We start from the raw sequence: 576,716 nt of genomic DNA, 5'->3' as shown, positions 1-576,716 counted from the left end.
ATGAAAAGTGAATAAATGCATGGTATGTAAACAATTAACATGCTAGCATTAGAAGTTAATAGAAACCTTATGGTGAATTTTACCCAGGAGAAGCAAGTTCCCCGATCTCTTCTCCTGGCACAGTGAGGTTTAGGAAGCAGTGGTCCCACAGTGCTTCTGGCTCCCTTTCCTTGCTTGCTCTGATGTCATAGCAGTTGAGGAGCTTAGGGGAAAGAGGGCTTTATTTGATACCAGAAGTACTTATTACATTTCACTTGTGGCTGCTGCTGCTGCATCCACTAGCCCTTTGGGCAGGGTTCAATGAACTTATTCTGCCAGCAGGAGGACTTTTGACAGTGCGATGAACTTTACCTTCTATTTCTTCTCTTTGTGCACCCTAGAAATCTGTTCTGGGTCATCCTCCCCACTGCCAACCCTCCAAAACGGATTTGGAGTAGATGTTGGGCACATGCAGGGAGAGGAGGGGGAAGTTTCTTTGTGCAATTAGAAATCCTTTCACGAATGGACCAATTGCATTGGATGCTGCCAATACAAAATGGATACAAGTGTATTGATACCTCTTCTCTTTCCCATGTTCAGTTATGGAGCACCCAAGACATACTGTGGTCATCACGTGGTGAATTACTCTCCTACTATCAAATTTATTGGCTGATGCTTTCAGGAGCGGCAGTATTTACCACAAGATGATGTCACATCATTCAGCACTGCACTTCTGAACCTTACGAGGGAAGCAGATATAGAACTATAGCTCTCGACAACAGTCATATGTTAGCCGTCATGTCTAGCTCCGTCCTGACTTACAAATTGCTTGAGTAACTTCTGGCAAATTAAATCACATAAACATTGTCTAGACATGATGAGCTTTCAAATCACACCTCCTGAGTGCCAAACGGGTTGAGTGAATTTGGTTGGAAAGAGACTGACAGCTGACTCTCCTGACTTACTGTATTGATGATTCAAAAATAATTGGCATTCTTAGCTAATAAAAAGTTTGGCATTTCTGGCATGGACAATTCTCTCATTTTCATATAAAAATATGCACAGTGGTGACAGCAAGTCTCTCACTGAAGGAAGATGAAGATGCTTTAAAAATTAAATCGGTGTAGTTTAATTGTATCTAGGAACACCTCTCAAATACTTATATATTACTTAGTGCTGCTATTATTTTGGCTCCTGCTCTATGAACTGTTTAAAAGACTTTTTTGGTACAGGTGTCACTAGAGCCCTTGTTCAGCAGTAAAAGTTGGATTCTTCCATTCTCTCTACACACTGATTGATATCAGCAGAATTTGCAAACATCTGTAGAGAAGGACAGGCAAAACATATCACTCATAGCTATTGAGGCCTTCTAGGGGAAACATGCCAACATTTTGGAGTGGCTTTTACAGTCAATAACCAGCTGCCTAAGAACTTCACAGGCAGCTATCAGGAAGTGCGCTTGATAAGGTAGCACTAAAAACAGGGCCTCATATTCCTCTCACATTTGTTGTATTGCACCTTAACATTTACCACTGGCCTAATGAGAACCATAATAAATTTATGTTAATGCCAGACATATATTTAGAATAATTAGATGTTAAATTTCCCATAATTCTAGGATGTGATACTCAAGGTAGAAAATCAGGATAATGAAAGAGACTTGCCATGCTGAAAGAAAAAAAAAATTGACCTACCATTAAAACAAGGAGGGAAATCAATATCCATTTGCATTTCGCAGTTACTTAAGATGATAAAACCTGTTATCAGTCTGGGAAAAAATCAATGCTTTAAAAAACCCCACAAATTTGTAGAACTTAAGTAGAAATGCAACTGTTAAGGAGAACTCCTATTACATTGCCCAACATTAAAGACAACACCTGAGGGCATCCTGTAACAGGAACCATAGTCCTGGCTCAGTACTAAGCATAATATCTAATTAAGATTAACAAGTGCTCTGTATACTATCTCTTTTCAAAGGTAAGGAGGCAGTTGGCCACAATGAACCCATTGCAAGCCAGACACAAATTCAAAGGGGTCTGACTCTGCAGTGGAGAACATCAGGCAAGCTTAGGGATAGAAGGTATGCAGAGCTCTGTCCTCCAACACTTCACTGCAACTTCCTACCCAGCTCCAGCATCTGCTTCCTGGAGTAGCTGATGCACTCTGTCTAATGGTATGGCTGGCCTGGAGATTTAAGCATAAAACCTCATTTTTGGCATGCATGAAAACCAGTAGAAAACTTTTCACAAAAAATCCAGCCATTAATCTGGGTTTCATGGCATCCCCATAGAGTGTACGGGAAAGGAGAGGCAGGTATTTTGTTGCCCAAGCAGAACAGCAGCATTGGATACAACCCCTAGGCTTTCTTGCTCTCAAAGAGAAGTATTAAAATATGAGAAGACTACAGATGGCATTAAGTTAAAATATTGTGAGCAAGCAACTGGCACACACAAAATGAAATGCTGTGAACATTTATCACGCTTGTTCATTTAACCATGACGCACCAGCAGATTTAGCAAAAACATGAGGGAATTATTAAAACCAAGATTCAGAAGTGACAGAATAACATTCAACCTGTATTCCGGTGATGGTATGTGTGGACTTTAAGAGAAAGTCAGCTAGAGAGGTTTTGTGAAATATATACTGAATTCAAGATCAAACGTATCATTCTCATCTGTATTTTATGGAGTTGAAATAGTAGAACTTCAGTTTTTCCTAGTCTCCAATCTATTTACTTTTCTCTCTTGCAGAGGGTTGGGATGGGGGCCCACAACGATTTCCTGAAATGTGACCTCTCAAAGAAGAGTGCTCGTGCAAAATCAAAAAGGCAGGTTTTACTATATGCTATCAACAGGTATGTCTCTCTAAATCCAGAATGGCTTGAGAATGATGTCAAATCACAGCAGGCCGCTTTAGATGGCATGAAGAATGGTAATCTCTCCACATACCATCCCTCATGAGCATAGTTTGAATTAGAACATAGCTTAGGTGGATGATGAATGGCACATGAATGGACTCAAAGTACAAGAATTCTGTCTAGAAGGCAATAGCTTAGAGGGATGTTTTTTTCTTTTTTTGTCTTTTGAAATTGGCAGAAAGATGAAACTCTTGCCCCTTAATGATTGTGACTGTGAAGTAAAGATCACAGAAAGTAGGTAACTTGCACAGTGAGGTTGAATGAAAAGGCTAAAGAATAAATGACGAGGGATTAAAATGAGCTTCCTGCTTAGTCTGCTTCAAAACCCTTTCCATCAAAATGTGAACTTCTGCATATCTCCAAGTGAGTAAAGTCTACAGTTCAAATGCAAACTATCTATGCACTTACGCTGCACTGGGTTTTTCTTTTCATTTTTTAATACAGATGTTTGGGAATTCAGTTATCAATATATTGGAAATACATATCACTTTATTAATTTTTATTTGTCGTCCCTTTTTTGGGGAGGGGGGAGTGTTAGCAGTCCATTTGTTCTACACCATATATAGGCAACTAATTGTACTAGCACTATTTAAAGTGATGCTCCAGAATTCAGAAACTGGTAGCAATTCAGAGTACCTTTGTTAAGTTTCAAAGTTTTGAGCAAAATATGTCAGATCACAAGTCTGCATGGGCACTATTAAAAGGAGAGAGAAAAACAAAGCAGGCTTGCAACTCGACTTCTCTAAATCTTGAAATGCACTTCTTCAACCAAGGGTACCTAAATGCATTTATTGGGGTAAAGTGTGCATTAAAATGTGTATGCTAATGGAAATAAAACAAAATGCTTTATATTAGAGTAAACTGCTTTGTAAAAATGTGTATATTTTAAAAATTGCATACAAATATCTGTATTAGGAGAAATTCGCTCAAAATTCTGATGAATTTTCATGATAAAAAAAAGAAATGAAGTGGAACTGTGGAGAATGGAATCTTAGACTGCATAAATGAGAAACTGGGATAAACTAAGACCAACAGAGTTACTTATCCCTATCTGAGAGGCAGTTAATATAGACAATAGTTGCATAGAGAAAATTATACTAAGAGCAGTGATTTCTACAGGAGGTTGTTCTTCTGAGAAGCCCTCATACAGGTTCAAGAAAAAATATAGGTCCAAGAATCCACTCTATTCCCTTTTTAGCACTCTTGTGAATGGCATGAACTAGCCCCAAATACATTATTCATGACATCTTAATATGTGCATGATAAAGCAAATGAAAAGCTTCCCATGAGAGAATACTATTCTAGTAATGTATGCTTTTTAAAGACCCATTCCTGTCGTAACCACATCTACATCTTTTTTGCATTAGCCTAATTTAATGTAAAATGGAAAGTAGATGTATTGGGGTGCGGTAGTCCAGGGACAAGTTGGAAGACTGTTTATGAAACTATGTGTTTTTCGTTTAATTTTTTTCTTCAGAGTTGGAATTTAGAGGATTCTGATGTCTGAATGGCAAGACATGAAACTGAGGGGTTCTGAACATTTGTGTGTGTGTGTGTGTGTGTGTGTGTGTGTGTGTTTCATTGATGAAACGATATGTGGGGGGTTGCAACAACAGCCTAAAACACAGTGCCCTAGAAAACAGAACAGGGTAAATGAACTTTGTTTTTGCATCAGTCAAATGCCACAGTCCATAAAATTACATCAAATCTGCGGCAGCACAATATTGGCACCATTCGAAGGTATTCCAATAAAAAAATTGTTGGTGTATGAGTCCATTAGAGCAGAGTAGCTGTTGCAAACAGCAGGTGCGGAGATAAATTTCTTCAGACTGCAAGTGCAAATTCATAATTGAATATCCCTCCCAAATAAGTCTAGGATCAGGATTCTGGTAATATATCCCTATCTCTAGGTGCAGGGAAGCTTCTTGTACAATGAAGCACTCGACTATGCAGGGTTCCATCAGCAATCCAAGCGGCGCAATCAAAAAACAGACTAGCTTTTTCACCCACTATTTGTGAAAAACCCGACCTTGGACTCACCACCAAAATGTTCATCTCAGCAAAGTTGAAAGTGAATTGGGGTTTCCTCTCAAGAGAAGCACCTGAAGGATTCTGTAACAATCAAGAGATTTGATTAAACTTGCATGGTTTCTCCCAGGGTTTCCACAATTGGAAGCTAATCTGCAGGTTTCTCTTTAGATGATACGTCAAAGGGATTTACAGCAAGGGTTTTTTTTTAGAAAAAAAGCTTGCATTATATGAGCTATACAGTGTATCTTTCCAGGACTACAAACCAAAATATATGCTATGCTAAAACAACACTTAGCCAAGTTATTATCTTCTGTTTTCCTTCAATCAGTTAGAAACATGGTGGTAGGGGTTGTTACTGAGATAACGGTACAAAGGGAGAAATATTTCCCTCTTCCATCCCTGGCCATGGGCAGGACAAAATTCCTTCTCACCCCTATTACATGCCCCTTGCTCCTAATAGCAAACAGAATGTATATGTCTGTCTAATTAAATAATAACCAAATATCATCAGCATAGTAGGGACGCGGGTGGCGCTGTGGGTAAAAGCCTCAGCGCCTAGGGCTTGCCGATCGAAAGGTCGGTGGTTCGAATCCCCGCGGCGGGGTGCGCTCCCGTTGCTCGGTCCCAGCGCCTGCCAACCTAGCAGTTCGAAAGCACCCTCGGGTGCAAGTAGATAAATAGGGACCGCTTTCTAGCGGGAAGGTAAATGGCGTTTCTGTGTGCAGCTCTGGCTCGCCAGAGCAGCGATGTCACGCTGGCCACGTGACCTGGAAGTGTCTGCGGACAGCGCTGGCCCCTGGCCTCTTGAGTGAGATGGGCGCACAACCCCAGAGTCTGGCAAGACTGGCCCGTACGGGCAGGGGTACCTTTACCTTTACCTTTATCAGCAGCATAACATGTAGTTTGGCCTTATGAGCAGAGCTTTAGCAGAAGGTGTGAGTTGGACATTGACCGCTGTTACAAGTCACAAGAATCCAACATAGTGTCACATTAGGATTACTTTTTTTGCTCTTAAATTCCAGCTATACCACAAGACAGCAGCCCAAACCACAACCCAATTATGTTAAACTCCTTGGATTTAAGATGATTAAAGGCTTAGGTCTCTGTTTTTAAGAGGGCAGTGTTGCATTGAGAGGAGTATATCTCCTTTTGTATGATTATTCCAAAGAGATTTATATTCTGTGTAGTTGCCCACAATCTTTGCAGGGAGACCTGCTTACTCTCTGCAAAGGTCATATATATTGGAATATATTCCATTTATTGGAGAACAGAGATACTGAGTGGGGAAAAAATGCCTAGCATTTTAAAACCTTCAGTGTGTGCTAACTCTGGAGGTGAAAAGTGCTTGACAGAGTATTTCAAGAGAAGACGAATCCAGCACTAAGCTTGCCGGCATTGATATTAAGGTGGGCAAGACCATTTCTGCTCGAAGAGATTTTGAATATTAGTCTGAAATGAATTACTGTGGAAGTGTTGGAATCCTGCCCAGAGATAAAGAGCAACAGCAATACCATTTCAGCTGCAATAATTAATTACATATGAAGCTTAATCCTAATTGTGTGGGCTGGTACATCTTGGAGAAATTGGTGAAACATGTCATGGTATCTTTAGTCAAGACAGAACATTTTGGCAAGTTTTATTTTCTCATTCTATTATGATATATTTAAGAAGTTGGGGACACTGTGGTGATTTATATTTCAGGTTATAAAATACAGAAGCAGCCTCATACTCAGTGTGGCTTGGGAACCAAAAAATAAAAATGCAGCTTTTGTATCAGTACAGTTTTGAAAGGTTCCGTCCAACATCTTCATTCAAAATTGCTTCCAACTGTGTCGAAACACAGGCAAAAACCTGCTGCTTGATCTTATGAACCATCATGCAAAATTTGATTCTGATATCTTAAGAAGTATCCATATGCATAATGAACAATTTCCCAAAATATATCATAGATCTGTAAACCCCCAACAAGAGGCTGTAAGGCAAAAGTGTTAAAGTTTAAATTTGCATTTAGCTTGAGCAATAATAATAATAAAAAGATTGGTTGGTTGAATGAAAGAATGAAACATCCTGGCCTTGCTCGGTGATGACATGTAGACATTGGGCTGAAGGCTTGGGCATAGTCTACCACTGCAATCCTGCTTTCCTCTCTACATGTTCAGAGAACAGTCCTCTCTTTGAAAATGCTGTTTATTTGAAGGGGTCTCTGATCTAAAATCTAAATCTGGTTTAAAGACCAAAAAAAAAATCTATGAAGAGAGAACAGGGGCCTTGAAGTTACCGATCAATGGTTAGCACCTGGAATGCAGATCAAGCAGTTCAGAGGCACCCGGTTGCCCCCAAGGTGAGGGGGCCTGGCACATTTCCCGTGTGTGACATTGCATCATTTGGAGGAGGCAGAGCACTCTGGAGAAGCCAGACATAGAAGTAGAAATAGAAGTGGTAGTAGTAGAGGAAGAAGAAGAAGAATTTATCATTTATACGCCACCCATCTGACTGGGTTTCCACAGCCACTCTGGGCGGCTTCCAACAAAATATTAAAATACAATAGTCTGTCAAACATTAAAAGCTTCTCTAAACAGGGCTCCCTTCAGATGTCTTCTAAAAGTCTGGTAGTTGTTTTTCTCTTTGACATCTAGTAGGAGGGCGTTCCACAGGGCAGGTGCCACTACCGAGAAGGCCCTCTGCCTGGTTTCCTGTAACTTGGCTTCCCGCAGTGAGGGAACCACCAGAAGGCCCTCAGCACTGGAACTCAGTGTTTGGGTGGAACGATGGGGGTGGAGACGCTCCTTCAGGTATACTGGGCCGAGGCCATTTAGGTCTTTAAAGGTCAGCACCAACACTTTGAATTCTGCCAAGAAATGTACTAGGAACCAATGTAGGTCTTTCAAGACCGGTGTTATGTGGTCCTGGCGGCTGCTCCCAGTTACCAGTCTAGCTGCTGCATTCTGGATTAGTTGTAGTTTCCGGGTCACCTTCAGAGGTAGCCCCACAAAGAGCGCATTGCAGTAGTCCAAGTGAGAGATAACTAAAGCATGCACCACTCTGGCGAGACAGTCCGCAGGCAGATAGGAGCTCGTAAACAGCTGCCCTGGATGCAGAATTGACCTGCGCCACCATGGACAGCTGTTAGTCCAAAATGAGTCTCATGCTGCACACCTGGTCCTTCAGGGGCACAGTTACCCCATTCAGGACCTCCACACCTGACCGCCTCCTGTCCCCCCAAAACAGTCTTGTTAGGATTCAACCTCTGTTAGCCGCCATCCATCCTCCAACCGTCTCCAGATACTCACACAGGACCTTCACCACCGTCACTGGTTCTGATTTGAGAGGTAGAGCTGGGTATCATCTGCATATTGATGAACACCCAACCCAAACCCCCTGATGATCTCTCCCAGCGGCCGCATGTAGATGTTGAAAAGCATGGGGGAGAGGACAGAACCCTGAGGCACCCCACAAGTGAGAGCCCAGGAGTCTGAACACTCATCCCCTACCACCACTTTCTGAACACGTCCCAGGAGCAAGGAGCGGAACCACTGCATGACAGTGCCCCCAGCTCCCAGCCCCTCTAGATGGTCCAGAAGGATGTTATGGTTGATGGTGTCAAAAGCCGCTGAGAGATCCAGCAGAACTAGGAAACAGCTCTCACCTTTTTCCCTAGCCCACCGGAGATCATTGACCAGCGTGACCAAGGCAGTTGAAGCTCTGGTGCCCATCGTGTGATGCGTGCAATGTCACACACACCACATGCTGGGCCCCCTAAACATTGAGGGGGGCCAGCCCACTTACAACAACTATCAAGGGGGCAAAGACACCTTGGCCCCCTAAAGTTGGAGCAGTTACACAGGTCACCCAGTCAGTTGCCTTCGCTATGATGAGAGCGATTGCATTTCTATTTAAATTATCATAATTAGTTCTAAATTTGTATATTAACACATAAATTAGCGTACATACTCCTTTGGCAGATATTATATTGTGGGAAAGTGAGTCCTTCCTTCTTTTTTATGGTAAGTGTGCACCCTAGGAATCACTGAATCCAGTGAATGCGAGAGCAACCATAATGAACAAAAATGTCACAAGGAGCTCGCATTTGCAGTGGCAAAAATAGTCAAATAACTTAAGAATTGATTCATGGTAAAATACAGCACATTTTTCTTCTTTTTCTTGTTTTTAACTGTATGTTTATAGAGTTGGACTTTCTCCCATGGTCCTGCTGCTGCTGCTTCCGCCAGGATTAAGCCATAGTTTTACTTGTGAGCCCAGTCTCATTTTACACAAATCACAAGCTATAGCTTACCAGTTGTGGTTTGTTTGAGGGGAAACAAAACACCAGCATGGGTTTGGCATGGCACTATGCCTTGCCAAGGGAACAGGACCAAGGGAGGAGTGAAAAGGCTACAAAGTTTTGCTCTGTGCATCAGAATGCTGACCCATTCACACTTCATTTGACTTAGCCTTACGTGTCAGCCTGAATAAATAAATAAACCCAAGCAATAAGAGAATAGCCTTGTGGGTTGCATCTAATCCAACATCCTGTTGTTTTTACGTTGCCCTGAATGAAGTTGGTGTCCTTGCCTGGTTGTTTTCATCTTCTTGTATTCATATATGCACTCCTTCCATACATGAAACATTCCTTTCCTTGTTAGTCTCCAAAGCATTCCCTGACAGCTCTCTCCATTGTAAATTATTTAGGGTAATTATTATTAATTTAATACTTGCTTATGTCAGCAGCAGAGTTGTTTTCAGCATACCCCAATAGTTAGCAATGATGATAGGATGGCAGATTTTACATGGCAAAGAGTATACTAAAAAGTTGTATGCATACAGCTGAATGAACTTCAGTAAGTCAGTGGTGCGCCTACTTTAATTACAAACCTTGAACAAAACAAAACTCTGTCCTGCCTCGAAGACAACCTCTGTGGTATCAAAGTCCCCAGATCCTCAATGTTTGAGGGTTTGTTGTAGTTCTCTGCTGAGGTTGAGAAAAATCAATGCTACATAGGCACAGCTAGGAGTAGCAGAGCCTCCACCAAAGATCTCAACACGCAGGCATGTCAAAATGAGAAAACATGCTCCTTTAGGTATTTCAGTCCCAAGTTGCTTTAGAGCTTTTTAAGTTAACACAAGCCCCTTGAATTTGGCATATAAGCTTTTTGGCAACCAGTGTAGTTAGTGTTATATTCTACCAACAGGCCATCCCACATAAAAGCCTAGCCACATACTATAGCAGCTGCAACTTCTGGACCATCTTGAAGGGCAGCCTACAGTCCATTTTTGAAGTTACCTGTGCATACCTCACTGTAGCCAGGCCAACCCAGTCCAAGAACACCCATAGCTGGCAAACCAGATAAAACTAGCAAAAGCTGTGAATCATCTCAGAGACCACTTTGCCTGTAGCAACAGTGCTGGATCCAAACCCATCCAGTTCAAGCAGCCTCCTAAATTATTGCCTGACTACCAACATTAATTTGAAGTGCTAGGCTGGGCTACTTGAAGGGCCCTCTTATCCCACACAAACCTCCTTGAAACCTTCATTTTTCATTTGAAGTTCCTTATTATTTGAAGCTATTATTATTATTTGAAGTTGTTGTTCTTTCAATCTCTTACCAGCCCTCTAACATAAGTTCTCAGGGCAGGTGGCAACAATCTAGAATTCAGTGCCAAAAACAAGTCAAAACAAATTAAAATCACCGGAATAGCGGTGTGGTCACCTGACGTAGGTGGTGACCCCAAGGAGGGGCTTCTCTGTGGATGTGGAATTCCCTCAGCAAAGAAAGTCACCTGGATCCAAACTTAGGTGTGTTTTCATCAGTAGGCAAAGACTCTTCTATTTCTCCTGGCATTTCAGCATACTGTATAGCACAGGGTGTGTGCCAGGTGTGCGTTATTTTAAAACTTTTGCTGCAGCTTCCATCGTTTTTCTTGTTTTGCTTTTACAATTCCATTGCTTAGTTTTAAAATGTTACCCTTTCCCAAGAGTTCTGTCACCAAAAGCTGACTTATAACTTGATTGGGAATATAATTAATAGCACCCATTTACATTAGTGTAGCTGTTTGGATAGAAGATGGCAAGAAAACGCTGCAGAAGCAATCAAACTAAACCTGAGAGTGAGCAACTGGAGGCAGGGAATAGACTCACCAGAGTAGTAGAAATTACAATAGTTCAGCCTGCAATCACTATATTTTATCACTAGAGGGAGATCATTCTTAGTACAGTACTGCTGTTTAAACCCATCAACTCTATGAAATGTACACACACAAATACTGCCTATTTGTCTGGTCACATTCAGAGACTGGTTTTCTATCTGTTCCCTTGATTTCCTCCAATTCTATTAATGAGCATGCCTGTGCACTTAGCAGTATGTGGAATGAAAAATGGGCAGGCTGCTTACAAAGACAGGCAAGAAGAAGAATACCGAGCACAAGCAAGCTGAGGACAAGTGTGTTGATTTACTCTCCTGATCTGATATCATCAATATGCAAATTTCAGTCTTAGTGGATCATCCTTGCTGACTTAAAGGAGCCATTCAGTTGTGTCTCTACAGTCAAGCTTATACATATCTTTGCAGGTAACATTCTATGTTTCCGGAACTCCTGTCCTACCTGGCAGGAAGTCAGTATGTCAAGTCTCGAGTCCAAAGTCAATCCTCATGTCCAAACTGAGGCACAGCCCCATAGAGATCCAGAGTACCCAAGCTGAGGCCAATTCACAGGGGCAGTTGTACAGAAACAGCCCCTCAGCTCTGCTTCCCTTTTGTACTTTGCATGCTGATTGCAGCATCTAGTCTTGATGGGGCATATGACCCTCACCTGTTCCAAGCCTACTTCAGCTGAAGAATCACACCCCTCCCTCCTCCCAGAGCTAGGGAGCTGGGCTGTGGGCCCCTGCCTGCCTCAGCCTGCAAGAGTGCCACTCCCACTGTTCCCTACACCTCAGAGCCCACTGTGTTTGTGGAAACAGGGGACCCTCTGACTCTGGTGATGGGTCCTGATGCTCTGGTTCCTGTGCACTGGCCCCCATCCTTCATCAACCTGTGAGTATTTCTTAATCTCTCCTTCCCAATCCACAGCTTGCCCTGGTGTGTCCCAGTCCCAGCTACACCCCTTCCGAGGATCTTTTTCCTCCTCCATGTTGTCCTGCCAGTTTGTGACACTATGCATCTTTCTCTGGTTCTCTTCATTGTAGGCAATGCCAGTGGGTCATTTAGAATCTGCATATGAGTGCCTGGTTATGCATAGGCTTTATTTAAATGGCCCCACCTTCATTTTTGGAAGGGGAAAGGCTTATAGCATTGGACATCTATGCAATTGGTCATTCATAGGGAACTCAAAGGTGAAGGTGACTACATCACCTTCCCAAACGGGCTTTACCAGCCCATGGTCTCTCCTGACTGAAAGTTCTGGTAAAATGGATTCACAAGATTCAAGAAGGTGTAGTATGACCTGACCACATATAAAACCCTCAACTCTACCAATGGCTGTTCTGAAATTATTATTATTTCATTGATATGTATATTTTCCAAGTTTGGCTTTTTCTGATTTGTACAGCTTTCCGTCATCAAGAACCCCAAGGAAAACGTATGGACTATGAATATACTTTGCTGTTCAGACTGTGGACAAGCAAGTTCACGGCCAGAGGAAAGGAAGACAACACACACATTCACGAACATAGGTACCAATTCTACCAAATAAAATTTACATATGTAAGCACTTAGCAAGCTGAACTGAAGATTTTTGAATACTTTTGTTCTTTAGAGGCAGAAAATACAAAGGATCCTTGCAAGTAATTAAACTAATTAAAACATTAATTATAAAGGAACAATGAGAGTGTACCATCTGAATGATGCACTGATTGAACTATCTAAATAAGTGTGGCCCATTTTAACATTGTGCTTATATATGTGGATCCAGTAGCGCAGAGTGGGGGAATCTAACTTCTTTTTGGGGGGATGGGGTCCCTATTTAGAGATTGCAAATAGCAACAGACAGCTACCATACCCATGTTTGACTTTGGTTCAGCAAAGTTTCCCTGGAGATATGAAACTATTCTAGTTCCACACTCATTTATGGTGTCAGATGGAATAGAATATGACAGGGAACTCTATGGCAATAACAAAATCCTCACAGGTATCCCACAGTAACAGCTCAGTGACGTAAGACACTCAGGAGTCCCTTTAAGACATTACAATTTTGTTTGAGCTAGGACTCAGGTTCACCTTACCATTAGAATGAGACAGCTACCTCAAGCATCAGGTGAGTGCTACACAAAATGTCAGTGAGGTGTTGGAAGACAGAGTTATGGGTAAAATTAACAGTAGATTAATTACCGTATTTATATATGCCTGTTTGTACACACTTTCTGGTTGGAGAACTGCATTGCAAAATTCAGGCAAATATGCATTTTGAAGCATAGTTGTGTTCTGGGGTGTGTAATCTGTCAATGGGTATGAATTAAGTAGTTTCTTTTTTAAAAGAAAACAAAATCAAATTTCTCACCATTCCTTCTTCTCTTCGCTCTTTATTCTATTCTTACTTTCTTCTATTTTCATCATCCACTTTAGCTAAAGCTCTTCCTCAGTTACCCTATATTCACCTCAGCTGCCCAATGGCATATTTCTGTTCTTGGTTTCTTGTCTCTTCCTCAACCCACTTTTGTGCTTCAGTATTTTCAGGTGATACAGTGGTGTAATCCAAGTTAAAAGAACAGAAATGTGCATTCATTTTCAAAGTACAGTTGTACCTCTGGTTGTAAACGGGATCCGTTCCAGAGCCCCGTTTGCATCCTGATCGGAACGCAACCCATGTCTGCGCCCGCGTGGGTCACAATTTGCCGCTTCTGTGCATGCCATCATTTTGTGCGTCTGCGCATGCGCGAGCGGCGAAACCCTGAAGTAACCCTTTCCGGTACTTCCGGGTTGCCGTGGGGCGCAACCTAAAAAGACATAACCTGAGCCGAACATAACAAGAGGTACGACTGTATAAGTAAATAAAACTAAAGTATACCAAAATGACTGGGCAGAATTGATAGGTTGTTAATATTTGTGTGCTGTTTTTGACTGGGGAGGAAAGATGTTTTTTGAAATCCAGTAACAGATATTTTGAACAATTTCAATGAGCTTGAGGAAGGTTAATTGCTCTTCTTATGCATTATTAAGTACTCTGGAGTGCTCCTGAAGTGTTCCTGCAACACTCTGTAACCCTGCATGAAGCACCATCAGAAAGCAACGAAATGCAGACACTCATCATCTTCCCTAAACTGTTCCAACTTCCCTTCTTTGTCCATTTCTCACTGCATTTATAGTCCTAGGCTTCTATTTCTCATTGGAAACAGAACAGTACTATACAGTCAGGTGTGAAAAGTTGCCACATGGAAGCAGCATCCCATAAGATGTGTAAATCAGTTTTTAAATTGGGCCCATACGCCATGAAGGGAAGGGCAGTTTGATGAAATCTTCATAGTGTCAACTGTCCCAGAAATACAAGGGCCTCAGATCGTGGTGCAAAATGGCTTCCACCCAAAAGGCCACTCTATCACTTCTCAAGATCCCCAAGTCCACTATAGATATGGATAGATCCAAACAAAGTTAGTTGAACTTCATTCCCACTGAAATCTATGGGACTTAAGTCATGACTAACTTGATCCAATTATTTTAACTTCAGCTAACTTCATCTGGGTCCAACCAATAATAATTAAGAGTTTTAATTTTTTTTATCACTTTTCTAATGATTCCTCAAGGTTTCTGTCTTTTTCATAGCTGAGGCTCCGGGTTGAGATTTAATCAAGCTAAACACCACATCCTCTTTCCTGGCCCATCCTGGCCAGTTTAGACCCCATAAGCATATATGTGAAATTTGGATTTTTTCACTTTACACATGCTTACATCGGATCACATTTGTCATTTTTATTCCCGTTCACCCAGTTTGGAGAGATCCTTGAAGTACCTCACATTATTTTTGGTTCTTTATCATCATGAATCATTGGGTGTCATACAGATGTCCCTGTGTAACCCTTTGTCGGCCCTGGATGAAATAATGCTCTTCTCCACACACCTGTTTCAGGCTCAGGAAAAAGAGTGGAACTGGCTAAAATGCTTCTCTCCAGTCCTCATTTATCCTTTCAGTGAAACACCTTGAAAACAAGGACTCTGCACGTGAAAATGAGGAAGAAACGACCATAAAGACCTCTGTAGAGAGTCATTCTATTTTGGCTTTTTTAAAAAATAAATAAATAAATAAATTGAAGCAGAGCATTGGAAAGTGTGGGACAGGAGCACAGGAAGCTGATCCAGTATTTCTCAGTATTGTTTACACTGATGCACAGTGCCTATCAAGTATTTTAAACAGGAGTGCCCAGCCCTTGCTGGAGGTGGCAGAGAATGAACATGGAACTTGATTCATGCAAAGCACATGGCCCTTTCCTTGCTTTTTTTTGTTGTTGTTGTTGTTCCAGATGAGAGAGAGAGATGGGTGAAAAATTCATTTGGGGGCATTCATATAGTCCATTTATGATCAGTACTAGAGGCCATGCTTCTTGGTGCAAACTTAAGATTGGCAGCTGCTACAGACAGGACCTTCTTGGTTGGGCTCAGTATCAAATCCCTGCTGGTTTGGAGTGGTTTTTCATTGATGAGTTTTATTGATCATGCTGTTGTTTTACTGCTTGGGCTCTTGAAATTGTTTTCCTAATGACTGAATTAAAATGTTAATTCATTTTTCATACGTATGAATTTTCATACATATGAATTTTAAATTTTTAGAGTATGAATTTTCATATGTATGAATTTTAAATTTTTAGAGTTATTCTATTTTCTTTGTCACCTTTAGCCAACTTGGTACAGGATGGCTGCTTATAAATTTTGAAGTTAACTAACATTGTTGGGTTCAGCTCATGACTCCATGTTCTCCTTTACATATGTTTTCATAAGGACTATACATGTGCCTGACTGTACAGGGTTCCTCACACTGAAGCCTTTGCACATACAGGTGTACATGCAAAAATCTCCCTTTTGTAGGTGTTTGTATCAATGCATGGACATCAGGACTGGAAGCTATGCAGAGCTGGAAACAAGGCCAGGAGTTTCATCGTTGTTTCCCAGTCACCTGTTAAGCTCTAGCAAGTGAAGAGGATGTGAAACCTTCACAAATGACAAACTTTGACACAATATCTTAAGCAATGTAAAGTGAGTCTTTTTCTTTATCAGCTGAAGAGACCCAAGCTCTATGTGCACTCAGAACAGAAGATTTGATTCAATCAGATCTCATGGCTAGGCACTTTTTAGCAGAGCTTGATTTACATGTCAAGTGTCTTTGGGAATCAGAACTGAGTGTTAATGCCTCTGGCAAACTCTTTCAGCCTCCTGGCTGAAAACTGCAAGAAGGGGCATGTCTGGCATTAAAAGGCAGTTCAGCAAGGAGACAGCAAGCTTGTTTGTGATCATATGGATGGCCTACTGCACCCATGCAGCAGAATGAAATGGAAATGAGGTGGTAGAATGGAGTGCACCACTTCAGATGACAGAAGATGGCACTCTTAAATATTTCCCTATGTAAAAATCTTCCTGCAAACTGACAACTACATAGTGTGGGGGGGGGGGGACATTAGAACTTTCCTTCCAGAAATGTTGGATAGCTGTATTTACAGATTAAGTTTAGGTTAGGTTAGTAACCTCATTTATATATTTGCTTCCCACAAAAAAATATTAAAGCCCTTTACAACGAAAAGTCTTAAAGCCTCCTCCACAAAGAGAACGAGCCTTTTTTGCAGTGGCTCCTTGCTTGTGGAATGCTCTCTCCAGGGAAGTTCGCCTGGTGCCTTCATTATGCACCTTTAGGCGCCAGGCAAAAACGTTCTACTTTAACCAGGCCTTTGGTTGACTGTCACCTAAGGGGGGGGGGTAATTTGGTTGCTTCCGTATTTATTTTGATTATGTGCTCTGTGCTACTGCAATTCTAGTGTGTGAACTGCCCTGAGACCCACGGGTATAGGGTGGTATATAAATAAATAAATAAATAAATAAATAAATAAATAATAATAATAATAATAATAATAATAGAAAAATGCCAAGATATAATCACAATAACACATTTAAAACAGATTGCACGATGCAATATCATTTGCTGCCCAAATACCTGGAGGGTGGGGTGGAAAAAATACCTTTGCCTGAGGCTATGAAAGGGTCTCCCTGAGAACAGCATTCAATAAACTGGGACCTACTAAAGAGAAAGCCCATTCTCTTGTGGCCATCCTCCAGATATCCCTCAGAGGTGGCACCCAAAGAATGGCCTCAGATTACGATCTCAGGGTTCAAGCAGGTTCACATACAAAAGGGCAATGCTTTACATATAGGGGTCCTAAGCCATAGAAGGCTTTAAAGGTCAAAACCAATAGATTAGCAGCCATTGTTGTCAAGCTGGAACTCGTGTTAAATGGTCATGTCTTCTTATTCCAGTTAAAACCTGGCAGTCACATATGGTTTCTAAACTGTCTTTTGCATCTCCTCCAACATTTATCCAATGAAAATAGGGACATCTTATTCCATTGTTGTTGTTATCATCCCACCCATCTGACTGGATTGCTCCAGCCGCTCTGGGCAGCTTCTAACATATATAAAAACATAATAAAACATTAAACATTTAAAAGCTTCCCTATATGGGGCTGCCTTCAGATGTCTTCTAAAGGTTGTATGGTTACTTATCTCCTTGGCTTGGGGGTCACATAACTGACCATATCCTCCAATGTTTCTCCAAAGAAAATAGGGATGTCCTACTATACTCTCTAACAATTGTCTGATGAAGATAGGGATGTCCTAAGGAAAAGCAGGACATTCTGGGATCAAATCAGAAACCAGGATGGTTTCTGTAAATCCAGGACTGTTCCTGGAAAATAGGGACACGGGACACTTGGATGGTCTGTCTTTTGTCCAAACAACTTTCCATATAGTCTTAAAAGGCAACCTCATGTACTACACATTGCAATAGTTACTGGAGCACATAGACAAATGGTGCAAGAGTATTCCCCATCCAGATAGTCACAACTGAGATACCATCCAAAACGGTTCAAAGGCACTCCATGCCACTGTGTCTCCTTGTGCCTCTAAGGACATTGTTGGTCCCAAGAGTGGCCCCAAGCTGCACAACTTCTCCCTCAAGACAAATGCAACCCTATTCAGAACAGGACGTTTTGTATTCATCTGGAGAGGAGAACAGTGAAAGTTGCTAATGTTGCCTCAGTTTCATCCAAATGGAGCTTCACACTTTGTTTGCTCTAATCTGGCCTATTATCAAGACCAGGCACCAATCCAGCATATCCACCTATTGCCTTAAGTGAGAACAGTCTCCTCTACTGCACAGGGCTCTTTTACCAAGCTATTCTTCTGCATGTGTAAACCAGGCCTATATTTATTCATCCAGCATGAGACATGGATCTGAAATGAAATGACTCAATTTACAACTTCATACTGATCTTCTCACCTTCATTCCTGAGATGGCGGCAGTAAACCCTATAGCACTGCAAAAGCAGTTGGATATTTCCATTCACCCTATTTCTTCCTGTTTTTGAGAATGCAATGGTTTTTTTACGCTTTTGTTTTTAAGCAAGGGATCTTATTCTGCCTTACATATAGACACAAAAGTGAGCCAGCATCTATCCAATCTGCTGTCTCTTCATTGTTTAATCATCACTTTGCCTCCACCTCATTGTTAGAAAAAGTGAGTCGCCTTTTAAAAAAGTATATTTTAAACCAATGTTTCTATTCTTATCTTGTTACTTATACTTAATAGTACCTTTTCATTTCTAAAAGAAGTATATTATTACAGACATAATTCAATAGTGTTAGATTGGATAGTAAGAAGCAATTTCTTAGATGAGGTTAATTTCCAAAAAGGACTGTTAGGTTAGAAAACACAGAAAACTCATCAGGCACATATCTATATTTTAATGTGATTATGAAAAGTAGTTATGACTTTAATCCTAACCCCACTTATCTGGGAGTAAGTTCCATTAATAACAATTCTGTATGGTTAGGATTGCAATGTATGTTGTCAAACAATGTATTTGGAAATGCAAAAGGGTCTGCGAAAAATTAACATAAAAATTTATTGATGGCTCTTGGAAATATGGTTTCTTAGAACAAGTGTATGATACTACCTATGTGATAAGACTCTCCTGAATCTCTCTCACCATAATGTCAAATTACTATAAATATTTTATCATTGCAATTCACTCTTTGTCCCTTCTTGTTAAAGTGATCACCTATAAAGTAAATTGTATTTACCTAAGCTTTAATTGCCCAAATTTGTATTTATCTGAAATTAAATTGTCCAAACGTTTTTTTATATCTCCAATGCAAGTGATGTTCTTGAGTAACCATATGAAGAGAATGGTAATGTTCATCTGCTCAGGGCCTAAGATATGCCTTCTCAACAGATGAAATAATAAATTATTCACACAATTTACTATTGGGTGCTTGAAAATAATAATGTAAGTTAATGTGTGGGAATAAATGGAAATACAGCTAGATAGCTGATATCCAGAGACTAATCCTGACACACCACTTGTCATGGAAATCCCAGGGGGTGTGGGTGGGAACAAGGTTTCATTCTGTGCAACACAAAAGCTTCCAGAATCTTGTATTATCATCCTTCATTTGTATTGTTAATGTTCTAAGATAAAAGGTGACAATCTTGTGCCTTTGCCTATGACTCATGTATCAATAACAAACAGGATAAGTGTTCTTTACAGTAAGGCAGAAGAGCCACTCTATTAAAGATATCACCCAAGCTGAAAATCAGGCTCTAAAGGTCTAGAGACAAGGCTAAGGTTAAATACACTGACAGCAAGTTGGATACAGAACAGCAGTAGATTCTGTGAGATTCTAGTGTCTATTGGGAGTGTTTTCAAGATTTTGTTTTAACTACATGGGGCAGGAGCAGGGCTTTTTTTCAGCTGGAACTCACAGGAACTCGGTCCCAGCACCTCTCAGGTGGGCGCCATTGCCGTAATAAGATAACAAGGGAGACGTTCATGGTGACTTCCCATTTTCTAGAAAAATTAGCACTGGACAGAAGAATAGAACATTCCCCACCTGCTTAGTAACCCCAATATTGTAGAGTTGGAAGGGATCCCAAAAATCATCTAGTCCAACCCCTTGAAATGCAGGAATCTCAGCCAAATCATCCATGACAGATGGCCATCCAACCTCTGTTCAAAATATCATAGAGGACTTTGTCCAAAATAAAAATTACCCATTACTATATAATGACATTATTTAAATATATTAAATAAGAGTTGTGTCCGACTCTTCATGACCCCATGGACCAGAGCACGCCAGGCACTCCTGTCTTCCACTGCCTCCCGCAGTTTGGTCAAACTCATGCTGGTAGCTTTGAGAACACTGTCCAACCATCTCATCCTCTGCCATCCCCTTCTCCTTGTGCCCTCAATATTTACCAACATCAGGGTCTTTTCCAGGGAGTCTTCTCTTCTCATGAGGTGGCCAAAGTATTGGAGCCTCAGCTCCAATATATAATGATATTATATATTAATATATCCAATATATTACATTATATATTACCATAATGAGACTGTTGGGTATTTGGATGTACTATTTATTACTGATCCAACAGTTTAGGAGGGAAATCGTTTCTATTAATATAAATAAATCCAAACAGCAATGCTATTAAGGGCAACTAACGAGAAAATCAATGGGATTAACATCTTTATCTTAAACTCACCTGAAACGAAGGTCCATAAAAAAAATCAATGTGACTTACTTCCATGTTGCTTTTCATGGTTGAGAAAACAATCCAAATACTTTGGTTAAACCAAGATAACCGCAAACGCATCATAGCTGATGTGAGATCACATTTTTTCCTGTACAACTTTCGCCCACTTTCTTATTGCTTTTGTGTGATTGATATGAAAGGACAGAATTAATGCGGAGCTCTCAAACAGTATTGTTTTTGTCTCGCTGTATATCTGTACTATATTTCATAATAATTTGGTCTTTAAACATAAATGTTATTAATATATCATGTGGATCTCAATTGCTTTCATGCTCTGATAATGGAAGTTGCAGCCTCTCCCTCTGTGTCCTATGACTGGTGATATTTTGCTTACCCTATCTAAGCAAAATAAAAGGTACCACATAGGATGAAGAAAGGGAGACTTTTTGTGCAAGATTTTAACATTGGATTTAAGGTTGGATGTATTTGACCAGTCCAGTTTCATCTTTGTTCCATCGGTGATACATTAAATTTTGGTTTTTTCTGTATGTACAGATAATTTATCCTATGAGGTTTGCTTGGCTGCATCATTGAATGCATCCTGGTCCATTACTTCATGCAATACAAATGAGCTTCCCTTTCAGCAAAGTGCCCAAAGGAGCAAATAATCCTGCTCTATAATGCATACCTTCTACCCCCTCTCATCAGTTCAAAGAAAGGACATGGGATGGGATGAGCTTTTAATGATTTATGTGTTGGCATATCTCTCTGTAGCAACTCCCCAGAATCAGTGAACTTTAATAGGCCGTGACCAATTTGTTCCCTGTTCCTGGAAGCATGTCTGCAAACAGGAGGAGGAAGCTAAGGATACCTTGATGTGACTGATTATTGTTTTCTTTTGGGTGTTGAGCGCAAAAAACATTGGTGCCAAACTCTCATGCCAATTTCACTCTTGCAACCTTCACACACCATAGCAGGATTATTTTGCTCCTTGTCTATACTGTAATGAGGTCATCTAAAAGTTCTGATCTAAGAATGTATCAAATTTCTTTCTGTAGGGACTTGTTCACATGTTACCTTTTTCAGGCATGCATCTAAAGCTAGATATAGATGAAGTGCTTTTCCATGTGTTCACCCATAAGTAAACAACTGCATCTTGTTTCCATATTAATTTCCATTTAAAAAAATAAAACAATCCACACAAAAACAACTAAACAAGATTTCACATTCTAATACATATTTAACAATGTGTTTTCTCTCAAAGTATGCATTTTTTTAAAGTACTGTAACAAAGTTTATTTGAGAACTGCATTTGATATTAAGTGAAAACTCTGATGGGTAACTAAGTTGTGATCTGCACATCATGCGGGACTTGTCCAGGCAGCAGAGCCACATCAATAGCCACCCAGTAGCAGCTTCACTGCCACATCCCCAGAGCCGTAGCTAAGTGATCTTGCACCCCTGGCAGAACTGTCCAGATTGCGCCCCCTAGCTACGGACAAATTCGCTCTTCTTTCCACCTCCCCTCCAACCCTCCCCCCATTCAATTCACCCTCTATTAAAAACCTTTTCTTATGAGGCAATAATCAATATTTTTATTTATGGACACATTTTTTAGCTGATTTTGCATGCCCGCTCGCCTACGCCTGTGGCGGGGGCCCACCTCACCACCCCCTAGCTACAGCCTCAGAGGGGAAGAGGGAGGAGCAAGACAATATCAAGGCTGGGACTGTGTGGACCTAGCAGGAAAGCTAATCTGGTGCTCCTACTGGTAAATCTGTGCAGCCCACCCTCCCAACCACCTTGCCCCTTCCTCCCCCAGCACAGGGAGGTTATTGTTGTCACTCTGCCTCCCAACCCCCAACAAGCCTCTCCTGCTGAACATTAGTTCAGGAGTTAGTGAATATGCTAGTGCATAACAGAATTCAGAAAGATCAAGGATCATACTCTACAGAATACCATAGGGACATGACCTACCATAGGGATATTTTCTGTGGTTGCTCCTACACCAACATCGCCCACCTCCAAAGGTGAGCAGATACACCTCTTAGGGATTTTTGAAATATTAGGTGGCTTTGAAAGGCCTTTAATCAAATCAATAAACAAAACTTAAAACAGCCTCATGCAATTCAAAAAACGGTTTACATCAAAGAAATATCACTAGTTGGATGTTTTAAGTTATTATCTCACTCTCTATAAACTTGTAAGGGAATGGACTATGATTTCTACACTTTGAATGAGTTACAGTGGTACCTCGGGTTACAGATGCTTCAGGTTACACAATTTTGGGTTGCGTACCGTGCCAAACCTGGAAGTACCGGAATGGGTTACTTCCCAGTTTCGGCGTTCGCGCATGTGCAGGTGACCAAATCGAGACCCACGCGTGCGCAGATGCGGTGCTGCGGGTTGTGAAAGTGCCTCCCACACGGATCACATTCGCAACCCAAGGTTCCACTGTGACTGTCAAATTACAGGTGTATTACAACTGGTATTTGTCTTAAGACTGCAGTCCCACGAATGCTTACCCCAAATGGAGTGCCATTGACCTCAGTGGCATCAGGTGCCACATTTCTCTCCCAGTTTTCCCCTGACAAATAATATGTCTGTTTGTCAACAAGAAGCACTTCAAAAATATTAATTGGCGGGGTGAGCACAAACATGGAAGAGTTAATTACTACACCGGAGTGAAGTGATTGTCCTTAGGGGAAGATGACCTGTCAAGCGATAAAACTCACAAACAGCGCCTCATGAATATAAACACGGTTCACAGCTGACAGGATTATTTCAATGAGAGACCTCCAGGTCAAAGTGGCAGAAGTGAAAGTTCCTCACCCCTCACCTCTACCCATCATCAGCTAAAAGTGTTAGGGGATCTTGGGAACCGAGTGGCAAGATTTTTGGCCCAACGCATATGAGTCAGCACCTATGTGACAGCCATATGCAGTCTCCAATCATTAAACGGGCTATTTCCCCCCCTCTCTCCATATGAAGCAGTCTTTGTCAGTTTGACAAGTGACTTTGTACAGGGTCAGTAAGCAAAGCTTGTACTTGAGGGCCTCTTCTCCCTCCTCCCCACCTTCTTGCCAGCATTTGGCTGAATTTAAAAACAGAAGCACAACCATGCCATCCTTATGCCTTTCTAAACAGCTTTAAGAAGGCATTTATTCTTCCCCCAAACTACCGTGTTCAGGGCTGCATGAAAACATGCTATTCGTGATTTTATTAAATGCTATTTATTTTCCACACAACAGCAGGTAGACTACTCCCAGCAATGCTTTAAAAGTACCTCCAAGACTGTTGAGCGGGTGGGTGGTGGGGTGACAGTCTTTTATTCAGGTATTGCTCTTGACAGGAAGTGTTATCTGAAGAAAATGAAGCGAGTTTGATTCCTATATCAAATTACCCTTTATCAATCATTTAATAGCAGACTTCTAATGTGCAGAACTATTTATAAAAGGAGCAAACAAGACAGATTCTCAGGGCTTCCTGCAGTAGACCAACAGATGTATTCTTACACGCTTTGAGAATTGGAATGCACTTGGCCCAATGCATGAAATGCATATTCAGTTAGCAGGGGTATATAAATGGGTTCTGCTTCAAAAGCTTTAGCTCTTCCCTGAAGAAGAGTTTGGATTTGATATCCCGCTTTATCACTACCTGAAGGAGTCTCAAAGTGGCTCACCATCTCCTTTCCCTTCCTCCCCCACAACAAACACTCTGTGAGGTGAGTGGGGCTGAGAGACTTCAAAGAAGTGTGGCTGGCCCAAGGTCACCCAGCAGCTGCATGTGGAGGAGCGGAGACGCGAACCCGGTTCCCCAGATTACGAGTCTATCACTCTTAACCACTATACCACACTGGCCCTGAAGGGAAGATACTCCAGTCTCATCAGTTTGGTCGACCTTTTCAGCATCTTTGCTAGCTCTACAATATTCTTTACGAGATGGCACAACCAGAACTGTACACATTACTCCAAGTGTGGTATGTCAATAGATTTGTAGAAAACATTATAACCCTAGCATTTCACTTTTCTGTCACAGGTGGGGCACACTGGCATGATGCAGTCATACAATGTGATCTTTTTGTTTGTTCTTTATTTGCGTGTTCAGACCCAGAAACCTCCTCCTAAATAAATTCACACTTGACTCAAATTTTGGTTTTGGTTTTTGGCAGAATTTAGGCCACAACTTTATTGATTACAGAAAGTGATTGGTTGCATAGGCTCTGGTTTGACTAGCTCCCTGCCATGCAGGCAGCGTTGACCCAAGGTTCCAGCATAGGTCAGCCAAGGGTGAACACCTGGATAAGTGGAAAGCTGGGAACAGGCTATCTCCACCATCCAAATGTCCCCCTGGACTCAGGCACAGGCACAACCCCCTCTCAGAGGTTGACTAAACCAAGTTGAGTCCCTGGATTCCTTTAATGGAATACCCTTCACATAGGGATGGCGAGAGCGTTCTCCCATCCCTATCACCTGAACCAGTACCTATCCGCAACCTTATAAGTTGTGATGATTTGCTATGCGGCAGGCGAAACCCAAATGGCAACAGCCAATCCGCCAAGTGGGAAAATTCCTGCCGTGTCCCTGTCCCAACGACAGACGATGGCATAGCAAGGTCAAGTGCACAAGCCCTAAAAATAGGGAGAGGTGGGAGGGTGTTCCAAATGCATGCACCGAAAGAAGAAGCTCTGGGTCACATGCATGGGTATAAATAGGTCCCTCAATCCCTTTGGACTCTGCCCCATTGGCCCGATTGAACCCAGCATTGAGGGACCTCCAATCAGGTGTTGTGGCTGACCAATCAAACCCACCCACAACACAGGGTGTCAGTTTCCAGGTCTCACTGCAATACGTGCCCTCTTTAAGGGAGGACCCGATTTCCAAAACAGTGGTTCCTTGGTTCTCAAACTTAATCTGTTCCGGAAGTCTGTTCCAAAACCAAAGCGTTCCAAAACCAAGGTGCACTTTCCCACAGAAAGTAATGCAAAATGGATTAATCTGTTCCAGACTTTTAAAAACAACCCCTGAAACAGAAATTTAACATGAATTTTACTAACAAGACCATTGATCCATAAAATGAAAGCAATAATCAATGTTCTGTACTATAAATAAGACAGTATTGTAGATGATAAAAATTAAAATTAACTTTTTTTCTTACCTGCACTGATGATAGTCATTGTTTGGATGGGGGCTTTTATCCATTTCTGTGGTCACACAATCAATCATAAAACGAAAAACAAGCCATAGTCACAAAAATGAAAAAGCCACACAAACAAAAACGCAAAAAATAGCCAAAACAAAAGCACCAAATATCACCTCAGACCACTGCAATCAGAAATGGAAGGCTTTAATTAAGAGGCGGGGGGGGGGGGGCTTAAACTAGCTGTGAAAGGGTAAAAAAAAAACTGGAGGAAAAAAGCCTTAATTATGAAGGGGGGGCTTAAATGAGCTGCACAGGGGTAAAAACAGAAATAAGGAAGCCTTAATTACAATGGGGGGCACTCAAATGAGCTGTGCAACAGTGAAAACAGAAGCTGAGGAGCACTTTCGGCTTCCAAGGCAAAGTTTGATACCCTGCATCCGTGACGCAACACCTACTTCCAGTTTTGCAGCATTTGAGTTCTGAGTTGTTCGGGAACTAAGCTGTTCGAAAACCGAGGTACTACGGTATTTATAGACAGCTTCTCACCACAGATGCTCACAAAGCCATTTAGAGAAGAATCAGTCAAGCATTTAGAACAATCCATTAGTCAATGCTAGTTCTGTCCCCATCAGTGTATATGCAAAGTTATCTATTTACAGTGGACATCCTTTGTACTGTTCAGATCGCAACATCTTAAGAAGGATACTATAGAGCTAGAAAAGGTTCAGAGGAATAATTCCTTACTTACATCTTTAAATTAACATTTTTTAAAAAAGCAAGAGAGAACAAAGCCTATTTTTCCTTTCAGACTTTGGAAATTTTGGCCGTTCTTTCCTCATAACAGCATCTTAGCACAATAAAGTAGGCTGACTACATAGCATATCATACTGAAAGAAAATAACATGCAATGCTAAACAATAGTTGGCATTATGACACCTGAAATATAGATTTCCTTAAACCTGTTTGGACTTCAGTGAACTAGAAAATAAGAAAAAGTGGAGAAAACAACTCATTCTAAACATACTAAACTCAAGTAAAGGATGTAATTAAGCCACTTTAAAATGTGTTTAACCATGATACTCAGCTAAACAAGAACAACTAATCAAACTCTGAAATGCAGGTTTGAGGCAAATTAGTGATCAGCCACCATAGAGAATGTTGCTTGTTTCTTTTCGCAGGGTGTGCTCAGAATGCTAAAATTCAATCTGCACTATTACCTTTAAAACTCATTTTAAAATGATATTATTATAAGTTTTGGTTTTCTGCCCTAAATAATTATATTTAGCTCTCATCCCCACTAATGATGGATTATGACCAGAGCGTTCATCTATCTAGCATATCAACATTACAATGATCTTGAGCCATGGTAATTTCAATTAGCAGAACTCTGCTCAGGAGACACTCCCACTGACAGAGGACACTCCGTTCCATAAGGACTTCATTGATGGACAAAACAGAAAGCAAGGGGCCAGATGAATTACCTTCAATAGTAAGAGGTGGGACCTACAAGGCTCCCAGGCAATGCTGGGTTGAAGCAGTGGCTCTTACTGGGAATACAGAGCCATACCTGGCAGAGTAGAATTGAGATACTCTATGCAGCATGGTGGGACACGGGTGGCGCTGTGGGTAAAAGCCTCAGTGCCTAGGACTTGCCGATCGCATGGTCGGTGGTTCAAATCCCCGCGGCGGGGTGCGCTCCCGTCGTTCGGTCCCAGCGCCTGCTAACCTAGCAGTTCGAAAGCAGCCCCGGGTGCAAGTAGATAAATAGGGACCGCTTACCAGTGGGAAGGTAAACGGCGTTCTGTGTGCTGCGCTGGCTCGCCAGATGCAGCTTGTCACGCTGGCCACGTGACCTGGAAGTGTCTGCGGACAGCGCTGGCCCCTGGCCTGTAGAGTGAGATCGGCGCACAACCCTAGAGTCTGGCAAGACTGGCCCATACGGGCAGGGGTACCTTTACCTTTATGCAGCATGGTAACAGGCAAGGCACAGAACCCTGGCTGGAACTTGCCCAAGGATGGCGGTGGTCTCAGCAGCATAACATTTTATGGACTTCTGAGGGCTGGCAGATCTGTATCTGCTGTTAACCTCATCCTCTCTGAGGAGCTGTTTCTTAAAGAGCTACTGCCTCATTCTGCAGTCACAGGGTAAAGCCATGATCTCTGTCCAGGAGGAACATGGTGGTTCCCCAGGAAATGTCTCCTCTTTGTGTCTTCCTCTGAACCAGAAGGAGAATGAAGCCAAAGAAAATAATACCCCCACATAGGTGAATCTGTACTGCAGAGATGTAGCATGCAAATTAAAAATTTAATAATGGTGTTGTGGTGTTCAGCTATGCTTTCCTCAAAGTAGCCCCACTGAAATTAATGGACCTTACTTAGTCATGTTCATTAATCTGAATAGTTCTAGGCTGAGGAAAACTTAGTTGAAAACGATGCAGAATACTTCTAGTGGTGTAGACAGAATGAATGATGGCAGATGTGTTATAGACTGTAGTCCACACAAAAGCATATTCCACAATGTATTTGTTTTGTCTTTATAGCTCTACAAGACTCTCTGCTGTTTTGCCCACATCAGAGGAACACAGTTTATATTCTTTGGCTCCAGTTACTATACATTGTAATTTTGTTTGGGGCCAGACTTCTTTGTTTTACTGCTGGCTTTATTAGGGTGAGATAATGTTGATTGTTTGCATTTAATATTTTATGATGGCAGCCACCTTGAGTGAGTCTTTACTCTTAAAAGTAGCCTATAAATGTTGTAAAATCAAATCAAATAAAGGCCCCTCTAGAAATGGTTACGGACAGAATGGGCAGCTCTCAATTACGTCTTTCCGCTTGACAAGCAGGCATTTTGATCCAACAGAGGCTTCTGTGAATGGAAAGAGGGGAGGCAATGTTTACTGATTCCCCCTTCTCTCTACAGATTATGCATTCTGTGTTTTTATATTGTCGATTTTATCCTGCGAACTGCCCTGAGACCTGTGGGTATAGGGCGGTATATAAATTTAATAAATAATACAATTTCCCCAAACTTATATAGTGATGGAGGGCAGCTAGGTTCATTTGCCCCAGGCCTTGGAAGGCTAAGCTGGCCAGAAGCCCCTGTGAGAACCAGCTACATTTTTGTTTGAGTTTATAACTTTATTCTAACAAGACTTCTGCCGCAGGCCTTTCCTACACAGATCTGGTCCCTCTGTACCCCCACAAAATCTGCTCCTGAAGTTTTGGGGACCCCATTGGAACAGGATGTTGGGGGAGCACAGGGAGCTTCAGGAGAAAGCAAAACACTGCAAAAATCACCTTTCTACTTCTGGTTGTCTCCACTGGATTATTGAGCCTTTCGTCAGTGGAGGGACACCAATTGGATTGAAGGTTCTTCAGTAATAAACAGATGGTTACAAATCAGTCACAGCGTCCATGACTATGTACCATGTGCTCACTAAAACATGCACGCCACATTGGGTTTGTTTGTAAGCCTCAGCACTAATGCAAATATTTGGATTTCAATATTGTTGGTATTCTGCTATTATTTCCTTTCATACGGAGCATCTTTTTTCTCTGTGCAGTTGTTTCCACAGCACTGCTATTTAAGGATTATGGTACCTTGTAAGAGGCCAAAGCATAAGTTAAAGATGCCTTTGGGCAAGCATAATGCACACATGAAAGAACTAGTTTATCACCCTTCTTTGTCAGCAAGCAACAGCACACTGAAAATGCTGAGCAACAACAAGAAAAAGCCTACTTTTTGTTTCCTCTCTTTGATTTGGAAACATTCCTTCCCACAATGCAGTGGGAACTCAAGGGCATATTACTCAGTTTAACATAGCAACATCTATTAGGAATATGTGTCAAAATCTATCTATATGTAACCAGATGACATCTGCAGAGGAGGTTTGCCCGATGATACCAGAAATCTTTTCCTGAATGGCCAGAATAAGATTGCTTCAAATTGTAACTCTTGGTGCTAGAAAAGGCTAGTTAGTTCAGACTGCTGTGAATGCCAGCCATGTTGGTATGTCAACAATTTTTCTTCATGGAATTGCATTGTTTCTGAAGCACCCAAAGCTGACCTTTTGGAATATGTTTGTCACAATTCTTATCATTATTCTAAATGGAGCTGCTTCCGAAACTAATTATTTGGCTAAAAAAAGAGTCTAAACCTAAGAACAGATGCTGCTTTCATTTCATTCTTTCCTATTGTGCCTGTGAGAAAGAGCAGTTATGAAGATGCATAACATGGCTTTCATTTTCTGGATGATTAAGTCCGCCAGAGGCCACCAGACAAAACATTTCATAACATCCTTTATTCTTGCATGTGTATGAGTTTGTTGGAAATGTGGAGAAGCAAAAGTGTTCCATTTGTAATATTTAAGTTTTTTTTCTGTTTGCTTGCAATAGAATTACTATGCCGGTATTATTACTACTACTCCTTCTTCTTCCTTTCCTTTCATGTATATCTGAGATCAGGCTGCTGGCTTTGTTCTCTTCTTACAGTATGTTGACAGGATGCTCACTCCCTATGTAACTTGGGTGCAAGCTATCCGCTGTTGCCTTAGCCCTCATGCAGTCCCATCCTAGCCATGTTTTATCAACAGTAAATCCCACTGAGTTATTGGGGAATTATAAATTAACATACAAACAATCAAAGCCTTACCAAGAACTAGGACCGTTGTTTCAAGAAAATTGACAGCAACAATAATCCCTTCGACATTAATTGGATTTTAAAGCCATGACAATGTGTAAGAGGAGGAGTCAGCTTTTCCTGTGGAAATGGAAGGAAGTTATGAGCAGGGCTTTTATGACACAGCTTCCATGTAGGATGAGAGCATCTAATAAAGGAGGCATTGGGCTGGCGAATGGTAATATACACCACATCACAAAAAATAGGCCTCATTATGTGCCCTAGAAGCGCAGGACACCTTGCCTGGTGGCAGTGGAGTCTATAGATTGCAGCAAAATACTGGGCAAGGTTTTGCCCAGTATCTTGCCCATGTGATAGAATCATGGGGGGAAAGCAGGTCCCTTGTGAGAAAACTTTGCACAGTGGTTTGTGTACAGCAATATAAGAATCTGGAAAGACCCTAGCTATTAGTTGTGGGATCCATTGCATTTACAGCCTAAATGTACATCATCCCCATAAAGTTTAGAGAACTTGTACTTAGTAGCCAATATGGCAATTAGACGGGTTTCGGGTCTTTGTGTGGAGTGCATGACAGAGGCATTGCTGATGGACCTAATTATCACTGATTTTGGAACAAAATTGAATGAGGATCATTAGCTGTAAGAACCACTTACATAGATGTGATCCTTTGAGTGCGGAATAAAAGCAGACAGAAGAATATGTCAGCATTTAAAAAAGTGTTTTCCACCCTGAAATAGTCATAAGTGCACTTTAGGAGATTAACTAAGAAAAAATATATTGGTTTAAGGGTCACAATAGGGTGAAGTGTATTCAAGTTGGTTCTGCTTAGCATGGAACTCACCAGTGATGATAAGAATGAGAATAGTCATCTTTCAGGACTAGAAAAAAATGAAGCAGATGACAATTTGAACAGATGCGTCAAAGAAAGGGATCACTGCCCATGATTTGAACACTTGCACCAACAGTCTTTCTGATATACAGGATAATATAGCAGCATAGCACAATATCAAAATAATCAAAGTTTAAAAAAGCAAAATAGATTAACATAATTTAATTAAAGGAACTGGAAAATCAAAAAGGTCTTCAGTTGTCACTGAAAAGACATCAGAGTAGGCACCTTGTCAGAAAGGTAAAACAACAACAACAACAACAACTAATTTATACCCCACCCATCTGGCTGGGTTTCCCCAGCCACTCTGGGAGGCTTCCAACAGAATATTCAATACACGATAAAACATCAAACATTAAAAACTTCCCTAAAGAGGGATGTCTTCTAAAAGTCAGGTAGTTTATTTCCTTGACATCTGATAGGAGGGTGTTCCACAGTCAACTCAAACTGTGCACCCATATTTCTTCTTTCCCATTTCCAATAGAAAAGCCCCCTGCCCCCCAATTGAACCATGACAATAGTGGTGGAAGTGTTCACACAACAGAGAAAGATTTTATGATATCACCTTCAACTTGACAAATTTGTCTTTTGTTTCCATTTCACATCTGGAAAGGCTCTCTCCCAAGTGTCCACCTGCCACATTTCAAGTAGCAGGGAATTATAGATGAGGCCTTCTGATTGCAATCTCAAAGTCAGTGCAGGCTCCTTTGAGCAGTGGTGGGGGGAATGTGGTGTTCCTAATATTTCTGGACTCCAACTCTCATCTGACTGCCTCTGCATTACAGCTCTGAAGGGCAAAGCCATCAGTTTGTGTTATAAATTAGGAACCAGTGAAGTTTTCCAGTGACAGTTACTAAATGTTACATGTAATGGTAGCCTGATAGGATCATGTGTCACTGATCCTGAAAATACTACACTTGCCACCAGCGATCTCACAGGCCAAATACAAAGTGAATGTTTTGGATATAAAGTCCTAAATGGCTTGGGATCCTGAAAGAGCACCTTTCCCCAATACCTTGGATACCATGACTGGCAGGTATGGCATTGACCTATGACAGGGCCTTGTCAGGGGTGGTTCCCCATTTGTGAACTGCCCTTACTGGTGAGGTGAATCTTCCTCTCTCATTTTTGATTTATAGGATGAATGTTAAAACATATTCTATTATTATTATTATTATTATTTAGTCGTTTAGTCGTGTCCGACTCTTCATGACTCCATGGACCAGAGCACGCCAGGCACTCCTGTCTTCCACTGCCTCCCGCAGTTTGGTCAAACTCATGCTGGTAGCTTTGAGAACGCTGTCCAACCATCTTGTCCTCTGTCGTCCCCTCCTCCTTGTGCCCTCCATCTTTCCCAACATCAGGGTCTTTTCCAGGGAGTCTTCTCATGAAGTAGCCAAAGTATTGGAGCCTCAGCTTCAGGATCTGTCTTCTGGTGAGCGCTCAGGGCTGATTTCCTTAAGAATTGATAGGTTTGATCTTTTTGCAGTCCATGGGACTCTCAAGAGTCTCCTCCAGCACCATAATTCAAAAGCATCAATTCTTCAGCAGTCAGCCTTCTTTATGATCCAGCTCTCACTTCCATACATCACTACTGGTTAAACCATAGCTTTAATTATACGGACCTTTGTCATTATTATTATTATTCCCCGTCCATTTGGCTGGGTTTTCCCAGCCACTCTGGGCGGCTTCCAACATATATAAAACATAATAAAGCATCAAACATTAAAATCCTGTTTACACAAGTGTTTGATGACTAATTTCAGGCAACCCTGAAATCACTGGTTGAATGTTTTTAATTGTTTTTAGAGTATGGGTTTTTATGGTTTGCAAAACTCTTTTTTAAAGCTTTTATATTATAAATATATTTGCCGCCCAGGGTTCCTTCACAAAGAAGGATGGTATATAAACTGGGAATGAATGAATGGATGGATGGATGGATAGATATTGTCATTGAATCTGAATCAAGTGTAGTTTCTGAATGGCTTACAAAGGCAGTCTGATGTATAACATATTGCAGTAATCTTATCTGGAGGCTGGTAAGGAATGTATATTCCCTGGGATCCTCTGAGATGAGGGTGGCTTTTAAATGCTTAACAGATCACCATTTAGATCACCTTGATGTGATTTTCTTTAAAGTATGCAAAACCCTGTTTATAATTTCTTCAGTAGGAAAAGAGAACTCTAATCACAAAAAAGCTAAATATGAATACCATGTAAGTTGCTCAGAGACATTTTTGTAGAAAGTGCTGAATAAATGTAATAACAATAACAATAAATAAAGGATGCTTTTGAATTATGGTGCTGGAGGAGACTCTTGAGAGTCCCATGGACTGCAAGAAGTTCAAACTATCCATTCTGAAGGAAATCAGCCCTGAGTGCTCACTGGAAGGACAGATCCTGAAGCTGAGGCTCCAATACTTGAGAAGAGAAGAGAAGAGAAGAGAAGAGAAGAGAAGAGAAGAGAAGAGAAGAGAAGGGAAGGGAAGACTCCCTGGAAAAGACCCTGATGTTGGGACAGATGGAGGGCACAAGGAGAAGGGGACGACAGAGGACAAGATGGTTGGACAGCGTTCTCAAAGCTACCAGCATGAGTTTGACCAAACTGCGGGAGGCAGTGGAAGACAGGAGTGCCTGGCGTGCTCTGGTCCATGGGGTCACAAAGAGTCGGACACGACTAAACGACTAAACAACAACAACAACAAAAAGAATGGAATCACAAAAGAAGCATGTTATGTAGGAACACTGAGACAAACCATGGAAGGAAAAATGCAGTGAAATTTCGGGGTCTCAGAGCATTAGCCAAAAAGACAGAATGAGAGGCTGCATTAAAAATCCCAGGTGGAAGAATTTGTATCATGGGATCCTAGAGGAAACAACATCTGAACCAGGTTCTGTTTTATTGCTGATTTACGCAAAATGGCCCAGACAGGGAGACAAAACTATAGCACCGTTAAATTTTGTTCATGGTAGAAGAGTAACCAGCAACGTGAACTGTGAAAAACTGGATTGCTAATGCATAAGACATGAATCTTGGGAATTGACGTTGCACTGGAAGAGTTTATGACTTCAGTTTAATAGCATGCTCATCTGTAAATATTTCTAGGCAAGCTGAAGGAATGGGGGGAGATTATCAAATCCAGCAACATTTCAAAAAAGTGCTTCTAGTTGAAGAGATTAAAAAGAGGTTTGTGCATGTTTGTGCAAGTTAAATGAACTCAAACAAATATTAATCAAAGTTAGCTTCTCCCTTTCACTGCCTTTTCACTCCATTTTGCTACTGTTCTCTTTCTCGCACAAACACGCAGGACAAACTTTCTGCTCTAGAGGACTTAAAAGGCTTTGAATATTGCTAATATTCACTTTGGTTTCCCTGCTAAGCAACACTGGTGAAAAATTGAGGCAAACTTATCAAATGTGATTTCCCCACTTTTACGTCTCTTGGAGCCCAAAGTAAAAGGTGCAGTTTTAATAAATCAGAAACAGAAAATGGAATCTTGTTAAGATGGCCTGGCTGAGAGATTGCAGGGAATGGAAGAAGAGCTCTTGAGTTTTATTATTTGTTGAACTGATACTAGCTCCAGTACTTGTCCCCATTTACATCCATAGATTATGAGAACTTGCCATTTATTTATACTCTCTGTTTCCTGTTATTTCACCAGTTACTGTTCTATAAGAGGACCTGTACTCTTTTACCATGTCAGCAATGTGTGTTCAAGAGTCTTTGGTAAGAGGCTTTATTGAGTGCTGAGGTCAGGGAGTATGAATGCAAACCTCACTCACGTAGAAGGAGTGCTTTATTTTTGTGCACCCTCCATTGACTTGAAAGGAACACACTCTATCACACTGTGGAATGCAGAGAACCCCACATCTTACCTTTGCAATTGCTCTTTTAAACAACCCATGAACATCTAATATAGTGGTGTTGTTGTTGTTGTTGTTGTTGTTGTTGTTGTTGTTGTTGTTATGGACCAGCTGCTGCTGCTGCTGCTTCCATTTTCAGCAGACAGGTCAATTGCACTTACTCAAGTTCACAGCTTGAGAGGTCTTCTTAGTCCATTTTGTCATCTTTGTCCCGGTATGTTTCCGAGCACAATTCAAAGTGCTGGTGCTGACCTTTAGAGCCCTAAATGGCCATCGTCCTGTATACCTGAAGGAGCATCTCCACCCCCATTGTTCTGCCTGGACACTGAGGTCCAGCTCTGAGGGCTTCTGGCAGTTCCCTCCCTGTGAGAAGCAAAGTTACAGGGAACTAGGCAGAGGGCCTTCTCAGTAGTGGCGCCCACCCTGTGGAACACCCTCCCATCAGATGTCAAAGAAATTAACAACTATCTGATTTTTAGAAGACATCTGAAGGCAGCCCTGTTTAGGGAAGCTTTTAATATCTGATGAATTATTGTATTTTAATATTTTACTGAAAGCTGCCCAGAGCGGCTGGGGAAACCTAGCCAGATGGGCGGGGTAAATAAATTATTATTATTATTATTATTATTATTATTATTATTATTATTATTATTAGCCAAAGTGACCTCTGTGGCTAGGACTGCATTCTACTAGCCATAGTGGTCAGGTTCTGCAAATCTGGGACATGCCCTGGTAACCTCAAGGTTTAATTATCTGGTCCCAAAGATGCTGCTAGTATGATATGAGGAAGCCAGGTTGATAGCAGGAGTAGGCTACTGGCAACACATTACCCTGCTGCTGAGGTAGCTGCCCTGGTTATCAATTTGCTACTGGGTCAGTTTCAGCGTTCTTGTGTTAATTCACAAAGCCCTAAACAACTTGGACCTAAAGCACCTGATTCTTTATGTTCTACCTTGATTGCTGAGATCTTCTCATGGAGCACATTTCATGATCCCTCATGCCCCTGATATTCAGCTGGTCTTTACCCACACTAAGCCCCTAGGGTCAGAGGCCCTGCCCTGTGGAACCTCTGTCAATAGAAGTTCAGCAGGAGCCATTCCCACTCCTTTTTAGATGGCTTCTGAAAACTGTATTATTCAGATAGGCCTTCTAAACCTGGGATTCTATGCCAACCAGCTTTTATCAATGTGCTCAACATTTTTAATTAGGTTATTTTAAAACAGTAATAATGTGTTTTAAATTATATACCACCTTGTGGTATTTTATATGAAAGTGTAGTTTATAAAAAAAATTTGAATAATTAAGTTATTGCACACAAAATGCCAGAGCTCGTTCCAAGAGGTGTGTGCACAGGCAGTCATGCATGTGTGTGTTAAGTTTGCCAAAGGCTTTTCAAGCTATTTTGCTACCTAAACAGCATTTAATCTATACTGACCTACAACATTTGTTGAAATGAATGCCCAGGTTCAGCTGCTAGATATTATCCAAGGGAAAAGGTTGCATAGTAACTAGGATGACCTTTTAATATATATATTTTTTATAAAAAAAAAATTATAAACCTAGAAGGTCATTATAGTCTTCAGTTCAGAACCTCAGGGCTTCTGGGCAATGTAATAAAATGCTTGTATATGGTAGAAATGAGTACAATATTGATCACCAAACAGAAAATAGCAGCTCTTTGAAATTCATTCCACTGAAGAATAGAAAGTCAACTTAAAGAAAGAAAGTGTTTCTAGAAGTAAGAAAAGTCTTGCATGTCACAAGTGTAGCTCAGTAACAGATTCTGACTTTAATGATATTTTTCAGACATAGGTTTATGCAGACATCCTCAAAAGGCCAAAATAAATTTCAGATATCTACCTTTAGAGCAGATGTTCTCAAAGCCATTATTTTCTTAGAAAAGGTGACAGGCAGGAAGAAAGGAAGGGCTTCCTGTCCTTAAGATATACTAATTACTGTTAGTAGGTTGACCAACAGTAGTATCATTTTTTTAAGGGGGCGTACTTATTTTTACTGCTGAGTAACTTAATTTACTGCGTAATTCAGGGTGTGCTTGTGGATGGTCGGATTAAGTTACAAAGAGAACACCAGTTCATTGGTGTAGATTAAGGCTCATCCACACGTACCACACCATACATTTAAAGCACATTATTTACCCCAAAAGAATCCTGGGAACTGTAGTTTGTTAAGGGTGCTGAGAACTGTAGCTCTTTGAAGGGTGAACTCCTGTTCCCATGATTCTTTGTTGGGGGGGAGGGGGGACCATGACTGTTAACATGGCATAAATGTGTTTTAAACATATTTTCTATGACTGAGGCAAATTTTTTATCCTTGGGTAACTCTACATTTTAAAATATTCCTGTTTAGACAAGCCTACCCAGATGCTTATAGAGGTAATTTTAATCTATTTTAGTCATTTACGTTTTGTACATTTTAAAGTAGTATTCAATAGATGTTTCACCGTCTATTGATCCCTGTGCCACCACTTTATTTCTCGCTGCCACCACCCAGGCCCTACCTGGTAAAATACTGAGTCCTGTCAGGGTTAAATTGGAACCTAAATTTCTGTTTATTTATTGCAGTTTTTCAAGCATGTGGTTTCATAAACAGTCTCAGTCAATTACAATCATGGGGTTCCTATCCAGACCTATAACTTCCGCTACCTACTCTCTCACTAAACCACCTCTCAGATATTTACTTGTCCTCCTAGCTCCTAACTGTTCCTGACTCAGCTTATTTCGCTACACTAACTCAACCTACCCACAAACTCTATCCCAACCAACCACCCAACTCCCAACGAACTCCCCCTTTGCCTCTCCCAGAGCTGGTTTTATAGTCCCTCTGACTCCACCCCCGGGTTCTGATTGGGTAGCCTGTTTAACTATTTCACCTCCAGCACTCTCATATGTTAACATCACAGTATTACATTTTTTTCTTGATTTATCTTTTGTAAACCGCTTTGAGGTATTTTACATTCAAGCAGTGTATAAATTTTGTTAAACAAACAAACAGCATATTATACTTTAAGGCAGTGAAATAAAGTTAAGTTTGGCTAAAATTAAATTGGACAAATTAAACTGTATTGAAGATGTGCTTCAGATGTTGCTTTTGTGGGTCAGAAATAGATGGCCCAATGTGGAGGGTTTATTTTGCTTTTTTGAAACATTGATGTCAATTGTCAAAGTGAAATACCAGTGCTGTTTTGGTGGGAAATTGTTGCTCATGTTTATCAAAAGAAATTCTCTCCCTCATGCACTTTTCTTTCTTTTTGGTAAATATTTGGAGAGACTTTCAGTCTCCCAAAATAGTACTAAACACGTATTCTCAGAAATTCAAAAACACACAGCAGGAAAAAACAGGTCAGTTTGGGAACAGAGAATAACACTCACCTTAGAATGTTTACCACACATTTAATTTAGCAATTGCTGAGCTGTTATATTCCAAAGCCTTGTGCTTACAAAAGGGAGAAAACATCTTGTGGAGTACTATGCCACTTTCCAGACACTTTCAAGTTCAAAGCAGACTAAACATTGTATTTTACAATGCTCTTAGGCTGTTTGCTTTCTTAAAAGTGATAAAAATTACTGAGTGGTCTGCACTCTCCCAAATGTCTCTGAAAATGCCTCCAAATGTATTTACTGGAGCATTACTGAAGAAAATACCCACTAGCATTTATAAATGGAAAAGCTTCCACGTGCAACTGGCATAATATGAAAGCTGCAGATGGGAGTGTGGGGATAAGAAAAAACACTTTCAGAGCTTAAGAACATCATACAAAACAAAAGCAGATCAGGTAAAATGCCTTACACCTAGACTTTAAAGCAAAATTCTTGAGAGCAAGTTCTGCACGAATCAATGGGATTGGGTTTCACTGAAAAGTGCTGAAGATTGAGGTGTGTGGGAGCTAATATTGTTGACAGAGAATACTATTCTGCAATTGTGTGTGTCTCCTCACAAGCACTGTGGCTGAAAGGCTATATTTTCTCTGGGAAAGTGAGCTAGTAAGGAATGAGTAAATCAGGGTCATGTGCACTCAAGTGTTCCACCAAAAGCGTTAGGGAGTTTCCGCACCCTTTATACCAGCCTTTCTCAACCTTGGGTCCCCAGCTGTTGTTGGACTACAACTCCCATCATCCCTGACCACTGGTGCTGCTAGCTAGGGATAATGAGAGTAATAGTCCAATAACAGCTGGGGTTCAGAAAGCTCTTTATACACTAGCAAGGGTCCCCCTGAGAGTGTACATGCCCAGCCTTTCTCTGCCTTCTAATCTAATCAAAGCAATCCTTTCCCACATATTAATTGGGCTGTAGAGCACCCAAGTCTAGATCATCTCCTTATTTAAGCAGGAATAAGACAATCATATTTTTCATGCACCTAGAAGTTTTCATTCCAGGGCCATCCAATTCTTTTGTGCATCTTTGTAACCAAAAAAAAACCAGAACTGCTGCAGATACTTGGAGCTCAATGAATTTTCACATCGTCCTTAAAGTGTATCCTTTGTGAGTTTTACTAACAGATGTTCTTCACTACATTTTTTCAAAAGAGTTGCCTTCTCAGTGTCCATTCTTGAATCCCTGATCTCTTGCATAGCCTAAGCCTGGACTCTTAGGCTCTTGGGTTGTTGGTTTTTGTACTCTCGGTTTCAATGGACTCTGCCTGGCATTGTGTTGTCCTGCCCCCACCAAAGGTCTCTAGTGTTTACTTATTTTTGGCAGTTACCCTGACAGTAAGGATTCTTACTTCCTTTCCCTATGTTTTAAACATAAGATTTGGAAAATATATATTCTCTCTCACACACACACTTGCCAGCCTTCAGTTCCACCCCATAAGAAGATAAAAAGAGCCCTGCTAGATCATAGAATTGTAGAGTTGGAAGGTACCCTGAGGATGGACAGAACACTCTAGTCTAGAATCCTGTTTGCACATCAGCCAACCAGATACCTCTGGGAAGCAAGTGAACAGGACCTCCTTCCTCCCCACTGAGCTGTTCTAGCCATCTGCCTGAATCTAAGAGAATGAAGGAGTTGGGGGGCATTTATATGACCTGTACCAGAACCAGGGGCGATCCCCAAACCAGCTAGGAAGTTAGCTTGCCATAGTTTTTAGCACCTCGGTGGGTAGTGAACATGGCTGTTGTCAAACAGACACCTGGTAACTGAGTTACCGGTCACTTCATGGTGAGTTCCAGCACCTATTTTTCTTGGGGGGGGGGAAGCACCATAGAGAGGTATGTAGTGAAGCCAGGAGTGATGGTAATGATGGTATAAGAACAACGAGATTCACTTTAAGGATTGCTTTCCAGTCGCAATACTAAGTGCTAAGAAGCTATGAGGCCTTCAAGAGTTCAGAAAATGGCTTCTCTGATGGTAGAGGAATTATAGACATGGGTAAATGCAATGCCATATATGGAAATTTTGACTCACCGCCTCCCCCAATTTCCTTTTTTATTCTTTATTTCATAGTCTTCTATGAAATGTTTTCTATTGCATAGTTTCAAGCTCATTAGCATATCAATGCACATGCACTGTGCATTTCATTTGTTAACACAGTCCTATCAGCATTCACAGAAAACCTATCATTCTCAATGTGTCCAGAAATATATGCTGCATATTTATATGGCAGAAACACAATGTAGCCAACTTCAGAATAATGTAGTGGAAAACCATTACTTACAACAGAAAGTGATGTTAAATCTGTGACATTGTTTTATTTGATTTTATTGCATTCTAATTTTTCAAATTAGCACACACAGCTTCCTGGATCAGCAGTTAGAAATGTTTCCAAGACAAAGCATGCTTTAATGTATTTGATATTTGTTTCAAAACCATCATGATTATTTATCTATCTGTTATGGTTCTTGAAACATCAGACGAAACATGTATTGGTGAGGATTTGAGTTTTGCTCCGTGCTAGGCAATGTTTGGCATTATTTGAGTCTCTGCTCCTTGTATAATTCTACCTCCACAATTAGCTCTGGCACCAGTCCTAAGCCCCACTTAACTCAACAGGTGATAGTCAACTAAATATTTGTGCTACCAGAAATACAAGCACTGTAGCTTTGCATGCAGAAGTTCATAGGAAGGATTGAGAAAGGGGAAACTCTTTCCCCTAAAATCTCAGAGCGCTGCTGCCAGTCATTATGTACAATACTGAGCTATATGGACCAATGGCATGACATTATAAGGCAGTTTCCTATGTTCCTGTGTTATCTATTACTGAGTGGCAGTGAAACTGAGACCATCCCTAATTTTCAAATCCATCCTCCTCTCATTATTGCATCATTTCCTATTGAGGTTTAGGGTATTGGTGGCTGTTCCTCTCTGCCAGGCTGGGGAACCTAGTGAAATTGCCTGTCTGGTGAGATCAACTAATTCATAGGGACCTGGGCAAATTTTTCAGCTAGCAAGGCTGCAGCTCCTGTCAAAGCCCTATCTGGTCTCTTGAATGGAGAGAGAACAAAAGCAGTTGACACAATAGCTCCCAAGAGCCCTGTTCCACTGGAAAGAATCTGTACAGCTCCTTGGTACACACCTGAGCTGAGGGCATTGAAGCAAGCAGGAAGGCAGCTGGAACACACGAAAAGTCATGATGAATCCAATTGCATGCTGTCCTGGTCCAAGCTCAGTGGCAGACAGATGTTGTTCTTGTACCTCAGATGGGGCATTAGTTAGAATCAAACATATGCATCGATTTAAAAAACATGTTTGGATTCTGCATATCATTGCATGCTTCTTTGATTTGCATTGTAGGTCAAATAAAATATTTAGGAAACAGACTGTTAAAGCTGAATCTCATGCTGGAAACTCGTTTGGAATGTTACTAAACCTAAAATCTATTATTCAATTGGAGGCTGGAACCTTTAATAATTCAAAAAGAATCCACTGATATAAAGATCTTGCCTACAAATTAGCATCTACTGTCTAGGATAGAACCGGCCTTAAAGTCATCCCTTGTGCCAGCAGACCACAACAGATGTAGGATGAGAAGACACAACCCTTCACCAGGGAACACCATGCCACATCAGAGGAGCATAATGCCACCATCTTACTACTGGGAGAACAGTGGGAAGAAACATGGATCTCAAAGGCCAAGCGTTCGTGCACTTCCGGGGATGAGAAGGGCTGAATAGCTATTGGCAGTCAGCGTTCTGCTGACAGAATTATGCGGTGATTTATGATAGCCAAGGAGAATCCTGGTATCACCCTCTCCCTCTGAAGATAGGGAGATTAAATGGAATAAACCACACTTGCTCTGGAGGAGCCATTTGTCACACTGAGACAATGAGCTGTTTTCAGATGGGAGGAGTGTCTCGGAGACAGGAACCCACCATTGGGCCCGGATACCACATTAACCTTAAGGTTAGCACTTAGGGCATCAGGTCAGCAAAACCTCCCTTATTTTAACTATATTTGAGACTGGAACAAATTACAACTGTGGTGACCTATCTGTCTATTAACTCTCACCCAGGGTGTAGATTGGCTGCTGGTGTAAGGAAAAGGCCACGTGTTTATGGCAACATGTAGTTTGGCCCACAGAGAACATATAGAGTAATGCATATAATTTCATAACAACAGTAGAAATCAGATGATGGTGGACTCCTGACTTCCATCAGCTCCAACCAGCATAGCCAATGGCCAAGGATAATGAGGGTTGTAGCTAAAAAAACAACAACATAAAACTTACATCATTATGCAAATATTGAGAAATACCAGACAGAATAAGTTAATTAAATAACATGCTTATGACTCCTGAAAGAGAACATCAGCCATTTCAAGCTATATCATGTTCTGAAATGAAAGTAAATCATCATTGGCTTTTAATGCTAGAAAGGAGTTTTACATAAGTTGGAGCCAGTTTCTCGTCATCTGTCTTTGCTTTTTTTCTAAATAATGTACCTCCTACATCTGTATTTGCTAGATAAAGATAAATGACTTGGTAATTGAAATTACAAATGGTGGTGGTGGGAGGGGAGCATTTCCATAGTATTTAGGAGATTGTTTCAGATGCTGATTATATGGGTAATTTGCAGCCAGCCATATTTCCTCACATATGCTGAGACAATCCCATCTCTTTGCTAGTGTGTTATTTTTGCACTGAAATGGGATCTCAGAATGCACAAATGGCTTAGCTGAACTTTCATGAACTTATAAAAGAAAAGGCTAAGATAAGCTTGACCTGCAAAATACAGGCAGTGCTGTTCCAAAGGGCTTATGGTCACGTATCAACGGGCCACAAGCGATATCATACTCAGATCTGAAGTCGAAACCAATAAGAGTCCAAAATAAGAGTGTCAAAAAGTTAATAGCTGCTATATTTTGCTCACTAAACTTGGTAGCTTTCCTTCCATTACTTCCAATCTCAATGAGGTTGGTGCAGAATAGTTAGTTCTGATCTCATGTCATGGTAGTCAGATGCTAGCTGTATGAAATCAAGAGGATTTAACTGTTCTCATTTCAGAGAAACTGAAGATATATCATATGCTGGGTAGACGTATGAAGATATTTGATAAGATTCCATGAAGGTGAGTTGCCAGTAAGGTTTTAAGTGAACCAGAGAAGCTTGACTATTGGAGATAATTATGTGGAAAGCAACAGTATGACTTTTCCCAGGTTAAATATTTGCTTTTATCAATAAATTCAAAATAGAGGTTTTTATATATATATAAAATCCAACTTAAGTACAGAAAATGCTTGAATGCTCACCTGTCTCAGTTCTCTTATTGAATGGTTAACATTGCATAGAAGATATGACACACAGATGGATCTTAAACCAAGTTAAGCCAAAATATTAGGATTAAATCCTATTTAATCATAGGAGTCAAAGAACTGCAAAACTAGATACACACATCCAAGGGTGCTTTGAACGTATGTTTTTCAAACAGTTTCCCTCCTCTAATGCCATGTAACTGATGGAATGTGCTTTTCAAACTGATGAGAGTTTCAAAGGCATTTTGTAATATGGTTTGCTGTTCAAAGGCTGGGGGGGGGGGGGAGAGAGAGAGTTGAAAATTGTACAGAGTGTGCCTAAAATAGGTTTCTGAAACGCTTTATTCAAATGGTGGATGGGGCTAAATATATGATGTATATTGCAATAATTTATACTATATCTATGCCATCAGAAACATGCTCTCTTTTCCATTAATAAGCAACTAACCCAGCACAATCCTTTACATGTCTACCCAGCAGTCCCATTAACTTGAACAGGGCTTACTCCCAGATAGGTAGCTACAGTAGAGATAGTCAATGTAATCCAGATGTTGCTGGACTGCAACTTCCATCATCCCTGACCATTGGCCATGCTGCCTGGGGCTGATGGGAGTTGTAGTCCAGCTGCATCTGGAGATCACCATGCAAGCTGCTTCTGAAGGAATCTGTATTTTTTATTTTATTTTTGTGCGGTATCTGGAATTTCTCATGATGATTAACATCTTGTTATTAAATGATCAACTAAGAAACAAGACTAAGGATGACCTTTGAGGATTTACTTCTGAAGAAACGGGCTAAGGGTACATTGAAAGGCTGCAATTCTATGCACCTTACTTGGGATAAAGTTTCATTGAAGTCAACGGGAGTGCCATGAGCCCTGCAACCTGTTCGGGCTTGGATTAGCAGGCTCAATAGGAGATGCAGGAAAATTAAGAATGGTTGAGGGGGCTGAATTATGGGAACCTGGGTTGGATGAGGGTTCTCTCTTTCTGCCTTGAGTCAATTTGGAAGGAGGAAAAGGGATGTTAGCTCTCCTTCCTGACCCTCCTGTGGAGCCAAGAGCCTCAGTGGGGACATTCCCACAAGGCAAGAGAATCTCACGAGTAGCCGCACCACGCCTTGTCTTAAAAGCTTGGTGGGAGGGACAAGGACACTTGTTGGGACACCTTTGTCACTTCCATCCAGTTCTACAGTTCTTGCTCTGCTCCTGGATTCCTAAATAGTGACTCCTGAGCACTGTATTTGCTGCTAAGTCTGAACTATTACTTGCCTGAATAAAGATCTATTTCTTACTCGCAGGTAAGCACCTCTGCATGCATGTTTTGGATGAGGGCAGGGCAAGAAGTTCCATAAACATGGAAATGATGGCATTGTAGAAAATCCAGCAACTCAGAAGGCTTTCTTTATTTTTCCTTAACTAGAGGAGGAAAATAAATCCAGTGTTGAATCTCAGCATTGGATGATAAGAGAGTGAGAGGCATCCAGTTGCCTGGGCCAGAAGACAGAGAAACATTTCCCCATCACCTAGGCAACCAAACATATCCTTGTGGCAAAGCAGAAATAACATGAAGGTATGTCAGGAGGTTTTTTCACACCCCAGAAACCCTGCTTTCACCATGAAGATTCAACTGAACTCTACTCAGCATTTCATTAAATCCCTCATGTTCAGATTTGGTCCCTCCATCTTCTCAGTAGTTAACTAGGTATATTTCTGGCTAGTTGTGATGGAAACCATCACCAACTGAGTGCCTGTATTACACTAGAAACATCTAGTTTATATTTTGTCCTTGGCTTATCACTGTTTTTCACCATTAATTCCAAATCTCTAAATTGAAAATAGGAATAAGCACTTTAAAGGTGTACTGTGAGGATGAAAACAGTAAGAAAATCCCATTTATTCCCCCTCCTCAATCCCTGAACTTATATCTATAGGGCTGATTGAAGATGGAACAATATATTTTCCAAATGAAGCACATCCTTATGCTAAAAAGGAGAAGAAAGTTAACACATTTATCCTTGTTAGAAGTGTGGTAACTTTTATTTTTCTGATTCACCTTCATTTATCCTTCATGACTATTTAGCCAGTGACAGGCTAAAGATATTAAGACAGATACGTCTGAAGAGCCACTTATGTCAAAAATGAAGCAGAGTCTGAGATGGCATAGAAGAAGAGGTGATATTGATTATGGCAAATGCCACAAGTTGGAGTTAAATATCCAATTCCAAATCGTGAAAAAATATCTGATAGTAAGCTTCCTGGAGTGACAGGATAAATGAGGTTCCAGAAAGACATAGAAAATATGTAATGCGAATTTTCAAGTGTAGTCAGCGTAAACAATCTTGGTAAACGCAGAACTTGAACCCCTCGAGAAGAAGTGACAGCTTTGATTTGATTTGATTTGAAAGCTAACAATTCTAGATAACCTGGTTTAAATTATCCATTGTCGGTATTAAAAAGAAATATGGAGAACAAAGGCAGAATGAGAGATTTGAAATAAAAACCAAGTACAGTGGTACCTCGGGTTACATACGCTTCAGGTTACATACGTTTCAAGTTACACACTCCGCTAACCCAGAAATAGTACCTCCAGTTAAGAACTTTGCTTCAGGATGAGAACAGAAATCGGGCTCCGGCAGCAAGAGGCCCTATTAGCTAAAGTGGTACCTCAGGTTAAGAACAGTTTCAGGTTAAGAACAGACCTCCAGAATGAATTAAGTTCTTAACCCAAGGTACCACTGTATAGAAAAACAAACAAACAAGCAAACCACCCACCTAATTTAGAGCTTCAGTAGCAACCCCCTCTTTCATTTTAAATAACAAGGGGGGAAGTACAGGATGATATAAAGAGCCTTCTTAACTTCCTAAGAGTAGAAATGTATAAACCCCATAATTCACAGTGAAAACAGCTATTTTGTCCTCTGCCCTGCACATGCAAAAGGATGTGGCACAAGCAGTTTTTTTAAAGCTTTAATTATTTCCAAAATTGGTTTCAAAGGCTCTGGGGGGGTCAAAAAAATACGTTTTTCATGGAACAATACATAGCTGATCGTGACTGCATGCAACCTGCAGTCCCTTAACCATCAAATGACTACATTAGATACATTGTGTGAACAATTGCACAGAATAAGCTACTTTTGAGTCTGTGTGATCCTGCTGGATTGGGAGGCTCAATAATTCCAATAGGGTCACTGTGGGTGCAATTTGCTTATCAAACTAGTGCTTTAGTCATCTAAATAAACTAACTAAACTCAGTTACAGATAGGTAGCCGTGTTGGTCTGCCATAGTCAAAACAAAAAAAATTCCTTCCAGTAGCACCTTAAAGACCAACTAAGTCAGCTCTTGGTATGAGCTTTCGTGTGCATGCACACTTCTTCAGATACCTTCAGATACCTTCTGAAGAAGTGTGCATGCACACGAAAGCTCATACCAAGAACTGACTTAGTTGGTCTTTAAGGTGCTACTGGAAGGAATTTTTTTTGTTTTAACTAAACTCAGACACACATGATTGTCGCCCTTAATGAGGTTAAGATGCCTTTAAAAAAATGCACTAATTTTTATCTTGTTTTGAATTGGTTGGCTGAATATTTATTTCTGCTAAGGTTTGCATTTATCTATTTTTGTTCCTCTGCATGCCAGCCCACTGGGCTCAGAATTGTTCACCAGACATGGACAGGATTCCTATTCCTATTTACTCAGAAGTAAGTCCCAGCACGGGTGGCACTGTGGTCTAAACCAAAGAGCCTAGGGCTTGCCAATTGGAAGGTCAGCGGTTCGAATCCCCGTGGTGGGATGAGCTCCTGTTGCTCAGTCCAAACTCCTGTCTACCTAGCAGTTTGAAAGCATGTCAAAGTGCAAGTAGATAAATAGGTACTGCTCCGGCGGGAAGGTAAACGGCGTTTCCATGTGCTGTTCTGGAGGCGGCTTAGTCATGTTGGCCACATGACCCAGAAGCTGTCTGCGGACAAACACTGGCTCCCTCGGCCTATAGAGCGAGATGAGCATGCAACCCCAGAGTCGTCCGCGACTGGACCTAATGGTCAGGGGTACCTTTACCTTTACTTTAAGTCCCACTTGTGTGTTCACTGGGGGCTTTCTCCCAGAAAAGTGTGCATGGCCTTGCAACCTAGAGCCATTACAATAAATGCCCATAACAATGCAACCCTAAATGACAAGTACCCATGAATGCTTAATGCTAACTATTAAGAGCTAGGAAAGACAAAAATATTTTGCATCTGCTCTAGAAAATGCTAAGGCTTAGATAGTGGCCTCCAGTGGGAGTCCTCCAGTGGGCATACATTGATGACATTGGTCATACCTTTTGGAATGGATGTTGTACTCAGAAATGTTCCATCTTAAAGACTGTGATGGAAGAGAAGGAATAGATTTGTCTCAAAGGTACATTGAGGGTCCAAATGGTTTGCATTTCTAAGCATTTCTCCCCGTTCTTCCTTTTCAAATCTCTGTAATTTGTCAATTATGTTAAAGATCATTGTACTCACATGATCCCCATTCACTTAATCAGACCTGTGCCAATGAGAATGGTTTGAAGAAGCCATTTTGTGAAGGCAAATGACAATGATGACTTGTTTACATGATTCCTCTTTAGAGATAGACAAATCACAAATATTATTCCACATTAGTAGACATGAACAATAATTAGTTACTCTAATAAGGAACAAAGCGAAATCATATCTCAGATTTTAACATGGGCGAATATATTAGTCTCTAAATGTGTTTCATCCTCTGCCAGTTGGTACTACTGCTTCTAATGTGTTTCCAGTGATTTTAAAATCAGTTTCAGGACTTCCATGTTTTAACGTGTGTATCTAGCTCTCATTCCTCCCTACTTCGAATCACAGTCAGCTTCAAATCTGTTGCTACTACAATAACACATTTGTACATTTTCTTTAAGGCAGGTTTTTTTTTTACCATGCAGTTAAGTCAGAATTGTGTGTTTCTTCTATGTGTGTTGTTGTTGTTGTTGTTGTTGTTGTTGTTATAAAACACTTCTAACTATTAGCTTTTATCCCTATCCTCTTTAAACCTGGTGTGCTTCATTTTATTTGCATGTTTTTATCTTACGTTGGTCTGTGACTGTAATCAGGTTTGATGGTGGTTTTTCTTTCCTTCCTGGAAGTTTAATTTTAATGGAAATCCAAGCTGACACCTCCAGTGGTGCTGGTACCCAGTGCAGCCAAACTAGTCACACTTCCCTAAAATTGATTCTGGTGGGTGGCCAGTTACCAATTGACCAAAAGAAAAAAAGAAAATATATAGACTACCAAAGCAGAGGACAAAATATGGTACAACAGTGTACATGATAAATGCAATGCACAAATAATTACTAGGAGTTAAATTTCACAGAAATTAAATTTCCCATCCATATTATCCCAAATAAAATAAGTTCATTCAATTAGCTTGCACCCTATGTCCAGATAATCAGTTCCTTTTCAATTAATTTATCCCAGATTAATTACCCCTATTCATCAGTTGACAGCTGCAGAGGGCAACTGCTCTGATGTCTTGCTTAAGGGTTCCCTACAGGTACCCAGTTAGCCACTGCAGGAAACAGGATGCTGAGCTAGATAGGCGGCCTTTAGTCTGATCCTGCAGGTACTGCTCATCTGTCATGTTCTTGAGGTAGAATGGACACGTAAGCTTCAAAAAAGTTGCCACTTATGGCACATATATAGCATAGGACATTTTTGACTGAATATAGATTAACAATGAGCTTTGTTCTAAAAACAACATCATCATTCATCACCATCAGCTGTGTCTGGCCCCTTTCAGAAAGAAGCAGAGTCAGTGACTGTAAAACCACTGCTCTTTCTATCTTCTTGTCAGTTCAGTCTGAAGGGCAGTGAAGGTGTTTTGGCTCATTTGACTAATTTGGAGCCCCCCGTGAATTGGCCTGGATTCCAAAGTTCAAGTCAAGTTCAAACACTGAATCTGTGTCCTCCTCCTTGTGGGGGAGGGGGACCTGAAGTGTGCAAAGAGTTCCAACAAAGAATTCTATGGGTGGTTTTTTTCTAAAAAGAAGAAGGGGGAATGAGGGAAGTAGAAGGAAGAAGAAATGAAGACAGCTCTTGTTCAAAAAGCCTGAAAGGTTGATAACAGATGGAAAATATAGTGGTATCTAAATGGAATAGAGTGGGAACATATTACAGGTCTGGACCGCACTCAACTGTTTGAAATAATCATGCATTTGGGTAACTTGATTATTGCAATTATCACATATTAGCCTGATTGTCTGAAATGTCAGCTGTCATCACAGAGCTTTTTAAATATGTGCTGATGCCATTCATGGGGATGAGAGATTGCAGAAGGCAACTGTAGCACATTAAAATCACCATATGAATTGGCTGTGTGAATCATGTTAAGTGTGTTGTTTTTGATCACACATCTCTTCCAGTAACAATGTGCACGGGGGGGGGGGGGTCCAGAGGAAGGGAAGGAGGGCAAAGGGGGATCCAGAGGAAGGGAAGGAGGGCAAAGGAGCAAAAACCCTCCAGACTGTCAGCATAACAGATTGCACCCCTATTCCAACACTATGAAATAAGGGGAGCGTTGAAAAAAATAATTCTCTCTACAATACTGGAACATATCCACACCGCAATGCCACTTTTACAAAACAGAACCCTATGTGCTGCCAACCTTCATGTTACATGAGCACATGATATTTCACATTTGCTAATGCACCGCACATTGTAATCCACTCAAGCTCCCTGGATACCTCGGAATAAAACTGAAATAAATGAGTTACCGATGGGAGTTTCCAGGGTTACAAAAAAATATGCAACAATAGCACCTGTACCATTAAGTTTAAGATAAAAGTTGTCAGGTGCTGGCAAACTTGTAGCACATCAAAAGAAAAGGAGACAGGTAGCATAAGCTGGAATGGTTAGCCTGCTCCAATCAAGCAACGGGGGGGGGGGGGATCAAGAAACACATATCTTTCACTCATGGTAATTGCTTGCAATTAAAAGATATGGAAGCCCTTGCATAACCCATATTATTATTATTCATATTATTATCTAGCATTGAGACAGATGCTCAAACCAGAATGTGGCCTGATGTTCAAGGCTTTGCCTCTAAGCTATTACTGAATCACCTTGTCCCTCAATACATTTTAAGACATGACAGTGACTCAAAGGGGCAATTTCATTGTATAGCATGTGACGTGGCATTTGTAGTGCAGCTCTGTAAATGTCTTCTTAAAAGAAAGCACCATTCAATGGGACTTGCTGCCATGTATGCACACATATAAGATTTCACACCTAGTGGAATAAAGACACAGATAACAGGAGCCTATGTTGCGTAGCATACAATATACATTGAACTCATTTCATCTCTTAATGGTCCTATTCATTTATGTATTGATTAAGAAACACAGCTAGAAGTGCTTCCAAAATGAAGCAAGAAATGAATGGGGGACAAAATGGCCCTATAATCTACCTCCGAGAGCCATCTATTAGAGGTTAAGATCACACTTAATTGCCTTCTGGATAGGAACAATAATTATCTAACTTGTACATGAAAAAGTACTGAGAGGAAACTCCAAAAATCGTTCTTTTGATAGCAAACTCAGCTGGCTGAGTGCTGGACAGATTGAAGCAATAACAATGCAAGTCAGCATGGTCATTCCAAAATATTTTGCTTGAACATGATGATACTCATATGTCATATAATAGACCTGATTGGATTGACAGTTGAGTCTTATTTTGGCACTGGAAATGTCCTCCTGAAGGCACCAGGCTAGATTAAGAGGCACAGGCAAACAGTCTTCCAACACCTGGCCATCACTCCCTGCCTCCCATCATCTGCCACCTGAGGCAGATGCCTCACTTTGCCTAGTAGTAGGGTTTACCCTCCCACTGTGAATAATAAAAAAAAAGAATCCCAATAGCCCAAAGATGACTGAGCATGCTGAAAGAGGCCACAGACTATCTTGGCTGTGAGTCCTGGAAGACCTCCTCCCTGCTTGAGTACTTTTTAAGGGGTGGGGGAATTGTTTATGACTGCTTTTGTTATATTTATAATTAGGTATTTTTCTCTGTTATAAGCCACCTTGAGCATGGTTTTAACTACAGAAAGATGGCATACAAATAAAATGGTGTATTTAGGTATGTATGAGAATAGGATGCAGGGTTTTTGAGCTGCCATTTTGTGACAACCTTAGTCTCTAACAACCCTTAGTCATAATGCTGCTGTTCCTCTGCAACACAAATGTAACCATTGCTTTTAACAACAGATGAACACAAGTTTTTCCTACTGAAATAGATCGGATTCTGGCTATAACCACTTAGAGACTTACTTCACACACTTAGGTGGTTCTTGTGTGAAAAATTTCATTTTGTCTGGTTAGAGACCATATTCTGTTCCATTGCTACTTTTCAATTAAATTATAATATTAAATGTCATTACCAATGTATGCTATCCAACTGTTGTTTACACACAAAAGCATTGGCATGAAAGTGGCTCATTTTTAATTTTGCCACAGCCACGCACTTGGAACAAAAGTAATGTGACAGATCAACTGGAACCCATGCATGAATTACAGCTGGAAAGCACAATCCTTGCATTTTGCACTTCTCTATCAATCTTTTGGCAGCAAAAGTGCTACAGCTGAGAAGAGGGAGACCCAGCTTTCAACATTATTCATGTGTCTTGACCTTAAATTGCTCCTTTCCCCAGATGGCCATCATCACTCGGTCCTGAAATGCTAACTGGCACCACTGGATTTGTTATGTCACTGAGCAGCAATTTCTCCTAAATTTAGAACCATATGCAGTGTTTTGTGACTGCGTAAGTGGTGCCAAGGCACACATTAAGGAAAGGAGAAGCTGCACATCTGAGGAAGCAAGTAAATGGGTGCTTGTTATCTAGCAGAGCTTCCTGGCATGGATTCTGGTGTCCTTTGGTTTTCTTTTCAGATGTCTCCTCCCACATAGCATCCGTCTAAGCTAAGGTTTCCTTGCAAGTCCCTGCACCCAACTGCCATAAATCACTATATGAAATTCCAGACTGAGGAGACAACTGGTTTTCTTAGCAACAAGTGCCCAAGCCTACATTTATACCATGTAATGGAGAAATGCCTTTTAATATGCAACTGACAGAAATGGGGTGGGGGTGGAGCTTCAGGAAATGATGGCAAGAGAAGTGTGCTGGTAGAAGGTTTATTGCAAGCCTTGGAGGTCGGGTGGGTTGGCAAGCATTCGCCGGACTGGTTTGTTAATTCTCTTTCTGAGCAGTGCCACAGAGTGTTCTCAATGTGCATCTAGGAAGCAAACTGAAACAAACAACAATTTTTCAAGCTGACACATTGCAATTCAATTTCTCAGGGGACTATTTTAATTGGATTCACACACCATGCAGTGCCGTGATGTTCATCAAACTCAGCCCATGAAATGTGACTGCATGCAGAACTACTTCCAAATTGCAATGATGTAAGTGTGGTCTTGCTGCATCAGACCAACGGGGAAGATCCCAAGTGTGAGGAGTCCCCACCCCCTCCATGTTGAGGCCTATATTTCTGCAGGGGAAATCTATCAGGGGCTGCATTCTGGTGGCAGATGTGGCCAGAATCAGTGGTGGGCAGACCCAGAATCAAAAGTGGGTGGGGCTGCCTGCCTGCCTGCCTGCCTGCCTCTCTCTCTCTCTCTCTCTCTCTCTCTCTCTCTCTCTCTCTCTTCCTCCTCACCCAGAAGGATGACAAGGGGGGACAAATTATTCTTGCTAGAGTTCAGAGCTGAACATTTGCAGACAGCTTTCCTCCCTTCCATCATACCATCTATTTCAGTTCCTTTACCAACGACCCCACTCTATTATTATTTTTTTAATTATTTTTTTAATTAATTTTCCAATTTATAACAAATATAATATATAAAAAACACAAAATAAAACAAATTCAATACTTAAATAAAAATAAAGAAAAATAAAAACACTTAATACTTCTAAAATCCAAATTAACTTTCATTGTTATCTGACTTCCTCTAATCCCCCCTAACTGAATTTCATTGTAACACCTTTGTAACAGTTCTCCAAGATCATCTTTCTAATACAGTTAACTCCTTCAATTTACCATCTTCATCTTTTTTCTTATTGGCTTAAATCCATATTACTATACAACATTCTTGTTCTAATCCTAGTCCTATTTGATACTTTCAAGTACCTTCTAATTATCTTATATTACAATATTTAGCTAGATAATCTTTAAATTTCTTTCAATCTTCTTGGTATTCCTCTTCTTTCTGATCGTGGATTCTTGCAGTCAGGTCGGCCAGCTCCAAAAACTCCAACATCTTCATCTGCCATTCTTCTACCGTTGGTATTTCTTGAGATTTCCGATTTTTAGACTCCATTATTCTCCTGTTGCTGTCCATCTCAGGGCTTCATCAACTCACAAGAAATTAGACCTATGGTCTCACACTAATTGTAGCCAATCTGAGGTCCCCCAAGAAGTTCACACACAAGTAGGAATAGGAAAGGAATTTGATTTTGTTTGCCTTTTAATGAGAAGCTATCCAATTTGCCTTTTGTGAAGCAATAAGTGATCCAAAATGCAATCATGCCTCAGAATTTGATCATAACAAAAGATTTTGTAATGCAGTTCTCCAATCAACCAAAAGTCATATGTTAGGGGAGAGTGTGTATAAAAATGCATAGGTTGGTGAAAATAACACACAAAAATGTATATAAGGAAAACTGCTTGAAAACAATGTATGTAATTCAAAACTGCATAAAATTTGTATTTCGGAAGAAATTCACACTAAAACACTGGTGAATTTTAATTTGGGATTAAAAAAAAAGAAATCACAAATTGTTGTGGATATGTAGAAAACTGAATTTAAGACTGGAAAAATGAGAAATGAAGAGAACCAAGGCTGACAGATTCACCCACCCTACACACAAGAAATACTAGTGTTTCCTCCTGTTTGTCTTAAGAAGCTGATTCACTGCCCCTGAACATGAAATATCCATTTTTGTCTCTTATGGTTAATGTTTTTCGAGTCACTCATTGCCATTGCTATCATTTGAGCAAAGATTTCTACTGAGTTACATATAGCACCAACCTAACCATGTCTATTCAGAACTAAGTCCTATTTAAATCACTGGGACTTGCTACCAAGTAAATGGATTTAGGATTGCAGCGTAAATTATGTAACCAGGGAAGAAATAGTTCCTTCTAACTGCAGAATCAAGCTTTCTGTGGTCTACCACTGAAGACTTCGTGTAGTTTTCGACACATAATTTCCCTTATTTCTTCAAAAACATAAGGAGGTCCAAATGTTTTCTGAAAAACCTAAGAAAGGAGCCATCATTCCTGAAGAACTATTCAACATTTTAATTTGGGGAAAAGACCAGTTATCAGAGTTTGAGAAACACTTGATCTAGTTCTAAGAAATGTTCACATGGCACAAATTTGTGTTGTCTTTGACCCTTTGTCCCTTCCACATTCCTCCAGGCACTATTGTTCTTGTTGTTTTAAAAGAATACAGCAATTTAAACTCCACACTTTAAATGCAAATACCTGGTTTGAATGAGAATTTCTCATGTTGTTTTTTTTAGAATCCTGAGGTGTTTCAGTTATATAACTTCAGGTCTTTAAACTTCAAAGGAAGCTATATAAAGTGCCAAGAACAGTGTAAATATTTCATTAGGGTGGGCTGAAAAAAATCTAACCACCTCTTTTTCATTTAGAAGTGCTTGTTTATCAGAAACTCATTCCCCCCCTTCCAAAAAGCAGCAGGGAAACCAAAGCACAAGACCACACATTTCCCAATTAGCTGTTAATTCTTTTAACCCAGATGAATTTAGAATACTCATGATTCAGTTATTCCGTGACCCTCCATGTATGTTATTGTAAATTGTGGTACATTTACAACAGCATGAAAAAAGAAAAAACCTGCAGCACCAGGAAAATTCAAACCAGACCTCGAAACAGGAATGCAGCATGCATGGCCCTGGCACCAAAAATTTGCGGGTGCCCATCCTGTTCGTGGGGAATTTTGTAGGTGCTCAGGCACCCAGGGCCCCAGGGAATTGGCACCTATGCCTGGAAATATTCTGCCAAGTTGGGGAAAGTATTCCCTCCCACCCCACCTGCAAATGGGGCAGGGTTTTTTTTGCTTTTGTGGTTCTCCAATAGCTCAGTTTTTGGCTTCATTTATATACTGCTGGAGTGACTGAGGGATTTATTGGTCTTTTAAAAAAACAAAAAACAAGGGAGCATTGTCCTCTGTAAAGGAGGATACATGGCTAGCCTTAATGCACTTAAGTAGTAGATTTTATGAACTAAAGCCACCAGGCTTTTGACAGATGAAACAGCAAATGACTTCTTAAACTATGTGAACTAGTTATAATTGAGCCTAAGCTGATGCTGTTCCATTGTGTATTCCTGCAGCCAAAGCCTCATTAGGATGCATTTAACTTTGAAGGAGCAGAACTATAGTGACGAATGGCTATGGCAGGGGCTTTCTTGCTGAGCCAAACACAGGAGACAAAAGGAAGGATGAGACAAGGTTTATTGCCCAACTTGTTTGCTTTCTGAATGTTACCATAGTGTAACCAACCTTCTGGCATAACAGGCAGAAGCTGCGTGTTGATCAGCTGAAAATAATTGTGAGGCAAATAAGCTTGGCTGGAAAAGAAACAAAATTTGCCTCTCTTTTCTACTTATTAGTTGTAATTATAATTTCACACAGAGTTTGCATATGTGAGGCTACAGAGCCTGCTAGATCATATTTTCTTACATGTAGAAATGAAAGCCATCAGATCCCATTAATTTCAAAGAGAATTCTCCAAGGGTGTTCTTTATATTTAAAAAAAAAAATTGTACAGTATGGAACATTTTTTCAACAGCACTGACAAAAATGAAGTTGTATGAGGATTCAAACCAAACTTTCAGTTTGTATATGCAGGGATGGCAGTAAAGAGAAACATCTGCTTACTGTAGAGAGCTGTAAAAAGGTAAAGGTAAAGGACCCCTGACAGTTAAGTCAAGTCACAGAAGACTCTGGTGTTGCGGCACTCATCTTGCTTTACAGGCCGAAGGAGCCGGCGTTTGTCCACAGACAGCTTTCTGGATCATGTGGCCAGCATGACTAAGCAGCTTCTGGCACAACGGAACACCGAAACCAGAGCAGCGCATGGAAACGGCATTCACCTTCCCACAGAGCAGTACCTATTTATCTACTTGCACTTTGGGCGTGCTTTCGAACTGCTATCCTATAAAAGCTAAATTATACCACAAATCACAATGTGAAATTATATAGTAGAAAAACTCAAATCTGTCAAAAATTTAACAGATATGATGTCAAAGAGAAGAGTAGAATCTTTCTTCTTGACATGTTACTTTTCTGGATGCAGGGAGCTTTTGACATGAGAGATCCTTCAGGCCTTTCTTTGAGATGTATTATATTCCACCTCTCAGTGGCAAGGGCACATTAGAGGAGGAGCTAGTTTTCAAGATGACTCATTTAGCTTACATGCTGAGCGCATGCTGAGCCTCTCAGCAGTGGCTCTGTAGTGTCACAGGGACCTAGAGAGACTGAGGCCCCACTTCTGTGCTGATGCTGCAGATCTTGATCAGAACACAGTGCCCTCCATTAAATGTCAGATGCCTTATCCTCACCTAAAGGTTGAGAATTTTAGAGAAGAAACCAGAAAAGGTCCTATAACACACAAATCATGAAGAGAGTTTTCTGAATGAGTAGAAAGGCTCCCAGATCTTCCTGTGCCCTCTTCCCTCAAGTTCTTTTTGGAAAACATGGCCAGCTCTGATGTTTTGCAGCATTTTTTTCCCACCCACCCCCTTGCAGGTAGTAGCAACCTCTCTGTAAATTAGTGAAGGAGAAAAGACAGAGTTTTCTCTGTTCCTCTGCCAGAAGATCAAAGATCGCCATGTAAACAAGCAGCTCAAAGATCGAAAGCCCTTGCCTGTTCCAACCATTTGTTCCAAATTTACTTCCATACTTCAACACTGAATTTGAGCAATGTATGGAAATATTGGGCTATAACTGGAATACTCTTATGTGCCTTTTCTTAAAAAAAGAATTTTCAAAATCAGAATGAGGCAATGCTACATGCCATTATAGTTATTTCTTGAGATACTATGTTGTCAAAGGACCTTAAGAAATGTAGACTCGAGTGGCAAGAATTGATCTCCCCATTTTGGCTCTCTCTGTTTCTCATTTTTCCCATCTTAAATTCTGCACTCTGCATTTCTTCAGAAATTTGCTAATTTTTAAAATCCTCATGAAGTTTATCAACAAATAGTGCGAATGATTCCTAATGAACACATTTTTGTATGCATTTTTGAATATTGTACATATTTTTGTAAACATTTTCTCCAATGTATTATTTTTACAAATATATTCATTCTTCTTTAGAATGTGTGTGTGTGTGTGTGTGTGTGTGTGAGAGAGAGAGAGAGAGAGAGAGAGAGAGAGAGAGGGAGGGAGGGAGGGCGAGCGAGCGAGCGAGCGCAGAAGTTGGCAATTCATTCATATTTGCCTAAATCTAATGGAGCTTATTGTGTTTTGGGTAAGATCACCCATCCAAAGGCACTGTAAGTAGGTTGCCCAATCTTTATTACTGTGAGCAATCTGGAAAGAATCCCTCATAACCTCTGATTTACCAAGGTTAGTATCTTAAGGTCTCATTGTGGCCTTTTGCAAGCAGAATTAATTGTTAATAATGGACCAGCTGCCAAACTTTAATTAAATCCCGGGTACAGACATCACTAGGCAATAAGATCTCCCTGCTGTATGTTCATCTTAAAGTTCTTCTTAGAGGCTTAAGTATTTTAAGGAAACCTTCAAGTTAAAGAATTAACTAACTTGGTGTATTACTCTCTGAGGAGGAATCGCTCAAATTTAAGGTTTTAGTCATTGGATAGTAAGGCAATTGATATCAAATAAATTTGTGATGTGGTCTAAAAATACGGTTTGTTATATGATACTTTGGAGCATTATGAATTTGCACCATTATTTCAACCACTGTTCCTTATGTATAATCTTTAAATGCCTGACCTGTTGCATATTGTTATAGGACTCGGGTTGGGCAAGATGCCTTCTGGGATCCTTTCAAGCCCTGCGACTAGTTGCTAAACTAGAGCCTGGAGAATAGGAAGTCTACTGCACAAAATTAAATAAAATCAGGAGGGAAGAGGGAGGGGGAAGCAAACTTCTGATCTTACTTGCAAATATCATATAATGGCCAGTTGGAATGGTGGAAACAGTTCAAGAAAAGGGAGAACCAAAAGCTGCTGATCTCTCAGCAGAGCTGCTGGAGTGGCCCTGCTTCCCTTTTCTCTCCACTGTAGGCCTGTGTAGTAGCTGCTGTCAGGTAACACTTGAGAGAAGGGAGGAGTTCCATATGAATCAGTCCCTAAAGATCATTGAAGTAAAGAAATAGCCTCATCTTATGTCTGAAGAATTGTATCTCTCAAATGACTCCATGACAAGATTGATGAGCTCTGTGCCCACTTGAAATAATGAATGACAGGGTAGATAAAGTAAGCTTGTTTTAAGAAAATGTTAAGGCCATTATTTGAATAACACGGGTGTTTCCTACACAAAACACATAACATGTGGATGTCACATATACATGAAAATCTAGGTTGTGGCTGTATATCATCTGTCATGAAGAAACAACTGTGTTTCCTACAAATGTTGTATTCTTTTGAGCTGCTGTCACTCAGCATCCCTCTGTATCATCATATGAGTTAATTTATCTTAGGAAACTTGTTTGGAATACATCATCAGCTTGATTGTGGTTATGGCTTTGGAACCACCAGCCTGTAGGAGAATCTATCTATCTATCTATCTATCTATCTATCTATCTATCTATCTATCATCTATCATCTATCTATCTATCATCTATCTATCTATCCATCTCTATCATCTATCTATCTATCATCTATCTATCTATCATCTATCTATCTATCATCTATCTATCTATCATCTATCTATCATCTATCTATCTATCTATCATCATCATCCGCTGGGAGAGATCATCAGGGGGTTTGGACTGGGTGTCCATCAATATGCAGATGATACCCAGCTCTACCTCTCTTTCAAATCAGAACCAGTGAAGGCGGTGAAGGTCCTGTGTGAGTGCCTGGAGGCGGTTGGAGGATGGATGGCAGCTAATGGATTGAAGTTGAATCCTGACAAGACAGAAGTACTGTTTTGGGGGGACAGGGGCGGGCTGGTGTAGAGGACTCCCTGATCCTGAATAGGGTAACTGTGCCCCTGAAGGACCAGGTGCGCAGCCTGGGAGTCATTTTGGACTCACAGCTGTCCATGGAGGGGCAGGTCAATTCTGTATCCAGGGCAGCTGTCTACCAACTCCACCTGGTACGCAGGCTGAGACCCTACCTGCCCGCGGACTGTCTCGGCAGAGTGGTGCATGCTCTAGTTATCTCCCGCTTGGACTACTGCAATGCGCTCTATGTGGGGCTACCTTTGAAGGTGACTCGGAAACTGCAACTAATCCAGAATGCGGCAGTTAGACTGGTGACTGGGGGCGGCCGCCGAGACCACTTAACACCGGTCTTGAAAGACCTACATTGGCTCCCAGTACGTTTCCGAGCACAATTCAAAGTGCTGGTGTTGACCTTTAAAGCCCTAAACGGCCTCGGCCCAGTATACCTGAAGGAGCGTCTCCACCCCCATTGTTCTGCCCGGACGCTGAGGTCCAGCGCCGAGGGCCTTCTGGTGGTTCCCTCATTGCGAGAAGCAAAGCTACAGGGAACCAGGCAGAGGGCCTCCTCATTAGTGGTGCCCGCCCTGTGGAACGCCTCCCATCAGATGTCAAAACGATAAACAACTACCTGACATTCAGAAGACATCTTAAGGCAGCCCTGTTCAGGGAAGTTTTTAATGTGTGATATTTTAGTGTATTTTTGGTTTCTATGGAAGCTGCCCAAAGTGGCTGGGTACAAATAAATAAATTATTATTATTATTATTATTATCATCATCATCATCATCATCATCATCATCATCATCATCTATCATTTATCTATCTCTTTCATTTGTGTTCCTCTTTGGCATGTGGAATTCCCAGGGTGAGCACAAAACAGAGTGTAGCACTGAAGACTCATTTAAACACTGATAGTTTGTTCTGTTTACCTTTAGAACCAAAGAAATAATTCTCTGTCCCTAAACATTTCATTTTTGCATAATATCACCCAATTTTTTGTTTTTTGGTTGCTGGTCAGCCACCCAATCCTGTCAGTCAAAATTCCTAATTCATTCTTAGAGATTGGGTAGCATCCTTCATTTTAAGCACAGACCATAACTTTGCCCTCAAGCTGGTCCTTGTGCTTTTCAGAATGTTGTTTATGAGCAATAAACAATATACACAGCATTTCAAGTAAAAGTAAAAGTGATAGGGTTGGTTGGAAATGCTGGACCATCACAAACAAGAGCAGACAATCGAAAAGAATCCATCAAGACCTTGCCAGCTATAGATAGAACCTGAGATGCCCTGTTAATTGCTTCTGTCAAACTTCCCTCCTTTGGACTTATATATCTTAATAATCTTGCATCTTTCAAGTCCAGGGGGATCTTCTCTTCTCTCCAGATTAGAGCTAACAGCTTGCAGAGACATTCAATGAGAGCTCTGCAACCAATCTTATGTAAATCTCTACAGGATTGCCATCTGGCCTTGATATCTTACCATCTTTCATAGCCCTCACGACGGCATCTTTTTCTCTGATGGTTAGCAGAGCTTTTGAGATGAAGTGGATCTTACTAAATCCAGACTACAAGAAGCAGCAAATCTCAAACTTCACATTTTTTGTGGCAAATGTAGAGCCACACAGAAGACTGCATGATAGTCACTTGTGGATGAGTAACACTGGACATTTTGTTTGATTTATCTTCACTAATAAATGCCAAATGGTCCCCCAAAATGTATAAATGAAATGCAAGTGGAGATTCAAAAATCCAGCTGTGCTCATAATTCTTGATCAGGGAACAGAGGAGTTGAATGGAGAGGTGGTACCACGGTTGTATCTGGATCGCTTCCACTTGTACCAGCCAAGGTGGAAGTTGATAGAAGGTGAACGCTCCAGCAGAAAGGCTAGGATTGGGCCTCTCATGTTAGATCAGCTTAGTAACTAGTGGATCCATAGCCAGTCCAGCTCCGTCTCCTCCCCACTTGTTTTGCGCCATTTGGGGGCTTACACTGGCTGCTGCCAGCAGAATGCTGTTGACATGGAGAAGGGGACCCCCCATTGTGGCAGAACCCAGTGGAGACAGGAGGCAGGAAGTAATCTTCTTATCCTACCACCACCACCACAGCAGCAGTACAGATCGTGAATTTAGATTGCTTTGTTATTGTTTCAATTTAGGGAGGAAAAACCTAACTTGGCATATCTACTGAGGGCATCTGACCTGGTTCCCCATCACTGACCTAAACATTCATGTTCTGAAAGTACTTATTGACTGAACATGGGGCAGTAGTCTGCAGTCACATGGACATGTATTTTGAGCCAGCATGGTAACAGTGATGAAAAAAAGAGGGAGAGCTAAAAATGAGCACATGTTACCCCAGGGAAAAGATATCTGGTACTGTGCTCATTGTGGAGCACTGGTAGCTTATGCATAGACATATGCATAAACTACCAGTGGCACAGACATTTTCTGTGGCACAGACAGCTCAAACACATAGAAAATAGATAGTATTACAGATTTTAGTGTTAAGGAAGAGGGGTGGGATTAGAACAATGACATATTTACAGTTGCCTTAGGAATCAAAATAAAGCTGGCAAACTTCAGAATATTTATAGATTACCAAACATAACAGAGGTAATGTTTAACTGTCATATTTTTCAATTTTCAGCTGTTAGGGACGAAAGCTAGAGATTTCACACTACTGCTCCAAGATATCTTCATTATAAAGGAGATTTTTTTTTCCTAGTCTGTCTATTGTTTTTTGAAGTATTCCATTTTCTGCACTTCCAATTTAACACCCCACTATTCATTTATCACTGTAGGGCATCATGGACAGCTGCAAACGAAAGATTCAATGGGATATTGGCAGGCGCTTCTCCCAGAAATTTAATTTTGCCCCAGGATACAGCTACAGACTGATTTTGCCTAATGAGCAAATGCACTAGAAGTTGGGTGTTTGTTTTGTGGTTTGCTCTTGTTGATCTCCCCAGTAATACTATGCAAATCCTTTGCTTGACATCATAATTTGCTTTTTAAAAAAACATTTCATTTTATTCCTTCAGCTAGATCTAAGTAGCTTTGAAAATAGGACCACAACCCCTTTCTTCTTTCATGCTGTTCAGTCTTTGTAAAAGTTAGGTTGGTGCTACAAATTAGAACTCAGGCAAGTTTTTCCTGTGACATAAAATATGAACAAAATTCACATGCATATAGACGTCTGGGAGCCCTGCTCCATGTGGACATAGTCCAGTGCGATTACAAAAAAAAAGATGAGTATTCCATGTTTAATAGTAAAATGGGGTGTATGGCTGAGGAGTACAGAAAGCTCACTGCTTGTCCCTCATACATACAAGAGTGACTTGTTTCCCCACAGCTCCTCTCCAGCAGTGACAGGTGAGCTCCCTTTGGATCACCTTGATTTTCATAAGTTTTTATTATACTTGTGAGCATTTTAATAAACAAACACCTCAATACTGATTTCCCACCCGCACATGTTGGGGTCACAAGAAATAAGACTAAGAAGTTAGTCTTTGTCACCTTTGGTTATTGTCTTCTGAACTCCCACATTCCTTTCCTGCTGCCCCCATCAGTTCTTTCAAACTTTCCTGCTAGTGGGGATGAGAATCCTCAGCAGCAAAATCTCTCCCCACCCCTTGTCTCTTTTTTTTCTGGAGGTTTCTCCCTAGTGTTTCCTTTTTAGCACCTGTGATGCAATTGCAGCACCTGGTGCAATGCAGAGCTCAAGGCCTCCATAACAAACAGGAAAAAGTGGGAAAAGGCAGAGGCCTCCTAACAGGATAGATAATCTGCAATTGTCAGAGCTGCTGCTGTGCATTCTGTGCCATCAGTCAGTTGAGAACAAGTGAAGGTAAGGGGACAGCAATGGAGAAAGGAATTGGTTGCAGCTATGAAGGCTCGACCCTAATGAGAACATAACATGAGCCCTGCTGAATCAGACCAAAGGCCCATCCAGTCTAGCATTCTGTTCTTATAGTGGTCAACCAGAAGCCAGAGCAGATGCTGTAACTCTCCAACGGTTTGACTTTGCCCCCAAAGGCGCACTCTTCCATTGTCTCTTGAGACAGACAAATGGCAACAATGTTTTAATGCACAAAGTAAAACTAAGTGGGCCCTAACTTGCATCCTTCATAAATCATACATAAACAGATTGTCAAAGCTTCTTGCTGTCCTGTTAAGTATATTTCTTATCCCTTTCTTTGCAAATAGAAGCAAGCCCTGGTATGTTCACCTGCTGATGAGTTATTGCAATAGCTATCATAAATTATAGGTGAAAGCTGAACATTTCCAAGCATACCATGACTGTACTCCCCAAAACACTTGTTCTTCTGCTGTGGCATTTGCACCAATCTAAAATATCATCCTTCAGCATTTAAAAGCTACAGGTGAAGTCCACATCACATGTGATGTAGCATCACAACTACAGTACTTACTTGTTGATAAAATTGTGTCCAGCAGCCTGTCAAAAGGAAATGCATGTGTAATCCATTTGTCAGTTATTTTTTAATGTATTATTTCAAGGATGTCAAATTGACAAGATTGCAGAATATGTTCCCCTTTTTGCTGCATCTACACCAGGGATGGGGAACCTTTGGCTCTCCAGATTGCTGAACTTCAACTCCCCTCATCTCTGGTCATTGGCCATGCTTGCTTGGGTTGGTGGGAGTTCAAGTTCAGGCACATCGATTTCCAAGATTCCTCATCCCTGAGGTAGGCTGTAACATTCCAGACATTTCTAGACGAATCAGTACCAGCACCCTTTGGAGTCAGGGATTATGGGAAATGTAGTCTAAGAATATCTGAAGGGCCAAAGGCTTCCCATTCCTAATAGACAGAAAACTCCAGAAAACACTAACCACATAATCAAAGGCTTGATCCACTTTCGTCCACTATAATATAGCTAGAAGTGGGATGAGCATATTTTGTAAGAGATAAGGATACAAAAGAACCATGATGACCCTGATTCCCTTTGGCCTTAGAACTTTAAACAGACCCATAATGGGATAGTGGTTTTTATTTATGTGCTGTAAAAAAGCTGTAAAAGCTGTAAATAATCAATTATTCCTATGTTTTCAGCCTTCATAAAAATTGATGTGCATTCCTTCTGCAATAAAATCAGCATAACATGCTGGACTAAAGTAACCACATGAGTAAATACTTGGTTGGCCTGGGGCCTAATTAGCAATTGTTTTCCTTACCTAAGCTGGCACATATCACTTCACTTAACATTCAGTGCTCTTCTCAAGAGGCCATTGAAAACTGGGACATGAGTCCATCAGGGAGAGAATTCTGTCAAAGTCCTCACACTCTTGCATCTTACTAATAGCACAGCCTTGCCTATTCATTGGTACCTGTCATGATGAGGAGTTACATTAAGTTTATTAATTACCAATTGTAATTGATGCTCAGAAGAAGTTTACTACGGAGGGGAGAAATCTCATACAGCTCCTTTGTGCTACGAAAACATATAAACATGAGAGGAATATGGTAGGTCATAGTTCAAGAAAATATATGCAGGTGATTGATTAAAAAGAGCTATTAGACATTTCATAATTTTATGCTTTTAGGTCAAAGCCTTTATCAAAATGGACTTTTAAAAAGCTAGGGACAATGTTTGACAAGAAAAGCCAACCCAAATGATAAAAGATTCTAGCACCTCGTCTTCTAGGAAAGGAAGGCTAAAGTACTGGGGCATTTTAGTGCACGGGGGGGGGGGGGACCAGCCATGAGAGAGGACATGACAAACATTTATAAAATATTGCATGATTTGGGAAAAGTAGACAAAAATGCTCTTCATCTTCCATAGTATTAGAACTTGGGTTCACCCATTGAAATTGATTGTAGATTCTGAACTGACAAAGGAAAGTCTTTATCACACAACACACAATAAAATTATGGAAGTCTCTGTGACAGTGTGATAGCCATGGTATTGTGGTAATGGTTTCAACATATTCCTGGCAATAGTTACTAACTACAAGAGGAATATATATCACTGGGCTAAATATGCATATACGTCTTCAGTTCATAGGACTGAATTATATTTGAATAGATCCCCCCTCCCCTCAGAAATGGTGTGATTTGCAATATAAAGGTATACAATAAGCACTGTAATATAAACTTATTTCATGGGTAATTGCAGTTTAGTATAACATGGTCTTTTAAAATTTATTTTAGATATTATTTATGTTTTTTTAAAGTTATTTAATGATCAGGAAGGAAACTTATACATAATAAGTTAAAAATTGCAATCTATTTTTAGATTTTCATAGCAACGAGGAAAAGCCACATTATTATTATTATTATTATTATTATTATTATTATTATTATTATTCCATCATTTTCTCAGTTCCTCCATTTACTCTAGTTCCTCATTTCCCCCCTTCTTACAATGATTCCCTGTGTAGCTATGTCCATGAAATCTCTTGCAACTTCATGATTCTACTAGATTGGAGCAGACCTAGCTAAGTAAAGACCTAGTAGTAAAAAGTATCGTTTCAAAAGGTTGTTACTTGGCACGTATGCTATTAAACTTTTTAATGAATTGCTAAGCAGAAGTAAAGATTGGGGTGAGGGTGGGGATCTTCAAAGAAAGAAAGTCTCTCCATTCTGATACAAAGTGGAACTTGCTACAAAATGGCACACAGCCTTTAATTATTGGCAGCTCTGAATTTTAAATCCATACGCCATATTCTATGAATTGTACAGCTACCACCGCATGTCCTGCAAATTCTGCAAGTGAAAAGGGCACGTTTTACAGTCAAGTCCAATAACTCTTGGGAGGCTAGCTGGCAGCCCACAATTACAGACACATTTCCAATCTCATGACTATTTTTCTTTTGAATCACCTGAGAAGACAGGGGACATGGGAGTCATGATGTGCGGTACAATAAAGGGGACTGCCAAGTGGGCAGCCCCAGTTGATGCAGCAAATGGGCTCTCAGAATATAATTATTAGTGGATGTCAGTTATGGAATTAGATGTTGTGCCCTGGGTAGCTCCTTGGGTCTCCATGGCTCCAACTGATGTGAAAAACAGAGTTCTGAATGGACATTTTGTTCTCTGGGTCCTTGGCATTCCGAAATTATTTAAAGGCACTAAATCTTAAACACATGTACCTAGAAGAAAGACACACTGAACTCACTGAGACTTTCTTCCAAACAAACATGCATGGGATCAGGCTGCAGGAGTCAGAAAGCTTGTGCTAACAGCAGAAGCAGGGAAGTCTTAAAGCTGTCCTTAGCTGATAAAATTTGGTTATGTCGAGGGCACTGTTGGACAAACATCTTTGTCTTCCCATGGTTGTCACTGCAGGCAATGCTCCTTTTAAATATTCTTGAGAATGTCAGAGGAATAGAAAGATTCACCAGAAATTGAGCAGAAATTCTTGTTTTGGAGAGTTTACCTTCCAGAATCATTGCCAGTCATTCCTGCTTCAGTTTCCACAGGACTGTGATTCTTGTTATTGTTATTTCATTGTTATTCCATGCTTCTAGAGCATTCCAGGCAGGAGATCTAGAAAGCAGAAGATCTAGAAAGAGATAACCTAAAATTAAATTATTTTTAAAATAAAATCTGTGCACTGAAACACAGCCAATGCAGCCACTGCATAAAACTACAGTAGTCCTATGACCCAATGGAGGGCTACTGAGGCACAGCCCTCTCAGTGAGAATTTTAGGCAATTTTTAAACACCCCCCCACACAACCCCCCCCCCCAATGTCACACATTCTTTCCCTTGCCACAAACGTTTTATACTTCTGCGTTAACATTTCTGTCAATCTACTGTTCTCTGGCCAATCAGGTCTCTCTGGCATTTAGCCAAACCTACTTCACCTGTGATTAGGAAGGCTGTGCAAAATCTCAGCATTGGCCTATTGGGCATTTTTCTTAAAAGCCTCACCTCAAACACACCCTTTGTAATTAGCAGGAAGAAGGAGGTGGCTGCTAGTTTGAGTAATGTTGGGTTTGTTTGTTTTTTAAAAGATATTTGTCAAGAGAGAGCAACAATGGGCAGAGTATGTGAGTATCTTTCTCTCAATGTCTGATCTTTTTCCTTAACAATTTGTGTTTATATTTTTGTGACTGGAGAAGGAAGATTGTGAGGAGAAGTGGTAGGTGGCTTCTGCATGTGGTGCAGATTTCAATACTTGTGTGTTATTGGAACTGTAGGTTTCTGGTGTGTGTGTGTTTGTGCAGTCTTGGAGAGAAGTATGGAAGTATTCCATTCCTAATTTTTTTTCAGGTTTAAAACTGCTGTTTTGGCTACTGTGAGAAAAGGAGGCTATGCTTGGTGGGCCTCTGGCATGATTCAGCTGGCTCTTCTATGGTGGGGGTCATAAGCTATATTCTAGATAATATTCAGAATGCATATTTTTTTTCCTGTCCACTTGATCCTCAGTCTGTGTTTTTAAAAAGAGTAGGGTGCATATAATTTCAGCATGACACAGGATTGTGAAATACATTATTCTTAATAATTCACCCTACATCATCAAAAAGCTTTATCATGTTTAGTATATAACAAATCAATCCTGGAGCTCCTTAACTTGCACATGGGTTTTTGGTTTTTTTTAAAAAAAGATTTCCCCTTTAAGCAACCTTCCCCTGATCCCCTTCCCAAGATCGGGAGGCCACTGGGCCACCTTTTGCCAACATGGTGCCCACCCCAGTTGTTTTGGGCTACACAATTCCCATCAGCCCCAGCCAGAAACAGGGTGCTTTTGGTTAGAAAGCAAACCAGGCATCTACAGAAATTTGTTCTTAATTTATTAACTATCTCATTTATTTATAACCTATGGCTCAATATCACCATTGAAGCTATTGCAGATCAATCTATTGTGGACAGTTCTGGTGATTGCTGATACGCAAACTATATAATTTTTTAAAAAAATCTTTTTGTGGCTTTCAATACCATTGACTGTGATATCATCCTGGACGCAATTTGTGCTATTGTGATAAAATGGTTGTTTTCCTAGCAGCAGGACAAAGTCCACAAAGGAGTATTGGGGTGTGCATGTGAGGTTTTGGGTCTCCTGGCAGTTAACATTATCGGGTGCTACAGGGCACAATTCTATCCCCAATGTTATTTAATAACTATATGAAGGCGAATTAAAATTCTAAATAAATTATGTGTATTTACATAGCATGTACTGACTACATATAGAAGCTGGAAACCTAGATGAAAAGGGCCTTTAGAAGCCAGAGAAAGAATGTAATCTGAAACGCATAACTAGGAGAAACTATTTGAATCTTTGGGACATATTTCTGAAATAAACTTGCCTAGGATTGGGCTCCAGAACTAATCCTAAACAAAGTATTCCAAAACAAGTTCAATGATGCAATGTCTTGGAATTGTGTAGAGGACATGAAGTTCCTGATCATAATTTGATTTTTAAGAACCTGAATTCTATTCATAGCACAGTGGCTTGCTGGCTGGCGTGTTTCGTGAAATTGCTTAAATCTGTCTTCAAATCTCCTGGGAGATCGTGGACTCTTTCCTTGCAGGTTTTTAAACAGAGGTTGGGTGGTCATCTGTCATGTATGATTTGGTTGAGATTCAAGCATTGCAGGGTGTTGGACTAGATGACCCTTGGGTCCCTTCCAGCTCTACAGTTCGGTGATTCCTTAATCCAAGTGCAACACTCTAACCAGTGAAATTATACTGGTCCTCTTTTTCCTGATAGTTCCTGATCACTTCATCAGGTTTGCTAGACAAAACCACTGTGGTAACCTTACATATGCTAATTAGGGCAGCCAAATTCATAACATTGCAAATCCCTCATTTCTTCAAGGCGCTGGAATATTTTTTGAAGCTGCTATTCTTACGGCAATATGTTTTTGGTGCTGTTTTTTTAGGATTATGTTTTAGAACTGTGCTCATTATGGGTTCTCTCTGGATGTTTTAATCTTACTGTTTGTGTTGATTGTTGATGGGAAATGTTGGAGCAGAGGCTTTTTGTAAATCGCCTTGAGGGCTTCTTGAGCTGGATGGCAAAGTAGACAATTTAAATAAGATGAATATGCAAGCCCATATTCTGCATTCCACAGTGCAGTGAAGTTTATGCATATTTGTAGATCCCTCGGCCACGCAAACAGATGGAGAAATGGATGGGGGTGTTTTATGCTTTTAAAGTGCAGCAGCAGATTATTACGAGGCCCCTTTGTGTTAAAGTTTCAAAGTGACACGCAAATAATCCCACGATGAATCCCACTTTGGTACCAGCCAGGTGCAGAATATCTAATTCTCCACACACTGTGCCGACTGTATACCCCTTCCAGAGAATCTGTATTAGAAGGAGCTTTGCCAAAGAGAGACAATTAATACCCCACAGAGAAGTGGCTGTGTACTTAACCCTAATGGGAAGGAAAGGCATTCATTTAAGATTTTGCCCTTTTAACCAAAATCCTAGTACTTGAAGTGTCTGGCCCTATAGAAGAAATTCCCTACATGGCGTTTTGCAATTAATTTCATCTCCTTGAACTAAAAACAAACAGTGTGACAGGCGTGATTAATGTAAATGTGGGCTGTGTACCTCTTTGATGTAGCTGTGTTGTTGTTTTTTTAAAAAGCAGATACCATCTCTGCTTCGGGCTGAGTGTTGAAAGGCTTTTCTATTTGTTTCAGGTTTCTTTTTCGTTCTTTTTTAAAGCCAGCAGCTATTTTCTATGTGGCTTGTTCTATTAAATATATCTCTTTTGAAGGGAAATGCTAAAATGCAAGAACAAAGAGCTGGAATTAAAAACTCGTAGGGAGTGCAGGGAGGTGGGCATGGGTTTCTCGAAACACACACACACACACACAGATATAGACAGAAGCATGAGTCAGTAAACACTTCTGACAATGCAGTCTTCTTCATGTCTGTTCATAAGTTCAAGGGAGTTTATCCCCAGCTATATGAACATACGATCGCAGGCTTTGCCCATTGATTTGACATGAGAGAAACATGACTTTACGCTCATACTGGAAAAGGAATTCCAATTTCAGCACCCCATTTGCAAAGCAGGAAGATAGAGGGATGCCATTTAGGCTATTTTTTTTGAAAGGACACGTATTGGATTTTGGCCAACAATGCGTGGTTAAACCTGGGCTGAAACTCCACTACGCATTGGAGCCAACTCCTAGGGATTGAGGTGCCTTCAGTCTCCCCCCCCCCCTAAAATATTTGAGGAGTCCATGACCCCCTAAAGTTGATGGGCATTGCCATTCAAATGGTGTGCATGGAGCACATCTGGCGATTATGTGGCCAGTATTTTATTCAAGCACCCTTGCCTCTAGATTCTGGTAAAGCAGAATACCACTGAAAAGAAATAAATACTAGAAAAATCCTTAGTAAAACATTTGGTGAGTGTAGATCTAGGCATTTTGGAGAAGCTTTCTTGCTGGCCCTGTGCTGAATAGACTCAGACATGCAATCAGTCTTTCCTTTCCAAATTACCCATTTTAAATGTTAATTGTATCATTTAAAGTGGCTTATCTAAAGTCATGCTGCTCACTAGCCAAGTCAGAAAAATCACCAGAGGGTCTTGATTTCCAATCTTCCTCTCTAATTATTAAACACTAATAACAGTAATTACCAATAACGTTCAGGGGTTTTTGTTTGTGGTGGCAGTGCTGATAGTGTGTGCACAAAGTCTAATACAAAACACACACACAAAAAACCAGAAACAAAACCCAGAACGTCTTGAATGAGATTTCTAAAGATTCCTCCCCCACTCTTGCTTAATTGCTGATGATTCACAATAGGAAAATATTTAATACCGCTTTGAACATAAACAAAAGCAGTGGCTACAATTTGGCCAGCGGAGCCATAGCCTTGCATAGTTTTGCATGGATTATTCTTTCTCTATGTGTAGATCTTCTCAAAGTGTGCTAAAATATAAAAAAAAACCAAGAAACTCATGGACCTATGTATGTAACTATTCTGGAGCAAAACTGCAAAATCAGCATTAGAAAATTGTTATGTAGTGGGCCTGCAACTTGCACTCACTTTGCAGCCCTATCTGGGAGACGGGGATAAAAAAATAAATGGAGAATGGGAGAAACCTACTGTTCTCCACTCTCCAGTTATTTATCCCATCCCCTGCATACCCAACAGGTTTTCATTGCTTACCAGGCTCTGTGAAGTAGCTTGAAGGCTCTGTGAGCATCCCAGAGGCTGGTAAGGAAGGCACTTCCTTCCACTCGTTGTGGGGTGGATCTAGGGGATCTTGCCCTCACACACAGTCCCCCTGGAACCAAACCCTCATGTTAAGTGATGGGCCAGATGTACAATTTAATAGCCCAGTCTTCTAGCATCATGTGTTGAGGACACATAATACAATTTGCTTTGTGAAGAGGAGGAGAATAAGGGGTACTATTTGACATTCATTGATAACAGTGTTATGAGGTTTTTTTGGAGGCAGTAGGCTGTATGCTGAGACCCTTCTAACCCCTGTCTCCTGGGGTTAGAGGGGTTAAAATATGAGCCAAGCTAGCTTTCTGAATAAAGCTGGGTGATGGGTCCTTCAGGGAAACAAAGGAAAGGGTCTCTGTGTGAGTTGGCAAATGGGTGGGACCCCTCCCTCAGCTCATGGCTAGTAAGAAAGACAGAGCCAATTTGTAGCGTTAAACATGGCAGTGAAATGAGCTATAGGCAAAAAGAGCAAGCTGGGGAGAGAGTCAGAGCGATGTTTTATTTCTGTTGGTACCCAAGGCTGCAAGATCCAGTACTGTGAGCCCTTCCATCATAGGCTTGCGTTATATATGTGTGTAAATAAACCATATACAATAAAGACACTACAGTCTCTGCTGTGCTTCATTCTGAAGAAAACATGAACCTTGGGTAAGCGCTAGGAACCCCTGGAATCTTGGGGTGGTGTGAAAAATAGGGATGCTTGAAGAATTCAATCTTTATAAATTTCAAGATGAACTGATCAGATCCACACTTACCAAACCAATGTGTAGATCAGAACACAGTTATCCTGTGGGATTTATGCTTCTCCAGATTTTCCCGTGCAATTTGTGGCTCAAAATACATATCAAAAATGGGTATAAAATGCATAATTTGTAAACAAAGTTTTATTTAGAATTAATTGGTATATAAAATTGTTAAGTAAGATACTGGGACAAAATATTTGCAAATGCACATTTAGTGGTTAAATGGATTAAAATACATATTTCAACATGAATCTTGGTGGAGATTTTGTTTTAAAAAATCACAGATTAAGGTGGTATTGGGATGGAAAGGATTTCTGAACTGACACGTATGAAAGTCACCCGGTCAGGAAATAGACTTACCTGTTCATCCCTTGCTATAGTTATTGTGTGTTTTTAAAAGTTACCAAAGGGAATGCTGTTAAATTATAATGTGGGTTGGTTTTTGTTTGGTTTGGGTTTTTTTTGTAATTAAGTCTAGAATAAAACTCAACTCAGGAGCAACTCTTTAAAAAGTTTCCCAGTGTTTTTTGTCCTCCTCTTAAATCTGAAATGGCATTGTTTGTGAAATGTTTGCAATAGTTTTACTCTCTCACTCCTGTGTGTGTGTGTGTGTGTGTGTGTGTGAGAGAGAGAGAGAGAGAGAGAGAGAGAGAGAGAGAGAGAGAGAGAGAGAGATCTGACTTTATAAAGAAGATAAATTATAGGACCCACAGAAAACTTTTCTCACAATTGTCATAGAGGGATGGCTTCATTGCACTTTGATGTGTCCATTTGTTCCCTGGCATCTGTGAATGTCAAGCACTTCTTAGATTGATGACTAATACAAGGTTTTGCCATTTGCGCTGCCGCTGTGCAGTCAGATAAAATAATATAAAATAATAACATCAAATAAAATAGATCCCAGGTTTCTGGAGGCTAGCAGTTATCTGCACAAGCCTCAATTCCAAATTCTTTTAAGGGACACAAGACATCCGTTTATACAGCATCCTAAGCTGTTTAAGTGATTTAATGGCTATTGAAATTCCTAAAAGAATTGCTGGATGGTATATTGGCACTACCTGGGGGGAAAAAGAACATTGTAGTTGCTGTTTTATAAACCTCAAAGCTTTAAATCTTTTGTATGCATTCTGAAACATAAAGGGGAGAAGAAATCTCTATGAGACGGGGGTGCCATGAGCCTGCAAGATTTTCAATATATAGTGGGATTTCAGGGATGGCGATGGGGGGGGGGGGATGTTTGCAAACTGAAAGCAGCTTGGACTCTCATTGCCTAAAACAGAATTACACATCATCGGTAGTTGTTAGAATGAAAGGTGATCACTTTGGCCAGTCAGCCTGGGAATAGTATGTCCCCATTAAGAGCCCAGTGATGGATTGCAGCCATTGCTGTTGTTTTGATTGGTTGGCATTTAGAAACTTCATCTCTGCAAAAACAGTAAACAGATGCTAGAATGAAGGTAAAAACACACACACTTATAGAACTTACCGTATTTTTCGCTCTATAACACGCACCTGACCATAACACGCACATAGTTTTTAGAGGAGGAAAATCCGTAGGCATGCCACCCGTAGGCACTCCCTCCATAACACGCACAGACATTTCCCCTTACTTTCTAGGAGGAAAAAAGTGAGTGTTATGGTGCAAAAAATACGGTAATTAAGAACATTGTGCTCAACTAGATCCCAGTCTCCTGGGATCATTCATACAAAACAAAATTCATACATTTCCTCTGTTCAGAATGGATGGAAGAGAACTGCACCATAGTCTCTAATCCGGAACAATAACCTACAACATACAAAACGAGGCAAAATGTAATACGATGCCACAGGTTGGCCACTGGCAGGTGACACTGACAGGTTGGCTGGACTAGATGGACAATTGAATCATAGAATGGTAGAGTTGGAAGGGATCCCATGGCTCATCTAGTCTAACCCCCAGTAATGCAGGAATCTCATTAAGAAGAAGAGGAGTTTGGATTTGATATCCCGCTTTATCACTACCCAAAGGAGTCTCAAAAGTGGCTAACATTCTCCTTTCCCTTCCTCCTTCACAACAAACACTCTGTGAGGTGAGTGGGACTGAGAGATCTCACAGAAGTGTGACTGGCCCAAGGTCACCCAGCAGCTGCATGTGGAGGAGCGGGGACGCGAACCCAATTCACCAGATTACGAGTTTACCGCTCTTAACCACCACACCACACTGGCTATGTTTTAATATAACACACTTGGGTATTTTTAAAATCTTATGAGAGAGAGAGAGAGAGAGAGAGAGAGAGAGAGAGAGAGTGTTATATTTTGAATAATTTAAATAAAGACTAAACAAACAATGAATAGATGGGAGAATGGGTGTCCGATGCTTACATCCAGTGATACATAGGCATGTTTAAGGGCTCTTGTTCAAAATAGTAAAAGCAGAGCCAGTGTAAAGAGGAGCTGAGCAGCAAGCGCAAATAGTCCCTTGTGCATTGTCGATTTTTAAAGGGGTACTTGATGAGATCATTCGCGGATGTCATTGGAGATGCTAGTTGGCACACTGGTATCCACAGATGTAATGCTCTGCATTACAACAATGTTCTATACCCTCCACAACATCTAGATAGCTAGAGCCAATGTTAGCTACTTTTTCGTGCAAGCTGGAAAGATTTATTTTCCACCAAACGTTTTGGAGACCTATGGAGAGGGCGTTAACACAGAGAAAAACTCTGTAGCGATGATTTTTAATTGTGTGTTTTTAATTTACTGTTTTGTGTATGCTGATTTTTGCCGTAACCCACAATGATATTGTTTAAAAGTAAAAGTATATAATTAATTATACTCTGTATGGAGCCAACAAGAGGCCAAAACAAAATGGAGGGTTTTTTAAAAAATACCTTTCAAATATCAGTAGTTCAGTAACTTTAGAAAAGGTTACAAATACATGAAGCCCATATTTTAAAAATCAGATAGAATTAAAGTGTTGTTTTCTATATCTCTAGTGTTTAGGAGTTTAAAAAGCAAACAGATCTAAATTCAACTGCACACCCCACCCCACCCTGAAATGTATAGCAGAACAATAATATATTTTGAATTTGCACACAATATATTTCTCATCTCAACATGTCTTTCCATTCACCACCACCACCAGAATGAAAATATACATGCTGGGGGATGACTATAAAATACTCTGTGGGCCACATTATTACATGCTAACTTTATGCAAACTAATGAAGTGTTTTATCTCTGTGTAACTAAATGAGTAACTGCTCAGTACTATAATTACCAATAATGTCAAAAGCACGTAATCTAACTTCGCTTTGCAAAAGGAAAAATCCTATTAATGTGAGAAAATTATTTAATGGGTAAAATGGCCTTAATCAACCTTAACTTTAGGAGTACAGTATATATATCTTATTAATATGCTTCTCAATTACTGGATAAGATTTTCAGCTCTCAGTTGCAGTTTACTTTGAGTGGGTATTTGAAACCATTTTAGTTAGCATTTATTTTCATTTCCCACAACTTGTGGGAAACGCCAGTCTCCTTTCCTGAAGAAAAGAGAGATGGGCAGTGTTCAAGTTTGACTGTTGCTCAGTGAAGAAACATGTGCATCTTGGCGTTTGTATTGTAGTCAGGACTAAATGAGTTTCCACCCATCATGCAGCAGAATTTTGTTCTCATCAGAGAAAAGCTGTGAGCATTGAGTGCTGAGTAAGGCCTGGAAGACGCTGAGAGTTCCTGTTGCAGATATAGTATTCAAGTTCCACGTAGCCAACTTTGTTGCCATGTGCTGAACAGACTGTAGTAACTGAATAGTAAAGGTAAAGGGACCCCTGACCATTAGGTCCAGTCGTGACCAGCTCTGGGGTTGCGGCGCTCATATTTTATTGGCCGAGGGAGCCAGCATACAGCTTCCAGGTCATGTGGCCAGCATGACTAAGCCGCTTCTGGCGAATCAGAGCAGCGCACGGAAACACCGTTTACCTTCCCGCCGGACCGGTACCTATTTATCTACTCGCACTTTGACATGCTTTTGAACTGCAAGGTTGGCAGGAGCAGGGACTGAGCAACAGGAGCTCATCCTGTCACGGGGATTCGAACCGCCAACCTTCTGATATGCGTCCCTAAGTAACTGAATAGCTTTCACTTATAGCCCCACACAGAGCTGTCCTTGTGGCATACTGGAATCAAATTCACTGAAGTGATTCTTGGAACACTTGGCAACAAAAATTAGCACAGTCATTTTGTTGGCTCATTTACACACACTGCAGGCAATCCAGGGTAGGTTGAGAAGGGTAATAGAAATTTATCCAGCCCTCCTTCCCCTGCTGTCCCATTGGTATGCAAGGTCAGAGTGGTTGGTGTTTCAAAAGCAGTTTTGGATTCAAGCATCTAGGAACTGCAGTGTAGACTAAGGTTACCAGACATCCTTGTTTCCTGGGGACAGTCCCCAAATTTACAAATCGGTCCCCTGGCAAAATCCATCTATTTAGTAGGAAGTTGAAAAGTGTCCCTGGATTCATTGAAAAAAAATCTGGTAACCTTAGTGTAGACCCCATATGAATCTGCACTCATGTCTCTAGTATTGATTACGCAGGCTGTTTCATAGATGCTGTGATTTTTTTTCAACTGTTGCCTGCTGCATTCAAGCAAATCTGAAAGCAACAACCGCAACTAAAAATCTACTCTGACACATCCATTTTCTATTCCTTTAGGACAGCAGCAATACAAATCACGTACGTTATAATGAGACAATGGTGTTGCGGAGCCCCAGGCAGCAATTGTACTGAATCCATTTGCCAAATACACAGTGGTTCCTTTGACTTGAGTGGACACCATCGAGCTCGTAACAACCACATCACAGTTGAAATAAAGCCTTTAAAAAATAAAAAAGCTGAAATATGCATGCAAAAATAATGCTTTTAAAATAGCGGAGAGGCATTTCAGCAGCAAAAAAGGAATATGGACAGTTGACAGGAACAACTTTGAGGGATCCAGAAAAGATGCACACAATCGAAAATACAGACAAATGCTGCAACTATATAGATAAAAGCCTTAGCGTCCTAGGAAAATCACCTGCAGAGACAGCTGCTTGCCCAATTTCTTGACCAGAGGAAAGTTACTTATAAAATGGTCAAATAAATTATTAGCGTGCCTTCAGGCCATTCATGAGCTGTGAAGGTGCAAAGTCAGCAGCTTGCTTCACCTACAATCCTGCTTTTATTCTGTTCTTATAGCTGAATCAAATAAAAACTCATTCATAGCTCCGAGCTGTTTTTCTTCCATGAAAGGAATGAAATACAAACTGTTCTTGGTACGGACACAATACAGCAAGCAAGCTTAATAACTCCTAAAAACTGAGATTTCCCACAAGTCTTCATATTCACAGGTTCTCTATATGCCGGGAAATATTTCTCACAGTCATAGAATATGTTAAGAGGGTGGGGCGGGGGAGTTGTATTAAAGTCGCACACTTTGCTTGTGTACGGAAAAGCTAAATAGTTTTTCTCACCTTTGATTTGAGTCCTACTTGGCCAGTTAATCAAGGTGACTGGTGCCTTCGTTTACAGAAAGAACATCTGACAGAAATTTGGAAATTAAAGAGTTCATTTTTCATGACAGCTGTAGTGCACAGTCCTTTTTTGTGTGCAAATAGAACTCATTTCTTCCTCATAATTAACATTTAACAGTTTCTCGTTGTGCTTTTCAGTATTCATAGGGTGTCATCCAACATTGTGCAAGTGGGCTTCTGCTCATGCAATGAGACTTACACTTCCTGTCCCCCCCCCCCCCGCAATCGCTGAAGGAATTTTATCTTTGTTAACTCCAAACTGGAGTAACCTGCACCTGCCAAACTGATGTGCAAATCAGAATGCACCCCCTAGCTTCTGCATCTCCCCATTATTCCAACACAGTTCTCAGATTAACAAAAGGATAAAAAAATCATTTTAAAAAATAGTTTCAGAGAAAACACACGTCTATATAGAGAGAGGGAGAGAGAAAATGTACACATACAGTATACAGTGCTGGATTTAAAGGGGGGACCCCTGACCATTAGGTCCAGTCATGGCTTGGGTTGCGGCGCTCATCTCGCTTTATTGGCTGAGGGAGCCGGCATACAGCTTCTGGGTCATGTGGCCAGCATGACTCAGCCGCTTCTGGCGAACCAGAGCAGCGCACGGAAACACCGTTTACCTTTCTGCCAGAGCAGTGCCTATTTATCTACTTGCACTTTGACGTGCTTTCAAACTGCTAGGTTGGCAGGAGCAGGGACCGGGTAGCAACGGGAGCTCACCCTGTCGCGGGGATTCAAACCGCCGACCTTCTGATTGGCAAGTCCTAGGCTCTGTGGTTTAACCCATAGCGCCACCTGTGTCCCTAGTGCTGGATTTACATATAAGCTAAACAAGCTATAGCTTAGGGGCCCACTCTCTTGGGCCCCCCCAAAAAAAATTAAAGGAAAAAACCCTGGATGTACATATCCAAAATATAAGATAAAAACACATATAAAATAAAACCTACATACAGCAACAGAGTTTTGTGTTGTGTAGGCTGCTATGAGCCCCGCCTGCTAGCCTGCTCCCTAAAATATTACTCGTTTGTTGTTGAAAAATGACAGCTGGACATATAAAGGGATCCATTACCTTCAGTAGCTTAGGGTCTCATCAAACCTAAATCCGGCCCTGAGTATATAAATGCTTTTTTAAAAAGTACATTTTTAACAGGGTTTTTTTTTTAACTAATCAGATTAATGTGAAGATGAGATGGAATTGATTTATCGTACAACACATATCAAAGGGACACAGACTAGAAATGAACTTATTTACCATGTCTATTTTAATTCTGAAAAGATATAACATTTTTTATTTGGTAAGGTATTGGAGATTTATTCATGTTTCCTGTATTTATTATATTAGCAACTTTAGTATGTGTTCTTAAATGGTTTTTAGGGCATTTTGGTTGACGAGAGCAGCATATAAACTAAAATTAGATAAATGAACACAAATAATAAAGCCTGGAATCCTGGTTCTACTGACTTGAAATGAAACTAGTGAGACTTTCATCTTAATAAAGAGCTTGAGAATTCATGGGCATTAGAGACACAGGAGTCACTAAACGGTGATTAACATTTGGAGCAAAGTCTCTGCTTGGAAGCCCCCCCCCATAGTAGCACCCCAATCTAATCTACAATCTAGAAGCAACATGTGCTTAAATGTGTGCAGAAAAATGGCATTGATATCAGTTTTAAATTCAGGTCACTGGTGCAGTGCTTAAATCTACCTGCTGATATGTTCTAAGGGGGTAATTCCTATAGCACTGTTTTCATCTGTAATAAGCAATTACAGGAGTCCTGTAATCACAGTTGGACTGGCTTTGGGAGAAGACGAAAGCAGAATTTCTGCTGCATAAAAACACATTAAAAATACATCAGGAGCACTATTTTACCTTCAAAAACTGTAGAGGCCTTTATCTAGTTCAGTTTCTTCTATGCCTGGGGGAGGTGGGACCTCCAGGCCACAAGACACCTTGTCTTTGATCGCTCTAACTTCTCTCTAATCTGCCTTCTCTGCAAATTCAGACTTCCATGTACTTTCCTGCTTTCTGTCATTTTTGTTGATGATCATCTGTTCAAAATACATAGGCAACAGCTACAAAGGAACAGAAGAAAAACCTGCTGGATCAGTCCACTGGCCCATCCAGTCCAACATCTAACAGTGGCCAAGTGAGAATAAACAGGATTTCCAAGCAATTTCTCCATATGGCTTCCATAGGATCATAGGTCCTGTAGCCAGTTGAACAGGCCTTCAGTTTGAGTATGGGGAAAGAAAGCATATGGATGGGGGGGGGTGTTAATCCACAGCCATATGAACTAGTTAGTGTATAAATATGGGTGGAAACACATTTTTTCATAATCCGCTTTTCAGGGAGCATCGTAACACAAAGACCTCACTTTGAGCAAGATCACTTCACCCAGTATTACATTGTTGCTTGAATGCAAAGATAAAAATCCTGCTAGATTAAGCCAAAGGCCTATATATCCCTTCATTCTGTGGCAAACTAGATTCCTATGGGAAGTTCACAAGCAGCCTCTTCTATTGTTCTCTAGCAAATAGCCTCCAGGGCCAAGCTGCCTTGGATTCTGGCATGCCAGAGGACCTATGGCCCTTCAACTGTTGTTGGACTCTTGCTCTCATCAGCATTCTCAATGGTCAGAAGTGATGTAAGCTGTAGTCCGGTAATATTTGGAGGGCACAGGTTCCCTGTCCCATTGTTAGTGTTATTCTTCTATGTGGGAATGCAGAAGCATGCATAACATATTAAGCCTTCATCTTGATTTGCTTGCACAAAGCTTACATGGATGATAGACTGTGTCCTGTCTATTGATTTGTTTACACAACAGTGAACTGGGCTGGGGTATCGTTTAGGGTTTTTGTTGCTGTTAATTGATATTAATAGTTTGTATCTTTATGTTTAGACCTTTTTATGGTTGATGCGGAAATTTTCAATATGGTTCAATATTGTATGCTTTTTGATGTCTTTTACTTATTTATGACTACTTTTGTTAGGTTTGTGTAAATTTTCGCATTGTATGTAATTTTTTTGCATTGTAAGCAACCTTGAGCATGGTTTTAACTATGGTAAGGTGCATACAAATAAAATGATGATGATGAATGAATGAACATCCATCCTGAACCGCTTATGAAGTGTTTATAGTCCCATTAATAAATAGTTTACCTCACACTTTTTAGTGCATTTCCCCATCACTCCCCTTACCACAAAAAGTCAAAAAAGGTGGATTTGTTGTGCTAGGGCAACAGAGAACTTTAATCTATATTTGACACTTTTGCATTAATCACATCACATTAAAGTTCTGTCTGTGTCAGGCTTCATCATTCTTAACTGTTCTGCATTAAGTTCACATGGCCTAACATATTTAAATGTTTTCAAGCACTCATAGATGCAGTTAGATTACATGGTCAAAATTTGGTTACAATTTGGGCAGAGCAGACACCAGAAAGAGGACAAAACCCAACCTCTTAAATTATCAAGCTACCAAAAGAAAATCAAATTGAAATCCAGGACTCTTTCCCTTTAGTTTGCACAGTTGTGCTCAAGATAAGGAAGTTTGTTGGTTCGACTTTGAAACAGGAAGCTCTGTTTGTTTAAAAGATCTTTTGGCTGCATTACAGGGCAAAGACTTCTCCAGGTGAATACAAACACAAACACAAAAACACAGTTCCAGCAATATCATACCAAATCCAAAATTACAAACTGTCTACTTTTACTGTACAGCAAATACAGTGCACACCCATTTCAGGAGTGAGCCAAGTATTTCCCTCTCATGAGATGACAGGTTTCCATTTTTTCAGCAGCACCGGCAGACTAATAAAATTAACATTGATCTGCATATAGCTGCTGGTTGCCAAAAAGAATCAATGGCACCTGTAAGGATTAAATTACCTGCTGCTTGGAGATGTCAGCATGCTATGCCTTTAAAATCTTTGTACACCATTTGCTAATCATATTGCCTTCTTCACAAGCCTGCCTGTACTTTTAACTACAGTTGCTGAAGGTGCACATTGATCCCAGCCATATTAATATGCAGTATGCAACACCGTGCTGTTCGACACTCATGAATCTGGCCATAAGAATCTTGAGAGCAGAATTGGATTTGAAGAGGGGCAGGGGTTCCCCTCTCAAAGTCAGATAGATAAAGACAGGTTTCTAAAAGGCAGAAAGTGGAACCCAAGTTTGATATATATGTACTGGCAGGATGAGCACCAGTCTGCAAACCTTGTGATCTTGAGTTGTGCTGCTTCAAGAGGTAGGAAGGAGGCGAGGTTGGGCATCCACCAACATCCTGCCTTCTCCTGCAAGGATGCAGCTTCTGTGTAGGGCCCTCTTTTTCATGGTTTCTCCTTCTTGCATGATGCCTTCTGCCTCCTGACAGCCCCATGTCACTCTGGGTCACCTACCCCACAATGATCTGAGGTTGTCTCAGCCTGACTTGATTGAGGCCCATATTCCCTCAAATTAGTCCAATTCATTTGGGACTTTGACTTGGCCAAATCCAGTGCATAAGACCTTAATAAGCAGGTCAGTTATTCTGCAATATATCCGTGCAGAGGACCTTTGAGATGTGTTAAGACAGAAAACGAAGCTTGTTCTTTTACTGTTTTGATGCTTGCCTTCTGCTTTGAGTAATAGCTGAAGGAGTGCAACAGAGGCAATTCCATTTGTCATAACAGGGAACAAAGGCCACTCTTCACCATCCTTCAGAGGCAGACTAAGCCTAAAGCAAAAAAGCACAGGGCATTTCATTCCTCAAAATCAAATTTACCTTCATTGGTGTAGGAGCACAGATAGGATTATACTCAAAGGAGTTGTCATTTTATTGGACTTTTATTGGAGGTTCTGTCCCCATAACCCAAGCCTATGTCATAGCCAAAAAGAATACTAATAAAACTACATAAGGAATGTCATTCTTTATGTCTCCAGTGATAAATATTCTTCTCCTTAAACTATGTCACTATGTGGCATGCTAAGCATATCTAGTTCTGATGTTTTGCAAGGCATTTGTTGTTGCTGTTGCCACATTATGGGTAAACTTTGGGGTTCCTCCAAGCCTACTGATCCCTCCATCTTGTACACTGGTAGTGACATTTTGGCTAAATATACATTGGCATGCACACCTGGACATTGGAAATAGACAGGGAGATACAAGAAAATGCATTATTTTCTGAGGATAGATCCACATGAATGCATGTTCTCCTTTCATCCTAACATAGGTTAAACTGAGTTGGGTACGATAGAATATGGACATAGTGGTGTTGTGAATGTGTTACATTGTAGCCGTCTATATTTAGAAGACGGATTCTATACAAATTTTCATTCTGACAGACATCCGCACACTCTTCTTGTTAATTAAAATTCAGGGAAGAAGTCAGGTAGGCACATGCCAGCAGCAGACTGGATATTTATTTTTCTGCTCAAATCCAAAAAGACTGTTATGATGTCTAGACAAGCAATATTGTGATAAGCAGACACAGAGTAATAAGAAAAAGGATATTGTATCACATCTTGGAAGAGCTGATTATGGGTAGCATACTGACTTGCCTGCTGAAATTTGTCAAAACAGATAGGCGCACAAAGCAAACACAAAGCCAAGTATTAAATAAAACAACTGCCTGGATTTAGCCAGGGAGAAATCCAGACTCCTTATATAAATCTGAAAATGTTATTGAAAATGTTATTGTCACATCCCCTTTACTTGCTTCCCTGAGAATCAAATTTAGAATAAAATTATAAAAACAAAACAAAAAGATTCATGTGCATAAAAAGAGTTCTCAGCAAATGGGACCAATGAGATTCTATTATAAAATTAAATAGTGTGATATGGTTCTAGATAACTGGCCTATAAAATCCACATTATAGATAACTCTAGGTTGCATGGAAAATAGATAATAAAACTCACGGCTGGTCACAGAGGTCTAAACAGCAGGAAAATTCCAGGTTTAAGTATTAGTAATTTAATAGAAACTCCTTATCTAACATGCCTTCAGAAAATTGTGAATCTGCTATTTTTCTATCTTTTCATCCATTTTAAAAATTCACTGTATCAAGTTGCACATCCTAGCTAAGCAGAAGAACCTAGACTGAAGCTATATCTGACCCAGTTTGCATGACTATTTTCCAATGGGAAAATGTGGAATAACCAGTAAATGTACTTTGAGTTTTCCACTGTTTAGAAGAGACTGAACAGGGTGTCTTCTCCAGTATGACCCCTTCATACAGTTTTCTGAAATTGTTTATTTGTTAATTAAATTTATATCCCACCCACCCTTGCAAAGAAGAGCAGGGTGGCAAATTAACTGAGCTTTAACCCTTAATCCTGAGCTGGCTTGCAGCCCCAATGTTTTGTGGATGAGTTTGAATATAACTTGCAATTTTTCAAAGCAGAACTCTTGTTATACATAGTATACACATGGGTATCGAGGCTCTGATCAGCAAAAGAAATAAAAGAATTAATAGTAATGGTAAGTGTAATCAGATATTTCAACTATTGAAACAATTTTAGATCCAAAAGTGGAAGAAAGAAATTGACCAGCAAGTTGTGAATATAGCATGAATTAGTTACAGAGAGCCTTCAGAAAGTAACTACAGTGAGTGTAATGCAGTCTCTACTGGTTTATAGTCTGGAGTGAAGGAATACCTAAGGATAGTGAATTACAGCAGAACAAATTTTGGAAGTATGCAGGAAATGATGGGTGAAATTGAATGAGCTTGAGTAATGGAGAGAAATTTAAAGTGTTCCAAGATAAATTTCTGTATGCCCAGTGATTATGCATGCCATCTACCAATAAATAGAGAGAAAGTGAAAGAGAAAACCAATGAAGATGAACAGGGAAGTGGGGGGAAAAAATAACTACAGGCAAGAAAGATGAGCATGGTATGCAAGCGGATGTTCTAGGAGAAAGTATAAGCAGAGAGTTAAGATATGTAAAATAACAAACAAAGACGTTAATTCCAAATCTTGCTGCACACTTGGCTATCTTAATCCCATTGGGCATGATATAGCACTTTTTGGCTTTAATGCTTTGCACACTGATTTTAAGGCACAGGGCCAATCATTGTGTACTTGATGCTGCTGCATTTTTTTCTTCTTTTGCAAGGGCCACATGATGCCGTCTTGTTCATCAAAATAAAAGATCTTGTTCAATCATTAGCCCTGCCCTATATTTCCTGACTGCCATTTTAAGGAGAGGTTTTTAATCTCCATGTAATTTAGACAAGGAAAAAAGATAATTCTCTTTGCAAATTTATCTTTCTAGTGGAATCCACTGTTTTCCTCACAGTCCTAAGCAAGTTTTACACGAAAGTAAGTTGCTTTCAGTTAAATTTACACACCATGAAGCACTTTTGAAATCCACGGCTTCCCCAAAAGAATCCTGAGAATTGTAGTTTATCACTCGCAACTTGACTATTCCCAGCATGCTTAACAAACAACAGTTCCCAGAATTCTTTGAGGGATTCATGTGCCTTGAATGTGTTGTGCATGTAAACCCTTACTCCCTTATTTGTGCTTAGGATTGTAGTTCTAGTACCCCATATTATGTCATCTGTGCCAGTTTGGAGCAGCATTTGGTGGTGATTATTTTTAAACCAGTCAACAAAAGGGGTAATTAGCTTTCGCAGATGTATTGAAACAGCTGATGAAGTTGCACCATTATGTCAATATATTGAACTCTGAATGCAACTGAAAGCCAGACATAAAATAGTTCTGCGTCATCTGGACATCAAGTGTTCAATTACTCCTAGGAAGTAGCTGTTCTCAGACTGAGTGTGATGAAGAAAAGAGGTAGAAGTGAAGCACAGTACTAAGCACTGGAGCAGAATATTTCCCATTCTAATTCACAACTGATTCACACTCAAGGGTTGTAGACAGCACCTAAATCAGTTTCCTGGTTTGGATGTCATTGAGAAACTGTGGTTTAAGGAAGCAGGCAGTTTCTTCTGCACCAGACATGCCAGAAGAGGAGGTGAGGAGCTTGTTGTCCATTGACTTTGAAATAAGCCATGGCCTGTGTTTCATACTACAGCTGTGTTTCTGATTCTATAGGAGAAGCTGAAATGCCTGTGAAAACAAACAAATTCTAGCCAGCAGTACTGTCAGGGATGCCATGCCAACTGGAATAGTACAAGAAATTCTTCCGCATTTCATAAAACACCTGGTGATCCATCATGGGCACCTATCTCTCTGGCAATTAGCTCTGCACACAGATTACTGTTAAATGGGCCCTGTATACTGAGCTAGCATGTGCACCCAAAGAACTAATCCATTTGTTTTTTAAATGCACAAAGCAAAGCTTGGCTATTCGATCTGCTTTGATAAAATTCTATTAGGTAAAGATCTGATTAGAGGGTGTATTTTTTTTTAACAGATACTATTTTTCTATTGTACATAGTGTACACCACTTAGTGATGTTTAGATTATTACGGTAAGTTGTTTAAAAATGCTCATGAGTGTATGAATGAATGTGACATTCTGATATCAGTGGCACCAGAGCTGTGGGGGCAGGGAAAGCGTGTTCTCCTTTATGGAGAGCACTTGTTGCGGTGGGGTCTAACAGGACACCCCCTTTTGGTTGCTGAGTGGGACTGTTTGGATGGCCATGACTGTGATTGGGCTATTTGGGTTGCTGGGGAGATTTTGATGTTATTATTAAGTGGGTTGGCCTGAAGGTTATATATTCCTTGCACGCAGCGTGGTGTGTTCTCTTTTGCTGCGTGCATCGGATCGCCCGCCCACCCTCCCTAATTTAGGGCTGTTGCGTTTGACCTTGCTATGCCTGTCATGGGGTCGTCTGCTTTTGGGGCAGGGGCCTGGTAAGAATTTTGTCCATTTGGCTGATTGGCTGGTGCCATTTGGTTTTTGCCTACTGTGTAGCAAATCGTCACAACTTGTAAGGTTGCGGTTAGGCATTGGTTAAAATTTGGTTGGTGGAGGGGTAAGGGTTGGCTGTGCCTGCCCCTCCAATGCTGCTGCTGCAAGGGAATTCTGTTAAAGAAATCCAGGGGCTCGCCATGCTTTTGTCTGAATCCCTGGCAAGGGGCTTGGGTTGTGCAAGCACCTGGGAGCATGCGGGGAAGGGTGAGGGTATGGCACCCAGCTCCATTCACTCCCCAGAATGTTTTCCCTTACTGACTTTCACAGGGTTCCGGAAGTCAGTTCTGTCCCGGGGCAGGAACAGATAGTCGTAACCAATGCCTAAGCAACCATTCACATTATGTATTTTAATAAAGTTGTGGCCAAAATTATGCCAAAAACCTTAAACAAAAATTCTGTGTGAACTGTGGTTTATTTAGGGGGTGACTTGCGGACCTCGACATGCAAGAGGATTCACTTCTTTGTTGATATCTGAGCTCTCTCTGTGATGTTGGAGAGGAAGGTCCAGTGTATCCTATGGCCCCAAGTATTCCATGGTATTGCAGCATTAGTTATTATGGGGTATAAAAAACAGGAAACTAACAATAATAAGTGCCCCTAAATACTTTAAAATGGATTAAGTATATGCATGTAAGCTGTTTTATAAATGTCCCACCACAACCTGCCCAGAACTGAAATCTCTTTGCCCCGCTCTTTCAATCCAAAGCTTTTCAGCACAATATAAAGCCCCATTGGTATCAGATAGACCAACCATGTAGGGAAATGGTGTATTTTTTGTATATTACTGATTAATTGCAGGCCCATTCCATCACTGACAATAAATATATAAAGTAGCAATAATGATCATACTCTTAAGGTTATCATGGCCAATACTTCTTTTTTTAAAAAAATTAAACTTCCTGGACATTGTGGGCATTCCAGATAATTTCATTTTTGGCAGGATTTCCCTCTAAAAGGCTACTTTTAAGCTCTAATAAACTCATGCACTTTTCCACTTGAGTGAGGAGCTTTTTGTCTTTCCCTATAAAATCGCCTCCAGGTTGAGTCAATGCTGTCAACACAATCTTCCATATCAAAGTTTACTATGCTTGGTGGTCTCAAATCTAGGACTGCAATGCAAGGATTTAATTGTCTGCTTTGTCCTTGACCCTGTTGGGAATTTATTTTACTTTATTTTACCAAACCAGCCTCTAAGCCAATTGTAGATTTCCTGCAAGCTGAATAATTGACATAAAAAGCTGAATTCTTTTTATCTGACATTTACAGCTGCCAAAAGTGGAGAAGACCTCTGGTTGAAACAGGGAAACCCCAGTTGAATGACCCAATAGTCTACCTGATTAGATGCCATAAAAATGTAAGACAGAAAAAATGAAAGGCAATTTCCCATAGCTATTAAAGAACTGTAAATAGTGGAAGGTCTTTCTGCATTCCATTTAAACTCAACTCCACCATCAGGAGGAAACATGGAGGTCACCCACTTGCTAATCCAAAATTGAGGGTGGGGGGGGGATGTCAGATAAGTCTATGCTTTGTCTTGTCAGAGTAGACAGCCAACTATCCAGGGGAATTAACTGATCTGTGAAATGGGGAGAAATAATTTAATGTCTCAAGCAGAACAAGAGGGAAGCAGGAGGACATTTCTCTCTCAGAATCATTCTCTGAAACTCCAGAGGCTTTGCTGATATACACTTCCTCTAACAATGGAGACCCTGGTGAATTATGTAAGGCTATGCTCCTGTCCCCCCCTCTGAGGCTTTCTGTCATTTTCCTTGTGTTTTTTATTCCCTGTTCTGAAGCTTTTTGACTAGTCGAGTTGTACTCCTTTTCTCTCCTGCCCTGCTCTTTCCCCCTCTGCCTGAAAGGTATCCTTCATTGTCATGGTGCTGTCACTTGTGCTGTCATTTAAAGCTAGGTAGAAAATGGAGTCTCTCGCCTGTGTGAGATCCCTGCTGTAGTGTTAAGAGCACCCCACTTCTAGACAAAGAGAAGGGCAGTTTTGCTACATATGTTTCTTCTGGATAAGAGAACAATGGGCGCTTCATGGAAAAGCCAGACACACTTCCACAAGCACATTGTGGAGGATTGGGCTATCAGTGACAGAGAATAAGGCAAAAGGCTAATACCCATTGATAGACTTAAGTTCTGCCTCCATACTTCTGAATACCAATTGCTGGGAATCACAAGTGGAAAGAGCACTGTGCACTCAGGTCCTGCTTGTAGACTTCCCATGGGCATCTGGCTGGCCAGTGTGATGCTAGATTAGGAGGACCACTGGATTGATCCAACAAGGTTCTTAAGTTCTTATCTTCTTAGCCTACTTTAGACTGGCAAAGAATAACTTAAACAGCACTCAGTACCGCTCTGTCTGTCCCCTCCTGGTATAAAACCACCAGCTGTTTCTCTTCCCCTCCCTTTCAACTAATGGACTTACTTTCTCCAAGTTCTGATGAGTATGGCAGTCAAACCAGCTACCAGGACACCATCTCTTACATACACAATGTTTTTCAGTAGCCTCATTTGGAAAACATTTTTCTACAGAAAAGAAACAGGCGTACCACTCCTTTAAACAACAAAAAGTGTCCTAATTATGTGCCAAGTGTGTAAGTATAGAGAACCAACTTCTTTTGAAACTTTTTAGTATTCGTTTTCTATCTTTCTTGGACATTCTAGACTTCAGAGGACACACATGCAAAGAATATCATTTCTTCAAAAGGATTTAGCTCCAATAGTATGTTCAGAAACCTTTTATCTCTAATGAGAAGATATAGTGCAAGATTCCAGAGAAATCAAAGCTTAGAGTGCAGAGAGAACTTTTGAAGGATTATAAACTAAAAACAAAAGGGGAGGGAAACCCCACCTCTTGGATTACCAATAAGATATTTGGAGCTTTTTGTTTTTATTACAAATACATAGATTGCAGGTTGTAAATGCTGACCAGAAGCAAGTTGATTGCATTGACCATGTGGAAATTATGGGATGAATTTAATGTTAATTTAATTCTTCAAATTGTTCCATTTTCACAAGCATTGCTGTTGGCAGACAGAATGATCCCCCCGCTTTTCTGTCTACTCTGGGTTTCCCTGATGCTCCAGAGTGGATTTGGGGAAGGTATAGAGGGAGAAGAGGGGGGAAAGTCCCATTGTGCTACTGGTAGCCCTTGTACTGGCTTTTGGTAGTCTGTCAGGTTACTTGAATCAAGCCTGTTGTGTACAGTACTGATGTTTTAAGTACCTGTTGTGTACAGTACTGATGTTTTAAGTACCAACGAGTCCCTGGAAGATAAAGGCTGTGTGAGAGAAATGGAAGGTACAATTTCACTTTTTCAGGAAGAGGCCTATGGGAGTAGTTGGGCATTATTCCTTTATCTTTGTTTATATTACAATTTCTATTATTTTAACTTCCTCAGAGGTCTGAACATTCCATCAGTAACCAAAATGTTACTCAGTTAAATTGAACTTGTTAATTCAACAGGACTCAGCCTTAAAAACAAACCCTCAACTATCTATAGTGTACACCTCATTGAGAAAAGCCCAGGTGTGTTGAAAAACATGGAGAAGTAACAAGTGCACGTTAATTCATTAATCAGTAAACCACTTTTTAGCAAAAGGCCCCAAAGTAGTTTTGAACAATCATAATTGATACAATAATTAAAACTAAATGCTGTTGCAAACTAGAGTCATCGTTTTTTCTGTCCTTTTAAAGCTACCAGGCATGTTGTACATTGGGGTGGGATGTCTGCCCCCCCCACCCCCCGAGACTGCCATCTTTTTCTCTGTAAAATTTCCCAAGAAAGGAACTACACATTATGGTCTGCATTTGCTTCCCAGCAGCATTTTAAAACAGCCTTTTTACCGCACAGCTATAAGAAAGAAAGAAAGAAAGAAAGAAAGAAAGAAAGAAAGAAAGAAAGAAAGAAAGAAAGCAACCCTCAGACTGCCTCCTAATTACAGTCCATGCACGCACATGGATTGGTTTGCCAATAACCCACAGATCTATGTTCCATTTGGTGTAAGGGTCCAAGGACAGCAAAATGAGATGGTTCGCTTCAAAATGCAGAGATAGTTGGTATTGTGCCCTGTCAGATCTGGGAGTACAGAAAAGTGTAAACTAGCTGATAGAAGGTGAGTGATAACATTGCCACCTGCACCTCTAAAATGAGTGAGTATCCTGTCAGGATGCAATCATGGAGGAAACCCATATCACGTTGACAACAAATTCAAGGCAGTCTCTGGTTGCTTGTTCAGCTGGACCCAGGATGATCCATGCCTCTGAGGAGATCAGGCCTCTGTTGTAAAAGTGAAACACTGCCTTCCAAGTTGGATACTTATTCATTTGCTTAAAAATTTAAGATCCCACTTCCATAAAAGGGTAGGGGGGAAGCTAGATTGTGACTGAGTGCAGTGGATTCCGAGACCTGTACTTTGTTTAAAGGCCTTAGTTACTTAAATAAACTATTCTTCCAGAATCCACTACATTGAGTGCTTCTGACATTGAGTAGCGGAGATGGTGATAGAGAAGGAGGAAGGAGAAAAAACTTTTCTTTTGCATTTTGGTGCTGCTCCTGCATCTTCTGTGTTTAAGAAGGAGACACAGCTAGGAAGGGAGAGTGCTTTTCTTTCCAAGTTATTGGATTTTAACAGAAATAATGCATCTCTCAAGAGGGGTTGCCACAAACTAAATTGATGGACATGCCACATGTGCAAAAAGCCACAGCAATGGGAGAAAATATATTCGCTTCTCTTGTGCTCCTTCATTGAACACCATCAAGTTCCAGGCCTAAGACAAGTTTATTTATGCCTTACTTTAGGTGGAATATTTCATTCTATCTGCTCCTATCACCTTAGCTCTCTCTTGCAATTATGCTAAACTCTCTTTCTTATGCTAGATAAATGAGCTGTGACCCTGATGCTCTTCACAAACGTATAGAGCTCCAAAACAAAGCAGGAAGTGTTTCAACTTGAAAAACCAGCTCACAAATATAAATTAAGACATTGACCACATTGCTTATATAGAGGTGATTAGCTGAGAGACTCTTCTTAATCGTTTGGTTCATGCTCCAAAGCCTCGAGCAACCTTTAAAACAAACTTTTCCTTTGGATGTACATTGGAAACAAAGTGCCATTGCGATGATTTGTTCATTTGCAAATGCATAGGTTGAGCATAGTGGGGAAGTTGTAAACACATGAAATATGTTCTAAGTACCCAAAAACCAGTTACTTTGTTAATCAAAGTAACTATAGCCCAGTACCCTAAAACTAGCTTTTGGTACACAGGTACCCAAAATGACTTCTTGGTACACGTCCTGCAAGATTCAAGTTGGACAATTAGAATTAGCTCTCTACCACAACCCTCTGTGTAGGTGTGAATCAGTGACCACCCCAACAGGCTGAGGTGATCTACTAATTAGGTTGTCTAATTAGGTTTGATTTTCCAGGCAACTACTAGGCTACACCAAAGACTACAGAGAGACAGGGCTCAGGATGGGCAAATACATCAATTTTGTTTTCTCTGTTTCTCATGTTTCCAATATTCAGTTCAGTTCAGTTCTCCACATTCCATATTATTTGCAACCAACAGATTAACCAGAATTGAAATGCCACCAAAACATTTTCCCTAGAACACTCGTGTTCCTTTATTGCTCAGTAAGTTCATACTGTGTGCATTTTGCTTCTCCTAGATTGTAGTTTAAGTGGGATAACTTCTGAATTAATTCTGAAATTGGACATCGGGTCATAGTATCTAGTTCATTTATATCTTTCCCCCAAATTCTACATTACCAATCATACACATTAATGAAACCCTGCATAAAACAATATTGAATAATATGACTGTAGTAGGATTGCTTTTAGTGTGGTATTTTATTTATATATATATTTATTACCACTTCAATGAAACAGAGTTTGTGCTTAGCAATCGCATTAAGAGTCTTTGTATGTGTTGCTTTAAATATGCACACATGTACATCAAAAGTGCTATTTTGTGATAGTTTATCAGTGCCCACAAGTGCATGAATACATAGGTATATAAACAAAAAACATCTAAATGAATTCATACCTACAAATGCATCAAGATTGATTCTTTTTGCACCTTTTTTGCAATTTTTTATCCATGTAGAAGGGGGAACAAAAGGAACTGGAAGCCAGAGTAAATGGTGCATGAATAGTGCTGTCTGCAAAATGTGAAAATTAAAAATGGGGCAGTGGGGGATTCCTAATGCAGCAGCTCCACTCCAGAAAGACACAAGACCCAGGGAATTTGGAACTCCCAAGTAGCAAAGAGAAACAGAGAAGAAAAAAGGAATTAACAGAGTAGAGGAAACATTCCTAAATTCTCCCTTAATCCATCCTCTCTCAGAAACTATAGTGCCTTTTTATGATGTCAGGAGCTATATTTCTTCTTCTTCTTCTTCTTCTTCTTCTTCTTCTTCTTCTTCTTCTTCTTCTTCTTCTTCATCATTACCTTAGCAGGTCTTTCAAAAATTTTGACTGCATCAGAAAACTCTGCTTAGTACTTAGATACATTTAATTCCAAAGCTTTTTTAAGTGTTCAAAAGAACTGGTTTCTGATAACAATGTCTATTAAAATAAATAATATTAATTGCAATACATTAGCTGTATTAACATCCCCTGTGACATATGTGGGAAAAGGATGATGATGAATTATTTTTAAACTGTGACCAAAATTATCCCTAATTTTACCCAATTATTTAAAAACTGGAACACAATTACCCATAATGTGACTATCTGAGAAATAGACTCCTTAAAGAAACTGACACAGTGCAAGGCAAGGATGTTGTAATTAAAGCAACACACATAAACCAAGTGGTTGTAATTATGAATAGTGAAGATTATTGAAAAGAAAATGTAAGGCAATTAAATGATGAAATCTCTTATCAGGCTCTTGCTGCTGATGCGACAAAGATTCAAGGCAAGATTGATGTCATTTTGGAAATAGGATTAAGTGCTGCTCACAGAGATCTCACGACAGAATAACCAATGGTGCTGGCCTCTCTAAATGTAGGTGGTATGTTGGGGACGTGGGTGGCGCTGTGGTCTAAACCACTGAGCCTAGGGCTTGCCGATCGGAAGGTCAGCGGTTCAAATCCCTGCAACGGGATGAGCTCCCGTTGCTCGGTCCCAGCTCCTGCCAACCTAGCAGTTTGAAAGCACATCAAAGTGCAAGTAGATAAATAGGTACCGCTCCAGCGGGAAGGTAAACAGCGTTTCCATGCGCTGCTCTGGTTCGCCAGAAGCATCTTAGTCATGCTGGCCACATGACCCAGAAAAACTGCCTGCGGAAAAACATTGGCTCCCTCGGCCAGTAAAGCGAGATCAGCGCCTCAACCCTAGAGTCATTCGTGACTGGACTTAACAGTCAGGGGTCCTTTACCTTTAAGGTGGTATGTCAAAAACACTTACATTTCCATGTGTTTATATGGTTTGCATTGACAGTGGGGATTTAAGAGAAGAAACTACTGCAAAGTTGAAGAAGCTCATTTGCAGAAACACAAAAGGAATATTTAACATGTGAAAATGGTGCAACAGTACCAGCTGAGAAAGTGAGATACTGAACACTGGAAAGCTCAGTTGATTAGAATGTGTGATACTGATAATGCCAACGTTGTGTGATCAATCCTCATAAGAGACAGCTGCATATTCCTGCATTGCAGGGTGTGTGGACTAGATGATCCTGCCCAACACTATGAGTTTATGTTGCTGCACATGTATAACAGGGGGTGCCAGCCTGGTGTTTGTGGATTCACACGTGCTCCCAATAGCCTTCTCAGGTGCCCACAGGGTCCCCATCCTCCTGTTGGAAGCTAAGCTATAAATAATCATACTTTTGCAATGTGCGGAATAGGTTGTTCAGGTTATGTTTGTTTGCTATTCTTTCCCAATCAATCCCAGTCCCATCTTTATTTTTATTTTTTTATTTGGTTCAGTTAAAGGCATAGCTGTCAACTTACAGATTTGATAATAAGGCACCAGCAGCCTTGAAAATAAGGGACCAGCAGCCAAAATAAGGGATTTTAGTCAACCAGCTGAAATACGAAGTAAAAAGGGACCAGATAATTTTGGAGAGCTGCGCCAGTTTTTAGCCCTTCATTTCCAGAGGTTGCTGCTCAAGACATCAGCCAATGAAACACTGCAATTAAATAACTACAAGCAGCAGCCACTTTTCGCGCAAAACGAAGTCCAAGCTACGAAGATGCTGCTGCAGTTCTGTATCTTTTCTCTCATGCTCCATCTGCAGCTCTCAATTCCATCAGGTGGGGCGGGAGGGGGGGGAATAGTGCCCGAAGTAAACCTGCAGATCAGACCATCTATGCTAGTCTACCATTACAAATCTATGGGAGAAGTGCTTGTGGTCCTTCCCTTGTAGCCCTTGGAACACCTGCCCACACCTCCGCCTCTTCCTCCTCTCTCTGAACTGCTTTCTCTATGGTTGCCCTTGCTCTCCCCTCAAGACTCCTCAGCAATTCATAGGCCATGCCAGGCTGCCCATCTCATCCAGGTCCTTCGGCGGCACAGCCGCAGTATGGCCTAGCAGGAGTGGGAACAGTGGCGACGGGCAGAGGGGAGGCCCCAGGCAGAGACGCTCAGTTTGGCAGCCGCGAGGAGGATGGCGGCAGAAGGGCCCAAGGTTCTCGCCAGTCCCTGTGGGGAGGGGCTCCCGGGGGCCGAGGCTGGTGAGAGGAGGCCGGAGGGGAGCAGGCCAAGCAGCCAAGCAACACAGTTGGAGCCTCCCTCCTCCCTGGCCAGCAGGGAGGAAGGGAGAGGAGCTGCTTCCTTTGAAACCTGGGAAATTTAAGGGACATCCATCAATAAGGGACAGCAGCGGGACATGGCGCTGGGATAAGGGACTGTCCCTCCAAATAAGGGATGCTTGACAGCTATGGTTAAAGGTTTATTTACAGCTGTGTTCAGTTTTCTGGGTTTTGGTTGTCTTGTTTGTGTGAATACACTGCACACAGTCCAGTAATTTATGATTAAAGCAGTCACCTACATCTTTACAGGGCTTTGGGATTATTATTAATATGCTTTTAGTTTTCAGTTGTTGTTTTTTGAAAAAAGCAAATTGTAAAGGTGGCTAGCATGCAAACCCCTGGAGAAGCCCATCTTGAAAAGATGAAAGTTATGGCCATAACACAATGTAAGTCAATGGGATTTCCAGAGATTTGCAATTTTTCATTTATGATCCAGATTCAGATCAGTGGTGGGTAACAATGGATCTAGATTGGTTTGGGTGAGATTTAGAAATTGGGGCCATAAATCAGATTGGGGAGGCCTCTCACGGTTGTTGTCTCTATTGTCAATAACCTATACCTACAGGTGATTAGTCATATAATGTAATAGCCTAATTTCCAAAACTTTATTCTGCAGTCGTCCCCCCATTCATTCCTCTTATTCTTTTGCAGCCTTTCATATCCATCTTTGGATATATTCCTCTTCACGTTCTCCGTATCATTTTCTGTTATTTGCTTCTTGCATCCACATAAATCCTGCTGTTACATCATTCACCCATTGCATAGGTGGTCGCCTCCTTGGTCTTTTGAAAAATTATCATAGGGCAGAGAAAATGTTTGTGAAATTCTCATGGATGGGGCACATAGTTCTTGTGGAAGTTACCTTACTTTTAGTGTGCCTGAGAGATGTTCATTTCATTCTCCAAAACATCTTTCCGGTGGTCTGCACTCTGCAGCTTTACTGGTTAGCTGTATTTATTGAAAACCCCATGGGATCTCATCATCTGGGCATTCTTGTAAGCATAGGAAGGTGGAAATGCTGCTAATTGTTGCTTTATATCTGTTTGTTTGTTGGTTGTGTGTGTGTGTGTGTGTGTGTGTGTTTAAAGTGAAGTTACTCATGAAGAAATTAGTGCAGAAAGCTTTTGTTTTTATAGCTAGAATGAAGAACTTTCCTTAAACAAAATGTCAGTGTGTGCACTGCTGTCACGTAGCCACACCCCATGCTTAGTTGGGTGACACAAAAATGCTTAGGGAAAGACATCATGAGATATCTTGAGACAGTGCAGGCAGCTGGGCAGACTGTAGACCACTGGGAAAATGCTCGAGGGAAAGAAAAAGACACACCATTCACAACCACTGTGCAATGAAAAGGGAAGTTCAGCTTTCCAACCACCAGTGCTTTTTTTCCCCAGGGGGTAATCAAGGGTATGCAGTACTGGCACCTCTTTTTGTTGTTGTTTAAAAACATGGGTAGGCAAACTAAGGCCTTGGGGCTGGATCTGGCCCAATCGCCTTCTAAATCCAGCCCAAGGACAGCGTGTTTTTACATGAGTAGAATGTGTCTTTTTATTAAAAGACACTTCATAAAATGGTTTCCCAGCTTCATTTTTTGCACAGCCTTTCCAGGTCAGCTAGAAGAGCAGCAGCCTGATTCTTCCAACGTAACCAGTAGGTTAATAGAGCCATATCAATTCCACATCTGAAGGGAACAGTTTCAGCCTTATTTAAGGCTGCCAAAGCTCCACCAGCAGCAATAAAGCTGTGTTCTAGCTAGCTGTAGGCCTGGACAAGTGGCGTCAGCATCTAGAGAAACAGCTCTGCGCAGCACAATCCACCATGATGGAAAGCCAGCCATGGATTTTGGCCTAGCAGGAACTTTCCAAGTCTCTAATTTTCAGTCTGAAGCTGGTAATGGAAGAATGACATATCAAGCTTCTAGTGTGCCTATTGAATTTGGATTTAATGGTCAGAAGATGTGCAGGCCTAAACCCCTATGCATATTTTGAGAAGGATCAGGAACCAATTTAACTAGTGTTCTCATATGCTGGATATGTGAGTCTTACCGTGATTGCTAGGCGAAATAGCACTGAGCCATAAGATAGAAACTAAATGTCTGTGTTGTTTGGTACACATATTTCGACACTAAATTGCAGAGTTTAGGTCACTGGTTGCCACAAAGTAGGAGTATAAGATCTTTCTGTGGTCTCAGGAGATAGCCTACCATAGTACAGGATGGCATTATTCCTGGGTTGAATATCAGAACTGGTTATATCACTAACATTGCATATCATCAGAAACTTTCCTCCATGCTAGTCACTCTTCCATAGAGATGTAATTAATTTGCCCATTGCAAGCTACATGCTCTCTGGATTTTTTGGGAGGAACAACACCCATTAGCCTAATTCAGTGCTTGCTGGTTGGGGTTGATGGCGGTGTAGCCATAATCCAATTTTAAGAAATTATGTGTAGGCTCTAACAGGTTTAAATTATAATCAAATTTCATTTTAAGCTTTTGTTGTTGTTGTTATTGTAAAAGCAGACAATTTTAATTGTCTGGTTCCGTTTTTGAAAAGGAAGTCAAATCTTCACTGCTCAGACAACAGAACAATTCCAGAAAATCCAAGGCAGTTTAATGTCCATTAATAGCACTAAGAAACTCTTCACCCTTTCCAATCATGTGAAAGTCATTCCTAGAAATCAAAGAGTGGAGCCACACTGTATTTCCTGGGGAAATGTTTGAAATGACATTCCTGGATGGTGGAAACAGAGGCTTAGATCTCAAAACACCGTTATGTGATATAGGGTTATAGGTCTCTGGAGCAGGTACTGATTCTGCTTTGGGCAAATAGCTATACTATAATGGTTCCTGCTCTGCTCTGCATTTGTAAACAAACAAGGTTTGCCCCCTCAAAGACACCATAATGTATAATTGCTCCCCCCCCCCATAAAATGTCAGTGGACCTATACAAACCCAGGACATATTCTCTGTTTGGGGGATAGTCAAGTGAATCAGAAGCATACTGATTAAAAAGAACATTTAATTATTGTTGCACCATCTGTTTCCACCCCTCTATAGTTGTGTACACAAACCTCACCAATTGTATAACAAATGCAAATTCCACTGTACTGTCACAGACCCAATTAAACTCTCCAATTTACTTTTTAAAAGTTTATCTCCATATTGGCACCTGCTTGTCTATATCTCTTGAGAATTGGCTTGCAGTTCCCTACAAGGCTTTGTTTCTAAAGTACGGTAACCTTAAAGATATCTTCTTCCTCTGCTAACATGTGTAATGATTATCAATGAGCGTCACTCAAATGGCATGAGGGCACAAATACTGTATTCATTACACAGTGTGACACTTTGGGTCCTTAGCTAACATAAGAACATAAGGAGAGTCTGCTGGATGAGGACAATGGAACCATCTTGTCCAGCTTTCAGTTCTCAGGGTAGCCAACAAGACACCTTTGGGAAAAAAATTCTTAAGATAAATAGGTTAGTTAACTTGATCAACAGAGACAAAGTAACATGAAAATTAAATCAACTTAAAGGTTAAAAGACTGAGCAACATAAAGTAAGAAGAAGAAATTTAGGTATTCCTCTTTGCACTTTTGTGTTTGCTCCAGTGTACGTCATCATGCCCAGGAAGGAAACAATGACAGGACTAAGATTCTCACCAATAAAATCAGCCAGCCTGACTTTCAAATGGGGTTTTATATACTATTCCTAGCGAAATTTATGGCTATGACTGTTGCATTATGGTAGTAGATAAATATTCTTGAGCGTCCTATAACAAATGTACAATGCTAGACGATCACACAAAATGTAACCCAAATATGATATTTATAAACAGTTCCTTGGCAGTGTTGTTCTGTTCATTAGACAAATTCATTGTATAAATGCAAAATAGGGTTGTCAACTATTTTTAACAGCTCCCTGCTCCCCAAGCCTTTGACAACACATTGACGTGGCCTAGTTTCATATTGTAATATGGAATGACGTGGAATTCTGTATATGTTTGGTTAGGTTTTGTAATACTTATATGCCACATGAAAGCTTATAATGTAACCAAGTAGGCCAGAAGTCTGTTCTGCTACTTTGCATTGAGAAGATAGCCATGGCTGCCTTTGTAACAGTTACTTGGGTTGGGGGAGGCCTTCAAGTTGATAATGTGAGAAGATACCTTTGTTTACATGTGGGCCAGAATGGGTACTATAATACAGCTAGATAGGTGAAGGAGTCAACCAGTTTTATTGGTGGTTAGAAGGTCTCTATTTTGGTTAGTCACCAAAATAAGTCCAGAGTAGTCACTGACAGTGTACAGTGGTACCTCGGGTTAAGTACTTAATTCGTTCCGGAGGTCTGTTCTTAACCTGAAACTGTTCTTAACCTGAAGCACCACTTTAGCTAATGGAGCCTGCTGCTGCTACTGCGCTGCTGGAGCACAATTTCTGTTCTCATCCTGAAGCAAAGTTCTTAACCTGAAGCACTATTTCTGGGTTAGCAGGGTCTGTAACCTGAAGCGTATGTAACCTGAAGCGTATATAACCTGAGGTACCATATATAAGCATTTGCAGTAAGAGAGGAAAGGAGGGGGGGAACCAGTTGGAGACAGCTTGAGTCTGAGAGGGCATTCTGGGAGAGAATCTGAGGACTGATGCTGGTGCCCATTAGGGGAAACCACATAACTACATGGTAGAGCAAATTGTTTACATGCAGAAGATCTCAGGTACCATCCATGGCCTCTTCAAGCAGGACTGAGAAAAAGTCCTTGACTGAAGCCCTGGAAAGCTACTACCAGATTCTTTAACTGCTTTGAATATTATATTTCTAAATTGTTGTAACCCACCCTTGGACCTCATGGTGAAATTTCTTGTTGTTGTTTATATTGAGTCAGATGCTCCATTGGTCTGTCTTGGTGTAAGGCAGTTCCCTCCATGTTCTGAGGAAAGAAAGGTGGGCTTGTTGTGGTGGAGCTTCAAGCAGAGCAGGCACCATAGAGCTTCAAGTAGAGGCCTGACCACAGGGAGTACTTTATTAAGCAGCCCTTGAAATAGAAGCCAGAGACAGCAGGAAGATTGTGCAGCATCTGTTCCTGGTTATGATCAACTTGGTGCTAGGGAAAGGGGAAATGTGGAAAGGTGTTGAACGCTTATTTGGCTGAAAGGAGCATTCTCCTGAATCTTATGAATTGTAACTAAGCACATTTAAACCAGTTTAACTAAGAACTGTACATTGAAGAAATCTTTTCCTGCCCACCACCTGAAATACTTTATTCCCTTACGGAAACAATTATCTTAATAAACATATAAACGTTGTTCATTTTATAAGCCTGTCTCTCGGGATGATGTCAATGTCACACCTAAACTATAGGATTGAGGCAGCTGGTCCCCATAAGGTATAAAGGGTTTATTTCAGTGGCAGCAGTTAAAAGGTTTATAGTTAATTTTGGGTTCCCTAACTGAAAGGACTAGCTCAGAATTTCAGTAGGTGTTGTGAGATGAAGTTCCATAGACCCAAGCCCCAGAGCTAATAGAGTCAGCATAAGTGAAATATCCATATTGTTACGTCACATGTGGTAGCAGAGCAATGTGATATAATAGCTGCATTTCAACTGGATTACAGCTCAGTTCTATGAGCTGATGGGCATAGTAATTAAATAATAATAATAATAATAATAAATATTTGGGAGCTGCCCAGAGTGGCTGGGGAAACCCAGCCAGATGGGCGGGGTAATAAATAATAATAATTTATTATTTATACCCCGCCCATCTGGCTGGGTTTCCCCAGCCACTCTGGGCAGCTCCCAAATGAATATTGAAAACACAATACAGCATTAAACATTAAAAACTTCCCTAAACTTCCCTAAATGTGTAGTGCAGGATTGTACTGATTGTTATACTGGGCCAGTTTCTGACCTGAGCTGCGGTGCTGATGTCAAAAACAAATCCAAAACGGAATACGGTGCAGTGGTATCCTAGTAAATATACTCTGCAAGGGGGAGACTGGGACAAGGGTAGTGAAGATTTCCTGCACACTCTCTTAGCTTTGCAGTCACTAAGATGATTAGAAAGACTTTAAGTACTTAGGATGCAATCCATAAAAAATTAGGTGGGCTCAAGTCCAATTGAAAGCACTGGCACAAGTAAATCATGACTAATTTAAATCACACTGATGTCAGTGGGATCTCAGCACAACTTTTTATGGACTGGTGAGATAGGACAGGAATTGCAACCAAGACACATTTGTTTCATGTAACTTCTTGTGGTAAAAGGTGAAGTTCCCCATATCAGTTTCATATGGGAAATGTAGTCTAATGTAGGGCTGGATTAAACAAACTCCAGCTGGTGCAATCCCTTCACCCTGAGTATCACTTCACCTCTTCCAGATCTACTCTAGAGGGTCAGGAAAACCCCCACAACAGAACATATGGGGAACAGAGACTTTGATCAAAACAAAAAAAATTCCTTCCAGTAGCACCTTAAAGACCAACTAAGTCAGTTCTTGGTATGAGCTTTCGTGTGCATGCACACTTCTTCAGATACACTGCTACTGGAAGAGACTTTGATGTTAGTCAAGCATAAATGTTTGCACTGAAAAACAAATTACTTAGCAATATATTGCTTTCCAGCCGTAGTATTGACCATGCAAAGGATAACTGAGACATAGGAAATATTAGTTCTGGTTTGACCATGCTAAAACAGGCCAAACGTGCAGGATATCATTGAGACTATGTTGGTTCTGTGGCAGTTCCACACATTTATAATGACAGTGTTCTGCTGCAGTAATCTGGGGATTATAAACTAGATCAAGGATTGTCAATGTTTGGGGCCAATGGGTGCTGCTGGACTTTTGAGAAAGTGTCACAGTCTCCATGGAGGTTTGGCATAACACAAAATGGCTGCTGTGGGTTGTGTAGCATTACAAATGGCCACTACATCTAAAAGAGCAGAAAAAGATACAAGGACACAAAATGATGTGGATGTGCCTCCCCAAGCAATGGGGGGGGGGGCACCTACACCAGTCATTGCAGAGTTCATTCATGGAGAGAAGCTCTTTGACCTGATCCAGGTCTTTTATGGGCTTCGTCTGAGAGAATTGGCAGACTCCTGAAAGATGATAAATGCCCAATGTGGCAATCTTTTAAGCATTTCTCTGTTGAAGCTATCCTCCTAGAACTGGCAGTCGGACCACAAGTAAGTGATCTGAAAATATATCCATGGCTCTGATCCAAATCTACAACCTCAGACCTCCCCATTTGTGTCAATGGAGCAGGCAGCCTTACCTGCTTTTCACTTGAAGTGCACCTTGAGGGCAACAGAGCTTTTGCTCAGGCAAGTCCTCTCATGCCCACACAAGGAACAGCTGGAAAGGGGAGGCACCAAGATTGTTCTCATTCATTTCAGGAGGCTGGTTTGTTTAGGGCCATGGAAACGTGAAACATTTTAACAGAGAAGCCTTTTGAATGCCAAGTGTGCCTTGAATCCACAAATATTTCTGTTATCCACAGATGACTCATTGTTTATACAAAACAGTGTTTGGATTCTGTTTATTTAAAAAAGAAAAAAAAGAGAAATGATATTTTTTTTCTGGAATAAAAAGCTATATTTATAAACTGTGGGTGTAGGCAAGTGTCCCTACATATCTCAACATTATACATTTTATTTTCAGGATACAAATTTACAATAAGACTAAGTTAAAATTATTAGGATGGTATCACATCTGACTGAGCACCGTAAGGGCAGCTGAAACATCTGTGTGTCTTTAAATGTCATTATCATAGGTGTAACTCCACTCCCCCCTAAAAAAAAAAAAAAGGGCCGTGGGGATAATCATCAGGTGTTTCTCCTGTGTATGTCTTACTGAAATTAACAAAAGTTGCGCAGGACACATTGTGCAACTGGTATTCATTCCCAGAGGTCTAGTACCCAATTGTTTAAAAGTACTTTAAAGGAAGAGTAGCAAAAGCATTGTGCGGTAGCTAGGCCCCAATCCTGAACACACTTTTTGGGATGCTAACATTCTTGCTTATGATAAGGATGGGAAGTAAGTGAGTGTTTGCAGAACAAGATTCTAATACAAGTACCAGTTTTGATGGCACTGCACACACATTGCTCAAATCACACAGCATTCCCAAGCCACCCTACCCAGAAAACAACTACAAACTGACAATTTTTTAAAATGTGTGTGTGATTTGTTTTGTTTTTTTAATGTTGTGCATTGGATTCAAACAGCAAACTGTGTGCACTTCAACTGTTATCACAATGTGGTCAAGAGGTTCTGTGTCTTTCATCATTTACACACATCAGTTCATGACAGTATGTTATCAGGCTAGTGGAAACCAGGGGTGTGGTATAGTAAGCGGTATTGGTAGTGCACCTAGATTTTATATTATCTAACTTGAAAATAGTTCTCTTCTAAGATTCCCCCCTTTTATTTTTTACCTTGATAAAAATAGTTTTCACCAAACGTTGGTGGTGCGAACGCACTACCAGTCACTCTTGGCACCACACCCCTGACTGGAACGCAGGTTCTTGAGAGTGTTGATTTAAAAAGTATTACAAAAAATTTCCATACAAAAACTATTTTCATAGAAATCTTGCATTTCCACAAATAAACCTGAACATTTTTTCCCCCATGCTTTTCTGGGGGGAGGGAAAAAATTGTTCAAGGGTTTTGCTCATTTGAACACTGTTGACTGTATTGAGAAATGCAGTCCATTTCAAAGTCCTCCACATCCTGTCCTTTTTCTTTTTAAATTTTTAGATAACCCATCCTATTTCCACCAGTAGCGAGAATTCCACAGGCTCCAGTGAGTTCAATTCGAAGCAGGAACACGAGTTTTCCAAACCCTCTCAGGCATTTAAAAAAAGAAAGGGGGAAAGAAAACCCCACGCCTCCATTATGTCTTTGCTTCACAGTTAGACAATGAAGAAATTGCTCAGAGACAAGCATCATAAGATACATCTTTCCTTTTAACTGGGGGAAACTTTGTGTATCATCTGAAGCACAGCCCACCTTCTTTGGGTTCTCTCACGACAGAGTTCCAGTATAGGTGAAATATTTAATTTTCTACTGCTTGACTTAAGAGTTTGTTTTTATTCAGGTCAGTGACACAAGAGACAGGTCAAGCATCACCTGTCCATTCTTCTATTTCCAGGTTTCCATTTTCGTTGCATTGATTTTCCCACTGAATAAGCTCGTATCAGCTAGCTGGAACAACATCATGTAGACATTGGCCAGCAAATATAAGATCTTCGGTGCTTGGCAGTACACAGCAGCCTCTTTTTCTCCCCACTAGAGTGCTGAGTTACTATTTTTCACAGACTCCTCCAGTAGTTAGTTTCTTTAGCTGTTCATTCCTTCTCCAGCCCCTGGCGACGGATGAACTTCAAAAAGGAGCCCGCTAGTTCTCACTGCGGCTGCGTTTGTAGCCAGCCATAAAACAAATAGAACCTTTTGTTCATTAAGGAATGGTGGAACTCATGACAAATGGTGGAATGCCCACCCCCCACCCCTCCCCTTATAAACTTGGTTGATCCGTGACGCTTGTGATTCGAGTCTGGCCTTTGCACCTGCTTAGATCACAGAGTCTCTAGTTCATAGACACAGCGGCATGAGGTAACTCATTTTATTTTTGAACAGCTTGCATATTTCCACAGGAAACATTCTCGCAAAAGTTGGTTTGGGGGGAAAAATAAAAAGGGGGAAAGGGAAAAGACATCAGTTTGTGCTTGGGGTTGCTTGGCCTCCCAGCTCTATGCCATGGTTTCTTTACCTGGCAACCTTCTGTCATTAAATGTGTGCATGTTGATAACTTCTTCTGTTTTCACAATAACAGGAGCCTGTGGTTTGTGTTTTAACCGACGTTGACACTTCAGAGACATCCTCAGCTCCTCCACCATGGCACTACAGAAGGACCTCTACAGGGGAAGTTTGCAAAAGAACAAAAAAAAATGTGGAAAGAAAGTAAGAATTATTATTATTGTTGTTATTGTTATTATTAATGCATTGATACTTCAATATCAAAATTAAAATGTGCTTCAGGACTTCTTACCATATGATTGAGAGAGGAATAGTGGAAAGGTGTCTGTTATTCCCCCCCTCCCCATTAATTTCCACAAACCTTGTAAGACATGCCCATTATTCTTATTTTTAGCTGAAGTCTGGGCCAGCCATGTTTGTCCATGGCTTGGCAGTATAGGCTTCTCCGTTTCATTAACAACCCAAGTCTATGGACCACAGTGAAAAAATCTGGCCGTATCACCGAGAATCTCGGCTAATATGGTATAGTCAGTGCACAAAAGTTTTCTATGCTGCTGCCATAATCTCATAACAAAATTGTCATCTTTTAAATACGCATCTCATACAGTTATATATATGTCAAGCTGTTCTGGTTTACTGAAAACCCTTTCTTTTGAAAGTAGTGTCTAATGATTAACACTGCGTTTAAAAAAAAAGTTATGTCAGAATAGATCATTCATACATGCATGTAGCTCACTTGATAGCTTAATGATGTGATGACTGAATGAATCACAGCTGAATTATTTTATTTAAAATATTGTGTTTGAAATGTACAAGTGATCTCTCGGTGTGCCCCTCATACCCCGCAGTGAAAGCAACTCATCAACTGATATTGCAAGAATCATAAAGCAATGAGCATGCAGGTTAGCCTCATTTGCTCTTTGAGAAATGCCTTCAAATTATGCTGTTTTGCGTTTTCAAAATAATATCCATTTATTCTTAATCAATTTCTAAGTCACAATGTTAATTCCATGTCAAGTGGTACTAAGTTCATAGTAAACAATAGTAACAAGAAATCACAGTTGAACATAGATGCAGTGGTGCAGGAGATGGTCATCACACTTGTAAAAGGCAAATTACAATATGCAACAGTATTTTGTGCTGAATTCATTTGATTTAGAATACTAAGGTATTTGTTTATAAAGGAAGTGAGTCAACTTAAGACTGAGAAGGAAGCAATAAGACACACCTATATCAGACAGTTCATTTCTGGGGTGGGTTGCTGGAAGCCTCGTTGCAGAGCAGTGACAATTATATATTTTCCCTATTTCTGTATCCCAAACTGCTGACCTAGAGCTCTAAGTACAAAATGACATGAGCAGCTATGTCCATTCTATCCAAGATCCCTCCACACATTAGGCACACACTGAGCAAAGGGACTGAGGGACCTGCAGCTCATCACAGCGCATGACAAGCAAAGTGAAAAATATATGTGCTTGACACACTCATCCTTTACATTTTCAGGTGTACACCACCTGGAGTTAACTTACGAATGCCACCTGAAAAACCTGTAATGCTTGAACTGGTCCCTTTTGTTGGGGCTGAAGGGTATGAACCTCCATGTTCTCATAATACACTCAATCCTATTGTCAGACAAGCAGGTTTATAATACATTAGCACAGCCCAGTGCTCTGAAGAATCTTATACCTTACTTTAGTCCTCTGCCAAAAATTTCTTCCTTTCAACTATTCTCCATCAATTAATGAGAAAAGAAACTACATTCTAAAATTACCAAAGGGCAGGAAGATTTTGATGAAATTATCATAGGTGGGCAGTTGTTGTTGTTGTTGTTGTTGTTGTTATACTTACCATACTTTTGAGCTGGCCAGGGGGTGATTATAAGTAACTTCCTTTAATTTGACAAATAAAATCATGCCTGTCATGATTTTGTGACTGGTATCATGCAGTGTTCTTCCCTTATCTTCCCCAGCTCTTTTGAGATGCATATCTTGAGAGAGACCCTGAGGCAAGTGACATAACCCATGACATGACCCCATGCAAGCAGCAAACTGCTCTGGCAAACTCAAGAATATTCTGAGACATCAGGATGCTTGAGTCCAGAATAAGAGGGTAGTGTAGTCATTCCCTCATGCTAGTTTTGATGTAGATCTATTGGAAGTCGCAACGTTTACCTGCACAAGAAAGCATGTATGTAACTGTATGGTGCCTATATGTTTTCTTCCTCGGTGCAATAATGAGTTGGGTGCAGAAGTGACAGCCTCACTAAGAAACAGCATAGGAGGAAAAGGTTCAACATGCCTTCCCCCAGTGCTGTTTCTCTGAGCCAGTTCAGTTTCCCTATGGCAGCGTTTGAACTGCATGCAAACATTCATGCACACTTTGTGCTTATCCACACTTCACTTGAGCCGCACCCAGAAAGCATGGGCCCAAGCAGTTTTCCATTTGCCCCATGCTTTCTAGGCACAGGTTTGAGAGGTTTTCCATTTTCCCATTCAATTTCCCTGGGAAAACCCACTCTTTACCACTGAATTGGAGCAAAACCATTGTTGTTTGCTCTGATTCAGCAATAAAGAGCAGGTTTTCCCAGGACCAGTGGAAGTAAGCCCTTACAAACATCTAGTTTGGTCCTAGGAAGAGGAAACTCTGCCAGAGGATTCTAGCCACACACCCATCCAGATAGAGACTCTGTTATGATTATAAAACCAAATTACCTAATATTAATCCTGCCATATTCATTTAAAAGAATATGAGAACCAAAAAACCCCACAAATTACCAATTTACACAGTTGTCTCAGTTATGCAATCTAAACCAGATTAATTTGCAAAGTAGTAGGCAAGCGGGGTCTACTGAAATTTGGCAAAAACAGCATTGAAGATGACATACAGGCCACTGGAAACATCTAGAAGTCAAAATGTGGGATATAAAGTTTAATTCATAGTAGAGCAGCGTTCCAGAACAGAACAAGCCAAGCTACATGTGGGAGGGAATGTTTGGATTTTGGAGAAGAGACATTTCCAGCGGTAACCAGAAGAGGCAGAGATCTATGCTTACAAAATCCAAGCTTCATCTACAGTACTAGATCATAAATATATAGCATGTTGAAGTATATTTTGTTATATACTTAGCCGTGCGGCAACAAAAGCCATAGTATAAACCCACTTTCTTCAGAGCAAATGTTAACATTTGCGTCCCAACCCCCTTGGTTATGGCATGCAGTCAGGTAGTTTCATGAGCATGCACAGCCCTGTTCAAGTGCTTTGACCACACTTCTCCATTGTGTTCCATGTCACAGGAAGTTTTGAATATGATGGACTGTGCGGGTGGTGCCTGCTTCCTCTAAGATGGAAGAAAGTGGCACCGGTGCAGTATTCCACCTGAGCACTGGAGCTTGGACTTGGAAGGTCTCAAATAAGAACAATCCTAAAGTAACTATATGAGGCTTCAACCCTAATCCGGGCACGGATCCCACTGAATTCAGCAGATCTTACTTCTGAGAAGACATGATTAAGATTGCATGGAATAAGTATATAATTATACAATGAAGCTATTATGGAAATAGCTTCTTTGTACAATTATATAGAGGGATGCGGGTGGCGCTGTGGGTTTTAACCACAGAGCCTAGGACTTGCTGATCAGAAGGTCAGCGGTTCGAATCCCCGCAACGGAGTGAGCTCCCGTTGCTTGTTCCCTGCTCCTGCCAACCTAGCAGTTTGAAAGCACGTCGAAGTGGAAGTAGATAAATAGGCACCGCTCTGGCAGGAAGCTAAACAGCGTTTCCGTGCACTGCTCTGGTTCACCAGAAGCGGCTTAGTCATGCTGGCCACATGACCTGGAAGCTGTACGCCAGCTCCCTTGGCCAATAAAGCAAGATGAGCACCGCAACCCCAGAGTCGGTCACGACTGGACCTAATGCTCAGGGGTCCCTTTACCTCTACCTTACAATTATATAGACAACGACAAACTCTAGCCACTGATCTATTACTCTTAGGAAACTACATATTTCTTAGATAATGATCATTATAGAGATATAGCTGGATTCTTAGGTGAATTAGTGCCAACAATGTTATACATAGAGTTTTGGCAATGGGGTATTATCTTAAAAACAAAAAACGGCAAATGGTTTCACAGATCGAAAGTCACAAGCTGAAGATTATAAAGCAGAGTCTCCATTACCTTCCATTAAGTGATTTTGCCTATCTACAGAATGAAATTTCTTTTTTTAAAAAAACCCCCACCACATTATGGTTAATATTCAGTACAGAAGCATAGAGAATGAGAAAATATTTTCTGAAATATTTTATGAGACAGGCAACTTAAGACTATTTTTGGAGAAGATGTCTAACAATGTAATCAAATCTTTTTTGACAACTTCAATTTGCCTTTCAAACTGCATTATTGTTAGAATAACTCCAAAAGGTTGGCAGGTGGAGCATCAGAAATCCGTCTGTAACTTGAGCTTTGTGAATATGTACAATACTCCCTCTTCCATTTAGTCTAGATGAAATAACCTTTTGCCCTTTACTTCCCTTCTATACTACAATGAGGTTACAAGAAAACCAACCTTTATTGAATTTTGATAAGTGCTATAAAACAGCAACTGGCTTCCTGTTATGCTTCCAGAAAGTAAATGTTGCCTGAAAGTCACTCAAGATGTAATCAGATAGCAGATAATTTTAACATTCTTTGGCCATTAGCATGTTAAAATTGCTACAGTAAAATGAAGCGTTAGTCGTTCATTTATAATCAGCATAAAGGAGCTCGCACTAAAGTTTTAATCAGCGATATCAATGCATGCCCTTAGCCCACACACAGCTGGCCTGGTGCTCAGCGCTCTCTCTCTCTCTCTCTCTCTCTCTCTCTCTCTCCACACACACACACACACACACACACACACACACACGATGAAAGTGGTTTCCCTCTAGCTGTAATTCTTTAACATCTCTACAGAGGCAACAGTAGCCATAACAACTGTGTCTTCTATGAAAAAGGAGAAATCTATATCATTAACGAGAATGTCTTAGGAATATCAGACTGCACTGTCCACAATGACTGGTAGCACCTCTCGAGACTGGGAGTCTTCCCCCTGTCCTATCTGGAGAATGAACCTGGGACCTTGTGCATGCTAAAAAGCAGGTGCTCTACCACTGAGCTGTGGCAGTCTGGTGCTGGAACAGAGTACCTTTATGTACTGGCATGCGTCCTTTAAAAGGGAGGGCAGGAAGGGGCCAGAGCAGATCAGGGAAAAGAGATGACTGCTTACACTTCTTGCCTGAGAGCATGCAAGGGGAAACATCCCCCAACAGCAGTTTGATCCTAGCTTGAATCTTTAGCTTGGATCTTTTAGATCCAAGGCCAGCACACCTCCCACTTCTCTGGTGACTGCTGAGCTAGAAAAGGCTAATATTTAAAAGAAGGGGAAGGTGGTGGATCTTGACATTTGCCGTGGTAGGTCTAACAGCACAAATGCAATGACTGCTACCAGGTATTGAATCCAGCATCTGTAGGGTAACATAAAGCATGTTACAATTGGTGAAGGATCATCGGTCAGACTGATGGGAGAGTTACCCATCTTGTGTTACTATTCCCTTTCACTTGTTCCTGCAACTCCGTAACCCTTGACTCCATGTCCTTCCTTCCATTCCAGCCAAGAGCGTTGGTGATTCATATAGATTAGGTGTCAAGTTTTCATTGTTTTCCCTCCCTTTGCTCAAGTTGCTGCCCAATTAACTGGATTTTCTGGCACACTGGACTGTCTGACAAACTTAGTCTTCCCTATTTGCTGCAGTGTCATGACAGCTCTGTACACACAGCAAGGATCATGTTATTCTGTGAAGTGGTTTTTTGAACATGTAGATCTCATGCACACCTAGCTGATACACACATACAATGGTTTTTACACGTCTCTCACGCTGAGTGAACAGGGAAGTGAAGTGACTGAATGCACCACAACTGTGTGTTCCACGAGTCACTTGATAGGTTAATATCTACAGCTGGAAAAGGGGAGAGTTTCATATGGACAGACACAAATCAAGAAATTTAATAATATTTGTAGTGTGTGTGTATATTTTAAAGGGCTTATACCTTATACTTCTAAATTTAAAAACTGACTTTAATCCCATTTTTGTTTCCTTGCGTTATCATTATTAAATATCTATGCCTTTTTTTGCCTCCAATGATTATTTGTGATTGGGCATTCCCACCAGTAAGTGCACATCTCCAGTGGTGCATTTCCATCATTTAAAATGCTTTACCAACTATATTCTACAGTGGTACCTCAGGTTAAGAACTTAATTCATTCTGGAGGTCCGTTCTTAACCTGAAAGTGTTTGAGGTACCACTTTATCTAATGGGGCCTCCCACTGCCGCCGCACCGCCAGCACGCAATTTCTGTTTTCATCCTGAAGCAAAGTTCTTAACCCGAGGTACTATTTCTGGGTTAGAAGATTCTGTAACCTGAAGCGTCTGTAACCCGAGGTACTACTGTATTTAATATTGCAAGTGTTAGATGCCACCTCAATGATTTCTATTGTGCCTTGTATATGATAAACGTTATTAAGATATTTGTGCATTTTGTTTATATTATAAGTAGTATTTCTAGTTCAACATTCACTTACAAAGAAAATTAACAAAACACATATCTTGCCTAGTAGATATTACATGAAAGGGGGGAATCTAGCAAGGATTTCCCGTGCTTCTCTGTCTCTTGCTTTAATTCTGAATTGGCCTGCTATTATTTCCTCCTCTGGTTTTCTTAGAGAAACATATTCCAATTGTTTGCTCTGTTTAACATCTGTCTCCTCTTTACTTTGATGGAGTTCACACAAAATTGACTGTCAAAATCTAGTATGAATCTACAGGATTTGTTCAGAAGTTCATTACCTCCAGCCTTGCATGTCAGATATTATTTGAAGCCTTGTTAAAATTTCTTAACACAGTAATGGCAGTAATCCTGCAGCTTATAGCTGATGTTATGGGTCAATGTTCTAACATCTACCAGGACACGTCAATCAAAGTGCTTTTCATCTTCCTTCCTTCCTTTTTTTTCAAGTTGACTGGGAATAGATGTACAGTCCTGGCCTTAGCCTCCTTTCTAATCAGCTTCTACTTCCAAATACCATTTCCCCAAGGATATTTAATAGGGAGAGAGAGTTTGGAGCTGTCAGTCTAGGTCTTTAAACCCAAAGGCAGAAATGGACCCTAAGGCAATATTTAAATAGAAGATATACCGTATCTGATGTGAAGCATGGAATGTAAGGAAAAACTTGGCACGTGTGAGTGCCAAAAATTAGTTTTGCTTTGTAGGATTTTGTAGGTTTGATAACTACTGTATCTGTATCAGCTGCATTTATGTTTTAGAACACTGATGCCCATTTTCATAATGTCAGGTGATCTGACAGATAGTCTAAAGAATTTACCAAATGTGGGAATTAGAAGCACTGAAAGAGCATATCTGAGAGCCAAAGAATGTGTTGTGTAGATGGACCCATCCTAAATTTCTAAACAATCAAAGACGTCACTTTCTATTCCAGCACTAACAATGAACCAAACAAATCTTCATGAGATATGGGCTGATACTCTTTTGGGCGTTTCAAAAATTATACAACTATTTCACTTGAGGTTTTTCTTATCCCCTTGAAATTTGACTGTACTATGAGGCAAAGTAACTGAAAAAAATGACTACCCTCTTTAATCCATATAATATTAATAGAAGAAACCCACCTCCACAACAAAATAGTTTTCCTACAGCCACAATGTTCAGGCCTGCAGATGGTTGACAACATGGGGAAGCTGCAATGATCCTTACGAAGAAGATGTAACAGGAGATCGATTCCTGACTAGTTCAGATAACTTTCTAGTTGTGTTTTAATGTGATTGTGGATCATTGGCTCATGACCTTCAGGGAGATATTCTAAGCTATCATTGGATATTCCAGAATGTTTTAGGACCCTTTTTCCTACACCCTGCCAAAGCTTTGCAAAGGAGAATAAGACACCACATTTCCTCCATTGGAAGATACTAGACCAATTCCTAGAGAACTATGTACATTAATTTTCTGGTCTGCCGGTTTCCAGTCTCTGACTTTCTTTTACTAAGTGTTATATGTGAGGAGGAAAGCTGTGGCAAGGAAACTGTGGCTATACCTGGCGTCTTCTGATGTCAACATTAGAGTGCAAGGCAGCTAAATTGATGCCATTAGTTGGTAAGCTCCTCTTACTGACTGATGTACAAGGATTTGTCACTGCTGGACAACTTTTGATCAACTGAAGACCTTAGCTGACTCACCTGTAGATCTAGGTTGGGGTTGGTGGGACTGCACTTGTGTAGTTCCATTCTTCCCCCTCAGAGAGATCTCAGAGGATGATACTGGGCAATTGCTCACCTGCCCCGTGGTCTCTCTTTCATGCGGGATTCCACAAGGTTTCATTCTGTCATCTCTCCTTTCAACATGTATGTGAGGCCACTGGGGGAAGATAATGAAACAGTTTGGGCTGTGGTGCATCAGTGGGTAGAAGACACACAGCCCATCTTTTTTTTTCTCTCTCTCTCTCTTGACAAAGCAGAGTGACGAGGACACTAATGCTTCCAGGGCCATACATGCAGGTCTATCCAGAAAAGATGGAGATTAGACTGAACAAGTAAAAGACGATGTGGTGGTTATGGCAGTTTTCTTAGGTTCTGGATTAAACTTTTTTTTCCCTCTCTGAAGTTCTTCCATATTCTCAAGTGTGCTCCTGGCTGCATTAATGATGGGTAGTGTATTTTCTCACAGGAAAGTGCCAAAGTCTTTCACATTCCACAAGGGCAACCATAAAGCCATTATGAAAATATAGCTAGATCCATGTGGTGGCAGAGTAATAAATAACGGGACAGTGTAAAAAACAATTCTCTGTCTGCTTCAAGGTGCACATCTAAGAAAAGATTCCAGTTCACTCAACGGGCCACGTTTTATCCCCATTTAAAGCAAGACTGAGAGAATATGAGATACGCCTGTAAAAGTTAACGTCTTTTGTATCTTTAGATGTGTTGTGTGACAATTTATGGTGCTACTACTAAGCTTAATATTTTCTAATTTACGGGAGTGATGTTGAGAAAATCATAGACATTTATGGACTGTGTTGGACAGAGGCATTCTCTTTTGAAATGTAATGCTACAACATGCTGAGAAACATAAAAAAATAATAATAATGTAAAAACCTTTCTTGGGAAATCCTACTTCACTTAAGAAGCTCTTCAGCAATATTTAGCTCTGCCTAAGCAATGCCCAGTAGAGGGGCAATTCTGAACATACATAATTTTTTTAATGCTTGGCTCTTTCTGTGCCGCTAATGTAAACAGAGAAGCATATCTTGCGCTAGGGTTAAAAGCTCCTATGCTGCCTGCAAGATATTGGTATTTCACAGCATATATCAGCAGTCTATTTATGAATGCTAAATTGCAATGCTATATAAATAGGGGTCAATATTTCTTAAATCCGTGATGGAGTTTTCTCATGTATGTTATAGATTAGGCTGATAATATAAAACAAGGAAGCTGCATAGAATCTCTCTTCATTTTGTGTTGAGAACTGACTCTTTATCAATCAAGCCTTTATAAAGAGTCACTCGGCACACCATTGGAAAAACCACGCTAAGGAAACAGGCAGAAGGACCACCCACATATGTACTACTGTATGTGCAAGAGTGACAGTAACTTATGTTTTTAACTTCGTTTGTGGTACACCTGCTAAACAGATTGCTGTAAGACAATGTAGCACCCAATTCTGTTCTCAGAACAACAGTAAGCAACTTCTTTCTTTGCAGCTGCAGAGAATGTAGTCACATCTGAGACAGGAAACAGTACATTAAGCTGAAGTGAGTCCCCAGGAGGTTTAAAAGAATACAATTTGGTTTATTTATCAGACACTACGGAGCAAGCAGTTAGTTCAGTACTGATAGTTACAATGGGAACAATAACAATACTTGGCATTCGTATAGCTCAAAACCCTTCATGTACTATATCTCAGAAGATTTTAACAGTACCATCATGTTACAGATGGGAGAAACAGTAGCTAGCCTAAGGTTATTCATTGAGTTCATGCCTGAGAATTTAAGATTTAGAGGACTTCATGCTCTTGACTAGGAACGATGCTCTTGCTCATACATATATTGAGTGGATTTTCTAAACTGCAGTATGAAATAATTATTCTTATTCAGAAATAACTTTCCTGAAATATGAATTGAATGAGAAGCAGACTTTGCTGCATTTTTTTTTCTAGTTCCATTCTTCAATATCCTTTTACTAATAAGGACAAGAAACCAAAAGCTGGAACTCCCAGAATTCCAGCATGACAATGAGTACACCATGCTCCTAGAGTTTGGTCACAACATGGATTTGTATAATTGCATTATGATCTCAGCGGTTTATTTTCAATTCCTTTTCTAATGATCCCTAACATGGAATTTGCCTTTATTTCACAGCTGCCACAAACTGTGTCAACATCATCTTCATCAATCTATCTACTACAACCTTAAGGTCTCATTCCTGGTCAGCTATCACCAGTTCAGACTTCACAAGCGTAAGTGAAATTAGGATTTATCACTCCATGTGCATCACTTTACAGTTGTTTACACTGCATTTGCCATTTTACTGCCCATTCACCCAGTTTGGAGAGATCATTTTGAATAATTTGGTATTATCAGCAAACTTGATTATCCCACTGCTTACTCCATTCTAGATAAATTATGAAGAAGTTTAAAAGCACAGGTTTCAATACTACTTCTCAGGGGAACCCACTTTTTACATCTCTGCATTGGGAGAATGAACTGTTCTTTCCTTTCCTTTTCTTAACCTGTTAATGATCCATCAGAGGATCTCTCCTCTTACTTCATGACTGCTAAGCTTTCTCAAGAGTCTTTGATGAGGAACATTGTTGAAGGTTTTTGGAAGTCCAAGTACAATGTCACAAGCTCACCTCTATCTAGATGCTTGTTGATACTCTCAAAGATCTCTGAAAGGTTAATGAAACATGACTTACCATTGAAGAAGCCATTCTGGTTCTGCTTCAGCAAGACCTTTTATATGCTTCCTAATTCTATCTTTGAAAATGCTTTTTGTCAATTTTCCAGGAACAAATTTAAGCTAGCTGGCCTCTAATTTGCTAGATTCCATCTGTATCCCTCTTTTTAAATTGCTTTATGTTGGTCGCTTTCTAATCTTTTGGTATGGAAGCTGATCTTAGACCCATATTTACATTTTTTTGTAGCATTAATATACTACATCACCCTTTTGTCTGACAGGGACTCAAGGCAATTTACCATTTGAGTTCTTAAAGCGCTCTCAAATGGATACCAACTTGGACTTGGTGATTTTTCAAGTTTTAATTTGTCAGCAAGGCCTAGAACTTTGCCTTTAGTACCGTCTGTTTGCTCAGCTTCTCAGACCCGCCCCCTTCCTGTGTAAGTTAATTTGGGCCTTGGGATCTGCTCTCTATATTTTGCTGTATGTTTTTAACATGCTACTCAATGGGCACAGAAAGCAGATCATCTCTTCTTTCCCTAGGACAGTTCAAGCTAGGTGTCCAAATGTGAACTTCTGCCTGGGTAAATCTATATTACATGAATAAAAGGTTATTGTAGCCTAGTCTCGTACTAACCCTCACTTGCCCACACGTAGCAAGAAAGAATTACTCTGAGGCAACCAAGCTGAGAAACATTTGTAATTGGGACTTAGAATTTTTAAAATCTCCTTCAGGCTACCCAGTGTGCCACTGTCTAACATAGATATGGCTACAAACAGGAATGAGGGGGGAAATTCAGTTCAGTTTGCATTTTAGTGTAAACTTAATTTGCAATTCCCCAAACAGTATGCAAACAGAGACTCGCCTATCCTTTGAAATTTGCACTTCTTCAAATTTGTTGATGCAGTTCATCAACCAAAAAGTAAATGTGTATTTTAGGGGAAAGTGTGTGTAAAAATGCATATATTATTGAAAACAAGTTGCAAAAATGCATTATACTAGGGTACATGGCTTGCCCAAATGTGTGTTTTACCCAAAACTGCATACAAATATATGTATATTCTGAGAATTAGGTACTGAAATGCTGTTTAATTTTTGTTGGCAAAATAAGAAGCTGAGAGAAACCAGAACTGACATACCTGTCTATCCTTATATGTGACTTAGCAGGCTAGATAGTAAAAATAAATCAATCTGTGGGTTAGTAGGTTTTGTGGTCTTTTTTAAGGCTGAGAAAGCATGATTTCAATATTTGAAAAGCAGATTGCAGGGTGGGGTTGAACTGCTACACTAGTTAGGAAACTAGGCTGCTACTGCTTACTGGGAGGAAGAGGATAACAGGGAGACCAGGGCAGTGCAAATACACTGATAGGAATGCTGGATTGGCTCCACGGGTGCTGAGCTCCTCCCTGTTGCTTTGCTGCTCCTCCTCTCATTCCTGGTAAGCAACAGTGATCCACCTGCCTGGATGCTAGCACCTGACAAACCAAACCACTGCTGATATTAAGCCTGATATCTTACCTATTATTGTGCTTTTATTGTGTCCTTCTTCAAGGTGCTCAAAGCATTGGGCATGTTTCCCTTGCAAAGTAGCCTTGACTATTAGAGAATGTCTAACCCAAGGTAAGGGACGCGGGTGGTGCTGTGGTCTAAACCACAGAGCCTAGGGCTTGCCAATCAGAAGGTTGGTGGTTTGAATCCCCATGACAGGGTGAGCTCCTGTTGCTCGGTCCCAGCTCCTGCCAACCTAGCAGTTTGAAAGCACGTCAAAGTGCAAGTAGATAAATAGGTACCACTCCGGTGAGAAGGTAAACGGTGTTTCCATGCACTGCTCTGGTTCACCAGAAACAGCTTAGTCATGCTGGCTACATGACCCGGAAGCTGTCTGCGGACAAACGCCGGCTCCCTCAACCAGTAAAGCAAGATGAGTGCCGCAACCCCAGAGTCATCTGCAACTGGACTTAGCAGTCAGGGGTCCCTTTAGGTAACCCCAAGGTAATCCCTTCATTTCATGGCTGTGTAGAAATTTGAGCACCACTCTCCTTGTCAAACACACAGCACCACACAGGCTCTCTGTATTAAAAGTATGGCATCCACTTCTTTGTCATGCAGTTGTATGTGTGCTATGTAGGCGTTAATCCACACCACATCAAATCAGTTATATTAACAATAAACAGATTGGAAATTGTTTAACGTGGGTTTGGTTTCTCAAATTGCTTAGTCAATGGCCTCTAAGTGCCAACATAATGTTACAACCAAGGAACGGGTTGTTTGCTAACAGAAGCAATTATAAAATGCAAATGGCTCTGCACTTATTGCCAAGGTTGTCTTAGAAAACAAATGTCTGCTTAATAACGTGTCTCCAAGAAGATTACATAATTATGTGTTTGCATTATAAATGATAAGGCAAGAAGAAAATGTTGGGCTTTTTTCTCTCTATATACTGTATTTGCACTTGTTTGTCATCATGCTGACAAATGCATGTGTGGTAGGAGCAAGTGAGCAGGCAGACAGGTGGCCCAAGCAGGCCTTCCTACTCTCCCCCTGTCACTGCCACCAAACTACCACCACCAAAAGGAAGCCTGCAGATGCAGACTTCTTCCTGGTGGTGGTGTGGCAGGTGTAATGATACAGGAAACATCTGGAGGAACACAGCAATAGAAGGGAGGTTGTGGGGGAGCTGCGAGGATCTGGGCGACTGTGCATAGGGGAAGGATGTTGGGTGAGATCTAAAGGGAGGTGAGTAGCAATGGGGTGGGATTGGGGGTAGGCAGACTGGCAAGGAAAGCAAAGAGGAGTAGCCGCCTCTTGTTGTTGTTTTTAAAGGGGAGAATGAACTAGGACATAGGCTTGGATCTGAAGTTGCTTCCAGTTGTGCAATGAGGGTTGCTGGTCTGCTCCTCCAGTCAGAGGTGCAGAATACAGCACAAAGGAAGCCACCCACCTTGACTTCCAGTACAGATAAGAAATCAAACACCCAATTAAGAAATTCCCATTTGACATTTCATGGTTATTCATTCTCCTCTTTTCTTGCATGTTCTGCTTCAACTCAAACCATTCATTTGCCAGGTTGATTGTCATTCTGTCAACCCGTAGCTTTTGTGCACAGCAAAAAAGTGACCACTTTATTCTTACCTAAACAACTATAATGTTGCAAGGTAAACAACATTTAGCACTGAAGCAGCTTTTGTTTCATGGTATATAACAAATACATTCAAGTTTTCCTCGACTGTAGACACAGTCCATTGGTAAGGGTGCCAGCTTGGCCCCACAACAGTGGGTGCCATGTAGCTTGCATGGCCCTGACACTGTAATTTGTGGGTGTCCGGCCTCTTCATGCAGAATTCTGTGGGTGCTTGGGCACCCAGGGCCACAGGGAGTTGGCAACTATTTCCTATGTTTGTTTTAAATCACAGTAAAATCTTCTGCTATTACTGTTCTGATGCCATTAAATGCTAGAATCCTGAACAACTAGAGATCTGCTAGGAAAGCAGTTTTTGTAGGGATCCCTTTCCAACAGAGTAGACTGCAGCTACATTCCAGGGATATTGGTATCATAACCAGACCAAATCTTTAGAAAGCATATTCTGCTCATTTGCTTATACCTTCTTCGATCAGGGAATTATGAGGGAAAGGTAAGGGGGTTTAATTAAATCCTAAAGGTCCCACCCATTAACTCCCCCAACTTAATTTGAAAGACCCTACAGATTTCTAAAAATAGTAACTACAGGGCAGCACAAAAGACAAGGACATAATTCCAAGATACAGTCTGAAGGCACACAAAGTTAGCATGTTGCTGGAGTTAAGTGGGTCTGGTCAGTGCATAGATATGTGACTGCCTGGGCTCCACGTGTTTGTCCCCTTGGCTATCATGAGAGAAAAGATAAATGTTCAAAAATAATACTAAATAAGAAACTTCAGCCCCCTCTAGCCCCCCTATAATTCAAGCACTGATCAAGGGAAAGCAAGCTTGTTTTGAGTACAACTTATATCAGGATTCAGTCTTTATCTGCAAAACGTTTGATACCTTCAGATCTGAGTGTTTACACTGATCTCCCAGTGAAATAAGACCCTGCTGAAACTTTTCAAACAAACAACCTAGAAACTATGTCACAGGTTGGCAGGTTCTCTCTGATCAAGTTAGGCTTGTCTTTTCTTTTTTAAAAAAGCATTAAAATAGACATTCCTTGCTGTCTAAAGAAAGCTGTTGTCAAAATGAACATCTAAAGTGTTCATACTGATGTTTGACTGCGCTTCTCACCCCAAATATTTCCCCCCATGATTTTCCTTCACTCAATAAAACCTGATGCAATAAATAAAAATATAAAGATTCAGCTGTCACTTATTCAATCTTTTATCATGCATATTTGGGCATGTTTTGTTTACTTCCTTAGCCAGACTATTTGCCTACAACATCTCATTACTGATGTTTTGTAATTTTGTAATGGTATAGCAGAGCACAAAAAATATCCTATAGATTGCTGGTCTGGTCCTCTGTGCCAGCACATAAGACTCTCCAGAACAGAATAAAGTGACAGAGGACCATAGATAGATAGATATTTTAGAGCACACAAACAATACAAGCACCAGATTGGGGGAAAGTAAATTCATGTCATATCCTTCATAAGATTACTGACTTGTTTGAAATATGCAGCTGCATGTCATGTCATATTTGGCAAACATATTGGCATTGCTGCCATACAATAATCATGATTTAAAGGAAAGGAGGTATTCCACAAGCTAATCACAATAATCTCATCCATGGCAACAACACTTGCACATTTTACACCTGTAGTGGCCAATATACTAGTGCAAATCAGAGACCTATGGTAGCCTGTGGTAGCATGAATTGAATGTAGTACCAACTGGCCTTTGTGAAAATGCAAAATAGCTTTCCTATTGTTGGTTCCTTTGGCCACCAGTAAATGCAAGGACCCTTTCTTTCCATGTTCCTCAGCTCCCCCTCTGTTGGTAGCAAAAAATATTAGGATGCACTGGAGCTTGGAGAACTGCAAACACTGGTGGCACCCACTTGCAAAATGGCAAGTTGTTATATTTCTGATTAAATCAAACCCAGTCAACCTGCATCTTCAAGGGAAAAGTTTATAGATGCATAAAACCTGACTTGTAGTGATGACTGTTTCACTCACATGATAAGCCCACTGAGAACTAATGTTACATTGTTAGGCAAAAATCTTGAGTATCAAGAAAGGGTCAGTGAAGTGGTAGATGCAAAGTATTAACATCTACAGCTCCATTCATAATTCTTGTCTTTGAAACTGACTCCACATGGTGACCAAGACAGGGAAATATTTGTGTGTACTGGCTTGTCAAATGGATATGCTTTCAGAATATTGTTTGATAAATATAATGGGGTGTCCATAGCACTGCCTAGTCCTGTCGTATTGGATGAGTTTCAGTTACTAAGGCTCGAGGATGAGGACAAGATGTTTGGATCAGTCAAGGTGGACCCTTACCCCTCTTGTTTTCCTCACTTACTGGGGCCTGGGAAGGTCATGGACCTCCCAGTGGAACCTTGTGGAAACATGATGCAGTTTCTGGATAGTCTTCAGGCCCTAAGTAGAGAACACTACAGTATCAAGTAATAATTATGCCCTGGAAGCTGATCTGTATGACGAGCCAACACACATAATATTTAAGCCACCACAAGGAGCCAGCTTTGATCTATCATCACTGGCTGCCACTGTGTGAGAAGCAGTCCGTGGCTAAAAGTACTCAGACATGATCAAAGCACACTCTCCATTGATGAAATGACAAGGCTGAAATGGATATGCCACGTGTCACTCATGGAATTTGAATAAAGTGGGAAGCCAATAGTCCAGGTAGAATTCCCCATTCTCTCAACCACATGCTCACACCACTAATCTCCATACAGAATAATTCAAACATCCACATCTGGGTGTCACGAAAACAGAGGGAAGAATTCACCAAGGTGCCTAATATCAGACGTGCTCAAACAATTCAAGGGAAATTTTAGTACAATGTCTGAACTGATTTGTAAGATTACACCACTGCAAGAGGCTGAAATTTTCCAACTTTGTATACTTTTCTGGATGCATCCAGAAGTCATCCTGTTCACAAAATGTTTCAGTGTCAAGTAAGATGCATCTAAGCCATTTAAAATTCAATTTCATTAGGAGTACAAAACTCACAATAAAAATGATCCAACTTTATATATAAATTAAAGTTTGTTTTTCTTGAAAAAAGAATACAGACCAACTGATACAAAACATGCTGCCACTCATATCTGACACATTCATTTTTCTTTAAAAAATGGATAAAGCCATTGTGATGTACATCAATTATTTAAAATGAGCAGTCATTTTCTAAAATAAGAAATTGGTCTCAGTGATTAAAAGGAAAGCTGCAAAATTAGCTTGACAGAATTAATCATCCTACATGATTAGAGAGGAGCTGAATTTTTACTTAATAAATTCTTACTAAAGCACAGTTTAATGAAACACATACATGTTCAAATAATCTATAAGGAACTTGTGACCTCACCAAATCTCAAGGTTTAACATCAAAAATTCCTCTAACAATACATTATATTTTAAAAAATAAGATATGTATTAATGCTGGAAGTAAATTGGGCTGGATCCTATGCATATTTACTTGTGCCAGTGAAATAAGGAGGGTTACGTCACAAATAAATGTGGTCAGGATAGAGGTTATTCTATGGGTGCTTCCAGATTCGGACCTTGCATCATGAACAGGTTGCTCAGATTCATTTGTGTCTGTCTGGCATGGAATCATATAGAGTTGGAAGGGACCCAACCATGCAGGAATATGCAGCTGTCCCATACAGGGCTCAAACCTGCAACCCTTATGTTATCAGCACCATGCTGTAACCAAGTAAGCTTCCACACATTCTCATTTTTACAGTCATAGATATGTATTGTTAGCCTGCTACTTGCCATCCAGACCAGTGAGTGGAGTTTAATAGAATGTATCTGGAGGTATCCCCTCTCCCCTAAGTACCTCCTCTCCCTTGCCTTGTTATTCCTGTTCCGGGCATTCACAGATGTATTTGTATTGTGTGCATGCACCTTAACAAAAAAATCCAGGAAGTGTGCAAGAATAAATGTTACCAGCCTTATTTATCATGCTTCACAATGAGGAAGATGAGGAGAGGTTTTTTGGGGGGAGGGATTAATAATAATAATAATACTGTTTACCTGACCAAGTCTTACACAAAAGTGTTAAGAGGTTTTGAAAATGTGCTCTGCATTATATAATTATTGCTAATTATTATTAATTAGTATTAATAATTTATTATTCTCATTCCAATGTATTATTATCATCACCCCAATGTATGCTGCATGATGACAGTCTCTGAGGTAATTCATCCGCATGTACTGTGTGAAGACCTTGACTTAACAGCCCTTCCTAGTGGAGCAAGGGACACTTGATTCATTTGGATTGTTGGAAACAACATGGGTATAGGTAAAGGTAAAGGTACCCCTGCCCGTACAGGCCAGTCTTGACAGACTCTGGGGTTGTGCGCCCATCTCACTCAAGAGGCCGGGGGCCAGCGCTGTCCGAAGACACTTCCGGGTCACGTGGCCAGCGTGACATCGCTGCTCTGGCGAGCCAGAGCCGCACACGGAAACGCCGTTTACCTTCCCGCTGGTAAGCGGTCCTTATTTATCTACTTGCACCCGGAGGTGCTTTCGAACTGCATTAAATACCACCCACTGAAACAACCCCACCCATGTGATAAATAACCTCCTCCCCTCAAAAAATAATACTACAGTGGTACCTTGGTTCTCAAACTTAATTTGTTCCGGAAGTCCGTTTGATTTCCGAAATGTTTGAAAACTAAGGCACGGCTTCTGATTGGTGCAGGTGCCCCGGAAACAATAGACGACAGCCACTTCAGATGTTCGGCTTCCAAAAAAGTTTGAAAACCGGAACACTTACTTCCAGGTTTTCAGTGTTTGGAATCCTAGGCGTTTGGGAACCAAGGCGTTTGAGAACCAAACTGTAATCAGCTCCCAAAACAGCCTTGACGTCTTGGTAGTGGGGCCATCTTGCTTCAGATGTCAAAGAGAAATATCTACATAGCTTTTAGAAGACACCTGAAGGCAGCCCTGTATTGGGAAGTTTGTAAGGCAGCCAGATGGGCGGGGTATTATTATTATTATTATTTGCTTATATCAAATTATTTTTACTTATTAGATTTTCTGTGGGAAGAAGACATCTGAATCAAATGTAAGGCAAAAAAAAAACATAGGGTGGGTTGGCATTCTGATGTCATGGTCTGGATTCTACAAAAAAAAAAAAACTTGCATGCATGAGCAACACTGATTTCACAATAAACTGCCATCTGGAAGCACCCTATATCAGTGCAAATTCAGAAGTCCCAAAACTATTAAAAATAGTTATGTATATTATCCATAGCATCTGAAAAAGGGGCAAAAATCTAAACAAGTACAGTTCTTGGATTTACTACCAATTTGAATAAAAGTAATAGTTTTAAAAATGGGAATGTAAGGAAGTCACAAGCTCCTCAATTATGCATGACATATTTTCTCCAAGTTGTAAAAATGTATATTCAAAGTAAGGCATAAAAACAGATGACATAATTTAGCTCAGAGTTATATATTACATATATGCACATAAATATTATTAAAACATAAATTATATGGATGCTTATGTTTCAAAAAGTGGTCATCCATCCACTTGTCGATCCAGTATAGAGTAAGTTCAACATTCTGAGTTTTAAAACTGGAATGTGTCCGAGTTACAAGGTATAAAATCATAATCAGTAGTAAATCCTTCATATATTGATCTAAATGCTTTTCCAGATGCTACCACCATAAGTTTGAAGAGTAAACATCTTCCAGAAAGGACATATAGAAAGAAATTTTCTAGACTTCTGACTTTGGACTGAAAGCAGGTTGTGCCACTTAAAACCCAGATCTATCTGTAGAAGGTTAATTGTTTCCCATTACAGATTTCGCTTTCTTCTTCATCCATAAAATTAACTGCAGTGAACTTCCAGGAGCAAAAAGGTGTCTTTTTTCAAGCTTGAATAAGAGGAGAAATAGTCACTTGTCCTGAAAGCTGGCTACAATTAAAAATATTGAAGACAAATTAAAAGTTGTATAAAGATGACAGCTCCAGTGCTCATTCACTACGAACTTCAATGACGTGTGCTAGACTATTAAAGACATCAGAATGGCTTTTCAGTTGGTTGCCCAGAGGGCTACGAGTATATCATCATGGTAGAATTAATGGCGAAAAGGACAATATTTACCTTTTCCAACTGGGCATTTTTTTTGGATTTGTACAAAAACTCCCCCACTGCCACAAAGACGGAGAGAACCAATCCCGCTGCCAATACGATGAAGATGCCACCAATGTTTTGTACTCCAAGGGCACTTGCATCCTTGCTCTCCTCTTCCGGGCAACCGTTGCCTCGCCACCACTTCTCCTTCATCATGTGGAGCTTGCCTTCTTCTTGCAGGTGGAGAATTGCGATGGTTATTTTGTCTCTGTAGGGGGACCCTGCAAGAGGGAACACACCAGTTAATGAGTCACACTCGCAAAGGCTTCATCCTGTTTCATAGTTATAAGTGGGACCCTCTGAAAAAATGTTTCAACCAAATGTGTTTTTCCTTCCCTCCCCACTTAAAATGTGGTTAAAAAGCATGGATCCACATGGATCCTCAGGATCTTTGCATTGGGTCACCCCAAATTCACCATCAGATCACATAGCATGCCCATGGCTACAGCCTGCCCCCCAAAAATCATGCACCCACTGTTGCCTGGGGCTGCAATGGTGCAAAAATGTGGTTACAAAACATGGATCCACATGGATCCTCAGGATCTTTGCATTGGGTCAGCCCAAATTCACCATCAGAGCACATAGCATGTCCATGGCTACGGCCTGCCCCCCCCCCCCAAATCACACACCCACTGTTGCCTGGGGCTGCAATGGTGCAAAAACGTGGTTACAAAGCATGGATCCACAGGGATTCTCAGGATTTTTGCATTGGGTCACCCCAAATTCACCATCAGATCACATGTCTGTGGCCACAGCATGAAGCACAAAAATGATACATCCACTGTTTCATTCAGAATGTTTTTTCCCTTGTTTTCCTCCTCTAAAAACGATGTGTGTGTTATGGTCAGGTGCGTGTTATAGAGCAAAAAATATGGTATATAAATTTGAAACTTGCCTATGTAATACTTGCATTTTCATATAAATATTGCTTCCCACTGTTTCTTTCACTTCTTGACATGCGATATATCATAGGAATGGCATTCTTTGCCAATAAACTTGTAGGAGAACAGGTCTTAGAAACTCTAATCTGGAGCCTCAAGCACCCAGTAATGTGTAAAAAACATGTCATCACTCTAAACTTCTCCCAATCTGACACTGTCGTCTGTCCTCCCCACCCCCTTTCCACAGAGACACTGCACTTTCTCAATTGGATTTTTCCTTGATTTGTTCTTTCTCACAGTGCAGTATGAGGAACTTGAGCTGGCTTAAGGCATTTTGCTGCCTGAGACACAGAGAAGAGGGGATTTCCAACTATTTCATGTATAGAAGGTGACCAGACTGGTGGCTGGATCTTATTTCAAATAGCACCCTTCACTGAAATAAGGAGGGCAGGCTAGCTTAGGGGGCACGGAGCTGGCTGCACAGCATACACAGCTAAGTGCACTCATGACCTGCTGCCTTGCTCTGCCTAATAGTCAGGTGTTCCCTGTGTAGGTGTGTGCCCAAAGGCTTTTAAAATTGTGGCCTCTGCAATTCTATCAGCAAAGAGCGTCCTGCTACCTAAAAGTCAGCGTGCTATGCCAATCTTCCACCCCACCTCTTCCCATCTGACTAGTCTTGAAAGACCATTTATTATGTAGAGGGTTTGTTCTTAATTTTAATGAGATATTGTTGTTGAGGGCTTTTGGGCAGCAGTGCCCTGAGAGTCGGCATTTTTACAAATTATATGAATTAATAATGTGAGCAAAGAAGGGTTTTATTTTTGGCAGAGCGTAATCACTGACATAAGCACTTTTCATGCTGAGACTTTGGATGGAAGCAGCAATATTTGCTTAAAAACCTGTCATGTGACAGCAGGGCAGCAAGTATGCAGAGAGGTGGTCATCAACAGGCTCTAGTCACTCTGTAAAACCCAGCACTACCTATTCTCTATAACCATTCAGGAACCCAGAGCACTTGTAACATTGTGAATGGAAGCTAAAGGTGGCTGTCTAGGGAGGCATAGGACCCTCCAGATGTTTTGGGACTACAACTCCCATCATCCCTGACGACTGGTCCTGTTAGCTAGGGATAAAGTTGTAGTCCCAAAACATCTGGAGGGCCAAGTTTGCCTATGCTTGGTCTAGGGGTTACAACTGCTGCACGGATTCATGTTTTGTCCCATGTTTAGGGAGAAAATGTGAAGTTCTACACTTAGGCAGGAAGAACCAGCTGCACAAATATGAGATGGGAGATACCTGGCTTTCCAGTAGCACATGGGAAAAGGATCTAGGGGTCTTAGTAGATCACAAGTTTAACCTGAGTCAACAGTGTGGTACAGCACTTTGGGTTCAGTCAGTCAACCAGCTACAAATCTACCTAAGTTACCTCATGCAGCCCACCTTTTACCAGCTTCTCTACAAGTATATCATGGGGGCCCTTATCCAAAGCCTTACTGAAATCAAGATACACTACATCCACAGCATTCCCCTGACCCACCAGGCTTGTAACTCCATCAGAAAAGAAACGAGATTCGTCTGGCATGACTTGTTTTTGAGAAACTCACCACCCTGAAGCCAACACCAATTAATTAGATCATATACACCTTGATCCAAAAATTATTCTAAGAGCCGCTGAGATGAGTTAGTAACTAGTAACATTTAGCGCAAACATAGCATAACTGGCACACTCATGCCCATAGTAAGTTCTAATGCCAAGCCATCTCTTCCCACACATGAACATGTGGTACTTTGACATAATCCCAGTATATACGTCAATATCTTTTCTAACTAGCTGCATCTCTCTAAGGATTCACACATACATTTTTTCGAAGGTCTTCTAAGAACAATCTGCTGAATTAGGCCAATGGCCTGTCTAATTCAGCAACCTTTGCTCATAGTAGCCATCCACATGCCTGTGGAAAGCCTGCAAGGAGGACATGAGCCATCAAGAAGGACATGAGCACTCTGTCCACTTGCAATTTCCGCAACTGGTATTCAGAGGCATACTCCTGCTTTAACTCTGAGAGACTAAGGATTGAACTCTGGACCTTTTACCAGCTATGAGCTTGGAGAAGGACACAGTACAAGGACATTTCTATTAGATTTTGTAGGGGTAGGGAACAGATGTTTTTACCCCCATCCAAACAACAGGTAAAAGGTATAAGATCTATGCTCTGCCCACAGGCTTGTCAGGCACAAAATCACATTTCTCAAATGACACACGTACACAAAGCATAATCCGGTGATAGGCAGTAGATACTAACAGAAGACCCTTATTAGAATTATTTGCAAGGGTTAGCAGTTTTTCCATGGATAATATTTGAAAGATCTTGCAGAAACATTTCTAGAAATAATCTAGTAATGCAACAACATAGAAAGATTTGCAATGCCATCAAATTTTCCCTAAAGTGAAAAACAAATTAAACTAGGATAGATATAACTTGAAGTTATAAGAATAGTGAAATGTTTTAGGGAGGTTTTTGAACATTTCTAATGAGAGATATACCTACTGATGTATAACAAAGTGTTTCTTTCCTGCTCTGCATTTACTGATCTATTTTTAGGCATGTTCATGCTGATAGGAAACATGTTTTCTATGTTTGCAAAAGTCATAGCACACGCGATAAATAAGAATCAAAATGATGATAATCATGTAATTAGAGTCTAGCTAGCCAAGATTCTGACACAGAAGAACCAAATGGATCAGGAAGACCAGTGTGCAAACCTTGGGAGGTGCTGTATCTAGACCCATGCTCTGGCCCAGAGTCAGACAGGAACCCTGCCAGCCAAGTGCCTCTTGAGCAGGAGCTCCAGAATCTGGGACTCCCAGAGACAACACCCCAAGTCTGAAAGACACCATTACACCATAAGTCTTATGCTTTCTGTTCCTGGTGCCTTTTCACCAGCACTGACAGTGCTTAAGATGGGTGGTAGAGAGGCAATGGCGCCAGAGGGCATGTTTCAACTAAATTCTTGCATGTGCAGAATGAGATTTGCTTGTACAATAGAACTGGCTTCCCCTCTCATTCACCCATGTACCCCACATCCTAAATCTGCTCTGGACGGTGGGGGGAAACCCAAGAGCAGGTTAGGGAGCATGTGGAGGGAGGAGGTGGAAGGGAGGAAAGGCCTGTTATGCAAGCAAACCTCATTACTCACATAAATACCCCACTTACAGCTATGCTGAAGTCCACCTAGAAGCTCTAGGCCACATGATTATTCCTTCCAAGTTATCCATGAATGGAACAGAGCCTGGAAGGATTAGTTTGGTTCATGATGGAGTAGGCCTCAGCTGAGGTCCAGACCTCAGCCTCTTCAGGCATTCCTTTCACCACGGAGTTAAGACTGCGGGGGGAAGCAAGTGGTAGTGAGAGCACTAACCTTGCTTCCTTTCAGTAGTTCAAAGGGGACTGATGCAAGGCCACTAAAGGTTTTTGTGCCCTTTCATACCTTGGAAAAAGCATGAAGGCACAAACAGGGGATTGGGGTGGGGAAGGGAATTAAGTTTGGCTTTTAATGTAAACCAACCTAATTTGTGCTTCCTGAAACAGTAAGTGAACTGAAGCACTGCTAACGTCTGAAATTCACACTACTCTCAATTTTGTGATGCAATTTTCCAACCAAATAATGTGTATAGAAACAGGTATAATAGCGGAAAACATGCTCAAATGTGTATTTGTTAAATTAACGTACAAAAGTGCATTATATTAGTGGAAATGGCATAAAGAAAAACATGGCTATTAGGTGAAGATCATACTAAATGCTGACAAATTTTCCTAAGAACAGTTTTTTTTGTTTTTTTGTTGTTTTTTAAAAATGCAAACTGATATGGGGATCTGAACTTTAGATTTAAAAAATGGGAAATTGAAAGTGACAGATTTCCCTATCTGGGTGACACAAGGAGCCCATGGGGTAGTGCAGACACACACATACACACCCACACCCACTGCAGAGAATCATCTTCCAACTCAGAGAGACCAAAAGAAAAGATGCACTAATCTCTGCTTCATATTCCAGGGCTCTTGTTGTCTACCTGGAAAATGTCCAAGGCAACTTGAGCCTCACTCTACTCACTTAAGACACATGTTGTACCCTGTGGACACCCACTTGTGCCCAAATCCAGAATGTGGTTCTATGTAGAGAACACTGCAGACCACAGGAGTTGGCAGTTATCCCAATTTGCATTGCTTCTCCTGGAGTTTGTTTTTCTTTGGAGGAATGGGAGATTATAGATGCACAGACATAACTCCCCACAAAGTTCATTTTCTGCTTCAGATTTGCTCCTTTGAAAGCTGCTTTTCCGTGACAGAAGCAGCTGCTCAGGTTTTGTCACACACACATTTAGTAATAAATATTGGGTCTAAAAGGTAAAACCGTGTTTTACCATTGTGGTCCCCCTGGATCAGTACAACTTTCCCCTTTTCACCAATAGATAGCAATATATTATGCTGAAAGCCATTACTCTAATATATAAATACAATACAGACATTAAATATTCATTTAATCTTAATTATAATAGCTCAACATTCCCCGTAGATATTTCTGACAATGTGTGTTATCCTAGATTTAATTAAGGTGCTTGGGGAGCAGAAACAGGATCCTAAAGGGAGACCAAAGAGCACATTTATAACACCTCTTATCATTATTATAAATTTCAGGCCAAGGGAATGAGCTATTGGGAATGCATAAATGGTGCATAATATAAAGCTGAAGGAATCCGCAAAACCTACGTTTCCATTTTCTTCTACTTACACCCTGTCCCCATCCCTTTTCGGTCCTGGGGGGACTGTAGCAAATTTTCATAAAACTGATTTGAAAGCAGCAGAAAGGAAATGTAATCGCAGTAATGCTGTTGCTTAAACTACTGGGAACACTGTAGCTTTGTGAAAATATGCACACAAAGCACCTGGGAGCACAATTTTGTTGCATTTGGGAAGAGAGAGCCGCTAAACATCTGTACTGATTTTTTTATTTTAGCACACAGGCTGCAAGCCAGTCTGCCATCATAGGCAACGCATAAAGGCTCAAATCGTTCATAGTCTGGCTCATAGCCACCAGAATAATATTTTGCTAAATGGGTATCTGTTTGGTTACTTACGATGCACTCATTTGGATAAAGCCGTTTTCTCTTTTAAAATAGGATGAAGTAATATTGCGGGGGGCTCAAGCATGCTCTCACTCCTTACCACACATCTGAGAGCAATTCAGCCTGTATCAAACAATCCTGCCAAATCACATCATTCTTTAAACAGTGCTTGGTGTTGAAGCTCATCTGCATGGTGGGTATGCAAAACCAAATTATGCAGCATGTGTAATACATACTATGCTGATTTCATGAAACACTTGGCACTCTTCCAAGTGACAGAAAACATCTTTGCTCTGTAGCTTTCTGCAAATACCTTTTCTGTGTGTGGCAATGGATAGCTGTCAGTCAGAAAGATTTAATTCGGCTCTCTGAAATCCACCCAAAGGCGAATGCTCCCATTCTTTGCTATGATTATAGAGGAAACCCGTTCTGATGAGTCACTCTCTTCCAAAGTGTCTTTTTGTGTACTAAGTTCTTAAACTCCTCTAATACAGTGGTCCTGGACTCTGGCTGGAAATAGTCACTTCTTTAATAATAGGTGTCATGTCATGTCTCACTTTAACTTCCTAGACTGACAAATCAATGTGTGCAGCAAAGTTTCTTCTTAAAATGGTACTTAGTCACAACTGAAACTGGTGTTTGAAGTGCTGTAGTGATTAGCTGAGGGCAAGCTATCTGCCCATATACTACTCCTGAAGATGAATGCAAAAAAAAAGTGTTTCCATTATAGGAGTGCTTTTGCAAATGCAGGTACAGAAAATACATGTATACCAAAACAAAAGTCACATTTACAAGCAGATGGCCATGGACAGGGATGTCTCAATAGCTTATCAAGTGCAATGTTTGCCAAGTGAGTTGCAAATGTACGAAACAATACACGTAGATTGAAAATAATAGGATGGAGATTGCCGAGTCCAACATTTCTCCTACAGTCTGAGGATGTGGCAGAAATATTAACTGTGCGCAGGTCATCCCCGCCCCCCCTCAGTATATGAGGAGCTGGTTCTGTTCACACTCAAAACAGCAACATCTGTCACCATAATTGCATGACAGTAAATAATTATGTCTTGACTGGATTAGCTGCTCTGGCATATCTCTGTCAAATGCCCAGTCTTTCTTCAGTGATTGCACTGAGCTTAGTGATTGCAGGGCATCCTGTGTAGTTTAGTTTATGTATATCCACAATGAAACCACGTCTTTTCTTGTACTTTGCGTTTTCTGGGTCTGTGATTTTTCATACATATTCTCTTTGTAAGCATTTATGTTCCTTTTCATTGCATTTTCCTGCAACTTGAACTGTGCCTCCTGTATCCTCATTATTTTTTCCCTCCCGATTCTTTTTTGCAAGGCGTATAGTTTGCTCAGTAAGATAATCCCTAATCAGCTCATCTGCCATATTTCCCAGTTCACATGTAACAATTAGTTTCTTCAGTGCAGCAATAAGTTGCAATATTTGTTCCCCGGTTTCTCTTCACGTTGGCACAATTCATAGATATCGCCAACTACCACATGCACTTTAAGCGCACACACAAACTTGAACTCTGCAGATAAACTGTGTTTGTTTTCATACCACAGACATGTATCAACTAGTGATGGAAGAATCTGTCATTTTCAGCTTCTCTCCGTTTCACATTTTTTACAATTTTAAATTCAGTTTTCCAATTATCTACAGCAATTTTCGATTTATTTATTTTTTAACCCTCATGAAAATTTAATCTCAGTGTTTTAGTGTGAATTTCTCCTAATAAACATTTTGGCTGTAGTTTTGACTAATATAGACATTATTGCAAGCAATGTTATCCTCACTGACATATATAGATTTTATGAAACAATCCCCTAATATATGCATTTTGGTACACAACTGTCTCACAAATGTGCACTGCAAAAAAAAGAGCAAAATTTGGAGGGGTATGAATTTGAAAGGATAGATGTGTTTTGGTTCATTTTATAAAAAAGCTTTTATTAAATGTATATACTGCCCATCCTCCTAAAAGAAGCCAGGACAACAAGAATCTTTGGGTTTGAGAAGTGAGAATCAGGCAGTTTCTTAGCAAAATGCGAACAAAATCAAATTTGTCCTCACCCTTACCCTCAGCATAAGATTGCAGGAAGCAGGCTTATACTTAGTTATATTATTTGTTCTCTGCCTAGCTATGTTATTTGATTTCTGCTTGGTGCACTCTGATGTATTCAGAGGCAGAAAAGTCCCTTTCACTGACAGAAAGAGTCCCACCCACTTTTTGCCCATCCTACATGATTGCCATCATGCAGGGTAGAGAACGGGGTTGTCTTTAGGGCTCATCTCCACCCAAACACCCCCATTCCTCCATTGGCGGTGTGTGTGTGTGTGTGTGTGTGTGTGTGTGTGTGTGTGTGTGTTGGCTATTAAGGCATTATGAAGAATGTCTTAATAGCTGGAAAGTATAAACTGCACTTTAGGTCCCAGTAAGGGAAAGGAGAATTTTGTATTTAAAAAAAAATGTATAGAGAATGTATTAGAGGAGAAAAGAAAGCTGGCAAATACCTAATCCCTTTATTGCAACTGCTGAAAAACTGCTCAGAAGCAGAAAAATAAAAAATATCCTAATGCAATATGGGGCTATAGCTTTCAAAATAATCCTTTTATGATACCTTTTGTCTGGGTGTTTCCATAGAAATACAGATCATTCTTTTGTTAATTTGTTGCTCTGCTGGAAACTTCTGGTCTGACAGTTGAGTTTAATGCAACAATGTTTGTGAGGTTTATATATTTCAGATTCTGGCTACCTGCTATACTTGTCTAACTTCGGCCATATTGTCCAACAGTGCACCCAAGTTCTTTTTTTAAACCAATTTGGAAACATTGATCCTGATCTGTTTTCGCAGTATTTTCTGGACTTTGTTTGTTTCAGCTAGCTGTTAACAACTAGTGTCACAGAGGGGTGGATTAATTCTAATTCATTTATAATAAATATAATTCTAATTGGTCATTTTACGTCTCTTATTTTGTGTTTGTAAACCTTGATTCCTAGAGACGGGGCATGGTAGAAATTCATTGTACAATCATCACCACAGATGCTATTTGAAACTCTGGTACCAATCGCTAAGCAAAATCTTCTGTCCTCTCTTTCCTCCTTTTTTGAGGGGTGGGGGTGATGAACTAGTGTGGACTTACTATTTCAAATAGTACGGGATGCGGGTGGCACTGTGGGTTAAACCACAGAGCCTAGGACTTGCCGATCAGAAGGCTGGCAGTTCGAATCCCCGCGACATGGTGAGCTCCCGTTGCTCGGTCCCTGCTCCTGCCCACCTAGCAGTTCAAAAGCATGTCAAAGTGCAAGTAGATAAATAGGTACCGCTCAGGCAGCAAGGTAAATGGTGTTTCCGTGTGCTACTCTAGTTTGCCAGAAGTGGCTTAGGCTGGCTACATGACCCGGAAACTGTACGCCAGCTCCCTCAGCCAATAAAGTGAGATGAGCACCGCAACCCCAGAGTCGGTCACGACTGGACCTAATGGTCAGAGGTCCCTTTACCTTTACTATTTCAAATATAGCAGCTCTCTGAAATTCCAGTGACAGCAACAACAGCGATGACTTTCACAACAGCTTTGGACTTAGGCAGAAACTGGCTATAGAGTTAATATAAATGTCTGCTTATGAGATATTCCTATAAGAACCATACAGGAAACAAGAAAAGGAAGGTACTTGCTTTCCTTGCAGTATCGGTCTGCCTAAATGAAGGTGCAAATCTGGAGCAGAGTTTGAAAGATGGGTACTTGGGTAAATAATGGGATGAATTCTTGAAAAGGCAAAGCTAGCATTGCACAATTCAGTATCACAAAAGCATGAAGTTTGAAATCACTCCCGGGAGGTAAAAGACAAGTAATGCTGGCTGGGTAACCTAAACAGTTTATTATTGGCCATTGCATAGCATTTAAATATCACACAAAATTACACGGTGAGTTTAAAGCCTACTTGAAGCAGGGACTCCTCACACAAAGGTAGAACAGCAGCATTGTAATGCATTCATTACTGCCTTGGATAAGGATAAATAATTCATGAAGTCATATTCCTAGCAGAGGTATGAAGCAGCAGATCATTAATTATTGCCTGAAACCCCTTTTTCTGTGGCGAAGCCTTCAATTTAAGGGAAGGGAGTGTGAGATCCCTCTTTCTAGATGCTATGTCCGATGAAATAATATGAACACGACAGGTCTTCAAAATGAGCTTATTCCAAACGCCATTTTAATCATGTGCTCCTCAGATGACTGACAATAAAGGAAAGAAAAATCCCCACAAACAATACTAATAATGCTGCCAAAATAGATGCTTTAATGTCTGCCAGAGAAAAGATTCCTTGAATCAAGGAAGCCGACCAACCTCTTTTTCTGTCCAATCAAGTTTATCTCTCTCTCACTCTCACTCTCTCTGGTACAGATGACAGCAACTAAGCTGGAAACTGACAACAACAGCTGGAAAAGAATAATAAAACAATGTACAAAGAAAAGTAAAGTGGAGGTCTACAGCAGAGACCTTCACTCGATCACAGAACCTCCATAGATCACCATACAAAATATGGTGAAAATTGAATTCTAGACAGACACAAGTGATGTGAAAGCCTCAGGGTTTTAGTCTAAACTTTTGAACTTACATGAGTATGTTGGTTTCAAGGGGTTTGAGCCAGTGTAACTCTGCTGGAAGGCTGTGTATTTATTCATATTCTTTTTCTTCTGATAGATGCTGAACAACTTTTAGATGGCCTGACAGCATGAAGCTTTTCTGACAACGTTATTTGAAACAAGATGGAAGCAACATTCTTAACAGAGGCAAGAGTTTGTCCACAAGGAAGAGAAGAAAGATTTCAGACCCTATCTATCTTCCACAATTACTTACATTTTAGTTTCTTTTCTTGTAAGCACTTTTGCCATAATCATGGTCCAGTCAGGGGACTGAATCCAGAATTGCTGTTGACCAAGTTATATTGGGGGGAGGGGTGTCAAAAGCAAATGGAAGATGTCCAGGAATCAGCTTTGTAAAACTGAACTGTCCCTGTGTTGGAAAGCTTATGTGCAAATGGGTTCCATTCAGACTCATCCAATGGTGTGTTGGCTCACAAAGTGCTGCTAATGTATGCATCAGCATCAAAGGGGTAGAACAGAAGAGAATGCTCCAAAAGGTCTTAAGTTCTAGGAGGAACCCCTCTAGAGGAGGACCCTCAAAGCAACTGGAAAATCGGTGGTATTTATGCACCTGAGGGACCTCCACGCAGTTAGGAAAGCCTAGAAGGTCTGCACAGTTTAAATGAAACATGCAAATCTTTGCAGGCTACTTGTTGATCCTAAACCTCTGCTGCCTTGTGGGATATCTAGGGAGAAGACAAGACTAAGCAGTAAACCCTACACATATCCAAAGTGGACTCCCTAAGATAATTGGATGGCCTTGTACACCTCCTTCCAGCAACTCCTGCAGCCAAGCTGGTGTCCCATGTATTTCCTTTGGACCACACTAGTGAGGCCGGGGGGGGGGGGCTGTTGTCTGGGCAGCCCAGGGTGTCCATTTACACTGCCCAGACTTGCGCCCCAGGGGTACTGCAAACACAGTGGTTTGACTTCACCCCAGGAGGTGCACTCCACTGTTTCTCAAGACAGATGGATGCCAACAGCAACTTGCTGATAAGATGAGCAGGTGACAGCAAAGGTTGCAAGGTTTTTAGCTGGGGCAATTAGAATAAAGATCCACTGTTTGACTATTAATTCAAAACCCTAAAATGTATTTTATATAATTGACTTGTTATTTCTATTCTTTGTATATCGTATTGTTGTTTTATTGCTATGGCCGATGGCTGATGTAAATATTCATTCATCCATCCATTCAGCTTGCTCTCAATATTCCTGGCAAACCACTGAACACAGAATGAAACATCTGCCACAATGAAATTCCAAGTTGTCTTCATTTTGTGTGATGTGTACCACACATTCTGGGGTAGATAGACAGACATACAGCTTATATATTGGTTTGACTATAATCTTAGGTGGATTTATTTCATCCCTAGTCACACTGGACACATCTTATACAGTAGGTGGATCTGTTGCTGGTGTGAAAAGTCAATGTGTAATTTTGATTTCTCCAAATCCACCATAGTTGTAATCAAGTGACATTTACATTGCCACATACACATTGGGCATTCTTACAGATCCATAGATTTCTCTATCTAGGCATATCAGCCTAGATAAGTAGAGTGAGTTGTAGTGTGCAAGCTGAAGCTAAATGTACCACAGCTTTTTATTATTCTATGCACTTTGGCAATTTCTTTCCCTCTAGCTTGCTTGCTTATTTTTCCCTGAATGGTCTTGACAAAACTTATTCAAATTTTTTTTATTCAGCCAAAAAAAGACTCCCAGTGGGTTCTAGATTACTTTTTTTTTAAAGCAATTGTTGCTCTCCGATGTACCATCTAAAAAGACATGACACAAACTGAAAACAGCTTGGCAGGGAGAGGGGGAGAAAAGCAAACTCATAGTTACAAGGTCTTCTGATGACCATCTGGGGCAGAAAAATTGAAGATAATGTGCCAAAAGAAACACAGTTCTCCCTTATACTGTATCTTCCAGGCACCTCTATCTACCATAGCTACCTATTGACTTGCACATCCCAGGCACTGATATGCAGACATGTTTATGTGTATACACAGTATTTAACTTCTCACTTGCATCACCCACCATCTATTTTCTCAATTCTGAATATTCCAGTGAAGAATTCTATACAAGGGACCTGGATACCTGAAGGGAATGTGCTTGCAGAACATCTCCTTGTCACAAATTTTGCCACTTCCATTATTACATGCTACTTCACAAAATAATACTTATTTATGTAGCAGGCTGTCATTCACTGTGCACCAATGTGCAGCACCAGATTTAGTGTGGTGCAGGCGGTTCTCTCGCACAGGGCACTGAGCTGAGGGGTGCAAAATAGCAGCGACAACAACAACAGTACCTATATTTATACGAGTACCTACCGAGAAGATCTATTAAAAAGCAACCGTCCCCAAATGAATTGTTGAAAAATTAAGAAATATTTGGGGGTCACCAAATGTTGTCCTCGCTCAGGGCACCATATTACCAAAGTCCATCCCTGCACTGTGCATCTATTCTACAGGTATGTGAAGAAAATAGCAACCATTACTCAAATGCATTGAATAATGTATTCAATATTTCATTCAAAAATTAGCAACAAATTATCTATTTCCAACATTTAAGGCAAACATTTCTAATAAAATGAATTGTTGGGAATAATTTATCCTTTTATATCAAAAGATTTTTACATGTTCTGGGACGTTGATGGCTGGCTTTCCTATTGGGAGCCCTAAATTCATCACTATTATAACACTGCTTAATTACACCTGCTTTTTTAACAGCATGGGCTATGTATCTGAAAATAAAACTCTCCTTCATTGAGTTATCAAATTTTTATAACAGTTAGCAACATATGCATGGAAATTTATTTTGGCACACAATTGTGCATAGGTGCCAGAAGATCATGATCATTCCCGCAAGCTAAGAGCAGCTAATGTTTGTTATTTGTTTGTTTATATAATGGGGTGGGAATAGAAATGGAAAATGCTTTAGCTTTACTGTTAATTTTATTTTAATGGGCAGACCAAGAGTACATTGTACATTAAAGACACAGCTTTACCTGTTTCTGACTTTTGAAGTTGGAATTGACCTTTTTTATTTGGGACTGATGAATGGCTTTGTGGTCTATGCAGGTGGATGTGTTTCTCTAAGCATCTTAGGTGAAGGGGACTATTTTGTTGTGCTTTGCAAGGGCAAATAAAAGATTTGATATTTGGAGCTCAGACCCAATCTCTAGCTCATACACAGTTTCTTGAGAATTTATTTTTACCTTTTGACAAGACATGTCTCCCATAACAATCATTTTGCTACAAGGAAAGCCTCCCCAATGATAACCATTTTATGGTGGGGGTCCATAGTTTCTCAGGTTACCAAATGTGTCCAAAAAAAGTTTGGGATCCCTGCCCTGTCTATGGTTATTAAATGACCATTCATTGAACACTATGTATGCTGGTGTGAATCAGCTTGCACACTGATGTTCCAATAAAGCAATTGGACTAGTCTGGATGCTATCCAGCCATGAGTTTAGATATTCCACCAGAGAGGTACATCACTGCCTGGTACTCCAGCAAGGTACTCCCTCAATCCAAACATGCCACACGACTGACCAGGAACTCATTTATTATCACACCAGTGGGAATAGCAGGGATGGGCAATCTGTGGCCCTCCAAGTGCTGTGGGGTTACAACTTCCACCATGTCCAACTAATAGCCATGCTGGCAAGGGCTGATGGAGTTTAAAAACACTTGGAGGGCCGCCGGTTTTCCATCCCTGATCTACAGTAACCTTTGATGAAAGTTCCCTTTTCAAGGAAAATACTGTATTCGCTTCAGAAAAACACAGACCTCCCTAGAATGGGCCTTGAATTTTACAGGCAACCACAGACTTTCCTATATTGCAATGGCAAGACAAATCTTGTGCTAAAAACATATGCCACATCCATATTGATGGGAATAAGGTAATTATAATGATGATGATCGTGACACTTTGAGTGTTTACATATATATCATCCCATTAATGTTCAACATGATCACACAGCTATATAAAAAAGTAAAACTCAAGCAGGTCTTCTCCTAATAGCACTAACCTTCAAGAACTCCCTTCTTTGTAGTATGGGAAGCACCAAATGTTCTTCCAAATGGCGCCTGAAGACTCGTGGGCTTCAACAGGCTATCCCTCTCTTAAGAAGTGGTTAAAGTACATTACTAGTAAAATATTTATTGTATTATATGGCACTCCCATGTTTTAGCTTCTTTAATTTAGTCTGTTTCCTTTTGTAAAGTGCTTATATACTTTTTTATTAAGCAACATATAAATATATTAAATATGGATATATTAATAATAGCACATGGTGCTGTTATAATCCAGCTAATACCCAGTAAAGGGAGGAAATGGTGCTATTGCTGCACATGCAATTTAACAAAAAGAGAAGAAAGGCATGCAACCTACCCATAGGAGTTCCGACACCATAACCTTTGGAGTCTATGAGGCCACCAATCTGTGTCAGGTTACAGTTCCGCTGTGTAACAAACTCAATGGTAGTTGACTCCATTAGGAAGGCATAATCAGAGGTGAGTACACGCTGGATACCTTCTTCGTTACTTTTGACAAGTACCGACTGCCTCCTGCTATTCATAAAGGCCCACATTTTTTCATACGTAGCTATTCTTGATTTCTGAAACAGAAATGGCAAGATTCATAAGCACAATAGAGAGAAAGTGTTCAATAAAGAAGTGAATTTATTTGAAGAGAATGGTAATAATTTCAATGGATCACAGATTAAGAAACACAGGCTGAGGCAGGATCTTTATTGGACCAGGCAGCACACAGCTCTACTATAAATTTGCATTTCATATACCAGGATCAAATTGCTTTAGCTAGTGTGGCTTCAGCCAAAAGTCCCTAAGAAATATCATCTTGTGAAACTAAAGTGTCTTCATTATGAATCTTTTGCATTCTGACAGGACGACAGTCTGCAGGATTCCTCGAGGGAAGGAAATGAAGACAAATATATGCATAATAGAAAAAAAACTTTTCTGTATGAAAATATCTTTCCTCATCAGGCTTAAATATTCAGAATAAATATTCCAAATTTAAAAAAAAAACACACACACCAGTTTGATGGCTAATTCCATTGGCCTAAACACTGACAAAGTGATAATTTGATTATGAATTTTTCTTCCATAGTAGTTTATTATTTGTTGGCTATATTTTCAAAGAATGTCAACAGTTGGTCATCATAATCCAAAGCTCAGAGTACAGTGATATGAATTCAACATTGCACAGGATAGTGCCCCCAGATCAACAGGATTCACAAAATCACATCATATGATGATTCCACTTCACTTACTGTTGACAGATATGACTTTTGCATATTGAAAAGCCTCCATTTGAGACAGATAAGGTATCATATGACAGGTTATCACATGGGGATGGCAGTCACCAAATGTTGAAAATATAGCAGTTGAAATCTAACATAATAAAACAGTGTTGCAGGCTAAGAAAAATTAACCAAACTGATCACTGTAATGGTAAAAACTATCTTTCATGTGCTAAAGAGTAAAGAAAAAGTGTTTTCCTTGTGAATTACTTGCTGATGAAACCGTGTAGCTAACCCAAGATATATACAAATAGTTTTCAATTTAGTTGTCACCATGCAACTTTAAACTCCAGCAGTTCAATGTGCTTGAGATCTTCACAACATCTAAGAACTCTTCAACTTTTAAAGGCTCTCTGGAAGTTGGTAATCTAATAGCTTGCGTACATATTACCTTTCGTTTTAATAACAGCAATGTGTAAAGTACCTAAAAACCCCAGACGAAAATTCACAGCAAGATAGCAAGCTATTTAATAAGTACATCGTTACAGAGGAAAGGGAAAATAATGAAGAGGCTCAGACTATTGCAAGTTGACTTGAGCAACTATCTATTAAAAGTTTAAATATGTGATAATAATAGTAAGACAGGAGGGAAATATTTGTGCATGGATGGAGTAATGTAGTTGTAATTTTGAATCACTACATCCAGTCATAGACACAAATAAAAAAGCTTGGCAAGTTGTTGTTTTTTACTATATGAAACAGAAAAGAATAGAAATACAAGGTAATAACACAGAAAAGACAACTCACTAGAGTAGCAGTTGTACAATACTTGCCCCAATTAGTATGATCTTTGAGGATGAATGTGAATGACTTCTCCAAGTTTTTGGAAATTAGGGGTGTCTGAGGAGATAATAATGTTTCTGTCTTGGCACTGTATTCCCCCCTCCCCAAACAACTTGGGAAAAATCCTGGCTGTGAGTCAGTAAGGGAGGAAATGGGATGGTAATAAGAATGCCTCAAAAGTGTGCCCCCTCTCGCAACAATTTTTGAACAATCGGGGAAAATGGTGATGATAAGGACAAAGGAGATAATAACAAGATGCATCTGCACTGAGCATATCACATATTTTGGGGGGAAGAATCCCTGCTATATGGCATGCAGCTGGACAAGAAAGGGTTACCATATCCTCCACCCCATATTCCACTGAATATTCTCAAGTGGCTGCCTGCTGTATGTGCCAGCAGACAATGAAATAAACCCAGCAGCAAGAGGAGGATTCTGACATTTCTTCCAAATTTCAAGAAGCTCTTTAAGAGAAGCTGCATGGTGACTGTACCATGTGGCTGGCAGGCAGCAAGATTAGTGACAGGTGATCCCTGTATTTCCTCCCCCACCCCAAAACGCACATTTTTTTAAAGCCTATGAATAGGTGACTGCTCCACATCACTGGCAGGCAGCAAAATAAGAGAAATAAAGCTGCAGACAGGTGCATCTTCACATAATTATATTTCCATGCTACAAAAGGCTTAACTTGTTGCATTTCTACCTATTAAAGTTTACGGCGGAGAAAAGATTGCCATTTTTGTTAATTAAAAGAATTGAATAGATTTTTCCATATTTGAATCATTTTATGTTCCCCTCTCTTTTCTTTTTCTGCAACCATTTTATGTTAGGCCACACCATTTTGTGGTGCCCTTCCTCAAAATTCCAAATGTGCTTCCCAAATTGTTGATGACCACTGTTTTATCAGATGAGGCTACATGCAGTATAAATGAATATGAGAAGGCTATTTCATTCTGGATCTTCTCATGTTAAAAACACAAATGTCAAGATCCTAGCTCAGCATATATCTGTTGTAGTGTTTATTATTCTATACTGTATTTTAAGGTTTGTATGTGTTTTCTGTGCCACAAGCAGAACTCAGCTTTGGGTTATAACAGAAATGCAGAAAATAAATAAAAATGAAAGTGCTGTATTATCAATTCCTTTTCAGCGAACTCAACTCCAGAAAGCAATAGGCAAGACGAGGTGACAAGCTTCTTCTCTCATGTGCTAATATCAACTTTGCACCTAAGTACAACTCCAGCTCTGGGACAGGGATTGAGCACAAGATTGACACTGCAGACCTTTCTAAAGTTGAGCTGACTGGCATCTGTAGCTTCTGCCCCCAAGGAGGATTAGTGGTATATGTGGGATAAAAAGAGGAACATTTATTCTGAATAAGGATAACCTAGTATCCCTACTGAGATACAATTCAAGGCTTATTTCAATTTGCCTGGGGACTTCTGTAAATCTATCATTCAAACACTTCCAGGACCCAGTGGTAATAAAAATAGAATTTTATATCCATCTGCAAGAACTCGCTGAGATGGTGCCAAACTATCATATATACTATTGATCGCAGGGACATTTGAATGAGAAAGAGCAGACAAAGAAGAACATATAATGAATGGGGATCGCACACAAACAAAGGTTTGTTGTGCAAGCTGTGGTCTGAAAACAAATTGTGCTTGTATTCATTTTATATCAATATTACTCTGGAAGAAAATACACTTGAGCTGCATGCTGCACAGCAGTTTTCACAGGAGTCAGAATGAGTCTAAAGAACAGGCGAAAAAGGTCAGTGTTCTCAAATAACAAGAAAACCTATGTAACAACATACATGTGCAACTAACCCTCCCCTTTTTTTGGTTAAAAGTCTGTCTCAAGTGTATACAACTGAGTTTTGCCCCCAAGGAACAATAAGTATGCCACAGAAACCCAGAAGAAGCAATAAATGGACTGAAGCATTTATAGCGCATTTAACAACTCAGTGACAACAACTAGAGAACAACAGGGGTGTTTAAGCTGTAGCCTACAATGCCCAAAACTTTCTATTGAAAACTGCAGCATTCATCTCTTTTGAAATCATAAAATTCTAGCCCTCGTGTCTGCGGGTGATAGCCAGCATAAAATCTCTGAAACGGGGCATTTTAAAGAGGTAGGGAAGAACCGTAGCTCAAGGGAAGGATGATTGCTTAGCATTGGAGCACCAGCTATACAAGCACAAGGTCCCAGGTACCATTCACAGCATCTCCAGAAAGGAGTGGGAGAGACTCCCATCTGAAACCCTGAAAAGCCACTTCATGTCAGTGTAGACAATATTGAGGGAGATGGCCTAATGGTCGGACTCAGCATAAGGCAATCTCACATGTTGTTGTTAAATTTGTACACTGCCCTCCACCCGAAGATCACAGGGCGGCTCACAACATGAAAATACACGCAAGAACAAAAAAATACATACTAAAACAAGAACGGAACAGAACCAACAACTCTCCTCTCACAAAAACACTTGAAAGGCCACAGAATGCTCAATCAGCCCAAGGCCTGGTTGTAGAGAAACATTTCCTATGGTGGATCCACTGGCTCCAAAGCTTGTGCAGCAAGTCACAAGTTGCAGCAGGAGTTCTGGGCCGTTTTGCTCTACCAGCTTTCGGCAGGCATAGCAAAAACCACCTACCTTCCCTGACCAGAGTGAGCTGCATGGTTCCCGACGGGGCATTAAGCCCTTCTGTGGCATGGCCAGGGTTAAGACTACACCCTAAAACCCCTCACCATCAGCCCCCATCTGTTAACTTTTCAAAAAAAATATATAAATTGCTTTGATCGTTAAAAACAACAACTACCAAGCAGTGTATACATTTCATGAAACAAGTAATTAATAAGCCATCTTGCCCATCCTTCCCTTAATTACCAGCAAACTAGAATGTCAGAAATGGTGGCATCATACAGAGAGCAGGAAGGAGAAGCGTCTTCCTTTCTCCTCTTACACCAAATAGGTTCTGGTCACTTTGGTTTTGAGATTGATACTGATGACACTGTTGCAGACACATCCTACCAGTTATATTTGCATTTCCAGCTTCCATAAAGCAAGGAATTCTGATGAATTCATCTACCGGCTGCTTTGATGAAGGATCTGATCTAACAGGGAATAATCTGCTCAACTAGAAATGATATCTGGAAGGGAAAACTTGTGGTGGCATAATTTATTAAGCTTATTTTCTATTGTAATGCATGAGGTAATGCAGTTTAAAAGTGAGATAGTTATGATTTGTGACATTTCGCGTGGAAGAGGGAAGACAGTAATGACTCTGAAACTCTGAAGCCCATTCTGACTAGCAAGACAATTAGAGGTGAAGGGAATCAAAGAGTTCAGCTACTTGGTGCTTCAAGCCGAAAGATATCACAATGACATCCAGAGGAGAGACTGCTTTATGGCTTCCTCAGCACTCATAAATTAAAGATCACGGAAAGATAACTACGTGTCAGAGATCATGAATGTAAACATAATGAAAGCATTGAGCTTTCCCATGGCTGTGCGAATTTAGGACGGCAGGAGACGGAGGGAAGCATCTTTAAAACTGTTCTGATATTCTTATGCATGATGGTATTGCGGTAAATTCTGAAGTGTAAGAGCGCATCAGGGCAGTCCTCATTGCCACACCCTCAAAAGAAGCCCAGGAATGGCAGAAGCTGTGCTCACCATGTACATCCACTGACAGTAATAAAATAGGAAGTCAATTTCATTTTCTGACTTTCTTGGTGCCCTAAACAATAGTAAAATGAGTAAGTATCATTATCACCTCATTCACTTGAAAGGAGAATCCATCCATTACCCTAGTGTTCTAGGGGATGGTGTCACAGGTTCTGCTCTGAAAAAAGCCTTAGACTGCAGTCTTCCAGGTTTTCCTTCCAGTTCACTGCCTAGGTGTTTGGTATTAAATAAATGAGAACAGACTCCACTCATGCTTTATCTCTGTAATCTGTAATTGGAAAACTTTAATTGGAAGATCAGGCAGTAGCCATTCCATGATGGAACAAAGGAACAAGTGTGGGCCATCAACTCAAGCATCACTTGATAGTATGCATGTGCTTTTCTCCCACTTTCCAATTTTGCACTGATAGTGCAATAAAAACGTAGTGATGGGACCACTTCAGATTTCTTTGCAGTCTCTCTTTGCAGCATCTGGTGGGCCTGTGTGTGTGTGTGTGTGTGTGTGTGTGTGTGGATTTGACATCTGCACTGTACAATGTGACACAACCACAGAATAGTAGGATTTGGGTATCAATGTCCATACAATTTTATATTACACAAAACTCTAATGGTTCCATCTAAGTACAGCCCCTTTCACCAAATTCACCAGGCATGGGATCAGTTTGCGCATTTGTTCTTGAGGCAAATTACATCTACAAACCATTTTCATGGGTGCAGCACTTCCACCTGAGAAATGTACAAAATACTACTTCAGAAAAATGCTAATTCACACAACTTCCCTGATAGAAAACAAGATGGTAAAGTCACTGCATATTCAAACATTTCAGAAACAAAAAGTACCAATTAGGTTGTTGTTGTTCCCAGTAAATATATTTAGGATTGAGTTTCTACTTGGCTTGTTTTAAATTTTTTTTTTTAATCTTAAAATCAAGGAAGAGCATGATTGTGACTTGTAGGTTTGGAAGAACTTTCCACTTGCCACTGCTTTAAAAACAACCTCAAATAATAATAATAATTTATTATTTGTACCCAGCCCATCTGGCTGGGTCTCCCCAGCCACTCTGGGTGGCTTCCAACAAAGATTAAAAATGCATTATAATGTCACACATTAAAAACTTCCCTAAACAGGGCTGCCTTCAGATGTCTTCTAAATGTCAGGCACATCTGACGTGAGGGCGTGCCACAGGGCTGGCGCCACTACCGAGAAAGCCCTCTGCCTGGTTCCCTGTAGCTCTTCTCTTCTCTTCCACTTCAATCTGAATGGCCATAGATCACTTTCCCACACTGCATCCTACACAAACAGTAAGCTAAGACAGTGTTTCCCAACCTTGTGCCTCCAGATGTTTTTGGCCTACAACTCCCATCATCCCTGACCACTGGTCTTGCTAGCTAGGGATGATGGGAGTTGTAGGCCAAAAACATCTGGAGGCACAAGGTTGGGAAACACTGAGCTAAGATACTCACCTTTAACTGGGTTTTTCATCTGACAAAATGCAGTCACAGATTGTTGGATTGCATGCAGTGCAATCTAGAATCCTGTTCAAAATGCCTCTCATTTTCTTTGTTAAAGACAATAAAATATTTACAGCATCATTGTAAAAAGAAAGAAAGAAGAAAGTCTAGCAATGGAGGTGGAAGTCCAACACGATGTTGTATTCATCAAACATATACTCATCATAATAGGAGACATTATAGGATTTCAAGCAGACAGATACAGTGATTGGCACTCGTCAAGTGGTACTGTGCTGAAGGAAACAACCTTCAATTTCAATCACTTAAAGACGGATTGTGAAAGGATCCCAAAAAGCAAAAGCTCCAGCTGAGAAGCATGAAGTACAATGAAGTCATTCCTTGGCTTTGACCAATCTACAAATTAGGTATGTGTATATAATTTACGTGTGTTCCAAATTTTCTTTTAAGTGTCATGTTTAGAAGGCAAGGATTTAAAATGGAAACACGACAGAGATAAGGCTACTAAGCCCTTACCCAGTCTGATTCCTCACTCTAAATTTGTCTCCCAGGTATGTCTTCCTCCTGAGACACTGAAAGGAGAAAGGCTGCTAAGAGCAGGGGCATTGGGAGGAGGAAAAGGTGGAAGCAGGGCCACCTTCAAATGTAGGCATGGGTGGGCATCTGCCAAGATGCCATACCCGATAAGTGGCCCAAAACAGGAGCCCCCTGGGCTAGCTCTTCCTCCTCACTGTTTCTCAACTCACCTCTTTGTTCATCAGCTCTCTGGTAGCACTGGCAAGGAAGAGGAAAAGCAGCAGCTGGTGACAATGACAGTGAGATGCTAGATTTACTGAGCAGGGAGGGCCCATGGAGAGTCTCTTGCCTTCAAATGGTGGGAAGCTGAATCTGTCAATGTGAAGTTGCCTCAATCCCAATCTTAAATTCAGTTCCCTCAATTTTCTCAACAGCTTGCATGTTTTTAGTAAAAAAATACAAAGTCAGCACAAAAATTAAAATGCATTTGTGTGTATTTCTCTTAACAGATGTGCTTTATGCATTTTCCTCAGGGATATGGAAAGCAATTTTCCTGAATATAAAACATTTGTGTAATTGATTTTTATTTGTTGCTAAGTCACTTTGAGACAGTTCTCTTTGTACAAAACAACAATCAAATACATTGTATTACTCTAATCTGTTTATTATTACTTTCAATAAGGTGGGAATGTTTGCACATCAGTAGCAGGGTGTTTCTAAATGCCAGGTGTCATGAAACATCAGTGGGAAAAGGCTCTTTGTACCCTTGTCCTGCTAATGGGCTTCCGATAGGCATCTGGTTAGCCAGTGTGTGGAAACGGATATCCCTTGATCCTAAACACTTGCAGTTGTATCTTTGCCTGCCACACTGGCATAATACCTGTGGCATACTGTACTGTTCTGGTGCATTACTCACTTTTCATCTTAAGTGTTCATTAGCTGACTGCAAGTCTAATAGATACAATTGTAAGGACGATCATGCAACCAACTAAGGATGGATTTCTGCACACCAGTAATATTTCAGACAATATTATCTTTCATTAATTTTTCTTTTAAAAAAGAGAGAGGGTGGATGTAACCTTCCTTTGTGCCTGAATTTGATTTCCATGCCACCAACAACTACAGCACCATAGTTTGTCTTCAGTTTTCAAGGTAAGGGATCAAAGATGAAAGATAGCCTTTCATTTTATCTGACTGGTCTCCTCCATTCCACGACCTCGGTTTTTCCCCTCTCCTTCTCTCTTTTATCAGAACTGCTGAGGCCTGTAAAGCTTTAAGTTAACTAGCCGATTTTGTTGTGTCAGCATAAAAGTGATAAAAACACACACGCACACACACCATAGTTCATACAGTGTTCTCTCCCTTTGTAATGGCAGTTTTCATGGTCCATAGAGCACAAATGAAGAAAGGTAGAAAAGGTGTTCCTGCCAAGAATGGTGCTACATGGAATGAAAAATGCAGTACTGGGCAGAATAAATTCCACTGTGCAGCCCGATTGTTCTGCAAAAAAAGGGGGGTTGTATGTTTGGCTTTAGGAAGCCCAAGATAATTAGTGTAAGTATTCAAAATAAATACTTGATAACACTAATGAATTCACAGTTAATTCTAGATTACTCCACTATCAGTTTTCTTTGTGACAATCTTAAGTAATAAGATTTCTCCAAAGGGGAAAGTTGTGGCTCAGGTTGCATCATAAAGCAAACTTCCCATGCTAGTTTAGAAAGGTATCTGCAAAAAGGAGTCACCATACAGCACAGCACAACACTTGTCTACAACCTTGCCATGTATTCAGTCTTATTTGACCTGCCTGAGGTTTCCCCAAAACTGTCATATGGACAACCTATAAGTTCATTTGTGGGCTTCATTGCCTATCCAAAGGCATTTGCAGTCAGCAATCATGCAGGCATGCAAAGATGTTAACATATGTACCAATAATACCCTGTGAGAAGTGAACTGGACCAATCCTCCTAGGTGTCTTATTCAGAGGGAGGCAGAGGTAGTCAAACACATAAAACAGATAATTTCCTTCCTTAGCACATGTGTCTTCTCTCCCACCCAGCTTCTATAGGAAAGCAGAGAGTAGGGCTAGGATGTGTCATAACTCTCCTCTCATAGATCCCAACAGCTGTAGTAATATGGAGTCAGTGTAGATGCGAAGTTAAAAGTATGGTCAGGATAATCAAACCCACACTTTCAAACCATCATATATCCCCACCTGCATTCAGATGTGCCCTGACAGTGCCATTTTGTTTTAATTTAGCTGCTACAGCACTTTGTGTAAGTCAGAAGTAGCATATGTAATGGATAGTGATTGAATCCTCTACTTCAGAAATACATACATTATCACAAACTATAGATATGCTGTTCATATATATATATATATATATATATATATATATAAATCCTTCCCTCCCCCTCCTTCTGCTTTCCAACTCAGCACTACCACCTGCCATGCTATGCTGCTTTTCCATCCATTGGGGGGGTGGAGAGAGAGAGAGAGAGAGAGAGAGAGAGAGAGAGAGAGAGAGAGAGAGAGAGAGAGATGCATCCCTATATGCTGAAAGGGTCCTGATGAGTCATTTTGATCTGAAATCCAACTGGAGGGGATAGGGTTTGTTTTCAATACCCCTCTCCTCTGTACATTCAACTGTTCAAATTCAGCTTCCAGAACTGCTTTTGGCTTACAAATAAAAAGTAGGATGTGTGGCTGGCTGTGTCACATCTAGTTTGGGTCTCGGTCTTAAGTAGTGATGTCACTGAGGTTCAGAATTCTTTAGTTCAGAATACAATCCTCCACAATTTCTTAACGCTGTCTTTTAATGCAAACTTACTTTTGCAGGCCCAGGATTACTCTTTGGCTCAGATTCTTTTCTGTGCTGAATAAAATTTCCCCGTCAACACCTACATATGCTATTGCTGCCTAAGAAACAGAGGGAAAGGAACAATGTTTGTGGGTGGGTGCATCTTTTAGCTTGCTTCCTGCAGTGTTCCAGGAAGCTGGGGGGAAAGGCAAAACAGAACCACTTCCTGCCTGCCTGCCTGCCTGCCTGCCTACCTTCCTTGTTACCATCATGGAAGCAGCAGGAGAACAATGGCAAAGACTTGTTAGATATAGTGCTAATGGAAAGTCTCTGATCTGACTCTTGTGTGGAAATAAATCCTCTTCACCACAAGAAATAAATTTTAAAGCTTTGCTTGCAGATCTTGGTTTTTAAAGCATTTAGTTAGCACACTCTATGAAAAATACCGCCTATATGCCTAAAACCTTTTTTAAACAAATACAATGCAATTCAATTCAATACAGCATTTTATGCACATTAAACTTATAACTTAAACAAGACAATGGGGAAGATAGGGATCCCCTTTCCCTAATACTACTACAGCAATATCAAGTAAAGTTGTAAGGTAAAAGGGGTCTGAAAGACAACAATTAGCTAATTTTGATTTCTCATTGAAACCTTTTTTTCCTCCTGAGTGTTTTTAAGATTGCTCAGAAACACTAGTCCAAATCAAGTTTTGGGGACAGTATTAGGATTTGAAGTGGATTCATATACTCAGCTACCTGGGAATAAGTCCCACTGAGTTTAATATATATGGCATAATAAACATTCCTTACATTATTACACCTCAGTGGCCTACCTAAAGATGAATTAAGAATAATAGACATACAAGTGAATTATTGGAATATAGAAAGCTTGTTTTCATTGTAAATCATAGGGTAATATGCTGACCATTTAACAAATACAGGATTGCTATTGCCCAAGTAGTATTGCTATTACCCATCAAGCTGAGTGACATAAGGAAGATAAATCAAGAGAGTTGCTTCTGTGCACTGACAAAGGACTTTTGTTTTACTCTCAAAGGCTACACAATACCACCTGCCTTTAAAGAATTCTTGGTTTCCAGATTGCTTTAGAAAGGAGAATGAAATCTTCACCTCTGCTCATTCTGCCTGCTGTCAAACACAAATTATAATTTAGGACTCAGCATGAGAACACTTAGCCCCCATTATTAGGTTTGAAAGCAGTTTCACCCCATATGGCAGAAAGACGAATCTTATAATGTTTTGTTTCACACCAAGAAGCTTGGACTACACATTGAAAATGCTAGCTTAAAAGAAAGCTTGCCTACACCTGACAGCTGAGAAATTGTCACAAAATCCCAGGCTTAAGGAATGGAATAATGTATACTGGCAAGGAAGCTCTGCATACAATATTCCATGGTAATATGTATCACACTGTACTGGAAATGCTCTGACATGCTGTGCTTTGAAGCACATTCATCATGGAGAGATAGGATTCAAATTCAGACCACCTTTTGTTTTAACTTCATCAACATTTAGAAGAAATGATGATGGGAGAGGGCAGCTGGTTACAACAAAAGGAACCAGGGGCGCCGACTTATAAAAAATATTGGGGGGGCCCATACCGGGGTCCTGCCCCGGGAAGTTTTATAAGATCCGCTCCCGGCCCGTTGCTGCTGCTGCCGCCCGCCTCGTGGCCCCCTCGCCAGCTGAGGGAGGGAGAGAGACCGAGAAGGAGAGAGATGCGTGGTGGGCAAGGCAAGTGCCCGCCGCGCCTCGCCTCCCACCGCCCCTCGTGCCGGCCGCCCCCCTCCCCTCCCTTCCCCGCGCGCGCGCTCGCTCGCCCTCCTCACCCCAGCTCTTGGCCGTTCGCCCCAGGAACTCGCCGCTGTTGGGGTTGTAGATGAACCTCCGCCACTCGGCCATAGACTGGCTGGAGGGCTTCTCCTCCTCCTTGGCCATAGCGAGAGAGAGAGAGAGAGAGGCTGGAAAGAGAGAGGGAGCTCGGTGGTTCGCAGGCGGTTTTTCCCCTGCCGAAACAACAGCGGCTCCTCAGAACCGCTAAGTAACTCTCCCTCAGGCGCCCGGCGGGAGAGCAGAAGAGAGGAAAAGGAAAGAGGGGCTGGGCCAGTCGCACGCACCGAGCAAAACTACTCGCGCCGCCTCTTTTACTACCGTAATAATTATTTGTTTTAACTCATTACTGAATGTATTTTAAAAGGTAACTATCATCAAACAAGGAAAATAAAAAATACCAACATAATTTTGTGATTTTACAAAGCATAATATAACTACCGTATTTTTCGCTCTATAACATGCACCTGACCATAACACGCACATCGTTTTTAGAGGAGGAAAACAAGGGAAAAAAACATTCTGAATGAAACAGTGGATGTATCATTTTTGTGCTTCATGCTGTGGCCACAGACATGTGATCTGATGGTGAATTTGGGGTGACCCAATGCAAAAATCCTGAGGATCCATGTGGATCCATGTTTTGTAACCACGTTTTTGCACCATTGCAGCCCCAGGGAACAGTGGGTGCGTGATTTTGGGGGGGCAGGCTGTAGCCATGGACATGCTATGTGCTCTGATGGTGAATTTGGGCTGACCCAATGCAAAGATCCTGAGGATCCATGTGGATCCATGTTTTGTAACCACGTTTTTGCACCACTGCAGCCCCAGGCAACAGTGGGTGCGTGATTTTGGGGGGGCAGGCTGTAGCCATGGACATGCTATGTGATCTGATGGTGAATTTGGGCTGACCCAATGCAAAGATCCTTAGGATCCATGTGGATCCATGCTTTTTAACCACATTTTTGCACCATTGCAGCCCCAGGCAACAGTGGGTGCGTGATTTTGGGGGGGCAGGCTGTAGCCATGGACATGCTATGTGCTCTGATGGTGAATTTGGGCTGACCCAATGCAAAGATCCTGAGGATCCATGTGGATCCATGTTTTGTAACCACATTTTTGCACCATTGCAGCCCCAGGCAACAGTGGGTGCGTGATTTTGGGGGGGCAGGCTGTAGCCATGGACATGCTATGTGATCTGATGGTGAATTTGGGCTGACCCAATGCAAAGATCCTGAGGATCCATGTGGATCCATGCTTTTTAACCACATTTTAAGTGGGGAGGGAAGGAAAAACACAGAAGGGACAAGGAGCAGGAGAGGGGTGTGCAGAGAAGCAGCTGGCTAAGAATGCAGGAGAGGGGTATAACAGGAGGAGGGAGGAAAGGAAGGCAAAAGTTTTCCCTCACCTACCCACCCAAGTCAGCCAGCTCGCGCGCTCTCTCTCGCTCTCTCTCTCTCTCCCTCCTGCATGGAGCACAGAGACACACGCTGCTTTCCCTCTGCCTGGAGGGGAGGGGCTTTCCCTGCTCTTTGTTCTGTTTGAGCAAACACAGCAAGGAAACAGAGCAGGGTGGGCAGTAAGACCCTGAGGCAGAATGCCGGAAAGCAGCCGCTTCCTCTTTTCAAGTTTCCCTTCTAGGAGAGCGCGATTTGATTTTTGCTTGCTTTTTTTTGCCTCCCCTCGCACCACTTGGCTCCAAGGACCACACATTCGCTCAATAACACGCACAGACATTTCCCCTTCCTTTTTAGGAGAAAAAGTCTGTGTGTTATAGAAGGAAAAATACGGTAATAATTTTCTTAAATTATGGGGGGGGCGGAGCCCCCCCAAACGAATTTTTGAGGGGGCTCGGGCCCCCTCAGGCCCCATGGAGTCGGCACCTATGAAAGGAACCTTATACACTGCTGATGGTGGACAGCCAACTCAGTAGGAGAGGTGAGTGGAGAAATGCTTCTGTCTAATCCAACCTCCTCAAACCTGGCATAGGTGGTGTGCATGCAATTGCTCTTTAAGTTCTGATTTACAAATTTGTCCAGTTCATTTCAGAACTCATGAAGACTGAATTCATCAAATATCCCTACGTCCAAAGAAAACTTGCTCAAGAATTATCTCCACATGGCCCTATCGAGTGTTAGCTAAACAATCATTTTTGTCCATGTGAATTGTCCATGCAAACCTTTGGACCTTTCCTCTTCGAGCAAACCTTCCAATACCATTACTGAAGGGACGCGGGTGGCACTGTGGGTTAAACCCAGAGCCTAGGGCTTGCCAATCAGAAGGTCAGTGGTTTGAATCCTGCAACAGGGTGAGCTTCTGTTGCTCAGTCCCTGCTCCTGCCAACCTAGCAGTTCAAAAGCACAAAGTGCAAGTAGATAAATAGGTACTGCTCTGACGGGAAGGTAAACAGCATTTCTGTGTGCTGCTCTGGTTAACCAGAAGTGGCTTAGTCATGCTGGCCACATGACCCGGAAGCTGTACACCGGCTCCATCAGCCAATAAAGCGAGATGAGTACTGCAACCCCAGAGTTGTCTGCGACTGGACCTAACGGTCAGGGGTACCTTTACCTTTACCATTACTGAAGGAACGCTGCAGTCATTTTTTGTGTATGTGTCATACTCGATCAGACAATGATCAATGCACAAGCAATTTATCTTGCCTCAAACTTTGGAGAAAGGCAAGTGTTTAATGATTCTAGAACAGACGTATCAGTAATCTTCTCACATGCTAAAATGATATCTTCAAACAGCATGTTGAAGCACCTGAAATATTTTTATTACACAATTAACTCCACATTAATTCCACTTTAAGCTTCCTACAGAAGTGCATATGCATGAAATATTCACAAACTGTGATTCCCCTTAGCTATACAATTCATATTTAAAACACTTGTAGAACAGAACATGAGGGAGAGCCTTTTTCTAAGTATTAAATGGCCAAAAAAGAAAGAAATCAGTTCAAAAGTTTTAGATAACTCTAAAGATCAATGACTCTATTTTCAAATCAATCAAATCCTTGGTGGTGATTGCTGCACAAAATACCAATTCAACATTTTATATTGTGAACCATCCTGTGATCTTCAGCTGAAGGGTGGTATACTACTACTACTACTACTACTACTACTACTACTAATAATAATAATAATAATATTTGTGAAGACAATGAAAAAGGGGTTGAAACAATTTGGACTAAGTGCCAGCTTTCTGTGAGTCAGCTACATCTTCTTTGGATTGGGTTCCTGAATCCAGATCCCACCCTCCATTATATTAGCCCTAAGCACTTTTCTGTCACGGAATTGATTTACGTAATGAAATTTGGGTTTAGGAGGAATCAGTGAAATGCAATGTAAGTGCATTATTGTAACTCACTTCAAGATGCCTAATGGAAAGTGATAAATAAATAAAATTATATTATTATCATTATCAACAACAAATACCCCACAAGTGTCCTGGTACACCCTGTATTTTCATGTGAGAGGATGGTGGCCATTTTGAATGCTGTAATTTCACACCAAGATCTCACCCCCCCCCCCAAAGCACTTGTGGGGGATATTTTTGGGTGCCCTGAAAAGTGTGCTTTTGGGCCCTGTGATCTCGCACTGGAGAATGGCCACAAAGATGTGCGTTCTGATTTTGGGAGTCAACATGTTAGAGAGGCAATTACACTAAAAGGATGCAAAGAGACAACTGTTAAATTTAAAATGTAACCCATTGTTACTGATGAGTTTAAATGTTATGTGTTACATGTTATAAGAGTTGAAATCTCAGAAATAAATAAAAAAATTAAAGCAATTGTACTAAGTGGCTCAGGCTGAAGCAGTTTTCTGGCCTCAGCCACAGAGCTCCTATGCCAGTGATGGCCAAACTTGGCCCTCCAGCTGTTTTTGAACTACAACTCCCATCATCCCTAGCTAAGAGAACCAGTGGTCAGGAATGAAGGGAATTGTAGTCGCAAAACAGCTGTAGGGCCAAGTTTGGTTATCACTGCCCTATGCAGACTGGTATAAGAACTAGGATTTCCTGCCTATTTCGAATGTCCTGCTAAATCACACAAGGAGACCTCAAGGTCCATCAGGTCCCTGCCTTTTTCTGAGAACTCTTGGAGTGTTCCAAATCCCCACCCCCGTACCATATACCATACTTTTCCATTTATAAGACACCCCCATGTATAAGATGCCCCTATTTTGGGGGACTCAAATTTAAGAGTTGTTGAGGTTTTTTAGGGGAGGATTGCCCAGAGTTGTTGAGATTGCCTAAAATCACTCACCCGCACATGCCCCCAAACCCACCTCTCCTCTGCTCCCTCACCTGCAAAAGCTGCCAATTACCCGCCCAACTGCCGCAGCATCAGCCAATCAACAACAGCCATTGACGCAGTAACCAATAACACGCTCAACAGCTGCTGACAGCCGTGGCAGCAACTAATCCAACATCCACCCTATGCACTATCCATATATAAGATAATTTTTAAAGAGCGAAACCTAGTCTTATACAGTGGTACCTCAGGTTACAGACACTTCAGGTTACAGACTCCACTAACCCAGAAATAGTACCTTTGCTTCAGGATGAGAACAGAAATTGCGTGGCAGTGGCAGCGGCAGCGGGAGGCCTCATTAGCTAAAGTGGTACCTCAGGTTAAGAACAGTTTCAGGTTAAGAATGAATTAAGTTCTTAACCCAAGGTACCACTGTACACGGAAAAGTACGGTATCTATTTTGCCTAATACCTAAACACAGCCCACTGTGCTTTAGCATTATCAACACTACCCGTTTAACAAAGTGTTAAAGCTGAGCCTGGCTGACCAAAAGAAAACAAAGAGACTAGGAGTCAGACTGACATGTCCTTACCTCACCCACTACAGTAATTTATTACTACTCAGCCATACCCTGTGGCAAGTGCATATGTTTCAGAACAGTGCCTCGTGACACTCCAGTAATAAGCATAAATTGTTGAGTCAAGAGAGCATCCAAACCTTGACTAAGAGGATTGCCAAGAACAGAAGGTCACATCCTCCTCGAAGGGTCTACAACATCATTCAAATAATCACAGCAATTTTATACAAATGGTTTAACAATTGGTATTGGAAAAGACAGAAGGATAAAATGGATAGAGACCAGAATGAACTGGAAAGAAAAATACTGAGCAGAAAGGAATACAGAAATTATTTTTTGCTCAATATATTTAGATCCTCTGTTACATTTTTGGTTTGACAAGAGATACAACAGGATCACATAAATCCTGGTGAAGGGGACATGTGTGCTGGTGGGTGGTTCCCCTAGGGGTTGCAGCTCCCTGTCTAAGCTTCCCAGGATTCAAGCATTATGATAACAGATAACTATATCTACTTCCTAGGAATAGAGTGTATAATACAAGGAACCATCCTGCCCAAAAGCTTCACATTAAACAGAAATGTGTGTGTGCACCTCATTGCTAACCCAAAGGTTTATTTGTTCATTGTGACACAACACTGACTGTTTATAACATGTTAGAAGCTTGAATATTTCACTATCAAACAGAATTCAGCAATACTTTCAAAAGGCGAGCAAGTCCCTCTGACTTCGTGGAAGCTGTCACTGAAATAAGGGATGAAATTTGTCACTGAAATAAGGGATGAAATTTGTCACTGAAATAAGGGATGAAATCCAACTTTTGCATTTTGGGGCACATTTTTTTTGCAAGAAAGAAGAGTTATAGACGATTGTCAAAGCTCCAATGTTGGTCAATATTTTAGATTTCCTAGAAATCCCCATGTTGAAGGGTTTTTGTTTTGTTTTTTGGGTGGTTGTTGTAGCTGCTGTCATTTTTTTGTGGCAGATGGTATGCCCCACACACCACAAAAAATGTTTATCAAAATGGGATATTTTGGGAACTTGACAGAAACCAGCCACAAAGAGCTTGGAAGAGCTACAGTAAGATTTGCCTGTCCTGCCACCAATATTTTCTCAGGTGTCAAAGGCCAAGAGAAAGAATATTGCACAACTTATGGGCTGCCACAGAGAATTACCAAAAGCCCCTGAAAATCAACATATTACACTGATTTCAACGTGAATGGAGCTTTAAAATAGGGTGCTGGTGGTGGTTCACCTAGACCCAAATAACAGCTCTGGTGGTGAGGTGTCAAGCAGAAAATCAGGAAAAGGGAATAGTGGTGGAACGAAGAGAAGCGGGGAAAGGCAGTTGTGTGAGAGTTAGTTTTTCCTGCATTTTTTTCCAAGGCTACTGATTGCTTCATGAGGACCTTGCCTTGGACTCCAAATCCAAAGCAACATTCTGTGCAGATCCTCTTGAGGGGAAGCTCACCTCAGAGGGGTTCCATCTCAACCCAAATATACTATTCTCGCCTTGGTATTCAGGCAAATTGGTTGCACAGCCTTATTGAAAACTTTTGTGCCAATGAATATTATATGAAAGCAATTACAACTGAAATAAGTAGCTTAGCACTGTGAAATCTATTTATGGCTTGTATGTAAATCTGATCTTTCATAAGGAAGATGGATATTCAGTGTCGGAAATAAAACAATTCCCTAATAGCATGTGTAAAACAGTATTATGGGCAGATTTTCTCCATCTTTATTGGTTTTAGAGACTCAGATGAGCTTCATCCTCAAACTGGTATGCGAGAAGATGATAAGTTTTCATTTGCATCAGTATTAAGATAACATTTTCCTATTTGTATCAGTGAGACCCGATTTGATCAAGACATAATTTCAAATATCTGTTCAGCTGGCCAGCCTTAGAAAGTCTCTGCTGACTTCTTTTCTATATAATTTATAACCCATGATGACCTAGTATTCAAGACTGTTATGTGCGTCACTGAGATATGGCTGGCAAAGCAATCTACAGATTAAAAGTGTCACAGATAAATAAAAATTAACAGACGTTTCAAAGTATTACACTAGATGGATTGATTCACAAAGGCAATGTGCTTTATTATTTGGGATGAATACGTCAGGTACTGCTTTGTAGCATCGCAGTTCTTGGAACACAGAGTGTGTTGATAATTCTATAGAATTTCACAAACAATGACAACAGATATTTCTTGCAAGAAAAACACCATGTACCCGAAGACAGCAGTTTCTGTGCTTCTCTTGTTAAGCTGTCAATCAACAGGTCTATCAACTGACTGTCAAAAAGTCAATGGGCTATTGATCTGACATCTCGCTGATGGCAAATCAAGGTTCTGAGTGAAAGCCGGAGGCTGGGAAGTTCAATTTAAATAAGTACATTCATTAGTTTAAACAAAATCAAAAGTTAAAAACAACAACTGCCTCCTATTATCTTAACAATTTGTTCCACTGCATGCATTACCAGTATCGATGCCATACCATACTATGAGTTTTTAAGATAATGTCTTTATTTTGTTGTCTTCCTATCTATTAGGATATGCACCAAAGTGTTACCAGCAGCATATTAAACCAGCTGACAACGAACTGTTTGCATGAAAGGTCTGTATGCACCTTGAATTGGATCCAAACTTTGACATGCTTAGAGTAAACCCATCAAAAGCAATGGGGCTTAAGCTAGTCAAAAGTAACTTATAGCCCATTGATTTCAATGAATCTGTTATAAGCTTGACAAAGGCTACAATCCAAACCCCTGATCAATCATGCATGAGGAAGGCATGCCAGAGTGGTTAGAGGTCGTCATCCACACAGCTCAAAATCAGTTCAGCCAGCCCCTGCACATGGAGTGATGCCAGCATTCCTCCTCTAGTCTAGAGCTCTCCATTCTGCCTATCAAAAGTATAGGCAACTGGAAGTACCACTAGCAGGACTCCAACTAGTTGCTGCCTATGCCTACAGAAAGCCTGGCATCAGGGGCAATCTGGTCATGACTGCTCCAGCTCCAGCTTGGTGTAGCATGGATCAGGGTTTTGTCTCTTCCCTGCATGTGTGATAGGGCTGTGGCACTCTGTCATGTCCTGCTGGTGCCTAACTAGGGGTGGGCTCTCTCTATAAGTATGGATCCAATTTTTTATATTCATTGGGTTTCTGTATCTATTATGAACAAATGGGATCTATGTATATTGTTCTGTGCAATGGTCACCAAATATTTTGGTCCACTCACTGGGTGTATGTGTCTATTACAAAGCCATATCCACCACCAAATGCACCCAGAGAGGTCACTTTCCTAAACAGCTGGTAAGTGTCAATTCTTGCATATTGTCACTGACATTAATTAAATTTATTTAACACCTTGGCTTTGAGGAACATGCCACTGTCTCACAAATTCCCAACCTTAGAGCAATTGTGTCTCTGTAAACAATTCAGTGTGGGATTTAAAATCAGAAAACGCCTTGGCATTCTAGCAAAATCATCAATCACTCAAGCTTCACCTTGTGCTTTCTGACACTGAGTCTTTTGGATGAATAATAATTGATAGCAATCTGTTCCCCTCGTCCAGATGGCAGAAAATCACAAGGATTTCCAAGTGAGAAAAATCCAGCTGCATCTCAACCAAGATTTCTGTTTTGAAGTTGACCTATTAAAGTGAACTCCACAGCATTACAAGAGAAAGAAGAACATAAGCATTGATCTGTACCAGCTTCCCACAACCTGGTGACATCCAATTGTTTCTGAACTCCATAATCTCTGACCGCTGACCATGCTGGGTAGAGCTGATGACAATTGCAGTTCAAAACATCTGCAGGGAAACAGGTGGGGAAGGCTGATCTACACTAAATTCTTTACTTTAAGAACTAATGAAGATGGCAAACAATCTTTCCTTTTCAGGGCTATTGATGAAAATGATGATAAAGATAGTAATTTTTACAATTCTGCTTGCTCCTTATAGCCCAGTCCAACACTTAAATGCCACAATGAATTGCAGTGGTAGACACAATATCCTGCCACTCTGCTGAAACTAGGCTGGTCTGGCTATGGTCAGTACTTGGATGAGCGAACACCCAAGAGCAACAAGTACACCTCCCTGGGTTCCTGGATGGAAGAAAAGTGGCCTATAAATGTAATAAACAAATAACTAGCTTCACTGGACCAGTATCATTACAACACCCAAGATTTGGCGGCAGTAGCTAGAATAAGAGCTTCAAGGCCAGAAAAAGCCATAAAGACCAGGTAAGTCACTCAAAGCCATTCGGCGGCAGGTAAATGTCTAGAAATAATCTTGGTGCAATCACATGTACACACTCAAGGTTCCTGTCCTACAGCAATTTGTCAATGTACAAATGTGACTTTGCATCATACTGCTCATGTTCTGATCCTGGAACTATTTTTTTTTTTTTTAAAATTATATTTAAGTCTGGAATTCAGAAGGAGTAACGCCACGGTTCGAAACAGCAGGAAATTTCTACTCATGGACTGGAGTGGCTAGTGCATGATGGTTCTTGACAGTGTGTACTTAAAGGCAAATGCCTGTCACAGGGGAATGTACCCTTGGTGGTTGCCAATAGTGTACACTGGCTCACACCAGAAAGGAATCCACAGGACTGTGAACCCATCTGGACCATGATCCGGCGCATACCTAATCACGTAAGTCCACTTTAGAAACAGAGGTTTGCAGATTCCTCCCACAGTCCTACCATAAGGATAGACAGCAGGACCCAGGCATTTTTATCTTAAACAGTTACTTAAACAGTCCTTAAGAAATCCCTTTACATTGTTCAGAAACAAGTGTTTCCCAATTCTGTTTCATCTTCCTCACAAATTTTCCCTTTGCTACACCAAGAATGCCTCATATCTCCAAGGTTTACTTAATCTCAATATATCACAGACCTGAGCACTTGGTACCTTGAAGCTCAGAATTCATTTTAAAAAAATTGCCCACAATGCCTCAGCAATCTGATCCGGTAATCTTTATGCTTCAGTGTAAAAATTATAATTCTGTTTTAAATGGTGAGCTTAATGGGGTGGAGAGTGACTTCATTCTTATTTTAGTTAAAAGCTTCCCTATTCACCTCATATGCTTTGACCCTCACCATCTTCTTTGATGGATGCATCCATTAAATATTTGCTTCAGCCAGTTATTCCTCTGCTTCATTTTTTTCAGTCATTTTTTAATACTATGAAGTTTAATTATAATTAATAATTATGAAGTTTTTTAATACTATGAAAATGTCTTATGACGCCCTCCCTACGACATTAAATCAAATTTATCTAAATATAAATCATTTAATAGTACACAAGTACCCTCTATGATGGTAGCATGGGCTTGTGTGGGTGGATAGACAAAGCAGTGTTTGTTCAAGGCGATCAACCGACCAGAAAAGGATTAATATTAGCTCATCCATAAATTGATACTTCTTTGAGGTTAACTGTATGACCCCCTCTGCCAAAATGGTGATTAAGCTATTCCTTCCTGACTCTGCTGATGTCTCATTCTGATTTAAACAGTATATACCAGTTGCCTTTCTCTGCTCTTTTTCTCATATCTGCCATGAACTGGAATATTTAGTGCGGAACAGAAAGATAAGTAAGCTGGCAAATCACTTTAATTAACAGATATGAAATGGGGATAAATCTTAACTGCAAAGTCCTGCTCCCAAGTCATAACTGTTTTTATTGTTTCAGTTTTTATGATTTTAGTTTAACTTTTATTTTGTCGCTGCATTAAAAAAAATCTATCTAATTGTAATATTGTTTTGTTTTTATTTTGTGTGAAATTTTCACAGATCTGTCCACTACCCTGGGATCATCTGATGAAAGGCAGCTAAGAAATATTTTAAATCAATACAAATAAAATAAATTCATGTGATTGAGAGGCATTTAACTGAAGATAGCAGCATTACTCAGGCTTCCCCCCACTACATGAGAGTGAAGCATGGCCACATTCCCTGATCCCTCTGTCACATTATTACTACCAGCTTATTGGCCTCCACAAAGTGGAGCTAGCTTCACTAGCTGGATTCACACAGATATTTATTCCATTTCCACATTAAATGTATGCTTTCACATGATCTAAAAGCTACTTCTGGAAATACTTCCATTTGCAAATACCACTGAAATGAGCACTAAATTTTGAACTGTATTCCATTATTTTCCTGGAGGTGTCTTTTAAGTCATGTGAAAGTTCAATTATAATACGGAAACTGACAGGGAAATGTTGGGGAAATGGAATAGACTGCTGTGTGGATGAAAGAAAGGAAATTGAGAGTTCTCACGTGGTATCACCAATGCCAAGAAAAAGAGGTGCCAGAACTCACTATGAGCTGCCTCCTTTGTTCTCTTACAATGGCAATGGTACCCACCTGAGAGGTGCCAGAACTGAGTTCCAGCGAGTTCTGGCTGAAAAAAAAGTGCTGGGTATCACTAATATGTGAGTGACTTCATGGACAGAGAAGCATGTGTTCTTTCATTTTGTCTTCTCCCAACATATGCACATACCATTTCCTGGCCAAAAGTCAATTAAACGGGAGGAGCTTACATACATGCAGCTTTCCCACTGTACAGTTATGCACATTTCTCTGCTTAAAATATGTAAGGGGAAAAGAGAATTCACAAAGTCAGAAACAGCAATAAATAAAATAAAGTGCATTGAAGAATCCTACATCCTGGTCCAACCATGTACCGGTACATTCTGCAATCTTGCATGGATCTCTCTCCTAATGTAGTATGACTATTTCATTCCTAAGATGAGCTATCTATTAAGATGAGCTAAGAGACCATCAGACTCTTATGTTCTTGATAATACCAAACCTACTTGATCCTGTCTAAGAGGGAAAAAACTTTTTAAAAAATTGTGTAACTATGGCAGCTACCTAGCCCTTCCACTCAGAGAGGCTATTCTACCGTAGATGATGTCAGAGCAATTCCTGTCTCCAGTCCAGCATCTTTCCCGTGACATGACAAATGTCTGGGCTTCCTAGACATTTAAAAACATAAATTCTTCTGGCTCCCTTCTCTGTGCTTTTGGAAAATGACATCCTTCTCATACTAAATCCATTTTTACATTTAAATTCCTGACACAGCTCTCAACATAATGAATGGATGCTACAGAATGTAATTGGAGAGATAGAGGTAAGGCTGCGAGGCTTTTCATTTCATAAAGCACCATGTACAGGATCGTCTGCATTCACCAGGAAATATGTGCATGCTTCCCAACATTCATTAGGAAAAACAAAGCCTGAGCATAAAACAATGCACAGCTGCCTTGTGAGTGAAAATTTCAGTTACTTCTGATAATAATAATAATAATAATAATAATAATAATAATATTTTTATTATTTATACCCCGCCCTCCCCAGCCAAGGCCGGGCTCAGAGCGGCTTACAAGCAATAATAAAAACAAGATGAATGATTACAACTTAAAAACAAAAATAAAATACAACATTAAAATAATGGAACATTAAAATATTAAAATGTAGCCTCATGATGAGGTATTCATTTAGTTATTTATACCCCGCACTTCCTGTACTCATGGCAGCAAATAGCAGAATCTATTTCACAATCTCATGAAGATCCCAGAGTACAAACTGCATGTGTTCTGCATCAATAATTAAGGGTGCAAGCAGGTTTAAAAGAGTGTTCCTCCTTCACATACAGTGATTTGGAAAAGGGTCGATTTCTGTCTTTCTTGGAGGGAGAGGCTGTGTTTGAAATGTGCATGCACAAATTGATTTAGACCTGACTTGAAAGGTCAAGAAAGAACTTCCAGGTCAAAAATCTGGGAGTGGAGGAGTGTGCTTAAAAGTGGTTGGTGTTAAGGTGGGGGTGGTGAACCTCTGGCCTGAGAGCCAGAAGCACCTCTCCTGGCCTCTCTATCTGGCCCACAGAACTGTCTTGAGGTCAAGCCTTGGGACCCTCTTCCCAAGCCTTGCTCCACCCTTTGCGCCTTGAATGTTGCAAAGGCTGTAAGGCTGTGGATGTGCTCTTGAATTTTGAAAATGCCACTTGCCTGCCTAGATGGAAGATAGAGAGTGGTGCCTGAAGAAACCAGCCTATAGCACCCAAAGGTATCATTTGTTGTTCTGTCCAACTTTTGCCACCAGCCCCATCCTTGGGACAACACTACATTCTGGTATTGGTAGTGGTGGGGTGACTATGGCTGCCAACCGCTGTCCATCAAGAACAGTTCTGCTCTAATTAGCTGGCTTGCTTGGCTTAAAAAAAAGAAATGGTCTGGAAAATGACAGTCTTTAAAGGTTATTTTAAAATCACTGGCTGTATTCCCCCTGGCCACTATGCACCCTGTTCCATCCTTAAATCTGCTTTGGAGACCTGGGGAAACCATCAGAACATATTTAGAGGGCAGAGGGTGGGGGTGGGAATGTTCCATTGCACAAGGAGCAATCCTTATGATAATGGAACAATCTGTTGATGACAACCCACCGTGTTTAAATTATTGCTTGTTCCGCATGGGGTTATGCATATTTCTCACTTAAGGATTTGTCATAATTATGAGCCTTCTACATGCATTTTGGAACTGTGTAGAATAAACATGCAAAGGGGAATAGTTGCAATGACTGTACTCAGTCCACTCCTCCCCCACAACAACTGCCATTCCCACTGCCCTCCATGACTGTGTGAAGACTCCTCTACACATGGAGACCACCACACACTTTAGAAGCCTGAAAAACCAGTGACTGGGAAAACAAGGGAAAACAGAGACAGGTAGCAGTGAACTATCTGGCTGAAACATATTCTCATTTCATTCACTGGAAATCCACTGATTCAAATACCTGTTTCAAAACAGGGACTTCCCTCAGGAGACAAGAGGGTTAAATCTCCTTTCCACACCTCTTCTGATCCCATTAATTAAAAAGCACATTCCCACCTAAGTTACGCTCGTTGCATTTTTTAACACCACAGGTTAGAGACAAGGATGCATTTAACATCACATGCAGTTTAGCATCTATGGAATCACAGAATTGTAGAACTGGAAAGTACCCCAAGGCTCATGAGGGCCAACCCCCTGCAATGCAGGAATCACAGCTAAATAATCCCTGACAGATGACCATCCAACCTCTGCTTAAAAACCTTCAGTGAAGGAGAGTCCACGACCTTCAAAGGTTGTCCTTTCAACTGTCAAACAGCTCTTACCATCAGAAAATTCTTCCTAACATGGAAGCAAGATTGAAATGAGGGGGAAATGGCATGGTAGCTGCTTCTAGTTCTTTACTGAAGAAGGGGAAAGCAACTATGATCCCTATAGCAAAACTAGAAGGCTCAGGTGAAGGGTGGTGTTTCTTTCTCTTTTCTCTGAAGCCTTTGGTACAGTTCCTTGGTCAGAAGGCTCTACAGTAACCAAGGCTGATTTTTCTTAACAGTTGGCACAGAAAAGCCTGAACTGCACTGGGACTACTGCTACCACCAATACTTACTATTAGCAATACTACTGGCTTCCCAATCACAATGGGTTGGCGCCAGACTAAATTTGCTTTGCTTAGGTTCCACTTAAATAAAGTTATTAATTATTTAAGTTCCATTGGTTTCAATGGGAACGTACACAACTAACGTAAGTCTGCATCTGACCTTATCTGCTGCTTCTTTCAACCCTTTGGATTATATCACCCCTGCTTGGAGTGGTAAAGCACTTCCAGAGAAGAAGATGGGAAGATGAAAATTCCACAGGATAGACTGTTTTCGGTCCTTAGAGATCTACAGAAGCCTTCCTTTCATCTTAAAGATCCTTACCATTAAAGAACACTGTCAATAAGCAATTCATCACAAGTGTGCTTGTGTGGAGAAACAAGAGCAGCTCCTATCTGTTATATTGTCAAAATGCTGTGGACCCAGAGAATGTTGTTGAGCCAACTGTTAATGCCAAGTGTTAATGGGAGCGATAACGCTATTATTATTTTTAAAGCTCCTAACATACCACAGTAGGTCTGTCTCTCAATTGTCCCAACAGTGAGCAGACACAATGCTGTTCTGATTAGCAGTGAGAAGTCCACTAGGAGACCAACTCCAAATGCAAGTTTGCAAGCCCCAGAGCAATAGGAGAGAGAGGACCAAAGGGCAGTCTGGCGATTCTGACAGAACAAATATTCAAGATGATGTGCTTCAAACAGTTTCCAAGGTAACTGGCTGTGAGCCTGGAATCTATAAATAGGGGTACAAGCTGGTTTGCAGCTCCAAGACAGGAAAGCAATCAATGGCATTAAAGAGATAGAGAGAGGAGAAAACAAAATAAAGGAATATAAAAATGTAAGAACACTCAGCTCAATTGCCTGGAAAATCTAAAGGAGATATTAACACTAGGTGACTGGAAAGAGGTGCATTTGCAAACCAAAACCAAAACGCAGAGCCACACGTATCTTTGATAAGTTTAATACTTCTGACTCTTACACAGCCTATCGGCTACTGAATGTGCAAACCGGAAGCACTGGCCAAATTGCTAGCAGCAGCCTATAGTTACAGATGAGGCCAAAGTAGACTATAAGCTGATGTGTACAATGTGCTCCTGACTTCTTTCTTTCCTTTTCAGAACTGACTGAACAACCTCAGGAGGCTGCTATCTTGAGTGAAGTTATCGGCTCCTACTCGGAATCACCTTTCCCCCATGGGCGCAGTACCCAGCTTTAGAGTTCAATGAGTTTAAACAAACAGCTTGCTACACACCACTTCTTGTTTAGATCGTAGCCTCCCAAGGTTCAGGATAAATTATTGATCTTATCATCACCACCACCACCATCATCATACTATCCTTCATCTGAAAACCCCAGGGCAGTTCACAACAGAAAAATACAAAATACATTATAAAACCAAAATAAATCAATAATTCCTCTTCCACACATTTAAAAAGCCATAGAATAAATCAGTCAAATGCCTGAAGAGAAACACTTTTACCTGGTGTATGTATTATATAAAGATGTTATGTACTGTATTTGATAACCCATAATATATTTCTGTCATAATTTGGCAGAAATGCTAAAAAGTAAATCCCATTCCCACAAAACATTATGCGCCAAAAGTTTATGTGTTGTTTTGAATGGGTGCAAACCATCATGAATATTTAATTCACACAATTCACACACAAAGACACCAAAACCCACCCCTTGTTCAAACTGGATGCTGGGTTTGAACTGGGTTCACAGGCTTTCTCCACAAAGTGTCTTGCAAACTGGTCACAGCAAGTCACCAAGTGACATTCTTCTCTATCTCTGACCATTCTGAAAACTTCACCAGATGAAGGTGTGAAAATGCAATGGTGGCAGAAAAGGGGTATTACTTTGCCGCCATCATCACCTTGTAGCAGATTCCTTTTCTAGGATGCACTGCCACAAACAATACTGAAGCCCAACAGCCTAGCCACTGCCCCATTATAATTGACAACATATCCCTGAATTCTGTGCAACACACACACTCAGCAGGTAAGCCAGTGCAAAAAGGGTGCCCCACAAGAAGAAAGTTTTTCAACCACAGCTATATAAAAATATACAGATGGATAATGGAAGATCTGAGGGAAGGGCACTAGACAAATCCCCAAACAGAGAACAGCACTCATCATACACACTATTAAGAGCACATCCAGCCAAGCTTCAAAGAGAGATTAGACAGGCACCATTCCTTATCCATGAGGTGTTTGTCCCCAGCAAATGCATGTGCTTTGTTCCATGCAATGCAATTTGGACAGTTAAAGAGCAGTCATTGCACTGGATTTATCTGAAACCTTATTGCTTCAAAGTAGCTGACAGATTGCTAGAGTCTGCTTGCTCGAGCTCCTGCCGGGAGATAATGGACAGCAGTGGTGAGGGTCAGTAAAAGGGTGTTAGTAATAATAAAGGCAAGGAATCTATGTAGAAATGAAAGATGAATCAGAAATATTTGTGCAGCAATTCTTTGAAAACAGCAAACATCTTTTCATGCAGTATTCCTGCCCTGCTCTCCCTTCCTAATACAGCTCACCATGCTTGAAAACTAGAACTGGGCCAAAAATTCTGCTGTGAACTTTTTCACAAAACTTTGAGAAGGTGGAGGAGGGATGACTACACATCTTTGTGAGAGGCAGGAGAAAAAAATACCTTTTTTAAAAAAAGAGAGACAGAGATATTCACTTGAAAAGCAACATCAGTATCATAAATTAGCCATAAATTAGTGTATCTGAAGAAGTGTGCATGCACACAAAAGCTCATACCAAGAACTAACTTAGTTGGTCTTTAAGGTGCTACTGGAAGGATTTTTTTTGTTATAAATTAGCCAGTTAGCTGATATCCAAATCTGGGAACTCTTGCCAAATTTAGATTAATAAACCAGAGGAATGACAAAATCAGATCACACAGGTGCACAAGCATACAACCACGGCTAGCTGCTTTACTTACAGTATTTCTGATGAGCATACTTTTTAGGGCTGAGACAGGAGGGGTAGCCTCTTCCATAAGTCCTTTCTTGAACATTGCCAAATCATGATATAATATTGTTCCAGGCACATTGTTGGAGAGGCAAACATGGTAGCCGCTTAGCCACCATGTTTCATTCCCAACAATGCACCTAAAATGACACCAAGTAAGGTCATATCATGAAGTATCACTGTTCAGGTGTGGCATTGTGGAAAAGACATTGCCATAGGCCTGCTTGAATGTTTTAAAAAAGGAAAATTCACACATTTTTGGTGTGATGATGAGCTACTCGTAGGACATAAGCAATGCAATTTTGAAAACGTGGTATTAGATTGAGTCTTGAAGAGCACCAGTGGCTTCTTTCAGTTGGTGATCAGTGAGGTACTGCTGTGGTGAAAACAGCGAGCAAAGTTCTGTTTGCATTCACTGCACTTTCCTATGGACACCTGCCCTTTCTATGGGTCTCAACCAAATTCAGAAATCAATGCCATCCAGGTTATATGCACACATAGAAAGAATATCAGTATCTTGGTGTTTTTGTTTCTATCACTTCCTTCTTGCAAAGAACTGATATATTAGGAAATGTTTGGTTCCCAACAAGAATAAATTAAAGGCAACAGAGAACTGTCAGAAGGAAAGGAACTGAAGACATTAATATGTTATTTTTATTCCTGGCTCACAATCTCTTTTCTCCTCTTCTCATTCTTCCCTCCCCCCTTCCCTCTCTCTGATAAAAACAACGGAGTGAAATATATCCATTTTGGCAGCTTTCAGGCTTTTACGTTTTATCATGAGCTTAATGGAGTGAATGGCAATGAGTTTTAGGAGTGTCTTCAAGCTAGCTTCTGAATATTCTGTGCCACAACAGACTTTAAATCTCAGGGAAGCAGCTTGCTATAGGCCTGATATGAACCAAATTGAGAAAACGGAATGGACTAAATAATAGCACAGCCTTCAAAACACATTTAGGTGCCTCTTCTCTCCCTCTTCTAGACCAATAGTCCTGGAATGCCGGGGGGGGGGGGATGCACAAAGCAACCTGCTAGATCAGATCAATGGCCTAACTTGTCAGGCATCTTGTTCTCACAGTGCCCAGCCAGATACGCAAGAGACACACAAAACAGCACACTGCCCACTTGCATTCAGAATCATCATGCCTCTGGCAGTGGAAGGAGAACATAGTCATTCTGTCTAGTAGTCATTGATAGTCTTTGTCCTCCATGAATTTGTCTAATCCTCTTTTAAAGCCATCACTATCACTTGTGGGAGCAAAGTCCACAGTTTAACTATGGTTAAAATAGTTAAAATAGTGTTGTCAGAAGCATAGTTCCTCTGAAACATAGGAGTTGAAGCTACGAGGAAGAAATGAAAGATGAATACTTCTCCATTGCTCAAAGCCCCATCCAATATTTCCAACTTCACCTGGGTTTACATTTCTTCTGTGAAACCCCTCTTAATGTGGAAAGCTCCAAAGGGTTCAAAAGGTAACAGACTCTCACCCATACAGAGAAGTTCAGAAATTCACTGCAGGAATACAGCCTTTAAAATGCCAAGTTCACCCATAATCAACCCTAATCCTTGGCACCTTACTGAGAGCCTCTTGGAAAAATTCAGAGAAGCGCATACACTTTCTAATGCTATAACTGCATTCAAAGCATATTTGAGAGCATAACAACAACAAAAAGTATCATTGCTGCTTGCTATGTGAATGTTAGATAACCAGGGAGGCCCAGTTTGGATATGCACAGATTTCGCAGTTTCATTTTTATGTGAAGACACTCAATCAGTTATTGGATAGCTTGAAGTTTGAGCACGGTCACTGTTGCTAGCTTTCATGTGCAATTCCTTTCATTAGCAGTCAGGTCTGCAGAAAGGCAAGGAAGGGACTTGAAGTAATACACGCTAAGATAAATCATCAGATGTATATCTTAGGTTAGAGTGGAGGAGCAAACTTGAGTATCGAATTCACATTAGGCTCTTCCTATGTTCTTACCACAAGGTAAAGGGTCTTATTTAAAAAGAAACATTATTACAATATATAAAGTTGTCATTTATTACCCAGTTCCTGACTCTAAGGCACTTCAAGAAGTGATAAAGCAATGAGGTGGAAGGGAGGGTTTCTTTTTTCAGGGGGTGGGGGAGAGCACATCTAGTGACTTGTTCACACAATTATGTTTATGGCAGGTCCCCTTTATCCCTTAATATTTAAAGATTCACAATCAGAACCAATTTTGTAATGTGTAATGACCGGTGATTTGTTATCATCAGTGTGTTTCTACAAAACACAAAGAAGCCAAGTCTTCTCAGGCGAAGCAGCCAATACCTACCCACCATAAACCTCTTGCTGCCTTTTAAACATTAAAAAACAGCAACACCTCAACACCATAAAAGCCCTGCTGGATTGGACCAAACCCCTTTTAAATGGCTTTCACCACACCTTTTACCACCCTAACCATTGGCCATGTTGATCTAGCTGAACATTCTGTGTCTCACCATCAGATTGGTGTCAATAAAAGCTTGTAAGCAGGACATGAAGGTCACAGGACTTCCCATAGGACTTATTCAGATATATATTGTCTCTGAACGTGAAGAACACTTCAGCTAAGGTCCTCAGCCCTTTCACAGTCTCAGTGCCCTGCCAATTGTGTCCTCTGGCAGCAATCCGACAGTTCCTACCAGCCCATCACATTAGGGAGCTGCCTTGTTAAAACTGGCTTGCAACATCCTTTTCAACAACTAAATGTATCTGTGAAAAACATGCACTATGTAGTCTTACAAGAGACAGCCATATAATGGGTCAGCATGCACTTTCTTATGTTGCTTTCCCCCATAATAGATATAAATCAATTTTCTGTATTTTCTGTATTTGGTTCAGTGAAAACCCAGTGCTAAGAATCCAGCTTTGTGGATCTGCAAAGCTAAGTACAAGTGACTTAGAGAAAAAGCTCTCTAGAAACTAATTTCTCTGCTCTGTGGGATAATCCATATGCAATATATATTATCAAATTAAATGGGCTTTAGCAGTAATAGGGAAGCACAGCTCTTCACAGGCATGTTTGGAGAGGTTGGGGGACCCAGCAGCCAGCATTCACATGCAATTTGGGAAGAGCTACCTTTTATCTAATCGGGTATTGATTAGTTAACTGTGGGCAAACTCCGATGACAGAATGCTTTACTATCAAAGGTTTGAGCAACAGCAACAGTGGCAGAATCCGCAGCCAGAGCAGCAGAAAGGCTCACAATGAAGATGCAGCACTTGGCGGGGCTGCCCATTTCTCCAAGTTCCCCCTGTCAGAGACTGCCAGATTGCTTGAAGGCTATGACACAGAGATAGTGGGGAGATAATAAGCTGAAAGAGAGCAATTTTCTAAAAGAAAAATGAGATGAGGGTGAACATCCAGCAGCTGCCAATCAGAATTAAATGATACTATGAAGGTGCTTACCTGACAGTCTATGAATGGCAGTTCTTTGAAATTCTTCAATCAGACATTTCATTCATAAAACATCGTTTTTTTTTAAAGAAAGATATAAAGTACTAGAGACGTGTGTCCCTTTTTATAATGAATGAAACTAGGTGATTATATATACATGCATACATACATACACATAGCCAGCTTTCTTGATTAAGTTCTCTCCCCTTCACTGCAGAGTGCCAATGTCTTACAGAACAATTTAAGAAAAATCTTCTGATGTGGTTGTTCTTGCTGACACCCATGTCAGGCAAACTGGCTAACATTTTGAAGTTCCTAAGTGGAAGGCACACTTCCCTCCCTTTTAATTTCAGTAAATCCAGGGGGAAATGCACGACTGAGAGTTAATAACATTCTCTATTATTTGAAGAGACAGGTAAGCCCCCCGACTGCAAGTAAGCAGCAATAATATTGAGCTTCATCTTCAAGAGTGACTGCTCTGCCTTCATTCAAAAAGAGTTTCATTCTTCCATGAAAATTTGTCAAGTATTTTACCCACCCCACAGTAACTATTAATATCTGCGTGTTTCTCTCAAATCACTGACCTTCTGTTCTGGAAATGCAGTAAAATTTGACAGGCCATATATTCACACACTTTCAATATTATTGTACAGAAAATGCAGGATCTGTTCAACGGACCATGGTACCTTAATAAAGAAGATGTCTTAATTTCTTTCTTCCAGTTTATATCACAATACTGTAAGGACCCATTTTCATAAAAGTCCTTCCCTTCCTCTGCACTTCATAGAACATTCAGGTAAGTTTTAGTATTGATTACTGAGCCTACGTTTCACATTTTCTTTTAAAATATTACAGCTACAGGTCTCCCTGAGTGTTATGGTGATTACAGAGTTCAGGGAGTTCCCTCCCCACCAAATCCCACAAACAAACAGTTATGAAACTTAGTAAAGATGACCACAGTGGCAACAATCAGATTTCCCCCCCAAAAAACTAACCACAGTAGTCACCTCACCCTAGGGAAAATGTGGGTGGGGGGCTACACCTGTGATGTATAAACATTACCTCTCTGCCTCCTGCAATCCCTCACACATGAAATTAAAGAATAACAACACATTACGTGTAACTTATAGTTTGACCTTAAGAAACAAATAATTTGAAAGAAAACCAGTACATGGTTGAGAGTTGTCCCTGTGTTCATGCCCTTATAATGTGCAATATTGATTTGTTTTCATTTTCCATTACAACAGTTAATTATTTCAACTTTCTTTTGTTCATAATATCTCTGAGGCTGGATTTATCCACACAGTTATTTAATTGGTCCATTGCTATATCTGTCCCAAAAGCTACTAAAGCAAATAAGTAATAGAACTATCAAGATGGCCCCCACAAAAAGTTGGGAATGTTAATTGTAATGTGGCCATAATGATGGACTGTAGTTAAACGAGATACAAGCTCCACAATGTAGAGAATTGTTGGTGATTTCTTTCATGTTCTACCACATGCCAAAGAGCCTATCCACTTTTCAATTTACAACAACAACAACAACAACAATTTATTATTTATACCCCACCCATCTGGCTGGGTTTCCACAGCCACTTTGGGCGGCTCCCAACAGAATATTAAACAGAATTAAACTTCAAACATTTTAAAACTTCCCTAATGAAATATAGTTTGTCTCTCAGCAAAGAAAATAGTTATAACAAAACTTGAAATAAGCCTTTGCTACGGAGAGGGTGAATGCAACAGTTGAGTCCTAATATAAAAGCCTTTGCAGTACCTCCCTACACAGTATTCAACAGTATAGGTAGTAGAAAATCTGTTTTGCATTGAGAAGAACCCAAATTCAGTCCCCATAATCTCCAGGGCAGGCTGGGAATCTTCCCTGCCTGTAACCTTGCAGATCTGTCAGTCAGTGTAGACAAAGCAGCAAACTAAAATTAATGACCACTGTGTTAGATTAACTGCATGTCCTCTGCCTAGAAATCAAATTATAATTTCAAAAAAGGATATCAGATTTGTTTGGTTTGGTGGACCATACTCCAGGATCCATTACATGGCATTTCTTTCCATATCTTTATCTATCACTAGCTTTAATATTGGGATCCTGGGTCTTACCTTTTGGTGAAGTCAACTAACATATGGGACCTGTCTGTATTTTAAAAAAATGTATCTTATTAAATAAAGCAGTACAATAACAGAATGCAGTGTACTCATCCTAGAAGTCTAAATCAAGTTTTCTTATTCTTCATTACCCACTTTCTGTTTCTTCTCCAGGCACAGTTGACAGCCCAAATAGGAAAGACAAGCACTCAATCTGACTCAGAATTAACATTTTTATTGGGCCAAGCCCGCTGCAAAAATATCGGTGCTCATTTGACCCAGATTTGGAAAATATCTCTCAATATGAAGTATCAGATGCATGTAAACACTTTCAGCATTTATCTGCTCTGCACACTGTAATGGTTTGTCTTTGAGGGTCAAGTATTTATTATATTGGCACGGTACATAGAAAAACATACCAGATATAGCTCTGCTGCAGGAAAGATAATGGCTCATTAGAAGATGGAATGATTTTACACTATGTCAATTTGCACAAGAGGAAATACGACCGTGTGCCATGTCATATCCCTTCTCAAAGAGGCGTGGTGGTGGCAGGATTGCAAGAGGCATTGAAGTCTACTGGCAGAATCGACTTGATTTTTCTCACACTGTATTTTATTGCTATTATGTTATTCTCAGTATGTAAGAGCTGCCAAGATGCCAAGAGCAACACATAAATATTGAGGCATAAACACAAGGACAATTGGACCAAACTAAAAAGCACAGAGACAAAAGACCTCCGGTGTAGCAGTCACACCTTCTAGACCTGCAGATCCAAGAAGGAAGAGCAGCATCAAACATCTAATATGGTCTGGATAGTATTAGTGAAGTGGCATTAGGTTATTAAGCCAAATAGCAAGCTGTGGTTGTTCCATGCCAAAGCAAATATTGCCAAATGCTCCCTACCCTCCTGACTCTAAAACAGTACTTCCTCCTTTTTTTCAGCTGCCTACAAGCTTCTGAGCTCATGCCAACATTGCTTATGCCATTTCTGTCTAGCTTCTATTAAAGTCTTCCAAAAAAGCAGCATGTTATCAGCTGCACAGCCACATTCCTTGTGGCGTACAGAAGGCGGAAAAAGTACTCTCTCTAAAATGCCCAAATTGCATAATTATAGAAGAGTCTGTGATGGCACTTAAACAGGTCCTGAACTATTCTGTAAATAACATGTGTTTTAAGAGCTAATTACTCAACAGTCCCTGATTACAGGCTATTAGGTAAGTATATAATTAGGGAGTCCTTTGTATTTTTTCTGTAATATCATGATCTAAAGGCATACCTAAAGGTACTGCTTTGTTTCTACTGTGGGATGAAATGGTGAAGGCCATTCACCCACTTACCCTAGTGAAGGTGGTCATAGCTGAATGTGCTAGAAGGGAGCATCAATGCACAACTACAAAATGATAATGGTGGAGCTGGAAAATATGCAGAAAAGAGCAACAGAAACAATCAAGAGGCTGGAGCAACTCCCCTATGAGAAAAAGTGGAAATGTTTGGGCATTTTTATAAAAGGAGGAACATGTGTATATATTTACATGGAAAAGGTACGTACAGAGAAATTTTTCTCCCTCTTCCATGATACTAGAAACCTGGGGTTATCCAGTAAAATGGAAGATTCAGGATTCACTTAAACCATGACACCTACTACTTCAAGATGTAGTGATGGAAAATTTGGATGACTTTTAAAAGAGGTTTAGACAAATTAATGGAAGATACGACTATCACTGGGCACTAGGCATGTGCCAGGGGATGAGAATGGAAGCATCTGCTTTAGAATTTAAAAGTGTGGTGTTATGTGTCTGAAACTTGAATTGTAATTAGTTTAAACTACTGTTTATGAGACATGCCTAGATCAGAACCAGGGTTCTGCAGGGTTTATGGGGAAGGTCTCTCACTGTCCTACCTGGGGATGTCAGAGAATGAACTAGGACCATCTACCATATGTGCAAAGCAGGTGTTCTACCACCGAGCTACAGCCCTAAATCTCTATATTCCTAATTTAGAACTGGATGTCTATACCTATGGCACTGGTGCAAGAATTTCCAAGATTCTATAAAGGTGCATGCAAGAATTTCACCTACTGATTACATTTCCCTGGCATTTTAATTCTGTCCCCTATAATTGCCATGGAATCACAGATATGAGAACCACACATTTAAAATGGATAACTAAGTATATACTAGTGTAAGCTATTCCATTCTCAGCTTCCATAGTGTAACCTGCTGTGAACCAAAAACGTTTGTTTAACCAACATCAAACAGTGTCAGTGGAACTACTTGAAAGCAACAACCGTAATATCTAACCAATCTTGCTCATCTTTCCAATTCGGCCAGGTATGGATTAGGAATCTATTCTACTCTGACACCACAATCAAAGACGGGTTCATTAAGTCTTCATTAATGAGACAGACAAAGGGCTCCCTCAGCTGGTTAAGTGATTCAGTGAGCAATGCGAACTAGGTTACCAGGCCTACTGGGAAAAAGGCTTTGGAAAGAATATAGCGCATGACCAAGTTGTCTGGTGTAGAGCCTGAAGTGAAACATAACAAGTGATGAGCCCCCATATGTTATGAAGATCACTCCAGGCAGAGAAAGTCAGGCTGTTATATGCACGATGTTTCTCTACCATAAGAAGTTGTTGGGGGAGGAGGAAAAGGGGATAGAAGAGACATGTTTTTTCCTTGGAGCATTTTTCCACCATAATTACTTTTTAATTATCCCATCCATCTTCATTTATGGGATGAGGATACACGCACATACGTTTATACACACACATACACACAGAGAGAAACTTTTTTGTATCTTTAAATAACACCCTTAATAGCTATTTTTATTTTCTCTGAAGATTTTTTTTTTCATGTACAACTTCTGGATACATAGGATGCTGATTGCAAATGAAAAGAGAAACACTTCAAGGAATATTTCATCTCTCACATCAATTAGGGATTTTTTCTTTCACCTCATCCCCAAGTGCATATAAATGAAACAGGGCTACGGAAAATAAAAACAGTGTTTTCTGCACAACCTGGAGGTCCCCTAGGAATCTTAGTTTGCAAGCTAAGAGGGGGGAAATAACATTAGAAAACAGCAAGCAAAATGTCCCCTCATAAGATAGGTGCTTAGTGACATCCATGACCTAAGGAAGGCAGTAACTTTTTGACTTCCATACCATCAATATCCTTAGTAGGTACATTTCACTAGAGGCTTGTTTACTTTATCTCCTTTTAAAGTACTAAATGTGGAAGAATAAAGAGGGGAAACACAGATTTCCTTTCTATAGAAGGAATGGAGTATTGGTAGGATGAGACATACTACAAATGTTCTATGGCAATTACCCATTTAACATGAATACTTGAGTAATTACTCTGTTAACACTGAATGGTGGTGAATAATTAAAGCTGCCCATCATTTGATTTGAACCAGCAATTTCTACTATTTTAAAAAATAAACCATTTTTAGGCAGCATTTTCAATGCCGAAAAGTTTTCTGCTGCTGTACTTTGGAGGGCTAATCCCCTTAAGACTTATTTTTAAGTCTTGGTAACAGACTTGAATAAAAATGGAACAAGGGGATACCATTTGTTACATAAGCAAATGCATTTTCTGGCTATCCATATGCTGTATGAATGTGAACAGAAAATAACAGTGATGTTGTATCAGAAACAAATTGATTGGCTGGAGAGTCCTGGCACAAGGCGGGTTTTAGCATAGCTTGGCGGTTAGGCGGACAGCATTAGGTGTACTGTGAATATGTTTGGCAAAGGACTCAAGAAATGGCTCTGTAGGTCAAAGGAAGCAGAGAGCGCGAGAGATACTCAAATAGCAAGAAATGTTGACAACTGAAGAATCAAGAAGCCTACCTGGAACCTGAAATCAACTGAGATTAACGTTAAGGAGATCTGCAAGATACGAACGGAAAGCTCCAACAACCGCCTTTGGCAGAGCGGAGACAAGAGTAACAGTGGTTGGAAACTGACCAGAATGAAGACTTCTAGTGAAGATCTCAGCAAAGCTGGAAAGGTACTTAAGAGCAGTGAATCCTGACCAGAGGGAAGACTTCAAGTAAAGCCTGCAAGATGAGTTAGGAAGGGTCTAGAGTAAGGTTACCAGATTTTTTTCAATGAATCCAGGGACACTGTTCAACTTCAATGGATTTTGTATGGGGGCTGATTTATAAATCCGGGGACTTTCCCTGGGAAACGGGGATGTCTGGTAACCTTAGTCAAATACCTAGCTGTCTTCTTAAAGCAACACCAACATCCTTATAGTTTATGCAACATCTACTTAATGCATGTTATTAATATTAATAATAAAACCTTGTATCTAAAAAAAATAATCAAGTTCTATTTCACAACTTGCCTGCAAGTAAACATACTATATTTTTTTTACTAAATTGTGAATTGCATTTCTGAGTGAGAATCTCTGCTCTGTTTCGTCACATACCTATATCCAGCTGCCATGTTTGTAAGATGCAAATGAATGTTAGCAGTGGAAATAGAAAAGGATAAATAAAGCTGGCATTTATGTAAATGTAAGGTTTCAAGTGGAGGCAACTGGTGAGATAAGAAAGCACTAGGGTTACAGATAAAGTGAGCACTAAGCAGTGGGATGACCTTGGCAGATTAAAGTGAAGTGTGAGTCACCAGGGCTGCCTCTTTCTGCTTTAAGGTATTTTCCAAAGCTGCCCTAAGAAGAAAATCGGGCATTCAGGATAAGCTTGTGTTGCAGTCAGGAAGGATGTTAGCTTCCTGTGTTGACCCTTCCTTTCATGTGTTAGGCAAACTGTCTGAATATTTAAAATGGTGTATGTTATGAATATTCATTTTCCTTTGCCAGAGAGAGAGAGGGGGGGGTGGAGAGGGGAAAATGTGTTTGGGGGAATGCTATGGTGTTATGGCCACCTGCCTAAAACATTGCCTGTCTTCCTTTTCCGGGCTGTGGAAGGGAATGTCGCCTCAACAAATTACAATCTCAAGGCTACGATATCCTACTACATACTAGAAGGAACATTATGAAGCATGATCCAGTAACATGTAAGAGATGGTGAAGTATACATGCAGATGTATAGTGTCCAGATCAAGGGAAGTAATAGTACCACTCTAGGCCATAATTTAAGAAGGATGTTGACAAGCTGGAACGTGAGCAGATGAGGACAACAAAGATGATTAAGGGTCTGATCAAGGCCTTATGAGGAGCACTTGAAGGAGCTGGGTATGTTTAGCCTGGAAAAGAGGAGACTGCTGGGGGAGACTCAGTGGCTTGGGCACGTGCAGGCTCCACACTGCCAAAACGGTCCCCCCACTGCCTCTCCCCAGCTCTACAGCTGAGTGAGAGGAGGCAGGCAGACTCCAGAGGCCCCGTGGTGTGCCCCGCCCTTATGAGCGGCGTGCCACGCGCCACCCCAAGCGCCCGAGCAGCTTTCTCCGCCTCTGTGGACATCAGAGTGGGATCAGCAGTGCGCACTCACTTTCGCATAATTTCTTGGCTCTCAATTTACGCATAGGATACACAAAAGGAGCTTAAGCATTCAACTTGCTACTCACTCAGTGAAGCCTTGACAAGCAAAATCTTGTGGTTTTGTGAGTATTTAGTCACTTACCTAACATACTGCATATTAGCAAACAACGTCAGGCTCTGGGATATGATTCATATAAATGTACACAATATTCCAACATACTTCTTCCATGGTACATTTCAGACCACTTTTATTTTAGACTTTTCTACTCTTTCCATTTTTTACTCTTATCAATGGATTTGAACAACAACAACAAATATACATCCTTCATAGATTTGTCTCAGGAATAAAATAAACACAAGCTAACAGTAGTTAGGCAAATGTCAGGGCAAAATTATACTGTAAGGAGAGCCTAATTAGCTAAAATTGCAATATTTAATAAATGAGACACCTACCTGCAATGGTAATGTCAACACAACACTGAACAATACTTGGTGTATATGCTGGTTCTTATGTAGTGGTTTCCAGTATGGTAATAAAAACAGGTGTTTTATTCATGCATTGTCATGCTGAGGGCCACTAACTGACGGCTGATTCAGAACTTTAAATTGTGCTCTTATATCAAATTTCCTTTTCTGTGTATACTGTAATGTTTTATTGTTGCTATGGCCATTGGCTAATGCGAAAAAAGTTTTATCTTGTCAGACTATTCTTAAGTGTTTTCTTTCTGGAGAGGGAGATTCTATGCTACTATATATTGCTGACAAAGCATATGCAATAAAGAGAGCAAGAATTTGCACAGATTTGTTAAGCATTAAAAATATAATCCTGATTAAAGCAAAACATTTTCATACCCTCCAGCCAGGACGCCCTGGCATAACTCACATAACCCATGCAAGATCTCAGCCCCCGCAAGACACTTTTTCAGGATCATGATCCCAAGTGTTTTGGGCCGCACTTGAGATTACAGCCCTAGTTTGCCAGTGATAAAATAATTAAAACATCTTAAAAGATTCCAATACAGATGCAGTGTTTATCCCCTGACTTCTAATGTATTCCAAGCAACCCACATACCTGCGCAATTCAACCAGGTCCTTCACCCAGCATTCTCAGTTAGCTGCCATTGGCATGCATACGTCCCTCACCACTGTGATCAGAAACTCCCTGGCAGTGTTTTACAAATGTTTACTCACACACACCTTTTGCTGACTTTATGGGCTCTGGGCTGCCACATCTTTTTGTCTTCAGATAAAAAAAGCTAGCTCCTGTGTTTAAACCCATCCAGATGGGAAGGTCAGATTTAGACGCACAAAAAATTTGCCAGCAGATGGTACGGGACTAGATTTTAAATGTAGGGAACTGATTACAAAATGTCACGAGATCCCAATCTAAAGTTCCCAGCCCATTAACAACTTTGAACTTAACAACCAGCATACTTCAGACAGAAAAGTAATATGTTGAAGGAATCTTCAAACTGACATTATCAGACATGCATACCTGAATATTCAGTGCTTTATTGTTTCGCAGCCAAGAGATGCAACATTGAGCCAAAAATATTTACAGCGCTGTACTTGAGCAAACCTTGGGCCAGTTACTGTCTCTTAGTTTAAAATACCTCACAGCATTGTTGTGATGATAAATGGGGAGGGGGACAACCATGTATGTCACTTTTAGCTCCTTGGAGGAAATATGATATAGATCAATAAACGAAAATTTAAAAATAGCAGGCAATGAGGAAAATAACAGTATCCAGCAGAGGTTGAATAGCAGTGTAATGAAAACAGTGCTGATAGTAATGGACAGACATTAGAACAGCAATTACAATCTTATTGCATCCCTAGACAAAGATAGTTTCAAAATATATTCAGCAACAAACTTTTTCAGAGGAACTAGAGTGGAAAATATGCTCAGGTGAGTTCTCTGATACTTTGCTGATAAATAATTTTAGGTAACCTAAATTTTTACAGATTTCAAAGAAATCTAAGAATTGTACCCCAATTATCAAAACTGAGAGAATTTTTTTAAAATGGTGGAAAGCAAAAATCATCTTTGTGTGGTCCTATTGAAAATAAAATCGTCTTTTTTGCTTGCTTGCTTGCAATTTATATAATGTTTTACTTGGTAAAAACAACAACTCCTCCAAAGTGTTCTCAACTATTCCTCCGCTTCCTGTTTTCCACCTTAAAATTAAGCACTTATTTAACACTGCCTCTAAGTGTAAGTTCTCACATTGACAACTATTATCCATTATCAGGTACCTTTCTGTGCCCACTCAACATCTCTCTATTAACTGAGTTTTAAGGCCTTCTTGTCCCCATGGGACAGTCACTCTAAATCATAGTCTTTTGATTGATAGTGCAAGGCTCTCAGTTCTTAATCTGTGGTTCTTGGACCAAAAAGATACTAAAACAATGATATTTGAAAAGGAAAAGTCTTTGCACATCAATGCTCTGGAGAGATGAAGCTATTGTGGCTTCCAATTCTTTGTTTCTGGCACTGGTACAACTTCATTCCTTGATTAAAAAATACATCCAAAGTAGCATTTTCACTTCTGGATAATGCAGTGGTCACTGAGGGAGCAAATGTCTGGTCCTCAGATGTCCAACTGGATGAACTCTATTGGCAATAAAAGGAGTTGCGCTATTCCAGTTTAAAGTGCCCTAAAGCTCCAATCATCTACTACAATTCCCCAAACAGATGAATTTCTAACTTTTTAACTATTGAAACGACTTTGGCAGAACTGAGGTAATAAAACCCATCATATTCTAATTTTCTGACAGCTTGATAGAAGCAGCGTTCTTAGTACAGATAAAATGAAATGAAGCACTTTCTTCCCCACAGGCAAGACTTCCACTCATATTCGTCGATGCCAACTAACCTTCACATCTGCTATTTCCCCACTGGTCTCTAGAACTTGGCATGATAAGAAGCAGAGTGCCCAAAGAGGAATTTCCATTATAGCATTCCACTTCTATTTCCAAACAAAAGGTAAGGTGGCATAATAAAATAGTTTGGGGAGGAGGGCTGTATCTTCAAGAGAATGGCTGTGTGCAAATTTCCAAGATGATTATGTGATCATTCCTCAAGTGCAAAAAACAGCATATGCAGAGAGATAAGGGGTTTGATTCCTTTGTGCTAATACAAAATTAAGACTGCTTTTAATGCAGATTAGATATATGTTAATCAAATAAAGGATCACTCCAACTCTCAGTTGAGAAAGAAATCTATAATGAAATGCACAGAGCTGGAGCTGCACACTTTACAAATGAACTTGAAACCAACCACTTCCGACATGTGTTTGTCAGCAGCAAAACTCCCATGTTGTGCAATGGAATGCCTTGTTATATTTCCTAGCACTATTTTTCCCCATTAAAGAAAGAAAGAGCAACACAATCAGCTTTTTTAAAAAATAAAGCTGTGGAATATACAAGCTAATACTCAAAGATCACACAACTATTGTGTCTAGGCTTTAGACAAAGCCGATGCTTTCTCTTCCTCTGAGCCACACTCCCAGTCCCCTAAAATCTCCCTTCCCTTGCTATCAAAAGTTTGTAGCACCATTCCTGTTCTTCCCTTGGAAAACCTCTACCAACTCTTTGTCTCCCATTCCTTCACATGTCCATTTTCCAGCCAATGCCTATTTTGTCCCATATTCTTTAGCCACTTTCTTCTCCCTTAGGACACCTTTCCTTTCCACGTAGCACCTGACCTTAAGTATTGTGTGGCTATTTCAAAGCCTGTTTCGTGGTTATTCCCTTCTCACCTCAAGCCCCAGAGCCTTATGTGCCATTCACACCAACTGAGTGAGTCAGTGCCTAGGACCACGAGCAAGCACAATGTAAGGTATCAGTAAGTATCCAAGAAAATAACAAAATCATCACCGCTTCCAGCTTCAAGGACAGAAACTTCAGCAATAATCTGCCTCTTCATCCATTTTCATTTCAGTGTTAACATGGACTTTCTTTTTAAGTTCCATACACTGGACTTTAAGACATGCTCTACACTGAATCAATGAGTAAAAACTTTATAAAATATTTGATCCACAAACAAAATAGTGTTCCACTCTAGCAGCTTTACAGCCCACTGTATTAGAGTGCTGCTCAGTGGTAGAGTTGGACAAGCTAAAACTTACTGCTCTTGAATAGCCATCCTTTTGTGAAAGAGGGGCTCTGCAACCTTAGAGTTACTAGCTGCTCAATTCAAGAAGGATTAGAGAGACATGAAGGCTGCAATCCAGTACCTCCTTAGCTGGGAAATCCTATACCTGGGAGAAGAGTGGATGAATTAGCCTATTTCTGGACCACACCACTTTTGCTTTTCCTTGGGTCAGTTTCATTTCTGCATTAAATTGCTATTTTAATTTTTTTAAATTAAACACATATTTTCAATTAAGTATTTTCCTGAATGTATTTTCTAAAAAAAAAAGGGGGGGAGATGTAGAACTTGGAAGGAAGTTCCACTTAAGTAGTGTGCATACAGTTTAAAGCCCAAAGTGTGTGTGTGTGTGTGTGTGTGTGTGTGTGTGCGTGTGCATTTTGAGATGGTTTTTTAGAAGCCCAGAAAGGTGTCAGAACACTCTGGTCAATCAGAAGCCAGCATAGGTAACAAAGTTTCAATCACACAATTTAGCCCACACATGGATCATGTCAGTTCAAAGCAGAACTCACAAAGACTGAATTATTGAAACATCCCTGTAAAAAAAAGATGTTATGGCTAAGTCAGAATCCATTAACTGTTGCAATCACTGTAACCGTAGCCTAATGAAAATGCAGGAAACAAGACTATCCCTACAAAGTGGAGAAAAGTGACTGCCAGAGGAACTGAATTGAAATGTAAAGTTTGTTCATGCAAATCTATGCATAAAAATCAGGTTTGCCACATGCTTCAAACAAAATATGGGAACTGTATTGAATTAGTGGTGCATGCATTACAAATCTGCACCTGTCACCCTAACTTAATTTTTACTTTCAAAAAAAATTACTGGTAAAACTTGGGAGGGGGGGGGCAAGCTTTCCCACTTTTGGCACAGCTACATCTCCCATGCTGGTGGATGATAAATGAGATACCTGTTTTTAATATGATCAAGCAAACTGAATTATGTGGGCATACCAAAATAGCAGGAATTACTTTTCCTTTCCAGAGAGAATGGCTTACTATTGCTGCCAATGAAATTTGTTTCCTATGGAAATAAGGAAAGAATAGACTGATGTGGATCGTTCTGACTCAGGAAAGATAGGAAGCAAAGTTAAGCATAAATGGACAGAGGTAAATAGTACAACTGCCCAAGAATATTCATTGGAACCAATGCTTTTTCATAAAGACACTTCTGAAGACAAGGAACAGTAAACTGGTTTTGACTGCACTGCTCTAAGGATGACATTCTTCCGCTGTTAACAAAAAGGCTTCCAAGATTTGCAGTGCAGCCCTCTGCATGTATCTCTCGCTCTTTTCCACCATCATCTGACAGAAAACATCAGGAATAGATTGGCCCCATTCACTCCTTTTGTGTATCAATGCCCCCATCCCCTATGTAAGTGATAAATCTCAGGAATGCAATGCCAATGAAAGCTGGATTCCTTTAGTTGGTGAATCCTTTGTACCTGACTAGCTCTATCTCCAGAGATAGAAAGAGTAAGATTTTCTGTGTTTCTGATCCTTCCCTTGAATGCCTTTGATGAATAACCTGTGATAGCCCATCTTGTTTTGCATGTCAGCCAAAGCTGTCTTTTATCTGCTATAGGATATATGAATATATGTTTTTTCTCTTTTTAAAGTATCTTCCTATCTTGCTTCTGCTTTGTGATGCTGATTGAAAGAAGTCTGTTGTGGTAATTTGGAGATAGATTAATTTGGGGTTAGATTTTTCCTGGTAGGGACACGGGTGGCGCTGTGGTCTAAACCACTGAGCCTAGGGCTTACCGATCGGAAGGTCAGCGGTTCGAATCCTCGTGACACGGTGAGCTCCTGTTGCTCAGTCCCAGCTCCTGCCAACTTAGCAGTTTGAAAGCACGTCAAAGTCCACGTAGATAAATAGGTACTGCTCCGGCAGGAAGGTAAATGGCATTTCTGTGAGCTGCTCTGGTTTTGCCAGAAGCGGCTTAGTCATGCTAGCCGCATGACCAAGAAAAACTGTCTGCGGACGGTAAAGCGAGATGAGCGCCGCAACCCCAGAGTCATTCGCAACTGGACTTAACTGTCAGGGGTTACCTTTACCTTTAGATTTTTCATAGCCATGGGTTTTGGTCTGCTCATGTTACCTTGCCTGTTCCTTCAAGCTCTAAGCTTTCAAGGACAGATGGTGAAAATTGCAGATTGGATTCTGGTGGCATATAAAAAGACAGGAGTCTAGAATATTGTCCCCCTCCTTCAAATCCATATAAGTACCATACATCTGGATTTCTTTCCTGCTCAGACCTAAGTAGTCTAAAAGAGAAACTGGTTTTAGAACTACCCAGAAAGGTAAATAGCCCCAAAGTGCCTCACAGCCTGACTTACCTCACAGGATCAGTGAAGATCTGCCCATATTACAACAGCTTTGATGAACTAAAAGAGACTTGCTTCTGAGTGACATGTACAGATTGGCACTGCTAATGTACTATGCTCCATTGTGAAGAAACAAAATTATTACCTGAATTTTGAAATAAGCAACTGTGAGATAGCCAAACAAAACACTATTTGAAGATCAGTTATTAGGAACAATACAACACATCATCAAATGTTCAGCTCTTCAATCTATTCTTAAATACAGATATTGTTTAGGAACTAGATGAATGACAAGCAGACGATTCCAAAAGTAATTACAGTTGTTGTTGGGGATTCTTCTTAACATCCTAACCCAACTTAAAAAGTGAGCAACCCCACTAAATTCAATAGCTGATGAAAACATTAAATATGACTTTCTAAAATAACCATCTAGAAACTTCAATAGAGTGAAAGAGTAATTTCAAATATGAATTACTAAATTGTCTTGCTGTGCTCATGCAATTGGCCATTCAGTTCATCTTTTTGTCACCATTTATTGTTTACATATGGTGCCCTGTTACTGCTTTATTCTAGCCTTTGATTCTGGAAGATCTATTTCTATAGCATATTGTTTGTTCCAGTGTGGTTTTCCATCTTGGGGGGAGGCTGGAAATTCAATATTTTTGCTTTTAAAATCCAGAGTACACTCGAGTGTCACCTCACATGCAGCGCACACAGAGAGATTCCCATAGGTTCAACAAGAGACCCTTAGCTGACTCTTCTCTCTGATATGTAAACTGCAAAGGCTTCACAAGGAGCTATACACATTATAGAACACTAATAATTTGAATCATGCAGAAAAGGAGGACTGGATTAGGATGAGAGACTTAGCCTGACTCAAATGAAGCAAGTGGTTTCTCAAAAAAAGAAAGAATGGAAAGAAAATGTGCCATGACTATCTACAACTGTCAAAAAGAGCTCTCCTTCCTGTTACCCTCTCTACCTCCAAAACACCCTTTCCTAGTAGCAGAAGCCAATGAGAAGATGGGATAAGAACACTCTGCTATTCCTTCCCAAGCTGCCTGTTGACATGGTACCTGCACCAGCCGGAGTGGTGCATGGAGATGGGGGGTGCCCTTTTCCCTCCCTGTTGCCTCGAGCAACTGCACACCAGTAGGAAAAGTGTGATGGCCCTTCAGATGTGTATTCTTGTCAATGATGCACTAAGGCATCAATGAGGAGGCAGGACAGACTGCTTTTGCTCTTGCTGAGAGAAATAAGGGCAAGGAAAAAGTGTTTGGGAAGGGGAGGAGCTGACAGAAAAGACATTTTGTGTATGGGAAGCACCAGTGGAGAGAGAAGCCAGTAATTTTCCAGCTTAGACAAGAAATAATTTGAAACTTGTAATGCTCCCCTTTTATAATTCCACAGAGATTTTTGAATCGCAGCTCAGGAGAGCATCTCCAAAATCTTTAGCTGTAGGAAGAATGCACTTATATTCCATTCCTGTATTTTGAGCATGAGTGGGGAGGAAGGCAGATCTATGGGAATTCACTTGTGGAATTTCAACTACACAAGTTTTCATCTCTAACATGGCAACTGTTATTCTGGAATAGAAGATTATTTCTTTCTTTAAGAATGTCATCTCTCTTTAACTTTCCTGTAAAAAAACAGGAATATCTCTACCAAATCACAGGCCATCTGTTAAACAGCAATGCATATTTCTGCCATTAAATTGTCTTGTTAATATTTTATCAGCACTGAATGAGCAGGGAAATCCATTCTGAACAGTCTGAGTTAACAAAATATTCATGATAAATAAAAATTTATTGCAATATTCACCTCAAACATTTTACTTACCACTTACTGATCTTCATTAACCTGCATTTTTGTATCAGAAACAAATGTGAGTAGTTTTTGTCTGAATAAGTTCAGCATATATACAAGCTAGGGAAACCATGTTATTTTTAGTGGAAAACAGAAATGTACAAGACAGTTCTCTGTTCAATGTTCAGCATATGCAAATTCAGACAACAATATCAACTACTAGACTATTTTGTTGAATATGTACTTTTAAGCACTACAAAGCTGTTAAGCCAGAATCAGAGTAACACTTGCTTCTCACATCAAAATCTATTATGTGCAGAAAATAGCACATTACTTAGATGTCAGTCAAACAACATACAAACTCTCTGCCCATAAAGGTTAAAAAAATAGAGGTATGAACATCCTGTTCTAAATCACAGTGAATAACACAATTTCTCCCAAAAGTAACTTGTCCATGTACTCATCCAATGTGACACCTTTGTGCAATGAGTTTATGAGTTCAAATTTATTCATATTTAGTATCGATAATTTAAAATCCAATTGTCCACATTAAAAGTCCACAATGAAAGCAGAACGCTCCAGAATTTTATGTCTGATTTTTACCCCATAGTACTCCTAGATAGGTACTAGAATTCTAAATCTGGTGATAAACATATCCATGTCAAAGCCAGCTTGCACAATGACCACAATACACATGTCTTGGGAAGGTGAGATAACAGTCTGTGACAAGCATTCTGTTCAAGTCAATGAATAACAGTGGGGAGGAATGTTTTATCTAAGCTATAAAACTCACGGTGGTATTCAGGGCAGTCCTGGCTATGAAAACATATATAATAACACAAACGTAGTACTAATGCAGTTGGACACCATCTCTCTTACACCATATGTGAACTGACAAGGTAAAATCAGAATTTCTACTAATACAGATGGAAACTCTTCAAACCTCTTTAGCTGGCTAAAGCTTAGACAAAGGCTCTGAATAATTTCAATTCATTAAATATAAGACAGATTGCTTGAAAATACATTTCATTCAAGGAAATGGCTCATGCTACACTGGATCATATTTCACAACCATGGTAGTACACATTCATGATTATTTTTGAAACATTACCGTATGTGGAAATTTAGCAAGTTGCAATAGTTCTGAGCAAAGTACAAACAGCCACTGTGCACTCTGGCTGCATAAACTAAAAGCATTGCTAAGAATAAAATGTTTCAATAGACCAAAAAAGAGAGTATTTTCATCACACATGCACAAAGAAAAGATGCTAAATCAGGACCCTAATGTCCCATCATCCAGTGATGTATTTAGGCCACTCCAACAACATGAAGGAATTATTATAGCATACAAAACAGACACACAATACGGCCAACTATATCCAATCATACAGCACACTTTCTGATATGCACAATATCCAACTCAAAGCCTCTTAGTCAGTGTATGGTCAACAGATCTATGTTTGGGTATAATTATATTGCTGTTGCATCCAGCTATTATCACTATGCTAGTTTCTATGCAAAGTACTACAGATTTGAAATTCTGCAAGAGCCAATTTTGAAAACATACACACATTGGGAGAAGTTTGAATTTTCGTTGAGAGCATTGTGTGAAGAAAGGTTCAAATAATCCCCATTATGGTGTCCCCTTCCCCAGATGCAATTTGGAATGGGGGCAGGAAACATGAATGGACGCAAGGAAATGCCATTCGGGAAGTGGTAGACTTTATTCCCAGTGACAAGCTATAGGTCACGTGCCTAGAGCACAGTCTATTGGCTGAACTGGCTCTAATACAGGTGACAAATAATACTCATTCCTCATTTGTAGTGCAGCAGCACCTACACTTTGGAACTCCTTGCCTATTGATATTAGGCAGGTGCCTTCACTGAACTCTTTTTGGTGCCTGCTAAAACAAACATTCCTCCTCCTACTCAGAGGCTTAGAAAGTTGAGGCCATTTTAATCTGTTTTAGTATTTTAACTTGTGTATGTTTTAAAGTATGGCTGTGAGTGTTTTCTTTGTACAATCAAGTACTGTATAAATTTCATGAAATGAATCAATATATAGGCTATTATAGGGTTGCATAGGCTGTAGTTGTTGTGTGATGCATTATCTACACCCCAAGGGATTGCAACAGCAGTTCCATTGCATTTTGTTTCTTTAATTTCTGAGCTCCGGAAGGGGGGAGGACAGCAGGGAACAGGGAAAACATATGAAAAGGACATTTTGATCACTACACCATGTGGAGCCCCATAAAAAGTGAGTGAACAAGCTGTTCCATGGTAAATGCCCAGTATAGAAGCAGCCTAAGGGTAGTTAAAATAGATGTGTGGGGGGAACAATTTAAAACATGAACTCAAACAGTTACTTCTATTGAAAAGACATTACATAAGTGACACAGAAAACAAGAGGAGCAATATCATACATACATACTCAGCAGTAGGCAGCATCCGCTACCAGGATGTGACTGATTTAGAATCGTCTCCTACCTGTGAAGATGTTTGGTCTCTTGCCAGCTACAAGGTAAACAGGGAGGCAAATGATGCTCATGTATCTCTTTATGTTCTTCCTCATAAGAACAGGCAGCTTCCCCTTCAGGCAGCTAACTTGGGAGTAATACTTTTATTCTCTTCCACACCTTGTTTGTATCCAGTGCTGCCACAGCATGAGCAGAAGAGGCTTCTGATTCTGATACAGACTTCCGCTTCATTCTCACCCACATGCAGCCCCTTGTGAACCCCCAAAATCTATTCTAAGGGGTTGGGGGACCCTCTGGAGCAGAGCAATAAATATAACTGTCCAGCCACAGTAATAATGCAAGCAGCCTTGCATGTTACTAGAAGCATGCATCAGTGTAATGTTAAATTAGTGTAAGTGTCCTGGGGCAACCTTGTAAACAGCAGTGAAATGACACAAACTAGAAGATTTACTCAGCAAGTTAAACAGGCAAGGATGTTCTGGTACCATGTTTCTGCTTAGATTTATTGTCAAAGCCATTCAAGCTTCTGATTACATTCTGATCAAATAAACTTGCACATTTCCCCCCTTGACTATGATTCAGCTAAATAATTTACACAGCCAAACTCCCTCAATAGTTAATGAGTTTTGATGTCCCTGTGCCAATAAAACTATAAATTAACTATAACAGACGCCTGCAAGAAAAGTATTGCATGGTTATTCCAAACTAATATATAAAATTCAGCGCCCTTTTTGTCTTTGTTCTTAGCCCATTCTTGCATGTTTTCAGTTTCTCCTATCTTTTCCCTAAAGCTTCCTTTGTCCTTCACATATGCTTCTGTTGAGGTCCTTTCATATTGTCCCTTCCCCCACTTCGGCCACCTTCATTCTTGGTTCCTTGCCATCTTCCCTACATCTTTCTAATCAGCCTAACCCACAAAGCTACTGATATCCTGAGGGTAGACATATTGACAACTTTTCCTTTCCTCAAAAGAGATGGGCTACAAACATTCTGATAGCTTTGTTTCCTGAGCAGTTAGAATATGCCAGGCCATCATGCCAGCTCAGCCATGCAGTGTCAAAGGGATTACTGCCAGGAGCAGTTTAGATTCTGATCAGATTCCCAGCTGTTCTTCAAAATTCTGTAATTAGCAATGAAGGATTGAAAAACAAAGGCGGGAAGGAACTGAAAAACTTATTTATCAGATTTTTGTGTGGGTTTCGGTGAGGGTTATAACAATTATTTAAAAAATAAACAAAAAATATTAAAATGGTTAAAAAAGAGTTCCACGTATAAAGCAATTAAAGCAATTCCAAATATAAAACAGTTAAAATGTGTTCCAGTACAGATTCAGGCTGGCATAAAGATCTCCACTTAAAAGGCTTATTGGGAGAGGAAGGTCTTTCACAGGTAACTAAAAGACAACAGATACAGTGTCTGTCTTTTATGTGATGGGAGGGAAATCCAGTGCAGACATTGTAAATACTAATTATGAGAGGTGGAGGGTTAAAAAACTGCTTTTTATCTCAATGTTTATGATGTCTTAACAAACCACTTCTTTTATATCAGACTGATTTAGGTAACCCTAACCCTACCACTTGCCTATGTCCTTGGTTTGAGGTGACTGGAGAGAAGAGTCAAAAAGTCTACCCACCACTTTTCCCTACACATAACGCATTACACTGAGGTATTATTAATCATCAGAATTTGGGGTAGGGTGTGGGGGGATGGGGATAGGATAGTTCAGAAAGCAACAAATAGCTCAAGCTTCCAAATAAAATGTGAATAGTAAGTTTTCAATTTCTGATTTAGATTCTTCTTGAACAAATGTTGGCTCTTCCAAAATCTTGGCTATGTTTCAAAGACAACTTTGATAAGCTTTTTACAAAGAAAAACTACTGTGGGAATTACTGTCAATCACAGGGATAGCTATTGTGCCTCACAGTGGTTGGCTCTAATAGCTATTACTGGGATTTCATGTTTTCATTTAACATTAAGAAACCATCTGGTGTCTTTATATTATGTTGCACTATATGCTACTGTTTTGCTCAATTCTGGCAGTTAGTTATTTTATCTTGCTGTAATGAGATATAGATATAAACACAGAAGCAAGATCAAACTCAGCGCTGTCATACTTGCGCATTGTCAATAAACCTGAACTACCAACACTGTTTCATCTTCATTGCCAAATATACCAAGTGCATTTGTACAATGGTGAAGGCAGGCAGTAAAGCTTTCATAGGAGTTGTGTGTCTACACGCCGAGATCTGCAAAACAAAAGCCAAGCTTGAGAAGCGACTGGTTCATGGAACATATCAAACCTTTGCATTTGAAGGCAAAAGATCTGAAGGGGGGAACTTTGCATGTTCAGCTGAAAGTGCTAAGAATCTTCCACATGAACAGGAACCCCAATCATACAAGGTTCTGAATCATATGGTGGAATTGTAAGTATGACCAGCTGAAAGCATGAAAATTCCTCTCTTGTGGGAAGATCTGAGGCTGTCACCTGTGGGGATGGTAGTGCTGGGAGCAAGGCTAGCTTTGGGAGCAAGGCTAGTGTAGGCAGCCATGCTCCCCACTCCATGTGTGGAGATGAACATCTAAGCAGAGCTTAATTGTCCAAGATGGAATACGGAATCATTTTCACAAAATTCCACAATTTTTTTAAAAAAAATCTCAGGCAGTAAGCTTCATAACCATATTTCACAGCAACATAACCATATTTCACAACACTCAACTATAATCCCTTGCAGATGACCGCAATGCCTGGAGACAGACAGACAGGTCATGCATGCATAGCAGTTAGCAGAGAAGGAATGGCCACTGGGAGGCGCACAGAGAGAAGAAAAGCCATGGTGCACCTGCTGCAGCACAACTGGGTGTCTCAATCTGCCACAGCTGCAACAAAATATGTCTCTCCTATATCAACCTCTACAGCCCCAGCAGGTGCTATAACCTTCCAAGAGTTTGACATTACCCCGCAAAGACACACTCCTCCACTGCATCCCAAGACACACAGATGCCAACCAATCTTATTATGATAGACACAACTGCTATTTAAACCTAGACTCAGTAATTCTATCGGTCATATGGTCACGTTCCCAGGACAGCAGGATTTTCTTTCATCAAAATGTGCGCACTCTCCCAATCCTCTTTTAAATATCTCCAGGGGCAAGAGATTTCCTGGCTCTTGATCAATCTCATAAAGCACTAACACATCCAGTTAAAACGGTAATAAAAATGGCAGAAAATAAAATAGAAAAAAACATAACTACAGAAGACACTACTGAAAGCTCAAAGGTCAATATTTTATGACTGGACATGTTTCTCCAAGTTCGGAAGGCTACACTAGTTCCTTTTGCACTTATCAGGCCTGGCCACTTCAGTGCTGCTAAGGCAGCGAAAACAATGCGGGAAGCGGCAGTTACAAGTTAGCGGCCTCAGCAGGCGCTGTGATTCTCCAGCAATGTGAGATGCATTCCATTGTGTCTCGAGACAGACAGATGACAACAAGGCCTAATCCCTAGAACTGCATATCCAATTGCCAGGTCCCCCCCCCCCCATACCCTTTTCATATTACCCAACCGGACAATATGCTAAGAAGGCATTTAATGTACATCTCTTTTTTAAAAAAGCAGTTGGGAGGGGGGTGTTGTAGTGTACAGATAGGGTGAATTCATTACTGCTCCTTTGTTTGACCAGCAAAAATCTGCTCACCTGCCATTCTGAGTATGCAAAACTGTTAGTTTGTTTCCCTCTGCTGTCGTTTCTTATACCAGGTTGTGCTAGGTTTAGTAACTATAGCATCTAACTTCAAAGACAAACATGTAATAGAATTCCCCAGGTTGGCTGGTATCCTCTAGGTAATTTGGACTGCTGGTATTATCAGCCATGGTGGCTGATGGAAGTTGTATTCCAAAATATCTGAAGGGCACCAGGTTGCAGAAGAGTAACATATAGTGTAGGTGTAGATAAACTTCCTTAACTCTTGAGACATGAGGAATTGAGGGCATGCCACACCATAGGATCATAAGAAAAGCCCTGTTGGATTAGGCCAGCATCTTGTTCTTACTGTGGCCAACCAGATTTCCATCCTGGGAGCAGGACCTCAGCAATGTCCCCACTTGCAGTCCCCAGCAACTGGTGTTCAGAGGAACACAGAAGGTTCCAACAGTGAAGATAGAACAGAGTCATACATGAATAACCGGCCACACTTATTGAAGATGGATGTTTCCCAAGCTAATTGTTTGGGAAAGTTCTTCCAATAGTCAGGAATGACTCTCATTCAACTCTGTAGTGCTAGAAGGCATAGCATTCCATCCAGGGGTTGCAAAGATACACCAGAACAAATTAACAAGGAAAATACAAAGAGGTGAAAAGAGAAATAGTAAAGGAAAAAGCAGCAGCATAACACCATTTGGGCTAGAATATTTTACTCAGAAAAATTGCCCCCCAAAATGCTTTCAAGTTCAGCCTGACAATCAGAAAGAATACAACATCAAAGTCTTCCACTAGTATCAGGCAGACATAAAATAAAATAAAGTCTTGTAGAGTTCTTTGGTAAGACTGAATAAATACTTTGTGTCATAATCTCTTTGTGCCCTGAGACTTTAATCATATTGTTTCATTTTAAAATTAAGAAAACCAGATTCTTTAAACTTCTCTAGATTTTGTTTTGACAGCTTCAAATATCCCTGCCATTAAGGCAGCTTTGATTGATTAGTTACAGTTAATTCCTACAAACCTATTACCTCTATTTCCCATACAGATTTTTGGAAGAAAAAATTCTATAATACTACCTGCATGGTAGCTTGTTTACGGTACTTTTAGCTACTGAATATTAATAAGTTCCAAATTCCATAGTTCCATCAGAACTATGTTAATGTTTACATAACATCTCCACAAAAATAGGGAAACACAAGTGATTATCCATGACATCTTGGAGAAATCTGAAAAAATCTGAATTGCACCTAGTGGCTCACTGAGGAGAATAACCGCTTATCTGGGGCTCCAGATGGATGATGTTTGCCACATGTCATGACTGTGGTGGGTCCATGGAGGCTGCCATCTATCAGTGAGGCCAGGGAAGGGGACGATCACCTGGTGACACCCACCTTTGGCCTCAATGACCTCTCAGGTATGTGTGGGCAGTGCCTGCAAGGCGAATCAGGGGCAGGGGCTTGGGGGTTGCACCCAGCCCACCCCTGGTCTATTTAAGGGGGTGGTCAAGTGCAGGTCATCCTGTTGGATGTTCATCACTGGATTTCCCACCCACCCAATCTGTTAGGGGCATGCTCAGTGGGGAGTGGGTATGGGGCATATGGACCTTGCTATGATTTACGCGGTCTCTGTATTCAGGGCCAGGAAGGAATTTTCTCCTGCAAGCAAACTGGCCTGCTTGCAGGTTTTCACCTGCCTTATAGCAACTGTCACAACTTTGGCAGATAAGGCATTGGACTGGATCTTTAGTCACAGGGAGGGGTCCAGGAGGGGTGACTCTGTCCAGGAGCCAAAAAGGGAATGATGGGCCAACATATTTCACCCAGTGGCAGCCTGTACAGGATCATGGCACACAATCCATGTCAGGGGCGACTTCCCTACACAAGGTCAACCCCACCAGGTTCCTAACAGGTACCAGGAGGGCTGCCTGATGATGGATACACGCCCAGTGCCTTAGCCAAATCTACTCTTTCCTGTAATCAATAAAATTGTGGCCTAATTCAACCCAATACCAGTCTCCTGTGTCCATTCCTGTGGGTCTCCCTGCACTTGCCGCAGCCATTATGCTCCTGTGCTGGCAATGGCCCATCTTTGCAGCATTAATCCTCCCTTTCTAAATGCCAAGATAATCTTAGGTTATGTGCACATTCAAATCTTACATAAATTAATAACAGTACCAGTGAATCAATTCTTACTCTCAGTACCTTCATATAGCATTTAGCTGCTCACTTTCTCCTTTGATCAGGTTCTTTTTATTTAAGTCCCCCAAAAAGGAACTCACCCAATTCCCTCATCCCTTTTATTTTAAAGACCACTTTAAATTTAGAAGGCTTTATCAGAGGAATCCATTCATCACCCATCATTTCATTTGTCTGCTGCCTTTTTAAAGTTAAATCCATGCTCAAGGCCACTTACAAAAGTAGCCATAAACAATAAACAAACATCAGAAAGTATACAACTGAATTTTTAAAATTCCACATAAATCATAAGACACAAAATAAAAATACAAAAAATAGCATAAAAAGCAACAACAACCTCACACTCTCCAACAACTCCTTCCCCCAAAAAACAATACCCCAAGTGGCACTCAAAATTTTAAAATAACAAACTCATTTGTAGGTCATTTTTCTTTGCCCATACCAATGGTATAAGAGACAGAGTAAGGGGCAGTGGCTGGACAGGCAGTGCACTCCCCCACAATTACACTGGCAGACTGAAGAAAAGCAGGTATAAAGAACTACCGCCACTATCAGTGCATACCATAAGAACTTAAATGAATTGGAAAGAATAACAACTGTTCAGGCCACAAACTGCAGTGGGAGGCAGTGAGGGTACTGCAGACCTGCCCATCATCATCTTGATCAGCAATAACACCCACAAAGGAGTGAGTACCCTCTCATTCAGAGCTACTTCACATCTTCCACAGAAGTGGTGAATGGGGAAACAAGAGTGATCTGAGCTTCCAGTCCTCTCCTAGGATTTCTGCAGAGTCGCTCACTGGAATGGAGCACGTGTGTATGAATCTGCAGATGAAGGGTGGTATATACAAATTTATTAATAATAATAATAACTGAATGTTGTTTTTTTGCGGGGATGGGGCAACTATGTACTGAATATGGTTCTTAACTCTCGGGTATTTCCCTATACATTTATGAATCTAACTTTTAAAGCAACACAAGAAATCATGTATCTAGCAAGGCAGTGAATCCCTTAACATATTGTTTCATCTCAGACGGGGGGGGGGGGGTTAGTGTTTATCACTGTCATAAGGTATAATGTAAGAAAGCTGCCTTTTTACTTTCCAATGATTTTTTTAAAATGCATGAATAGGACATCATACTTTTCTAACCCTACCAAAATGTGATAATCTGAATGACTAAGGTAATTTCTCCACCTGCTAACAAACTGCACAGGAAGTAATATCCCCCTCCAATTAAATGGCAAAGGGCCTACCTTGAAAAAGGTCATCGTTGCTCCATCTTCAACTGCTCCATATTCGATCTTTGTTTGTTTCGCTAAATCATCTGCTGAATCGATGGGGGACTCCATGCGCTCCACTGTCAGAAAGGCGGCTAGATTAGCGGTATACGAGGAAATGATGATAAGTGTGAAAAACCACCAAATGCCTCCCACTATCCTGGTGGAGAGGGCTTTGGGCATGAGCTCGGAACCTAACGGAAATCAGGGGGGAAAAGATGAATCCAGTGCATAAACATTCGTGTTTCTCATTGTTAGAATTCAGTTCTTTTGAGTTTGTTTGCTTTCGTCACAGGGGTGAGAATGGAATCACTGAGCAAAAATAAATAAAGTGACAGGCATACATTTTGCTTATACAGACGCAGAACTGAAACTGAAAATAAAACCAAATTCCACTCAAAAAGGGAAGGGTAAAAAAGCTTTAGGCAAATCAAGCATTTATGGGACCCAAAAATATAGCAATGGGAGGTCCAAATCAATATTTGGCCGTGATCTAGTGCATAACCAGATTATTAGTTTTAATGAGCTTTAAATCAAGTGACAATGAAAAAATAAAATGAGACAGAGAAGACACTTAAGCTGTTAAAAGAGAACTAAAAACAAACAGCAGTCCTGAGCCTCCCAGTAAAATCTTGCAGCAGCTCTTCAAAGCATTTATGAACCACTAATCTGGCAGCTCATAAAATGTTTTGACTTCTGTAACAAATAAGCTGTTGCCCCAAGGAATCAGGAAAAATGTATCAGAGAAACTCTGATACAAAGAGGGTGCTACAAACCTGAAAATGTTGCCGCCTTAAAAAAGAAAAGTCACCATAATGAATCTATATGTAGCAAGCCAATGGTAAAATGAAACATCTCCCATCTCTATAGTTAGCCCCACAGCTTAAGATAAATGGGGTGGTCAAGCTACACATTTCATTTGCTAGAGAGCAGTAGAACTATTACTCTTACACCTATATTATATGAAGACAGACTATAAGGGCATTGCTGGAGTTGCCTGATCATGGCACTAAAAACAGAGGGGGGCTTTAGATATTAATTTGTAATGTACATAATGATTAGTGCTAATTTAGAGCCTAATAATAGTATGGGAGGCACATAGCCTCCTTTTGTGCTTCATCATTAGAAGCCGTAATATATTTTTTTCTTAATTTGCAAAAATATAAAATTGTAAGTTGGCATGCATGAAATTCTTAAAAATGGAAAACAGAATATTTTAATTAACTAATATTGGCAAGGCAAATATATATATATATACATATACATTTGTTCCAAAAATATGCAAAAGAATGTTGCAATGCATATATGCAACAAGGTGTTTCAAAAGAAATATATCCATAGTGTCATTATGATAAAGGATTAGAAATTTTAATCAGTTGGCAAGGATTTTTTTTTCATTTTTGTTTTACTTGGGTAAAATGGAATGAAGGCAAGATGGACTATTTTATTCCTGATTAATTATACTGTTTATTTTGCATCAGTTAAGGAACTGGTCCAGAAAGGTAACACATCTTCCGATGAATGGAGCTTATGCCAAACTCAACATCAATTACAGAACAGAAAAAGAAAGGAAAGGAAAGGGGGGGGGAAGAAAAAGAAATAAGAAGTGGTATCATAACTGGACTATTCGATCCAAAACAGCCCATCTTACCCTGCAGTTCATCTTACCCTTGCTGTTTCAAACAAAAAAAGCTCTGACAGACTTGGACATGACAGCCAACTCCAGCGCCAGACTTTGCCTAGAATTCTGCAAGGGAAAAAGTAGAAAAGTACCTTTCTGATGTAGTCGCTCCTAGGCCCTGTCAGTCAGACACTTAAAAGACACTAAAATGCTAATACTGCCAAACAGCTTTTACTGCTTTCTCAAAAAAATCGACACTTAGGAAAGTCAAACAAGACTTGAGAGAAAAGAACAGTAGAAATGTTTGCCATAGTTGCCCCAATTACCACAAGTTCATATCTTACCCAAGGATTAAGAGAGAGTGCCACCAAAGCCTGTGAAACAGAGCCTGGTTAGGGGCTGACTGTCATGTACCCAAGGTAACGTCATGTCCAGCACTATATCCCACAATTTCCTGGGAGCAGAGAGGTGTGGGCAAGGAATGAATGAGATTCCTCTATCATGTAGCCTCCAGCATTCATGGAAGTGTGTTTGGGGAGGGGGGTGTCAATGATGCAGATATTAGTGTGTTTCAAAAATTATTACACCTTGTCGGGGAACTTTTCATTTGAGGTTATTACCTGAACTACGCCATCAGCTTAGACCAGGTAAAGAGAAAAGGGGACCCCTGACCCTTAGACCAAGTAGGTAGGATAATTTATATGCCTCTCCCACACTAGACCCAATACAATGCAAGACTATGTCTTAAGGAGACTTCCTGTTTCCTGCTAAGGGAAATGGCTGACTCCCATGAGATTGGACCCCCAGTAGTGCCAGAAATTCACTAGCCTATAAAAATGGGGTTATAAAGCATGGAATGTCTTGCTCATGTGTGTTTTCTCTCCCTGGTTCAATTCAAATGTAACTAAATGCTAATTTGCCACTAAATGGAAATGAAATCAGAGACTGTGAGGGGAGAAGGCAGGGAGAAGTAAGTGAATGAGCAGAAGATAGTTTACCTTGCACCAAGCTATGGTTTGAAATTATGTTTGAAACAAACAAATGAAGGTTCTTTGCACTAATCTTTTTCAGAGGCAAGAAAATAATTATAGGAGGAGGAAGACTATGTTCTAATGGACCTTTGGGACCCATGAACATTTCTTATGTTCTTATGTTCCATTGTTCATGGTTTGTTTGGTCCTTCACTGTATGTTTGCCTTTTCTTGCAGATTACAAACCTATATGTCTTGCTACCTCCACAGCAAAAATTGTGATCAGTTCTCTTTAGATGAAACCAACTGCATTCCAGGGATGAAATAAAGTGGATATTGGGCATGTGCAGGACTCCTTTCCACTCAACCTAGTCCTCTCCTTGTGGTATGGTTTGTAGATAGTCCTATGTTTCATAAAATATATTTATTTTATTTCTATTTAGGCTATTATTAATTTACAGGAGTATGGCATGAGATTTACCACTATGCAATATATTTGGCTTATCTATTTGTCAAGTGCTTTTCTAAATCATGATCTGATTGTCGTTTCTGTCTTTTAAAATGCTGATGCATTTTGTATTACTCATATGAAAGGATGTTTAAGAATAAAATGTTCAGACTGCAAAGAACACACTGGACATGTCAGATCCAGCCAGAGTTAAACATTTATAATTTGAATGAAAGAGTGTATTTAACTCTTTTCTGTTGAAATAAATGGAAATTACAATTGCGTCTCTCTGACTGGATTGTGCCCACTGCTAGATTATATTTATTGTAGGTCTCCACGTATCAGTAACTTCAAAAACAACAAGAATCCAGAGCAGTTTACAAGCGTGGTAGAGGTTTAATTAAAGTTGTTCTAACTTCCTGCTCGAGGGCAGTTATATCAATATGCCCTAACTCCTACATGTCTCCTAAGACATTCTGTCAAGTACATTAATTACTTTTCCAAAAGGAAATGCTGTCATTTAAAATGAAAACAAAATAAATGCCCCCCCACCTGCACAAGATACCCAAATACACATGTCCACCTTCTGTACTTTTGGTTGCCGAAATTAAATGCTGGTCCTAGCACCTAAATGTGTACATATACTCTCCTGCAACTGTCAACTTCTCTTAAAATATCTGTTGAAAAATACGCTCAAGAAGGGGACAAATGTTTTTGGTATTCCATGGAAATGTGGGTGTAGTCTACTAAAGGCAAGCAATGATAGCATGAAGAACAATGAATTTTAAAATAAGTAATGTTAATTAGATGACAAACATTATACTGCCCTCCTTTTATATATGTCGTATTACACTGGGGGAGAGAGGAACCTAGCAATTAACCCTAACAATTAATATAGATTATATTGTTTAGGACTACCGCTTATATTGCCCTCTTGTAAATTAAACAAAATAGGCACAAGAGGAGTGTACTGTATAACCAAAATAAATAAATACCCTGTTGATGTATTATTATCTGTTCTCAGATGAGCATCCCTATAATTTTAGCATCCATCTTTTAAAATGCATATCTTTGCACATACCGTACAGCATGTGCTACGTCGTCAACGTTTGCCTTGCCTTTATTAATTTGCATTTAAGGAATCTCAAACAGAACATGGTTGCAAGAATTATTGCAAACTGGGATGGCATTTATTAACCATGCAATAAATGGCATCTCATTTCAGAGCTGAATACGGAAAATGAAGGTCTACATCCAAAGTAGACAATAGTAAAGAGGTAATCATGCTTTCAGCTCTTGCTTTGCAAAAATGTCACTGTTTGAAAAATACAGACTAGTGCATCAATTAATGGCAGTGAGATGTACCTATATCCAGGTTAGAGGGAAGTGTCCTGAGAATATTGAGGTTTGGATTTATCTTATTTTGCTGGGTACACTTTTTCAGAAAGTGGGATTCAAGAATGCCTAGGTGTATTAATGTTAAAAGCTGGTTTATGGTTACATGCACAGAGGCACCCATGCAAGCAATTTGTGCCAGAAAAAGAGAGAACTGTCACCCCCAGCAAAAAGTGGGACATGGCACCCAGGGGAAAGAGCAGGCTGAATCGTATACCTTGCTGCATGAGAGCTCCAACTCCAAACCAGAAACTATTTAGCAAGGTAAAATTGTTTTCCACCACGTCTGAGTCGGGGTTGCAAGGGTGTGGGTTATACCACTCATAGGGACTAAACCTGTGGTAATTGACAGAAAAAAAGAACATATTTAACAAGCAGCGAGCAGAAACTCTATCCAGCAAATTTGCTGCAAAAGAAACAGAAAAAATAAGAAAAGTTAAATAGAAAATAGAGAAAGAAAGTTGTCACAGTGCAATTGCAGTATATAAATACAGGAAGCATTACAAGGGGAAGAAAAAATACCAGTGATGAAGTACCCTTTCCTTCATTAATTAATTTGCACAGTAACATTATATGGTGACAGTAAGTCTTGCAAAAACAAAACAAATCAAATCACAGTAAAGGACTTGGTATCACTTAGACCCCCAATAAATAGCACATCGTGTAGTTCTTAGGCATGTTGACACACACATAAAAAGGGAGGCATTGCAATATAATAATTAGCAAGTTATTACAGTGTAACACTACTAAAAACTTTGTACAAAGGCTTTCCGATAATGATAATGGAAGGTAAACTGTTAAATAAATGTGTTAATATGATTTCACAAGACTAGTAAAATAGCACCTTGAAGCCTAGCGGAATTGTTATTAAATTAAACCTCTAAATGAGCAGGATTTCACTTAATAAAATAAAATAACAGTCTTGCGGGCACAGCAAAAGCTAACACGTTTATAATGGTGTCAAGCTTGTGTGGAATACAAACCCCATTATCAGATGAACATGGCTGAACTGGGTAACATGGTCTGGGGATAAGCCACACGGTTAACAGTGAACCATGAAGATGTTGGCCTACTGTTGAATTATGTGAGTGCCTATTGCTGTGTTTATTGACCTGATGATGTTCCCCTCAAAGCTGAAGTAATGGTGGGTGAATACAAAGCGATAGAGTCTGGTGGCTAGAAGTCCCATTAGCAATCAATATGCAAAATAATAAATGGACCAATATGAGAAAAGGCAAAATGCCACTGTAGGAGCATTTGAATTGACTTTGGAGTTAACATCGTAGAGCAAAGAAACTTAAGTGAGACTGCAACATGAAACCCCTGAATACCTGAAGAGGTTCAGTGCTATCACTTGAGGACTGAACTGAGTCAATGGTGGGTTTTTGTTTGTTTGATTGCTTGCTTAGGACATGGCGTGTGTTCATTGGCTTACCGATGCCTGCGTGCCTGGGATATCAACAACTGTTCAGTGACTTGCCAATTATACAATTATCACTTTCTGCGCTTTTCTGCATTTCATTTCCCTCCAACCTCACTGTCTACAATGCCCCCACAACCACACACCCTTAAATCGTCATCAATCCCTGAATTGATAATGCCAGTAGAATCACAGTTCACTCAGTTGGAGAAGGCTGTCTGGAAGTTACAAAGAGGCAAATCACAGATTCTGGGAAATGGTCCTGACCACATAATGTGTGACATTTACATCACTGATGGCTTCTGGTCTGAAAACTTGTCAAATTGTGGCTAAAACATGCAAAAATGTCAACTCGTTTTTCTTTATTGTTGCCTTGAGGTAGACACAAGACACTTGGAAGCAAGTTTCACTGAAATAAAATGGGATTTCCAAGCTAAATATGTTTGAGATCAAGGTGTTTGATATAGACTCCTTTGTTCTTTCCTTTTTTTGCCATGTTTTGATAAATTACTACTGTGGTACCATATTATTATTTGTGCTTTTGAGGACAAAACACTCTCACAAAATATGCACTTCAGGCACACAGCTTGATGATAGGAGATAAACTTCCTTTCAAATCATGTCTTTTAATTTTTTTGCAGTATGTGAGGATCTTATGTTTAATACCCACAGCACATTAGAAAAAGCAAACACACACAACATAATGAACAATGGACCATAACCACCACAATAATTAAAGAACTCATGCAAGTTTAAGTGCTATACTCATGGTAATGATTTTTTTAAAGAAAAATAAATTTCTCAAGTCTTTAAAGCCACTCTGTTTGTTACAAACCCAAACTGGAATATACACCCATTATTAAAGGGGGGGAACTATCATGTAATTAATGTTATCTGAATAATATTTCTGCCACTTCAGAGAATGCAATTTTCTTCCCAATAATCTTTTCAACACATTAAAATTCAGAAGATCAAACAATCCATTTTTATCCTCTTAATACAATGATACAACACCTCCTGTCTTAAAAGCCTGTGCTTGAGAAACAAAGAAATGTTTCATTTGGTTCTCAAAAGTAAAACTGACACGCTGCTCACGAAAGGTTGATTGGGTTATAATTAAATATTCTGACCTTATTTCTTCTGCAGCTTTCCAAGAAATCTAGACTGGTTTTACTTCTTTAGTTGTCTACTGTTGTAGCAGGAGTCTTTTTCCCCAACCCATTTCATGTTTGATGCAGTAAATTATTCACTTGTTTAAATTTAAGCAAATGCTTTCCACACACAGCTTTGCCATCTCAATTTTTAAAAGGCTGTATCCAAAGTTTTCTGTCCTGTATGGCAAGGGCTCTTATGGTAGCAGACAGGTGGGTTTTAATCTTAGGCAATGGAGGAATTGGACTCCACAGCTGAGCTAGCAGAAACTTCATGCGCAACAGATTGTACAATTTGCTGCACATCAATTTGCTGCTTATGCATTCTCTTGCAGGCAAAAAACATTTCGACATTAGATGCAACCTAATATATGTAAACTTCACAGAGAAGATGTTACAAGACAAAAAAATGTAACTTCAAAGAGAAGAAGTTTTAAATTCAGTTTCTTTTAAAACCAAACAGGCATTGTATGTTTTAGGTACTTCCGTCTCAAGGGACACATTCCTCCTCCTCTCAATACTTCTGCTATTCTACAGAAAACTTATGAGAAGAGTAAATATAAATGTGCCAGTTTTCCTTGCTTTGTAATTTGGTCAATTAACAATACCTTAATGGTAAGAAACAGTGGAAAATCGTTACTTAATGCAGGTGGGGCACCCCCCACACTAAAACCCAATCACTATAAAGCTATAGAATGGCTCTTTCTATGCTCCTTTCATTCATTTGCAATACATTCCTTCATATTTAGAGACCTGTTCCTAGTCATCTCTTGTGCTGGCCAATCATCTCTGGTGATGATAATCATCCCTAAGGTTTCAACCCTGTGTCCATGGGTAAAACAAGTTTTTGAAATAATCAATTCCAGTATGGGTGGCTTACAGAGGGTGGAGGACCCCTCTGAACTTCTATTTTTTTATTTCATTTCCCTTTGAATAAACTCTAGCAGGTCAGGATTCCCTCAGAAATGCACTGAAAGTTTCACAGCACTAGAGCAGGACTCTGAAGAGCCTCTCCAAGCAATCAGATCAACCTGAGTCAAATAGATGCATCCATTTGCAAGCTGCTAATGGCTCTTCTCTGAGATGGAGGTACTTTGCCCTCCTTTTGCAAGCACCAGGAAAAAGCACCAGGAAGCACAATCTCCCCCATCCCGGCATGGCTATCTAACGAGTTCACTGCTCGTCTTCCAGTTTCATCACTGCCAGATATAGGCATAGAGATATATAAACATTTCAGTGAAAGGAATAGTGGCAAATGAATCCAAAAGCATGTTTGGTTGTGTATAATTTGATTAATTCAGGGGTAGTACTGGACCCTTTTTAATGCTAGGGGGGCAGAGAGAGGAGAGGAGAGATGAGATTTGGCTGGCATCATAAAGGGGGAAGAAGAGAATCTTGTTTCTTCATGGGCTGAACTGAGCCTTTCTATGGTTGAGGGATAGTGTCTACAAAGTGTCTACAAAAAAAGTTTTCCCGTGAGCTGGACTGGGCCTCGTTTATTTATGTTTAATGTATTTGGAAATATGATACGGGCATATGCAAGAGCGCTAACTCCCATCAGAAATAAGAACAATAACTTACCATAATTGCTTCAAATAGAACAAAAATATTAAAAGTACTTTGAAGAACACTAGATGTTCATCTTGTTTCTCAGCCCCAGACTACTGCATTAGCAGGGCACACTTGTTCCCACACTTCCAGCTGCAATCTCACTTTGAGCGGGAAGGTGGAATGGTGTATTGACTGGATAGCCAAAAGGGAGAGGAATTCTGAGCTAAACAAATCCTTGCTTTTATAAAACTTTAAGATACTTTGTGTGAATGTCTGAGTGCCCGCACCAGCAGTAGTGTACTGGAGAAGCTTGTGGAACTTGCTGCTATAGTATTTAGAACTGATCCTATGGTGTGTGGGAGGGGGCGGAGAGAATCATTTTTCTAACATTTTAACTGAAATAAAATGTAATAGTCCTGAACCTAATATTTACTGAAGAGATGTACTCTTGTATATGTAATGGTAAACTATACTGAAGAGGCATGGGTTAGCTTCAGTCACTAACATAATCCCATTCATTTTAATGATGATGATGATGATGATGATTTATACCTTACTTAGAAGTAAGTCCCATTGTATTCAATTAAGTGGGCATAGAATTGAACCCTGGTCTTCCAGGTCCTAGTACAACACTCTTAACCATTACATTAATACAACTACAGGTGTTCATTTAAGATATATGTTTTCTGTTCTTTTTTATTTTTAACTTTAGTTCTTGGCATGGTTTAGGGTTGGCATTGGGGGAGTGCAGCCTTTAACAGCTGAGTGGCAGGCAGCAATTATTATGAATGGGAAAGTGCACTGCATGAATTGGAAGTGAACTATTTTGTTCCTTTTCTAAAATGAACATTCCAAGCACTGGTGGTTCATATATTTTATTCAGATAAAATGTCTAACATCTTTTCTACTGCCTACAAATTGTGAGTTTCCAGCAACTAACTAACTCTCTCTCTCGTGTGTGTGTGTGTGTTTGTGTGTGTGTGTGTGTGTGTGTGTGTGTGTGTGTAAAACAGGATTGAGGGAGCATTACCAAATGAGCAGAGATATAAGTTTCCGTTCACTACTGAGGAATTATGACACAACTGCATGTATACTCATGAGAGCGAGCATAAGACTAAATCTCTGTTAAGTGCTAAGTATTAATAAAACTGAAATGTTTAAATGTCCACTGTTTCTTTGCAAAGAAGAAGTACAGAGGGGGAAAACAGAACAGATGGAGGCAACATGTCTATTCGCAAATCAGAGAAGCAACTGTGACAGCAAGGTCCCCTTTGGAACCAAATAATTTTTTCAGCTGAGGAAGTTACTATTTGCAAAACTGCAGTGCTTAAGTGTCCCTGGTATGTTTCCAAGGGGAGAAGTATGGCAGAAACCTGACCATGCCCTGTGACCTCATTAGCCACACCATGACATTCTAGCAGCCCCACCAGGTTTAGTGGGCACCAATTTATTTTTAAATTTTAATTAAATATAGCACATATAAGGAGGTGTAGTTACATAAGAGAGCAGAATGAATTTTAATGTTTAAAGTTATATAATCTAAAAAATTAGCACCTCAAACTTAATGTGAAGGACCCCATGTGGAGAGCCATATGCCCAGCAGTCCCTTGGAGATGCTGATGAAGAATTTCAAATGTTCCCACACAGCACCTGGGAGAATTAAGTTAGGGCCTCTTTCCTTTAAGATTCAACATCGTCCATTCTAATCTGACTTCACTTCCATTTTTTTTTTAAGCACCAGAAACACTTTTCAGCCCTTCACAATTCACTAACAGTACCTTTTCCTCCTGTTCTTTCCCTAATTCTAAATGCTTAAAACATTTTTGGGGTGGGGGTAGGGTTGGCGAGAATCTTCAAATTCTTTTGTTCCTTCTCTTCCAAAGATTGATCCTTGTGCTTTATTGGGAGGGGGGGGGGAAATCACATAAATATGTAAGTATGTCTCCTTATGCCCATAATAGTTGACTTAATAAGTTTCTCAAATGCCTTGAGAATAAATGTGTTATGATACGTTACATCATTTTTCTGACACTAACAAGTGTACTCCCAAAGCATCTTGACACATTCCACCCAGAATTCACACATGGAATACACGTTTGGGGTGTGTGGAGGGGTAAATTTAGTTCTCCAGCAACATATAAATGATGGGAAAATGTGATGCACCCACAACTGAAGAAAGGGGTCATGACCCTTAGTGAAAAAATTATCAACTCTTTTGACTGTAAAGAAACTATTTCCTAAGAAAGGCACTTGTTTCAGCATCCAGGTTTGATCATGTTTAGAGGATTTATTTTATTCAAGAATTAATCCAAAACTCATAACCAAATGTGGGAGTTAAAAAAATTGCCTTCAGAGAAGAGTAGCAGAATTATACACTGCTAAAAGTTACTTTACTTTTAAAAATTTGTATATGCCTTCACACATAACACAACACGATGACAGCCTAATAGGCTTCACTATTCCATTAGGTATCACATGCTTATATTAATATGTCACAAGAGATCCTACCCATCTCACCTAAGCTTGCCTGTGGAAAATACTAAATGCAAATTCAGAAATGATTGGATCCATAACCAAGATGGCAAGCTGAATGTTTAAGTGTGCATCCCTCCTGATCTCTATGGGTAGATTGTTTGCCATGAAAAAAAGAAGACAAAAAAAGAGTGCTTAGATTTCCATATAAACCTTTGCTGCCTATATAATCTTCATAGTTGCTACTAACAATCCAGAACTATTAAAAGCCAGTTTTGCCATGAATAATTATTCCTGGATAAAATGCATGTTCCTCAAGCTATGAGAAGTAGCCTATACTCTTAAAAAAGGGCTTAATTAAATTATATACTTACAAGTCGGACTGACAAGGTATGGCTGGGGGGGGGGGGACAGAACTATAAGAATTGTACAGTGGTACCTCGGGTTACATATGCTTCAGGTTACAGACTCTGCTAACCCAGAAATAGTACCTCGGGTTAAGAACTTTGCTTCAGGATGAGAACAGAAATCGTGCTCTAGCGGTGCGGTGACAGAGGGAGGCCTCATTAGCTAAAGTGGTACTTCAGGTTAAGAACAGTTTTAGGTTAAGAACGGACCTCCGGAACGAATTAAGTACTTAACCCGAGGTACCACTGTATTATAAAAAAAAGCTTCTGATCAATCTCATCTGTGTATCTAGTAGATCATTCACAACTTAGCATATGCCTCATAATAGAAAGAAAGGGTTTTGTTTTTTATTTGTTAACCTACCATTAGATGTGTGGTGAAGGATGGTAGAAAGCTGGCTTTTCTTTTCCAGTACTATACTGAAGGATTCTCAGGATTATTTCATTGAATAACCAGGAAGTTATCAGGTTCCCCCCCCCTCCCCAGTTTGGATTGACATCCTATTTGCTATTGTGACTTTATGTCTGCTGGGTCACATCTTTTGAGATGGCTAAGTTAGGGCATGTGAGATGGCCTCCTCTGTGGTAGCCTTCATGCTACGTTAGGGCATGTGAGATGGCCTCCTCTGTGGTAGCCTTCACGCTACGTTAGGGCATGTGAGATGGCCTCCTCTGTGGTAGCCTTCACGCTACGCAATGCCCACCCCTCCAAAATTGTTCAGCTTCTGTTGGCAGGCAATGATGTAACTTATTCCTCAGGCTTTAGGAGATGGGGAGTGTATTGTTATGTGATGCTGTAATGATGTGCTGATGCTTTTATGCTGCTACTATTTATTGTGGATTCTGGTGCCACCAAACGCACAGGCCCTTTTGGACCAGGAAGAGGACAGAATGGGGGTGGAAAGGGATGAGGCAGGCTTATGTATGCCCTGCCAATGCACACGGGAGCCAGGAAGGGAACCTTGGCACAAAATGGTTGCCGCCTGTACTGCAATTTTGTATTTGACTCAATCACTGTAACCCACCTTGGGTGAAGGGTGGGTAATAAATTATACGTGTGTGTGTGTAAAATTATATATATAACAAAACAAAGTACTCCACTTTCACCTGACTGAACCTTTAGCATATTTCTGATTCTGACTTTCAGAACCATATCAACAAAATCATCTATACTTTTTTTAAAAAAAATAAACCTTCTGTTAAGACTTTTTTTCTCCATTTCATGGCTATCTATTTCCCTGTCTATTAGTACTCTGCTTTCCTAACATCATGGGTGATGTCTGAAATGTTTTTAAAATCTACAAAGGAACAGACATAATTGCATGTAGTTTCATCTGAAACACAAAGATTAAACGTGAACAGGGAGCTGAACTAGAAGATTTATCTGACACTAGAAAACAGAATATTTGTATCTTTGGGAAACTGTGTAGAATTATTTTATACTTCTTAAAACAATAGCACATTGCTTAAAGTACATTGCTTCAGACTAGGGAGGGATAAAACTGTCAATTGCAGTTTCTCATTTTTACAATCTTAAATTTAGTTCTCCACATCAGTTTGAGATTTATTTATTTTTAAGTCCTCATGAAAATTCATCAGTAAATTTGTCTGAATATACACAATATCTGCAATTTTGCTTAATATACATATTCTGGCAAAGCCATTTGCCCTAATATGATGCCTTTTAATATTATTTTCACCAGATTATGCATTTTTATGCCCACTTCATCATGGTATATGCATTTTTTTTACACATTACTTGGCTGAAGAACTACACTGCAAAATTCAGAGAAATGGGGATTTTAAAGGTTGGTGGTGATTCAGTTCACGGACTATTTTGGCAAGTATGAATTAGACAGGTTCAAATTTGAATGTGAACTGCATTGAATCATTACTAGTTCAGACATAAAATTACTGCCATGGAAAAATAGACAAATTAAAAGGAAATAAAATCAGGTAATGTTTGCTAGCTTCTCCTCCCAAAAAATGAGGCACACAAATTGGAAAAACAAAACAAAAACCAAGGCTAACTCTATAAAGAGCCCCTGTGGTGCTGGAACCATAGGACAAAGAGGAATTAAGCTGACAACCCTAACATTTACTGTACTCCAATCCCATCTGTTCAAGCTATAGAAAATGTTGAAGATAGTCCTGTACTTCCCAGAAAGGATAAAATTGCTTTTGGATACATACCCATTTGTTTCCTATCAGAATTTTCTTCTTTCTTAAAAGAAAAAAGCTAGAGGGGAAAGCAGCAAAGCAAAGAAAAAAAATTATTAGGGAACTGAATGCTCACTTTATAGCAGGGGAAAGCTAGATGGGAAGAATCTGATAAATCACTACTTAACAAACACTCAGAAACTCCTAGGGTACTTAGCTTGAAATTTACTGTAGAAAGAAGATGACTGCAGTAGAATAAGCGTATCCGAAGGCTGCAGAAGGAGATGGAGCACTCTGAAACACTCCAGAAAAAGAAACATACCATCTATAAATCTTTTAAAAGTTACAATTTGTTTTACAGATGGTAGAAGTTTCACTGTTGCTCTAGATAACAAGCATGTAAAAAGAGAGCAGAGAATCCCAAAAAAGAAAAGCCGAAAGCTCATCATATGCTTTCACCAAGAGTTTGTTGTGTTTCTTTCACCTTCAGGGTTTTTGCAATGTCATTGCCAATTATAACAAGACTGGGCCATATGAGGGTTAATACAAACTATAATACAGTGGTACCTTGGTTCTCAAATGGCTTAGTTGTCAAACAAATTGGCTCCTGAACACCGCAAACCTGGAATTAAGTGTTCTGGTTTGTGAATGTTTTTCGGCAGCCAAACGTGGCTTCTGATTGAGAGCAGGAAGCTCCTGCAGCCAACCAGAAGCTGCGCCTTGGTTTTCGAACAGTTTCGGAAGTTGAACAGACTCCCGGAACAGATTAACTTTGAGAACCAAGCTACCACTGTATATAATATACTGGATTTGACTATGCCTCAGATCCCAAAGTATATTTGTTTCTCTTCACATAGATCTTTCTGTGAGGTAACTTGCAGGTGAAATTAATTTCCAGACCCAAGAAAAACAAAATCTCATTTCACATTAACTCTGAAACCAATTGGCTCACACAAGTGATTCGGGTTTGATCAGCTCAACCAGACAAAAGTTGTTGTAATAGAGCCAAAACAAATAAATAAAGTGGAACTGACAGACTCTTTAGCATCTACAATACTTTGCAACAGGGATGGTTAACCTTCACACCTCCAAATGTTACTGAAGTACAATTCCCATCATGTCAGACTATTGGTTATCTTGGCTAGGGCTAATGGGCATTGGAGTTGATCATCTAGAGTGTCAGGCATTCCCAACTCTTGTTCTACAAGCACATGCATAACTAGAAAGCAGGGAAAGGATGGAAGTAAATTCTCCTACTATTCAGCAAGTTTGGGCTCAGAACTGCAGGTCTTATCTATCCTAGAATCTTGGTCATTCCAAATTATGAAGGGAAATAGGAAAAATCCAGAAATGGCTTCCGTAAATTGAAACACATTTCTACTTATGCTATGCAGACCAACAACATTCCTTTGTTTACCCTGTCCTGTTGCAGTGTGCTATGTCCTATTTTGCAACACTTCAAAGAGTCCATTAGCCTATAAAGCTCCTTGTGGGCACAAGGAGAAATACTGGGGGGGGGGGGGCGCAGAATCCAGGACCCTAATTGAGTCTCTCACTTCCCAAGAGGAAAAAGAAAAGGATGCTATTGGGAAAAGTTCAGAACGTTCCTTTTCTTATTTCTTTATTTATTTGGCTACCTAGAGGAGTTTGCTGGTAGGGATTCGCTAGAAATAGCCACTCTCTATGTCCCACCTGGCTATGACACCATCCTTCATTCCCTTCCTGCTGGATTGGAGAGGATAGTTTTACCATACCTGTGTTTTTCCACATTGGTAAGGAAGCACTGTAACGTTTTTTCATTGCATGGGCAGATACTTCAGATGAGTGGTTTCCCACATGTATATATGGTACCATTAAATATTTGGTTACTCTCATACCACTTTGATGTCCTATAAGATAGCACTTTGCGTATGTTCTTACATCCTGTAAGTTATAATGAACACACCAAGCTAAATATATATATATTTATATATAATTTTTGGTTGGGCTAATTATATTCTTAACATGAACATGCTTCATTCTGCATCCTATATACAGTATACAGTGTTGGTGCATGCATCATGTCACAGGAACATGCAGGGTTCACAAGATGGTGCAAGGGCAAAATAACAAACTCTCTGTGAAAATATTTTTCCTAAAATTAAATCAGTAGTAACACAGATGTTTGAAAGCATTTTAAAACCATATGAAATATGTCTGAAGAGCCTTTGTCACACATTTTGTTAAATTGCAGCCTTAAATGATAACATTAAGGTAACTGTTCTAGTAATGACAGATGCCACCTACATACAGCTCAGAATTGATCTGTGAAAAATGGATGGTCTCAAAATCACCAATTCTCCATGCCCTGGCACACTCCTGGTGCTATTGCTGGGAGCACCATGGGTCCTAGAGTCTTTCCTAAAGCCTGCACTCCACATGTCTCAGATTGTAAAATCCACAAGTTGAGGAATCATGAGGCAGCCCCTGTGACAGATTCATAGCCATCAACCTTCCCATTTTTTGCGGGAAATTCCCTTATTCCAGCGCCGTTTCCCACCATTTCCCACTGCTATCCCGGATTGTTAGATATCCCATAGACTGTTCCCAGGACAGGTGAGGCTGCTGATCCCTTATTTTCAAATCTGAAAGTTGACAGCTATGGACAGATTAAGCCTAGCACAAGTCCCAATTTTGTCCATGAGGCTGCTTTCCTCATAAACAGCCACCTTTCCCACCCTTGAGATCATATGCGATGTCAGGTGCCGGCTGGTAATGACATAGCCTTCAAGTACACTCCCGATTGCTCCTTGGGAAGCACAGGTTGCTGTTGCCACAGCAAGTCCCAATTGGAAACTGCATAGCATAGGCAATCCGTGCCCAAAGCACGCTTGCTGTAAGTGAAAATCAGCTGATCAGCACTCACAGCAAGTTGCTTGGGATCAAAGTAGAGCTTGCTATAAGCACAAATATTCATTTGCATTGCCAGCTGGAATTCAAATCAGAAAGGCAAAGGATCTTCCTTTGCAGGCTCAACCCATAACAGAAAAAAATGTTCCTTTGCACCACTGGGTTGAACTGAAGCTGGCAATGAGAATGATCTTTCTCCATAGGCACAGTTTAAGCTGCAACAGTAAAGCAGAGAGAAAATACTTTGGGCCATCTAGCGTTAGTTTGATCTCAGGTGATGGGCAGGTGGGTGGTATCTAGAAATAGAGTAGCTCAGAGCAGGAGCATTGATTTCAATGGGTCTATTCATAGTAGGACTTCATTGGATATCACCCATTAGTGCTGATCTGTGATCAATCTGCCAAACACAGATTGCATCAAAGAAAAATAAAGCAGCCAGAACTGTGAAAAAGCAGGTACTTTTTAATGACCGAAGATGAAGAATTACCTTGTGATTAGAGCAGCCTGCCACACCATGGCACCAACCTATCTTCTTGTTTACACTAACCTTGCTTGCCAAAAAGCCCACCTGCTGTGCTTCAAGCTCCAGGGTACTGTAAACTAATTACAACATGTCTATCATATGAATACAGAGTGCAAGTGAACAACTTCACATTCAACTAACCTAGAGTGGAAAACAGCAGCTTGACACTTCAAGTCTTCCAACTGAAACTACAGTATTTAATATTTTAATGTATTTTCCCCTGTGGATTAGGAAGCAATGGATATGAACAATGGGTGACATCGGATAGATCTGACAGCATCTTGCCCCCAAGAGCGCCAAAAACCTGTAGTAGCGTTTTGTAGCAATGACCACCGTAATTTCCAACAGCCAGGATTGTGGTAAGTGCTATTTAATGCCATCAGTTCACAAAGTAGGTAAGGCTGCCGGGATGTCTAGATGAACAGCCTGAAAGTGGGAGATGGAGTAAAAAAGGCAAAAGCTCACTTTCCCCTCAACATACAACCTCTGCCTTCCACAGCAGACACTCACACTTATTTCTGATGTCTACGCATCACAATAGCTGCAAACATTTAATCTTTTAAACTATATAATGTATGCATTTCCTAGAAATAAAATAATGTAACATTTTTACAATTCCCCACACATTTCTAAGTCTGTCCCTTAGGTAAAAAGTAATACATATGCATACTCCAGAGTGGACACATGTGCTACTGTAATACTAGGGATGTCCTCAAAAAGTAATATGGCTCCCAGTACGTTTCCGAGCACAATTCAAATTGTTGGTGCTGAACTTTAAAGCCCTAAATGGCCTCGGGTCCAGTATACCTGAAGGAGCGTCTCCACCCCCATTGTTCTGCCCGGACACTGAGGTCCAGCACCGAGGGCCTTCTGGCAGTTCCCTCACTGAGAGAAGCTAAGCTACAGGGAACCAGGCAGAGGGCCTTCTCAGTAGTGGTGCCCGCCCTGTGGAACACCCTCCCATCAGATGTCAAAGAGATAAACAACTACCTGACATTTAGAAGACATCTGAAGGCAGCCCTGTTTAGGGAAGCTTTTAATGTTTAATAGACTATTGTCTTTTAATGCTCTGTTGGGAGCCGCCCAGAGTGGCTGGGGAGGCCCAGCCAGATGGGCGGGGTATAAATAATAAATTATTATTATTTTGATAAATGTTTCCCATGTCATTGCTTAGTTCTGAGAATTATTGATGGAAGCATTATGTAAGTCATGGAACTATTTCAATGACTTACATAATGCAAAAATGTCCCCCAAAGCTGTCCATTTTATCTCTGCTTCCATTAAAAATTATTGATCTTTTACAAGCCAATTTCAGTCATTTGGTTTATATTTGTCTCACTGACAATACATCAAGATATATAATTTTTAATGCTCCCAACATGCCTTCAGATGTCTTCTAAAAGTCTGGTAGTTGTTTTTCTTTTTGACATCTGGTGGGAGGGCATTCCACAGGATGGGTGCCACTATCGAGAAGGCTAAATTAGTTATACTAAATTAATTATACTAATTATATAAATTATAAACTATATAAATTAGTTATACTAAATTAGTTCCAACTACTACTGGAAATGGTTCCTACTTCCTATATTTATGAGTTACCCAGAATCTACTGCATCAAGTAGGCCACTAGAATGATGCATGGAATTTGCCACAAAGCTAGTGACACTATACATCTGAAAACCATTTAGAAGACATGCAGAGAAGCTAAATGTCCTATTGTGCTGTGGCTATTGACAGAATTAAAAAAATGCTGTGTAAGTAACACTTCTAAGGGGTTTTCTCCCCATTATACACCCATTATGGAACAATCTTTCTGAATTATTTGCAACAACAAAGCTTGCACAATTTATTAAACTGTTTGGCAGTTTGTCATTTCCAAATGTCTCCAGCTAACAACGCAATTCATATTGAATGGGCCAAGACCTGAGCTATAATACTCTCCATTAGTTTTCACTGAGAAAGTCTGAAGGGTGCTGGAAGGCTGTAAACAAAATATTAAAATGCATGAATGCCTAACATGGTAGACCGTATAATCTTGTGATAATTGCATCCATTAAAGATGAGGCATCAAAATTGCCACCTGCTCACCTGCTAAAGACAAGCAAATCAGAACTATGTGGATAAAATTTGAAGCTTGCCCAGTCGATGGACATTTTCAAAACACCCTGTGTCTAATTTTAGCTCTTATTCTCTGATAACTCGATTTCATTCTCCAAATATTCTAATTGCTATTTATTGAGAAGACCAATATTTAAATGTAGATTAGAATCAAACTATTCCCTAGTTTGCCATAAAAAACCACTATGGCATTTAAGCTATATTAAAAATATGTTTAAAATTGCATGGGTAACTTTTCTAGTCAATTGCAAGATTCCCCCCCCCCCTTTACCACATGAGTACTACAAATCTGTATGGGGCCTAAACAGTTCATCAGCTGGAAATATATATGCATGATATATAATGTGGGCCAGTCTTAATGACAGCAGCAGGTCTTTGAGGCTATGAGAAAATGTACTTATTAAAGTGTGAGCCTCTCAGCCCATTAGCAATCATGGCCAACTTCTTCAGTTTAAGGGACTGTTCAATATCCCTGGCCAAGATGTTCTGTCCATGTCATTAGCACACCCATTCCCATCTGCTGGAGTTATTTCGCTCAGGAGTCCTTGGCTTCATAGGCCTAAGAATCTGGCAAGCACATTTTTAACAGGAAATCAGATGTCAGCCTAGAAGCCTTCAAGGCAACCTCTGATTTACTGATGGGAAGAGTGCCTGTCAGATAATACAGTAGTGCTTGCACACTGCTTTTGATCTGGTCAGCGCTGCTTTCCAAGCTGAGAAATGACAATGCCTCTGGGATGACCTGTCATGAAGGGCACCTGCCATGTAGGAAGGGGGAAAGGGAGGGTTTAAGCAACAGCCAAAATCTACCACAACACAGGATGGAACACTACCTTATAAAGAATACAATAATCACAAGTGAGTGGATTCATTTGCAGAGTCCCTTTTCCGGGAATCTCTGCGAGTTATGTGATTTTATTTGGCTCTATGTTTATTCGAGTGTTAAATGGTCGATTTTATGCTTCTCCACTTGCTGAGGAGTTAAAGTATGTCACTGGGTGATCTATATAATACCCAAGCATTGTACAGATACTGTACTGGTTTTTTTGATTTTAAATATTTCGACTACAGTTATTCTCTGCGGTGTTTCTATTTATTGCTTCTATGGTGGCCAGGCTATTAACTGGTCTACTGCTATAATTTCAGGCTTCTAGCTAACTCCATTCCATGGAGCTGCCAAATGTTTGCAGGGGGAGGGGTATTAGATAAAAATCTGCTAAGCTTCCTTTGTCTTTGCCCTTCCTTTCCTTGTGAAGTCCAGCTGCCTGCAAGTCAGGCATATATAGGTATATATAGGATTTTGTTTTAGAACCTATGGGAAGCCAGTCTTGACAACCAAGGATGGATTCATGCATATCTTCTTTTTGTAAGATGATTTTTTAAAATATTTATCTGGAAATTTAATGTACCCTAGTCTTGGTGAAATAATTTGACATATGTGCATGGCTGGGGTGCAGATGAACGGAGAAAGGTTCCAGATCATGGCTTTCTAAGTCCTATTATCCTATGAATGAAATATATTTTGCACCATCCTTTCAGGGAAATTTGGTGGTGCAAGTATCCTGAACTCATCTGAAAGTCAAATAAGCTATACTAGTGCTTCCCAATTAGCGATCCATGGATGCCAGGGGGTCCACATAACCCACCCAGAGGGGTCCATGGCAAATAACAAAAATAGAGATATCAAAATTTTCAAAAGTAACGGTCCATGGCTTAGCTTTTGAAAAACAGGGGGTCCATAGTACTTAGTTAATTGGGAACCAGTGATCTATACTATTCTTAATTCTATATGAAATAGAACTGCTAATGTGAAAATTCATCAGCATTTTAATGTGAATTTTTCATAGTATACACCTTTTAAGACTACTTTTCCCACTATAGCAAGACCTGCAAATAATTTTCCATATAATGCATTTTTGTATGTTATTTTCACACGTGTGTGTGTGTGTGTGTGTGTGTGTTTCTACACATTATGCCTGGGGAATTGAAAAGTAAAATTCAGAGAAATGCAAATTTGGAAGGATTGTGCTTCTATCTAATCTAAGGCCTGCTGAAACAGGCCAGATTGCCTGCCAGCCCTGAGGAAAGGTGTAGAAGTGAAAAGGCCTGTAATTAACTGCAGCATTAGGTTAAACAAGACTGATCAATATCCTGCCATTGCCTTTCAGTGCCACTGCCGGATGCATACACAGCAAGTCTCCTGAAGAAATGCAAAAAGGACCCGACACTTTGCTAAGACCTACATCAAAACCCAACTTAATATATAAATAAGGACAGGGGATGCAGAACAATTAAAGCAGTTCTTATGCATATTTTTTGGTATTTGATAACGGCTGCAAAAAATAGCAACAGCAAAAATCTGCAAAAGGAGTGCTTTTTTAATTGATTGGGGGGTGATCTTTTGTGCTAATGACCAAATTAACATATTACAAGTGAATGAACCTAATAATTTTATGGGGAAATGGGTTTTTAACGCATTGGAATAATAAGCATAATTGAAATAATAACCCCATTGTAATATTTATCTCCACAATATAATAACAACAATAACAATAGTCAGTGCTTTATTTTTCTGGGGGGACGCAGGGGTATGCATACCCCTAAACATTCTGTGAATCTAAGTTTGGCCTCATTGAGGGGCAGTATTTCAATATGAGTAGGAAAATGAGAGCACCCCTAAACATATTTTTTTAGAGAGAAAAAGCACTGACAATAGTAAACAAAACATTGCAATCTTCCTTTCCCCTTGAACTGTTTGAGTAACGTTTTCCCCCAACCCCAAAAATGGCAAAATGCCCTCCCCACAATGCATCCCCAAGGAACAGAGTGCCAAACTGTGGGGGGAATTGCATTTTGCAGCAACCAAAAAATCTGCAGCTGCCCTAAAGATGCAACATTTTTATTTGGGTAGAAAATGTGGGGTAATGATCCCGGTGGCAAAACACATGTATCTGATTGCTTTAAAACTGCACATCTAGCTAGTTTTAAAGCATGGTTAGCACTGGATCATTTTAATATCTCAGGGGAACAAAAAAGTAGCTATGTGGTGTGACAATCTAGATCAGGACTGAAAACATGATTTTTAAACTACTTTCTCCTTGTGTTTTTCCCCCACCAAAAATCGGCACACACAAGCTATATTCCCATAAGGGATTCCTGCATGTGAAAATTGTACATCTAACCATTGGAGTGATGTGGAAATTCTATCCAGACACTAGAGGGAAGCATGTATTGCTGGTTCCCAATGCATCTTTGAATGGATGTTAAAAAACTCATGATAATTTAACAATGTCAAAAAGCAGTGTTGCAGCAAAAAAAGTAGAAGATCTTAGTTTATTGTTCCAGAAATCCTAATAAATGTCATTAACAACATTGACGTTTACTTGCTAGAATTAATTTTGAATTAATTAATTTTGAATTACTTCTGAATTAAATATGTAAGCACAGTTGATAAATGACTTGTAGTGATATCTCTCGTTGAGAATGCAACTGAAATTAATCCAAGTTCAGAAAAACAAGAAGAAACAAAACTATGACATGTTTAAACCAATCCAGTAAATAAAAAAATGCTGAATTGTAGTTTTTAAAATATATTAGTTTACAGCTTTCTCCACCACACAAATCTGAGAAGATTTGGTGGCTTGCATACTGATCCATGAAAAGAAGGAATTTAATGAAAAGGGATTCTCCCGTCTTCCCCTCCATTCTGTAACCCACTAAGCCCTCCAAATACTCTCTAGTCTAGAGGGAGACTCACCCTTTCCAATTCAGCCCCTGCCCCTCAAAACTACTTAAAAGAGTTCTACAACCCACCCAAGACGCTTTTTGGAGGCAGAAGAAGGAATGTGTCCTTTATGTTGACTTTCACATAGTCACAGAATCCAAGCCACAATGTCTAACCCAGAGTCAAAATGCTGATGCAAATTAGTGAGCTCCTTTCTTATGATATTTGGCACAATTTTTCTATTTGTTTAGTATTAAAAGTAGCAGCTTTTCTATTGTGGGACTCTGGCTGACATTCTATAACATCTGTGAGTGGCTTCTATTGAAAATGATGGTATTTACTATTGAGAATAGGCATGCATAGGGTTGCTTTATCAGACTTCAATTCTATCCCACTAACCAGGGTGCCAGCCGCACTAAAATAAATGAGACTTACTTCTGAGTGGGCATCTCCCATTTGGAGATGAGAAACTGATGTTGAAGCAAAGTATCCCTATTCCTAGCACAATATAAGAAGGTATTTCAAAATATATTGTTGCTAGAATTTAGTTGAGAACTCTTAGTAACCCAAGAAGCATCCTGACATTTAATACTGCACTGATACATAGTGCACTGCAGTAAAATGTGTTTCTGTGCGCTCTGGCACTTGCCAGAAGTGGTTTAGTCCTGCTGGACACATGACCCAAAAAGCTGTCTGTGGACAAAACGCTGGCCCCCTCAGCCTGAAAAGTGAGCTAAGCGCCGCACCCCATAGTTGCCTGGATTTAACCATCCAGGGGTCCTTTACCTTTATGACTTTTAGCATGGGAAACAAAAACATATGATTACTTTCTGAAAGTTTGGAAAACTTTATTACGCTACTGATAAAGAGTTCAGTCCTATAATTTAGCTGTTGCCTGTCCTTAATTAAGCTGCTTTAAATATGTGCATGGTATAATTACAGAATAAAGTAATATTAGCATAAATCACCTTGCTATTTTAGATACAAGACTAAACCCACCCAACCACATTGCAGAACGCTTTCCCCTCAGCATTCATATTTAGTTGTTGGCAGAGTGGCTTTAAAGAATTTTAAAAAATGAAATTCCTCACTCTCCTAAAAACACAGAAGCTTAGATTTAATACCTACTATATTCATTTAAAGAATAACCCAGAATCTAATTTTTCCATTACAGATTATTATCAGATATGGAGATACTGAGCACAGAATCCATTATAAATTTCTGTTATGTTAAGTCCTATTGAATTGAGAGCAGCTCCAAATGGATATCCTGATTCATTTCAGGGATGAGTGTGTCTATGATCCTGGTCAATTGTGGCTAATATAGGCACTATTAATGGAAAATCACATCTTATATTTGAAAATAGGAGTTTCCATCTATGTTAAACTTGCAGTATTAATACAATGACTTTAGTAAACATATTTGCTGTTCTAGCATCAGTGACTTGCAGCAATGTAAAGACACACAAGACATTGGCAATTTTATATCCTCTTCATATCTAACACAGCCTTAAATCATTTGTATTTTAAACATCTGCCTTTACGGATCTTTCCTCCACTTATATAATTATAGGCATTATGTGGAAGTTAAAATGTAACCACCATACTTAAATAGATACTAAACACAGTAGCCTTTTCATTTTCTGTATGGCTGAGTGCATACAGTACTGCCCTGAATTTTTAAAGTAAATCTCAAAAGGAGATATAAAAAGAGAAAGAACCAGATGATCGAAATATACACGAACACACACAGTCATGGGAAACAGGTAGAGAGAAAGTCTTTAGGAGAATAACTGGATATATTTTATCTTCAGTGTGAAAATACATTGATATTCATAATGCAACATAACTGTGGGGCAAAAGCAGTTACTGAAGGAAGGCATCCACAAAAGAAAATAAATAAGCAGATAACAATATTATGACAATCTATTTTTTGTCATTTTTCTGTTTTCATTATTGTATATGTGTGTGTGTGTGTGAAAGAGAGAAATTATTTTACACACACACACACACACACACACACACACTAGAATGTTAGGTCAGATATTTTTGTTCTTTGGGTTTCTTATTTTTACAGTTTTACTGTAAAATCCATGCCTCCCACAAGCCTGGAATAGGAAACTATTTCAGCATTCGAAATACCATGCAACATATTAACATTTTGATTGACTCATCATTGCTCAAAAGTTAGAGTGCTTACCTGTTTACCATTGCAATTTATAGCCACACAGTTTCAAAAGTAACAGCTGTCAAGCTTACTGCATGCTGCATAGCCTAGCTGAGTAGTAGAGTTAACTTTCAACTTAAGAATTATTAACAGGGGAAAGCAGGGGAAACTTACCTAAATTCTTTTCATTTAATGTATTAAAAGAAATATTCAGGTGCATATTCTGAACCAACTTAGATGACAGTTGCAGCCCTGGATTTGGAATGGTCATAATGCCAGTAACATTAAAAAAAAAAAATCTACAGAAAAGGCTATCCCTTCTCCATTGCTTCAAATACTAATACAGAAGACTGAACAGAAACACCTTGTTATTCATAGGTTTGTCAACTGAAACACCTTTGCCTAAAATCAGCTGCATTCAAATCCTAACCATTTAGCATCTTGGAAGTGCATACTGAAATGCAACCAACCCTGACTCAGAAAGGCTAGACTTAGAGAGTCAAATAATAAGCAATCCAAACGAAATGCAAGTAGGTAGGTGTGCATTTTAGTTATTCATTTATTTGAGTATCTCTATCCTGCCTTTCTAGTGGAGCATTTGAAATACTGGGAAAAAACCCTGAAACTATTGTCCAGCATACAGGAACAAATCGTAGAAAGCAGTCATTTATAAGACTGATGTTGTGGACCAGATAAAACAGTAGATTTATTCTTCCTTCCTCTTTTATTCATGCAATAATGCTGTACAGAGGAGGAAAGAAGGGTGAGAGTGGCCCCTCCAACACTGAATGTGTTGTCCTCCATGAGTTGGAAGGTGACTGTCTGCAATAGTAACCCTGATCTACCTATGTTGGCTCCCTGTGTGTTTAGAGCCTGAATTTCCCATGGTTCTAAAACCATGAATAGAGAAGATTCCCTGTTACAGACATTCACCCTCCAACCTGTGAAGGCTACCAGAGGGAGTGGGGTATGTATGCTTAGACCAAAATAATATTCACAATTATATCCCTGTTACAAGTCCCACTGCTATCAATACTGATCAGCACAGCTGTCAAAAGTTTTCTCATCTCATGCAGCATCTCACAGCCTGGCCAATTACTGTTATTTTATTACTGATTTGACTGATGTGTTGGTTCTTCCCACAATCAGAGAAGTTTCAAAGTGACTCAGAGGAACAGGAAGATAAAAAAATAATGCAACACATAACAAAATAGATCCATTTCTAAAACACACAAAAGGGTCAACAACAAAAATCAGTCACAAAACAGAAGAATCCAGTGACAGGGTAAGCAGCAGCTGCTACTAGGGAAACGCCACAAAACCCAAGATAAACAAATGCTCCAAAGCCTGGAAGAATAAGAATTTCAGCTGGTGCCAAAAAGATGACAATACTAGCACCAGGTAAGCCTTCCTAAGGCAAGTGCTCTACCGGTTTGGTGATGTAGCATTATTCCCATAAGGTCATTCTCAACAAGGAATACTACCAGGTGGCTGTTGCTTATTGCAGTTCTATAACACTCTCCCCCCAGGAAAATAAAGACTGCAGCCTTCTGCAACCTTGTATTTTTTCATGGTGAGGAATATTACCCCATACTTTGCCAGCTTTGTCCTCCTCAAAATCTCAAAATAAAATAAAATACTTTCTCCCAAACAACACACTTTCATGAAAATTTCTCAGCAAGGAACAGTGTTTTGGCTGGCACTACCAAACATATAGGATGACCTATAATATTCATAGTTGTTATATGCTGGGTAGGGATTGAAGGAGCTGTCAGTTTTGTGTCCCTCAGTTCTTAAATTTCCCAAACTTAAATTCAGTTCTCTACATTTGACAGCAATTTTAGGGTTTTTATAAAAAAATCTAATGAAAATTCATCAGTATTTTACATTTTACATTAATGAATACTTTTTACATGCAGTTTTTACTAATGTACACATTATGGAAGCATTTCCCCCTAATATCTTCATTTTTAACTTTTTTAGCATTTCCCTAATACCTGCATTTTTGTAAACACCAGTTGGCGAGCTGCATCACAAAATTTGGATAAGTGCAAATTTTGAGAGGTGGTTGTGTTTCAATCCACCTATTGTTTCATATACAGAAACCTTGATAGATTTGGCTTGAAATGAGTAGTGAATTTAATTTCTCCTCCTTCGTTAATGCTGGGGTTGTAATGGGGACAGGAACATACTGGGAAAGAAATTTCATTCTCTTTTTCTTTTAATTGTATGAGTATTTTTAGCACCAAAGATCACGCAAAATGGGAGTGGGCTAGGCTCAACATGGCAGAGGGCATCACTGGATTGTTTTTTAATTACAACTCACTTAATCTCTGTTCATATGCATGCAAATATGGATCAATCCTTACAGTAGAATGCAAATTTAGAACTTCTTCTACTAGTTCTACTTTTAAAAAATAAACAAAAAAAGCTCCTTACCACTGCAGGTGTTGGGGAGGAATATGTGGGAGCAGAACAGAATCCAGTTCGCTACCAGGCTGGCTAGCTCAGCTGACTCCAGAATTTGCAATGATGCTTCAAGGGCACCTTTTCCGGGTGTGATCATGGCATTTGTAGTTTTCTCTGCCCAGAGAAAACAACAAGAAACATGATTTCAGCTTAGGGACCAGCTGGTCTATCAGCTGGCCTGTCTGGTTAGTGAGATGGTGCTCCCTTCTGCCTCTCTTCTTTAAAAAATGAAACATTGTGGAAGCTGGGGGTGGGGCAGAGCATGGGAGGTTTATAAGAGAAATACCAACAATTTAAAAAACAACCCACAGTGACTTTTGAGATGAACTGTGAGAGGGTCACCCACTGGAGTTTATAGTAGTGTGTACACTGTATTATATTGTTTATACGATTGGCTTTCATAACATTTAATGGCAATAGCTTTCACATTTTGGGTGGGCATTGCTTAAAGAAATATAACTCTTCTATTTTTTAGTCTAGATCCCTATCATTCTTCATAGCAATAAAAGAGGTAATAAAATGGGCAACATTTCTGCCTCTTAAGAGATTTACTTTCTTGCATCAAGCCAGGAGCTCCTGGGCTGTATCATACTTATAGAGCATGAATGAAGTTTCACTGAGGTCTACAAACCTATTTGGGGATCGTGCTGGGATATTTTTTGTGGGGGGAGGTGTGGTGGTAACCTCTAAACTTTCTAGTCTTTTCTTCCTCCTGATAAAATTCAGAACAGACAGGTTCTCTCTATACATGACAGGCACTGACCCATTCATCACCTCTTGTTTTCTCATTTGGTCCCCTAAATATTCACAGAGTTACATCTGCATTATCTTCCCTTCCCAAAGTTTAGATATCAGAAGTGTACACACACAACTTTGTCCATAACAAGATTGAACAAAGCCGGTATATATACACAGTTGGAAAATCACTTATTGTTATTATATGGTGTAGGAATTTATTAATTACACTCATCTCTCTCTGTGTGTAATCTGCATAGTATTTCTCTGGTCCTTATGTGACCTTTCCATACCCTCTATATACTGTGAGTCACATGGTGATAGCAGTAAAACGCTTGTGCTTCTGTATCTACTGTTTCCACAGACTAAAACAATTAGCTTCTGTGATTTACTTAGCCAGGCTCTGTAGTGCTTCTAAATTGAAACAAATCGGCAGGAGCTGAGTGCAGTTCCCAGAAGCTAGTCTACTGAAAATATTTATTGAGCTGACACATTGCCTAAGACTACAACCAGTCTTCCTGCTCCAGGGAGTCTAAAGATTAAAAAAAAGAAAGAAATATAGGAGCTGGAAAGACACTGGGCAGAGGAAAACAAACATCTTCTATTTTCCTCCTTGTAATGTGATAAACATAAGACAGCCACTTCACCACAATTATTTACAACCATTACTTACACTGATATCAGTGACACAATAACCATATTTCTATGCAAGGCTGATGCTATCTGAAATTGAATTTTAAGGAACTGAGGCAGTATCTAATATCTGTGGAGTAAGTAAGTGTGGGTTTTGTTTTGTTTTGTCTATCACTATTATTACAAATCAAACTGATATTTCACCAGCACTTTCAAAGTTTACAGCAATCACTCCTTGATAATGTATGCATGCTTCTTAAAGGAAAATTCCAAGCACTTTCTTAAATTAACCTGAAGTAAATTACTGTTTTGAGCTTGAATTAACCCGTATATGTTAAACTGTCAGCAAAAGAAATCATAAAGGATAGGACCAAGGTCATGAAGGCCCCTGGAAACACTTCCAGTTGGTGAACAGGTCCACCATGAGGACAGTGGGTACCACCTGCAATTCTTATTTACTAAACAAAGTTTATCAGGAAGCTATCTATTGTTGGCTATTCTGATTCCTTCAGATTTGCCTGGAACTGTTGCATCAAACAGTTGTCACCACACACTTTCCAGTGCTGTTTTCCTTTTACTTCCTTTTGTGTCAGTTTTCTTTACCTCAAAACTTCCAAGGTTTGTGGGGTTTGTTTCTTTTTATGAAGTGGGAATGTTGATCAAGAGCCTCAAATCGACTTCATTATGCAACCTCAATTTGCCCTATGCAATTGAATCCCACTTGGTAAAACAGTGACAGTCTGGAAGCACCTTATATCCTCAAAAGTGAGGGTATATCAAGAAAATAACGGGTATTCTATACCGTTTGTGGCCTAGAAGAAAATATTTTACAATTTAACCCTGAAATATTAGTAGCAGTAGAAAGGATTTGTGATACTAGGTCCGGGCTCTGTTACTGACAGTGGATTGATGTTTAAACTAAAATATAATTACTAAATTATATATAAGGCCTTGGGTTGTTGTTGTTGTTTTTTTAAAAAAGGTGTAAAGATTTCCAAATTCAAGGAGGAACCGTTCCATCTAAAATCATACAGGAAAACAGGCATTTCTTTTCAATGTGACTTCAACATTCTTGACAGAAGATTAGGTTAACACTGAGCATCCCAGCAAAACAGTTATCCATTTTAGACTGCATAATAATTCATTGTTGTCCTTCACTGTACATTAAATGTCACCCATCATACTGACAGGAATATAAAAATTATTGCACTACAGCCAGAAAGCAGACAAGAGCTGTTAATGTAGGCACTTTGGACATGATCTTTATAACCCAGTTAAATCATCAAAAAAGAAAAAAAAGGAAGAGGAAAAAAGCCACATTTTGAAAACAAGAGTGTGTTTATGGTAGAGTTTCTATGAGAATGAAAGTCAGATGCCCTTCAAGCAAATGAAAGAACTAAGCCGCCCTGTACTAAACTGATAATGTGACCAAAACAACAGCTTAGGCTAAATACAGGTGTGCATATAAGAGACCCTTACATGAACTTGTGTGATTTCTAGGCTATTTCATTGAATTTTTCAATGCACATATTGCACACTAAACCTTGCTAATCCAGTTTGTGAACCATATCCAAATCCCATAACCTTCTAGGAGATGTAGAATGACTCTGAAAGGCATGGCAACTACAGTATATGGAAGTGACATATTACTTTTACATGTGTTTGGTGAGTCGCTTAACATTGGCTTTAAATTCTCAAAGCCAATCTATGTGTGAAAGTAAATGGGACAGTATGGTTTTTCCCAGTCTCTGAATTGCTAGCAAGGGAGTCTCAAAAATGCTGGAAAAACAACAACATCCTTTCTATAGAAAAGGGGTCCTTCTGTGCACAATAATTTAGAAATAAGCCCTACCAATTTCTAGAGAGCCCCCTACTCCAGTTGAACTCTATTACTACAGTACTCTGAGACTATAGTTCTAAACAAATTGTGCTTTCAGAATCACCAAACTTGATTCTGCACAGTTTACAACTCACCATTTATACTCCTCACTTAACACCCTAAGTATAAGTGAAAGGACTGGTTTAAAAGTATGAGGCTCAGAGTATGATTACACTAGTATTTCCTGTTGTTAGCTGAAATACCATACTTAGGATGGACTTTGCGTCTTTTTTCCTCTTTTTTATTGTTGCTTTCTGAACCAGAAAAATAGATGACTGCCTGCGTTTAAGGGAAAAAACCCAGCATAGTTCACATACACTGGATCTTCCTAACTGATTTATATTCTGCAGAGAAGTAATAAGTATGTTTTGCATGTGGGTATTGCAATTCATGAGAAAATGCAACACAAGAAGCAGGGCTGGGAGTTCTGTCAGTCTTTGCTATAGTGAAAAAGTCACAATGGATCCCCTTCTCTACATGGAGGACTTTGATATCTACATTTACAGCCTACATCTAATTAAACCTGCATTTGAAGCAAGGTGAAAATTCCTCTCATTAACAGCAAATGAAGGGCACCCTCGCAAGGATTTTGACATGATTAACTACTGTCACCTCTACACTAACTGCCTCTTCAGAACAGAAAGACAGAAGGAAAGATGGAAATAAAAGTAATATGTGAAGGACAAATATGGCTAATTAGAGAAGGGTCTTCAATATACCCCCGCTTTTATGGCTTGATATTATCTTTGCCATGCTCCATAAGCTATATATATATATATATATATATATATATATATATATATATATATATATATATATATATTTCTTTTAACTGCTCCCATTTTTCTTCCAGACAGGTCTCATTGCTTTCTTCTGTCAGCCCTGAAACCAGAGAATTTTCAGAGCTTTTGGTAGAATTTCATTACAAAGAACTTTCCAAAAACCAGATCATTTAATACAGAAGATTTCACCATCTTCACACTAAAATTCCACTAGAAAGTAATAAGACCCTCATCAAATAAATTGCTGCAGTCTCTGCTGATTTAAAAATGTCTAGTGACATGCTGATGATGGCACTATCTTAGAAGAATGCATTTATGATAGCTGCAAAGCTGCAGGGTAGGAGACACATCCTGCCTACGTGTAGATATGGATCTTATAGCAATACAGAGCTAAAGCTGTTTACTGTATTAAAGACAATAAAGTCCTGCTAAAGATTGGAGCTCATTTTATTCTGCTGAGAGCTGAATTGTTCAGAACCTGGAGTGGAGAACATAGGACTGTCACTTATTTTATTTTTAAAAAAAAACACCAACCCCAGAACACATCCTGAATCCTCCATCAGGCAGTTATGCCTTCCACAAAAAAAATAAACATATTTTCTAAAAGCCCTTCCACCTAGCTAGCTTATCGTGTGTGGATTGGGCAAGTACAAAAGGTGTGTTTTAAGACACACTGTGAAACAAACATGTTGGCTTACTACAAAGTGCTCTGGAGCTTAGGAGTTCTTGTTCTGCCAAACTTCAGGGAACCCCTGTCCTTTACAGTACCATGATTCTCCACTTTCCCCTTACTTAAATAAAGTAAACGTTCTGTCCTGTTGCAGTAGCTGCAGGCACTGGTTGGCTTCTCTACCACCTTCTTGGCACCTTAAGTGTGTCACTTTTCTCTGCACAATTAAGGTTTCACCCTCCCTGTGGGGACACAAATTTGCAACCTCTCATCTTCTATCTGAAGTGCTAACATGGAATACTGCTGCCTACATAGAATGGTTCATTTTATCTCAGGATAAGGCAGGCAGACTCAGTCCAGTGCAGATATCAGGACATGATTTAGAAGATAGTCATGCCCTTTTGCAACTTTGGGTCTTTTATATTGCATGATGTATGCATGATCCATGGCTGGAGTAGACTACAAAAATGCCAGTTACTGCTGTTTGTAAATTTCCACTACTTGCACAAAAATGCTTGGGTGCTATTGCATCATGATCATCACCCAGTTCTGGGCACCACAATTTAGGGAGGATATTGACAAGTAGGAACATGAGCAGAGGAAGGCAACCAAGGTGGATCAAGGTTCTGGAAACCAAGCCTTATGAGGAACAGTTGAGGGTGTTGGGTATGTTTAGCATGGATAAGAAGAGACTGAGGGGAGATATGATAGCCATCTTCAAATATCAAAATGGCTGTCACATGGAAGATGGAGCAAGCTTCTTGTCTCCTGCTCCAAACACCAGGACCCAAACCAATGGATTCAAGTTACAAGAAAGGAGATTCCGACTCAACTTCAGGGAGAACTTTCTGACAGCAAGAGCTTTTTGACAGTGGGATGGACTCCCTTGGAAGGTGGTGGACTCTCCTTCATTTCAAGGAGAGGCTGAATGGCCATCTGCCATGGACGCTTTAGTTGCAATTCCTACATTGCAGTGGGTTAGACTAGATGACCCTTGGGACCCTTCAAACTCTACAATTCTATTATTCTATGATCATCATCATACAGGATTTCCCTTTGTGCCAATACACCTGCTGCTGATTTCAAATGACTTTTCAATCCTACACACAGTGTGCCCCTTAGAGGATTAATACTATATATATAGTATCAACCCTCTAAGGGGCACACTTATATATATCCTAATCCTGCCTTATGTACAAAGTCAAGATGGCTAATGAAAGGGAGGAGGAACACAAATACGATAAAAATATTTTGAAAATTCAAATATGACCAAAACAAATCCTAAAAACATTATTGGAATTTTCTTCTCTATTATTTTCATAGAACTCTTGGTATGTGTGTGGGAAGAGAGACTCTTTTCTTTCTTTCTTTCTTTCTTTCTTTCTTTCTTTCTTTCTTTCTTAAACTAAACCTTGTCTGGAAACAGCAGTGCCTATTCTCGTGTTTTGTCCATTGTTGGAGGCAATATGTAAAGAGGAGAGAGAATGAAAATTGTCAGATGCTTTCCATCTGACAGGGTGCAATTTATTCAAATATGCTTTTGGCAACATATTGCTTTGTACAATCACATATGCTCAGCATGGCATACTGATGAATTAGGTTGCTACTGTTGCTGTTACTAAGGCCGAGGCAGAGTGCCACAATGGACATGTAATGAGTGGTTTGACCACAAGAAAGTTGAATGAACTATCCATGACACTATAAAGACTATGACCTTTAAAATCAGGACATTATCAACAATAGAAAGGGTGGAGGAGAACCACCTTGCTTTTAAAAAAAAATTCACATACAAGGTTTGCACTTATTTCATTCTCAGCGTGGGATGCCTGTGAACCTACTATGAAAATGTACATGGATTCCAACCCACATGCCTAAAAGATATCATAAATAATAATCTGCTTTACCAGATGGTGATACAATTTGATCCAAGAAAACTACTGATCTTGCAAAGGATGCTGCCATAATTTCATACAAGATTGCATCTATGCTAAGGATAACCAATTGAATGTATTTGTCAAAGTGTCAGGTAACTTCAGTATTCCTCACAATGGCAATTCAGGAACTTTGGATTACTATGAATGCCAAGTGTGGGTATTCAAGTAGTGCCTTAATAGAATAAGCAGGCATTCTCATAATTAAAATGGTCTGAAGTTGGGAGGCAGCAGACAGGACTTTATCAGAACTGCTGCCCCTCCCCTCTCACACACTCTAATATTTGGTAAGTGGTGATAGATGGTGACAGAATGTGGAGGAGTAGAAAATTCAATCAATGGTTTTAGAAAAGTACATGAAATATTGGTATGAGTGGGAGGATGAGGACTTTGACATGGCAGGTCCTATTAACTGCCCTGGCCAAAGACCAGATACAAAAGCTATTCATCAACTGAATAAAAAGTATAGATCCTGCACTGTGTTGGATCCTTTGTCTGCATATATGAAAGTATACCGTTACTCTGTTTAAGAAATGTTTACTTGCAAACAGAACTGATGTTAAAAACAAATATTCCAGAAAAACATAAGGGGTGTTTATTTTTAATATTGTTATATGATTTTAAAATTGTTTATGAGCTCGGTGGAAGAAAACAGGTTTTTGTTTGAAATAGGGGTATGAAAGATAATGAATTCCTGTATTTGCTGCTACCTTTCATTTCCAAGCTGACACAATCAAGCTATATTGCACTTCTGGATAAAGCTGAACTCTGGATAAACCTGAACTGTTCTCTAAAGAGCAGTAATCACTTCTGCACTAGGAGAGATCAATGTAAGATGGATTAAAAATGAACTAAGAAGTTCTAAATACAAAAACACACACAAAAACCATCTAGCCCTATTTGCCTAATTGGCTGGATCTGCTTTCCTAATGTAAACCATTGCTATAATTTCCTTAATGGGTGGAATTACTTAAGAACCACCTGCTGGATCAGGCCAAGGGCCCACCTAGTCCAGCGTTCTGTTCCCATAGTGGCCAACCAGACACTTATCGGAAGTGTCTGAAAGCAGGACCTGGGCACAACAGCACTATCCCCTACTTGTGATTCCCAGCAACAAACATTCAGAGGCATACTGTATCTGATAGCATAGATATTGTGGCAAGTAGCTATTGAGAGCCATATTCTCCATGAATCCAGCTTCACTGGTTGTCCATGTTATGAGAGGGCAAAAAGGTTCTCCTTAATTAATTTCCCCCACACCATACAGTGGTACCTCGGGTTACAGACGCTACAGACTCTGCTAACCCAGAAATAGTACCTCGGTTTAAGAACTTTGCTTCAGGATGAGAACAGAAATTGTGCTCCGGGGGCACAGCAGCAGCGGGAGTTCCCATTAGCTAAAGTGGTACCTCAGGTTAAGAAGTTTCAGGTTAAGAACAGACCTTTGGAACAAATTACGTAAGTTCTTAACCCGAGGTACCACTGTACCCATTTTTATGTACCTGCATCATGTCTTCTCTTATTAGACTTTTCTAAACTGCAAAAGCCCAGATATTTGAAACATTTCTTCATAGTGGAGTTGCTCTTGATCATTTTGGCTGCCCCTTTCTTACCTCTTCCACTTTTACGATATTCTTTTTCAGCGAATCATACAGGACTGCACACAGTATTCCAAGTGTGGGTACACTGTAGGTTTGTATAATGGCATGTTTATAGCAGCTTTTCAATTCCTTTCCAAAGGATCTCTAGAACTGAATTCACCTTTTTCACAATTGCCACAAACTGGTTTGACATTTATATTGAGGTATCCACAGCATCTCAAAGGTCTTGTTTTAGGTCAGACTAGGCCATTACAGACCTCTTGAGGGTATATGTGAAATTAATTTTTTTTGCCCCAGTGTGCATTACTTTACACTTGTTTACAGTTAATTGCAGCAGCTAGTTTACTCCCCATTCACACAGTTTGGAAAAGGTCCTTTTGGAGTTCTTCCCAATCTCTTTTTGTTTTAATGATCCTGAGCAATTTGGTATCATCAGCAAATTTGGCTGCCTCACCGCTTACTCTAAGGCATTTATGAATAAGTTAAAATTACCAATTCCCAACACCAGTCCTTGGGAGACGTCACTTTCTACTTCTACTGGGAGAACTGTCCATTTATTCTGCTCTCTGCTTCCTGCTTCTTAACCAGTTACCTCTCCTCTTATTCTGTGGCAGCTAAACTTATTCAGAAGTCTTTGGTGAGGTAATTTGTTAAAAGCTTTTTGAAAGTCTAAATACAAATTGTCAACTGAATTCTTTTTTTTTTTTTTAGTGGTGTTACATTGGCCATTGTCCAGTCCTCAGGCATGGAGGATAATCTTTGGGACAAGTTTACATATTTTTGCTAGCCGATCAGCAATTTCACATTTGAATTACTTAAGAATTCTCAGATGGATGCCAACTGCATCCAGTGATTTGCTCGTTTTTATTTTGTCTATAAGCCCTAGAACTTTGGCTGTCACCACTATTTGCCTCAGTTCCTTATACTGTATTCCTTTCCTGGGAAAGACACAAATAATTTATTCCAACTGTCTTTCAAGCTGGTTTCCGGCTGCTAATGTATGTAAGTTTTTGTTGTTGTTGGTCTTTATGTTTTCCACAACGTGCTTGTCAAATGCTCTTTGAGCATCCCTAATTGTCTGCTTTCATTTCACTTGCCAAAGTTTGCATTCCTTTTTGTTCTCCTAATTTGGAGGAGACTTCCATTTTCTAAAGAAAGTCTCATTGCCTGTAATAAGTTACTAACTTATTTGTCTGTTAACCATGCAGGCAACCTCTTGGCCTTGGTAGTATTGTGATATACATTCTAGCTCAGCTTCTAATATTGTGGCTGTCTCTTTTAATCATTTTTGGGGGTGTTTCTTCTTTTGAAGTCAAATGTGATCATGTTGTATTTTCTTGGCAATTGTCCATTGACATATACATTGTGTTTGATAGCACTGTCACCACTGATGCCAATTGGGTCATTTCCTGCAATCCACTGTGCATCTGGTGTAGTTGAGGATCTTCTTCATAATATATTCAACTATCCACTGATACAGAGGACAAGAGAACAACATATGGCTGAGCTGCTAAATATATCTGCTAAATGTCTATTCTACAAAAGACAGACCACTTGATTTTCAATAATGCGTCTAGCATAATGAAAAGTTGCTACTTTTTATTGGCATTAGTCAAGGCACAAACATGATTTATTAAGATAAATGTAATTGATTGCACTACAAATCTATGAGTATTTTTATATCTTCAACTGTGTTTTTAAAATTACCCTCTGAGGTTCCATAATGGCTGCAGGGTAAACAATAAAAATGAAATTGGAATTAAACCTATGAAACTCCTTCCCCACTAGAGACTGCTGAAGTGGGAATCTGATAAATTTCCTTAAGAATGGCTTTTAATAGCCAGGTTTATGAAGTTGTGAGGTGATTTAAAGCCAATATTTTATTCTAGTGTTATGATAGCATTTTACTTACTAGCTTTACTGATCATTGAGTTTTCTGCTGTTACTAGCCCTTAGCTCTTGGGATACACATTCTAGAATTTCCTTCACTGCAATATATTTTCTTCTTATTTAGCAGCAACTAGTTTTATGAGCCTCTGCTATCATGCGCAGGAGAAACTTTTACACATATCTTGACATGTTGCAACCAGTTCCTTCCCGCTTTCTGTTTTATAATCACACTACAATATTTTATTTTAAGGGATCATCTCTTAGGAACAGTAGGGTATGGACACCCTTGAGTTGCTGTAGAGAACCCAAAAGATCTGTTTTTATATGAGAGCATAAGAAAAGCCCTGTGGCATCAGGCCAAATGGCCACATATTATCACTACTACTGCTATTACTACTACTAATTTGATTTATACTCTGATCTTCCTGCTGAAGTAGCTGAAGGAAACAGATTCCTCAATGACAATTTCCCCCCCAAAAAAACTAAAAACAGTCTTAAAACGTTTTTAAGAATAGTTAAAACATACTCAACCAGTGATCTCACGGTTGCAAGGAACACTGTCTTTCAGCCCTCAAACGGCTAGGTAAATTATTCATGTTAAGTAAATAAAGAGGGAGACAGGTGCACCTCACTAGACAGAGTGTTGCACAAATGGGGAACCACCACTGGAAAGAATCTGTCACGTGTCACCACCAACTGGGAAGTCCACAGTTGTGGCACCACCAGCAAGCCTCAGCTGCTGATCATGGAGTCCAAGATGGTTGATATTAGGGAGGCAACTGGTTTAAATTGTTATAGCTTGCTTGGGATAGAAGGAGGAGCAGGTAATAAGTTAAAATTAATGGTGGCAATAAATAATAATAATAATAATAATAATAATAATAATAATAATAATAATGTTTGCTAGTGACCTTGCAGGTAGAGGTGGAACGACTCTAAAACATTACCTCCAGCTCCCTAAGTTTCTCCAAAACACCATAGACAAAGGTGTCAAAAGCTGCTGATAGTTCAAGAAGAACCAACAGGGTCACAGTCCCCTGTTTCTTTTCTGATATCAATCGGGATGACCATAACTGTTTCATTGCCAATATCAAGTCTGAATCCAAACAGGAATGAATATAGATTAACTACTTTCTCCATGCACAACTGCTGGCTAGCCAACACCCTTTCTATCACCTTACCCAAGAAGGAAATATTAGAGACTGGACAATAGTTTTCTAAAAGCTCTGAATGCATGGAAAACCTCTTCACAAGGGCCCATCCAACAGCCTCTTTCAAGGCACTGGGCATGACTCTCTCCTGTAGTGAGACATTACTGGATCATCCAGTAAATCCCCTTCTACCCAATTTTACCAGCCATGATGTGCAGAGATCAAGAGGGCATGCAGTCTGCCTCACTGCTGCAAACCTCCTTTCCACAGCCTTGGACTGCAACAACTGCAACAGATCCTACATGGTGTAATTCGACGGGCTCAAGGGACTTCCAACATGCATGAACCAATTGTGGCATCAAGTTCAGCACAGATCCAATGAATTTTCCTCTCAAAGTGATTCACAAAATCTTCTGCAGCATACCATTGTGAGGTCCTCTGTTAATGATGCTACACTGGTGGACCAACTGGTTTACCACTCTGAACGATTAGTCCTTCAGCCTGCTCTCACAGTGGTCAAACAGTTGCCTATGGGAATTTTGCAAGCAGGATCTAAGTGCAACAAACTCTCCCCATTTGCAAGGCATACTGCATCCAACAGCGAAGGCTGAAGAAAGCCTTATACTCAACGAAAAGAATTAAACGAAAATAACAATGAAAACATCCAAAGGCCCAGTTGGCAGTGCCCATGTGAATAGCAGCAAGGGGAAATACATTGGAATTAAATATTCTACAAAACATAGCTAGCCACTACTCACAAGGAAAGTGATACAGTGGTGCCCCGCAAGACGAACGCCTCGCAAGACGGAAAACCCGCTGGACGAAAGGGTTTTCCTTTTTGGAGGCGCTTCACAAAACAAATTTCCCTATGGGCTTGCTTCGCAAGATGAAAATGTCCTGCGAGTTCCTGCAGGTTTTCCCCCCTTCCCCCCTTTTCCTAAGCCGCTAAGCCACTTATCAGCTGATCCGCTGATAAGCCGCTTAACAGCTGATCGCTAAAAGCCGCTAAACCGCTAATAGCGCTAATCTGCTAAGCTGTCAATGGGCTTGCTTCGCAAGACGGAAAAACCGCTATACGAAGAGCCTCACGGAACAGATTAATTTCGTCTTGTGAGGCACCACTGTACTTTTCCTCAGGCCTGGCACTGTTTCATACTACTTCATACCTAAACAGTAGCTCCCTTGATTTTAGTGAAGCATAAACTCCCTACTTTGATCTTTCTCTGACCGAGATTTAGAAACCAAGATCCTCCACCTGCAAAAGTATGCAAGTTGCACCTTGATAATGAATTGTAACCCATAATCCAAAATAACAATTCATTATTCAGACAGAGATAATTTGCAGACATCTTTCAGTACTTTTGAACTGGATGAAGGAACTATTCCTAAAATGGATTCTTTTTAGTGAGAAATTTTAACTTCCCTGAAACAGTCAGAATCGAAATTGGTTTCCAGAACATTGTACTTTATACTGAGGTTGCACATTTTATTACCGAAAATGAAAGCGGCTTCCTTAATATGTAACCTTCTGTATGTGGGGAAACTGCCAATGAGTGCCACCTTCCCTGGAAACTCCTTAGTGTTGCAGTATGCCTAGTAGGGGTCAAGGAATAATGTCAAGAAAGACCCTGTTGACTTGTATATATAGAAGAGCAAAAATGTCAACCACACCGAGACCCTATTTCTCCTAGTAGAAAAAATGATCAAATAGAAAGAGCAGGTCTCTCTCACTTTGTTGTGACCTTCCTTTGGCTAAAAGTAGCTTAAATGATTTAGGGCCCATCACAAGGCGCATAGAGGAGCTTAAGGAAGTAATCAGTGGGTGAAGGAGAACACAGAGGTGGCAGGTAATCCAGGCTGAATGACTCCTTATGTGAAAATAAGATTTAGCAGAAGAGAATTCCTGAGTGAATCACTTTGACCTACCTGAATTAATAGCATTCTATTGTTTTCCTAACTTTTTATCTCAGTGAAGATCAAGGGGGGGGGGTTGGGGGGGAGAGGGAATCTATCGTCACCCACCATATAATGAAGTAGTACAGGCTTCTAAGCAGTTTACAACTCTAAAAACCAATTGCACAAACATTAAGTATGGTGGATTTCCCCTGCCTCCTTTAATATATACTGGCAAGCAAATATGGAAAAGGAGTAAAATGGTTTTTACCTCCATATGCTGATTCCCCCATCCTCACCCCAGTAGTCTTAGGCAAGCTGGAAACTTTGTGCATGAGTGGTCCCTGAGTTTGGGAGATTTGGGTCAGTTGCCTTTTTCTGGGATGGGGTTGCCCTCCATCTAAATGAATAGGCTTGCAATTTGGGAGTGCTCCCCTATTCAACATTCTCACTGAAGCCTCAAGTGATTCCTATGTCCAAGACTTTTACCAGCCTTAGTTAGTTCACCAACTACAGCTCTTCCTGGGCAGGGACAGCTTGGCCACAGTAGTCCAGACACTGGTGACTTCTAGGCTTTATTACTGTAATGTGTTCCCTGTGGCCCTGTCCTTGTATTTGGTTTGGAAGCTTGCAGCTGCTGCAAAACACTGTTACCCATTTGCTCTCTGGAAAAACCTACTGCTGAAATTATTGCACTGGCTGCCAATTTGCAACCCAGCTAGATTCAAGGTTTCAATATTGCTGTATAAGGCCCAGTATGGTTCTGGACCAGGGTACCTGGAAAGCTGGCTCTCCATACATTCCACTCTGGTCACCTAAATCTGTGGATGATTCCACAAACCTCTGTGACTTCAGCATGTGCTTTTAGCACTGTGGTACCTGTTCTCTGAAACTCTCTTAGAAGTAAAGCAAGACCCAACATTGCTATGTCCTCCAAGTATTTCTAAAGTCAATCTATTTTGATGATGATGCCTTCCATTCTTGATGGTCTTTATGTTGTTTTAAAACTGCGTTACTATTTGTACTAGGGTTTATAGTCTATTTCTGTATACTGCTTAGGTATTCGGTGGATACAGAGTGGGTTATAGACTCAGAATTTTAAAAAAACTATATTTAGATTTAAAATAATATTTTAAAACTTTTCCTGCTATAAGGTAAAATTGCAAGTCAATGACAAACTCAGGCATTTGTTGTGGATATATTTTAAAAATGTGAAAATTGTATAGATTACAAATATTGTTTCTCTTCAAGCATTAAGAAAGCAAATTATTTTAGGTTGCAGCATTACAGTTACTCAACAAATAAGTATAATGAATTTCAGTGGTCCTTGTGAATGAAAAACTGTTCACTAAACTGCATGCTGAAAACAGAACAAAATCCACGTATATATAAAATTTGATTTAAGATTTTACAGGAGGGAAATCAAATTTCCTTACGTGTTATTCTCTGATAGTTGGCTTTCCACTAACATTCTCTCTTTTCAGATTATAAATATTAGCTCAATCTTTCAAGAGGCAGAAACCATGTCACGAGACCAAACACAAACACTGAACAATGACTATTCGCTAGTAATCTGTATCTATTTTATAATGATTCCCTGCTACTAATGTGCATATGCCAATGTGATATTTCAGAAAAATGACAAAAACCAACATCAACTGATTTAAAATGTCAGAGCAAGCCTGTTGTATAAATACAGCACAATGAAAAACATGAAAAAATTGCCATTGCAAAATATATGTTATATGTAGTATAAATACATATACTACATAATGTGTCTAACATAAGATAATTACAGGACTTACTGGCAGTCATTATTTTATGATTACAGCTATATAAATGAACATTGCATAGGCATGAACCCATCAGCAGCCTACTACTGTGCTTCAAAGTTAAACCATCTGTGCCACTAAGAAAAAAACCTATGCCAACACTAAGGCTGAGGTTCAAAGAAGAACCAGAGAACTAAAAAAACCTGGTGCATAAAAAAAAAGCTCAAGAGATCCAGCGCTTAGCTGACACTCATGATGCACAGAGTTTCTTTAAAGCCACAAAGACCATCTATGGGCCAATAAATCATTGCATATGCCCCCTACGCTCAGCAGATGGTATCACACTTCTAAAAGATAAAGAAGCTATTGCACTGCACTGGAAAGAACATTACCAACATCTCCTTAACCGCAACTCCCCCATAGATGAAGTCCTCTCAACAATCCCGCAAAAACAAATTAGAGATGAGCTTGCAGTATCTCCAAATCTGGGAGAGTTGTGTACAGCTATTAACCAAATGAAAAACAACAAAGTCAGCGGACCTGATGGGATACCTGCCAAAATCTTCAAAGTGGGCAGAATTGAACCTACACAACAACTTCACAAGCTCATCGAAAAAATCTGGGAAAGAGAAGAAATCCCAGCAGACTTGAGAGATGCCAAAATTATCAATCTCTTTAAAAAAGGTGACAGAACTGACTGTGGAAACTATTGAGGCATCTCTCTATTAGCTGCGGCCAGCAAAATTCTTGCAAGGATCTTAGCAAACCGTCTCGTAACAATATCCAAGGTGACCCTTCCTGAATCCCAAAATGGTTTTCAGTCTTCTAGGGAGACAGTGGACATGATTTTCACCGCTCGACAGCTTCAAGAAAAATGCAAATTGCAAAACCAACCCCTGTATATGGCGTTTATTGACCTGACTAAGGCTTTCAACACTGTAAAACATAATGCCATGTAGACTGTCCTTCTGAAAATTGGCTGCCCAGATAAATTTGTAAACATCATTCGGCTCCTCCATGATAATATGACAGCAACAATCGCAGATAACAATGGCTCTCAAAGTGAGCCATTCACAGTGGGATCAGGTAACAAACAGGGTTGTGTTATTGCCCCAACTTGTGTTTCATTGCCATGATCCTACACTTTGTTGAAGGGAAACTCCCCACCGGAGTAGAAATCATATAATGAACAGATGGAAAGCTCTTCAATCTGAGCAGGCTGAAAGCAAAGAGTAAGGATACCGTAACTTCCGTCATAGAGCTTCAGTATGCTGATGACAACGTAGTGTGCACACGCTCAGAGGATGACCTCCAAACCATGTTAAATATCTTTGCAGAAGCTTACGAAAAGCTTGGCCTATCACTCAACATCCTAAAAACCAAAGTGCTGCACCAACAAGTACAAAATAACCCCTCTGCAGCACCACAAATCGAACTCAGTGGTGTAACACTGGAAAATGTTGATCACTTCTCCTACCTAGGCAGTTATCTTTCCACAAGAGCCAACATTGATACTGAAATCCAGCATCACCTCAGCTCTGCGAGTGCGGCTTTCTCCCAACTGAAGTGCAGAGTGTTTGAGGACTGGGACATTCGCAGGGAAACCAAAATGCTTGTTTACAAAGCTATTGTACTACCAACCTTACTATATGCTTGTGAAACATGAACCACTTATAAACGCCATCTCCAACTCCTTGAAAGATTCCATCAACGGTGTCTCCAAAAAATTCTACACATCACTTGGGGAGACAGGCAAACTAATATCAGTGTACTGAAAAAAGCAAAGATCACCACTATTGAAGCAATGATTCTTCAACATCAACCTCGTTGGACTGGTCATGTTGTGTGGATGCCTGATGATCGTCTTCCAAAGCAACTACTCTATTCCAAACTTAAAAATGGAAAGCGTAATGCTGGTGGTCAACAAAAGAAGTTTAAAAACTGTCTCAAGGCAAATCTTAAAAAATGTAGTATAAACACTGACAACTGGGAAACACTGGCCTGCGAGCATTCCAGTTGGAGAACAGCCTTTACCAAAGGTGTCATGGGCTTTGAAGACACTTGAACTCAGGACGCAAGAGATAAAGGTGCTAGGAGGAAGGCATGCTTGGCAAATCCACACTGTGATCAACTCCCACCTGGAAACCAATGTCCCCACTGTGGAAAGACGTGTGGATCCAGAATTGGCCTCCACAGTCACTTACAGACTTATTGTTAAAACCGTGTTTATAGAAGACAATCTTACTCAGCTACGAGTGATCGCCAAAGAAGAAGACTATGCTTCAAAGTTAAACCATCTGTCCCAGCAATAGCTTTAAGTAGACTCCTTGGCAGAGCATTTTACATTCTCAGTATTGTTCTTCAGACCATAGTGTATGGGATATAGCAGTTCCGTTTCAATTAGGGGGGGGGGGAATCGGTATTAATTTGGTGGATCATGTTAGCACAAACAGATATTTAATTAAGTACCACCTCCAATTGGGGAGAAGAACAATTTCCCCTAAGCCTTCCTTCTGTGCATAAACTTGGATTGTTTACTCATAAAACTAAGAACCATTTTGTACATCTAACTTGTACATATATCTGCACATCTAAAGCAGGGCTAGGATAACCTGTGGCCTTCAAGATGTCATTGGACTCCATCTCCCACCAGTCACAGCCAGCATGGTCAACAGTCAGGGGTGATGGGAGTTGGAGTCTACAGGTTTCTCATCCCTATTCTAAAGTTACAGACAAATCAGATAACTTCAATCCAGCTCCCTGTTTTAACAAAATCTATATTCTCATTGGTATGTTTTTAGAATGATTTACAATCAGGATGATGCTTTCAACATCTGATAGAATATATCAAGAAATAAATTTTAAAAACGAAAACACTCAACAATGGCCGTTAAAAACATGGCGTTGGTTACAACAAACATCCCACCATGCTCAGTGAGTGAGAACAAGTGAATATTTCTAAACAAAAAAGAAAACAGAAAGAGTGCTTGAATGCTCAGAAAAAAATGTGTTTCCAGCGTAAGAAAACACATTTTCAAGAAGGTGTACACAAAATCCATCAACATATCATTTTATAACATTGGTGAAATCAACCTGTTTTTTGGAATCAACCAGTGCTAAACATTTTTCAACATGCAGGGAAATGTTCTGTAAAGTGGGAAGGTAGAAAGCTGATTTTGCTCTTTCTAGATAGACAGGCAGGTTGTGTATGCTACAACGTGTATTTTTGTTTTTGTTCTGGCTAAAATGCTACACACACACACACACACACACACAATCACCTCGGAAATAAGTTTCTACAGAGTTACAATTTATTTGAAATCTACAATAACCTTTATCTGTAAGCTTGTGCTATCTCATTATTCACCATGCTTTAGATAATTTGTGAGCAAACTGAAGGCCACTAGCCTTAAAAGACAACATGTCCACACCTCATCACTTTATTTTCATTGTATGCATGCTATCTACACTTTGCCTACTATCTTGCACCTGGTTACCCATCCACAGGAATGCCTTTTAACCTTAAACAAATGCAGTGCTTTTTTCTAGAAAAATAGGTGCCAGTACTCACCATGAAATTGTTATAGTGCCACACTTTTTAAACAAAACACAAAGAGGTGCTGATACTGCGTATCCTTGAGTACCCCCTGGGGGGAGCACTGGCCACATGACTGCAAAAAATATTTGGGGGCTTGTTTGGGGAGTAGTGAATAGCTTTCCGAAAATCCAACTATACAGTGTCTGCGAGATACCCGTCTGCACACTTGTTGGCACCCCTAAAGAACAGTGAAAAGCTGATGCTGGAATCAACTAGCAAACTCACTTGTTGGCCAATACAGCATCACATATTTTATGCAGGGGTGAACCACGACTGTCACTACTTTCAAAAGAATACTATTTCATCATTGTCCATGGGAATAATACCATCTCTTACAAAATGGAGACAGTAGCATCAAGGAAATAATATATAACAGGCATGTCCAACAGGTAGATCATGATCTACTGGAAGATCGTGTGGTGTTCCTGGTAGATCTTTGGCCCCTCAGAGATCTCTTGTCTTTCCTTCTCCCAAAAAGGGTGGAGGAAGCTGAACAACTGTGGGTTAAAGCTCAACAACTTTGGCCCATCTGACAATGGGTAGATCACTGCCAGCTTTTTATACTGTGAGTAGATCGCAGTCTATTAGGAGTTGGATGTCCCTGATATATAATACTGATATAATAATTCAGGCATAAGAGAAGTGGATTAAGTGGTTCTCCACAGTGAACAGAGATAAACAGATCATGTAAGGCTGCAGGAATAACTCTGTGCCAAGAAAAAAAAGAGAACTAGGTAGATGGACAGACAGACAGGTAGGTAGATAGACGGAGAGACAGAGGAACACAGTTGTGAGGGAAGCAGCCAACTCTGGTAATCTTAGAACAGCAGAGCAGTATCACTGCAAATGTGCATTACTCTGACCAATTTGTTACATTAAAAAACCTTTTGCTGCATATTAAAGTTTATAATAAAGGTTTTCAAACTAATGCCTAAATGAACCTTCCTAAGTCATCAAGTATCCTTAGGTGTGGCTAAATCAAACCAGTAAGTAGGTAGCGTTTTGTTTTGTTTGTTTTATCCTTGTGGCTAAGCTACAAGTTAAAGGCTCCCCATCCCTATTCTAAATCCCACCACCCTCACCGCTGTAAGTTAGAACATTGTGTGACCAGGGTTCTAAAACATGGGCAAGACAATGCACATAGAATAGGATCCTCTCCTCAGATCTTCCCTCAACACATGGAAAGGGTAGAGCTGGCCCAGCAGAAGCTGGGCTAGCAGGATTTAGAACACCCAAACACTGCACACAAGGATCAAGAGTTTTGTTTTTAGTTTTCTGATATCCTTATCAATATTAATCTGAATATCTATTTCATTTGAATGCTATGCCAAGTATGATTCAGTTATCTGTTAGTAGGCATACCAGTCTACAGAGGGTTTTGTGACATAACCAGCAGGCGAAAGGCATCATGGGAGTGTAGGACCCTCCAGATCATGATGCGAGCCCTTTGTAGGACTGAGTGGCCCTCTACAGAATGGGTCTCCAAGATGGTGTCAACAGAGGTCAGAATGCACACCTGTTTATCCTACGGTGCCTGCAAAAGGCCTCAGCAAATACCTACAGTGCCCGAGAGATTCTGTGCAGTTCATCTTTCCACTAATTCAGCCACAGCTATACTGAACACTCACCCCTAAGCACTGCCACAATTCACTGGCTGCTGCACTAGGCTCCCACCCACCCTCCCTTCTGTTCTGAAGTAAGGAGTGCTCCAAAGAGCTTCTCTCTGTGAGCAAGTGCACCAAATGCAAGTGCACATCATTTTGCCTTGCTCTTTTTCTGCTCTTTTAGATACGGCAGTCTCCATAGTCACCTTTTTAAAAATGCCAGATCTCTCCAAACTAGCCATTTTGTGACTGGTGCCCATGACAGTTGTGCCCATTGGCCCCCAAAAGTTGGAGATTTCTGCCCTACATATCAAAATATGAGAACAAGAAAGTAAGGAAGGATTTGTGACTTTTGACAATTATTCTTGAGGGGAAGAAAAGGTAACAATTGCCAAAATACCACAAAGAGGTTTCACATGTTACCTGGCTATGACAAAGAGCACACAACTGACACCCAAGTAAGCCAGCAGAATATACATCCAGATATCAGGGGAGAGAGGATTCAGGAAGGAGAAGACGCCCGGGTTTGTACCATTGGGCTTGCGGTACAATATACTTATTCCGAGAGTCATAAAGGGCTTGGAAAAGTCGATGACCGTCTCTCGAACATACGTAATAGCCAGTGGTGCAACGGCAAGGTCAGCTTTCTGTTTGCAAAGGAAGAAAAGAGAGAAGGAGAGAGGGAGAGAGAAATAGGCCATAAGTCAAAAGCAGCAGACAGAAGCAGGCAATCAAATTAAATAAAACACAGACTTACACACTTTGAGAGCCCTGTCTTGGTACCAATTAAGCTGAAATTTAAAGCTCTGCTTCTGCTCCTCCTCCAGTAAAGAAGCTGATGTATACTGCTACTCTTCCTCCAAGAGTTTTGAACACTGGAGTGTTTACAGACACCATTCAAGATATGGAGAAAAAAATCTGAAAAGAAGTGACCACTTGTGGAATTCCATTTAATATTTCATTTATAACATGCTCTATTTGAAGGTTGCGGGGGTGGGGGTCTCCCTTCAAAATATGTACTGGAGGGCTGAATGGATTTTAAGCATTAAAACATTCTCCGTTTCATTTAACCTGCTCTGATCGACACGCAACAAGAGAATTAGGCTCACATTTTAAACCCTTGAACCACAATCAATACAGAGAACCATGCAATTAGATCTGTGCTAAATAGTGGCATCTTTGACTCCCCCTGATTTTTTTATTTTAAAAAATGCAGTTGCGAATACTAACAAGTTTCAAAAGCAATTTGAAAAGCAAAGTCAGAAACTGCTGTTACTCTCTGTTGCGACTCCTAAATTTACCACTGGGAATGCAGAGGTACTTTCATATTCTTAGGGGAGCTCTCTGGATCATAGTCATGAAGTCTGATTTTCAAGTTCACTTTAAGATGTTCATTTTCCCCCTTAGCAATGTAAAAACTTTGTATTCAAATCAACTCCCCCCCCCTTTCTGATTCTTGAAAGAAAAGGGTTTGTCATTGACTTCAGAAGTATCAACGATACTGCCATACAGTTGCCCAAACACAGGCACTCCATTTTCAAATGGGTTAATTATTTTCATTCAATTTATTTATTATATTTTTAATCCTGCCCTCCCTTCCATAGGACCCTAGGGTGGCAAACACACCTGTTACAGAATGTAGTGGTTATTTAGTTTGACTCCACAGCCCTATTTGTATGCAGTGCTGGCATGTAAATGCTACAAACAACCAGGGAGAGTGGAGACACTAAAGTTCTGGGCTGCTTCAACACTGCTATTCCCATCCCCCTAAAAATACAGCATTCTAACTCATGTGGGAAGCCTCCATAAGTAGAGGAGCTTCCCTGCTTCAGGCTCAACTTTACATTGCCTTGAGGTTTACAGGCACAGCAACACTAAGGGGAAGAGTTGAGCACATTTGTCCATGCTCCCTGAGCATATCTGTAGCACATTTACATGTGAGCAGCATGCTCTAAAAGAACTTATAAGAAGAAGAAGAAGAAGAAGAGTTTGGATTTGATATCCCGCCTTTCACTCCCCTTCAGGAGTCTCAAAGCGGCTAACAATCTCCTTTCCCTTCCTCCCCCACAACAAACACTCTGTGAGGTGAGTGGGGCTGAGAGACTTCACAGAAGTGTGACTGGCCCAAGGTCACCCAGCAGCTGCATGTGGAGGAGTGGAGACACGAACCCGGTTCCCCAGATTATGTGACTGCCGCTCTTAACCACTACACCACACTGGCTCTCATAAATAACTCTCATACATGGTATGAAGTAGCCGTGTTAGCCTGTTCCTCCAAAAGAACAAAGATTCTTGTGGCACCTTTGAGAACATCATAGGAGGTGCCACTGAAGGAGAAATCAGCAAAAAAATGTCTCTTTCTTCCTGCATCTTGCTGGTTGGAGCGGCCTAAGCAGAACTCCACTCAGGGAATGCTACCATCAATTGTAGCACACTCTGGCTACTACTGCTTCTGTTTATCAGCTGGTTAGCCGAGCACAAACAAACAGGCCCTTTCACACAGATTTGGAGAGTGGGAATCCTACAACTGGCTTAATATACTGTACCTTAATTTCATTATATTGAAGAGCATTTATGCAAGACCAAAGATTGATTGCCTACCTTGAAGAGGTGAAGTTTGCCATGCTTTTCCCCCTATGCTAACTTGACAACTGCTCCACAAACTATAGCTTCTGCAGTATTTATTGTTTTTTATTAGATACAATATGCCCCGCTGTGTTAAACAAATTTTGTGGTGTATTAAAAGTTCAGAGGATCAAGCTTAAGAGCATCACTTCCAACCTCCATAGAGAACCACAACATTAACATGATGATCATTACTCCAAAAAGAATGTCTAAGTTATGCAAAATACGGTTATACCTTCAGCGCTGTGTACCACCACACATTTTTATTGCACCTCTCTTTCCAATTACAGGGCAAAGCAGGCAACTGAGATAATAAAACACGCTTATGGTTGACACTCATGAAGATGTCATGTCATCACTCTGCAAACACCTACATCTCCATAACAAATGAGATCTTTTGCATTTTAGCCTTTCAACTCTATTTGATAGAACAAAATATTATGAGTAAAAGGCTTTTACCATGGCCCTATATTTGGTGAACTTGCTACGGTAGATAAAGGTTTATTTACAGGCTGCTTTTCAGCCAACACAGTTATAATGCAAAAATAACTAAAACAATCAAAATTTAAAGCAAAACCCACATATTTATACGCATTTCTGAATCTGCAACTAAAACTCACAGAGATCTCATAGAAGTTCTTGAGTATCACAACTGGGCAAAGTCATGCATAAAACCACACCCAACTAATAAAAGAGGAAACCTGATATTATTTAACTATGAAGTTTCAAGAGCTTCAGGACTTTTCAATGTCTGAAAAAACTAACTTGTAGAGTGTGGCAACTTTGAGCTGGTCACTCCTTCAACAGTGGAGCCAGTAGGTTGTATTGAGGCTAGCTATGGTGCTAACCTCTGCCAACAAAAGCATATATTTAAGCAAGTCCATATATCACAACTATCACAAAGAAAACTCTATATAAGAAAACTGCTCAAAGAGTTGTCCATGTAACATATAAGTGGCTGGTTATGCAGGTCTCTATTAGACTGGAAAATTTCACTTCATTTCGTATTTATAACCCACCTTCGTATCCCAAAGAAAACCCAACAAAACAGCTAAGAGGAAAGCCAAGTCTGCAGTCTGTTAATAAACATGAACAGAACATCAAAGGGAATATCAATAGTGTAATAAACTTACCAGGCTAAGAAAAGACTCATCCATGACCATGCCAGAAATATCTGTAAACCATGGATCACCAAAACAGCACCTGCACCTGCAGAGACCCCTCCCACTGCTGCAATAAGGCTGCAAAGAAGCATTCCAGCCAATAGAATCCCGCCTTAAGCCTAATTGTAATGTGGGTCATGCTTTGGGAAAGGGATAGTTAATTAGCCCTCACACCTGTGACTTCTTACCAACTAATCCCCTCCCTGCTCCCATGCTGGAAACAGGCTTTAGCAAGAGTTTATTGGCTTCAATAGGAGGCTTCTTTGAAACCCAATTATAACAGAGGAGAGGTGTTTGTGAGGGAAGTTGCCTGTTGGGGAGGAAAGATTATCCCTTGCTTTCCAGTGGTGCCCCTCCCATGCTGAAAATGCCTTTGCTTGCCACAATCAGGGTTCTTTGAAGGAGGGGCTATGGCAGTGATAGCCAAACTTGGCCCTCCAGCTGTTTGGGGACTACAATTTCCATCATCCCTGACCACTGGTCATGTTGGCTAGGGATGATGGGGGTTGTAGTCCCAAAACAGCTGGGGGGCCAAGTTTGGCCATCACTGGGCTCTGGGGTATGGTCTGTTCCCAACTGTCAAACATACCCTGGCATTTCTATCCCACAAACAGGTGTGAAAAAAAGCTTTCTATTGGCCCCAACAGATAGTACAAATCAGTGGCATGCGGTCATTGGACTAAGGGGGCCAGGCTAGTCCCCTCCCCAATCCCCCTCACAAGCTGGCACCTCTGGCCCTAACTATTCCCCTATGAAAAATTTTGCTGCAAGCCAAATATAGTTTTAGTAAAAGTAGTTAGGAAATATAACGGCTGTCCACCTGCAAAGGCTGCCTCACAGCAAACGAGTTTTAAAAGCTCAGCTGTTGTTCCTAACAGCTTTTGTTTTATGAAGTAGAGGCAACATTCTGCTTACAGTTTCAACAGGCGTTCGCCAAGGGTGCAATCAATGGCATTTTTTTTAACTGGAGGGTGACTTATATCTTCACAGCACAACCCAGAGTTTATGTACTTATGAAGGCAGAGGGAAGCACTTATTGGATTTTAACACTGTACTTATTTGTTACATTTCTTTCCTGCCTTTCTGCTAAAGAGCTTTCAGCAGATTACACTGTGCTTAACATTGGCTTCCTATACAGACATTGTCCAGGTCCAACATTGCTTCACTTAAGGATTTGCACATGACTTAGGCAAGCCCCTATCAAACTAATGGCACCTCCATTAACTGCAGTTCAAAATGTACATGGCTTTAGTTACCAGTTAATCTCACATTCAACTCCCCTATTTGAAAAGAGTCTGCATTTACATGACACTGAGCTATCCCAGTCTGACTTCTGGAAGAAGAACACAATATTATAATAATTTCTTGGAATATTTAGCAGTGCAATCCTACACAGAAGCAATCCCATAGAGTTCAATTAGACTTTTTCCCAGATATGTAAATAGTACAGAATTGGAGCACAACGTTGGTTTGGTTTTGGCTCTATATTTACCTTTCATGTTTCACATGTCTTTTTCATAATGTACATGAATTTAATTAATCGCCCACATATTTTCAATTAGTTGCTAGCTGTCTAACTTTTAAAATTGTTAACGACAAATTGTTGCCACAAAAGACACAGACAGTGTTTTTATATATCCACTGCTAGTTTGCATGCATTGAAGCCTACAGTACAAATGCTAGCCTGTAGTCATGGTATGCTAGCACACTTGTTTGCCTGAATGTGTTTTTTAATAAGTGCTTTATTAAATTTTATCTGGGTTGCAGGCAATGTACAAATATTAAAAGCATAAATATTAGAAAAAATGAATGAAATGAAAACTGCAGAAGTCTATATTCCGTAAAGAGTTTGTCTTGGTTTAGACAAAGTTTCTGGGCTAGATCACACTACTATCAACCAGCAAAATGCTCATAGTTTTGATAAGTGAAGGGTGGGGAGGCCTGTGTTTTACAAAGAACTCCTGTGGGCTGCAGTGCATTTGTTTGAGCTCGGTTTTCTTTACTGACCATTCAAAACATGTTTGATTTCCAAGAAAAGGAAAAGAATCTGTACCAGCACAGATAGCCACCACTCTCCCCAGTCTTCTAAAAACAGCATAAAATAAATACCATTTAAAATAACACCACACACCTAAAGCAGCTCCCATCCTTGAGAGCTTCCCAATTCTTTGGAGCATTTGGGGTAGATGCACAGGGAATGGAAAGCCAAGGTTTGAAACTGCCCTTTTCTTCGAAATCTGGATCTAAGTAATTGATTTCCAGAATTTGCCTATGCTCCTGAAATTTTGCTTTTCACAAGATATTTCATTTTACTAAGAACCTGGATAGGAGGAGATGGGATGGGATGGAGAGATGGGTGAGGGACATAGCTGTCAACTTTTTCCTTTTCTTGCGAGGAATCCTATTCGGAATAAGAGAGTTTCCCTTTTTAAAAAAGGGGAAAGTTGACAGCTATGGTAAGGAAACGAGCATCAGATATACTCCAGTGAGATCAAGAGCACAGATTATAGAAAAGAGCAAAGGATAAAAAAATTGTATGGAACTGCATAGAGCCCCAGAAAACACATCAACACATTTCTCCCTTTTAATTTTAATTTGGGTTTGCTGAAGCCCCCCAATCTGGTTAAAAATAGAGGCAAAGTCTGCAAGCTAAACTGGAAGGGTTCAATGAGAAATTTGACTCAGTACACATTTAAAGCAGTTATTAAATTCACAATACACAGCTATTATTTGAAATTTTCACTTTTCTGAATTCCAAAGAGTGCAAGGATTGCTTTGAAATGGTTGAGTGCTGAGTGAAACTTCCCAGTAAAAATAAGTAAATTTTAAAGGACCCAGAGGGAAAATCACATTTACCATTTTAGATTAATCCTGAAAGCATTTAGTGAAAGCACTTGCTCACAGTGGCATCACATGTTCACAAGACTATTCCAGGAACAGATACCCAGCTGGAAGCTGGCTGCCAAGTGCCCCATATCACTGTGAGTGTGAAGGCAGATTTTCTAAACTTTTAAGAACATCAAACTCTTTCCTGATAAACCTTAGCATGAAATCTCTCAAAAACAGCTGCAGAATGAGTCAACATTTTCATGCGCCAGGGGCTGATCCAAAGACCTCTCTGATCAGTTTGTTACAAGAATCTACCATGCATATGTGTGCTTGCTGATTGCTTTTTAGCAAGAACACTTAATTGGCTCAAACTATGAAGTTACAAATTTCTGATACTCTATAGCCATAGACTTCTTTTCAGACAAGGAGTATTTATTATTCTCTCTCTTTTTTTAAAAAAGTGCTTTTTAGTGATTTTTCAAAACAAAAATAAATAAAACATATACTTAATAATACTTAATAATATATATATTTAGTATTCTCTAAGAAGAAGAAGAAGAAGAAGAATTTGTATACCCACTTCATCCATAGATCTCAGGGCAGTCACAACATAAAAATACATGGTAAAAACCATAAAATACATAATAGAAACAAGAACAGAAACAAAAAATAACCCCTCCCCCCATGCACGTACATAAAAGTTGGTCCAACAGATTGTGTGTTATCTAGTTGTTCAGGCTGACATGAATGATTCAAGGAAGCAATAGTACAGATTTGTTATCTTCGTCTCATCTTTAGCATGTATTGCTTTGTACAGCAGCTTATGCTCTAAATCTACCGTAGCTTAACTGAACATCAGTGCATGAAATAAAAAAAGGAAGTGAAAGTCGTATATTTCAGTAAAATACATTCTAAGTAGTTTTCTCTCCCATTTTACTATGCCATTTTCTGTGCAGAAATAAATTGCTGCCTTGCAGTTTTTATTTCTGCTTTACATAAAGACGCAAGCAGACAAATGGGTTTCCACTAGCTGAATGAGATTATCTGGGTTTTGCTGCCAGAATCTTGGTGCAAGAGGGCAGTTTCACGTTTGAAATATATGACAAAATGTAAACTAATCATTAAGATGTGATTCAGCATGGACAAAATAGAGACAGAAATAAGCCCACCTGCTTCCTAACTAGACTCTGACCTCACTTTATTCGGGGGAAATGTAAAATTATTCCTGTTTTAACACTGTGCAAAATTGAGATGCTGAAATAGGACATACCCATTCCACTTAAAAACATTTCAGTGAAAATCCCTCATATGTAAATACATTGAATATTACTAGAAAGGCAGAGTTTTTATGTTCTTGTAGAAGACACAAAAATATATGATACTAAGTCACACCAACACATTCCTTTCACACAGGAAAAAGGCTACTGTGAGCTGGCCTAAACACTTCATAGCTCAATCAGTAGAGCATGACTCTTAATCTTAGTCATGGGTTTGAGCCCCACATTTGGCAAAAGATTCCTGCACTGCAGGAAATTTGGGCTAGATGGCCCTTGTGGTACCTTCTAACTCTACAATTCTATAATTCTATGTGGGAAAGTGAAGGCACTTGAGGAAAGTGTGGCTGAAATCATGGAAATGGCTTAAAGATCACCCTAGCCTTTATCCACACAACTGTGTGTTACTGGAGACATACCAGAACTTGGAAGACTTGGGCAGTCTAAACTTGCTCTGTGTCAGGGATTAACCAGATGCTTAGAGAGGCGACCACACAAGCCGACTGAACTGACGACATGGGAACATGTCTAATCAGTTCTGCAGCACTGTGATCTGCTTTCAGAATTTCAAAAGTAATCACTCCTCTTGCTTACATGCAACTCACTATAATGTATTTATTTTATTTATTTCTACAATTTATATACATCTTAATTATAATTGTCTCTAAGCAGTGTTCCAAAAACTCAGTACAATGAAAATCAGTTAAAATTATACATTTTTATGAAATTATAAAAAAATTCTAATTATTTTCCCATTAGTTTAATTGTCTTCATTAGGGTTGGGAGGGGGGATCCAAATGGTGCATGGATTATCGAAGTAGCACAATGTACGCAATGTTGGACCTGTAATGTTGGCATCATATGGCATTATATTTCATTTAGCATGTTTTTCAAATCAGAATTTAAGTCTAATACGACTGGATTTTATATAACATTTTGTCACAGTAATTATATATTACAAGAGAAAGAATAGAATCTCAAAAGGATATGATTATTTCCCACTTCAAGTTATTAACCAAGGTCAGCACTTTCATAGGAGGCTGTCAAGGAAAATTCTGAATAGGAAACTGCAGACAGTTGGTTTTATGGCTATAATAATGCATTGCTTCACTGAAGAGATGCAAGTACTTATTGCATGAGAAACAAGATTAAAGTTGTAGCCACTCACAGCAACTGGATCCTCAACAGCTAATACAGGCAATTGCACAGTGAATTTATTAGTTTGCAGTACTTAACTCTGGTGTGGGGTACAAATCATGCTGTTTGTGCAAGGGCTTCCAGTTGTACATGGGAGACGCACTCTACCCTTTTGCCCATGCGCTGCCCAAAAATCTGCTTCAGAATAGATTTGGGAGAATGGGAGGGGAGGAGAGAGAGAGAGGTGTTCTGTTGTGCAAACAGGTTGACCTCATCAGATACAACCCATCATTTTCTAATTGTCATTCATTACCATTGCTGTGATAAACTCAATTCAGACTTTGCACCAAACCATGGTTAGTGCTAAGCAAGGTTAAAAAGAACCTATCTTAGTGGACTGGAGTTCCCAACTCTAAAACAAGCAAACCATAGTTTAGAGCTGTTTGCTTTTGTTTCCCATATGCTCAGTGATGAGCTTTATAAATTCAACATCCTAGTTTGCTGATCCTTTCCAAACATTGGTTTACAAGCTGATATCGATCTAACCGAGACAAAGATCATACAGTGCTGTGTAGCATAACATGTAAATGCAGCCTAGTGTGACATTGCAACTTTTCAGTGTATCTTCTCTTTCAGCTGTCCTGGAAATAGTATTACTGAAGGTGAGAGGATAAATGAATTCTCTAAATAAACAAACTGCCAACCCAGTGGTAAAATCCAGAAAACCTGGTACAGTGGTACCTCTGGTTACAAATGGAATCTGTTCCGGAGGTCTGTTCGTAACCGGAAACCACTCGTAACATGAGGCACGCTTTCACTAATGGCGCCTCCCACTGCGTGCACACCTCCAGTGCGCGATTTCCACTCTCATCCTGGGGCAAAGTTCACAATCAGGAGCAGCTACTTCTGGGTTAGTGGAGCTCGTAACCCGGAGTGTGCGCAACCAGAGGCGTTCACAACCAAAGGTACCACTGTATTCCTGAGGAGCCCACCATCCCCTTGAATTCAAATTGACCAATTTTTGGTCAGAGAGGGCAGTGCTTAGGTGATGAACCAGAGTGTTCAAGCATCAGCCCTCCACCTAGAGGCTAAGAATAGACATACACCCAGTGCCTGAGCCAAAGCCTACCTACAACTATAAATCAATAACATTTTCAAATGTTATGTGGCCCATTGTCAAATCCCAGAACATTGTCTTGTACAGTTTCTTAAACCTTTTGTCCCTGGGGTGGGGGTGTCACTGCAAGTGAGTCCACAAGTGTTTATACTTTATATGCCACCCAGAGTCTCTGCAACAACCCAGTCAGATGGGCGGGGCACTATTATTATTATTATTAAATATATGATTTGAGTATGCGGGTGGCTGGGTATTTGAGAACAGGCACTCTGAACGCACTTCATTGCTGCACTTTATTATGCACATAGCTTTAATATGTGTGAACGATACTCCTAAGAAAGGAGTGCATCACAAGTTCTTGCAGCATGCATGTACATCCTTACATTGAGACAGAGACTCTCCTCCCTGAAAGAGAGGGGAGTGGTTGTGGATGGGAGCCCGAACACCGCTCCTAGCAGGGGGCGTTGCCCCCTGCCTCCAGCTCACCTGGCTGGCGCTCACGCCCCCCTCCCGGTGGCCGTCCAACCAGGTGCCATGGGGGGGGCGTGTCCAGCAGCCTTTATGCTGCAGTGCCAGCCTCTCCCCGGCCTCATTTCTCTTTGTCGTCCTGTGCGAGTCACCCACCCTCCACTCCCTTTGAGTTAGGGCTTAGGTCATTGGCCTTGCTATGGACCTTAGGTTGGTCGCCCCGGTTGCCCGGGGGGGCTGGTAGGAGTTTTTCCATTTGGCATTAGGCTTTTTGGTTTTTTCGCCTACCTCGTAGCAATCGTCACAACTTTTTGGTGGTATTGGTGGGTATGTTAGGCATTGGAATAATGTGTAGTGGTGTGTCGAAGTGCTAGGTGTGGCCATCGCCTATGCCTTCAATTTCTAGGGGTATTCCATTAAAGGAATCAGGCGGTCGTGTATTCCGTCCGAAGCCTGCTTGGCGAGAGGCCATGGCACGACCCTCGGTGACATCAGGGGTGAGCCTATAGTTGGATTAGTGGATTAGCATCAACAGGTGATGAACCCCTGGTGAATAAACCCACTTGTTTCGCGATCCAATGCCTAAGCCAATACCTTTTCATTGCTGTAATCAATAAAGTTGTGGCCTTTTATAGCTCATTAACCTTATATCATGTGTCCCTGTGTCTTCATTTTACTTCGTGGGGGTCGGGTCCTCGAACCACAAGGTCTCAATCAAAAAGACAAACACCCAGATGCATGGCCAGTGGGAAGGCCCCCGCCTCAACTGTAATGCAAAGCAGTCTGAACAAGGCTACACACACCTTTCAGACTTGGCATTATGCATGGCTGTTCACAATGAATAAGAGCCAAGCCCATTTTAAATTACTTTGCTGTGTTCTTCTGCAATTGCACTTACAATGTAACTTTAGTGGGGAGCTGTTTTTGCACACTTGAAGAATTTATTCATCAGTTCTCGAAAAAATAGCCAAAGAACAACGTGCCAATTTCCTTAATACAATGAGTAAAGCCATGTGGTGGGCACCTTTGCCAGCAGCACGTCGAGCTTTGAAGTTCGGTTTGAAATACAGCTGTAATTTTGGAAATGCCTTGTGAATGACTGGTAATGATCCTAAGAGCTGTACACTTCCCAGTGTTTGGTGATTTAGAGGATAGCTTAAATGTTTATCATAGTTACACTTACTGCACCTCAGAAGCTCAAATCAATAGTAATGTATGAACAGGGAAGTTTAAAATGTTTGATGTTCTATTATTTTTTTTATCTGTTACTTTATGCTAATGTGTACCTGGCATTAAAAAATTCTAAGTGTTCATCTATGTACTACAAGTTTACTTACGACGGTTGGGTTTGGATGAACATATTTCAAACGTTGTGCCCCTACCCTCTGTCTTCAAGGAGTCCTTCCTTTCTCATTGTACTCAATTAACCTAGGATGATGATGATGATGATAATATAGTATTTGTACCCCGCCCATCTGGACAGCTTCCAACAAAGATTAAAAATACATTGAAATGTCACACATTAAAAACTTCCCTGAATAGGGCTGCCTTCAGATGTCTTCTAAATGTCAGGTAGTTGTTTTATCTCTTTGACATCTGATGGGAGGGCATTCCACAGGGCAGGAACCACTATTGAGAAGGCTCTCTGCCTGGTTCCCTGTAGCTTAGCTTCTCACAGTGAGGGAACCACCAGAAGGCCCTCGGCGCTGGATCTCAGTGTCCGAGCAGAACAATGGGGGTGGAGACGCTCCTTCAGGTATACTGGGCCAAGGTCATTTAGGGCTTTAAAGGTCAACACCAACACTTTGAATTGTGCTCGGAAACATACTGGGAGCCAATGTAGGTCTTTCAGGACCGGTGTTATATGGTCTCGGCAGCCATCCCCAGTCACCAGTCTAGCTGCCACATTCTGGATTAGTTGTAGTTTCTGGGTCACCTTCAAAGGTAGCACCACGTAGAGTAGTCCAAGCAGGAGATAACTAGAGCATGCACCACTCTGGCAAGACAGTCCACGGGCAGGTAGGGTATACCAGATGGAGCTGGTAGACAGCTGCCCTGGATACAGAATTAACCTGCGCCTCCATGGACAGCTGTGAGTCCAAAATGACTCCCAGGTTGCGCACCTGGTCCTTCAGGGGCACAGTTACCCCATTCAGGACCAAGGAGTCCTCCACACCAGCCCGCCCCCTGTCCCCCAAGAACAGTACTTCTATCTTGTCAGGATTCAACCTCAATCCATTAGCCACCATCCATCCTCCAACCGCCTCCAGACACTCACACAGGACCTTCACCACCTTTACTGGTTCTGATTCGAAATAGAGGTAAAACTGGGTATCATCAGCATATTGATGGACACCCAGCCCAAACCCCCTGATGATCTCTCCCAGCGGCTTCATATAGATGTTAAAAAGCATAGGGGAGAGGACTGAACCCTGAGGCACCCCACATGTGAGGGCCCAGGGGTCTGAACACTCATCTCCCACCACCACTTTCTGGACATGGCCCAGGAGGAAGGAGCGGAACCACCGTATAACAGTGCCCCCAGCTCCCAACTCCTCTAGACGGTCCAGAAGGATATTATGGTCAATTGTATTAAAGGCCACTGAGAGATCCAGCAGAACTAGGAAACAGCTCTCACCTTTGTCCCTAGCCTGCCGGAGATCATCAACCAGTGCAAGCATCCCATGATGAGGCCTGAATCCTAACTGGAAGGGATCCAAATGGTTTGCATCCTCAGGCGTGCCTGGAGTTGTTCTGCAACCACCCGCTCAATCACCTTGCACAAGAATGGAAGATTTGAGACTGGGCGATAGTTGGCCATATTGGCAGCATCTAAAGATGTTTTTTTTAAGAAGCGGTTTGATAACTGCCTCTTTCAGCGTGTCTGGGAAGGCTCCCTCACAGAGAGAAGCATTCACCACCCCGCAAAGCCCATCGCCCAGCCCTTCCCGGCTTGCTTTTATTAGCCAGGATGGGCAAGGATCAAGAAGACAGGTGGTTGGTTTCACGCGTCCAAGCAGCCTGTCCACACCCTCAGGGGTAACGGATTGAAATTGATTCCATGCAGGGCTCTAGCACTCTCCCGCCCCTGCCCTGCTCCCATGGTGGTGTCTAGCTCCTTCTGAATATGAGCAACTTTATCTGCAAAAAACTTTGCAAAATTGTTGCAGGAGATCTTGGGGTCTTTACAAGGCCCCTATGGTAAAGGTGGTTCCGTTAAATTGTGAACCACCTGAAAGAGTTTCCTACTACTATTTTCTGCAGATGCAATAGAGGCAGTGAAGAAAGTCTTCTTCGCTGTCGCTGTCACCACTTGGTAGGCTCGACGTTGAGCTCTAACCTGTGTCCGGTCCGATTCAGAATGAGTTTTCCACCACCAGTGCTCTAGCTGTCTCAGCGATTGTTTCCTCGCCCTCAGCTCTGAAGAAAACCACAGGGCTCTCTGGGCTCCATGCAATCGGAGAGGGTGCTTCGGAGCCAGAGAGTCAATAGCTGTGGTTAACGCCGCATTCCAGCGGGCCACCAGGGAATCAGCTGAAAGGCCATCAGCATGGGATAAAGCATCCCCTACCACTCTCTGGAAACCATTTTGATCCATTAAGTGGTGGGGGCGGACCACCTGAATTGGTCCCACCTCCCTGTAGAGTGGAAGGGTCACGGAGAAGTCCAATTGCACCAGGAAGTGATCTGACCATGGCACTTTTTGTTTCACTTTTACTTAATGTCAGATCACCCACATCACTAGAAGTGAACACCAGGTCTAAGGCATGTCCGTGACTATGAGTTGGGCCAAACTTATTCAGGGACAGTCCCATGGAGGCCACGCTTTCCACGAAGTCCCGAGCAGCCCCTTGTAAGGTTGTGTCAGCATGGATGTTAAAATCCCCTAGGACAACCAAACTAGGTGTGTCCAGGAGAACATCTGCCACGACCTGAAGCAGCTCGGGTAGGGAATCCTTGGTGCAGGGGGGAGGTTGGTACACCAAAAGGAATCCTGTACTGCCCCTATTGCCCAACTTCCAGAACATGCACCCAGAGAACTGGGTCTTCCCAGTAGGACGCCTGATGCAAGCTAGGTAAAGGTAAAGGGCTCCAGTCGTGGCCGACTCTGGGGTTGTGGCGCTCATCTCGCTTTATTGGCTGAGGGAGCCGGCATACACCTTCTGGGTCATGTGGCCAGCATGACTAAGCCGCTTCTGGCGAACCAGAGCAGCGCACGGAAACACCGTTTATCTTCCCGCCAGAGCGGTACCTATTTATCTACTTGCACTTTGACATGCTTTAGAACTGCTAGGTTGGCAGGAGCAGGGACTGAGAAATGGGAGCTCACCCCGTCGCAGGGATTCAAACCGCCAACCTTCTGATCAGCAAGTCCTAGGCTCTGTGGTTTAACCCACAGCCCCACCTGTGTCCCCTGATGTAAGCTAGTGACTTCCTAAAAACCACTGCAACCCCCCCCCCGGCCCAAATGACCTGGGTTGCTGTGTGTAAGAGAAACCTGGTGGACAAGTAGTAGCTAAGACAGGCCCAGGATGTCTTCAATGGACCATAATTTCCTATTATGTCTGTACCTGGAAACTATGATAACCCGGATGAGAACAAGCTAGGATCTTAAACCCACTTCAAACCATGGTTTAAGGTTTGGGTTTGCTGCATCTAAATTGGGCATACATCATCAGTACAAGGTTATGAAGCTAAACAATCTATGGCTTTGGGGGGTATTGCTTTTTGCTATTTTGTTACATATTTTATGCTTTTATTTTGTACTTTTCTGTTGCAAACTGCCCTGGGATCTTCGGATGAAGGGAGGTATCTACATTTAGTAAATAATAATAATGATAGTAATAATAATAATAATAAAAAATTAGGTGAAGGGAGAGAGCCAAATGGTTCCTTGGATAGAACACTAAGGATCATCATTGTGTGGCTCCTCCTCTTTGCACAGCATCTGGTGACTAGCTACTAGACTATATTTGGATTTCAGCTGATGATAAAACACTGGGCTGGTACTGATGTGTCAACCAGCAAGTTTTGATACATGTCGTGATTACTTGAGGGTCCCTTTGAGAACAGTAAGGAAGCACAAAAGTTCAAAGACAAAAATAAAACATATACTTTTCACTAGAGTTACATTGGCGCTGTTTAAAGCAAGTTTAATAGCTGAGTGTTGCAGTAGAAGATGGATTCAGCTTGTCAGAAGCAAAACCAGGGTGATAAGGGCAAAACAAAGAAGTCATGCTTGATGTGCTCATTTGGGTCACAGCTAATAGCATTGGAAATAAAAAGGTCAGAGCGTTTAGTGCAAAGTCTCATGGGTTCAGCAATTAGACCAAACAATGCAGAAGTCACAGTGGTCTCTACTGGCATATAACAAATTTTCACAATAAATTATCTTGTGGATGGCCAAGAGGAGTGAGAGAGGATAGGGGACAGAACAGGGATAACATGCTGTAATCATTTGAAAAAAGAAAATAAAAACATGAGAATCTAGCAGTTAAGCTGCTGGTACAAAAGAGAAAGAAATAGGCACACTAACCTAGTGTGATATTCAGTGTTAGGCATAGTCTGAGTAGACCCATGGAATAAACACAAGTCCATTGAATTCAACTGAATTCTGAATGTGACCTGTACACTATGATATGAAGCAATGTTGGTACTAACCAATGTTTATTTGTTAAGCAGTGACCAAGACTGAACAAATAGGGAGGAAATAAATTATGTGCATCTAATATGATTAAATATTGTGAATCCGTATGTATGGCTCCAGAAAGGCTAGCTCTGGAGGTATGCCAAAAAAGCTTAATCAAATGTAATTGATAATGATTAACGGAAATTACTTTAAGTGAAGAGAAATGGTTGAGGCATAAAACAATAATGCTTAATCTACATGCTAAATAAATGTATGCCACAAAATAAAAATGCAGTCTGAACAGATGGTCTTCAAAGGGCTAAAAACATAAATCAGGAAAGAGCTAAATTAGAACATCCCTGTGATGTTTAAAAACAGACAACAAATGAAGAAATAAATAAGAAAATAGACACAAAAACAAGCACAAATCTGAGGACAAAGTGAAAACACAATACTGAACAGGACTCTGAAAATGCCTTTAAAAGCTTATCATTTAATAAATTAGAGATTTCAATTATTTCTCTCACTCTGTCCTTCATGTGCCGGGTAACAACTATTCACAGAACTATTTAAATGCCCTTGAAAGAGTTTGTAGAGAGACCTGAACTGAGTTAGACCTGGCTTTCATGTAAGTGGAGTTTTTTTTTTTGTTTGCTTTTTTAAAAAAAAAACATCTAGAAAACTGGCTGTCAAAGGAAAGGGTTCTAGAAATATATTCAATTTTTTTTTGCACCCTCCCCCAAATCTACAGTCTGAAGTGGTACAGGCACAGGTATACTATCTCAACAGGTCTTAAGACAAAGCTTTGAATGTCTTATGCAGCCTGAACAGCCCTGTTGCATCTATTTTTCCACTTTTAGGAACCTGTGTGGTTCGAGACCTTCCACTTAACTACTTACTTGTGTCTAATCATATTCTGATCTATTCCACGGCTCAGGGAAGGAAGTAGCTTACAATATGATGGTCACACCCATCATATCCACACCACACATTTAAACCACATTTATAGCTCTGTAACAGTTAAGCCTGTTTTATTGTTGTAACCTGTCCTGGGATCTTGTGGTGAACGGCAGGTAAGAAATATAAATAAATAAATGTCTAGAGCAGGCAAACATTCACTCATTCAATGGGTCACCACCAATGGGTACTGGTTTAGCTTCTTAGTCCCTACTAGAGCTTCCAGGCACTATCCCTGTCTATTGTTGCCACTATCATTGTAATAGTGTCAACAGCCTATTCCATGTCTATCCCTGTCTATGTTGCCACTATCATTGTAATATTCCAGACAGTTGGATGATTGGTCCCTGCAATAGTTTAGAATAGTGCAAAGCATCTAAGAGGGTTGCTGACAAAGCCATGAGAATCAACATGATCACATCTTCCATTTCTGTCTTAGGGTCATGTAACCTCAGGCAGAAATGGAAATCAGCCTTATCTATGAATGCCTGGAGTTGGTTGGCCATCACACACTTAAACTTAATCATATAGACCCAAAATGGCAAGCTCCTTCTTTTTAAGGTACTAAGGTGCTTTCTATCAAAGGAATTACTCAAGGTACTGAGGATTACGACATAAGGATTAACAAAAGTCCCTGCATACATAACTGAAAATGGATGGAGTATTAGGAATTTTGTCTGTTTACCTAAACTGCAACTTATTTAATAGAAGTTGCTCTGAGAACAAAATGTATGATGTGTCATGATCAGTGCATTTTGCCTCTGATCTGAGCACAGATGTATTTGTCAAATGTCCAAATGTTTACTTCAATGAACCAGCTTGAATATAACATCCTGAGAGAACACCTCATTACCGCTCTACCAGAGAGAGTGTACAGTCAGCAATGTAACGCTTGACACATTGCCCAGCATATGTGTGACAATGCTCAGGGGCTTCACAAGACCTGCAGGTGTGACAGAGTCAAGGCAACACATGCTGTGCTTGGACGAGACGACAGGCTATTGGAAAAAGCCAGAGAAGCTTTTCAAATTAATCATGGGAGCACCCTAGGAAGCAAGCAACCTATATAAATAGTACTCATTTACCAAAAACCGAATAGGAGTCCAGTTTGGGTGAGGCAAGTATTCCAAACCACATGATTTTTCTTGAGAAGTTTTAAAAACAGCCTTTGTGTGGGATAACCAGCCTTATATAACCAACATGCTTAAGTCTAATTAATGCATGAAGGGGTTAATAATAGAGTAAGCTGTCCTGCCAGGCTTAGCTAGGTGACTCTTCCTCACCTTGGGAGGGACTAGGTAATCAAACTTTTGTTCCTTCAGTCGACCTGAGAAGCTGAGTGTGTAAAGAGACTTGATTTGGTTGCTCCAAACTCAAGTGGTCTTTTTCCATGGTAAGGGAAAAGGGGAACTTTGGAAAAAGATTAGAAAGGCATATTTTGAAGACCTAACAGCTTATATTTCCACACTTTATTTTGCCACATATTTTGTGTTTTTAAATCTCTACTGGGGTTCTCCCACTGAAGAATACTTGCCCCAAACCTGGGTCTTGGCATCTAGGGAATTCTCTTTTTTTACCACTTTGTAACTTTTGATTTAAATTTCTCTCAATATTTGTGCAAACACACGTTTTCTCCAGGTTTGTCCAAATGCAGTGCTCTCTTATTATGAAAAAAGACTCAATAAAACTTAAAAAACAAAACAAATGCAGTGATACTCTTGGGCAAAGATTTCCATCTTAAAAACAAAACATATTATTGTTTTATTCCCTTTACAAAACACCTAACCTAGCTATTTTGCAAGATTCTACACTGAAAAGAGGGGACCCTGTCAAACAGCACAGTCTGTTATTTTTAATGAGGAATGAAGTACAATAGCTAGTCTGTTCAAAAGGAATGCAAAACAACAATTTGGGAATGGTAAAAACATTCCTACTGCAGGAATCCTATTTTGTTTTCACATATAAGCATTCTGAAGACGAGATAAAAGACAGAAATTCAGCAAGACAGAAATAAATGGAAAGGCTTTGCACCTTCCCATTTCTAAAACACAACCCTAAAACTCAACATACAGCGGCGGGTGTGTGGGTGTGTGGGTGCATGTTGTCCTGTCATAGCAACTGTTCAAATGTCTAACAAGTTAAGTATGCAGATTACACACAATAGGAAAATAAATAACCATAAACACTAGTTTAAAAAAAATAATAATTCAGGTAAACCTCCTTATCTGGTAGCACGCCCCACTCTCTTTATTTAAAAGGATTATTCCTGGACTATATATTACAATTCTTAAGAGTTTGTTTAATTGAAGAATGAGAAAATGTGTCTGTATACACACACACACTTTGGAATGTCATAGGGAAGCTAAAGGGGCGAATAAAAAATGAAAACTGGAATGGAGACAAATGGAAACAGATTGCTTGCTAGCTAGGCACAGAGGCTCAGAAGGCTATACTGATGACCATCTTCATTAATCAATCCCTTGACTTAAAGCAACCACTTCAGGGCTAGATATAAATCAATTGGATTACTTGTGTAAGTGCTCACCAATGTGAGAAATTGGTTGCACAGTCTAGCCCTTCAGCTGAGTTGTATATATCTTTTAACTAAAGAGAGGCTCCTTTAAGGCAACCTATATTTCCTTGTCTCCTGGTTGTGTGAAAGAGAGGAAAATAAACCTTGTGCATGGGAGCAAGACAGAAAGAAGGACAACAACAGGTGTATAGAATGTGCTGCTGCCCAGCAGGGCTGCCTTTCTTTAGAAATAGACTCCTGGCACTTCAGGTAAAGTCAAACACGAACAGCTTTATTTCAGTACAGTGGACAGGGACCCCTGCTTAATCCTCAGCCTCCACGCCCACACTGCCACCCTGCTCTCACTCACCTGTACAGGATGTTCCCTCTTCAGGTACTTCCCCTTGACTCGGGAAATATTTACACATATAATAGACTATGAAGTCCTCAAGTTCCCCTTCCCCCGCAAAATGTGACTAAACTAAGGGTCATCAGTTTTGATTATTTCAGTCTATTTTCAGGAGGGAAAAGAATGGTAAGATACACTAGGTCAGCATAATATGAACAGGAATAGTGGGACTCTGCTATGGAAGACGATGCAACAGGTACAGGAAAGTTACAAGAGATATAGGCTCATGCCATACAATGGAATATAATTCTGGCCTCAGCACTTTGGGGCCATAATCCAAAAGAGTATGATGGTAACACTCTCCCTCTCCCTGTGTATACACACACACACACACACACACACACACACACACAATACTTTCTTTAACAGTAACTGCATGACAAGAAGGCACTTTTGAAACTTGCAAGGAATTCTAAAAGCAACCTGCAATATAACATGTAGTTACTGCTAAAACTGGGCAGGGTGAGAGATCCTTAATGGGTGGGTGTACACATTCATTTAAGGGGACACCTCAATGAGCTTTCATGGATTTATGCACAAATGGAGTATGTCTGAAGCGCTCAAAATGGGGAATCTATTCTGGAAGATTGCCCCTTTTGGCAAAACCCAGAGAAACAAATCACTAGCAACACTTGAGCTAGAGAGAATGGGGACACAATATTGTAAGTTATGTTCTAATTCCTCAGGGCCATCAATGCAGTTTATTAATGCTAAATATTATTTTAATTTTTTCTAATATATAATCTGTGGTTTTGAACATAACTGATTGATCCTATCTAGGATATTAGGGTACATATATCTGCCAGGGGAGCTGCTTATGGGAGCCACATTACTGCTAGGCTTCTTCCTTGGTTTCAGTTTCAGTATTTGGCGATGAGGGACATCAATAATGTTTAATATTTAAGGAAGGACAAGGCAACCTGAAGCATGAGGAGGAGGTCTCAGACTCCATTACACAGAGAGAGTCTGGAAGATCTGCAAACCCTTAGACTAGAGTTCTGAGAGCTGAGGCCCTCTAGGTGTTGTTGGACTACAACTTCCATAAACCCCAGCCAGTATGGTCAGGGGTCAGAAATTATGTGAACTCGAGAACATCTGAAGGGCCACAGGTTCCACATCCTTGCCTTAGGCATATAGTTGCCTGCCCTGCCCCAATAATAAACTGCTTTTACTCAAGGTAAAAAAAAAAAAGGTAAAGAACCCTTGGACAGTTAAGTCCAGTCAAAGGTGACTATGGGGTTGCGGCACTCATCTCACTTTCAGGCTGAGGGAGCCAGTGTTTGTCCACAAACAGCTTTCCAGGTCATGTGGCCAGCATGACTAAACTGCTTCTGGCGCAACTGGACACCATGATGAGTGCCAGAGAGCATGGAAATGCCGTTTATCTTCCCACCACAGTGGTACCTATTTATCTACTTGCACTGGAGTGCTTTCGAACTGCTAGGTTGGCAGGAACTGGGACAGAACTATGGGAACTCACCCTGTCACAAGGATTTGCACTGCTGACCTTCCGATCGGCAAGCCCAAGAGGCTCATTGATTTAGACCACAGCACCACCCGAGTTACTCAAGCTTCTCCATTCTTACCAACGAAGAAGTACAGTCATGAATGACAGAACAGTCTCCCTTTCTTGTTGCGTTAAATGGCAGCAGGCCTCAGAATACTTGCTTTATTACAAGTGGCTTTGATCAGATGTCTTGCTATTGAGCGGTTTGCCAAAATAAATGCAAATTTGACAAAACACAAAGAAGCCAGAGACAATTGCATAATTTTCAAAGAGACTAAACTCCATTTCCAGGAGACCAAATTCAATTGGCACCACCTACTGAGAGAGTATGTTTTAAAAGCTATAAAATGAAGGGATGCCTGACTTAGTCAATTATAAACAATTGCCTGTAATGATATCTGTTTTGACTCACATTGAATTACCCTGCTGTTTTAGCATGCATTGATATTTCTGTCTTGCTGTCTAAGACTTCCTAGCTGATACTTTAAACGGACAAGACAGGGCTCTTCTCAGTATATGCTAATGGAAGATAATACTACATATTTTAAAGGTTATATATGGATTCCTTTGAGATGTAAAATCAAGTCTGGTATCACAATGAGGGTTTTGATTGCTCCTGAGCTTCCATCTACAGGTTCACTGTGTATACTATATGCGTTCGTGCACTTTACCACCAGAGAGACTTAAATGTAGTATGAAATGTAAAAGATTTTTTCAGCATTTACTATCCCACTCTTCATACAAACAATGATTCTCAGCACACCTTGCAGAAAAATAAAATAACCCCTCCCCCCCAAAAAAAATAGGAACATAGCAGGGAAAAATACCACATAAGACAGACTTAAAACTGTGAGATCTAAAAGACCTGGGGAAAAATAAAAGGGCTTTACCTAGTACCAAAAAGTTATCAAATTTGGAATGGACGTGTCAAAAAGAAGATGTCTAATGCAGTTTTCTTGGTGTGTGGGTGTGTGGGTGTTAAATTTGGATCAAACATGCACAACTCCCATTCTACACACACACACACAAACACACACACACACACACACACACACACACACACACAGTAGCGAATTCCAGAATAGTATTTTCCAAATATTCTTCCATTTATATACGTTACTTTATTTCCAATTAATCATTCTTACTCTCGATGGAAGAGGAGGTTAGGGAGAGAGGTGCTAAGTCTGCTGTCTTTGTCTAATTTATCTGAAATTGCAAATAATATTCACTAAACAACTCAATGGCAATTGGTACTAGTAAATATCACCTTTTTATTTGGGGTGAGCTTCCACATGTCTCCTGACAAGCTCTACTGAGACAAAATGAAAATGTGGTCATTTGTGATGATGAAACTCTTAAGTAGCAACTTACATGATCAATCAGTTCACGAACCATTCCATTCCATTGTCCGCTGGCATCATCCCGGGCTCCGTATTTTCCATCTTCCACCAGCCTTATCTCATAGGTAAATCCAAGGAAGGTTGATAGTTCCCTGAGGAGGTCGATGCAATATCCCTCAAACCTATCATTCCCATACAAAGGTTTATCAGACTTCTTGAACATCACATATGGCTCTTCCTGGAAAAAAATGAATGTAGAGAGGAAGGGAGACCCTTCAGTCGCTGCAGTTCAGAAAAGAATGAATTGCTAATACATTTTAAAGATATAATTCTAAATCTGGAAAGTTTGATTTGATCATGTTATATGGATACTATCATTGCATACACAAAATAATTCATTTTTAAAGCAAGTAGATATAGCTGTAGTAGTTTCAGCTAAAATGGATTTATTTCATCAATTAGTTACTGACACCAGTTGTATGGTTTGGCAATCAGCACTGGTGGAGGAAGAGGAGTGAGGGGGGAGCACACCGCCCCTTGCAGTGCGATCCCGGTGGGGTGCTATCACGGCTGCCCCCTCGTCCGCGCTGGGAGCGCCACACCCCCAGGACACGTGCCATGCCCCTGTAGGCAGCACGCCAGCCCCGCCCCCACCTGCTCTCTGCCCCCCCCCCCCGGTGCCGGAGCATGAAGCTCTGCCACTGGCAATCAGCATTAACTGGTTCAAGATGAGAACATATTAACACTATGATTACTCTGAAATTGAGTGATGATGTTGTTATTCAAAACCCCATAATTGGGAAAAAATGCACACCAGTGGGTTCCTTTGTGGTTCACTGTCATAAATACCACTGCAGGAGCCAATGGGTCAATTCTGCAAAAATTTACCATTATCCCTAAGTTTCATTCTACAGGAACCTAGTCATGCGACTATCTGAGTATAGTTTGCTGGATAATGCTCAAGACATTTTAGTCTGTATTTACCATGGCAAGAGCCATTGCTCAGTGGTAGAGCACATGTTTGGGGGAATGGCCATAGCTCAATGTTAGACCCCTTCTTTGCATGCATAAAGTTTCAGGTTCAATCTTTGGTTTCTCTTGGTAGAGCTGGAATGACTTCTCTATGAAACTCTGGAAAGCCACTACCAGTTGGTGTAGACAACCCTATGTTATATGGACACGGACATGACTTGGTATAAGACAGTTTCCTAGGTACCTATATTCTATTACAACAGAGTCTAGAATTATCTTAAATGTGGTCACTGATTCCCCTTAAAACATTGCTTACATTCTTAAAGCTGTGAATACCAGTGCTTTTTCAAATTATTTCAGAATACTGAAAAAACCTTCAGTTCTCCCACTGTCTTTCATGCACACAATTTTCTGCTCTGCACCATCAGTTTACGCTTCATCATTATATGAAAAAAGAAGCCTATGGACAAATTAAACTGAGGATCACATGCAACCCAGTATTTTAATCTCTTTGAATTTCCAGGAGAAGCTTATGATGCATTTGCAGCTCTCCAGAGAAATATTTAGTCCATTAAGTAATGCATGAAATGGCAAACACATCCAACAATTGGCAGATCATTAGTAATTTGTTTCATAAGCACTGAGAATGTAAAACAAATACAGAATTTCTGCTGATTTTCCAGGACTGTTTTCAATAAATACAGTGTTCCGAGGCAATGAAGAATATAATCCTGATTCCAAATGAGTACTCAGTTGGTCAGCAATAACTTTTAATGGGACAACCACTTTAAGAAGAGGAAGTCCAATGCATCCATCCTGTCCCACACAGATTTTATACTTTTATTTGAATTCGGAGAAGCTCTGCAAACATTTCTGTCAATCTGCTGTTCTCTCGACAATCAGATGTCTGCAACACACACCCAGTTCTAGTCTAGAAGTATACCTATACTAAAGAGGGCTCTCCCCTGTGTCTCTGTGCAGAAAAACCATGTGAAAATTAAGTAACAGGGCTGCTAGCTTTTCAGCCCAGTTGAGAACATTTCTCTTCCTTGAAGAGCAGTCCAACCATACTCACAGCTGTTCTCTTAAGGCCACACCGTAGAGCACATTCCTATCCTGCCAGGAAAGGGGTGTGGCTACCACTTTGAGCAGCTTCCTTTTTCAAATTAATATTCAATAAGAGAGAACCACAGTAGGCAGATAGTGTGAGCATATTTCTATAACATCTATTTTTTACTTAATCATTTGTATTTATATGAAAGGGAGATTGGGAGGAGAAATGGTGAGTTGCTTCTGTGTGCTGCAACTTTCAGTACTTGTGTTTGATTGGAAATGTAGGGTTTGTCTGTGCCTTTTAGATGTGAAAGAAGTGAGGATGTTTTGCATTCCTGTTCTTAAGAAGTGTGTGTTTGTTTGGCTACATTTAAAACAGGATGCCGGACTAGATGAGCCTTTGGCATGATCCAGCAGAGTCTAGGGTTGCCATATTTCAAAAAATATAGCAAACCCCCCAAATTGTTGAGCCTTTTTTTAGACAAACCCCAAAGTTGTCAGGGAAAATCCAGATGTATGGCAGCCCTAGCAGAATCTTCTACTGTGATGATTATTAAAACACAAGCAGAAGTTCCTCATAGGGAAGGCAGGGTCACTATTGAACGCTGGTGCCATTTATTTCTGCAGCTTACAGTTCTGAATCATATATCTTCTACTCAAGTCTGTGAGAGTAAGCTGTGGTTTGCAAGGAGGTGGTGCTAACAGTTAACCTCCCCCCCCCCCCCAGCTTCATAATACTTTGAATAGAATATTGCCTGCACAGTTTTTCTTCCTCAATAAGTCGATTGGCAAGAATCTCCTTGTCAGTTTATACCTTTAAAAACAAGCATACCAGACAATCTGGAGATTTAACTTTAAATTCCTCCTCTGACACTGGCTCATTTTGTGGGGTTGGGTACATTACCCTGGTATCCTTTCAATCAAAGGGGTATTTAACTAGCCATAGCTAAAAGCAGAAATGAAAAAAATACTCAAGTAGCAAGTTAGATGCAAAGGAAATATATTATGTCATAACAAATTTGTTTTTATAAATAATTTTTGTTGATTTTTCCATTTTATATATCAAAACAACGGAACATGCTACTACATAAAGTAGGGCTGTGTAGAGGATGGTTCAGATGAGAACTCAACTGTGCAGGGCTTCTATGTAGTACAGTGGTACCTCGGGTTAAGTACTTAATTCGTTCCAGAGGTCCGTTCTTAACCTGAAACTGTTCTTAACCTGAAGCACCACTTTAGCTAATGGAGCCTCCCGCTGCCGCCGCGCCGCCGAAACATGATTTCTGTTCTCATCCTGAAGCAAAGTTCTTAACCCAAGGTGCTATTTCTGGGTTAGCAGAGTCTGTAACCTGAAGCGTATGTAACTTGAAGCGTATGTAATCCAAGGTACCACTGTACAGGATCATGGGTTGCACTCTGCCTGCACATCCCACCTAGGCAAGCTTCTCCCAGCAGACAGCCACACATTGGGTTTTGCTGAAGACCCACTTGCAAAGCCCAATATTTATAGGCCTGGGTATCCTGATTGTGACCTAGATTCAGTACAACCAGCAGCAGGCTGGTCTAACCAGGAGGTCCAGGTTACATGTCTCACACTCACCCAGCCGTTGCTCTTTATCGCAGGGCCCACTTTGCAAACTGCTCAAGATCCAAACTGCAACTATTGTTGTAACTTAGCTAATTCCTTTCTTTTCCTGCTTGCCTTGCCAGAATGATAAACCCCACTAGCTATAAATCTCATGGAGTTTTACTCTTTTGCATAAATATAAGCCATGAAGCAAGCAAGCAAACAGACAAAAAGTGAAGAATTCACTGGGAGCAAAATCCCTGCTCCAATGCAAAGATTTCAAGGGTCTTGAAAAATGGCCTATAGCCCAATACAATATAAAACATGGTGCTCTAAGGCAAAGATGAGATGTGTGGAGAGCCGGTAATATACCAAGCCAGGAATGCTTCATACACAAACACCCTCCAGTACTTCAGAAAAGATAAATTATTTAGAACTCCTAGTCATGTCAGCTCATATTGACTTTGTCTCCCAGTGGAGTTGCACAGAGACCAGAAGCAATCCCAGATCAGCTCACTCGCAAGTGTTATGTCTGACCACATTTCTTTGAAAAAGTCATTAGAGTCACAGAACCTACTTCAGAATAACTTCCAAAGCATTCATTCATATTAAAAGCTGACAATGCTCCAAGCAACCAACTTTATCTATTTATAGGTTACCTCAACGTTTAAACCCTGAAGATGTTTTTATCCTATAGAATTAATCGTGCTGCATGTGTGAAAAGTTGAATCCACTAAGATCAAAGCACACAAGACTTGATCAACTTAACATTCTGTAAATAGTTTTATTTATCATTTCATATCAACTTTTTTAAAAAAGTGAACTCTAAACAGAATTTGTTCTCTGCTACTGTCAGCCACATTACTCTTGATCAATGGCATGCCACACTAGTGTGATTCCTTATGGCCTACTTCTTGTTTACATTATAGTTTTAATATAGCCAAAGGTTCTATGGTTTCTTCAAATTAATATAGTAGCATCTCTAACCAATAATCAAAATAGATTGAATTTTATGCATACTGAAGGTAGGAGATCTATAAATAGATACACAGATACACACATGTTTCCAATAGATACTTTTAAGTTGGTGTTTATCTTCACTAATTACATTTCCTTTTCTCTGCATGCCTCTGCACTGTGTTATTCCTGGTTTTGTGGAACAAAGACAGAAACTTCCATAAGCAAACCACAGATGTCCGCTGAGCTTTTGATACAAGAGACCTCAAACACAATAGCTTTGCAGCTTCTGCTGTTCACTCCCTCTCTGTAGTTGGCCACACCTCTTCACTCCTTAACTACAGGGCTAAAAGCAACAAGGAACCTTACTCTCACATGCCCCTTTTCTTTGTCTGCTCACATTGAACTTGGGTAACTGGGTTAATTCTTATAATAAGCAGGAGACATTTTCCCCATACTGGATTTTCCAGCAGTGACCTGGAGAGGCTCCCAGTTGAATGTCCCTAATCAGGAGTAAAAATTACTCTCATTAGTATAAGGCAGCTTCCCATGTTCCTATGTCACACCATTAGTCCATCTAACCCAGTACTATCTACACACTGACCATCAGTGGCTCTTCGGGGTTTCAGAAAGGGTCCCTCCCAGCCCTACCTGGAGTGGTTGGGAATTCAACCTGGAACCTGCTTGTGAAGCAGATGATCACATTTAGGGCTTTCTTTTTAATGTGATAATCAAATTGATTATTAGTATCTAGTAAGCATGGAATTTCTAAAGAGACCATGACTCACTAAATATATTTTCTTATTGCAGACATTCTGCATTGTTTTTATTCCATTTTAAGTGTGGAAATGTGGTACTGTTAAAAAACAAAAAAAAGAAAGATGGTCATATTTGAAGCACAATTAAAGCCATGTTTGTTCAGAACTTACCCTGACGTTAGCCATGGATATCAGGATTACAATCTTAGAGAAAGAAATCTACTGCTCACTATGGCTTTGAGAATTTAAAAGGGCTGCCATATCTAATTAACATTTATGTCAGATATGAAGAGTACACAAAGGGCTTTTACATTTAGCAGTTTGGACTTCAGAAAGATAGAGACCTAAAGTTGTCCAAAAACCCATACAGTCAGTCAAAACAATTTAATGTCTTACTCTGACATGCTGCTAGCCACTTGACAAGAGTCTCAGGCCAGGGGCAGACTTAAAGCAAGATGAACTGCTCATACACGCTTAGTCTCTCATTGCCATGGGTCTAATTAAACAACTGTGGCTACAATTAGCGGGTTAAGCACTTTTAAGTCCAGTGATTTCAGTGTGACAGATTTGTGCTCATGTTTACTGAAATCAAAACAACTTAAATGTGTTTTTCTAGGGTTAGGCTGTGCTGCTGCTTCTTCTTCTTTTAATGAAATCCATCTAGAAGCAGTAACATGAACAGTCTCACCAAGTATGGCTAACACTGTGTGTGGATATTGGCGCCTGAAGGGTAGGACAAATTAGAAAGGACTGAGATGTGTGCACTATAAAAACGATGTGCAATATGAAACACAAGCCAAATAAAATGGAAAGGTCAAATAATCTGGGTACATTTAGATTTCAGTTGAAGACAGATTTTGGTTGATAACTAGGAGAAACTACTTAATGGTTAAAAAAAAATAAAAATCTTATGGGATCTTAAAGATGAAAAAATCTACTGCAGCACACATTTTCATGGGCTCTAATTCACTTTATGAAAGTGAAATGGCACAAGAAGTCATTCAAAGATTGACCAGAGGTTTAGGTGCTGCTTGGTTGCCTCGATGCAACCTTTCTCAGCCTTGGGTTCCTAGATATTGTTGGATACAACTCCCATTATCCCTAACTGCTTGGCCCTTCTCACTAGGGATTATTGATAATAGGGCCCTGGTGTATTGGGGTTGACCCTTCCTGGTATAGAACTCGTTCCTTTTCTATTGTGGATGCTACCACAGCAGTGCTGTCTAGGGTTGGTGTGGATGACATCAAAGCATTGAAGTGATAAAGGTCTGAGGCTTATATGTGTCGTGAAGAGGAAGCCTGATTCTTTATTTGGTTGGTTGTTTTTTGCTCTGTTTTTAGAGCTGCCTAGAGGATGTGTGGATGCTTGGAGGTGTTAGTTTGTTGATACAGTCAGAGGACATCGAGATCAAGACATGGCATCCAGTTGGGGTTCTCCCTGTGTGCCACTAATCCATGTTTCTGAAGGGGAACTCCATGTGTGCAGTCGGTCACTGTGGTAAGCTTGCTGTCTGTGCTGATCAGCTGACTGGCACTTAAAGCAAGACTGCTTTGGGCAGGGATTGGCTATACAGTGGAGTTTCTGACCAGGAACTCTGTAGTGCAGCAAATGTCAGTGGGGCTTGCTGTCACAGCCTATCAAACGAGCTGTGCTGACAGAAAGCCTCCCTTGCCAAAGAACAATCAAGAGCAATTTAAGGCTCTTGATTGTTCCTTGGCAACCGCATTTCTACCACTTACCATACTTCAGATCACATTTGAAACCAGATGTGCTATAGTTGGGCATAGAAAATGGCTCATGCCACACAGTAGGACCCATGCTGCAGGATGAGGTGTCCTCATTAGTCCTGCAGGCTGAGGTAAATAATGTAAGGTAAAGGTAAAGGGACCCCTGACATTAAGTCCAGTCGCAGACAACTCTGGGGTTGCGGCGCTCATCTCGCTTTAAGGGCTGAGGAAGCCGGCGTTTGTCCACAGAAAGCTTCCAGGTCATGTGGCCAGCATGACTAATCTGCTTCTGGCGAACCAGAGCAGCGCACGGAAATGCCGTCTACCTTCCCGCCAGAGAAGTACCTATTTATCTACTTGCACTTTGATGTGCTTTTGAACTGCTAGGTTGGCAGGAGCTGGGACCGAGCAATGGGAGCTCACCCCATCGCAGGGATTCGAACCGGCGACCTTCCGATCAGCAAGCCCTAGGCTCAGTGGTTTAGACCTCAGCAATGTAGCATCTAGCAAAGAGCACTACTGATGATCTTCATTCGCATGCATCTGGAATGCCAGCTGCATGATGTTCCATATGATCCTTGACTTCTCCAGTTGGCAGGCTGCATTTATAGCATGCTGCTCTTCAAGGATTATATTTTTGTTTGAGAGTACCCCAGTGAAACTGGCTAAAGCAGAAACAGCAGAAATAAAAATAATAATCCTTACAATCCTCTGTACCCTTTTGGTTACTTTGCAATGGGTCCTGTGGTGTTTGAAAAGGATCTAACTAGAAAAGCGGTGAGTATTAGCTGAAACACATTTGATTTGAGGTCCCCTCCCCCAACCCAGTTATCCTAGAGAGCTTTATTCTGGGCAGTCAGAATACAACTGAGCTCCTCTGCCAATGCTTTTCTAAATTAGAAAGCACTGTAGAATGAAAAATGAAGGGGTGTTCCATTTCACGCTACTCAGCAAAGATGATAGAAGTGAAGCTATTAGTAGTTAAGCAACAATTGAAAGTCATGATTCAGAGCCAGAAGAATGCCATCTCGTGCACACAGTTTTTCCTTCATTGTCATCATATGAGCCTCCACCCTGCCAAAACTCTTTAACAAACAACAAAATGCAAAGAACTTTGCACAGAGCTAACTTCCTCAGATGCTTCATGATTTATGATGCTGAAGAGCCCTTTGTGGTTCCCTCTTTATCTGCCAAAGTGGGCTGGACTCTGTCTTATGCTCCTACTGTAGTTTTTCTTTTTTAAGGATTGTGCTGGAAAAGCTAATCTAGCAAAGTATTGAGATGCAAGAGACTTGTCTAAGATATTTCATGCTGATAATTAAATCTTCTGTTCTCAAATAGACATATTGCATTACTTTATCCCTGCCCTGAGGACAATTAAAAGTATCAGGACTAAGAAGCTTTACTGATACAAGCTTACTATATTATTATTATTATTATTATTATTATTAGCTTAAAATGAGAGCTAAAATGGGGGGGGAAGAGCACATATGAGGGGGAAATCAATCATACAGGTTATGGAGGAGGATGCTGAAAAGTCTCACTATTGCTTTTGGAAAGAATATCCTGGTGATGAATTGATTTTAAGTTAAGTCTAAACCATGCATTGAAACACACACACACACACACACACACACACACACACACACACACTGTATATTACTTTCTCCAAACCGACAATGGTAGCTTTTGCCTAAACTTTAAAATGTTAAGGAACCATAAGGACGCTAAATGATTAGTCAGCTGAGATCATAGCACTTAAAATGAATTGCCATTATCATAAAAACCCCATAACTAAATTAACATTTCAGTTCATTCATTATACAGTAATTGCTAAATAAATGTAAAAGACATTTGCATACTGGTCATTGCTTTGTAAGTAACATAACTTTTCTTCACAGTTGTAATGTTCAGCTGAATTTCTAGAAAACAATTGCACATATGATTACTTACCAAGATGGTGGTTACAGTTAGGGAACGATTAGATAAGGAATCAGTAATGTTTGCTGGTTTTCCTTTCTGGTTCTCGGTCATGTTAAGTCCACTTGCAGGATCCCAAGTTCCAATCTATAAAACAGCATGTGCACTTATATGAGTTCTTTTCAGGCCACTAGGCCAGAACAATATGAGATAAAAGTAAAATCTGCTAACACTTATAATTCACCTCTTGTCCAATATCTGCTACCATTTGTGAAAAAGCAGCTTGCTTAAAATATTATTCACTGTGCTTCAAAATGTGTCTCGCAAAGTAAAAAATGGTGTTCAGAGTACTGAGTGTTTAATTTTCCACCTAAACATCTATCCTCTGAGAAAAGAACACATCTGCAGACTGATAGCTCACTGAACGTATATTTGCAATGCACCTGCTTTTCTCTGCTTTAAATGGATCCGTCCTTTTCTCTTCGGATACAATGAAATTTCCATTGTTATATAGCAAATACATGTTGCGTTCTACAAGCATGGTTGACATTTTCAGAGGTCAGTGGAAACATCATGGTCATTTCCCAAATTCAAGGAAGTTTTTTCAAGTAGGAACTCCTATACCTCTCTGTCATGTTACAATGATGGAATGTTCCAAGCATAGATAGATTCCTGGCGGCCACATCTGATCCACACCAGGAATTAACTAGATAACAAGTTAAAAGAAATTGCTAGCTTTTAGTATTTTAACTAGTGAAAATTTTCAACTGTCAGTCTTTAATTTTTGAAATCTGGCTTCCGCAGGGTTTTCTGATACAGCTCGCCTCTAGAACTCTGCACGGAGCAGCAATAATTGTTTGTTGATGCTGTAGGACAGCCTTTGCTAACCTGGAGTGCTCCAGATGTTGGGAATCAAATTCCCATTACCCCTGCCCATTGGCAATGCTAGCTGGAGCTGATCAAAGTTTCTATCCAACAACATCTGGCCAGCACCAGATTGGAGAGGGGTGCTTTAGGACTTCTTGTTTGAGGGAGAGAGAGCAGCATGTCTTCCTATGAAACATTGTCACTTAAGACCTGCAATTCCCTGCAGAGTTTCTTTTTTCATGTTGGCATTGCCAGGGCAGCCAAGCTGGCTACAGGAAAGGGAACAAGCGCAGAGAAAGAAAGACACTGATCCCAGTAAGAGTGGCAGTCATATATGCTGATAAAAAATGTACAGGCCCCAGAAGATTAAGTAAGAGTAAATAAGATATCCTTAATGTAAACAGTTATAAGCCTATCAAAGGATTTATGCCATTGGGATTTTGTGATAAAAATTATTTCCGAATTCTGGACATTTTGAAAGTAGTGCTATGTTTCCTGATCTAACACAGGTTTGGCAAATCATTATTCTGAAAACTGTATGACAAATTTAACTGTTTTTAAGCAAAGCAGGGCAAGGTCTCAGTAAACAAAAGTATAGTACCTTTGTGGGTTTATGGCAAACTTGCCCATTGCAATTGAAAATGAAAATTCAGCAAGATTTATAAATTTTCACAAATCAACTTCCTTTATAACTAGTTATTCTCTTTTTAATTTGTAATTGAAAATGGAAATGTTTAGCTTTTCACTTAACTTCAGCAGGGTAAACAAGTGAGCAGAGCTAGCATACTCATTCCTGCTGTTTATTATACACTGTTACAGAATGCTAGGAGAGGGCTACTGTTGGTAATAAATAAATGAAATACTAATGGTTTCAAAGTAGTATAATTAAAATATGCTTCCTTTGCTTTATAACTGGGTGTGCTGGATTTTATTTGCTTAGGCCCACAAGGTCTGAGGATTTAAAAAAAAACAGAAATCACTTATTTTAATTAACTAGTATCCATTAGTATGCTTTGCTTGCCTTTTAAAAATGGTTTAAGAAGTATTTTCAGAAGAGCACATACATGTGCTTGGCAGGTGTGCTACTGAGCACATTATCTCTTGATGTTCCAGGAGAGGTGTGAGCGGAGCTCCAGCATATTATGCCATGGATCCTAATTCACTGCTATTGTTAACCAGTAAGGCAGCATAATAATGTTCCACTAAAAGCTATTTCTCCATGAATGAAAGTTTAAGTGTAAGATTAACCTTGGCACCAAATCTGCTCCAGTCAATTTGCTTGGCACAAATGTTTTAATTCTAAAGCTGCTTTAAAAAACTGAATAGGTTTGATAATATGTGCTCAACTGGAAGCTAGAAAACAAGTCCCTCTAGCCAAAACATGTGCTGCAATCAAACCCATGTGCTAGCTCAAATCTTAACAGCCTCCAACATTACATAGATGAAAAACATTCCTGAACATAGGTGGTGAGACTAGGAGAAGACAATGGCAGAAACAATGGCAGAGTATTGGACAAAGGTAGAGTGAACTAAATGCATATACCGTATTTTTTGCTCTATAAGACTCACTTTTTCCCTCCTAAAAAGTAAGGGGAAATGTGTGTGTGTCATATCCCAGAAGCCAGAACAGCAAGAGGGATTGCTGCTTTCACTGCGCAGCGATCCCTCTTGCTGGTCTGGCTTCTGAGATTCAGAATATTTTTTTTCTTCTTTTCCTCGTCCAAAAACTAGTGGTCTGGTGCGTCTTATAGAGCGAAAAATACGGTATATCACAAAGAAAAAGCAGGAAGCAGATAATTCTAGATTACAACAGTATACAGCAGGTTTCCTTAAAGTCGGCCCTCCAGATATTTTTGAGACTACAATTCCCATCATCCCTGACCACTGGTCTTGCTATCTAGGGATCATGGGAGTTGTAGGCCAAAAACATCTGGAGGGCCGAGGTTGAGGAAGCCTGGTATGCTACATAGCAGGGCATGTTGAACATCTATGTACTATATAAAGACCATCTTGTCTAGGGGATTTACTCCCTGCCCTGCAGGCCTCTTTCACCTTCTCCTTACCATCTGTGAATATGTAGCACAGATCACATTCTATCATTCCACAACATGGAGAATATAAGCCAATAGCTACCACCAGGAATGAGTAGAAAGTGAAAGAATCACACAGCATATTATTGGCGAGGGTTCTTTGTTCAAACACACGGCACGCACACACACATAGTATGGCTTGTTGCTTGATTTATGGCATATGCTGCCTTAGGTGCAAAGAGCTATTACAGGGACTCATCAGAGATTTCAGTGTGCCCAATGGATGTTTTTAAAAATCTTTATGGGTGATATCCAATTTACATTACATGCCCATTGAGTTCCATGGATCTCCTCTGAGTATCACTAATCTTGAATATCACCCTAAAATTCTGAACAGAAGTTTCTCATACTTTATCACATGCTGCTTTTGTAACTCTCATCAGTTTCAAAAGAGATTCGCCAGGTGACCAGGAGAGCTATTCTCATTGACCACATTAAAGGTTTCCTTGGGTATGTGAAAAAAGTAACAGAATACTTTGGATCCAAGTCTATATTATAGCGCCAGGCAGCAAACAAACCAAGCAGACCAATAATAACAACGTCTTACAAAAAAAGCATACTCAGTTATTAGAATAAATCAAATGTTAAAGCTATACTTTGCATTTGGGCATCAGTCATAGCGGATGTATTAAACTAAGTTATACTCAGAGTAGACCCATTTAAATTAATGAACCTAGGTTAGTCATATCTATTCATTTCAATGGCTCTATTCTGAGTAGAACATTACAACCCCATAGAAGTAAATGATTTTTGTGATGTTCTTTATTAAAGCTAAGTCCAATATTCTGCCACACTCAATATAGTTGAAACTTAGCTCAAATTGATTCTGCCACTAAGTATAAATGGACAAGAGTAGTATTTTGAAATGATATATCAGTTATAAGTAAATAGTATCTTAAGTACCTTTTCAAGGCCTTCCTCCTTCAAGCTAATTACATCTAAGTCAAAATCTGTCCTTAAGCCATTGGTTTTGTTGAAGGTTATCCTGCCAGTGAGGCCTTCCCAGTGAGCCTATGAAAACAGAAAAATAATAATAAATTTCATATGTAAGCAGTAAGAGAGAGTGAAGGAATGAATGAATAAATTAATGTCTGCCAAAATGGAAATATTAATTATTCATTAAGTTTAAATGATTTTCCTTGTGGCCAGAGGGTGTTTTTTTTAGCATATTTCTTGGATTCCCAGCATTCTTTTGATAATTAAACAAACTTTTCCTTAATCTCTGCATACAATTTCTTAATTGCCTTCCTTTTCCACACACACAAAATTCATCTTGCTAGGTTGATAAAAGGCTGACATTTAATTTTTTTAAATTTTCTCTTTAGGGGGTACAGATTTTTGTTTCACCTTTACTCTTTTGCAAGGTGCAGCCAATATGTATCTCCCAGAGATTGCTGGACTATAACTCCCATCATCTCTAACCTTCTGGCCGTGCTGGCTATGGCTGATGGGAGTTGTATTTTAAGAACACTTGCAGGGCACCATATTGTCTATCCTGACACTGACAAGTCCACAATGTTATTTGCTAAGAAATCAAGAGCATTTGCCTTTACATTATCCAAATATGTTCTTTGTACACAATTAAAATAAAAAAGACTTACTAAGTATAACATGAGAAGAAACTAATAGGTTCATAAAATGTGAATGTCACTAAAGTATAACAAATCCTTTGGTAAAGCAGAGAGCATACTATGGACATATCTGATATAGTGAAAGGATTTCACAAAATTTGGCATGAAAGGAGTGTAGGCCAGCCTAAAAATACAGCACATAGTTCTTATATTTTAAATTGTTATGATCATTTACCCAGCAGAACAGAGGATGTTGCCTAGCAAAATGATTCATTTTATTTGTTTATTATTCAGATCATTGTACCTCTTCCCCACGTTAAACATTTCAGTGCATATTGTTAGCAAAAGGTGTATTTGACTAGAATTTCAAAGCCAAAGGACCTTCAGGTCTGAACTTTCGCAGAGGGAAGACAGGGGGAGGCAAGACGAGTCACATTTGGTTAGTGACGTACCTCTTTAATGAGATTCATGAAGCGGGTCCCAAAGCGCCATGGTTTGTGCCGATTACACTGCAACGAACTGACAGTCATCTGTGGGAACTGCTGGACAGCCACCGACACCACATGAACGGCATCATACATCAAAGCTGCGTCCGTCTGCAATGAGAGCACAAACACCACTGTGAAAACAGCCCAGCTGAAGGTGTGTGACAGTCAACAGACAGGGAAAGAGGAAGACACACATTCTCCCACCTCTGTTTCGAGGCAACAACAACAACGGCTTATTGAACAAAAGCTGCATACACACCATATACTGAGAGCACCTTTAGAACACATCCCCCCTCCCCGGGGGAAAAGAACACTGGGAACGATAGTTTGTTAAGAGCACTGGCAATTGTAGCTCTGTGAGGGGCAAATTACAACACACATACTGTTCTCTGTTACAGTGTAGAAGAACAGTTTTGTTAAAAAAAAATGCCCAGGACAGAAATGAACAATGCTTCATTCAACTACTTTCATCACCCAAAATTGACATAATCAATTTCTCCTCTAAATTACAACACAAAGTATCCATATTTATTTCAGCCTACCACTTCCCAAATAAAAGAGTGTGTATATATAAAGTCCCAAGTTAGTACAGTGGTACCTTGGGTTACAGACACTTCAGGTTACAGACGTTTCAGGTTACAGACTCTGCTAACCCAGAAGTAGTAACTTGGGTTAAGAACTTTACCTCAGGATGAGAACAGAAATCGCAGAGTGGTGGCACAGCGGCAGGAGGAGGCCCCATTAGCTAAAGTGGTACCTCAGGTTAAGAACTGTTTCAGGTTAAAAACGGACCTCCAGAACGAATTAAGTTCTTAACCCGAGGTACCACTGTATAATAGAGCAACCGTTTCTGCTGCACACACGTTATTATCGTTCTGCCCGGACACTGAGGTCCAGCTCCGAGGGCCTTCTGGCGGTTCCCTCACAGCAAGAGGCCAAGTTACAGGGAACCAGGCAGAGGGCCTTCTCGGTAGTAGCGCCCGCCCTGTGGAACGCCCTCCCATCAGATATCAAAGAAATTAACAATTATCTGACTTTTAGAAGACATCTGAAGGCAGCCCTGTTCAGGGAAGTTTTTAATATGTGACATTTTAGTGTATCTTTCATCTTTGTTGGAAGCTGCCCAGAGTGGCTGGGGAGACCCAGCCAGATGGGCGGGGTACAAATAATAAATTATTATTATTATTATTATTATTATTATTATTATTATTATTATTATTATTATTATTAAATAAGGCATGCATTTTTGACAGCCAGTCTGGCAGTGTAATATGCCCATTGCCTCATGCTAGAAAAGCTCAAAATGGTGATCCAGTGGGCATCTGAAGCACATCTTCTGAAGCAATACGTGTACATAAACATTAGGGGTGTGCACAAGACCACAAGGAACCATCCCTGCCTACTTTCATGAATCTTCTGAAAACTGTCCTGTTTAGACAGGCCTTCACAAGAATGAACTAGTATCTATGGAAGCTTTTAATTATTGCTTCCTCCTTTAGTGTTTTGTGGGCAATGGTTGGAAAACTGCAGACATAAGAGAGGTGCCACTGAACAAGAAGACAACAAGTGAGTAGAGGAGCTTTTGTGCTAGCCAACTTTAAAGTTGATTGGGGGAGGAAGAACTAAAGAGGTTTTATTTTCAGAATAAATTATTATTTTTTCTCCCTGATTACAAGCTTATGATTGGCCACCATTAAGTGTTCCCTCCCCTCTCTTCCCAACTCTCTCCCCCCATCAGTCCACTCTAAAGTTATGGCATTATGGAAATCTTAAAGCCATTATTTCTGCTTTCAGCAGACAGTTGTCTGCAGCATTTTAAAGAAACATGTCTAAAGATTGCCTGCTAAAGATTCAAGCTGTCTTGCAGAGCTCTTGCTGTGCCTCTGACAAGCCCAAAATAGCTCCAAAGCACCTCAGTTCACCTCGGGAGTCATCCAAATCCAATGTGTATCCCTAATAAACAAATATTCACATGCACAAATTGTTTGTGAATACTCTGGGGTATATACTGTAAACAGAAATAACTATACTTATAAGAAACCTTTTACTTCAACAGATGACAGGAAACCTCTATCCATAAGTTGCTTTAAACTGTTTTTAATAACATATTAATGTTGTAACCTGCCCTGGGACCTTAGGGTGAAGGGCAATAAATAAATAAATAAATAAATAAATAAATGATAGGCTTGGGTTAATATTCCAAAAAATATATACAGTGGTACCTCGGGTTAAGTACTTAATTCATTCCTGAGGTCCGTTCTTAACCTGAAACTGTTCTTAACCTGAAGCACCACTTTAGCTAATGGTGCCTCCTGCTGCCGCCATGCCGCCGGAGCCTGATTTCTGTTCTTATCCTGAAGCAAAGTTCTTAACCTGAAGCACTATTTCTGGGTTAGCGGAGTCTGTAACCTGAAACGTATGTAACCTGAAGCGTATGTAACCCGAGGTACCACTGTATGTTGAAGTGTTTAATGGATTTCTGAGTTTGCGTGTGGGAGAAGAACTATTTTTTCCCTAAAGGACACAACTCATATGGGATTTACTCCCACAAGATGTTGTGATGGCGACCAACTTGGACGGCTTTAAAAGAAAGATTATACAAATTAAAGCTACCATTGATGGAGACAGTATGCCTCTGAATGCCAGTTTCAGGAAAAACCCATGAGGAGAGTGATGTTGTACTCAGGTCCTGTTTGTGAGCTTCTATTAGACCGGCCAGCTGGCAAGGCACTGCCCATTTAGTGGGGCCTCTGATTGGCCTATTTGAAGCTGGTATTTTGGCGGGGGATCCCCACTCCTTGATTCTGCTGGAAGGGTAGTTTCCCTAATGGCTGGCAGGACATGTGGGCCCTAGCTGCCAGGGGGGATGGCGAACAGAGGTGAAGTCCTCAACCACCGCCCACCAGAGAAGAAGCAAGCAACCATTGTGAGCTTCCAGTAGGTATCCGAGAAGAGAATGCTGGACAAGATGAGCTCTTGTTCTGATCTAGGAGAGCTCTTCTTGTGTTCTTATGAGAGGGCAGCTTTGCAGACTAGGTGAGAAGATATGAACTCCAAACCAGTTGTTCGGAAAACAGGCTTGTTGTGCCACCTCATGGACAAACTTAGTGAGCTGTGAAATAAGTTCATTAACAACGTGGAACCTAGCAATGGCTGCATTTGTCATAACGCAACACAATACAGAATGAATGTCTATAGTTCCTTTCATGCAGATGAATCCCAAACTCAGCTTACAATAAAACAAAACATAAAAATGCAAAAGTGCTCTCTATTGTTATAGACCGTAAGTTGATGCTAAAGAAAGAATTTAAGTTTGGATGTAAATGAGCTTCCTGCAGTGGCATTTCAAAACCAAAAAGGTGATAAATCTCAGGCTTGAAATAGCTTGTAGAACAGCATCACGTAGTTTCTAAGGCATCTAGTGCTGTGCTCAGGTTTTAACTTCCGTCAAAACATCAGAGTTCCCAAATTGTTCTCTGACTTATAACTCAAAGTGCTTTTAAGGCTAATTTGATACCTTTGTGGGAGCCTATACATCTCCTGAAACCTAGCATGACATGTTGAAGCTGTTTTGTAGAAGTTAAGATTCTGGCAGCAGCATTTCAGGCAAGTTAAAGCCTAGGCAGCACTCTTTTCCCAGAGAAGCCATAAAACAAAAAGCAGAGCATACCTGTCTGACAGAAAGGCACAAAAAGGAATGTTCCAGGACCATCCCATAAATCTACATCATCATCTGATTTCTAACTACTTTCTTAAGCTGTATGTTCTAACAATTCCAGGTATCCAATAGAAACCAATATTCAAGGATATGTACAGTTTATGCTAAAAGAAAATTTTGTCTAAATTCTGGGCAATAAAATCTGAGTTCTAAAACTGGTATAGATGATGCAAATCAAACCATTGTGCTTTTAATCTATTATTAGTATTATTGTTAGGCTTGTTAGTCATGGGAAAGAACAATGAAGTACACTGAAATATTGAGCAGAAATATTATTCATGCATGCCCTCCCATCACTTCGCTTTTTAAATCTTCTTAACCATAAGGACTACAAAACTGATTTTTTAAATCAAAGTAAGATTCCCAGAATTTTGTGGCTAATACTGCATTCCATACCCAATTAGAATTGAAGAATACTCACATTCCTACTAACTGTCTGAAGAGCTATAGCAAAGCTACTACCTAATGTTCATTTTATTCTCGTGATCATACCAGAAGTCATCACACAGTCCTTGACTCCTCTTGATTCCAAAAGATTTGACTCAATTTTTTGTTCTAAATAGCCCACAGTTAATAAATAATTATTTGAGATTTTAAGGAGAACAAAGAATTGCACCTTTTTGGAGAATGATAAAGGCCAGAAATAGAGGAAATTATGCAAAATGAAAGTACTGGAACTGTAACAATTGCACAAGAAGTCTCCAGAAAACCAGAGTATTGACAAGTTCTCATCACATCTTTCAACTGTTTAATGAAAAAGAAACAAAAGAAACAACAATATTCAGCACAACTTATATGTTTATTCTGAAACAGAAATAAAACACCACCAGCTAAAGTCAAATTGCATTAAACCAAAAGTCTAATTCACAATTCAACTAAACATTGTACCTGTTTTCAAACAAAGCTAATAAAATTAGGCACAGAAATGGAAATGAATTTAGCAAGGAAGAGGTTTCTGTGTTTTGTGTTTCTTTTTTTTTTTTTTTGTAGATACTGAATTAAATGTATAACATGGACTGTTATCCCCTTCAAATTGTTTAAAAGCAAAAAGACTGATGTATGAGTTATGGTAGAGAAACTGAAGTGCTGCCACATTTGATAGGCTCCCAAGCAAGATGACATCCATTCCTCCCTGCTGCTGTTCAGCTCTTCTTTATTTCCTTTTTAAAACAAATATTGATAGTAGTGCTTGTTTCCTTCTTTCCTGACTGGCTAGAGAAGCGTACAAGGCTGGACCATAGTATGGACTGCAGAGTTCATCAGCTGACTCTATTCCCTAGGCCCTAGCCACCTGCACTTTAATTTAAATAAATTCTACCTCAGGGCAAGTGTGGCACTCAGTGGCTCAGCCAATCAGACACCAATTTCAGAGAAGCAGTACCAGACAGGGTGATTGAATAGCAAAGCGTCTGGCCAAGAGCTCAGTCTAGCCCAGTGGATCCCAAAGTGGGTGTTACTGCTCTCTGGGGCTGGTGAGATTACCTTAGGGGGCACTAAGAAGCAAGGAGGGGGCAGGCTTTGAGAAGCTGGCATCAGTGGATCAAGTTCATTGATATTGTTGAATCAATTAAACTATATAGTTTTAACTGGATTTTAAACAAATGTGGAATTAATTGTTGCTGTTTTGAATTTTATTGTGTTATTATCTTCCTTAGTGCATCATTCAAACTGCTATTTTGAACAATGCTTTTTATTGAGTAGGGTAGAGAGCGCTGGGGATGAATTTATGGAACCAAGGGATGGTGGGCTGAAAAGGTTTGGGAACCACTGGTCCAACCCAATCATTTCTGGGGCCCTCATTGGTTCTCTCCCCTCTTAAAAAAGTGACATCTGATTAGATTACTTTGCTGCCACTCTCACCAGAAAAGAGCCAGTTTCAAAAACAGACCCTGTATTTTAAAGCCTCATCCAGGCATTATTACTTTCCCCCATTAGCTAAATAACTCTGCAGTTGATTCCTTGCTTTTCCAGAGATGTGAAGTGTCAGTGCTGTTCAAAAATGCTGGAAATGTATACTGATTGAAAATATCCAAAAAATCTGTGCATGACATTAGTTTAGGATGAACACTTCTTTCAAGCTAAAATCTTTTCTTCTTTTAATACTTCAAAAGAAATGCTATTCATCAGAAAATCCTACTTTAGCTCTCACCATCACAAATCCCAGATTCTTTCAAACCGTAATCTATAAATTCTGTGTTACTGAATTATCAATATAGAAGAACAGACCATTGTTCAGGCAAGAGATGATTAAGAAATAGCTGGAATGCAGGTTCAAAAAACCCCTATCAGTTTTCAATTAAAATGAGAATAGGCAAATGTGATTATTTTAGTTAATTAATATTTTCATTAATCAAACTCTTCTGAGACGTATGGTCATGAGTATAAAAGATGGTCCCATGGCCTATTTATAGCCATCAGGGTAATAATTTAACAAAGCTTGTGGTTAAACTCTTCTGTCAATGGGATAGATGACTTCAATAATTTAGGTTCTCCTTAGCATTTATGTTTATTAATCCAATATTGATTCCCAAGAATCAAGCCATTCTGGTACAGATACAAAGCAGATTATTCATATGCGTGCATAAAGATTTTGGAAAGTTTGGGATTTCACAGATTTTGGCTGGTCTTGACAGTGAAGCCAAAACTTGTGTTTTGTGCAATTCTATGCATATCAGTTTGCTCTCCAGTGGACCTTATTCCAGGTGTACATAAATAGGTTTGAAACCAGCTATTCCAGAGCAAAAAGGGAAGAATTATATTGGAACTTGTCTTAACACTGTCTGCAGAAGCATTCTGAGGGCCTCCATCACAAAGCACCAGAACAGCACTCGGATTCTTCCATTCCTGCATGGAGCAGGAGGGAGGGTGGGGATGTTTCCCATATTTGTGTTGCACCCTCAGATATTCAGCACAACTGAAATCTTGCCTTCTCCTGATTCCAAGATCAAGAAGTAAGTGAGGAGCAGATCAACTAAACATCTCCCTCAACACTTAAAGCAGGAGTGGGAAATAGGGTGCCTTCCTCATACTGTTGAATCACAACTCCCATCAGCCCCAGCCCGTTACAGCCAATTGCCAGGGTTTAAAGGAGCATCTTGAGGTTGGTGGCTTCATGTATAAATAATCCCTAGAAAGCATGATTGTATCTTCTTATTGTAAGATATATATATAAAAACGGTGGCCTTGCTGGAAACTAAAAATGTTGATATAACAAAAAGATTGCAATTCCTTTCATTGGTAGTTGGCAAATAAAGTAATTTGGGATATATATAATCTGGAGTAGGGGAATTCAGAGAAACATCAGCTGAAGAGGATGAGAGGAGCTCTCAGCCTATGTCCGGTGACCTGGTAGAAGGTGCTGAAAGTAAAAAAAATGACAACCCAAAATCAAGCAGAGGCACAGTCTGTTCGTTATTATGGTATTTTTATTGCAAGGGACAGAGAGAGGGACACTTGGGAGATTTTCTGCCTCACATACCAAGATAACTTGATATACTCAAACTTGGAGAGGGGGGGGGGGTGATAATTTGCTCCTATGCCTCCAGCAGCAAAATATATTGTGCTAATCTAAATTTACAGAGATAAATCTATAAATATGTTAACATACACTGACTTTGTGTAATTGGCATGAACACTCCATTTATTTATTCTGCATTCATCTAAGACTGGTTCTATCTAGCACTATAGTCTTTTTATAGTACTATTTATAGTACTATCTAATACTATAGTCTGAGTCCGAATGGTTGGCCTGAAAATGAGTCAAGGGCACTCCCATATAATCAGGAAATAGTTTGGTTGTTTCAATGTCAATATAGTTTTGGAAATAAAGGGCAACAAAGAGCATAAAGCAGTATACTTTTCTGCTTCAGATTAAAATCCAAGTTCAAGAACAGTTTAATTATCCAATACTGCAGTGATTCAGTCTCATCACAAGTAGATACCTTATTAAAAAAAACCCCTCAAAAAGTACCAAAAACATAATAACCCATGATTCCAATATGTTATGACACTGAGGAAGAGGAAATAGTTGTGTGAATCCACTTCTATATTCTTTGATAAGAACCACTGACATTAGTATCCTCAAGAATATGAATGAAGCATTTTAATCATAACTTAACCGACAGGTTGACAATTTAGCAGGAAATGATGTGTTAAAGATTGAAGTATGAAAGTAGAGAAAGCAGCAAACTTGGAACAAAGTACAGCGGTACCTCGGGTTAAGAACTTAATTCGCTCTGGAGGTCTGTTCTTAACCTGAAACTGTTATTAACCTGAAGCACCACTTTAGCTAATGGGGCCTCCCACTGCCACCGTGCCGCTGCTGCGCGATTTCTGTTCTCACCCTGAAGCAAAGTTCTTAACCTGAAGTAATATTTATGGGTTAGCGGAGTCTGTAACCTGAAGTGTATGTAACCTGAAGCGTATGTAAAGATTAAAAGCTAAACACTGTCGAGGGAAAAGGCATAGTTAACACAAGGTTGGTTTGGGTGGGGAATATACCCCATATCACATAGTAGCAGCTTACATAAGGTCTCCTTTCACCACCCAATTTTTGGCAATTTCCCATTCCCAACTGGAAATAATCCATTATATAGCAGGAAGATTATTAATAACTAAAGTGCCGGATCAGTGCCCCCCTTCAAATATAGCAAGGTTGGTTTAGCCGAAAGGCTTAATGGAAGAGCCAGGAATCCCAACACTCTTTGTGGAAGACATTCCAGAGAGTTAGCTACTCTCTGCAAATTATGGCTTCTCTTTCCCACTGGCCTAGGGTTGTCAGAGGGATTGACAGGCAGACTAAGTTGTGAAGAAATGTAGCTTCTTTAATTGTTCACGCCTCCTTTACTGAGCTCCTCTACTAAGCAATTCAAGGTAGGCTAAAAGCTGACACCATTCATCTAATTGCTCCATCCTGCTTTCTTTAGAGAGGCCAGGGCCATTAATTTTCTCCCTACCCCACTAGCCATACTGTAACAAAAGGTGGAAGGAAACAAATATCATGAACGGATTGTTAAACATGTGAGGGAGAGCTGATCATGGCAATCAAGTGAGGGGAAGAGCTTCCTCAACCTCGCCCCTCCAGATGTTTTTGTCCTACAACTCAGTGGTCAGGGATGATGGGAATTGTAGTCTCAAAACATCTGGAGGGCCGGGGTTGAGGAAGCTTGGGATAAACCATAGATAAAATTAACTATAGGGGAGATGCTGTTCTGCATGTATATGATCCCCTTGTGATATGGAACCCTGGTCACTCAGGGAACCACAGTGATGGTGACACAACGTTGGTGATTGGGGTCAGTGAGTATGACAGGACTCCACCACTCACAAGATTGTCAATTGTGTGAGGGAGAATAGCTGAATAGGGCTACATACAGTGGTACCATGGTTTACAACCATAATCTGTTCCGGAAGTCCGTTTGTAAACCAAGAGAAATTTTCCACAGAGAACAGAAGAAAATAGACCACCAATTATTTTTTAAGTGATTGATCGTCTAATTTCTATAGCTTTCTAAGCAGGGGGAAACTGCATTTTAGGTACAAAATAATTTGGATTTTAACACTTAAATTTCATCAGTTGTGAATGACCACAACTGACCTAATGAAATAGAAAATGGTAACGTATTTTGGTTTGCCTTCTCACCATTTGATATTTCTAGATTGCCTGAAATGGAATCACCGCATTCCAGCTAGCTATTTCACACACACCATTGACACAGCCAGCCAGTTCAGAACATCACATTCTAATACTTTTATCACCTTAAGACCTTTTGCAACACTGAATATCAGTCACAATTAAAAAAGGAAATATTAAGTTGATCTACTTGTATGGTTCCGAGCCCTATTCAAAGTGCCAATTTTGACTTACAAAGCATTAAATGACTTGGCCCTAAATATTTGGAGGTATGCCTCACTCTATACAACCTGCCTCGGCTTTAAGGTCAGCAAGAGAGGGCCTTTTTCTCATCCCCACATCAGGTAAAGTATACTGTGTGATGATGCAGGAAATGGCCTTCTCAGTGGTAGCATCCCATCTCTGGCACTGAAGTTGCTTCCTTTCAGCACTGGCTGAAATGCATTTCTTTACCCAGACATTTGGAAGGGGATGATGTATTGAAGCTAGCGGCTTTTGGATTTATCACCCACTGTCTCATTATGAGTGCTTAGTCATTTTCACCTCCTTCATCTTGAGCTCCAGCTCTTTTCAAATTTACTCCTCATTTTGGAGCAGGCTGCATTGCTGTTTGTTTGTTTGTTTTACTTCATTTAAACCTTAAATTAAGTTTGCTGTTATTGATAGTAATTTTTTGTATCTTTCTTTTTAGATCCTACTATGATTTATGAGGAAATTTTTCAATCTGGTTGTGCACTTCATGATTTATAAAATTTATTTTGTTATGTCTGTAATCATGTAAATGTTTTCATGCTGTAAGGTGATTTGAGCATGGTTTTAAATATGGAAAAGCAATATATCAAATAAAATGATGATGATGATGATGGTGATGATGATGATGATATGGAAGCTTCCATACTGGAGTGTTTTACAGAGGGCTAATGTTAATCTTCTAAAGCACTGCAAAGGAGGTTTCAAAAAAAAAATGGTGCTTGGCTTGGAATTGGGTTGAGGGAGGAGGATCATTGTGTGGCCTGCCACTTTTCACATCCCAGACAATATCCAAAAAGAACTACAATGTGATCAGTGATATCTATGCTGCTAAAGTGCATCCCTGATGTCACAGAATGCATGAGTAATAAAAGTAAAGGTAAAGGGACCCCTGACCATCAGGTCCAGTCGTGACCGACTCTGGGGTTGCGGCGCTCATCTCGCTTTATTGGCCGAGGGAGCCAGCATACAGCTTCTGGGGCATATGGCCAGCATGACTAAGCCGCTTCTGGCAAGCCAGAGCAGCGCACGGAAATGCTGTTTACCTTCCCGCCGGAGCGGTACCTATTTATCTACTTGCACTTTTACGTGCTTTCAAACTGCTAGGTTGGCAGGAGCAGGGACCGAGCAACAGAAGTTCACCCCGTCACGGGGATTCGAATCGCCGACCTTCTGATCAGCAAGTCCTAGGCTCTGTGGTTTAACCCACAGCGCCACCCGTGTCCCTAACATGAGTAATAGTTATGCATTTAGTGTTCTAAAGTATTAGCCAAAAAAAGCCCAATTTTAAATGTTATGCTGATACCCTCCTTGCCCCCAATACAAACAATAAGTGAGTTTCCAATTGTGTTTTTCACAGCCACAGACTGCTTCTGTTTACATAATCACTTTAAGTAGGAATAGGGAACTTGAAGGGCAGAGAAAAATCTGACAACACACAGCAGTTATTTCAGGTGGGCCACCCACGTTTCAAGGGTCCTTGTTATTAAAGCTGTCTGTTATTTACCTTGAAAGGTGTCCTGTTTGTTCCGAAAACAGTATCAAGCTGACATTAAAATTATAGGATATGAACTAAGGGGATCGATCTGTCAAAGATAGGCTGATGCATATAAAGTCACTATGAAATCTATTTATAAATGTTGGCATTTTCTTGGCTCTGACAGCTAATACTGCTGTTCAGAAAATAATATTTTAGGAGTCAAATCCTGATGCTGTTTGTAGCAGCTTGGGTAGTTTTCCTTGCATAATCCCTGCAGAACAGAACTGGTGCAGTTGCTACCCTTTCACATTTTATTTATGCATCACATCTGTATGCTATTTAGTCAGGATGCAGTCGTTTTTTTCATGCTGTTATATACAATCTGTTACTTCCTGTCTGCAGCTCAAAGCTTTTAAAAGTGTACCTGCTGTACCCAATGTTAGCTATCTGATAAAGCAGCAACAGTTAACTCTAGTATCAAGATATTGCAGTCTTCTTTAATTGGTAGGAGGAATTGCTCGTCCCTTTATCACATCCACTGAAACACTCTTGTTCAGCAACAATGATGTAACGGGTCTACTGAAATACTGTAGTATACCCAGCGCTGTACTACACAACTGCTAGTGTAAAACAAAGTGACACAGCTCTGCTAGCCCAATAGTCTGATTTTAGAAGGGTTGTGGGAGGGTTCTTAATGAAGACTATTAAAGCAAGAAAATGCTCCTTGTTAGCTGTGTCCTACAGAGCAGCACTAACCTGCACCAGCACTACACCAGTTGAAAAGAGTGCTAAAAACTCATGCAGAGAGAGAGAGAGAGAGAATCTGAAATTACTGTACTTTTTGCTCTATAAGACTCACTTTTTCCTTCCTAAAAAGTAAGGGGAAATGTGTGTGCGTCTTATAGAGCGAATGCAGGCTGCGCAGCTATCCCAGAAGCCAGAACAGCAAGAGGGATCGCTGCTTTCGCTGCGCAACGATCCCTCTTGCTGTTCTGGCTTCTGGGATTCAGAATATTTTTGTTCTTGTTTTCCTACTCCAAAAACTAGTTGTGTCTTATGGTCTGGTGCGTCTTATAGAGTGAAAAATACAGTATTTGTTCCATTCAGGGTCTTCTCAGATGTTTTGGTAGTGCATAAGAGTGGTTTTCAAATTAACTTCAGCACAGATATCTGAATGGGAATGAAAAGTGTAAAAATGACCATTACTCCCCTAATGATGTGTTGATTCTTCTGCTGCACCATGCTTAAATATCTAATTTCTAATAAAACAACAACAAAACAAGAGTGCACCCAGGAAGAAAGCATCAGGAATAACATATTTCTTTTGCTTCTGAAACACACTCTCGTTTAATAGCAATTAGGAAGAGTTGTGTGAAATTAAAAATAAAACCAGTCGAAAGAAACTAGTCGCCCTGCACCTCAGTCAGGTAATAAAGTTCATAGCCCCTGAAATAATTTCTCTTAATTCTCACTGCCTCAATCCATCCCACATCCCACTTTGCTGAGTGAGATTTAATAAATCTCCTGGTCTGGGATTAAATTTTACTGTTTTATGAACTGTTAAATTGCATTGTATGCTTATTAAAGCTGGTGTTCTCTCACTTCTTGACACATTCAAGACTCCACCCTGGGGTACAATTAAACGAGCACATATATTTTATTTTCACCACTGCAGTCCATCTCAACTGGGACCAAAACATGAGCATCAGCAAGTCATGAACATTAATATTTTTTTTAATGCACACTTAATTTTCTGAATATGACTGAAGTGGCAAATATAACTATTTTTAAAGTGGGGTGATTTATCACTTTAATATTAATTTTCAGCTCATGAGGTGCACTTTTAAAAATCACTTAACCCATTTGGATGCTCAAGGCAATATCATGTAGCAGGATTCTGATAAAGGCACTACTGAAATCTACAGATTTGAGGGAAGTGAATTTGGAAGTATTGATAGAAGAACTGAGAAAAATTATGCTAAGTATTTTAAGCCACATTTATTTCAGTCGGTGGGACAATAAAATGTGTGCTTAAATTTCTACCTTAAAATCAAGGCTGCTTAGCTCTGGAAGGATAATTTACAACTTTTACAAAAATGTAAGCGCATGATGAGATTATAATCTGGGGAAATTATAGCTGCCTTGCTCAACCTGAGGCTTTGATATCCTATAAAATAAATGCTCAGTAGGGCATGCTCCAACATATCTACAACACTCTGAAGTCATAGCAAAGGACATTGGGTTATTGTCAGTGTGCATATTCAAATGGACGTAAAAAATTAAATGATCATTACTCTCCTCAGGATAGATAGATTTATCTTATGCACTGTGCTTAAATAAATTCAGGATCACTATAGCATCTAGTGAAACAGGTTGTCACCTATAAAAAATTATGCAGCAACAAACAATTCTGCATTTCTCATTTACCTTAAAATAAAGGCCATTCAAGTCAGAGGCGATTCCAAGTAAACATGAATACAGTTGTACCTTGGTTTTTGAACAGTTGAGTTCTCGAACGTTTTGGCTCCCGAACACCGCAAACCCAGAAGTGACTGTTCCAGTTTGCGAACTATTTTTGGAAGCCAAATATCTGACAGGGCTTCTGCGGCCTCCGATTGGCTGCAGGAGCTTCCTTCAGCCAATCAGAAGCCATGCTTTGGTTTCTGAACATTTAGGAAGTTGAACAGACTTCCGGAACGGATTCTGTTTGACTTCCAAGGTACGACTGTAGTTGCATGTCTCAAAGGTGGTACTGGACTCCTTTTTGCACCATGCAGCTATACTTCACCCTTCTAGATCAGGTAACAACATCTCAAAACTAGCAATAGGTGAATTTCCCTTGGTTTATTTCAGTTTCTTTGTGTGTGTTTTTAACTGTTCTTTCCTTATCTGTTGAAAAAAAAGAGAAAAACCCTCTAAACTATTTGGGCCTCCTCAATGGATCACAAACATGCAACCCGCTTTCCCTCAGTTCCCACCCATCCCATGGATCTGCCTACCCCATCTCTTCTCCAGAACATATCTGAAAGAAGGCAGTGTAGGCAGCAACAATGCCTTTCTCTCCCTCTCTATCTGACGGCCCTTGTCTGCCTCCCTGGCCTCAGGATTCCTGAAGGACCAGCATTGTCAGGACACCTACTGAAGACATTTTTATTTCAGAAGCTTTTCCCAGAGGTGCTTTTCCCTTGGGGGAAAGCTTTCCCCTGTTGCTGTAGCATTCTAACTGTCAGGAAAATGGAAGCATAATTCTCCAGGGTGAGAACAGGGAAGAAAAGAAGAGCCTTACAGATCTTGCTGCTGTTATCACTGCTCCACTGTCTGTTTGGTACATTCGCACAGTGGCAAACCAGATACCACAGGGGCAGGATGCAACTAATGAGTCATATTTGAAGAAGCCCTGGGCATGGACTTCTCCTTGCACAGTGAAGCTTTTCCCCCTCTCTCTCCCCTCCTGCACCCCCCCCTGGAGTAGTTAGGAGCCCAGAGCAGCACACAGGAGAGGAGAGGGGTGATCATTCCACCTGTCAAACCAAAATGCTTGTCCTGATGAAATGATTCAGAACAACACTGAATTCCTTCCATGGGAAGCCCACTAGCAGGATCTGTGTGCAACAGTTCCAGAGAAGCAAACAGCAGCTTCCAGGTTGGCAGCAGTGGTGATTAGTAAACATGAATATGAGCCAATAGACGTCCAGGCACAAATTTGGGCTCACCTTGTGTTAAAATCAGGAGTCCTTAATGACTGTGCACAGACTAGCTTCAAACCATTGTGAGAAGAAGTCTAGTATGCGAACTGCTGTCCATGCTTGAACAGTTCAGTTCATTAGAGCATGATAAGGCCAAGGCAACTGGTTCGAACCTCATATGGGATGGCTGCATATTCTTGCACTGCAGGAGGTTGGACCAAATGATCCTCAGTGTCCCTTCCAACTCTACAATTCTATGATTCTATGTGAACTTCTACTCAACAGCACCCACAGAACTCTACACACTGAATTTTAGCATACCAGTCAAAGAAATGTGATGTGCAGACCAATGCATGCACAGAGTTCTCTGCATAGCACAGCATCATTACAACTGTTTCTGCAAGTGACATTGGTGGTTAGACATCAACACAAGCAGTGATCAACATGTCATGATGACCCTTTACTCTTAAGAAACCCTAACAGTTCAGATAAATAATGATTATGTCAGAGACGCAAGTTACATTACTTTCATGCTAACACACTCTTCCTTTTCATATTAGAGAAGGGAATAGTTTTGATCGCATTATATGTTCTCACAATATATATATTTTCACTATATATCTCACTCAATATCGTGAGTTAAATAATCTCACATAAACCCATTGATTTCAAATGGAACACTTCGTTTGACTAGAGCAAATCATCTTCAAAGAGTGTTTATAGGATCAGGTCCAGAGCTCATACACCAATGTTCTATGTAAGAGAAAGGGAGGCTGAATGATAATGTTCTTTGGTTACCTTGGAAACAAGATGCACTATTAACACTGAAAGCATTCTTCCCAATCTTACCAGTCAGTTCTTAAAATAATGGTACACACTGGAATACTGTGTAGTAAAGAATAATGTTTTGGAGTATTTTAGACTTCAATTTCACAACCTTTTATAGAATCTGCAATATAGTCACTAAACAGATGTGTTTTCTTCAGGGAAGAAAAAGAGGCATTTCCAAAGATCATCCATTAAAAGCAGACTGGACAACTTCCCTTTTAATAGCAGGTAGAGTAGTAGGGTGGTAGTTTTCCCTTGACCCTCATGATAGCTGAGTCACTGCTGCATAGTGGAAAGTAGATGGTGATAGGCAGAGAAGTAGGCATAGGGCAAGCATACTGACAAGAACACCATATTGGCTCTGCCAGGGCATTTGCACCACACCAACCTCCTGCCACCTTGCTCTTACTCCTCAAGTAAGAAGCAGTGGTTTAGCTGTGGGGATTTTGGGTGAGCACCGCTGCTCCACCATGCCATCTACTATTGCCTTTTTCTGTTAAAGGTTGTCTTCTCTCAGTGCATGGAGATAGAACAGCTGACAACGACCCCAGGATAAATACTATCCTGCTCCAATTTTCACCATGGATACCTCAAATTAGAGTTACCAATCCTATGCAGGTCTACTCAGAAATAAACCCTGCCATTGGAATTATTCTTCTGATAGGAAATGCTCTCTGGAGAGGATACCAAAAAATGGGGGGGGGGTCAAGGAGGGTCAGTTGCAGGGGAGTGTGAAATGTCTCTATTTTCATTTGAGGAATGTTGGAGGTTATAACATCACAGAAGCCAAGCCCCAAATGCACGTATAAACTCAATGTCCCAGTTTTGGAAGACCCTTGTTTCGTTATTTAGAGCTTATACATAGTTGTATATGCAGGACAATGGAGAAAATATTGGCGATCAGTTGGTTCACTTCATCTCTTTTTCTTTCATCTTGTCCCTCTTTAGCTTCCATCCCTCTGGGATAAAAGCAACATTCCTGATGGCTAAATGCAATCACTGTTGCTGCACTTAAGAGACCATTGTATATCATTGTTGTGCATGCTTTGATTTGGGGCTGTAACCCAGTGGTAGAGCACATTTTTTTTCAGGAAAAAGCTCCCAGTTTCAATCTCTTTTGTCTCCAAGTAGGGGTAGGATCTGAATGATTGAAAGCCGCTGCTTGTCAGTGTAGACAGTATTGAGCTAGATGGAGCATGGATCTGGTTCAATATAAACCAGCCATTTCCACTGTATTTCAGTTTGACCTAATATCAGTCCCCATGTGTATGTTTAACATATTTTATTTCCTTTGAACCAAAACATATGCTGAAGTTAACTCTTTTTCATTGAAAACCCAAGAGTATTAGATTATTTCTCTTCAAGACACTGCTTTCTTTCTTGTTCCCTTCCTCCAATTAAGGTCTTCTCTTGTAGGTGGCCACTTTCTGCCTCAAAGAAGGACCACCCACCATCATATCAGCATTTGGAATGGATACATCCAACGTTCTGTGTACCAAGAAGTATGAAACATTTTCATTAAAAATCCCACATTTGCAAGCAAACGTTGCAACCACTTTCAGCATTATATGTGAGGGGTGGAGATGTTGTCCGTTTTGCTTCCACAAAGAGAAAACCATGCTGGTAATGTCAAGTTTCTTGTTGTTATGCTTGGAAGCCAACTTTATTGTATTATGTTTCTTAGGTGCTTAGGAAGGCTTGAGCTGAATACCAATAAAATGTAAAAGGTTTTTTAAAATGGGCATATAAAAAGCTGAGGAATTTTTCCACTCTGCACTCATATCTCGTGGTACTAGTAGGGTTCAGTTTTTATTACTGAGCAGTGTATTATTTTACATTCATATTTACACATTCATGCTTGATTGCCCTAAGACTTCACATTGTAAGAATGGTTGAATTATACAACATAAAATAGTTATTATGTCTTGGAAATACTCCCATAACACCACTTGAATTGTATAGAAATCCATTATACCAATGACAAACCTATTAGGCATAAGCGTAATAATTTTTCCACGTTTTATAGTTAAAGACAGCTCAACAGCACGAAAAGAAATACCAGCCATTGTTCTCAAAAACATCGGTGAAGAATAGCCTTCCTGAACAATTAAATAATCCTCTGTTACATTGGCCTTCAACTGGGAATCAGGAGCCACAACTGAATCACAACTTATCCCTAAGGTGATGTGTAACAGCAGCTGCACTATTGTGCAGAAATGCATATTTGGGCCTAAAGTGGGGCCTTGGTTTGAAAAAGATAGCTGTGGCCTGTTGGCTTTGCTAATAAAGTTTTGATTGATTGATTGGTTTGAAAAAGGTAAAGATGACTGCTATATTGTAGATGTGTTCAAGTAAACTGCATGGGGTTTTTCCTCCCGTGCCAGATCAAATTATTCCATTATCCGCATACATACATGCATAAATATTACATTCCTATATTTATCAAAAGTATTAGCCCTAATTATTTTTGTTGTTGTTTACTTCTAATAGTAGTTTGACGGGATAGTTTTGGAAACTGTTATGGGGTTTGGAAGTTTAAGCAGTATTTCCTGTATGGTTAGGCTAAGTTTTCATGAGATGTTCAAGTTGAGCATGAACACACGGTATCATATGGATAATACCAGCATGTTGTTAACATTCATGGCCACCATGAAAATGCTGAGACTGTCTCAATATGGCTTTTGGTTACATGCGGAATTAAGACAACAAACCTTCCTTTGATACGAGAATGCAAGTGGTGATGGCTTCACCACCTGCACTCTTAGAACTCACAGATCTTTCCTGTCAGCAAGATGGTTTGGCAGTCCACTCTAAAAAGTTAATGAAACTATTGGATTTTACAGTGCTCTGAGGAAGAATACTGTCGCTCGAAAGCCAACAAAGCATTCAGTTAATGGCGTGGAGTAGGATTATAATGCCCTACAGTCACTCACAAGTGTGCTACATTGTTAGCTTTGCGAACAACAATGGTTATATTGGAAGGAGGTTTATGTTTTGGTCCAGTTAGGACAGCACTCCAACATTTCGTGCTTTCTTTATTGCAAGGGCTGGGAACTTGTTGTTCCACTCCAACTCCCATCAGCCCTAGCAAGCATAGCCAATGAACAAGGATACTGGAAGCTGTAGTTCAGCAACACCTAGCTGGGCCACAGGCTCCCCAGGCACCAATATAAGATATAGCAGACATGTTTCTGTGTCTCAGTCGTAACCAAAATCTAATAGAAATGTCAAGTGTGATACTTATGTGTGAATTATCCCTCTCACTCTCTCCATGCTGCAACCACGTTTTCTGTTTTCTTCCTTTGTCGTTGCTCCTATTCTTGACTTTGTGCCTAAAAGGTTTTGGCAGACTTAATTCCATTATAGTTACACACATGAGCATGCAAGCAACATAAATGTCAATCTCTTCTGTTTACAAAGGATGTTTTTGAAGCAATTAAACTTTTAAGGAGACTAGGATGACGGGAGAGAGAGCTGATTGAAATGAAAGCCAAGCATCATAATTCTCCTACATTCAGACACAATATGACTGAAGATGGAAAGAAGCGTTATTATACTAGTATATTTATGTATTTAAACGTCCAACTGAGCCCAAGCCAAAGATATACGGCAATGAGTAATTTAAACAAAGTATCCTCTTTGATAGGCATTAAAATAATGGGACTTAATGCTTGTGGATGTTCCCTAGAGAAGCATCAACAGTTGCCAAAGAAAGATAAGCTATTCTGAAACTCCCCTTACCTTCCAAATGCCAGTCAATCAGAATGCAACTCTTTAAGCAGACTGTAAGGGCTGTAGAGCTGTAAGTTTTCCTTCCTTTCCTAGAAAGAGTTTTGCTTCCCCATAATTACTCATCCATATTGCCCCATTTCCTTCCATTGAACTCCTTTTCCAGGCATCAAGGTAATGTGAAAGCACTGTCATGTCACCTATGAGCCTTTGTTTTGCTGTTAGGACAAAGAGATCATAATGGTGCCTGGGGAATTTATTGACTCAAATACACTTTATTTATTATTATTATTATTATTATTATTATTATTATTATTATTATTATTAAAGATTTTCTTGGTTTACAAAAGTGCATGCCTTGTCTCTTTTTTCAAGTTGTACAGCCTTTCTTACAGATCAGTTACGCTTTTCAACAACAAATCTTGTCCCTGCAAAGGCCAGAGCAGCAGCTCAGGTAGGCTTCTTCTTCTTCTTCTTTGGAGATCACTCCTAGCTGAGTAAGATTGTCTTCCATAAACACGGTTTTAACAATGAGTCCGTAAGTGACTTTGGAGGCCAATTCTAGATCCACACGTCCTTCCACAGTGGGGACATTGGTTTCCGGATTTGCCAAGCATGCCTTCCTCTTAGCACGTTTCTCCCTTGCGTCCTGAGTTCAAGTGCCTTCAAAGCCCATGACACATTTGGTAAAGGTTGTTCTCCAACTGGAGCACTCTCAGGCCAGTTTTTTAGATTTGCCTTGAGACAGTCTTTAAACCTCTTTTGTTGACCACCAGCATTACGTTTTCAATTTTAAAGTTTAGAATAGAGTAGTTGCTTTGGAAGACGATCATTAGGCATCCGCACAACATGACTAGCTCAGGTAGGCACTGGGAGCTTGGTAGGGGGATATACGTGGCCCAGAGGAGTTAATTTGTGATTAGTGTTTCTTAACAGGGCCATTGCTAAAAGGGGGTTGAATGCCACTGTAATCTCATCACTTCAATGATACAATAATACTTCTGCTATCTTTGGGGTTCTAAACTAGCACCACTGTTCAGTCCCTAGCTAGCATTTCCAGGCAAACATTAGGAAGAATATTGGCTCTGCTCCCGTCAGCAGTCACACCTGGCCCCCTCCATGAAAAGGGTCATGCCGATTCAGTCATTATTGTGACATTTGCAGCTTTTAAAGATTTTTTTTTTCCAGCATTTTTAGCAAGGTCTATTAGTAAGATGATATGGATATGTTTGTTTAAAAAACAATAATGACCATACTGAATTTGATAATGATTTTACTGAAATTGTGAAGGTTAAAATCAGAAGGAAAAGTAGTGTTGGTGTGTTCCTATATAATGCACTGGTACATCTTCCATGTGGACAATGAATATGTATGTTTTATAATGTGTGTTACGGACAAATAAAATATTGCATTATTAATAATATATCTTTAACATTTTGCATTAAACAAACCAGTCCATTAATACATTCTAGAGGAGTAGAAAAAACTGCAGCAATAAACAAAACCAGGATAAAGTAATGTATGTTGATAGCTGCTATACTATCCTAAGAAGCTTTCCTTTCTGCAAAACAGTCACGACCTGGAGAGAACTGAATTGCTTCAGCCATCTCTCCAACCACAATTTTAGTTACTTTTCGAAGAATTGGATACTTTACTTGTTTTGGTTCACTGGGCTGACTTCTGACCTTGATGATTTTACTGCGTGCGGGAAATTTCACAAGTGCTTAAGAAGCCCTTTCTAGGAAAGATCATAAAACGTCTCTCACAAGCATCTCATACAAAGGAGTCCCCATTGTTACTAGTCTTTAAAAGGGATGACACTGCAATCCTGACTGGAAGCAAATCACTTTTATTTCAGCAGAATTTATTTCTAAGTGGCAGCAGCTTCCGCAGTTACAATAAAGGCAGAAAGGAAAGTTCGAGTGAGTTGCTGTATTCGTGCTTATCATTATTTATGTATATGTGTGTGCACGCACGATAAAAACATAGAACATGCAGGGATTTGGTTTACAGAAAGATGGGATGAGCATGTTCAAGATACAGAAACTACTTTTTAGTGCCACAGTCTTCTGTAACTAGGAAAAATGTGCATTATGCTAGAACCATGAAAAGCTGAGCTTCTTCTGTGCTAATTTAATGTGCAATTTAATGTAACATAAGCAGCAGGAATTAAGCCCCTCTTTAAGCCATTGAGGAAGGGTAATTGCACAGCAGCAGAAGGTTCCAGGTTCAGTCCTGGGCATCTCCAGGTAATTGTGGCCCTGTCTGAAAACCCTGGCCAACCAATGCCAATCAGTGTAGACTGAACTAGATTGACCAATGGTTCAAGTCAGCTTCCTATATGTTTCCATATACTATCATCTCTCCTGTGCAAAGCATCTTCATGACTCATTCTGTCATCTTTGTGTGAATGCAAGATCACACCTGATTATCTATCCTTTTAAGAAGAAACTATATACAGCACCAACTTCATTGTTCTGTGATTTGATTTTCAAAGCAGGCATTAGAGTAGAACAGAACAGACATTGGGTAGTATTCAACCACATTTTGCTTAGAGTAGAACCACTGAAATTTAAGGAGCATGACTAAGTTGAGTTCATTAATTTCAGTGGGTCTACTCTGAGTGAAACTGAGTTGAATATCACTCAATACTCCAATATCATTCACACAATAAGCTATTCTGAGATGTCTGAGATGTGTTGGAACTTAAATACTGCCAAGAATGCAAGGTCCAACAAATTCCTCAATTGCCTTGCTGAGAATTATTTTCTAGAAGGTGGAAGAAGCTAGAACAGAGGAATGGACTACCTCAGAAGGTGGTTGACTCACCTTCATTGGAGGTTTGTAAACAGAGGTTGGGTCGTCATCTGTCAATTATTTTTTTTCCGTGAGTCCTGCATTGGAGACCCTTGGAGTCTCTTCCAACCCAACAATTCTATGATTCTATGATTCAGAATTAGCATAGGCAGTCTCAAGGAAAGCAGGAAAAACCACCAATGGAATTTCCAGGATGTATGCCTGAATCTGCTTTCAATTGAGGCACCATTCTGTAATAGCTTCCTGAATAACTGAATATTAAAGTGGATATCAGGACACAAATCTAACTGTATTATTAGATTGCAAGAAATATACTTCAAAGAGCATACACTGTTACAGTCACCTTTTCTGCTGCTATAATTAAATAATCCAAGTATTTATCTACAAAAAATCACCGAGTTCAACAAAGGTGCGATGTTCACACAAACTGAAGTCATTAACAGTACATCATTTTCCTAAGCAGCCTTCAGACTCATTCTTTAATTTCCCCTGTTAGCAGTAAGTGAGTTCACATAGGCTGCCAACTTCATGTTAAGGAAAATAAAATGATGTGTAATTTGCGAGCTATACTTTCAGATCAATGAATGCCATCCTGAGCCAGGCTCTCAACAAATTGTATTTTTTTAATTTGAACATTATATTACATATTACAAGCATATATTATACTTCAAAGAGTTGGCCATAATTCACAATCCAGTCATCTGCCGGCAAATGGCACCCATTCCCTTTTAATGTGCGTCACAAGTCGGTCTATTTCTGTTCTTTTTCTGCATTTTAGGCTGAACTGGAAGAAGCCATGCAATACTTGGAGCACAGCCAGAACAACACTTGCCCCCCTTTTCTACACACAAAGAAAGTGATATGATTAAACAAGTACACCCCTCATCTAATTTTGTAATATATCCTAAAAATATAAGCTAGATTTTTTTAAAAAAACATGACTGGATGATTTAGGCTATTTACACTATGAGAAAGTGCTTGACTTTATTCACAGCCATTACATTAAATATTTTTTGAGATACAGTTCTGTGTTGGAATGAGACCAAGTAGTCATGGCTACTTAATCCCACCGAATGCAGTGTGGTTACTTTTCTTTCTTTTTCAATATTTTTATTTGTATATCCTTCCTAGAATCCATTGGTACAAAAAAATGGACATATTTTCACTTGCTCATTCTGTTTCCAGATGATTCAAAAAAAGATACTTTGTTACTGTATTCTGCATAGCCCCATCAGAGCTGGATTTAGGTTTGATAAGGCCCTGAGCTACTGAAGATAATGGGGCCCTTTATATGTCCAGCTGTCCTTTGTCAACAACAAATTGTCACTGTTTTTTGTGTTGAATATATGCTATATGGTAATTTATGGACCTAATAGCCATTTGCACATAACAAATCATATATTTTATCAGAGTAATTGTTGAACTGAAATACAATTAAGAAGAAGTATATTAATAGTGAAATGTTTTTTGGGGGGCCAAGAGAGTGGGGCCCTAAACTATAGCTTGTTTAGCTTATACGTAAATCTGGCACTGAGTCCCATCCACAAATACAACTCCTCTTATTTTCCAGTTCACCATTTGGTATTATTCAACTGATAGATGTTAATCAAATAGTCACAACCTGAGTAGGAGTGTATAAGTGTGTTGCAATTTTTAGACTCCAATAATAAATGCAAACTTAATTAGGCTACATGGGTTTAATTTAATTTAATCAGTTGACGTACTTATCTTGTCACCTCCGTTTTCCCTTCCTTCTTTTTTGGTCTAGTGAGTCCCTCTCCTGCATCCATCATTTAATATGAAGCTCTTACATCTTTAGAAATAATAGTAAATTTCTCAGACTTGGACTTGCACTCCAACATTGGCTCAGTCTACAAAATGAAAACAAGTTTGGTGAATTCCAAATGACACACCACCCTCAAAATGGACTGGTGGGGCAGCAGAACTGCACTTTCCTGTGCATTTGAGTGTGATAAATGCATTAGAAACTACAAAACACAGAGAGGGGATGGATATAATAGCTTGTGTGTGCCCATATATATATCATTTAAGCCTGGCGGATTGTACAGGAGAAAATTAATTGGCCAGAAGGCTTAAAATTAGCCATACCTACTAGCCCCATCTCTTTGTTAGGCAATACAGGTGATATGCTGCCATGGGAACTAAACAGTCATTTAATTTTGATAGAGGGACATTTGAGGGAATATTTTGAATTGAGAGAACCATCAGAAAGGGAAACAGAGCTTCCTGTTCCTTTAACTGATAATGTGATCTAGATGTTTTTGTGTGAAGAGAAACTGCAATGTGAGGTAATCTGTGAAAAGGCACAGAGAGCTAAATTTATTCTGTAGAGAAGCAGCAGACTTTGGCCATCCATTGGCGGGTTTAAGTTGTGCACCCATCAATCTATGTAGTCTTCAATAAACACAAAGGGTGATACCCAACTCAGTTCTACCTAGAGTAGGCCATTGACTTTATTGGATTCACTCTGTCACCCAGATAATACAAAGAAGCCTTCAGTGACCAATAAAGGAAACTAAATCTGAGTATGCACTGCATTCCTGAACAACTCACTGCTCATAAAAGAAAGATGAACATAATAAAAAGATGGACGTGGGAAGGAGTGGTTTAAAAGCATGACTCACTGACTAATTTTAAATTAGCAAGGTGGTTCCAAGACAAAGTGTTCTTAAGAGTACGTACATCATTTCTTGGGGGCTGTGAACTATGGTACAGCAATAGATACAGTGTACCTTTTCACTGCCAAAAAACATAACCCAGTACAAATCATGGCCGTTGTCAAGGGGAGCAGTGAGGGGCAGCTGCTCCCCATAAATCAATAAAAATAAATAGCAAACTAAGGTTCTGCCCCCCTAATAAAAGCCCTGCCCCCCCAACAAAAAATCCTGACTATGTGCATGATACAAATAATGAACTTCAAGAATTACTGTTTCCAATGATAAAAAAATGCATGCCTTGGTCTCTTGTAGTTAAAGAACAGGAAATAGCCGCTGGAAGGGGGGGGGGGCTTATCAATTATCAATGCTCATCACAGTCCTCAAGGAACTGTTCTTGGTAAGAAATCAATATCGCATTTGCCACAATAGCTCATTTAATTATTTCCCCCCTAAATATCCTGTCCGCAAGAGGAAAGTCTTCCTGATTTAAATTAATGTTGAAATCATTGATTCTTACCCCCTTTGTGTGGTGTCAAATGCAGATACAGGTTGGGGGTAGGAAAACTGCATGGAGCAACCGACCTTTAGATTTTGATGTATGATATACCTATGTATATTGCTGTGTTATAGTGTGATGACTTGTACGCTAGCTTTGAAAGCTTTCCACCCACCAGAAACAGGTAATGCATCTCTGCCTGATGAAAACTAGATGGGCCTACCTGCGAGTGGAAAAGTGTGTTTGCTGAACAATTTTCAACAGAAGAGTGCCTAAGTGAATTGATGTTCACATCTCATATTGACATTTGCTTCACAACTTTTAGAAAGGTCACAAGTGAAATTAATTAAGAAGCAGCTACAGAATCATAATATAACTACAACAATTGGAAGTGACCAATGACCTAAAGGCTAAATGATGAGGGAGAAACCAAGTAATTTTTTTTTGGGGGGGTTACTTAAAGTAGAAATCTATTATTGCTCTTTTATTCATTGCGAGATGGAGCAGTGCAGGGTAGGCAGAAGGCTGTCGGAGAAAGAAGAAACAGCTGAAACCAGAATGAGGGTAGTTGACCCAGACTGTAGGAATAGAAGAAGCCTCTGGGGGAAGTTGGTAAACATACCCTAGGACAGGCTTCCTCAACTTCGGCCCTCCAGATGTTTTGAGACTACAATTCCCATCATCCCTGACCACTGGTCCTGCTAGCTAGGGATCATGGGAGTTGTAGGCCAAAAACATCTGAAGGGCCGAGGTTGAGGAAGCCTGTCCTAGGAGGCATCAGAGCTAGAAGGTGGCATTGAATTAGCACATTTTCTGGCCTCCCTCTAAACCAGGGTTTCCCAAACTTAGGTCTCCAGCTGATTTTGGACTACAATTCCCATCATCCCTGACTACTGGTCCTGATAGCTAAGGGAGTTGTAGTCCAAAAAACAGCTGGAGACTCAAGTTTGGGAAACCTTGCTCTGAACGTCTGAAAAGCTATCTTAGAACATTGAACATGATATAAAACTTATCCATGAGTTATATTTACTAGGTGATACTGCAAATGCAAAGGCAGCTTTCTAAAGAAAAAATAACTTTAAAAAATGTATTCATGGTACCAGACTCTATCTGGGTACAGACATCTTCAGTTCCATTCTCAACATTAATACTAATATAGTGAAACTAGTTAAGCAAAGCCTGCCCAAATACGATGGTGCTGCTTTCCCTATAACTAGTCTTCCGGGGGGGGGGGGGGATCAGCATGGGAGTAAAATTATGAGAATCTACATCTGCAATGAAGTGGTTGCTGTAACACTATTACAACCATTCTAACATAACTGAGAGCAGCAGACTCTGTATCAAAAGTAAAATATGATCAAATGAATAAAACAGTTAGATGAAACTTTTGCTGTAGTTGAAGGAGTAGGTAGCATACTTTTAGCAGCCTGTCCTTGGGGAACTCAGCAGCGGCAGCAAGACCAAGACAGAAAATCTTTTTGAGCCACAAAACACAATTGTAAAGTACTCTACCCTATGCTAAAATTCCCACAGGAGCTGTTATGTTACTCAAACAAATCCAACTCAGTAAAATTGACAGTTCTGCTCTGCTCTTTTTCTTAAAAGATTACATTAGGCAAAATTCTAAAGGGGAAAAAATAATTTTATGAAGTCAAATAAGCCAAGAGTACATGCACACACATGAAACTGCATTGAAATTGTTTTAACTGTTTTAAATTTGTGTGAGTTTCTTGTTTGTGTTTGTTTGTTTTTATTGAAGGAGCGGAGATTGCATGGAATGCTTCCATCATCTTCGGCTGGTGGCCCAGGTATGCTCTATCTGGACTGGGGTTGCCTAACTTCTGTCACCTATGCTCTGGTTACCTCAAGGTTAGATTACTGCAATGTGTTATACATAGGGCTGTCTCTGAAGACAGTTCAGAAACTTCAGCTGGTACAGAATTCAGCAGCCAGGTTGCTCACTGAGGGAAGACGGTTTGAGCATATTACATCAATCCTGGCCCAAGAGCTCAGGACCACAATACCTCAAGACCGCCTCTTTCCATATGAAGTTACCTGGACCCTGAGATCATCAAGTGAGGCCCTTCTTTGTTTGCCTCTTCTGTGAGAGATCCTGAGAGCAGCAACATGAGAATGGACCTTTTTTGCAGTGGCTTCCCATTTGTGTAATGCTTTCCCCAGGGAGGCTCACCTGGTGCCTTCGCTACGTATCTTTGGGCTCCAGGCAAAAACATTCCTATTCTCCCAGGCCTTTTAAACAATCTAAGGCCTTTTAAACTGGGGGGTTGGGTGTTTTCGTTTGTTACCACGGTGTGAAATTTTGTATTTTATATTGGAAACTGCCCTGTGATCCTCAGATGAAGGGTAGTAGAGAAATTAATAATAATGATTAAACCTCACCTGTAATACCTCTTAAAATAAGACATTGAATAGGAATGTACGGTATGTTCTGGGTCCCCTATTTCATGGAATCCATTTGGATTAGCTAAGAAAAGGAAGCAGAAGCAGATAGATGCCATGAACTGGCTGAATGCAGAGAAGTGGTAGGAGGCAGCAGCTGGGGAACCCTCTAGGAAACGCCCATGGGAAGGAGGCTCAGAGCCAGGGTGGTGGGATGATGCTCAGTGGTTAGAGGAAGAAGGAGCAGACTGGGAGAAGGTTGTCAGAAACTGAATAGGTAACAGAGTTTGGAGAGCAGGAAGAGCAGTCCAGAAGCAGAGGGCGGTCAAGATGCAGAGTGAGGGCCAGGGAGTCCCTCTCTCTCCTGCTGTGACCAGCTCTCCTCCCTCCTGGTCTCCCAGAACATGAAGAGGAATGAAGAGGGCAGAGCAAAGAGAGAGAAGACAAAGAGCCTCAGGTTGCTGGGGAAGGAACCAAAGGAGGAGTCTTAGAGCGCGGCACAAAGCAGGGACGTTCAGTCCTTGCAACTGCCTCATTGAGGCAAGACCTACTGGGAAGAGTTGCTGTGATCACAAAGGCCTGAGCTGTTTTGGTTTCTTTGAATAAAGAGTTAACTTCACAGATGTTTTGTTATTCACCTGCTCCTGACTCCGGTTCCTGACAATAGATGAGTTCTCTCTTTTACAAACAGGACCATTTCTAGTATTAGAAATTATAATACTGAAAGCCCAATAGGCTTAGAAGCCTATTCTGGCACAGAGCGGCATATAAATGAATAAATCATTAGCAAATAATAATACATGCTAGGCTAGATAATGTAAGCCTCAGTAGGCTTGAATATCCCAAAGAAGCATTTTAAATGGTCACATTACTTTGGAAGGATTTTGCAGACCTAGAGTACAAATCCTAAAGTTCTCTAATTAAATGCATAATCATGCATGCAGATCTGTGTTACCAATGCTAAATGGCTTCCACTTTAATGAGCCAATTGAAATGAAATGGTTGCCTGCAATTAGACATCTGCACTGGAAGGAACGCAAGCCAGCAACAGAGTCTGGCTTCCAGAATTATAGTTGCATTCCTGAGCAGGACAATGAGAATAATGGATAACTATAATTATACCATATACATTTTTTTTAGCATTCAATATTGCAGGAAGAGAATGAACAAACAACAGCTCTAATCACTTGCTTTCTAATAAGAGGCCTGTCAAAAGAGATGCAGGTTCAATGCATTCCTGTTCCATTAGCAACATCATGAACTAAGGTCATTCACAACCCACCTGAAGGCTGACCTTTTTTAAAATCACGAAACGTATCAATTGTACACACTGGAATTGAAGAAAGTTTTAGACTGACAGAAAGTCAAAACAGGAAAAAGCACATCCAAATATTTTGATAGACGATGCCAGCATTATTCCTCCACACACACCCCCATGGAAATTTGTAAATGTGCTCTGTTTTCTACTTCAAGACATGAAAGTGAATGCTGAACCAAAACCATAGTACCTGGCTTTGCTGTTTAGGTATGTATATGTCATTATCAGTGAACTAAATCTACAGTTGTGACTATAAAAACAGCAAAGCTGTTAACTCCTTAGTGCAATATTTGCAACTCATCTGCACCCTACTGAAAATCTGCATTTTCTGTTAGCTTCCACACAAAACTTAGAGATCCCATGGTACCACTCACCTGACATTAAGGTGATGTATCCTTGACAGCAAAGAAAGTGAGTAGGCACATTTTAACAAGCTATTTATTGAAGCACTCCAGAAGTTTGTTATGCTTCCTGAATTTTGAGTATAATGAAACAGTTTACAGGCAATTATTATTTCACATACGAGAAAGAATTTTTTCCTTTGAGAAAATGAAGTGAAAAGATTTGTTGGCAGGAGAGAGATATTTGCTTTTTTTTCCTAATTGCCATTAAAAACTTATTCAAAACACACTGTGTGAAATCCAATGCTGTCTGTCTGCCAGTGGAACATCCACTTGTGTGAAAAGATTTTCCCTTCCTTTTGCTAGCATCCCACCTCCACTGCACAGACCCCCAAAATCTGTTATGGAAGGTTGGAAGATTCTATTACTCTAACACTGGATGCCACCTGATGGGCACAATGTCTGAAGTACATCAATAAAATAATGTATTTTTAGCATATTTTGATATTCTCTTCACTTTCTTTGGTGGTGCTGAAACTGGCATGGTTCACCTTTTTCCTAATTAAAGCTTGCACAAATTTGATGGGATTTAAATCTGGAGCAAAGTAACAAATGTCCATGTCCAATAGGTAAAGGTAAAGGGACCCCTGACCATTAGGTCCAGTCATGGCTGACTGGGGTTGCGGCGCTCCTCTCGCTTTATTGGTCGAGGGAGCTGGCGTACAACTTCCGGGTCATGTGGCCAGCATGACTAAGCCACTTCTGGTGAACCAGAGCAGCGCACAAAGACGCCATTTACCTTCCCGCTGGAGTGGTACCTATTTATCTACTTGTGCGTTGATGTGCTTTTGAACTGCTAGGTTGGCAGGAGCAGGGACTGAGCAACGGGAGCTCACCATGTCGCAGGGATTCGAACCGCCGACCTTCTGATCGGCAAGTCCTAGGCTCTGTGGCTTAACCCACAGCGCCACCCACGTCCCCCCCATGTCCAATACTCCAAAGTAAAAACCTTCATTTTGGGCAGTTCTTTTTGTACTTATGACCAGAGAACCACAATCAATCTTCAGTGCTTTGTTTGCTAAACAAAATGCCGCCACAGGGAAGAGTTTTTAAGTTTGATGATGAAAGTGATGCAGAAGGTGGGAACAGTTAAACCCCTTTTCCACACACATTTTTCCTGATCTAAATCAACCCACACAAGCTGTGGTTTCCTCTGTGGAGGGTGCCTGTCAGTTTGGGGGAAGGTCAGTAAAATAGCAGAAGAAAAAGGGGTCGAATACTCTCATACTAATGCTGCTCCCCTGATCAAATAAGCAGCCTCTGCAGCTGAATTCACTTGTTATTGTTTTTTAAAAATGAGCTCAGTCATGGAGGCAAAACTAAACATAAGAGTCACCCTATATGAAGTTTTCCCTCATATAGCCAGTGTGGTGTAGTGGTTAAGAGCAGTAGACTCGTAATCTGGTGAACCGGGTTCACATCTCCGCTCCTCCACATGGAGGCAAAACTAAACATACGAGTCACCCTATATGACTCTGCTGGGTGACCTTGGGATAGTCACACTTCTCTGAAGTCTCTCAGCCTCACTCACCTCACAGAGTGTTTGTTGTGGGGGAAGAAGGGAAAGGAGAAGGTTAGCCACTTTGAGACTCCTTAGGGTAGTGATAAAGCAGGATATCAAATCCAAACTCCTCTTCTCTTTCCTCTGATTCCAGTGTGTCATTGAGCTACATCTTTTAATGTAAAGGGATGCAAGACAAAGCCTCCTCAGGAGATAATAGTATATCTGAAAGTCACATAGTATGGGTAATTCCCTAAAATATGCTTCCCCAGCTACAGTTCACCATGCCTCATCATATTTGATTTCATGCCAGAGCTCAACATATGCAGATTAAAGTACCCCTGGCCTGGTGCAAATTATATTTTCTTCTGAGAAACTACAGAGGCTCCCTATAAGCCTTGAGGGTTTTTTTGTTCTTCAATCAAGCAGTGTTTAAGTTTTATGAAATAAAATGAAATAAAATAAAATAATGAAAAACATCAAGCATAGGTAGAAAGGGTTTCCAACCAGGGAAGAAGGTAACCAGAAATATTTCAAACCTCAGCACTTCAGTTTCAAAAAACTAATCTCTGTTTAAAAGCATATCCCACAGCTTTCAATGGAAATTGCTCCTAAGGAATTATGCTTAAAATGGTGGCCTTGATCCTGATAAAGTCAACAATATTCACAAATTCTCTGGATCACACTCAGTAACAATTATCAGTATTTAATGCTTTTTTAAAAAATAAAATCTAGCATACTTCATTCTCCACTGCCTGCCTAAATAAATGTCCTGTTTATTATCAAAGCACTACTCTAACCAATTCATGAAGACATTATGCAATTTAATCCTCTTCAAGAATTAAATAAAATGTGCATCAGGCTCTATTAGCTACTCCCTTTTTTCCCACTGGCTTCCATTAACTGCTGTGAACACAACATCATATTGCTTCAAAGACACAGACAGTTGCTTTCACACAGTTGTTCTCAGCTCCCTATTAAAAGTGAGGCACAGCGAAGCAGAACTGCATTTAATGAGGATTGGATGTCTTCTTTAGACACTGTTTTTGTAAGGGCTCATCCCCATATACAGGGGTCATTGCTTGATTCTATCCAGTAACCAGTGAGAGCGCTGGCGTTATCATGACTGTTCAGAGCAGAGATCCAGTTACAGATAGGTAGCCGTGTTGGTCTGCCATAGTCAAAACAAAACAAATTTCCTTCCAGTAGCACCTTAAAGACCAACTAAGTTATTTCTTGGTATGAGCTTTCGTGTGCATGCACACTTCTTCAGATACACTGTATTTGAGTGTATCTGAAGAAGTGTGCATGCACACGAAAGCTCATACCAAGAAATAACTTAGTCAGAGCAGAGATGTTAACGATGCAAAAGAGTAATGTCCAGAAGGAGCAGCTTGTGATATATATTTCATGTAACATTACCTCTCTAAATGACATCTATAACCAGCTTTGTTAGTTTCAAATGATTAAAACTCAGGGGGAAACTAAACATAAGGGTCACTCTGCATCAAGTTACTCCTCTTTCATATGAAATCTAGTGCAACTTAGCTATGTGGTGCAATGTCATCCCATGATGGTTTTCTCCATCTTGAAAGCAAGAAGTGACTGGAATAGACCAGCAGTGGGAGAAACTCAGTGTTTGGTAATTTCATTAGACATTATGTGGAGAGGATGATAACTAGGTGGTCACTGTCTTCTACACCCGTGTCTGCAGCATGGTCGCCTTCTGTCCTTAAAAGTGTTGTGGGAAACCCATTTTAAAATGGGTTAAAAGCAAAGACAGTTTGAGAGGCTACTCAAAATATATGATTTGTCCCCACACCCAAATAAAGACATGAGGCAATATGTGGGATAAATAGGCTTACATTGTATTAATAAAACTTAACCCCAGTAAGATCATCTCTCCTTACAGTGTGGGTGCCACTCTATAGATGTGGTGACTGAATCACTAGGTGACTAAATCCTGTCATTGTCCTTGCTGAGTGATCCCACCCTGAGATCAGCCATTGTCTTATCCATATTCCTCACAGGCCACCTTTAAAGGAATTGAGAGAGCTAGAGGCAGTGTCACTAGCCTGAAGCAATCCTGCCTTCAGGTCAATGAAGTGGTCTATGCCCAAGGAAGAATCCTGTCCTGGTTGCCTTGCATCAAACAGCTTTGAAGGCTGGGTCAGGGTATTATTCCCTACACCACAGTGGCACCTTAGAGTGTTCACCAACATCTGTCTATTACTTTCTTCTCACCCCACAGCATCTGCCAGTTCTGACCAAATACCAGGGACTCTTTATCTCAGTTTCATCCCTGAAGCAACATATTAAAATAGGCCAAAGAAAGCAGACATGGGGGTGGGGGAGAGAGAGACAACATTAATCTGGTGGGGAGGGGGAAAGCTCCTACAGGAGCCCTGTTGTTCCCTAGGATGGGTAACTATGACCCACACTGAAGTACAGGGAGGAAATAGCAACTGTTTAACAGTTCTTTGCTCCTCCTACCACAACACCCAGCCAGACCACTTGTGGGATAAACTCCCAGCATCTACCTGCCCTTCACCCTCAAGAAGTGAGGCAAATTGGTCAGTCCTGATTGATGGGAAGGACAGGAATGGTATTTTAAACTGGACATTACAGGTGAAGCATATAAACTATTATTACAATCTATGGCTAGTGCTCATTTTCAGCGTAAGCTCATCCATTATTTCCAAACCAATTATTCCATATATGAGCAGTAGTTTAATGTCAGGTTGTCTATTTCATTCTCTATCAACTAGATCTTCTACTTACTACAGATGAAACTCAGTATCATCAATTATGGATCAAAAAGTCCAAGGATGTCATCCAGTCTGTCCTACTAACAAGGCAGGTGCATGCATTATACAGTAGTGGTAGGTTTTATTATTCAACTATCATGATGTGTTAATACTACTATATATATATATATATATGGGGGGGGAGACGAGAGGAGACTCAGATGATAATGGGATCATGTTCTATCTTCTAAATACACTCTGGACTAATAAAGGATGATGGAGGAAAGTTATATATTTATTTATAAAGTGCTATTACAGGCATCCCCAAACTTTGGCCCTCCAGATGTTTTGGAATACAGTTCCCATCATCCCTGACCACTGGTCCTGTTAGCTAGGGATCATGGGAATTGTAGGCCAAAACATCTGGAGGACCACAAGTTGGGGGTGCCTGCGCTATTCATTTAAGAATGAAATGAGAAGGGTTAACAGCAATCATACATAAAACCATACATTAAAAAATTTAAAATGTCAATACCATAACTATGGCTAACTATGATGGAATGCATTCTTAATTGCCTGCATGAGCCTGGTAGAATAGAAAAGTTTTCAGCAGACACTTAAAGGTTGAAATAGAAAGTATTTAAGAGTCTTTTAGTCCATTTACACAAGTTGTTATGTTACTGTTAAATTGTTTCAAAAATTATTTTTATAATTCTGTACACCTATCTCTCCCTGACAAAGGCATTTATCCAAATGGCAGTCCAGCAACAGGGGACACTTGGGCCTCTTCCAGGGTTACCGGCAAGCTATGCACTTGCTCCTTCAAAGGAAATGCAACCACACACGGAACAAAGAACTTGTCTATTTCCCAGACACCGGAAACACCCACTGAAACTGCTTCCATCTTCATGTACTCTCATAGCTCTCATCCAATCCACCACTGTATTCAGAAAGCCTCCCAGCCGGATTCAGTTCCAAAGCTAGGTCTGAACCGATTGTAATGGGCTGAGATAATCAATCTCATCGATGAATGCCTGCAGTATCCCAGAGTTCTGTTCTGATATGCTTCAAAAATTGCATGCTAACTTCTTTATTCCATACTGTTCAGGAAATGGTTGCCCATAGCATAAGAAGTTAAGAAGAGTCTGGCTGGATCAGACCAAAGGTCCATCTTCTCCAGAATCCTGTTCTCACAGAAGCCAACCAGATGCCTATGTGAAGCCTGCAAGCTGGGACTGAGGGGAACAAGTGTGGGAAAGAGCAGATTGGCTTCGAGAAGTAAAAACAAAGAATAGGGAATATTGCTTATGTCATTTATCTTTATGAAACTTAGCAAGGGCTTAACATTTCAGCAGATGACAGTGAATTAAGCTCAATCATGTAGCCATTTCCATAATTTAAGCCAACACAAATGGCCAGCCTTGTCCATCTGTATTGCCTTATCCACCTGATAACAATTTTTGAGGGGGCATAAGTAGAAGTTGTATCTTTTGAGCAACATCCCATTCTATTTTTAAAATATAACAGCATATGTGAATAGCTTAAAATAAAGTTGGCCTGTTCAGTGCCAGGGTGGGGAGTGGGGAATAAAGTATAGCTTAGGCAGAAACATATTGCAACTGTGTGTGTGTGTCCGTGCGCAACTTGTATATAAATATTCCAGCCGCCACTTTAAAACCAAGAGATTTGTTGTTGCCCATAGCTCAAATGGAGCTGAATTTAACATAGCAAGAGCGCTTGCTCTTGTGGATCAGCAACAAAACCAATTATCATGTCTCTGAGAACAAGTGGGCCCTGTTATATGAATAAATATATCAAGCAATCAGAGCACCCCCCATGTTAATATTTTCCCAGATAGGAAAATGAATGTAAGAACCTACTCAGGAAACGGATGCAGACAATCAGATTTGCAGTGTGGAAATAGTTAGAGGCCAACCTGAGGGCCAATTCACCTTACTTTCAGCCTGCACTCTCATGTACACTCTCAGGCAAGTAACATTACCATTAAGCAGTCTGAAACAGTTGCCTCAGGTGGCAGAATTCTGGTGGGATCCAGGAGTGGCAGATTCTGCTGCTGTGCCTGCCACATCTGAGGCCTATAGCCTTGACACCAGTATAGGTGGTGGCAGTGGCTGTGGCGGCAACTTCACCAGTCCCCTCCGGTGCTGAGGTGGCTGCTGCTGCCTCCCCCAATATGGCGCCAGGGCTGAAGGCTGCCCTTGGGTTTCTGCTCCAGCTGCAGCCCTCCTGTTAATTTTCAATGTTCTAGTCAGATCAGGTCACATTATTTTTGTGAACTTTATCAGTGGTGGGGGCTACAGAGTGCTTTGTATTGGAGTTGTTTTTAGAAGTTTGGTTTTGTACTTTTTCCAGATAAAGCAAAATTTCTCCCACACCATCCCCTCCATCTCACTAAATGGGGTTTGGGGGCATTCTTTGGTCTGCCTAAGGTGCTAAAATGTATTGGGCCAGCCCTGATAAGTAAGCTTCACTGAAGACAGAGACTTACTTCTGAGTATTGAATTGGATTGTGCTGCACATAAGCGATCACACATAAGGCAACTCTGCTCCTTCAGTGAAGGAACAACCTTCCTCAAGAGCTCTTGTTTACCAGTTTGAACGCTACAGAAGAAATTGTAAGCTTATTCTACATGCCAGTTGATTGCAGAAAAATTTCGGGTGCAGTAGTACATTATTACAGATTGGGCCAAATTTATCTTGTCCCCAACTATGCAAGAAGATTTGCAGCAGTGGGGTTAAAAAAGGGAAATAAGCAAATGTAGATAAACAGCTTACCACAAGGTAACAGCTATTACTGGAAGAGATTTAAGGTGATTACCATGTGGGCCTTTGTGCTGTTAGCCAGTCTGTGTTCCAGAATAGATTATTTTTAATGAATATATAAACAAGTATAACATACATCATTATTTCAGACAACAGTGGGTGGGATTAGTGAGATCTAGTGTTATAACAAAGGGTAACAACAGTATTTGTTTCCTCTTCACTTTTTTCAAGCCTATTCAGGGTATTATTTATCTAAATCAAAACATGTCTTTGCTCACTTCTTTCTAAGGTGAAGAGTCATAAAACAGATGTAAAATAAGATATGCTATGAACAAACAAAAAGGATATGAAATGTAAATGTGTGGATCAAAAGATACTCACAGTGCTAAAGGGATCCATGTTCTTTAGGCCTGAACATCCTTCCCACTTCCTAAAGTTAATACAATTTGGAGCCAAAATTGTTCAGTGTTTATAACCATTAAAATACTTTGAGGCAGGAAAAATAGAATTATATATTTCTAAAACTGAAATTTTGTTTGTGGTTTGAATTTGTAATCATCAGGACAAAAAAGAATTACACCATATATATATATATATATATGCTTTCGTAGATATACTTGTTATACTTGTTTATATATTCATTAAAAATAATCTATTCTGGAACACAGACTGGCTAACAGCACAAAGGCCCACATGGTAATCACCTTAAATCTCTTCCAGTAATAGCTGTTACCTTGTGGTAAGCTGTTTATCTACATTTGCTTATTTCCCTTTTTTAACCCCACTGCTGCAAATCTTCTTGCATAGTTGGGGACAAGATAAATTTGGCCCAATCTGTAATAATGTACTACTGCACCCGAAATTTTTCTGCAATCAACTGGCATGTAGAATAAGCTTACAATTTCTTCTGTAGCGTTCAAACTGGTAAACAAGAGCTCTTGAGGAAGGTTGTTCCTTCACTGAAGGAGCAGAGTTGCCTTATGTGTGATCGCTTATGTGCAGCACAATCCAATTCAAGATATATATATATATATATACACACACACACACATCCACACACACACACACACACACGGGACGCGGGTGGCACTGTGGATAAAACCTCAGCGCCTAGGACTTGCCGATCGCATGGTCGGCAGTTCGAATCCCCGTGGCGGGGTGAGCTCCCGTTGTTCGGTCCCAGCTCCTGCCCTCCTAGCAGTTCGAAAGCACCCTTAAGTGCAAGTAGATAAATAGCAGGAAGGTAAATGGCGTTTCCGTGTGCTGCTCTGGTGCCGGTTCGCCGGAGCAGCTTCGTCACGCTGGCCACGTGACCCGGAAGTGTCTTCGGACAGCGCTGGCTCCCGGCCTCTAGAGTGAGATGAGCGCACAACCCTAGAGTCTGTCAAGACTGGCCCGTACGAGCAGGGGTACCTTTACCTTTACTTTTTATACACACACACAAACAAACACACTTTCTTTAACCATTCTCCAAACTCTGCAACCCTCCGTAGGGAACAGCAACCAAAACTGGCTTTTTGAAAAACAAAGGTGATCAAGCAACTACTCTAGAGTAAATGATGCAAGGACTAGAACATTAGCAACAAATTCTAAAGCAACATTATGTGCAAATTAGATGGAATTAAGCACCACAGAGGCATTAAAAAGGGTGCTTTTTAATGCTGTTGGGAGCCTGTGCTAGGTCATCCCTGCAAATATGTTTTTATCTGGTATATTTGCTGTGACAGAAACCATTTCTGACAAGATAATGACAGCAGTGTCTGTCACTCTTGGCTGCCAAAAAAAGACTACAAGCTTCCTGACCTGCTCTGCTTCCTTGCTAGCCCTTGTCTTCCAGATTTAATGGAAGACAGAAACCACATTAATTAGTCTGAATTTTAATCCAAAAGCATGATTGAAGCAATCTCTAATTCCATTGGCAGAGTTTAATAATGTGAGAAACATCTTATCCCTACAACCTGTTTTCAATGTCAAGAGCAAGGCTTGGAGCCTGTAGGAGAGCAATACTTCTGCATGGATTTCTCCGGCTGAAATGCTATTTCCAGGTTCTGCTTACCAATCCCCCCCCCCCCCCCGATAATGCTAATCTGATTTAATATCCATATGCCACTTTTCCAACAAAATAGTTAAGCTCAAACTAGCTTGAAACAGTAACAAAGCATTAGAAAATAGTAACAACTACAAACAGTAACAACATATCAGGAAACAAAGAGACAAGCAATTCAATAAACAATTATCCCAATGCAATACAGCATAATAATTAAAGACACATTATCAGAAATGGCTGCTGACAACTAGCCCAGTACAATTTAGTGACATGAGATGCAAGGGTGGTCAGTTATTCTACTCCCCACTCTCAATATAACATCCTACTCAATGCCGATTTGTTTATTTGAGTAAAAGTTTTTTATAAAAATGGTAAAAATGTATAAATATATATTTTAAAGGAAGTACTGAAATAATATTAAATTTTTGCATGGCACAACTGGCCAACAAAAAGTATCTAAATCTTAACTGGATAAACCAGTGGCATTTATTAATGGCAAAGCATGCACACACGTTAAAATAATGCACTAATAAAAGGCAGGGGAAAACCCATAAAACTCCCTTTTAGGTGTGTGTGTGTGTGCGTGAGAGAGAGAGAGAATGAGATAAACAAACAGAACAGAGAGACCTTAGGCAGAAAGCTAGCTGTGTCTTCGCATGCTACATAAACAGCTTGAGTTTGATTGTGAAACGAAAATAAAGAGCGTGGCCATCATGGTGGAGGTGATGCCTCTAGGAGGGAAGTCAATGGAGTATTAAATGGGAAATCATCTGTTTTCGGTTTCTCTTTTGCCACTATTACATTCCTCCGGTGAGCTGTTATCTGGTCGAGGGGACCTTAATCTTCTCATTTTCTGGCAGGGAATTTCATTGCACTTAGCACTGCTATTCATATCATAATGTGCAATCACCCCCTCATAAGAAATTCCAGCTAAAATGTATGCTTGCCCAGCACGGCACTTCCATTAGCGCATCTAACTGCCCACTGAACTCAAAATGCTTAATGTTATTCCATTACAGCCTGTTGAAGGTCTCATTATTTAATCTTGGCCTACTTGATGGCTCATAGCTATGCAGACGGATTTCTCCCCTCTGTTTCCTTCTATGTCTTCCCAAAGGGCATTATCCCAGTAGTATAAGCTATCAAACAAAACAGGTAAATAATATGAACTTAATGGCTAGAGAGGCCTTCAGGTCATGCATATTGTTTGACTAGTCTGAATAATATTCTTTTCTTTCTTTTTGAGCCAGCCCACGGATTCCTTCTGCCATGAAGTTAATGGGGAGAAGGAAATGGAGAAAGCATAGCATCTCAACAAATAGGCCTGCGGAGAGTCTCCTTACTGGTTTCACCAACGCAGTTGTTAATAAGACTCAGGGATGCTGTGTGTTTTAGGAAAATTCTATGGAGTTATGGTCTCAAAAGAAATGCCAGAAACCCTTTTCTACTGAACTGCTAATCAAACTGCATTGTCATGCAGTTTTAAAGGCAGATAAAGTGACCAAAGAGGCAAGCAATATCCCGCAAGTGATTGCATCCGCTCACCATCCTAACTGTATATTGCTGCAGCAGGGATTCTGTAAGCATATGCCGATTGGATAATAAAGTCTGAGTTACAAAATTGCAAGGGGCCACGTATGGCACTCTGTTAAGTGCACCATCAGGTCCACTTTGTACATCAGCAATAGACAAACTTATTTTGCTACAATACAGTGGTACCTCGGGTTACAAACACTTCGGGTTATAGACTCCACTAACACGGAAGTAGCTCCTTGAGTTCATAACTTTACCTCAGGATGAGAACAGAAATCATGCGGCGGTGGTGCGGTGGTGGCGCGGTGGCAGCAGGAAGCCCCATTAGCTAAAGTGGCACCTCAGGTTAAGAACGGTTTCAGGTTAAGAACGGACCTCCAGAACAAATTAAGTTCGTAACCAGAGGTACCACTGTATATCACCACTGCCTTCTCACACTGAATAGCCTGGTTACTGTGACACGCAAAAACAGGTGCCATGCAAAAATATTTCTCATCAACCAGGCCTTTGGCTGTTAAACCTCCCAAACCCTTTTGAATGTGTTGTGGAAGGGGGAATTATTGGTTTGTTTTTTATCTATTTTTTATTATGTATTTTGTCTTTTTTATATTGTATTTTTATGTTGTGAACTGCCCTGAGATCTACAGATGAAGGGTGGCATACAAATTAAAGAAGTAAATAAATACTGGAAAAGCCATTCCCTCTGATTCAGCCTAGAGCTGTCAATCACGATGGAGCTCTTTATCTGTGCCCTGTCCCACTCTGGAGTTTTTTCTCACCTCTCCTATCAACCCACCCTGCTTTCATGGCATTATGGTAAGCTAATTTTCACAACATCAGAAAGAAAACATTGCTTTAAAATAGGTTGAACAAACAAACAACAAAGAAGAATGTCACAAAGTTATAAAAGCAGATGATACCTTCTATTTTTAGCCTTTTGTGAGCTAATACTACAAAGGTGGTTCACAACTGACTATGTTGCGTATTCACAAACCCTTTTGTAATAGGTGCCAAGAGGATACATGAGCTACTTTTCCACATTAAAGTGGTGCACAGAAGGCATTATATTTCTGCAGTTTCATGAGAGAAAAGAAAAATATTCTAAAGCGCAATTTTATATATGTTGGCAGGAGGTTACACAGCAGCAGGAGAAAACTGTCCCTACTTCCTGATGTGGTGCTTCCTCACCCGAAACAACCTTTTCCTAGATGCCTTTGCTAATTCTAATGCCAAAACTGGCTGAGCAGTTGTTACTGAGCAGTATCCCCAGAGGAGCTATTAAGTACAAGCAAAAGTCTAATAAACCTGATGTTTGGAATTCTGACAACTAAAATTCTCTCCTGATACTGCTTTACTTCCTACTGCTTTATTGACTGACTCTTTCTCTTGATCTCACATGTAAATCAATACAGGCTGCTGACACTCAAGCTACAACCAACGGGGGAGGGGGGAATCAGCTACTTCGTAGGGCACTTTGATTCACAAAATAGACATTCAGATACTTTCCAAAAATAACATTATCAGTACCAGTGACTATATTGACAGAAGAACAAAGTAATATAACCTTTTTATTGCCTGCAACAGCACATGACTTTGAACTCACTGAGTCAGGTCACCATCTCACCAAAGTTAAGTATGTTCAATACCCATTGATTTAAATGAGAAAGTTAAGCATGAACTTAGCTTTCTCCCACTGAAATCAGTGGGACTTACTTAAGTTTAGCTGGATCATATACGAAAATCCTACAAACACTAGCTCAGTTTGCATGGAATGTTAAACCAAACCATGGCTTAGCACAAACCTTTGAACATCTGCACTCCCAAAGAGAAGATTAAAAAATTCCTGGTTACAGTTTCTGGTGTGTCTAGAATGAAAAAAAAACAACCATAAGCTCAGGTTTAGACAAGGAGCTGATCTATGGTTTAGCATATAGCAGCGCAGCAGGAGTAAGACCAGAGGAGAAGCTAATTGGCTCAGACTTTCTCTCTGGGAACCCATACACTCATTGCATGCTGCTTGGGCACTGACTGTGTACAATGTATTGAACTGTGTACAATATCCTCACAAAAACTTACGCCCAAGCCACAAAAGACAAAGTACTACTAAAGGCTGAGATAGAAAAAGAGCATAGCTGTAAATAAAATGTGAGCCTAACGTAAAAAAAAAAGTCAACATTGAGACACTACCTAAGTAACTAAGGCACAGACAATACGTGTGTATGCATGTGATGGGAATGGGATTAATTGGGGAAGGGTGGAAAACAAACAAGTATAATGCTGGGTATGGCCCTATGAAGCTGAAACAGAAGCTGAACAAATGCCACCAAACTCTTTGAAGAGACGGAACTTACAAAAGAGTGAAGGCTGTGAACTTTTGTTTGCTTACACATTTTCTATAGTTTAATATATCACCACATATGTGGAAAGTAGTATACTTTTAAGACTACTATCTCTCCCAGCCAGCACTGTGACCAAAGAGGGTTGGATAAGATTCTAGCCCTGCATTAGAACCTAGATCTCTCAAGGAACAAAGTCCAGCTCTCCTCCTCCCCTCCCCCTGACATTCTACTTTTATGGTGCTGTAATTAATAACTGTGACAGTTTGGAGACCATTCAGTTCCACCCAACCCGGTCTATAGCAACTCATAGCTGTCTTGACCCAATCTTGATTTGGTAGAAACCGGTGCAAATTGGCCTAAATCAGTTCAAGATTCTGACAAATCAGTTGCATAGCCCTGGAAAATACTAGGTGCAGATAGTGCTATATAATACAACAATGTTCAAGAATATGAAAGTGGGCTGAGTTGATCCATGTTTCAAGATGCTAAAGGGTTTGTACAACGAAACTGTGAAAGGTTAACACTTAAGATTTCATGTCAAAATCTTGATCCATATTCTACTTGTTCAGTTTTAGTTCTACTGAAGAAAATAGGATGCCACACAAGAGAACTAATATCCAACAGAGCCAGCAACTTAATTCAATGTGGTCTTATTTATTTACTTCAGAGCCATTACTCTGCCAAGTTCAGGTCAGTCCCACTAGAGGTGATGGGCTTGATCCAGATTACAATGGCTGAAGTCTGAAGAGCTCAGATTCTAAATACACTAAATCCTAGGAAATCTTACAAGTAAACATACTTAAGGTTTCAAAGCTTAAAATAAACACAGAAATTACAGTGGATTGACAGATGCAGCCACATTCAGTTTGCTATTATTTCAAAATATCTGTGCACAATGCTTTGGTAAAAACAGAAGCATAGAACATAACTAGAAGATGTGACCTGCAACCTTTTTTGCAGTAACAAACAGCACAAAATAAAAATAAAAAAGATTATGAACAGCAATAAAACACTTCCTCAAGTGGGCCTTGGAGAAATATCTGCAGTTGCCATTGCCAACTAACTATTCTTATTTTAACCTAAAATAACCTTGTCACAAAAATCAGTACATTAGATTGATTGACTATGTACAGACAGATATTTAAAATGCTGCTTTAAGTGCATGCAAAATGTAACTGTGATAGAACCAGGTCACTGAAACAAACGGTCTACCCAGATGGCCAATGACAATTTATTGTTTGGAATTGCTAAAATTAACATAATAAGGAGAACACCAACAATTCTAAAAAGAACATAATTCTACCAATTTGTGTTTGTTTGTTGTTTTTAAAAAGTAAATATGATTTTGGAACATTTTATCTCCCTAATATATAAAATTGTAAGGATGTCATCATCCTGAAGTTTGCTTGCCTACAAACAGGTGGTGCTATGAACTGCAGTGTGGTGAGCTGTAGGGTTGGCTGATGCGTGAACCAGGCATGGAGAGGAAGAGGGATCCAGTAGATAGAGGTGCAGGTCCAGGTGATGGAGGGCAAAACTAGAGAGAGTGGGGGAGTGGAACTAAAGATGTGGGTAGGAGAGTGGTCCAAGGAAGATGAGGGGAAATGAACCAGAGGCTGAAGATGCAGGCAGGTGAGCCAGTGAGTAGCTCAGGAGAGCCACATATATAAGGTGAGAGTGGGGTGTAAAGAGAGGGGGGGTTGGCCAGATGTAATAGAAGGTGGAAGGTGTGTTGTCAAGGTATGAAAGGAAGGAAAGTGAGTCAGCCAGGTGTAAAGACAGTGGGGTAAAGAAATGTGGAGGGTTTACTTGACCAGATGGAAAGGGAAGGTGAAGGGGTACAGGGTATTGATGAGTGAAGTTTGCCAGGATACCCTCCCTAGTATAATAATTGGTTGAACACACTAGCTACAATAGTCAGTAATGGTTAAAATGTTTCCAGACACATTTCATAATACAAACAGACAGACAGTGTAACCTGTCAATGCAGGGAATATCTAATTAATTGTCTTGTACACTGGTCACATCATATATTAAAATAATTTGTTAATCAGAAGGCTTTTTTTCTCTTTTCTTTTTTTACAAAGTGCTTTTTAAAGTCCCAGTTCTACAAGTGGCTAATTTCTAAACTTAGCTATCTGTTGGAAACCAAGGCAACTTGACAGCCAGGTCCTCTAATCTGAAATTTCCGCTCATCCACATACACACACACAACACAAGCTGTTATTACAGAGTGGCTGGTGTGAGTAAAGGCAGTTCTCCACCTGCTTAAAGGCACTCCTCCTGCTAATCTCCATGTTTCAGAGCTCAGATCTGAAATCCACAGCAGGTTCTGTCACATCAGCTCAAGCTGAGCCCCAAGATTTTATCCTCAAACTTGGCCCAAAGATTTCATAGTCCACAGACTAAGTGGCTTGTGCAGACTGCCATAAAATACATAATTAAAAGGAGCTGGAAGTCTAAGGAAGAAACGAACTTTGAAAGGCAGTATCAGAGAGACTCTTTCTTCTGCCTCCCGTGTTGGCCATCTGGACATTACAGTTCCCTAGAAGTGCAGGGAGACAGGAGGAGGAAAAAGTCACAAGATAACACTTCCTCGCCTGAACAATCTTTAGTATTCAATGCTGCCTGTCAGCTTCTGCAGTGCACAGTGTCCACTGTTTGCCAACACCGTCACTACACTAACAGATTTTCATTCATTGATTTCTAAAGCACTGCTGGGAAAAACTCAAGTATGAAAACTGTGATACAAAGCCAACTCTGTGTGATTAGAGCTTGAAAGCTTTACACAGATTTTACGTGTTTACCAACGTGTTAAGAAGACGAAGGAGACACTCATTCTGAGGCCTAAACCTATCAAACACCCATTAAAATAAAACTGCATTTTTAGTTATTGTGGGATACTGATTATTTTTATTATTAGCACACCTGCCCTATACCTTGTACCCTTGGCAATAAGGAAAATGTATGAAAAATGGAAAGATGATGAAATGTGAGACTGAGGAAATGGAAAAGCAGACAGAAAAGGAAGGAAGCACTAATAAGTAAATGAGAAGTTGAGGGAATGAGGGCTTCACAGCCAACAGCAGAATGAAACTAAAGGAGTCACAGAGTTCAAGGGCCTGCATACGGTGTCAGCTGAACTAAGTGCCTCAGTAACAATGTGTTTCATATGTCCACATGCTGATAATGATTTGACGGTATTATGTATCAGGATATTTATATTAGTATCCAGCTTCAGTCCACGCCATTCCTTCAACCTCCTTATGACAGCTTCCACAAATGATCAGCTACGTATCACAGGTGGTCAGCAAGGAGGAGTGGTACCACACATCTAGACTCCCATCATTGTGGTTCTTATGGGGGGGCGGACAGCAGGGTGCAGTGGCAAAAGAACTTGCACCATGCCAATCTCCTTGCCACATCCCCCTCTCTTTCTCCTGGTAAGCACAGTGCTTCAAGTGCTGTGTTAGATTCTACCCTATGAGGTGATATGTGGACAATTAAAAGCAGAAATTAGATCAGCTAGGCCTGACTTCTTAAGAAGTTATTAACCTATATCTTTAACATAAATTCTGTAGCAGGTTTTTTTTTAAAAAAAAGTATTTTTAGACTACATTATTTTCAAGGGTATCGATATGTAATTAAAATGGTTGTTTTTCAAGTCCAGTAAAAAGAACTTGCATTCCTCAGCCACAAAATGAATATGAATATATCACAGAGCTTTGAATGTACATGTGCAGAAATATGTAAATTTAGGCCAAAAAACTAAAGATAGTAGCAAGAATATCATATGGCTTAATAGTTCCATTTGCTCTCATATTAATCTTCATGGTATACTCTGCCGCAAGTCACAGTTAAGTATGCATAATTAAGATGACCTACCAAGCTCTGGTGCCTTATTATCATAGTTTTCCTTGCTAATTGCTTTTGCCTATCATCTGATACAGTTATCTCCTTTCATCTTATGTTGATATGAACAGTGCGATTTCTAAATATTAATGTCATACTTTAATGTTCTCTTTATTAGCAGACTATGGTAGTGTAGGGAGGCTTTTTGCTGGCTGGAAAATGCTAAAGTAGAAGGTCAATATAGAAGTATCCCCCAAGAAAAATGGGCTTATATTTTTCTAAGCTGCAGAGAGGAATTAATCATGATAGAGGCTGGTTGGCTGAGCATTAAGCCTCAAGTTCTCCTCTCATTTTCTTTATCTATTTTACCATTTTTTTCATTCTGTCCGTATCTAATCATGTTTACCAGCTCAATTTTTTTCCCCCGGAAAGGAAATATAATGAAATATCTTGGCACCTGAGAGCTGATCACAACAGAAATGCAGGGCACCACTTATTACACACAGGTAAAACTGGTGGGATTTGAGAGACAATATATGATTGCTTAGGAGAAGAGGGATAAATATATCACTTCTGGTTGTAAATGACAACAAACAAATGAGTAGGAAAGGCGTAAAACCTGGATGTGCTGCCAAGAATCAATGTAAGCATGCAACATTCGTTTTTTTTTAAAAAAGGCATTACCCATGTAGATTCATAACTGCTTTATATGTAGGGAAATGTTAAGTTCTCTACCACAGCCATAATTATGTACCTTTTAAAGAGAAACCCCAATGATTTACTAGCTACATGGTCTACCTATCTTTTCTCAAAAGGGAAGGAAAATGTAAAACGTCAAATTTATTTAGGGCTATGACCCAATGAATTCATTTGTATTGGTTTTTATATTGTACTTTGTGTGCAACACTGTTTACTGCATCATCCTTAGTGAATGGGATGCAGTTTTGCATAAGCTTTCTTTCATCAATAAACTTGATACACTGACTGATTGTGAGCAGCATTGCAACTATGTTACAGAAAAGTTCCTACAAGGGTGATCTACACACAAAAACAAATTTCCATGGATAGAAAATGTCCCCGCGCATGAAGCTGAATGCTGCGGACAACTGTACATTATACGCAAGCAAACTATGCCTGTGCTCCTATAAGACCCTGAAGCTATTAACACAAGAAGAAGAAGAGAAGAGTTTGGATTTGATATCCTGCTTTATCACTACCCGAAGGAGTCTCAAAGCGGCTAACATTCTCCTTTCCCTTCCTCCCCCACAACAAACACTCTGTGAGGTGAGTGGGGCTGAGAGACTTCAGAGAAGTGTGACTGGCCCAAGGTCACCCAGCAGCTGCATGTGGAGGAGCAGGGACGCGAACCTGGTTCACCAGATTATGAATCTACTGCTCTTAACCACTACACCACACTGGATCTGGGGTTGTGTGGGGAAGCAACTCCTCACCTCCCGCCCCCACATGATTAGGCTAATCAAGGTTATAAGCACCCATCACCTGTCCAGGTCAGGAGAGGGAGAACCCTCTCACCCACTACACCATGAGAGGACCTTTCACATGGCCATGATGTCCTGTATCAGCATAATGGCCTCCACTTTGGGACAGCTGCTAGAGTTTACTGGCTAACCTTTTGGAAGAACAAACACTGTCCATGGAGATTAAAGGTTTAATGAAAATTGATTCCGTCCCATTTTTAAAAAATCATTTAATGACAGAAGCGGCCAGACTGTTCATAAAAATATCTAACCTTAATTTTGATTTGGTATCTTTCCATGTGTCCAGACGTCAGAATTTTATACCTATTAACACCTGGCTAAGTGACATTTAACTAATTGGCACTAGCTAAATGCACACCCATTAGGCAGATTTTTATGCTAATATTGTTCCAAATAAGCAGCCATCGGTATCATTAAGCTAAATCAGTTTCCCGGGAGACATGAAATTAAAACAACTTTCTTGATTTAGCATGTCCCAATTAAATTGGAAACATGCTCTAATAATAATTTATATTTACAGAGTGCATCCTAAACTGCTGGATATATTATGTATAGATAGTACCCCACAGGGCACTGTTCTTGCAATAGATTCCACTCACTGATGGACAGAAAAAGAATGCCCTTTGATACTGAAATTAGCAATTTCACTTATAAAATACATTATGAGATCCTGAATGGCCTCACATGTATAGAAATGGGTGCTTAGAAACACTGAGGTCAAGCCAACTAGACAACATTTTTTGCAGAGGTGAATTAATTCCACCTTCTTTAGAAGTGGCCAGATTAAAGAATATCTAGTTTCATACATGTTGTTCGAATTGCACAAACATGGTTATTGTTCACTCTTCATTTTCCTTTATATTCTTCCAATTGCTTTTAATTCTCCAGAAAACAGTTCTACTGAATATATAGAATTCACATTTTAATTCAAAAAGTTATTTCTGGTTACAGCTCTATAGTTAGACAGCAGTTGGAAGCATGACAATTTCTCTGACTTCCTTATTAATAATGATGCAGCGGTTTAGATTTTCTAAGTATCATACCAGCATTGGCTAATTAATCTCTCAGACATGCTGTGAGGTAGATTGAATAAGTGTTTGTATACGACTGCAGTGGTTGGGGGAATCAGAGACATGACGAAAGTGTTTAAGCAATTTGTCCATGGCAAATTAGCTTGAAAATCCTAGTTGCAAACCATTTTCTTGAATTTCCGTCAAGACTTAGGTCCCTAGCGGCAGCATTTTAGCTCTTTTCTGTCACCGTAATAGTGCTTCTTAGTTATAGCTGTAAGAAGAAAAATCCCCGCCCCACCAAAAAAATAATCCTAATCCGATAAGATCTTGCTAAACCCTTTGCATTGCTTTAAGAACAGGGCAAGCACCTTATTGGAAATGTTTAAAGAGCACATTTTATCTAGAACAAATTCAATGCTATATAAAAAGCCACTGTGTGTAAAAGGCTGGTGGCATTTGACTCTTCTCTACTCGCCCCTGACTAGTCTAAACAAAAAGTAACTTGGAATCACTTAGGTTTTGACACTTAAGGGTCATGGCTCAATTGGAGAGCATCTGATCTCTGCATGCAGAAGACCTGAGGTTCAGGCCCCCAGCATCTCCAGGTGGGGCTGGGAAAGACCCCCATTATGAAACCCTGGAGAGACTCACTGCCAATCAACACAGACAGTACTGAGCTAAATGGATCAACAGTCTAACCTGGTATAGAGTTGCTTCCTATGTACTTTCTAATATAATGAGGCAGAACCAAACCTTTCTGGAATGCAGACATCAGAGAGCATCATATGTTTCCTCATAAAAAGGGTGAGTGAATTGTAAACAAAGCACTTCATCTGACAACGACAAAGTGCAACTGGACTCCCCCTGCCCCCATGAGATGAATGGACAGTTCACATGAAAGAAACAGCACTGTTCCACTACAATGCATCTCATGTTAGCTCCCATCTTGTTCTATAATGAAGAGCCAGGAGTGCAGGAGGAGCTCATCTGATTGTGGCTCCCTGGACTCCTTTCCCTACAAGAGAGACCTACAGCTAGTAACAGGAGAATAATCCATAACTTGTGGCACAGCAAAGCCCACTGGCTGCTGCCACACTGTCAGCAATAGATCTGAAGATAAGCTTTTGATAGCCAAGAGGAACATCTAACAAAGCAACTTTGAAAATTCTCCCTTACACCACTGCCACCCTACTTGCCCAGAAAGCGCAAAACATTCATTACTGTGCAGCTGAATAGATGGACTCAGATGATAGCTCCTAGGAACCAATTAAAGGGGTTAACTGAGCCATGAGACTTCATAAACGAATCCAATTCCTTTTTTCTTTATTTCCTACTATAGCTCAGAGATAAAGCCAAGGGAAAAATGCATAAGCTCTAGAATCTTATATAGTGACAAATGACTGTGTTAGCACCACCAATAATGGGTCTTTCTTTCAGACACAAGGAACTGCGCCGAGATTCCTATTGCCTTACAACATCAGGAGAAAAAGAGAACATGAAATGTATAAGCAATATAAGCCCACTGCATTAAACAAATGGGAATGCTCCCAGTGTTGACAATAACCCTTTATCTAGTAAGCAAAAGATTCACTCCCCCCCTGCTTTTCTTTTCTTTTCTTTTCTTTTCTTTCTTTCTTTCTTTCTTTTTTTTTTTGCAAATGTAGAGACTTAAATGCTAAATTACAAAATCTTACCCTTTTTCAAAAACCCAACACAGCAAAGTATATACTAAGACTGAAAGAAGTCAAATCTAAAATAGAAGAGTATGCCAATGTTTTGGCAGTGTGTGCATGTGTGAGGGTGCACCTATGTCCATATTACCAGTGCAACCCCCATCAATCATTCACACCTATATTACACCTGGGGAAATGTGATATTTCCTCCAGATAGCACATTCAGTGCTGTTATGCTTATTGTGTGGAACGTAACTGCAAGAGTTTCATGGCCATCTATTAGATATTTACCGGTACTGTGATTTAAATGAAGGATTGATGAAAACTTCTATTCCCTCATTGTCACCACCACAATATTTATGTACCCCTTAAGAAAGAGCCCAGCTTAAATTTTGAGAATACCACAAGGTGTGGGTGAAAGAAGGCAGCCCCCCAGGAAAATTGCTGGATCAGAGGCACCATTTTTTAATTCCACCACTCAGTGTCATTCCTGTGGAGCCTTCTAGGAAAAATAAAGGCAGCCCATACTTCTGTGCCCACATGCCAGTACTAAACCTCAACCTTCCAATCTTAGTAGTTTTGTTTATTTGCAGTCATCTGGCCATCACGAAAGTTTAACAGTATGAAAGTAAACCCCCATTTCACATCAATAGAAGTTAACTCAGACCCAGATAAATTACAACAGAAACTTAAAAGCCAAATTTCCCTGGCAGATTACATGAAGCCTCCTAAAAACAGATCCCCCGACCTTCCTTTTAAAATATATATGTACTACAATGAAATTCTAATCTTAGTATCTGGTGCTTCCACAACGAGTTGCATGATTCAGGCCAAACACTCTGATATATACTTCATGTTATTTGCTCAGCTTCACTTCTCAGATATCACAGACTGAGAGATGAGGCATCTTGTTGAATACAGCAAAATAAAGCATTGAGAAGGAATGTGTAATAAAACCAACTATACAGCTAAAGGGAAGGTTGAAATTCTAAAACATTTGTAGGTCCACATGAACTAAACTGTAGATTGTGCTCCTACCGTCATAAATCCATCCAGCAAACCTGAATCAGGCTTTGGAGGTGCTTGTAATCGTTCCATGGACCACTTTTCAATGATGGATGCCACTTGGCTGTTTTCTGTATTCAAAATCCTGAATCCAGTCATGTTAACCCCACTATACCGATATGGCTCCACATCCAGAGCAAAGAGGTCCTGAAGGAAGAGAAGAAAGGATGGACATTTGTAGTTGCTATGACACATCCCGAATCTTTTCCATTCAAACAAGTATTTATTGCCCTCTCCAATGCAATTATGGTGACTTTAGAATAATCAACAGTGCTCAAAAAGTCCAGAATACTGTGCATTTAATTAATTGCTAACAACGCTACATGTACATGAAAATAAATGACTAATTTATACTGCTTCTGATTACCTACATCTGTACTGAGAGCCCAAACGAACCTGAATAGCCATTAACAATATGCGGAAAAGTCAAGCAAAGTCAGTGAGCTGCATACTTCATTGTTTACTAACATACCATAAACCTGAATTAGGCAAACGTTAGGCTTTTCTGCTTTAATAAGCCTGTTTTCAGTGGTTTGTCAGATATCAGACATTATATGCAGGAAAATAATAGAAAGACCCAAGTTCAACACATTTTCTCCAGTGCTAAAATCTACAAATTCACAAGCAGAATCATATTTCCTTTTTTTTTGCAACATTCTGCCACTCACAAAATTGTCAATTGTGTGAGGGAGAATACCTGAATAGGGCTACATACAGTGGTACCTTGGTTTGCAACCATAATCCGTTCCAGAGGTCCGTTTGTAAACCAAGACAGGTTGTAACCCAAGGCGCGCTTTCGCCAATGGGGCATCCAAAAATAATTTGTTTGTAATCCAAAAAAATGGGTTGCAATCCAAAAAAGGCTGCAAACCAAGACGTATGCAAAACAAGGTACCACTGTAACTAGTTTGTTCAGCATAGATATGGAAAACGGTAAAGATATCAACAAAATAAAAAGAGTACAGTGAAGGCACCTGCCTGATTTCAATAGGCAGGAATGTCCACTTCTATTAACTGGACAAAAATTTAGCCTTTGTATGGGAACTGTGAATTTTTACTTTTCTTGCCAAAGGCTGAAATTTTGTTACTAGTTTCTGAAGCAGCAGTGCTTTGGCAGGGATCAAACAAGATGCGCTTATTTATTCAGTAAAAGGCAGGGAGAGACAGACAGACAGACAGACAGACAGACCAGTGCACACATGCACAGAGAGAGATAGAGAGAGAGAGAGAATGAATGAGAGAAGGCATAGCAGTAGCCCCCCCCTTCCGAGACAGTGGCATATGATTAATTGTTCATTGTTAATGCAAGAACCCAAGCTAATCTCAGAGATAGTTAACATTCCAAATTCCAATTAGAGTTTATAGTATCATTTTTCACAATGTGACTAGGTCACGTAGATGCTTCTTCTGGGTCTATGCTACAATGCACAGTGACTTTCCAAAACACTGAACTGCCCTTCCACCTTTGTTTTAAGACACTATTTAGTTGGCGGGGGTGGGGGGGAGAGAAGAAGCAGTAAGAATTATACAGTATTCTCACACAGCTGAAAAGTGCCAAGACCTAATTACCTATCTGGCAAGATATAGTCCAATCACACATTAATCTTCCAGTATACATACCCACACTACCACATATAGTTTGACTCAGTCCATCTTCCTGACTATAGTGTTTTAGAAGGAGACAGCAGAAGTGAATGTGCAAAAGTGGCCAGCACTTCTCAATAACAATTTAAGAGATGGCATGACCAAGACATGATAGGAGATGGCAAATTTTCCCCACAGCATAGGGAAACAGGTTTGGCTGGGTTCAGAACTGCTTGAAAAAATGCCCCAAAGTTCTCTCTCCCCCCGCCCCCAACTTTTTAAATTTTGGGTGGCTTCCAGACTACCTTGGACAATAGCATAAATAATTATGTAATTTAAACACATTCCTGTTTACTCAAAACTATAATAAATATGCACAACAGTTCAGAGAATTAATGAGCTATTACATTAGGCTCCAAATCAATCATGGGAAAGTACACTTCCAAACAGCACAGCTAAATAGCGTGACTAGAAAATTTATTGGACACGACTTTCGCTGTGTCAGGTAAGAAGTAATTAATAAAGCAGAGGAGCCAAAAAGTGATAGAAGTTACATGGCTCCGCTGAGCATAAAAATCTATCATCTCCTGGCATGTCCCAAATTATCCTCAGTTGTCAACTGCTGAAGTTTACATTCAATTCTTCAGGGGGGCAAAACACCCACCCTTCCACCTGCCTGCTCTCGAGACCTAATTAGCAAATGGGGATACGTAATTAGTCCAGAAGCCTGATCCTGAAGTGCAGAACTTTTATGGCATGTTTATTTTATTATTTATTCATTTATGGGTTGGCCTGGCCCCTTGCTCTTTCTTCGAAGGAACTAAGAGAGACAGACTTCCAGCAAGCCAGTTTACTAGGCTTAGTCCAATCATCCATAGAACTGCATTCTTGCCATTATTTTGGGCTTAACCACTGGATCACTCGGGATCTCCAGCAGGAACATCCATAAGAAATCTGTGCCGATAAAGTATGCAGCAGGCGGCTGACATTTACAGCAGCAGCAGCAGCAGCAGCAGCAGCAGCAGCAGCATCTGAAAGTGGCTCATTTTGAAATCCACTTTAATCTGCTAGGCTTCTCTCTCCCCTCCACTCTGCCTCTCCTCCACAGACATATCAAAACCAACAAATGCTGCTTGACAGCAGAAGGCTGCTAACTGGAATGGGGATCTCATTCTTTCCACACAATACAAGACTCATTGGGTGCATGGGACTATGAGCTGCCTTATGCCATTGGTATCTCTTCCTCACGACTGTCTACACTGACTGGCAGCGGCTCTCCAAGGTTTCAGGTGGAGTTCCTCCCAGCCCTACCTGGAGAGGCCAGGGAATGAAGTTTCCACATGGAAAGCAGATATTCTACCACTGAGCAATGGCCCCTCCCCACACAGGAAGGAATGCTCCATCGGACACTCTGGACGCAGGCAGAATTTAAGGTTTCAAATGCAAAAACCCTTTGGATGGATCTAGAAACTATTGCAAAACTTTCAGGATTGCTGTTCTGTTTCCTGTAATGTACATCTATTAAAAGCCTAACAATGGCAGTTTTCTGGTTGTTTGTGAGCTCCAAGTCCTGCTTGTATGTTGTTTGTTCCTCTAAGGGTGTGGGGCAAAAACTAGAATGCAGATTTTTTGCACAATCTCATTATGACTTAGGGAGGCAAATGGATAGTGACTTTCCTCCGTGCTCCTGTCTATTCTTTCAAGTGGCTACCAAGTGTACAAAGGGGACTAAAGCTATTCCTATTCAGATAGAACTTTCCCCCATCTAATTACAAGAGCCAAAATACAACAAGCTGTCTAAAAACCGGAAATGTTCCCAGGTGTTGACAAACATTTTTTTATTGCAAAACAAATAGGATCAAACAAGTCTCCTCCAAAAAGAAGGGAGAAGTGATCTGCTCGTTCTGAACTGCATGCTGTGTGTTTCTCCAGAACAAATAACTGTCTGCAAAACTGTAAAATCAGTTCTGCCCTCCAATTTCGTCGCAAGGAGTGTCAGTTTTCCAGAATAATACTTACGAGCATTAATTAAACCATCCTCCAGAGCTTCCGCTGCAACTTATCAAAATCAAGAGGAGAAAACACTCAGTACTTCTTTCTCTTCTATTCCTGAGAGACCACTTTCACTTTGTCAAGCAATATAATTAAGAAACCAAAGGCCTTTGTCTGAGACCGCCAGCAGATTCCTATAAGCTACTTACCAATGTGGTAAAGATGTAATGATAGTATTCTGTCATCATTCCCATTGCTAAAGCCTAAAGGGAAGGGGGGGAATCAAACACACACATTATTATTATTATTATTATTATTATTATTATTATTATTATTATTTTAAAGTTACATAACATTGCTTTTAATATTTCTAAGGTTACACATAGCATTGCTTTTAATCACACCTATATGAATAATGAAAGGCTTTTTGAAGAATACCATTGGGATGAAACTATAGGGCTGGAATCATATTAAAATTAGGTCAAGCAAATCATTCCTTAGCAGTTGGAGCAGATTACTTGCTATTAAAGGAATTTATGAAGCAAATCTGCTGATAGAAAGATTATTAGTGAACTGTTTAGGGCTGCAAATGTGAAAGAAGCTTACAGTTTTACATATTAATGGGAGCTTTCAGTTGCCAACCAAAAATCTGAATTGAGAATGGTTCCATTAATTGTATTTATTATACGTCTTCACCAGAAAGGATACATAATGAGAAAAATGTAGAGTTACTCCAAGTGAACAATATTACTCAATTAAAAGGGAGGTTGAAGGCTGGCAGCAAACACAGAACACTTCAACACCCTACCCCACAAGCAGCACTTAAGCTTCAAGCACTGCAGGCACATTTTTAAAGCATTAATGGCTCATATAAACCACCAGGGCTACTTTCCAACTCCCCGGTGTTATTTCCAAATCTTTCTAAGCAGCACATCAGCTTCAGCTGTGCAGTTTAGATTTTCCATAATCATTTCTTGGATTAATAAGTGAGACTGAATCTAATGTTGCCGTGGTCAGAACTAACTTCCTTCATCCACCAAGATGGTGTCATGTAGACAAATGGATGAAAATAGGAAGAGCTATTGTGAATATATGAGCTGAAATCGAAGCTAAATAAATCTGTAAAGAGGTACACAAACTAGCGCTGATGAGTCTTGAATGACAAGAATCAGGAAGGCACCTTGCTTCATCCCTGTGACTGAGTCACACCTTCTCTCTGCAGTGTTTTCCCTCCGCGGGGCAGACGGGCAAAACAGAGAAGAATGCCTGAAAGATCACCAAACAGGGCAGCTCCTCAGAGGAATTAAGGCTGTTCTGTTCAATCAAACAGAAGCACAAAGAACAGCCTATTTCAGGCCTTGTTTATCAAAAGAGAACACTGATACAACAGGGCAGCACTTTCAGCCCTGCTGCCAAAGTCCTGTGGTTCTTACTTCATTAGTTTAGGTTGAACACCTTCACAGCTCCCTGAGGCTCCATGCTGCAGCCTAAACATGTGAGAATCTGGGGAAATTGGTGTGACCTCAGAGGCTGGAGCTAAAAGCATATCCCTGAAGCCTCACTGTACCCATCTTCTTTGTTTGGTAAGTAATCATAGAATTGTAGAGTTGGAAGGGACCCTGAGGATCATCTGATCCAGCCCCCTCCAATTCAGGAATATGCAGCTGCCCCATACAGGGTTCAAACCTGCAATCTTGGTGTTATCAGCACCATGCTTTGTGGCTAATAACTTTAATCTTCTGATATGGATTTTTAAGAATTAAGAGGAAGGGTTGAAAAATCAGCATCTAGGACTGCTACACAGTGATGGGAATGTACACCACATATAGATTAGGGGTAGGGAAGTCTATTCCATTTTGTATCCAAATCCCATAGTGGGCTTCATTCTCTATTACAAACATGTAAGTGCATCAGACTGCCACTTTCTGGCTCTTAAGCTACAGCAGAAGGAAAGGGTAATGTTCTCCCCTAGGTGGGCTAGAGGTAAGACGCACTCCAGTCATACCCCAGGAACACATTAGACCCCTGGCTCACAAGCCTCTTAAGATTTCAACGGAGAAGGCGAGGTCAGAAAAGGCTGCTAATTTGCTTGCTTTGAGATTCCAGAGCAGAGTTGTAGCAGAATTTTTACATCTTTCTCCCCACATCAAAGACCTTGGAGCATGAGAGGGGGCAACTCAGAGCAGGCATTTATGCTATGCCATCTCATGCTCCAAGGAAGTCAAGGAAGAGAGCAGTGTTTGTTCTTCTCTTTTCCTACACCAGAGGCTGGGGAATGCAAGGCTTGGTTCTAGACAACACCACTGAGTCTTAAAGGCAACTTGCATAAGATGTGTGAAAATAAATAGGAGTATTCAAATGCAACCGCCTTCATCTGGTCCTTTGCCAGCTGAATGCATTGCAGTGCTCTTCATTGCAAAATATATGTAGCATGGATTCAGAATATGAAACTCTCATCATGCTGTTACACACATAATCAACTCAAATACGGGTGGCAAGGTATGGGGGCACTTTGCATATCAGTGCCGAAGCCTAATTTTAAAAAAGACACAGACACTTGTGTTATTAAATGAACTAGAGTGCTTTGAGTATCAAGAGGGAAAGAAAAGAAATATTTAACAAAATAATTCATATGCAAAAAGTGCACTCCTACGAAAAGTAAATCCATGGCTGCATATATTCAAGTCAATGTTCCTGATCTGCTCAAGGAAGTAGCCTGAGAATTGGTTTTGTATATGTGGAGCATTAGGCAGAACAAATCCTCGCCATTAATAAGCAAGATGGGAAAGAGATAATTTAGCAAAGAAAATCTTTTTACTGTGTAAAGGAGATGGGAGTGATAAAGCCAGGGTTCCACTTTGCTCTAATACTTATATAGTACAGGGCTGTTTTTGCTGACAGAGAAACTAATAAAAGCCACAGTTGCTGCTCACCTACAACCTATTGGTCCATTATAAATAATGCAACTTGGCTGATGGACTAACTTATTGTTCAGGTTGCTGGGTTTTTAGCTAGCACAAAACTAGTAAACACTCTGGACTCAAGTGTTTTAAAGCGTATGAATATTCAAACGACATCAGCAATTTTTGTTGCACTTTTAGGCTGCGATCCAACAAAAGTATGGCTTTGATCTTAACTTTTTGATCTGTGAACAGAGGCAGAACCACTGAGAGGATCCCTTCCATGAGCACAATTCTCCTCCCATGAACAGACTAAAAAGTTAAGATCTCACCTGTATTTATGAACACAAGTAAGACCACAGGACAGAGGAGACAAAGTAAGTTTTCATTAGTTTCCATCTCCACTGCTCAGGTGGTTGAACAATGGCAGTCTCCAAACAAAAGCTTCAAGGAAAGGAAAGGTGCACATATTTACCCACCTCTTTTTTTTTCATATAATTTTTATTAATCAACATCAACAAACAAAACAAAACAAAGTACATTAATTTCACATAGTTTTCATAACTCATTTCACTTTTGGACTTCCCTCAGCTGTTCCGTAAATCATCCGTAGTCATAATTTTAATTACACATTTCTCAGATTTGTATTGACATTATTTATCTCTTTTTTTTCTATTCCCTTTAGACAATACTTCTTACTTTTTTACAGTGCTTCTTTAAATCCCTTAAGCATCATTTGTCCTTCACTTAAACATTCCAGATATTCCACAAATTTCCCCCAGTCCTCGATGAACTTTTGGTCTCTTAAGTATCTAATCTTCCCTGTCAATTTATCTAGCTCTGCGTAATCTAACAGTTTTATTCTCCACTCTTCTACGGTCGGTATTTCTTGCTGTTTCCATCTCTGGGCCAGTAACACTCTTGCGGCTGTGATTGCATATCGAAAGACATATTTACCCACCTCTTTGCAAGATATGAACTTCTGCGCTAGAGCAGACTATCATGTCCAATAAACGAGATATCATAATAAAACCAAGGTAATGCACATTTTGTGAGTTTGTGAATAACTATTTTGTAGAAAACACCAAGACTTAGATTGACATGTGACATGGAACTCTCTGTGGTGCCAACATTTTAAAGTACTGCTGTTGTTATGATGTGACTGGGGAGAGGTTCTTGGTGAACGCTGACCACATCCAAACAGATGAAACTGTGGAGTGCAAGCAATCTGACCACACCAATTTAGATATATTGAAGCTTTACATAACAACGATCGGAAGAAGAAGAGGTGAAAATAAATCAGGAGGTTTTACTCTAAGGTAGCAGCCTGCCAGACAAGTAAACAATCCACGTTATTAGAATACTTCTGGTAGCATATAGAGGCACCTTTCCTGCATATTATGGTTTGGAATTCAAGAGCCATTTGAGGAATGAATGTTTTCCTTTTTCCCTTGGTTTGCTTTCGACATGGGTTTAATGCAGGGACAGGAAACCACATATTTGTTTCTTTGCCTTCTTACTTTTATATCACACCTCTATATCGCAGTCTCCTATCCAGGCATAGATCCAGACTTCACCAAAGTGGTGGCCTCATGTGCCATCAGACTGCACCCTGGAATGATTGAGAACTACATTCCCTCTGGGGCAACCTGCTGGGGTCCATATACTAATCAATAGATGGGGCAGAAGACACATGGGGCACCAAACCAAAGGTGGCTCAGGCTACTCTCTTTTCTGCCACCTCTGTCGGCTGCCTTTCTGATTCTCTCCCCACCCACCCACACTATCACTCTCAACTGCTCCCCACCCAGCAGGCTGCTGGAGGAACAATAGACTGCTCTTTCCAGAGGTCTGAACTAATCACTGACAGAAGGCTTTTGAAATTAGGGCAAGGGCTTCATGAAATTAGGTAGAGGGCCTTGTGCAGCACTAGGGGCCACAGGCTGACCATTCCAGAGTCAATGTTTCAAGTGCCGTGACAATAACTCTAGTTACTGCTAACTGGGTTCCATCATCATAACCAGGTTTCCCAAGCGTTCGCTTCAATACCGTCTCTGCCTTATCTTAGTGTTGTATTTAGGAAAGGGGTGTAATTACCTGTTTCAAAATGCCTGCTGCCATTTCATGACTGCAGTCAAAGATGACATGGAATTCCTTGCCTCTTTTCATCTCCTTGAGCAAGGGCTTTGCATCCTTTGTGTCAGCTGGTAACTGGCGGATTTTTAGTCGCAGGTTGTACCGCGATGGAGCCTTAATAAGCTCTTGCAATCGAATGAGACCTTTTCAGCAGAAAAAGAGACAAAGGAGACCCAAGGTTAAGTTGTTGAAGCGAAAATATGATCTTGTAAGAGCAGCCAGATTCCCCCCTCCCTTTTTATAGCTTTTACACATTCAAATTTTCCTCCGTTTTGCATTCACTAGCATGTGAATATGGAAATTCATGCTTAAAAATAAAATCCCAACTCCAAGCAGCTTCTCTGCCTCCTTCTTTCCTAATATTGATAGACAGTAAGCAGCCTGAGTTCGGATTACCTTCTCAGATATGGACAAATCTTCCTTATCTGGGAGTTAGGGTATTTTCTACTAAAGAATATGTAGCAATCCTCTAATTCACTTATACCAGTGTGCTACACTAATAGTTTGTAATCACACTAGTTACTCTAAGAGACTATTCTATCTGGTTTTACATGCAGCTTTGGTTTTGTAGACCAGCATGGACATTCAGACAAAAAATCTGCACCGGTGTTCTAAATCAGTCATTCACTACAGTCATTCATTCATTCAGTTCTGCATGGAAGGAACTTCAGTCAACCCTGTCATAACGTATTAAGAGGTCTTATCATGTAGATTGACTCTTTTGAGTGGAAAGCTTCTATGCCAACATCTCTCAGGAAGGTGAGGCATTTGCATGGGCAATCAAAATAGTAAGTCTCTTTACACAGATTGCACTAGTCACAAGGACCCCTTGCCATGGTGTGTGTGTGTGTGTGTGTGTGTGTGTGTGTGTGTGTGCTGATCCATAACAGCAGCCAGAATGATTAATCAGGTCTTAGCAAAAAAAGGCATATGATGCATAGTAACAATGCTATAGTATAAGGTGGGGCCATGCAAAAACAAACACTATATTCATATTGCTTAATTCAAAGTATTGTATTCAAAGTATTTGCTTTTGTCTATGGTTTATGTGTGTAGTGAAAAAGCATAATATATATAAAAAAATAAGTCTGAATTACTTAAATTTGAAATGTCACTGTTTCTATGCCTATAGGTCAAAGTATAAGTCTACTACGGATTGTTAATCTGTACAGATGTCTCTATTTTTGAAAATGATCAAAATCATACCAGATGAATGTGAGAAATGCCTGAAAAAGATTTTTGTTTTAAAAAAGAAATATGGTATATATTCACCACAACACTCTTAACAGATTTTAGCACCCATTTGCTTTTACTATTTTGAAAAAAAATAAGCATGACTGTCCAGGAAACTGAAAACTATTTTTAGCTCACACCTAAAAAAATAGAAAAGGCAGGAAAAAAGGTTTTCACACTAAGCTGCACAGATTTTTTTTTACCACACAGGTTTTTAGAGCAAAATGCTAGCGGGAGAAAATCAGGAACGTTATGTGAAAGAATTCAGCCCGTGTTATCTGAAAGCACTTTAGCAAGTTTACAATACAATGGATTTGAAGTGGTCTCAGTCCAGTTCCTAGTATAAGTGCTTTCACACTTCAGTGAGCCTAGAGCTAACCATTAGACATAACCAGACATACTTTTTTTAAAAAAAAAAAGAAAGAAAGAAAGAAAGAAAGAAAGAAAGAAAGAAAGAAAGAAAGAAAGAAAGAAAATCAATCATGAGAAATCTCAAGCTATAGCTTAATGCAATCCATGTAGTCATTGTCATGGCCATTGGTGATATACAGTAAGATCTACTGACTACTGAAATCCATGTAGGCAAGTGCTGGGGCACTTTTCTTGAACAAAGATGGACTGATCAAGGTGGTTCAGGAAAGTGAGCCCAGACCCTTCAAGTGTTTCTATTTTCCAGGGACAGTCCTGGATTTACAGAAGCCGTCCCAGTTTCTGATTTGATCCTGGAATGTCCCACTTTTCCTTTAAAAGGTAAAGGTTAAGGACCCCTGACAGTTAAGTCTAGTCGCAGATGACTCTCGGGTTGCGGCGCTCATCTCACTTTACAGACCAAGGGAGCTGGCATTTTTCCACAGACAGTTTTTCCAGGTCATGTGGCCAGCATGACTAAACCGCTTCGGCCACAATGGAACACCGACACCAGAGCAGTGCACGGAAACACCATTTACCTTCCTGCTGAAGCAGTACCTATTTATCTCCTTGAACTTTTTGGCATGCTTTTGAAATGCAAGGTTGGCAGGAGCTGGGACCGAGCAACAGGAGCTCACCCCATCGCAGAGATTCGAACCGCGACCTTCTGATTGGCAAGCCCAAGAAACTCAGTGGTTTAGACCACAGCACCACCCGCACCCCTCACTTTTCCTTAGGACGTCCCTATTTTCATAGGAGAAATATTGGTGGGTATGGAGTTATCTGATCTCTGAGCCATCTGAAGGCAGCCCTCTATAGGGAAGTTATTTAATGTTTAATGTTTAATTGTGTTTTTCTATATGTTGGAATCTGCCCAGTGTGGCTGGGGCCACCAGTTAGATGGGTGGGTTACAAATATCATCATCATCATCATCATCATCAAATAGGACGTTCCTATTTTCATCAGAGAAATGTTCTTCAATTTGAACCTCCTGTTCCTACCACGGGTTTCACTTAACTTTTTACAAATACTCTCAATCCTAAGCATAGTGGAAGTAATGGAACAAATCAGAAGATATATTGTGTGTAAAATAGGAGGAACTTACACATACTGCATAAGTAGCAGGGAGCATTTGTTGGTATCATATCTGGCCTTCCAATAAACCCTACACACGCTATTTCCGCACAATCTCTGGGGTTCTAACTGGCACTGCCTGAGGCTTCTTCTACCCCTATTGTTCCCACGCAGTTCCTGTTGCTCAAGGCCCATTTTACTCAAAGCACATGGTACTGTTATCTGTAGAATCCCCTGCCTACTGACATATTAAACTCACTCAATCCCAAGAGTCCCTTCAGTCAACAGCATTCCCACTCCCAAACAGCCGGGAGTTATGCTGTCTTGTATTGCTGCCATAATTCTACAGGTAATAGATTCAATTATTTTACCACAATATATTTTCTAACCGCAGAGCTAAAAACAATGTATAATTCATCCACAGTAACAGGTTAGAGGAATGAGAGACTGTGAAATGGGGAGGGAAGGAGGTGGAAGTGTTACAACATATGCAAGAGCTTTTTGTTAGAAATATAACATCAGTTTAGATGATTGCTTGACTACAAAGACTTTAAAAACCCTGGGGTAGAAATCCCCTCGAAAATTAAAGTAGCACTTTTAACTAGACTGAAGTAAGAGGTTGTAAAATACCATTTTAAATTCCAGAGGGGAAATAAATGGCTGCATATTTGATAGGGAGAATTACTATAAGAAAAATAAAATGTACCCTTGTAAGATGAATTGCCGCTCCAAAATCTTTTTTAAAAAACAGGTTAGAAAGAACAGCTGCATAGAACAGGGGTCTGTTCCCTGCCATTGTTTCACCATATGTGTCTCTTTCTGACCCTTTAAATAAGCTGTTCCTCCTCTTTAGGAGTAACTGTGCTTTCAGCTCTACAGCTCAATGGTTAGAAAAATGTGTGAATGGTAGCTCTTTTCAGAAGCTGCCATCAATTTGACTTTAAGGAGAAATAGGAGGAGCGGTTTGCAAGCACTCCAGCTGGCAGCTTCTTCTAAAGAGATCAATCATATCACCTCCTCTTCATGCTCTACTTCCGCCAGCCCTGGGAAACAAGCATCCCAAATTTGCTCCAAATACCCAGGTCTCCTGTTCAGCAACCTTACATGCCACAGCCATGCCACCTGGCCAGCCTGTCAAGCTATTTATCATTCTCATTAATGCTGTACAAGAATATTTCACATACAACAATGGGCTGCAAACAAAGTTGCATTTTTCTGCTCATCTAAAAGCCATTTCTGCACCAGTTAAGTAAAAGTGTTACATGAAAGATGGACTACCTATGGCCCTCCAGTTCTTGTAGGACTCCAAATCAGCCCAACCAACATGGCCAATGGTCAGGGATGATGGGAGCTGTAATCCAGTAACACATGGAGAAGCATAGGTTCCTCATCCTTGATATATGTGCACCCCTGTGATTACTGGATTGTTTTATATATTGGGGGTAAGGCATAGTTTTTGCTGTTAAATCTCATAAAACTGGTCCATAACTAAATGTACACACACGTCTTTACAGGAGAGGAAACTTTGACCAACTGTAAAATAGTTAGACTTCCTAAATTGATGAAACAGTTTTGGCTAGTACAAGAATCAGCAACAGTTGGACATGTTTATTGTCACTCAAGAAAGCCAAACTAAATGCAACGGGAAAGTCATACTGTGTCTACCCCATTCACAGAAAAAGCAGAACTGCAGGATCCACCATTTACTTCAGGGGTGGGAAACCTTTTGGCTCTCCAGCTCAGATCCTTATCAGAATTCATCTCATGAGATTGCCTACCTGTCAGTCAACTGACATCAGTTTACGGTCAGTCAACTGACATCACAATAACTTCAAGACACGGCTAAAATGAAGGGTTTTCCCCTTCATTTTAGCAGAGGATTCTGACACAAACCCCTTCCTGAATCAGTGTTTCTTACTAGTATATTTAGTTACATTAGTACACTAGCCAATAAAAAGGAAGAGGAAAAGGGCAATTATGTATAATTATCTATACACTAATTTCTACATGGGACAAGAAGCTACAGTTAGACCTGGATATGGAACAACTAATTGGTTCAAAATTGGGAAAGGAGTACGACAAGGCTGTATATTTTCTCCCTGCTTATTTAACTTATATGCAGAATTCATCATGCGAAAGGCTGGGCTGGATGAATCCCTAGCCGGAATTAAGATTGCCGGAAGAAATATCAACAACCTCAGATATGCAGATGACACAACCTTGATGGCAGAAAGTGAGGAGGAATTAAAGAACCTTTTAATGAGGGTGAAAGAGGAGAGCGCAAAATATGGTTTGAAGCTCAACATCAAAAAAACTAAGATCATGGCTACTGGTCCCATCACCTCCTGGCAAAAAAAGGGGGATGAAATGGAGACAGTGAGAGATTTTACTTTTTTGGGCTCCATGATCACTGCAGATGGTGACAGCAGTCACAAAATTAAAAGATGCCTGCTTCTTGAGAGAAAAGCAATGACAAACCTAGACAGCATCTTAAAAGGCAGAGACATCACCTTGCCAACAAAGGTCCGTATAGTTAAAGCTATGGTTTTCCCAGTAGTGATGTATGGAAGTGAGAGCTGGACCATAAAGAAGGCTGATCGCCGAAAAATTGATGTTTTTGAATTATGGTGTTGGAGGAGACTCTTGAGAGTCCCATGGATAGCAAGAAGATCAAACCTATCCATTCTTTAGGAAATCAGCCCTAAGTGCTCACTGGAAGGACAGATCCTGAAGCTGAGGCTTCAATACTTTGGCCACCTCATGAGAAGAGAAGATTCTCTGGAAAAGACCCTGATGTTGGGAAAGATGGAGGGCACAAGGAGAAGGGGACGACAGAGGACGAGATGGCTGGACAGTGTTCTCGAAGCTACAAACATGAGTTTGACCAAACTGCAGGAGGCAGTGGAAGACAGGAGTGCCTGGTGCGCTCTGGTCCATGGGGTCATGAAGAGTCGGACATGACTAAACAACAACAACAACAACAGACATACACTAATTTGGTGTTAACCATATCCTACATATCAGCCAGCATATATTATCTTTTCTGGGCTGTCATTAGAAAGCAATACACAAAACGTTCTTAAATCTTAGCTACCATATGTTCACAAATCTTGACTACCATATATTAACTATCAGTTGAATCTTAGAGAAGTCTCCATAGACTTTATTTGACTATCATCTTCCATTTGTAAAAAGACTGCAAGAGGTTCCTTTCTTTAAAAAAAAGCCTCTTGGGAAGCATCTAACACAATTAAGTCAAGGCTGTGGGAAGTTATCTAATGTGGTTTAAAGTTGAAACTTAGACAACGAAGAAGCAGAGAAAGACGGTGACACAGAAGATAGGGAAGAACAGAGTTGGCAGAGAGCAGAAGAACATAGCAAGAGAGTCAAGCCATTGGTCCATTTACCTCATTTCTTGTCTATAAAGGTAAAGGTAAAGGTACCCCTGCCCATACGGGCCAGTCTTGACAGACTCTGGGGTTGTGCGCCCATCTCACTTAAGAGGCCAGGGGCCAGCGCTGTCCGGAGACACTTCCGGGTCACGTGGCCAGCATGACAAAGCTGCATCTGGCGAGCCAGAGCCGCACACGTAAACGCCGTTTACCTTCCCGCTGGTAAGCGGTCCCTATTTATCTACTTGCACCCGGAGGTGCTTTCGAACTGCTAGGTTGGCAGGCGCTGGGACCGAGCAGCGGGAGCGCACCCCGCCGCAGGGATTCGAACCGCCGACCTTTCAATTGGCAAGTCCTAGGCACTGAGGCTTTAACCCACAGCGGATTGGCAAAAGCTCCCCAGCATGGAGGGGGAACATTTTCCATCCTGAGGGCTGCATTCTGTTCTGGGAAATCACCCAAAGACCAAACACCAGTGCATAATGGGGCAGAAGTGGAAGTGAGCAGAGCAATGATTGCAAATTTTACCTTTCTAGGATAGGCTAATTTCTACAGACATCCATGCAGCCCTCCCTGTTCTCCATCCAGACATGCAAGAGGCATTATCAGAGTTCAAGGATGTTCCAGGCAGGCAAACACATCCAGGGTGTGAAGCCGGCCAGCTGGAAGGCTGCTGCTGCTGCTGCACATGCATAAATTGGACAAGAATTTCTCCAAAAACAAGCTCAACAACAGCTAAAACAAAGTGCACCAAGAAATGAGGAGAGTTACAAGTTCTCCATATAATACACAGTGAATGCTCAGCTAATGTTCATATCCAGGTAAGACTGTTCATATCTCCTAGCTCTACCTGGACATGCTAGGAACTAAACAAGGAACCTTTGCGCACAAAGCTTCTGTTTTACTATTTATACTTGGCAAGAGGGATCTCAGCTGTCTGGTTTCCAGAGAACAGCAATGGGGAGATTTGGGCCTTTCATTCTGGAAGTATTTGCTGTGGTGTCCTATTATGAATGAGCAGTTGTTCATACAGATCACCCCTCCGCAACTTTAAATGTGAGGCAGGCCTTTTCATCCCTTGCACTTACACAGGCTTTGGAATTCTTTAGTATAGCAGGCACACTTGGAAATATTCACAGGCACACTTCTGGAAATATTACAAATATTTTGCTTTGGAGACCTGGGGGTGGCAGTAGAGTGTGTAGGTAGGTAGAGCGCTTGTGCTTTTCTCAGTCGCGTTCTGTCACTATGATTGCTTTTTATTATATTTGATCTGTGTTTGGAGTTTGCTCTTTTTTGGAATGCTACTTTTTGTGCCAGCAGGAAAGTGGGTTACAAATATAATATAATATATAATTCATACAAGGTTATTGATAGTCACATAACTCCCAGGAAGAACAGAGTGAAGCTATAAAAATGCAGCCTACAACACAGAAATGTTGCGCTTAATATCATGCCTAGCAGCAAACATACACAAGACGAAAGCCAATTCATCAGATATCCCGTCTGGGAATAACTGTATTGGGGGCAACAAATAATACAACAAGGTGAAAGATTACAAGGGAGCAGAAGAAAATGGAATGCCGCATTGAAAGGAGGAGGATGAATGGAACAAAGCAGAAGAAATATCAGCAGCAGAGTCAACAATCATGTATTCTCAATAACAGAGAGCATATTGTATAATGCAAAGCAATTCTATACGTGATGACAGGAGTGCTCTGTGTTGAAAAACAGAGCTGCCCTAGCAATGTATAAAGAAGGAAGAGGGGATCTGATTTGAAATTGGAAAAGGGGTATGCGAGTTGCAAAACCTTCCCATTGTCTATGGTTCACATCCTTACTGTACTTTCCGTTAGACGGCTTCCAGCCAGGCAAAATTATTTCTAGTATTAAAGTTCGGCTGAGGGAATAAGCGCTTGAGGATAATATCTGTGGTTAGGTAAGCCACTGTAGAGAGGAGAATCTGTTCTCTTCACTATGCACCCCTTTCAGTGTTAAAATCAGATCTTCATTCCTTCTTTTGATAAGAATGGGACATTAAACAGGCAACATTACATGCATATGTTGGATGATTACTTAACTGGACTGATGGCTTAACATGTCCCCCTCCTAATCCATTATTTTATGTATAAACTGACTGAGCATGTGCCTGTGGAGATGCTATAGCGAAATCGGTCTTGACAGTAAAATATATGAGGGCTGTTAACCAAATGTATGTTGTGAAAACTGTTCCCTAAACTGCCAAATGTTGAGGATGAGGATTTATCACTATGCAGCAAAAAGTGGTGCAGAATCCCAATGAGAACGTTTTCAGGCACAGAAGTTGATGGAGGGGAAACAGTGATCTTCGGAGTGGTTGGCATCCATGTGCAGAACAGCTGACTGCACGAGGAGGGGGCGCGCGAGAGGGAGAGAGGCCAAAGTCATCTGTTACTATGACTGCAAGAAATAAAATCTCCCGAGATCTCTGTTTCCAGAGTTTATGTATTAAAAAAGAGGGAGGAAGCATATAAAATAATTCAGTCTCAGCAAACCTGCACATTAAATTTATAGTCCCAGTTAAATGAATATTGCATATTCTCTAAATGAATGATAAAAACCAAAAGCTGGAATGTGGACTGTGTGACAGCATACTGAACATATTTAATTAATTTGCAACCTATTATTTGATTTGTTTAATACTAGTGGGGAGTTCCGGGCACTGCCTGGGAATTGTTAGAAATCAAAAATATATTGTTTTTAAATGGGTAGTGTAATTTGGCGACGCTATCACAAGAGGCAGCCCAAACTATGTCAAGAAACAGGCTCAGACACATCAAAGTGATGTTTCAGTCCACCATCTTCAATCAAAATGGCACCTGGCACCTGAATGTCAATGAAGAACGCCCACCCTCATCTCAGCAACCCTCATACCAGGTTTAGCAATGATATCTTGAGAGGCTGAGGCAACCCAGTCAGATACAAGGGGTGCAGATAATAAAATTATTACCATTATTATGATTATTATTAGACACGTAAGCATCTAGAAAACAAACGGACAAACTGCTTTCCAAAATATATACTATAATATAGTTTGGTGGGCTTTGTCTTTAGTTTGGAACAGTCCTAAAATACATGTGGGTGAACAGTGCTTCCAGAGGCAAGTGGGTAGAATGGGGTGGGAAAACACTCCCCTCTCTTCCAGCAAGGACCCCATTACCCCAAGTGCTGGTGGGCTTCCTTTCCCTTGGGGCGGACTTTGGTAATAGCCATCCTGAGTAAGGACAACATTGCTGCAGTCATCCACCAGCTCAGAGGTTGAGTCCTCTGCAGTATCTTCATCTCCCAAGCCTGATAGAGGTCAACAATCAGGTGAGCTCCCTTTAACTACTTAGCCAGCTCCTCTAGGGAGGTGGAGTCAACCATAAGACACACCCTGTCAGCCTATGAAAGGATTCTGCTTCCTGCAGAAGCAGACAATGTATTTCCTGCAGACAATGTATTTCTACAGCTATGAAAGCAGGACACAGCTTCACTCAATGGAGCTATCCCAGTTCCTGCTTTTCTTTGACCTTTGCCTAAAAGAAACTCTGAATGGACTTTCCCTGTCTTGATCGGCTCTTGCCTGCTGTGACTTGATCTTGTTGACTTTTAACTCAACTTTACTTGTTTGATCTGACCTTGCCTTTTGTGCCTTGATTTCACCTGTGAGTCTCAATTGCCCTTACAAGAGATTAACTGTTGGGCTATACTAGCTAGACTGACTTAGAGAAATGTATGACATTAAAGATACACACACATTTGAACAGTAATATAGTGGCCTATTTAAGTTGCATATGATCTTTTTCCTTTACGTTATCAGGCTGAGCATCACCCCCCCGCCCCCTCACAATATTCCAGCTAAAGACTTTTGATGTCAAATCGGTGTCTCTGGCTTCATGGAGTCCCATATAATTTTTTAGGGGAAACAAAATATGCTATACTTCAACAGTCGGAACCAGAACAATACACCCTTTCCATGATCTCACTTTAAAAGGGGGGGGGGAGGGAGGTACATTCTCTGCTGTCACACAGACAATTCCTGACACTATTCAGCTGCATGAGCTTCTTATTCTTTACTTTCAGAACAATCAGCCAGGCTTCTCCTTCCATAAGAGTCTCAATGAACTTCACATGATTTATGGGGATAAAAAAGCAGAATATTTAAATGTAAGTCAAATTAATGTTCACAGTCATGACAGATTCTTAATGCAGAGACGCTAAAGCCATCAAAACAATAATTAAAATATAAATTTTCTCTGCTTTTTAACACTGAGAAACAAATACAGTTAAACAATACTGAACTAATAAAACAATAGCTTTCCATTAAAAGGAAGGCACCATGCAGTAATTAGCTCTAGCACATAATTACTAATTGTGTTTGCCCTTGGCATTATTGCATAGGTCACTTAAAATATTCTGTACTGAGAGGATACAAAGCTACATGATACCACAAAGAATCAATATCGTCACACCCTACAAAACGGATTGGAAAGTGTTATTTACTAATAGTGTGTTTTACAGTGCCTTCGGTTGAATGCCAAAGTCATTTGGGAGAGGTAAAGGTCTGAGTTCTTTGTGAAATGAAAATGTCATACACATACACACACCTTTTTTTAAATAACAAAAAAACACCGTTAACATTTATATTTAGGCTTCTACCAGCATAAATTGCTTTTTGCCAATACCATCTGTAGATTCATAAGAGATGCTTTCTGCCGTATTGAGTTATTATTATTGTAATTCATGTCTTTCTAACTAGACTGCCCCTGGGCTGATTCAAGATGCAACAGTAACTGTGAAATATGTTTCCCCATCAATTTTGAACGTAGTGATCTTATGAAAGAAGCTCCATGATGAGGGAAGGCTACAAGTTACTATTTTCCTGAAAGCTCCACTATAATTGCTGGGCCAACCAAGTAAATCCATAGGTTAAAGAGTCCTGTGGATTGAGGTTAACTTAGAGGTTAAAGAGTCCTGTGGATTGGCTTCTTGGTTATCAAAAGTTCCATGCACCTTGAATTTTTGTACTTTTCGCCTGCAAGATTTAATTCAGATGCATTTAAGTGTAGTAAAAGCTGTAGTACTTGCTTTTCCATTCGAAACAATAATCAGATTACTGATGTATGGTAACAGGAACCACCACAGGCCATGTGCAATTATTTTCCACAAAGCTACTGCTACTAAGCAAAATACCCATGTAAATGTTTCCATCTCACATGGCTCACATTATAGGATAGCAAGAGAATAATCTACATGAAAGCAATGCTATGTCAGGGAGGGGGGAAATTAAATGGCATGTGTAGCATTAGTGTGTTAATTTAAGTGGATCTGCTAAGAGTAGAACTTACTTCAATACAACTGTGTTTAAACACACATACCAAGGGGCAGCTCACACTGCATTTTTTCATTCAAGCCATCCTGACTTTTCCCAGGTACACTTTCAAGAGCCATATCCAACAACAATTTCAATAATTTCAATATAAACAGTGACCTCCTAATTGAGAAGTCACCTTCCTCTAAGCAAGTACATACATTGGATTTTGGTTACTGGTATTTTGTAAACTGGCCCTCACAGCTACAAAACATTGGCTTATAAGTGGAGAAAGGGTGCATAATTAAGAAGTTATTGATGTTTAGATAGCTAACAGTGAAATGCTATACATATTTGCAGAAATACTATGGAGTTCAATGACTTCAACTTCTAGGTAAATAGAAGGACGTTCCACTGAACTGACTGGGACTTGCTTTTGAGTAGACATATATAGAATTGCACTGAATAGTTCCCTTCATTGATCAATGCACATTTCCATCCTACTCATGACCCTTGTTTATTTTGATGTTGTTTACTTATGTAAGAGGAGGGAGAGACAAAGAAAACTTTAAAAGGGGAGGCTCTGAAGCATAACTGATATTTTTTGTGGGGGGAGGAGTTTTATTCCAACATCTAACCTTAAAAGCACTTCATTTCTGGAATCATTTCTTTCCACCTTTGGCTTTCACTCAGAGGCACAAACAGGCTCTTTCTCGGATGCTTAAATCTTTCACCTACAACCTCAGCAAATGCTAATTGGCAAAATAGAGGAAGAAAATACCCCTTTCAACTTATAGCAACACATTTGCATATGCCATTAGATGTCACTGAACTATGTAACCAAAAGGTACTACCAAGTAATGGCTTATGCAAATCAGGAGTGAAGATAACAGGTTTCTTGTTACCCCACAGAGGCTTCAACTTGAAATCCTGCTTCAAAACTTTACTGTCTACAAAGTACTCTTTAGAACAGGACTGATCTCCTCCTTTCAGCTTAGAGAAGATTAGCTCTTGTAACTGGATTTTTGAGAAATCCAGGGGGAAAGCTGGATTTCGTCTTTTTAGACCTCGGGAGGAATACAAGAGATCAAGCTTTGCCATTTGCTTTACCTGACATAAAAGAGGCAGGCTTAATTAAAATGTGTGGGTATTTTGCAGGTGCACATCAGGGATGGTATAGTACATCTCTAGCACAAATCAATGGATGCTTGCTTAGAATTCTCAGAGAGAGAAAAAGATATTTCCATAGCTACAGCAATGCTGAGATTTGGAGCAAAATGCAAAGTTTGCCACAGACTGAAATCCTCTTCAGTTGTTGAGCCAAATATGCATGAACTGTGGCACCAACTGCTGAGGGAAGAAAGGAGTGTGTGTGCCAATCATAGAAGCCAACTCCTAGGGGCCGAGGTCCCTTTGCCCCCTCATAAAATAGTTGAGGCCTCCCCTTCAGTTGATGGGCATTGCCATTCAAATGGTGTGTGTGTGTCCAACTTGTGATGGATTATGTGGGGTGGGGCTTACCTGGCTCCCCAATATTGTATTCAACTTGGCACCCCTTGTTCCAGTCCTGCCCCAACAGTCCTGCATGTGCTGGTCGTGTATGCTCCACCAATCTTCTCACACTGAACAAGAAAGTAGGAAGGCTGAACATGCTTTGAGGCCCCTTTCAGACCTTCCCACTGCTGGAACAGAGACAAACAAAACCTGCAGATTTGCAGGTGACTAAGGCCTCAGGCCTTCCTTGCTGCAAAGCCAATGGTCCTGAGATATGTGCTCTGCCATGATGAAGAACATCGCAGGGAAAGTGAGTTCCCCTTGATATTAAGGTTTCATTTTCAGGCAGTTGATAAACAATGTATCTGCAGCATGCTCATTAAAAATGAAATAGATGGTTATGAAGTACAACAGATAAAATCCCTTTTTGTTATAACTATAGTTTATCACTCCCTTAACAGGTTCTTCTTCAGTGCTTGAAACAAGTGGCCTGTAAATCAGATATTTATTGTTATTATTATTAATTATTTATGGTTCACCCTTAAAGTACACAGCACTCTGTAACTGCCCAGGACTGTGCCATGCTTACAACCACCATAAATAGTTTATTATGAATGGCTTCCTATAAAGCATTTATAATATGATTTTTAATACAACATGCAGCCTGTAAATTGTGCTAACAGATTGAAGAAGTGGAGATTTTGCCAAAGGGATGCACACTTTTCAAAGGGTGTAGTCTAATTAGTTTTCCTGCATTCATGGAAAGGTGTTTGACCCAGTGGAGTCCTCCTCCAATGGAAGAGATTCCATTGTTGCCACTTTCCCCTGCAGCCTCACATGCCACTTTCCCCTCTGTTCTGGAGAGCCCTGCAGCTCTCTGCAGCTGATTTACATCTCCCTTCTTCACTAGGAGAGGCGCCCACTGTATTAATACACCTATAAGTGCAAACATCATAAATGTTAAATATCCTTCCACTTAGGTTTGTGAATTCTGGGGAGCTATTGTACATATGCACCTATGAGGCTTGGAAGCACATTGATAATTTACTGACTTATTGCTAGGGGAAACAGTGGTCAAATGTTCCACAGCTTTCCCAGTCTCCCCCACGACATTGCTAGTGGCCCCAAGCTCGATACGTTTCATCTAGACTTTAGGATGTCACAGAGAGAAAAAGGGAACAGAATTCAGGTCAATCATTCTTCCATAGATGCACCAAATTGGACACACCTCAGATGGAACAATAGCTCAGTTGGTTAGAGCATGGTGCCAATAACGCCCAATGTTGCAGGTTCAATTCCCATATGGAAAAGCTGCATATTCCTCCATTGCAGGGGTTTGAACGAGATGATCCTCTGGGTCCCTTCCAAGTCTACAATTCTATGAGTCTAAGTGGAGGCCCTCACCCCACCCCACCCAAACAAACAAACAAACAAACAAAATACTGAAGGTGTGATGCAAAGCACGGACACCACAGAAGCTCTTTGTTAGGAGCGTTTTGCACCACATGCCAAAACTATGATTTACAACAGCAATATGTGGGGGGCCCAGGATGTCTTATGCAGCAATTATATTGTGCAGTGACTGTCTGCCTGACTGGGGCCCATAGATAGATAGATAGATAGATAGATAGATAGATAGATAGATAGATGATAGATAGATAGACAGATATGAATGTAATAACGTAAGAAGAGCCTGCTGCATCAAGCAAGTGAACCATCAAGTCCAGCACCCTGTTCTCACAGTGGCCAACCAGATGTCTATGGGAATCAGCAGAGCAGACCCATAACAACACTCTCCCTTCTTGCAGTTTCCAGCAAGTGGTATTCAGAAGCAGAGGCAGAGTATAGCTGTCATGACCAGTAGCCACTGATGGTCTTATGTGAATTTGTCTAATCCTCTTCCCAAGCCATCAAAGGTGATAGCCATCCCTGCCTCTTGTGGGAGCAAATGCCACAGTTTAACTATGTGCTGTGTGGAGAAGTACTTTCTTTTGCCTGTCTTGAATCTCCCAACATTCAGCTTCACTGGGTTTCAGTGAGATGTAGTGTTATGAGCATGAATTCAATACCAAAAATAGTAACTCCCTGGGTGGGGATATCTTTACTGGAGCAGGGGGAGATGTATTTTCATCTTTTGGGCAAGCTTTGGAAAACCAAGCAGTACACACATATAGGCTAGGTGATCAGAAACTATCATGGTTCCTTATAATGTAATGAATATCTAAATCAATAGAATCCTATATTTAGATTTAGTCAAATTTTATTTTTCACATGAATATTATTATTTTGTATTGGTGTAAGGCTGCAATCCTAACCATGCATACTCTAATTGAAATCAGTGGGGCTAATCCCAGATAAGTGGGGTTAGATGTGCAACCGTATGCATTTAAACTGACACCACAGGTTTTTAAAGACATGCAGTGATCAGAAGCATACATTTAATTTCAATGCTTATCATTAGTAATATATTCCACTTTTCCCCTTGCAACAGGAAAATTCTTCAGAGGAGCAAATGAATAGTGTGCTGTATGGAACACAGGAAGCTGCTTTCTATTGAGTCAAGGTAGGTTATCAAGGTAGGCATCAGGTGGGACTCTCTGGGAGAGCATTCTACAGCCAGGGTGCCACTACTGGAAACATCCTCCATCTAGTAGCCATTCACTGTACTTGGTAGGTGAATCACAATAAGTATGTGCTTTACCTCTGAACCACAGCCCTTCCCGTTTTTCTGTGGCTAGAACTCTACAGATCTGGAGAAACAAACACACCTAACCAAAATAAAATAAGACTTATGTACTCATATTTACATCACCAGATATAACTTGGTGCAGGAGCACCCAGCAGGGAGGGCATTGCTGAACACCTGGCCTCCTGGCAACAGCATCACTGTCACTTACCTGGAGAGAAGGAGGGAGGAGAGGCCAGAACAGTGTGGATGCACTGGTACAGCTAATCCAGCACTCCTACTAGTGCACCCAAACAGTGCCAGGGTCCCCACTGCTTCACCCCTCTTCCTTCCAGTAAGCTGGAGTGACACTGCTGCTGGGAGGCCAGGTGTGTGGAACTGACCCTCCCCATCAACTGCCCATCTCAGTGAACCCTGAAAGATGTATAGTGTTCAAAACTCCCTTTGCATATGAAGTTTCTTAGCAAACTTCAGTAAGGACAGGGAAAACTGCACATATACATTCAGCACACAGAGCTGATCCCAACTTTGTAGCCAATGCTTCTTAACACAGGAGCTCCTGATGTATATGCAAAAACCTGCACCCTTTTGGGTTTGTTTTCCCCCCAAATGTTACAGATGAACACCTCTGGTTTGCTTGCAGTCTTTATGAAAACAAATTGCAGGTTTACAATTGCAAATCTTTCTACAAAATGTAAACGGCAAGGGTCACAGAGTCCTCTGTTTAATAAAGACACCCATACATAAAACAGACAATCTTTCCTGATCTGTTTTCTAGCTGGAATAGGAAAAAGGAGATTGTCCTCATGAAATTTTCAGATGTTTTCCTTGACTTGAGATGCCTAGACAAATAATTGGATAAACCTCTAGCTTTTAATGCGGTGATCTGAAATCCTTCTCTCCCTTTTTCATTTCATTATAAATCAAATATATAGAAAAAGTGATGCATAATGAAGGAGTTGTAGGTAGGATGAATCTGTGCATTTTATTTTCTATTGTTCCGCAACAAAATCTCACAATCACATCTTATTTGCTTGTTTAGAGGAACATGACGCATTATGCATGCCCTCAAATACAGCTACATAATGTCCTACAGTGATACCTACCTGTGCTGTCATCATAAACGACCGTGACGGTTTTCCACTTGAAGAACTGCACAAGGTCAAGGATGGCGCGGCTGAGTGAAGAGAAATCTGGATAAAGACTGACATAGAATGAGTCTTTGTTGTCTGAAACCTGATGCTTCCAGCGTGTCTGTATATGTGGAACCCCTAAAGCGTTGCAGATAGATTGCACTGCATTAGCCGAAGAGCTATGTGAAGGTCCAAAGATAGCTGCTACTCCAAGAGAGAGCTGATCACAAGCTGAAAGGAAAGGAAAGTATGATTAACAGTGTGCAGAGAATAACACACACAGTGATAGTTTTTTCAGGCAGTCATCTGCTCAAGCAGGCTTGCTGTTGATGCAAGTCTCTCTCTACAGGCAAAGTACAAATTAACTACATTTTGAGAATATGTGCTTAAGTATTAAGTTAGAGATGTGCACACTGTGATCTGTCAGTGTCAACAGATCTCTGTTCACCTGTTGTTGTGGCTCTCTGGGAGGCTTAAAAAGGAGGCAGGGATTCTACTACAATCAAAACAGATGTCCATGGAGCCTAGAGGCAATCTAGTGTCCTTGCCAGCACATCTACTCGGATTTTGGCATTTTTGGTTCCATTGGCTTTGAACGTTTGCATGATCAGTTTTGTGGACTATAGGATGCACACTGCAAACTCTCATCTTTGCTTCAACATTAGCTTTCTAACACTCAAGCTTGTTATTAGCTAACCCTTAGCCTTGGGGCACCATGTTCACAAACTGCTGTTTGCATTGTCTTACCTAGTCACCTGCGCATCCATAAAGACTAACCAGCACCACCCAGTTCTAAACATTTGCACAAGCTTATCTGCCTGGAGCATAATTTCCCTGACATGTAAAATCAGGGCTTTTGACAATGCCCTGGTACTGCAATTAGCACAACTCCTCATTCTGTGCATTTATTGTCTGTATTTGTTAATACGATATGTAAGCTACAAATGCTCAGTGCATCTTAACCTGCACTAGGTATCACACAAAGAGAAAAGTGATGCGGTAGAAGAGTCCACCTTGGATTCCTAAGGAATTTGCTATCTGGCTTCAATTATTTCCTTTTCACCTTGTGGAGGAGAATCCACCATCACTGTGGCTATATTTGAAGCCATTGAATATTGCTGCAGAGGGATCATTTTATTGATGTGCTCTTTGCACATTTTAATGTGTCCATCTTTTCTGGATAAGGAGAATCAAGTTCAGTGAGGGTATCTTTATGCTACATTTGCTCCTAAATTCCTTGCTAACTACATGATATCCATAATCTAGAAGAAATAACCAGATAGAGCTTCTTCCTAGAGAAATAATAATTCTGTCTTTGGTGAAAGGGAGAAGGCTGGTAGTTTTGTTTTGTTTTTAAATTAATTTAGCATTGAAATGCTGTAGTAGGGTTAGCCTCTTTCAGTAATAGTAGAAAGGATTTGAAGTAAACAATACAATACAAAACAGTAAAAATAAGGCGTGCGGTGCTCTTTTCTATGCAGTTCATGCTGTGCAATACAGAACATCCTTCTATGATGTTTGAGTATAAGGCACAATTCTGTAAAAGTCATTGGATGCAATCCAATCTGGGTCCATTAGAAGCCAGTGGGAAGTCTGTCACAGATTTCAATGGGATGCAAATTTCCCCATGAAGTTTGCCGCTTCTAAGCATGGGCACGCACTGTTGTAACTACTAAGCATGAACTTTTTTTGAAGTGTATTGTTCACTAATGCATCTACCTTTTGTACCTGTAATAAAATGCTACGAGATGGAACCTGTAGCAAGCAGTGATAGCTGGCAAATTGTTCCCTCCCAGTAGACCTTTAAAGAAACCCCATGAGAAGCACATTTCTTCTGCATGTGGCTTACAATGATTCTATTCTAAGCTAACAGTGTGATCTTAAAAAAAGTATTAACAAGAATTTTGATTGCATTTCCAGCATTCTTAGTTCAAATGACATCTTCAGCAAATTCTGCTCTTGCCCAGGGATTTTTCATCGGTATGGTGCTTTTAAAATCTAATTAATTTCCCATCTGTACTCCATTCCAGGCAACCAGCTGATGGGCAGTCTGATATACAGCCAAATTAAAACTTATTGCAACAGCACTATACCAGCTGAAATCAAAGTATGTGGAGTGATTTAACTGGGTTGAGGTCTAAAATAACAATACTTTTGATACGAGCGTTTGCCTGGTCACTAAGCATGAGCTACTGCCCCAGCTGAAAACATCAATATGATTGTTAAGACTTCTGTCACAATAAAAGCACCGTGGTATCTGAACTATCCACCTTTCCTTTCTAACTTCTTCCATCTTATAGAAATGCCTGGCAAAGATGTACTGTTTTGAAGCCATGCAAACTACACTTATGAGAGTGGACAAAGTGTGAGAATTGTGCCAAGGAGACCTGGGGCAACAACCCCTTCAAGTCAAAAAAAGTCAATGTCTTCCTGCCTCAGGTCCCCATTCCTCAATAAAGGGCATCAAAGGCAATCAAGATTGCTGTGAAGATGGAAGAAATAATTACTTTCATTGGCATGGCTTTCAGTCATTGATAATGTACCTTGCTCTACTTTGTTGTATGTGTATGCAGGCCAGGAGGAGCCCAGCATGGGACTCTCACTAACAGACGTCTGTACTCTTGGCTTTTGCCTCACCACTGCTATAGAGATCAGTGCCAGCCATGAATTTTTATAAGAGACAAGCGTGTGGGGGCCAGGGCTGCACAACATAAGAACAATGTAAGCACACCATGTGCGCACACCACGGGGTGTGTGCACAGCCACCACAGAATTTGGGAGGCACTAGCCCCCTCCTTGAAAATTTGAGGGGGCCTCACACCCCCATGGCACCTATGACAGGAGAAGTGCACAGAGCTGCAGTTAAGAAGCATACTAAGGTGGGCTTGGCTTCTGTGATGTAACCAATGAATGGGGAAACCAAGCACCCAGTGGCTAACCTCTAAAAGCAGGAGGGAAATCAGGCCTTGTTGCTAAATGTGGCCCTCTAGTCCTCTCTATCAGGCCCACTCCAGACCATGCCCCTCCACCAAGCCATGTCTCATCTCTCCAGACCATAACCCTCACTGGTCCTCCTCTCTATTTTTGAGTGCTTTTTTTCCGGGCTGAAATGTGCTGTTGAACTTTGATGGTGCCCCTTTCTTGACTGGACAAGAGTGGGTAGATATGTATGTATGTGTGTAGAAACCTCTTGTGTTTGCATGGCCAGGTTGTAGCTTACTGTGCAAAGGTAAGTATCACAATACTCTACCCACTTTTGCTTCAGGTCTTGCTCACCAGGTATCCACAGCGCAGCTCCTGGAAAGTTGCTCACAGGCCATTTGGGACTGGGGGGAAAAGAAAGGTTCCCATCCCTGCTCCAAAACTCTTAGAAACATACCTTTTTTGGATGCTTCAAAACTATCATAGAGATTTATCTTCTGAGTATCGTATGTTAATGTAGTGTTTGGCAACAGAGTTCTGTTTCTATTGATTGTGTTCACAGCAAATCTGAAGGCCAGTTCTTCTGCTCCCATTGCTCCCGTTGGGCCAGATTCCACACATTCAAAAATACCCCCTGGAGAAATAAAGAGACAAGAGGGTGGAAATATTACTTAAAATGTCCAAGATCAAGTCATAACAACAGATTTTACAGGTGATGTACAGATTGCCCTGCTGAAGTCTGGTTGTAAGGGTTGGTTGTTGTTGGTTTTTTTTTTGGGGGGGGGGTGTTATGCTTAGGTCACAATGCAAAAAAGAATCCAAATACACATGTATATCATGAACTGTGGGCAAGCCGCAGGTCTTCCTGTTATAGACCTGCTGGGATTGACAAGGCATCTGATCCTCACCTGAATCTCATAGCTCTCCTGACAAGTGCTCTGGTCTGCCTACCAGATACCAGGCAGTCTACTATTCAAATTAGGCCCCAGTGTTTGTTACAATCCCCTTCTCAATTAAGTAATCAATTTTAATCTAGAATTTGAATTTTTAAAGCTTTCTTATTTGTTAATTTCAGCAAGTAAACTACTGCTCTCACTTCATTACAAACAGTATTTCTACCTGCAACACACCTGAGCAAACCTGCTCCTCTTCCTTTCACAGATATTTTGTTGCCATTTGCAACTGTAGCTGCCTCTGATTAGTTACCATTTAACTCTTGGGGAAAATAATTAGCATCACACGTCATGTACATGGAAGTTACCAAACCAATTAACCAACTAGAAGCATTACTGTTAATAACACTAGTTTTCCTATAACTTGATATTGCTGGATAGTTTTGATGAACCACAAAAGCATTTTCAGTTTGCTTTCTGTTGCCACTCTAGAACTTTTCTTTATTAGTGCCACTTTGTTTTGTATGATTCCTTGCAAATGAAGGAAAACAACTTTTCTGCTTGTATATGTTGATAATATAATTTTGGTTACTGAGGACAAACAAGATTATACAAAAACAAGATTGAGTGCAGGCCTGGCTAGGGCATAGGTGTCCTGACTGTGACAAAGGTGACCTGTGTGCTTGCTTGCTTGCTTGCTTGCTTGCTTGCTTGCTTGCTTGCTTAACAGCTGTTGGGAATTTCAAGGTCCCTGCTCTCCCTTCTTATGGTCTTTGTACTGGACCTGGAGACTCCAATAGAGAGCTTTATATTTTAGGAAGACTTTAGAAGAACTGGTTGACAAGTCTTATTAGTTGCAGACATATGAGTGGATTTTATTTGCTGCTATTCTGGGCTCCTAGTGCACCAGGGTTTACACCAGCATAATAGAGTTAGCCAGGATGCCAGAAGGGATACAATTTATGAGCCTTCTCCATTATCTGCACAGCAGGGGGTGTTCAGTCAACAGTGCAAAGGCTGAGCTGAAGCATTCCCTGCTGGTTACCTGCTTTCAGCAATAGGAATCGCTATTTGGTAGTACTGTACCCAATTGGTTAGCTGTCAGATTCTAGAGCTCCCAATTGGTGCTTCTTAGGTAATTCACAAAATACAGGGTCCATTCATAAAACACACTGTTCATTCATACAGCAGTAACATAAATCTCCATTGCTACATATTGGGTGTATATTTCAGCGGCTGAACGTATATGTTGATGGCCATGCTGTAGTGTAGTGCTTATGCGACTATGAATAAAAGGTGGCAAGGCTCATTGTCTCAGGGTTTGGGGGGGGGGGAGAGAGAGGTGACAAAACTGATTTTCAATAATTTTGGGAGGGGGAGACTGCCCGCTGGGGAGCGGGCGGGCTGGCGAGGCCCCCTAGACTTAGAGGTCCTAGGCTTCAGCCTACTTAACCTATACATAAACCCAGCACTGGGACCCTGTCTATTTTCACTGGCTTTGCAACCTGTGTATATATTGATTTGCTTTATTTCTTTCTTTCTTATAGGGATCTCACATGTGTCAAGGTATCTAGTGGGTGTCAAGGCTCACTTTATAGGACAGCATCTGACTGAAATTCGGACATGAGAAACAAGTTGAAACAACATGACACCAAAAGAGCAAAGCATACAGGCAATAATGTGCACTTTGTAAGTCCCTCATCACTATGCTAATTAGTATATTATCAAAGCCCCAGAGAGGTTTAGCTTAGCAAACTGCCTCCTTGCTTCAGCCTCCTGTCTCATCACTAGCAGAAAAGTGGAGTGTTTATGTTTGTTTTTTCTACTGCCAAACCTATAAAAACACACCCCTTGGGAAAAGGATAGTGAAATTACATGAAAGCAAAAAAAATCACATACTGTGAAAGAAAGTGAGGAAATTGCTGTTTAAAATGGTACCTCGTTAGATCTCACAAAGATCCAATGATTAGAGCATGATATTTAAAATGTGCAGATACAAACTGAGCGAGCAGGAAAAGAATTTTCTGCAAATGACTATAATGGGACAATATGAAAGGGACCACAAAAGTTATAAAGAGAGAAGGGAGAAGAAATGGGTCACTCCAGACAACAGTCAGGTGGTGTTAAACAAGAAAAGGGGCAGAGAAGCTGAATAATTGACTAATACACATAAGAATATGAGAGGAAGATGAATATGCTGCAGGTTAATGGACAGAGACATATTCAAGAATTTCTAGTCTCATTAGCAATCCTCTATACTCAGGGCTTTGCCAAGGTATTTACTAAGATATTTGAAATCGCACTGCATCCTGAAGATAGATTCTGTTTTGATTTCAGCAGTCTCAAAAAAAAAAAGTTTTTCAGCAGAACATGGGCAATTATTCCCTTTACTAGATACCAACTGACAAGGAGAGGAAAAGCATGTTTGTTAAAAATGATCAAGACTTTTAAAAAGGGTATTTGGGGTTTTTGTTGAGGCAATGATAACACTGAGAATAAATAAATCCAGGCACACTGGATGAGTTATGAAATAGAATATTATATCCAAACTGACAATAGATTCATATCAACAAAAAGGCAAATTTAATGGGATTCCACCCCCCATGAAATGTACACTTGGAAAAGCATCACAGTTCTTTTACATCTTAATCAAAAGCTCTGCACAACACTTCTGCCCATCACAAACACACAGCATTCTTCCTGCTATGGAATATATTGCTACTTCTGTGCTCCTGTTTGTATAAATTGTCCCTTAGTTGCTGGATTTAGAGAATCATGAGTCACAAGCATTAGTAGAACTGATACTAGGCTTGACCACCATGTCCGTAGCAATATTTTCCTTCCTACAAAATGGGAGGGGGAGGAGGGAATCTATGATGCACTAAATTACCCCACACTACCAGGTCCTGCCTTCCAAAAGGCTGTCATGAGTCTTGTTAGTCGATCTAAACTTGTCAGTTGCTTTCCCTACCATTGTTGTGCCTATTCATGACAGCAGTATTAATAACCAAGTAAGGCATGCAACACATGTTCTCAGATAAACAAGGAGAGAGAAAAGTAATAAATCTCGCAATTCTAAAGTAGAAGAGCTGCCAAAACCCTGGCCTATCTCTGTCTCACAGCTTGAAGGAGGCAGAAATGCGACTTGTCCGATTTCCAGTGCATCCTTTGGGACTGAAATAGGACCTTTATCCAAAACTGCCATGGCTCAAATAATCTAAAATAGCTACTTAAAATCCACCATTTTTACACCCGAAAAAGAGGGCATTTTAGGAACTTTCCTGGTGTATGGAAAGACTATCTTATTTGCATTCAAAGCTTTGCACTTAATACATGACACTGTGGTTGCAATCAAAATCATTCAAGGACCATGGTAACCCTGTATGCTGCATTTAACAATAAAAGGTAAAAGGTAAAGGACCCCTGGGTGGGCAGTTAAGTCCAGACAAAGGTGACTATGGGGTATGGTGCTCATCTCGCTTCAGGAAGAGGGAGCTGGTGTTTGTCCATGGACAGCTTTCCGGGTCCTGTGGCCAGCATAACTAAACCACTTCTGGTGCAACAGGACACCATGACAGAAGCCAGAGTGCACGGAGTGCCGTTTACCTTCCCATTGCAGCAATACCAATTTATCTACTTGCACTGGTGTGCTTTCAAACTGCTAGGTTGGCAGGAGCTGGGAATGAGCAACGGGATCTCACCCTGTCGCAGCGATTCAAACCACTGACCTTCTGATTTACAAGCCCAAGAGGCTCAGTGGTTTAGACCACAGTGCCACCCTTGCATTTAACAATAAGCAGCCAGGGACAACAGCATATGGGATGTGGTCCGAGGTTTCTTATCAAGCTGGAAATTGTTAGACAAAAGATCTGCAAATTCATGCCAAAAATACACATGCCTTAACACTGACCCAATTCTTTATAAAATATGTGCCATATTAATAGAAACAGGCTCTTCTGAAAGCAAGAATACCACCTCCTGACTACTTATGATGTTGGGGTCCTATGTTTCATTTATCTAAGAAAATCACATCAAAATAACTGAACACCACTGTGAAGAACTGTTTCAGCCATGTTGTGTTCCATTTCGTTTGTGGTTGTCTTCTTCTCTTAGCAGATGTGTTCCAACCAAGATGTCCAACAGTTTACAGGAGGCAGCAGTGGACTTGGGGCTTTCAATTTTCAGCAGCACCCTGTGTGATGCCAACATTCAGTGTGCCCTTACCTCTTGCCTTCCATTCTAAGTCATTGTTGTGGCACCCTCTTGGCTTGGCTCCAACTCTCTGGAGCAGATTTCTGTGGGCAGCAAGGGAGCAAAGATGAAGGATAAGTCCTCTTGTTCAAGTTGAAATCTGGTCCAGTGTTGAATATAACTCATTTACTTGGTGCCAGGCACAGATTAGAAGGGGTTGGATTAGCTCATTTGCTGATCTATCCTTCTTGATGTAGTGTAGGCTGCAGTCCATGCAACCACAACCACCATAAGTTTTATGGTAGACACAGGACCCAATCAGCTGGGAAGCTGATGCCCTACTGAAATGAGTAAGTGCTCACAAAACTACCATATAGTATTTTATGGATCTTCTGAGCCCATTATATCATCTCTGGCTACCTGCAATTTCACAGTAAACATACAGTAACCATAAATGGGAATTAGTTTGCCCTCTTGATGACAGGATATTACTTTACATGAGGTAGCACAAGCTGTTGTCTTGGCACTGCCATATCTAAAGCAGATGTGTTCATGGGAAAGTTTAGTAAGACAGACTTAAGTGTTTTATGAACGCTAGCACAGAGGAAGACATGAGATAACCCTTCGTCACTGACTTTCATACCATTCTTATCTTCTTGAGATACTAATAGGGTGCTGATTTAAAGGGCAAATGAATTTCCTAGTGCACCATTGAAACACGTATTTCAGGCTACCTAGTGCCTATGCAAAAGCACATCAGAAATGCATACCACATTCTGACCGCTTCTGCATTCTGCCCTCTCTAGCAGATGGGGAACATGAAATAGATGTTTCACATAAAACCTGAAAGCTGCCACTGACCACTTGAACAGTCACACTCAAATGAATTCCAAATGATGCCAGGCATGATAAAGATGGCTAAAATAACCTGATACAAATGCTAATATATAACTCCTGGGTTCCTAATGGCATCTCACTGAAATGGCTGAAGGATTCTATCTAACCTTTGAGAAATGAACTTTCAATATGCAATGAAACGTGCACATCATGTCACATTACAACGTAATTATGAACCAGATGGATTGGAAGATCATAAATCATGCTAATTCAGTAGGTTGCCTACAGACCTGATCATATTTCAAGGAGAACCAATGAAATAAAGGGGATCTCAGTTAAACGTGAATTAAAATAGTCAAGTCTATTTCAGTGGGTCTAATCTAAGCATGTTTCAGTTGGGATTCAACCTAATGAATCTAAAACAGGACCTCACTTGTGTAGGGTTAAACATCCAATACTTGTCACAGTATCTGAAAACAAGTTCAGGTTATCCGTGGTGAAAAGAATGGTCCTTTTTAAACATATTGTGAAACTTTAGAGGAACAAATTTCTAAATTCATTAAAAAGGGGTTTAAACAGGGATTTATATAACAGAGCCATTTCCACCCCCACCATCTATCTTTATTTACTGTCCGGAAGTGATTGGTATGCAAATATTTTCTCAGATACACTGATTATATGTACATAATTAAATCCTATCTTGATTCAGAAAGAGACCAGAGACACAAAATCAATTGAGTTCTGCAGAGTCATATGCACCAAAGGAAAAGCAGTCAGCTTGCAGTGGGACTGCTCTACTAGGGCACTGTCCCACCAGCCTTTGTCTACCCTCAACCAGCTCACACTTGCCTGTCTTCTAAATTATAATCAGTCGAAAGGATGGAAATGACTGCCAGCTTCCTCCTCAGTCCCACTGTTTTCCTTGTAAATGTTTGCAGGGTAGGATGGGGGCAAAACTAGAATGAGTTGGCTCTGCCCAGCATTGGCTCTGCCGCCACCTACTGGCAGTCTCCCTGACTTCTCCCCTACCAGTCTCAATGGACACCAGCCACCATGGATGGCATAGTACACAAAAATAATTTTTAAAACTTTATTTACCGGAACCCTTTCAAGACAAAACAACCAACCCTACTAAAAAAATATGGAAGCGTCTGGCTCAACTACTTGTTCACTTCTTTCTTTTTGAAAAAGTTAATGAAAAATACTCAGCATACTTAGATTTTTCTGTATATTTTTATCTGCTAAAGTCCAGTGCTGAAATGGGGAAAAAACCTACACTCTTCCACTGAGCAAGTGTAAATATATTGCTACCATAATTTTAAAAGAAATATGGCTTTCACCACATTAAGAGTTCCTGTGCATGCTCTGAGCAATATAGCGGAACCTTGGGGCAAACTGCAATAAACATTTCTAAGAATTACTCATAATCTAAACAAGACTAATATATATGGTTTGAAGAATTTTTTAAAAAGTGGAAAATTAACACACACTGATGGGAGTACGGCAGTAAGCATAATAAAACAGTATTGCAGATTTTCAGTTTTGCTTTTACCATTCATCGTTTCCTTCTGCTAGGATATTAATGGGCCATGACCACAAACAATCAACAAGCTCATTTACATTATGCAAAGTAGGATTACCCCAAACATCTTCTTTCTGGTCTTTCACTTTACACAGCACAGCTTGCTGGATGACATGTTTAGTGCCTGCTTTTCTGAATGACAGCCACTGATAGATAGGTATATACACACACAAACATTTTTTTTCTCTTCACCCCATCCATGCTTTACAATACAGTACAGTATTCAACGGCACCACTTTTTCACATAAGAGGTGTGTGTGCTTTCACATTCAGTGAGTGTAAAATCTATGTTCACAATAGTTAAGCTGTACAATTTAGCAAGAGTGTAGTCTTTCACACAGACACTTGTACATGTGTAGATACAGCTTCTATTTATGTTCAGTATAACATGTGAATAAGCACAGACAGTGTATGCTGTATTTTCTCTATAAGCTGAGCTTTTCTTCAACCAGAACTCGCCAGAACTCAGTTCTGTCATATCTCAGGTAGGCGCCACTGCCTTTCTAAGAGAACAAGGGAGATGTTCATGGTGAGTTCCAGAACCTCTTTTTCTAGAAAAATAGCGCTGTCATTGTCAACAGTTCAACAGTATCTGAAGAAGTATGCATGCACATGAAAGCTTATACCAAGAGCAAACTTAGTTGGTCTCTAAGGTGCTACTGGACAACTTTTTATATATTTTGACTGTGTCAGACCAACACGGCTACCCACCTGAATCTGTCAACAGTTCAGTTCAGCATACTAGATATTAATATGATTTCAAGCTTCTGCTACATAATTAGTTTCTGAAGTTGCTTGTTTTATTTTTTGGCATTTTTAAAGTTTTGCAGTGATTTTCTATTTGTTCGCCATCTTGTGAATCCCTGGAATTTAAAACTGAGTTCTAAAGAGTCCCTATGGCTCACATAGTGCATAAGGAACCCAACTCTCAGTTTTTCAAGGTTTGTGTGGCAGCTCTTTTTACATGATTCTGTAAAGTCTGCTTCTGGAAAACATAACTCTCTGTATCACCTGTTATTTGGGTTCTTTTTTTCCCTTTCTTTTTTAACCAAAACAGAATAATCAGGACAATCGACAGACAAGTCATCGTACAGAAACAAACACAACATTTACTGCTACCTGTCTATGGTACTTCTAAGCACTTGCTGCAGATGTTGGTTAGCCTGAGCCATTAATGCTTACACAGAAAACAGGATTTTGATTACCAGTCCATTATGATCCTTTGGGGAGCCCTTAAGATTCAGACTTCTCTGTCAGCACAGCATTTTTCCCCATCAGTGGTAAAGAGTGAATTTCAAAGCAGGCTCTGCTGAACCACTTAGCTTGGCAATCTTTTCTTTTCAGGCCATAATGGTTTTTGATATGCTTGCAAAGGGGTAGCTGGTTATGTTTTCCTTGATAGACCATTTCTCTAAGTATCCATTTCCAGGCCCATGGAGGATTCCCTAATGCTAATGAGGCTTTTTGTTATGCAGCCACAGAGTGGTATTTACATTCATGCAAATGGGAGTAATATTATCCCACACTTAAAAGACAAACAGGACCATCATTCAAAGCAAATATCTCTGTGCAAGGGTGTATATTACTGAACGCTTAAAGGTGGACATGTGAACATAAGGGCAGACAAATGGCTTTCAGCTCATACATTCAGGGTGGCTTCAGACATTACTGTTTCAGCAACTTTATAGACCCATAGTGCATTCCTGTTAAAATGCTAGTGCCAGAAGTTGCTACCTACATTTTTAAAATAGCATATGCATTATCAGTGCTATTTTTCTAGAAAAAGAGGTGCCAGGACTCACCATGAATGCCTCCCTTGTTCTCATATAATGGCAATGGCACCCACCAGAGGTGCCAAAACTGAGTTCTGGGTGAAAACTCTGTGCATTATGGTTATAAAGCATGGCTCCCTGCTGAGTGTACCCACAATAAACTTTAGTGGGTTGTTCTATAACAGGGGTAGGCAACCTAAGGCCCAGAGGCCGGATGCAGCCCAATCACCTTCTCAATCTGGCCCGCAGATGGTCATGGGAATCAGCGTGTTTTTACATGAGTAGAATGTGTCCTTTTATTTAAAATGCATCTCTGGGTTATTTGTGGGGTATAGGAATGCATTCATTACCCCCTCCCCCAAATACATTCCAGCCCCCCACATGGTCTGAGGGATGGTGGACCGGCTCACAGCTGAAAAAGGTTGCTGACCCCTATTCTATAACATGGACCTGCTAAAAATATAGAGGGTGGGCTGGGTCCTTTAAAGAGTGTGTAAGGATCATACCAGGAATCCCAAAAGCTGTAAGTGAAAGCGTCAGTCTTCTGTTATTCTCTTACTTCAAACTAGTGTTCAGAAGCTGTCAGGGACTGGGCAGAGGAGAAATGGTGGAGACCGCCTCCCCATCCTGACCCTTCCATGGAGGAGAAAGAGGAAGACAGTATAGATTTACAACAGGGGTTTGCGGGAGGTCACATCTCAGAGGCAGATGAGGTGGGAAGTTGGGAAATAATGGGAGAGGAGGAGCAGGCAGAGCTGGAGCAGCAGTTGGCTGCCACGTTGTCATTAGAAAGCACTCCAGACCCTCCATCTCCCAGAACGCAGCAAGCCTTAGAAGTAGGAGAGCAAATAGCTCAAAGATGGAGGGCACATAACAGCACCCGTAGACGTAACAAATGAGGAAGTGGGAGTGACAGGGGGTGGAGATTCACTCGGGAAAATGCCATTATCCAAGAGACTGGGTTCTATAACCTCTCTGTGTAAAGATTGAAATAGAAAAGGACAGGAATAAACTTTTCCTTGTCTTCATACTTTCCTGGGCAACCAGCCGGGAGCCACTGAGAGCATCCTGACAGTAGCACACTGCCTTCAAAACTTGAGGCTCCATTCAGCCACCATAGCTAAGAGCCAACAATAGACCTAACCTCTATGAATTTACATAGTCCTCACCTACATTGGTGATCATTAATCAATTCAATAAATCAACTCTATAGAAATATATAAAATAAAATAAAATAAATTGTCCAGTAGCACCTTAGAGACCAACTAAGTTTGTTCTTGGTAATGAGCTTTCGTGTGCATGCACACTTCTTCAGATACCTACCTAAATCAACACTGTGTTAGTCAGTTGTGGGTAACCAGTGGTCCTACATATGATGTTGATCTTCAGTTCCCATCAGTCCCAGCTGGCATGGCAAATAGTCAAACAGGATGAGAGTTGTAGTGCAACAACCTCTGGAGGGCCACAAGTTCCCCATTCCTGAGCTATGAGAACAAGTACTGTCTTTTGTCTGCCTTTAATCTATTGCCAATCAATTGCATTGAGCAACTGTGAAATCTCATATTATAAGAGGCAGGGGAATAAATCTCCCTTATCTACTCTTCCAACACCACTCATAAATTTAAGAACCTCTTTCATGCCCCATCACTTGTCATGTTTTCCTAAACGAAAGAGATCCAAAATGCCTTGCAGGGAGTGTGTGTTCCCCTTGCATGCTGGTTTCAACTCTTCTTTTGTGGTTTCTTTCATCTACAGATTTCCTTTCACAACTGGGAAACTATTATTTAATTTCAATTTAATGAAACTAGGAGCATCCTCTTCCAAAGCACCTGGTTACTCACATATTAATTCCCTTACACGTGTTGTAATAACCATGGTGTTTTTTTTCAGCATCATCTCATCTTAATACTTTTGCATTGTTTTTAACTGTATTAGCTTCTGTAAGGTGCCTTGAGAACTCTGCAGAGGTGAAGTGTGTTGTGTTCTGTTTGTTTTATAAAGAAATAAGACTGGAGTTGAAGTTGATTTCGAAACTCCTAGTTAACAAGGACTTTATCAGATACTAGATAATGGATGATGCACTCCCTCCATCTCCAGTCCAGAATGCATTACCCCTCCTCGCTTTCCATTCTAATGTAAGGTAATTGCCAATGTAACACTTATAACAGAAGGGAGAGGGGATTCATGTCAAATGGAATGCACAATCCCATATTTCCTTCCTGATTCCTTAACCACAAAAGTTGCCCCATCACCATCATTCCTAAAGAATACCTCTTCCTTCCAGGTATGTATTCTAGGACTGAGGTGTATAGAAGCTTGATGTTGTAGACTCTGATGCCAAGGAACCTATTCATGGATTAACCTTTTTTTCACCTTCTTCTAAGTGTAATTTTTGAATTTCTAGCAACTGTGACTGCAACAACCTTCTCATTTCCATCTTGATTCTTGCTTGATGTCCTTACAGTAAGGATAGCTCAGGAGAGGAACATATGCTGTTTTGAGAACAAGAAGTCCCAGGGTCAACTACAGATATCTCTAGTTAAAAGGATCAGGTAGCAGGTGATGGAGAAGTCCTTTCTCTGCTCAAGGCACTGGAGAGCACACAACGCTGGACTAGAATGGACAAATAATCTGGCCTGCATTAAGGCAGCTTTGTGGACGCACACAATGTGCAGGAAGATGCTGTAATGTGCAACTTTGAAGACAGCTTTGTATCAATATTCCGATGCAGTAAGTGGTGCGTTTTAATTGGCATCAACATTGGCACACAAACAATTACAAAATTATCCATATGTTTGGAGACACTAAACTGAGCACTCTTCTACCCTGAAACAAAGGGAGTGTTTTCCCTAAACAAGGAAGAAAAATAACACGCAGTGTGCCTAAGAAGTCAAAATATGTGCTTGAGCATACTGTTGTTTTCTTATTTGCTGTGCACAATGTACAGAGAGAATAACTGCTATGCTGAGTCTTGGGTATCTTTCTTTTATTAAAACAATCTCTCTTCCTAAATGAAAACAACTTCCAAACACTGTAACATCTAATGAGCAATCACTCTTTGGAATAATAAAAGCATTTCTTGGATCCCTGGCGTGCAGAAGGATAGTATAATTGTTTTTTCCCCTATTTGGAAAATGTGTTCTTCTGACACAGGGTAGAGTATCATTCTTCTATAACAATACCAGGTGGAAAGAGTAAGTGCTGCACACAAAACAAAGGGTCAGCATTTTGTTATATACCATTTTATATACAACCAGCTATCATTCTCTAATAAAAGAGTGTGTTTCTTTTATATAGGGGTGGCCCAATACATTTGGCTGCCTGAGGCAAAGGACGTGATCCAACAGACTGACAGCTGAATCTTACTTCAACACTGGTGATGGGCACACCTGAGGACAGTAGCAAGCTAGCTTAGAGTGATGGACAGATAGTTGTCGCCCCCTGGGATTTGTTGCCTGAGGCATTTGCCCCACTCTGCCTAATGACAGAACTGGCCCTGCAGTTATAAAGAGGCAGTGTTTAGCAGTGGCTCTATATTCTAGCTAATTTTGTAAAGCACATCATTGGGAAACCCAGTCAAACTAAAGTTCTTCTATTTAATGGGACGCAGCCTTTCTGGTTTTAGCAGGGCTAAACTGACAAACCACATATGCCACTACCTTTTATTAAAATGGCATAATTGATTTTAACAGTTTCTCACGGTTTCCTAAGGAAGTTGCTAGTTCAAAAATGTGTTTTAAACTGCCCTGAGCTGCTGGAAAAGTAAAGTATGTTTTTCAATAAATAAATAAGGTTTATTCAATATTTGTACATTAGAAGTCATAAAATAAGACTCTCAATCAAAACAATGCTAAAGAAAAATTTCCATCAAGACCTGAGATGTTCCTTTTAAATCCTAAAGCAAATTAGGTTTTGTTCTGGTTTAGTACTGCCTCTCCATAATCTGATTTTTTAAAAATAAAGATCTTACCTCCAGCTCTTCCTAAGGCATCAAAGCATTTCCAAGCTACTAAATGCCTTTTGCTTCCCTCTTATTCAACCTATTCTGTCCTTCAAGTCAATTCCTGTGTCTCCTGAAGGTGCCCAGATAAGAAATGATAAGGTTCAGAACTGCTCAAAAGTTTATTTAATTGTATGTCATCTCCAACACACATTATAACACTTTCAGGATGCATAGAATATGTTTGACTTCAGAAGCAAATGAATCACAAGAGATACGTATTCATACTTTCCACCCTAAAACAAGATTTTCCCACTTTCCCCCAAGGGGAGCAGTAATTAGAACCTAATTATCATATTAGTGGTTATTACTGCATAATAATTATATATCAGCTGCTAACCATCTTAACCATTAGATTCTTAATGAAAGAAAATCTCTGTTCAAACGGGGATTAGCCTGACCATTTGCATTTATGTGGATGGCGTGCAGTTTTAAAGAAGCATCACAGATTGTTTGCAAACAAAGACAAAGCTGCAGTTCTGAGTACTAGGTACCCAAGTACTAAACTAGCATGGCAGTGTAATACAAGGCCACCATTCCTTCCACCATGCACAAAGCTTCCATTGTGAACTTGACCTCTACCTCTCTTTCAAATCGGAAACAGTGAAGGCGGTGAAGGTCCTGTGTGAGTGCCTGGAGACGGTTGGAGGATGGATGGCAGCTAGTGGATTGAGGTTGAATCCTGACAAGACAGAAGTACTGTTCTTGGGGGACAGGGGGCGGGTGGGTGTCGGGGACTCCCTGGTCCTTCAGGGGCAACTGTGCCCCTGAAGGAGCAGGTGCCCAGCCTGGGAGTCATTTTGGATTCACAGCTGTCCATTGAGGCACAGGTCAATTCTGTGTCCAGGGCAGCTGTCTACCAGCTCCATCTGGTATGCAGGCTGAGACCCTACCTGCCCGCAAACTGTCTTGCCAGAATGGTGCATGCTCTAGTTATCTCCTGCTTGTAGTACTGCAATGGGCTCTACGTGGGGCTACCTTTGAAGGCGACCCGGAAACTACAACTAATCCAGAATGTGGCAGCTAAACTGGGGACTGGGAGTGGCTGCCGAGACCACATAACACCGGTCTTGAAAGACCTACATTGGCTCCCAGTACGTTTCCGAGCACAATTCAAAGTGTTGGTGCTGACCTTGAAAGCCCTAAATGGCCTCAGCCCAGTATACCTGAAAGATCGTCTCCAACCCCATTGTTCAACCCGGACACTGTGGTCCAGTGCCAAGGGCCTTCTGGCGGTTCCCTCCCTGTGAGAAGTGAAGTTACAGGGAACCAGCAGAGGGCCTTCTCGGTAGTGGCACCCGCCCTGTGGAACGCCCTCCAATCAGATGTCAAATAAATAAACAGCTAATCTATGATGTTTAGAAGACATCTGAAGCAGCCCTATTTAAGGAAGTTTTTTAATCACGGATGTTTTAATGTATTTTTAATCTTTTGATGGAAGCCGCCCAGAGTGGCTGGGGAAACACAGATGGGTGGGGTATAAATAATAAATTGTTGTTGTTGACCTGTTACACAGAGACCCAAGTGTGCTGAAACAATGTCAATTCTCCACCAGTCTTTTTTTTCTTTTCCCCAATAAATATTTCTATTTAAATCATGAAACAAAAACTAAACAGGAAAATCTAATTGAGTTTTAGTTAGCAACACTTGCAGAACTTCCGCTTCTCCTATATTTATGGAATTTCAATAGCCATAAGTAGTCAGCATTATTTTCAAGGGCTGGTTGGTCATCACAAGTGGTCCAACATCAATCAACAAAGTCAGTGGGTGATATTCAGCTAGGTTTTGCTCAAAGTAGACACACTGAAATTAATGGGCCTAACATAGTTGTGTTCATTAATTTCAGTATGTCTACTCTGAGTAAAACTTAGTCGAATACCACCCAATGTCTTAGAACATTCAGAATCTGGGGCTGTTTGAGATTCAACAGCAAAGAGGAACTAGTCACAAGCAAAGACAATACAGTTCAATTGAGAAGGCTCCTTCCATCATCCTAATTTACCGATATTATTATTATTATTAGTAGTAGTAGTAGCAGCAGCAGCAGCAGTAGCAGTAAATGTATTACCCACCCTTCACTATCAGGCCCAAGCTTGGGTTACAACAATTTAAAATTCAATATTACAAATAGTTAAGACAACTTACAATCACAAGGCTATTCATTACAGAAGGTTCATGCTTTTGCCCTGTCCAATAACTGAACATTTCCCAAAGTAAAATAAAACTGCAATTTCAAGATTGACAACATTATTCAGTACACACCGTGCCTAATACATTATTTATCTAGTGCAAGAAAGGCTTTGCCTCACAGTCACTGCCACTTCATGAGTATGGTAGTTAAATGCATTTGTTTTCCTTCAAAAAAGGCTGGCTTATCACAAATATCTGGAGGATTTCACACTCAGTTGATGGACAAAAAGTTTCAGTAAATATTTCTTGATGACAGAAAACTGGATAAAAATGTGTCATTAAAATTTATCAAGAAAGAAAAGGTCACACACTAAATTATATTTTGTACTTTTCAGAGATGCCAAAACATTATTCTACTTTTCCTCTATTTTTGCCAGAATGCAGATAAGATTAGGCACATTTTAATGTTTGTGCACAGCAAGCAAGCACACATTTTGACTCCTGCTTCCCCCCAGTTGTTAATTATAAATTGACCGTTTTCTCAAAGGATTAAATTACTTTTATTTTAAAAAGGAGTCTTTAAACCCCTTGATGTATTTCATGGAAGGATTGTAACACAACAGCATTAGGTTTGAGGCGGAGGCCAGGGAAAAGTGAGCCTAGGGGGTGGCCCTGCCTCTTCCTTTCAGAAAGCGTGGTCATGAGGAAAGAGCTTCAAATTGCAAACTGATCAGAAAAGAATTTAAGACTGGGGCAGGGAGAGCAACAGAGAAACTGAAATTAACTAGTTTGTCCATAATCCATATGAAGTTTGTCTGATGTTATTAGCAGGCGCCTATCTTGAATCCGGACACCGCTAGGCCCAGAATTCTGTGTGAGACTATTGTGCAATTAACACAAGGCATTCTGAAATACAGTGGTGCCTCGCAAGACGAAATTAATTCGTTCCGCAAGTCTTTTCGTCTTGCGAGTTTTTCGTCTTGCGAAGCACGGTTTCCCATAGGAATGCATTGAAAATCAATCAATGCGTTCCTATGGAAACCACCTTCAGACCAGGTTTGGGGACAGTCTGTCCCCCGACCTCTTCTGAAGGCCGACGGGGGGGGGCCGAAAGTCTTTGCTTCCCCCCTCTTCCCGGGACAGCGGAGACTTCTCCGCTGTCCTGGGGCGATTTTAAAATGCTGGCAGGCGGCAGCGAAGCCTTCGCTGCCGCCCGCCAGCATTTTAAAAACCCCGGGACAGCGGAGGACTTCTCCGCTGTCCGGGGCGATCTTAAAATGCTGGCGGGCGGCAGTGCTGCCGCCCGCCAGCATTTTAAAATCCCCCGGGAAGGCAGGCAGGGGGAACAAAGACTTTTGCCCCCCACCCGCCTTCAGAAGAGGTCCAGAGGGCTCTCCAAGCTGCGGATAGCAGCCTGCTGCCCCGCGCGAGGGGCAGACATTCGCAGCTTGGGGAGCCCTGCAGGACTTCCCCGCAGGGCTCTCCAAGCTGCGGATAGCAGCCTGCTGCCCCACGCGAGGGGCGCTCTTAAGCAGAGCGCCCTTCGCGCGGCGCAGACATTCGCAGCTTGGGGAACCCTGCAGGACTTCCCCGCAGGGCTCTCCAAGCGGTGAATGTCGGCCCCGCGCGAGGGGCGCTCTGCTTAAGAGCACCCCTCGCGCGGGGCAGCAGGCTGCGCACCTTCCCCTCTGTTCCCGGACCTGTCCTGAAGGCTTGCGGTGGGAGGAGGGCTTTCCTCCCCACCGCCAACATTCAGAATGCTGTTCTGAATGTTGGCGGTGGGGAGGAAAAACCTTCCTCCCACCGCAAGCCCCGGGAACAGAGGAGAAGCGCTGCGCACCTTCCCCTCTGTTCCCGGACCTGTCCTGAAGGCTTGCGGTGGGAGGAGGGCTTTCCTCCCCACCGCCAACATTCAGAATGCTGTTCTGAATGTTGGCGGTGGGGAGGAAAAACCTTCCTCCCACCGCAAGCCCCGGGAACAGAGGAGAAGCGCTGCGCACCTTCCCCTCTGTTCCCGGACCTGTCCTGAAGGCTTGCGGTGGGAGGAGGGCTTTCCTCCCCACCGCCAACATTCAGAATGCTGTTCTGAATGTTGGCGGTGGGGAGGAAAAACCCTCCTCCCACCGCAAGCCCCAGGAACAGAGGAGAAGCCCTTCGCGCCTTCCCCTCTGTTCCCGGACCTCCCACCGCAAGCCTTAGGACAGGTCCGGGAACAGAGGAGAAGGCGCGCTGCGCTTCCCCACTGTCCCCGGAGATTTCCCTATGGGCTTTCGTCTTGCGAAGCAAGCCCATAGGGAAATTCGTCTTGCGAAGCCGCTAAAAAATCGGAAAACCCTTTCGTCTTGCGGGTTTTTCGTTTAGCGAGGCATTCGTCTTGCGGGGCACCACTGTATATTGATGCTTTTGAATTATGGTGCTGGAGGAGACTCTTGAGAGTCCCATGAACTGCAAGAAGATCAAACCTATTCATTCTGAAGCAAATCAGCCCTGAGTGCTGACTGGAAGGACAGATCCTGAAGCTGAGGCTCCAATACTTTGGCCACCTCATGGGAAGAGAAGACTCCCTGGAAAAGACCCTGATGTTGGGAAAGATGGAGGGCACAAGGAGAAGGGGACGACAGAGAAATGTTGCATAAACGTGCTTGGAGTGTTGCATAAAAGCTATGTATCAAAATCCATCAAACACTGACAGACTTGCAGTAAGGAAACAAGCCTACAACTTGCCTCTCATGTATATTTGGTGCAATTCTGAATTAATCAACACAGTGCCCATGGGCATACATCCTCCGCCTGCTGAAATTAGGCTTGAAACCTAATTGTGTTTTTTCAAACCTGATTGCAGTATGGTGGGAATGATTTTTGTGTTTGGTGGGGAGGAACAGCTGGGAAATGGAGTTTTTGCATGACATCTGCATCAATGCCAACTGAGTCAAACCAGGAACTGTGAGAATGCAGAAATGCAGGTGTCCAGCTTCTGCTCCTCTCAGAGTTTCCTTTCTGCATTAAAACACAAGCAATGAAATATAACTTATAGTCAACATTGTTGTTCCCCAGGGTAATATGATGCCAAGAAAAGCATCTTAGAAATAGAAATAATTCCTTTTCTGTATTTCCTCCCCGCCCCCTTTCCTTAATAATAGTAATAATAATAAATTTTATTTATATCCCGCCCTCCCCAGCCTTAGCCGGGCTCAGGGCGGCTAGCAACAATAAAACAGTACAAAAGTACAGCATAAACAACACTCTAAAATCATTCATTATAAAATTAATTATGTTACATTGGTCACCTGCTCCAAACCCATATGCTATAATTTTCTACATATTTCTAAAATTCATAAATTTGCTTAGTCACAAAACACAGCTTCCTTGACAGAAAATTACAAAAGTCGGTCTGAGGAATGTGGAAAGAACATAAAATTTGTTTTATTCTGATAATGACACATTAGATAATGTCTAATGTTGTTCTAATTATAACACACACACACACACAAACACACACACACACACACACACACACACACATATATATATATTAAAAAGAATGTATTGGCCTTACTATGAAAAGAACCTTACAATATATTCAGCAAAATGATGGTTTTTCTAACTTTAGTAGAGAGAATTTTCTTTTAAAACACACAACAACCTGAGAGAGGCGAAATCAATGGCTTAGCTTCAAGGATGTTGAGATTACTTTGTGGTATTTATAGTTATCGAGATAATTTAAATTAGATTTAAACAAAGTCATCTTAAGTTACAAGCCAATACTTATTAGCAGCCACCCTTAAAAGAAAAGCAGGTTTTCTGATGCAGGATATTGATTTCTTCAACTACTACTCACCCCCAACCTTGTGTCTCGATAATGCAATTCCAAACTAAAATGAGTCAGAGCTGTGGAAAGGCATACTCTGAACAAGCATTGACAGGTTGCTTGATATGCTGCTCATGCTTTGGAAACAATGAAGTGTGACATTTTGTGCATTAAGGTTGGCTGCAAGTTTCCCATGAAATAAAGTCAGAATTGTCTTCCCTCTCCACACCACCCCAGGGAATATGGGAGTTGGTTTATTCAATTTACAGCCCACCCTTCCACACCCACCCACCCACAAGGGGGTTGTCCAGAAATCTGAAATAAAACACTCCAAATGCTGCTATAAAAACCCCAATTGAATGCCAAACAATTACAAACAACAGACTGAAAAGTAAACGCTGTGGGATACATCATTGACTATCATTCTTGCCCATGAATGACAGCTCCTTAAAACCTTAGCCTGCATCAGGTGTAGTCAGTGTGATGCCCTCCAGATGTTTAGAGTACAACTCCTGGCTGTTACCCATATTGGCTGGGGCTGATTAGTCCCCAACATCTGGAGGCCCCCACCTTGGCTACCCCTGCCAAAATAAGTGACAGAAGAATACAGTATCATTAAAACTCATCACAGCACAGATAAATCAAGAAACATGCCTGTTTCTATTGTACTTGACAAAAGCTTTAAGTTTCTCTATATTACTAAACATAAATAATATTAGCCTCATATATCATGCAGTTCTGAATATATCTCTCCCTTTCCCTTATGAGCACTGTGAAATCTAGCAAAGTTTCAATCAAGCCAGTCACCTTGGTTGCAGTTTAAATTTTGCATGTCACCTAAGAGCTTACATCCACATTGTACATCTGCTCTCTTCTGCCTCCCAGGTCTTTTCTTGTAAGCCAGCAGGTTAATGGAATTTGCAAATTCAGCAGTAGGCTGTGAGTTGATCCAGGCTTTTTTCCTCTCCCCTTCATCTTTTTGGTCTTAAAGAGAACAGCTGGCGGACAGAATGGTGGAACTGAAAAAGTGGCACATGGATATCCAAAATCAATTATCCATGGTACATCTAACATTCTGGACCTGTTAATGGCAAATGTAATCAGAACTAGTTTCCTACTTGGCAATCTATGTTGGCTTTTTTGGAGGGGTGAAACTTTCAACATTGATGGGTTTTGGATATCAGCTGCTTCACCTCATAACGACCGTGTAAACCATGTCCAGGTACGAAGGAGGCTGTGCTCTTTCTTGGAGAATTATGGTTCACCTCATCTAGTTCTCATCATCATTGATGAGCTGTTAAAACAGAATATGTAGGAAGGCTTGCTTTTGACTACAAGGTTCTCAGCAAGGTCTCAGCCATAGCAAGTTGGTTGCCGGACTTAATCCATTCCGGGAGTCCGTTCGACTCCCGAAACAGTTCAAAAACCAAGGCGTGGGTTCTGATTGGCTGCAGGAGTTCCCTGCAGTCAAGCAGAAGCCACGTCAGAAGTTTGGCTTCCAAAAAATGTTCACAAGCCGGAACACTTACTTCCGGGTTTGCGGCATTCGGAAGCAGATTTGTTCAGGAGCCATTTGACAACCAAGGTACTCTACAAAATGTGGATATTGGTCATAAAGGCAAGCAAATGCATTTGTGAATATATATATAATATTGTTTCTTAAGGACTTAAAGAAACAAGAAACAGATCACTGTGGAAATGTGGAGAACAGAATTTAAGCTCAGAAAAATGAGAAACAAACTGAAATTGAAAAATTTCTCCACCCCTACTTATACTACCTACAATGCTAGGTGTGAAGCATACACTCAGTGCTCAATTTTTTTGAGTGGGAAGTCTTCTTTGGCGATCACTCGTAGCTGAGTAAAATTGTCTTCCATGAACACAATCTTAACAGTGAGTCCATAAGTGACTGTGGAGACCAATTCTGGATCCACACATCCTTCCACAGTGGGGACATAGGTTTCCAGGTGGGAGCTGTTCACGGTGAGGGTTTGCCAAGCGTGCTTTCCTCTTAGCATGTTTCTCCCTTTCGTCCTGAGTTCGAGCGTCTTCAAAGTCCATGGCACCTTTGGTAAAGGCTGTTCTCCAATTGGAGTGCTCGCAGGCCTGTCCCAGTTGTCACTGTTTTTACTACATTTTTTTTATTTTAGATTTGCCTTGAGAGAGTCTTTAAAACTCTTTTGTTGACCACCAGCATTATGCTTTCCATTTTTAAGTTTGGAATAGAGTAGTTGCTTTGGAAGATGATAATCAGGCATCTGAACAACATAACCAGTTCAACGAAGTGGGAAGTAAGCCCATCCCTGCAATGAAATGCATAAGCCCCACCCTGATACTGCCTAGTATTAACTGTATCATGCATTCCCTAGCAGGTTTCTAAAAACATTAGCTAAAGAAGCACAAAAGGAAAGAGGCTTCTGTACCTTGTGCACTGTGCACTGTGCGCTGTGCACACCTAGAATCAATGTCTGTTTGTTTGGAAGCAAAGAAAGCTCTTGGGGAAGGAAAGCAGAGGGCACACAACAAAGCCAATTTTACACAACACAACTTCTCTTGACCAACAATAGTACTCCAAAATGACTCCCTACAGAAACATCTGTGTCACTGTGGTGTGACTTAAGCCTCTTTGGGTTGATGGAAGACAGACTGAAACAGCCCAGCTAGTCTGCACAAACACACCTATAATTTCCCCACCCCCCAGTGGTTCTCTGAAGAAGAACTTTTACAAATTGTTGTAAGTATTTTTAAAAAGAAAATAGGCTGACTTTTATAAGAAAACAGGTTCCTGGCTGGTGTACCTCAAAATAACAGGACATTTTTCTAAATCCCAACAAAAAAAGATGCCTTTGTGACTCTGCCGGCTTCTGATCTTCAAAAGCACCAGGAGGTCTCCCAAGTCAGAGTTCATGCGTTGGTGACTGTAGTTTTGTCCAAGGGAAGCAGTTAGAGGCAAGTCAAACAACTGCCAATGTTTACAGAAACAACATATTGAGGATCCCCACAAACAAAAAAACCCCACATAATCCCATTCATGAAAATACCATGCTCATACCTTACCACACACACACACAGTTCTCAGTTTCTGTACGTGTATCAAGTCAGACATGAGAGCAAACTTCAGAATTACAGGTACACACTTTTCAGTACAGCCATGAAATGACTGTGAAGTAGCACTTGCTTGCATGGTAAATGCATGCACACACACACACACAAACAAACAAACAAACAAACACACACTTTAAAGCTGAAGAGAACCGACTCTACTATTGCCAGGTTTGCAAAAAATAAAATAAAATAAAAAACGACCTGTCTCTGCAATCCTTATTATTTAAAGAGTTACAGTGAATACTTTCCCAATATATTCATGCTTTTTAATGGTTGTGTTTTCCTCCAACACAGTCTTAAACAGCCTTAGTTATAGACTTTTTTAAAAAGTCAATGAACCATGTAATTAGAAGTTCGGTGGTGTTCTGCTTTAAACCTACAACTGGCCAATTATTTTATAAGAATATGTCTGGCATATCTACCCTAAAAACAAAGCTTTATTAAGTCTTACTGCGTTCAAAGGTGGGGGGTCACTATTGCTACAATCTGTAAACCATTTTCAGGGTTCACATATGGATATGCACCAAGATATATGGAGCTGTGGGTATGTGCAGGGTATACACAGATCTCTGTATATAGAAGAAGAAGAAGAAGAAGCGGAGGAGGAAGACAAGGAGGAGGAGTAGTTTGGATTTGATATCCCGCTTTATCACTACCCTAAGGAGTCTCAAAGCGGATAACATTCTTCTTTCCCTTCCTCCCCCACAACACTCTGTGAGGTGAGTGAGGCTGAAAGACTTCAGAGAAGTGTGACTAGCCCAAGGTCACCCAGCAGCTGCATGTGGAGGAGCGGAGACACGAACCCAGTTCACCAGATTACCACTCTTAACCACTAATTACACTGGCTCCCACACAGTACAGTCGTACCTTGGTTGTCGAACACCCTGGAACTTGGACGTTTTGGTTCTGAATGCCGCAAACCCAGAAGTGATTGTTCTAGTTTGCGAACGTTCTTTTGGAACCCGAATGTCCGATGGGGCTTCTGCGGCTTCTGATTGGCTGCATGAGCTTCCTGCAGCCAATCAGAAGCCGCTATTTGGTTTTTGAATGTTTTGGAAGTCAAATGGACTTCTGGAACGGATTCCATTCAACTTCCAAGGTACGACTGTACTAAGTTAAACCTTATGCAGACTTTGCGTACAATTGAGCTCCATGTCACTATTCCAGTCTGTAGGCCTCTGAATGATAGGTGTTTACAGTCTTTACAAGGCTTTTTTTTTAAAAAAATTAAAAAATGGGTGCAATTGCATTGGTTTTTAAAATTGGGTTAGAGCAAAGCTGTGTTTCAATCTGTATTCCTAGCTAGATGCTAATAATTTGTAGTCACTTTTTAAAAAAGATTTTATCCTCAATACTGTTGTGGAACTAAGCAAGAAGGCAGAAGATGATAGAGGTATATGGAGAGTGAAGGGGAACAATGTGATCTGTAAAAGTGCACTGAGGCTCACTTAGCTGCAGCAAGTTTAGTTTTCTAACTACTCTTGCCTCACATGTCTATAGCAGGGTGGTTGGGAAAAGTAACTGATCAAACTTGAATTAAACAAAAGTAGGAGGTTCAGGCATTTTGACAAATCATGGTAAATGCAAGCTGAGATTCATAAGGCAACTCAGATCATTGGTTTAAGGTCATGGTTTGTATTTGGCCAGGGCAGAAAGATTACATTTAAGTAAAACAAACTATGATTTAGTACTGTCTCATCTGACCATAGCCAATATGAATTTAGCAACCATTCCTCTTTCCCTAGTGCCTGGATGGGGAATCTGTGGCACTCCAGATATGGTTGGATGTCAGCTCTCATCAGCCCAAGCAGTGAGGCCAGTGGTCAGCTGTGATAAGAACTGCAGACAGCTGCATTTCAGAGGTCACATATTTCACACACCAGCTCTGCTCTACAGAAACTTTCCTACTCCATAGAAACTGTACTCTTCTATATCAGAGTGTTAAATATTCTCCTTCTATAAAATAGTGTTAAATATTAGCCTAAGCAAGCAATTAAGAGTTTGTAGTGGCATACAAAAGAATAGAAGGAAAAGATTTGGGCAACAGTGGCCATGAAGAAATGATCAGCACTGAAGTCCAGTTTAATAAAATTCTCCAAGAGGATAATGTTAACACACATTTATCACTGTTTCTTCATCATCTTTATTTTTCTTAATGTAATAGTTAGTCATCGAATTACAGCAGGTATAAACATATGCCATGACTCAGCAAATGTTATGCATTTTAAAATCCCATTCACATCAATGGGAGACTGTTTAGCCTCTGTTTATCTTGCTCTGAAAAATAAATGGGATTTTATAGTGCTTAACAGTAGCTGGATCGTGGCCTTATTGTGAACTCTATGACAGTCAACCACAAAAAGAAAAAGGAAAAAATGACTATTAAAATGACTTACAGAAACATCTATCCATAATAATCAGCTAAAGGGCCACAGAAATTATAAAAACAGGAGTGGTTAATCTGTGGCTGACTGCAACTCCAATCACCCCTGAACAAATTGCATGGGGTTAATAGAATTGATGTCCAACAACCAGGTCAAAGATTGGACACAATGACAATGAAGACCACCTTTTAGGAAAAGGTCTCATTCTCTAGCACATAAGCACAAGACATATCAAGAACCTTTTTGCAGCTAGCAATGTCATGGAAGGCTTGGGTGGGGGGAGCCAAACATATCTTCATTTTTCCTGCCATCCATTGAAAATGATCTATTACTAGCCTGTGAATTGGTAGTCACGATTTCACACTAGAAACGCAGCAGATTTGTTCTACCTAAGCGTCATATATATTGCCCACGTTCTAGGAAATGTACACTTTCAATTCCCAAAATCATCTAGTGGTGTGTTCATTTAAAAAAATAGATTTTCATTTGACAACTGTGGCAATGTGGCAATGCTCTCATTCTCACTCATCAGAGCCAATGAAAAGATAGGACAAACACCAGCAAAGGAAACTGCTCTCAGTATGGAGACAGTCACCGAGGCCTATTAAATAACTTTTGAACAACATACCTATCAGTTGACGCATTTAAAATTGGAATATAATTGTAAGCTTGATGCAGCTAACAATTTTCTGCTGTTGAGCTCTTTACTGCTTTGATTTGTATTATTGTGCCTCATTCAAATAGCATAATACATGTTCAGTTTCTAAGATTAGAATTTTCAAAATAGATTTGTTTGTTTAAGACATATGAACATTAAAGTTAGTAAAATGGGACTGATTAAGTCAAGAGAGGAAAGTGGGCTGTTGCTTCACTCAATAGTCAATGCTTGTTTGGGTTTTCTTCATTATGGCACAACCAACAAAAAAGCACCAAGAGGAAGAAAACAAGCCAGACATTGATGTGGCTATGACTAACAACCCTGAACACTGGTACTTAGCTGGTACAGAACTTTGGTTGTTTGGTGTTTGTCGGCAAGTTGCTTTGAGCAGCCTTGGGCAAGATAAAGCAACTAACAAATTTAATTGTTATTAATAAAGCTTCCAGCTGCTAGGAAATACCATCAAAACACACAGAACTAAGCGCCACACAAGCACACATGCCGCTAATGAGAATCTTCCCACCCAAATTATTCCAGTAGATTTTGCAGTTCCAGCTGTAGGAGTAGTTTTTTTAATTCCTATATGGCTTATTGTGTTCAGCATCCAAACCATACCTCCCCGTGTGCTTAGACTGAGCACCGAACCATGATGGAAGCTTGCCTCCTTGAAACCTAGCTTGTACTTATATTACAACACATTGATATAAATAAGAGAGGGCTCATCCAGCTTCAGTAAACACTCAGGCTCACTCTTGATCTAAGTGGGAGACTATCAACAGTCTAATAGAGAAGTGTTAATGAGGAGACAGAGAAGCAATCGCTTCATAGCTGTCGACATTTTAACTTTATCTACCTCACTGAATCTGTTTTGATGCTCTGAAAGCCTTAACATCCCATCTTCTTAAGACCCATTCTTTATAGTACCCTTTTCAGTGTTGTTTATCATTTAGCACAGAGAATGCTTTACAGTCTTCTCATTGCATTCATTCTCACAAAAGCAAACAAGAACAAGGAGACTGGTTCCAATCTGATCTATTAAAAAACTTAACAATCCAGTCCTTACAGCTGTGGCAACAGAGAAAGGAGTGAGGCTCTCTGTGTCAGTGCAAAGGGCATCTCAGCTCACTCCCTTTGGTATGATTGGGACGTCCTATAATAAATAACAGCATCTAAAAAAAGCCTTGGCTAATTGGCCACTGTAGTCCATGAGCTGGTGAACTCCAGGGCTTTCTGGAGGAGACCAATTAGCAAGATCCATTCCAGTCTGGTTTCAGGCCTAGTTATGGGACAGAGATGGCTTTGGTCACCTTGGTGGATGACTTATACAGGGAACTGGATGGGAGGCGTGTATCCCAGTTGGTTCTGCTGGACCTCTTGGTGGCTTACAATACCATTGACCATGGTATCCTTCTGGGCCACCTTGCTGGGATGGTATGGAAGGCACTGTTTTACAATGGCTCCATTTCTTCCTGGAGGGATGAATTCAGGTGGTGGTACTGGGGAACAGTGTCTTGGCTGTGAGCCTACAGGGATCCCCCAGGGTTCTGTTCTGTCCCCCATGCTATTTAACTTTTACATCAAACCGCTGGGAGAGGTTGTCCTGAGTTTTGAGGATTGGTGTCACTAGTATGCTGATGACACCCAGCTGTTGTAGCCCCGTCTGAGTCCCACTGCCAATTAAGCGGACTATGAGGATGAAATGGTTGTGCAAAATGCTACTTAGTGGGCCCCAACCTCCTGCACAAAGCCATAGATTATGCTGAGTGCCCAACCTCCTGCTGAGTGCCTCATTCCTTTCTGGACAACCTTCTGAGGGTCTACATGCTAGTGGTGGTTGTGGGCAGAGGCAAAACTGGGCAGCTAGTTTCCACACATGCATACTATCCTCTCTATCCCCCATCCAGGCATTATTAGAGTTCAAGGACACATTCTCATTACACAAAAATACTCACAGTAGGAATCAGGTGAGTGAGAGGTGTGGCCTAGGGAGAAGGGTGTGTGGCCTAGGGTGAATTCTGAGGGCCAGGTAGAAAAGTAAGTAACGTTGCATTCAGCCCCCAGGCCTGAGGTTTCCCACATCTGTCACAGATATTCAGGCAACAGAAAAAAGCACTCTGCAGACGCATTAAACAGCAAAGTGACAGTCTAGGCAATAAGATCAGAGGTCTATGCTATCACATAAATCGCAACAGAATAAGATATTTGTTCTTTGTTCAAGAAGGCTGAACAGTGACCTTTTGGTACAAAGGATATGCTCAAAAATAATTTGGAGTTTTCATTGGCAACTGAAGATAAGCCATGTAGTTGAGACAGAGCATTAATCGGAAGACATAGCGCTGGACTAAATAGTCTCATTATTTAAAACTTCCTTTTTTTCTGTCTCTCAGCATAATAACAGAGACATTTCTAAGCCTCACAGTTTCCTATAAAGACAATTACTGAACTAATTGGGGTCAGCAGAAGCTCTTACTGAAGAATGGCTTTATCCACTGAAGGCCAAGTAGCCCAGCCATCAGTGAATAGTTTTTGAGTCACAGTGGACAATAAAACAGCTGCCACAAATTACATTCAGTGCATTTCAGAAGAGCAGGGGATTAAGAGTTAAGGACTGTATACTCAAGTCCAATGGAGCATGGCATAGCAAGCTTTTAAAATAATACATAAATTGTCAGTCACTGTACTCTTCTTATGGTCTTGGTTTATGGACTAATAGCTTGATTTATTGGTGTTTTTTTAAGCACATGTTGGATGGCCATCTGTCATGGATGCTTTAGTTGACATTCTTGCATTGTAGGGAGTTGAAATAGACGACCCTCAGGGTTCCCTCCCAACTTTACAATTCCATAATTCTGTGGTTCTATGATTTGTTAGAATTGTGTATTATTTTATACTTTAAAACTGTGACTTCTTATCGTTAGCCGCCTTGATAATAATAAAAAAATGCCACAATATGGATAAACCTTTTGGCATAGGACAGGACAAGAGCTCAACAAAATATATAGGCAATTCAGAACATTTCTGTATTCCTTGTGTCTTCCCAAACCTGTCTCTAATAGTTTCATCCTTGTATAAGCCCCAGCCCTTGTATTTTCACCCTCACCCTCTTGTCCGTAATGATATGTTACAGGGGAAGGGGGTGCCATTTGTCCAAGCTCTCTGTAGAAACAATCTTCTAGTTTTTGAGTTGTTTATTGTTGTTGTTGTTATATTGATTAGGTACTATTTATAAAAGTTATGTTCCAATACAATTCATCTTTCAGCTTCAGATATCTGGCAAGGCTAATTAAGAAAAAAATCATGTTATATATACTTTAGATACTCCCCCAGCCTGGCCCAATTCATTTGTTACATTATTCCAGTTAAGTGGAAATTGCTTTCAGAATTCAAACTAGGAAGATTTGCCAGTTTCACTCAGTATCCTTCAGTGCCCTATGACTGCAAAAGGGGGAGAAAGTTCTTTAAACCAATCATTTCGCTTGGCTTCAATGGAACTACTTTAGAGTATGTAATGCAAGGATTATTACATAAATGTTAATGGGTTGAATAATTTATGCCAGCATTTTTTAACATTCTAACTGAAGTTAGCTACCTTTCTTTTCTGGCTGTCATTCCTATTACTGTAGTGGCATAGCTCAACTTTTCACAGTAATTCTTTTTTTCCCCAGAAGAGCATCAAATTTACATAGATCATGGACTAACCCATAGTACAGTAAAACAGAGAAAAAGGAAGGTTTTGCACCACTCTGCACTTCAGGAAGTACTGAAGACTTTTTATGTCACATTTTATGTCGGGACAAATGCACATTCGTTACTCTGAACAATGTAGAGTCATGCTCAGCTTATGGTTATGTGCAAATTGAGCTAGTGTAGTATATAGATAGCATGCAGTGTTTGGATGTGGGCATCCCAAGTTATTATCCACTCTCATGTGGCTCTTTGGGTTGAATCATTATTTCTCAGCCAGTCGCTTGGGGCTTTTGTTCAGATAAACAATAGTGAACTCCCATGGTTGTCTCTATCTTTTCCCCCGCTCTTCATATAAATTGTTCTAAGAACTCTCGTAGAAAATGACATGTTTCAAAATTTACTCATATCTGTCTTTTGCCTTAGCTAAAAAACAAACAAACCCTTATCTCTACCTAACGTTCATTCATCTACCCTGCTGGAGACCTGTGTAGTTTCCTTATACATGAAAAGAGCTACACATGAGCAAGGCTTTATTGAGTATTAAATATTAATGCAGTAATTCTAGTTACTGAGTCAAATTTACTGTGAAATCCAAGGCAGCCTTATAGTCTCATGGGAAATGAATAATTCCTGTCTGACACCATGCATTTGCAAGTCTTTGGAGGGCCTTATTTAGCACAAATGGAAAAGCAAAACCAGAAGTTAGATTCTCATCCCTCTCTAAAGGTATTTAAGGCCTTCCACAGTTCGCCTAAGCTCTAGTAAACAAGAACTGTGCCTGACCTACCCCATTTTCATTTCAATAAGTAGAATGTTGTCATATTAGTCCAAATATTAAATGAAATCAATGCTGAATCATCTAATGATGTCCAGGACATGTGTGAATCTGTCCACAAGTAACAATAAACTCTCATGTGTAAGAAAAAGAGGATATCAGCCATTGGCTGTGTTCCCATGCAACAAGTTGTAAGGTCATAATTGTGTCCAACCAGTGCTTTTTTCTGGGGGGGGGGATGCAAGGGGACGCATAGCCCTAAACATTTTGTGAATCTAAGTTTGGCTTCATTGAGGGTCAGTATTTCAATATGAGTTGGAAAATGAGAGTACCCCTAAACATTTTTTATTTTTATTTTTTTGGAGGGAAAAGCACTGTGTCCAACAATATTGTTTTCAAAAATCACATTTTCAGCCTGCTCTTCCTTCGGAGATCAGGGTGACATGTATGGTGCTTCACTGCTTTCTGCCTGTGAATTAAGTGAGAAATGGTCACTGGCCCAAAGTCACCAGGATGCCAAGGAGGAGGACTGAACCTAGGTGAGGTCTCCTCATCTAATGTTCTACACTACACTGGCTTTACATTTTTCTTATTTTGATAGAAGTTCTTAGCAGCCTTGAAAGACTGTTTACAGTGGAATTCTGGGATATACACACAGGTCCCACTTTACGAACACAATGTGCTCCCTGGAAATGGTTCATTAGGCAAACGTTCGCATAACGAGTCAACAATTTCCATTCACATAACAAGTAGATGATTTTCCATTGATTTCTATGGGGAAATCCCATTGATTCCTGTGGCAAAATTCCTAACCACAGAATCTGTGGTGCATGTAGTGAGGTTTGGATACAATTATACTTATGTTCGGATAAGTGAATTTTCGCATAGCGAGTGTTCGTAAAGCGGCACACGCGTGTACAGCTTTTAAATAAATTCACATGCACTCTATTATGGGAGAGCACCTGTTCACCCCCCATTTTGTCCCCCACTCCCATTTTGGCATTTCTGTACTGGAAAACGTGGCCTGACCATTGATAATATACTTAGACATTTTGCGGTGGGGGGTGGGGATGGGGTAGATGGCTATAACCCTAAGGTGTATTCTCTGCAGAGGCATACCAAGGTCCTCTTTACCTATTCTGTATAGCACATCTTGTGGGAGGGGGGTAATCCCCTTGTCTCCTTGGCAACAAGTAATCATCTATGTGTAGAGAAGGAGATAAGTAGCTGCTAATGCAACATCAGCGAGTCAATCAATATGCACTGCTGGCTGCATATAGTATCCAAAATGTGAATGCTTTCCCCCCCTTCCCCCTCTGCATAAATGACATTTTAGATTTACTTGCAGAGACCACGGAAACAGCAAAGCAGGGATAAACAAAGAAATGGCAAAATTCAAGAATGAGCAGTGCCTTCAACTCACAAGCTCACATTTGCAATGTATTATGAAGCAGAGGCCCACAGCTAATTTGCATATGGTAAACTCATGCATAATAAACATACTGGAAGACCACAGCAAAGCCAGGAAGATGGGGGGAGGCTAGTTGGGCATCCGACTAGGACAAAGAGGGGCTGGGATGATGATGATGATGATGATGATGATAATGGTTGTGATCAAGGGCTATAACTCTTAGGCTGAACAACAACAGAGTGGAGTAGCAGGGTAAGCAGAAATATACTTCATATTATTTGCAGACAAAGGATTGTAGCCAATTAAGCCCTACACAAGGTAGCCCTATTTAAATTAATGCAGCTAAGGAAGTTGTGCCAACTGATTTCAATGAATCTACCTAAGGAAAACTATCTTTGGATACAACCCAGATATTGTTGTCAGATAAGCTAGATTCCTGATGCATGGATGCACAAACATTCAAGGTCCTGTTAAGCATGTATCACTAGTGTGGCATGGCAAGAAAATTTCTGAACCTTAATGAGTACAGTGGTACCTCGGGATGCGAACGGGATCCGTTCCGGAGCCCCATTCGCATCCTGAATAGAATGTAAGACGCGACTGCGCATCTACGCGTGTGCGGGTCGCGTTTCGCCGCTTCCGCGCATGCACGTGATGTCATTTTGACCATCTGCTTATGCGCAAGCGGCGAAACCCAGAAGTAAGGCGCTCCATTACTTCTGGGTCACCGCGGAGCGCAACCTGAAAATACTTATCCTGAAGCATATTTATCCCAAGGTATGACTGTATTATCTATGCATGGTGTGTGTGTTGTGTCTTGTGTCTGTGTCTATGTATAAACACAGACACACACATCATGCAGTAAAAGACTAACAAGCAGCAGTGGCATGTGGAGGGGTAACCCAAAGTGTTAGTGGTGCCCTCCCAGAGTGGGCAGAAAGAGGGAGAGGGGAGGTCAGGGAAGCTCTGGGTTGGCAGCATCAGCACCCCACAGGTGTTCACATACTGCAGGGACATTACTGCCGCCATCAGTCTAGAGCTCCCACAACCTCAGTGCTGCCTCGCCACTGTCAGGAGGGCACAACTGGAAGGGCACGGCTCTTGCTCAGTTTCTGTCTCCTCTCTCATGCACACACACAGCTACTGGTGAGACTTACTCCACAATAAGTGTACATAGGATTCCAGCCTTTGCATATACTGCAGCTTGCAAAGGTCTATGTTCAAAACTAAAGTCTCATCTGCACTATTTCGTTTAAATTAATAGCCAGAAACAGGGCTTTTCTTTTCAGCCAGAAGAACTCATCAGAACTCAGTTCTGTCACCTCCCAGGTGGGTGCCATTGCCATTATAGGAGAACAAGGGAGGCGTTCATAGTGAGTTGCGGCACCTCTTTTTCTATACAAATGGCACTGGCCAGAAGTAAGATTCACAGGAAAAGGGAGAGCAGTACTGTGGATACAGTATTGGATTTTAAACTATGGTAGTCCTCATACAATTCAATTGGGTCATCTTGGATGAGCTACTGCTATCAGCAAAAATGGAGAGTCTAAGTTATGTTTTATTATTGTTGTTGTATTTTATCTTTTTAACATCTGTTTTAGTAACTGTCCCTGCAAATCTTTGACTATCGGACACTATAGAAGTGTAGTTAATAAATGAGTTGCATGAAGGAAAGGAACTAATTGATAAACCAAGGACTAAGTGCTTGGTCTTATGTACACAATACCCAATAGAGACTGATCTACTAGGGCAAATGCCACACTAACCTCAGTCTGCCCTGATCCATCCTGCCTTCTTATAACCAGTCTAGTCAGCTTCCCCAGCAGGGATCTGTGTCTGTAACTGGCTTTGGCGCCACCTGCTGTTGGCCTCCATGCCTGCTGCACTAATAATCCCAGTGGGCACCAGCAACCACTCACAATATCAGCTGCATGCAGTCCTACAACCAGAAAAGTTGCCAATATGAAAGGATCAACAACAGCTTGAGGAGCAATACATGGGTCTGAGGGGGGTGTAGAAGAGAAGTGCCTAGTGACTGAACTAGACCCTTTGTTTGTGATTACACAGCATAGAAGCTTAAAGCAGCAGTGTGGAAACTATCTCAGTATTCCATTATGTGTAGCGAAAGGCCAACACAGAAGGCACTGAAACCACTTCATAGCCATTACGTAAGGGGGAATGGCTTAATATCACCAACCGCCGCAAAAACGGTATTCGTTTCAAATGAGCCTCTGCAACTAGGGTCCTTTCAATGTGTCGGAAGGAGGAATTTGCACTTGACTACTAATTTATTTAGCTGAATGCTGCACAGGTGCTCCCAGGCAACCAACCTAAACAGCCTCAACGTAAGATGCTGCTGATAGCTGTCTGGCTGCGTCTCATTTCAGAAGGAATCATCAGAGTTGGAGAAGAATGAAATGAGGCTGTGATCGGAGACTGCATTTCATTTTCATGCGGCGAAACCAGGCAACTATATGCCATTATTTGACAAGTCCCATATTGCTAACGCACTGGGATGAAGCTCTGTGTTTCATGAATGCTGCTCATTTCTAAACAAAGAGTTACAGTTACTGGCCATAAATATATTGTGTGTTATTGGCTTTTTTAAAAAAAAAAAATCAAGCATTGTTTCAGGTGATGTATTTGAATGCCACTCCTATTCAGTTGTAGTGCAACAAAACCCATTTGCTTTCACTTGAATCGGTGTAAATATTGTAGGGTTCCTGTGGTGTGTGCTCTCTGTCCCCCCACCCCCCACTTGTAACCTTGTGGAAAATGTGCCAACAGAGTGAAGCTGTTTCAGCCCTAAATCATGAGTAATATGTTAATGATGTAGCACAGGGCCTGGCAAAATAATGTCAACATAATCTGCAATCTGTACAGCAAAAATGAAATGTCAGCCAATTCCACCAAATGGCAAATGATTTTTACTGTGCAAAGAAACGCCTTATAAATCTGTTAGCTCAGGCACGACAAAACAAAAATGGGAAATTAAAGACTTTCGCGGAAGAAAATCAATGCAACTACAACTTTTACATTTCCTCAAAGCCAAGGAGTAGGGCTTAGCTGGAAGTTGTTTGTTTTCACAGAGCCTTCCCCTCTCCCGCCTCCCGCCCCTTTACAGTAGATATGCTTGATTGATCTAAAGACAGAAAGATATAAGAATCAATACTGTGTTAATGTCCAAAAATGAATTACTTTTAAGGAAAGTGTTTGTTTATTTTTCTGTACAACACCAGAACAACGCCCTGTATGAAAGTACGATCTATAAGTATTTTGCTAAGGTGCTAAATAAATGTATTGGACCAGTAAAATCAATGGGCCGTGTCTGTAATGCTCTCAGGCAGGCTAGCTATTTCCTGGATCAAATCCAGCTCATTTTTAAAAGGACAAGGCAAAGGAAGTCTGATATCAACATTGTCTCTAGGATGTCACAAATGGTAGCTCACATCCAGCTGGGAAAGAAGCAGGGAGGGTAACTATCACATGTCTGTCAAATATTAGAGAGAGAGTGAAGTTGATAAATTAGCAGTGCTGGATAGAAAGTACAGTGGTACCTTGGGTTAAGAACTTAATTCATTCCGGAGGTCCATTCTTAACCTGAAACTGTTCTTAACCTGAAACACCACTTTAGCTAATGGGGCCTCCTGCTGCTGCCACGCTGCCGGAGCACGATTTCTGTTCTCATCCTGAAGCAAAGTTCTTAACCCAAGGTACTATTTCTGGGTTAACAGAGTCTGTAACCTGAAGCGTATGTAACCTGAAGCGTATGTAACCCGAGGTACCACTGTAGTTTTCATGGATTAGCATCCCACCTGCAACCTTAAATTGCAGAAGACCAGTAAAACTTTATTACTTAATTTGGCAGATTGTAACCAACTGGTTACTGAATATTACTAGAACAGAGATAATTCTAACCAGTTTCAGAGTCATAGGAGCATAGGATGCTCTGCCATATACAGAGTCAGACCAATGGTCCACCTAGCTTAGTATTGTCGACATACTGATGAGTAGTGGCTCTCCAAGTTTCAAGCAGAGGCTTCTTGCAGCCCTACTGGGAGATGCAAAGGACTGAATCTGGGGCTTTCTGCATGCAAGGCAGATGTGCTATCACCGAACAATGTCCTTCCCCCTATGTTCCTATGGTTTTTGTTGACCAATGTCATCTCCAGGAATCAACCCAATGGCTGGCATGTCAGACTAGGACCTGGGAGATCAGGCTTCAAATCCCCCTCAGCCATGAATCTCACTGGGGAACCTGGGCCAGTTACTGCATCTCAGCTTAGCCTACTGTTTTTGTGGGGAATGGGAAAACCAAAATCACCTTGAACACCTTAGAGGAAAAGGTGGCAAAAAATTAAAATGAATAAAGTGTCTGGTGAGAGTGTACTGGTAAAGAGTATCCATAGGAGACAGCAATTGAAAGATGGAGAAGGAGTAATTGTGAGATGAGGGGTTTATGCGGAGGAAATTATAACTCCTTCTTGGGATGTAAGGATTACAATTGTCCTCATAAAGAAAGAGTAGATAATCTCTTCACATTAGATGTGTTGGATATTTAAGCATTAGGTCATGAATAACCCTTTGAAAAATATAGAGTATTCTCTATCATTTGCATGATAAAATGAAGCTAATTGGGAAGAAATGCTTTTTGAATATGCACCATTGCTTCAAAATTCCAGCATGTTCTGTTCCAAAGGAGAAAACTCTTCAGCAATTCAAAACTACCAACAATTTTCTATAGAATTTCACATTCTACAGTGAATTGCTGACAAAAAAGAAGACGTAGTAGTGAACAGTTAATTGGTCACTTCAAAAAGCTCAGCATTTCAGTAGTTTGAGAGTTTAATTATAACTGAATGACTGAAGAGTTTAATCATAAGCTCATCTGAGATTCTTCAGAAGCTCTCAGGTGAAATCAAACACTGCATTTTTATGCCACATCATACTGAATAAGTAATTTCTGAAGAATGATTGGGGGGGTGGGTGTATCACTTTATTGAAAGTGTTTGCATACAGAGGTGTATGTTACTTAGAAAACTGGGCTTAAAGAACTTAGCTGCAATGTTAGACTTTGTGTGTGTGTGTGTGTGTGCGCGTGCGTGCGTGCGTGCGTGCGTATGAAAGTGACAGACTGCATATACATTGGGGAAGGTTGTGTTTGTTGTTATTCAGAGGCATTCTGTCTCGTCTCTGTTCCTGGGCATAGTATATTGTCCAACCCCCGTTTAGTTATCTATGGTTTTGATCATCATTACTACTTATAGAGGCAAATTGCGGTATATACTATTAGCTATATGTGTGAAGTAGTACTTCCTTTTGTCTGTCTCCCACCATTCAGATTCCCTGGATAACCATTGTTTCTAATATTACCTACTTTCGCCACATTTTCCATAATTTTATACACTTCTATCATGTTTGCCCTTACTTGCCTTTTCCCTAAACAACTCCAAACATAATCCAAACATAGTTGCACCAGCCACCTGATCATTTTGGCTGTCTTTTTCCTCTCCTGTGCCAATGGACTGAGTTTTTAAAATCAAATATAATAAAATAATTTATCATCATTCCTGGGACAAAACCTGTGGATTAGAATAGTAGTTGGTGGGACCACAAGGGTTATCTAGTCCAAACCTCTGCAATGCAGGAATCTTTAGCTCAATGTGGGGCTGAAACCCATGACCCCAACATTAAGAGTCTCATGCCCATCTACTGACTGAGCTATCCCTCAAGTGCCATTGGCGAAAGTATCATCATTCAAGGCTTGTTGGGTATTGTACTGCTGTGAGGAGTAAACTACAGACCCCAGGAATATTTGGGGGAAGTACTGTGCTTTAAGTGGCTGGTGTGGATGTGGCAAAAGTGAGTCATTTTATCCTATTATGTCCTCAAGTAAGTTTAGAGGAAGACTACCAGTCAAAGCTCAAAGATGCCATGGGGAAAGATTTTCCCAAGATGTCCCGTGAGGATACAACGCATCACATCTAATGTGCTGCATACAGGGACCTCTCAATTTTTTACTTTTATGAATGATGGGTGTATGGGGGATCCTTACTGAGAATGCAGGGCACAAGGAGGGGAGGCTTATCTCTTGCCTCTGCAGTGCTATCAGAATAAAAATCATGCCTGCAGCTAGTATGCTGGCAGCGTGGGGTTTCTGTTGGTAATAATGAATGAAATAAACTTTGTTATATTAGGAACAGGAACAGCAAGGTCTTTATGTGAACCAGAGGTTTTCAATATTTTGAGTCCATGGCTCCCTTGACCAACTACATTCTGTCTGCAGCACCCCTGTGGGGCTCAGGGGCCCACTTATGTCACCCCTTGCCTCCAGAGCTGGCAACCTCTTACCCTTTCTTGAACACCCTCCCTTGTGGAGTGTTCCCTCAGTCTCCTCTCCTCTCTCCTCTCCTTGGGAGTCCTCCTTGACAGCAACTGCCACTGCCACCACTCCTGGTCTCTGAGCTGCCTCCCCCAAATAGTGGTGGCTCCCCACACTGCCCCACTGAGGCCGGGGACTTGTCCACCCATTCCCAACAGCAAGGGCTACTGGACTGGCTGGCTGGGCTCCCTTGCCCACTTGCCTACTTACTCCAAGGCTGCTTCAGCTCCTGGCAACCAGCATCCCCTGACCAGCACCAGAGGCAGGATTTACCTGAGGAGCTTGTAGCCAAACAAACAGCTGTGAAAGCCTTTGGGAGGCAGAGATGTGAGAGGGCATCAGAGGAGGGAGGGAAGGAAAGAGGGACAGAGGCCAGTGTTGCCCACAGCACCCCTGACCATTATTCAAGGCACCCCAGGGTGCCACAGCACACTGGTTGAAAACCACTGATGTAAACAATTCTATTGACAAGAAAAAACAGGAAGGGTGGGGTGTGTGTGTTTTGTTTATATAACCTGTACCCAACAAGATGAAAACACTGGATACAATACTGGAATAATCAATTTTTTCAATCTGATGCACAGAATTGTTAAAAAGTGTGACAGACTATTAGAGTCAAAATATGTCACCACATGAAAATCCCTGGAATATTTTAAATACTTCTGAAGGACAGTAAAGAAATGTTAATAATACTAATACTACTAAGAATAATAATTATGCAGGTCATCATATTATTCCAGGACTGTTACATGGACATCTTGTGACTTTGTGATATAATCTCTTTTAAAAACTCTGTACACCGAGTCCTTGAATATTATGCAAATATGTTCTAAAAACTCTACTTAAATAATTATGTCCAATAGCTTTCTTAGCTGCTTTTCTCATTTGGGTTACATAGTACTTTTGTGGTAGCATTATGGTTTCCATGCTATACAAAATTTCTTCTGTTTGCTAGATTATAAGAACTTCCTGCTACCTGAAACAAGAATCACAGCAGCTACCACTGTAACAAACCAGGAGAGGGCAGGTGTGGGTCTTGCTTTATAGGGAACAAATCCAAGTAATAAACTATAAAATGATGTGTTCCAAGAATACGCTATTTTTAGGGGAAAACAAGGATTTCCGCTTCCAGCTTTGTCCTTCCAGGTCAACACTGATATGTGTATTAAAGTGAGGTGAATTATGCAGGCCAAGAGAATTCTGTGCAGAAAATGTCAGAAAGAAAAAACAAATCGGCAGGATGTAAGTTTCCAAAAATGGCTGGTTGAAGAAAGGGTCAGCAGCCCAATCAGCCAGCCCTTAAGGATTTTGAGACTTGAACTCTCTTGACGCTCTTCTGAAAGAACATTCTCTCTCTGTAAAATTTTAAAAATCAGTCACAAGTTGTAAGCAAGTTATTGCACTTTTGAAAACTCACAATGTGTTCTATTGATTCTTTTTTAGGACAGGGCACATGCATTTAAAAAACAATAACATGGAAGACTGTTATCTGGCCCTCAGGTTAGCCACCCTGCCCTAATATTTCCCACTTACCAACTTCATCTCTCATCCAGGCTTCTCTCTCTGTTTAACCCCTTCCCAGTCCTACACTGTCCCATTCCTCCTGCACCACCTGCGGTCTCTTTCTCTGGCTGTCTCCTTATGTTTTAGAGCCAGAAATGTCCTATCAGTTTACATATTTAGCTGCATGTAATTTGCATAGAATTAACCTAGGGCATAAGGTGTTTAAATGGCAAACAAACTGTTGGGCATGCAGTATTATTACACGGGAACAGATTATTCTCAAATATGGAGAGTGAGCTGCTCAGAAACTGGCTATACCAATATCAAAATCTTGAAAATGGAGACTTACACTCCTTTCCTCGTGTTCTTTGGGCTTTGCCAACATAGTTCCATTTTTTTCCCCGACAACCACAGACTGACACAAAGTGTCACTATTTTCATTTTCATTTTAAAGCTAGAATTCAAGAAATTCAAAACAATAACTCAAATGATCCACAGAAGTGATTTTTGTGGCTATTTTCAATGTCCGTCTCTTCTACATCATTTATTAAATGGATTTCCCCTATCAACATTAAAATCTTATGAAGACACCGTATGAGGAGAGGAAATGCTGATATGGCTCTGGGCAACTGGAAGCAACGGAAATGTCTTTTTTCACTGTCAATACTATACAGATATATGAGCTAGGTTCATCTTAACTATACCACTTAAATTCCCAGGTCGCACAGAACAACTTTATACCTCCCTGCTACTTCAAGATGAAAACCCAGATGTTACATACTCAGTTGCTAGATTTTGCGCTGCCATGATGGATATTCGTTGAACGATGGTTTGCACCACAAACTAGGCCCAAAATGCAGGACCTGTGCTCCTTCACGCTCCCTCCTTTATAGTTGCTTTTAACTGTTTGTCCTTGTTTCTATCTTTTTAAAGTATGTATGTATAATCACCTTTTAATGACTAGTTTTTATCCCTTACCTGTTTTAAGTCTTATGTGTTCAGTTTATCTGTATGTTTTATATCTTATGCTGGTCTATGACTGAAATAAAGTTTGATACTGATACATACAGTGGTACCTGGGGTTACAGACGCTTCAGGTTACAGACACTTCAGGTTACAGACTCCGCTAACCCAGAAATAGTACCTTGGGTTAAGAACTTTGCTTCAGGATGCGAACAGAAATCGTGTGGTGGCAGTGCAGCAGCAGTGGGAGGCCCCATTAGCTAAAGTGGTGCTTCGGGTTAAGAACAGTTTCAGGTTAAGAACGGACCTCCAGAATGAATTAAGTTCTTAACCTGAGGTACCACTGTACTTGTGGTTTGTTTCATCCAAACAAACCTCAGTTTGCAGCTTGTAGTTTGAGTTACAGGCCTGGGTTTGGATGTGATGCTAAGTCAAACGATGCACAGAAGCATCAGGAACAGCGTAGGAGCAAAGTGGCTATGTGTTTACCTTTAAACCACAGTTAAATTTATAGATGACTAAAAGATCACTGAGAAAAATGCAAATAAGAGAACACAGGTCATGGTCAAGTCAATGCTAACCAATTTCAAATCCCAGTGATTTCAATGACAGTCATAATCAACATACTTCAAAATGCTTAACTTGGCCAAATGCCCAGTTAGAAAGTATAACAGGGCTCTCTCACAATGATTCTGTACATTGCTTCTTCTGCATTGTTGCCTTCTGGATAAGTAGCATGAGTTACTTGAGTGTTTTAATTAGGTAGGCAGTTAATTATGAAGCCTTATTGGAAAGGTGATAGATGTGCTGCAGAATCAGATGGCAGAAACAGAAACAAAATTAAAACTGGCCACCAGCTTTATGATTCACCAAATATGATCACCGTCTATGGCAAATAATTTCTTATAGTTTTTTCCCCACACTCATGCTGACAACACTACACAGAAGAAGGGGACTACTACTGCTATTTATTGTTATAATATAGGCTTTGACATAGTTGGGATTAAAAACCTCAAAAGTCTCCAACTCAGAAGAACAGATTAGATTTCTCCTCTCCTTTCCCCTTGGGAAGATAACAGAAGTTGCATGGCAGAAAATCAGTACTGATGCACACAGAGCTTATGACTTTAGCCATTAGGAGCCGCAAAATATCAGCAACATCACATTTGCTAAGTCAGTTGGGAAAAATGCAGACCAAGGGCCCAAATGCGCCCCGCCCTCTGCCTCTTCAGTTGAACTTTGGGACTTTCGCCTCCTGGCTGGACGATGTCCTTGAAGCATGAGAATGCCTTTTGCTTGCCTGGAAGAAGGATGAAGTAATGGGTGTATATGCCTGTCTGTCTGTGTAAGTGTGGGTACAAACTTTTGCATGGTTGGAGATCAGTGAGTCCCTCCGCAGCTTGGTTCAAGGGTGGCACTGTATCATAATAGTCAAAGCCAACATGGATATGCTGTCAGTTATATTGCTGTAGACATGTGACTAAGGTATCAAACAGAAGTACAGAATTTATATGCAGGGAAACACCGTTTCCCTCCGAATTCAACACAAAAGCTAAAGAGATGGCTTGGGCACAGATCTCTGGTAAGTTCCAGGTTAGATTATTGCAAGGCACTCTACATGGGGCTAACCTTGAAAATGGAGTTGATTAGAAGTTGAAAGGAATGCAAAATGCAATGGTTGAAGTAACACCATTACTGGAGGTATTGTACTGTTCATGAATATTCTTCGAAACCTGATTCAAGGTACTCATGGTGACATACAAAACCCTAAATGACTTGGGGCCAAATATTTTTGGCACTGAGGTGGAAGAGCAAGGAGCTCTGACAGCCGGACCTCCTCAACCCACTACCCTCCAAGGAGAAAGGATGAAGTGCAGCAACTTCTGAAGACAAAACAAGGAAGGATCCAGACACACCTCTTCTGCCCTTTTTTCATGCAGGAGAAAGGGGAGGGTTGCATGTTTACCACTCATTTATTTTTTAAGAGCAGGCAGACACGTTTGCTGTACTATTTTCAACACCTTCTCAAAGCCTTTTTGTTTAAGCAAGCATTAACTTTATTATACACATTCATTTTAAATCTGCTGATACTCTCTATATTCCAGTAATTGTATTGTCTACTATTTTGTTTTGTATCGCTATTTTAAATATACCATTTTATGTAAACCACCTAGAGAGACATATTTCTTATTAAATTGTATAGAAAACCTTGTTAAATAAAATAAATAAACAGACTTATAAACTGTATAAAATTAAAATGACTTACAACCTTTAAAACATGAAGCTAGAGCAGCCTTGCCTAACCTGTGGCTTTTCCAATGTTGCTGAACTACAACTCCCATCATCCCTCACCATCATCTGTGTTGGTTGGGGCTGATGGTAGTTGTAGTCCAGAATGCCTAGAGGGAACCAGGATGGGAAAGGCTGGAGTAGAGCTATGGAGAGGAGGAAGGATGGATGAGAATCTATAATCGAATGAATTTGGTTTTTAATCACCACATAAACTTAGTAAGTGAAGAGACATAGCAGAACAGGAATGGAATACATTAAACCAAGGAGAACATTCATTAAAAAGCAAGAGAAGTGTAGCTGACGGCCTCAAAAGTAAATATCATAATCTATGTTCATTACATAATTTGTAATCTGGAGGAGGTAATACTCTAGGTGATAGCAATGCTGCTGAACATTTTAATGCCAAGATATTTTTTAATGCTGAACATATTGCTAAGGAGTTTTCTAAAAGGGAAACTTTTATTTGTGCTCAGAGACCTAGCATGCCACTGCTGCTGCACAATATTATTGTAACTATCTAGCTCCTGCCTTTTAAGAACCCATTTGAGGCTTTAACACCATTTACCATCCACAAGCTACCATCCAAGGTCACTGAAAGATCACTCAAACCAAACATGTTTCCAGGATGTTTTTTCAGCAATGTTAAGAAAGCAAAAACATCAGCACTTGAGCACAACCTTTGCTGCTGCATAAAAGTCTATGCCACCTCCAGACTGCCAGCATTTTGTGGGAGGCATTCCATCTCATTTTTTTATAAAAACATACCCCAACTTTTTGTGATTAGGAAAATTACATTTAAAAGGGTTGGACAATGACTGATTGACTGACAGAAAGATGTGCAACCTCTCTACTAACAAAAACAAATGTGCTATAAAAAACAGACATCATAGAACCCCTACATCAGCTTTGTGCCAACAAATCAGGATGAATGTTCAGTAAACTAGCTGAAATTCATCTCAACATTTTAGTAAATATTTTTGCCAACCAGAAACTACAATAACCAAGAAGCTAACTATTAATTGTCTGTCCCATGTACTTTTCAACTATTAAAGTCTTTAATCTTAATCTTTTTGAGACTAAGATCTCTTTAGAATAAGATATTCTTCCATCCTTAGAATCATAGATTGTTTTGAGGGATGACTGACGTTTAGATAATGCATTGGAGTCCAATATTTTATAAATGAATTTGGATTATATTGGAGCTCATGATTTCTGTTATATCCTATATTTCAATCCATTTAATGCAAAACCAAACCTCATTCAGCTGTTCCTTAACTGGGTGGTTAACTATACCATTTGTTCTTGCCTATGTCTCTAGTAGAAGAAAACATCATTTATTCTGGGATATAAGCCAAGTTCCTCAGTTTAATAGTGGAATGAGTTTGTGGTTAGACCAATGGACTTTTGAGCCTTAGTCAACTCTCACTGGCCTTGCTCCATGCTCTTGCCTGGCTGGAATGCATCCCTGAACTGTGACCATACCTCTTTCTTCCCTGAATGAAGATGATGCGTGGGTGTAGACCTCTGAGTTTCACATGGCTTAGATGCAGCCTCCTGTACAAAGTAAAAGAGAAATCAGCCCACTTAGTCCCACCCACCACTGGCATTTGGCCCTGGAAATGTGGCCTTCAAGGGAACACAGCAACCCTCAGCTTGAAAAAGGTTTCCCTCTTGGGTCACCTTAACAGAATGGAGAGATATAAAGAAGAGTCTACAAATGTCACTGGGCTTGATGAGCTCTGCTTTCTTGCTTCCTCTTCACTGCACTGAGACAATGGTAGAGGGTTTTGCACAGGAGAGAAATAGCAGGCATTGTATGCGTGTTTGAATCAAGCCCTTCCCTCCATCATTGATATCTGAACTCCAGCTATTTTTGAAAGGGATACTTTTTGCACTCCTAGGTTACCAGCCACATTTTTTTTTTTAAGGAAGGTCCTCCCATGGCAGAGCATACTGGATACTTTCCTTACTGTTTGATTAAATTTCTGGTTGCCACTGGCAACTATATTTGTGGACCCCTGGCTATAAAGATGCAGATGGCTTCCATTTCTACCAAAAAATGCAAGCAAATGCTACAACTGGGACCTTTTTGTTCCAAGAAGCAGAGGTATCTAAAAGGGGGAAAGAAAATACTATGGCATTACTGCCCAGACTCCTCTCTTAACAACCTTTTCAGCTACCTGAAGGAAAAGCAAGCTCCCCCGCCCCCTGGAAACAGACATTGGGCGGAAAGAAACGGATGAGCAGCTGTAAGCTCCTGCCAGGGGCTGAATAATAGTGGTGAGAATCGGAACTAATGCCAAAATTTTGCAGATATTTTCTGGGGGAAATGCAGCCTCTTCCAGGTGTTCAGGAACAGTCAAATGCCCAAGATGCATGGGCAATGCCAAGCAATTTAAAGAAATCTCCAAATCCCTTTGAGAAGGGAACTGTGTGAGTTATTGATTTGCTTTCATGAGAATTTTGCAGCAACCCACTATTGACCATATCCTTTGTGTTGCCTAAACAGAATAGGACAATACTTTTTCGGGTGGCTCTGTAAGAACTATCTTTCATGCATGTATTATGCAGTTAGCAGAACTTCAGTAATATATAAAACAGATATTTGAACTGATCAACCCCTTCCATTTCTTTTCAGCTATGCAGCATCCACACTTACTCAATCAAGGTCAAAATTCCTGTATAGCAATACCACTCCCCCACCCCCTCAGTTCTTCAATATATTTTCTTACAGACAAAACAAGTTAAATAATTGCAACTGCCATCACATCCAGGAAGAAAACACAAGAGGCAACGTAATGGTGTCAAGGTCATGTGTATTTAAAAATATAATAATGGAGGATCTGCCCAACAATAACCAAAACTATGTGCAACTATATGCAGGAGAGTTCAAATCAAGTCTATAAGAGAAGTACCCATTGCATCCTCATGGCATGTTAGCAGCCTCTTGCTTTGGCTCACAAATAGTCTATTAGGAGAAAATTGTCCCTCCTTGTTAAGTAAGCCTTGGGTATGTAAGCCCAACCTGTGCACCTGTTCATCCAGGCATGCCCAAAGCTCCCAGTTTGTAGCTTAGTCCATTAGGTACACAACTTCCCATTTATTTTCTATGAAAATCAATGAAACTAACCCATTTCCTTTACACATGCATGTTGAGACCCTTTGTTGTTGCAAGAGCTGTTGTGTTTTTATTTGAAGGCCAAACATTCCTCTGCTGTACCAGCATGCAGCCTAGGAGCCAATTCCTAGGGGCCAAGGTTCCTTCGCACACACCTGCCATGAAAGATTTGAGGGGCTACCCCTCCTCCAGTAAATGGACATTGTTGTTCAAATGGTGTGCATACACAACATCTTGTGATTGATTATGCAGGGGGGAGTTACTTAAAGGTAAAGGTACCCCTGCCCATACGGGCCAGTCTTGACAGACTCTAGGGTTGTGCACTCATCTCACTCTATAGGCCGGGAGCCAGCGCTGTCTGCAGACACTTCCGGGTCACGTGGCCAGCGTGACAAGCTGCATCTGGCGAGCCAGCGCAGCACACGGAAATGCTGTTTACCTTCCCGCTAGTAAGCGGTCCCTATTTATCTACTTGCACCCAGGGGTGCTTTAGAACTGCTAAGTTGGCAGGCGCTGGGACCAAGCAGCGGGAGCGCACCCCGCCGCAGGGATTCGAACCGCCGACCTTTCGATCGGCAAGTCCTAGGTGCTGAGGTTTTACCCACAGCGCCACCCGTGTCCCCTGGAGTTTACTTACCTCCCCTCAAAAATTTATGCAAGTTGGCACCCCTGGCATGTAGCATAGTGATTAAGGCCTTCTCACATGTAATGATCAACCATGGTTTAGTGCTATGGTAATGAGCCTCAGCAAGCCTTGAGCACTGCCTTCTCCTTCTCCAGAATGGTTGTGAAGAGAACGTGAGCTTCCACTGTTTAAACTAAGCAGCATTCCTTGCTATGGTTTGTTCAAAGAAGCCAGAACAAAAAAGTGGTTTGTTGTGTTGGCTGGTTAACAAGGAATTAGAAACGAAACATGGTTTTCTAACAAGCCAGATCAATAAGCCAGAGGTTGACTCTAATTTATTTGAATAAACCATAGCTTAAACAGTTTCTCCAAGTTCAGACACAAATAGGACTTTAAAGGCAAAGGTAAAGGTACCCCTACCCGTACGGGCCAGTCGTGTCCAACTCTAGGGTTGTGCGCCCATCTCACTTGAGAGGCCGGGGGCCAGCGCTGTCCGAAGACACTTCCGGGTCACGTGGCCAGCGTGACAAAGCTGCATCTGGTGAGCCAGCACAGCACACGGAAATGCCGTTTACCTTCCCGCCAGTAAGCGGTCCCTATTTATCTACTTGCAGCCGGGGGTGCTTTTGAACTGCTAGGTTGGCAGGCGCTGGGACCGAGCAATGGGAGCGCACCCTGCTGCGGGGAGTCGAACCGCCGACCTTTCGATCCGCGAGTCCTAGGCACTGAGGCTTTTACCCACAGTGCCACCCATGTCCCAAATAGGACTTTAGCTTAGCTTAAAAGCAGATGTTTGCAATCTCCTTGGGATAACACCAAAGCAGAGGAGGGTGAAGTGTGTAAGATTGTTCCTGTAGCACTAAAATAGGTTTTAGCATCATGTGCTAAATGAGCCACTGATGAGAGAATGCAAGGCAAAGTTCTGAAGAATCTTTTGTCAGTTCCACCTCTTCTGTGAAACCATCTGACTATGACTGTCAGAGGGATTCCCCATACATTGGATTTTGCTATCAAAGTGAAATTCAAAAAGTCACTAGAAAGTGTTTTGATGGCCTCCAGTTCATTGCAGCTTTTTATCAGCTCTGAACACACTCTTTCTTCTATATTAGCATGCACTCATTTAACCTTTTAAAAAAGCACCAAGCCCAACAATGGTGTAGCTATCCTATACCTCCTACAGTAGCAGAGTCCATTTCTTGAGCCTTCTGTCCCTTACCCCCCCCACACACATCCCTGCAAGCTATTGCATTTAAATTAAAAGAGATATCATGCTGTAAGGACTTGTGGGAGGACAAAATGCAGCTAGGGCACACTTAGCTTCATTGTGTGGAAAAGCCTCTTGAAGGTCTCTCTCCAGATTCATCAAACTGCATTTTAGATTAAAGTTGCCCCAGGCTGGAATTTCACCGTGAAACTACAAGCAATGCTTCAAGACTACACAGATGCATTGACAAAGCAATATCAGGATAAATAAATGAGAGTTATATAGAAGGGAAAGGATGCTGTCATGCAAGATAAATACAAGCTTGTATCAAGCTTACGGAGACTGCAGTCATAAGATTTTAAAGAAAATATTTTATAGTTGGCTATATGCAGCAGGGATGGGCAACGAGATGGGGGCATCCAAGTGTTGCTGGACCACAACTTCCCTTATCATTGGCCATTGGTGACCGTGTCTGATGGGAGTTGGAGGCCAGCAACATCTGGAGGACTGCAGATTAGCCAGCCAAATATACAGAACAAGTAGCATCATCAGAATGCTGTTTTCTACAAGAGCAACCAACCTGAAATAAACCTGGCAAACCAGAACAGACCTTAGTTAGCAGTTCTCGAAAATACCATGGAATCCCATCTGTGCAGTGGTGGCAAATTTGTTAAGGGTACATACACATCACACAGTTAAAGCACACGGCTTCCTGCAGAGAATACTAGGAACTGTAGTTTGTTAAGGGTGCTTGGGAATTGTAGGTTTGTGAAGGTAAGTTACAGTTCCCATGATTCCTTGAGCAAAATCATGTGTTTTAAATGGTGTACATGCAGGAGTTTTATGGCAATCATCATCATCTGCTGCTGCTGCTGGAGCAGCAACAACAACACTTTTGGTCCCTGAGCTGATGTGCTTTGATTGCTCACCAGCATTCTGAGGGAGTGAAAACCGGCTGCTGGATCCTGAAAGAAACTGTCCTCAGAGAGAAGGTTATTACATTTATAGGCTGCCTTTCTGCCAAAGCACTCAAAGTGATGGTAAGACTTGTGCGATCTGCTTTGTTTGTCACTAGAACCCCCATGATTCACTGAGCAGAGCTGGGTGTAAAAGGTATACAAGTAAAAGTACAAAAAATCTGAATCCAGAGGATTTCTTTTCAGTGCAGTTCTTTCAAACAAAACAATGTGCTTCTGGTTACTCTCCCCAACAGATTTCCTAATTTAAGTAGTATACTTTAGGGGAGGAAGAGAGTCGTTTTGTTGTTAACATTGTTAAACAAGCTGGAAATCTGAAATCCTTGCCAATCTATTCAAACCACCCAGGAATCTACCAGTACATCCAGTGGTGGTCAGTAGGGCAGTGTGGGCTGCACTGCTTAGCTTGCTGAGAGGTGGTGGGGAGGTCAGTGCAGTGCAGGCACAGCAAGCAGCAGGGCATCAAGTTGGCGCAACAGCCCTGTACCAACTTCTCCACCACTGCTCCCTCTGAGTGACTGTCAGTGACCTCTGTGTTGAGAAGCCAGTTAAACACTGCAGCCCCACTCCACTAACCACTGCTGAGTAGGTCCCTATCTACCTTCTGCCCACCTCTGGCAGTGAGAATAAAGGGGAGGCCATGAGCTACTTGAAGGAGGAACTGGCATGATCTCTCTGGAAGCAAGGTAGCTAGGTGAAGGGGTGCAAAACTTGGTTCATGCTGCATCATAAACTTGCATTTACAGGTTATGGCTCAGGCAGCTCTGGATTGGGTCTTGCTGTCATTTCACCCTATATCTAATGCACTACGCTGGTTCTTTGTGAGTTCCTGTGTTTGTCTAAATACTTCTCTGCTTTCTTGATTTTTAAAAGAGGTCCAAATGCCTCCTTCAGGTGATGCATCTGGAAAGGAGAGATTATGACATCAGTGTCATAATGCTGATTAGCTGCTGCTATATTTGTTCTTCCTGGAACTCTTCGCTCTTAAGAATCAAAAGAACAGGCATGGGTAATTAGAGGAGCTAGGGTAAAGCACCCCACCGCTCCCGTCGTTCGGTCCCAGCTCCTGCCCACCTAGCAGTTTGAAAGCACTCTTAAGTGCAAGTAGATAAATAGGTACCGCTTTATAGCGGGAAGGTAAACGGCATTTCCGTGTGCTGCTCTGGTGCCGGTTCGCCGGAGCAGCTTCGTCACGCTGGCCACCTGACCCGGAAGTGTCTGCGGACAGCGCTGGCCCCCGGCCTCTAGAGTGAGATGAGTGCACAACCCTAGAGTCTGTCAAGACTGGCCCGTACGGGCAGGGGTACCTTTACCTTTACCTTTACCTTTACCTTTATGGTAAAGCACTGGTATAAGTTTTCATCAATACAAGTAGTTGCATTGGCACAGCTACCATGCCAACAAGCAGTAATAGTGGGAGATGATTCAGGTTAAAAAAATATTATATACTCAGTTGAAATCACACAGTGAAGAATGAAGCGTACAATCTCCCTGTATGTCTTTTAAAAAGTATAAGAATGTGTCTTTGCTTGATGCAAGAGATTTACACACACATCTCATAGCAATTGATACCAAGGCAGTATCTGTTAACAAAATATTTTGGGGGCTTTCCAAAAAGATGTGCCGATAACTTAGAATTCCAAATTGTTGCCACAGACCCTGAATGTTTTTGTCGGGAAGTAAATCTCAAAGAATCCAGTGGAGCTAATATCTTAGGATGCATTCTTAGAACTGCAGCCAATGCCTGTTTGACTTCTTTGTAAAAGTCAGGTGTTGAATGGTTTACTCTAACTTATCTACACATTCACAGAATTGTCTGTTTTCTTTCCTCTAAAATAGATGGCATCAAGCCAAAGTGCAGGGAAATAGCAAAAACAAAAACTTAAATTAAAAAAGTGAGTCAGACAAGAGAGAGAGAGAGAGAATGAGAGAGAGAGAGAGAGTTAGAGTTGCTGGGGTGAAGAACCAGTGGCCTCCTGAATGTTGTTAGACTCCAGCTGCCATTATCCCTGACCACGAACTATGCTGGCTGGGGCTGATGGGACTTGAAGTCCAAAAGCAGCTGAAGTTCATCCACCACAATGCTTTCATTAAGAAGAAACTTAATGCTGGTCTTCAGGAGTTGTGAAACTACCGAATATCTTTGAGAATAAAGAGCTTGTGAACAGTGAAGTTCAAAGTTTGATTTTGGCAAGAAACAACAAAAGACATGAGAGACATTATTCCATTTCCATTTGCTGCAATAAAAGAAAATAAATTTTGTAGGGATGTATTTATGTGTGTCTCAGAGATCTGTAAGGATCCAACAAGCAAACACAAGGACCTGGATTGTATGGGATAAGAGGCATCATAACACTAAGCTAGGAAAAGAGCATTTGGAAGGAGCCTAGAGTTGTGAAAAATGATGTCATCATCAGACTTGCAGTGAGGAAAGACAGTTTGTAAGGTGCTGCTAAACACCAAAGAGAGTCTGATATAGCAGCTGGTGATTGTGGTCCATTCTTACACTGAAGGGACTTTTCACACATTATGCATGCACAGAAAAGTCTATGGAACCTAGAATATCTCCTGTCCCGGTATCACACAGAAATTGTTGGAGCAGGTCAGCTTCTCACAGGCCCATGCATTCTGAACATCTCACATGCACTTACTTGCTGCTTCCAGTGACTGATCGATTCAACTTGTGGCATCAGTTACAAGCGTGGCTTAAAACCAAGCATGAGGTTCTGAGAAAAGTGCCTGGAAATTAGGTAGCAGTTCAGCAAATCTTAACATATTGGTTTGCATGTGCAGAATGCCTCCCTGTTTTGCTTTATTTTAACTTTTTAAAATAGCACTCCGCAATCAAAAACTTACAAGGGTGGGTTACTAGCATACCATGAAACAGCAACAAATCAATAAACCAGTAAAGGGCAGTGACAGAAACTACCAGAGGTTAAAAAGCCTACAAAATAAAAACGCACCTAAAAAGCAGGCACCTCTGGAGGGGAGAGGGAGCTCCGAAACTGGTGCACCACAACTGAAAAGCCTGGCATAGAACAAAGTTTACAAAATCAAGTGCATGAATACCACAAGCTATCAAAATGTAAAAATTCCCTGAAAACCATAGCATTAAACATGTAAGGAAACTGAGGCAGACTTAAAGCCTAAGGAGGCCAGCTTTTACAACATGTGTATTTCAGTTGGACAGTTCCTGAAGGCCCAGGAAGCAGAAATCACATCTTTCAATTTACTCTGCAACCACACTCTGTCCCTTTGCATCAGTTCTACACACAATTCCCAGATGCTTACCAAGCAGAGCATATATGCAATGAATTATCCATGTGAGAGCAACCAACCATATAATCCATATGCACAGCCTGGTTAAAAAAACACACACAGAGAGAGAGGCTTCAAGATGCAACAGCAGCAAGAATCCATTTAACAGCCAGGCAGGATCTCCAGAAACAAAGTGGAAGGGAGGGGAGGCAATGAGTGCTTTCAAACAGAACTTGAACATGTAGAGCAGAGATGAGTTTTCCTGCCCTCCTGCCAAGATTTTGACCTAGATCTGCCGCTGATCGTACACCATGTTTGTGTTTAGCACCTGCCACCTTTCATTCCTAGGGACCCCAAGGCACATCGGCGTCCCCTTATTGCTGCCAATTCTCAGTTCCACATTAACTACAGGTTGACAGAGAAAAATGCTAAACAAAACATTTGATGTCCATATGACAAACTCATCTCATTTTGAAATGTTGAAAATTCTGTATTTAGAAATATAGCAAACACAGAGAGATGTATCTGAAGAAGTGTGCATGCACACGAAAGCTCATACCAAGAACTAACTTAGTTGGTCTTTAAGGTGCTACTGGTCTTTAAGGTGCTACTGGAAGGAATTTTTTTTGTTTTGACTATGGCAGACCAACACGGCTACCTATCTGTAACAGAGAGAACTTGTTATTTGTGGAAGTAATTGCCATGCAAAAACAGGAAACCTGGTAATCATAAACAAAATTGCTATTATGAGGCGATTGTAGAAACTCTGATGCTACAGTACTTAAGAATGCAAGGTTCACATAAATCTATTTCCAGACTGACCATGTGGCCATCTTATTTTATTCAGAATGAAAGTAAACAAAATGTCAACAGCATAATCTGTATTAATCCTTCTGAATGGCTTGTAAATAATGTAGAAATGCTGGCCGCTTTCTTCTTTTAGAGTTTAATACATGTGAACATAGCTCACATTCAAATGACCATGGCCTTTTATTCCATGTGGTCACCTCAAACAGGGCTGATGCAATGATGAGCTATAGAGAGGCAGCCGCCTCAGGCAGTAGAAGTTCCTGAGGTGGCACTACCATGGGTGTCCCACTCATGCTGAAGAAGCAGCACCAGAACCAGCACTGATTTCTCCTTTGCTGAATCCCACCCAGCAGGGTGGCAAGGCTTTGCAAGGTCTTTTCCTGGAGGGGAAGCCCCTGAAGCCCTCCCATTATAGGAGTGGCAGCAGGACATTTTGCCTCAAATGCCAAAATGTCTCAGGCCACCCTTGACCTGAAATAATTCTAACACCCACTCCTACCACTGAGAAGATCTAAGTGTTGGAGATAAGCAGTGTCCAGTCACAGCGGAATGATGAAAAGTACGTGCCAACATGCTCTATATTACTTTATTTACACTTCAAAGCTGGTAATTTACAGAAAAACATCTTCCCTCTGCCGGAGCAGAGAAAGGCATCCTCTCTCCTCTAAAGCACGGAGAGAATCACACTGAACTGCAAAGAACAGTGAAAAACAGGAAACCAGTGTACGTCACATCCAGTCTCCTTTCCCGTGAGAAAACCCAACAGCACTTGACTGTGGAATGTAAACATTGTCTTGTGACAAGCACTTCGCTGCTCAGTGAAGGAAGCAGAAACCAACATCCTCCCCCTTTCTGTGAACATCACTGGGCAGCGTGTTCGTACAATATCAGCACAAACCCAACTTCTGCACATAGGTACAGTGTTGATCCCTTGATACAATCTTGGACAATACATCAGCAGGAATTTCATTACCTGGCATATAGGACACCGTTACGAGTCCCTTTTGAATACGTTCCCTAGCATGTTGCAACTTCAATTGCAAGTGCTTCGTGCTTTGCTTACAACCTTCAGAATTCAGCAAAGCCAAACATGCTTTGTTGTCCTGGTAAACCTGGATTGGACATTTGACAGGAATTTTTATGTCTTTGCACAATTGTAACAACCATTCACAATCCTTAAGTGAATAAGACAGTGCATTCAGTTCAGCTTCACAAGTACTTAAGCTAACTGTTGTTTGCTTCTTGCATGACCAATCAAATAGACCCTGATTGTACTTATAGCAAACTCCAGACGTACTTTTCCTGTCTGTAGTGTCACTTCCAAAACTTGCATCTGCAAATATCTCAAGACCACCAGACTTTTGATTGTTAAATCTCAGTCTGTAATGCATAGTGCCTTTCAAATACCGCGCTATGCGTTTCAGAGCTTTCCAATCCTTAACAGTAGGATTGTTGACTTGTCTGCTTAGCAAATTACAGCTAACAGCAATGTCAGGTCTTGAACATCTGGCAATGAAGTTTAGCTTGCCTAGCACACTTCTGTACAGTGTAGTATCAGAAAATGCTTCTCCAGTGTCATCTACCTGATAACCTGTTGTCATCGGTGTGTCTACAGGGTTAGCATCCATCAGGTTTAGTTTGCTTAACACATCAGCAATTTTACGTGACTGGTGTACTAGAATGTTACCATCTTGATCTCTCTCTATTTCCAGAGATAGGTAGTTGTTTACCTCACCAAGATCTTTCATGTCAAAGTGCTCTTTCAATTGAGCTAGGGCATTATTGTACATTGTGACATCCTTCCAAAAGAATAAAAGATCATCAACATAAAACAAACAATACAGTTTCTTTTGCCCCTCCTCTTTGACAAATACGCATGGATCAGCTTTCCCTTGCTTAAAACCTAGAGAAAACAATACTTCAGTGAGTTTTGTGTGCCAACACCGTGCACTTTGTTTGAGACCATAAAGGGACTTCTTCAGAGCACAAACAAATCCCTGTTTTACCTGTACGCCATCAGGTGGAAGCATATAAAGTGATTCATCTAGAGATCCGTACAGAAAAGCTGTATTCACATCATGGTGACTAATGTGTAGATTCTCCTCTGCAGCTAGCTTGAGCATAAGCCTAATGCTCTCATACCTCACGGTGGGTGAGTAGGTCTCGTGATAGTCTTCACCTGGTACCTGTGCAAAACCTCTGGCTACCAATCTGGCTTTGTGTCTGACTATCTTGCCATTTTGATCTGTCTTCGCTTTGAAGACCCATTTACTTCCAAGCAGTTTCATTCCTGGAACTACTGGAACAAGGTCCCATGTTTTGTTCCTTTCCAAGGAATCAAGCTCAGCCTTCATGGCATTTAACCATGGCTCAGCTTCCTTTGAATCCAAATCCTGGATTTCTTGGAAACTTGAAGGTTCAAACACCTTCTTGGAGCTTTTAACAGCTGTTACTGCTATCTTAGCAAACTCATCAGCAAATCTCTTTGGAGGTCTGCCTTTTGTGGCTCTCTGTGACCTGCGAATTAGCCTTAAGTCTTCAACACTCTCTTCTTCCTTCTTAGGAGAAAAGTGACCTATTGTGAACAATGGTTCCTCCAATTCTTGATCAGAGCTTTCAGAGGGTCGCATAGAGGCTTTCGCACTCTTGAAATCCTCTGAATCACCCGATTCAGTTTCAGACTCAGAATCAGAACCTTCATCAGTGGGTGTGGGTTGTTGCGGTTGCTTTTGACTATCCTCAGTTTCATCACTGTCATCAGGATAACATTGGAAAATTCCCACATTCTCCCCCCACTTGGCATTGTACTCAACACTTCTTGTGAGCTTAATTTCCTTAGAGTCAGTCATCATTATTCTGTAAGACCCTTTCTGATAACCTAGAAAGATACCATGCAATCCACGCTTGTCTAACTTGGAGTTTTGTGGTGAGTGAACCCACATGTCAGAACCAAAAATTTTCATGTGTTTGATGTATGGCTTCTTGCCAAACATCTTCTCATAGGGGGTACAACCAATCGCTGAAGATAACCTGCGATTATAACTGTAAGTGAAACATGAGAGAGCTTCGGCCCAATAACTCTCTGGAAGATTGGCATCATGCAGCAAGGTTTTTAACCCTTGAAGCAATGTCTGATTTGCTCGTTCCGCAAGTCCATTCTGCCATGGCGAGCGAGGACTAGACAAATCGTGTTGAATTCCTTTCTCAGTCAGAAAAGCTTCAAACTGCTGAGAAGTGAATTCTCCCCCGCGATCACTGAAAAGAGTCTTTACCTTCTTACCATGCACATTTTCCAACCAAGCACAGAATTCCTTGAACCTTGGAAAAGCCTCTGATTTCTGCTTGAGATTGTACACATAAATATACCTGGAAAATGCATCAATGAGAACCATGAAGTACCTGTTTCCACCCAAAGAGGGCGCTAGTGGTCCAACCAAATCAGCATGAACAACCTGGTATGGTTCTGTAGCTTGCCTACTAGACACCTTACCTTTCGCAGCCATTTTTACCTTGTTTGCTGCGCATGCCTTGCACTTCATGTGGTACCTGCAGGGTTTAATAGTCATACCTTCAACCAAGGCAGGCATTTTAGATACTGCCTCAAAATGCAAATGACCAAATTTTCGATGAAAATCATGAATACATTCTGCATGCAAACTTTTGTTAGAACCTGCAATGCAACAAGTGTCATCCTGCACAACATCATCAAAATACAAAACATACAAACGATCAACATATTCAGCATGCAATACATAATCATTTTTCTTTGTGATGATGCACCTTTTGTTCTTAAAGGAAACGTCAATTTTCCGCTCATTCAGCTGTCCAACGCTGAGCAGATTATGCTTGGCATCTGGCACATAAAGCACATCCTGTATCGATAAGTCCAAACTGTGAAGAACAACAGTTCCGTAGCCTTTACTGGGGATTGTGTGGTCATCCGCCTGGTGAATCGCACCTTCCTGCGGTGTAAAAGACACGAACAGTCGCTTATCGTTGCACATGTGGTGGGTCGCCGCTGAATCAACAACGAAGAAAGATCTAGACGTCTTCTGGACCTCTGCAACCTTTGGAGTGAAGCGTGAGACCATTGCCTTGTGCTGCGTTGTCCTGGACACCGGACCTTTGCCTTTGCCTCGGCCTTTTCCACGCGATGAGCTTTCGCTGCGCTGCTCTGTCTTGGCCCTGGGATATCTGCATTCCCTCTTCATATGGCCTAGACGTCCACACGAGTAGCATTTCACTGCCTTCAAAGCTTTGGCGCCATCTGGTGGTTCCACTGCACTATGGGATGACGTCTGTGAAGTCTCCCCCTTGTTGATGCAGCTATCACCCTGGCGGTCTGCTTCATTCTGAATCATGGCAGTATCACAGGCTACTCTGAGCTGAGCATGTGGCTGATTGGCATCAGATTCCCCACTTGCATCAGCCAGCCTTCTGCAGCTAGCCATCATGACTCTGGCATTAGCCTTCTGCGTCATCTCTGCTGCTTTAAATCAAGCTGCTTTATACAAGCTGCGTCTGTGTACAGCTGCTTCAATCCAAAAGCAAATTCAAAAGTACTTTCGATTTCCAGCCTCTGCCTGTGAGCCTGTGCCACTCTGCTTATCTGCAGCTGCTTCAAACCGCATTCCAAAGGCAAGTTCAAAAGTGAAAGTTCTCTCTGCTGTCTTAAATTCATGCTGCGACACTGCTGCAGCTGCTTTACTTTCGATTTCCCCCAGCATAGGAAAAATTTATCCTTCTAGCCTTTTGCCTGTGCCACGGCAAAACCGGCTATAAAAGTTCAAAGTCCAGCCATAAAGCCATTAATTAGAAGCTGGCAGGCTGCCCGGAGCTGTAGCACATACCTCATCAAATCATCTTGACGTGCAGAGATATCGTCTGATCCGGCCCTCTGCATTCCGATCCTTTGCCGGCACTCCAATTCTTTGCTCCTTTGTTCCTTTGCCAGGAGCCCGACTTCTGGAGTCCATTCTCAAAACACTGCGTTTTTCTGGGCCCGGAACCAAATGTTGGAGATAAGCAGTGTCCAGTGCACAGCGGAATGATGAAAAGTACGTGCCAACATGCTCTATATTACTTTATTTACACTTCAAAGCTGGTAATTTACAGAAAAACATCTTCCCTCTGCCGGAGCAGAGAAAGGCATCCTCTCTCCTCTAAAGCACGGAGAGAATCACACTGAACTGCAAAGAACAGTGAAAAACAGGAAACCAGTGTACGTCACATCCAGTCTCCTTTCCCGTGAGAAAACCCAACAGCACTTGACTGTGGAATGTAAACATTGTCTTGTGACAAGCACTTCGCTGCTCAGTGAAGGAAGCAGAAACCAACACTAAGGGGGTAACACTTACCTGGGATTGGCTTCCACTGGAATCTTACAACATTTTACAATACCTTATATTATTTACTAAATATACAAGCTGAACACAGGTAGAGGCTTTATGTTTCAAAAACCTGGACAGTCAAGTCTACTGCCCCATTTTGAAAGCACCTTCTAGACTCTAGAGGCTCAAGAAGCTCAGGTGTCTTCCAGTCTCTTTCCAAAAACTGAGTTTCCTCCCTTTCATTCAAATACCCAGATTACTTCATCCTTAGTTGGAGAGATTTATGACACCTACCTTTGTTCTTTCCCCCATTCTGAACCTTCCAGAGCGATCCTGCATCAGTGGTAGCCTCCTAACAAACCAGCTGCCACTGACCCTCATTGTCTTAATATCCTGGTCTATTAAGAGTCCTTTGTCAAGGCCAAGGCTCTGTCCAAGGAAACTCACGGTGATTAAAGCAAACTCACAGTGATTATCCGTATTTACAGAAATCTGATAGCAAAACTCGTAACATGGGGAATACTACCAATTCTCCCTGGTTCCAGCAGCTCTCAGACTTCACCAGCTACCTGATAATTTTAGCTGGAGATACCCAGAATTTAATAGCACCTTCTGCATGCAAAGCATGCACGCCACTGAGCTATAGCCTTACATAATTCCCACTGCACTTACAAGCATGTACAACATTTTGACTTTCTATCTAGAAGATCACAATTCAAATCCCAGTTCTGTTTTAGAATTTAGGTACTATTACTATCAGGTCACTATTTCTTGGTATTCATTTTGCTGCCTAATCTAACCCCAGTTAACAATTAAAGCTGCACTCCTAGCCCATTGTCCATTCAGAAGCATGTCCTATTGAATTCAATGGCACTCATTTCTAAGTAAGTGGAATTAGGATTGCTGGCTAAGTATGGGAAGATACTGATGCAGAACTGCATGTTAACTCTTACTGCTGCATGCATAGATCTGTAGAATGTGTACTAAACAGGTGTTAGAAGAATGGAGCAGGACACATGATAAGCACACCCACTCACACCCCTGAAACCACATAGGGTCTTATTAGAACAAAGCAGCAGTTTTTCCTATACAGTGGACCCTCCGGATCCAAATTAAATTCATTCCAGGGGTCCGTCCGCAACCTGAAAAGTACATAGGCAGAGGCACCACTTCTGAGAATGCACATGGCACGATTGAGCGCTTCTGCGCATGCACACATGGCGAAACCCGAAAGTATACACTTCTGGGTTCGCCGCATTCATAACCCAAAAGTATGTATGTATGAGCAGTATGCAACTAGAAGGACCACTTTACTTACCTGGAGGCGGTTGGAGGGTGGATGGCGGCTAACAGATTGAGGTTGAATCCTGACAAGACAGAAGTACTGTTCTTGGGGGACAGGAGGCAGGCAGGTGTGGAGGATTCACTGGTCCTGAATGGGGTAACTGTGCCCCTGAAGGACCAGGTGCGCAGCCTGGGAGTCATTTTGGACTTGCAGCTGTCCATGGAGGCACAGGTCAAATCTGTGTCCAGGGCAGCTGTTTACCAGCTCCATCTGGTACGCAGGCTGAGACCCTATCTGCCTGCGGACTGCCTCGCCTGAGTGGTGCATGCTCTGGTTATCTCCCGCTTGGACTACTGCAATGCGCTCTATGTGGGGCTACCTTTGAAGGTGACCCGGAAACTACAACTAATCAAGAATGTGGCAGCTAGACTGGTGACTGGGAGCGGCCGCCAAGACCACATAACACCGGTCTTAAAAGACCTACATTGGCTCCCAGTGCATTTCCGAGCACAATTCAAAGTATTGGTGCTGACCTTTAAAGCCTTAAACGGCCTCGGTCCTGTATACCTGAAGGAGCGTCTCCACCCCCATTGTTCTACCCGAACACTGAGGTCCAGCTCCGAGGGCCTTCTGGCGTTTCCCTCACTGCGAGAAGCCATGTTACAGGGAACCAGGCAGAGGGCCTTCTCGGTAGTGGCGCCCTCCCTGTGGAATGCCCTCCCACCAGATGTCAAAGAGAACAACAACTACCAGACTTTTAGAAGACATCTGAAGGCAGCCCTGTTCAGGGAAGCTTTTAATGTTTGATGTATTAGAGTATTTTAATATTTTTGTGGAAGCCGCCCAGAGTGGCTGGGGAAGCCCAGCCAGATGGGCGGGGTACAAATAAATTATTATTATTATTACTTCTTTCCAAATAAGATCTGTGCTAGGACAGGGAGAAGACTGCCACCCCTAAAAAACGGATGTGAATCAGTGAGGATCCTATTCAAACCCCCTAGGGAGGGGGAGGGGAAAGTGGTGGGGATGTTTCCACCAACATCTGGATCCTATTCATCCCTGGAACTTGTACTCACATGTGCACATACACACTTCAGGTGCCGTACTTCAAGGTGGGGCCCCAAATCTTGATCCCAGTGCGATCCAGAATCTTTACATTGCCATGGAATTTAAAACCAGCAAAAAGAAGCAACTCATTATAATTCCTTACTATTATTATTCTGCAGTCTTTAGAATTCTAGAGAATTATTTAATGCAGCCTTCCAACCAAGGAACTAGTGCTAGCACTGAATTTCTGCTTTAGAAAGAAGAAAAGTATCGCAGCCAAAAGGAATGAAATTCAGGATAAACTAGAACATTGCACGCTTATGCCAATAAAAGTACTCACACAGTGCATCTCATTAACACTGGCGAGATATGCAGCTGAACTGACAAAGCATGCAAGACTGGAATCAGCATCAAGTAGTTTATTCTTAATGGATTTGGCATGTTCTTCTATGAGAAAGAAACTGTGTGTGCTCTGCTGACATCGATCTAATTAATTTCTAATCAGGAGTTGTGCCAATTGCTTGACACAAGTTAGGGCCAGAGCCAGCTGTTTGGAGGTGCATGTTTACTCAGCCACATATAACCATCTCTTATGTAATCCTCTGGTAAGATAGGCACCAAACTTAGCTCTGTTGGGGCTCTAATTTTTCTTTGGCCATTTATTCAAGGAGGTTCAGGAAACACAGCAAGGTCTTCAAATGATATGCCTAGTTGCCTGCATGAAATCCACACTGCCCATTCTGAGTGAGACCGTTGGTCCATCTGGTGGTTTGAAGTGGTTTCAGGCAGGTTTATCTTCTTGTCCTACATAGAGATGCTGTGGATTGAACCCAGGACCTTCTGCACACAAAGCAGATGCTCTACCATAGAGCTCAACTCCCTGATCAATGGGACTTGAGAATAGAATGGCAGCCGTATTGTGTTGTATCATAATAAGAGTGCACCATTTTTTTAATCTGCACCTCCCACTGTAAATATGGGGTCCACAATTTATTTTTCAAGTTGATGCGCCAAGCATAGTGGGACTTCCTGCCTGGACAGAAAACACATCTATCCAATACATTTTGCCATGCTGAAGTTTACATACAAGAAATATACAAGCTGGCATTCCATCAGAGTCTCCTCCTTTTATTTGTTAACTCAAGCATTAGTTAAGCAACCACACGGGATATCTGCTTCTTCCTCAACTTTAACTGATTTATTTATGTCTAAAGTGCACATTTTATACTGTACAATTGTCACCCCGATGCTACACATACTGGATAAAATTTAGCTCAGGTCAAGTCCCAAGGAAAAGAAAGCAAAGGGACTTCACGTCTAATTCAAGTGTGATTGATTTAAATGGAACACAAGTCCTTCCCACTCACCCCTGCACCACTATTACGGCCATATGAGAAAGTGGACAAGGACAAGACATTGGCCCTGCCCCTCCCCCAGGCCCATCACCATTTCTGCGGTTCTTCATCATTTGGGAGCTGAATGTCAGGAGTAGGGAACCTGCTCTACTTTGACAGGGTCCTCCCAGCATGACATTCTATCCTTACTTTTGCTAGATTGTGCCATAAGCATGGCAATATATTTATTGATCTCAGTGCAAAATGGGTTCTGGGTATTCTTTCCATTTTCAGGAATGGTGTATACACCATGTATAGGCAAGAAAAGGAATGGGCATAAAAACCAATATTCAGTTCACTGCCTGATTTAGGCCTTCACCTACCTACAACATTCTAACCTGATTTGCTTTTATCAGCTTTGTTTTGTTAGCTGGATATTCAGGTCACTGGAAGAAAAGGAAGAAAAGCCAAGAAGAGTTTGATGGGTTAAAGGGTTAAAAAAAAAAGAAATCTAAAATTTCAAAATTTCAAAGAGTCCATAGTTTTGTATGTTTCATTTTCCACCTCTTTCAAAGTCCTATTTGTTGACTATACAGTGTGCCTCACCATCATACAATATAGCTGCAAGCAGTATTGTTTATGTCTGTTGTAAAACAACTGCTTTTCCCCCCTGCCATATTTAATAGAACCATAAAAAACCCTGTTACACTGCATGCATGACCACAAAAGCTATCCTGACACACATCAGCTGTAAAAACCTGCACATTTACAGCAGAAAGTAATGGCATGGTACGTGCACCAGCCACTAGTGGTTGAAGCTGCCTGGAAGAATGTGTCAAGTCAAATAGCACCAGCCTCTGTTTCAGGCAGTGTAATGCCAGTAATCATTCCAATGATGCTACTGGAAATAGGGTTCTTATTCTCTTTTTCCAGCCAAGCAAATGAGATATGCCCTTAAAATGCTCAAAGATAGCATTTCAGGTACATTTAAGTGGAACAGTGATATCCAGGAGACAGGTAATTCCCAAGAGGCCTCTCCACCATTGCATTGGCATATACTCCCCTCCCTACCCTTTCTGTCTGAGACAGTCTTTAGAAGGGAGGCACAGAGCAGTGTGAATGTGCTCACTTTTTAATATGCATGTGTTGATTGTAGCACATCAGTAAATCAAGCATTTCCATAAGCGACAACCACTGGCTGCCTGCCATGATCACCTTCTTCTTTCCCTTTTGGAGAATGGAGCACCCTCAGGCAGTTGCCTAAAGGCACTGTGCTGTGGGGCCTTTTGTGGCTTAGCAGCAGGAAGTGGAAAAAGCAACATCAGCTACCACCTGCTCCAGCTGCTCTTACAAAGCCATACTAGTGTCTCTGACCACGATAGGGGCTGCACTGCAAAACAGCAGAGATCAGGCTGAAAGCTCCCTCTGCCTGGGAGCTGACTCAGTGACGCAGGGAATAAGGTGATCTGGCATTAGTCCTGGACTTAAGCCCCTGGCAGCATGCAATCCGAAGCTGCCTCTAAAGATGGTTCGGAAACTTCGGTTAGTGCAGAATTCAGCAGCCAGCTTGCTCACTGGGGCAAGATGGTTTGAACATATTACACTGATCCTAGCCTAACTGCATGAGCTGCCAATTGGTCTGAATTGGGCCTGTAAACTAATTAGCTGTTTTTTTTTGCTGGTGTTGACCTATAAAGCCTTGAACAGCTCAGGGCAGCAATACCTCAAGGACCACCTCTCCCCATGAACTGCCTGCACCCTGAGATCATCCTCTGAGGCCCTTCTTTGTGTGCCTCCTCCACAAGACGTCCAGAAGGTGGCAACATGAGAATGGGCCTTTTCTGCAGTGGCTCCCTGTTTGAGGAATGCTCTCCCCAGGCCTTCCTTATACACCTTTAGGTGCCAGGCAAAGTGTTCCTCAAGAACCAGGCCTTTGGCTGATTGGCACTGTATGTCCTTTTAAATGTGTTGTGGGCAGGCAGGCAGGTGGGGATAATTGGTTTGTTGTGCTTATTTTTACTATGCATTTTGTGGCTTTTATTGTAATTTTATGTTGTAAAATGCCCTGAGATCCACAGATAAAGGGGGGCGATACAAATTTAATAAATAAATCAATAATAACAATCACACAGAAAACACTGAAGACATGGTACTCAAAATGCAATTCACAGAACCAGAAGGTTCTTTCTACTGGAATTGGTTCTTCTCTCTAAGTGCAGCTGAGAAGTATCATGATGTGTCAGAGAAGGGAAATATTGCACAGTATCTCTCAGAATTACAGAGCAACATTTGTGGTGGAACCTGGACCCTCGTTATTCCAACACCAAGGAGGTTCCACCACATGGAACCCACATGGCTTAGCTAAAGCCAACCTGGCTGACCATTGCTCTCATTTATAGCCAACTTCCTCAGAGCAGACATGGAATAGAATATCTGTGTTTGCAGATCTCTGAACACTCATGCACATGATGCAGCTAGGCAAGGAAATTTATTCAAAGGTTATTTGCATATCTCTTCCCAAGACTGCAGAAGGCATATTCTAGATCTAAACACAATACTTACTACAGAAAATCTTGCATATGAATCGCAGATTAGTATTCAACAGGGAGCTGCCTTTTACATATCTTTCTAGTCGCTTTGAAGACCACAGATGAAGCATGTTATCACACTTAAAGGTAAAGGTAAAGGTACCCCTGCCCGTACGGGCCAGTCTTGACAGGGGTTGTGCGCCCATCTCACTTAAGAGGCCAGGGGCCAGCGCTGTCCGGAGACACTTCCGGGTCACGTGGCCAGCGTGACATCGCTGCTCTGGCGAGCCAGAGCCGCACACGGAAACGCCGTTTACCTTCCCGCTGGTAAGTGGTCCCTATTTATCACACTTAGATGCAACTAAATCAAGACATGGGCAGCTGAGAGAATGTGGTCATCAGGTATGAGCAAGGTTGCCAATGGGCTAGAGGGCAGGAAGCTAAAAATTTACAAAGCCAAAGATTGCAAAGCTAAAGATTTGCAAAAGAAAAAAGAAGAGAAGTACCTTATGCAATTGGGACGCGGGTGGCGCTGTGGGTTAAAGCCTCAGCGCCTAGGACTTGCCGATCGAAAGATCGGCAGTTCGAATCCCCGCGGCGGGGTGCGCTCCTGTCGCTCGGTCCCAGCGCCTGCCAACCTAGCAGTTCGAAAGCACCCTCGGGTGCAAGTAGATAAATAGGGACCGCTTACTAGCGGGAAGGTAAACGGCGTTCCGTGTGCTGCACTGGCTCGCCAGATGCAGCTTTGTCACGCTGGCCATGTGACCCGGAAGTATCTGCAGGCAGCGCTGGCTCCCAGCCTATAGAGTGAGATGAGCACACAACCCTAGAGTCTGACAAGACTGGCCCATACGGGCAGGGGTACCTTTACCTTTACCTTATGCAATGCATAATGCATAATGAAACTATGGAGCTTGCTCCCCAAGGAGGCAGTGATGGTCACCAACTTAGATGGCTTTGAAAGAGGATTAGACAAATTCATGGAGGAAAGGGCTAATTCAATCTCTACTAGCCATGCTCTTCCTTCACAGTTGGAGGCAGCAATGATTCTGAGTGGCAGTTACTGAAAATCACTGGAGAGGAGAGTGGTCTTGTGTGTGATTCCTGCTTGCTGGTTATCCACAGGCATCTGGGCGACCACTGTGAGAATGGGGTGCTGAACTATTCTCAGGTTTTTATAAGCAAAACAGCAGCAATAAGGGAGACATGTATTAGGATACTATGCCACAACAGCAATAACATTCAATATGATGCAAAGTTAGTTTTGCCACAACTTTATACCAGAGTTGTTGACAAACGTCAGCACAAATTTTCTGTTATTTGCTAAAAGAGTTTAAAAGGGAATAAAAAGGAACTACATTTGCCATGATCAGTGCTACAGAGTTTTCCCTTTTTTCTGATTCAGAAAGAGGCTTTCTGGCATTTTAAAAACCCATTTATAATTCAAAAAACATTTTACAGAACAGAGAGTGCACTTTTCTTCACAAGGGAAAGTAAAAATAAGACTACATAAAAGCCTACTATTTAACTATAGCCATTTTGACAGATCAGTAAAAAAAAAATGCAGGTGATTTGCTATAACGCTGGTTGAAAATTGCAAGCAGAAATACAGCTCCATTCAGTACTGAACAACCTGATCCCTCTACTGTTCTATTTGCTATATAACTGTATGGCATGAAGGCTGCATCAAGCAGCCTTCAACAACCTGGTTCTCTGCAGGTGTTATGCACTAAAATTATATAGCTGGCTAGGACTGATGGAAGTTGTAGTCTAAAACATTTACAGGGCACTCGAATAGCAAAGGCTTCTATAAAGATACATACATACACACAGCCATACACAGCCATACACAGCCATACATACATACACACACACATACACACAGCCATGCTTCAAGATAAATATTCATTCTAATGGAATTTTATAACACAATATCATGCACATACTTGAGCCATCTCCAAAATGTAACATGTATACTGTACAGATTACAGAGATGATTAGGTAAAGGTAAAGGTAAAGGTACCCCTGCCTGTACGGGCCAGTCGTGTCTGACTCTGGGGTTGTGTGCCCATCTCGCTTAAGAGGCCGGGAACTAGCACTGTCTGAAGACACTTCCGGGTCACGTGGCCAGCATTATGAAGCTGCTCTGGCGAGCCAGCACCAGCGCAGCGCATGGAAACGCCATTACCTTCCCACTATAAAGCGGTCCCTATTTATCTACTTGCACTTGGGGGTGCTTTAAAACTGCTAGGTGGGCAGGAGCTGGGACCGAAAGACAGGAGCTCACCCCGCCGCGGGGATTCGAACTGCCGACCATGCGATCGGCAAATCCTAGGCACTGAGGTTTTACCCACAGTGCCACCCTTACAGAGATGATTACACACACCAAAAAATAAAAAATGGAACTAATGAGATATTTGTTCAGACGTACAGTTAGAGGCCATTCTCCTGCCTATGACAGTACTGCTGTAAACCAGTTTTACAGTGAGCTGGCTCAAACCATGGCTTATTGCAAACCCATGAATGTGCAGGCTCCCAGAGAGGATATTGTGGCTGCTTTGCTGCTTCCCCAGTCCTCCTGATACTGCTGTGATCTAAGCTATCTGAACCCAAGCTTCTGGTTTGCCTCCTCCAAGTAAATCATGAGCTGTAAAGGATCAGAAAACATGCTAAGCCAAATCATGTGTCACAGCAGCAAGTGGAGCAAAATGGCCCATATGCTCACACATTTTGCACTAAGCCATTATTTGGCTTGGTGTAACATGTGAACTGTGTTTGCTCTTTGATAGCCACAAAGAGGCTATTCAAATACCCTGGTGGTTTGTTCCATGTATAGAAGCCTAAAGAAATGTGCTTAATTCATGCATGGCACTCAAAAAAAAATGGACATATAGTGGTACCTCAGGTTACATATGCTTCAGGTTACAGACTCCGCTAACCCAGAAATAGTGCTTCAGGTTAAGAACTTTGCTTCAGGATGAGAACAGAAATCGGGCTCTGGCAGTGCGACAGCAGCAGGAGGCCCCATTAACTAAAGTGGTGCTTCAGGTTAAGAACAGTTTCAGGTTAAGTACGGACCTCTGGAACGAATTAAGTACTTAACCTGAGGTACCACTGTTTGTTGGTAACTGATTCCATGTCACCCTAAATCTGAACAAATGGTAGGGTGGGGGCAATAATTAAGATTTTTAAAAGACTCTTATTTTTTTGTCCGGCAGATGTTTAAAGGCAAAAAAGAAGAGTATATAAGAAGCCCCACTAGGGTAGAGATGTCCAAATTCTGATCAAATGGCCCTTTTGTCGCCCCCTCAAGGGATGGTTTTGATCATTCAAGGAAGCAGCCATTCAGATGCTAGAGAAAATGACTGCAGTTTTGCTTTCTAAAACAGAAAAAGAAAGACAAAACTAGCTGATCATATATATGCAGTTATTATTCAATAAGTGGAAGGAAAATGTTTCAAAAAATTAGAGACGATTGGCAAACCGGTATAAAATTGATAGGGCAGCAATGAAAGAAATCACATGGCTACGTTCAAAGGTAACTTTTATACCCCAAAGTATGTAATTAACTTTTTCTAAAACTAGTCTTGGACAAAATGTTATTTGTTATTTTGTTTGGAGCTTTTTGCTTTTATTGTCAATCTATATTTTGGGGGACATTGTGCAAAACAGCTTAGATGATCTCACCAAGGCATGGAAACAAGCTATGATTATCGAGAGCTAAGAATAAGAATCAGTATTTTTATTTCTCTGCATGACTTAGAAGCAAAAGATCTTGAGAGGTATGGTATACTGTAGTCACCCAAAGATAAGCCACATGTCTGGTATGGCTACAATGGATTACAACATTGTTATTAAATTGGGAGAGAGTTGTGTATGAAACATTTAACAGAGACAGTCTCTGCTACATCTCCGTGGGTAAAGTTGGGTATCTCCTTAGCAGTCCTCGCAAAGGTCTTTTGGGCCGGCAAAAATGGATTAGTTATGCCCTTTTGGTCACCAAACGTATCATATTACAACAACAGAAACATAGATTCGGTCCAGCAATCCACCAACAGGCAAAAGACCTAACCGCCTCCACTATCCTTATTGATGATCCGATGCTTACTATGCTATATGCGAAGCCTGTACTGGCCTCTGTCCAAAATGTATTTTGGTCATGACACACCTGTAAATTTAAAATGAGCAAAACCTGTGAATGCTGACCCATGCCTCTCCTGCTTTACCTTGTCCTCTTCCTCTCCATTTTCATTTTATATAAGTTTGTTCCTATGCCATTATAATTGTGTTTGCTGTATTGATATACAAAACTCAATAAGACTTTTTAAAAAGACCTTGCTTGTACAGTTGCCAAGTAACGCTTTCATCAGGGGAATTTGCTGATTGTTCTCAATAACAGGGTCTTCCTCAAGTCTTATTTTTTTAAAAAAATGGTATCTGTAGGTTAATCTTTGTATATTTAGGTTGTTAAGGCTGCTGGGAATTGTAGCTCTATGAGGAAGAACTACAGTTCCCAGGATTCTTTGGCGCGTCATGTGCACTGAATGTGCTTTCTATGCATGGTGTAGATCTGCAAATGAAACAGCAGAAACTTCATTTTGGGGCAGAGACTGTGATAAACGCAGAGAAGACAGTGAAAGAGCTGTTTCTTGGGGCTCTGTAAGCTAACAGCATTTGGGGGTACTGGCTGCCTGCCTCGGGTTATCGGATGTGGGCCAGTGGACTTCACCACCTGTTAAAAGTGTGAATTCACCTGTTCTCCACCTATACCTTTGTAAATAAACTCAAAGGTTGTAAAATGGCATAAGCATAAAGTGACCTCATTTCAAAGGAAAGAAGGTCTTGGAAAGCACTGGGTTTCTCACCATTTCTTGGAGAAATGGCACAAGAACAACAATATCATTCAGTGCTTACTCAGGAAAGGACAATAATAATAATATAATAATAATAAATTTTATTTATATCCCGCCCTCCCCAGCCGAAGCCGGGCTCAGGGCGGCTAACAACACTAAAACAGTACAACATTATAAAACATTATAAAAATGAATTAAAATCAAAATTAATGGCAACCATAAACTAAAGTCTTGTAAAGATTGCCAAAGGAGGGAGTCAGGCTGCGCCCTGACCAAAGGCCAGGTGGAACAGCTCTGTCTTGCAGGCCCTGCGGAAAGATGTCAGGTCCTGCAGGGCCCTTGTCTCTTGTGACAGAGCGTTCCACCAGGTTGGAGCCGCAGCCGAAAAAGCCCTGGCTCTAGTTGAGGCCAGCCTAACCTCTCTGTGGCTTGGGACCTTCAAGGTGTTTTTATTTGAAGACCGTAAGTTCCTCTGTGGGGCATACCAGGAGAGGCGGTCCCGTAGGTACGAGGGCCCTAGGCCGTTGGCTGCTGTTGGCTATTTTTGTATTTGTTAGTGCCATCTAAGGAGAAGAATTCAAAGCTGAAACAGGTGCAAGGAAGAGTAAATAGATCATAGGTAGGCAATATGGTAACCTCCATATGTTGTTGTATAAACTCCCATCATCTCTGGCCATCAGCCATGCTGGCTGGGATTGATCAGTGTTGCAGTCCAGTAATATTTGGAGAAATCACGTTGAATACCCCTGAAATAAGTGATTGCAGATACCCTGTCATAATGACAAGAGTAGAAGATACTGGCTTTTTTTTTAGGCCAGAAAAAAGGAAAATAATACTACCGTATTAAAAACTGAAAGTTCTCGAGTTGTGTCATAGCCAGTTTATTCCAAGGAAGCACAAGAACACGGTGATCCTCTTGAATGTCATTTTAACCCTTAGCCACATGTATCCAAAGCATCTGAGGACTATGAACCCATATCTGGTACCTAAGCATGAAATCCATAGTGGTCCCCTATTTCTTAATGTTCATTTATTGGTGAATCACCTTTTACATATGTCTCAAGGTGATTTACAAACACACCACAGAAAAAGCTAAAAATAATTTTAAAGGCAGAATGCAAAACAACTAAAGATAGGTTAAAATGAAAATCAAAATGGACACCTAAAGCAGAGACATTTTCATACAACTGGAAAGGTTTGTCAAAACAAAGATCTTCAGTTGTTTATATAAAAACAGGAAAACATGTTCCTGTTGTATCTCTGTTCCACAGAAGAGGGGCACAGAAAGCCCTGCTCTGAGTTACTGTGGAGCGTGCCTCTGATATTTGGGGGACATTAAGGAGAAACACTCTTTCAGGATGCAGTGACCTACTGCATCTGAGAGACAAGGCGGTGACTCAAAGTAACCTGGTCCTATGCAGGGTATCTCAGAGCTTAGCACAGGTGATGTGGCCTTCATGATGAAAGCGAAGATGACCGTGTGAAAATCCCTGCACAGAGTTGGTTGGTTAATGGTTTATTCATTTATTGTCCTTCCTTAGAAAAGCTCAGGGATATGCATTTTGTCTGTAAGTTTTATGTACAATAAAACAGCACTTTAAAAAAATCACTAAAAATAATAATAAAATCAATCAAAACAGAAACACATACACTGCTGATAAACTGCTATTTACAAATCCACAAAAGCCTGGGCAAATAAAAATAAAATGTTTTCAATTGGCATCTGAAACCCATCAGTGTGGAAGACAGGCAGTGTGGCGTTCCATGTATCCCACATTCTGCTGAATGCTAATACACAAAATATTTTGATGACTGGAGGCAGAAGTGTAAAAAGAGTACAAAAGCTCTATAGGTACATACATCTGCATTGCTCAGTTGAGCAAGGACTATGAGGAATTTGAATGTGGATTTGGAGATTAAAAAAACTACAGGCTATGTGACATATCCTTGTGGTAGCCAAAGAAGCATCTCACCTAGATCATCCTAAGAACATGCATGAAGTGACTAGCTAGATAATATGTATGGTATAACAAAAATATGAAGACATTGATGATCATGTGCCCAGCAGTGATAGTCATTTGAGTATGGGTGGAACAGAAGACAACTGTACGGGGAAGGGCTGTAGCTCAGTGGTAGACAGGGGCGTAGGAAGTGGGTGTGGAGTGTGTGGTCTGCCCCGGGTGTTATCCCTGAGGGGGTGAAAAAATGGCACACTGCAGGGGGCGGCACTTACCGTGGGGCCTGGCCTACAGCGTGCCCAAGCCACGCATCTCTCCTGGGAGTGACACAGTGGCTCGGGCCCCCGTGCTGCCCAAAATGGCAGCGTGGGGCTTGCATCCGCTAGGTGGATTCTGTGGGCAGCTTGCCATGGTGCCCCCCTGGACGGATCGCCACGGTGCTCTCATACACAGACCACCCCCGCCCCCACTACTCCGGGTGCTGGAGTGGCTAGCTATGCCCCTGATGGTAGAGCATCATCTTTGCATGCAGAAAGTCTCTGGGTTCAATCTCCAGGTAGGGCTGGAAGTGTTCCTAGTTTGGAACCATAGAGAGCTACTGCCAGTCAGAGTAGACAATACTGAGGTAGGCAAGTCAATGTTATGATTCAGTATAGGATAGCTTCCTATGTTCCACTGAACATGCAAATGCTGCCTGTTCATATAGCAATAATTTAGCAACTTTCCCAATTTGTAACTAAGCCAAGTTTTACCACCTGTGTGACTTTTTTTGACTGATGTTTAGAAAAGCTCGTGAACCTGAACTTTGGAGAGTTTGCAGGTAAACCAATTTTAACTTACCAAACATTTGGTCTTTTCCTATGCTGTTGGAAGTGGGAAGTTTTGGAACTCACAAAGGGATATTTCAAGGGTCTAATAGCTGATACTTCCATGCTTTACTTTGCTGCATATTTTCTGATTTTAAATCTGTTTGGATTCTCTCCCCAAAGAGTACTTGCCCCAAACTTGGATTTAGGCATCCAGGGAATTCTCCTTGCATACCTATTTGTTCCTTGAACCACGAAGGGGTGGAGGATGTATATTAATCCTCACTTCTGCTGGTTTCCTTCATAATTGGCATTTTGTGTTTTGTTTTAAATTTTATGGGTTTCAGCTTTGTTCTCAAGTGCATCATTTCCACCCTGGGATCGTAGTTGAAGGAATGTTTATAAATACTTTAAGTAAATAAAGTAACAGCAAAATGTGATACAAATACAAGGCTTTCTTCTTTCTGTACACACAACTCAGGCATTTGGGGCCAATCTCAGCTTCACATATACAGGCACTTACTCAATTGTAACAGGTAAAAGCAACTGCTAAAGAACAGAAGCCAGGAATCAGTACCGTATGTGCCAGAAGATTAGGCACACAATGAAGACAATTGCTCCACAAAACAATTAAAGTGTGCCTTAACATCTGTTGATGGTTGCCATGGTATTGAGTTCAAATGAGGACGTAGTCAAGTTTCTAATCAAACTCCCACATTAGGTCCTATTTCTAGCCAACACACAATTATATCATTTCATACATCAGCTTGGTGTATATATGAAACTCTCTCCATTAGTTAAATATTTCATGTGGTAAATAAATTATGTGCATAGGTAAACAAATGCTAAGGGCTCCTAGAAGTAACAGTCCACCTCTCCAATTTGTAAACATATTGCACTCATCTATCATCACTCATATCACGATCCCAGATTATAAAGAGAAAATTAACAATGAAAGGAAAATGAAAGGGGAAAAAATTTCTTCCTTTGGAAGAAATTAAAAATATTATATGGGCTTCACAGAACTTCAGTTACACGTATTATACATATATGTATCATGCCAAAGCAGATGTGAAAGTAAGGCAATCCTTTGTCACATCCTCCTATCACAGGTATACACACAAGCGCCTATCCCTCAGTCCAAAAGACACTGCATGCACAGAGGAAGAAACACACAAGTGTGGAAATTGCTGCTCAGCCTACTGAGTGTACAATTGAAATCATTTATAAACCAGTAAAAATCACAAGGTGGTTTACAAAACAAAACCAATACAATAAATAACAATAAACCATGAAAACTAATATCCAGAGTTCAGTAGTACCAAGAATCAGTGTTCAGGAATGTCTGCATGAACATGGAAGTTTTTTGTTTTGTTTTTACCAGCTGGTGGAACACCTGGATTGTAGGTGCTCTAAGGTAGGGGAGGGGTACCTCAAGTCCAGGGACCAAGTGTGGTCCTTTAGGCCTCTGTCTTTTCCACCACCACACCTTTTGAGTGTTTTTGCATGGCTTGTGTCCTTGACCTCCCAGAATGCCTCTTGTTTTCCTGGATGAAGGACATGCCCTCCACCATTTCTCCAACGAAAATAGGGATGTCCTATTCAGTTGTTGTTGTTGTTGTTGTTGTTGTTGTTGTTGTTGTTGTTGTTACTACTACCCCACCTATCTGTCTTGGTTGCCCCAGCCACACTGGGTGACTTCTAACATATATAAAAACATAATAAAACATTAAAAACTTTCCTAAGCAGGGCTGCCTTCAGATGTCTTCTAAGGGTTGTATAGTTACTAGTCTCTTTGGCTCAGGGGTCAATATTTCTCCAATGTCAATAGGAATGCCCTAAGGAAAAGTGGGGCATTCTGGGATCAAATCAGAAACCAAGATGGCTTCTGTCAGTCTGGGACTGCCCTTGAAATATAGCGACACTTGGAGGATTTGAAAAAATTGAGAGGGGTGTGTGTGTAGGAACTAGCCAACTGTACAAAGCTAAATGTGCATTCACTTCCCTTCCTCTTTCACTTCTAGCTCCCTTCACAGCTGGCAAGTGGCCCCTGGAATGTTGCTTAGCAGTGAATGTGGCCCTTCAGCTGAAAAAGCTTTTGCATCCCTGCTCTAAGGGGACACTTTACATGGGGAGAGGGGGGAAACACAATTCTCTTCCAGGAACCAATAAGAGAAAGGTCAGCAAAATGTTAATTCAGGCAGTATCAGACACAAGAGTTAGTGGCTCTACCAGATTTGCCCTATGTCCATAATGCACAATTCAAAAACAGCCAAATCTCTTTCGTATTCACAGAGATGACTGGCTCTGCACAATCTGTCTCTAAGGAAGTTGAATGTCTCTGAAAGCTTCTGCAAGGTTTCTGGGCACAAAGCAGCAATTGCAATGGAGAAACCATGGCAGGAGACATTGTCCTGGGTTCAGGACTCTTATCATCTGAAGTAAGTTCAGGTCCCTTTGGAGACCGGGGATAAAACATGCATTTTTGCTTTTGCGTGTGAAACTGAAAGCAGCAGAGCCCTTCTTTGTCATTTGCTACCCTTTCAAAAACGCACTCTGCACAGAGGTGGCTGAACTCTGCAAAAGACATGCAGAGTCCACCAATGAACCGACCACTGCTCTAAGAACCTGTCACTTGCCTTGAAAGCTCAAAAGTGAACACTGGCAAGAGTTCCCGGTTTGATGATGCCTCTCCCTTTTTAGCAAGTGCTTTCATCTCAGTGTCAAGACTCCACTTTGATCAAAACTTTGCAGTACAAACGTCTATCAAAACATAAGTATAATATCCACAATGCTCTCCTCACCTACCGTGGCAGATACATCTTTGAAGAAGTCCGATGTGAACTTGAACATGTCAGTTACAAACGATAAACTACTGTCAGCCAAGCGCTGAGCCAAAAGTACATGCTAAATTAATTGCTGAAGACGTAATCAGTTGTAATAGCTACTAAGATGAAACAACAAAAAGTCTTCCCAGAATCTATTGTTATCCCACATTAAACTTTTGACTGGGCATTATCTTCTTTAATTCAGCATTATTCCGGAATCTGTTAGAGTTTACCATTATAAATTACTATTTAGCTAAATATATACACAGTACTGAAATCATTCTGATCAAGATCTTTAGGAAACTTTTGTGCACAATCTTCCACTGATGAGTTCACTGTCAAAGAAACAGGGGTGAGATAAGATTTTAGGCAGATTAAATTCCTTTCAATAGGGATTTGTGTTGAATAACTTCCCAGCAAGGGTGCCTTTAACCTTTTGCAATGGAAAAGATCAAACCGTCTTTTCTCCTATTTCAACACTCTTAAAAGTTACCCTTGACCACCATACTTTCCCATTGAATTTCATGGGGGGGGGGGGAATCGAGACTAAAGAACAGCTTCAAACTATTGGAAATAAGATAGTGAATGACTGTTAGTTTAGAAACCAGCTGTTCTTGTCAGAGAACATTGGTATCAAAATGGTTCTGCTTTTTGCTTGTCTGTTTTAATAGCACTAGAATGTACTATTAAAATTCAAGAAAAGGATTTGATATTCCCATAATTTCATGTCTTTGTCCTTGGGTCAGGTCAAAGAAGGCTCAGGAAACCCTTATTTTAATACTGTAAGCAAGCCAAGGAAAACAAGGAGTATGTACTTCTTTCACTTTCTCTGCATGACATCTGTCTAAATGATTTATCAAGACTGCCACATCAGATATTATCCTCTCTCCAGTTACAATGCAGGGTCAGTCCATCCTCTGCAAAAGAGCCAGAGGTCTGAGTGACATTCCAAAACCAGGTGGAGTTTATTCCCCAGGAAGAACATAATTCCTCAGTATTTAAAAGAGATTTACTGGCTTCTACCTTGTTTTCTCGTTTTGGACTGGTTTTGATCTATAAAGGTCTAATGGCCTGGGACAAAGGAATCTTCAGGATGAACTGAAATCTTCCAAGGCTATTTTGAAGGTTCCTCCACCTTCAGAGGTGATGTGGGCAGCTATTGTTGAGGTGGCCTTTCCCCATGATTGCTCTTTTGTTGTTGAATTCCTTTCCCAAAACTTATCTACCTCACAGTCTCATTACTGTCTTTTAGCTCTCAACCTAAGTCTCTTTGACTGAATATTTAACTTTTTAACTTTTATTTACAGCATTTTTATGTTGCTAATTAATTTTGAGTTCGTTTATTATAATATATGATGAAGTAGTAGTAGTTACACTATTTTCAGATGAATGTGTAAATAGCCTTGAGGACATCTATAATGGAAAGGTGGAACATGATTCTGAATGAACGAAAACGACAGCAGAAGTGGAAGGGAAGAAAAGAAAAGGAGACCAGTTTGATAACTGCTTGGAAGATACAGTAAGGAGATCTGTTGAAGGAAGAGGTCTATTGTTTTTCTTTCTGCCACTTTCCTCCCCACTCTTGGCTGATCATATGCTCAAACAGAGGCCAAACCATCAGCATAGTAGTAGCAGCTTATGTCCACCCCCAGTTTAACTGCCATATGGAATTGCTCTGTTAAGCACCTGCATAGCTCTTTCCCTAAGTGAGAGCTGGACCATAAAGAAGGCTGATCGCTGAAGAATTGATGCTTTTGAATTATGGTGCTGGAGGAGACTCTTGAGAGTCCCATGGACTGCAAGAAGATCAAACCTATCCATTCTTAAGGAAATCAGCCCTGAGTGCTCACTGGAAGGACAGATCCTGAAGCTGAGGCTCCAATACTTTGGCCACCTCATGAGAAGAGAAGACTCCCTGGAAAAGACCCTGATGTTGGGAAAGATTGAGGGCACAAGGAGAAGGGGACGACAGAGGACGAGATGGTTGGACAGTGTTCTCGAAGCTACGAACATGAGCTTGACCAAATTGTGGCAGGCAGTGGAAGACAGGAGTGCCTGGCGTGCTCTGGTCCATGGGGTCACGAAGAGTCGGACACGACTAAACAACTAAACAACAACAACATCTCTTTCCCTGTGAAGTGTGGCAGCTCAGTGGTAGAGCATCTTCTCTGCATGCAGAAAGTCTGAGGTTCAATTCCTGGCATCTCCCAGGTAGGCATGGAAAGAGACTTCACACCTGGAAACCTGGAGATCCACCGCCAGTCAGGGTGGAAATACAAACCTAGATGAACCAATGGCCTGACTCAGTAAATGGAGTTTTATATGTTCTGAAATGAATTCTACCTACAATTGATTAACTTCATTTTTTTTTTGCTCCCTATTTTTTTAAAAGATATTTATTAAGATTTTACAAACAAAGAAAGTTACAATATAAGAAAAGAAAAAGAAAAAGCAAAAAGATACAAAAATACAAAGAAAAATACAAAATATGTGAAAAATAAAAAAATTTAAAAACAGATCAATCTTTTCGTCTTATATTTCGATTACTCGTTTCCTGACCTCCTCGCACCTCCCATTTTTGTATTCCAGTTCACATAGTTAATTCAGCAAATCCTTTCCCTCTTTGTTTTTATCTTAATTATAAATCTTAACATATTGAACATCCTATTTTCATCTAATTATCAATCCTTTTTTGCATATTCTTTTAGCTTTGTTACTAAAGCCATCTCATTTCAATCCTGCATCATTTTAACATTTATTAATTTTACAGTGTTTCTGCAGATAGTCTTTAAATTTCTTCCAATTTTCTTCCACCAATTCTTCTCCCTGGTCACGGATTCTGCCAGTCATTTCCGCCAATTCCATATAGTCTATCACTTTCATCTGCCATTCTTCCAAGGTGGGTAGATCTTGTGTCTTCCAATACTTCGCAATGAGTATTCTTGCTGCTGTTGTAGCATACATAAAAAAAATTCTGTCCTTCTTTGGCACCAATTGGCTGACCATGCCCAGGAGAAAGGCCTCTGGTTTCTTCAGGAAGGTATATTTAAATACCTTTTTCATTTCATTATAGATCATTTCCCAGAAAACCTTAATCTTTGGGCACGTCCACCAAAGGTGAAAGAATGTACCTTCATTTTCCTTACATTTCCAACACTTATTGTCGGGCAAGTGATATATTTTACAACTGATTAACTTCAGTTGAATCATGCCCATATCATGTGATCAAACTACTGCGGTGAAAATGTTGTTTTTATAATTGTATTTTGTTGATAACATCTATATTGCTCCAGTCTTTTTTGGTTTGTGTTTTCTCTCTCATTTCAGGTGCAGCAGCTAAAGTCTACTTGAAAGCAGTAAATGCTATTGTGTCTCCTACCAGAGTTACAGAGCTATCCTAATAAAACAAAGGTTAAAAGCCAATAGTGGAAATTTCCCTTGTGTGTGCCATAACATCATGCTATAGGTGGCCCTTTTGTTCCTTATTACAGGTAATCAAAAGTGATTTATCTTTAGGTCACATATATATTTTTTGGAAAGTTAGCACTGTAGTTAAAGCTTAGCTTTCTCCCCCCCCCCCCATCTCCTACTGTTAGGTAAGAGTTTCCTACATTTCAGTTTCTTAGGATAACTTTCAACAGAAAGAAATTACTCTTATAAAGGGTATCTAAGAGCTGCTTCTCATTTTACATTGAAAATACATGGATCTGCCTTTCACAATCACATTCCCTATGGAGCCACAGTCATGGCCTTCTGTTAAGGGTGAGTCAGTCCATTCTTATACAGTACTGAAAAATCATGCAGAGTAGGTTCTATGTCTTCTAAGTTAGAAAATGGTTGAAAACAGACTGATATGAAACTCTGCAATATAGAAGAGGTAGACTTGAGACTTAAAAAGCAGAGACATCACCTTGCCAACAAAGGTCCGTATAGTTAAAGCTATAGTTTTCCTAGTAGTGATGTATGGAAGTGAGAGCTGGACCATAAAGAAGGCTGATCGCCAAAGAATTGATGCTTTTGAATTACGGTGCTGGAGGAGACTCTTGAGAGTCCCATGGACTGCAAGAAGATCAAACCTATCCATTCTGAAGGAAATCAGCCTTGAGTGCTCACTGGAAGGACAGATCCTGAAGCTGAGGCTCCAATACTTTGGCCACCTCATGAGAAGAGAAGACTCCCTGGAAAAGACCCTGATGTTGGGAAAGATGGAGGGCACAAGGAGAAGGGGATGACAGAGGACGAGATGGTTGGATAGTGTTCTCGAAGCTACCAGCATGAGTTTGACCAAACTGCGAGAGGCAGTGGAAGACAGGAGTGCCTGGCGTGCTCTGGTCCATGGGGTCACAAAGAGTCGGACACGACTAAACGACTAAACAACAACAAGACTTGAGGATGGGTCCATACTGAATTTGAGGCAGAAAGGCTTCAAATGGATTATTTTGAACAACAGTTAAACGTTAGACAAGACACTAGCATTTCAGTCAGTGCTGTGCTTTCTTCTTCTTCCATTGAATTATCTAGGGTGGTTTTTCCAGAAAGATTTCTTCATTTGCACTGCATGCTTTGGTAAATCGTTGCTGTTTTAGCTGCATGTACAATGACTTTCTCAAATGTACGCACCTCAGCTGAACTGCAAAGTGAATGTGCCTTGCATTTTCCTTTTGGATTGGATGTCTGAGGGAAAACAGCATTATTTTTCAAGAAACAACTGGATAGCTCTGCATCATGGGTAGTGTTGTATGTACACGGATTCAAAATCTAGCAATGGGAGCAAACTGGAGCCAGAGTGAATAGTGATATGCATAAGTCCTTCATGTCAACATCTCTATTCAGTGGTTTCATCTGTTTAAGATGAGCCAGTCATTTTTATGATTATTCTATATTTCTGTTTATGGGGTTTTTATACTTCGCAAATTTTGTCGTACACTCCCCTGATAGAGAGATAGTCTATAAATACTCCCATTCATAAATAAACAAACACATCTGCTCAGACCTAATCTCCCAGCATTTTTATGTGAACATGGAAAGCCCTTAATTTGTTAAACTGAAAGGTTTTCTGTTAATTGAATATCTGAAAATGCATAAAAGGAGCTAAAATTAGAACCCAAGAGTTGATTTAGTATGCCTTGGGTACATTTGCCACAACAGAATGAATTCTCCACAACAATTTATTGTGTTACCAGGTTTATCTGCAATCCTCTGTTCCCTTTCCTGGGAGTAAACCCACTGAACTCAATAGTACTCAATTCTGAGTTGACATGTGTAAGATTGTACTATTAGTGTCTTTAGTAGGCGTGGAACAGTGTGTGCTGGAGATTTGTGCTGTCTTTAATATTTGCTTCACTGACAAATGAACAAGCTCAGAATCAGTTGAGCAAAACAAGGCAGCAGACCCACTATCCTGATTCAGGTCTCCAAGGTGCTTGACCTTCAGCCAGAACCTTCCTTTCTCATTTCAGAGAGAGATGAACTTCCCATTCATGGGGTCACCTAGAGATATCCAGAAATAATAAGATTATTTTGGTAAACCCAAAGACTTATCAGGCATCACTTTAAAATAGGGATGGGGAACTTGTATCCCAACAGATGCAGCTGGATACCAGAAGTCCCACTCAGAATGGTCAGGGAAGATGGAAATTATAGTCCAACAACAACTGGAAGGCCACAGGTACCCCAACCGTGCTTTAAGATAAAACCATAGTGATAGATCCATTCACTGAAATCAGACAACAAGCCCACAAAACACATTTTTCAATATACTTATTACCCAATAGGTAATACACCTAATCCTCAACTGGTGGACAAGAGCAGGATCACATGTAAAAATTATCCCAAGACACAAACACATTAGGGATATGCTACCCATCACAAACATTTCAAACTTCACATTGCTTTGATGTCTTATCGGGTAGGGACAGAACTAGACCATAGTTTTGCTTCATGTCATTTTGGTAAGAATTAACAAGCTATCACTAGTACCACATGAACCAGAAAGGATGCTTCTTCAGTTTTGATGCAGGTGTGGTTCCACTAGACCAGGGAGAGCTTTTTTGGGGGAAGAATAATCCAAGTTGTTGAGCTTTTCTTGGAGAGGAACGCCCACAGTTGTTGAGCTTCTTCTGGGGAGGTTTCAGCAAAGTTGTTGAGCTTTCTTATTTTTTGTTTTTTGTTGGTGGGCGATCTATCAGGATCACGCGATCCACCAGGATCGACCAGGAACGCCACACGATCGACCTGTTGGACATCCCTGCACTAGACCACTGAATTGCCCCTGGACTTATTATATATAAAATATTAATGTCCCTGGACGTTGTTATATATAAAAGATTAATGTAGCTAAAGCAAGTTCAGATATTATAGTTTCTTGCCTCTATGCTTTCACTTGCCATTATATGTAATCTAAAGGCATTATTTTTATTCACACATTCGAGTAAACAATTTTTAACAACCAAGACAGCTGGATCCCTGCACTTTAAGAGCAATAAAAATTTTTAAAAATAGCCTATGTACTTGTTTAGAGAGTAATTCTTAAACAATTAATAATGGGCTTGTTTTGAAGGGACGCAGGTGGCGCTGTGGGTTAAAGCCTCAGTGCCTCAGCGCCTAGGACTTGCCGATCGAAAGGTCGGCGGTTCAAATCCCTGCGGCGGGGTGCGCTCCCGCTGCTCGGTCCCAGCGCCTGCCAACCTAGCAGTTCGAAAGTACCTCCGGGTGCAAGTAGATAAATAGGGACCGCTTACCAGCGGGAAGGTAAACGGCGTTTCCGTGTGCGGCTCTGGCTCGCCAGATGCAGCTTTGTCACGCTGGCCACGTGACCCGGAAGTGTCTCCGGACAGCGCTGGCCCCTGGCCTCTTGAGTGAGATGGGCGCACAACCCCAGAGTCTGTCAAGACTGGCCCGTACGGGCAGGGGTACCTTTACCTTTACCTTTGAATACTAAAAAAAAAATCAAATAAACTAGACTTTACCATGTAGTAATATTGAAAGAGATCCTGTCCAAAATACTTTGCTTCCTCCCACCCCATGTTCTTGCCATAGGGAATATGTCAAAGCCAAACTCCCTAACAAAGAAGGTACCTATGAACAATTGAATAGCCTCCTGAAACATATGCCATACTGATTTAAAATGAACAGCATTTGGGAAGTCTCATTGCAAGAGATTAAATGCATTCCTAAGGGCTTTCCTTGAACAGTGCTGGCTTCAGTGATTAAGGAATTTGCAATGACTCCAAACAGAGAAAAATAATATCACAGATTTCAGGCCCAAGAGAGCCTTCGACTTTCCAATATTTTTATTGGACATTAAATAAGGAAGAAGGGTTGTTGTCCCCTCCCCCCCACAAAGACAACAGTTGCTATTTTAGGTATTCCCGAGAAAGAATCAGTCGTCGTATGTTAAATTTGAAAGAATTTAAGCACATTTTTGTGCTTACAGGCATCTAAAAGCCAATTCTCACAGTACATTTTGGGGGGAGGAACTGTTCAAGGAATGCTGGCCATGCTCTAACTTGGAGAAACTAGCGACCCAATATATTATTGGATCTAGTTAGCAGCTGCAGTTCCAATAACTGTAATAGATGGAAAAATGGCCGCCACTGTCATGGGAATTGTGATCTGGTAGATCTCACATGTTTACACACACAAACCGCTGGGCAAGACTGGGGCTGCTCCTATGAAGAAATTAGATTACATGAATCAGACATGTAGAAAATAGTTTAGTGCATTACAGGTTCCTTTGTTTCCCTCTTTATGTGTGAATGCCCTCATACAGCTAACAACTACTGATTCTTTGCTCTCAGAAAACCAAATTGATGCACTAGCAGTTCATGTTTGCAAGTCTCTCTGTGTGTTTACCTCAAGCACAAAATAAGCCACTGAAATGCAATATAAAACATAGTGATACAGTGGTGTCTCGGGTTACATACGCTTCAGGTTACATACACTTCAGGTTACAGACTCCGCTAACCCAGAAATAGTACCTTGGGTTAAGAACTTTGCTTCAGGATGAGAACAGAAATTGAACGGCGCCGGCGAGGCAGCAGCGGGAGGCCCCATTAGCTAAAGTGGTGCTTCAGGTTAAGAACAGTTTCAGGTTAAGAACGGACCTACAGAACGAATTAAGTACGTAACCAGAGGTACCACTGTACTAAGGACTTCCCATCCACCACAAATGCCACAGTCTGAGTTACTGTGATGCTACGGAATGCTCTTAAACATTCAAACTACTAAGACAAAAGATGTCAGCAGCAGAGTGTGCTGCTGCTTCCTTGAGAAGAGAGTTTTGGCTCAGAGAGCAGGAGATCTATGGACAGGGGTAGCTGTGTAATACTAGGTAATAAGGGAAACTGTAGGCTAGCAGGCTAAGTGGTAAGTTGAAGACAGAAAGCTCCCAAGGCACTTTGGGGGAAGGGCCATAGCACCTACTTTGCAAGCAGGTGGTTACTGGGTTCCTCTTATAGGGCTGGGAGATGATCTGCCTGAAACCCTGGAGAGTCGCAGATAGTCCGTTTACATAATTCTGATGCAGATGTTCTGACTCAGTATGAGATAACGTCATGTGTTTCTACATGGAATCTGAAGGGGAAAGGGGAAGAAGCAGATGTCTGAGGGAAAGATTAGCAGAGGTGACACAGTTGGAGGCAGGGTAGTGGAGACAATATATGGAAAGCAGAGATATAGAAAAGCTGTATGAAGGGCCCAAAGCCGTAGCTACAGGAGGGCTAGCCAGTTTTTTTGCCTTGGGTAAAGCCTCCAGAGGGGCACCACTGAGGCTTTCAGCCTCTCTCTCTGTGTGTGTGGGGGGGGGGGGGTGAGTGTACACAAATGCACATGGGGGTGGGGAGCTAAACTGGATCTTTGATCCAGGTGAAATAAAGCCTAGTTTCGCCCCTGCAGGGCCTAGTGTCAGGAGAAAATGCAGTATCATTCAGCAAAGGCATGACGGGAGGCGATTCCAAGCCAAGACACTAAATAGATAGAGAGAACACAAAAGCAACAGGAGGGTTCAGCCTTCACCTCTAACGTTCAGTGCAAGCAATAGGGAACTAGATGGACCAATGGTATAAAGTAGTTGGTGTAACACAGCTTCCTACGTTCAAGGCAGTTCTTTTGTTTCAGGGAAATGCATTTTTAGGGAGAAATGGGCAGTTAAATTGTTAAGCATGGCAAAGTTGAGAGAGGGGTGTGCCTGCCATTTTGCCTGCAAACTTTCATTTGCAGCCTGAAAGTTTCCCCAGCTGGCTCAGAAAACTTCCTGATTTTGTTGCCTTCCTTTTTAAAAAAATTGTGAACAGGGTTCCTACTCAAGTTTGGCTTGCTAGGTCACAAATTCTGCCAGGCCTGAAACAGGTATGTCAATTTTAGGAAAGAACTGGTATTGTTATTTTATTTAAATGAATTAAGAAATTTTACACATTTAATGTAGCACACATAAGGACAGGAGCATCTCAGCACTGCCCTTTCTTTCTGCCTGACCATTTCTTCATGCAGTCCTTGCTTTCATTCTAATTATTCTGCCAAAGAGTGGCAGGGAGAGCTGGTAACTAAACCCGGTTCCACTGCACAGAAACAAAAAAGACATTGAGAGGTGTCATTTTCTCTTCTGTGTTGGCAAGCCTAGGCAAGCAAGGCAGGCTTTGCATGTGGAGTCAGATTTGTTTAGAATTTGCATGCTGACGTGCTTTGTTCCAATTCCTTGTCATTAAGTGGGCTGGAAGGTAAAGGAACATAAAAACAAACATTGTCTCCCAGTGTGAGGTGTCTTCCTGGAGAAACTGGAGCTGACTGCCAGTATACACATATTTTCCTTCTAAAGTATCCTTTATTGGCAGTGTGAATCTGACAACTGCTTAAGCATAGCCACAATATTTAAATACCAGATGAATCAAACCTGTATGCTCGACTTTTCAAAATGAATTAAACTGAAAATCCCTTCCATCTTACTCGCTCATTTCATATTTTATCTTTCATAATTAATTGCTGAGAACATTTTACATATAGTACTTATCAATCTTTTGTGCAGCAAGTGAACTCAAATCACTTAAAACAAATATATTGCATGGGGTCAATTTGGATGTAATGTTTATTAATCCATAGTTTATTAAGCCAGGAACAAGCATAGGGCTCACATGCTCCTTCTCTCTTCCCTTCCCTTGTTAGCATCAGCACTTTCATCCTGGTCCTATGAACTACAGTTTCCCATTGCATCTGAAATAGCAAAGTGTGGTTTAATGCCAGTTTGCTGAACAGGATCGGAAACCATGATTAACCTGTAGCTTCAGATCCTAATTAGGAAACCACCATCAAGCTATTGGATGATAAAAGGAAACTGGTTTAACGAAACCAAGAAGTGAAGCCAACACATATAGGAGGAAAGGAAAGCATGCAGGCTTCCTTTCTGTTTTAATAAACTGTGGTTCATTAAACCAGGAATGTCAAATCCTTACTGACCCTTACTTAAAAAAAGAAAAGAAAATGCACTAAACACACTTCAAAAAGGATTTCTTATTTGTTTAAAAACATACCCTGGAGAGTGGGAAGATCACAGAAATACTAACTCTAACCAGGGCAGTTGGATTTAAAGTTGAACCCTGTTGGATATTTTTTCTGTAATACAAAGTTTAGTCTGGAGGGGAAGGAATTGGTTAAGAACACTCCCAGACCTATTTTTCTAAGGCCACCATGGGCAGGAAGAAATCTGTGAATTTTAACAACACTTTTTGTCCTTGCTCTTAAATACCGTATTTTTCGCTCTATAACACGCACCCGACCATAACACACACGTAGTTTTTAGAGGAGGAAAATCCGTAGGCATGCCACCCGTAGGCATTCCCTCCATAACACGCACAGACATTTCCCCTTATTTTTTAGGAGGAAAAAAGTGAGTGTTGTGGTGCAAAAAATACGGTAGATCAACTATAATAGTACTATCAATCTGACTTAGACAGTCTTTTTTAAAAAATAAAAAAACCAAAAGGATTTGTGCCACTACCTTTGACATGCATATCCAGAACAAAGGACCATTTAATTGCTTAGAACAATAGGCACAGCTTGATCAAGCATGTGAGATCTATGTACCGACACAGACTTTGCTTATGAAGTCAATGTGGATGTAAATTTGCATCTGAATTTCACTGAACTGGCTGGAAAGGTGAATTCTCAGCTATTAAAATGGAGGACTATTCACCTCATAAAAACATATACATTTATAACTCTGTACAGTATAGGCAGGTGAAGCCAGGGTGTGATACAGTTAGGTTCAGCTGAATTCTCACTAGCAGAAACATATAAAAACCTTTCCACATTGCAATTTTTTGTCTGAGGATGGTGATTGGCAAAAGCACAGATGAAATACTGCCAGGTGCTTTCTGAGAGATGAATACATGAAGTTAGGTGGAAGCAAGGCAAAGGCAACCCAGATTACATCTGAAATATTTCCCTAAAATGGGTTGTAAACATAAGAAAATTAGCTGCCTTTAATTTCCATGGAGCATAAAAAGGTAAAGGGACCCCTGACCATTACGTCTAGTTGTGGCCGACTCTGGGGGTGCGCCGCTCATCTCGCTTTACTGGCCGAGGGAGCCGGCGTGCAGCTTCCGGGTCATGTGGCCAGCATGACTATGCCGCTTCTGGCAAACCAGAGCAGCGCACGGAAATGCTGTTCACCTTCCTGCCAGAGTGGTACCTATTTATCTACTTGCACTTTGATGTGTTTTCGAACTGCTAGGTTGGCAGGAGCTGGGACTGAGCAACGGGAGCTCACCCCATCGTAGGGATTCGAACCGCCGACCTTCTGATCAGCAAGTCCTAGGTTCTGTGGTTTAACCCACAGCACCACCCGCATCCCTTCCATGGAGCATACTTAGCATATAAAAAACAAGGAGTAGGGGACAAGCAAGGTGAGGAAGTACCGGTAAATATTACTTGCTCCTAATCTTTAGTCTCGGCTTGCGCTCATCATTTTGACCATGTCAATTTCCCCACCCATTCATATTTTGCTGGATTCCATTATCATCTCATATAAGGTTTAGTTTCCTCTTTAAAAACAAAACTATAAGCCTTTAAGATGATATTTCTAAACATGCTTATTGGGGAGTAAGCTCCTCTGAACACTGTGAATCTTACTTCTGTGTAAACAAGAATCTCCAAGTATCTCTGTTTTCCAGGGACAATCCCGGATTTACAGAAGCCGTCCTGGTTTCTGATTTGATCCCAGGACATCCCTAATTTCAACAGAGAAATGTTGGAGGGTATGGAGTTAGGCGACCCCTGAGTCAAGGAAATAAGTACGGTAACTATACAACCTTTAGAAGACATCTAAAGGCAGCCCTGTACAGGGAAGTTTTATATTGTTTAATATTCTACTGTTTTTATATAAGCTGCCCAGAGTGGCTGGGGCAACCCAGTCAGATAGGCAGGGTTTAAATAATACCATTATTATTACGGATGCCCCTATTTTCATATGAGAAATGTTGGAGGCTATGGGATTGTGATTGTAAATGTTTTACATAACATACAGTCTGTGCTTTGATTCCTCTACATTCTCTCAGTACTTTTAAAATATCCTTTTCTTTTTTTCTTGTTTTCATATATGTCTTCAGTTCCAGCACCACAAATGTGGAATATTCTTTCACCTTAATTATTATTATCATTGCTTTTAAAAACCTTTTCTTTCTTTCTTTTTTGCACTACATTTCTTCTTGTGAAGTTGTGGATAGCTTGGTTTCTATTTCACCCTGATTTTATCCTTGGCCCAGCATTAATATAACCTCTTCATTCCTTTCTCCGTCTCATTAGACTGTAAACCAGCAGGCAAAGGCTTCTGCGATTCTTATGTGTGATAGGCTGCTTAGTACATATTAAGTAATATTTGGGGGGGGGTTACTGGGAGATAAATGATGAAGTGGAGGACAAATGCAAGGTTCATACAATTACAATAATGTCCATGAGATCAAATATGCATCACAAACTGATTCCTAATAATGTACCCAATAAAGGCAGATTAGCTGCATGAAACGAGCAAGACGTCAGCACATTACTAATGGAGATCAACAATTAATGATGACCTCCAGAAGATGAAAGCCAAAGAAAATGCTACATCAGTATGCAATTAAAGTATTATTTCCTTCTCATGCATTCCCATTGAAGGCAAAAATTACAAAACTCTCACACCTTTCGTAGCAACACATGCCATACATTGTACTTCCATACCCAAGTGGATGGGACCATTGCAGAGAAAGCATAGGATTTAACAACAGTCCTTTGCCGAATGTTCCAATATTCCAACACCAAGGGCCCCTACAGACAATGTTTTTATTGTGCAATCATGATGATTTGTGCTCATCATTTGCAATCAGTGCATACCTTGTAACTTCCTGCTTAAATTCATACCACAAATATTCCTCTTTTTCCCCATTCCTGTTTCTATTCCGCTGTAGTCTGATACAAGAATAATATGGTAGTATTGGGGAAGCATGGCAGAACAACCAAGACGAAATCCACCACTAGAGTTGCCATACATACAGAATTTCACAGACTTTTACTTCTTGAAATCCTACCTCTAATGCACTATTGCTGTGTCAAGAGCATGTTCCAAAAACCTCCCATAACAAAAAAAAAAACCACTCGGGAAGGACCCCGATATTCTTAATTTTGGGAGGGAGGATCCTAAACTTAGTTATTTGCCAGGACCCCCTTCATCCAAAGAAGACCACCATGGCAAAGGGGAGGCCAACCTGTCCCAAACCATTAGCCACACAGTAAGGAGAGCTTCTCAACACCACCATTCCTCAGCCCCGATTCATATGCCTACTAGAAAGAGATTTGTTTCAACTCTTGAAAAACAACAACCCTGCAGGGCATCTTGAAATCATTGGATTAAAAGACAGCTATAAATATTTCAAATATTTTAAACTGACAGCTCCTCTTTGCTATTAGTGCAAAATATTGTGCTGTTGTCTCTGAGCCTGTAGATGAGAGATAATAGTGCTATCCTTCCTACAGAATTGCTGTAATGGTGACTGAGAAGGTATCTGCATTAAGCACTCAAAAAGCCAAGCGGTGTTACATTCCTCTCACCAAGATATAATTAGTTGTCAAAGAAAGACAAAAAGGTTATTTTCTTAAAATGTCATTCATATTCCTGCTGATGCCCCAAGTTAGAACCAAACATGTTTTCTTCCATGTAAACATGATTTTTCTGAAATAGGGCTGCTTTCCCTCTGGTTGCTTAAGTCTCATCAAGTGGAGAAAATAACCTTGCGAGCATTTCGGTTTCAAAACAAAACAAACGCCCGTTGAACAAATGCTTAAAACAGTGTGATCTAATCATGATCAGAGTGGTTGTACACTAATAAATGAAGATTGTACAAGCCATTCAAAGCATGAAGTCCGAGCCTTGTTTTGAAATGACTGCATAACCTTGAACATAATTTGAGTAAAGCAGATGTAACCAACTGCAAGGAGAAAGACAGCTCTTTAAGCCTTCAGATGCAGCCGCTTCCCCCCTTCCCTTCCTCATCTCCTTCATTAGAGTGCAAACATTCTGGTCATGAATAAGTCACATTCAATCATTCATTCTGCAGCCATTAACTATGCATCACATATACTACAGGCACTCCAAATAATTAAGCATAAGTGTTCTTTATAACAGATGCAGATTTGCATTTTTTAATATAAAAAAAGTTCTCTTGTACCATGTTTTTCTCCCTCCTAGACATGCAATTAAATATTATGTACAATGAAGAACCTTAGCCAAGGCCAGTTTTATAGAATTATTTGAGATTATGCTGTTGTCACAAAGTACAGTAGCACCTTCAAGATGATAGAATATCAATCACTGGGAAATCTATATATTATACCTGAAAGCGCAACACAGAAAATATGCTATGCTAATGAGGCCCTGCAGTCTGATAGGTGCTGGAATCAATTAGTGATATGCGTATTTGAAGTTTTTTCCCCTTCCCCTCAAAGTGCAGCAATATGAAAGTCATTCTTCTTCCTACTGTTGATCATTTAAAATTGGCATTTTCACATGGCAGATGGCAACCTAGTCTCAGCGCTTTAACTAAAATTGTTTTTATTAAGCCTAAACAAGTGTTAACAGGGCTAATTCACTGCAACACACAAAATGAGAATATGAGCATATCATTATTGGAAGGCTCTTCCATCATATGCAAGAATCCACCATGTGCCAGTACACTGGTTACTGAATAAGCTGTTTCGTAGGGGTGTGCCAACTTGTCATAATCTGAAGCCTTGTTTCTATCTTGTAGGACCCATAGACAGATTTTTTTCTGTAAATAGAGGGCTGTCAGTTTTAGGTGCATGTATGAAGAGAATAGGATTGATTACAGTGTAGCCATCGCGTTGTGCCAGGGTGACTATGCAACAGGGCGGCACCCATCCAAGTTTAGTGTCAAGTCTGGGCAAAGAAACTGAAGCATAAAAGGTATTGCATGGATCCCCGATTACTTGGGACATAATTCAGGAGGGACGTAACTCAACAGGGACTGCTCCACTGTCCATGCAACAAAATTTCAGCCTCTCAGCTATTCCTAGGAATTTGCAGTCTTAAGACAAGATCAGAAGTTATGGCTGGTGCTGAATATATTTCATCTCCTTCTCCTCTTCTTCCTGTTGCAATATGACATCACCTCAATGCACGTTTCACCATCCCCACAAATAGCAGCCAATGAAGGAGAATGCAATGAGGTCACTTCCTGTGTTTTGCATTACTGGGTGAGAGAGAAGAAGGAAATGCAGTGCCATTGCTTTCATCGGCAGACACAACTATAACATGCAGTAATAGTCTAAGACAGGGGTAAAGGTAAAGGTAAAGGGACCCCTGACCATTAGGTCCAGTCGTGGCTGACTCTGGGGGTGCACCGCTCATCTCGCTTTATTGGCCAAGGGAGCTGGAGTACAGCTTCCGGGTCATGTGGCCAGCATGACTAAGCTGCTTCTGGCAAACCAGAGCAGCGCACGGAAATGCCGTTTACCTTCCCACCGGAGCAGTACCTATTTATCTACTTGCACTTTGACGTGCTTTCGAACTGCTAGGTTGACAGGAGCAGGGACCGAGCAACGGGAGCTCACTCTGTCACGGAGATTTGAATGGCCGACCTTCTGATCAGCAAGTCCTAGGCTCTGTGGTTTAACCCACAGCATTACCCGCGTCCCTAAGACAGGAGTAGTCAGCTTTTTTATACCTACCACCCACTAATGTATCTTTCTTGAGAGAGATTTCATTACCGCCCACCAGTGCTCAATGGAAGGAAGATTCAGATTGTGCCATAAAACCCGCTATCGCCCACCTAGAATCCTGAAATGCCCACTAGTGGGCGGTAGGGACCAGGTTGACAACCCCTGAGCTAAGATTTCCAGGCCAGTGTGGGAAGGAAGGTCACATAAGGAATGTAAATCTGAGAGCAAATTTAGAGTAGAAATGAAAGTTAATCTGATTGATGCAATTCTCAGAACAGATTTAGCAGGTTCTGACTCATCGTTCCTCCCATGGATGGTATGGAGCAGTTGGATATTGGCAATTTAGAGAAGAGAGGAACTCTGAAATAAAGCATTCAGCAGTACTTAAGCAAAAGGGTGGAGGTCATTGAGAAAAAAGCAGGGAATTGCACTGGAGCAATAAAAAAATTATTAAACAAACCACAGCCAAAATATAAATATTTCATAGATGAACAGAGCCCAAAATAACTCTGAGGAGATCTTTGCTTCCATTACTTTATTTAAGTTCTAGTAAAGTTTGAATTCCCACCAAATTTGGTTAGCTTTTAAAACACTAAAATGAGATCCACAGTTTCTCTCTCTCTTGAAGTGGCTCTCCAAGTCTACCTCAGAAGTAGAAAATGGTGTTAAGTGCTTGAATGAACATATATGCCTTAAAGAGAATATTCTGTTAAAGATCAAGACTGGTGATTTCCTTATCTTCAAAGAACAAAAGGCCTATACAACCCAGGTTCATCAATATTTTATTTCTTGTCTACATTATTATTTATTAATTTTCATAACTGTCAACTATATATGCACTAGACATCTCCTCAGTGGCTTTGGTAAGCATGAAAAAGACACCTTTGGTTAAAAATAAATAAATTGTGGTGCAGCCCTTGTAGCAAAAAAAATCCCAGATTGTAAAAAAAAAAACAAACCCTAGATTAAATAAAACATCAGAATGGTTTAGGAACAAATACAGTGTGCTCCATTGCACAAGACTGCATTAAACTGATAATGAAATATTAGACAACTGAAAGTCCCATTTCCAAAGAATCCCTATGCAGCCCCTACCTACCAATATCACTGTGTGTGAAGATCCATCTTCATTTTCTCTTTAGGCATCTAGTTTAGGAGCCACAATTACTTGCCACTGGGGTGCAGTAACATTTTCAGCAAGGCATGCATTGAAACAAAAATTAATCTAACGTACTTACACTACTAAAGCAGGTGCTATCTTTCTGACAGATTTCTGTTCAAACAATAAATATACACATGCCATTCATATTTTTTTTTTAAGGATTGCAAGCCACCATTTTCTTCTAGCAAGAGCTCTTTGCTTTTCATTGTTGCAAGAAACAGACATTCAGGAAGCAAGTCTTTCCCCACCACAGCATAGCAAACACCTGTTGAATTATTTCTGATTCAGCATAAAAATGAGAGAGGGTCAATCTAAGAAGAAAAAAAGACCTTGTAACTGTGTCATAGAAATGTTATAAGCCCATGGAGGCAATTTCTGCTGTTCTTGCTGAGGTCATTCTTTTTGAACTTGAAAGGCACACACTACTCTCAATGACTTTTGATCCATAGCAAAAGAGGAGCGGGACACTAATATCAAGTGCATGTAACTCATAACCCCTGTAAAAAAAATAATGACCTGTTTGTTTTCCAGGACCACCTACAAAGTCTCTCTTCAAAGCAGATGAGTGTCAGTGCCATTTTCTCATTTAGTATATTTGTAATAAAGCATTCAGAAAAATATCCCTCTGACATTTTTCAAAGAAACTCTCTCTAAAAAAAACCCTGAATTAAATACTTTTAGGGGGTAATCCCATGGTCTTTAATTAAAAAATAATAATGTAGGACAGTAAGGATATCATACCAATGAAATTGAAACTGAAATACTTTATTGTCACTTGTACAACTTGTATACAGTGAGATTACATGAGCACCCCCCACTCAGCTCTCTTAGTCTTAATTCCCCTCGTTTACTGACACACACACACCAAACCCAAAAACCCAAAGATCTGAAAGGAGAGAGATACAAGGACCTGTCCAAATTACATAAACCAAAGAGAGTTCCAGGATGCAGTCCAGCTAGGCAGACACTCAATGAGGGTGTGAAGCAGGCTAAGTCAGGGACACCATCACCAATGAGTAACTCTACCAGTAGTAACATAACAATATGTATGTGACTGAGAGCAATTGCCCTTAGGGGCAGCTATGGTCAGCAATTGCCTGTGCTGAAGTCACACCTCCTAATAAATAAGCTCTATGCAAAATGGATAAACATGCCACAATTAGAGACTTTGGGAGAGGGTTCTCACCCGCAAATTATCTGGCTGATTTACAAATACCTAAGTACAGACACTCCTTTACCCTGGCCAGATTTAACGTTCTGCCCTCTGCCCTGCTGCTAGGCAGATATGAGGGCAAATCATATGAGTCACGTGTTTGCCCATGTGGCTCATCGGAAGTGGAAACAAGTCTGCATGTATTGCTGCACTGTAGTTATTATGAGGATCTACGCCTGACCTTTATTGCCCCAGTTCTACAAAAGCTTAAAAATGAACCAGAACTCCAATGTATGAGAGCCTTGGTAGAAGATAAGGTTCCTGAAATTACAATCAATGTTGCCAAATTCTGTGTAGCCGCTATTAGGCGCAGGAAACAAGAGCTTTCCAATGTCAATATGCAGGCGAAGGCAAATACTTAATTTTATTTATGCTGTCTAATTTTAAATTGCTGTTATGGCCTAATCTGTATTGAAATTGTCCTTTGTTTTTTCCGGTGTTATGTTTCGCTGACTAGCTGTACGAGTTAATCTGGTCTGTGACCGTTTAATAAAATTTGATTTGAATAAGCTCTATCATCCACAGGCAGGGAGATAAAGAAAGATCTTGGGGTTGGGGTGCTTTGGCCAGCACAATCTTGCCAGACACCCTGAGTTCCATGGATAGACAGTAAGTGAGAAACAGCATATTTTGCACACATCCCTGTGTTACAAGAGATATTGGGAAGGAGAGGGAAGGAGGATACAGCTCCAATGTTTGCCAATTTGGTGGGGTGTGCAAAGGAGATATTTAAATAGAAACAAACACACACACACACACATAGTGTTCTGTTCTGTCATGTTAAAATGGTCAATGTTTTCTTGTGTATCCCCCACCCCCAAACTGGGGCAGGTCCAAATAAACCACTCTCCACTGAAGTGAATAATTCACAATCCATAAACACCTATTTACATTTCTTAGGGTGACATAAAGCTAGCAGAACCAGCAAAGCACCCTCTCCCAAAGATGGAGCAGCTATAAAATAGATGCAGTTAGAGCAGAGCGAAGGAGGGATAATTATTTCTGCAGAACACCCAAATGCCAAGAGGAGCAAGAAAGCAAGACAAGGCAATCAATTTAGTGAAACCTCAAGCTTGCCATAAATTGTATGTCTCATAGCCTGCAGTAAATTATACTAACCCTTTTTGCTAAAGTGAGGCATCCAAGCTTTGGTTTTAATTAAATAAAACTGGCTATATTTTTAGAGGCGAGGTCTTACCTCTTTCCTGCCCTTAGTGCAATAGGAACATACACACGCACACACCGAGAGAGAGAGAGAGAGAGAGAGAGAGAGAAAGAGAGTAGGCAAAGAAAAGAAGTTCAATAGGCCACAGAAACCTTCACTTTCTCTGCAACAGAAAATCCATTTCTTCCTGCAACAAGTGAGAATTGCCTAGAAAAAGACCGAATAAAATTGTCTGCAAATCAAACCACTTATAGATGCATTCACCACCTCAGGTGTCAGACTATTTCTGTCTTCACCCAGCTCTCCCAGCACTAAAAACTGAAAATTAATGTGACTTATAACTAGACTGGTCTTCCGCATACAAAACTCTTTTTTTCAATCTGATGGTCAAATCATTCTTTAAAACAAGCAATCAAAGAACTTTAATAAGGACAGTGGAACAAGCTGTGTAATGTGACAAAACGATCGTTATGAAGGATGGCCAATCAGCAAAATATAATTGCATATTATGCCTGTTTCAATGAAACACTGACTAAAAAGCTTTCATAAAAGTGTTTGTATTCCTTATAGCAACTTTATAGATTTGTGGGGCTTGTAGCTACTAGATTTAAGTGCATCAAAACCCACTGCATATTTGGAGGAACATAGCATAATAAGCACTGGGTTCTAATCCAGTTTGCAAGTAGTCCATCAATAGCTTTTGTCTACCACATTTCTAACTAGTAAAAGGTGAGAGGTCTTTCACAGTGCTTTTAAAAACTCCCTATCAACAATCTAAACTTTCTGCTCAGATGGGACACAGTTTGACAGAATAACTTCTCTAGTGTATTAAAACTGCCAAATGAGAACCATTGCGAGAGGAAATCATGGTTTAGAGAAGCACCAGCAGTTTATTTTGCCCTTAGGCTTAGCCAGATACAATCTTGCAGAAACCATTCACCAACACCTGTCTCCTTCTTCCACTTCACCAGAGTAATCTATCCGCTCAAAAGAAAACTAATTCCAAGCAAATCACACTCGGTTTTCCAAACAGGCTCTAATTTTGCCCCAAAGCCTGTCACATCTGTGCTGCTGGATTTGGTTCAGACCAACTGTTTGTTAGGATCACAAGAAATACGGTAGGTATCTGGTAGGTTGTTACAGGATAGCTGCAAACTGTGGAACTTGAAACCAGTAAGTCTACAGAATCTTCATGGCTATGCATTTCTTAATGGCTATGAGTTTCTTTTAGCATTTTTAAAGTCTACAGATTTATTCGTTGCTTTCACAAACTCTGGTGATTGTTTAAAACGATGGCTTTAAAAGGAGATAAGACAAATTTAGGTCTATCTACAGCTACATGCAACTGTATATCAGTTGCTATTGCCTTCATATCTGTTCTTGCATTTACCTAATCTGACAGCACAACCTTAGGCATGTTTCTCAGAAATAAGTCCTGCTGCATTTGATGGGACTTAATCTCAGGGAGGCATATGATTGCCTCTGTCTGACAAATTCCACCTTTAAAGAATATTAAAATTCAGAATATTAAAATTTTATTGGCATTTGGTGAAGCCGTTATTATCCCAGGCCTTTTCATCCTAAAATCTTCCTGAGATCCATATATCCTTCTGGAGTTTTCAGACCCATGGAACACTTTTGTTGCTGCTGTTTCCTTTGTTCGATTGCTTTTATCCTTTACTGCTGTTTGATACTGCATTCAGGGCTTATAGTTTACCTTTTTATGTACCTATTTTATTGTTAGCCACTCAGATAGCCTTCAGTAGTGGGTGGCATAAAAATGTTGTAAGCAGGCCTGTGCAGAGTTTCTCTGAGGCCAAGGGCAGGAGTCTTGTTAGAATAAAGTTACAAAGTCAAACAAAAAATACAGCTACTTCCTGGTGGTTGCCCCCATCCAGCTTAGCCCCCCCCCAAGGCAAGTATAGCTAGCTGCCCCCTCCCCCCATTCTGCCCAGGCCTGGTTGTAAGTAATGACATAAAATATCAGCATGACAACATGATGGGATAAACACGTTAAGGCCAAGATCATTCAGCGAACACAACTGCATTCTGCAGTTATGAAATACAATTTAGGCATGATAACACTTCTTTTCACTGTATTAATAACAATAGTAGTAGTCATAATAGTTAACATTTTGTTAATAGAAGGTAAGTATAATATTATCTGGGCAGTTCACAAATAAAAGCTAATAGCCAGGGGTGATAGCCAGCCTTGTATGCCCACTTGCACAATAGAAATCCGCTCGTGCAGTAGCGCGTTTGAATTCTCTTCTCTTCACCATCACTTCCAGCTCTCTGTGCATGTTCCCATAATCTGCTCTGGAAGGTCCCCTAATGTTCCACAGCAGATTTGCCACCCCGGCCTTCTTCAAGAGGAGGAGCAGATATAAATTTAATTTTAAAATTGGGAGCTCATTGGGGGCTGCTAGGGGGAGAAGATCCATTTCATGAACAGATGGCCACTCGTGCTATTTCTGGATCTCACCCAGAAACAGAACCCTAGGTAGAATCTACACACATATAAAAAACGCTGTGAAAATGCTTTTTTAAAAAAACGTTTTGAAAAATACATTGGATTTTGCATAGCTCACTGTTGCCATCACATTTGTATATTGCACTTTATGACACATTTAAAGCATTTTATTTGCAGCTATGTAGCTGAGTCCCTAGAGATAAAAACATAAGATGAGCCTGCAGATTCAGGCCAATGTCCCATCTAGACCAACATCCTGTTCTTACAGTGGCCAGCCAGAGGCCTGTGGGAAACCCACAAGTCATACACGAGTTCAGCTGCACTCTGCTTACCTGCAACTCTCAGCAACTGTCACCCAGAAGGATAAAGTGTTTAATACATAAAATCTTAAATGCTTAAAACAACATCAGAATAAAACCAACAATGGTGCATAGAACTTAAAAAGCACTAGAACTAAAAGGCCTGACAGGAAATATATGCCTCCACAAATCACCTAATATCTAAGCTGAGGAAGACTAGGTGTTATCACCATGGCCATGTTTAAGGTCAAGGCTCATTGCCAGTTCTTTGGCTTCCTGCCAGTCATTTTCCTCTCAGCCTTTGACATGAAGTGCAGCTTTGGGAGTGCACATTCAGCATAATGGAAGTCAGATGACAGAGGATGTGCCATGATCCTGACATTCACCTTTCACTTCATGCTACGAAAAATATTGGCATTTATTTGTATTCATTTTTTATATTTTTAGTTTTTGAAGGTGGGGTAGGTGGGAGGAAAGCAGTTTATTGTGGTTTTCTTCAAGGTTGACTGATATAACAACAATGATGGATTAATAAATGGTTCATTTTGAACACAGAAGGAAATTTCAGATTTCTCAAGCTTCACACAATAAAATAAGCTGTTTTTAAACACAATAGATGTCTCATAAACACAAACAAATACTTTGTTCTTTTATATGTCTCTTGGGTCTCCCCAATGAATCTACAAACTTTCTGTATTTTATTGTTCTAAAAGGCACTTCAGGATCCCCTGCTGAAATCCAAGCCATTGTAGAAATGGAGGTCCCAGCATTATGACACCCTGCAGTAGAGGACCCTGATGAGGACAAAGCACAGGCTTGAGGAACCATCAGTATATTACTTGGGTCTTTCAGGACAGAAGTCACAATCCTGTCATCAACCTCTGAGGATGTCTCTTATGCAATACCTCTGTCTCGCAGAAGTCATAGATAGCAAAATAAGTCAGAGGTCCTTCGACCATCCATATAGCTCCTCCAGGGAGCCTCAGTATTTGTCAACTTTCACAAGGTTTCAGAAGATTCTAACTGTCCACAGAGACAACTTCTTCCTGTAGCTGCCTTGGGAGTAAAGTATTTCAACAGGCAAGGCCCCCTGGAACTGCCCAAGGTCTGCTCTTGTCTGCTCTCTGCTTCAGCCTGCCTCTGACATCCTTTAGTAGACACTTCCTTCTTCAGCTGCAAGCATCATGCTGTTAGAGAACTGGAAGAGTTCATCATGGTGCCAACCCATCACCCCACCCCACACCGAAGCAGCCATGTGTGTAGGCCCAGTCATACAGATCTTTTTTGCACCCTCTCAGGCCCAGCTAAAAGTGGCTATGCAGCGTACTGGACAATGATTTCTCAAGCTTCACCAATGCTTCACACACTTTTGCCTCGAGTGGCATGTGGCACTCATGTGGGGGCATGAGATTGCCCATGAGGGAATGTGGCCCTTGGGTTGAAAAAGGTCCTCCAACCCCTAGCCCAGTTCAGACATTTGGCAAGTCCCACCTGATTGTCTACAGGTTTGCTTACAGGTTCATGATTATGAAAGGCAATCACATGGAAGCACTGATTGTCTGAATATAAGACCTATATATGTAGCTGCCACAATCTTGTGTCAAAGGGATCTTCTGGAATTACATGAATTGTCACAGCCACTTGGAAATGGTTCCACACAGAGGTACCATCTTATTTAGTTGATGCTGTTGCCTCAACTTGCTGGGCCTCAAATATGTGTTGTTGCTGTTGTTTTTTAAAAGTCATTATATAAAGACAGTTCCTTCCATACCCTTTTGAGTCTATCTTGTGGGTACCTTGTGGCTGGTACTATTACAGTGGTACCTCGGGTTAAGTACTTAATTCGTTCCGGAGGTCCGTACTTAACCTGAAACTGTTCTTAACCTGAAGCACCACTTTAGCTAATGGGGCCTCCTGCTGCTGCCGCGCCGCTGGAGCACGATTTCTGTTCTCATCCTGAAGCAAAGTTCTTAACCTGAAGCACTATTTCTGGATTAGCAGAGTCTGTAACCTGAAGCTTATGTAACCTGAAGTGTATGTAACCCGAGGTACCACTGTACTGTAATGCCTCGAGTTATACCTATAAGGGCTCTTGAATACTACACCTTCATGCAGCTCAGCTAAAAAAACAACAACAACACTATAGCTTATGTAGCATGATTCATGGCAAACTGTCATTAGCCTTCCATGTAGAAAAGACAGGCAGCAAACCATCAATCTGTAGGACAAAACGCCCTTAAAAGAATAGGCTCAGATTGCTCCAGCTGGCTTGACTTGTAAAGGCAGAGTAACACTCAGCATGGGTTTTAGAGAGAATGTTACTAGGGAATATCGATTCCCCTACATTTAAGTGACATATTGTGATTTCTGTTGGCTTGTTAATGTTAGTAGGCAATCAGATGTCACTGCCTCACGGAGACTTCGTGAGGCTTTCAGTCCATTTCACTACTCCTTTCCTCACTAGAAAAAGTACTACGTGGTCTATTGTCCCACAAGAGTATATATAAAATTGTAAAATATAGTCCTGCCATTAATCATTTGTATGACAATGGTTGACAGCTTTTCCACCAGCAGAAAGCAGCAACTTCTATACAGAAAGCGTATTCTTCTACAGCATATAGATAGGTAGCTATTTAAACAACAACTCACAAATACAGAATAATGCTATATGGTGCTGAACTTGGCTGAGTCTCCCTGCATCGAAAGCATACTATTCATGAAGTCCTCTGACTGATCTGGGTTACTCACTTTCTGCCAGACTATCCTATCTGAATCAGCTTGCTGTAGTTATTTAAAAAACCCAGTGAAGCCAAATATGCAAATATGTGTTCTCAGGGTGTGGGGGGGTTGGAGATGGCAAAAGAATGTTCTTAATGAGTAACACCACACTTCATCCTGAGTTACTGCATGCCATTGAGCATCCTTTTCCTCAAGTATAACCTCCAAATACACTACAGCCACCCCCGTAATCATATTGCACTGCCATAAAGGTAAAGGTACCCCTGCCCGTACGGGCCAGTCGTGTCCGACTCTGGGGTTGTGTGCCCATCTCACTTAAGAGGCTGGGGGCCAGCGCTGTCCGCAGACACTTTCGGGTCACATGGCCAGCGTGACAAGCTGCATCTGGCGAGCCAGCACAGCACACGGAAACGCCGTTTACCTTCCCGCTGGTAAGCGGTCCCTATTTATCTACTTGCACCTGGGGGTGCTTTTGAACTGCTAGGTTGGCAGGCGCTGGGACCGAGCAACGGGAGCGCACCCCGCCGCGGGGATTCGAACTGCTGACCTGACGATGGGCAAGTCCTAGGCGCTGGGTTTTACCCATATTGCACTGCAATTAAGTCTATCCTTCTTTATCAACTGGTCACATTGGGCTTCCCATCCTTTATATGTTCTCTTGGTCTTAGCATCCTCCTTGCTGCTGCTGCTGAACCACAAAACACATTGACATGGCTGATACAAGCTTGTAACCTTTTTACTCAATTGCATATTTTTGTAGAGACATTTTAGGTTATTTGTTTTATCCTGAAAACACTCAGTAATCATTTAATGTTGATTCTGTTTAAAAGGTCCGATTAAAAACAACTGAGATAATATATTGTCAGCTGCTTAGAATGCAAAATAAATAGGAGACTGAGCTATGAATTGAGAAGTCCTTTGTTGAAATCTCAACTCTGCAACAAAATCACTAGGTGGCCTTAAGTATTCCATTCTCTCTCAGCCTTTGCTTCCAACTACAAACTTTCAAATCCCCACGACGGGGTGAGCTCCCGTTGCTCGGTCCCTGCTCGTGCCAACCTAGCAGTTCGAAAGCACGTCAAAGTGCAAGTAGATAAATAGGTACCGCTCTGGCGGGAAGGTAAACAGTGTTTCTGTGCGCTGCTCTGGTTTGCCAGAAGCAGCTTAGTCATGCTGGCCACATGACCCGGAAGCTGTATGCCGGCTCCCTTGGCCAATAAAGCGAGATGAGCGCCGCAACCCCAGAGTCGATCACGACTGGACCTAATGTTCAGGGGTTCCTTTACCTTTACCTTTACCTTTACCTTTACAAACTTTGTAATACTGACTTGCTTTTAAAGGCTGTTGTAAGGATTTCAACTAGATAACATGCATGAAGTGTGTTGTGCATTTGAACTACAACTCCCATTATCCCTGGTCATTAGCTATACCTGCTGGGCCTGATGGAAGTTGTAGTTCAGCAACCACCAAAGAGCCAATGTTTCCTCACAACTGCACTATGCAAATGGTATTTATTTACTTAGCATCTTTAACACGGAGCAAAATCTAGCTCAAGTGCATTTTTCATTGCAAAATTTATATAGAAGTAGACCTGCCAAAAGGGATCAAAGGGATGGCAGCACATACCTAACCTCCCATCCTTGATGTCACTGTAGCCTACCAGGAGGTGTAGGAGCAAGAAGTCAGTGAAGTCAGGGTGGTGCAAACACACTGGTGGAAATAAGCTGGGACTCCTGCTGATGTTTTTGCACTGCACTGACATCACTACCACCTCACCCCTCCCAGTAAGTTGCAATGAGACCAGTTAGAGAAGGTCAAAAAGTGCTACCAGCCAGTACTAAGATGTATGACTTGATTCTAATTTATCACAAACTATATTGTAGTAAACAATCCCCCCAAATTCCAGACAGAACCCCATACAATTTACTTGAATATATGTGCATAAGCTTGTACTATGAACCATCTATGGGGGGGGGGGGCTTTTCCAGCCTTAGGAGTGCATTCCCTCATGAGCAACTTTTTTTTGGAGGGGGAAGGGCATGTACCAATGGTAGGCAGAGCCAGAGGCAAAAAACAGGTGGGGTAGTGGATGTGATTCATCCCTTTGTCTAGTAGGCTAAACTCAAGTCTTGCAAAATCCAGTGGTTTCTTTATACACACTTCCATCCTTCAGGTAAGCAAGGACACATTCCAGTCAGACAAAAGCACTCGAGAAGGTCACAGAGCACAGCCAGTGAGTAGTGTGGGCTAAGGAGGGCTTGTACCCTGGGAGAGTCCACAGGGTTGAATACAGGGGATTGAATAACCATATTTGGAGCCAAGGACAGAGGTTTCCCACTTCTGACCTACTGCATGGATGCCTCTCATATCTTCATATCTGCTTCTTTATTTACCTATCCTTTCTCTCATGTGCCATACTGTTTTTCCCCGTTTCACATAATTTCCTCCTTAGCCAGCCACATTATGCTTCTAGGTCTGTATGGAGATCTGGTAAATGAATTGCATTTTGCACTGATAAAGTGCACCAGTCATATGGCTGACTTCGTGGAATTATGATGGATAGCACAGTTGAGCACAACTGTGAGTAAACCCAACTCTTTTATTTTGTGTTTACTGTGTGGCTATAAAACCCCCAAAAAAGAGTATTTCGAAGCAGGCCATGTCACTATGCCAGTTGAAAACAAGGTGCACTCTATTATTTTATCCCTTCATTTTTTGCATGAATAGCGTGTTTCAGAAATTTGTTTTTACACTACATTACTCACATTTCTGACCTCTGTGTGACTCGCTGAAAGCCTACATTTCAAAGTGCTTTCAGTGCAGAATGTTTGAAGCTTGCAGGCATTAGTAAAGAACGCTGTTTGTAATGAATTATGTAAACCTTGAAAACCTGCCAAGCGAGGTTGGTGATGATATCTATGGCACATTATGTACATGGGAGGGGAGTGGGGGAATGAGAATAGCATATATCATACTGCAATGTGTTTTCTGCTTGAAACATAGCACAGTATCCTATTGAATTCAAAAACTGTTATCAGCTCCAACAGAGTCAAGCATGTTCTAAATATGCACAGCTTAGCCCAAGCATATTTTCTACAGCAGTTTGTAGCTTATTTAGTGTTGAAACATGCATAGCAACAACCCAGTTGCATGATCCTGCTGATCACCCAGCCATACAATCAGAGAAGCAACATGAAGCATGTAATCCGGTTTTCCCAGAGTTGCCACATGGGCTGTATGCATGTTGACCAGCATTTTCATACATTACAGTATTTCAGGTAAACTACTGTTGCTGAGGAGAGAGCTGCTGGGGGAAGGCAAAATCACATGCTTTTCATACTCCATATAGCATCAGGGTTGGGAAGCTTTTTCAGACCAGGGGCCACATTCCCTCCTAAGCAAGCTTCCAAGGGCTACATACCAGCAGAGGGTGGAGCCAGAGGGGAAAGTGGGTGGAGCAAAGTACACTAGCTTCTACACATCCAAACACTATCAGAGTTCAAGGATGCATAGCACACAGGTAAACACTTGGGGACTCAAGAAGGACCCGTGAGGGTGTAGCTTTCATAGAGGAGATGTGACTTGAGGGCGAGACAGTGATGTCTGGGGTCCACATTTGGCCCTGAGCCTAAAGTTCATCACTTCTGCTGTATCTGGTTGAAACTGGCTTAGTGGTGCGTTTGTGTGTAAGCTTCTCCCCATATTCCCGGGAGCAATGAATAAATGCATTTTTGATTACTTCATTTTAGGATTATGACCACAGGTGTCAAGTCCTCAGATGGATTTTCTTTTGGCAACTATTCTGAGTAAAAGCTAAGCAACAACATCCAGCTACCAGACATAGAGCTAGATGTTATCTTTAGTTCTTTGAAATCAGGGCATTTGGTTTTATTGAGGCCATGTCAGGGGAAAGAGAAATGCTTTCAACATATTTTTTGTGGAGGAGTTCAAATCCATAACCCAACCACACTTAACCGATAACTACATGGATCAAACAAATTGGGTTTAACGGAGCAATGAAACATTAATGCAGACAATTTAAAAGTTTATGCCTCTGAGGTAATCTGTATAGAAACATAGCCAACTACACACGTCTATGACCTCAGGCTACAAAGACCAGCTATTCATATCCCATTCAGCGCTGAAGGTAAGAACTACACAAGGAGAGATGATGAATGTATCAAATATGCCAACTAAAATGCTGCCCTCGGTGAAGGCATGGGGTTATGTGAGTGTAACTGATGACTGGATACAGCAGTGCAAATTTCCATCCTATGCCAAACTGCATAGTGAATTTTCTGCCCTAGGTAATGAAATAAAGCCACCCTTGGGCTGTTAATAATAGTGGGGGAAAGAACACCTCACACTGCTATAATTTGCCGTCCTATTACTATGCTCCTTCCATTAAGCGATCTCACAAGAACACAATTTAAATTAAAACATTTCAGATGACAGGATTGAGAGCCCACTGAATTTCTGGGAACTACGTGGATAAAAACTCTTGCAAAGTAAGAACTTGCATTTAAAGAGGGAGAACGGCAGATGTCACAGCACTTCTTCCCCTACCCTCCTTAACAGTCGACATCTGCTCTACCCCATGTCTGTCCACCCGCAGGCATGCTGATAAATGTTCTGCCACTTTCATATGAGTTTCTCTGAGGTACGGTTGCCATATTTACAGAGGTAAAAATCCAGACAACTGATCCAGAAACAGGGCCCGAGTCTCCTGTGTCAGAGCCAGAGCCCCCACACCTGCACCATAGTCCGAAACAGAACTAGAGTTAGGGTTGCTCGTGCCCAAATCCAAGCCACCTACACGTACACACCTTTTTTTTACCCCCCCCCAAAACCCGGGCGCTTACTTAAAATTGTAAAAAATCTCCGTGGATCAGCATGTAGGCCCTGCAAAAGAGGACATGTCTGGGATTTCCCAGACTTATGGCAACCCTAAATGAGCACATGTAGAGTGCCTTTACCCTGTGTGTGACCACATGGCAAGCCGACCGACTGGCCACACAGAACCATAGAGGTAGAGGTTTCGTTGGATGTCTGAGCCCACTCCCAGCTTGTTAAAGGAAATTCTGAGGTACAGAAACACCAGCAGACAACTGTCTAGCCTCTGCTTAAAAATCTCTAGTGAAAGTTAAAGTCTTCAAAGGTTTTACCAAATGACAAACTTCCATCACAGTTTCACACCAAGGTAACAAAACAAAACCAAACACCATATAGTATATTGTCATCTGTAACCACCAGTCATCCTTAGTTACAGAACTATGGAAATGTAGTATTAGTAACAGCTTATAGACCAGGAATGGATTTGTTTGGGTGCACACATACCATACTTTTAAAAAACATGGACCCCCCCCCCAAAATGGTGCTGGGAAATGTATCTATAATTCCCAGGATTCTTTGGGGGGGAAGACATGTGCTTTAAATGCACAGTGTGTATGTAGCCATTCTGGGCAACCTTGGAAGGCCCACCTGCCGGGGTGGGTGAGGCCAAAGGCAAAAGAGGTGGAGTAATGATTTATTTATTTATTTTTACCTTTGGAGTGTAGGATAGTTTCTACATGCACTCACCCACTAATCTACTCTCTGTCCAGACAAACAAAAGAGATTATCAAAGAGGGCACAAAGCAGGGCTGGTGAAAGATGGGGTGTGGGGAGACATGGATGGATGAGGATGTGGGTGGCCTGGACAGGAGGAGTTTGGAGGAGGAGGAGTTTGGATTTGATATCCCGCTTTATCACTACCCGAAGGAATCTCAAAGCGGCTAACATTCTCCTTTCCCTTCCTTCCCCACAACACACACTCTGTGAGGTGAGTGAGGCTGAGAGACTTCAGAGAAGTGTGACTGGCCCAAGGTCACCCAGCAGCTGCATGTGGAGGAGCAGAGACGCGAAGCTGGTTCACCAGGTTACGAGACTACCGTTCTTAACCACTACACCACACTGGCCCAAGGCCAGACAGAAGGTCCCTGAGGCTCCCCATCCCTATTATAGACAAATCGGAGGAGCTGTGGGTATGGGTGTGGGTGTCTCTGTGTGCAATCCTTCTGCAGTGTTTAAACAGTAATATGTAATGAATGAATATGTAAAATTTAGATGTACATTATTTATAAAATGCACCCAACTGGCTAAGTGGGAAATATACTCCCCATATTTCATATGCAAACTTTAAAGGCCTGCTCATTGAGTAGTTAAACCAAAATGACTGACCCTTGTAATGTCTTTCACTTGGCCCCTGAATAATTGAAGAGAGAGTATTGTAGCTGTCTTAATGAATCAAGGGTGGCCCCTTGTGAAGTACCTAGCTTGACATACGGGAGATTTTTATTTTAACATCTCACTAGCACCAAGTTAAATATTGATCTATTGTGGCTTTCCTTGCTACATCAAAGTGAGTCACTCTAAAATTCTTATTTTCAGCTTTCTTGTGTAAAACAACAACCATACCCATGCCAATGACAGATAGAGAACAAATGGGCTAAGATGCTGAAAATAGTTCTTACTGTGTTTTGAAGAGCAGGGGGAAATCCTGCATTTATCTAAAAGCTCAGCCCAGGAAACTCAGGCTGTTGTGCTACTTACATGCATACCCATTAAATCTTGAGTCCCCAGAGGAAAAAGTCTGGGACACTGGTGGAAGGGTAAGTTTCTCTGCCTTCCTCCACACTTTCCTCAGGTATGAAAGTATCCAATCTTGAAGAAGACACTTCTCATCTCAGTTTGATCAGGGGAGGTTATGGAGACCATCATGTCTCATGCTTTGCAAACCTAAGAATTTAGGAGGCTACCATGTTGAAAGAAAGCAATAGTACCCCTGCCCCACTGTTGTTTGTACAAGCATAAAAGCCTCCTAATACAATTCATCTAGTGATTTTCATGAACAGGATCAATCCACACTGCCACATTTTGGTGCTGATCCGACTTCTTATTTACCGGTATACTTCTTAAGTGGCTTTGCTCAGCTCATACTAACAACTGGGAACCACATACTGGCATTCCCTTTGTCGTGCCTGAAGCAACAATTAAGACATAAAATAGACCTGTTCAAAACGTTCAGTGCTTCAGAGGACAACATTGTAAGTCTTCATCTTGCTCACTTCCCCAAGGTTTCTCTTTGGAAGTTAATGGAGTTGTTCTCTTCCTCCTTTTTTTAAAAAAATGGAATTTATGCAGTATGGAGAGAGCACATCTTGAGTTCCTTTTCTTTTAAGGCTGCTAACTGAAAGGACCCTGGTGCTGATAAAGTGGGGCACTACAAGGGATAAATACTTAGTGAGCTCTAAGAACTGCTCAGGGGAAACTCTTTGAGAATATGCATTGAAAATAAAACAAGGCCCCAGAGGAAATGAAAATGTATATTTCTCTGAATTTCCTTGATTCTGTCTCTTCTCCCCAAAACCCACACACCTCCAACCTACTTTTTTCTAATCTCGGAAGAGACACTAGAGAAGAAAGCATTCCACCATAGCACATGTGTGGACAAAAAAGATGCTACATTTACCATCTGAGTGGTTTACTGGAAGGTAGCTGGGTATATTTCATAGAGGGTGTGGTAATGATATTCACATTTCCCCAAAGTGATCTATGGCGAAGTTACAGTGAACAAATGAAAAGCAATACCTAGTAAAAGGTTCATAGAAATGTCATTTATCAACAATTTTAAAAAAGGTAAAGAACCCTGACAGTTAAGTCCAGTCACGAATGACTCTGGGATTGTGGCGTTCATCTCACTCTACTGACCGAGGGAGCTGATGTTTGTCTGCAGACAGCTTTTCCAGGTCATTTGGCCAGCGTGGCTAAGCAGCTTCTGGCGAACCAGAGCAGCACACGGAAACGCCATTTACCCTCCCGCTGGGACAGTACCTATTTATCTACTTGCACTGTGTGCTTTCAAACTGCTAGGTTGGCAGGAGCAGGGACTGAACAATGGGAGCTCACCCAGTCATAGGGATTCGAACCGCCGACCTTCCGATTGGCAAGCCCAAGGCTCAGTGGTTTAGACCACAGCACCACCCGCGTCCCAGTTATTAATGATAGCTGCTCCAGAAAGGACTGGTGCAGATGTGTTGCTACTCAGATGCTAACTGTGGCTTAGTGCTCAGGTGGGTTCACTCCCACCTCACCTGCCGTTTTCATGCTTAATTTACCACCATCTTCCTTGCTTCCACTCTCGGTATCTACTTACTGGAAAAATGTACACTTTGTTTATTCAGTTTTTCCATAGCATCTGCATGATATAGGAATCAAAATGTGCTCTTCATAAATTTCCCAGCTTCTGGGTTGTTTTTTTCAGAGTTCAGAAACCCCAATTTAAAAAAACAACAACACAGTGAAAGAGGAGGAGCAGCATTTCCTCAGTTAGAGATAACCCAACACACTGCTGTTTTGTAGCTTTCAGACCAGTTTGTACCTATATAGATTTCTCTAGATGTTTCCTTATCTATGGTCTATCTCTCCTTTCTAGGAATCATCTCAACCACTTTAACCTTTCTCTTTTCAATAACATTGCATTTACAGTGGTACCTCAGGTTAAGAACTTAATTCATTCTGGAGGTCCGTTCTTAACCTGAAACTGTTCTTAACCTGAGGTACCACTTTAGCTAATGGGGCCTCCTGCTGCTGCCACACGATTTCTGTTCTCATCCTGAAGCAAAGTTCTTAACCCGAGGTACTATATCTGGGTTAGTGGAGTCTGTAACCTGAAGCATCTGTAACCCGAGGTACCACTGTATATCCATTTCAATTCTCCCCCACCCTATCCAACCCTGTGCTTGGGAGTGTAGCAACATTTTCCTTCTATTGTCAGCTCTCTATCCTCTTACCAGGAGTCAGCAAACTTTTTCAGCAGGAGGCTGGTCCACTGTCCCTCAGACCTTGTGGGGGGCCAGACTATATTTTGGAGGGAAACAAATGAACGAATTCCTATGCCCCACAAATAACCCAGAGATGCATTTTAAATAAAAGGACGCACTGATTCCCGGACCATCTGTGGGCCGGATTTAGAAGGCGATTGGGCCAGATCCGGTCCCCGGCCCTTAGTTTGCCTACCCATGTCTTACACCTTCCCACAGCCTTTTCTCTTCTGTCCTTGATCACACATGCGAGCTCACTTTAAGTTCCTAGGTGTTTCTTTGGAATCATGTTCATATCTGCAGCACACCTGACATAAAATATAACATCAGGTAAGATATATGGTGGGTGTGGTTTGGGGGAAAACAGTCTTGTGGGCCCAATCGCAACCTGTGCTGGATCTAAGTAGACCTGTGAGCCAGACCCTTTGGTAGAGTGGCTTGCTACTAAAAGAGAACCTAAATGCATATAACTGAACACATATCCTTCCTATATTCACCCTTGTCTTTTCTCTCCCATTTCTATTGCTTTCCCATGTCAGATTTTAGATGGTAAGCTTCTTAGGGCAGGTCTTTTGTTGTTACTCAATAAATTGCCATGCATATTGATGGCATTAGCTTAATAATAATAAAATAAGACCATAGTCAATAGCTAACAGGATTAATCTAGAGATGTCAAAGAAGCATCATCAATTATTTCCCATTCTTTTACATTGGGCCCACGCCCAAGTCCCTTGTTTTTTTCAGGAAGTTCGTCTGAAGAACTGTCAAATAAAGGTGACAAGAGATGAAGTACTAGGGAGAATTGACAAATTAAAAAGGAACATCACTGGCTCCAGACAGCAGCATTCTTTAAGAATTCAAATGTGTTGCTTGCATGCCCAGCTTGTGGTCCTCCCAGAAGCATCAGCAGAGAGGCAGCAGCCACTGATGGTAACAGGATATTGGACCAGATGGACCTGTAGCCTGAATCACTTAGGTTATTCTTTTGTTATAATAATATGACTATAGGTACAACAATGTGCTGGGTCACATTAATTTAAACTGCTGTTCTTAGGAGCCCTAGAAAAAAAACAATCTAGTGCTTAAATCATTCAGCAAAGACCAGTTGAAGGTGAAATCTTTTCAAAGGCACCACATTCCTCTTGTCTGTTCATCCTTTCTGCTTACTGCACCCAGAACACTGAGCTAGCTCAAAGATCAGCATGCATTCCACAACTCTTTGCCTCTAGCCTAAAAAGCCTGGGGCAAGAATAGGTAGTCCTGCTTTGTCTAACTCCAGTTTCAATTCACTGTGCATTTCAACAAATCCTATTAGTCAGTGTTTCCTTCCTCACAACCACAAAAGTTCCAATGCTTTTTAAAAATGACATTTTCTTACACAGCATTACTATTTATGTTCCCTGTAATATTGCTCTTGTTTATTTTACCCTGCTTTCCAGCAGGTTTGAAAAACACACCAAAAGATATTTGCTTAACGTCTGGCATAAATATATAATTTGGTTAGGCTACAATAAGAAAAGAAAGAGTTTTCCTAGACTCTCTTCTACTATTGTTGTCAATTATTTATTCATTGTTGTTTCCCAGCCACATTCAACTTTTTAAATATATTTTATCTTTTGGTTTAGGAATGCTTTAGCTTAAATGTATTCCTTGTTTTAAAATATTCTGTTCTAAAGTAAACAAGGGATATCTTTAAAGTTTAAAAGGGATGTTATCTTCCAAATTAGAATTAAGTACCATATTGTTCTAAAAGACAAACCATGGAGGTAATTTAGTGCTAAATGCATTCTTAGCTTACTTAACGTTGAGTAATCATATGCCGAGGATTCATAAAGCATATTTCAAGGGGTCAAAGTGCTTCACGTACATTATCCCACCAGATGCATCAAAGCAGTTGATGAGGGAAGCTGTCACTTATGAGTGTTCATACTTGTTCACCTTGAATTTGCCTAATCCCTCTTCTAAAGCCCATAGTTCCTAGTCACCATCACCACATCCTGTGGCAGCAAATGCCGCAACATTTTAAGACATAGGGAGAAATCCTCTACATGCTTATCTGGGACAAAGTCTCATTGAATTTGATCAGACTTAACTTCCAGTGCTTTTTTTCTAGACAAAAAAGGAGCTGGAACACACCTCCCTCAGGAGACCTACCTCAGAACCCAAAGAGGATCTCTGTGGGCTGGGGGGTGTCTCCTTGCCAGCCAGAGGCTTGTTGAGGCTGCTCTCCTGAGGTAATGGGAACCTTCCATGCCTCAGCTGAGCTGCTTAAAGAGGCCCCTCCTGCCTCTCCAGCTTGCATGAACCAGAGCAGCAGGGGGCTTGCTCACCTGAGACATGGCTTCCTCGCATGTCATCTATTAACTGGGAGGCTAAAGAGCCTCAGCAAAGACCCACTGCACCTTTGGTTCACGAGGAGACCCTCTCTGGAGCCCATAGAGGATGTCCCCTTCAGGCTCTGGGGAGGGTCTTTTCATGAGCAGGAAGCACAGCAGGACTTTGATGAGGCTGGTCAGGTCTCTTCTCCCACTTCTGGGGGCTACCTGAAAGGATCTGGAACGCCGTTCTGCAACATTCATTCAGGAAAACAACCCCTGCTTACTTCTGAATAGACATGCTCAAGATTTGGTTGTTGAAGATGCTGCAGTTATTGATTTCCCCCCACCCCACCCCACTGCAATAGATGAGCACATCAGCATTTTTGTAATAGATCAGCTGAATAAATGGTAGGACACCCCAGGACACCTACTGAACTCCTGGTCAGTGGGGCCATGAAAGAGTGGTCTAAGGCAGGGATGGGGAACCTGTGTCCCTCCAGTGCTAACTGGTTCCCAACTCTCATTATCATTGTTTATTGGCAAAACTGGCTAACATACTGTACAGTGGTAACTCAGGTTAAGTACTTAATTCGTTCCGGAGGCCCGTACCTAACTTGAAATTGTTCTTAACCTGAAGCACCACGTTAGCTAATAGGGCCTCCTGCTGCTGCCGCGCCGCTGGAGCACGATTTCTGTTCTCATCCTGAAGCAAAGTTCTTAACCTGAGGTACTATTTCTGGGTTAGCGGAGTCTGTAACCTGAAGCGTATGTAACCCGAGGTACCACTGTATGTGACAACATTGGAGGGGAGGGCTACACTTTTCCTGTCCCTGGTCTAAGGATAGCAGATAAATTATCTTTAAAAACTCGGCAGACACTCATAAGATAGAGGCTTTCAAATTATTTGTGTGAGACTCCTCACACAAAGTCCTCACATAAAGTCTAAGATAGGTTATCTGGCAATTACCTTTTATTCTAAAGCAATGCTGGAGTGTTAGTGGTACTTAAGTGCAATAGCTGCATGATGAAAAGGCCTAATTTCCATGAGTGTTTTTGATGGTGACAAATGAATGAGAAGAACTTCATTTAAAATGACTTTCACCCACACACTGTAACTTTAATGAATATAAAACAGGAAAACATATTACAATACAAAGACTCTGTTCCTTTCATACACACTCAATTTACACATTTGATATTTCACATTTATAGACACCCACTATTGAGATTGGGTCACAGGTTGTTGTTTTTTTAATCGCTGAAACAGACAAAGGCTGCATACCTAAAGTGCTGGTGATGGAGGACTCCTTTATCCTGGTTATTAATAAGGCAAATAATTTCTAGTTTCCTAGACTTCTGCGTGGTTTCCTAGAAGTTGGATTTTATTAGCAATTGTTTCAGTTACAGATAGGTAGCTGTGTTGGTCTGCCATAGTCAAAACAAAAAAAATTCCTTCCAGTAGCACCTTAAAGACCAACTAAGTTAGTTCTTGGTATGAGCTTTCGTGTGCATGCACACTTCTTCAGATACACTGAAACAGAAGTTTCCAGACCCTTCTATATAGTGAGAAGGTGGTGATGAGCCTGTTGACGACTCTTAACTACTCTTAACGACCTGGTCTGAACAAAGACATTGGATTCTTATCTCATTATACATGACAAAGCCACTTTTCACCTTCTCACCCCTTGCTTTTTCCTATAAGACCTATTGCAGTCGAGTCATCAACAGGCTCATCACAGCTATCTGCCAATCACCCATTCCAACCACCCTTCTGAGTAATACCCCTCCCCACCTTCTCACTATATAGAAGGGTCTGGAAACTTCTGTTTCAGTGTATCTGAAGAAGTGTGCATGCACACGAAAGCTCATACCAAGAACTAACTTAGTTGGTCTTTAAGGTGCTACTGGAAGGAATTTTTTTTTGTATTAGCAATTGTGTTTGGGTGGCAGGATACTATCCTGCTTTAAAGCTTGGAATTGTTCAGAAGTTTGCATTCTTATTATTTTGTCAAACTGGAATCCCTAAAAACAAAACCCACTATGGTTTACAGGAAAAAAGCATGTGCTGATGTCCATAGAAGAGAAGGATATCACCTTTTACTATGGCTGTATACTACCTCCAGTATAAGAGAGGCTATATTTCTGAAGATGGTGACAGCAGTCACGAAATTAAAAGACACCTGCTCCTTGGGAGAAAGGTGATGGCAAACCTAGACAGCATCTTAAAAAGCAGAGACATCACCTTGCCAACAAAGGTCCGTATAGTTAAAGCCATGGTTTTCCCAGTAGTGATGTATGGAAGTGAGAGCTGGACCATAAAGAAGGCTTATCACCGAAGAATTGATGCTTTTGAATTATGGTGCTAGAGGAGACTCTTGAGAGTCCCATGGACTGCAAGAAGATCAAACCTCTCCATTCTTAAGGAAATCAGCCCTGAGTGCTCACTGGAAGGACAGATCATGAAGCTGAGGCTCCAATACTTTGGCCACCTCATGAGAAGAGAAGACTCCCTGGAAAAGACCCTGATGTTGGGCAAGATTGAGGGCATAAGAAGAAGGGGACGACAGAGGACAAGATGGTTGGACAGGGTTCTCAAAGCTACAAACATGAGTCTGACCAAACTGCGGGAAGCAGTGGAAGACAGGAGTGCCTGGCATGCTCTGGTCCATGGGGTCACGAAGAGTCGGACATGACTAAACAACTAAACAACAACAATATTTCTGAATACCAGTTGCTGGAGAATATGAGTGGCAACTGCACTTACCATATGTCCTGCTTGCAGGCTACCTATAAGCAGGAAGATTATAGAAAATTTTATATTGGCATCTGGTTGACCACCTTCATAATGGGGTGTTGGATGAGATGGGCTTTTGGTCTGAACCAGCAGGGCACTTATGTTCTTATTCTGTATTTCCTCTTTAAAAAAAAACCCTGTATTTTTGAAAATTTGGACTGAATAGAAAAGAGTCCTGTACTAGTCTTTCCCTTTCATAGAATCATACAGTTGGACGCAACCATGAGGACCATCTAGTCCAACCCTCGGCAATGTTGGACTAGATGTGGGGCTTGAACTCACAGCCTTGAGATTAAGAGTCTCATGCTCTACCAATTGAGCTATCCTCAGGGAGAGGTGTCTGGATAATTTCAGTAGGACAGAAAGCTGCTTTCAATATGGCCATTCAGATTCAGGTTTACACTTGTGCTGGAAATTTAGGATGCAGATATGTACATGTTATTTATTTTATTAGATTTACAGGTTACAATTCTTCCACAATAGAACTCAATGCAGCATACACAGGCATTCTCCCAGCCACACACTGACAAGACTAAAAATTGCTTAGCTTGTGCCTTCATCCATATCCATGCTTGGTTGTTTTTCATAACACATGGACTATATGGATCTAAATAAACAGAGCTGACATTCTACAGGTGTCCTGTCTGGTTAACAGACTCCAATATTTTGTATTGTTTTAATGCCATTCACCAGACAGAGCATCTAGTGTAATGCATTCTCTTATCTCTGTCCTTGTGCAATGTCACTATGAGAAGCGGATAAAGCTGTTCGGGAGCAGTTATGATTATTAGCTCCCTTTAATCTTCAGTAATGACCATACTTCAAGCATTATCCTAGCAGTGATTTGCATAATTTCCTAGGAATTTTTTTTCATGCACAAGACTCACTTCTACTTTCTATATAGGAAAACAAAACATGAAGGAAAATGACAGCTTCTGTGTCTTGCTGGCAGACAAACGCATGAAATCCAGCTAGCAGTTAGATTCCACAGATCTGCCTGATCGTAAAGTCTATGCTGTTCTGCTTCCACATCATGTTTGCCCATACATTAAGGCTGCAGAAATTACCTTGACATCTCAAGGGGGGAAATAGAAAACATTTTAAAATATGGCAGAATGTCCGGCAAGTGAGATCTATCCAGTCCCCTACAGTTCATTGTTTTAGGCAGCCAGTTAAAACATGTTTATTTAAGAAAGCTGAGGGGAGACGGAGCGTCCTTTTAGCTTTGTTTAAAGCACCCCCCCCCCTTTATGATTACATTGTTTTAGTTATTGGTTTTTCCTCACACCTCTTGGCATGCCATATTAATATTGCTTTCTGTAATTGATATGCTCTCTTAAATTATCAGTTATGAATTATAATGAAGCTAGTTCATAATATCCTTGTGATCTATACAGATCCTTGTGTATATATTCATATTTTGCCAAACCTCTATAAAATTATTCACTGATTGTAAGCAATCTGGTGCATATGATGATATTTTTTTTTTAAAAAAAAAACCTTCTTATGATAGTTAGTTGCTATGTATTTTTTAAAAAAATATATGTTTGACATTGTAAGCCACCTTGAATTTGTTTTATATATAAACGGCAGAATATCTTCCTTTTAAATAAATAAATAAATAAAATAATGTTTTATACCACCCTTGAATTCCCTTACCGTACCATTCAAACTGTACCATTTTTACTTAAGCAAAGAGAGCCTGCTGAAACATTTACCGTACTGTTCTGTGTATAAGACGCCCCCATGTATAAGACACCCCCTACTTCGGGGGACTCAAATTTCAGAAAATGGGAGGAGATGGCACTAAGTTGTTGAGCTTTTTGGGGGTGGATTACCCAGGGTTGTTAAGCTTTTTATAGAGGGCAATGCCAAAAATCGCTCAACTGCGCGCGTCGCAAAATCTGCCTCTCGTCTGTCCCCTCACCAGCAGAAGCTGCCAATCGCCCATCCAATTGCTGCTGACAGCCACGGCAGAAACCAATCAAACGTCCACCCTATGAACTACCCCCATTTTTAGCATGATTTTTAAAGAACAAAACCTAGTCTTATACACAGAAACATACGGTAAGTTGTGAAATGTTCTATTTGCTTATTTTCTCTTCTCAGCTGCCAGCAAGGAACACAGCAGCACTTTGCAAGAATATAGCATTGAAGCAGAACACATTGCTCATTCTAGGTTTAGACCATCACTATTACTACATTGTATGCTTTTCATATATATTTGTTTCCTATACCAGGTGGTATCTCCCCCCACTCCACACCCCAGGCAAACCACCCATGGACAGTTTCTGAGCCCAGAAATCTGCACACAGCCAAAGACATCCTGGATACACAACATATCAAGCTATTTAATAAGAAGCCTAGTAAACAGTGATCACAATGTTGGGATCCATCTGCCTTGACAATGGAGTGCACCTCCAGGGGTGAAGTCAAACTACTGCATTCACAGCACTCAGGATGCAAGCCTGGGCAGTGTGTATGGAATTCCTGCACAGACGTCAAGACCTCCCCTCTCGGCCTCACGGATGTGGTCCAAGGAAACCAGAGCAATACATTTGGCACCAGCTAGGCTGCAGGAGTTGCTGGGAGTTGCTTATAAAGTGCAAAGTGGGACTTCACTCTGGATTTGTATTGGGTTTGCTCCTTAGCCTTTCCTTCTCCCAAAGATATTCTGCAAGTCAGTGGAGGTTTAGGATCAGAGTTTTCATTCTCCTAGATGGGCTAGCTTCCCAGGTTGACAAGCCCCATCTGCCCCTCACTTCCTTCTACAACACATGCAGAAACCACCTTTTCGTGGAAATAAAGATAGTGCATTTGTCTTCTTCCTGTTCTTTGGTATCTATTCACTTTGCCATGTGAAACTCAGCTTCTAATTATCAGTTAGACGGTTTTAAGTATTGACATGAACTAATATTTTAAAACAAACTTTTATAAAAGCACTACATTACATGCTTTTGACGTAAACTTATTTTGGTACAACTAGTTCACTGAAAGCTTCTGTGTTGGGTTTTAATGGCATCTGGGGAATACAGTTTTTAGCAATATAGCTGAATTTTGCAGTCTACGAATGATGCCATCATGCCTTCCCTGAGGTCTGAAGGAAGCAAACTTATTTCGAGCTGGAGAGCCCATTATTAGCTCATAGACATGATTTCTTGGAGAAAATTAAAGCATGAACGGTGAAAATTGAAGATTCACTGCAGGCGGATAGCACCCTGCCGTTCATATATTGAACGCAAATGCAAACAGTGGGTGGTTGCCTTATCTCTTATCCCTCTATATGAAATAATCACTGAGCGTTAATATCAAATTGTTCGTCGAGCATTACAAAGAAAATGGCATATTGAAAGGTCATTCCTGTTTATTTTCAGCACGGTACAAGGAAAACAACTACACTTCTATTGTGTTAGAGGTTCCCTTTTTACTAATTCACTATGGATCTGTCTTAGAAATGTTTTGGATCTCCTGGGGAGCCGGGTGTATTATATGTGTGTGTGTTTGTGCATAGATAGATGATAGATAGATATAGATGGTAGATAGATAGATAGATAGATAGATAGATAGATAGATAGATGATAGATAGATAGATAGATAGATAGATAGATAGATAGATAGATAGATGATAGATGCTGGAGGAGACTCTCGAGAGTCCCATGGACTGCAAGAAGATCAAACCTATCCATTCTTAAGCAAATCAGCCCTGAGTGCTCACTGGAAGGACAGATCCTGAAGCTGAGACTCCAATCCTTTGGCCACCTCAGGAGAAGAGAAGACTCCATGGAAAAGACCCTGATGTTGGGAAAGATGGAGGGCACAAGGAGAAGGGGACGACAGAGGACAAGATGGTTGGACAGTGTTCTCAAAGCTACCAGCATGAGTTTGACCAAACTGCGAGAGGCAGTGGAAGACAAGAGTGCCTGGCGTGCTCTGGTCCATGGGGTCACGGAGAGTCGGACACGACTAAATGACTAAACAACAACAACAAGAGTTTCCATGAAGTTTATCAAAGGATATATGGGACCCAGCACTCAGAATATGGCAGTTTCATGCACCCACCATTGTTTAATTGGCTATTTTTCCACAAACATCTGACAATCCAACTCTCATACTCCTGTTTCCTTCCCCTCCACACCCCTTAAAAAACCCCTCTTGCATTTCATCAGATGGAGCTACTGGAGGAGGAAACAGTGGGAATAAAGCTTTCTCCCTGGACTGGTGGCATATTTATGTGAAAAGAACTTTCATAGAGGTCAGTGAGAGTTACTCCCCACTTGTTCGTCTGCTTATGATTAAGGCCTACATCAAATATTTTGAGAACAGTTTCAAATTGGCCATCAGAGCTTAGTTGATTTATACTGCTTATGCTTTTGTACTCCTTATGCTTTTAATGAGCAACTGATTACTCTGGAAAGAGTAGCAATCATGTGTCGTAAACTGCAGTGACAAAGGCTGCAATCCATAACTCATTCGTTCTCAAACAGTATCAGTAAAATCTGAGACTGCCATTTTGTAGGTTTTGGAGTCACGGGGATGAGATGGGATTGGATGTTGTTTATATACCTTTTACATCAGCCAACTGAGCAGGTCTGCAGTCTGATCTTAATGCATAGAGTGGACTGTAGCCTTTCCCAGCCTGAGATCCTCCCAAAGTTCTGGACTACAACTCCTTTCAATCCCAGCCTGCCAAATTAAAATTTTGGGTGGATTCTCGGATACAGGAGTATCTGATTTGATAATTTTAAAATAGCCCTACCTTTATCCCTCTAAAGCAGTTCCAACTATTCTGATTTACAGAAGCCATTCTGGTTTCTGATTTGATCCTGGAATGTCCCACTTTCCCTTAGAATGTCCCTATTTTCAATGGAGAAATGTTGGAAGGTATAGAGTTACTATGTTCTTTCATAATACAGTGGTACCTCGGGTTAAGTACTTAATTCGTTCCAGAGGTCCGTTCTTAACCTGAAACTGTTCTTAACTTGAAGCACCACTTCAGCTAATGGGGCCTCCTGCTGTTGCCACGCCGCCACAGCACAATTTCTGTACTCTTCCTGAAGCAAAGTTCTTAACCTGAAGCACTATTTCTGGGTTAGCAGAATCTGTAACCTGAAGCGTATGTAACCTGATGCGTATGTAATCCGAGGTACCACTGTACTGCAAAGATCATAAACTGCTGTTTTCTTTTGCTACTACTTTGCCCTACACAAATTGATCAAAGTAGTTCCAAGCCTAAGCTATTGATTCAAACTCAGGCTTGGGAAAAAAACACAGGACAATGCTCTTTTTGATAGATATCACAGTAGTAAAAAACATTTCCACTCAGTCCATACTGAGAGCCATTTCGGAATTGTACCCATATGTCAGACTTGTATCAGATTTATTCCCACCAATTGAAATAATTTCCTCAGCCTGCAGTTTGCTGGCTGCCTCCCTGCATGCCTTTTCAGAATTTAGAGGCAGTCACCTGTAGGAAAGGGCAATATTTATTTTTATATGTATATAGCAGAGAAACCTGGAACACAAAAACATAGGAAGCTGCCTGAAGTAATTGGTAATTACATAGTTAAATATTGTCCTCCAACTGGTAGGGGTTGGAACTAAGAATTTACGGTTTACTAGTTACTCTCATTTTCCAATTTAGTCATGCATTGGCCTCTTCATCAATAAGCAAATTAATGTTCTTGGTCTACAAAGTGAGGAACTTCTATTAAATAAGAACTTAACACTGCCTTGCACCACCTTCCATCCTATCGTAACACTGTCCATCCTTCTCCTTGCCATCAAAAAATGTCCCCAGCAGGCAAGGCCATAGTGGGCTGGATCCAAAGGTAAGACATGGAAGGTAGGTTTGCCATCTCTTCTTCCCCTTGCAGCCACCTATGAACCGCCCCCCCCCCCCCAGCCTCTAGAGAGGATTGAGTAAACTTCCTGGAAATGTGAGATAAGATGTGGGTGGTGGGTCTGATCAGGGGCCAGGAATCATTATCATCACCACCTATTCAGGCAGAGCTTTGCCCAGTTTGGGGAAATGACAGCTGAACTAATATACATATGGATTTAGGATTGGACAAGGTTAAACCATGAATGCAGATGAATGTTCTTTCAGCTTTCCTGGCCCTGGACAGATTGTGCAGGCTGGCTTATTTCCCAAGGAGTGGAAAATCCATCTCAGCACCCATTGCCTTGGGATGACATCTGAAGGCAACCCTGTTTAGCGAAGCTTTTAATATTTGATGAATCATTGTATTTTAATATTCTGCTGGAGGCCGCCCAGAGTGGTTTCCCCAGCCAGATGGGTGGGGTATAAATAATAAATAATAAATTATAATTATAATTATAATAATTATTAGATTAATCCTACATTTCTCCTCCAAAGCATCTCTGAATGGATAATATTCAAGCAATATCAATTTTGGGTTTGTTCCGAATCTATTAAATATCTAGGTATGTTAATACCAAGAGATATAACACAGTTAGTTACAGTTAACATGAATAAATGAATAAAGAGGTTTCTTCAGATAACAATAGGTGGGAGTCATTAAACCTTACACTTTGGGGAAGGGTGAATGCTCTCAAAATGAATATTATTCCAAGATTCATTTTATATCTGGATCATATTTTCAAAAGATAAACTCATTGTTTAGGAAATGCCTTTGGGGCTCAGCAACACCAAGAATATCCTTGCAGAGAATGCAGCTACAAATTAAAGAAGGTAGTTTCGGAATCCCAAATTTGGAATTATATCACTATGCTTGCCTTTTGTCAAATACTAAATATTGGAATCCCCCTGTTGGCCCTAATTTTCCGATGTGGGAAACCCTAGAATATATGTACACAGCACCTTTGGTTGGGTGGACAATACTAGGATAAAAATATTTGAAATTTCAAGTGAGCCTGAAAACAATTAAATCACTTAGAAGAATGCAGAATGCATTGGCTAATAAAAACAAATTTGATCCATTTTCACATGCTAAACTTACTCTGTGGGGAAACCCCAAACTCTCTTGCATGCCTGGATGGAGGATAAAGAAGGGAGTGTGAATAAAAGTATAAAATTCATCTTCTCCATCTATCAGTTGGTCCAATGTCAATACACCTGCTTCCATCCAATTTTTCCATATCATCATCTTTTCTGCCATTTTTAAATTGGATGGAAGCAGGTGTGTTGACATTGGACCAACTGATATGTAGATGGGGAAGATGAATTTTATACTTTTGTTCACACACCCTTCTTTATCCTCCATCCAGACATGCAAGAGACATAATCAGAATTCAAGGATACATTTGAGCCACACAAAAACATCCCAGGCAAAATCACTTGCAGGCTGAAGCAGGGAGTAAAATGCATGGAGTTGGGAAAGGGTGTGGCCTAGAAGAGCTCCAATTGGCAGATGGAGTCCTGGAGGACTCCAGGCCCCAGGCTTGAGGTTGCCCACCTGTGGTCTAGGGCACAACACTTGCACTGGGGATTGGCATTGCAGAGAATCCTAGCTGTGGAAAAGCCAATTGTCACGTATGATCTAGTTGAGATTCCTGCATTGCATGGGGTTGGGGGCCTTCTACCTCTACAGTTCTAGGTTTCTATGAAAGGGTGAAGACTGCTGCTTTAAAATTCACAGAAGTAAGCCACCAATTCTTTCCCGCTTGGTACATTTGAAGCATTAGCTTTATAATTTATTTGGGATGAGTGTGCATAGCTGAATACAAAATTTATCTTCAGATAAATTCATCCTCATAAGAACCCAGTAAAGCAAATGATCATTATTTCTGTTTTACAGATAAATTGGAAACTAAAGCAGAGAGATGTGGGACGGGAGTTGTTAAGGCCGCTATGAGTTCAACCCTGCACTGGGGTTTTCAATGAAGATCTACCAGGTCAAAATCTAATATTTTACCCACTGGGTCACGCTAAACCACGTACACATTTGTCAGCTTGTTACCTTTCAATAACATGACATTAAACTTAATAAAGTGGGCCTAGAAGCATTAATCAATTAACTGATGTGATTGATCAACTGACTCATTAATCACTGCTTTCAAAATTGGATTTTATTTCAACTGTTAATCAAAGCTGTCCCCTATGAAAAGTAGTCACTATTGAGGGCATTGTTTAAACTGTTTATCTTTTTATACTCAGAGGGAGATTCTGAATTTTCAAGGAGCAAGGAGTTTTCTTCTGTATTATTTAGTGTAAACATTGCTCCTTTTAAATATTATCAAAATGTGCATTGTGCTGAGATTGTGCTGTAGGGTTTGTTTAATTAAACATCTAAATGCAAAGCACTTAGCTAAATAAAATACATTTTCAGTAAAGTGAAAGTCTTAATAAAATAACTTATTTTTATGACATCTTGTTCTAGTGATTACTTATTGTCATGGTAGGCTTCGCTTTAAATTTTTGGCTTTATTGAACCACCTGAGTGTTAGACAATCTGGAATGAGAGAAAAAGGAAAGAATATGAAATAAGAAGAAGCTGGGTTTTTTATATGGTCTGCTTTCAAAGCTTTACATTGACCTTGATCATTATTATTTATTAACTTTAGCCACTGCTTTTTACATGTCCTAAGGCAAGTTACAAAGATGAAAATGAAAAGGCCACAAAAATAAACAGAACATTTTTAAAAAATAAAAAGCATAATACAAAAAGTGTTCATCCAACAACAATTTAACAAGGGAAATGTGTATGTACCGGTATGTGTGTATATATACATATACATACGTACATTTATTACAAAGAAGGTATCAGTATTGTGGTTTTGTAATGTACCTCTTTCGTCCATTCCAGGCTTCCAGTTTCTGCATTTATGGCTTTAAACTCTGTGAAAACTTTCTGGGGGTGAATATTTCAGTGTGTATTTTCTTCAACCTAGGGGGACCAGACCTGCCCTGGCTAAGCTGCTTAGAAACCCAACCCTCCCATGGCCATGACGTCACTACTGCTCCGGTATATACAAGACATACTTAAGAACATAGGAAGAAACTGCTAGACCAGGCCAAAGACCCATCCATTCTGTTATGTACTGAAGTTCTCACCCTGTGCCAGCAGGGGGATACTGTATATAGGTATGCAAATAAGGGATCGAAAGTGACATTCAGTGATTGGATAGTTTTAGAAAATTGTTACAGTTACATTGTACTGGAGCTCTATATAAGCAGGCTGACTGAACCCTTCAGTTCAGTTCAGTTCAGTTCAGTTCTGTTCTGTTCTGGCCTCTGAATACACAAGAGCTGTTTGAAGAATCACTGTGTCGTCTGATATGTTCACCCACAACTTAACACATTCCATCACTCTGCTCTCACAATGCCCAACCAGAAGTACATGGGAAATCTTTCTTCATGCAACACATAGATGAAGGATGGAATTGACTACTCGCAAAATGGAATTTGATATCACAGGATGCCCTTGCTACCTTGCACCTGGCTTGCTCAGGAATGAGGTTGGACAGACCTAAGCAAATACCAAAATCCTCCTCAGATGATTGGTGTCCTTCCCAGGGACACAATGAGAAGATGTGGCAGAAGAAGCCTTTGTGTTATTATGCAGACCACACTCCTAACACTCTTTGAGCAACTAGTCTTCAAGACCGTTGGTCTACAACTGGTGGGTCAGAACCCATGAGGTAGGTAAAGGTAAAGGGACCCCTGACCGTTAGGTGCAGTCGCAGACGACTCTGGGGTTGGGTGCTCATCTTGCTCTATAGGGCGGCGTTTTTTCACAGACAGCTTCCAGGTCATGTGGCCAGCATGACTAAGCTGCTCCTGGCGAAACCAGAACAGTGCATGGAAATGCTGTTTACCTTCCCACCGGAGCGGTACCTATTTATCTACTTGCACTTTGACGTACTTTTGAACTGCTAGGTTGGCAAGAGCTGCGACCGAGCAATGGGAGCTCACCCCGTTGTGGGGATTAAAACCGCTGGCCTTCCAATCGGCAAGCCCTAGGCTCTGTGGTTTAACCCACAGCGCCACCCGTGTCCTATGAGGTAGGTACACTAGCACTATTACAATGAAATACACACATGGTAAAAATTAGAAAATGAGCCACATTTTAGGTTTTAAGTTAAAGGAGAGGTTGTGAGTCTGAAGAAAAGTCGAGAACTACTGCTCTACACCAATGTCCCGGACACAGTTACATAGCAGAGTTTTACAGTGAGGCAAATCCTTATTTAGCCTGGAGAAAAAGAACTTCTGCCAAATTCATCCATTCCTGTAATACTAAATGTTCCCAGAGCTTTTTATTTTGACAGTGTACCTTTAAAAAAAGCTAGTAAATCTTGGGATTTAAGACAGCAGCTTTTATGCAATCCAGATTCAGCCCCAAATATAAAACTCATCACCTTCGTAAAGGATGAAATAAAAAGATAAAAAAGGAAATAACCTCCATCACCGGTATTTATGTTTAATGTTAGAAATGTTGAATTCTACACCCTATTAATTTTCCAATTAGATCCCTTTCCCTTTTTCTTTCTTTGTAGAATTTTATAACGCAACGAAAAACTGCGCTGTGACTATTGATCAAAGCAGGGATTTTTATTTATTTATTTTTACATGCTACGGAACCATTTCCCCCCTAATATCTAAAATACACATATGTCATTATGCTGCAACATAACCATATTATGTTGTAACTCCATGTTTTCAGCCTTAGGTCTCCAGATGTCATTGGACTGCAACTGCCATCCTTCCTGACCATTGGATAAGATAAGCTGTCTGGGGATGATGGGAGTTCTAATTCTACAATGCCTGGAGACCCAAGACTGAAGAACACTGATAGTAGCCTAGGATCTTGTGTTTTGTGACACCAACACATTTTAATATACTTTCCCTACATGGTTCACAGTGACATACATTATGTTGCTGTTCTCTGCTTTAATCTTGGGGCCTATACATTTATTTGAAAAAGATCAGAAAGGAGAAACATGACAGAGGTTTATAAAACTTTGCATCACGGGAATAAAATAGATAGAGGGGACCTTTTTCTTCCTCACTTGTAATAGTAGAAATTGGGGTCACCCAAGGAAATGGATTGGCATGAGATTTAGAGAGACATAAGAAACTAGTTATTCACACATATATGAAATTTGCTTTCTCAAGATATGGCAATAGCTTTAAAGTGCAAACACTGAGACCATCGAAGGAACATTGTTGTGCTGCTTTTGTGGTGTTTTATAATTTATTGTATATATTGCTGCATACCTCAATATTATATTGAATGAATTGGTGGTATATAAATACTTTTATTTAAAAATAATAATTTTAGAAAGGAAGTTTTAAAAACTTATGTTTTTCTTGGCTTTTTATTGTACATGCTCTGTACAGTGTTTTGTTGTTGTTGTTTAATGACACTTAAATGTTTTATGCTAAGTCTTGTTTAATTTCATTTATTGTGTCATGATATTTAGCTTACTGTTTTGCATTGTGCTTTTACATATGTTGCACACAACCCTGATGTCTTTTTGATGAAGGGCCGTGTAAAAATATTTTAAAATAAATAAATTAGTTCAGATGGGATTTAAAAGCAGGTTAAACCCATTCATGGGGGATGGGTCTAGCATATTTACTAGCAACAAACTCATTCATCAAGTGCCAAGCCATGTATAGCCAAAATAGCACCATCCAGATGCAAGAAGATGATATTAGAAGGTTGGGAAGGTTTGTAGAAGTGCAAAGAAAGAGAGGAAAAAACCATAAGGGAGGGAACTGCAAAGTAATCCAGTAAGAAGTGACTGAGCATGCTCAGAGGGCATGGAACAATGGTTGATAACTGGATGGAGGAATGAGAATTCTATGGAGGAGGAATGAAATGGAGCACCTTATATAAGGGCCTGGCTAGCTGAAACTCTGAAATGGAGTGTGCCACACAGCCATTATAACCAAATAAAACTTGCACGTTCTGAGAAAGTGAAGCTCTAATACCAGTTCTCAAGGGTAAAGTGAGAAAGGGGGTTTTCTCTGTGAGCTGCTTCTGGCTGGTCGCTGCTGGACTCAAGCTGAAGAACTACACAGGCCTTTGATCCAATCCAGCGGTGTTATTATCTTTTCAACACGGCCGAGCAGGAATCTGAAACCAGATATCTACCATCCTTGATCTTTTGAGATGTCATTATTTCTAAAGAGGGATTTCTGCCAGTTCACTGGCCTGCAAGGTGGAGAGAGGGACATAAGCTCCCCTCCATTCCCTGCTTGCTTGTATTACACTGGTGAAAAGCAGGTCCAGAGGCCTTCTGTGGGGAACGCTGCCTTCCTGCGACTGCCTGTGGCAAAGATGAAAGTGCTGCCGGCAAATCTGGATGGCTGCCATGCCAGCAGCTCCTTCGGATGGGAGAAGCCTATAAAGAGACATGACCGCTTCATGCTTTGTAGCAAGGGAGGACCAGTTGGAACGACTCTCCTTGCCGTATTGTAATTGAAAACTTCCATATGGAATTCAGAAATGCAATCGAGTATGGAAATAGAAAATTAACTGACCATTTTAAGTATGCCATAACATTTGGATTTGTGGCTGGAACAGACAGGGAGTCAAAGGGAGGACATGTTTCTTTCTCAGGTGTATAGGGATAGGACGCAAATAAAGGAAGCAACTTCAGCTACGGTTGGGATGGATAAGTCACCCTCAGCCTCAGGAGCTCTTCAGAGTCAGCAGAAGTGCCAGCCCGTGTTATTTTGGGGTGGCTGTTAAGAACATAAGAAAAAGAGTATTGTTGGATCAAACCAGACACCGGTCTATCCCACAATGTGTACAAGGAAAATAATCCCAAAAGTATCACTGACCTCTCCCCATAACTGGCATTCAGAGGCTAACTGCCTTTAAACTTGTTCTAATTATGACAGCTAATAGGTGCTGTTAGGCTGATTCCTTTGTGATTATTTCAAGTCTCCTAAAGCATTTAATTCAGGGGCTATTCATTTCACTAATGAACATAAATAGTAGTAGTAGCAGCTTGAAAGCAAGTTCCATGGGACTTATTTCCAGAGAAATGTTTAGAAATTAGGGGGGTATGTATGTGTGCTGTAAGGCACATCTTGCATTCATTCCTGCTAGTCCCTTAACAGTGCTGCTTAATAATAATAATAATAATAATAATAATAATAATAATATCTTACCCACCCTCCACAGTAAGGTCCCAGGGTTGGTTACAGCATAAAACATTAAAAATAACTTAAAAGAACCTTCAAACATGGGTATTGGGGGGGGGGGCTTGGGCTACATGCCCTTGATGAATACCCTACCTAGGTGCACACACTGCCTTTTCACTTCCTCTGTTGCTGCTGACTACTTGCTTACCTGCCTCTCCCTCTAGGCCCAATCTAAGCTACTTCTGAGAAGGGGTGGGCACAAGGTGTGGAAGTATCGTTGCTCCTTCTCCTTGCTGTTTCAGAGAAAGTAAGCAGCAACAGCAAAGAGCAGCAGCAGGTCCAGGGAGGTCCACTGTTAGGAAATGGGCCTTGGCTGGGGCCCAGTCATGTCCACACCATACACTGGCCCTGCGCGCTAATGAATATGAACCACACATTTCCAGGGCAGTTCACAATAGCACACGAAAATAGTTACAGTAGGAAAAAAATAGTGCTAAACACACCTCTTTTGTGGCTGCTTTTAGCACTATTTTTTCCTATTGTAACAGCAGCGAGACAATTCCATATGGTGCTGCTTGGAGTGACTGACTGGAAGCATCTTCTGGTACAAAACACATCCTGCTAGACGTATATCACTAGAAATCCATTGTACCATTTGTTCAGGAGCTGTGATGACTCCTGAGGCATTCCAATCACAGCTGGAGCTGTCAGTATCAAGCAACCCACAGTGGCTTAGGTAATTCTTATACTTTCTGCTCTATCATTCAGATGTTATTGGCCTACAACTCCCATAATCCTTCTCCACTGGCCACACTGCCTGGGGCTGGTACAGTGGCGTAGCGTGGGGGGTGCAGGGGGGGCCGGCCGCACCGGGCGCAACATCTGGGGGTTAGGGTTAGGGGGTGCAAATCCACGGGTTAGGGGGCACAAATTACTTGCCTTGCCCCGGGTGCTGACAACCCACGCTACGCCCCTGGGCTGGTAAGAGTTGTACCCCAATAACATCTGAAGGGCACCAGCTTCAGGGAAGGCTTAGCTGAAGGTTCATCCCGGGTGTTTTTTGAGTCTAACCTACAGTGCCGTTTTAGCAGATAGTATATTATGTGTGGCTTTTATTGGGGTCTGTACACAGATTCTTCGGCTGCAATGTGTACATCTCTACACAGAAACACTTCTTTATGTTTTCTTTTACAAATGCCATTCAAATATTTGTTTTGAAGGCCAACCAAAAATATATTTCTGTATTAAAAGACATTTGTTGCAGAAACCTTTTAAAACCCCTTAAACACCCCCCTCACTAAAATTGGAATATAAACTTTGGAAGAAGCAATCCCCCCCCCCCCCCATATTTGTAGATCAAGATTTTCATTTCCATTCTACAGATTTCATCATCTTTTATCACACGCCTCTTCAGGATTACTGTCAGCCTTAATATATACATTGGCATAGATTGCAGGTGTTCATTTTTATGGAATTTCATAGAATAACCTTGTAGAGGAACGGTGAAAAATTCTATTGGTCTGCAGAGAAGGATGCTATTTGTTTAAAACAAATTCATATAATCATGTTTGACTTTGATATGGAAAGTGTGTAGGAAGATTTTTTTTTTGTAATATAATTATATAGGCTTTGAAACATAGGACTGTGGTCTCCTTAAGACTGCAGGTTCCGTTTTATATTTCACCACATCTTTAGAATGAAATGGTGGGTTTCTCAAAATGCCCAGCTGTACAGTAAGTGCCGAGGAAATAGAAATATACAGATTGTTCAAACATGCAGTAGAGTGTATATTTTATAATGCACCATAGTCTTAAAACAATAAACACTTCCAATTTGGAAGCGTGGGCAAAGTAAAACAGGCAAAAAGGGATGTTCCTATCCCCAACCACATTAGAGGGGGCTATTCTTCTCAACCAAGGTTCTGTCTGTATCTTTGTACAGTGGTACCTTAGGTTACATACTCTTCAGGTTACATACACTTCAGGTTACAGACTCTGCTAACCCAGAAATAGTACCTCGGGTTAAGAACTTTGCTTCAGGATGAGAACAGAAATTGTGCAGCGGCGGCGCGGCAGCAGCAGGAAGCCCCATTAGCTAAAGTGGTGCTTCAGGTTAAGAACAGTTTCAGGTTAAGAATGGACCTCCAGAATGAATTAAGTACTTAACCCGAGGTACCACTGTATATAAGTTTTACACTTGACTCATACTCTTCACCAGACTTCCCCAACCTGATGCTTTCCAGATGCCTTGGACTACAACTGCCAGCAGTCCTAGCCAGCATGGCCAATGCTCAGGCATGATAAGATTTGTAGTCTAAAACACAGAGGGAAGCAGAGGAAGATTGCTCTTGACTTACGTCCTACACCCTTACTCAAAAGCAAGTTCTGAAATGAGTGGTCAGATGAAGTTTACCAGCATCTGGCTATGTCCACTCCTGCTGCTATATAAATAAATGAAAAGAAGGTCCCCCTGAATAAACAGTTCATGGGGGGTCTCTTCATATTGACGACAGTGTTGCAACAGCAGTTGCCATTGCTGAAGTTGCAAGGCAGGTGTCATTGCCCAGGACAACCTTCCCCAAACTTAGCTTCCTGGACTGCAACTCCTATCATGTCGGACCATGGCCATGCTGACTGGAATGCTAGGGTGTGTGTTATCCAATAACATCTGGAGGTGCGACGTTGGGAAGACTGGTTTAGGACTTGGACTCCTTTGCACATAAAAAGGTGCCCTGAGACATGAATTTTCCCAAGAATGGATGAGGTTTTTTCCTTGGACCGTTGCAGAAACGTACCGAAAGAGATGGTGCCTCCTCTATGCCCTTCATCTTGGATATGTTCCTTTGCCAAAGTCTTCAAATGACTCCTCCCCAGAACCCCCTCTTTCTGGGAACCCCACCATTAATACCATGTCAGTCAAAGAAGCGGCAAGAGACATACCAATATCACTGTAATGGAGACCTCAGAAACATACTTCTTTTTTTCAATAAACTGAGAGGACGTCTACTTTGGGATGCAGGGTCAAAAATACATATCTCTGTGCAGGATTATTTTAGCTCTCAGTAAGGTTCAGACCTTCAGAGAGCAGCTTTCTCCTGGTTACCTCATTTCTCACCTAGACCCTCCTACTTTGCCTTCTTTTCTTTTCTTTTTTTAATAATATTTTATTAGGTTTTATGAATAAACAGAAAAAAATGAAAAAACACATACATAAAAATATAAAATTACAAAATACAAAAAAGAATTACAGACATTTAACTTATAAAAAGGGGAAAAAACAGAAAAGAAAAAAACAAAAATCCCTCTTTTTACATTCTCATCTTTGATTCACTTATTTTCCTGACTTCCTCACATCTCCCTTTTTTGTATCCCTTTTGAAAATTAATTCAGCAAATTCATATCCAATTAACTTATCTATTATCAATCCAATCTTATTTTAACCTTGTTGCTAGAACCCCTTCAATTCATTTCAATGTCATCAACATTCAAAAATTTTACAATGTTTCTGTAGATAAATTTTAAATTTCCTCCAATCTTCTTCCACCAACTCTTCTTCCTGGTCTCGGATTCTGCCAGTCATTTCCGCCATTTCCATATAGTCTACTACTTTGCCTTCTTTTCCCCTCCAGCCCCACAGTGGTCAATTTGAAAAGTGGTATGTATGTGTGGCTTATTGTTATTGTTGCTGCTGCCACTACTGTTTTTGCAGCAGGAATTACTGCAATGAAAATGGAAAGCAAAGCCTCAGCTGTATGTGTTGGGCATACTTATTTGGATTCTGGCTCTTGTGTTACATTTTTTGGATATATTGAAACACATCATTTTAGAGGCACTCCATTTCAGCAGTCTGACTTCATCCAAAATGTAAATATGTTTTGGTGCATCCCTGGGGGAATGAAACAGTAATCTGTCTATTGGTCTGTCCCAGGGGATGTGCAGGAATTTCACTGCAGATGGTTCCTACCCACAGAGGGAGTTTAACTTTTATACGTTGCCCTGCCAAGACATACATTTTCCCTACTGAAGTGTCCTTTTTTGTTTGGCCACTTAAGCAATTCCCTCCCCCCCCCCACCCCCATTTACAAAAGAACAGAATACAGTTTTAAAGGCTCAAACGTTTGATGCATCTTATTTATGTTGGAGTTAGGTATATATAGAAGCAGAGCATAGAAGTAAATAGTCCAGAATTCTGATTGAAAGTATAGAGAGACTTAAGGTTTATTACTCCTTGCAAATGGCAAATAAAGCCATTCTGAGTGCAAGCTTATGTGCAGTTTTCACGGAGTCATGAGGTTAATAAAAGAAAGGTCTAATACTAACTCACAGGAGGAGGAAGAGGAGGAGGAAGAGGAAGGCAGGAAGAAAAGCCTGAGGAAAAACAAGCAGTTACTTGAGAAGAAATTGGCAAGGAAATAATCAGCTGCCTTCCTGTCTATCACCACCACAAACCCACTGGTCCAGGCAATTTATTGCAATCACTGTTTACAGTGTATGCAATTGCATCCACAGCCATTCACCCTTATGAAACAAGATAATGAACTGTGGACAACTCAAAAGAGTCTGAAGCCACAGGAGTTGGCCACCACCTTTCTAAAGTTAAGCTGGTCTGCACCTGGTCAATTTCTGGATGGGTGACCACCTGGGAGCCACTTGTACTCTGCCTTGATGAGGAAAAAAAGTGAAATATAAATGGGGAAAAATAAATATTTAAATAAAGAAGGACAGGAACATGTACTGGCAACACCACCCATCAGCTGTACATGAAGGGAAATTACACACAAACACCCAGAGAAACCTACTACTGTATAATATGAAGACAGGAGAGGTGCTTTGTTTTCAGGAATCAAGGAAGCTTAGCTTCTGCCAGGGTGCAAATACTTTCTAAGGGAATGGATGCGTTGGACAGAGAGATACCAAGTCACCAAGCTGCGGCACAGTGTCATATGAAATAGACTTTAAGGGAATATATGAGAGCCTGTAGGACAAACACAGACATTTTTCATACAGTGTTGGAATCAGACACAAAGGCATCCATCAAATAAATGCAGCAATTCATTTCCCCTGAATGTGCTGGTTTTATGTTTCACTTTTAGTGCTAGCTTATGAGAAATATCCTATGTAGAGCTATGCAAAACTGCTTTACAATCCAATTTAAAACAATACACATCTTGCAACTGTTCTGCAAGTTTCAATTTGCATGTTAATTTCATAAAAACAGCTTGGAGGAATTGCCAAAGCATTTGCTTTAAAACACGTTGGAAATTACACACTAATGAAAGCATACATACATTCTGTTTATATCCTGCTTTTTCTGTCTTTATTCTTTCTGGTGTCTTTTTTATAAAAAAAAACGTGACCTCAGTAACATGTATTTGGCTTCAAAAACCTTCTGCCAGCATTCCAAAGTGCTTTGACAAATATATACTTCTCATTATTTTACAAACAATAAGCTGGAAGTAGATTCTGCAATTTGAAAAATAAATATGATTTATGTCAACCAAATTAAAATGTCCCCTTTGCCTTTCTATTTGATTATTATCCCGCAATTCAGAGACTGGTGCCTGTGTCAATGCTGTCAAGGGATCCACATAGCCTTAGGGCTTCCAAATCTACAATCTTCAGCAACGCCTATTTTGCATACAATATTAATATGTATGCAAATCATAATTGCATAAATTTCCATTCTTCTATCAGAGTTCATTCCAAGAAGCACAATACAGCACTTATAATCAGTAAGTCACTTTACTATCTTAATTGTGTTAAAATAAGCTGGAGGCATGACTTGAACTTAGACCTTCCTGATCCCAATCCAATTTGCTAATCTTTACACCAAAGATCTCCTAAAGAGTGAAAGAAATAATTTTCTATTATGCATATATAGATATATATAGATATATCATATTTTGATATATGTATGAATGTTCATATGTATCTTTAGACACTTGTCTTCCATACTTTTTCATATAATCTTAATACTGTAAGTACACATGTGTTTATATGTATGAGTATATCAGGGTATGTGAACAAGTTATTAGAGGTAACCTTGCCTAACACTGTACACTTTCAAGTAGACAAGATGCAGCTGGAGTTCTGAGATGCGCTAATTTGTGTTACAAAGTATCTCTAGAAAATCTGGTGCTGTTTCAACATGGGGATTCCTGCCAGTTGGCATAGCACAGCTCTTGAAATCACATGAATGGCTGTTGAAGGGTTGGGAAGGAGCAACATAAATGTAGATTCTGAGCAATGAAGTAGACTTCAAATGCCCACTTATGAGAGGAAGAGAAGCTCCAGGGCAAGGTTGTATGCTAAACAGTATGCATTGTAAAAGAAGGAAATGATCAGCTGTTGCCTACATGGAAGGTGGCAAAACAGTTGCATTAACTTCTTTCAAGTACAGCATGAAAAACCAGAAGGGTGACCACTGCTCTCTGCTTCCTTCCCTTAGCAGTCTCTGAAGGTGCCTTCATAAGCCTCACTCAAAGTGTTATCTTGCCCTGTGCATTGATCTGGGCACCTGAAAATCTGACAATCAGTGAGATCTTCAGGTGCCCAGTTCAAAGTGCTGTGGAATATAGGCAAAAGGGTCACCTGGTATGACTATGATGTTCTGTGACGGAGCAAACAACCAACTGGCCTGCTAGAAAGGTTCTCCATCCTTGATGGGCAGCCTGAATGTTATAGCTGCTACAAAGGTGGTGAGACAAAACCCTTGATATAGCTGTTCCACACTCATTGGGCTCATTTTGTGTAGTGAGGACAATATGAAGTCTGCTTTTCCACATAATGGTCATAATGTACAGAACAGTCCTTATGTCTTGAAGGACTTACTCCTCAACCCAAACTGTTGCCTTACAATGAACATGCTAGCAGACTTCTCCTGAGCCTGGAAGTGGTCTTGGAAATGGAGAATTTTTGTGGAGGCCAAGGCACGTAAGAGACCTAATATGGAAGCCAATTGGCCTAAATATGAGGAAATTATTGAAAAGATTGGAGACAATTGGAGGTTGCAGAGCTTGGAAAAACTAAAAAACAAGGTGCAAGATTGGTTGCATTATGCACAAATTCAAGAGGTCTTTAAAGTAGACAAGAAGGTTGGATTCCAGGTGGAAAAATCGAAACTAGAGACAGAACTGTTAGAACCAAAAAGTAAACTACTTTCGAGAATGTATAACCTGCTGCTTAAATGGAATACTCAGGATGAGACAGTCAAATCCGCCATGATAAAGTGGGCGCAGGATTTGGGACATAACATTATGTTTGAAGACTGGGAAAGGTTATGGAACACCGGAATGAAATTTACGGCATGTAGTGCCTTGAAGGAAAACATTATGAAAATGATATACCGGTGGTACATGACCCCAGTCAAGCTTGCTAAGATATATCACCTGTTTGATAATAAATGCTGGAAATGTAAAGAGGCGGAAGGGACATTTTTTCACCTCTGGTGGACCTGCCCGAAAGTGAAGGCCTTTTGGGAAATGATTCATAATGAACTAAAAAAGGTACTTAGATTTACCTTACCTAAGAAACCAGAGGCCTTCCTCCTGGGCATGGTGGACCAGAGAGTGCTTAAGAAGGACAGAACCTTTTTTATGTATGCTACTACAGCAGCAAGGATCCTGATTGCAAAACATTGGAAGACACAAGATTTACCCACACTGGAGGAATGGCACACGCAGTTGATGGACTACATGGAACTGGCCGAAATGACTGGCAGAATCCGAGACTTGGGAGAAGAAACATTCGAGGAGGATTGGAGAAAATTTAAAGACTATTTGGAAAAACATTATAAGTTGTATGAATGTTAAAAAACGCACCTTTTAGGAAATTCTAGCTTCAGTAATGTTAAATTAAAGAAATGGAAATTAAGGTACAAGGAGTCAGAGATAGAATAATGAAACAACTTTATTGTGTTAAAATGAAAACGTACATGATTTGGGCCATAATGTATTTGAAATTGGGTAACATGATAAAATGGAAGATACAATAAGTATTGAAACAAGTTAACAAATTGCAGACGTTATGCATCACAGAGAATGCAGGGTTGGGAGGACGTGGGGAAGTCCAATAGATTTGGAAAAAAGAGTAAGAAAAATTTGTAACTTTCTTTTTCTACTTTTATAATATGCTCTTTATTCTTTTTTCTGTATTTCATAAAACTAATAAAAAATATTATAAAAAAAAGGAAATGGAGAATTTTTTAAAGATGAGTTTTTCAGGCTCTTCGGCTAAATCTTGCTCTGAGATCAAGATTAATCAAACTCCAAGACGAAGAAAGATTCCGTCCGACCCACCCTCATTCTTGCCCACCCAATTTGCAAAAATATTGGGATTTCTAGCCTTCCCCAAAATAACTAGGGAGAAGGGGCTCTTTTCATTTTTAAAAAAACTTCTCCAGTTGGTTCAGGAAATGAACCAGTTATTTCCAGTTCGGCGGGAAATAGATTGCTTCATTTCTGAATTAATCTACTCAAAAGAGAGGTGGGGGATAGTGGCTATTTGTCAATCTCCGTGTAGAGCACAGCTACAATTGTGGATACTTACCTTTGCTTGGTCCCATTGCCCCCAGATTCCCAGCAAGCCCAAATGAAAGAGAAGATGAAAGCACTATTCTCAGACTGATTAGCTTTTGTTATCAGAGTTCACCACAAGGAGAACTTTCTTACCCTTACTCCCTCGACTTTGGAACCAGCTCTTATATTTACTTCCACAGCCCAAGCCAGGTAGGTTAACCTGATCTTTAGCATCACAAAATAGTTGGGCAACAGCATGATCAGGCTCAAGCTCACCTGGTGCCCTAACATTAGGAAGTGGCCTCAAGCTATGGACTTAATATGTGTAGTTTATACCTATAGTTCTCTATCAAAGTCCCAGTATTCCTGACCTACATAAGCACTGATATAATGTAACTAGAAATTGATCCTTTGGGCTCCTTTTTCCACTCCCTTATGGTAGGGCTGGCTCTGACTAATGCTACCTATGTGGCTATTAAGTGGCCACAGATTGTTCCTTATGAGCAGCTTTTATTTTTTTTTTTCAGATCTTCATATTCCATATCTGACTGAATGGGGTATGTGTTATACATTCGAGTGGGTAGGGTGCTAAAATCTATCAAATGAAGTTGACAAAGTAAAGAGATCACTGTATCAGATCAGGGTGTAGTCTGCTTACATCCTAAGTTGCACTGTAACTCTCATCTAAATTTATGAAATGCAAATTTCAATGCCAGCAAATAGCTCAATAAAATATGTATGCTTACATTTTTAAAAGTACACACGGTCTCTTTTTTATATGCAAAATATTCAAAAATATGGAGATGTGTGTCTCCTCCAGTGCTTTACCCTCGGACTGCCTTTGATCAAAATGTCTAACAGCATGCATGTAAATAAATGTATTTATAGCATGCTAGCATGTGACAAATTTTAAACACATGAAACATTTTAATTCAAAGGTAGTTAATAAGACAATGAAACTCTTTACTATTAGGCAAAGTGAACAGCATCTATCAATTTGGACTATATGGCTGATAGTTCAAACACATTTTTGCCATATAACAGGTTTGCAAGTCTTAAATGGTTTCACATTTCTCTAAACCACACTAAGAGCATAACATGAATATTTTAAGCAGCTTAGCTTTGATTTAAATATATTTGCTCAGGATATGCTGGCAGCAACCCAAAATGCAGTGTAATACCCTCAAAGCTTGCAATCCCAAACTCAATTTAAGAAACCAGATAATATGGACTGGCAGCATTAAAGCAAATAAAGTCAATTAACTGAGGAGGGTTTTCTCCCCTTAATTTGTTTTCTCTTGCTTGAAATTGCAAAGGGTGGATATAGCTGGGGGATTAATGAAGAACGAAATTAATGGAAATGGAAGGGGGAAAAGAAAATAAGAGCTATTCATTAGTTAGATATTAATAGTAGGTTGTGTCCTCACATTAAAATAGCATATATTTAGGGTCATTTATTTGTTTGTTTTGAAATGTCATAATTTTCCTTTTCCTTGGGCAGGTAGCAATTTTTAAACATATATCACAGGCTGCATTCCTATTTTATCTTGTGTGGGATAAACTGTCAGAAGCTCGTTCTGCACTTGAGTAGGACCCTGGCAGAGACACATGCCCAACTGGCATGTTCTCTCCCTCTTGGTCATTCATTTGGGACCTTCAAAAGCTTGCTTCAGCCCGAACATCACAGCGACCGATGCCAACAGACATCAGCACACTTAGGGATCCACAGAGTCTTCGCAGCTTGCGTAGCAGACCTCAGCAACTCAGCATTTTGGCTAATCTACTTTATTTACATATAAACACACACAGAGCACTGCAACATGGCTCCCTCTCTCACATCAGATAGCAAAGAGAAAAAGAACATAGTCCCACTTCACAAAACACAGTAACACAAACATCCTGTCTCCGTCACTTCCCACTCTGTGGAGTCAAAACATACACCGTCATGTGATAGACAAAAATCCCATGACTGCAATCATGGAGCAGGAATTCTAACATAAACATCCTCATATAAGCAACACGTTTAAGTTTAATTAATGCATCAAGGGTTGAATACCATAGAGTAAGCTGTCCTGCCAGGCTTGGCTATGTCACTTCCCTTACCATGAGAGGAACTAAATAATCAAACCTATTCCCCGCCCCCTCAAGTCTACCTAAGAAGCTCAGGGTATGAAGAGGTTTAAGTTGGTTGCCCCAGCTCAACTGCATGGCTCTTGCAAGCCACTCTTGAGTTCCTATACCAATAATTTAGGAAGTTTCACCACTTTGTAACCAAGCTAAGTTTTACTGCCTGTGAAACTTTTCTGAAGCACATGAATCAAATCTTGGAAGAGTTTGTAAATAAACATTTTAAACTTGCCAAACGTATGATCTTTTGCTATGCTGGGAAAAGAGGAAAACTTTGGAAAGAAACTTTTTAAGGGGACATTTTGGAACTCACTTAGAGGGGCATGTTTTAAGGTGTAACATTTCCATACTTTACTTTGCTGCATATATTTTGGGACTTTAAATCTCTACTTGAGTTCTCTCACCCAAGAGTACTTGTGGTGGTGCCCATGACAGTTTGTCAGATTTTGAAATGTACCTGAGGGCCCACAAATATCCCCTGGTGATTATGACAATACAGAATGTACACAGCACATCAAATAAGATGGCATTCTTGCATTTGATATTACTGAAATCATAGCCCTAAGCAATTGTTTCAGTAGTACAATGTCAATTTAACATTACTGTCAGCTTACTATGGCCTATGAAAGTCATCTGATGTAATTCATAGCATACACTCCTCCTATATAATTACCTTTGAGTGGTTTGATACCCACATTCATTTTCATATTTCTGTCTAAATTAGTATGGTTTGCTGGCAAACATTTTAAACAGCCTTTAAAAATATATATTATTATATTGGTTTTTTCCCAGACAAAAAAGCTCTCACATAGGAAAAGAGAATGTTGACAATACCAGCAAAAACAAAGATAATATTAACCCTCATCCCACCCAGCCCCCAAAGAATTCACTATGCATTACCAAACAAAGCATGTATAAAACTTCATATTTCTCTGGTTTAAACCATCCTTGTTCATCAACATGTGCATAACTCAGATATTTCACTGCATTCATTTTCTTCTGAAAATCTGAAGCCACGTGCAAAAAATCGGTATTGCAACTTCAATGTTCTGAGTATATTCTCAGGTTTTAGGAGCCTGAGCCATTTTCTAATATTGATTAAACATAATACAACTGCTATTCATAAATGAATTCAGGAGAGCTTTGTAAGTATAAAAACCCTACTTATTTCCAACCAACATTCAGCAAGATTAATTCTTTTGCATGCAGGATACAGGAATATCCTGGTTTATGAACATCCTGATCTGTTCCACTCCTTTTTGTTAAATTCCTTCCTTCTATTTATATCTCACCCTTCCTCCCAAAGGAACTCAGAGCAGCAAACAACAAACAATAAACATATTTTTAATAAATAAATAAAATAAAACCATTGCAGTTGCAGACAGTTTTAACATACTTGTGGAAATGAATTTAAGGATTTTTTAAACTTATCATCTGCAAACAATCTTAACTTTATGTTGCAGCAATCTCTCATCCATCTCAACTATAGCTGAATCATGTCTGGTAACCCAAAGACTCCATTGGTTCATTTGCTATTACAAAGAATATCCTTGTTTAATTTCTCAAAGTCAGGGGAAACCACCTAAAAGAAAACTGTGAAACCCAAATTTTGCTTTAGGTGTTGGTAAAGTAAATTGATGGTTTGCAAGCATCTTTCCAGGCTGTAACATATAATAATCTTGCTATAGTAAAAATACATAAAGTCTTAATTTTATAGGCTACACAAAACCAATACTTTCCATCTCCTACTTAGCCTTCCAGGACAACCAATGCTACTAGGTGCCAGCATTGTACAACTTTCCTTATTGTTTATTGCTTTGGAGAAAGATTAACCTATATTGCAAATCCTATGTTAGTCCATTTCAAAGCAGGCTCATTGAAATTGATGGATATGACTAACATATGTCAATCATTTTCAGTTGGCCTACTCTAACAGCAACATCTTCTATTATTATTTGCATTTTTTAGTTACTTTATTTTAAAAGATTTGTCAAAGTGATTCAATAAGATAATGTAAAATCAATTTAAAGCCAAATTAGAAAAAAAGAAAAATACTATACAAAATTCCTAAAATGCTCATGCAACAATCCAAAAAGGACAAATTCTGTCCCACTCCACTAAAAGATGAGCACCACAATAGAGGCTAACAACCCAATAACAATACAAAGAGCATCCTTATTATTGGAGCACCTAATCTTAGCATGAGTATAGTATATTCTCAAACTTCTACAGTCGACCAAAAAGTCCTAGGATAGAAAATTGCTTAAATCCATGCATATCAACAGATATTGTAGCTTGGGCTGAGAACAGATTCAACCAGGTGTTTAATTTCTAAGAAGCAAAACAGTTTGTGTGGCCTTACCACTTTTCAAGAAAGAACAATTACACTAAATAAACGAGTGGATTTAAATAACGATGCTGCCAAATTATTTTGTTGTTTGCCAGTTCAGATAAGGCAAGTTAATTCAGTTCAATGTAAAATCAATTATGTACGTGAACAACAAGATCTTGCCAAATGGGTGCTTCAGGATTGGGATAGCAGCAAGAAAAGCCAAAAAATGGTCTGCAAATGCCAACACATTTCCCAACGAAAACAAGCCATTTGCATTATTTAGTTATTGCTTGGAGGCATTTCAATCTTTGATGCCTGGAATTCACTCAGCTTAAGAGTTGAGAAAGCATGTTCTATTTATGTTACGCTCCCCACATTTCCACTGGAGATGTTTGTGAAAAGTGCTATTGAATGGCTTGTTAATATCTCAGCAATGTTCACTGATACAATGTTTTGTTAACTATCATTTTCTTTCCAAGTAATATTATGATGCCAGCTGAAGGTCAATAGCCTTTAATTGTACCAGCACAGTATGTTGTACTTCCGCTCAGTTGCAAGACATGTTTCCTTTTGAATATGTGTTATAACATATGGAGGGTCCATATGTCTTTCTCCACATCCATATGCTTTGATTTGATTTATAGGCTTCATAATAGCATTTGATTTTGGCACACATCTTTGTTTTTGAAGGAAATTAAGTCTGTACACTATTCAATTTGGTTAACACAGGAGAATTCCTTGTCTCTGGCACTTTTTGACTGATGGAATTGTATCTACATAGTAATGGAATCACCACATTCCTTTGTATGGCAGTGACAGAACATATATTCACCTATGATCAATACTGGATGTACAACTTGCTAACTGGCTATACAACTTGCTAAAATCTGTCCAATCCACAGATATTGAGATCCACTGTATATCATGGTGCTTAAGATTAAAATAAGGAATGTTTAATACCGTTCATTTTGATAAGATAAAGCACGCTTAACTTCCATTGCTTTGAACCATACCTGTTGCAATATTTATATTTTGGAACACTACAAAGATTACCTAAGTATCTAGATAGCTAAATGGATTTTAAGCAAGCATTTTTCATACCCTATTCATTTTTGTCAATTTCAAAGCAAATGGTGATGGCTTCTGGGCTGGGAGCCAATGTAGGAAAAGGTCTGATGAGCAGACTAAAGGCTTGTGGAAGAGCACTAGATCAGAATACCAGGATTGAAATATGGTTTCCATCAAGCGTCATCAGCTAAAGATTGGTCGTGGCTATAATATCTCTCTGCTGTAGAGGGAGGACTTATTAGCTTGATATTTTACATGCAACTGATATGGAATCTGAAATGTAGATATTCATTTAAAAATGCAAACGTAAGATAAGAACATAAGAGAGCTGGCTGGATCAGGTTAATGTCCCATCAATGGTCCAGCATCCTATTCTCATAGTAGTCAAGCTGTGATAAATCTGCAAGCAGGATTCTGTGCATGCACTGGTTCCATCACCATTTGTGGGAGAAAACCATATCATGAACCATATTAGCATTGTACATTATATGCAGAGTGGATTTGCTGATGGCATCCATCTGTCTCAAGAAACAATGGAGTACATCTCTGGGCATGGTCAAACTGATGTGTTAGCCGTACTGGAGAGAATTCCCAGGGGTGCAAGCCTGGGCAATGTGTATAGAGGTCCTGGGCTGCCCAGATGAGAATACCTCTCTCTTGGCCTCACGGATGTGGTCCAAAGAAAACCACAGCAATATGTTTGGCACCAGCTTGGCTGCAGGAGTTGCCAGAAGGAAGTGTACAAGGCACCATCCAGCCATCTTAGGGACTCCACTCTGCATTTGTGTAAGGTTTAACCTTTAGCCTTTTCTTCTCCCAAAGATATCATTAAGGCAGCGGAGGTTTAGGATCAGAGTTTTCCTTCTCCTAGATGGGCTACCTTCCCAGGTTGATGAGCCCCTTCTGTCCTTACTTCCCTCCACAGCACATGCAGAAACTGCCTTCTTGACCATTGGACCCAGTATTGGTGTTGTCCGCTTAGTCTGCTGTAGCCTGTCTTCACAGGCAGAGAAAGTCCCTAACTCAGGTTTTGAGACCCATGTGCCTAACCCAGGTTTTGAGACCTCACCTGGTTTAGCTGGCCAGTCAAAGCCATTCCCAGGGTGTGGCCACTGTCAATGCTGACAGCTTCTAGGAGCCACAGGTGAAAGCTGAGTGTAGGGTGGGGACCAAAGGTGGACAAACTACCCCAGAAGAAGCATGGCAGGATCTCCGACCAGAGAGGTACTACCCCTCCCCTAACACCACATACACCCTGCAGAGTGGGTACAGCTATACTTAAACCAGTGACATGGTTCTGTTATTCAACCTAATAGAAGGTGAACTGAACCTTAAATCACTTAGTAATAATAATAATGATAATGATGATAATAATAATAATAATAATAATAATAATAATAATAATAATAAGTAAGTTCAGATCATTGACTCTGACTTGCTAGTTGACAATGAAATCCACATTTGTTACATTTTTAGCATGCATCTATTCTACACACACTAAACATGTCATGTGATGCATTAAAATATGTGTTTGATGCATGTAGATTCCCCAAAATAGCAGCTGCTCCCATCAGAATGTACTCATTTCAGAAGACCTGGAATCCCCCATTAAGAGTATGTGAAGGAACCTTTCGATTACACTCCTAAACTTGCTTTCTTGGATATGCATCAAAATACTTTCTAGTAAATTGTCTGATTGTTTTCCCATCTCTCTGCCTCAGCAATATTTGCAAGGCAATGAAACCTCAAAAATAACTACTCTCACATTACCTATCTTACATAGCTTGCCTCATTTATTTTTATGACTCTTCGGTGCAAAATGTAGAGTTTTTAACAGATCAGTATATTATTTTAAAGTATATCATTGTTTTTCTCATTACATCAGGTCTCTCCTGGCAATTGTTCTCAAGGAAGACGTTTGCTGTGTCTGTTGTTGACCTTTCCGTTTGCTGCTCTTTGCACTGCTAAATTCCTTTGAGGCAACATTCCTGCTGAGTTAAATCCAGCAAAAGGACATGCACTGTTCAGACAGAAACCTGATAAGCTGCCATTCAAAAATTTAGGCTGCTGAATCTGTGAGGCTGGAAAGAAGCTCAGCAGAATGTAATGCATTTTGAAACAATAACTGGCTAATTGTTGTTTGTTAATGATCACATGGCTCTGTCTTTACAATGCCTGTAGCAGTTTGTGCTTGGACTCTGTTACTTGGAATCCTTGGAAGCTTAACATGGGTTTCTTAATGTGAAGATCTGAAGGAGATCTGAAGGAGAGCTTGTCAAGCATTACCGCTGTTCTCAAACAATATGCAACAGGAGAAGAGTCCAGGGCAGGGATAGCCAATGTGGTGCCTTCCTGATGTTCTGGACTTCAGCTCCCACCATTCTTTACCATTTGCTAAGATGGGTGGGGCTCATGGAAGTGGCAGTCCATAGCAACTGGAGGTTGCATTGTTGCCTTCACCTGGTCTACAGTGTGTTTTTGTTTCACATAGCCTGTGACTATAGCCTAACAGGCATGGCCAGCTACCTGTATGTACTGGGAATGCATCCTAGATAACATAGATGACATTGCATCATCTTAAGAGTTCTGGAACACTGAACTTCTTTTGCATGTGAAGCTACTTCCTGCTAGGAAGAAGTTTGGAAAGCACAGACCTTTGGATAATATATCTTTTTTGTCCTGAATTTTATCTGTGTCCCTCCCATTGTCTTGCTGTGAACTATATACTTGCTGCTCTATTAAATTTACTGCTCTTATTAATTGCATTTTTAGCCCACCTGTTGTCTAAAATGCTCAAGGTGTTTTACATAATTCTCTCTTCCCCCCTATTGTTCTCACAACAACCTTGTGAGGTAGGTGAGTTGGGAGACAGTGACTGATGCGAGATCACTCAGTATAATTGATGGGGGGGTCTGAACCTGGGTCAGTCCAGTTCCACGCAAACATTTTACCACTGACTCTTCCATTCTTATTTCTTACGGCTCATTCCTTGTGTGCAACATTCATACAGGTCTTATGATCCAACAAGTTGGGTGGGTGGGTGTCTGTGATTGTGTATCAAAAGTAGAGCAAAGCAGTGCCAAGCTTCTGCCAAATCTGGTAAGACAATTTCCCAGTGCAACAGAGGATGCTTCCAAACTGTCACCTTTTCCAGGTGAGATTCAATTACTTCCCAGCAAATTCAGGCTGCACAATTAAAGCTGATGTGGAGATCTAGTGAAACAAAACTGCCTCCCCAAAAGATAATAATCTTTGAGACAAGGAAAGTGACAGGGAAACGCACTGGAACGTGTGGGATAACACTTCCTTGGTGCAACATCATCTAATCTCTCCACAAATCAGGATAAATACTCATTAAATAGCAGATGTCATCTAATCTCTCTGCAGACAAATCAGACTGAATGCCCATTAAACAGGAAGCGACCTGATTTGTTTCTATTATACACATTTATGGGGAAAGAGTCAAATAATTACACAGACAAGCAAGTAGTCCAAAAACCAGTAAAATAAAAATATTTGGATTTCAGCCTATTTTTTTTTCTTGCGACTACAATGGGGATTAAGAGCTTAATCCACAATCTGTTTAAAACAACACACTTTCCTTAGAAAACCTGGCCTAATTCCCAGTACTTCGTTTTAACTGGATTATCTGCAAAAAAGGTAATTCTTCAGTGCAGAAACAGCATAGTAGCCTATGAAAGATTCTTCCAGTTTTTCAGCATTAAGGGCAAATGGTGTGGAATTTTGGACAACGTGGAATTTGACTGTGACAGGGAAGGATATAAGTGAAATGATTAATATAAGTGAAAAGATTCAATATATGTCCAATCCAAAGGATTTTTACATAACAATAATCTTTGTTTTAGGTCACTTAGGTTAAAGCACTGGACCAGTCACTCACTCCATCTCACATAATTGTTGTGAGAATAAAAGGTGGGAGGGTAAGAACCTTGCAACCACCTTGAGCTCATTGGAGTAAAGGTAGCATAGTATCTCTAATAAACAAGCACATACTGAGAACCTGCAGCCAAGCTCGTGCCAAACATATTACTCTGCTTTCCTTTGGGCCTCATCAGTGAGGCTGAGAGGGTGATCTTGTCGTCTGGGCAGACCAGGACCTCCATACACACTGCCCAGGCTGAGGAGGTCACTCTACTGCTTCAAACGCAGCAAAAACAACATGGTACGGCTAGCTATGCCACTGGCTGAACTAAGCAGCGGCTAGCTACGCCACTGGCTGAACTAAGCAGCTCTGGGTGTGATCTGTGGCAAGATGGGTGAGCACCTCAGTACCACATGTGCCACCTTGGGTTCAAAGACAGGATGTAAATAGCAGGGAATAAAATAAACGAATAATTTGAAACAGTGAGAAAACAATTTTTCCCCCATGTCTTATTACTTTTCACTATAGTTTTATCCTGAAAAACACATTTCAGAAAAGCATTCCATCAAGAGCTTTCACATTCTGATAGGGATTCTCCCTATTCAGTCCCCTGCAATGCTTACAAGTCTCTTAATATATAGTATGCTTAATAAGACATCAACATTCCACTGAAGCCCTCCACAGAGATGCTAAATTAGAAAACCATACTGTTTTATTTTGTTCCAACTACAGAGGCAGATTCCCTCAGGGCTTTGGGGCTTTCAAGAAGCCAGCAGCAAGAATCATATTGAGTAATCACATTTCCCCCATGGAGGTAATGATGTAAGTGATCTATTGATATGTCCATGACCACTGGCAGTACTTGAGTCACAATCATGCTCGATGCAGCACAGAAAGTTTGACTAGGATATGAAACAATTTTCTCTGTGTTCCCGCTTTCCAAAAAATAGCAGTGCAGGTCCTGTCCTGGAATCACCAGCCAGGATGTCATCCTATAATCTTTTCTGGATGTTGCAAACCAAGAAGTGTTTCCGTTATCTAAGACATAGTGCTCCCTTTTTAAAAGGATGGGGCAGAACAATGTGATTCCGGGATGATGGAAACAATGCATTATGCACATAAGAAGATCTCTGCTGGTTTAGATCAAAGACCCTTCCAGTACAGCATCTGGTTGTGGTTCGAGGACCCGACCCCCGCAATGTGAAATGAATACAAAGGACACGTGATATAAGGTTAATGGGCAAGGAAAGGCCACAACTTTATTGATTACAGCAGTGAAAAGGTATTGGCTTAGGCATTGGATCTCTAAAACAAGTGGGTTTATTCACCAGTAGGTGGAGCCTGTTGATGCTAATCCAACTATAGGCTCTCCCCTGATGTCACCGAGGGTCGTGCCATGGCCTCCCGCCAAGCAGGCATCGGACAGAGTACACGACCGCCAGATTCCTTTAACGGAATACCCAAAAATTGAAGGCATAGGCGATGGCCACACCTAGCCCTTCGACACACCACAACACATTATTCCAATGCCTAACCTACCCACCAATACCACAAAAGTTGTGATGATTGCTACAAGGTAGGCGAAAAAACCAAAAAGCCTAATGCCAAATGGAAAAATTCCTACCAGGCCCCCTGGACAACCAGGGCAACCAACCTAAGGTCCATAGCAAGGCCAATGACCTAAGCCCTAACTCAAAGGGAGTGGAGGGTGGGTGACTCGCGGCGAGACGATGGCGAAGAATGAGGCCGGGGAGAGGCTGGCGCCGCAGCAAAAGGCTGCTGAACACGCCCCCTCGGAGGCACCTGGTTGGGTGACTGCCGAGGGGCGTGGACGCCAGCCAGGTGATGTGCTCGGGCTCCTGCCCACAACTACTCCCCTCTCTTCCAGGGAGGAGAGTCTCTCTCACAGTGGCCAAGCTACTCTATTTTTCTCTCTGTGTGTGTTTAACATATTCAACTGTAGAATGTTTAATTCTATAGATTTGGGGGTGCTTTTAAAAGTAGTTTTATTTTCCAATTTACAAAATAATATATTTATCTTTCTCCAATGAACTTTTGAGGTATTCCTAATTGTTGAGGAATATGTTGCAGTCCTTCATCCCTTTCCTTACTTTTTGCTTCCTTCCATCTCTTCTCTCCTATAATTCTCTTAGATGGCCTTTGTTTCTGTCAGTATCTTCCTAGTTACAGTCAATTCTGACCTGGTGGTGACATTTCTGCCACCTTCACAACTTCATTGAACTTCCATTTTCACCCCTGTTGGCAAGAGACAGATGCAGGCTTTTTACAAGACCTTTCCCAAATTGGAAAGATTTAGCCGAAGGCAATTGGAAGAAGACAAAAACACACACACACACCAATTTTAGCAAAAAGTGAGAGCTTCCATTAAGTGAAGCACTACAAGAAATGATAGATTTTTATTTATTTTTTGCTTGAGGGCTGCTGAATGGAACACACACATGTCTTCATACAGAGATGGGCAAAAGTAGGAGATGCCCTACCATTGGGTAAAATGAGGCACTTTTCTCAGCCAACCAATTTTGTGCCTCAATAATGGACAGCAATAGGTAAGTTGTTTATTTTGTTTTTATATTTTTACTGCAGTGTGTGAGTGTGGGAAGAGCTCCACCTCAGGTGCCAAAATATGCTGGCTCCAAAAGTCCCCCATTCCCCCAACAGGCCCCCTGAGTAAAGGGAAATGTCTCCCAGTCCCTGGGGAAGGGGCATTGCATGCAGAAGGTCCCAGGTTCAGGCTGCCATTGCCAGGTAGAGCTGGGAATGCCCCGTTCCTGCAAATCTGGAAAACTACTGCCAGTCAGTGTGGACAATACTAAGATAGATCAGCCAAACATCTATCAGCTGGCATACTTCTTTCCCCTTTGGTTGTCTACTCACCCACCCACCAGTGTGAGATCAACAGAGCTCTAGATCTGGTGTTCCTCCCGCCTTGCTTTCATAGGCTTGCTCTTATATTTTTCTCCAGGGAGGTGATGGTGCATCAGTCTGATTTCCTGCTCAAAATGACCTGGGCTGTCAATGGACAGGAATCTGCTAGAAGTACTTCTTGAATCTGCCCTCTGACTTATTTTTTTCTTTTTTTACAACCAGGTGAATAGACTGCAAGGATTCTTCTCGCATTACTAATGTTAGAGGTGGCTTTTAATTTTTATTTTATGGTTGCTTGTCACTAGGAACAGTGAAAGAGTGATGCTGGTACCAGAAGGGAATAAAAATGAAGCCATTTGAAACACTTAAGACTTTTTTTTCCTCCTAAGCCCTAAAGCCTTTGAGTAAAATTATGGGTCTGGCATGAAGTCACTAGAGCCTGGAGATTCACATTAAACTGTAAAACTTGAGTGTCTAGATACAAAAGGTCACTACTGGGCAATGCTCAAGATAATGTTCTGATGTGGCTAGCTAATGTTAGTTTGATCTTTAAATGTGATTTCCCCTAGCCTTAAGATGTTTAAGACAGATCCTTTAATGTCTTTTTAATGTGTTTTTTTTTAACTTTTTAAGATTTTTGTTTTATTTTTTTATTCTTGGCACAGTCTACAGACTGAATGAGTAGGCGGATAAGTTCACTACAAAGATTGGCAGAAATCGTTGGTGTCTGAGAATAAAAAGCCACATTACTAATAAAAATAATGTGTTCATTCCCGCTGTCCCTTTCATTCCCAAAGATTATATACGTACCATATCCATATAATCGTTTAATGCAATTCACACACAGTTAGAAGCAGACCTCCTGAGCCAGTGTGCATTCAGGCTAATGAAGTGTACATTCTGAAAATAATTCTTAATAATGTCAGTGCTTGTTGCCCCAGTTCATTCAGAATGCATTGGGTAAAATCTATCAGACACCTCTTCTTTCATATCATTGGAGCACAGTTCTTGATATATTGTGTCCATTGGCCAATCCTTTATGGTCACAATGCCAATCTTATTTAGCAGCAAGAAGTACTACAAACTATGTTCAATTATTTTTCAGGGCAGCAGATGTTTCTGAAATTCAAACCACATCTCAGCTGACTTGGGAGTAGTTTTGCAGGCCAATCTTAGCTGACCAGAAAGTAACTTTTTTCATATTTTTAATACATTAGTTTACAACAGAATGGGGATGGGGCAGATATAAACCAATTAATTTAAAAAAATGAAAATAAATGGAAAACAGATGACATTTCAATATATAGCAGCAAATACTCATGAAAATTGATGATTGCACCGGTGTCCCTGGGTTTGCTATAATCCTTACCACTTTAAATTTCTTCCAGCTTTGTTGGGAGGTCTCTAGTTCCCTAAAGCTAGACTGACTCCTTTAAACTAAGTCTTTTCAGAGACTACACAGCAGGGAAAGAGCAAAAGTCTGAAATGCTTCTGCATAGATGCTAAATACCCAAAGGAGCTGAGTCTGATCCTTCCTTTAATACATTTCCCAGTTATTTATGGCTCAGTGGATTTAAATCCATTGTCGCCTTTCAGCTGACAAGTGAGCTAAACCATATCATTTCCCCAGAGCAATATTCACATGTACCAATGTGCAAACAAAGCCCATTCGCATGTACTAATAACCAAATGCAAATATTTCTAGCAGCCACTCAGATCTCCAGAGGGTGGTCTAGAGACCAGACATCTGTTTCGGTGACCAAACCAACCTCTTCATGAGTGGTTCAGGTTTATCAGTTCACAATCCTGTACATTTGGGGAGGTGGGGGGAACACCTTGACTTGTAATATGCATTTCATTAGTGTAGACAGACCCTCACCCACATTCATTTACATGTACAGATTCCCTTTCCTGGAATAAACAAGACTGTGGCCATCCATATATGAAGGGTTTTAAGGTGAGAGCATAGACTGACAGAGAAGGCACTCCCTTCTCAAGTTCCCACAGATGATGTACAACTTTGGGAAGGATTCTAAATATTGTAAAACACAGAAGTAATAATGCTGCATATTAGCTTTCCCTAGGTGCTGAGTCGTGATATTGGCACATGTTAAGAGCTGTAATGTGCAATGAAAAGAATGAATTATTTATGTAATACTTGATCCTGTTCTTAGCATTTCTGAAGGACTCCAGGTGAAATATATGACTGACTTTCAGCTCCTGAGACGAGCAGAATGTTTATGGGTGCAAATTAAGCATTCATTCCACTGCTAAGACACCAAAAACTGGTAGAAGTACCAAATATAAAAGAATTCCTTTAGATATAATCCATAATCTCAATTTTCTTGTATTAAAAGGCGGCTTCGATTTTACTTTAATATTCTAATCTGTACTTTTGCCTTCTTCTTTGAGGGTGTGGTGCATATAGGAGTTGCCTGCGTAGCAAATTATGCCATCTTGTAAATATGTTGCATCTCTTTCGTAGCAAGATGTCTGGGAATCTTTAGTATTAGTTCTTACATTAAACCCATGACCAAACTACCAGACCAGAGATGATGCTAAACGTGACATCAGGAAGCCTACCAGGGTTTGTTTGTTTTTAAAAAAGCATGCTCAAGGTAAGTGAACTGCAGTGTTCAGGGAGGAGAGGCGACTGCTTTCCTCTTCCACCACAATCTCAACAAAAATCATCCCAACATACTGACAAAAGGAGGTCATTCCCCCAGAACTATGAGTAGTATGGGGGGGGCGTTGATTAGGCTGAAGCAGAAGCAGTTAATCTTTCCCTCCCTGGATGCTGTGGTGCCTATGGCAAGTTTGTGCTTGTTTTAACTGTCAGGCTTTCTAATTGGACTCCAAGTTTCACATGCTATAAATAGAATGTGGTTGCATCCCGGTTCAGGCCATATGCCCATTATAAATATCCCATCTGATAACTTAATTCCTAAGCAGCAGTCATCACTTTAAAAGCTACTTGTACCTGCTTATTTAAGATTGTGGTCGGATCTACGCTGATCTGGAAAACGCTATTAAAAACACTATATAAAAAAATACAGCTCCCAATGCAATTTCCCATTGGCAACAGATGCCTGCTCTACAGCGTCCTCTGGTGTCACTTTTTTATATCGTATTTTTAACATTATAACTCACCAGTGTAGATTAGTCCTGTGGTTTATATTGCAACATTCCAATCCAGAGATTGGATGTTCAGATTGCACACTAGTTTTTTTACATAGATCAAGGCAACAGCTTTATGTCAATGGGGAGCCAATCCAAAATGCAAAGGGGTGGCTTGTGATCCTCCATTGAATGGGATGGGCAAGCCCTTTAGAAGAGTTGTGGGGGTGCATGCATACATGATATCCAGCTTCGTGCCACAATGCTGCCCTAGAATAATTGAGATAATCAGCTATAATATGCACACTTGTTCAAGAATACACCCACCAATCTTATTAGGATTTATAGCAAATCCTATAAACACTTACTCAGGAGTAGAAGCTCGGGGATCTCAAAAGTATTTCATCATAAGTAAGTGAATAGGATTTTAGCCTTTACAAGAAGCAATGTTACAGATTCAGAAAGTCTTTTGGCACAGATGGGCAATGATTCTGGGTTACTGACTAAGTCATCCATCTCTAATACCTCCTTTGCCCAGAATAAGAGTGCAATGAACAATTTAAAAACCTGCAATCAATAATTAAGAGAAAAATGGCTTCCAACAATCCTTTTCTCTCTGATTTTTCATTCCATTTCTCCTCTACACACACCTTTCTTTGTAGCCCATTCCTAAGGTTTTTATTATAAATGTAAGGTTTTTATTATAAATGTAAATAAATTTTGTCTCAGAACTTCCTGTTTGATTAGGGATTTGTTTGGATTAAAATATCTTGTGGCTATTTGCTTTTTTGAACAAACTTCCATTCCATCTCTGCAAATGGATAGGCTCACATAAATGCACATGCACTGAGGGCAAGACTCAAATCTTATACAGTCATACCTTGGAAGTCGAACGGAATCTGTTCTGGAAGTCCGTTTGACTTCTAAAACATTTAGAAACCAAAACACGGCTTCTGATTGGCTGCAGGAAACTCCTGCAGTCAGTTGGAAGCCACAGAACCCCCTTTGGACATTCGCAAACTGGAACAGTCACTTCCGGGTTTGTGGCGTTTGGGAGCCAGAACTAAGCTGTTTGAAAATCAGGTACAACTGTATTATTTTCATTCATTCATGACTTACTACAAAAATGTTTCAAAGTAACTTACAATGGCCCTATATCTATGTTTTGAAAGCTACATCTTATTCAAAATGCTGGCATTTTAATCATACTGTGGCTCTGCAAAAGGAGAGGGGAAGAGATGGATGGAGTCCTAAACTTTGAGGTCATGATCCTTCCATCAGCCAACACATGGAGGGATCTCCATAGGGCATTAAGGAGACGGTTTGCATTAACATCACTTGATGACTCCAGCAGTGCTGCTCTGAAAGTTTGTTAACTATACTTGGTTTGAAACAAGACCAAAGGTTCCTTTTGAGAATTCTTCTGCTTATCCACAACCACTGTGTGTCCTTTCTCCATTGTCCTTTTTCTTCCACTGTCTCTCTCACCCAGCTATTCAGGGATCGTGTAGTGAGTGTGATGGAATCATGACACCATGTCGCCATTCAGCTTTGGCTACATGGAGACATAATTGAGAACAAATGAAACTTTCACGTTACCCTCACTCTGAGGAGGAGCAATTGAGTGACTTCTGTGTTGCAGAGCTTTCATCGCTGCCTTTACTGAGCAGCACAGCAAGATCAGAAATGTCACACTGCTGAAAAAGCAAGGGAAGTGTGGGTGCTTTTGATGTAAGCTTTCACAAAGAGCATCCTTAGTTTTCGGTCAGCTCCAGACTATAACATCCAACAGTGACTTGCCTCTCTGAATGGGTCACCCTAGTTCCAAAATAACTTTTATACAATCACACATACAGTGCTTTTCAGTTGAGCTAGTTTGCACATCCCGCCATGAGTTATCAAGTGTACGATAACAAAGGGTACAGAAATCAAGTGATAGCTGATATTTGTATGCTTGGGTGTTTTCCATTTCTAATGCTAATTCTCTGGTGGACTTGGAATGCAAAATATTAGTAACACTGGTGATAGTGCAGGTTCCCTTGTTAGTTAGGATGTTGTGTAGTACCCTTTTCAGTAGAACTTACTTCTAGGTAAACATTATTTATTATTACATTTATACCTCATCTTTTTTCCAAGGAGTTCAAAGTGGTGTACATATGGTTCTGCCTCCCCCCCCCCATCACAAGCTTGTTACAAGCAAATTTCAGAAATTAAATCCTGAATGATTAATTCAGAAGTGTTGCCAAATCTTGTTTCAGGTGATTTTCTAAGATAGGTGAGGAACATTTAACTGCCTCAACATTTTGCCCAAAATAGATCAAACCAATTAGACCAGAGTTAATGGAATTTTGATTGTGACTGATTGCTGTGCACGGAGGAGCTATGGTAAAACACATATGGTTTGAGGTTCAACCCCATTCCCCTCCCCACAAACACAGCATCTCTATTTAAAGGATTCCAAGTAGCATGACTGAGATAGGTGTGAGGGGCTTCTATTGCCCTCCCAACACTAGTGGGGTATAGTGGTTTGAGTGTCAGACTAGGACCTGGGAGACCAGGTTTAAATCTCTCTTTGGCCATGAAGCTCACTACATGACCTTGGGCCAGTCATTGCCTCTCAGCCTACCCTACCTCGCAGTGTTCTTGTGGGGATTAAATAAGGGGGTGAGGAGAAGAGTGCTTCCCCAACTTGCGTCTCCAGCTGTTTTTGAATGACAATCCCCATCATCCCTGACCACTGGTCCTGCTAGCTAGGGAAGATGGACTTGTAGTCCAAAAACAGCTGGAGAGCCAAGTTGGGGAAACAATGATGTATGTCACCTTGAGCCACTTGGAGGAAAAGGTGGGATATAAATACAATAAATGAATAAAATGAACTACCTCTTGACTTCTCCCACCCCCAAGCAAAGTCTACCAGAAGCCAACAACCCAAAAAGTAGCAAGAGAAGAGAGAGATAATGGAATCACTTTCATTTGCTTGCTTAGACCAAACTCTCTCTCTCTCTCTCTGGATGTAGTCTTAAGTCCCATCTCTAAATCAGGGATGGGGAGCCCATGCCCCTCCAGATATTGGACTCCCAGCTCTCATGGGTAATGGCCAGAGATAATGTCATCCAACAACATCTGGAAGGTCCCAGTGTCCCAGCCCCTGCCCTCACAGCAAGTGAGAATTTTCCTCTACGTTCTTATATCCTCCTACTTCCCCCCCCCCCCCGTCTTTAAAGCTGTGCACAGTCACTCATCTTTGGTAAAGTGCACTCATAGGTGTTGAATAGATCAACCATTTGAAAATCAAGCAATTGTCCCTTATTGTCTCTACTAAGCAAACTTTGTATCACTGGAGTCCAATTCAACAGAATGAGAAACACAGAGCAAGTGAGGCGATGCCTTCTATTGAAATTGCTTACCATTTAACAAATTGGAAGATTAGTTTCTGGCTACACAGAAGGTGTATGGAGGCTTAAGTGTTTAGAGCAAGAATAAAATGGCACCAAGCCATAGTCAACTAGGCAAATACCCCAAGTATTTTTGTGCTGAGCAGCAAAGCCCTGGACTTGGAAGATTGTTTACTTCTGCATAATTTTGAAGCTCAGAAGTTTGCTACCACTCCAATAAAATACATGGGCTGCCTTTCCTCATGTAATTCATTTAGAAGCATATACAAGAATCATCATGTTATATATCTCATCCAGCGTTATCACATGGTGCTCAAAAATATTAGATTCCATATAATATTCTACATTAGGGCACAGATATGCCATTCCATCATCACTTAGCTCCATGCATGGCCATGTAGCTACATTCTGATGATGGCGAAATTAGGAAGATCCATATACTTTGGGAGGCACAGAATGATGACCCCACTTTAACTGGCTGGCCTTTTTATCCCCTAGTTATGGAAGTGTGACTACATAATGATATGCATGGCATTTCCTCTAATCTCCCAGCATGTGGGACAGCACCACATCTTTAATGGGATTGCATACAGTCTTGAAAATGGATGAGAATGGAAACAGCAGGTTCCTCAGTTTACCTTATTTTATTTTTGCGTCATTGATGGAGCATCCAGCAATACCTCCATTGTGAGATATTTCAGGGCAGGGAAGATTAAACCACAGAAGAAAAAAGGGTTCTCTAGGTTATTGCAGGTGATGGGAGGGAGAGCAGTTTTGCAGAGAACTAAAGCAGAGTGTAAAATGGGAAATCTTTCAAGCTTGGAATCCACCAAATAAATCTATTTGCAAATTCCTTATCTCCACTAGCAGAGAGCACATTACTCACCACTCAAATTTATATTGATAGCGTTAATTGAACTCTCCGTGATTTCCACAAACCAAAAGCAGCCAATAACGAAGAGCAACAACAAAATCTGTCTTATATTTCTGATCAATAGGACATCCTTACACAAGTTGCTTGGCTTTAAATGTGGAGTGGTAAGGCCCGGGGGAACCTCCAAAGATTACCCCATAGAAGAAAGCTTATTTGACTGGCCTTAAATCTTGATAATGCATTAATGAGTCTTTTAAAAAGGATAATTTTAATTCCCCTATCTCCGGCCATAAAGACTGCATACACCTAATCGGGTTTGCCCTTTCAATTAAACTTGTCCAGGACATTCTATTTAGTCAGCACCCTGAATGGGTCATTAAAATTCTTGTTCGGTAAGAGTTGTGTGCTGCGCACCGTTGTTTTTAAATTCCATTAAATCCAAATGGTCTTTATCACGCCATGACCACTGTGACTTCAATCAGCCAATTTAATTACCTTACAAAATTGTCGGCACAAGCGCCAAAGAAAAACAGGAAGGGCTGTGACGTTATCAAATTGAAATCTTCCTCTCTGCTCTTTAATCTGGATCAGTCAATAACAATGCTGTGCATTCCTTCCTTCCTTCGAGAGACTCTTAACCTTAGCTTTCCTCTAAAGAGTTTTTCCCCTCTTTTTTGGTGTTCCTGCTGAAGACTGAGTTTAAATACCTAGTTAATGCACACAGAAGGCCTCTTGCCCTCAGCAAGTGAACTTTTTTTTCCAGCTCCCGATAAACAAACAAACAAGCAGGGAAGAAAATACCCTCACTCTCAGTTCCATAGAGGCTGCAAAACTACCCAGGCTCTTTCACATCTCTCTGAAAATCTCAGAGCTACTCTCTTGCCATACAAATATCCTCCAGCACAGTTTAAGCACCTGCAGAAAAACGGGGAAAGTCGTGGTGATCTCTCCAAGTTCAATGCATTAATGCATAATTCAGTTTGACTTTACTTTCCTACTTGGACGACTGACTGAAAGAGCAGCAAAGAATATATTTTTTTTCCCCAGAAAGAGAGTAATCAGTTGGAAAGTGTACTGCCTGCTGTGGGCACAGTCAAGTAAAAGACACAATTCCAGCACAGAAAGAGACCCTGAAAAAGACATGGATTGTCTCAATGCCCTCCTTTTTGGCCCCCTGTTACTATAATAATGGCCTTGCAAAAACAATCATCCAGCTGTCAATACCCTATCATTAAATCTCCATTAGTAAGAGCATTAGTGGACCATTCCATGCAAAAGCCCTAGCTGTGCTTTACTTCCCATCATGGGAAGCTAGGAATAGAAGGTGAGATTTAATTCAGGCTGTCTGCATAGCCATTTTCATCCCTGATTGCTTTTACACAACCTGAAGAAAGCAACAGGCATATTTAACACTTACAGCTCACCATCACTAAAATTGGAATTAAATCACAGGAATGTCATTGTTCTCTCTTTGTCTCCAAAGAGTCTTCACTTAGCTTCTGCCACCAGAGGTCACTCAAGGTTTTACTAAGCCTTTCCCACCCAGATACTTCTAGGGTAGTCCAACTTTTCATACCAAGTGGACTGCAAGAGTACTTTGACACAGAACCCATGAGCCACACACTGCCTTGTTGTGTGTGCAGGGGTAGTGAGGCCAAAATTTCATGCCCCCCTCTCCAAGCTCTCATGTTGCCTTCCCAGAGTGAGACCGCCTAAGTGAGGCTTTGGGAAGGAGGCACAAGGCAATGGCTTCTAAAAACCCTCCTAACTCCTTCCCAAAGCTGGGAAAGCACTAACTAGGATTTGGGAAGGAGGACTCTAGGACCTGTTAGAGCCCTCATGCCTCCTTCCCAAAGCCAGTGCCTCCTTTGGGAAGGCAGTATGAGGGATGCGGTTGGCGGGGGTGGGGGGGGAGATAAAATGTTGTCAAGGGTCACTGAGAAAGGCCTTGAGGGCCAAGTGTTGGACTGCCCTGCTTTTGACTACGGGCAATTCTACACTATTCTTTTAAAGCACATTCAACGTATGTTTAAGAACATAATAGCTTGCTGGGACAGGCCAATGGCCCATCTGCTCCAGCATCTTGTTCTCACAATGGCTAACAAGATGTCTGCAGGAAACCAGTAATTCTGGATTTGAGCACATGAGCACTCTCCCTTCCTGTGGTTTCCAGGTATTCAGAAGTATTGTCACCTCCAACTGAGGAAGCAGAGCAGAGCCATCATGGCTAGCAGTCATCAGTAGTCCTCTTCTCGGTGAGTTTGAAGGACATGGTTTTCCCCAAAGAGTCCTGGTAACTGGGAATTACAGTTCTATGAGAGTGAAACTACACTTCCCAGGATTCTTTGGGGAAAGTAATATGGTCAAATTTGCATTGAATGTGATTTAAGTGTGTGGTGTGGATCTGCCTCCAACTCCCATCATCCCAGGCCATTTTGCTGGGGCTGATGGGAGTTGTAGTCCAAAATGTCTAGCTTGGGGGCTGTATCTCTTAGTGTTCTAATTGTTTCCACCTTACTAATTATAGCTCCTCATTTTATAGTTCTGCAAGAGCAAGTATGTCCTTCTTTGGCTGATACAGCCAAATGGGATGAAACATTGATAGAATTTGTTCGTGTATCTCAGACCAGATATTCAGGAGCACCATTTTAAGTTTCAGCAGAGTGGCAAGGGTGAGAAAAGCAATTAAACAGCAAGATTCAAAAGCCTTCTCATGGATATATTTAAAATTAAAGATGAATGTTTAAAGAGTATTTTTGATGGTGTCTATGACATACCCAGGGATTTGAGTGCTCCTAAGCAATAACACCATAAAACATGGAGATGGCATGGAGCTTGTCTTTCCTCTCCCCATTTCCCAACCTGAACACTTAAAGGGCACCCCTGTAGATACAAAGCCAGAAACTGCATAATTTTGAAGGGACACCTAAGCAACAAAAAGTGGTGAGCAAAAATGGCAATTTCCTTTCTTCCTTTGCTTTTTACTTTCTTACTCAAAAGGACTGTGTCTGTACCATTATTTTCCAGAAAGTGTAATAAATTAAAGTAGAAATTTGACTCTAGGGACCTGAATAGGATCAGAGTTTAGTAAAACACTCTTGATACAAACATGCATCTCAAGACCCTGAGAAACCACACATGATACAAAGTCCTACTGTCTCTTTTTGACAAGAAAAATAGCCTTCAGTTGCCAATATTATGCCATTCAAAGAAGGATGAAGATGAGGGATTAAGAAAACATAAAGATGCCATACAACATTTTGTGTCTGCAATCTATATATCACTTATTCTGACTCCCATTGAAGGCAGTAGGAATCATGAGTCTGAGGACTGTAGGCTGGGTGTGGGGAAATTTTCCAGCAAACTGCATCTTCAAGTCTTAAATATAGTATGCATTCAAAGATAATTAGCATTTGGATTAGAGTAATGTTAACTAGCTGAATCCCTAAAGGCTACATCTGAGGTCTCAACTGGATCTCAAGGCTTCTTCAGAGTAAAGAGAATGCATAAGTCACAACCAGCATGGAATTGAAGGTTATGAAGTCCTTGTGCTAAAAAAAATTACAAGGCTTCACACTCCTCTGATCTTTAGGCTACCCTTAATTTTTTGCATATATTTACAAAAAGCAGACAGAAAGGCCCAATGAATATCCCCAGCATGGTAACCTCATACTACAGAATAGCATGAATTGTTATCTCCTTGTATGTAGTTTGTATTTTAGAAAATTAATAGTATGGCTGCATGACAACAACTTGCTACTGGGTTCTGAAGAAATTTGATTGAGCTTAACACATAGAGTAGTCATTCAGTCATTCAGTTGGAAAAAGCTGCAGCTCCCAGGGAAGGGCAGGAAAAGGTCTCCTCAGGAATAAAGAAACCTGATTGGTTAGCTTGCTGGGGTGGAGAAAGGCTTTCTCCTTCTCCCAGTTTCTGCTCAACACCATCAAAGGGCTCAGTCTCCACATAAGTATACTCACAATAACATGAGAGGAGCCTTCTGGACCAAGCCAATGGCCCATCTAGCCTAATATCCTGCTCTCACAGTAGCCAACCAGGTGCCTGTGTGAAGCCTACAAGCAGGACATAAGTGCAAGAACACTCTGCTCCCCAATAACAGTACTCTCAGAGGGCAATATTACAGCAAGGGCTCCTGTTTGACTGCTCTACTCTATGCCATGCTTTCAACTATTGATTAATCCATTATTCTTTGTAAGCTATCTTTGAGGGCCATTTGACATGTGCTAGGTATAAGGACATCCTTAAATACTGTGGTATAATAGAAAATGCCAAAGCGAGATCTAAAAATGTGATTGTGTGTACACCAAATAAGAAACAGGCAGTACTCCAAGGAGATACTAGGTGTCCTTTTCACTTATTACATATATCCTTACTGGAAACTGTTTGATTTTCCTGTATGAAGCAGTGGTGTTTGCACTGCTCCTCTGACCTGTTTCAATTTTTTTACACACAATAGACCATGAATCATCCACATGGATCCCCAGAGACCTTCCCTGGTGCCCACAGGATGCCCTGCCCCTGGCCCTGGCCCTGCTTCAACTAAGCTTGAAACAAGCATTCTCCAGTAGCCAATCAAATTGGTTGTGGTGCATGCCTCATTGAAGAGTGCCTGTGATAGATTCCTCAGTTTGCCAATGTGCCCACAGGCCCAAAGGTATGCCAAACCCCTGCAGCAGACTGATTACTGAAGTTACTGTTCTAATCACTCTTACCAGTGGGAACAGTGAGATTTACTGTTAAGTAGGGCAATGCTGTGGTCTAAATCACAGAGCCTAGGTCTTGCTGATCAGAAGGTCAGTGGTTCTGAAGGACCACATATATCTGCCTTGGATCCCTGAAGCACAGATTCACACAAAGCGGCAAAACATCCTTGCAGGTTATTAACAGGATTTTTATTTGAAGTGCATATGCCAAACAAAGGTACAGAGCAATAAGTTTGCAACCTTCTGCACCCCCTAGTCAGGGTGTGCCCCTTTTATATAGATTTGCAGAATAGAATACCACCTGATCTCTTGTAAACCGAAAGTTATGGCAACTTCCTATGTCCTTACATGGGCTTGTTCCCCCCCCCCTTTCCTTCCTGCACCAGCCTCTCCACGCCATGAACCTCAACATGTGTTCAAATGTAAAACATGTGATTTATACTAGTGGCAATAAAATGGGGCTTTGTCTCCTGCATTACTTACTCCTCCCTTTCAACTCGCCTCCTTGTCTTCAGTCTCCCTCTGTCTGGGGCCAGAATGAAACATCCATCTAGCCTTGCTCTTATCTCTCACCCGCCTAGGCCTAGACATTCCTGAGATAGGCCTATTTTCACTGTAACATCTAAGCAACAGAAAAAACCCTGTCCTTCTGGCTGGTGTAGAAAAACCTCCACTTTGGGGATAAATAGAACAATATTGTAATATGCCCCTTCACCCCTTCAGTTCGAATCCCCGCGACGGGGTGAGCTCCCGTTGCTCGGTCCCTGCTCCTGCCAACCTAGCAGTTCAAAAGCACATCAAAGTGCAAGTAGATAAATAGGTACCGCTCCGGCAGGAAGGTAAATGGCGTTTCCATGCGCTGCTCTGGTTTGCCAGAAGCGGCTGAGTCATGCTGTACGCCGGCTCCTTTGGCCAGTAAAGCGAGATGAGCGCCGCAACCCCAGAGTCATTCATGACTGGACCTAACGGTCAGAGGTCCCTTTACCTTTTCCTTTAGGCCAATGTTTAATCAATTAATTCATTAAATTAATTAATTAATTAACTTAATTGTTTAAAAAGTTTTTCATAAATTAAAAATATTTCATCCTATTAATCAGGAGGAACAGGAGAGAGATTTTTTTTAATAGATAGATAGATCTATGAAAGCTGTAGGTGGAAAGCACAATCTTAAAAGGATCATTCACTCTTCTCTCACACACTAAAGAGAGTATGCCTGTTCCAAGATGGTGGCTACAGCAACACTGATACATCTTCCAAAAGCAAAAAACAAAAAACAAAAAAACCACAGTTTCCTATATTCCTCAGAGCTATTGCTTTACTCATATGTGAATGCAGGCAAATGTAAACATTTTTCCAATGGAATAAAATGTACACGATGAATTATGTTGTCACTAATCAAGAGGCAGCTCAAGTTTTAAGATATGCTTTTAAGATGGAAGTGCAAGTCTTGCTTGCACCCTGTGATGAGTGAAGCAAAGAGCCCATTGGATCCTTCTAATCAAACCAGCAGGCAGAACGTAAACAATAGTTACCTGGAAGAAAGTAAATATGTGTTTAGGTTTGGCGTCCCACTGATTTCAAAAGGAAATTTCTTCCAGAAGTTAAACTACTATGGCCCAAAGACTCAAGAATATAGAATTCATTAAGATATACAGCTTGCAGAACTGCAAATCCACATAACAAGCTCGGTGAAGAAAACAACCTTTCCATAGCGAGGTGATCAAAAGAGAGCACAGACCAGGACGATCAGAAACTCCGGGAACTGACCGTGGTACTGAAACGATATCCTAGTGTGTTCAAGGCAGTGGAGCTCCTCACTAAGCGTCCTTCTGTGATGAGTAATTATTGGACAGATCAATGTTAAGTAAATGTATTCCCTAGCACATTGTGGAAGGAAAATACCTTCCAAAAGCCTAGATTTATAAAATCAGTGAAAGTCCTTTGAGATACGGGTACGCAGGCCCCCTATAGCTATGCCCCAACAGAACATTTCTGCATCCGTCGCAATAAAAATAAAAATCTTTGCTTCCGATTTCCACCTTATTTGTTTAACACAGGGAGCGCCAATGCGAGATTTTCACCGAAATCTGCAGCAATGCTCCTGCAATGACCCTCTTATCGGCCTCTCCTCTCACTGTGCAAAGTCCAGAACCCAATAGCCCAGGAATCTCCATTGAAGCCCTTTTTAAAGGTCTCTCTCCCTTCAGGCAGATTGTAAAGCAAGAAACTTGCCTGCGTGTCGCTAGAATAGATAATACATTTGTGCAGAGGCCGCCCGCCACAAACTTGGCCGTTTGCTTGTTGTGCCATCATAATGAGCTCCAGAAAACGGAGGCAGCGACCCAGGCAGGGTCTTCCATTGTATCGCTTGACCTTGCTGGGCCCGAATAGTTGAACGCCTCTGATGGAGCGTTAATTACCAGGCAGCAACAGCTTCTCACAGACTGTGATCCACCTAAACTTTCGTGCGTAAAAGAGGCAACATGGAAAGGGACGGATACCCCGCGGGAAATGCCAATCACAGTAGCTAGAGGTGAAGAGGGTGCGGGGTTTTTTTGCTGGTTCTTGATCCCCTTCTGGTTCCAGAGAGGAGATAGAAAACGGGAGCCGGTACAACAGCGGTTGAGGGTCTCAGAATCCAGCTCCTTGTCGCTCAGCTAACCCCCAATTATTTCTGTTTTCCATCATCTCTCCGAGTTATGCCTCTACAGGCATACCACTCCCAACACACACTGGAATGCCTCGATAAAAGCCATCAGGCATTTCCTGGCAACATTAGGCGATGGGCACAGCTGGCAATCAAAGGCCTCGCATCTCACGCAACCTTTGCTCCCTCCCTCCAATAAAATGTAACTGCTTAGCTGGCGGGGGGGACGGAGGACGGGACGAACGATAAACTCTGCGATTCAAAACCTACATGCGGTCTTCAGTCCTAGCAGATTGTTTTTTGAAGAAAGCAGAAAATAGTTTGGGAAGCGAGAGTACCAACCTGTTCCACAATCCTGTTAAAATGAAGCAATGGGATTTAAACTGATTTCAGACACACACACATTTGACTCAGTGGGATTACATGGTTCTAATCCAAGTATGTCAGTGCACAATTGGGCTGTTAATTTGGAAGTAGTATATTCCTTGCCGTCTAAACTCTAGAGGGATTGATAGGTGCCCAGAATCTACGTGTGCCTTTAGAAAGAGGGGGCGTCACCTCTACTGTCTGATCGATCAACAACGTTCTTCTAAGTCAATGTTTCATTGGAACAAACTAGCACGGGGGGGGGGGGATTCCCGGGCAAGGCACCTTCCATTTACTCGGAGAGCATCTTTTGGGAAAGGCGTGAGGAATAGCGCCTTGACTCTCACAGCCCAGCGGATCCCACCTTTCGGTCATAACCAGGAACTCGTGCCTCCTGTCACAAACAACAGACAGCTCCCCGCTGCTTTCAACGAGCTACAGGTCAGACTTCCCTGAAGTTCAACCCCCCCCCCCCGGACCATCTTGAGCTTTATTCAAAGGAATCCAGGCATTCCTGAAGATGGTTGCTAAGAGCAACGTGCTTTAAGAATCACTGGGGGGAGGGGGCAGCTCAGAATCCAGCACAGCTGATCAATACCAACCCGCTGCTTTTGGAATCAGGACCGACCTCTCTTACGACACCCAGATTTATTTCCTCCGGTTTTAAACAAGCGAAACCAAAGAGTCCCTAGGGACTCCACCGGAGTGGAAATGTTTAATGGTGGTTGGAGAGAAGGATTGCTTCTATGGGAAATTAAGGACGCCTCTCGCTTGGGACAGCAACTCCCCGCGCTCTCGCCACCCTCCCCTGCCCCAAGCCTCATCCATATCTCACTAGTACTTTGGTCAAACGCCACGGCATGAAATCTAGAACTGTTCAGTTCAACACTGGCTTCAATTGGATTACACACTCTCTAGGACTGGGTCGTAAACACCTGCAAGGTTCGCTGCTTCCTGCTCTTTGTCTGCTTTAATTCTCGCCTAACTTTGGAATAACTTTCCTCGGACAACGTTGCTCTGGGAGATTCACAACAAAACCCTGACCTTGCAGCGTGGCTGGTGGACACCTTTCTCCTCTACCCTGACAGTCCACATTTTGGGGGTCCACAAAGATGGTTAAAGGACAGCTTGTAAAGGAGAAGAACTGTCGGGGAGCAAGTCTAAGATTCAGTGGTGGCATCTGAATCTCCGGCACGCTCCTGAAACTTCGAGAGTTTCTTTGGCCACGATCCTTCAATCACTCACTCGGAAAACACTCTACCAACCCCATGGAACACGAGTAGCGTGTTGAGGGCAAGAAACTTCACCCCGTGATCCACAACCCGCCTTGCGGCCACCTACTCGCGAGTAAACGGGTGTGCTCGAAGATCATTCTCAGCGGAAGTTACTCCATTGACTTGGATGGGATGTGGATGGCACCTGTAGGCATCAGTCACGCTTCTTTAAAAGCAGGACATTTGGCTTGTGTGGTGCGTGGATCGCACTCTCTGAGTCAACGAAGAAATCGTTACCAGCTCCCAGTTCGCTGATCATTTGAGGGGGTTAGGGGTGGGGGCTAGAACCTGAAAAGCAGTTTCCTAATTTCCTCCGTTATCAAAGGCCTGATCCCTCCTAATTCAAAGGCCCCTTAACTGCTAGTAAACAAACATTAAAGGAGACACAGCGCCGGAGAGACCTTCCTTCCAGGGCTGTGGTCAGCAACATTGCCCTGGCATTTGGCATCTCTGTGGGCAGAGACTGCCGGGGTGAGGATGGGGGTGGCATTTGTGGCAACTGCCAACTATGAACACAGCAACGGTCCTCCAGACCCAGAGGCTTCCCACCCGCACTGTGGCAACTCCAAAAGAGGCAGCAACAAAGCAAGCTGGGTTTAAGACCAGCCCAGACCCGCCTTGGTTGGGGCGGGTGCTAGTCAGTTCCCTAGGATTATCGAGATCCGGGCGACCGCGCTCTGCTTTGCAGCCGCTGGGAAAAGAAGGCGAAGGCGAAGGCTGGAGTTGGCGCCTTAATACAATCGGGAGGAGACAAAAACATACTCGTGTTAGCCCGGAAGTAGCTCCATCACCCACCCACCCGCGTTTCCCCGCTCCTTTCAACCTGCCCCCTCCTTCCTTGACAAAATCCTCGGGAAACATAGAGATGCCAGCAAACGTTACGGGGGGTGGGGGGAGGGAGGGAAAGCCGCCTTACCGAATCTCAACACATGCGTGGTTCCTTGGGAATATCCAATCCACAGTAAGCAAAGCAGGAGCCGAATGGTGCCTCTGAAGACTGGATGAGTTAGAATCGGGGAAATAATCTTCATGGTGTTTCCTACGCACACACGCGCCGCTTTTCCTCTTGGCCCCCTTCGCTTCAAGCGTCCGCTTTTTGTCCCCCCCAGCAGCGCCGCCGCCGCCACCAGCAGCCGCCACCAGCCCCGCCGCTGCGGTCGGTTTCCACGAGCTTGCGGAGCCGCGGAAGTGTTTGGCCCGGAGACGCGATCACGGCATGGTCACACCGAGGGGAGAGGCTCTCCGCTTCCCAAAGCCATTAGCAATCCCTGCATGATCTTCATTCACTGCGCCAAGGAGCAACCTTCAACTGCAAGGAATGGTGGGACATCCATGGTCGTTGGGCTGAGCGCGGGGCGGGGAGAGGATCCTCGAGAAATCCAAACACACACACGCACACACGCGCACCCGAGCGCGCACACACGGGCAGGCATAGGCAGGCGCCGTGGCCAGTCGGGCGAACCTAGGAGGCAGGCGAGAAGAGATGGGGGGGGGGGAGAGAAAGACGAGGAGCGGGTGGGGGAGAGAGAGAGGGGAGAGAGAGAGAGAGAGAGAGAGAGAGAGAGAGAGAGAGAGAGAGAGAGAGAGAGAGAAATCAATCGGCAACCCGAGCTTGCGAAACCGCTGCCGAGCGAGAGGCGGGCACTCGCCTGGCCGTTGGGCTCCCCTTCTGCTGCACTGCTGCACGGCTTCTGACGCGCAGCCAAGATGAAGTGCGAGAAAGCGAGAGAGCTCGTCTTGCCTTAAGGCTGCCAGCCACACAAGCCTTCCCCGGGCCTCTTATGCAACCGATCCCATCGCCTCTTGGAAATTAAAATTATTATTATTATTATTATTATTATTATTATTATTATTATTCCAACTTGGCTGCATGACGTGCCTAACATTCTGATGGTTCTCTTCCAATAAGCTCCAGCCGTGTTCTGGGAAAGGAGCATAAGGAGGTCTGCGACTCCGTCTGGGTGTCCGATCTGAAGCCCCGGGAGTTATTGGGCAGAACGCCCATGAAAGGAGATTGACACGCACCAGGCTCGTAGCCCTAGTTAAACCCAAAAAGAATGTGGCTGAGTTGGTGCCTGGTTCATCTCCAGGTGTTCACAATGCTGGCTCCTCTGAGCCCAAGCCCCCAGTCTGGACAACGGTCCGTCAGCACAGTCCCAACAAGACTACAGTCTAAGGGCAAAGTCTTGAACTGGCTGCGGACCTGTTTCAATGCAACCAAATTGCATGCTGCAATCCTAACCATGGCTACTCAGAAGTAATCCCCACTGATTTCAGTAGGGCTTACTCCCAGGTAAGTGGAGTTAGAATTGCAGCCTTTGGGTGAGCGAGACAGATATTATCAGTATTAATTTTTGAATGGCTGGCTGGGGAGACAGCACTTCGTTTAAGAGCTGGGGGTGGGGGCGATGACGTTATTATTGTTTCAAAACATATCCACAAACAGGTTTTTCTTCTTTCCATATGTCCGGACATTCTCATTCACTTTCTACTGCTTATGCCCATCAAATGCTCATTTTCTTCAATAGTAACTTTATCACTGACTCACTAAACATCTGGGTTAGGATAGGTATTGTTAGGATTAAAAATTTATACTCCGCTGAAGGACCTACACAGTGCACCCAGAAATAATAATGAGTGGATGGCATATGGATTATTTTTTCGAGATGTCCCTCATTTTAAAAAATATCTGGCTAATAGCATTGCAAAGGCTCTCAGTTTTTAAATGCCTCCCCTTTGTGGGGGGGGGGGGACAGTACCTACAACACAACTGGAATATACAGTCTGTTGAAATGAAAGCTTTGTGTTTCCCAGTTCCCAAACTATTTACTCCCGAGTAGTACCACTGATATATAAGGACTGGGCTTGTGCCAGTGTAAGTGGTGTGCAGTCTGTAGCCTTCGCTGGAGAAGAAGATATTTGCCTTCTTAAGTAGCTATCGTTTCAATCACTTTGCTTTAACTACCCACTACCACCACCACCCATTAAAATATTTATTCACTAGTGTCAATGGTGGCAGATTCCCCCTCCCTTATTTTCTACACAAGGAGGGGGGTTTAAAAAAAAGTTTAAAAGTGGGGGATTTGAACCTTTGAGGAGTCATTAAAACACATTGCTAGAGGAGAAGCCCGCATTTTATATAGCCCTAATGGAAAGTCTTCCATGAATCAGACTACTAACTACGTGAGACAGGGTGGGGGAGATCATTCCTATTATCGCCATACAGAAATGAATGGAGATTAATCTTCTGTTTGGAGGCTAGCCCACTTTAATGCAGTAGAATGTCTAAAATTCTATCAATCAAGACCGCCGAGATCATATTTAAGTGAAGCATACACCTATACCTGCGGGAAAACTGACTATTTATGCAATTGGATCTAGGACCAAGTTCTCTAGTTCCAACTGTATCAAGAAATATAGAGTCTGTTTCTTACTTCCGATCCTACTCACTGGTCTACCGGGACTTACTCCCAGAGAAGTCTGAATAGAATTGCAGCCTTAATGCATCTATTTTAATTTGGACCTGTGACTGTCCAGAAGCTCGCGCTATAGGATGGATAGCAAATCCGAGTAACTTTCTATTGTTTCAGGCACTGACATTCCTCTGCACACGTTTACTTCAAAGTACTTCAAAGACTGAAACCTACCTGCTACTAAGGGATAACTAAACATTGCTAGGTTTTTTGGGTTGGTTTTTTTAAGATGGAAATCTAACTCCTGTGTCAAAAACAAGTATCGTGAATGGCTACTTCTGCAGTCTAGCAGGCAATTCAATCAAACGATCTGACTATACTGGAGCACTTGCAGGGAGGAAGAAGTACCTAATGCTGAAAACAAGGATATCTAGCGACTCCTTCAGTGTGCAGTTGGAATATCTCGCCGGCAAACGTGCCTTTGAGATAGCCCGGATTTGCTGCTCATTTGCTTTACTTGGAGCAAGATCAACTGAATAAGAGAGTGTGCAACCCAATTTCTGAGAGTATTAAGAAGTGTCTTCATACTTTAAGGAACTGATATAAAGCCTATCAGGTGTCTCTAGACATGAAGATATTGGATCACTGAAAACTATACAAGTTCAGGATTTAATGCTGCTCTTTTATTTTATTTTTAAAGCGTTTACCATTTCCACTGTAACCTTTGGCTTACATATCAGCTAATACTAGACTTGAGAGGGAATCTCTTGTTAAAGCGGAAGGTTTTGTTCATTTTGTTTCCTTCCCCACCTCTTCCTCCCAGTCACCTGCATTTTAGGAGGTTTGCCGTATTGTCATCCAACCAGAAAAACATCGAAATAAGATATTGCAATTTTTTAAAATCTCGCAACGTTCGTCTTCGCCTCCAACCCTTGTCTGATGCTTGTGAAGCATAAAGGTTTCACCACCACCACGGACAGCTACCGAACTTGTACTGAAGAAATTTAGTAGAGGAAACGGTCCCTCTCCTTTTCAGCACCACGGACAGCACCACACACTCCTTTAATGGATTTGGCAACGAGGTGCTTATATCTATGCATAGCAGCGTGTATGATGTACCATTTGGACAGGAAAATAAATTATCCCCCCCCCCACCAAGGCTTCAAAACAAAGAGACAAGCAAAATATTTTAAACCTGCAATCTGACTGCATAGTTCAAATAATTGAATGCAGTCTCTGCCTTGATTATCCTCGACTGTTTTGATTGTCTTACCTATATTTTATGATAACTCACTTCCTTTCAGTGTGCTATATAAAAAAAGAACAACCCTCCAGCCCTCCCGATCTCTGTTCTTCAATGCACAGTTATACCACAATGCATGTCTTTGGTCCACCAACTGTTTAGAAAGTACAGAAAAATCGACTGGCCACATTTAGGGCTGAAAACCACCTCCCACCAATGTGAATGGCTAATGGCTGGTTGATTGTAATGGTTTCGAATTGCTCCCTGAGGAGTCAGGCCTCTTCTGAAATATATAATTAATTTCGGCTTTGGAAATTACCATCTCCATTGCCCTTTGCTAAGTAAGGCTGCAGCTGGCATTTCAGTCTTTATTTACCAACATCTATCTATTTATCTATCTATTAACAACACTGTGCATTATTAATTAAACACACACACACAGACACTAGAATTACCCACAGTTTACCCCTTGGCATTTTCCTCAACATGGTCCCAAGGTTTAAAAGCTTTGATTTTATGGCATTTCGCCGAGGAAGCTGATTATGACTTGGCCTGTTAATATGTCTCTTTTCTGACAGTGGTTCCCTGGAACCTATTTAACTGAGACCCCGCCCTTCACCACTAGAGAGTTGCTGGGCAGGGGGAGCTTTAAATACTCAATTTCCTGTTGTGCATCTTGATTTACTCTACCTCTTCGCCATACGTTGTCTAGCAGGAACATCTTTTCGCTATCCAAGGTCACAGCGCAGGTGAAGTGGAAATGAAAATACATATATCAAGCACGGAAAGCTGTATGGCGAATAATATGAAACCAATCTAAAATCGCATGCCCTGGATAATAAAGCAAATCTTCTGGTGCAGTATTCCTGAATAAGCTAAGAGTTTCATTGGCATTAATTGTACATTCACTAATCTGCTTCCCCTACATGAGGTTTCTTTAAAAAGACTATTTCTACTGGAAGGAGATTTGAAAGCTTGGCGGGGGGTGCGGAGAGGCTTCCTAGCTGCAGGTCAAGGTGATTTCGTCTACCATCTGGTTCTAGGGATTGGGAGAAGGGCCTTGGAAAATTCAATTTCCCCCTCACTGTTTGAATTTAGACAAGGCCTTTGACAAATGTTGACTCTTGAACTTCTATTCCCCACAAGCAGCCCTACTCCAACAAACAGGCCTTTTAGTTCTGCCAGCTCCCATCAGATTTCTTATCCTGCTGTTCTGAAGAAAGGCCCGGGTGGGTTTTTTGCAACACCTGACCAGCATTCCGTGTGTGTGTGTGTGCGCGCGCGGGCGCGCGGGCGCGCAGACATCTCTTGCAGCTTTGCTGAGCTAAGCTCATAGTAGGCTAAGCTGGGCCTCCCTCTGCCCCCACCTCCCCGCGCGCCCTTTGCCAAAGCACTCAAATGAATGTTGATGTTATCAGTTCAGAAAACACATCCCGGCCCACTCCTTCACTCCCACCAGCAGCCACTAAAGCAAGAGGATCCCCGGTTGCCGGTTATTAGCGGAGCCCAGAATCACAGTCTTGTTTCTGCTGCGCCGATGATTAATGGGATTTTAAGGTGGTAATTAATTTTTTAGCTGCCGAAGAGACGTGCATCCTAATTAAGGAGCCGAGGATATGATAGATTTACTTGTTCAGGCACTTTTTGGACTTCACAGCGGTGCACATCTGAGCGTATTTTCAACCAGCGAATGCAAACATTTATGATTTGGTCCATATATCACTCCTCCACCTCCGCCACCTCCTCCTGATGTCTTTTCCCCACCCACCCCAACTAGGCTTTGACTTCACAAAGTTTAAAGGAATTTAAAAAGCTTTCCTTTATCCTTCATTCTTTGCCTCCCTCTGGTTTTTTTCTATTGCATTTTACAACCATTACTAATTACACAAAGGCACGTTTCTGTCTAAGGGCGATTTCCTCGGGGAAGGGGCAATTCGGCCTTTAAGGAGAGTTTGCACTAAGGAAGCCGGTTTTGCTTGTCCCGGTTCGTTCTTAGATCATCAGGAGGAGGCTGGGGAATAGGACTGTTGTCCTAGCAGTCTAAAACCCCGATCTACAAATCAATTAAACAGGAATGCCTGGCTCTCAGCCAGCTGGGGGCCGGTTGGCACATATACAGCCTAGACAAGGCGAAGTGCCTGGACTGAAGCCAACCGAGTCCCCATTGGTTTCCACTCAAGTTCTTCAACGTAGCTGCTGGGTGCTAGCTCAGACTGAGAATCGGTTTCAAGCCCTTGGGCTTAATCGATTTGCGAATCGGGGGTGGCAAAAGAACCGGCATCTCTTTTTCTTTGACACCCAAAAAACTGCAACCCACCGACTTAAGAAAGCCCCTTTGAAATTAGCATGGCTCTGTGGACTCCACGACCAAAGGGTGCAACAACAAGGCATTCCCCAGGGCTAGGCAAATGGGAGTTGTGCCATTCACAGTACCCATGGGCTGCGGATGGCACCCTAAGCTCCCTGGTTAAAATGACAAGTCTCTCTCTGTGTATGTATATCTCTCTTCCTTCCCCCCACCCCTTTCCAACTGGGCGATCTGATGTATTATAAACAGACACACGTCGTTGCTATGGAGAAGAAAAGCTTTCGGATCAGGTTGGGCACGGAAAAGAAGCAGAAGCAGAATCGCACCGCCTCAAGCTCCGTTTTTGGAAACCTCGGAGACTCCCCTCCGAAGCTCCGGACGAAGGGAGAGTCTCTCCGCTTAGGAAAAGACAGCGGGAAGCTTCCCGCGGTACCACAGGCTGTTGCGAAAGACCAGTTTTGAGTGCGGGGTGGGGGGTGGGGAGAAGTGTGCGACCCCCTTGCCAAAGCGCGAGTGGAGGCGATGGATAGGCAAGCAGGCAAAGTTGCATCTCCGTCCTCCTAGCCACGTTTCATTGGGAGCCCTACTGATTCCCGTTGAACTTGCTGCAAAGTAAGTGAGCTCTTAGCCTGGCATTGAGAGAGCGGGAGACCCAACTGCCTTAAGAGATGAATGAGATAAACACCGGGATGAAAAGGAAGGAAGACAGATGCTCCTTCCGTCGGAGTTTCTGTTCGCCCCGTCTATCTTCTCGCCCGTCTGCCTCGCTGTGCTGGGGATAGAGATCCGGGCAGCGCCCAGAAGTGCCCGCCCGCCCGCCCCCTCCCATCCATCCATCCATCCATCCGCCCATCCCTATTGCTTCGAGGTGCTGCTGCTTCCCCTTCGCTCTTTTTGTGGCGCCTCGCGTCCCAATCCTCAATAAAATGAAATAATTCGTCTATGAAGTATCTCTAAGCCCAGAGATCTAGGTCCACACACAAAGCGGGACGTGGATGTTTTGGCGTCCCAGGGCAGATCGGGGAGATCTCCTTACCTTGTCCGCTGCTGCCCAGGGCGGCCAGGGAGGAGAAAAGTCAGCGGAGCTGGCTTTGGACGGGGCTCTGGGGCTGAGGAGCCGAGGTGGCGCGCCGAGCTCACTGGAGAGCCGCAGCCGAGGCAGCCGAGCCGAGGCAGGCGGGCGAGCGAGCGAGCTAGAGCGAGAGACACGCCTCCTGCCGGGAGCTCCGCGCAGAGCCCGTTAAAGGCGCAGCGCCGCTTTTCCCCGCCGCCTTCCTGGGCACCCCCAAGCCCAAGGCTGGAGCCGGCAGGAGGCGAAGCCGGCCGCAGAGCAAAGGGCAAAAGGACGGAGTCCGCTTTAAAGCCAGCCCAAGCTGTCTCTGCTCCCACCAAGACCCCACTCCGCAGCGGATCCGCCTCTCCCAAGGGCCCCGGATCCCACACACTTTCTTTATAAGAGCGACCCGTTGATCGCCGGTCTCTTTTAGAGACCCCGGTTTGCCTTCGAGCAGCCCAGGACTTCAGTTCAGGCCGGCGGCATTCTGCTATGAAACGAAGAGTGCGCCTCGAGGCCTGGGCAGAGTGTGCTTCTGTCACCCAACGGATTAACCCCCGGGATTCTCAAGGATGTGGCTTCCTCCAGACAACACGGCGCAGGAAACAGGAGGCGTCTCCCTCGAAGGCAGTGGGACATGGATCACAATACCTCAAAGTAACAGTGCTCTGACCCGACGACCGCTCTCAACTTTCTCCAACCCGCGCGCCGCATAGTTTTCGTTCCCAAATCTGAAGGGAAATGAGTGCCCTAAGAAGCGCGCGATCGGGCCTTTTCGCCACCACCTTGCGTGAATGAAGCCGCTCCCCCCATTTAAAAGCACGTCCTGGTGCCCACCACCTTTTACATTCCTGCTACCACATCCTACTAGGCATACAGCGAGGTGAACGCTCAGAGGAGGGCGTTAAAACAGCGCCGATGAAGAACAAAGACCTGTGGAGTTTGCGCCTGAGGCGCTTGAGGTTGACAACTCTTTGGATGCGATGGAAAAGCTCCCTGGCAGCAGCTGAAGAAATGGGGGGGGGGGGGGGATAGGGGAATAGCCTCGGGGGTGTGCATGTGTGCTTGCATACAGAGAAACATGAGGACTAGTGACATTTAATAGCTTATTAGCAAGATCTACCTTCCTCCGGTCTGTAATGTGCGTTCAAACGCCGGGGTTTTTCCCGATTGGCCAGCTGAACCTCATCATCACCACCACCACCCCCACCACCCACTAACTAACTACACAATCTGCCGCCACACATAACCCCCGCCCCCCACTTGTGGGTCAGAAGCTGCAGGTGGCACACCTCACCTCGCTCCAAGGAATTCCCCCCTCTCCTTCACTGTTTATAGGAAATGAGCGGTGTCTTCCCCCTGCCTAGCCTTGAGGTCCGCCTTCTATTAAAAGACCGTCGTGGAAATCCCCAAGCTGTCCTCTGCGCTCGGCCTGCGGCAGCCGCAGCTTAAGCCTCGCCTATTGGCCCTTCTTCGCCCGCACCCCCCTCCGCCCCTCTTGCTTGCCAACCGGCAATTCCCACCCAGGGAATTGCCTTCTGATTGGAGAGCTTCGAGGGAACCCGCCTCTCTACACCAGGGGGATTCTCTGGCAACTCTCCTCTCTCTCAGGTGAGCCTCGCGGGCAGCTGCAAGTTTTGCATCTCCCACTCGCCTCTCCTGAGAGACCTTTTGCCTCCTCTCCACAGAGAGGTGATCCTTGAAACTGGCAGTTAGCAAGCGGGCTGGAACGCGGAGGGAACGCAGAGCCCCGACGGCAGCCGAGGCTTCGCCTTCGCCTTCGCAGCTCCCTCGCAGCTGAAAAGGCTCCTGTTGACTGAGCAAACAGCAGCCTTGTTGTGCGGCGTCGATAAATAGTCAAAGAAACCATTGTGGCTGCGGGAAAGAGGCGGCGCGCCCGGAGAGCGGCTGGGCTCGGGCTGCCGGCTGTGACTTGCAGCTTAATCGACCCCGGAGCGGGCGCTGATGACTCCCCGGGGCGCTCCCTCCGTCGCCAGGGGGGGGGGGGGGGACACACGGAGCAATTAGTTACTCGTTTCCAGAGGGAGGGAGGCCAGCGCCAAGCGCCCTCACGAACCTTAAGAGGCAAGATCTCGCCAAGAAATAGCTCTTTTTTAGCAGGAGATATTAAGGAGGGAAGGGGGAGAGAGATGTCCCCTTCTAAGCGAAATATTTCCAGAGAGAGAAAGTCTTTCACACAGAAAAATCGGTTTGTTTTTAAGAGACTACAGTACTACGTGTGTGTTTCAGTATTTTGCTGTAAGAGACGCACAGGACAAGCCCTGTGGAAGGGAATTATGCTTGCATTGACCCTTCTTTCTCTTCCTTCTGGAAAACAGATTCCCATCCATGTCTTCTCCTTAATGCTGCTCTTGAAATGTACCCTGATAACCTCTCCGGACCCACTCAGTTCAACCCTTGGGAAGGAATTGGATAGTTCTGGGACTGGATTACTTGGCCTTTGGGTCCCATGGCATGATCCTACCATCCAGGGAGACTAGCGTTAATTAACTGAAAAGCATTTCTAAATCGCTTAATATTTTGAAACCTCCAACAATGTGCAAAAAGACAACATAAAAGCAATAAGACAGTATGATGAACACAATATAAAACAGCAATATTGTTATTTTAAAATGGATGAAAACAGGAATTTAATAATAACAGGGTCAGGTTTTATAGGAAATCCTGAGCGCACACAAAAAAGATGTCTTTAGGAGACAACTGAAGCAACTGATGAAGGATGCTGCACACATGGCAGAGGGAAGAGCAATCCACAGGGCAGGAGTGATGGCAGAAAATTCCCATTTGCAGGGCATAGTCCTGTGACCCTCTTTATTTGCAGTAGCAGAATGAAAAAAACATCCTAGTGCTTGCTTTTCTAAATGGAGCCTTGCACCAGTGCAAGGGATCCAGTGTCTATTACAGAATTATCTATTACAGAGCAAAGGCTTTGTGCCAAAGATTTCATTGGCTACAGGCACCATACCACTGAAGAAGAAAGATGTCTATGGTCATATATCAGTGATGGAGATACCTGTAGCCCTCCAGATGTTGCTGGGCTTCAACTCCCATCAACCCCAGGCAGCATGGCCAATAGTCAGCAACAAGGGGAGGGCCATCCCTGCATTGTATCAACATTTCGCACTTGTTCCCATGGTTAGACTACCCTTGCTTCCAGCTGCTTCACATACCAAACCCACTTGATTCTAGTGGTGATACTAGAGAGGGTCATAAATGATGCAGTACTTCCCCCTCCCACTTGTATATGTATTTTTAAAACATTAACATTACTATTCACGTCATTCAGAATATGAAGATGCAAGGAATCCAGCATGCTGAATAATTCACTTTTGGTGACTTAAGGGGATTAGCACTAACGATGAAGAACAAAATGGCATTTTCCATACAAGTCAAAGGATAATTTCCTATTCCAGTGATAGGAAGAAAAATACTCATTTCTAGTCGGTTTCATAGAATGTTCTTTGCATCTCCACTTCTGCCTTCTCTCATGTGGGCAATCGCTTGCTGCTGATGCAATCTCAGATACAGTAGTTAGATTTTGCAACAGGATAAAGATGCAGCTGGACTAATTTTGAGGAGCTCCTCTCTTTCCAGCTGCCACCCCAGCATTACAGTTTACTTTCAAAAAGAAAAGAGCAGGCAAACACAATGATGAACTCAATCCCTTGGCCTGCATGTTTTAAAAGTCAGAAAAGAAGCCACAGCCTGAAGTCAGATGCTAGGTCAGCCTTAACCAACATGGTTCCCTCTCCAGGTGCCTTGACCTATGATTCCTCTCAGCCAAGAGCTGTAGTTCAAAACACCGGAAAGGCATCATACTGGCAAAGACTGCCCTAGGTACTACCTGTGATCACAGAAGTTGCCAATGTGTTTTGATTTTAGAATTCAGAGATCAACCAATGTCAATCAAACATAGCCATGAATACTACGAAGCATAAACACTTCAGAAATCATATGATGGGAAGCATACAATGGAATGCCTGAAACATCCTTCAGAGCCAGAGGAGAGCTCACAGCAGTTCAGATTTTCAGGAATTTCAATGAAAGATGCCGAAACCACCAGAATGATTAGGTATAATGGTTTATTAAAGAAGGGTACAATGTTACAGCTAAGGTCCAATGGCTCCCTCCTTGCCCCTGCTGACAGCATTCCATGGGACAAACTCCACTGCGAGGAGATGGCTTGTCTGCACCCAAGTAAAAATACACACAACCTTTGTAAGCTCAGGCAGGCTATGTCACATGGGAACATAGGTGGTTAGTATTAACCATTGCCTGGGATCCTTCCCCTCTAGCTATGCCAGGAGCCTGTGGATACATGAAAGTGTGTGAAACACAGATGAGCTTGGTGCTACAGCTGGTACCAATTAGGTGGGGGTCATCCTGACCATCAATATGCTGCAAGCAGGGTTTTCAGACCAGTTCACCTTTTTGGGTCAACACAAATGCTCCCCCCCCCAACATTTTACTGCCTAAGAACAGATGAAGTAAAGACAAATCCTTTTGTCTAGAACATGCTTGCCTAAATGATGAGTAACCATCAGCCTCCACTTTGTTTGCAATCTCTGAGGGATCAGCTGTCAGTGGTGGGCAAGGCCAGAGAAAAAAGTGGAACCACCAATGTCAATTTACCTTTTTACAGTAGGCTAATTTCTACACTCACTCACACACACATTTTTTGAGCTTCCATCTAGAGAAGCAAAAGGCAATATCAGAGTTCAAGAACACATTCTAAGCAAGCAAAAGCACTCAAGTGAAGAGGGGTATGGGATGAGAAGAGTAGGTGTGGTTAGGGAGGGGATGTGGTATAGGGAGGTTCCTGAGGGCCAGGTAAAGAGATTTGGAGGGCCACATTTGACCTCTGGGTCTATGGGTCCCCACGCCTGATGTAGTTCCTAATTTTTCTTTAGCTCCCACACTCCCCAGTTAAGATGCCTGACCCATGTACTTCTGTTTTTGTACTTCTCCAGTACAGTACTCCAGTACAGAAGATCAGACTCTGCACAGTAACATGATAATGGATAAGAGAAAACCTGCTTGGTGCAATCAACGCCCAATAGAAGCCCAGGAAAAAAAGAGCTTGGGAACTGCTCTTAATAGTCTTTTGTTATCCCTTGCCAAAAAATATGGAACAATTAATACATTGCAAGCTCCCGCTCATTTTTTTTAAGAAAAAAAGAAGCATTTCTCCAGTGTAAGGTTTTCTTCACAATTTAATTTAATAAATGGATATTGTATAGATTAAAAAGCAACTCATTTGTGAGACAATGCCAAGCAGAGAGAACAATCTGGATCCAAAATGGGAAAGTGCATTTCTAATAATGGGCAAACCAAATGCAGAGCTTTCCACTTTAATTTGCTGCTGGTTCCTTTTTTTTTCTTTTAAAAAAGAATACTTTTATATAATAAAGAATATAAACATTTAACCAGTTTCTCTGACTGCATCTCTCATTCTGCATATTGCATTCCAAATGTTTGTGCTGGGAATGTGATAATATTTTACATCAGTGAAGAACATCAGTCATTTATATACCAGGAAAACATATACATACCAATCTCTCCTGACTTTATAGATTGTCACTTTGCTGATCACAATTTCAGAGAGTATAAAGAACCTTTGAAGACAACAGGAATAATGTTCTAAAATTTTCAAAGGAGCAAAGGAATAGAGAAATGGACATCCAAATCCACAAAGTATTTTAACTGGAACAATTGGATTTAATTCAATTCCTCCCCGTCAATTAAAACCAAATGCTTCACTGGACTGTTTGCACACTACAGCCATTCTGTATGCATGTTGTTTCATAAGACTTCACTTGGAGCATTAGTATGAATTTTATTGACAGCTGATTTTTTAAAGTATTTGTTGCAGGCATGAAGAATACTACATTGTGACATCTTCAAATACTGTTAAAAGTTAAGTTCTCTGCCATATAAATACATAATACTTACATAAAGGTAAAGGTAAAGGTACCCCTGCCCGTACAGGCCAGTCTTGACAGACTCTGGGGTTGTGCGCCCATCTCACTCAAGAGGCCAGGGGCCAGCGCTGTCCGGAGACACTTCCGGGTCACGTGGCCAGCGTGACAAAGCTGCATCTGGCGAGCCAGAGCCGCACACGGAAACGCCGTTTACCTTCCCGCTGGTAAGCGGTCCCTATTTATCTACTTGCACCCGGAGGTGCTTTCGAACTGCTAGGTTGGCAGGCGCTGGGACCGAGCAGCGGGAGCGCACCCCGCCGCAGGGATTCGAACCGCTGACCTTTCGATCGGCAAGTCCTAGGCGCTGAGGCTTTAACCCACAGCGCCACCTGCGTCCCTCTCAATATACTTACATACATGAACTCTATTATTTCCTTCCTCCCTCCTTCGTATGTGACTCTCATTAAGAATAAAACATAAAGCATTCGGCAGTATTGTTACTGCTATCCACTGGAATATTCAGGTAGGTCTGGGAAATATTCCTGTCTGAAACGCTGGGAAGCTGCTGCCAATCATAATAATATTGAGCAATATGGAACATTGATCTGTCATTCTATGGTAGCTTCCCATGTCCCCAATAACAATCTGACTCCCACCTATACTGTACCTATGCACTGTGACTGCCCTGAGAGGCAGATCTTAGCTGGTCTTATGGTATCTACAAAGGCAAAGCAAACAAGCACATCATTAATTGATGCTATCACTAGGCATACATTTTGATGTGTTTTCATGGGGCTCTGAAATGTAGATATAGAGTGCTGCATAGAAGGTGATACCAAACATTCGGCAACAGTGCAGGCCCAGGTCCCTCGTGTAATTGTATCACCTCAGATGGCATCACATTTAAATAATGATCCATATGAAAATGTTTCTTTTTGGAGGGGGCGGGGAGAAACGTGAATCTCTTCTATTGTATCGAGAGAAAGCTTGGGGTCCCAACAGAAGATGAAGGAAGGTAACCTGAATACCCCACAGAGCAGAGTTCTCCACTGCTTTCCAGAGATTGTACAGTGGTACCTCGGGTTAAGAACTTAATCCGTTCTGGAGGTCAATTCTTAACCTGAAACTGTTCTTAATCTGAGGTACCACTTTAGCTAATGGGGCCTCCTGCCGCCGCCTCCGCACGATTTCTGTTCTCATCCTGAAGCAAAGTTCTTAACCCGAGGTACTATTTCTGGGTTAGTGGGGTCTATAACCTGAAACGTCTGTAACCTGAAGTGTCTGTAACCCAAGGTACCTCTGTATCTAGGTTTTCAGTCAGATGGCGAAGATGACTTTATTCTTTCCGCAGTGGGCAACTGGTCTATTTCAAAATACAGTGCTTACAGGCTCAGAGAAAAACCACACAGACCCGGACGTATCTTTTAGCCCTATTCTGGGGTGGAGGACAGAGGTGGGGAACTACTGTGGAAATCAACCCAGCTTGTGCCACTTTTATGGGGTCCAAGAGGCTGATAGAGCTTTCCATTTCTTTCTCACATTGGACCTGTTTTGTATGCAAAGATGGAGAGGCCACCAAAACCCCCTACAATGTGGTGGTACTCCAGTATGTACAAAGTCCCCATCCCAGTGTCTCGGAGTGACTGCCAAGAATGTTAGGTTTTGATGGCCTTCATTTGGTGCTATCTATTGTTTGGCACGGGCCTCAGAGAGACCATTTAGCTCAGTACTATCTCCTTTTCCCCAGGATGGTAACCCGTCAGCTGCTGAAACTCTTTCCCAAACCTGGGCAGCCAGAGCACCTGCATGGGTTACAACTCACGCTGCAAGACGTATTGTATAATCTGTTATTTTAGCCGACAGCGAACCCTACGTCCCATTGTTTTACACCACACCATAAAACCCAAGCATTGGTGGTCTTTTTGAAATCTTTAATCACAATTGCCCCCAAGGGAAAAACAATTCTGATTCAAACTGTGAATAAAAAGCAATCTAAGGACATTGTGCCAAACTCTTTCTGGGTATAAAACTCCATTAGTGTCAATGGAATTTTACAATCAAAATGAATTTGTCCCACTGGCCCCATGGTACAGTTGCACATTGCTGCTGCAGAAAATAGAAATGCAGAAGGTTATCACAGAGTACAAGAGTAAAAAGAAAAAAGAAAGGCACATGCATATAATGCAAGTACCATAGGCTATATTGTGAATCACTTTATTATTAAAATTTTAATTTCTCTTACAGATTTAACAGCTTGGCAATTGGTATACATGCTGAGCAGAGAAATAGCACTCCTGACTCAGGAACTTCTTCACAATTGCCTTGGTCACCAGTAAAAGGGATTTTGTTTTGTTCTTTTGGCTTGTGTAGTCAAATTGACGTTGACAGTGCTTAAAATGCCTAATATCAGTCCTGGTTTGGCAGTCATAATATTGTAGCTTTGCACTTGTCGCTCCAATCCAACTCCTGATTCCTCATTTTGCAGCAGTCTTGGGTACCAAAATCTGGAGTCATATTGCTATTGCTCTGCACAAGCTAGACTCCGGCAGGTAGCCTTAAAAGGTCCTTCTGGCAGATCTAATTCTAAATTTCCATTCATAGTAGCTTTTTTTAAAAAAAAAATAAACTGACCTGATTTTCCTTGAAAACATGACCACATCACTGTGTTCATTAAGGATCTTGTTGTTGCTGTTGTTGTTTAGTCGTGTCCGACTCTTTGTGACCCCATGGACCAGAGCACACCAGGCACTCCTGTCTTCCACTGCCTCCCGCAGTTTGGTCAGACTCATGTTTGTAGCTTCAAGAACACTGTCCAACCATCTCGTCCTCTGTCGCCCCCTTCTTCTTATGCCCTCAATCTTGCCCAACATCAGGGTCTTTTCCAGGGAGTCTTCTCTTCTCATGAGGTGGCCAAAGTATTGGAGTCTCAGCTTCAGGATCTGTCCTTCCAGTGAGCACTCAGGGCTGATTTCCTTAAGAATGGATAGGTTTGATCTTCTTGCAGTCCATGGGACTCTCAAGAGTCTCCTCCAGCACCATAATTCAAAAGCATCCATTCTTCGTCGATCAGCCTTCTTTATGGTCCAGCTCTCACTTCCATACATCACTACTGGGAAAACCATAGCTTTTACTATACGGACCTTCGTTGGCAAGGTGATGTCTCTACTTTTTAAGATGCTGTCTAGGTAGAAAGCTGTCTTATACCAGGTCAGACCATTGGCCCATCTAGCTGAATATATCTGCACTGACTCCCAGCAACTAACCATGATTTTAGACAGGGGAAAACCTCCACCCGATATGGAGACACCAGGGATTGAACCTGGGATCTCCTGCATGAAAGGCAGGTGCTCTACCACTGAGCTACAGCCCTTGTTATGGCTCCTTCCTTATGAACCTAGCAACACTATAATTTCTGCCATGTGCCAAAATTAGGATACTCCTCCAGCATTCACTGGTGGTGGGCTTGCCCTAGCCCCTCAGCAAAGGAAGGAAGATGTGGTGGGACCAGGCTTGAGCATGCTCAGTAGAATAGAAAGGGCTTCCCTTTAAAATGTGTCCATGTCCCTAGGACATCCACTCCTCCACCGGACCCTTTCTCCAAGGAGTATGGGATTAGCCACTTGCCTGTTGAAAGGGGACTGAACAGGAATTTTTGAGTGTCTCCCATAATTGTCCTAAGATACATGTTTTTCTGCCCTACTCTCTAAGTATGGTGGGCTCACTCCACTGACTGGCTTCTGAATTTGGGCACAATTGGCAAGTATTGCAGGTGGCAGTTGCGGGTGGAGACAGAATTGTCTGGCCTGGTGGACACCCTAAAGCACCTACAAAAGAGGTAAAAAAAAAAACTAAAGGGACCCCTGACCATTAGATCCAGTCATGGCCGACTCTGGGGTTGCGGCGCTCATCTCGCTTTATTGGCTGAGGGAGCCGGTGTACAGCTTCCGGGTCATGTGGCCAGCATGACTAAGCTGCTTCTGGTGAACCAGAGCAGTGCAAGGAAACGCCGTTTACCTTCCCGCCAGAGCGGTACCTATTTATCTACTTGCACTTTGACATGCTTTCAAACTGCTAGGTTGGTAGGATCAGGGACCGAGCAATGGGAGCTCACCCCGTTGCGGGGATTCAAACCGCCGACCTTCTGATCGGCAAGTCCTAGGCTCTGTAGTTTAACCCACAGCGCCACCCCCGTGCCATCTGACAGACAAGCTACATTATCTTCTTCAGGTCCACTGAAGTTGAGGGTTTGTGGTGTGGTAGCTCCAAATGACTGCAAGTACACAACACACCAGGCCATGTACTGAAAGGAAATCCTCATACTCAGTTGGTTATGGAGTGATTGAAGGAGGAAATTACTCCGTGACATCAGATATGGTGGCCCATGAGGTCCTGAATATAAACTGGTTATACCAAGGTAATGTATGGGGTACCATGCAATGCCACTGAGCTCTCGTCTCTCACTGTGCCACTCCTAGATCCCCCAGATTAAAGAGAAGAAATCTCTGATTAAGAAACGTCAGTCGTTGACTCCCTGTGAAGATATATGTTTTGCTGAAGCATCCCATCTGCTATCATATCTATAACACCAAGCCCAGAACAGCCTGCAATGTCTTCTGCCACTTGGCCCCATATGTTGCCCTTGTCATTTGCATCCTGCTTTAGGATTTTTTTTTTTTTAATCATTGCTGCTGACAATGTAATGCTGAATAACAGAGACAAAACTTTATGTTTCTACACAAAATCCCTTCAGGGAGTCAAGCTGTTGACTTACTGATGCTCAGAGGATCAGAAGAAAGTGCACTGCACTTTTCTTGGCAGGCAATTTCTTGCATCTGTACTTGCTCCCAGCTATTATTATTATTATTATTATTATTATTATTATTATTATTATCATCATCATCATTATTCATTTAAGAAAACTAATAAAATAGGTAAATGAAATTGTGATAACAGTACATTAAAAATATAATAGTTAAAAATGACAAAAGTAGCACAGTAGAGGCATTCAATTTCATAAGACAATTATATAGTACAATTATATATAGTTATTCTAATCCCCGATTGTCAACTTGATGAAAGAGCTGCCTGGGACAGAGAGTTCTGGCCATATTAGCCAAGTTGGTTTTTCATATGTCTTAATTTTTAATTCACAAATTTAACAAAAAGAAAATTAAATTAAATGATAATTAAATAATAATAATATCACCAGAAGATCACATTAAGTATACAGTGATTATCTGTAAATCCACCTTAAATTAAACATAACAAGTAATATAAGCCCTCCAGATGTTGAACTAATGTATCTACATGAAACTGGTGTCCATATGAAATATGTTCAAATGTAACTGGGGCAGTGAGTTCTTCAGATCACTGCATGATAGACAGAGGGTATCTATTCTTCCAGGCTTGAAGTATAAGTCTCAGTGACCATAAGAGTCATTAATACCCACACTGCAGAAATATAATTTTAAAGTACATGAACATATACTGACACCTACAAACTTCAAGGATTGTGCCAATACAAAATTGATACAGACAAGAACTTCAGACCAAAGAGACTATATCACTGGACAAGCCCACATCATTGTCGGAATTCCACTGGTCCAAGCCAATAAGGCCTCATCTTCCTCCAAGCTGAGCCTTTGAAATCACCTCCGATGTTTTTAATGACCTGAGCCTTTGATAAGGTCTCAAGTACATTCTATCCAGCAGGGTTCCCAGCACAGGGAAGAGACAAGAGGTTTGGCTACATTGTAAAGAGTTTTATTTCTAAACTACGCAGAACAGAAAAGACATCCTCTCTCTATGAAAGCAGAGAGCAACTGAACAAAGGAACAAATGAACAAAGGAAACCAAAAACCACTAACGTCACATCCCGTCTCCCTTTCCCGTGAGACTGCAAGGTCTCTGGAATGTAAACAGAGTCCTGTGACTCCACGCAGCTGCTCAGTGATAAGAACAGAAACTAACAATCATATGCCTCAACAAGGAATGTTCAGCATTACACCTCCAACATCTATCTATATTCGACAGTGCCTTCCTATATAAACACTGTGGAGTTCAGTATATCCAAAATATTATTTTTTGCAGTATCCAAATCTAAAGAAACATTTCATATAGATTCTAAGGAAATTGTTTTATTGTTTAGGCTGTATGATTCTGCAACTCTCTAAGTTCCGGAACTTTTACCTTACAAAGCTTCATTAAGCATTTAGCCACAATGTCAGTATATTCTCTCTCTGTGTGTTTTATTCCTTCATTTAAAATATTTCTATACCGCCAATCATCACCATCATCTCATGGCAGTTCACAACAGTATCAATATTATTAACATATTGCTCTGCAAGAAAGAACATATTTTTAATTTACCAGAAACTGTATTCACTTATATTGAAGACATCAAGGCATTTTTTGCACAGCTGGACAACAAATTGTATTCAGTACTATACCATGAAAAGATGGAAAACTCTTGTTCTGGAATACTTTACTCCAGTTTCAAAGAGAAAAACAGAGTAGAATGTGAAGACAAAAAGAAGTAGCTATTCCCATTGCTAACCCACCAAGTATTTCATTATGTTGGATGTCTCCAGGTTCCTATGATGTACATCCTCTAATATGATAAAACAGTAAAAGGAAAAATGGTTTGGCCAATATGCTATGAAATAATATTGCTCCTATTTGATTGCCACATTAATGAAACATCAACTCCCACCCTCCTTTTCTTTTGCAGGGCAGGCAAGGTGCAAAACACGCAAGACAACATTTTCAGATTTAATATCTGACTTTATAGACGATCGCCAACATAGCTATAAGTTGTAAAATTCCAACTGGGGGTTTCTTAAGAGCCAGAAAAATGTACACTGCCAGTAACTCTCATGAGGAATTATATAGGTGACTATGTAAATAGCCAGGCTCATTTAGTATTGACAAAGTGTGATATGCCTGAGACATGTTGTGTAAATGTCAGTATATCATTAGTGCAATTTACTGGAGAGCTGGGCTAAATATAGAAATGATACAGCAGGGTATTCTTGTCTCTCACCTGGGTTGTTATAGCATGCAATAATCCAAAAAGGCCAGCTCTTCAGTTAGGAAGAACCAGCCAAGCTTCATTGTGGGAAGAATCGTTAATAGACTTCTTATCTTTGAGCCATTACAGATAATAGGCTTTTATCATATGTTTAATAAATTAGATTCCCAGTAGATCTCCATCTTGTTTTGCACCTGCACCAGCGGATTAGAGCCCAGCTCTTACTGACAGTTGGTTTTACCTCTATTAACTGCTGACAGACCTCATAATGATGGATGACGTTTACCCCAGTTTCATATATAATGAGTGCCACAAGTACCCAAGACATATTTGTGAAAAGATGCTGGGCTTAAAATTAAAAATCTTTAACTGAAGGGTAGCAGAGGGAAATTTGGGGCAGGTGCAAGTTGGGGGTTTTTGGAGGGAGGGGTAGATTCTCCTTTTATAAAATACAATGCTGCCTTCCTGTCTTTCGTGACACCCGCCTCTTCCAGGAAGCCTTCTGGATGCTTATGGGTGGGTGGTGAGGGTGGGGTGTGGCTCTGACCTTGCTGTCCTTTGAGTCTCCCCTCCCTCTCCTCCAGTTCCTTACACTCCTTGTCTGTAGCGATGGGCAGGCAATTTCTGTTTCTCTCATTTTCTCACCTTTCTGCAGCTAATTTCAGTTCTCCACATTTCCACATGAACGTTCACCCACATTTTAGTGAGAATTTCTTCTCATATATACTTTTTAAAAATGCAGTTTTACCTTTGGGAAGACAATTTCTCCTAATTGTGCAATTTTGTATGTTATTTTCTCTAACGCACGCATTTAAAGCATGCCTTATCATAACGCGCGCACACCAGCCAAACTATTTGACAGGAGAGCTGCATTTGAAAAATTCAGAGAAATGCAAATTTCAAAGCATGGCTTTATATTGGTTTGTGTATTGTTTTGAAAAGACTGAATTAGGTGTGTTTGTTTTTAAATGTGAATTGAATCAAATTTCTTCCCCATCCCTACTTGCACATGACCACACCAACAGACTACCCCTGAGAGACTACCCCAAAGGTAAAAATGTTCCTCACTTCTGCCTTTTTTCTCGCTTCCGGATGAAGCAATACTTAAGTGTGTTTCACTGTATTTATATATGTTCTTTCCTCAATCTTTTCTTAATACATCTTTCCCTCTACTCTCTCTGTTGTATCTCCCACTGGTCCTCCCTGACATGCTAGTTTCCTATATGTAGAAGTGGCAGTTTGCATGGAATAGCATTCACTCAATTTCTGATCCATCCCATGAGCATTTAAAGCAGGGGAGGCTATCCTGTAGCCCTACAGATGCTGTTGGACTACAACTACTATCATTGCTGATCACTGGTCATGCTGACTAGAATTAATGAGGGTTGTTCCATCAGTGCAAGCATTTTGGCTGGCCAGACAGAGTGATCCCCACTGTCATAGCCTTGCCATTCCAGCCCTTCTTCCAAACCTTCCCAGAGCTGATTTTGGGGGTATGGGAAGCAAACAAGGGGAAAAACCCACCACACAAGTTGAAGTCCTTGCACAGGGCTTCCATTGATGGTACTCATTAATGATACCATGGTTTCTCTTCAGATCTTATAAATCTTTCATTAGTAGAATCTCTCACCAGGTTTTAGTTACATTAAAAAAGAGGGGGGGGATGGCACTCAGTTCATTATGAGAATATTCAGAGCAACACACACATATTTCAGAAGTTCGGTAACAGATAAAGACCCATCTTTAACATATATAACTCCTTTGTACAATGTGATTAGCAGGAATTTGTCTGCTGACAGTACAAACATAAAACATCTGGGATTGTGAGGCTGAAAGCTTTGTCAAGGCCTCAAACAAAGCAATCCATCTTTCTCCGGTTTGCTCTTTAACATCCTGTTGACCTGCTCAAATGGAATACATTCATCAGCTTCGTTTGTCCTCTTACAGCATTATGATAATTTTCAAGAAGAGCACAATGGAAAATAAAGGGATGAAAATTATTCCCATGTGCCTTACTAGGAATACTACAAATCTAGCATCTAATCAACATCTATGGTTTTTTAAGTGTTTGTTTTAACATTGGCACCCATGCAGATTCAGACTACTGAACCCAGCCAAGAAATAATTTAGTGGCATTTTCCTTAATCCGATCATCAACGTATTCTCATTGCGCTCCCAGCCTCCAATATATGTTGCTCCAGATGTTAAAATAACACGACTTCAAGAGAGGAGATGTTTTGCCTCTCTCCAGAGGCCAATTGTGGCATGCAGATCTTGCAGCTGAGCTGCCGAAAAGCTCCAAGGCAAAGCCGGAAGCCTGACATCCAGCTGTTCCCGATTATTTCCCCTGATTGCTCATAAATCCACATGCATTCTCTAAGGTAAGGAAGGCTGCTTCTAACTCAATCACCTGCCGACTGGTACAGATTTATTAATAATTATTGGCCTTGAATTAAAAGAACATTGTTACCAGTCAGGGGCAGCTCTATGTTTGATACAAAGCTGAAAGGCTGAAGTCCCAAATGCCACTGTTGACGGGATTAGAGAGAAGGGCTTTAGGCATTTACAAGATATCCCTGTCTACTTGGATGTGCACTGCCGAATCATTGACCTTGATCACCAAGTGCTAGGGTGGCCAGATGTGAAAAGAGGGGGACACACCTGCACCTTCAATAGTTTTGCAGAAGAGGGGATTTCAGCAGGTAGAACTGGCATATCAAGCCACACCTGCCTAAATCCTCTCTTCTGTGCAACAATGGAGTGGTGTTCTTTTTGCATCTGGCCACCCTACTGAGGGTGCATAGCCTGAGTACATGGCCTGATTGTACAATGCAATATACTTTAAGACATCCAAGGTCTAATGCAGACGTGAACTGCACTCCTATCAGCAAAGATGTTGACAGTTAGAAAAACTGTGTTATGCTGGCAGGTGTTAGAGGGTCTCTAGACTTTCCACCCTAGAGAAAGAGAGCAATATGACTTTGGGGGAAATCAGGCCATTGCAGAAACCAAAGATAATAAGGGTTCTTATTTTGCCTAAGATGCTTGCAAGGTTGCAATGGGTCTGCCTCTGAGCATTCAGAGGGTGATAAAAAGTTAAGAGAAATGGGAAAAGTAGAGAATTAGAAGGGATTGGAGCATGGATAATTCTCATCTATTTTGCCTCAGCAGATGTAAAGGATTTTGGAAGCCCCCAAGGAAGGGAAAGCAGTAGCTTCTGTTAATTTCATAATCTAATCTGGGCTCATATTTGCACTTTAGCAACCTGATGGTCAAGGAATAAGACATAAGCAGTGAGGAAGACCACAGACTCAAACCTGTAGCTGAAATGAACTGAAAGCAATACATGATGCTTCATTTGGAGAATAACATTCTCTCTGTATAGAAGATGTTATGAGCATAGAAGAAAAAGCAACAAATTAGGAAAATGTAATCGTTTTTTAAATTAATATGTGTGTGTTGTTTTTAAAAATGTTTTTAGCTGTTCCTATTTGTAAGCTGCCTTGAGTCCCTGTCTGGGGAAAGGGTGGGGTATAAATAAAAGTACAGCAATGGAGTACATGCAAAATATGCATTAAGAACAGCACAAAAAGAGCATTATATTGCCCTGACAAAGTAATCAATATGTAGTTTTTGCCCTAGGCATGAGACTTCTGGCCCCTCTTTTAAAGTTCATGCAGCCTGCCAAGTCTTCAGGAAGAATGTCTCAGCTTCCTTCAGCAGCGGAGCTTCATGCTCCAGCGCCAGAGGGTGGAGAGCAGGTGGGGGTGAGGCTGTTGCGTATCCTGGAGGCTGGGCACACTGCCTGCAGGGGTGTGGTGTGCGTCCTGGGGCGGGGTGGGGGGCGCCTGTGGGGGTGGGGGGACAGCCACGGTGGCACCCTGCTGGGATCGCACTGCCGGGGGCGGTGCGCTCCCCCTGCACACCTCTTCCTCCACCAGTGGCTTCCTAGTAGATCCTAACATTTTGTAAGAAATCACTGGGTAACAATTTTTTACTTTTTGAATGTTGTCTAGATTTCTACAACTGATTTAGGGTATTTTTGCACTGCTGAATCAGGAAATGGCATCCGTTTCCATCAGGTCAGGTTTACTGTAAACTGAATGGTGGGCACTGATAAAGGTAAGTACACGTAAATTGCATGTTGCTTCACTATTTTTCAAACTTCAGGGCTTGAACCTCCATTTCTTGGAAATCCTGGAATGCTCAGCGGCAGGGAGGTCTCTCTTCAGAGTCCAACAGTAGTTAGTCATCACAACTGCGTCCCAACGACCCTGATACCTGGTCTCCATCTCTTTCATGTCCTGATGGAATCTCTCCCCCTGCTCGTCACTCATTGAACCCAGGTTCTCAGGGAACCGGTCCATATGTGAAAATAGGTAGTGCATCTTGACGCTCATGTTGCCGCCCAGGTTTCTGAAAGCAGTCAGCATATTGTTGATAAGTTCTGCGTAGTTTCTGGCCTTATTGTTGCCAAAAAAGTTCTTACTACCAGAACAAATGCCTTCCATGCTTCCAGTTCCACTTCGTTCATTGACTTTCTGAACTCTGGATCTCTGATGAGCTGACGGATCTGAGGACCATCCAAGATGCCAGCTTTCAACTTCTCCATAGTCAATCCTGGAAAAGCCTGGCACAAGTAAGTGAAGCAGTCACCATCCTTGTCCAGAGCCTTGGTGAACTGCTTGATTAAGCCAAGCTTGATGTGCAGCGGTGGAAAGAGTATTCTCTTTCTGTCCACCAGAGGGTCGTTGATGACGTTCCTTTCTCTGCAAGGCACCAATTCCTCCTGCACAGGCCAGTCCTTCTTCGTGTAATGCTGAGCACGGTCCCTACTATCCCACATGCACAGAAAGCATGGGTACTTGGTGAAGCCAGACTGTTGTCCCAGCAAAAAGTTCACCATCTTCAGGTCAACACAAATAAACCACTTATGATGATCATAACCAATTTTCTCCAGCACATACTTCACCGCTTCATTGTTCTCCTTCAGTGTACTCGAGTGAGCCAGGGGTATAGAGGCAAATGGGTTGCCGTTGTGTAGCAGAACACATTTCAGTGATCGCTTACTGCTGTCAATAAACAGTCTCCAATCTTTGGGTTCGTACTGTGGCACTCCAAGCTTGAGCAGAAGCTGCGCAATATCTGCACAGTACACCAAGTACTCTTCCGAGAAAAAACGGAGGTACTCTTGATGCCTGTTGCGGAAGAAGCTGATGCGAGCACTGTCAGAGAGGAGGTTTTTCCCTTCAATCTGGATGCCAACAGTTCGGCAGAGTCCTTTGACAAGCTGAGGTCACGAACTAGATCATTCAACTCCTTTTGGGAAAATGGATGTGGAGCATCATCTTCAAGAACCACTTCTTCTTCTTCATGTCCTTCAACACTGGAGGCATCTTCATCATTAATGTCAGGAAGTTCTCCGAAGACAGGCACTGGAATTTCATCACAATGAGCTACAGGACGACGTGCTGATTGAAGATCAAGATACTTGAGGCTGCTCCGGTTCTTTCTGTTGATCCCAGCCGCATCAATTTATGGAAGATTTCGAGGTTTTATAACTTCAAACTGATCCCTTTTCCACATAATCACCCAGAACTATCGGACCTGAATACTTCTTGTTACTTCATGGTAACATAATAGTAAACTAAATATTAATTTATTTATTTTTCCTTTTAATTGTACTCCAAAATCTGCTACCCAAAGGAGTAAGTCTTATTGATCTCAGCAGGACTTATTTTCAAGCAAGCATGAATAGGTGGGGGGGGGGACTATGCAATACATTTGGTTTCGTAACTCCACAGCCTCCTCTCTTATTCTGCCTGCCTACAGCTCTTTTACTCGTATCACCTAAGCCCATTTATCAATATATACCTTAACTGTTCCTTTTGGGGAAACCTGGGTGTCCAAAAATTATTTTGATTTTTGGAGTCCTGCACTGTAATAATTCGTTGATCCCTTCTTTAAAGGTAATTAACTCGATTATAGGTGTCGTATGCCAGAATGGGAGGAACTGGAACCTAACAGTTATAGGTGAACAGAAATGCATAGGAATCAGGGCTTATACAGAAGGAAACAATAGGAACAGCGTGGCAATAAATATTATGGGCAGCTGGCTTTGTAGAACGAAATATTTCTGTGATGATATGTTAAAAGAACATCATGCAAATTTAGCCCTCTACAAGATGTAATTTTAAATTGATTCCTGGGAACTTTTGAAAAGGAACGGATGATGCTTCTGGCTGAATGGTTGCAACAATCTATAAGACACAATAGAATTTAAGGAATACTATTCTGGGACCCATTCAATATATTTTCCTAAACTCCCAGCAGGAGGTTAAGCAGAATTTATCTGATCAAATCATTTAAAACCTCAACTATAAGAGTATAATAGGCTGTAAAAACTCACTGTGTTATATACTACAAGATAAAGTCGACACATTATTTTACAGGTTGGTAGTATAGCACAACAGACCTTTAGATATGTTAAATATGGCATTTTGTTAGAAAATTGCTATATTTTACATATCTAATGGTCCATTGCATTTATTTTCTACTATTGGCTTGGCCAACCTGAGTGTGCTTTGTTTACTGAGCTTGGGCTTTGATTGGGCACAACCCACTTGAAGTTAAGCACATTAATGGGAGCGTTAAGCATATGCTTAAATATATCTAGTTCAATAGGACTTGGCCAGAGCAATCCAATACACAAATTACACTGGCAGGAGAAATATGCTGCTGTTGTACTGGCACAACCTCTGTTGAATCCTAGACTTACTGAGCCCAAAGCAGACGATGGGGGGAGGGAGAAAATATACTGCTGCAAAAATACAGGAGAGAGCAAAAATCACAGCCACGCCCCCCCATGCCCCCACAGTGAGCATGGCAACACTGCCTTCCGATCATGGGCCAGTCTGGTGATGCCTTCATTTCATAATCCAGACAAAGGAGGAACCAATTCATTTAGCATTTTATAGTGTGATGCTATACTGAAAATATGTCCTTGTTAGCAGAACATAAGATGCACCACTACAACTGTTCAGATATGCCAACACAACTCTATACTCAAAACTGCATATATTAGAGAAAATAGCATATGAACATGCTTTACGTTAGGGAAAATTGCTTGGAAAAATAGACATATCTGCATGCTAACAAATTTTAAGAAGAACCTTAAAAAATATCTCGAACTGATTTGGAAATGTGATGGAACTGACAGGAAAAATGAGAAACAGGGAGAAAATGAAAGTGACAGATCCATCCATCCCTATTGTTAAGTAATTTTAGACTAGTATAGGATTCACATCTGTGTAATCTATAAGGTTAAATTAACTATTTTGAAAGATTTAAAAATTAATACTATTGAAATTTTCAAATTAAAATATATAAAATATTCATCTTCTTCAACTCAGGTCAGATACGTGCTACAACACCCATCAGCATTAGCAAGCATAGACAACAGCTAAGGATTATGGGAGTTGCAGCTCAGGAATATCTAGAGAGCCAAAGTTTCCCCACACTTGACTTAGGTAACAAGACTAAATTATCTGATGTGTTAAATGGCACACACATTCCGCCACTCGTTCAATCCCAAGTCAGAAAGTTCTCCATCAAAAAGGGATGTGCTCAGGAACACTCTAATCACCTGGATACTTTCAGGGATACTTTCCTGTTGATGAACTGATGTCTGTTCTGCATGACCAAGGGTGCTTCCAGACAGGGGCTTTGTACATTGCAAATGAGTAATTCCGATTGATTTTTATGTGCACAGAACTGGCATGCTAGTTTCCACACATTCCAGTTTTCCAGGCCTGGATATTCACAGCTATTCCACAACCGGCTTGCCAATACTAGTAGGAGGAGCCTAACCGAAAGTATGCGGACTGTATTTCTTGCCACACTTATCAGTCTGTCTTTCCCAGCCCTCCATTCCCTATTCTCATTCTGGACATCACTGCAGGTATATCCATTGCAGATGTATAATGAGTTGTTTTTACTTACTGGATTTTCCACGGTAAGGGGAAATCTGAATTAAATGTTTTTTAAAAGTAAAAGCTGGCATTTGATGATGGTGAAGAAGTCATGTGTATGCCTCCAAAAAAAAAAAAAGGCATGCATGTGTCCATCATACAAGTTATGTGACAATTGACATCCTCCACCAAAATACCACTGCAGCTTATACTGTACATGGACACTACCCTGTCACCCAGACTGAACTGCTCTCTTATTCTGTAGACTCAAGGTTGAGTCACAATGATGGAGGAGGTCATAATGGCTTTGATCTAGCAGACGCCTTTCTTTATTATGTTTGTAAGTAGCAGTTTGAACGCCAAACCCAAACCCCATTTCTAGACTTCATGGATTTCAATACCCTTTCATTTTATTCCAGTGTAAATCAAATATAACTGCGGAGATTGATCATAGTTACACTGATGTAAATGCAGCACAATTTAGATGAAAACAAGGCTCCATTCCTCCATAATTTACCAAGTCATTTGGATTTATTTTTAAAAGCACTTATTCCAAACTCTAAGTGCTTATGCAACACAATAAAATGCACAGCACTAAAACTCAATATCGCATTGCATAAACTTGGTTTTCATTTAAAGCACCTTCCCTATGCATTGCCCATAAAAATCTACCAACAATAAAAATAACTTCCTGGAACCCATCGCTCCAGGGGGACAGATCTTTGCAAGAAATCTTTTGGGCAGTGCAGTACAGAGAACAGACCACAAAATACAGTTTTGTGTGCAATCCCTTTCAGTGGGATGTATTCTCAAGTAGGGCAGAGCCAGCCATATACATTGGTGGCGCCCATGCGGTGGAACTCCTTCCCAAGGGAGATTAGGTCAGCCCTTCCTTTGATGATTTTTAGGCAGGCAGAGCCTTTAGCTTATTTTATTTTGCCAGGCTTTTAACTAATTGTAACTCTTACCTGGTTTTGGATTGGTTTTATTGGCTTCCCTTACTTAATGCTTTCTGATTTTAATTGAATTGATATTTTAACGGTGTAAACTGCCAGGTGGAGGGTTGGGACTTTTGAGGACAGTAGATAAGTGACTTAAATAAATAACGTTAGAGACATCATTCACATGCCCACTCTGTTGAAGTATTCTATTCTACTGCAACATTAAAAGCAGCATCTGAAAAAGGGGTGCTCACTGTTCTTCTCCCTCCAACCTATGTGCCTTAGCTCCTTGCAGCCGGTTGCATTCCCAGCCAGCTGCTAATATTGGAGCTGGGAAGGGAGAAGTTTACCTGGAGCAATCAACTGCAGACAGCCAGGGTACAGGAGAAGGGAAAGTTGAGCATACTGGAAAGGTGTCGCTTTTAGATTTGCAGTAAGATCCCCTCACTTTGAATTCATTGTTTAAATTTATCTGTGAAGGCCACAAATACATGGAAAGAAACATCTTCTTGCCTCTTCTTGTCTGACCTTCAGTCTAGCTTGGCAGTCATAAGCCTACGCACATCTATTCATTAAGTCCTGCCAAATTCAGTGGCAGTTAACCCTGGGTAAATTGTCTAGAGCAGTCTTAGTATGCACTACTTGGGAAGTGTGGATTATAATTCAAGCCAAACAAATGCATTACAAAGTTGCTAGTATGCAGATGATGGGGCTTCTCTTTCCAGTCTGACACCACTTCACTACCTTGTTAGAAGGTATGTTTCTTCTTCTTCCTCCTCTTCCTCTTCCTCTTCTTCTTCCAATTGGCCTAGTAACATTACCCTTGTGGGATTAAAAAGATGGCTTGGTATTACGGACTGAAGAAGATTACACCCTAGGACTATTCTTTTCAATATATTTCACTTTCTGTCTGGGTTATCCCAGGAATAAACAAACTGTTTTGTTTGCCTGCAAATAAAGTGAGTATTGATTGATTGATTGATTGATTGATTGATACATACATACATACAAAGTCTTATGAAAAGAACACCAATTTGATACAGCAATAGAATATTAGTCCTATGAGTAATGCAGAGTCTTTTATTGCTTTCTTCTTTAAACTTCAATACAAATGTCAGAAAGTATGTACCTGGGAGGCTATTGGCAGTGAGTATCAGAGCCGAGTATTAGACCTCACTTACTGAGTCCCTTCCATGTTGACCTATAATTCCTGGCTTCTGCATGTGCAACCATGTGCAATAATGGAGCCTTTGCAAACCATTCTGGTGACATCTTCATAGGTCTCTATCCTGCTCCAAGATATGACATGTACAGCCAGACAGCTTCAATAGAAAAGATTTAAATGAGGTAGGAGATATCCAGTTTTGTTTTGATTACAAACTACAAGCAGAGCTCTTCTGCATCATAACCCACATAACATTTCTGTGTATGTGTTTTGCCACGTCCATCTGGTGCTTCCCTAAAGCAAGACAGCAATACCCTTAGTAAACTCTCATGTGCTCAATGTGTTTATTTATTTCTTGTAAAAAAAAATGTGTCTGGTGGGCCTAAAATCCTGGAACCAGATGCTCAGCTAGTGACAGTAAACTGAATCTGAGGAAATGACTGCACACGCCTCAAAAGAACGTGTGTGTGTGAGAGAGAGAGAGAGAGAGAGTTATAGAACACTCTTTGAAATAATACAAATATAAGGTTTGCTTCAGAGCCAGAATTATCTGTAATCAAATTGCTGCTTATCCAAACATCTAGCATGGACGCATATTTTAGCAATAATGATGCAGAAGAGCCCCCAGGAAACAGATTTCAAAAAGAGATATTTCCACCTTCTTTGTATTACTAGTGCTAACAATGTAGGGTAGATAATCCCAGATCATAATCTCTGTGCAAGCTGATCAGTATGCAAACAGTGCATATTGAAAAGGTGAGCCTTCTGGCTTAACTGTAAATGAAGCACCCTTATAGAAATTGCACTATTGGCTCATCAGGTTGTGACTCTGAATCACTGCATGTACTGTACCATATGCAACAAAAGCACAGATGGTTCCAAGTCTCTTTCAGTACAACCAGCTTCCAAAATGTATTTTGGAGGAGCAAACTACACATTACACATGAGTTGATTGACGTTTCAATTGATTTTGCTAGTGAATAGCAGCTTCAAGAGACTGGTTGTGACTGTGGTACACTGAAAGGGAAGAGCTCAGGAGCAGAGGGAGGGAAGGGGTGGCTAACTTTAACTCAGTCTTTGCCAACCTGGTGCCCTCTGGATTACTTGAACCACAGCTCCCATCATCAAGATGGGAACTGTAGTCCAAAATATCTGGAAGGTACCTGTTGGCAAAGGTTGTTCTACCCTATGACTTGTTTTTCTGGTCAAAACAGCTGACCACCCCCAAGCAGTCTACAACAAAACACCTGATCTTTCCGCTATACAGGAAGGGACATAGCAAAATGAAAGTGATTTTTCCTGATCTGAACTGCAGCTGTTCCGGAGGTGGCATTTTATCTCTGGGGGTATTACATGTTCAGCCCCACATAGTGGATGCTATCTTTAAAGAAGAGCAATTCAGAGTAGGAGAAACAGTGTGTGGAAAGGGTTAAAGAAACATTATGAAGTGCAACAACCCGAGTCTAAATCTGAGGGACAGCACTCTGCACCCAAAGTGCTCCCCCATTTTTAAAATATCACGGGAGATCAGTAGTGGGTTTCCTGACATCTCATTTGGTTTTGATAACAAGTGAGTCACCAACCAACCAGACCTAGAATGTCTGGTTCTAGGATCTTACTGGAGATGTCCCCTTTCAGAATCATTAATTGAAATATTAAACAAGCAATGAGATATTCAATAACAATGACTTAACGACGTTCCCTGAAAAACCAGAGCTAGATTAATGAACCTGAAGGCCATGAAATGGTACAATTTTAGGGTTTCATCCCATAATTTTAAAAGGGCAAGAAATAAGTAATCAGTGGTGTTATAGATTTAAGGGGGGGGCCTAAACCCTAGAAATTAATAAATGCTAGGATTTTGATTATTTGGGACATGAAGGGAGAATGAAAGCTGCACAGGAATTCCTGTGGCTAAGCTACAGCCATCAAGAAACAATACAAGATAACTCCTTCCCCTATTGCCCTGAGGAGACTGGGGGTTTGGAAGGTTGCCAGGGAGCAAGGGTGGCTGGGAAGAAGAAGGAGGAAGAAGATCTGAGATCCATCTTGGGCAGGCTGGCTGGAGGCTTCCTGCATTGCTGTGGGGTACCAACCCCTCTTGAAAGGACCATGCTGTAAGATCTCGACTCCCTCCATGAAGACTGAAGGTGTAAATAGGTGAATATAATCCATATTTCTTAAAGCCACAACAGTCTCTGCCATCTCTTCAATTCTCCAAAGGAACACAGACCGTGTATGTGGGACCCCATGGGATCTTGCTACCGTTCAGCAGAGAGAGGGGCGGGCACCCGACTTTTGTAACAGTATCTTATGTTGACCCAGCTGTCCTATTTTAAAATAGCTCACATCTAAGGACATGAATATGACTCTTCTATGTAGTCAACATAACCCTGTTTCAGTGCTTATTATACCTTACACCTGTCCGCCGCTTACAGGATCGCCGGTGCATAAAAGCTGCAAGAATATGTGCTGACACACAGGGGAAGGACTTTTTAATATCATGCCAGCTAGGTAGGAAAGGGATTTTACATGGATAAGGGTTTTTTGGTAGCCAGCACTATCTAATTAGCACTAAGGCCAGCACATATTATCCCAGTGGCTATTGAGAAGCAGTGTATTCACAGGTTCCATTAGAAAGACATATCACTGCATTAAAACTACTGCTGTTTCCAATATGTGTCAATGTGTTGCAGTGTTAATATTCAGGTTACTGCAACCTATTTCCTGAGAGGACAAAAGGATTGTGCAAATCAGCCAAGGTTAGCCAAATTTATCCCCCTGCTACACTCAGCAGCCATAGCTTTAGATAATGGCTGTAATGAGCTAAAATGCATATTATGGGGATTATAAACACAGGCTTTGATCCATTCCTGAGCTGGAATGGACAAGTGTTGATGGTCTCTAACTGCTTATAGTACAATAGCAGGGATTAATAGGTTAGTAAAGTAAAGCTTAATTGTGGGTGGTGATGGAGGTGCTGCTTAGTGACCATTCGGATTATCATGATCCTTGCTGAGGTAATTCAAGTTCTGATTGGCTGGTTAGTACTGAGGGAATTCTCTTCAGTATGTCTAGTTGAATTGTCTCTCTGATGAGTACAAGGCCTGAGCTGAGAAAGTCAAGATCCTTCTGTTACTTTCTCCTCAAATTATACACTGGTTTTATTCAGTTTTGCTACATCAAGTGTTACCAGGATTTTTCCTCCCCTCAGGACTCTGCTTTATTCAAGTGATTCTACTACCACCACTATCTCCTATCAGCCCCAGCCTGCAATGTCAATGGTCATGGGTGATGGGAGGTCTGGTCTGGTTGTAAGGACACAGATTCCCCATCCCTGCTCTGGAAGTGACATATGCTGACCCAGATTTCTTAAATCATTTTAGCTCCAGCCCAATCTAAACAAGAAACGATGTTTTTCAACATGAGTAGCTACAATTTCAGCATTCTGTGCACTGCGAAGCCTTGGAAAAGCTGATCTCCTATATAAGAAGTACAAAACAGCTGTCTAGAAACAAAATTTATGAGTTAGCCTGATGAGTGTTAAAACAGCTGATCCAATTCCTCAAGCCCCAGGATTTACAGAATATGTAATGCTGTCATTTTCTTGCAAATTTTGATATACATTTAGTATAATTATGATGTATCCGTTTTCTTAAGAGGGACCCAGCTGTGATTCTCTACAAGTTTTTAAGAGGAGCATTTTAGAGTGATCACAAGCACCAGTCACTATAGGACAGCTATGCTGTACAAGCCCTCTTGCCATTAAGTGTGGCAATAACACATTTGGAAACCTGCATGTTTAAACAAGAGGATGCTATGAACCAATTTATACCAAGTATACTTTCATTTCTGTCGGTCCCATCAACTTTCAGTGGTAAAATGTTATGTTTACACGTTTGCAGATTATTCCAGCTTTTGTTAATTCAGGGTCATTGCCGTGAACCATAACTCTTGTCTAATCAGATAAGGAATTTCAAGGCTTCCTGACACTCAGTAGTTCATCTTGAGTAACTTTCAGTTACAGTACACTAGCATAACGTTCTGAACTCTGAATACCAGAGATAATTGTCATATCCTTGTTTACCTAGTTACTTATTACAAGATACATTAGAGAAGAGTGAAGAGCCTTAATTACCCAGGGACTCATTGCTCAAAAGACTTAAGCATTTGATCATATAAATAAATCAGAAACCAACACAAATTAATGTGATATATATGGATAATTACCATGTCAACAAGCCAGAAGACCACAGTGTTAAACAGGATTAAATCCAAGTAATCCTTAATTGGTTCGTAGATTACAACCCCAGTTCTATAGCCAAGCATTTGAAAACACATATCTACAAAGTTGTTAGTATTTTCCTTGGTTGTTAGCATTTCCCAAATGGCAGACTGTTTTGTAACACCTTCAAGATCAACACATTTATTATAATAGAGCCTACTTCATCATATGTATGAAGTATTATTTGAAAATGGCATGCCTGCCTACATACACTAGGAAATTTACAGGTCATTTCACTTATAACAATAGCCCATCAATTGCTGCCATTTTGCTTCATATAGCTTGGATAATCTTTGAATGTTTCCTATACAGTGGTACCTTGGTTCTCGAATGTAATCCGTTCCAGAAGTCTGTTTGACTTCCGAAACGTTAAAAAACCAAGGTGCGACTTCTGAATGGCGCAGATGCCCTGGAAACAATAACTGACAACCACATCAGATGTTCGGCTTCCAAAAAAAGTTTGCAAACCAAAGCATTTACTTCCGGGTTTGCAACGTTCAGGTTCCGATTTGTTCATCAACTAAGCCATTCAAGAACCAAGGTTCCACTGTACTTCATTCCATCTTAGCTGAATCAACATTCTTTCACCATGCTTTATATTTTGAGTTCAGCTACCAGCAAATTATTTGGGAATCCCAGGCAGAGTCAGTGTGGTGCAGTGATCAGAGTGTTTGACTAAGACCTGGGAGATCAGGGTTCAAATATCCACTTGGCCATAAAGCTCACTGAGTGACCCCAGGCCATGCACTGTCTCTCAGCCTAAACTACATCACAGGAGGGAAAACCATGTGTGCCACTTTGAGCTCCTTGGAGAAAAAGGTGGGATATTAATGCAACAAGGAAAATAATAAATAAATGGACTAGGAGACGCTTCTTGGTGGCCCACCATGGTATTACCAGCACAACAAACTGTTCTGTCGCAAGTGCCAGTCACAGGCAGATAGGGTTACTGGCCATGATGTCAGAGGCAGTATGTTATGAGGAAGTCCAAGGAGATGTGGAGTGGAGAAATCAATCAAAACTATTGTAAATAAGTTATGAGAACTATATGATGTGTGCTAGCTGGAGCCAGTCAAAGGGACACTCAGATTATATATATATAAAATTAAATAAAGTAGAGAATTAACTGTAAGGCTTCATCTATCATGTCCCAAAAATAATAGTCTTTGAGAGCACACCCAGATAATATTTTCACCTTGTAGCAGTAACTCTTAGCATCAAATGATGAGATAAAAATCATGTAGAACATCTCTACAATTCAAGTCTTTCTTTAAAAGAGAGATCCTGTGTAAATACTGTGCCACTGTAAATTTAACAGTTATTGAGACAGCGCCAGATGTAGATTTATCCTAGAGGATTTTATGTGTTTTGCAGCAGCGCGTCTCATAAAAATGGCAATAAATATGCTAATTTTAATGTCTTTATAGTTTAGCTTCATATTTTATCAACTTATAAAACAAAGATTAAATGTATATGGATATTGTACTTCTGGATATTGCTTTCAAAAGTGATATGATAAGGGGACTATCAAGATTAATATTTCAATAAAGGGGGCACAACTATTTTTTATTTGAAATTTGGCATGCCTGGATCTTGGCCTCGAGATGCTATTATCAAGGGACATTAATGGAATTGGCCTGATATAAGGCTTTCACCTTCACTTTAATCTTTTGGCATCAACTCAGCCTGCCTCTTTTGGGGATAGCTTTGTGCCCTCAAGCATTTGATATTAGTGAGAAATTAAAACTCAGTGGCAAAGAATTAAGGTGGAAGTTTCTTTGATCAGGAATACAGAAGGATGGGACGAAGGAAGATTGATGGGTCAATCAATCAATTAAAGGGTTAGGAACCCATGGCTGTCCAAATGTTGTTGAATTCCATCTCCCATCAGCCTCTGCTAGCATGGTTAATGATCAAGGATGATGGGAGTTGTAGTCCAGCAACATCTGAAAACCTCCAGCAGCAAAATGTAGTAGGTCAGTCCTGACTTTACATTTCACAATTCTTACTTCACATCTTTTTTCTTTTAAAAAAAATGACTAGAGAAATGGCCACAGAATGCATTGCAATGTTATAAATGAATAGATCCAAGCATGATGTACACATATAGCTAATCAGGAAGGTCCTTCAGGAGCAACTGTAGATCTCTTGTTTGGATCTATATGTATTTCTGAACACAAGAAGGGGATAATGATGGATGCAGCCATACAAATCACTGTTATTAATAGTTATGTGGGTCTCATGGGCTGCGCATGAGCAGCCACTTGCCTGGGAGAGCCCAATTCCCACTGGAAACTGGAAGGGGTGAGCTTCACAGCATACTTCCACCATGCTGTTTCATATGTTCAGCAGAGGGTAGTGTTGAAACAGGCCAAGGTATTCAGTTTTGGCTGCCAAAAAACAGATGCAACCATCACCATTTGAAAGAGAATCCTTATAAATCAAGGCACCTCTAAGTAATCACTGAATTCCACTTAAAAAGAAATAGCAACACATGAACAGAAACTCTACATGCTGCGAAGTGCTTCACTGTGATTATGAAATTACCCTTTGACAGAAAAGAATCTAAATGCAGATGAGAGCCCTGGCAGGGATTTAAAGGGTCCTTCTTCTTGGGAAAGTGCCTTCGAAATAGCATCATGGGGTTCCATGACTATTCGTCGTAGTAAACATTTCTTTTATGTTCCTAACTCCCTATTTAAAATCTATGAATATGCTGACCTTTCCAGTTACTAGGAACACCAACCCAAAGCTTTCTTTCCAGAAAAAAAGAGGATTAAAAAAAATTACAGTTTGATTACACAGAGCGCCTATCAGGCATAAGAACTGCTTTAAAACAGCTTTTCAAATCTTGTCATTTTTACAAGTGGCCTGGCAGAAAGCAGCCACTGACTTGTGATTATGCACAATCAAGTGATTCCTAGAAAATATTCTTATTCATGTGCAAAAATGTTGGGCAGACTAGAGTCCCTTTTAGAATCTCAGTACAATAGAACTGATACTGAAACTCCACACACACAAAATGGATGTTCTCCTCCAGACATCTGGACTCTCCTTCAGTTGTAGTAATTTCAAAGACCTGGAAAGTTTCACAACCAAAGTTCTGCAGGATGTCATAATTATTAGCAGGTAACATGGTAGGGTCATATGGGGCTCATCAACCTGGGAAGATAGCCCATCCAGGTGAAGGAAAACTCTGATCCTAAACCACTGCTGCCTTGCAGGATATCACTGGGAGAAGAAAAGGCGAAGACGTAAAACCTAAACAAATTTGGAGACCCTTTAAGTCCTTAAGATGGGTGGGTGCCATCTTGTGCACTTTCTTCTGGTAACTCCTGCAGCCAAGCTGGTGCCAAACATATTGCTCTGCTTTCCTTTGGACCACATCAGTGAGAACAAGGTGCAGTGGTCTTGACATCTGGGCAGCCCAGGACCTCCATAAGGTCTGCCCAGGCTTGTTCCCCAGGGAGGTGACCTCAGTGCTGCTAACGCAGCAGTTTGACTTCACCCCCAGAGGTGCACTAAGTTGTCTCTTGACACAGATGGATTCCAACAACAGCTACCTTTGATCTGGAGTTAAGATGTAAAGGTAAAGGTAAAGGTACCCCTGACCGTTGGGTCCAGTCGCGGACAACTCTGGTGTTGCGGCGCTCATCTCGCTTTACTAGCGGAGGGAGCCAGCATACAGCTTCCGGGTCATGTGGCCAGCATGACTAAACCACTTCTGGCAAACCAGAGCAGCGCACAGAAACGCCATTTACCTTCTCGCCAGAGAGGTACCTATTTCGTATAGTTAAAGCCATGGTTTTCCCAGTAGTGATGTATGGAAGTGAGAGCTGGACCATAAAGAAGGCTGATCGCCGAAGAATTGATGCTTTTGAATTATGGTGCTGGAGGAGACTCTTGAGAGTCCCATGGACTGCAAGAAGATCAAACCTCTCCATACTGAAGGAAATCAACCCTGAGTGCTCACTGGAAGGACAGATTGTGAAGCTGAGGCTCCAGTACTTTGGCCACCTCATGAGAAGAGAAGACTCCCTGGAGAAGACCCTGATGTTGGGAAAGATGGAGGGCACAAGGAGAAGGGGACGGCAGAGGACGAGATGGTTGGATAGTGTTTTCGAGGTTACCAGCATGAGTTTGACCAAACTGCGGGAGGCAGTGGAGGACAGAGGTGCCTGGCGTTCTCTGGTCCATGGGGTCACGAAGAGTCGGACACGACTAAACGACTAAACAACAACAACAACAACAACTTTGACGTGCATTCGAACTGCTAGGTTGGCAGGAGCTGGGACCGAGCAATGGGAGCTCACCCCGTCGTAGGGATTCAGCAAGCCCTAAGCTCTGTGGTTCAGACCACAGTGCCACCCACATCCTGGAGTTAAGATGTATCCTTCCTTAAAACATTAGGATCATTTTCCCTGATCCAACCAAAGCTATGCTGTCTGTAGGGTATGTCTCATTCTGAAGCTGTAGCTGTTCATCTTTATTTTTTCTGAACAAATTTGGATAGTAGTGGAAACATGAATTCAAGTTATAATTTGAAAGAAACACAAGGTGGGATGCAAAGCAAAGGGAGACATGAGAATCTGGACTGATCAGTCCGCTCTGCTGACAAGTCAGCTCCATCAGGCGCCCTCTTTCTTTCTTTCTTTCTTTCTTTCTTTCTTTCTTTCTTTCTTTCTGCCATTCTGTTGGGGTGCAGGAGAGGAGAGAGGTGGGACCACTCCATCAACCCCACTGAGAAGCCAACTCCATTAGGTTCCTCCTTCTATGAACTATCACCTGGCAGCCACCATTCCATCAGGCTGCACCAAAGGGAAAAGGAGGAAATAAGGCCACTCCATCATCTCAGCAACCAGCAACTTTTGGCTGTCCTCCTTGAACTATTTTCATTCCAGCTGGTCATTATAAAAGCCTGGTAACTAGTAAGTTTGCTTTCCCCCTTCTCCCTCACTATCTCTTTTCTTTTTGTGTTGTGTCTTTTAATAACACAATTAAGCCTGAAGGCAGAGACTGTTTTATTATTGTTCTTTGTAAACTGCTCTGGGAGCCCTTTTGGCAGAAGAATGGGGTAAAATGCTACAGATAGATAATATGCAGATTTCCAATTGTGCATTAATTTTCAAAATCCACATCTGAACTGCTCTACCACATTCTGATGACATTTTAAAAGATAAGGGCTTCTCTCCTCCCCAAACTGTTGTGATTAAATTCTGCATTTCTTCTCTGATATGCCATCCAGTTGCTTCCCGATATTTGATTTCTGCTGCTGAGCCAGTCTACTGAGCAAGTTTTATTTTGCAATTTTTGAGATATCTGTGTTATGTGTTGAAACTATGGGGATGCAATAATAAAGCAATACCACAATGACAGTGGGTGAAAAGATGCCATTCTGTGTCTCTAGGTATAAAACTCTGATGCCTTTATATTCTGGTGGTTTAAACAAAAAACCCCAAAACTCATCTGTATATACAATCAGAAAGCATTTTGCTGTCATAGTTACAGACTGTGGGAGAGTACTCATGCTGAATTTTAAAGACACAGATGTACACTTGAGAATCACTCTCATGTCACAAAATACATGCAGTTATAACACAAGGGTGACAATATGCAAACTAGCCCAGTGAGAAGGCCCCAAAGTTGCAGTGTGGCACTCAGAGCACTGTCAGAGATGATGCTAAGATGCCTCTTAGCCAAGGATGCACCGCTTGGGAGTATTGTGGAGGATGGAAAGAAGTAGGAAGACAGTTTCAAATCAGATGTTTATTTCAGACAGTGTAATCTCTAACATTCAAATTACAGATTTGGGAGTGGTAAAAAGAACAAACAAAAACCTATGTAAGGATCACTTGAAGAAAAGAATATTTGTTCAATTGCTTGGATTTCTGCATCACCATTGCAAAGATTTGCAAATGAATACTTACTGAGACAAATCTAAAACAAAGGTTCATGACTTATTGAGATGCATCTGTTAGAAAGATTTCAGGCAGAAGCAAACATCTATGATATGCTGCTCCTGTTGATCAATACATTTCCAACTTTCTCTGACAGAGGCCAATATTTTTCTACATCGGATAATGCTAGAGGGAGGTTGAACACTCAAGCTGTGCTTTTAGCTTGGTGGCTTTTAGCAGATGAAGGGTTCTGTGTCTGAGTGTCCTTTGGTTGTTGTTATTTTTGCTCTGGAGCTTTCCCCATGAAAACCTGCTCTTTAAAGCTCAATCGGAGCACACATCAATCTGCAGAAAACCCAAAATTGATATTTATTCCGATTGAGCCAAAAGTGGGTTTTAGCAGGGAAGGCTCCAAGGCAAAACAACAACAACCTCTCCATCCGCTTGAATGCAGAATTTTTAAGTGCGGACTTGTGCCATGGGCATTTACAGAATGCAAATGAGGAACTTCCGTATTTAATGATTCAACAACATTCCTTATTTTATGATAATCGTAATTGTGATTGATGGTTATTAAATGCTGGTTGCATATTTGTTGTCTTAATTTCATTTACATTCCTATGAATTTGGGTTGGGGTTGAAAACAACTTTACAAGCTCATTTAGGGAATCAATGAATTTTGGGGTGCCCTGCTCTAGGGTAAGGCTACATGGGTGAAAATAGCAACCAGTCAGGAGTGCATGTGTTATCCCTAAGGATATATTCTCAGATGCCAGTCAAAACCATATTCCCTTGTCAAATTTTCTTCTGTAACGGCTGATTCAGGGATGTAATGCTAAACCTATAGTTTAATGTCACTTGCACAAACCTGCTACATTATAACCCCTTCTTCCTGTACAGATGCAAGAAAGAGATCAGAGACACTCACATCTATTTCCAACTGACCACAGTGTGCCATTTCATCTCAGCTGGGAATGGCAGTTAATTTTATCTATGGTTTATCCAAACAAGTCAGGAGCAGAAATCATCATTTAATATTCGCTTGTTTGGACAGACAGTAGTTTAGCCTAACCACAGCTTCCCCTGTTTTGGAGGAAACAGCAAGCTGCTAAATCAAGCTGCTAATCTCCTCACAGCCACACAAGAGGAGGAGGAGGAGGAGGAGGTGGTGGTGGAAAAGAGAACACACGAGCCCCAGGCTCACTCATATAGCCCTAACATGTGGTAGCCACTGTGTAGGAATTCTTTGTGATTTTGTGACATAGACACATTGGCAGTCCCTGCCAATAACAGGTGGTGGTGGAGTTGGAGCAAGGAAACACACAAGGTGCATATGGGGCAGTATGGGAAGATATTCTTACATATTACTTAGGTAAAGGGGGAGAACTCAGCCCAGTGGTGCCCTTTTGGAAAGGATATGTATGCCAAATATAACATGTTTTTCTGCAGGCAGGCACCTATTTGCTCACTACGGGAAGCCAACATGGAAGTGAAGTGATCTCACTTTGACCCCTGCTAGCCCCTTGGACCCACTCACATGTCTGGAATTCAGAAGGACTGAAACAGTTCTGATACTGTAACTTACAGCTTTCGGGACGTGCCATAAGTGGTACATAAACCATTGCCAAAAATTGCAGTGATTAACGTTTTGTTGATAGGAAGCACATTTCAGCATACTTTCTCCTGAAATAGCATACCCAGCCTATTCTTTTCAATGGGGCAAGTGAAAGAGAACTTCCAGGTTTTGTTTGTGGTTTGTGTGTGTTTGGCTCTACTAGCTGTTACTTAAATAAATTCAGGTGATATAGAATTTACTTGAAATGTTCCTTTTGTGTAAGCTGTTGAACTGTGAGTTTCCTAAGCTCTTTTGCCAGTGGCTAATATTAACAACCAGTACCCACCCACCCAAAACAGGTTCCAAATACAATAACCCCAAATCAGTTTGCATTCTCAGTTCTGTTAAAGGCTAATTAATCAGCAATTAAACCAATTTGGTCTAATTGTTGCTTCCCTCTGCTACTAGGGAACTGTTAGCTTTCACTTTTAGCCCAAAGCCTTTTACAATATTGTATTTACACACTACCACTGCCGGTGCCTAATGAAAGCTCTACGTTTTTTCATGTTGTGAAGCCTGTTAACTGATATTGTTTCATCCACAGGGATTCAATTTTCACTCCACTTAACTTATACAGAGTTGTGGGGTACTTGGCCCCCTTTGCTTGGAAGCAGAATGGGTTCTAAAAGTTAATCTGCTAACAAGGCTATTGAAAACAAATGCCAGAGATTTGAAAGGGGGGGACTTCATTATTTTGATGTGTGTGATTCAAATAATACATGAAAAATATGAACTTTAATAATATAGAACTGCCAACCCCCCCAAAAAAAACTATACAGGAAATCTGTTCCCCTACCAGAGTTTACTGAACCCTGACTTTATGGGAATTATTAATCCCTCGTGAATAGCATACTGTATTACTGTGATAAGGCATACTGTGGGAAATGAGGTGCACACCTTTCACTAGAACATTTCACCAATGAAAGTGACAGGAAAGCTCCTTCCTTTGATAAGACATGGGCAAACTCTTCCTAGTGTGACGTAGTTTAACTCCAAAATGAGTCAAGATTTTTTTAAAAAGAGTTGGAGGATTCTAGAGTTTTATTTTTTCCAGGAATTGAAGTGGCTCAGGAAAATGATCTTCCACACAGTCCCTTCATTCTGTGCCTAACCAACACAATGGAACAAGATCCACTAAATAGAGATACATTAAGGAGGGCTGAAGGGGCAAAATAGCAACAGCAATAGCTACCAAGGAGAGAAGACCATACCACGAATAGCCCTCACACATATGTACATGTGTACATGTGCACACACACCCCAACCCTGAAACTTATTTCTTTTCTCCTAAGCAATGTAACAGAGCACATGACATAATTATATTGCATATGAAAAGTTAACAATTCTTCTCCAGAGGATTTCAATCTGAGTCAGAGAAGAATTTTGGGGCTTGGAAAGCTAGCCTCTCCTTTGAGTTGTTTTCTGAATGTGCCTTGGAAGAACTTTGACAACATCTCTAGCTATTGTGAGATGTATTATTACTAGAGCAGTCAAGTACAACCTTTTCTTATTGCCTAGAATGGACACACAGGGAATGGCTCCAGACAGGGAGGACTTCCTGTCATACCTGCTCTCGAGCTTCCTCCCCCTGTATGTGACCCGGTAGATGGGCGTGACCCTAGCTGACCAGATAAAATGGCTGGCCATGCAGCCATCTCTTACTCTTGGGCTCTCTTATTCTCTTACTCTTACTCTTGGACTCTCGCTCTCCTGGCTCTTAGCCAGTGAATGGCTCAACCTTCACATAGGATGGAGACCACTAGCAGAAAGTCTGAGATGTAGCTCAGACTTCTTTTCACTGTAACCACAAGATAAAGCCTGCCTTCAGATTACTGCTGTGAACTGAATGTGAGTAAAACCTTTTCCTTGCTTTTAAAGAAGACTGTGTTGTGTTATTATTATTTTAAGAGGGAAATAAAGGGGAAACTTACCAGGAACAATCCTGACTGGACAAGCCAGACTCAATGGCTTAATTAAAGGATTCCAATGAATCATCAACTTGCTTCCAATAAATTGCAAAGGGAATGTGCTCTGCTATTCACTCACTAGCGTGAGGAGGGATTATATCAAAACAATATATCCTACCTTCCTTAACATTCCCACAGCTATGACAAGCTATTGCTGTAGAAAAACTGGCATGCAGGATCATGGTGGCATTATCATGACCCACCTACTGCTTTTGTCAGGTATTCAAGCCCTGAAGTGAAAAAAATATCTTGGGTGGATAGGAGGGCAGTAGTCAGACAGAAATCAGACATGCAAGAGACAGGACAAAAGGCCAGTCATTCTGTGCCCCAAAGAGAAAAATCTGATGACATCCCTCCATTAACAAGCTAGCCAATCTGATCTGATCTGAGGGAGATTTATCCCGGACAGTAGCACTGGGTTAAGCCCTCTGATGTCACCCGATTTTCTGAATACCACAACTGAAATTGCCATTAACACCAGTAGGTCAAGCAGATAGTGCTTCATCCACAGAGGTTCTTGGAAAAGTCCCACAGTGCCTGCCATGCTTGCTCTAAAAAGGCACTGAAAAACCCTGCAAGGAGGAGAGAAAGGATTCCAGTCAGCTGTAACTCTGCCGCCACCATGGGCCAAATAAAGGAAGGAAAGCTCACTTCACAGTAACTTCAGTGAAACGTGTGGAGGCCTCATTCCTCCTTCTGCATAGGGAAAAACCCTACGACAACAAATTCGTCATCCTGATTATCTCAATGAGCCCAAAGTTTTTGCCTTCCCACAAACATCTGTCATGTGGTCACATAAGAATGGTGGCAGAGATTAGCCCATGCCTGCAGTTAATGAAAGACTGCAATCCCTTGACTGCAATCCTGAGTATATGTGCAAGTCCCATTGAAGCCTATAGGACTTTTCTTTGCAGTAACTATGTGAAGAATTGCAGGAACCATTGACAATCCACTGATGCAGATGGCTGCTTTTGCCTCAGTTGATTATACAGAGTTTGATAATATCTCTGCTGTTTTTTAGACCATGTCAGACTTATTGTACTAGAGTCATTGTTTATGTGTACAAGACTTCAGGTAAAGCTGATATTAGCTACAAATTATTAAAAGTAGGACACAGATATCTCTCTCTCTCCCCCCCCCCCCTTTAGGAGTTCCATGGGAATGGAGCCAGTATGCAGAAATTGGACTGAGGCATGGTAATGACAATACCAGGTAAGTGGTATCTTTTGCAACTGTAGCTCACTTGGACTCATAATTTGTTTAGCCCAAGGAAACTCTTGTACAGGAAACAAATCATGAGTTGTTAACATATCAACACGATTTCCCAAAAGGATGCTTTCAAAAATTCTGGCTAGGGGCCAAGATATGACATTGTGCTGTTATTTTCATTGGAGAGAGAACAATGAAGTTATATCATACAAACCAACCGCACGGATTTCATAAAGGTCATGATCCTCAAAATGCATTGAAGATGGAATGCATAATGCAGCTGGCAAGACTGAAGTTCTACCAAGAATGGAAGCACCAAAGCACATTTAGGGTAGATTGCAGTCCTAAGCATTTTACTCAGAGGTTGTGCTATAGTCACTGAAACTAACTCTGGTTAAGTGTGTTTGAGATTATAGCCTAAATAAAGCTATTCACGAATGCTGAAGCAACCAAGTGTTTAGTTTTATGAATAATTGGTTGTATCCAGTGCTGACATTCCATTCACAGCCCCCAGTGGTGGCTTCTGTGAGTAGAAGGGGGAAAGAAATGATTTTGGCAAATTTCCATTTTTCTCCTAGAACTCTATGTACCCACATATCTGCTCCTGAGAGTTGGGAAGTGGTGCAACAAATGGCAGGTGGGGAAAAATGCCTCCACCACATTTACAGAAACCTCTGCTATATCAAAGAGCCCCCCAATGAATGAAAGTAATCAAAAGTAAACTCGAAGCATTGTTTTTTTGTTTTTTGTTTTTAAATAAACTTTACATATAGAAGTAAAATTAAAATGGTATATGCAAAAAAGAGGAATAAAGCAACAAGCCAAGTAACTTCCATTTCTGAAGAAGCATAGAATAAAATATTAATAGTGATATTTATTGCCTTGCTTGTTTTCTCTAATGAGTTTTCTTGTGCTGATTTTTCTGTTTTAAAATTAAAATGGTGGAATTGGAATCACAACCGAGCCAGCGAACTGTCACGTACTAAGCAGAGACCCATGAAAGCTCAGAGACATGTTTTTAAAAACCAGAAAAACTTCAGCACAATCCCCACTACTTTTGCTGGGACATATCCATTGTCTTTTTCGTACCTACAGAAGACCTTCCTCTTCTGTGATGGTAGAGATTTTCCTAATCTACTCTTGTACTGGAATTGTTTTTTAGTGTTTTGATTATTTTATCAGGAGGAAGGGCAAAATATAAAACAAACAAATAATAAACAAACTGGGGATTCTTCCCTACAGGACATTATGAGCCCTTCCCTCTCCACTCCACTAGCCTTCAGATGGTTGTGGGGTGTGCCTGGCATATTGCAAATCACCTGCCATAACTCTGAATTTGAGGCCTGTCCACAGAGGGACTTTTCCTCGATGCGCACATGGGAGGATGTTAATGGGGACATTTGCTATAGGCTTCATGCATGGAAAGGGACACATTAGCGTTATCAAGCAACCCCCTTTAACGGAAAAGATGAAGGATGGGGCCTCAAACGAACTTTCAGGCTCAAGACCCCTCAGAGGCCTTAAAAGGTTCTAGACACACACAAACACTTGCTGGCATCACAAGCACTGGGAAACTGCGTACTCTAGGAGAGACATAATATGGTCTATTTAATGTAATGACTTTTGCAGACCATTTAACATAATACAGTGGTACCTCAGGTTACCTACGCTTCAGGTTACAGACTCCGCTAACCCAGAAATAGTACCTCGGGTTAAGAACTTTGCTTCAGGATGAGAACAGAAATCGTGCTCCGGCGGCGTGGCAGCAGCAGGAGGCCCCATTAGCTAAAGTGGTGCTTCAGGTTAAGAACAGTTTCAGGTTAAGAACGGACCTCCAGAACGAATTAAGTACTTAACCCAAGGTACTACTGTACATGAGGGGCAGTGGGCTAGGGGGAGAGGGCAAGGTCTCTGTGGTGGTGCCTTTATGAAGATACCCTCTTGCAGAGGCAACTCTGTGAGGGGATAGATCATGCCCTTTGTAACACTTACTCATCCTTACCCCACACAGTTTCCACAATGCACACGTCCCATTCACACCCAGACAACTCACACAACAAGCTGATCACTGCTGTAAGAGTTGCCTTCCTGCTTCTGTTTCACACACAGGCTACTTGCACACTATGCATACACAGACCGCTAATGTATCCCTATTCTCAAACATCATTCATGCTACCCCATTCATTCACTCTGCCTAATGGTAGATCTCCATTCCAATGGGTGACCACTTTGCTTCTTTTCTCTCTTTCCCACCAGCAGCAGAGAAGACTATTCTCTTCTTAGATCTGTTGCTCTATTAGAATGTGTATAAAACATTGGAACCATCCAATGGCTGAATGTTGAATGGGGAAGGAATGTAATCGGTCCCTCTATTTCTGATGTTCAAAGCTATGAGTTCCACTGCTTATGAAAAATGTTACTTGCACCATCTTATGTACACAATGGAGGTTCAGCAAAGGTGAGGGACCCTCAGAAACTCTTTAGGAAAGAAAACTCAAATGGAAGGATCTGCACAAACACCTCAGTGTGGACTGTGTGCTCAATGGTCATGGAAAGCTATTTGACAATTGGGCTAAGAAATACCCATAACATATGAATTATTAGACATTGGGTGAGGTGTAGATTCCATTGCATGGGTTAGTGGAGAAACAACACATAGCAAATAACGGCAACCTGCAATTTTTTGACAACCAAGATTTGGCTAGGCACATATCATGTAGTTTCTCTTGCATTAAAAATGAAGCAATTAAATGCAGGGAACATTTTTATAATAACACTGTTTAACATTTATACAGTGCTTTTTAATCTTTGAAGTGCTCCATTAACATTAACTAATTAATGAAGCTTTTTATAAAAGCTTTGATAACGTTTCCTACAGAAAGCTATTAAAGGAATTTAGTAAGCTCTCAATGAAATGCAAAACATGTTCCTTGACTGAAGATGGATTCCAAGATGAAAAACAAAGGTTAAAG

General features: G+C 40.9%; 1 protein-coding gene across 4 annotated transcripts; it reads right to left on the bottom strand.

The window, feature by feature from the left end:
- Positions 1–103,714: 103,714 nt before the first annotated feature.
- GRIK2 (glutamate ionotropic receptor kainate type subunit 2) lies at positions 103,715–535,928 on the bottom strand. Of its 4 annotated transcripts, XM_083731114.1 has the most exons (18): positions 535,706–535,914; positions 528,622–529,167; positions 364,318–364,494; positions 360,912–361,169; positions 344,147–344,328; positions 339,359–339,412; positions 335,547–335,720; positions 284,053–284,196; positions 282,933–283,040; positions 279,106–279,219; positions 270,149–270,355; positions 247,574–247,797; positions 204,178–204,296; positions 199,502–199,719; positions 141,319–141,544; positions 126,225–126,475; positions 114,232–114,409; positions 103,715–106,105 (listed from the first exon to the last, which is right to left on the bottom strand). In XM_083731114.1, exons 2-18 carry the CDS (start codon positions 528,734–528,736, stop codon positions 106,092–106,094), a joined length of 2,763 nt encoding a protein of 920 aa, XP_083587240.1. In that variant the 5' UTR covers positions 528,737–529,167; positions 535,706–535,914; the 3' UTR covers positions 103,715–106,091. The 4 variants fall into 4 exon arrangements, with proteins under 4 accessions (XP_083587240.1, XP_083587241.1, XP_083587242.1 ...); XM_083731115.1 differs by lacking the exon at positions 114,232–114,409 and having other exon boundaries at positions 535,706–535,909; XM_083731116.1 differs by lacking the exons at positions 103,715–106,105; positions 114,232–114,409 and adding an exon at positions 124,657–126,035 and having other exon boundaries at positions 535,706–535,913.
- Between the last annotated feature and the right edge of the window lie 40,788 nt (positions 535,929–576,716).

Source organism: Podarcis gaigeae (genome assembly GCF_964106915.1).
Source record: "Podarcis gaigeae genome assembly, chromosome: 3".
NCBI lineage: Eukaryota > Metazoa > Chordata > Lepidosauria > Squamata > Lacertidae > Podarcis > Podarcis gaigeae.
Note: the sequence above shows the minus strand (reverse complement) of the source record. Positions and strands in the feature narration are given on the sequence as shown.

Bases quoted from the DNA above. Each gene is read 5' to 3' on its own strand.
- GRIK2 (XM_083731114.1), bottom strand. From the start codon at position 528,736: ATGAAGATTATTTCCCCGATTCTAACTCATCCAGTCTTCAGAGGCACC. The intron at 283,041-284,052 runs GTACGTCACTAA...CTGTTTTCATAG, and splicing joins TCATGAATCTCATTAAAGAG to GCTCACTGGGAAGGCCTCAC. The intron at 114,410-126,224 runs GTAAATATTGTC...ATCTTCCCCCAG, and splicing joins AAAATGCCCAGTTGGAAAAG to TGGCCTCACATACATGTTGA.